At 37.2% G+C, this 516,642-nt stretch overlaps 4 protein-coding genes, 2 long non-coding RNA genes and 1 other non-coding gene across 9 annotated transcripts; 2 read left to right on the forward strand and 5 right to left on the reverse strand.

Moving 5' to 3' along the window:
• Nucleotides 1-17,195: 17,195 nt before the first annotated feature.
• LOC134159446 (uncharacterized) lies at nucleotides 17,196-51,434 on the reverse strand. Its single transcript, XR_009963156.1, has 2 exons — nucleotides 50,688-51,434; nucleotides 17,196-18,577 (listed from the first exon to the last, which is right to left on the reverse strand). It is a non-coding gene; the product is annotated as an uncharacterized LOC134159446 (long non-coding RNA).
• On the forward strand, nucleotides 38,400-40,564 carry LOC134159430 (uncharacterized). Its single transcript, XR_009963149.1, has 2 exons — nucleotides 38,400-38,889; nucleotides 40,104-40,564. It is a non-coding gene; the product is annotated as an uncharacterized LOC134159430 (long non-coding RNA).
• Nucleotides 51,435-55,195: 3,761 nt separating the features above from the next.
• Nucleotides 55,196-57,177, reverse strand: LOC134159431 (homeobox protein vent1-like). Its single transcript, XM_062610345.1, has 3 exons — nucleotides 56,620-57,177; nucleotides 56,204-56,442; nucleotides 55,196-55,718 (listed from the first exon to the last, which is right to left on the reverse strand). Exons 1-3 carry the CDS (start codon nucleotides 56,855-56,857, stop codon nucleotides 55,365-55,367), a joined length of 831 nt encoding a protein of 276 aa, XP_062466329.1. The 5' UTR covers nucleotides 56,858-57,177; the 3' UTR covers nucleotides 55,196-55,364.
• Nucleotides 57,178-65,458: 8,281 nt separating this feature from the next.
• Nucleotides 65,459-67,008, reverse strand: LOC134159432 (homeobox protein VENTX-like). The gene is made up of 3 exons (XM_062610346.1): nucleotides 66,463-67,008; nucleotides 66,045-66,259; nucleotides 65,459-65,934 (listed from the first exon to the last, which is right to left on the reverse strand). The coding sequence occupies exons 1-3, from the start codon at nucleotides 66,680-66,682 to the stop codon at nucleotides 65,629-65,631; spliced, it is 741 nt and encodes a 246-aa protein (XP_062466330.1). The 5' UTR covers nucleotides 66,683-67,008; the 3' UTR covers nucleotides 65,459-65,628.
• Nucleotides 67,009-77,882: 10,874 nt separating this feature from the next.
• KNDC1 (kinase non-catalytic C-lobe domain containing 1) lies at nucleotides 77,883-147,580 on the reverse strand. Of its 2 annotated transcripts, XM_062610364.1 has the most exons (30): nucleotides 147,381-147,580; nucleotides 141,779-141,977; nucleotides 138,549-138,607; nucleotides 121,113-121,259; nucleotides 119,126-119,243; nucleotides 117,756-118,771; nucleotides 109,911-110,025; nucleotides 105,987-106,058; nucleotides 105,827-105,888; nucleotides 102,537-102,695; nucleotides 102,100-102,177; nucleotides 101,401-101,494; nucleotides 101,062-101,224; nucleotides 100,129-100,967; nucleotides 99,898-100,042; nucleotides 98,186-98,277; nucleotides 95,781-96,184; nucleotides 88,616-88,709; nucleotides 88,394-88,491; nucleotides 87,899-88,110; nucleotides 86,481-86,594; nucleotides 85,866-86,013; nucleotides 85,433-85,612; nucleotides 84,113-84,328; nucleotides 83,717-83,799; nucleotides 82,302-82,452; nucleotides 81,760-81,882; nucleotides 81,598-81,657; nucleotides 80,822-80,979; nucleotides 77,883-80,568 (listed from the first exon to the last, which is right to left on the reverse strand). In XM_062610364.1, exons 1-30 carry the CDS (start codon nucleotides 147,474-147,476, stop codon nucleotides 80,337-80,339), a joined length of 5,727 nt encoding a protein of 1,908 aa, XP_062466348.1. In that variant the 5' UTR covers nucleotides 147,477-147,580; the 3' UTR covers nucleotides 77,883-80,336. The 2 variants fall into 2 exon arrangements, with proteins under 2 accessions (XP_062466348.1, XP_062466347.1); XM_062610363.1 differs by lacking the exons at nucleotides 138,549-138,607; nucleotides 141,779-141,977; nucleotides 147,381-147,580 and having other exon boundaries at nucleotides 81,760-81,876; nucleotides 121,113-122,165.
• A 53,242-nt stretch (nucleotides 147,581-200,822) lies between these two features.
• Nucleotides 200,823-487,135, reverse strand: ADGRA1 (adhesion G protein-coupled receptor A1). Of its 2 annotated transcripts, XM_062610365.1 has the most exons (19): nucleotides 486,817-487,135; nucleotides 442,306-442,377; nucleotides 387,102-387,173; nucleotides 383,203-383,274; nucleotides 375,023-375,094; nucleotides 374,051-374,214; nucleotides 358,430-358,643; nucleotides 345,963-346,127; nucleotides 340,938-341,136; nucleotides 339,521-339,670; nucleotides 336,034-336,195; nucleotides 327,265-327,480; nucleotides 253,752-253,959; nucleotides 252,612-252,820; nucleotides 244,091-244,218; nucleotides 243,044-243,167; nucleotides 236,418-236,563; nucleotides 208,504-208,599; nucleotides 200,823-205,426 (listed from the first exon to the last, which is right to left on the reverse strand). In XM_062610365.1, the coding sequence occupies exons 1-19, from the start codon at nucleotides 487,038-487,040 to the stop codon at nucleotides 204,205-204,207; spliced, it is 3,915 nt and encodes a 1,304-aa protein (XP_062466349.1). In that variant the 5' UTR covers nucleotides 487,041-487,135; the 3' UTR covers nucleotides 200,823-204,204. The 2 variants fall into 2 exon arrangements, with proteins under 2 accessions (XP_062466349.1, XP_062466350.1); XM_062610366.1 differs by lacking the exons at nucleotides 252,612-252,820; nucleotides 253,752-253,959; nucleotides 327,265-327,480; ... (9 more) ...; nucleotides 442,306-442,377; nucleotides 486,817-487,135 and adding an exon at nucleotides 245,538-245,804.
• LOC134159494 (U6 spliceosomal RNA) lies at nucleotides 441,211-441,316 on the forward strand. Its single transcript, XR_009963161.1, has one exon. It is a non-coding gene; the product is annotated as a U6 spliceosomal RNA (small nuclear RNA).
• Nucleotides 487,136-516,642: the final 29,507 nt, after the last annotated feature.

The raw sequence follows: 516,642 nt of genomic DNA on the forward strand, positions 1-516,642 counted from the left end.
GTTTTTCCAATTCTTAGGCCAGGTGGAAATGAGTGATTAGGTGCTACTAGATACAATGAGCCAGAAAATACAGGAGCTTGTTATCTTGTTAGGGTCCTTTGTCCATGAATCCTCTTTATCAAATAAATGTCGGGTACAGTTATATAAGATTGTATGAGTCCCTATCCTGATCATCTGTATATCATTATCAAAGGGAACAGGATTATGTTGCCTCACTTTAACACTAAAGCCCAGGATGTTTATTTCACATAAATGTACCTTCACTGCCAGACACTTTCTATCTTTGGGGGTTTATTTTTTCTCTATCTATAAATTCTTGTCTGTGGTTTGGTTTTTTTTTTTTCATTTACTGTTGAATTCTGGCTTTTCTCTATCATAGAATAAATAGTTTTGCTCTTAAATTGAGCTTTCCAAAAAAAAAAAGGAAAAAAAACACGAAAACCAAACAAAGAAACAAAGCCCAAAACTATGGCTTTCAAAAATAAATCTTGTCTCTGTGCTGTTAGTATGTCAGTGAATCAGATTAAAAATTGCAAGCAATTAAGAAAAAATAGTTAATCCTAACACACATAGCAAGCATAATGATTGTGGATGGTTTTGGGGGGAATAAGAAAAAAAAAAAATCACTTCCCATTAAAAATAAAAAGCGTTTGGATTCATGTGCTCCAAAAATGTTGCTCTGACTTCAGTCAGTTACAATGACTGCAGTAAAACTAATTTATAGCTAGCAAATGCTACTTTAGTTTTAGATGGCTGACAAGCCAAATGAAATAACTGCACTTTCTGAAACATAAGTACTCTTATCAATACACAAATTAAACATGTGATAGTAATGCTAATATAGAAGCTATTTCTGTCTTAATTTGATTTTTCCTGCAGAAATTCTAGTCAGAGAGTTAGTCAATGACAAGCAATAAACTGCAAGGAGAGGGGCGGAGGGGAAATTCCTTTATATGCATCATTGGCCTCATTCTGTCAACATATCACCCAGATAGCTGGATACACACAGAGATGCATTCTGGCAATGCTAGGAAGGGACTTGCATTTCCTGCTGTCTGTTTCAACTTATTAGTAATAGGATGACGCTTCTGGCACATCTAAAATAAATTAATATTCTATTAATTCAGAAAGGGGTCAGGAAGATACACTGCAGATTCCTTCAGTGCAAATTTGAGACCAATATGTTTTAAAAAGAGTACCAAAGTACTCCAATGTGTAATTGCCTAAAGCTGAACCAAATGACAGAATATATTCCAACACTTTCCAACATGCCTTCAGTGCAGATTAAGCCACCAGTTCAAAGAATAAATATAAATATAGTATTTTCAATACTAACAGTAACACAAAGTAATTATTCTAAATAGTTTTGGTTTCCTTTAGAAAGAATTTTATCTGAACTGACAAAAGATTTTTTTTATTATTGCTGATTTGAAGTTGTGTTCACTGATGAACACTGAGGTCTTTTTGAATATCAAAGAATGACAGTGCAGCAGTATTTTTTTTAAGTGGTAATAGGCTTGGCAAGAACAATTGACAAACTTTACATAATTGACTTAAGTGTAGTACTGACTGAAAGCATTTGCAAGACTATATCTAAGTAACTTATACATAGTATAAGACAATGCCAAAAATAAGAGTAACAGAAAAGTCTGAATAAACATTTTAGCATTTACAGTACCTTATTGATAAATAAGATAAAGGAAGATAAAAATGAACAAATAGGAGACTAAATCTTTGACCAGAAAAAAAACCCTTTGACCAGAAACACACCCCTACTTGTAAGACATAACATTTGAGCTAAGGCTGTGGATCCGGACCATTGATTTGATTGTGCTCTATTATGATATTTTGTTCACAATACCTGTGTCTTCAGTAGGACCCAGATACAGTTATATCCTACTCAAGATGAGAAAACCTGTCAGGATTTCACTGGTTATGAGGATGAATTTGGATCATCTTGTAGTCATGACAGGCAGATGAAATATAAGTAGACTAATAAAGATACCTTTAGCAAAAAAAGTCTGAGCACATTTAGTAGCTTGCCCTTTGTGCATTTCACAAGTGAAAAACATAAAGATTTTATTTGAAGTGTTTAATATCTTACGATTTAAAATAAACAAGCATAATAGCTTCTCAAAGATTCCCCAAAACACTGGGCAGTAAGCTGAAAACCTGTAATAATTTTTCATCAGCAATATTCAAGGCAAATAGTGTTTACTGTTTAATAAGGTTAGAAAATTTCCAGTCTTTCTTCCTTAGTCTGCTACTTTAATTCATAACTACTAACAGTGAAGTAATTACAACTAAAAGTATTGTTGCACAAAGCTTTCCAGTCATAGTTGGAAAGCACATTTTTAAATACACTATAAATTTGTGACACGTTTTAGCTCTGGAGGAAAAGTACTCCAGAGGAAAAGACTGTACACATTCAGCTCATTCCATTTCGGAAAGCCCTCAGGCCCAAAATCTCTCTCTCCTAACTGTCAAAATTGAAGTGGAGTACAGGGCATCAGAAGCTCAAAAATGCACTTGGGATGCAATCCTCTTGGGACTTTAAATATTAACATGAAAAATCTTAAACCTTGGGCTACCAGGCAGCTGATACAGATAGCAAAACATTGTGAAGAGTCACGCTCCTTTCTGCTAATCTCTCCTTGCAACAAGAACACACAACTACTTAGTGAATCAGCTGCAGGCAAGAGATCATTTATGCAAGTTGCCCAATATACAGCATGTCTTTCTTTAATCTGTCTGCCATTTCACAAAGATACGCATCATGATTATCATCAGGGAATTCAAACAAAGCTCGATCTCATTTTCATTGCAATAAAGTTAACAGTCCCTTCAGGTCCTTGAATTACAGCCTCTGGTCAATAACAGCTTGTAGACTGTGCAACCTGCTGCCCTGCGGGAATGGTACCTCATCACAATTCAAAAGGCCTAGGGAAATAACACTTTCTTCAGACCTCCTGCCTGAACCAATCATGATAAGTTAAATCTGCAGGGAATCTGTCTTGGCTAATCTCACCTATATCACATAATTCAGTCATATAAATGGAAAACGGTTGCATGTCTTCCTTGTTTGTAACTGGATATAGATCATGCTAATGATAACTCTGGCCATCTTGCCCTCAAAATCCTCATAAGATAGATTGTCCTTTACGCATAAGGATAGGAACCAAAACAGACCCTTGTAAGATACAATGCTAGGCAAAAACATGCAAAAACTTAACTAGGTTCAAAAGTATGCTGGCACCATCTGCTATCCCAGGTGGCTTAGAAAAATAAGCCAGCCCCAAAGAAATGCAAGAATGAAAAGAAAAATAACCAATTTCTTTATAGTCTTCAGTTTGATTTTACTTCCATATTTAAGCCTTCAGGGTGTTCTAGTTTCATATATCCACACTTTTCTTTCTCTACAACCAGAAAACAGGGGCATTTCTTTAATAGAAAAAAAAAAAAAACAAACCCCAAAACCCCACCAAGATACTTACACTAATATATTTAATATATTCACAAATTTCCAATAGTTGAAACTTTTGGGAAAAAAAAAAAACACCTGGAATTGCCTTGCCGCTTGAACTTCAAATGTGGGAGCTGGTGAAGTTGAAGAGAGATTCTTCACGCACTTCCTATCTAGATGATTATCTGGAGAACTATCCTGGATCTGCAGTATCAGAGAGGAGATGATGCAAAAAGGTGGTAAGGTAAACTGTTATGAATCATAGGGGCCAACCTCTGCTCATCAGATCCTCATTTAATTTTACGCTAAATGGCATGATTCAAAGCCAGATTCTTCTGCTAATTTAATCTGAATTTGGCTCATGGTAAGAACTTGTAACATTTAGATCAAACTCTATGAGCACCTATTTTTTTAATCTAGGGCATTTATTTTTTTGTTGGTAATAATCAGTCATATATGTTCTTAATGAAACATGCTGGGTTTGAAAAAGATTTGTGCAACATGCTTTAAACAGAAACTCCAAATTTGCAATCTCTGCCCTATAGTGTTCTTTAGATTACTTGGATTATCCACATTTCATGTGGATTTTGCTATTAGTCATATGTTGACACAAGAAGTAAATTAAATCAGATTAGAGCTTTATTCATGGTCCAATACTCTCAGGCATTCTGCCTATGAGAATGAAGTATAAATTACATAATTTAATAAATGTCTGATTTGAGAGCCAGCACAGTTTTCTTGATGAATGATGCCTAGAAGTTATCAAGTCTGTTATGGATGGGAATAGCACTGAGTTTGCATTTATAAACACATTCACAAAAGAAAGATCAATTTTTTTAAGGTGCTGGGAAACATTTTCCTGATAATCTTTCTGTTTATCCTCAACCAAATACCTGTGCTCTGGTACTTTGTAAAAAACAATTACAGTGTGAAATTTTCTTCCAGTCTTTGGAAGCCAGCAGTGTGTAGTGGTAGATCCTAATCTCTCCTTCATCCAATTAACGTCTATTTTGGTTTATCCATACTTAAATCACTGTGACCAAATAATTGAAGAGAAACTGATGTGTTTCAAAGGTTTTTGTAAAGAAGAAGGAGCAGTTTCCTCTTTAAAGCTCCAGGCTTACCAGCCAGCTGTTAATTTACTATGACTTCCTTCAGTAGTAGTTAAATTGATTCATGTTTAACCAAGGAAAATATTGTAAAAAGGAAAGGCAAGTGCTGTTGGGACAATGTCTTTACATAGAATTTTCAATAAAAATAAAAAAGCCACACTCCTTTGTAGACAATGCCTCTATTGATGTGAATCACTGTTATCATCCTTTACACATGGAATTCTGCACCAATCAATACATAGTCACAAACACTGTAAGCAGCACCCTGAACTGTGCAGGCAGAGCACAGCCGTACTGTTCCTGCACCTCTGCTGTGAGTAAAACATCCGTGGGGACAGGTGCCCTGTTCTCTGGAATGGTGTATCTGTGTTTGTTTATCAGTCTGGTCTACTGATAAACCTTGACAAAGAAAACTGGAACAGAAAATAAATTCTCTTCCAAATTTCTTAAAATCAATAGTTCCATATCTTTCAATAAATGGGAGAGAATGGGAGAATTCAAACTACTGGAAATATCTGAGAAGGGAGAGAGAAAAAGACATGCATTTATTTACTCCAAAAGCAGACATTCAACAACAGCTGTACTGAGAGAAATTTCAAACTCCGCAGTAGAAGTCAACATTAAAAGCATTGCAGTAATACGAGGCACAAAACAGTGCCCATATTTCATGTGGAAAAACTTAGAATTTATTGTTTTAAGATGCAGATTCACTTAGATGCTGGGAAGGGATCAACAAATGCTAAATAGACCTTTAAAAGAGAAAAGAAAAAAAAAGACCAGTAAAAAAAAAAAAAAAAGGAAAACATTAGATAGATAAAATTAAGTAGGATACATTTCTCATGTATTTTATGTAAATTTATTATTTCAGTGTATTGATTCTCATCCATTACCTTGTTATTTTTAGATATATCAGATTATTTTTCCCTTTAAGATGAATCTGTGTTGTTTGAATATTCACTGTAATGTAAATAGAATACTGGTAGGTTTAGAAATTCTGTACTATAAGAATTATCTCTCAAACTTATATAATATGCTTCTAATGCTAAAAAATTACAACGTGAACATTAACAATCAGGTATGTTGAATCAGATGCTGAGCCAATAAGAACATTTTTCAGACAAACTAAAGCCATGTTGGCTGTCCTTGGATCATCATGCATCTTAGCTGTATAAATTTCACCTAGTTAATTAGAATGACCACCATTCTGAGATGACAGCTACAATTGCTTTTTTTTCCTGCCACAGCAATAGTTTCTGGTTTTTCCTACAGGTAGTTGCTTGTGTGTCTAGTGGGAAAGCAAACCAGAAAAATACAGCACTTCAGAATTAGCTTTCCTTGAAGAAGTCCTACCTGTTTCCTTTTGACTGAAACTAAGTTTTAAGCACAAATATCTGATTTGTTCAAGTATTTTTGTGTCTGTCTGCATATTTACTCCTCAGCATCAAGCAGGCATGCAGGATTTTCTGGGTGTCTGAAAAGCACCTGGCTCTAAATACAGGTGGGTTTTTTTGTTTGGTTTCTTGGTAGGCTGGGGGGGGGGGGGGTGGTGTGTTTGTTGGTTTGTTGGGGGGGGGTGTGTTTGTTTTGTTTTGTGCATACAGGAGTGCAGTGCATACTTCTAAATAAGTATTTTTAAATTTGTTATTTCTATGCGAGCATAAGGAGAACTGGTACTGAATGTAGGTTTAGTAGATTTTTCAGATGTATCTATTTAAAATGCAAATGTGTCTATATGTGAATATCAGGGTCTATGCCTGTAAAAAGCCTCTTTAAATGTTCAAACTCATAATTATTTTTTTCAAAGGATTCCTGGGGATTCTTTGACTCAGATCACCTTTCAATTTTTAATTTACTTTATTAAAATCTCAATAAATCATCATATTGCCAACTTTTCTATCTGGAATTCATTAACATATCAGAAGATAATTTATCAGTCTCATCTCAGATATTGCTTCTCATACATCAATTTGTCATTTCTCTGCTTTCATTCTGCTTTATATGAACTAAGAAAATCTTGTTTCAAATTTCTATTAATCCAGGATATCTAAAAGCTTAAATTAGCTAAATTTACATATGCCAGATTTTTTAAATTTTTTTGCTTGATAGGTGAAAAATATTCCAAACTACTGAATTACGGAAAATATTAGGTTTAAGATTCATCAGTGCTGACAAAATCTTGCAATAATAGCTAAGAACCATTTAGCTCTAACAGTATTAACAATTTTGATATAGCAAGACTTGTGTTTTCTGCGCAATCTTAGACAAGTCATTTAAGCCTTCCTGAATCCCAGAGCTTTTCTGTAGGACATTAGTCAGAAGAATGCAATAGTTCGCTAAGTAAACACTCTCCTTGCAACGTACTTAAGGAACTGTAGAACTGCAGGTTGCCCACACTTAGAAAATGCAGTGTTCCTATTTCATGGAAGTGTAGTGAAGGTGAATCATTCAAGACTATAAGGCACTTGGGCACACAACCTAAAGTAGACAGATAAGTGACCATGCATGTGTGAACCAATATGATCAAAGTGATACTAAAAATGCTTTTGGTAGCTGGCCATCTGCCTCCATTAGAAGCCAGGTTCTCATCTGCACTTACATTCAGACAAAATACATATTATCAAATTGCATCTACACCTTTACCTAGTTGCCACTGGTGGCTACACTGACAGAAAACTACTGCATAAATGAGATCAATCTTAGGATATTGGATACCATCTGCAGGAACAGAGGTATATTTTACACAATTCAGTTACTGTATGCAGACTGTCATTAGGTAGTTAAGAACTCCAAGTGGATTAACAGCAACTGGAAAGTCACTAGGACTTTGTCAGTTAAACGTATTATTGTATGAATTCTGAAAAACACAAAAAAGACAGCTCTTGCGTACACTGGTTTTGGCAGATCCAAAGTAGTCCCATTTTAAAACTTTGTAATATAAACAGAGGACTGCTTCCATCAATATCTGATGAAACCCATCATCAAGGATAATGGGTTATCAAGGATAATCATAATCTATATGATTTTGTGATACCACTTTTTCAGGAGTGAATGTAGAAGCAGCAATGTAATGGAGGCACAAAGTGGAAGCAGAAGAGGCTGTAGATAATCTTTCTTGACATTCTGCAAGACTGCATCTATAAATGACAGTTGTGAACAAGTGTGAGCAATGAACAATAGGAGATTCATCTTACCTGACTGTAGATGTTTACATTGCAGCTACCTGCATATAACTTCATTGTCTAGATTGGTTCAGTAAGAAGTAATATGCAGGAGGTGAAGAAATACTCACTTCTGGAACATGGTTCATCTAGCCTGTTTTGGACATCTATGCAAGATAATACAAATTATGCCCTAAATGTACCCATTTCCATCCTCTGAAATCTGAAAAAAAAAATAACATTTGCAGGTATTTACACTAGCAGTGTTCAAGTAAGATGAATGTTACCCAAATTGCTGTCAATGAGAAGAGCAAATGAAAAGTGTTTATCTTTAAACCTGGAAGAAAACAGCCACATTCATTCCCACCCTGGCAACCAAAAAAGCTGTCGAGGGCATAAATATTTGCGGGAGTTCAAGTAGAGGTATTCTCTATAATTCATATACCTACAATTTTTTTTTATGCACCATTGTGCTCTAGTCCTTGTTTTTTAACATATATCTGCTTTATTCAGTAGTGTTCTGGAAACTCAAAGGAAAAATTTTTTGCTAATTGCTATTAACAAACCCTTAAAAGGCAGCTAAGATTAGCCTGAAACAGCAAATGCCAATGGATGATTATACGGGGGGGGGGGGGGGGGGGGGAAGAAAAAAATTCCCTTTGTCCTTTAATTTTACTTTATCTCCTTACTTCATACTTTGAGATAGAGCTAAAAAGCAGACAGTAGTCATTTCTTACTAATCTTCTCACCTCAATCAAATCCCTATTATTCACCTTATTCAAAATGAATTATCGTGGTTCTTTTGACTCCCTTTGTTCCTATAGAAGTACTACTATACCTTTAATCACTTTCTTAACACCTATCTGAACTCTTTCAGTTTTAGCTCTTTCTTAGGCAGCTGTCAAAGAAGGCACTGGGATCATAAATATGTACAGAAATATAAATTGCAAGTTTCTTACATACAGTTTGCCAGATTACCAGTGAGCCTGTGTACTTGCTTGCTCACTCCTTGAACTTAAAAAACATGTTCTTGTATCAGTTTTTAGACTGTGAGTGATCGAAATTACACAATAATGAGGTAGAATTTGTGAAAGTTTCAAATGACAACATAAACTTGGAATCTCTCATTAATATAATGTAGTCAGGAAAAAGTGGCAGTCTGCCAAAGCAAATTTTACAACTCCAGGGGAGTACTGTGGGAATATATTGCAAATTCTATGATAGAAAATACAGGCCTAAGAGTCACAAAACTGAGAAGATGTATAAAGAGCAGAATGAGTTAAGAGAAAGAACAAGTAATAGAAAATCTAAAAAAAAGTTAATTAATTGATCTAGGGACTCTGCCTAGATGGAAGGAGGAAGAGTGGTAGGGGAAAGATACTTTAAGAGATCAGGCATATTTTATTCTGATGAAAGTGTGAAGGTGTCAGAGAACATTAACTGTCACAAAGACCATAAAAATATTTGTTCTGGATCCTAGAGGCAGACATCCTTTCCACCCTCATGCCTCCCTTCCAAAGAAACACACAATGATTAAATGAGACCTTTTACTACTTTTTATCAGGTTAGGTGCCACAGAGAAAACATTAAAGAACAACTTTTCCTGGACAAAAATGTAACTGTCTGTTTTATTCTTGGTCAGAGAAAAAAGACAGAGGTGGCTTAACACAGCTGAACGATCTTGGAAGCAAAACCATCGCTCAGACTCTTGAAATGTTTCCTATGCATCTTTCATATAGCATTGTTAGAGTGTTTGGGACAAAAAAGCAACTGTTGATATGAACCAATCACATGAGGGATAAGTGAGAGTCACATTTTCTTGAAAAAATTGCAACTATTTCAAGTCAGATTAAAAAGAAGAGACTAAGAATTCTTTCAGAAAGATTCTTAAGCAGATGCTGCATGACTGCAGGGGGCAAGGCAGGGAAGCAAAGGCTTGCAGGGAAGTGCAAAAAACTTTAGGAATATAGATGGGCCAAGTTCACTGAAACAGTAATACTCTCTGAATCAAGGAGTTTTAAATGTTTTTTAGACAAATTTTGTAGCACCAGGATGACATCAAGTGGCTACTCAAGCCAATTACTCCACACTTGTTGGAAACAGCCATTATGACATCTCCCTAATAAGCTATTCCTACTGTGTAAACATAATTGTGTTAACAACGACTGCCTCTATTTTAAATTCAATTTTTGCATGTCTTGATTTCAAGTCCTCTGTGTTTTCCTTAAGCTTCCGTTCATAAATAATAAACTTAGAAACCTTCTAACTCAAGATATAAATCTCTCTCTAATACCTTTCAATTCAGGAAATAAGAAATATAGATTTCTTTGGATTTAGCAGGTTTGTTAGACTTCGCAATAATTGGAATAGCTAGGCTTAGCTAGTCAGACTTTAACTAAAGGGAAAGAAATTAATTTAATACCTTGAAGTATCGATGTGTAAGGCAGATTATTAATAGTTGAAAGAAATTTTGCAGCTTAACAGTGAAAACAATCACTGGAACAACACCCACAGGGACATGGTAGAGTCCCCGTTGCTGGAGGTTTTCATGATGGGGTTTGACAGAGTGATAAATAATCCCATCCAGGCTCCCTTTGCCACGAAAGGCTGGGCCAGATGATCTTTCAAGGTGCCTCCCAACCCAGGCTGTCCTATGGCTCTGTATTCTAAACAAACAAGAACTCTAGCTTCTGACAAGCTTGTATTAAGACTATAAAAATATTATAAGCCATTTAGAACTAGTTAATGGATAAACATTTCAAGCACCTTTTTACTTTATTAACGGTACAATTCACTACAGTTTGCATTTCTCAAAATCTTATTCCAATAAATGTCCATCCTCAGACATGGATTACAGTCCAAAACTGAGTTTGCAGACAACCAAGTATCTAAGAGTATTTATAGACAATCTCTTTCCAACATGAAGAATGTGATCTTAAAAGTTTCCACATTTCCTTCCTCGGTGTTGCACAGAATTTGAGTCCTCACAAAGAAAAAAAAAAGTCACAAATAGCAGAAGTAACGGAACCTTTCTATGAATTTGTATCCATTGATCCCACTATCAAGCTTTACACACCACAAGAACCTCACCCTTTTCCCAAAGACCCAGCTGTATTTTGCCCGCTTTTCCTTTAGTGGGACATTATTTTTAATGCCGGTTTCCACGGACTTTATAGGAACTTAAGTACATTTCAAATTTGCTTGAAAGTAGCTATCATTGCAAATGTTATTATGGGTACAATGACTAGATGAAGACAGACAGACAGCATTGCCAAGTAAGCCTTGTTTCCTCAAGGAGTTAGTTAATTAAAAAAAAAAAAAAAAGAGCCACACAAAACTGCCACAAACCACCAAACAAAAAACCCCACCAAATTCCAACCCCCCCCACTATTGCACTGAACAACTATCAATTTTCAAGACATCTGTTTTCATTCTTTCTCTTGCTTTCCCAGCTTCCTCTATGAACTTAATGAAGGCTAAAAGTCTTCTATATTCTTTTTGTTCTTTCCTTTTTCCCCAGTCTTAATGCACTTCACTTCAAAAGATTACCCACTCTAAAGATGCCTTACAAAATATACCTACAGGAGTTTTGTCTAAACCTAGTCTTGCCAGCAGTTTCTAGTCTGCTTGCATGTCAACTAATATTTTCATTCAAGTACTCAAATGACACCAAGCTGTCGAGTTCTGCCAAGAGTTCCTCTATGTTATGTAGTCATGTTTTTTATTAAAACACTCTGACTCTCAGATGTGTTTATCTGCTATGAAGCCCACAGTAAGCAAATCTGTGCTAATTCCTGGAAAAGTAGGCCTTAAGGAAGCTACACATCTAGAAGAACTAGGCTGCCCTTCAGAGTCTGATAATGACCCGGATGCCCTCAGGGGCTTTTCTAACAAGACAATCACCTTGTCTTGTCTAAGCTTTGGGGTTTCAGAGCTGAACTTGATAAGGAATGACAGCTCTTAGTCATGGCAGACTCTAGAAAACTTCTTTAGATGACAGACAGAAAACTGGCTGCATTTAATCTGATTTTATGGTACTTGGTATAACACACATTTTTAAAAGTATTTGTCCTCTAATTACACTTTTTTTTTTTTCTCTCCAATCATTTATTCATATTGAAAGTAGTTTGGGAACAATATAAACAAGAATGTCCATTACTTCATTGCTTTTATCTTGGCCTTTCACTTTTAGGACAAATGAGAGCGTTAACTGTTGCTTTGAAAGTATATTTGATTGTCATGATGCACAGATACGAACCATGACTCTATTTCAGTCACAGACTGAAAAGAATACAGAACAGAATCTAGAACACTGACAGAGAACAGAAACATGAGGCACTCATCTAAAGCACTTTAGTCAGATTACTTCATTAGTATTTGATAAATAGCTATAAACATTAGTCACACCACAAAACCTAAAAAATAAACAGGACATCTTAAGAAAGGATAGATATAATCAGTCAGAAAACCTGTTCTTACTGCTGTCAGGTGCATGTTCCATAATTAATTTTTCAAAGTTTTCGGGGTTTCTTTCTCTAAATTAAGGCTAATAGTGTGTGAGTGTCAGAGTGAGAGAACATGAACAAGGGTAAAAAGAGAGCAAGCGCATTCATGCACCAAATTATGAAAAATAATTTCCCACAGGCTTGAGCTATGATGATATCTCAACAAACAAACTCATAACAAAAAACTGTGGCTACTTAAGAATCTCTGTTGGGGTTCCTTTTTAACAAGAATTCAGCATGTTTGCCAATACTGAAATCATTGGGAAATTCAAACTTTTCCATGTACAGGAGCAAAGGAACAAAGGAATTGTAATGCAGCATTCAGCATAAAGATAGAGACAGATGCCTTCTTTCCAAATTCCAAGAGAATTTGCTATGTCATTTTCTGTTGTAAAGAAAACACTGAGAACAGAATGTGGTTCGAGTACAAATCTGTTTGAAAACGTTTCTATTTAAGGATGGGGATCTTTACTGGCAGACAAAAGGAAGAAATGACAAGTTGCGATAATCATATGGAATGCTAAGTACTTTGGAAAAACCAGAATTACTTTGTTTTGATTTAATTAATTTAATGAAAAAAAAAAAAAAAAGCCTATAAAAAAACAAACAAAAAAAAACAAAAAAAAAAAAAAAAAAAAAACAAAAAAAAACCCACAACACCCATACAAAAAAAAAAAAAGGAAGAAAAAAAACCCCAAACAGCAAACACCCAACCTGTTAATGCATTATCACCTAGCAACTTGAGGCTCGTTTTATGTTATTTTTTGGAGAATCAGGTCCTTACCTGAAATTCACATAGTTCCACTAACTTATATTTAACTAGCTGAAGTTTCATGAACTATAGCCTAGTATCAACAGGAAACATACAACTTTTAAAACTACAGTTTTAAAGCTTGCCACTGTGATAACATGACTTTCCTCTCTGATGTAGAGCGCTACTATAACTTGAGGTATTATTAGTTACAAAGGAGAAATAGGGAAACAGGGAAACTTCTAAAATCCACTTCTGTTCCTACTGATTTACACAGAACCTGACATTACAAACTGAAAGCAAATTGTAAAAATAGATAGGATAATGTAGTTTTATTTGATTCATTAATGCAATGCTGCATTGTGAATCTAGCCATCAAGAATGCTTCTGCTGTTGCTTAGTTAACAAATGAAAAGCTTCAGAAATAGCATAATACAGGATTAGGCTCATCAACAGACCTACATTTTCCTTTTGTTACTGGCATACCAGTAGTATCACTTATGGCTACTCATTACTTAGGCCTTACTTAGTTTTAGCTTCAGCTAGGCTCGGCCTTAGAGATCTCATCCTTAAGATATTCTTTTACAGCATCTTCCTACGGCAACTGTTCTTGCTTCCTTTTCCTATATGCCTTCTTTTTGTATTAAGAAGCCATAGCTGACTATCCAGTGTCGGCAGTAGTGTGGTTTTGAGCAGGAGGTTGGACTAGATGACCTTCAAAGGTCTCTTCCAACCAATATTTCTATGATTCTGTAAATACTTATTTTCAGTAAGTACTAATTTCTAAACTGATGCTGAATTTTACATTAAAAACAGTACATATAAAAATTGTTATTAAGTGTACTCATCAGAATACAGCTACAGGACACCACTCCCACTTAGTAATTAATGGTCATTAGTTCAGAAAAAAAGCTACTTTGACAAAAATTTTGGTGCTTACACTGAGCTGTCATTATTTAAATAAAAAAAAAATCTTTGAAGAACTGCTACTGTGCTGGTTGTTAATGTCTGAAGATGTGAGTATCAGGCCCTAAATGCTTATTATTGGCTGGTGGTGTGATGATACACATAGGCGTTTAAAGAATTATAAAGACAGACAAAAGGATGCTTTATATTTTCCACATTATGGGAAAGCTGTCAGACAAAGATCACTTCATATGGTTCAATTCCCTACTCCTTTACATTTCATCACAATAATTTACACCTATTCAAAGGGTATGCAGTTTGTTACCAAACTGGACTGGTTTCAGTTAACACCTAATTTCACTCTGCATATGTGCAAATTAATTCATGAGGTGCAAAACAGTGGAGAATTAGGATTCAAGGCAAAAAAAATGTCTGGTGATTAAAAATTCGTAATACATTTATAGAATGAAAGTTCACCTGAGGCAACTCCTAAGAGTACAACTAAGTACACATGAAGATATCTGAATCTCTTAGTTCTGTCACCTGGCAAGAGAACATAGGTTTGGGTTAGCCCAAGGGTATAAACTAGATAGGCATTATTCCCAGATGGGTTTCCAGAAATAGTTGTTCCCAGCTGTCCCCAACCCTGTACCACTGGGATGTCCAAAGTAAACTAGGCAGCAAAACCAAAGTATAGCAGAATTTACAAGCTGAAGTTTCCTTGCAGATGTTGTCTCCAGATCTGAAGAAATGAAATTGCAGGCAAAGCAGTCTTAAAACTTGGGGAATTTACTTTTACTTAATGTAATCTGTTGCAAATTAACACAAACTTCTAATCAGTGATTCGGGGGGGGGGGGGGGGGGTGTACAACCCTCTCCCACTTGCAAGTCTCAGCTTCCTTTATTTACACCACAGTTTATGTTCTGTCCATCCCAATTCCTTCAGGGAGGTGTTAGGCAGTGCAGGAGGTTATCATCAAGTGTGTACTGGTTTCTTTCTGCAGCTTTTTTCTTGGGCTAGGAAAATGAGGTACACAATGAATGAAGATAGCAAGAAGAAATTTGTGTTATAGGACCATCCAAGTCACGAGTATTTGTAGGGAATAAGGAAGCTTTCTCCTGAGAAGACTACATTGGCACAAGGCTTCTGGTTTTTGTCCTCTTTATAGTAACAAAAGAAAAGGTAAAGTTCTTAGAAAAAATTGTCATGTAAACTCATTATAAGCAATATATGAGCCAGAGCAGGCAGATTCCAAGGTAATGGGGTGATAAAGGACTTGACTTCAAACTTAAAAGCTATAGGAAGAGGCTGTAGGATACTGAACTTGAGCTAAAAGGCTACCCTTTAGCTAGACTGATTTAAATAAATTTCAACCTCAGAAAAAAATTAAGGTCATTAAGAACATTTTACATGATCTAGAAGACAGTGTAAAGAAACAGCATAGATAACAAATAGCTGGTTGTGTGATCATCAAGCCTAGAAAAAGCTAAACATAAAATTAATTTGCAGTTTCCATACTAACAGAAGTTACTATATGATCTAATATGAAACACCTAATTTGGGTGCCTAAGCTAAGAAACCAAGTTTCTGTGCAGTAACAGAACCTTCCTGGACTATAACACCAAAGCACTAATTTTCCTTCATGCTCCCCTGCAAAGGAAACATAAAGGTGTGGTTTTGAGCTGGCCTATAGTTCAAAAGGCATGTACCCCTAACATAATGAAACTGGCATCTAGTGGTAACACCCAGGTGGCAACAACCTCCACAAATTTTTCTACTGGTTTCTTTGTTACCAGTATTTCACTTACTCATGGCAAAATAACTCAGAAAATTTCAGGAGTTGTTTCTACATCAGGAGGATCAGCCTACATGGCAGAATGCAAGATTCATGCTAACTCAGGTTCCAAATGCAATAAGGATAAATTACTACATTGTTCTGCCCTGGGCACCTTACTCTGCTTAATCAGCAAAGCAACTAGCCTAAGAAAACGTTGATCTTCTAAAGCTATAGTGCTTTTGAGATCTAAGCAAGTACATAGTACTGCATTGTGCCACATCAACACTTGCCGACAGCTGAATTTATGTGAAAATGTGGAGGTCAGTCTTCTAGGCTGACTTCTCTGATTTGGACTAAAATTAAGTGGGAATTGATTGGTTGAACACATACCAGAAATGACTAAGGAGAAAAAGGAAATGAAATGGGAAGATTATGACAACTAATATCTCAGTTATATGTATATGTATGTCTATGAATAGTTACAGCTGAGTGGCAGTGGATGGGGAGATTTTAGTCTCTCTGCTACTTCCCCATCATTTATCATAAATTGCAGGCTGTACAGGATTGAGCTAGGAAAAAGATTATACAGCCTAATTTTACTGGAAATGAAACTTACATTTTGAATGGCCATTTTTGCTTATTTGTATTTTCAGTTTGCCTTTGATACGACTGTAAAAGATGTGACTGTATCCAGAAAACTCCTCTGAAGGAAGGGGTGAGTTTTCTACTCTAAAATTCACCAAGCTGCCAATCTTAAATAGCCCATGTATTTTGAACAGTGAAAGTCATTGTTTCAGGGGTTTGGGTCTTTGAGCAATGCAAAAAAACCTGTAATCAATGGATCTAAAAAGTCACAACATTTAAATTTTCTTCTGACTACATGCTAGATATTGGTTTTATCTATAACTTTAAGTATACAAGCGTCAGTGCTTATAGTAAATATATGCCATTTCCACATACAAGGTAATGCATACTGACTTAATTTTACTAATTGCAGTTTGCAGTATTGGACTGATGTCAATAGAGAATTCAACAGTTGAATAAGCAGTGCAAAACTCTTCATAACTCTGTCATGGGAAAGAAAAAGATAGTGCGACATATAAATGTAATTAGAGAGACATAAAACAGTTTAAGTATGAACTTTAAAACTGAAGAGGCTAAGGTGACAAATGCATAGCAAAATTATAATATTTAAACCTAGAATCAGTTAATAATATAGAAGCAAAATTACCTCCTCTTCAAAGTAAATTGACGTGTCAATGCAAATCAGAATTACAGTACAGGTCCTGCAGCTAGGATATCCATCTTCTTGTGCAAGAGAGTTTCGTTTATATATGTTAAATATCAAAAGCGAATGAACTTCTCTCTCTAGCATGTTTGCATTTTTTCTCACTAATCTCTTGCTGTTCTAATTTGTATGGACCTCAAAGTATCCCAGATTTGTTAATTTCAAATCTTGTCATTGTTCTAAGTAAGTTCACCTTAATGATAGCAAAAGTAATAGCAAAACCCTTTTTTAAGCAAACCAACTCAGGAATCTGCTGGGCTGGCAGATATTCATGAGCTCTTACAGCTTTAATTTTAACATTGAAAAGCTAATCAAGTTACATTTTAAAACTGAAACCTTACTTCCTGCTGCTAGATTTTGTGCTGGTAATTATAAACTGGTTTTTTATAGGGGGAGCAGCAGAATAACTTCTTAGAGCCTTCTTACCTAAACTTGGCAGAATGCCTTTCTGCTATTAAAAGTCCACTCAAAGGCTTGACTTTGCAACACTATTGTTTCTGTCAGGGTCATTATGCTCATATGAAAGCAGATTTATTGCATGAGTTCAGCCCTTCAAGAAGTTCAGTTTGGGTCTGGGAATGTGCATAAAGCAGACATCTAACAATACAAATATTTAAAAAAAAAACAACAAACCAACTTTAATTGGCTGAAGACCCTCCAGTCCTACAGTAAACAGAAGAACTTTGCACACTATAACATTAATGTAAAGCATGTTTAAGGAGCAAAATCCAATTAAACTGTGCTTTAAGTCACAAATATTGCAATATCTGAGTGTGTCAGGTAGTCAAAATAAATCGATTCCTCTATATGCCAGAAAGCATGTGTTCTTTGACTTTCATCCATAATGATCTTTAAATATGAACATAAAATACAAAAGACCTATTTGGTTTGCTTACAAATTCTTAGAATGATAAATGAAATTCTAAACAGTATTTGCAACCTCCCACTAAATTTAGTCAAGCAAAGAACAACAGTAGAACAATCCGAAGTTTAGTTTCATGTGAGTAGGACATTTTCCAGCAGAACTAGTTAGTGTGCATGACTCCTTTTAAGAAGGGGGAAAAAAAGCAGGGGGGGAGGAGGGAATAAATCAGTAGATCTGTCAGGTATCTGTATGTTGTTAATAGACATTATAATCATTCCATATTCATAGAGGTGCGGCTGGCTTTTTAGTATCTGATTATAGGGCAATTTAGATTGAAAACCTTCTCAGAAGGTCTGCAGATCAACCTCTGATTCAGAGCATGGTCAGCTTTGAACAGCGGAGGCTGTCAGGCCAGGTTACTGAGGGCTTTTTCCAGTTAAGCTGTTAAAACCTACAAGGATAACGCTGCACAATCTCACACTACAATCCTCATGGTCAAAAGTCTTTCCTTACGTGAAGTCGGGATCTTTATTCTTTCAGCTCATACCCATTGTCTCTCATCCATCTACCATGGATCACTGTGCCTGAGTCCAGTTTGATAACCCTGTATTGAAAAGCTTTTGTTAGGTCCCCAGTACACCTGCTCTTCTCCAAAGTGAAGAAGCCAAGTTCCCTCAGCCTGTCCTCATAGGGAATGAGCTCCAACCCATTTCTGAGCATCTCAGTGGCCACTGGGCACCTAACCTCCTGGCTGTTTACTTAAAAAAATAAATAAAAAAAATAAATAAACACACGCACCACAAACCAGATAGAAATGAACAATTGGAAGACTCTAATAGGACCCTCAAGCCCTATACAGCATTGCAAATGACCTTTTTGTAGTGTGTCAAAACCTGACCACGGACCTATGTATGATCATAATTTACATGACTTGGGTTCAGACAGCAGAATCTCATGCCTAACATTTATGTCTAGATCTGATATTACAAGATTAAATTATGAATAAAACCCTGAGATGCTTTAGATGGTTATTGCATTTCACTTGGCTATTACTGCCATCTAGTGATATAATTTACAATCTTCAAAACTTTTCATTTAGAAATTATATTGCATCAGATGTGTTTAGAAAGGTTCAGGACATATTCTGAAATCAATACTTCTATGCTTCATTTACTTGCTAATGAAATTCCCCATGCTGGTACGCAATTATGTATATACACAGTTTTGGAAGCTGATATTTTTTTCTGTCTTCCCTATAAGCATGCATGTGAAGATCCAGATATTTGCGTAAGAAGAAAACTGTTCAGAACCATAGCAGTAGTTTGGAATGTATTCAGCTTCTTCTATTCTGGCAATTTTCCCTTTAACAGTCCACATTATTTATGACTACACTGGTTGTTAGTAAATGATTCATAATTATTTATATAAATCTAAATTATAAATATACGTTATGAAACTGTTTATGGTCAAGGGAACTAATCTCTTTCTCTTTTCAGTGAACAGAAAGTGTCTCATCTTGGTTTAAAAACTAATCACTTCCCAGATCTCCTACCTACCTAACATGAGATGATGAAGTGAGGAAACAATAGTGAAAATTGACTCCTAGGATATTACTGAAGGTTGAAGTTCAAACAAGAATAAGGTACATGATCCAAATGAGAATAAGGTACATAATCTTTATAATAAAGGACAATTGCCTCTTAGAAACATTTATTATTTGTCTGTGATTTGATGTCTTTACATCAAGATTAATCTTTCTAAAGAATTCACTAGAGCTCAAATTTACAATTTAATTCATACAAAAATACAGGGGTTTATAATCATCTGGTTTTGCTTCCTAGCTAGCTAACTACTTAGCAATTTTCTGCAGTTATGTGCATTTAATGATTTTTTTAGTCAGATTATCTTACTTCCCTGCATGGTCATCCAGTTTATAGTGCTCCTGTACTTAATTTATGTATTGAACAAACCCCAAAGCAAAACCAATATCTAAGAATCTTAGGCTTGACATTATCACATCAACTATAATCAAATTTGGTTTCAATTCTCAATTGAACTGCACATGAAAAGCCTTTCCACACAGTTCTACCATGAGAGAGGTCAGACTTTCACCATAATTTACCACGGATGCCTGGATCACAGACCAAGCACTGAGGGTTCAGTCACAGTGAGCTCTATTAACTTTTTCTTCACAGGTGAATCTTTCTCCAAGTACTGCTACAGGCTTCTAGGGCACGTTTTTATGTTTTATATTATTTGGATGCCACTCCTTGATATCTCCCCTAGCTGCCACAGAAAAGCCGGTCTACAAGTCTTTCTCTAGCTGAGCTGAACAAACTTCTTCAAAATCTGTGATATGGGGAGCTGTATAATAAGGTCACAGAATAGATTATATATGCACTTTCTTGAAGGACCCATTCTCATCAGCATCATTTTAGCAGAGTATTTAGCCTACATATGTTAAGAGCACAGTCTGTGGAATGTTTACATTCTTTAAATTAAGTAATACTTGGGTCCTTTATTCTAGCAAGAACTTGTATAATAAGCACTTCTACTATTATTATCGTGAGCTGATCAATATTTTGTTTGTATATATCCAGATTCCAAATGCCTTCCTTATTTTCCAGTTCTGAATGTTAAAACAAACATATACATTCTGAGTTTGGACTACAAAATAAAACCTAATAATTTAACACAAAGGTAATCCTACTGTCACATGTAGAAGCAACTTCAGTTCTAGCTCACTTGATTCTAATCAACTCCAAAATCCCAGACAACTTCATTCTTAGATTTCGGCTTTTTGGTGCTAGGTAAGTCTTACTGTAACAATACAATCAGGCAAATGAACCTCTGATAATATTAACTATGCAAATAGGAAAAAAGAAAATGCAAGTCAGACATCATATTCTGCACAGTGGATTTTCATTCTTCCTGTAATCTCTTCAGATTTAGATACTATTAATAAGTGTACATTCTACCATATTACAGTAAGACATTCAAAATACATACTTCAACCACTAGAGTAAACTGGAAGAAAATGCTGCTTCTGAAACCAGAGGGGCTTGAACATTCTTAATTAAACACGTTGATTATACCGTTGAGCACAGCTGTGATTTCTTGCATTCACTGCCTCATTGTTAAAGTAACTAAACTGATCGACCACTAGCAGTTCTAAGTTACTCTACTTTGTGAGCCATAACATTAAACATATCTAAAGCAAGAGATGACTTCAAGTGGTAGAAAAATGTGCATTTTGAATTATCTCTTTAAAAAGCTATCTGCTATTGTCAGAAATAAAAGAAAGGATAGGAAGCAGAAATCATGCTCATACAGAGAATTTTCATTGTCAAATGTAACTTGCTAGAGCTAGCAAAAGAGATCAGACAGATGCTGCCAAATCTGTGTGTTAACCGGAACCGGTCCAGGAAAAGATAGCCAGGCATGGGTTAAAGTTAGACATTAGGTCTTGAATAAATCTACTAGCTCATTACTACCAAAAGGGGGGGATCTTGTTCCTCCTGTTTCTGGCTATATCCACTGTCCCCCTTCTTTCATGTTATGCACCATACCCTGCATTGAGTCAATTCAACTTGTTGAACCAGAAGAAAACTAACCTAAGACAAGAGAGTGAATAATTTGTGTGATTTGAAGACTGTGATTTGAAGACTGGAATCAATTTATCTCACAAGTCTATTAAGTACTAAAGCTGGTGTGAGGGAAGAGGTGGGATCATGCAACTAGGAACACCTGAGGAGTTAGAATTTACCTATTCTCACAAGAGCAAGCTGTTATATTACATCAGTCATAAAACGTAACTTTGTCCTCAAACTGTGCCTCCAAATCCTGCTTGTTTATGAGATTTAGCTGTACTTAAAAGCTATCTATAGAGTCTTGATCTCCTTTATGCCTCAGTTGCCCAGGCTAGCCCAGAAAGCATGCTGGCTTAGTTTGCTACCAAATTGCAGTGTCCCTCAAACTTAGAAAATGCTCCCCCTAACACCTGCCCCCCCACCCCCCCAAAAAAAAAGGTAACAAAAAATATTTCCATAGAGTATTCTCACTTTTCATTCCATTTCCCTTTTATCAATGTTTTGAACTACATCAATCTTCCTTGAATTAAGGGCATGTCAATTAGAACAGGGCCACTAGAAGATAGAACTGTGGCATCGTAGGTTAAGCGAGGAGTATTAGGCCAGTATGTAGCCCATCCTTCTCCTAATATTTACCACAACTGGAAAATTGTCTGAGGCTTACAGTTTGAATTTCTCAATAGCAGATTTCAGCAGCATGTAAAATTATTTCATGCTAATGATAATTGAAGAAACTTAACTGAAAAAGACTACCATATTGTGATTAATTGAAAAAATAAGACTGCAATAAATGTCAAGTTTCAAAATAGTATAATCTTATTAAACTGATTCATTATTTGCTGTAATAAAGGCAAATCTATTATAACTAAGCTTCTATAAAGACTATGCTCAAAATAATTCAATAACCACCTATAAGATTATAGAATTTAGCAGTAATGCACCCACTATAATCTCAGTTTTTATAACCCCTGATAAAAATGAACTGGAAACACAATCACAATAACAATTTTACCTTATCATAGCTGCCTATTTATCTTTGTATACTTTAACAGTAATAACACAAGGTAAATGTATATATTTTTTATAAACCTGATGCATTTTTTTTAAGCAAACATGTACATAACAATTGCAAAAAGAAAAAGGATTAAGTGCTGTGACTTCTGTTCCAGTTTGGGAGTAATGTGCTCAAAAATAAACAGCAGGGCAAGTCACATTTGTGGTTTTGGGTTGTTTTTTTTTTTTCATTTTGATAAATGTAATACTTGGAGGAAAGTTTTGAGCTGACAACATTTGCAGTTTGACTGTTCAGCTACAAAGTTCAGGACATGCAGCAATCAGCTGTTGAACTAGCCCATCAAAAACATCAGCTCTGCAGTGACCATCTCTAGGTCAATTCACAATCTGCTCTCCTTCAAACCCTTACAAGTTCTCACTGGTGTGTTGGAAATGGTTAGGCTAACTCAGGTGTGATCACTGCGGTTGAATAACCTCAAGATACACTCCTTTTCTCTTACAGATAGATCTCAGTGTTACAGCTCTATCATATAAAATTAATCAACAGACATCACTTACACAAAGATCAGCTTTCAGGGGGAACAGATGTAAGGAGCTCTCTACAGATGCAGCTTCCTGCTGAAAGCAGGGTCAACTTTGAGATCAGATGAAATTCCTTGGGCCTTTATCCATTTAGGTGCTAAAGTTCTCTCTGTGCAGCCTGTTCCAAGGTTAATGCATATTTGTCCTGAGAAAGGGTGACTAAAATATATCCTTTGTACGGTCAGCCACTGTTTGGGCAGTAGCGACATTGAAGGACTATGCTGAATTTTGGTGTAGAAAAGATCCTAAAGTTTGACTCCTGGCAAAAGCAAAACCAAAACGTATTGAACAGTTGATATACATTCAGCAGAGCAGCCTCTTCCTCTCTTACAGTAGCTATAAGAGATACAAGAAAAGAAAACACTCCCTGGTAAATACTCCATGAAATACTGATCCCTTCTCTACCTTTATTCCTCAGAACCAGATTATCCAAAAAGCTTGTGGTTTGAATTTGTTTGAGGTTTTTTCTGCTTACTTTTTTTTTTTTTTTTTTCTGACCTATTCCTTCTTGATGAGAGGTGAAGTGGGAAATTCTGGACAGCTGCTAGTTCAGGTAACATCCATAAGGCAATTTTCCCTTAAAATTCAAATAGCTGTGCTCTGAATAAAACAAGGCTGGAAACAGACGGTCTTAATTATTTCATTCAGCAATGTCATCTGGCAGACTACATCTGAAACAAAAAAACAAGAAAAAAATGACCTGGTAGGATCAAAATTGGTTTGATTTTAGAACACTAACCTGAATGTTTTGTCTTTAACTACACACAAACACTCCTCAGTACTGGAAACCAGGTTAAGGTAAGGCCCAAATGAAAATCAAAACCAAGGCACTCAGAGAATACTCAGTCTGTATTTAAATTGTTTTCCACCTAAATAGTCTTTGAAAAAGAGCAAATCATGACTACATATTATCACCTTCCATAACCGTCCATTTCATTCTCTTGGGCAGTAGTTAAAAGAAACAGATATTCAGAATTAGTTCCTTAATATTTTCTGAACTCAAATTTTCATTCTTATTAGAAAATACATTACACAAGATAATTGCCAGAAACAGACAGTGGGACTTTTAATCATTTGAACAGGATTAGATACCAAAATCCTTGTATTTTCAATGAAAAGCAATATTCTGTGAAAAGAACATTTTATACTGAGAAGTTTGGAACTAAATATTGATAGTGGTTTGCATTTCTAATTTTGCAGCTATCTGTGATCGACTGGAATGCATGTGTTTTTTTCCTCTGAATCAGGTACAGAGGAGCTGTTTGGGTTTCAGCTGAAGAGCAAAACAAAGTATCTTCATGGGAAGAAAATACTAGATAATAGAGATTTATCCAATTCCTAAGGAATAGCTTAACAAGAACCAATAATAAGAAGCTGAAAAGAGAAATGTAAATCAAAACCTTCAACAAGGTGATTAATTGAAGCGGGGTGAGGGGATTACTAAGAAAAATAAGGGTCCCGTCTTTTGATATTTCAGTGAAAACTAGGTAATCTTTTGAAAGACAAACTACGGTAAAATAAAATTACTAGACTCAACAGCAGAGGTGACTGGGTAAAACTTAATGGCCTGTTAAGTGATCATCTCATATTAAACCTTCTAAGGCTTCTTGTCACCTTCAATTCCATGAATTCCAGATCATTTGAAATGTTTTTGCAGCAAAACATAATCATGCTTTATATTTCAGAGCACCTTCTAGTGTAATTATAACAGGGGAGAGGAACTGAAACAGAATTAACCTAGATCATAATGCAAAGAGAAAAGCAGAATAATCCCAAGAGGTTTTTCTTTTCTAAGGCTAAACATGGTCAGAGAGAGTTTATTCTAGCAAGAAGATACAGATCTTTTCACTATGTTGTCTGATAAGAGGCATTTTCTGGCTATAAATTGGAAAATGAACGTGTTGATATTCCCATTCAAAAGAGTGATTTTTTAGACACTGATTCTGGTCATTTTTGTGTAGTCCTGTGTATTTCTGAGTCTGATTTGAGAAGTGTTTTGCAACAGTTTGGGAGCAAGGGCATAACAAAAATGGGGTTTGATATTATTGATTCCTTATAGAATGTTTCCATCTAAAAAGTCCTTTCTGCAAAAAAGAACTTTTTACAAAAAAAAAAAAAAGTCAGTGTTATCAAAGCTCTGGTACATTTTGACAAACTTCAATTCTTTATTTTGCTTAAGTATTTTTAAAGATATGTATATACTGAAAAGGGAATTTCATTTTCTGTGAATGAATCTTTTCAAAATAAATTCAGTGAAAACTATTTAAAAAAAAAAGGAAGCTATAAAATATTGAAAGGTCTTTAACCCTGCACAGTGAAGCTGACTGAAAAAAAAACCAAACAATCTTCTATTCAGGAAGACAGTTTTAGTCGTTACTTTGCCTTAATTTTTTAGTCAAAACAGTGTTAGATATTTTTGTGATGTGTTTGCGACACACACAGATCGCCAAACATGCTTCAGAACTTGGCGCAAAGAATAAAGATGTGAAACAACTTTCAAAGTGAATGTTTACTGCACAGAAAGAAAATATTTTTCTCTTTGCTGTTTATCAGCCTTTCTCAAAAAAAAACCATCTTTTCACAGGTGGTACAGAGGCTGCTTAGAGATATTCTCAGACACAGATACTGCCAGACGTGAATTACATTTCTTCACAAAAATAATTTGCTTGTTTTCTTTCTTTGTTTTGAGAGCACAGAACTCTGCTGTGAAGGAAAAGTCCGTCACAATTCAACTAATAATAGAAGAATAAACCGTTGTGCAATCCTGCACTGAATGAACCTTTTGGGACAGATGAGCCGTTATCCAGTACTACTTATGGGAATCCCTCAAAGCAAAAGAAAAAATTGTCTGTCTGTATAACTATAGAAGTGTAAGGAGACCCTTAGGTTCAGGAGCATGAAAGACAGTAAAAACAGATCTGAACAAATCCATGTGGACATCTGTAGCAAAATATTGGCCTAATTACATCTATCAAAAAAATATATTTTTATTTCAATAAAGCCATAACTTTTTCCTGATGCCCATACATTTCCATCTGTCCTTATTGTAAAACAACTTTCTTTCACACACCCTGCATAAAGTGATCAAATCTACACATGTACAAAGCCAGCTTTCAGTCTTGTCAAAAGGGCAAATCATTACTCTCTAAATGTTAAATTGAGGAAACCATTTGAAACAGAATATCATTTTCCCTAGTTCTTCAGTAAGCCAAGAGTAGATTTTGAAAACCTAACTAAATTTTGGCCCTAATGCCACTGCAGTTGTCATGCTGAAACAAAGGGACAGAATATATTTTTAAAAGCTCCAGGAAAGTTAAAATCTTTCCAGAATATATTTAATCTCATACAGTTATTCATGATAATTCTCCTTCTTTAACTTCATATCTCAGTTCCCTTCATGGCAATATAAAGTAACTTCTAGCTAATCTAATATTCTCCTGGCTAAATATAAGATCAAGTCATTTTCACTTGTTTTTTATGTTGTCCTTTTCTCTCTTTCTATTTGAACACTCTTCACTATGATGTTGTTGTTTCATTAAAGAACTGTAATGTACCAGGAGAAATTCATTTTTCATCAGAATGACAAAACTGCCCACTGTCATCTGACTACCAGACAGTTTTCAGGCTTTAAGCTTCAAAGCAGGTTCCATCTCCCATGCAGCAGAGACAAATATCATGCTGTGATTCATAAAATATTATTTTCTTTAAAGGCTCCCCAGAGAAAAGTAACTATGAAAAACTAGTCAAATCACAGATCTACAGAAAGAACCTGTTTGTAGTGCAATACAATACAGGAGTTTCTCTGTGTGGCCTCTGCAAACCTATAAAAAACATTTTAATAACTTTAAACCAAAATGGTGACTTTTAAGAACAGTATTATTCCAGAATGGAATAAAATATATTGAAACTTTTTCTACACATAATATACACTAGTAAGCTGAATACAGTGTTTAAATGGACACAGTGTTGAAATAGTCACAGGCTGTTAAGATTCTCAGAAGTTATTAGGAACATAACTAAGTACTTCATTTACATGTGCCAAATTCCATGCTCCTAAAGATCAGAAAGAAAATTCTACATTAAGGCTGTTTCAAAAAAGGGGACCTTTTAGGGGCAGAGGAGACATTTGTAATCACTAGCAACTTCTTAGTAACTTGGCCTTGGGTGCTTATTAAAAGGTTTGTTGTAGGTCCGAAAACTGTTTCTCTCTAATTAGGTTACAGATTGCAATCTTGTAGGATCCTGCTGCCAGCTACATTTATGCGATTGATTAATAACATGCTGAAAGATCCCAAATTCAGTCTAAACATATTCAATTTGTAATGGAAGAACTCTGTTGTGAAAAGGGATGAAAATCTAATTATATTTTGCTTTAACTTTTTAAAGAAGTGTGCATTTCACTTGTTATTGAATTTATGTTTTTTCTGAAGATGTTAGCTAGAATTTTGTGTTCTACAAAAAAATTGGGGGGGGGGGTGGTGAGGAAAGGAGGTACCCCAAAAATAAACTGAAATACAAAATAAAGCAAGATAGCAGCTATATTTCTAAATATAGAGGACCAGACTTCACCTTTCAAAGCAAAGAACTGGTAAGTTGGTTTAGCATTTTCAAAGAACCACACCTAAAGGATGCTGTTCCACAAGTTTGAAATGCTCTAAATTGTCAGTCCAAAATAGGTTGTCTTGCTCAGGAGATTAAACTGGCCAAACCAAATACCTGTAATTGAAAGGTTCTTTGCTGTTGAATAATTTTTCTTTTTTCAAGAGAAAAAAAAAAGCTGTTGTTAAGGTGGGCAAGCACTCCATTTCTTCTGCTGATATAGAAAGTAACTTCCAAAGTAAGTGCTTTCAAAGCATTTATTCCCTCTAGAGACAGAAAGCTTGGGGGGAAAATAATTTTTTTTTTCACTGCCCAAAATATTCTGTGTTACCTTGTCTCCAGTTACATTTGTGTGTGTATACTTACCATAAAGGTGGAAACTCCTGAACTTTTGTCATAAACTGGCTGACACATTAATGTCTAACAGAGACTTATTTCCATTCTTCACATAAATTAGCAGATTGATTTCACCCTAATACTTACCTCAATAATTTACCTCAAGTGACTAAATTTTAGGGAAGCTACAGATAACCAGACAATCTATTTGCGAATATGACGCATTAGTTACTGTGAGATTACCAACATACGATAAGAATATTTTTTCCTAGTAAAAGCTATTTAAATGGTCAAGTTTGATTCATATTTGGCTAGTATATGGTTAAAATTCTCTATTTGAAAGCAGGAATGCAGTGCTTCTTTTAGTTTTCACTTCAGTATAATAATTATCCCATAATACCTTATATCATTTATCCCATTACCACATTTAACCTATATCTGAAAATATATAATGAACGCACCAAAATTATACCCTAGGACACACTATTTCTGAAGGAACAGAAACTAACAAAAATAAAAATATTCTTAAAAAAGAAAGGGAAAAAAAGGAAAAAAAAAAACCTAGGAAGGAAAAGAAAACAAACACCTAGGAAATTGTTTATCTACCACCACCAAATATTAGCAAGGATTCTACAGTAAACATGTTCAGGTTGGTATACCCTACTGACCTAAACAATAAATTAACAAAATCTCATGTCCTCATATATTGTTCTAATAGCATGTGGGATGTGTGGTTGACAGTTTTTCAGCAGGTTGCTACATGTAGAAAAAAGATCCACACATTTATCAAATAAGTCTGAATTTTATTCTCATTCCACTTATTTAATCTTGTGGACTATTTGAAACTGAGCCTGAGGCTGATTAAGATCGGGGCACTGTATTTTTCGTATGTTCAAATTAGATAACTGAATGAAACTTTGCTTTTAAGGGGTAAAAGTAATTGAACAAATCCCTCAATTGGGCTAAAGAAAATTAAAAAGATACTGTATTTACACTCAGAAATATTAGCACAAATATGTCTGCTGTAATGTTGCTTTAAAAACACAGTAAATAAAATGTAACTGCCCATAATCAGTTAAGAATTGTTGACCTCTTTATATCCGTAGCTTTAATATTGTGTCACACTGTTTTCACAAGAATGTTCTCCAAACAGTTTTCAAGGTTAATTTTGCTGTGACTCCCTCTGGTAGGAAAAGAAGATAATTCTGTCTCCTCACTAATTTCTTTCCCAGCTTGATATCAGTAGCTTGTACCAATGCTAAATGAAGTTTTCATTTTTCTGTCAAGGCCACTGTTTGAATTTGGCTGTCTGTTGTATTTCTAAAGGTAACATTTATACTTCAAAGGATGTAGAAAAAACATAGGATGCTTCTTGTGAGATTGCTGAGAATGTTGTATACCTAAACTGTAGTGCAAGATGCTGTATTTTTCTGTTTCTGTTTCCAAGTAATTGAAATTGAAGGGGATTTGCTTGAACCTGATCAAAAGTATTTGCCCCTGTGGCTATAGTACAGATGAGGGGGGTGGGGGAGGGAATCTGTTAGCCACAGTGTCAAACATTAATATAAATAAACTGTATAAACCTTAAAAGTTTTACTTTTCAGATCATAGTCACAAAAAAAAAAAGTGTTCCATTCCTCATATTACTCGTATTGGTAATTCTATTGAAATAAGGCTATTCTAAGTATGTAACATGTATTTTTTTTTTTAATTTGGGGTGATGCAGTTAACCTAGGGACACAGGCAGCTTAGTTGTTGACAAAATTATTAGATTCAGACTTAAACTAAGGACTAGATGCTATAACAGTACTATGTTCAGACATATCTTTTATTAATGCACATCTTTCAAGTTTGAACAAGCTCCTAAATAATAAAGTATGAACTTTTGTTCAATGCACATCACAAAAGCTTTAGGGCCTGCTGCTGTGAATCAACATGATTTCAGCCCAAAAATCTTTATTCATTTACAACAGCTGAGGATCTGATCTACAGGAGGTGCATTACTTGGCATTTGAGACAAAGACTGTTCAGATACACTACCACCCTTTCCTACTCACTCAGGAAGATGCTTGAAGTACTCAAAATCTTGTGAGCCATTACCCATTTATACAGGTGAATGAGATCCTTACATTTTATTAACACTTAGGTATTTTTCCACATGCATCTGAAATACATTCTTTAAAAATAAAAAATATCCAATTAAAATAATAATGTGTAATCTATAAGTAACTATTTCATTACCTCTAATAAGAGCTGAGGCAAACAACAAAGCTGATCCACACTGCTAATGTTTTATATTAACAAAAGGCCTTTGGCTGATAGACTGACATGGTGCTACAACGATAGAGAAATGAAATAATAACAAAGCTTTTGATTTCACTACACTGTTTTGCACACATTACTTACTCCATTTCCAATTGGAATAGAGACAAAACCCAGTGTTTGGGGATTGCACACATTTACCAGATACACCATCCTGGGACACAGCACATTAAAATTACTGTTATTCTGGGTATCTATAATTTGAAGCTGTGGTTCTGCAGTCAGGCCAGCTGCTCTCGCTTTTATTAAAAAGGGGAGTCCTTATTTCCACGTCTTTTTCCCTACACCTTGCTAGTATGGCTGAAAGCTACTTTTTGTTGAATTAATCTTTCACTGAAAACTAGCTAGTGAGTTAAGCTGGGTTATGGAAATGTATAGCAAAAGCCAGACCCAGCACAGTACAAGCAGCAGGAACATATGTCAGAGATTCAGATAGAAAGCAGAGAGTTAGCAATGACCTGATAAAATTGTCTCAGCTGATGTCAAGAAACTGAATCTTCAGAAAGATTTATAACTGACCAGTTAAAGATTTCCTTCACCCAGGATCTTCCTCTAGATTTTCACAAACGTGAATACTGAGGTTTAACTCTGAATATGCTAGATTGCTGAGTACTATGCTGAATCTATTTGTACTTCGATTGGTGTACTAATGAAGCACAGTGAATGAAGGCAGCAAAGTCACCTGCAAAGAGAAACTGAGAAGAGTTTTAAAAACTGCACATACATGCTCCTCTCTAGTGAAATACAAGCTACCAATGTTTCAAACACTTTTATCAATTATCAGCTTTAAATATGATTTTTTTTTTCCTTGAAGTCAATAAGTCTGCAGGGACTTAAAATGAAAATTATGTGAAGCTAGTAATGCAAAGCCATTTTGTAGAGCACTCATTCCACTGTACATATTTGGTAGAGATAGGGAGGCTTGAGGAAGCTTATCACCCCAGTCATAATATTACAATAGGCTCAACAATCTTTTCCAGGGAACTGTGGAACAAGTTGTTTATCCGACTAGGAACACAAGGGAATCGTCAGCTACTGAGCTGTTTAGCCTATTTCAGTATCAGTGTTTCCTCACTGATACTCTGGGGAAAATACTTGCATGCAAAAGCATCTTGCAAACTTTATATGTTTGAAAGGGATCACTTAACACATGAATAATGGAGCACCACATTTTAGTTCAGAGATACCATTTGCAAGGCAGAGAGTGGCCAGCATCAGCACTTCAATAAGAGTTCAAATTTATTCTGCCCAAATGTGCAAAATCAAAACCAATTATTTTTATTTTCCCTTTAAGAAAGCTGGACTTGTTGCCCCAGTATGCCAGAGCAACCTGCAGTTTAAGATAGCTTTGCACCATATAAGTGAAAAGTACAACTGTGTGTGTTCAAGTTCTGCCAATAAATCACCCACACAAACACACAGGTAAGCATGCTTTCAAAGAAGGGGGAAATTGAGGGGTAGAAAAACTTCTCTTTGGGTAGTTTAAAAGAAAAAAGCTTGTATTGGTTAATATGTCAAAAGGAACTTGAAAATAATCAGAGAAGGCTGCATGGAAACCTCAGAGCAGCCTCCCAGTACCTGAAGGGGGCCTACAAGGATGCTGAAGAGGGACTCTTTGTCAGGAACTGTAGTGATAGGACAAGGGGTAATGGATTCAAACTTAAACAGGGGAAGTTTAGTTTAGGTATAAGGAGGAAGTTCTTTACTGTGAGGGTGGTGAGGCACTGGAATGGGTTGCCCAAGGAACCTGTGAATGCTCCATCCCTGGCAGAGTCTTGGGCGACATACTTTAAGGAGAGGTGTTCCTGCCCATGGCAGGGGTTGGAACTGGATGATTCCAGCCCTAACTGTTCTAGGATTCTAGATGGAAACCTTAGTTTAAGAACAACCCATTTAAGAACAAATCCATTAGCTGTGCTGAATTTCTAAGACCTCTGTATGGTCAAGATGGGTTTCAGCTTTAATTTGTAAAATACTGGCACTTCATATATTATTCAGATAAACAGGGAAAAAAATAATGAAGATTTTGTGTCTTCACTGGGAATCTTTCACCAACTTCAGTGAACGCTGAATCAGATCTGAATATGAGCTGATTCCAGTTTAATTTGAAAGCTTTTTCCTGCAGTTTGCATACAACTAACTTTATTCAACGTACTTGGCCCCAAATACCAGTTTTGAAGGCCAAATACTGTATCTTGCATTCTTTTACTAGTTAAGATACTTGCCAGATTCATTCTTTCAGACACAAAATATGCAAGCTGTCTTTCAACATCTTTGACCATTACCGTTCATGTCACTAACATATTTTTAATATTTATACTTCAACTATCTGTGCACAGTTCAGGATTCTTCATTTTAAGGCAATTTAATTTAGAAGAACCCAGAATAATAGAATGTTACACAATCAAGACTTGGCATTTGTAAGCAATGAAAGCTTATTCTCTTTTGCTTATATAAGAGGATTTTATGCAATTATTTTTTTTTTTTTTTTTGAAGGATCACTCACCACCTGCTTTTAATGCACTCAGTGTATTTTCCTGAAATGAACTGGCACAGGTCCTGCTTTTATCAAAACACTAATACTTTAGGTACTGAAGAGTGAAATAATTTACATTCATTAAAAAATTGAACCTAGGTATAATGTTACTATATGACACTTTCAAAAAAGCCTAACATTACATATAAATATTATGTTTTCCGTTACAAGGTTTACCTCAAATACTACAAATAATAGCAATTTAATTACATGTTTGTCCAAGTAAGTATGTTCTGTTACAGAATACAAAGTTAAAAACTTATAACCTGACTGGGTCATAATTTAAATTCAGGACTTTTGTCTGTAAAGCTTTGGCACCTCCCGTGACCACCTGTTAAGAGATTGTGTGTTGATTTTTGTTTGGTGAATCACACAGGGCAATGTAAGGTTGTAGTTTTATTGAAAGGAGTTCATCATTAGAAAGACCCTGCTGGATTCTACTAAGCACATTACTAAATGAAAAAATGAAATTCTTACTGCACACAGCTAAGTACAAAACAGAAGACACGAAGTAGGTGAAAACAATGAGACAATTAGTCTTAAAAATTAGTGCTGACAAATTAGTCAATATGATGAGCAGTATGATCAACCTACAGCAACCTAGCTATTAAGATAGTTCTTGAAGATACCATAGCAAAAGGTGAATTTTAACCACAGATTTCTAGAAAGCTAGTTAAAAAAACTTTGTAATGTATAAGCAAAACCATGTCATACAGTAGAAAGCCAAAGATTCTAGTTTGGAAACATAATAATAAATACTGTCATTCTTGGTCAGTCAGAGGCACGAAATCAACTTCTCAGTAGTAAATGACAGTTATACAAATACTGACTGTGTACAAAGGCCTTGAAAGCAAAAAAAAAAGCAGCTCCTGTTTTATGCGATAGAAAAGAGAAAGGCAAAAAAGACTCAGCCTGCTTCTAAATAACGTTGCTGTACCTGATACCAGGTATTTTACTTTCGACAGGGCAACATATTAAGAAATATTAAAGCTATATCTGACATTTAAAAAGGAATGTGTCTCTCAGGCACCCACAGAAAAAAGTGACAATAGAAATCAAAATATTTCTTAGAACAAGAAAAGTCATCACATGCCAACATTACAAAGTGCTTATAATTAGTCCTAACCCCTCTCGAACTTAGGCCACTGTAACCCAAAGCACTTTCAGCATATAGCAACAACAATTCTTCATAATGTTTTTAAAGCTGTCTTCAGAATGTGTATATTAATTATATTACTTCATAGCTGCTTAGCATAGTAAAAAGACAGAAAATAACTGAAATGACACATATATACCTATATAAACATACATGCACTAATCATATGTTTATCAAGAATGCCAGATTCATTATGGATACTGAACACCCCTGCATGTCAACTGTTTGAAAGTGTACCTATGATCATCATGTTGCTAATCAGAAAAGGCACACTGGCTCAGGAGAATATTTTTTTTTTTTTTTAAAGTATGGAACTTACAATAAAGGAAAGGAGAAATTATATATGTAAGTGTCTGTGCTCAACTGTGAAAGTCACCACCATGGGCTGACAGATCCCATTTTGTATTTAGAACAGAAAGGGTAAATCACATTAAAAAAAAACAACAAACCTTCATTTCTGATCTTCCTCCTTTTGGACATTATACAAAATGTGCAACTATGAAGAATGAATATTCCAGTTTTAATTCAGATGTTATGGTAGGTCTAACAAATACCATTTCTACATTTAAAACATATAAGAACTTCATTAGAAAGGGCCCAGTCCTGTCACATCCAGAGTTTTTTTGAGGAATACTGTTCTAAAAATTTGTGCTTAATTTGATTATTAACAGTAGTTTGAGAGAAACACCTGAACTGCTACTACATCTTCAACTACTGAAAACTATGCCTCCAGCCTAATCATACTTTTCCAAGCTGCCATACAGGTCCAATAAATTGCATTCCAACCTATTTTGTTTCAAAGCCACAATTCAAGCATTATAAATCATGTGGCTGATGGAAGATAAATCTAGGGCTTTCTCTCATGTCTGTGTGTTACAGCCCATTTAGCTTTCCCTTCTGCCTGCATCTACCCTGTAACAATCATTCATGGAAGGACAGGTTACAAGTGTTTGTTTTAGATGAGAAATCCAGAATAGCTTTCACATGAGAAAGGGGCTGTTCAAACAGCACTTAAAGAGTGGCAGCTACATGCAATTAAGAATGTTCTTTACTTAGGCGATTAGGCTTTAAGTCCCAGTTTAAAAATGCTGAACTTTCCCTCTTCCCCAAGGTAATGATCAATAAATTAATAACACCAAGAACACTGGGATGGCTTTTTTTTTTTTTCTAGATTTATTAGCCTTGACAAATACATATATATATTTATATTCCATAACCACAAGAACACCAAGCATTCTTTTAAAACATCACTTCCAGTAACTAAAACTAATTGTTAGCTCCACTTAAACAATAGTGTACGATACACCACATAGAATTTTACTGAGGTTTGAATGGAAAAAGTGCATAGTTTTATCCAGGCTGTTGTTCAGACAGTGTAAGAATCTGCATGTTTGCCCAAATGCATGCTGAAGCTAAAGGGAGGTTGACCACTGACTTTAACGAGAGCACTCTCAATCCTACCATCGCCCACCTTTGGAGTTGTGTAAGAATACACAAAGGAGTCTGCCAAACATTTGCAGTAACCAGCATTGTCCCACATGCAATGTCATCCAGGTTCATTGCAAAATATAACCAAAAAAAAAAAAAACAACTCAATAAACAAAGAAGGTTCACATACAAACCAAAGGATCACTGCTTTTCCACCTCTGCAACTATTTACAGCATTAGACTATTCAAAAGATATTATCATGATCCTGTCTCTTTGAGGGCAGTAAGCGAGTGAACCATCTCTTGATAATAGGCAGATGACTTTTTTCTTCCTGTGTGGGATTCAGAGAGGGCTTGAGAGGGAAGCTGGTGTGGGTTTTCTGGGTTTATTAGTTTGGGTTTCTCTTTGGAGTTTTGGGGGGGGCTGTCTTGGTTTTTTGTTGTTGTTGTTGGCTGGTGGAGTTGTTTTGTTGTTTGTTGGTTTTTTTTGTTGGTGGGGTTGTTTTGTTTTGTTCTCTTAACAAATAACTTAGAACCTTATTTATTCTTAGGGGAAGCATGTGTGGTGTTTTAAGTGAGGCTTTTTCCAATACACTTGAGCCTCTCTCACAAGTTAAATGCATTAACTTGGTCAGCCCTAATCTGGCAGTTGGACTAGATGACTGCTGTAGGTGCCTTCCAACTAAAATTTCTCACATAGACAGAAACATTGAAAAATGAAAAATCTATACAAAGCTGTATGCGTCATAGTAAAAAAAAAGAAAATAAAAATAGTGTGAGGTGTCCCTGCTTTTAGTGTGAGGTGTCCCTGCTCATGGCAGGGGTGTTGGAACTAGATGATCTTAAGGTCCTTTTGAATCCTAACTCTTCTATGATTCTATGATAAAATCCCAAAGCAGAAAATCAACTTGAGACCCATAAATAAATCCTTGCAAAAACACACATAAACACACAGCTGCCCAAAAATGAAATAAGAAGTCCCTTTCACACTGCTTATGGCACCACCTAAGAGAGCTGTGTGTAAACTGATGAAAAATGTACTCCAGAGCTTCACATACACTTTAATCTGCTCTTTTGAAAATGCATTACAAGATACTCAGGATTTTTAGTCCCACTAATTCTAACTGCTGAGGAAGGGTTGAAACAAAAAAATATCCTGTAAGATACATCAGTGCTACACAATTCATCTGACCATTTCTTTTTTTTTTCCCCTTCTCTCTCTCAAAAAGGAAAGAAAAAAACCACAAACAAAAAAAAAACAACACATACACAGGGCAAAAATCCAACACCACCACACAAAACCCAGCAGCTAACAGCCGTGATCCACAAGTTTACACATATGTATGAAGTGAGGTTCACACTGATCTTTTTACAGGAGAAGGTTGTTAAATATAAACATTTATGACACCAAATTACACCCGCATAAAACTCTGGAGACATCAATCTTTGTTATGCATTAAAATTTCAGGCTATTCATTTTACACTAGCTACCAACTTTATGTGGTTTTCAGAAGAATGCATGAATGGAGGACATTTCAGAAATTGTGCCCTGAGGTTAAAAGTGATCAGATCACCTCTTTGTATTGAACACCAAAAGCAAAAGTTTGACTACTGGTTTTATTTTTTTTTTTTCTTAAAATTTCAAAGTTGCCTGCTTTATTTATCTTTCTGAATAAAAAACAATTTAATAAAAGTTTAATTCTGCAATCTAAATAAAAAACAGCTTTGCCTGTATTCTTAAGAGAGACTGATAAATTACAAATCAGCTGTACTAAGTATTTTCCCAATTCACAAATATGTGATGCCAATTATAAACCACAAAAATCAAGAGGCTGTTCCTTCACACACAAGCAAGCAATCTTGTTCCTCTCAGTGAGAACACTCATATGAACAGCCACTCGTGTTCATAAAGATGGAAGCCTTACAAATGACTTCACATGTCATTAAGGTCTTCTGTGGATATAGCCCTTAGCCATAGCTTTACACATCATCTAATGTCAAAACATACCGTTCCCAGGTTTTGTGGTGGTTTCACCCTGCATTAGATGACCTATCCAGGACTCAAGACTAAAGCATAAACACTGCCTATATTCCAGCTGCTAATCCAGTAGTTTAATGCTCAATCCCCTTGGGAAAAAACAAACAAACAAACAAACACCACCACACTTCCCCCCCCCATCTATTTGTCAAAAGAACACATACCAAAACCAAACCTGACAATTCCTTTAGCATGTATGTTATGTGAAGAGCTGTTCAGTACTGCTCTGAACAGTCTTTGGTTTTGTGCAGCATAGGTTTTCTCTTTCCAGGTGACATAACTGTCTGATTGAAGGCAAAAAGCCCAGCACAGTTGAAGTAAGCATCACATATTATAAATCACAAAACATACAACACTTGCTTCAGGACACAACTAGGATGGCTTCAGGCCAAAAGCACAGAAGCTCTCTGATGAAAAACTGGAAGAATGAATTGTATCTTTTGTAAAAATCTAAGGAAAGATTCATCCTAAACTAAAATCAGAAACCTTTTTATTTCAAGTCACTGACCTGATCAGAATGCAGTGACTGACAGGAAGGAACAAACTGAACCTGAGGTTACAAAATGAAAATTAGGAAATTAAGGAAACTTTGACAAATCTTGACAGTGAAAAAGTGCACTTACTGAATTTCAGGAGTGCCCAAACTTATGAATAAACAACATCACATAACAATTAGTACTGTGACTATTTGTGACACGGTAGTTGTCTGAATTAATTTGAACTAATTCCAAACACTTTTGGCTGATCACTCCAGACTTCTAATACATTAAATAGATACTCTTTACACAGGAGATCAAGAGTTTTATAGCAAAATAAAGGTCCTAAAAGAAAGACAGCAACTTGAAAGCAAATGGTTAAAGAATTTGTTAGCAAATAAGATTAAATATGGTGAAACATGTCTCCCAGCCTTGGCATCCAGGAGGGAGCCTCACTAGTGCCTGGATAAGCAAAGGAAAGCCTTGTACACAGACCTTGATATCTCCCCAGTAAAGTCATAATTGCAGTGAAGGACATGATAGAGATTCTCAAAAACAGAGTGCTGGGGAAGACAGGGGGGTAGACAGAAAACAGCACAGGGTCTGAGAACAAGAAGTCCCAGATTTACATTTTCCAAACGCCATTGACGTATGTGAAAGAAAACACAGATGATAAATTCTCATTCTCAGGGCCCATTTCAAGACATAACTTCATTAGTCCTATCAGGCCTGTCGTCCATTGTGCTCCCATTTCTACCTCCCCCAACAGATGAATGATACTTTTCACATTTTCAGCAGTTTTACAAAGCAGCGCTTTTTGTGCACCCAATCTGCAGGTGCAGCAAAGACCTTGGCAAGGGGCAAACTGATTATCACTTATGAAAACAGTTACACTGTATTGTTCATACTACTTCAAGGTCTTGAGCAAAGCATAAATTCTCAAGAAAACGAAGTTATTGCAGTTCAAGAATCAGACAGCTAACCAGGTAAGTCCTTTTATTTGTAGAAATTATTTTACAGCATTTTGTAATTCTTTTTTCTCTCTGTTTCTCTCTCTCATGCACTTGCTCAGTAATTCAAATAGGTATTTTCATAGCTCTTAAGTAAAAAAGCCTCGAATACTGTGCAATCCTCTGAAAACAGGATTTCAATACTGACTGCAATTTATCTTCCGGTCAGTTCTACAGAGCTGACTCTTCATTTTTCCTAAGAACTCTACATTTTCTTTAATGTATTTAAAAAAATTAGATTGCAATGATGAATTTTTTACATATTAAATACTATTAAGTCTCTACTGAATCCTAGTCATTAACGTTGGTATTCTTATACTTTAATCTCTGTTCTAATCTGCACTAGTTTTTAACAGCCTTACAGTTCAAAAGAAAAAAGCACTGTATAAAGAATATAATATATTTTTATTCTCCTTAATCTATACATTTATATTCCAGGTTTATTCTTGCCACAAGTGGAGATGATCAAATCTGGCTCGTTGTTCCTTTTTCCTATGCATATACTTCTTTGAGAATTTGATCTAAAGAGGTATAGGGCATGGGAAAATGGGGCGACTGAGGTCCTTCACCATCCATTTGAAATGGCATTGCTACAGCAACTATAGAAATGTATAGAGAACACAGATTTATAAAGAAATGAAAGGTTAATTTATGAAAATCTCAACTGTTAAAAACTGTAAAAAGAGATACTGGTGTTATTTACCCTGATATAATGGTTGAATGTTGGTTTCATTCTAAAAATCCGGTAAGATTAATAATATTTTAAGCATTTATCCAACTACAGTATTTAATACATCGCTTGGTTTAATGTTCCATCTAAAATATAAGCACTGCTAAGAAGCTACTTCTGTGTATTCCTTATTCCCATAACCCTCTAATTTAAAATAATGGGAATGTAGTCACGCAAACTGAAAAAATGCAACTCTTTGGACTTATCTCAGTTACTGTGAGTAAATCTTTTCTGAATTTAGTATGACTCAGGTGTGTAAATGTTCTGAATGCAAATGTTCTGAAGTGAGCTGACTGCAATGTATAATTTATTTTTAGGACTTGATCCTTTAAGATCCCAAGTAACTTTTATGTGATGCCTGCACTTATGGAATTACAAATTCCTCTCTTGTAAAAATCAGACAGTTAACAGTAAATCAAATAATAAACATGCTATTTTTTTTTTCTTCTTTCACCCACAGGTATCTTGGCAGTGGAAGTGTAGACGCTGTCTTGGCTTTTTATTTGTTCAGAAAAAAAAAAAGCAGTCATTAAACACACAATGTTTCCGTCAGAATACTTTTATTTTCTCTAAACAGCAATATATCACATCAATGATGGGGAAAAATATTACTACTATGAAACAATGTACATACTGCAAACCAAATAAGAAACTAATGTTTTAGTCACAAAGTTTGCATTGCCCTGCATTACAAATTCTAACAAGTCATGCAAAGCTATGTGCTTAGAAAAAGCAAAACTCTGTGCATTACAAGTCATTTTACTCAATGGCTATTTTTATGTTATACTATTCAAGCCTATATGAATATTTTAGAAGTTACAGTTTTATTTGTAACGTAATAGTGTCAGAAAACTGTTCTATTTGCATGTCACTTTTTTTCTTATATTAAAAGGCAATAAAAAAATTGCATCCACAACTGTATCTTTATTCACTGATTTCATATCAAAGCTATGGTAAAAGGGATGGAAGTACAGAAACACTGCATTACTTAATTCACTTGTGAAAGAAGGGAAAGATTTTGGGGTATATAAAAAAAAAAGAAACAAAAAAAAAAACCCAAACACCACATGAAATCTCATAAGTGTCATTAAATTTAAGAGAAACCTCTAGAATTATTGCACATAAAAGTGGAAAAAACATATAAAAAAAAAAAAGACAACTCCCATATAACTTACAGTTTCTCAAGTTCCAGTTTTCACACAAACATACATAAAAAAATAAATAATTATTTTACCTTTAATACATCTCTTGTATAACTTAGCCCATAACAATTCCCAGAGCCCTATGAATCAAACCTACAAATGATGTTTTTTGGTGGTGGTGGTGGGTTTGAGGATTTTTTTAAAGACACAAAGTATACAGTGTAAATTAAAAGCTAACAAGAAAAATAATGTCATCTCAGCTATAACCAAAAAAGAGAAGAAAACAAAGTGTTTGAGTTTGGAGTGAAATCAATAAAAATATCAGGCTGAAGATCAACCATATCAAATGCGGTAATAGGAAGGCAACCAGCAAGACTGAACTGAAAGAGTACAACATGAATGTCAACAAGAGAATTTTAACATTTGGTATCTTTTTTACTGTTAACTTAAAATTTAGTGGCTTTTATAAAAATAAATTTAGAACGAGCAAGCGGCTGCATGATTCTGAGTTACCGGCTGGGCTTAAACCACAACAGGTACCTAAAATCAAACATGAAATACAGCATTACATCCATTCACTATGTTATGGGGATCATTTCACTTTATTTACAAAAACTTGGGGTACCAGGTGTATATGAACTAATAAACAAGCACCTCATTGACTTAGGTTTTTTATGTTTTGGGGTTTGGGAGTTTTTTCTGATTTTAAAATCCACTGAAAAGAGCAAATCTACTTCTCACTTACTGATTACTGATTTCAGCTTTCATGTCTGAGGTCAAAACTTTGCAAACTTTTACATACCTCTAAGTATTCGCAAACTCAACATTTTTTTTTATTAACTCCAGCACACCAGTCTTCATAAGCATAGTGATGTGTATACATATATATATACATATATATATATGAATAACATGACACACAAATGATAAAACTCGGGACAGAAATTGGGAGCAGAGCTAGTAAATCTGGAGAAAGGATAGGATCATGAAGCGCAGATTATCTGCAGGCTTTTCCACCTCTGTCTAGTTTGTGCTTAATTTCTCAAACACAGACCACACCCCTATGCTTAAACACCTTCCTGAACAAGACTGAAGGGAGAATAAAAGACACGGTGCAGGCGGAGACCTTTCCCCTTTTTATTTTGGTGGCACAGAGTAAGATCCAAACTAATTATCACCCAAGAAAAATTATTTTAAGTGTGAGCTGTAAACCCAGGAAGCAAGGACAGAAGTATTCCACTCTGTATGTTCTAAATAGAAAGGCAGAACCCTAGCTATAAACATCTTTTTCACCTCCTGAAAACATTGGGTTAACATGAACAACAAAACAGTATGATGAAAATAACATACAAAGGTACATGCAACATTACTGAATAGTAAATAGTGGAGTAAAATGAAGGGCTGGAAAAATGCAAAGAACATTACAATACAAAGAAAATCAGTATTAAGGATTTTACTGTTCAACAACTGTATTGCGATTCATATCACTGCCTGAGTTAAATGGGCAGTGAAAGCTTTAACAAAATTCCTTTGCACAAATATACTCTTATGGTTCATTCTGTTTGACATTTCTCATTTGTTAAGAAATGGGGAAAAAAATGGGATAGGGATAAGTATGAACTTACCTCTATCTGCAGATAAAAAAGAAAAAAATGTCCATTAAAATATAATAAAATAAATCTTGTCAGGTATGAAGCAAGACAGTGATGAACACTGACAGTACACCAGTTGCACAAAGAGAGAAGCACCAAGCTGGAAAAGACTGGCAATTACTGTTCTAAAGCACTGCAAATCTACCTCTAATATAAGGAGAAATCTATCAAAATTCACTAGCTTAGGGTTTTAAAGTAATTTCATGACCAATTTCTCTCCTCAGAGATAGGGTCTTTTCCTTTCTATAAGCAGAAACATGAGTAGAACATTATAATTCTGTAAGAAAATAATTTAAAAAAAGAAAAAAAAAAAGAAAGAAAAAAGGTTTGGTTTCAATAGAACAAACACCAGCATTTTGAATTACAATGACTGGAGTGTAATCATGTCACACTCCACATGCTGGAAAATTGCTCCTCTGTATTCCAGTAAGGGAAGCAGATTTTTCCTTTTTGGATTTTTTTTGCCCCTGTACCTCATCTGAACCAAGATATGTTTCAAGATTCTATATTGTACTGATTTTGAACTAGATAATTGGTATATATTTTATGCACAAATTGATAACATCAGCTTGTATTTATATGTGATACTCAAGGTAATTTAAAACACTGAGAGGTCTCAGTCATGCAGGTAGATGTACAAGCAAATGGCACCTGGGAACAGTTTAAAATTGAAAACTATTTATAAATAGGAATAAAAATACAATTAATCTAAGTTACAATGCCTATACTTTAAAAAAATTCTGGCCAACTAAAACTTCCTATTTGCTATGGTGTTTTGCTCTGTATGCCCTTACAGCTTAAAAGCAGTGAAAAGGATAGAAGGGGTGATACCTCAATTCCCTTTTACCTGCCTTGGTAATCTCTTCCTGGATTTGCACTGCCTATGACAGTTTTCAAACTCTTAGATACGTGACTAACTTTGTAGTGCAAAGGTTAAAAAAAAAACAAAAAACAAAAAACAAAAACCCAAGAACAAAGCACCATAGAAAACCACAAGCACACAAACCCCAAAACCAGATCCACAGTTTTCTGTTATAATAGTGGGTTATGCATGAATAAGACCCCCTCTAATACAGGAACCTAAAACGTGTCAGTCCTAGCAAGAGTTAAGGAGCAGGAGTGTGCAACCAGAATCTCAAAAGGTAAGTGCAACAGCATTGTAAGCTATTATGTAAGGTCACTTTGAGTTGTGGAACAGTTCTCTAGGGAGCACAAATAGGTCAGACAAATCAAATTGAAGCAGAAACTAGATTTTCTGAAGAACTGCTGCAAGAGAAATTCAATGGTGCCGATAACACCACTTCAAAACAAGTCTCTGGGGCCTGACAGAACTCTCAAGTAATCCTGTCAAGTTTTGGGCTGGTAGAGAAAGCTAGCCTGCAGCTGTTTAGTATATTTTGCTACTTCAATATAATTTTTTTCTTAATCATTTCTTCTTTAGTTTACACTTTGGGAGATACTGATCAACATAAGCATTTTAAAATATAAAACCCAAACCAACAAAAGCCCTCTCAGAAGTCAGGCTACATCAATTTCACTGCAGTTTTTCATTATCACTGCAAGCAATAGACTTACAAGACAAAAGGAACAAGGTTGGAAGGGGTTTTTCCCCTCCATATTTGGTAACGATGTTGTTGTGACCAGCATTATGCAATTCCCATGACTCCGTATTCCTACTTCTGCCTCACTGTATCTGAGCTTTAAACAGATCACACAACCAACCTGCCTAAGGAAGAAAAAAGGCAGACATAAAATTCTGCTTCCCCCTTCCCAGTGGAACTAGTTCTCTGATCTGATTCATTTTGCACCTGCAAAACCAGCTGCATCAGCATAATGAAGGAAGAGAAACAGAAGTTGCTTAAACTGGAAGGACACTTACAACCATCTTTGGAATCACAGTTTGAGGAAAGAGTGTTTATATTTTCTCTGTACTTACTTTCTCCAAAACACAAACAGCCGTGACAGATTTACCCTAGAGAGAAGAGCCAAGACTAAGCTAGTGGGAAATACGTTCATGTCCCCCTTTTTCAAAGACTCACTGACACATGTAAATCTAACTAGGCTGTAACACTACCTGTCAGCACTGTCATAACTGACAGTGGGAAAGCAATAAGCAGTCATGGTCTGTACATCCAAACAAAAAAAAAAACTCCTAACACAGCAGCAACATACTATACCACAAACTTTTATATTCATTTTTAATTGAAACTAAAGCCAAGTCTTAAAATTCATGTTCCAGCATCTACACAAAGCTTTTTTTCTTTTTTGCAGATACCAAGAGGTCAGTTTTATTACTAAACATGAAAAAAAAGCTCCAGTTTTATATGAAGATTCGAGCACATGAAACACCTCATGAATGCTGAAAAAGAACAGTCCCACATACCTTCCACCAAAGACATCCAAAAAAGAGGAAAATTGTAGGTCTCAGGGCTAAAAAAAGAAACACACCCCCCCCCAAAAAAAAAAAACAAACAACACATACACACAAAAATACCACAAACACACAAAACCACCAACACAAAAAACTATAATCTCCAGGTATTTTTCTGTTAACTTTGGGGTGTGGGTTTTTTTCCCACTGAAGAATGGCAGTTTAATAACTTACACACCACACATGTATGCGTGGGGGGGAGAGGGGGCCGGAGAACAGGGGAGCCTGACTCGATACCTGCCCTAAAAGAGCTCAGTTTGTGATTAATCTGGAGGAGGTTTTGGTTAATTAGTTGGGCTTTTACTATATGAAACAAATGCTACAGCAATTTAATTAGTGAGTTCTAATTCTTCCAATTTTTAACACACAGCATAAAAGTATTGGTTGCGTAGCTGCTCTTTTTTCTCGTGAAAATTGTTCCAATTTTTAACAAGTCCTAGGTGTACACCCCGCGAAAATGCCAACCCAAACAGACTTCACAGGCACTCCAGAGGGGACTTGTTGAATTTCAGCGTTCTCCAAAACCTTTCCTTTCGCTGTAAGCACGCTTCTGCTCGGGCCAGCGAAGAGCGGAAAGGCTGGGGGGAATCCCCCCACGGTTACCATGGCTGCGCTCTAGGCAGCACTAGGCTCTCCCGCAGTCTCAGCGCTCCGCCTGCTGACACTTCCCTGTTAACACGGGAGAAGGAAGCTGCTGAATGGGAGGTGGAGAGGATAGCAGAAACGGTGTGTCAAACCGGAGACCGGGTTTACAAAAGCACGGATGAAGGGAAGAAAGGTCTGGATATTTATGAAACATATGAGAAGACAAGAGCCATTGCTGTGAGGAAAGAATTTGGGGCCTTTAGTGTTTTTCCTGTCCTCTTCTGTTTCTGCAAACCACCTGTTTCTATAATACAACACCCTTCAGAATTTGGGTTTACACTTCTTATTACTGTCAGGAAAATTTATTTTTTACTACTCATGATAGTGAGCTTTGACACAAGTCAACATTGTAGGGGTTTTGTTTTGTTTAAGGAAAAATATTTATAAATATTAAGCAATCACTAGGAGCTGAGAAGTTAAAACATACTGGGATTATTCATACAATTTTAATTCTACTTCATAAAACACATGTTACAATGCAGTCTGAATTCAATGTTTTCAGTCTCATAAATTATTACTTTTTTTTTTCACCATAGGAGTCCTCCTTCATTCTTCAGGACCAAAGCCTTCTCAGTTGTAAATATGGGAAACTACAAATTAAGTGAAGAAAGGAAAGCAGAAAGTGAAAAGAAATATCTTAAAATGAAGAAAAATTGTTCGATATATCATCAACCTATTTCTTCCATTTGGGACAGTTTTCCTATAAGATGGGTCAAAGCTTTTTAAACAAATATCCTTCCCCCCCCCCTTATTTTTCGTGTTTTACAGTGTGTCAAGGGGATTAAATTAAAATTAAGTACTATTTGAATTTTAAATACAAATATTGTTTTCCATTAAAGATATTTTTTTCCATTACCATACGATATGCTTCACTGTCAGAAGGAACCTGAGCAGTAACAGAATACTCCCTTACTGGAGCACAATGCGCTATTAAAATTAAACTGTCAGCCCGCCGTTGCTGAATGAAACGTGGAAGGAAGCCCAAGAGTTCAGCCTGTTAGACATTCTGTTTCGGGTACTGCAAAGTGCCACTAGGTGGCGTAATCCAGCACCACCATATGAGGCCTTGCACCCGTACAAGCCAGCAACATTCTATTCAGTAATAGAGCAAGGAGCAGAGGGCATACTACAGTCAAACTGACATAATCAAAACATCTAGAAAGGCTGGCAAAGAGGATGCCACGAGAATAAAGTTATACTCTAAAATCATTTATTTATGAGTGAATTTATGCAACTATTTATGTGTGCCTCCACATTGCTCCAGTTCTTGCTTTAGTGTATTTGGAAAATGTGAGTAATTATACAGACCCACTGACTGTAAAGTCATTGGCATTTATTTATATAAAGCAACAAAACTATTCATTATGAAAAGGAATCCTCCTGCTTCTTTTCCCTTCCATGCTTCACGCATTCTTCTGTGCAAGTTATGAGCTTATCCAGCTCTTCAGTAAGTGGGTTTAATGCTTCTAGCTGCTAAAAGCCATGTGCTTTTCTTTTTTTTTTTCTGTTGGCTTAGAAACCTAAAATGGACTCCCTGATAGATCAGAGGGCTAGCTAAAGTCAGTTCATGTGTGGAAAAGCATGCCCAAAAAAAGGGAGGAGCAGTGGAACAACTCCATTCAACAACAGAGAGCTGTTATTTCTAGTCAACCCATTTTGTTTAATTAGGTGTGTCCTTTGTATGAGGTGGAAATTAACATGACATATAATACATGATGAATGTCCTTAATCAAATGATTGAATTAATCTGTCTCCAGTGTTTTTCATTGCTAGCAAACTGACAAATCCTGGTACAGCTTCTATGCGTTAATATTTTCCATAATTGCCTGCAAAGCAATAATTAGTTTCATGGTGTTGATTTGACTATCTTCACAACTGATGCAATGACTAAAAACATATAAATTATTAAGAGACACTCCATAAAATTATTTCAACAAGAGACTTGGACAAAATAAAACATAGCTGTCTGTGATATCAAGCATGTTCACTGAGATCTCAGTCAAGAAATGTTATCATTAAATGACAGCAGTAAAATGCGAGTCATGTACACGTCCACTATATTTCTCTAGCTTACTATTTACATTCAAAATTTTGGTCTTTTTTTTTTTTTTTTGGATTCCGTGTGCTCATAGAAAGTGCTAATAATCAGTGGAAGATGGGAGATGGGATGTTTCATCACAGGACCTGCAGATTGTTAGTTGCTAACTAGAAACACTCGACAATTACCCTTTAAATTGCAATTGCTCTCATGTGATGGTCGGTTATGGCATTACAATCACTCCATCAAAGCCTTTTGAATGGGGCTTTGCCTCAAGCCATGTTCTCTATCTTAGGCAAATCATCATAATAACACTCTGTGCATGAACATTAACATTTAAAAATATAATTCACTTTAAGCATATGTTTTCTTGTGTTTAGCACCTTCATACCCATTGACACTCCCTCTTTAGTTTTGAGTTCCTCTCTTTAATTTTGTTCTAACATTACAGGGTCGAGATGCCTGTCTGGCAAAAATAAAGTTTGTTGTTGTGAATTAGGACAACCCACTCCCACAAAGAAAAAAAGAAAAAAACAAAAACCAACCCACAACCCCAAGCAAACACACACAAAATACCCAAACCACAAAAATTTAAATATCAACTGAAGTAAACAGAAGGATCTTGCAGAAAAAGCAGTGACAAATAGTATTAAAAGCCTTTAAAAACAAAACGCATATTGCGTTTCTAATATAGGAGAACACTACACACCTTTTATAGTGCAGTCACACACCAGCACAAGAAAGTTTAGTCATTATGTCATCTACTTCTTACAATAAATGGACCAGTACTTAAAACATGGGCAGCCACGAGAGCTACTTTAATTTTCTGTCTGCACATGGTTTTCTGCTAACAGTTGCACCAACACAAAAATGTTGTTGTCAATACATTTTATTTTACCCAAGAAGCAGCAAAAGCCCTTAATGGTATGTCTGTGTTGTTTGTAATTATAGATCAAAACTACTAGCACTGGTTTTAAAGTATTGTGTTAATGCAAAAATATCCTCAACAGAAAAAATTCTCAGAGTAATTCTGACTCAGATCTATGCAAGTTTTTATCACCAGCAGATACAGCAAAGGAGATTCCCACCAGCACCACCTTTTAAAAAGAAACTTGATTTTCAAAAAGAGCTGAGTAATGTGCAAATTCCTACTCCTAGGCTCCAAGGTACAATTTCAAAGGCAAACTATTTCAGAGGATGTAAAGAGAAATTCTAGAAGAATTTCTCAGGTGATTCAGTTCCACAAAAAGAAAAAAAAAAAAAAAGGAGAAGGAGAAGGAAGTCTCACCAGGCTAACCATAGCATAAGCCTGAAAGACTACTCTCTTGCAAACATTTTATATTAGCTTCCTGTGTCTTTTGAAATTAAGGCTTTTCTCCTAAAAGTTATAAAATGGATTATTGCAATCTAGTTGGATAATAGCATGATAAATAACTGAAGGATTTAAAGCCAAACACACAAACCCACAAGCTGCATTATCACCAAACTAGAAATTTAAAAACTGACAACTGCAAATCCTTTTGTTGCTTAAAAATACGGTGCTCATTTTAATAGATGAACAAATAACAAATGAAAATCTAGAAACAGTAACATAACAAAGGAAAGATGTCTTGCTCATCCTTCTGATTAGATGTTACTTGTAACACTGAATCTATTTCAACAATTCACATCAGAAATTGTCTATAACTTTATCATTTACCCAGAACAAACTTTGTTCTTTCTGGAACTAATTTTCTGGTATACAGGACCAGAAACCAAGCTAACTAAAAAATATATGTAATGGTCCATTTCAGACGAATTGTCCTGAATACTGAATTATTTCCCAGTAATTGTTCCCAAATGTTACAGGACAGGGTTCAAGACCTTTAAAATCGATTTCATCTGATAAACGCAGGAAAAAATCCTTGCAGGTTTCTCTATGGGGTTTGGTTTGGGATTTTTTGGGGGTAGGGGTCCTTGTGGGTTTATTTCCATTAAAAAAAAAAAAAAAAAAGCGAAAAAAAGAAGCTGTAACTTCTAACTTGCATCTTAATTGTTTGTAAAAGCTGTAGATTGATGATCGTGGAATTAGAAGCACCTAAAGACAATGCCACTGTTAACCCTTTTAGTCTATTCACATAAGATTTTCAATAGACATGTATCATTGTATTTATAGGAGAAAATAATTTTCCTGCCTGAGAAAACGTAGAAAACCCTACAAGAAAAAGAGCTAGAAGGGTAGCGTTATCTGACTTTTGCCATCTCTCGACAAATACATCACCGTTCATAAAAGGTGACTTGAAGTTCTTTGAAGTCTAAGAATTAACATGTTGTCACAAACACGTTCAGCTCTGCATGAAATCTAGTTCATTATCTGCGACTGTATAAACTCAGGCAGTAGTGACTGTTTACCGAAACAACCTGTAAATGTGTTAGCCTGTGTTTGCGAAGGATAAGGACTGTGCCATCCCAGGCCCACTTCAGGCCGTAAAAGTGGGTCTTTTCTCGCCCTTATCTGAATCATCCTTGAACAGACTGCCTCTGAACAGAGTTTACACTCCTTTTCTTTGATCTACTTTATAAGAACATCAGAACTGTTTACTTTGAAATGCACACATTTCTTTATTGGGGTGTAGAGAAAGGAGATAGTGTTTTAAGACTTGAACAGTTATTTTCTCAGTGTTTCTGATTCTGATCAATAGCCTGAAATATAAGTCCATATTACTTAATCTCATTCTTAAATAAATTAATAAGAATTAACTTATTCTACTACCTTTTAGATAAGTCAAAACTTTGCACCCTACTTTCTACGAATGATCTAACAAATTGCAGATTAACACTACTGTGATCTGGTTTCAAACCTTCTCTCCTGAAGTACTTCGTTAAGTTTCTGATACTGCATAACCTGTATTCAACAGCGGTAGCTCCTGCTTCGAAAGAAGATAAAGAGTCCTAATTGCAGCACTCTGCCTCATGGACAGCAGTGAAAAAATATTTAACTTTGCATTTCCAAGTAATTACTAAATCAAACAACATCTACACACCTTGACTTTGTAAAGAGTGGTCTGTTACACATAGGCGTATTGGGAAGATACTACAATCAATGTTTTTTCCACAATTTTACCTGTTTACAAGCTCGAGAACTACCTGTTCTTACCTTAAGTCACTCCTTTGCCGGTAGAAAGGCAACAGGATTATTCCAAACTTTGCATCAAACAAGCAAAAGGGGCTCCAGCTTTGGGTTTAAATCTCATAAAAAGGGCCTCCCTCTATCCTTTGTTACCAGTACCGTCCCAATCCTTGTCCTTCATACCGGGAGATAAATATAGAAAATCACGGAGTGATTCGAGAGTCGAGGCCAGCTTGGGCAGCATAAAAAGCACTGGCCATGATGCAATTACCAGCAGCTACGTGGTCAAGAGACTACTCAGCTGAATTTGGCGCCAGGTCAGGTAGCCTTGAGTTCTGCTAACTGCTGCGTTCAGAGATTAGGCGGATGCAACAATCACCTGAAAGGGGAGATTAAAGCACCTCTCAATGAAGTCCTTTGTCCTCTGTCTCATTTGATGCTTTGCGGCCTTTTCAAAAAACACGTCGCGGAAGGTGCTTTAAATGTTTGTCCCTAGAGCCGGGGCAGCCTCAGTGAGCTGGGACCGGCAGCAGCGGGGGAGATGGAGAAGGGGCCTTTCTCGGTGGAGTGGCTGGCCCAGAGCAGCCGCGGCGGAGCCCGGCCCACAGTCGCCGGTCCCTGCTCCCCGACAGGGGACATCGGCGGCCGAGAGAACTCGGCCAACCGCGGTGAGTCGCGCTGCGGGACGGTTGGTGGCGGCTGTTGGGCTAACTAACGGTGGCGGCTCGTGATGCCGTCGGAGGACAGCAGCCGCACGTGCGGCAGCTGCCTACGTCATCCCCTCCCCACTAGCCCCGTCGCCCTGACGCCCGATAGTGTCCCCGCAGCCGCGAGCCGGGACCGCAGCAGCCCCGGGCGCGAAGGGGAGGCCGGCTCAGGGACCGGGCGGCCCCGCACCAAGTTCTCGGCAGCGCAGGTGCAGGAGCTGGAGCGGAGCTTCCGCGAGCAGCGCTACATCGGAGCCAGCGAGAAGAGGCGGCTGGCCGCCGTGCTGAACCTCTCCCAGAGCCAGGTGAGCTCCCCTCTGCCTCCGCCCCAGAGCACACGGGCCCAGAACCCCTTCTGAAAGCTGCGGGAGAGGAAAGGCGCCTCGGCCCTTGCTTGCCTTGGCGGGCACCTCATTAACCTCGGGGGGGACGGAGACAGTGACGGCTCCCGCAGGTGCGGGAGGCCAGGCCGCTGGCCAGCTCTACCCCTCTGGCAGAGAACCAGCTCGATCGAGCTTACACCCCTGCTTGAGCTCTGTGTCCACTGTGTGCACGTTTTGTGTTAAGCCCGAGACAATACACAAATGAACAGTGAATACTTAAAGTATAATTTTAAGTAAAAACTTAAAAAAAAAAAAAATAAAACCTCATCAGCGGCAAAAAACCCACTGTGCCAGCCTTGAGTTACAGTCCTGATCCAACTGAGTAATTGGCTTGCCATGTGTCACCAAATTTGTCACAGCTTGATTCCTCCTTATGCCGAGACAATTGCGCTACTGAATATAGATCAATGTTATTAGCCCTGACTCTTATAACTGTTAATATATTCTGTCACTCTGATAGTCTGATTTCAGGATGTATTACTACATGGAAAAGGAACAAATGGCTTGTTTTGCAATTTTAACTTTTTTTTCCCCTCAGATCAAAACCTGGTTCCAGAATCGTCGTATGAAGTTTAAACGTCAGACTCAAGATGCCAGAGTGGAAGCTCTTTTCTCAGGCTTGTTTTTGCCATATCATTGTTACCCAGATCTTGCTACATTCAACTGTTCTCATGGGACGGATGTCAACATCTCTTCTACCTCTCCAGTTTCCCTTCACCCAGCTATGCCAAGCCCTGCCTTGCTACCTTCTGTTGCAGCTCAGTCTCTTCATCCGGTTTTGCCAAGTCTGGCTTTACTATTGCCTTCCAGTCCAGGATTATCTTGTTACTCCTCTGCAATTCCAGCCATGACTCTAACTGATGACCATAAAAGACTGAGGTTCCAGCCATAACTTCCTTCCTGTTAAAAATGCCAAAGATTACCTGTAGTCTAAATCAGAACTACCAAATATCTCTAAGAATAATCATTTAACTTATTTTGTTATATTAAATAGCTTGTTGATTCAATTAAATGTTTTAATCAAATGTTGGGGTTTATGTTAAAGGAGAAAGCATTTGTACTAGAGAAGTGGAGGACTTGAAACTTTGTTGTATTCTTACAGGCTCCACTATGCTGCATTGAAACTTCTATGTAAATTTTCCTATCCAAAAGGAATTCTATATAAATATTCTATATAATATCCTATATTATATATATTATATTCTGTATAATAAATTCTATATAAATATTCCTATCCTATAATCATGTGGGGAGCTCCACAGAAAAAATGGTGTACTGTTTACTCTTCAGTTTACATACTGACCGTGTAATAGGAAAGTGTTAAAAACCTTGGCCATTCAACTTGTGTGCTGTCTTAGAGAACAATTTGTAAACTACAGCAAATAAATTGAAATTAAAATGCTACCAAAGGTGGCATCCCTAAGAACAAAACTGAACAAGTTTTATTCCAGAGTTCTCTTTTATCTGTATATTCTCAAAACTATAGTTGTCTCCCATATTTGTCCATTTATGCATTTAAAGAGAAGTGAGGTTAAGGAATTAATTGGCAAGAATGTATTTTGATGCCAATGTCAACCATATGTATAATTTAATCTGCAGATGAAAACACTGGAGTTGTTCACGATTTCAGGTCTTGAAACATTCAAAATGAGATTGTTTTGATTTTACTTCTAAAGCTTCAGCTGTAGCTTGACAGCCTCACTAGTTTTAAACTGCAACATTCCATTAGGACTGTTCCTAAAATTCCCAAAGCAAGTTTTATGAAAAATAGCGAAGTTAAGCCTTCAGGGAATAATGAGAAACAAGAGATCTTTCATCAATATAAAACAACTGCAGCAGGTGTGATTACATCTTCCCTGCACCACACCATCGTAATCTGTTTATCAGGTGATGGTTAGACTACTTTGCAATTGTCAGAAAAAAAGAAGACAACTCACACAGTACAACAAAAAAAGTTGATAAGCAGGGCCTACAACAGCCTTGTGCCTTTCCATTAACTGTTATGGAGCTAAAGAGGACAAAGCTGAAATAGTAGACATCAGGGATATTGAGATGCACAAGGGGACATGAACAAGTTTCATCCAAATTTCTGCCTCCTGTGTCTCATCTCCTGTCTGGTTATAACCTCTGATGAAAAGCAAATCCCTGAACATGCCACGGCAAGGTTTTCTCTGAACCCACTCTCAAGCACTCCAACCTTTCCTATCCAGGGGGAGGGTAAGAGACACCTGAAGGGATTTTCCACACCACAGCCCCTCAGTGCCACACTAAGACAGCACCACTCCAAGATGCAGCTGGGCTGCTGAAGGGACATGTTCTTTTCTCAGCCCTCTGAACAGACTGTAAGATGTAGGAAAGAGGCACCTCATTTCCCCCAGCGACCAGCAAGTTTTCTTCCAACATGTCAGCTTGGATCCTCTTGGTGTTAAGACTGTACCTGGTTTGCAACAGCAGCAGCAGAGAAAATTCTCCTTACCACTTTCAAGCTGTCCTTTCACAAGTGAGAAGCCCATAGGCTGTTAAATCAAAACTCTTAATGGCTCCCTGGTTTGGAGAGTGAAGAAGTGAAGAAGGAAAGTTTAGACTACAATGCAGCAATCAATCAACTTAGTTTCTAATGCATTTAAGGAGACCTGAGGTGAAATAAAGAAACTTTATTAATGTGTAATAGATTAAAAGAAATAAGTGCTAAGCAAGCTCTTTCAAGAGAGGAGTGAAAACAGATCCCAAGAAGAACAAAAATCTAACAGATTTCAGGATTCTCAAAACACAAATTTGAACAAGTCACTTTAAATGTTTTTTCCAAAGGGTTCAATTTACTTAAAATGAAATAATTTTTAAAAATGCAGTTATCAGCAGTTATCATGGGCAGTGGTGAAAAATCCCATTAAACAATACGGCTATGAACCAATACAATTGAGCTTTAATACAAAGTGATGCATTGATTAATATCCAGAAAAGAAACTCACCAGCAGTTTATCCTTCCTTCTTGAGGATGCACTCAGCCAAAAGCACAGTGTGATGCAACTATTAAGTTCCAGATTCCCAAACACACCCAACAGACAGACTACACCTCAGTGTCCTGGGTTCAGCTGTGGTCTTAAACCGCAACACTCAGCATGAGCATAGGAAAGTCAGGCAAGATGTATTAAAACATATAAATCCTTCTCCGTTACTCAAACTGAAGTTCAGGTGACCATGGTCATTTACACTGTAGGAGTGCAGCCTATATAAAGTTGACACATATAACTGTTCAGATTTTATTTATATGCAATGAAAACCGTTCTTTTAACATATCCATCCAGACTAAACTTAATAACTTTGCCCTTCACCATGGGAAATTTTGCAAAAGCACTTTCTGCTATTGCTTTTCACCATCCAGTTCCCTGGACTACCAGTACTTAAAATATTAGTACCCTGTCAAATAAAAAAAAAATGAGTGACATCACATCCGATAGATTTTAATATCATTTAGTACAAATATAAAATTATTTATTTTCACATTTAACTTAAAATAATAAACGTATTCTTCCAAATCAGACATGAGGTTCCGAGCACACTATACATCACAGCATACAACACTTTTCTCCTTTGCCTGCCCCTTTTCATTTTCACTATAATGCATATACAGGGTGACACTGTTCGTCCATTTTGTTCTGAATAACTGGATGGAAGGAAGGATGAGGAAGAAAGTGTCGATGGTAGTAGGGCAGCTCATTTCCCATGTAGGTACTTTGCGATGCATTATATCTGGGAAAGGAGAAGCCGAACTGCACAGCAGGCACAGGGGCAAAAGGCAAGAGTCTCTGGTGCTGAGCAGCAAAGGGGTAGAGGAACCCATCCTGGAACAGAGCCGGGGAGGTGCCCGGGGGAAAGCTGTAGAGTGGAGCAGGAGCCACGAGGCTGTGCTGCTTGTCCTGTATCTGCCTCTTCAGCTTCATCCTCCTGTTCTGAAACCAGGTCTTGATCTGAGCAACGATAAGAGCAGGGCGGGGGGTGAAGGAGACAAATCAGGGACTTTGCTTAAAAACAACATGCACACTATGAACGATTGTAGCTCAGCTGCTTCTGCCATTTTTTTTTTTTTTCTACTTTAGCTGACAAAGGTGGACTTTCGCCCTAGTTGAAAGAGGGCAGAGGATCTGGGGGCTGTAGAAAGGAAGAGTGACTGTGTTCAGCAAGTTTAGATTAATCACACTCTGAGTCTTTAAGACCATATACAAGGTTGCACAGACAGCTGCACATAGAGGACAAGCAGTTTATCTTACTAAGAAAGGAACCCCGATGCCTTCCCTTTAGAAAGTGTCCCCAAAGTCCAGACTGTTAACTCGTTAATACCCGGCCCACAGGCCCTGATAAATCCAGCTGAAGACAGCTACGTCTGTTCAGCGCAAGGAAGGCTGAAGCAAGACTGACGAGCCCGAAATAGGAACCCGCTTCCCCTGGAACCCACCTGTATCTCCGAGAGTTGCAAGGCAGCCGCTAGCTTCCTCCGCTCCGAGGCCCCCAGGTACTTCTGGCGCTGGAAGGTCTTCTCCAACCGGCAGACCTGGTCTGAGGTGAAGGCGGTCCGCACCCGCCGCTGCCGCCCGCGGCTCTCCCCCTCAGCCGCCGCAGCGGCACGCTCCCCTCCCGCGCTCTCGCTCTCGTAGCCCGAGGACTCGTCGGCGCTCAGCCAGCCGCTGTAGGGAGCTGCAAACGAGGAAGAAAGGGGCAGCGGTGAGGCCTTTACCCCGGCTGGGGACAGTGCCTCCGCCTCCCTTCGTCTGACAAGCCGTTGCACCGACGGGAGCCAGGGTCCCGTGTGCCGTCCTCTCCACCCCACCCCCGCCACACCCCGCTTCTTCCTCCCTGTCCGTTCTCACCCACCTGGCTCCAACGGGCACGCGTCGGTAGGCTCCCGGGGACTGTCTCGGCCGGGCTCGGCTGCGCAGGGCTTGCTGTCCTCCGGATGGCTCGGCTGCGGTCCACCCCGTCGGGGCTCGGCTCTGACCACGAGTGGGGTACTGCCGAGGGAAGTGGGAGGACGTGGAGGAGGTGCGCAGCAGATGTGAGGTCTGACCCCTTGGGGTTTGGTCCCAGCAGAAGGGAGTTGGGCCTGACTCATGGTGAGAGGCGCTAGGGGACCTGCGAGCTCGGCGCGCTCATATATGTGCGCTCCTGTCCCGGGCGGGCTCGTTTGCAAGTGTGAACGCACATCAAAGTGGGAATCGAGCAGAGATAACAGCTGCCAGCATGGAGGAAAGTTCACACGTCTGGCAAAAGGCTACAGCCCCTGGCTCCAGCGTGTCTGCGGGGCCGGGGAGACCCCCTTGAAGTGCAAACCTGCCCCTCTCCCCCGGAGGGCTCGGCACGGGCAAGCCCAGCACCGCAAACGACGTTTAAAGATGCCGACGGTGCCTGTAACAGCTCCGTTTTGCCCACTTCCTTTTCAACCATGGGATCCCGTATTACGCAGGTACCTAAAGCCAGGCCCGAGACGGGGAGGACTAGCCCGTTCCGTCAGAGACGGGGCGAGGCCAGGGCAGTGGTAAAGGAGAGGGGTAAGGTAGCTCCGCCAGGGCCTGCCAGACCCGGGCATTGCACCTCGGGGGAGCTGCGTTCCTGGGAAAAGCGGTGGGGGGCCGCTATCAGAAAGTCCCTATCCCCCAGGCTGAGGCCTCACTCCCGGGGACCGCGGCCGGGTTAGGAGGGTTGGTAGAGCTGCGGGACCTCTCAGCTTGAACTTGGCGCCGTCTGTCTAGCCAGAAAACGCAAGCGATCTCCCGAAGAGCTCAGCGATCAAAGTCTGTGTGAGCACCGAAGCTCACACTTCATCAGCTTCAAACTATCCAAACCCACACGTCGCTTCCCGAGAAGGATGGTGTTCTGGTAATGCAGGGAGGACACCAGGACACACCCTCCCTCACCCCACCCGCCCCCCGCAAAGCCGGGGGAATGTCGGGGGAAGGCCTGATGGGGAAAGGGGCATCCCGGCCTCTCAGCTTGTCGCCGAGCCCTTCTTGTGTCCGACTTCTACCCGGCTTTTAGCCACCCCATAGAAAAAGTCCGCATAGACCACAACCCCTCTGGCAGCAGCGATACTGTGATAACACACTCTTCCTAAAGATCAGGGGAAGTGACTGCCATTGCTGTAACTGAGTAAAAGCACAGGCAGGATCTCAATTTCCACCAAACTCTTAAGGGTTCCCGCTGAGATGCACAACTAAAAGGAGTGGGCGTCATTCAGCTGGGCCTAACAGGGCAGGAGCTTGTTTCTTTCTAAGAGCACAGCAATAACCTAGATTCTCAAAGTAGATGCGAGTTTTATTTTTGTAATAAACAAAGTCAACCACGTTAACCAATCCAACTCCCCCCAGAACTGCTCGGATCTTCAATAGATCAGGGGAGAAAATTGTATTCGTGGTATCCATTTTCATTGTTTCAAGTGTTCCCGTAAATCCAGGGCTGCGGGAATGGACAGTGCGTTATTGACAACCCTCCCGCCCTCGAAGACCCTACTGTTTATCCCAGCTCTGGTCCCAGGGAGCGATAAAGCCCAGGTACTAAGAGCAATGCAAATGCCTTACCAAGCCCACCGAGCCGAGGAGCTGGGTTCTTCCTGGAGCTTTGCTTGTGATAACAGCCCCTAAGGGCAGGGATGCATCAGGCTGCGCTTGCCCCTGTACTGCTCTTTGGGGTGCTGGGCACAGCCACTAAAGGAGCTTCACTTGGTGCTAGCACAAGCCTGTAATTTTGTCTGATAGGCACAAGTCAGTGCAAATTCCCAAGCAGATGAACACTGAGCTGGACACCAGACTCCCTCCCTGGCTTGAAACACATACCTGTGAGTGGCACTTACCCAGGCAAAACCGCCATAATGGGAACATTTCCTAGATGCAGTTCAGTCAATAAGGGATAGGTCACATGCTACTCCCCAAAAGAGCTGAGGGCTTGCATATTCATTTTAATAGCTTCTGGATGTAGTAACTATTCCTAAACTGTTCCACCTGTGCATGGTACCTTTTGTTCTGGAACAAATGCACCACTGTACTCACTGTCTCCATCTTATTTCAGAACAGTAATTTCTTGAATAACTCCATGTGAGGACAAATCGAAGCAGAGAAACTAAGACTCCACCATATATGAACTTATGCACAGTGAGCTGTCCCTTGCAGTGCATCATATACTGTCTGCAGATCCTAGTTCCCTTCTAAAACTAAATTTGGAGGTAGTACCTGACCACCACCATGATTCAGAAACTCTTAAACTGAGCGCATGTGTATCTAGCAAGCAGGATGCCCCTCCATCAGTACTCCAGCAGATGAAATCTATGCCAAGCCAGGCAGTCCTGAGTCCCCTGTGCCCTACAGTCCCCCAACCCAGACACACAGTGATGCCAAGGAACCATCTAGGGAGAGACACTTAAACCCTACTGCCAAAATTAAACCAGGCTTGAGATGACCATTCAGTGCTGTGCCCGAAGAGACCAGTATGCACATTAACATTTATACATTATGTGTCTGAGAGAAGGAAACTGTCAGTACACCTGAAAAGCTGCATAGCAGCTAACATTTCCCTTAGACTAAGGATGCAGGGAAGCAGCTGACCTGTCCCACTGTCTTTTTTAAGTAGAATCCAACATTAACTGCTTTTTGAATAAGATGTTTATACCCAACCCTCAGAATACCCCTCATCCCCAGATGAAATCTGTGGGTGTGCATCTGTGGACCACAAAACCCTGGAACAGATGGGGAAGGGATGGGAGGTGTTATGTGTCTGTTGTAGCTCCCAGCAGAAAGAAGTGTCAGCTTGAGAAACTTGAAAACTTTGATGACCCTGGGTAGACAAAGGCTCTGCAACTGAGTTAAAACCTCACAGAAATATAGTGCTTATAGGAGACAAAATTTACTTCCATTCAATCATTTTGTATTACTTGAAGCTTTTGTAACATTCGATTGATTTTTTTTTTTTTTTTTTTTTATCATGGGTGTGCAAGTTTTTAGGGAAGGATGTAGAATTGTGTGTATCCAGAACGTGGGGATTCTGTATTGTCTCAGAATGTACATTTTCTTACACAATTTGCATTAGGAACATAGTAGCCCTGTTTCTCCAAATCATAGATCAAAATACTTACTGTTCTGCATTTGCATATAGGCCTTACAACCAGAAGAAATATGCTTGCTTCAAGAAATTTACTAATAACTTATGTGCGTTTGTAACTCAGTAACCCTGAAAGTTTGTAACTTGTAACCCTGAAATTTAGTTGCAGTGATTAATGCTAGGATGTGAGAATTACACCTAAGACCATTAGAACAAAGTGCTCTTTCTATGTGAACTCTACAAGACCTCTAGGGGCAAATGATAGATTTATCTCCCTGGTGCACCACTGGAATATTTCTTTGGGGGCTTTGTGCACACACACAAAATATAAGCCCATAAGAGCAGCCAGGACTGTAGCAGTTCTACGTGCATGGGTTTGTTGCTGGGGAGAAGGCTCACCCTGCTATCTAGGCTGCAGTGTTTCCTACACCAGTTATTAGAAGCTCACCATTTATTAGCAGCTTAAGTGCTTGTACTCGCCAAGAACTCTGTTGGTGTGCCAAGTCTTTCAACATACCACCACACCTAGTTGTGACAGGATAAGTAAAAATAGCCACAAACAGGAAAACGTAAGAGTTATCCTTCTCAAAAAAAAAGTTATTTCAGGCATAATCGGGCAAATCTTCACATTCCAACTTTCCTTCTAGGAGCCATGTCTGAAAATAGTCCATAAAAAAAAAATAAATATATATATATATATATGTACTGAGCAAACTATCATAGCATTTATCATAGATGAAGAGCTGATGTACCAAATCACCATCAACAGACCAGGGACCTGTTGGGCTACCAAGGTTTTTGGCTCAGCATAGGCAGACCTCATTTCTTTTTTTCTGAAAAAAAGCCCAACCCACCTAACAACAACAAACCCCAGTTATACCAGAGTCTACTTGACAAAACTGGAGATGAGCATGCAGTAAGCACAAATGCATTGCCACCCCACCCCTCCGGAGGGAAACCCAACAAGCCCCCTGTTTAGCTGCACAAATAGGCAGGAGGAGAGAATCTGGGGCAGCGCAGCAGCCCTTTGGAGGTAAGTAAGCTGATTTACTAAAAGGGAGGAGGTTAACACAGGTAAAACATTGTGCCCTGCTCCTGCCGAGGCCTTAGGAAACCCCAGGCCACAGGCAGTGGCATGGCCTGAGCTGGCCCCCGGAGCCGCCGGCCGCGGCCTGTGGGACAATCGGTGACTTGTTTGTACCCTCCGCTGCTACCCTTTGGAAATGCTAACTAGGTTATTCAGCGCCTCTTTAGATGTCCTGATAGGTGCTATTAGATAGTCAATTAGGCATCAACGAGATCGATTGTTTCGGAATAGCCTCTGCTCTGTTTGAAGTACCGGTGAGCACTAACAGTGTCATCACCCAGGCGCTCCTTGGCCCGCGGGAACAACGCGGGCTGACACCCCATAAATAACAAATGCCACTGACTCACCCAGCAGTGCTACACCCTCTTCCCTCCCGGCTCACACGCGGCAAGCCCAGCTATTCCCATTCAGCAGCTGTGGGACCGAACAGGCGCTTTGCATTAAAAAGTTTATCAGGGAAATCTCATTCAGTTCTTTGCGCAACTAATGGAAAAAGCGTTCCGATAAATTAAATACAAATTAGCTCGAAACAAAATAGCACTTGAATTCCCACGCACGCCAAATTGTCCGAGGACTTGTGAGACCTCCACAGTTCTTCAGAATTGCCCAGGCCGAATAACTAAGCACTAAAATAAGAATTAAAGCACTTAACCTGTCTCAATACCAAAAGAGGTGCCGGGATTAGCTCCCTACTACATACTACTAGGAGTTATCACTAAAGCGAGGCCTAGGAGTTTAGGAGACAACTATAAAGGAAAATAAAAGTCTACACAAGGAGCATGTCGAGACCAAGAGATGTCTCCTTTTTTGATTCCTCTCCCTCTCTTCCCTTCTTCCCCCCCCCTTCCTTGGGGTTTATCAAGTTAATTGTCATGTAATTGCGTATCAAAGAAAGAGATAATGGGCAGCAATTAGATGTAATGGCCTGCCAGTGCAAGATCTCTCCCGATTAGCACACAACGCTGAATAACTTCACCTGGTTTGTAAAGAGGTCCTCGGAGTGGCTCCAGCGAGTCTGGAAGCTGCAGGGGAGGACACCCCGACACCTTTCTCCATCCCCCGTCGGTTGCTTTCGATAGGCGCGGGCCGGGCCGGCTCCCCGTGGTTACCGTGACGCTAAGGCAGCCGCTCTATTTCCCCCTCGTGCACGCACTGCGGGGTGCAAGGCTTTGAAGTTAATGCTCCGACAATTTTGCCTTCCCACCCCTTTTCCTCCCTGGGGGGCCCAGCTTCCAGGTTATACAGCCCCTTCCTCGAGAGCCGCCAGGCCGGGAGCTCCTGTAGTTTCAACGCACAAGCATTATGCTGCTCCTCCCCAGCTAATGGACTCGGCTTTGCCCTCCTCCCCCCATTTGTAGCTGACTTGCAGATACCGCTTTGTCTTGTCGGAGAGTATTCCGGTACTGGTGATTATTCTGCGGTTATTTAATAACTGGTGGTTATTTAATTGTGGTTGTTACACCCGAAGTTAAAGGGGGGCTGCTAGAAAGAAGAGGGCTCTCGACCACGCTGATGGAGCAGCCCAGGAGCTACCTGCAGGAGCGAGCAGCGAGTGCGGTGCCCCAGCGGAGTCTCTTGGCTTCTCGGAGAGGGACTGCGAGTGTGCAGGGGTCCTACGTTGCCACCGTTGCTCCTTTATTGCTGCCGGCATTAAAACACAGTGGGTGAGAAATTCAAACAAGCGGGAATACTACTTGAAGGGATTTCTGATGGTGTTTTTTCTTTTTCCTCCAATCTCAAAAAGAAAACTTGAAGCCGCTTTTGAGTAACATAGCTGGACCGCTTTAGCAAAAATGAAATTATTTCATAGACAGTTTTCTAGACCTCTGGAATGTAGCAGTTACATTCTAGAGAAAGCCAACTTTTGCACGAAGAAGAGGGATTAGCACGTAGGTATTCAGAGGAAGCTGTTACCTTTAGGGACTCAGCCAAGTGAAAAATCACCTCCCTCATTCATTTGAGCAATTGTCGGGAAACTCAACAATATTTTCAGGCTAGCGCTGCTAAAACACTGACGAGATGTTTCGTGTGCTTGTTGAGCATACAAGTTGCCAAGGAATCATTATGTTAAGTGATCATTAGCACCTTTACAAACAGAAGCCGGCTTCTTCCTTGCCGGCCGTTCTGCAGCTCATACGCCCGGAGACAAGTCACCCGTCAGCCCGCGCGCCCAGCAAGGCTGAGGGGAGCCGCGTACCAGCACCCTGCCAGCAAAGATCGCCCAGTAGCTGGTGTCACTCGGCCCCGCAGCCCTGCTTGTCCTGGCGTGGTTCCCACAGTCCAGCGGGCCTAAATCATGGCAAAGACTGCATGTAGGACATACTGTCCTAGCAGGCCTAGTCGCCTCTTGCTTGCTGTAAACCTTTGCACGGAGGAGGAGCAGTTTCCTCCACCCCTCCGACCACAGCTGGGGTTCAATGGAGCAGCACTCAGATGCTGGCAGACAGGAGCTAGGCCGGCTCTGCGGTGCCCACCCGCTGGGTTAAGCTTGGCCCGGCCCAGCAGCCGCAGAGAGCCGAATGATGCTGCAGCAGAGCCGGCTAGGGGTTAGCAGCCCCGGGAGGGTATACCCGGCAGAGATCGGGTCGGACACCTCAGGAGGTGTCATAACCACCGATAAGGTGTGCGTCTGCCTCTCCCTTAGTATCATCTGCCTCTCACAAACCTTGCCCTACGGAAGCAGCTTCCCTCCGCGGCTGGGGACCACTTTGTTCCCCTTCTCTCCTCCCGAGCCCTTTCATCTCTCTCTCACTTCCCTCGGGCCCAGCTGCGATGGAGACCGTATCTCCCCCCACACCTTTCACCCGAACCCATTTGGGCTGGGAAGCTCCCGCAGTGCTGCGGGCATCCCCGGGCCCGACCAGTCGCCCCGGAGGCTGATGTTCACACCCCACCCCCAGCTCCCGAATCCGGAGGCTCTGACTTCTAACAGTAAGAAGGGCCATTGCTATTCCTTTTGTAAGGGGTGACGAAAACAGTTGGAGGGTGGGGTTCTTCTCTGTGGCAATACAAGATGATGAGGGGATCATCTCAACCACTATTCCCTTGAACCTGTATTCATTTAAGGGAATCTGTATTCATCCATTCTGTAATGGCCAAATTGAGTCTTGACTCACTCCCTTTCCCCCCTCCCCCTTCAGTTTAATAATTGGATGCTTACGAACAGAAAGTATTTACCATTGGGAAGCTTTGTGGAAACATTCCAGTTCCCTAATGACGTTTGAAAGAGTCAGAGAGAATTGTATTTTTTTTTTTTTTTGTAATCAATATAGCCGTTTAACAATACCTGACTTTAAGAAATAAATCCCCACTAAAAGGGAATTTTATCTAGTGTCAACAAATTTCCTTAATCCCAAACTGCATCATTTTCCTGAAGAGGTTTCACCAAGATTGATAGCACCTGAGCCCTTATTAGTTTTCTGAAACTCTTGCATTAGAGCTACATTAATTGTGCAAGCGCGAGTAAATGCTAACATCTCAAATGGCTAGAAAAATAACACCATGGATTACAAAATAATTAGGGAGACTTCCAAATGTGACAGCTTCTCAGAAAATCAAAGGCCACAGCTTTCAGCGTCATATAATGTTGCTTTTCATCAGGCAAGTGTACTCAAAGTAGCAGATTGGCCCCTGCATACAAAAGAAAATAGGGGTGGTCAAGGATGACAGAGAACCTTCAGACCATTCATTACAGGAACCCAGATTACAAGTGTGCCGGAAATACTCTAATAACCCCCAAGATCAACTCTAAAGTGATGGAAATTTTTATTGCACTTTTCATGTTAGTTGACAGTTGACTTTGAAAGATTTATGGCAACTTACATCAGTCAAGGAACCTTTCTCAGAGCTCTTTCTCTAGCCTGAAATCAGGCTGTTTTGTTCTCAAGTTTTCTAGAGCTTTGTTCAAATTTTAAAAGTGCATAGCACAACGGTAACATCTTTACTGCTACCTGGTGAAAACCAGCTTTGGAATGTTACATTTCTTTTGATCATCACTCTCATACCCTATTAGGTGCATTAGGTGACATACTGGGATACTATTTTGTTGATAAGAAATTTCAAGGATAGGTCCTTTCCAAGCCCTGTTTAGGCAAGAGGCCACTGCTAATCTACTGAGTCTGCACATGAAAGCGTGAAGATATATTTACATATTTATTTAGTAGGTAACATTTTACATCTTAAAATCACATTCTATGTTATTTAAAGGGTTTCATCTGGACTATAACAAGTCCAGTATTAAGTATTAGTAACAGGTGTATCCAAATATTTGGTCAAAAGCACATCCATCATAGAAAATACAATCTAAGGATTAGCTGAAGGGCTTTACCTGTTTTAGAGGACAGTGGGAAATTCACGCTTTTTAGCACTTACCCTCAGTAAATTGCAGGGGGGCAGAAAAGATCTCAATAATAAGGAATCTGTGCTTCCTTTAACAGAGTTATCTTTTAGGGTAGGATAAATAGCTCTATAATCACATCAAACCTGGAAAAAGTTTAAGTTTATTAAAAGATTTATATTAGTGTTTGTCCCACTTTTTTTTCCATTTTACACAGTTGCCTATAAATGCTGGGGCCTGAAGTCCACGATTCAGATTGTCCAGTATGCCTCTGTAAAATATCTTGCACATCGTTGCATCATAACTCCACCAGGCAGTTACAGATAGGTATCCGTAGTGCAAATCCTCCTTAGTCATCGTCCGTATCAAAGGGTCAGACACCCAGCAAGAAAGCTGTGGGGTCCCCGTACCCAACAAAGCAGGGTGCCGCCCAAAAGCCCACAGGCTGTGCTCTGCAGGCACTGCTGAGTTCCGGGCTGGGTGCCGGGAGCGCCGCCAAGGTGAAGCCTCCGGAGGCAGCCCCTTGCCGGAACAGAGGAAGTGGCTGGGCCATGTACGTGAGAGGCAAGGGTACGATGCTGCTCTGAGGTCCATAAGGGGGGCTGCAGAAAGACTCCGTCCTCAGCTCCTGCAACTGCCGCTTGAGTTTCATCCGGCGGTTCTGAAACCAGGTCTTGATCTAGGGGAAAGGGGAGGCAAGGAGAAGAGCTGAGGTTACAGCGGCGCCCAGCTCACCGGCCAACGCCCAAGCAACGGCAACTCGCGCTGCTGCCCGAGGCCGCCGCTCACCTGCACCTCCGAGAGCCGCATCCTGCGGGCCAGCTTGCGGCGCTCGGCCGCCCCCAGGTACTGCTGCCTCTGGAAGGAGCTCTCCAGGGTGCTGACCTGCTCGGCGCTGAAGGCAGTGCGCAGCCGCCGGCCGACCTTGCCACCGCCCTCCTCGGAGCCCGAGCGCTCTGGACTTCCCTCCGGCGGAGACTGCTCTGCTCCACACGGCCGCTCGCCTGCTCCTGGGGACAGGCGAAAGGGAGAGAAAAGGGTCAGCCAGGCCTGGGAACCTCTCGGGTGCCACCCGCCCCCTTCGCTTCAGGGCAACAGCTGCACAGTCGTGCCTCATCGGGAGACCCGGAGTGTGGAGGGTACCAGGCCCGTCCGTCCTTCTCCTCCCATTGCAAGAGCACCAGGATATCGCCGAGGCCGCGGTTACCTGCGGCAAAGGGCGTAGCCAAACGCTCCCGGCTACTGCCGCCTCTCCCGTGCCGCGGCCCGGCGGGCTGCTCCTTGCTCCCGTCACTCAAGCCGGGGCTGGACGCGGAAGCGGGCCGGTGGCCGGCGGAGGATGGTCGGTGAGGGGAGCCCGCGGTGGTGCTCTTGGGCGCCTGGCTGCTCTGGGACAACCACTCCACAGAGAAAGGGGCCTTGGTCATCCTGCCTTGTTTCGGAGATGTAGGAGGGTGTCAAGAAGCACAGCTCCTCTTTTATACCGCAAGTCGCGGAGGAAAACGTTGTTTGTGTAAAAACACATCAAAGGGCAAGATAAGTATCACCTAATTGCTATCAGTTCTCCCCCCCCCAACAAAAGATGCCTTTCACACATTGCCATAGCTCGCGGAGGCCCGGCTCCGCCGTGTCTGCTTCTGGAGTTGAGTTGTTCCTCCGCCGTTAGTGATTTACAGCTCTTGTTACATCCTGTCCAGATGCAAATGGCATTTATGGAGCTGAGCAGCCTCAAACGGCGCTGGGGAATGCACCCCCGGGGGAGCACACAGCGAGCTGAACCCAGGACAGACCAGCATCTCCGGATGCTGCTGCTCCCTTCCTCTAGAAGCTGGCTTTTTTATTCCTTTTAAAGCAGAAGATCCACTGTGTAAACGGATCTTCTCAAGCGTGCTCCTGTCTGGGCTGAGCATTGTGTTCCTCACTCATTTCGTTCTCTGGGGTATCAGGTCGTAAGCACCAGGCAGAGGCCAAGGGATTTGGAGGAGAAGGCTGTGAAACAGAAAAAAGTAAAGGTCAAGGCTATTGAGTTGTACAAATCGACTGGCTTCTGGCTGCTTAAATAAAGTATGTTCTCTGGACTAACGTATCAGGGAAAAAAAAAAAAAAAAGACAACTTTCTGCCTTAGAATTAACATTCTACTGACATTACCGAATTCACATCATATCTTCCTTCCCCGATCTCTTTCAGCTGTGCAGGTCACACAGGTTTCTCCGCTATTTCACTCTCCCCGTCTTTCCTCTCATTGCCTTATGTATGTCTTTAGTGTTCCCATTCTTCTTTGGGTTTTGTGTGCACCAGGAACACTTGGCTGCTGCAGTAATGTCAAAATGACAAAAGGTTCCTGGTGCTTTATGGACAGTTTTTCACTGCAGAATAACCATGAATTCCCTCCCCTTTCCATCCTCCCATTCTGTGCAAGATCAGAGTGGAGCCACTGCACCATTCATAACTCCTATCACACCCCTGCTTGGTATCAGTCTGCCCCCAGAAATCACGACTGCATGTTTGATTTGTCTGTCCTTGTTCCTGCCTTCTGCTTTACAACTGACCTCTACCACCTGCAAAGTGCTCTACTGTCCCTTTACCCTGTGACTTGCTTGGTTATTCTGCCATTCATGCTGGATTTCTCAGTATTTGCTTTCTCTGCATTGTCAATTATTATGACCATGCTTCTATCTATTTCTTAGACTGTCAGCAAGGTAGAGGCTTGAAGACTGAAGCCCTTCTACTTGTTTTCTATCTAAATCTTTCAATGTATTTCTATCTAAATCTTTCAATATATTTTTTTCATTATATTAACCCAGTAAAAAGGTTTTATTAAAACCCTCTTCTATCTTTTCCTAAAACCAACAGTTCAACTTACTGTCTGCTCAAAGTATGATATCCATACACCCATCCATGAATCCATTCACTACATTTAAGAGTGCGATACCTAATTTCTTGAAACCTCATCCACTTATCCTTCTCAAGCATTTTCAGATTAGCAATGGGAAGTTTGGAAAGTTTATTTAATCAAACTGTATAAGATTGTTTTTAAATTTTCTCTATTTTATAAATACCCCCAATATACCAAGCAGAGGTTCTTAACTATTCTTTTCATTAGGTAAACGTAAAGACTACCCCCATCAAAAACCTGAGGAAATACTTTAAAATACCAGAAGTTCTGAGCGTTAGCCAGTTCTGGTGGCACCATATTTCACAGAGCAGACCAAGCAGGCAGGAGACAGATGAAGACATAAAGGAATCTGCTCTGTTAACTGAATTGCTAAATGATAAGTCCCCGGAGTCTCCTGCATTTAACATGTGGCCTAACAGCAGCCTCGCTAGTCAGAAGTGGGAATACCAGTGCTGTTGCCTGCCTGCAGAATCCTGCAGTCAGGCAAAATGCCATTCTTAAGGACTAAATGTCATGAACATCAGAAAAAGGAAGTGTAACATTCCTGCAAACTTCTTTCACAATTTATATACTCTGATTACTTTAACAGCATTCTGCATCACAGATGGGGTAAGATCCCAAGGATATAAATACAACACCTGTACCCAGAATTATTTTCATTTTTAGTCCATACATATATATATATCTAAACAATATATGATACTTACATACTTACATATAACATATATTCATATATATCTATATGCAATTTTTTAAAAAAGATATAAAAGTCTATCTAATGATATCCAGCTTTATGTCAACAAATAAAAAGCACTTGACAAGCTGTTGGATAGGACAAAAAGAATATATGACGTTTGATGGTGCTTTAAAAAATAGAAAATCTTGGGTTTTAGCATCCACTGATACATCTGCCACATGGTTTCTTTACAGATTATAAGACATTTTGCCATCTGAACTGCAAATTACATCTTTATCCACTGCTGGTTTATTAATTGCATTGCATCAAGGCAAATGTCACAGCTGAAAGATGGTGTCAAGTGTTGAGCTCTCAGAGATGCAAATTGATCATATTGTGACAAGGTTAACCCAAATCTCATTTCCATTATATATAAAATGTGTAAGTATCCTGGAAGGTGGCAGATGACTTCTGCATGTAATGACTGCTATGATATTTAACAGCTGTTCCTTTAATTTTATCAACAATTCTTAAGCTGCCTCCTTTCTATCTATTATTCACTGTTTGTTTGAAAATTTCCTGCTAAACTATGATTCATAAATACCATGTTAAAAATCAAGTGATATTGTCAATGGGATGAAAACCTGCTCATGCTAAAGTCCTCAGGAGTCTGTCAGATAGGACCTGTCATTCTGCTGCTACAAGGAGGAGGAAACAAAAGAGCTCAGGCATATCACCATGACTGCCACTGGCAGAAGTCTGAAGATCCATTTTCTGAAGAAAATGACAATACTTTATGCAGATGTTTGTACAATACACAGTTGCCCTCTCTGGGGAGTCAGCACCTTCCCTGTGAAAATAAGGACCATCAGCTTCCTGAAGACCAAAGGAGACAGGGGATCATAATGCCAAATGCCAGGCCAGGCCATTCTGCGGGAGATGGTATAGAAGGGAACATTTTAGCATTCAGGAGAATTAAAATGAGTTGAGATTTGTCACTTGACAAATCTTGTGAGCAGCAGCTGCATTCAAAGAGGCCAAGAAGTGGCTTTACAGATGTTTGGCTGGGACAGGTAGGGTGGGATCAAGATAAGGGTGCTTATATGCAAAAGACGTCAGCAGAAATGCACCCAACAGTGGTCTCAGGCTGAGGAGGTTCTGCAGAACTAGCTAGTCCTGTTTGGATGTCCTCTAGGCAGTAGAAATTTTGGGATAACAGTCCAGCCTTTGAGAATTAATTGCTGCTCCACATCTTCCAGCCCAAAGGCCAGCTCTACCCTGGTAAGCCAGTACACAGCCCTAGAGAGGGGCAGGATTGTGCTCTGAAATATCCCCTTTCTGTTGAAGTTTTGAAGGAACTGAAGAGAAAGTAGCAGAGGGCTGCCAAGTACCTTGTGTTCCCCACAGGTACTGGAGAAAAATGCCACCACTTGGCCTTGCTGCAGTGGGTGTCTACAAGACCAAAGGAGGGGACCATCATTTGTCACAGCAAGTGACCCTTTCTTGCAAAAGTTGAGGGCGCTGGGAGACTAGAGTGAATGTATGGTCCTTGGGAACACATAGGTTCTGATACAATCCAAAGAGTGAAAAAGGCAGTTTATGACACGCAAGAGGATGCACATTTATCTGTGGACATGTAGATTTCCTGTGAAGGTCTGCCCAGAGAAACAAAGGCTGCTACACAGTTCTATGGTCTTTGCCCTAGTATGTTTATCCAACCATTGTAATTGGTGAGAAATCACTCTTTAAGACTTAAAAGCATTAGAAATGGCCTCTAACCAATCTCTTTATTATCAATTATTATAATCTTTCCTCTTTGACAGAATAAGAACTACTTTTCCACAAGGAATGAAAAGACCATATGTGCAGAAATACCAGGAGGGCCTGGAATAAACAGAATTACAATGCACAGACAAAAATTAAATGTCTCATCATGCTTGGAATTGATCTAAATCAACAGAGCTCCCATGGCTTTTCACTATAAGGCTGTTACCAGCAACTAGGCAGAATAGGTGAAATGTTTTTAAAAGATACATGTTCTGCAGAGATACGGTGTAAATATTAAGAAAGAAAATGTGTCATGTTTTTAACAGTTCTTTACCCAAATTTAAGCTTATTTAAAAAAAAAACCAAAACAATATGAATCAGGATCACATTTAAAACATGTGCCACTATTAGTTGAATGGAAGCAGCATGAAAAGGGGCTTAAGAAATTATTTTATTTTCTGAAGATAGGGATTAATTGTTAGGTGCTCAAATATGCTTTAGGATCTTGGTTGGGTTAGATATATGAATTATCTAAGGATATGAGATGTACCTATAGAGAATAATAGGCATATGGAAATTCCCATAAATGCCACTAGTTTTACTAATTTTTGAGATCACTTGGACTAACAGTCTAATGGATACTCCAAAATGTCACACTTTCATGCCCTGAAATCCTTTCAAAACCTACTCCACATTTTAGATCAATGCTTTTTTCTTTGTCAGTCTTTGCTGAAGGGTAAATATTTCATGATGGTTACTTTGAAAGTTACATTTGACAACCTAGTAAATATAAAACCAAGAATGCATTAAATCACAAATGTTCCATTATTTTTACTTTTTGTTTCCCACAAACATATTCTAAAGAAATTTATCTATGACTGAAGCATTTATAATTCTTGAAAGTAACTTTTCACTTTCAACTATCATAGAATGAATTCCCCCCCCCCCCCTTCCCCCGCTTGTAGAGTTAGAATTTGAGCATGATGAGCCAGGAAGAGAATGAGCTATCACAGCTGGCAGCCCTGGCTCATCTATCACCCTCAGTGCCCATCCTAGCCTATGCTTTGAAATGCATCAGTCCCAGCAGTGAAAATATTTTACAGAATCTTCCTTCCCTTGACTTATTCCTAATATAAATCACATCTTTGTACTGCTCCAAACCCAGTCTGTTTAAATGAAATTGAAATAAATTTTACTTTTTTTTTTTGTTTTTCAGTTCAAGGCTCTTCTCCATTTCATGTTTCTAGTCATTCCTTTCTGTCTTCTGTATTCCTCACTATACAGAGTTTCTTCCTATTTCCTTTATTCCAGTCACTTCTACTAAGTATCCTGCAAATGTTACTTTGACAGAATGCAGAACTGTAGCAGCAGACCGCAGATGACACTGCCCATCTACCTTCATTGCATCCCAAAACAGGGAGCACAGACATGTCGCAGCGTTCCATCTCAGTATACTGATAAAGGAAAAGCTGGGCTATCGTAGGTGAGGACAGGAATGTAGTTACGTAAGATGCTTGACACTGCCCCTGTAATGTGTAATCCAATGTCTGTGTTTCCTCCCCAAGTAATGCAGCATACTCCTTTTGACAGGTTTTACACAAACAAATGCATTACACATCAACAGAAGGTACTTAAGATTTAAAAATATAAAGTTGTGTGTGCACGCACTTCTCTAAAATAGTAAAGGAAGCAGCTGAATGTAAGCACATGTTGGCTTTAAAAATCGGAATAATAAAAAAAACCCCTGCTATTTCATGTTAGCCTGTTTCTAACAGGCAAATTTTAGGCAGACATCTGGAAGGCAGATCGTTTTTCCGCGGTACCTTTGCTCACAGGGAGGCATGTACATCTAAAAGTCTTCAAGGGTTTCTTGTGCCATCTTCTGGTTATATGAAGACTTCACACCCAATAAACTGCTAGGCAAAGGAAGGGAAAAAGTCGCAGACGTTTAGCTGAGGCAATGATTGAATCATTTAGTTCGGAAAAACCCTTTAGAACATCGAGTCCAACCGTTAACCTAGCATTGCCAAGTCCGCCACTAAACCATGCCCCTAAATGCCACATCTACACGTCTTTTAACTACCTCCAGGGATGGTGAAGTCAGTTCTTAGCAGCTAAAAGAACTGGTAAACATTGCTTTCCACCTTCTCCCAACAGATAGATGTGCATGGAGAGCTTTTACCCCTCTGCACATTTTAGAACCAAGTAACTTTCTCACTGCATTAGCATATGTATATCATGGAAATTCAGTATCCCTCTGTAACCTTTCTTAACGTAAGTTCTAGTAATGGACACCCTGGCAACACCTATGTTTGCTGTCTCGGTGCAAAACTGTAAATTAAACCCTTGAAAATTAAATTTAAACCTTCATCATGATTATTGTGAGTTCTAGTCCTGTGTGTTGTGTAAGTGTGCTCTCCATCCTACCCAATACTGCATTAGTAAAATCACAGACACAACTGGATCCAGGCCCCGCCTGTCATAATACAGTGTAGGGCATGAGAAGACCTTATTAAAGGTAAGCCAGGATAGTCTGCCTCCCTCATCAGAGCATGTTGAGTTCCAAACACATCTTATGTTCTTGTTCTGGTAAGACAAGATAGGTCACTCACCCCTACCCCCACCATCTGCATTGCCAAGGTGAAAGCTGGCTGTGGATCTCAGAATTTAGACAACAGCACCTGTATTACATCAGTTCACCAACAAGCAAAACAGGACATTGCATATGTATGGTATGTTAATCAGCACAGGTTTTATTACTCACCTTTGTGGTGCTTTCCCTTGAGCTTCACTTCTGAGCAGCGCTCCACTGCATTCAGTCCCATTTGATTAGTACTGGTGTCCCAGGAATCCCACCATGGTAATGCCATGCTTCTGGTTAAAGCCAAGGCTCTCGCCAAGTGTTGTGCCTCATCCCTGAGGGATCCACACCTGCTTTTTGCTTGTAATATACGGATAGTCCTACCCCTCTGTCCTGGGTTCAGCAGTAACAGTCATTTTTCTCCTTGGTAGCTGGTGCAGTGCAGTGTTTTGATTTTCGGCCTGGGAACAGAGCTGATAACACGGATATTTTGGTTTGGCCAAGGACTTTGTGAGCCTCATGCTCTGCCAGGGAGGAGGGGAAGCTGGGAGGAAGCAGAGACAGGACACCTGACCCAAGCTAGCCAAAGAGGTATTCCATACCACAGCACGTCATGGCCAGGAGGTAACTGGGAGTTACCCAGAAGGGCTGAACTGTGGGGCTGGAGGAGGTATCAGTCAGAGCTTGGTCGGGCTGAGGGGGGCAAGTTATCAGTCGGCTGGTGGTGAGACGTTGTATTCTCTTCCCTTGTTATTTCCTTTATCATTATTATCATTGGTGGTAGCAGTAGTGATCTGTGTTATACCTTAGTTACTAAACTGTTGTTATCTCAACCTGTTGGAGTTGCATTCTTTTCGATTCTCCTCTCTGTCCCTCCGGGAGTAGCGGGAGGGCAAGAAGGGGGGGAAGTGAGTGAACAAGCTGTCTGACTGGGTTTAAACCACGACACCCTCCTATCTCCCACTCAATTTATCTTCACAATTTAATGGACACTGGTAATTACCCTTTGAAATGAGATACTAACAAGTTGTGTATCCACCTTACAGTACCATCATCTGGATCCTAGCAACTTAATAAATAATCAGGTCAGGTGGATCTGTTGTCAGTGGGTTTATTGACTTTAACACATAACATACTGTATTGTTTTTATAGATTGGAAGAGTTACTCTGACAAAGGAGACCATTGTGCTACTTAGAAATTATAGAGAAATGCATGTTGGCCTTGAAATTAGTCTCTATGCTTGAAGATTTTTAGACTTTTTTTTCAGTAACTCTTCTGGTATCAAAGTTCATCTGGCTGATTCACCAAGTCATTCTTTTACCTTGCCTTTCCACTCATTCCTGTGCTCCTGCACACTTTTAATAAGAAATATTATTTTCTGGTTCTCTGGGAACTCACTCATTCTTAATCAAAAATACAATCATTCCAAGATTGAGTTTTGCGCCATATTATTATAGAATAGATTTAATCAGAATTTAATGTTCTAATACATCTAATTAGCTTGATAGTTCCCTTTCTGACCTGTATTCCTGTTTCCTGGTTAACTTTGATTGTGACACACATTGCTTAGAGAATAGGCAGTGAAATACAAAGCACTTTAGGCTTTTGCACCATCTGACATTTATTCACCTATCCTAATAAGCAGAGAACTTTTATTGTATAATAGAAAATTATTTAAGAATCCATTTTTATTGTTTTGCTTTTCCCTTGCTGTACAGTTTTGTTCCTAACCTGCTGTGCTGTTCTTTAATATTTATTCTTGCCAATGCAGCCTTATTGCTCCTACTTATTTTCAGTATTCTTTTTTGGTATTTTTCAGGTCAGTGATGGGCCCCTAATGCAGCCAACACTGCTGCCAGGCTTTTTTCCCATTTGCTTTAGAATAGACTGTTGTTATACTTAAAATATGCCTGTTTTAGAAGCCTCTTTTAGAAACCCTCAGCTCTCTTGAATTTCTTTTTGCCTTAGAATTCATCCCCCAGGACCTCATGTACCAATTTCTTGATTTTACTGATGTTTGGTTTTTTGAAGCCCGCTGTTGTTCATCTGCTTCTTTTGTCCCTTTCTCTCCTTTGTATCATGAACTCTGTTGTCTCATGGTAATGCTCATCTTTATTGATTTTCAACTTTCCATTATTAGATTTTCAACTAGTTTCTCTATTAATCCCAGTACAACTGAAGTCTCCACACTCTTTTTGGTCAATGATTAGTTATAGACTACATATTATGGCACCTCCCCCTCTTAATTTAAACACAAAAAAACCTATGTAGGCCTGCCCTTTGATTCTTAACTATATACATTTTTGACTTACATTTTAGTACTAATTCCCCTTGACATTCCTTCTTTCCATGTTTGTTCCCTCCAATTCCTTGCAACATTTTGTGTACTACAGGTCTAGCTTTTTCCCATTATTATTTTTCAAAACCTCCTCCACTAGTTTGTTTGCAGAAAAAGTATTAAGTATCTGTTTCTTAAGTGAATAATTTACTACTGTTACTGTTTATGAGCTTTATGAGATATGATCACAAATAAGCATCTACTTGCAGAGGTTTTAATTCCAAGTCTGATGCTCAGGCTCACCACCAATGCCCAGTTAAGCTTTCCAAATTATGTCTCTCAGATAATGGCAACTCTAATTCTCTAGCCTTCTGAGCTCTAAATTTCATGATGAAAATTGAGTTCTACCAGTTTTAAACACAGTATTTATTTTAGTGTCTAAACTGAGTATTCAATCTATGTAATACCAACATGCAAATGAGATCAACTTTAGTATTACAGTGAAGAACTAAATAACCTTACAGCTAAGACTCAGCACGCATTTACAAGATAGTAATTAAACTGTTTCGTCTTAGGCAAGTTACAAAAGCATCAGTTACGTTAGACCAAAAATGAATAAACAGAATGATGCAAAGACCAGATCCTAGACTAGATTACTGCAGTGGCCTGATATAACATGGCAACTGCAAATTCTACTTACACGCGAGACACTGAAATATCACTGAACAGGTAGCACACTAAAATAATGCCAGGCTAAGGCTGTCCTGCCATACTTCCAGGTTGTTCCCAGACAACCTTCACATAATAGCTAAAAGTCGTCTTCAAACATTGCAACAGAAGAAACTAAAGAGCTCCTCTCCACAAAGGGAGAGAAGATAATTTTGAAAGTCAAAGTTTCTAGCTTATAGGGGTTATTGTTACTCATTGATAAGATTAAAACCAGCCACATAAAGAGGTCTTTCAAACATTTTGCTGCAGGATTTTTTAAATAGAGACTGGTAAGTGGAATTGCTCATTCTCACAAGTATTTTAGAGAATTATACACAAATCACATAAAAAACCCAAATGGAATATTCCACTGCAAATAAGTAATTTATTGGTACTTAAATAATTACAGGATCTCCTGAAAAAAAACACCTTATATAATGCAAATTGTAATAGGGGCAGTTAAAAGGACTACATGAAAATGTCTTACATTTATGATAACTAGATGATGACAAAAAATATTTACAGGTAAATAATACCTGTTAGTCAGGCAAATCCCAAAGATGACCATTCAATTAAACTTGATTTATGGGGCTTGAGTTTTCAAATACTGCTCAAAACTGCATTTCAAATGCTTTGATACCCCTTGTAAAGCTCAAAATGCATTTTAAAAGATTCATAAAACATGTTTTGAGAAAGAGTTTCTGGAAGAAAAAAAAAAAAAGAAAAACTCTAACCAGAATAGCATGTGTATTCTAAATAAGGATATGCTTTGGATTGTATTTAAGCAAGAATAAGGAGAAAAATAATTTGTCTGCACTCTTTCCCTCATTGCAGTATCAAGGATTGAAACAATCAACCATATGTTTAACACTGAAAAATTGTTAGCTTCCCTTCTTTCAAACTGTAGTTTTGTTATGTAGAAACAGATTTCCTAAAATTTTAATCCTTTGCAAATCACATACAGTACTCATGGGAATCTCAGAAATCCAATGCATAAAGGAAAAATGTAGAAAACCATGAAAATAAAGTTTAGAAGTGGTTGAAAAACTTCCAAGGAAAAAAATTTTTCAGACTCATGAATCAGTGTTGGTTTATGAAATATTTTTCCGGTTTCTTGTTTTGGGTTTCTATGGGATAGTTCATAGGATCCAATTGAATTCACCCTTGTTTCCTGACAGGCTTCAGGAGGAGGTGTTGGAAATGGAAACCTGCTTTCAGATGCAGATAGTATAACTAGGACACAGTTCCCAGGTGTCTAGCAGGAGGCCTCAAAACCTCAGGGATCCTGGGGACAGACACCTGCAAAGGGACACAGAAAGAGCACCAATGCACGGAGCGCCTGGAAAGGCTCCCAAGGAGCAGATGTCATTTCAGAAACTCCATGGGTCACTGTTGGAAAAATAAACAACATAAAAACAAAATGAGGGAACTGTGGAAAAAATGAACTGGGACAGCTGGTGGCAATTCTGACTGAAAGAACAAACTCATTTTTCCCCTCTCAAACATTCTAATTTGGTATTGGAATGGAAACATAAGGCCAGACTGTGAAGTCCATCATTTATACAATACAACTACTGATGCCAATAATGTTTTGCCAAGATATTACTGAACGTGTTTCTTTGAAATATTTTGTCCTGTGTTTCCTTTTAAGAAGACATTCCCCACAAAGAAAACTTTAGCCCAACCCTTCCTTCTTCTTAGCAATAAATAAGCAGTACATTTATATGCTAGATGTAACTAGTTTATTCTGAAATCTGCATCGTATAAGATGTGCATATATCAGTGTTCACAGAAAAAAGCAAACCAGTTTCCTTGTATAAAAGTGATTTTGATTTTTTTTTCAATAGCTATTTTACATTTTCTTTTATTGTTGATGTTGTGGTGTCTAAATGCCAAATCTTAAATATCTAATTGATGAAAATACCCCAAAGTAGTACTGTAACTCACTACTATGCATTTAGAGAAAAATAAGGTGATACACTGAAGCATTATACAGAAGATATGAGATGATTTTTAAGTTCTTGTATAGCACCAGTTATTGTTATAGAATAAACATAATATTGTCTAGGTGTAGTAGTTGCTTACAATCCTGAGAAAAACTGTAAGAAATACATGAGACAGCTATTATGCATGCAAAATATAAATGCTGAGTAAATCCATAAAAGCAATTTCAACAGTTTGACTGGCAACAGTGTAAAATTAATTTATTAAAATAATATGATTGGCAAGTTTTGTGGAGTTCTTTACATTAGTAAAGCTTATGCTACTTAAGATTTTACTATCTTTCAAAGGCAAGGCGTGGCTTCAATTGAATGGTAGTTTTTAATGGAGAAAACCCCAATAAATACTAATAAAAACAGTTCTTTAAAAATAAATGCATATAGATCAAATACGTGAAATGTATGTCTGAAGGTAAGGTTATCATTAACATTCTCAAATCACTGTATTGCATAAAGACAGAAGGCCAAGATTAAATGTTTTTACATTTGGCAATATTTAAAGAAATAGCAACACATTTTGCTTCCTTAAGGGTAAGTCAGAATACTACAATTAACGACATGCTAAACCTACACATGGCAAATAATAAAATAAATCATCCTAAGGGTAGAACACATGCAAGAAAACATGGTTGAGGACTGAGTTCTCTAGTGTTTAAACCAAGAAGAACACAAACGTTAGTATTACTATATTAGTATGAAAAAGTAACTGAATATTTACGGAAAATATGGACATACCTTATTTTTACTGAGAAATATGAGGAGTGGCCTGTGATGTATATATTGCTGTTACTGACAAGAGAAAAGGAGAGGCTTTCCTCTTAAGCACTGAAGAAGCTACAATTTACATGTGCACATGCATTTCTGTCAAATAGAGTAATACAACTTGTAATATACTAGGTCTGTGCACATTCTCATTGCTTACATCATTATCCTTCTCCATCACCAAAATGTGTCAAGACAGTTCACATCTGCTCTTCACATATTTCAAAACATTTTCTTACTTTTTTTTTTTTTTTTTAAGACTAGTTTAGCAAATAGCTGTGAGGAGAGAGCTTCTTTTAGCTGCTCTTGCCCTTCCCCACTTCTTGTCCAATATTATCATTGTGTCTCTGGTAGATATACTTGCATTTGTAACTAATTTGTAGCCTTAATAATTTGGCTTTGCATAAACCTGGGTAGCTCAACAAACTTCCTGCAACAGCATCACAATTCATTGCCATTTAGAAGGTCTTGTAAGTATAAGCTCTACAAACAGGTTATCACTGAAGTTTTACAAGTTGCATATCCAAATTTCACACAGTTATCTTCTACTTAATGCTGTTGGAGCACTGCAGTCTACAAAAGAAACCTCAGGAGCAAAAGCCATAATCAAATCTGCACACATACATACATACACAAATTGATTCTTGTGCCCAATACAGGAAAAAAAAAAAAGCAATTTCACACTTACTGTTTTGACAAGGCCATGAGCAAAGCAATAAATTCATAATATTTAGATTCAGACCTTATTTTCACTTGGAAAAAGGTTAGTTTGATGACATTAAAAACCAAACCAAAATAAATAAAAAAAAAGTTGCAGCATGGCATTCCTCTCCTTCCTCAGTATGCTTGAAGAAAAAGATGGCAAATTCTTTAACTGAATTACAGTTTTCAAAATACACAACATAAAAGCAAGACACACCAACAGTGAAAGGATCGCAGATGATCTGTGTCCCTGAATTATATGACCACTGTGACAGGATACAAGTGTACTATGTTTATATAAAAATATACTCAACATTTAATGAACTATACTCTGAACTCTCCTAAGCCAACTTTGCAACAGAAGCTATAATTTTAATGTATATCAACAGTATTGTTTAGATATTTGTTTTGGGGTTAATTATTTTTTTAATGCTAAACAACAGTGAGAATTAGTCATCCTTTTCTTCTACACTCTTTGTACTTTTATCTTTACTTCTATTCTTTTGATCTTTCATCCAGTTGCTAGGGATTCAAATCTCATTAGTCAGCATTTTATAATTCCATGTTAAAAATATAATTATGTCAACTTGAGATAGTATTTTAAGTCACTTCCCTTAAGTATCTGCTTAGGAATTGGTCCAGAAGATGAAGTCAACTGAATCTAGTCTTACAATCCACACTTTGAATACAACAGATGAAATGTAAATAATTACTGAAATGTTGCCTTCATTCTGCGCAGTGTGTCCTGAATTTTTCGAGAATGTTTTTCTGCTGGTATCTGATGGAAGTTGGCACAGTTGTCAGCTGCCAAGGCAGAAACATCTGCGTCTTTAAAGCGAGTTATTCTTTGTCTGAGGTAAGATTGCAGCTTGAAATCTGGTGTATATGTGTAAGGATTCTCTTGAAATGCATGAACTTGGCTCACAACTTTTGCAATGTTTCTTGAAAGAGAATATAGTAAAAAAAAAATAATTAGTTTCTTATGCTGACAATAAAACCAAAACCAAACTCCCCAAAACCAAACTTTGAAAGAAATTCAAAGGCATCGAGCATTCTCTTCTACAGTGTATATCCCTTTGACTGAAACCATTTAAACTGCTAACTGTGAAATGTTGCATTAGCTTTCATTATCCCTTTAGACAACAGTCTATTTTAAAAAGTCAGGTGACATACACATATAATTAAAATTATTACTTAAGTTTAGTCCACTTGTGAGCTCCATTTGTCATTGTGAATCCCCCAGTTTCAAGTTGTTGGACATGCATAGCCAAAACATGGGCTGATGGAATTGTTGGAAGTGTTTTGAATCTTTCTCCTTCCATCAAGCACAAGCTGTCACTTTTTAAAAACACCTAGTTTAAAAACACACACAGATCAATCTCACATTAAGTATTGGGGCAGGTTTTAACAGAAGTTCATCATTTCATGTGTTTAGCGCTACAGATTTGTTTGTCATGAATATTAACTTCTGGCATTGAAGACTACACTATGAATTAACCTGGTGGCAAACATTTTAAAGCACAGAAAGTAAGTAATCAAAAGATACTTCATACATAATTATAATTGTTCTAAATCATAACCAAAATAATATTTTAGAACTTCACTCTATGATTCAAAATTGCACAGATCAGTGAGAAAATGCCTCTGATAAAACAAACATTTAAGATTTTTCAAAACAGATTACAGCCACAAAATTTCTGCAGACATTGTCAGAAAAAGCGTATTTAATGATCTAGCTTGCTTTGAAATGCCTTTATTTTTAGTCACACAGGATATGTTCTTGAGAAATACTGAGAGGAAAATTCATGTAAACCTCTTGGATTAAGAGTCAGAAGTCTTAAATTAAAATCTCCTTTATAATACAAAATAATAATTATGGCTTTCATGCTGCAGATGCACCCACTTAAGCAGAATTTGCATCTTCTGCAACCCCAAAGAAGTGTTTTTATATTAAAGACATCATACTATACCTCAACAGCCTTGAGTTCCTCCATTATTTCAGCTACTTTTGCAGGTAAAATTTTCCAGGCCTTACAAGAAAACAAAATACATTTTTGTTTTTCACATTAACATCTATATTGGAAAAAGATTATGTTAAGCAGAATAGTTGCAGAACAGAGCCCCAAACTTACTGGTAACTGTCGCACAATAAGATTTTCCAAGCCTGCTAGGATTTGCATCGCAGTAGCAAAATTTCTTTGTTCATAGCAGTGTTTTGCTATAAGAAGAAATTTTGATAACAAGCTCACCTGCAGCTGAAAAAAAAAGTAAGATATACTCTCTCTCTATAAAATATATACTAAATATATATAGTAAATCTACATAAATCTACATAATAAAATTAAATGAGAAGGAAAAAAAAGGAGATGCATTTTCTGTTTGAATTTGTTACCAAAATTGTTGATTGTGATAACATTTCCCTCCAACACACAAATTCCCATTTTCTGTCACCAAGTTGTCCTTGTCTGACATCTATTCTCCTCAGGCAACCCATTTCTTAAATTTTAATAAGTTTTGAGATCTACTACAAAACATCCAAGACCCTCCTTGCAAACTGGATTTTTAACTGCCCCCTTACAGGTGCACTTCAGAATATTTATGGCAGCTTTGCTATATAGCAACTCCTATACAATAACTATTTCATAATTAATAATACAATAAAACAATGACAAACCTTAGATGTGTGACATGTTACAATTTCAGCAGCAACCCAGGTGCTGACACTGTCTGCATTTCTTAATAATTGTAGAAGGTACTGGTCTTGTATGCACTTTGACAGAAACAGATTACAGACCTTAAAAGAAACTGTCTCAGCAGAAACAGCTCTATGGAGAAAATGGGGAAAAAAAGGCAAAAATAATTGATGCTGACTTTGGATTTTCAAAGAAAATCTTGATTGTGAAGATGCCAGCTTCTAACCATTTAAAATGATTTTGCAGTGTTTGCAGTCTTGAGTTTATGATCTTTTACAAAGTACATAGTGAATTATGTCACTTTTTTCTCTATAATTAGAAGATAATTATATGTAATTTCAAGATAAGGATGTAGTATACATTTCTATACATAAAGACACTTTCACCACTTGTTACTAAATAAACCAAACCATCTAATCTGGTGCAAAATAACAGCCAGAAATCCAAACTCATTAAAAACTGCAGTCACGTAAAAAATTGAGCCTGATACCTAGTGGCACCATACAGTTTGTTTCCCGTGCTTGAATGACCGAATCAGTAAATTTAGCCTCTGTCATCTGACAATCTGTAAAAGATGAGCTGCTTTAGATATTCATTCCCTGCTCTTAAAAAAAAAGTCTACTACAGATGATAGTGCAATTAACAAGTATTAATTAAAAGTTAGCTGAATCCACTGAATATATAAGAAGCAGACCATAATCAAATATAATTAGGTCCATGTAGCTGGATGAAAACAACAATTACCATTGAGCAAGTAATTTAAATAGGTTGATAACCACTTTAATAACTAGAGGAAAATTCTTATCTATCTGTGAATACTTGATACTTCATCTACCTAACAGTACAAAATGAACATTGCACAGAGAGGCTCTGATGTTTCCATCCACATTCAGAACCCAACTGCACAAAGTCTGAACAACCTGCTCTCACTGAACTTGCTTAAGGCAGGGAATGTTGTACTACATGACCTTGAGAGGTCTCTTCCAACCTCATCTATTCTGTGACACTACAATGGTCACTGAGATTTTATATACATACAAACATGCATGATCACAAAGCCTGTCACAGAAACTATTCTTCTTTTTTTTTTTTTCTGCCAAAAATGGAACCTTTGAAGCAACCCCCCAGGACAAGTCTTCAGAAATATTTTGGCCTGACCCACTTTTAAAAGAAATCACCTTTCAAATGTGACCTGCCACATACATGCACAGGTACATGCACATACAAATGTATAAAATCTCCTGAAAGTAAAATATTTATATAAACAGACTATCTAGTCTGTTGAAAAGATATTAAGTATTTCAAATGTTTCCCTCTTCCTGAACATATTAAAGGTATAACACAGTAAGTTATTGTGCATCAACAGAATAGAGGGCAGTTAAAATAAGTAACTTACTTTTGGACAGAAACACATTTGTCTTTAACACCAAGTGCTCTTGAATTTAGAAAGTGTACTGGATGACATTTATGAAATACTTCCTAAACAAAAAGAGCAAGATATAGCTGTTGTTAAGATAAAGCAGTTCTTTTAAAATATTCAGGGATAAAAACAACAGACAGTTCTTCTCCTCCTGCCTCCCCTTCCCGTCTCTTCAGCAAATTTATCAGAGGGATCACAGCCTAAATTTTACCGTAGAAAGTTCAGAGAAAAATAGATCGTCTTAATTCAAAGTCTTATGAAGTAATACAAAATAGCTTGAAAGAGGGTTGGGAAATGCTAAGGAAAGAAGGCTGAGTAAAATTAAGAAGATAGACATTATTTGTACTTCCAAGTAAACCTAGACCTCTGTACCTGTTGCAGTAATGTCAGCTGACAACAAAGCTGTTGCACACTGTATTCTATTAAGAGATATGGTCCTACTTCATCTGCTTTAGTGAAGGAGACTGGGAATTCTTCTGTTAAAGTGTTATAGCATGGCTTTGGCAAAACTGATGAACCAGTGTACAGTCGCTCTCTCTGATATTGTGCAATTGGTCCCACACCTTTCAAAAGTTTCCAGTTAAAGTTCTGTAGGGAAGAAAAAAAACAAACTACAACTTCTTTAAAGCAAACATTGTCTCTACTTGATGTAACTTCCTGGAAGGTTCTGTTAGAGGAACACGCTTGTGGATGCAAAACTTTTCAGTTCATCTTCAAGGTTAGCCCAGACACTGATTGGTTTATTCAACACTGCTATTTTAAACTAATACTCACAGTCGATGAGTCTGTACAGTAGGTTGCCAGATCAGTATTTAAAACAACCTTCTGTGTATTCAGGCTTGCTGCTATAATATGGTTCATACTCTTAAGTTCTACATTTTATATTCTACGTCTTACTATTTCTTGTACTGTTTTTGCTTAGCATCAAACATCCTTTCAAAAAAAATATTTGGTTTTCCATTCTTTTCCCTTTTTCTATCTTCCAGTATCATTAAAATACAGTGAGAATAAAACAAGTCCATGTTTCTCTATTCTGCTTGCCCTTTAATGGTTGAATCCCCAGCATACTCCATGGAATTCTGCACCTTTTTCAGAAGGCTGATTCTAAATTCAACTTACACATTACAGGTACATTTGACTTCCACATGTCATTTTGGTCACTCTGTAGAGAAAGGTCTTTTTTTCAGGAAAAGTATTATACAGCATATTCCGGCTTCTGGGGTTATTTTTCACTAGCACACTATATAAATCAGTAAAGGTGGACAAAAGTTTAGACAAGTTTTTGCTACAACGCTTTGAAGTTTCAGCAGAAACCCTCTCACCTCCTGCTGTTGTAAGACTATAGTCTTACAAAGATACATGCCCAATAAGAAGTATTTATCTTTGACAAGGAGGAAAAAGTTTCCTAGGTAAGTCACATGGTAGAATCAAGGATGAAGAGTTCAAGTTCTCTCAAAATTATTATGTGTTCTACATTACTGAAACAGCTGACAGGGCACAATTAAGGCTTAAGATTATTTCTGCAGTTATAGAACAGTTTAGGCCTTAAATACTTCCAACAGAAAATTTAAAATGCAGGTAGATAATTTTTGCTAAATCAGGATCTTGACCATGAGCTGGATCTCTAGTTTTTGTCAGAAAACAATCGATGGAAATGTGTTCCATATACTGCAGTCTGGTGAAAAGACATACCTTTCGGGAAGCGTCTTCTGAGAGTTTTTTACATATGGAATGTAATGTTTTTCTGTCCTTCTCACCTTCCTCTTCACATTTGTCCAGGCTGGAGCTCTGATAAGCACTGCTACTTCTCCTGGCAGAAGCATCCTCAAGCAATGACAACAAGCGCTCACCATAGCCATTTAATGGAGCAACCTGTAAATGCAAAACAGGTTAACAGAATATTGAACTAAATTTCCCATAAAATATAAGCAAGACAATACAGTTGAAAAATTCATGTCTGTCCAAAACCAGACATATTCAACATAGCTGTCAAAGACAGCAGTATATTTCTTTTAATTGTAATTAGGACAGTTTTTTGCAATAAGAATCTTACATATACCCTAACTGACTTAAATTGGTTGTATATTTTCCCCCCCTTTAAGCCTCTACTGAAATTCTGACTTACCTTGGAAGAAATAAATTCTTTTAAGGTGCATAAAAGATCAGTATTTGTTGCAAAGTCTACACTGTAGCAGTCTTCAATCCAAGCCTGCAGGATGTAGAAACTGCGGTTACATATTTTGGTAAGTGAGGTGGAAGGACCCAGGCTTGCACTGGTGAGAAGAAAAAGGAACTGTTTTAACCAAAACTGATATCCAATCCAAATTTAAAAATAATTTTTCAATAAACCACAAGTTTATTTTCAAAGTGTTAAGGCATTATGTGTTCAAAAAAATCAGAAGTATTATTTGGTAATGACTGCACTATCTACTCTTGAGCTTCATGTCTCTAGAATCCATGGCTCTATGGAAACAAAGCAGTAGTTGTACTTAACCCACCACCGAACAACTATTAAAAGTAAGAATTCAGAACTAAAAAAAAAAAAAAAAAGTAAGCACACTGTCATACATAGCACTTGCTCTAGGGTCAATATCACTTTTCAAGAGAGTCTTATAAAAAAAACCATCAAAATTCAATTTAATTAGGTAGAGCTGTTCAGAAACAGCTATTTGCCATTGGGAGGGGACACAACTGAGGACAACTGTACTTTAATACAATTTTTCACAGGAAATTACTGTACCTGGACAAAGTGCTGCTGATTCTATCAAGAAGAAACTGCAAAAATTCTTCTTGTGTGCAGAAATAGCGAAATGTGTAGAGAAACTGCTGTACATAGCCTTCTAAAAATGCATTTCTGTGAAGAACAAGAAAAACTTCAGACAAGTAAAACCACATTTCCTTCTTGCATCAGACTACAGCAGTAGAAAAAAATTCCTCAAAATATCATGAATTAACAGGGATTTTAAATTCTGAAGCTGTACATAAAAACCCGATTCCTTTTTATTTTGTTTTTACACACCAAATATTGTGATTGCCAACACTGAAAGCATAATTTGTTTAAAAAAAAGTTTCTCTATTTGCAATTTTGTGAATAACCACATCTCCATTATGATAAAAAATTACATTTTAAGTAGTATGGAAGAACAAGTTTAAATTTTTTCCCCATCATCTCACTTTAAAAGATTTTTATTATAATAACAGCATAAAAAGTAGATATTTTAAGCAAGAAAATATTTCCTGTAGCTCTAATTAGAGTAGGGGTTGTTTTAACAACAGAATATACTCATTACACACATTTAAAATGTGCAATTTTTTTTTTATATACACACATACTCTCAAGGTCTGAACACAGATTAATTGTCCTGTCTCCCTGACAGTTTACGGCTAACCATAAAAATTTGGGTTTGATACATGTGGGAGCTCTGATTAAAACAATTTCTTCACTTTGTGCATAACATTAACTCTCAGGAACAGCAACACTCAGGATAAGTAACTGATTTTGAAAAGTCAGGATGACCTGGAAGAAGCAGCTGGGAATAAGTTGCTCCCTCTATAGTGGCACAAGTCTGATGAAGCCTCTCAGGCAGTTTCCATCCTTCATACCGTTGTGTCTCAGGCACCCTAAAACAACACTGCCCTCACCCTAGTTAAAGATTAAAGGACATCTTTGTCCCCATTGAAGCCCTGAAAGAAGCCTGCATCTTGATCAGTCCCAAGGACTGGGGCAATACTCTGTAAAACATTTTCATATCCAGACCCTATTAATAAGAATTATCAATTTTTATGTTTTGAAGAATTGTTATCCTGCTGGCAGTAACATAAAGCCTTGATTCCATGGCAACCATAAGAGCAAAACCTTAAATAAGTACAGGATTAAAAAGTTATAAGTTACTAGTTTTTGATTTATTATCAAATGCTTCAAGTTTTAATTGAATCCAAACTTAACAGTTTGGCCTATTTCTTATCAGGTTGTCTTTTGCCATTTCCATGCCCATTTCTGTAAATAACTGTTCACAGAAATGACATTAAACTCGATTCAAGAGAGGGGAATTTATGCAATGTTGAGGAACTAGGATTTATCACAGAGACTATTTTTTCCTGAATTAGCAACTATGCCTCAACCCACTCCAAATTAAGGACATGCAAAAGATACTATACCTAGAATATAAATAAGCCATTAAACCAAGGGGTGTACCAGCCTGCAGAACTCCTGTTCCATTTTGTTTATTACACTGATGTTTCTCTGTGTTATAGTAAAGAAGCACTGATGACTCATCTGTAGGTGTCACATCCACCATGTCAGTTCTCCCGTTGTGAATGACTGTAGGCAGCACACAGGATTCCACACCCCACTGCTCTGCGTACATGATCTGCTCAAAGATGCAAAGCCATGAAAACATGAACCGTAGGAAACTAAAGAGGAAAATCCACACAAAATGCAGTCAAAGCCTAATCACATTTCATTATGCAACTGCTTTATTTATATTTTAACTTCTAAGCAATACTAATAGCAGTTACTTTTTCTTTTGCTAATTTAGATCCTACTTAACTTGGCACTTTGACACCAAACATTTTGCATTTCATATACTGACTTGAGCAGCCAACTACACTGATGCAGTGATGAAATGACAAACATAATAAAGTCTGACTTGCCTGCACATATTTCTTCACCAGTTCAAGAAACTGTACTTTTGATTTAATCTCCTGTAGCTGTTCTCTCAGTTTGGGCAACATAGATTTAGTTTCAGGACCTTTAAATTTAAAATGCACAGTGTAAGAACATCACTGATTCTGATTTACAGGGAAAAATAAGAAAATAAAATCCTTAAAATACTACGCATCCATTTCATTACTGGCAAGTTGCCGTAATCTTACCTTTCCTGCTTCTTTCTTTCTGTAACAGTTTCTGGTAAAACTTTATGGTCTTTCTGTAATTTTTTGTCTCCATCATTAGCAACTGTTCTAGTTCCTATTCAAAGAGAAAAAAGATTCTGATTAGAATGGTAAAAGCAAGGTTCTAGTGGGAAACAGAAATTTAAGAAGAAAATTATTTTGCATGAAAAAGAGAACATCCAAACAGACAATAACATATTAACCAGGAGTAACTATCTTTCACACCTCTGCTTACAGGCAAGCTACAACAGGCATCACCTGTCCCCATGAAAGCATTCGTTATGGTACGGTGCTACAACTTCAGAACTAGAACTAGTTTGTGTTTGATGAGACTGCACTGAAGTTTGCCTGAATCCATTTTTATAAATACACCTTGTTATAATTGCACTTATCTCGTTGTTTTCCGAAGCAGTTAAAAAAGTTATACCCAGAAGTCATTCAGAATTAAAAGTGATGGGTTCTGAAATCAGTGCAGACCCCAGAAAATCTCTGTTAAGTAGCTGACCTATATTTGCAGTAAGAACAGAATGTCTGATGAAAGTGATGCTTTCATTCAAACATTTAGAATTACATTATATTACAGAACCAGGTTAGACAGCAGACAGGAGAGCTGCTCTATAAAGGACATACCAAGTTTGAAGTTTGGATTACATATTTTATCTTTATGCATTTTACATAATTGAAAAAATGAACTAAATTTCTTATAGCAGGCTGCTCACATTAATATAAAATTTCATGTAAACATTTATAATTGTTTGCATATCAAAGATTTCATTACTTTACCAACCAATGAAAATGGGCCATCTGCTTTGGGTTCAGCTTCTTATTTATTATGAAACACCAAACATGATGTGTGTTGTATTTTATAGAAGTGGTGGCTTTTGCACTTGGGTCCTAAGCTAACTACCAGTGACCTAGTTACATGAAACAGCATTTTAAATGGAGTAAGTTCACTGAATACAGCAGACAGAACTCCCACAAGCATAGCAATCAGAAAACACATAGCTCAGAGCCAACATATCAAACAACAGATTGGTAAATAGGTTAGCTTTAATGGGAAGGGCTTACTAGAAATTAATTTAAGTTTGAGAAAAACCTGTCACTGTTTTTCAGAAAAGCTCAAAAGGTTTAACAACATAGTTCATTAGCAGGAAGAGTCACAAAAGCCCTGTGGATTTTTAAAACACTGCTACATAGGCATCACGTAGAGAATAATGAAAGCACAAGAAAAGCTATTACCTGATTCTGAATTGGAAATTGCTTGCTTTTACTTAAAGACTTGGTTTTGTTTCATCAATTAAATTGAAACCAAGTTGATTAAGACACTATGAAAACAGAGAGGGAATCAGAAAGAGTGACCACTTCCTGATACTTGGAATCTGACAGGCAGAAGTGGTTTGTTCCATAAATAAACTCGGGTGAGTAGAGATAAAGTCAGTAGCAAATTCCCAGTCTATTCCCCAACATCTTCCAGTTTAGGTAGGTCTAGGATATAAACATTTTTGATGAAGCTACACATTCAGTGGTTCTGCTCCCTCTGAAATACATTTATTTGTCAGGACGTATTTCTGCAAAACATCCCTTAGTCTAGGGCACAAAGTAATGACAGAGTGACTTTGCTTACTTGGGAAAATTACAAATTCCAATCTGTCCTTGAAGCATAAATTTTATGGGTGACTCCACCAAAAGATGCAGAATATTGGCAGAAGAGAAAGGAAAAGAGAAAAGGAATGGGAAAGGGAAAACTGCATCCAGAACATGCAAAACCTTTGCTAGCAACAATCTAGTCACAGCTTGGGTGCACTAAAGTTTAGTGGAGACTCTTACAAGTAGCTTATGAGATCTAGGGGATAGCTGAAACCCAGTGTGTGCAAAGAAGAAAAGAGCAAAGGCTAAGGGTGAAGGCTTGGGGCTGCAAAAAAACCTGAAGCCAGCTTATCAGACTACAGAAAAAACCCCTCGTGTTATGAGGGCAGACTTGGACATCCCCCTGGAGAAACTGCAGCTCTAGTACCTACCTTCCCTTCAAGGACTTGGTTTGCTTTGCCTGTATTGAACTCTATACGAGAGTGCAAAATCAGCAGCTCCTGGACTAGAGATGATGTGATGCAGGGAACATACACTTGTTTGCCTTGTAAGGACTAACTTTTCTAAATGCCTATTAACCTTTGCTGACCTTAAGAACCACAAAGAACTATCTGATAAGCACCTGAACTGCAGTGAACTGATAAGCACTTACACAGTAAAGCATTGATTATCTTTATGACCCTCGAAAGTGTCACCCTGATCCATAAATATTTTATTTTTATGCTATTTCACATTCTTTCCAAACATAAAAGTGCATATTACCTTTTTTGAATCATAACTTGATTAATACTACTGTCAATATTGCTCATCATACAACAAATGTTTTACTTTTTGCATCTTATTAAGTCACAACCTAAGGTGCAAACAATATCTAACAGTTCCCAGTAGAAAAATAGAAAAGTTCATTATTTTAATGGCAGAATACTTAATTCTGTCATAAATGTATGTTCTGGCACTCAGAGTTTCTCAGAACTTTTGTGTTCTCAAACCTACTTACAGGTATACAAAATTAAAGAACAAAATAAATTTAATTGCATTTCATTTTAGAATGTGAATAAATATATATTTGAATTATATTAATATTTTCATTGGAGAGATTAATGTATTAGTGAGATGTACATGTCTCCAAAACTGTAATTTGTTGTGTGGTTAGACTCTCATTCAGTACTCAGTTCCAGCTGCAGACTAGACTTGCGTTGATCGAGCAGAGTTATTCCTATGAAAGAGAAGTGCCACTAAGCTGGGACAAATGTAGTGAAACTCAAATGTGTAACTACCTTTAAACATTCACTCTTTGAAACAGCAACTCTTAAACATTGCTTTAGTTTTACTGCAAAGCTGTAGAATCAGGTCAACTTTATCGCTAACTTTTCATAAATCTGTCAAAGACCTGGGGCAAGAAGTAGGTTAATATAGTCCTTGTTAGACAATGAAAATCAGACTACAATTAATCACAGTATCACAGTATCACAGTATTCTAGAGATTGGAAGGGACCTCGAAAGATCATCTAGTCCAATCCCCCTGCCGGAGCAGGAACACCTAGATAATGTTACACAGGAATGTGTCCAGGCGGGTTTTGAATGTCTCCAGGGAAGGAGACTCCACAACCTCCCTGGGCAGCCTGTTCCAGTGTTCCATCACCCTCACTGAGAAGAAGTTTCTTCTCAAGTTTAAGTGGAACCTCTTGTGTTCCAGTTCGTACCCATTACCCCTTGTCAATCAAGGAACTGGTTTCTGAAATAAAACTGATTTGATGAATCAGGCAGCAAAGACACAGGAGAAAGAAGCTGGGCAGAGCTGCTTAGCTACATGTTGATAATGGATTGTCTTAAGAGCTTAGAATCATCATCTCGTGACTGTTGCAATATCAGAAAAATAAATTTCAGTTTAATATTTTTTCTCTGTCTTTCTCATATATATTGACCACTTAAAACTTGTCACAGTTCATCTTGTTTCAGCAATACTGCTAATAGTTTATTTCAGAAATTGTCATGATTGATGGAGTTTGGAAAAACAGGAGGATTTTAGAAAGGTTTTCTTTGCTCAGGTTAAATGTTCAAGATTGCTGCAATTAGAGGAATATGATCCTGTCAGTTTTTATTTTAAACACATTTGGAAGAAGCTGGATTTCACAGAAAGTCAGTGGAGCAATGCCAGCAGAAAGTTTAAAGCTGTTGATTTTATGGTAGTGAAAGAAATAAAAATAGTCAGGAGACCAAAAAGTAACTGGTATTTTAAAGTATCCTCTGCTGAATTTGTAGCAACAAGACACCTAAAACACATTTTTAATAAAAATTATGAAATAATATTTAAAAATATTATGGGTTTAAGATGATATACCTGAATATTCTAGTATGCCAAGACTTTTTATATAAATAGTACAAGAGAGAATGTAAGTATCTGCACATACATGCTTTTTCTGAAATTAACTCTTCTTTTGCAATGTATTCAAAACATTTCTACACCATACAAGTGTATTTAATCTTCCATTAATAATCTTCTCTGAATATAAAGTGAAATATAAACTGAATTTGACTTAATAAAAAAAAGTGACAACTTATAATTTTAGGCTGAGAATGCTGGGGCTGTTCAGCCTGGAGAAGAGAAGGCTGCACTGAGACCTCATAGCAGCCTTCCAGTATCTGAAAGGGGCCTATAGGGATGCTGGGGAAGGACTCTTCATTAGGGACTGTAGTGACAGGACAAGGGGTAATGGGTTCAAACTTAAACAGGGGAAGTTTAGATTGGATATAAGGAGGAAATTCTTTCCTGTTAGGGTGGTGAGGCACTGGAATGGGTTGCCCAGGGAGGCTGTGAATGCTCCATTCCTGGCAGTGTTCAAGACCAGGTTGGACAAAGCCTTGGGTGAGATGGTTTATTGTGAGGTGTTCCTGCCCATGACAGGGGGGTTGGAACTAGATGTTCTTAAGGTCTTTTCCAACCCTATCTATTCTATGATTCTATGATTCTAATTGTATCGCTTGTAACTTAGATACAAAGCGATGTCACAAATTAGGAATACTATTTATGTAAGATACCAAGCTTCTATTGTCTCCAAATAATTATTTTATTCTTGTTTGTCCACCTGGCTTCATATGCAGTCCAGATCACATACATTATTTCTGCACTACTGAGAGAGAATAAGATCAGAGTCTAATTTTTGTCTGGCTATTAAGATTTCAGATTTTAGATACCATTAAGAAGATTAGTTCATTTATCCTCAGAGTAGCGTGTATCTTTTTCAGCTATCAGAATGTACATTCTTTTACTCTCTAAAAGAATTATTTACTAATTGCTAAACTGAGCTTTGTATCAACAGTAATTGTCCTCCAGTTCTGGGAATGAACACAATATAATTTTCTACAGAGATACCTCATGATTATCTCCCCCCCTACCCCCCCCCCCCAGCCTCCTGCAATGTTGTTGGGTTATCCAAGCTCTTACATATTAATGCATATAGAATGTATAATAGTACGCATTAATTTCATAAGCAAATTCCAAAGCAGACTGTAAACACCATAAAGTTACTAGTTACTGGTCTGGAGACCAGCAGTAACTAGTGGCGTCCCTCAGGGATCGGTGTTGGAACTGATCTTGTTTAACATCTTTGTTGCTAACATGGACAGTGGGATTGAGTGCGCCCCCAGCAAGTTTGCCAATGACACCAAGCTGTGTGGTTCGGTTGATACCCTGGAGGGAAGGAATGCCATCCAGAGGGACCTTGACATGCTTGTGAGGTGGGCTGATGCCAACCTCATGAAGTTTAACCATGACAAGTGCAAGGTCCTACACCTGGGTCTGAGCAATCCCAGGCACAGCTGCAGGTTGGGCAAAGAAGAGATTCAGAGCAGCCCTGTGGAGAAGGACTTGGGGGTGTTGGTTGATGAGAAAATGAACATGAGCCGGCTTCAGTGTGCGCTTGCAGCCCAGAAAGCCAACCGTATCCTGGGCTGCATCAAAAGGAGCGTGACCAGCAGGTTGAAGGAGGTGATCCTGCCCCTCTACTCTGCTATCGTGAGATCTCACCTGGAGTGTTGTGTGCAGTTCTGGTGTCCTCAATATAAAAAGGACATGGAACTGTTGGAACAAGTCCAGAGGAGGGCCACGAGGATGATCAGGGGACTGGAGCACCTCCCGTATGAAGACAGGCTGAGAAAGTTGGGGCTGTTCAGCCTGGAGAAGAGAAGGCTGCACTGAGACCTCATAGCAGCCTTCCAGTATGTGAAGGGGGGCCTGTAGGGATGCTGGGGAGGGACTCTTCATTAGAGACTGTAGTGACAGGACAAGGGGTAACGGGTTAAAACTTAAACGGGGGAAGTTTAGATTGGATATAAGAAGGAAATTCTTTCCTGTTAGGGTGGTGAGGCACTGGAATGGGTTGCCCAGGGAGGTTGTGAATGCTCCATCCCTGGCTGTGTTCAAGACCAGGTTGGACGAGGCCTTGCGTGATATGATTTAGCATAAGGTGTTCCTGCCCACGGCAGGGGGGTTGGAACTAGATGATCTTAAGGTCCTTTCCAACCCTAACCAGTCCTGTTCTGTTCTGTTCTATTCTATTCTATTCTATTCTATTCTATTCTATTCTATTCTATTCTAAATCATGCTTCGGTTTTGTTGTATATCTCTTAAATAGGGAAAACAACTGCCAAGAACTCAGAAGATAACTTTTGAATCAAACTAAGTTAACAAGTAGCCTGTAAAATCTCAAAAGTACTGCCTGTTGAAACAGAAAAATCTTTGTCAGATGCTTATGAAAAATCCTTTACTTGCAAAAAATCTGTTTTTCCATCAAAACTATCCTTCAAGTAAGGGAGATTATACAAACCCATTTTTCTCTAGTTGGCATGCTTACACAGGATTAAACAGCTTTCTAGGATTAAAAATAGGACTTCTTCAGTATATGGAAATTTGAGAGTGACAGATATGAATACTCTTTTAAAAAAACATTTATTTTTACACAAAGCAATAGCTTCTCATGCTAATTTCTCCTATAGACTTACACTTGAACATTAAGGAGCTTTAACTTGCTGAAAAAGACCAGTGCATATCCTCCTTCATCTTTATTAAGCATGTATCTGGCAGAAACAATAATAATACCTAAACTATTCGCAGGGACACAAAAAGATTTCAGATGTCCCTATACTAACAGGTTTTCCAGTAACACTGACTCATATACTTAAATATTCCCATTTCCTTCCCATGATCCAGCTCAACCTATATGAATTTTTACATTTTTATATATTATCCTTACTCTGTAGCTTTGGACCTGCAATATTACGAAAATATGTACAAAGTGAAGCTCATTATACATAGATGCACAAATGTGAAATGGAAGTAAATGTGATCGATATAATCTTTTAGGTAATGGAAGACTTTATTTTGGAATACTACCCTGGTTTATTGGTCACACATCACAAATCTTGAGGATTTTAAACCACTTAGGAGTCAGTATTTATCAGAAGAAAGAGAGTTTCAACTCACTAAAACAAAACAATTGTTACAGTTCTTTTAACTGGCAAATAAAGAGGTATCTTAATGATTTTAAATCAATGTACTCACCACTTTTTTAGCATCTATATTTTGTGACTCACTTGATTTCTGCTTTCCAAGGTTTTTCATGTAATTTTGAACTTCTGAATCAAAACATTCAGCTCCATAAAATGCACTGCTCCAACCAGGACTACAGCTGTGAAAGTCAGGTATGTTGGGAGACGCAAGGTAGCTGTTTCCAGCCATCTTTATCATGGTCTTTTCCTCGGGCTCTATATTGTCTTCTGCAAAGCCTGGACCAATACGACTGTCATTGCCTTGTAAACATTGTTGCTCTTTCTCTAAGGGGACAGCATTTTGCAGCCTCAATTCTTTTTTGATATTATCCAAAGGTGACTCATCAAATTCCATTTCACTTAATGATGTATTTATCATAGGCTCAGCCTTGACATCAAAGGCTGCTTCCCCTTCTCCTAAAGAGGGTGTATGGGGGGAAAGAAATAAGAGTCATATGCTGTAATGCATGGTTTGCTGAACTTAAACACTATACATACAAAACACAGTTATGAGACTACCTATGTGCTCTAACAGTGATGTTAGATGCTTATTTTGGCTCTGTGGTTTTGTACAGTGATATAGGTTGAAGACATTTCAGAACTATTAAGCAACAATTAAACAATACAATTATGAAAATATCACAATATTTTCTGTGCATATGGAACAAGCATTTAAAAACAAGCTAAGTACAGAAGCTTTAAAACAAAAGTATGTCAGACCTGTGCAAACACTAGTAAAAAGCATAGCTCTTGAGTTTTTTTCCATCCATAAGTCTTGAAGTTTTTATTCCATACATAGAAGGCAAGAATATTTTATATAGCCAAAGGGGATGTAGATGTTAAACTTTCTACTCCTACAGGACTCACTCCCTTGAGCTATGATGGGACTTTACAGTTCTGACCACTATTACCAACCTTAAGGGACAGAAGAGACAGTCACAGGTTGGTATGATGACAGGAGCTTTTACACCTGCCAGTAGTCTCCTTTTTTTCAAGTGAAAAGCCTCCCTTTTCACTTGAGCAACCCTTTAGGGCTTAGATATGCCACCTTGGAGTCAGATGGACCTAAACTACTGGTGCAAAGAAACCACATATCCCACGGGAGAGTCTGGCTCTACATTTGCAATCATTCTGAGCCAAAATAGAAGACTGTAACACAGAATGACAGCAGCCAAGTGCAAACTTAACTTTTATGGCAAAACACGAATTTGTAAAACTTAGGGATATAATCCATTCTGTAAAGAACACACAGTTTAATCAAAACAGAGAAGTCACGAAGTTTAAATGCTGACACTTGGCTGAACTATCCTGGGGAAAAAAAAAAAACAAACCCCCCAAAAAAACCCAAACCCCACAACCCACCAAAACAACCAGGAAATATTGGTACAACAGCAACCAAATACAAGCTGTTCATGAATATATCAAGCCCAGAAAGGGTAATGGCTTTGTTATAATAATGAGATTTACCAGTCCCAGCTCAGTTTCTACTTCAGTTACCAAAAACTCAAAATGTGAAGTACAAATAAACAATCCACTAATATAATAACCTCAATGAGTGCCCTGAAATGGTGTCCTCTAACCAAGATTGTGACTAAAAGACAAAACTCTCTTCATTATCCTTTGTCCCACTGTCATTTTGCTATCTATCTTTAAAAGGCACTTCAGTGGACAGAATAGGGAAGTGGAACAATTCCTAGGAGAGACGTAAATACTATTATTTTTTACCTGTTTATGAAAACCCTTTTGATGAAGTTAGAAACACCCATTTAAATCTAAAAGCTATGAAATTTCTAGACTTCAGTACAACTTCATTCCCCAGAATTTGTAAATAATTTTGACAATTTTTTTATTTTAATGCATGTTATTTACTTTATTGCCTAGTTTTGTTTTAATTCTGATAAGTGAACAAAGAAGGACCAGATCTGTTGCACAGCTATCCTTCAGTCAATCAATCCTCAACTTCTTCAGTAACACCTAAGGACTAATAGGCATCTTTTAAAGCTTTCCTCTCTGCCCAGCTAAGCTTGCTATGCTGTCTTGAGCTGATGCAGTATGGCTGTCCCCCTTTCCCCTCCCTCCTTTAAAGCATGCCACTGGAACATCAAGTGGATGAACACAAGAAAATCACATGTAGCAGTTAGGATTTTGGGAGTTTTGTAACAGACACACCTGTGTAAATACGAGTAAGTAAAAGTAAATGAAATGGGGATCCCACTCAATGACATTTGTTCACATGTAAGCTTCACATAAAAGACAACAGGTCCCCAAGGCCAATGTTCAGATTCACTAATAATGCTTGTAAGTGGTAAGGTGGGTATTTTCCTGAAGACACACTTAAAGTGCTTATCTCTCAAAACTTGTGTCATTGATAGATTCCTAGCACACACATAGATCTAGAAACATGAAGTCCTTTCTCACCCTCTGTCTGATCACCGCTTGCCAACAAGCTATCAAAATTCTTTAGATCTTGGAATACATTGCCACACTCTGAATCATCTGCCTCAGTTATGCTGAAAATATAAGAAAATCAGGGGAAATTAATGTTTCATATACCTCTATATTTACATCAGTAAAATAAGATCTTACAAATGGCTCTATGTATGTAAAGGGCTTCATAGAATATATCTACCTCCTGAAGTTTGCATGCTCAACTTCAGTTATTTTACAAGAAGAAAATGTTCAAATGGATATTAAACACACTGAGCAAGATGTGGAAATTTTACCTTACAGCATTTGGTAAAATTCCAACAGAAGTATCAGAACACATACAAACAGAAGGCATAAATCCATGCATAACTCAGACTGCAAATTACAGTAATGGGTTTTTCACTCAGGATTCAGCCTCTGGTTAACAACAGTCTGACTCCAAGTCACCCCTAATAATAATAATTAGTTATATAACATAACTTATTCAAAGAAGGTTAACAATTAAAACCTGCCATATTCTTTGTCTAAAATAAATATCAAATAAAGAATATAGCAGTGTCTCAGAATATTCTTTGTCTAAAGAAGTAAGTAGTGTCTCAGAGATATTCTCAGGCAGTTCTTGCTTGTGATCTAAAAACTAGATGTGTATTTTTTACTGGTTAAATGATGATTTCTTTTCCACTTCCATTTTCAAAAACTTTGTAACAAAATTTCATACAGAGGTTTATCATCTTAATATATGCCAGTAATTCAGCTGCAACAGCTAGTTCCTCCTACCATCACATTCAATTTGAGGGAATTAAGAAGCTAAGCTCCAACCAAGTTTCAATGGCTCCTTAAAAAAGCCAACCCAAATAGGAAATAAACCAGCATATCAGGGTCTGATATCTGGAGGTTGTTCTCTATTCTTTCTGAATATACATTTAGACATATTATACATATTTTATACACTGAAGTGTTTATAGATCACATCTACCAAGTCAAAATTTCCAATTTGTAATTCTAGACCATGACTGACAAAAAACCCCATACAAAACTTCCACATATAAATTTATTACTGCTTACAATAACCTTCAGGAAAAAGCTTTTATAAGTATGCTACATTTAGAGGCTGCAATAAAACAAGAATGCTTTTTATCATTTTCAGGTAGATATGTCATTGAAAATGAAACAGTAAAATGAGAAATTAATTATGCTGGTGTTTTCTCACTTAATAGGCCAATTACAAAGACTGCCAGGAGGAACACTGAATCAAACTAAACCAGTTAAGAAAAGCATTTCTAGCAAAGCTAACTTAATTTCCTTCTTCTTAGGTGTGAATAAAACAAAAGAATGTATTAAGAACGAAACTCAAACAAAACAAGCAAACTGAACAGTAAGAAAAATATATTTCACTTCCAATTAAACAGCCTCTTTCTAACAAGACCATGAAGCCAATGGTTGAAAACAATATTGACTGGAATCAGGTTTCCATTATTCAGCTATCCTAAAATGGGAGTTACAGACAAGCTTAGTGCTTAGCCATTAAGTACTGTCTGCTATGGGGAAAGCCATAATGTATCTAATAGACTGTGAAATTAGCAGTTTGCAGGAAACAAGTAAGGATACCTGAAGAGAAGCAGCATATCCCTTCCTGCTTCTAGAAAGTAGGGAGAAAAGCACTAAATTGAACTGCAGGAAGGAAAAAGTTTAAAAACACCTACCATAAATGTGAAGGTCTTTCTCCATTTACTACCTGATAGAGATTCTCCAGTAATTTTTCATCCCAGTAGAGGTCACAAAACTTTTCACAAATTCTACTGGAGAATATGCCAAATCTAATTTCCTTTAAGTTTAAAATGAAGTTACCTTATTAAAAAGAAAAAAGAAATAAACATTAACGACAATATTCTTGCACATCAGTGATGATAACCTACAGAAGAAAAGCTACATACCCATATCAAAAACTTCAACTCCATTCTCTAGATAGCCATCAAACGCAAACTCCTCTTGTATAAGATGAACCACTTCCTGTAGTAAAGTGTCACTTGTTCTGTTCTGCGGGGACAGGGCTTCAGCGTCAAAGAGATAAGAATTTTCTTGATTCACTGAGGTACATGGTGTGTATCCTTGTTCAGTGAAAATACTGTCTACAATGGCAGCACACTCAATTTCTTGGCAGGTGGTGTGAATAACTGGGTTACTTTTATCAAACTTGTTCTGTGTATTAGCAGCTTCACAGTTTTGCACTTCGTAAGGGGAAGCATCATTTTCTGTCTGCATGCTTATCTTATAACTTGCAATAGTACTTGAAAGTAGCCCTGGCAAACTATGATAGCAATCATAAGCAATTCTTGAACGAAGAGGTTTATTTGGTATTTGCTCTGATACAGCTAAATGTACTGGTACAAATGTTGTAACTCTTTTCTCTGAGTCCTGTTTGAGAATGATGTTACTTATATGAAGAAAATTAGAAGAAGTAGGACAAGCTGAGGAGTTTGAAGCAACTTCAGGTAATATGCTCTTTTCCTCTAGAATATGTGAGGAATCAGACGGTGTTGGTAAAGTAACTGTAGAAGTAAATGCGCTGATTGGCTTTTGCTCTTCTGAAGATATTTGGGATGAGTGGCCTGGAACTTGTAAATCACACTCATGTATTTCAGGTTCAGCAACACTTGTGTCCTCAGTAGCACAGCTTTTAGAGTCTTCTGTAAATCCTGATTTGTTGTTGTCCATGTGTTTTTCTTTTCTTGTCTCTTTCTTGAATTGCTCAGAAACTGGTGTGTGAATCTCTCTGGAAAGGAAAAAGAATTATTTTTGCTGACAATTCCAGTAGACTTAACAATTAACTGTCAAGTTTAACTCATTCTGCTTTAAGATATACTAACCTTGTTATATTTTCATTTTGTTGCAGAATAATAGGCTTGAAGTGAGTTGCAGGTGAGGTGAATGCAACAGGTAATGTAGCTTTCTTGCAATTTAGAGAAATCTGGCATGGTACTGGTCCTTTAACTGCTACGAGTTTACTTTCACTGGTAATAGGCACAAATCCTAAAATCAAAAACACAGAAAGATTAACAATATGTATAATATAAATGTAAGGTAAATAACAATGAATTTAGAAAAAAAAACCCACCAACAAAACCCCAAACCATGCACCTAAGACAATATTACATAGAGAACTGATCTAGAGAACATTAAAAGTGAACATGTCAGTTTATGCTTACCTACACTTGACTCTGAAGGGTCCATTTCATGTCTTTCATTTTTAAATGCAAAAGCAACATGATCTTGAGACGAGATTATGTCTTCCTCAACAGCCTAACAAAATTGAAGTCCAAACTGAATTTATTAGCTGCTTTTTTTTTTTTTTAATTTTGTTCCAGTTTAAATTACTTCCAAAAAAACCCCAAACCAACCCAACACCCATATATATCTAGAATGTTGCAAAGCAACAATCTAGTCATGCTAAGGTGGAGAATTAAATGGCATACAAAACTCTAAGGACTGTTAGAACCATTTGGAAAACTCTGTTTCAAATCAGAACTTTTAGGTAACCAAAGATTTGAACAAAGTTAGTTCCATGGATTGACTGAACGCTCCATGCATTATATACACATAAACAAACAGAACAACAGTTACATATTGATATCTTCTATTCTGATAAGAGGAGTAAATGAAAGATTATAAAATTAAGTCACTAGCTCTTCACCTATACAGAGTGTAGAGTCAGGGCAGCAAAATCTGGGGAGTGACCACTCCAATAGCAAGAATTAGAAAAAAATCACTACTTAAAGGCTATTTGAAGATAAATCAAAACGAGAACAAATGTAACTATACTTGCAGGGGGCAAAAGTCTTACTGGAATACAATTTACAGAATTAATTTAAAAAAAGTAGAGAAGTAAAAAACGGTAGTGCTCTTACCTTAAAGACAGATTTATTCAGCAATGCCAAAATGTTTTTGCTGTTTACACCTTGTTCAAATAAATAACGACTGCATGTCTTATGAAAAAAAAAAAGTCAAAAAGTCATAATTTCCAGGCAGTAAAAAGTTTTCAGTCAAGTGGGATATTATTGGAGAAGGGCAAAGTCAAGCTAAGTAGTCAACTGGAAATAATCTAAGTTTAGGATGTCTTATGAACCTATTCCAAGTACCTTAGTGACAATTTCAATATAAATTAAAACCACACCCCTCTGCTGTCCATAGAGAGTTAACTTATAAAACAACCCCCACAGTGTCAGATTATGATTTAATTAGATATCAGTTTATTAGCAAAATAAATTAGTATTTTGATATTTAAATTACTAAAATAATTCTTTAGACAACTATATTACACATAAAACTGCTTAAATGTACTAACCTTAATTGCATCAGCTAGAGAAGGTCTTTCTTCAGGGTTTTTTCTTGCCATACCCAGAAGAAGTTTTTTAAATTTTCTTGGCAACACTAGTTTGTGACTTGGTGGAACACTGGATTTTGCAGCCATCCACAGAACTGCAGCAATACCATAAATGCAGACCTGGTATAAAGTAAGAGACAGGAAAGATGTAAACAGACAGAAAAAAAAGCTTCCGCTTCAAAACCAATTCCAGCAAATTATCCAGAAATTTCCCTCTTTCCTCACAAAAATAATGATGTCTAGAGCTTCCAAAGTACAGATTACATTTGGCTTTTGAAGATGCTTATGAAAATCCCTGCCCATTAAAAAAAAATAGCTAGTATGCATGCAGGACAAATAATAGTAGCTAATTTTCTACTGTTAGAGCAAAAGACATAATTTGTCTTACCCTTTCTCTAGGAAAATTATTCAGGAAAAAAGTGGTTTTAGAATAATTTTGAAGAATTCCTTTCTCATGTAAAAAGTTAAGATTGCTGCAAGCCTTAGAGTTCTACCATAAAACCTGACCAGCCGTAATTTATTTAAAAAGGTCATGATACTTCAGTAAGTAAATGGCACACAGTAATTATGAGCTAGCCAATACAAGTCATATTTTACAGAGAAGATTAGATGTATCAGAAAAATGAAGTACTGTATATCCATTTCAGCAATTACTGTGCTATCTGCAGACAGACCAACTGAAGTTGTCATGATGAAGGGCCTCTAAAAGTACTTGATTGTCACAATCTTTCCTGTTTTATTTGAAGAATAAAAGAGTTTGAAGAACACAAAAGAGTTGTGGTCAATGGCTCAGTGTCCAGCTGGAGACCACTAATGAGTGGTGTCCCTCAGGGATCAGTGTTGGGACTGGTCTTGTTCAACATCTTTGTCGCTGACATGGACAGTGGGATTGAGTGTGCCCCCAGCAAGTTTGCCGATGACACCAAGCTGTGTGGTTCGGTTGATACCCTGGAGGGAAGGAATGCCATCCAGAGGGACCTTGACACGCTTGTGAGGTGGGCTGATGCCAACCTCATGAAGTTTAACCATGCCAAGTGCAAGGTCCTACACCTGGGTTGGAGCAATCCCAGGCACAGCTGCAGGTTGGGCAGAGAAGAGATTCAGAGCAGCCCTGTGGAGAAGGACTTGGGGGTGTTGGTTGATGAGAAAATGAACATGAGCCGGCTTCAGTGTGCGCTCGCAGCCCAGAAAGCCAACCGTATCCTGGGCTGCATCAAAAGGAGCGTGACCATCAGGTCGAAGGAGGTGATCCTGCCCCTCTACTCTGCTCTCGTGAGACCTCACCTGGAGTGTTGTGGGCAGTTCTGGTGTCCTCAACATAAAAAGAACATGGAACTGTTGGAACAAGTCCAGAGGAGAGCCGCGAGGATGATCAGGGGACTGGAGCACCTCCTGTATGAAGACAGGCTGAGGAAGTTGGGGCTGTTCAGCCTGGAGAAGAGAAGGCTGCATGGAGACCTCATAGCAGCCTTCCAGTATCTGAAGGGGATCTATAGGGATGCTGGGGAGGGACTCTTCATTAGGGACTGTAGTGACAGGACAAGGGGTAACGGGTTCAAACTTAAACAGGGCAAGTTTAGATTGGATATAAGGAGGAAGTTCTTTACTGTAAGGGTGGTGAGGCACTGGAATGGGTTGTCCAAGGAATCTGTGAATGCTCCATCCCTGGTGGTGCTCAAGGCCAGTTTGGATAAAGCCTTGGGTGACACCGTTTAGTGTGAGGCATCCCTCCTTGTGGCAGGGGTTTGGAACTAGATGATCTTCTATGGTATTCTATGATTCTATAAGAATTAGAATTTTCAGACAGAGCCAGATTTAGCCTCCTTAATCCTTAGTTTACATATATTAGCATGTACTACAAATGCAATTTTGACAAAGTTAAAGCACCATGCTTCTTCACATTGCCTCTGAAAGATTAAAAATGACAGAAACCTAAGCACAGTACTGAATAATGTGGTCCCATAGAACAATATTTTCTAGCACTTTTTTGACCAAAGTGAACAGCGGTGAACACAATATAAGAAAGAAGTTCACTATAGTGAAAATAACCTGTGAACCAGTTGAACTGTTGAACAAAAGCTACTAGTAGATACAAAACCACCTGAGGTAGGAGAAAGTAGCTCCACCAAACAAACAAAAAAAAATAATTCTTCCCCTTCAGCTCAGAATTCCAAGAGATCAATGGAATCACAATGCTAACCTATATTTATTTATTTAGGAAAAAACAGGTCAGCTTATTCTATATATAATGTTGCAGATAAACAAGTCAAGAAATTGCTTTTCTAAAGAAAAAGAATAAAGCATAAAGCCTTCAGAGTTATAAATTCTTACTGTGTGGTAAAACTGCTGTATTAGAGTTCAGCTAAGCTTTTTTAAGCTTCTGAAGCCTTTGAAAAACCTGCATGTTGGATCACAGCCGTTTAAGAAGAAAAAGCAATTTTAAATAAGATATATAAACATTTTCTAGCTACAGATAATTTTACAGAAAGTCAATTGTTGTCTTTAGTAGATTTTTTTATAAGTTTTTTTTTCTAATTCATGACTACAGTGTCTAATTCTAAAGAACTCATGGACACAAGGTACTTATTAGGTAATATTTTTTCTTGTTACATTATAGAAAGGTACCATGAATTATTTTTTCCTAACTGCTAAGATCACTGTAGTACAGCTTGCTATTCAGACGCAGTTGCAGTGGAAACACATACTGACCTGCTATTTATTAGCATATTTATCATCCCTGCTCCAAGAGCTCCTTATGGATTATATCTATAGCAAAAAGCTCTAGGAAAATAGTATTGGCAAAAGACTATAATTCATAGTGTTCCCATAGTAAAAATATGCTGATAGTAATATTTTACCCAGTCTTCCAAATAAGCTAAATGCTTGGGCTTTAGCCTAGACAGTGTAAAATGCTAATCTTAGCATGACCTCCAGAGGGTGAAAACATGACTTCAAAATCTGTCTTATTGCTAACAAACTAAAAATTATTAAGTCTTATGGAAAACTATGGATTAACATATTATTGGCAGTTACTCCAACAGCTTTGGAATGCATAATTATTTTTCAGAAGCAACTAATTTTATGGCAGATCAATATACAAAACCCCACAGATAACTGAGAAATATAGGGGGAAATGAGAAATATTATCAGAATCGTAGAAGAGGTTAGCTTTCTTCCTCAAGCACCAGAAGGATGCAACTGTCCTTTGATAAAATGCAATGCATAGCAACCTACATAACCTACCACATTACCTTCTCAGTATCTGCATACTCTTCTTCAATTTCAGGAGCTAAGTAAAATATATCACATGATTCTAAATGAGAAAAGAAACAACAAAAAGTAAGATGTTTGCTTTCTTCTCCACTCAGCCCCAAAAGTAATAAAAGCAGAGCACACAATGTATTAGTTTACCATTAGCTTTTGGAGCAGCAAAGAGGATACTTCCATGGCAGTCAATAAGCACGGAGTCCAAACATAGCACCACTGCAAAACAAGGGCAAGGCATAATAAATGTCTGTCTTGTAACTATTTGACAATAATACAAATAAATAATTTAAAAAATAATTTGTAGTGTCAGCAATCACCCTATGATAAATGATGCTTTAAATAACACTAATGCTAGAACAGACACCACCCGATAAAGAAACAATAGATGTGTTATCACCCAAAGCAATTCCTGCAGAACAGAAAAGAAAGTAAAAATGGGATCACAAGGAACAAAACAGAAAAAGGAATACAACAGCTACATGTATGCTAGTTTTCTCACAAGGCACCAATAAAGACAGTCCATTTATCTTATGCTTTTAATCTCTCCTTTCTTCCATTCCCCAACCCCAGCAAATGCAGGGTCATTATCTGGAAGCAGTTGTGACATATGTGAGCAGATGCAGAACACCTCAAGGTGGAATAGGATAGGGAGTCCATCTTTGCACAAATAGTTATAATTGCACATACTGAAGAAGCGTTACATAGACTGCTATTTGCAAGGCCCTGAAATTTTCCACAGTTAGGAAAGAAATAACTGACTTCTAAAACTATTTTAAATTATCTGAAGATAATTTAAGAACTTAACATTAAGGTCATGAAATTGTGTTATATAATTTCAGTGACGAAAAACTTGTACAACTACATTTACTTGTTTTATGTCTTCAAAGCACACTGTAATTTAACATGTTTCAACATAATAAGCTGACTGGCTAGCAATGTAGTCCTGCCTTTGTAGACTACCATCTAATACATTGTTTTCATATAAATGTAGTAGAATAGATTCTTTCATTAACTTAGGTTAACCATTAAAATTATTAACTATTAAATAATATATTGATGAAGCTTAAGAGTAAAATACATTTTTATTAAATAATAAATTGAAGACACCTAAGAAAATTAAAATAACAAAGAAAGGAAATAATTCTTTTGCTTTTGTAGTTATCTGTATACAATACATCTAAAGCCACTAAATTGCTCACAATGCTTAATGTAAATACAGGCTTGCCTACTACCTTCAATAATATTTAAGCCGGACCTGAAGTATGTGTTTTGAAAAGCAAAGCTTCTCCAAACAGAAACCTTTACAAGTTATTTGGGAAAATGGATGACCCGAGGAATTACAGACCAGTCAGTCTCACTTCTGTGCCTGGCAAAATCTTGAAGCAGATTCTCCTGGAAGGCATGCTGAGGCACATGAAAATCAACAAGGTGCTTGGTCACAGCCAGCATGGCTTCACTAAGGGCAAATCCTGCCTGACCAATTTGGCAGCCTTCTATGTTGGGGCGACAGAACTGATGGACAGAGGTAGAGCAGTTGATGTCATCTACCTGGACTTGTGTAAACCATTCAACATTGCCCCACACAACATCCTGGTCTCTAAATTGGAGACACATGAATTTGATGGATGGACCACTCGGTGGATAAAGAACTGGCTGGATGGCCACACACAAAGAGTTGTGGTCAATGGCTCAATGTCCAGGTGGAGACCAGCAGTGAGTAGGGTCCCTCAGGGATCAGTGTTGGGACCGGTCTTGTTTAACATCTTTGTTGCTGACATGGACAGTGGGATTGAGTGTGCCCTCAGCAAGTTTGAAGGCTGCGTGGAGACCTCATAGCAGCCCTCCAGTATCTGAAGGGAGGCTATAAGATGCTGGGGAGGGACTCTTCTTCATTAGGGACTGTAGTGATAGGACAAGGGGTAATGGGTTATAACTTAAACAGGGGAAGTTTAGATTGGACATAAGAAGGAAATTCTTTCCTGTTAGGGTGGTGAGGCACTGGAATAGGTTGCCCAGGGAGGTTGTGAATGCTCCATTCCTGGCAGTGTTCAAGACCAGGTTGGACAAGGCCTTGGGTGATATGGTTTAGTGTGAGGTATCCCTGCCCATGGCAGGGGGGTTGGAACTTGATGATCTTAAGGTCCTTTCCAACCCTAACTATTCTATGATTCTATAATTGTATTTTTGCAGAGGCAGCTCCTCTGAGAGCCTTCTGTCTTTGTTTCTCAAGAGTTATGCCTTTGGCCCTGAATCTGCAGCAGTTCATTCTTACCAAGTCTAAATTACAGTGCAACATGAGAATTCTCATCTAGGTTCATTAAAGTGCCTATGAGCAACATGTAGGCTACATCTTCTGTGAAGAGGAAAGGAAATACATTAAGTCTCAGTAGAGGGTATAAATCCTCCTGCAACTTTTGTAGCAGGACTGAATTAAAAAAATACATGGAGAAGGGTATATTTTCTTACCCAGCTCGTTCCTGCTTAGGATAATGAAAAAAGTGCAATCAAGGAAGGATTTGTAGGAAAAGGCTGTTTATGTGAACAAATCATAAATAATCCAGCTTGTACCACATTTCATATATTTAACTATGACTCATCAGCTACCAATCTTACTCTACCAGTGTTAAAGCAAAAGACATTTTAACAAATATCCTTTTATATGATATCAGCTTCACCTTTAATTAGTTAATATTATTCAAAAGGAATGGTGAAAACACTTTATGGGTGTATGTGGGGCACAGAAGTAGTGACAGCACTGTAAGTCATTCCACAATGCACAATTACTCTCAAAACAGGCAGAGAATCCCCTAGCACAAATGCTCTAAATCTGAAAACAATATTCAGATTTGAGGTAGTTTTATTTGTCAAATGTGGAATTTATGTAAGGTGCCTTCCATTTAGTGGTTTGTATCATTATGTTCACTTTTATAGACCAGATAAGGTGCAGATCACAACTCAGTCTTGCATTTTGAAGACTTGCATATTCTGGGCACATGTAAGTATGGTAACAGAGGCTGGCTAGGCATATTAAATTAGAATCTGAGTCATTATGTGCAATTATTTGAAACCTTCACAAACACTAGCATCATGCTATAAAGCTGAAATAATCCTTCTGTTGCAAGGTATATAAATGCTTAATTTTAAGGCTAACATTGTGTAAAGTGCTCAGAAATCTCCATTTATGGCCAATTTCCTTTTTAACAGTTTTATATCACACAAAATAAAACAGCTGAAGCTGAAAACCAAAGGGATGCAGTAAGTTTTCTGTGCCTCACTATCCAATTGCTTATATTCAGTCATAGACTTCAAGCTCATCCTTGCCCAAACCATCAATAGTAGGCTTTTTAAATCAAGAAAAAGAAAAGGCAGGAGGTGGCAGTGAGAACCTCTGGTCTGTTTATCAGAACAGCTACAGACTGATTATTAGCACAAGCTAAACCAACATTCAGAATGCCTGTAGAAATTTAGGATGATCTTCTCACAAGTTACAAACAACACACTCCAATTCTCCCAAAGGACAGTTCCCCATTGCTCTCTCTGAAGTTGACTTCTGATAATTCTCCTACATACTGAAGCATAGGGAATGTCGAAGGAGTAATGTCATGTCAAGACCCTGGGTGCGTTAAACTAATGAAGCCCTGTATTATCAAAAATAAATCAGGAAGCATTTGTCACAAAGGAATCCAGGCAAGAGAGGAAGTTTTACATTTACATATACAGCACTAATTTCTTCCTGCTTTCAACTTACGAGTCCCAAGTGCTTAGCAGTCACAGTACAGTTTCTCCATCCCTGAAATGCCTGAACACAAAATCTATTTCACAGCTTGAAGTCATAATGATTTGTTTCCCCATCAAAAGAATAAAGAGAAGACATTCCTCTATATAAGGAAGAAAACTCCAAATTGAGTAAAAACTCTAACCCACAATTTAAGAGAATGACATTAGAAACATTGCTTATTAATTTTTCTGTACACAAAAATCAAAGTTGAGATATTAACAACTAAGACAATAAACAATACACTAAACATGAAAAACTAAGCAAACATTTTAACATAATTAAGACTATACCTGGATAATCTCCACAAGTCTGCAGAGTACATAAACACTCATGACATAATGCCCAGAGTTCATAGTCTTTCAGGGGTTTACCATACCAGGACAACAGGATTTTTAGAGAGATGCACTGAAATAAAAGGAGTGAGGATGCAGCAAGTTATTAAAAATTATCACAAATAAAGTTTACCGATCCAATGAAAAAGCAAATCTTAATATACAACACACTCACCTAAAAAGCATTGAGGTATTTATTGCACTTACCAGTAATGATCTAATAATACTTCTAATAATACTTCTTATTTAAAGTATTATATATATTAGTATTGTATGTTACTGGAAGTATTATATATATAATACTTCTTATTGAAAAAGCATTGCACAGTTACCTAGCTGTAGGGATGAACCAGTAGTTCCTTAAACATGTAACAAAAGTGGAATCCAAATGAAATTTCAGACAGAATAAGTCTTTCAGGAAAAATTAGCTGTTTGTAAGCTCTTTCTTGTCATACTAAGGAAAGACCCTCAGGATGTTAAAGATGACAATTAATTAGAGATGACACCTAGACTTAAAAACATAAAAATCCAAGTGATCACCACCAACAAAAAAATTCCACATTCGAACCCTGATCTACCCTGACAGTTTCATTACAGGTCTTACCTTAAAGATTTCATCAACATTTGTTGCTCTTCTGTGAAAGATGTTAACTATGTTGAAAGAATTAATGACTGGTTTATTTGAAGTCCAAGCATGTTGTTCTGCTTTTAATCACTGGCTGCTCATTTTGTAGCAACAGAATTTGTTTTTCTGGCTACCAATTTAGCTTTTCATACCTGGCATAATATATTCATGTAACAAATCCTGCTCCAGGGAAACTCACTGCTCTTCAGAGAATCAATTTTTCAATTTCTTTTTTGGGAACGTGAATATAAGAATTTGAACTTGATAGTATGGTACAGACACCTTCCCAATCAAGCTGTGTTAATGAAGAGCTTATTGGTATTAGGGGCTCTTGGCCTCAGTTGGACCTTACGATCTCCACCAACCAAAGGAACAGTAAAAGATCCACAGCAGGCAGAAACATCTGGGTTAGAACCAACACATCCAACTATTTTTTAAAACAGCACCACACATTTTGTGTTGCGTATGCAGCCCAAAGATTGTAAACTATCTGTAAATGTCAACTTTTGGCCACAATGGGGAAAAAACCTACTAGAAGCGACTCGGAATTAACTCTAGGAAAAAAAAAAACCACAAAACCAACAAAACCAACAAAACAAAAATGGAGCACAGGAGACAAACAAAGATTAAAACCTCTGGACTGTTCTGTAGCTTTTACAGACACCTTTATATTCCAATCAATCTTGGCAAAATCTAAGCAGACTAAGGGACTCTCTCACACACAATCGTAGTTCATCATTACATTTGGCACATCAGTCTCTTCACTGCCATTTAATGCAGTCAATTTTCCATTATCCTGGCTATGAAACACCCATCAGGGAAGCACTATTTGGATTTTATTGTAAAATACATAATGAACAGACTACTGCATTAACTTTCAAGATTGACAAACAGAAATAGCTTCTTTGTGATCTGTGGGGAGGAGAAAAAGAACCACATTTCTGCAGCTGAAACTTTTCTGGTACTTCTTACCAGAAGACCTTTTCAAGGAACGTAATACTCCAGGCTCATACTGTTTAAATATCCCTTGAGGGTGATCCAGATAAACTATAATTTTTAACAAGATGTGCAAAACACACCTTTTGATTTACTTGAAATGTTTTAGATTCTGCCTACCTCCAACTTACATAAAAATTAGTTTGGTGTTTTTATTCTCCTACTCTCCATTGTGGCACATCACAAAAATTAGTAACTTCAGCATAGACAGATTGGAAGTCAAGTAATATGGTTAAGCTTCATTCTCAAATTTTCCTATCACCAGCATCCTGGCATGCAAAATTCTTTCATCAATGTGCTCCTTCATTATATCTAGACAGGTAAGCTCTTGAACTGTCTGATAAAAAGACACCAATCCCACAGCAGGAAGGAAAAGGACAGATAGTCAGAAGAATTAGTCTAGAGAATAATCAAGATAAAGCTTATACTTGATTGATTACTATCCCTGACCAGTGCTGCATTCCCCGCTCCACAGCACCCTAGTTCTCATGTGCAAATGTCTGCTCACAGACACTCTACAATGAAAGAAACAGAAAAATTTTCAAATTCACGCTGCACAGCTGACATGAGAGAAATCAAAACCAGAAATTCTACAGGCTGACTTGAACATTACAAAGGTTTTGGGATTCGGGAATGTTTTTGTAATAAGTACACACCACTGCCACATATGTTCTTGAAAGAGAATACCACCTCTTGAAGTTTATGTTCCTAGAGGCTCTAAAAGCTGCAGCAGAGAAAGATGGACTTCCTCTATTCCATATACAAATCACCTCTCACTTCAGGACAAGGTGATGAATGGCTAGCTAGGGGGAAGAACCACCTCTCATTAAACTGGAGACTGAAGTTAGTTGTATGGCAGAAAGCTGAAAGGCATTTCCCATCACTTCTGGGATGATACCCAAGCTCTCTAGAGGAAGAAAGAAATGATAGAAAGAAATTTAAGCACAGCAGAAAAGTGGGAACAAGCCCTAGGAGGAGCAGCAAAAGTTTATGATAAGAAAAAAGGAAGTGTCAATGACAGATAATAAAATAGAAGATGAAAAAGCACCAGAAAAAGTCTGTTTCAGAAGAAAAAAATGATGCAGGAAAAGCAAATCTTTGCAGAAGTGAGAATCAATGGCCAAATTAACCTGATGGCCAAATTAACCTGAGTCAGGAAAAAAAAAGAATGTAGTTACAGGTTGGTGAACTTTATTTAAATGTATACCCTCATTGTTTCCCTCTGGCAAGCATCCTAAAGAAGAATGAGCTTCAAATATTAATATTGCTAGCTAGCTGTTTCTCCTGTGATACTAATAGTTAACTGCATTGGCATTAACTCTTATTATAATTCAAGTCTCTTCCAACCTTGACCATACCAAAAGATTATATTCATTCTTGAAAATGAAACAAAATGCAAAACCAACCAAAAACCCCAAACTAAAAAAATCCACAGTCCCCTCCCCAAAACCAGCCAAACAAAAAACAAAAAAAACAACAAACCAAACCCAAAACCCACACATAAAAATCTGAACCAAAAAACAACACAAGAAGGTAATTCTAGTGTTCTAATTATTGAAACTGCTCACCTTCCTACATCAGAAAGAGAATTCTGAAAGACTTCATCTGAAGACTGAGGGTTCAGACCTGCTGGGGATTTGTCCTAACACTTCATAAAAGTTAGAGGTGCGTGATAAGACACGTTTCATCATACATTTACAGCTGTGATGAAAAATGTGTGCAGTCTGGTTAAAATAGTTTCCACAGGAAAAAACGATACACTCTTCAACTTCAGGTTATGAGGCAGCTTTTATTTAAGCCTCAAACCTCAGAAGTATTTAACGCAGTGCACATTCAAATCCTGCTGAACTTCTTTATGTTCTGGTAAACACTTAAGTGTAAAATGTTCTTATTTAGGCATGCCTGATGTTTGGTTACGTTTGGGTTTTTTCTACATGCAGTTCTCTGATGCACAGCTATTACTATTCCCTACAACTTCAAAAAAAACCTCACTCAACCACCAAGAAAAAAAAAACACCCCAACAAACTGAAACACTGGAAAACATATGATTAAATTTTTTCAGTCAAACACATGTAGCATGCATTACTCATTAACCATCTGTTCAGACATTTTAGCAAAGCAAGCTCAAGACAATTGTTCAGCATCCATAATGCCTCAAATCCACTTCATTTAAAGCATTAAAGTTGTTTTAATACTGACATTCAAACATTTATTAATATATTAGAACCAGTGGAATTGCAAAATAATAATAATAATAATATAATCCAGTGCCTCTTCCTGATTTTTTTTTCTGTGTACTTAAACTGACCTTTACATAACAGAAATTTTATAACCCAGTTTTAAGTAAGAAAGTTTTTTTACAGCAGTTTTGACAATAAATTATGAAAAAGCCAAATGACTGATTATTGCCTATAGCTACAAACTGGTGATATTTTATTTTATGCCCAAAAGACCACTTTTTAAGCCTCACTTATTTTGTTTGGGTTTTTTTTTGGTGGTGTTTTGTTGTTTTTTTTTTTTTCTCCAACAAAAGTGGTGTTTAGTTCTTCAGATCATTTAACAATCTTTTATTTCATTGTGGGTACCGGAATTGTAAAATCAAAGTTTTTTAACAAAAGTTTTATATATTCAGACTATGACAATGTACTATATTCTATGAAAATAATGCTGGCATGCTTTAAATAGCCAAAGCAAGCAAGATTTATCATTTTTCTTTTTTTAATAAATACTGTTCTGGGAATTGAAATCTTCTTTCTTTCAAGTGTTATTTCCCCAGTGTTCAAGTGTCATTCTCTAGCTGCATGGCTTTTCACTTCTCTCATGCTTGATTGGATATGAATAACCAACAGAAAATAAATGTGTATATGCCAGGTTCCCATTAACCCTTCTCATGTAAAGGCCATAGCATTTGAATTACAGATAAACATTTAAAAGCATTAGAGATGAGACACACCTAATTGGAATGAAATTGGTTAGAGAAATAAAAGATCCCCACTCAAACTTGAAGTGAAAAATATTTATTTATGCATGCAAAACTATAAAAATTACTAGGAAAACCCTCACAAGATACATTGCAGTAGCCAGACAAGCAAGCAAGTACTTTTAGTAATGCTTACTAGCAGTAAAGCACACAACATTAAGAAGCAGTATTGGAGTATTAGAAAAATACTATCCACTGGAGAAGTATTGACAGGCAAGAAAAACTGTCTGTTCACCAGAGCAGACAAGGTTGATCTTCAACCGGATGGGACTGGTATTGCATTTCTCTAAAGAACAAGAAATATTTAAAGAGATGCTAGTGGTACTATTTCAAGAGCTCTATTTGCTGCAATCATGCTTATCTGTTATAGAAAAGGAGTGAAAGAGCAGCACTGTAAATCTGAAGGGTTTTTTATTTAGCCCAGAAGATAAAAATCACATTAGCTGGGGCTTCACACTTTTTGTGCCTTTGCAGTAAATGAAAAAAACTCTCAGACTGAAGTTATACCCTCTTAAAAAACAAAACAAAACAAACAACCAAAAAACTCCCATATATTTTTAGGCATTTGGTAAAATTCTGGCACAGAGAAATGAAATGAAAGGTAACTTGAAAGAGACATTAGTTACATAAGGGATAGCACAGTATGGCTTTATTTTTGTAATTATCAGAAGGTAAGACAGAGGCAGAAACTGCTGTTTCAGAAGCCTGAGGAATTCATTTTCCAAAAGAAGAAAAAGAAGCTGAAAACATTAACACCCCTCCCCTTTCCTGTAAGACAACTTATAATCGTCTGCCATACCTCACTTCTACCAAGAAGCCTACTTACTTAGACTGAAATTCTGTTCAATCTGAAAAAAAACACTTTATTTAAATTGATGACGCAGCAGTTGATGGGAATTTCAGAAGGATGGCAGAATAACCTGAAAACACATTCTTGTTTACTTTTCCATGTGCCAGTCTCTAGTGTGGCTGCAGGAAAAGGAAATGGGACATTTTTTACATCTTTTAAATCATGCAAGAATTTTAGAAAACTTTAATTCTGAGCAAGGTTATTTTCTCAAAAGTATCTTCATGTACCCAGACTTAAAATTGTTGTCCTGGTAATCCAGGAAGGACAGAGTACAGGTCTTATTTCAACAGATTTTTTCCTACCTAAAGTAGGACCCCTATCACTACACTCAATTTATGTTCCTAAGTGATGACAGTTTATACACCACACCTCTCTAGTTCACACAGAAGCTTAAGTAAGCCCACTTCCACCTCAAGGTGAGTGACTTAAGTATGGTACCTTTATTTCCTGGAATTAAAACCCCCCAAAACAACCAAACCAAACCACAACCACAAAACAAAACAAAAATCCAAACCAGCTGCAGTAGGGTTTTATAGTGGTCTGATAGCCTTATCCTAGCCATCTTCTCCATGACAAATGAACATGCAAGATAACTCCTAGGTTTATAGAGTTTAGCATTAAAACATAAAAACTCAATTCAGAGAAAAGACTTGTACTTCAGTTGACAGTTTTTTCTGTTGCTTGAATACTAAGACATATCTACATTTCTGTTTACTAATAAACTTTCTCACAAGATGTCAGTGATTGAAATTACTATGGTCCTTGTTAGAAACACAAGTACATCTACTAAATGAAGAGGCTCACGTAAACCCAGGGTAGCAAGTGACATAGGAAAAGCAGAAGACTTGGGACTCTTCTGAATATGTTAGGCTGCATAGTGCAGAGCAGGAAGAGGGGAAAAAAAGAAAATGTGTCTACAGTACATGGATCTTTTCCCAGAGTCTGAAGAATGCACCTGCAGGATTTAAGAATTAAATAAAGGATTCAATATGCATATAGTGAGTAGCTCCCTCAGAGAGCAAAACCATGTCATGTGGTACTTATCCATATTTACTATCCTTCTGGACTGTGAGTTCAGTAAGTGTACATGCTGTTGAGAGGAGAAGAGACAGGAAAGGGATAAAAAAATAATTTAAAACAGTATCTTCAATGTTGAACTGATTTTTTTTTTTTTTTTTTAGCTATGATGAACACACCTGATAGTCCTAGGTTACTACTCCAGTGGATGTGTTCAGGCAAGGTGAAAAGAGGTATGGATGCAGACTGAAAATAACCTTAGGTGCCACTGCATGGGAGGGCTGGAAGACTGGCTTTTAGGCAAGGAGAACAAGGATGAGTTGACAGTAAACAAATAAGGAAAAAAACCCCGGTATCTTCATAATTTTTGTAAATGAAATATTTGAAGTTTGTGCTGCTCATTTTTATCAAGTCACAGCAAGGCTGGACTGTCATCAAGGCTGGCATCAACCACATGCATTTTTAGCCAGCAGCTTTCCTATTACATGGCTTGTTTACATCTCTTTGAGTGTGGCACAAGAGAAAACCATCTAGTCAGAGACCAAACTTGTCCACCCTGAGAATATGTAACTTGAGCAGAGACCACACTACAACTACCTATCAACAAATTCTAGTAGACTAATTATCAGCTCTCCTTCTTTGTATTTGACTATTTATAAAGGTGAAAGGCTTGAGACAACATATCCATCATATTGTGCACATATTTGAATTCTATCATGAAATATACATAACAAACACAGAAGTGGTAATTTAAGAACACAGAACAGATATAGCATATGTACAGTTTTCAAAAAACTTAAATGTACACATCGATTAAAAAGAAAAAAAAAAAAGCGGAGTCTTTCCACCTCCTGAAGCAGATGGGATATTGCCATTGATTTCAATGAGGTCATGTTTACAGTCAGGAACTCTGCAATTTTTATAAGCACCTGGGATGCCCACTGCAAGGCAGTGGGCTTTATGCACTGACAGTAACAAAGAGTTAAAAACCTACATAAGCTTTGGTAATGTTCTCTTACAAATGTAACCGACTTTTATGCTCCTCTAACACACTAGCAAGTATGCTCCATTTGTAAGAAAAAAAATTAAGATGAAAGTTGATTTTGCACAGCATAGTTTTCTCTGCAGCACTTTACTTTTAAAGAGGGAAAAAAGGATCACCATGTTTCCAATATTAACTCTAAAAGTGTGCAGACTAGCAAAATTCAATTTTCCAGGATGCTAAAGGGGATGAGGGGGAAAAAAAATTAAATAAAATCACACAGTATTTAAGTCATTTCATCTCCACATAAGTGACTACAGCAACTATATAATGAAGACTTTATTTTTACTACCTGCTCATTATTTTTGATTTCTGACCCTCTGCCTCCACAAAGATTATCTTCATTATTGTTTGCACTCATCGCACCGTTGCTTAATTCTGGAGACCTAATTAGGTTTGATCCATATCTGTTCCCACTGGGTTTTGTTGTTAACACTGACGCCATTTTGCTAAAATGTGGTAAAGAATTTTCATTTGACCCTTGAAAAGTTTCAGAATAGTCTTCCAATGCCATGTAATTGTCTAGCATTTTTGCTCCAGCAAGTGATTGATTTGGACCTTTCAGCATACTAGCTGTATTTGGCAGTTCAGAGGTAGCATCAGAACAGTCATCTTTGTGATCAGATGAAGCAAACCCCATCTTTTTACCATTAATAAGCAACTTATGTTCTTCTAGATTCATGCCAGACACCTGTGTGCATACACATGGAGCTTCTAAATGAAGATCATTAACCTGGTGATTCGTTGGTTCTATTTTTGGTGGACTACTTATAGCAAACGAATTCAGATTTCCCTTTGCAAAAGCAACCTCATTATTATTGTCTAGAGGTAGTGACTCTTGTGTTAGCAAGTGATTTTTCCTAGCTAGCGGTCCTCTGTTGGTTACAGAAGTAAAAAAGTTATTCGTATTTGCAGGTTCCATTGGTAGCTTTGGAAAGGTTTTAATTTTTCTCAAAGAGCCTTTCTTAAAAATGCCATCTCTCTCCAGGTCAGTAACACCAGATTTTATATCCAATGCAACACTAGCAAAACTGTCAGTATACACTGCATGTTTGTCCTCTTCTTTGCTCTTTTTAGTTGCAAGTTGAGAATGTTGAGTTTTCTCGTTATCCAGATCAATTTGCATTTCCTTTAAACCTCTTTCTCTGCCAGTCACCATAGTAACTATAGAAGAATCCTTATGACAGGTAGCTGTCACATCTTCTACTGCAGACAAATCACCTGCTATGTTGTTTTTCTCATTTGAATGCAATTTAGATCCCAAACTTCTCTGACACATTCTTCCCTTCCACATGTTATCACAGATATCTAGATGCAAAAACAGATGCTTGTATTAAATGCATATTTAAACCTTCTAATCTTTCCTAAAAAATATTTATATTGCTTTTCTGCTACTACTGTTACATATCTTTAGTATGTTACACAAATTATTTATTTCTGGACAAGTCACTTTTAATCATAAAAGGACACAAAATATATTAATTATGTTCATTAAGAATTGTACTTTTGCTGCTCCCCACCCCCAATCCACAAATAATTAATAATGACTTTTTGATATTTAGAAAGGAACCTATAAGAGAAAGTACACAAACACAGTATTTTAAAAATCATTACATATGTCAGGCAATCTAAAGTTCTACACTAAATATATTTTAAGGTTACCTTGGGAAGCACCAAATGATTCAATTGAAAGAACTCTTCTTCCAACAGCAGACAGGCTTCGACAAATATTACTTGATGAAGCAACCTTCAGTTTTTCTTCACATAATGACAAAATGCTCTAGAGAAAATTAGTGTTAAATACTTAATTATTAATAATTTGTGAGTTTTGACTAAAGTCAATCATGTTAACTCACACAGTACATCTGAATTTATATGATGTTATATTGGAGGTTTTTTGTGCGCTGTTCATTATACTGTGTTTCTATTATGTCATTGAATTAATTTCTCATTTTTACCACAGGCTATCATGAAATTATTTAATACATTTCAAGTTCTAGCCTACAGTCAGAACACTAAGAACAACTGATAAAATTAATATATATGAATAGCATCATGAAACCACAGAAATCTAGAGTGTGGATTATTTTTTACACAGCCAGTGATTCATTTTAAGTGATATATGCAGGATAATAACTGGTTTTATTACCAAAATTACATTATAAGTATATCCTGAATCTTTTAAGAACTTCAAAATACAAATATCTGGAATACACTGTTACCAATTAGAGAAAGCAATCATTATCAAAGCCCAAAAAGAAACATTATTTCATAGCTCTAAAATGTAGCCTGAGTATCATTCAATGGCATTAGCACTGGTCTCACACACAATTACCTACAGGCATTCACACATTTGAAAACCTGTCACTTAGGGAAGGAAGTGAAAGAGAGCTGCATCCCACTGTTTCCTCAGTAACTGTTCCTAAATAAACACTGATGGGACCTCATACAGCTCTGATGAGCTGCTCTTACTTCCCCATTAGCCCGCTTAACTGCTCTTCTACAGTTGTGAGCGGAAGGAAGATACCGGCTCCGTTGTTCACATACCAGATTGAGGAAGGGCAGGAAAAACTTGAGACATTTTTTCTGGGGTGGGAGGGGCAGTGCTGTGTTGTTTATTTGTTTTGGGGTTTTTTCCTTTTTTTTTTTTGGTTTGTTTTGTTGTTGTTGTGGTTCTTTTTGGTGGGGTGGTTTGTTTTTTTTTTTTTGGTCGTGTCCCCCCCCCCCCCCCCAAGAATGAAAATAATCTTTCCATATGGTCACAAAGCAACCTTCGTATATTACCCTAGACCATCCTTGACCCACTCTATTCTTGGGCTGATGTGAGTAGTCAGCAATAGCTTTCTCTGACTACAGACCAAATGGAGATGGATACAGAGTACTGTACAATTCCTTTCCCGATTATGCTTGAAGGTGAACAAAAAGAAATACAGGAGAGCTGATCAAGAAGGCTCTGTGCCAGGAAAAGTTTCCTGCCTGGGTAGTCCCCAGCCAGGGAGCCAATATTTGCTTTATAAAAATGAATCTATTAATTCCTCTTCTGCAGCACCCTTTACGTGAAGGATTGATTATAGGTGCTACAGCATTTAAAATACGCACAATCAGCTCAGAAGGGGAAAAAAAAAAGTACACAGCACTACACAGAAGTAGATGAACTGAATTCATGTAAAGCTGTATTTGAACAACTGTTACTCTCTGGCTACAGTCTGAAAGTCTGCAAAACAACAGATTAAAGCTAAATTTTCACACATTAATACCAAATAACATGTTATCTTGAAAAATTCTTTATATCTTCAAATTCTTTATGAAAACTAAAGGTATTTCACAGCATAATTCCTGTGATATCTATTACTTCTAATGGCTTTCACTCTCTAAACTAAACATTAAATGGGAAGAAACAGTTAATAAGAAAATTTAGAACCACAAGTGTATTCGCCCAATGTTCTTCCAAAAGTCGCATCACTGTAGAATATCTACATCTGTTCTTCAGGTTGCCACTCCCTTAGAGTAGGAAGAAACAATTTCTTTTGAGTCTGGGAAAACTTCAGCTTTCTGATAAAATTTGAGTATATTAAAGACCATCTGTTTATTAATGAGCACACATACAGAAATCTTATTTTGAACAGGAAATTATGTAAAGCTGTTTTACCTCAATATCTGGCCTATTTTCAGGATTCTCTTCTTGCATTTGTTCCAGTAGAGTATGTAGATCCTGTCCAAATTCTGATTCTGTCTCAGGTTCTAATGTATATTCTATCACTGCTTTCATCGTTGTACCCAAAGAATAGATGTGCGCCTGTATGAAGTTTACAAAAAGGCATTAAATATGTTACCAATTATTTCTCATGCCAAAAAAGCTCTGAGAGCACAAGGAATACAGCTTACATTGCTTTCATTTTTAATTTACAAGGTAACAGTTTACTGGAAAGGTGTTCTAATTTAAACAGGAGGGACAAAACAGGCTTCAGTCCTGGCTTGGGTGATATGCATTTTCCAAACAAAAAGAAAGAAGTCTGTCATGCCCAGCTAGAATACATTTTATTCTTCACCAATATCAAGTATTACAATTGTTCATTTATTACAGTAAAATATAAAATTTGTCCCCCTGTGCATGCAAGCAGAGTTAGAAGCATGCTGGGAGATGAAAGTGGCATTCCTCTTAGCAGGTAAAAAACAAATTAGTTTGCCAAAAAACTATATATAGCAGTATTTTTTAAGTGCTATCTAGCAAAAAGGCGGCAAGCAAAATCAATATAGCATAGTATCACTTGTCTTTGAGGATACTTATGAAATAATTGTAAAGAAATACTCCATATTTGCAACCTCTGCTTCTCTTACAGCCTACAGGCTTGTGATGAGCTCCAATAAAAACAGAAGTGAGCCAACAGCTTTCTTAAATCTAGTGCTTATGCATTAGATTTGCCATACAACACAGCTACCTCCTAATTTTAGAAACATGGTGCTTCTTAAAAAAAAAACCAATCAAACAAAACCCCCAAAAATATTTTCAGTTCTGCTTTAGTAGTAATGGAATTTGTCCATGATGGCCTATATTTTATTTTCATATTCTACTTCGAGTACACAATTCAGTAAAATTTATAACCAGGATTATAACTGCAAGTTTGTGTAAACACTTCAATGGTGATGTAGTACAGCCAGGAATTCAAGTGTACTGAAAACTGCCCTCTCAGGTTTACCAAAACATACTAGATTTTTATGTGACATATGGTGGTACTATTTTTCACCCTAGAAAGAAAACTAACTTTAAGGTCAAAAGTAACTTCTTCCCTAGACCCCCCTGTTCCCCACTCCAATTTTCTCATTATGGTGTATTATTGTCTCTAAATTGTATGAAGGGGAGGTGACTTGTTCCACAGGCATGCATACATGTTTACTTTCTAGTGAGGCAGGGCACCTCCATGAAGGGGAGTGCAACACTACTGCGTAAGGAAGCGCTGTGTGTGTAGGCAGGCAGCTTGGACAGTTTCACTTCTCCCCCTTCCTCCATGTCCCCACAAACCAAGAAAGCATAAACTGGTGCTGACTACTGGATATAAAGCCTTGATTTGATCTTGGGACACACCAAGATCAGGACAAAGGTCAGAAAAACAAACCATGTCATAGGATATAAAAGAAAAAGATCCATTTATTCCTTTTTTTTTTTTTTTTGCAAAGCAGTACTTCAGTTTTGAGTCCTTCACTATCATACAGCTTCACCGTCATGCAGAAGAGACAACTGAAGACTTTTGTTTTAATCTTGAGAGTCTCAAAGAAACTCAGGCACGAATTGTTGTGATTTTTATTTTAATTTAGCATAAGAGCAAATGTTGCTCATCTGTTCCAAGAGTAAGGGCTACTTTTCCTCCCTCCTCCCCACCCAATACATTAAGCTATAACCCATTTAATGGCAGTAGCCCTACTGAACTACACTATTGACAGACTGCCATGATTATGGTTTGGTGAGGGTTGTTTTTTTTTTTTGTCAAAATAAACCCTTCTATATTGGCAAAAAGGATACAAAACTATGAAGCCTGAGCAAAACTCACTAACAAGGTGGTAGGAAGACAGTTATTTCTTCATATTTCCTGAAGTTACCACTCCTTCACCCATACTTATTCTGTCTCCAGAAAATGAACTCCATCTTGGACTAAGGGAAGTACAACTTCTAATGAATGCGTAGAGAATGACGGTCCTGCAGTCTGCACAAATTAACTCACTATAAGCCTAACTAGGTATAAATTAATACCTTTCTAAGCCTGCCCAAGACTGAAGGCCTGGGAAAAAACAAGAAAAAAAACCATAGTCTAGATTTATACTTCAGTATATTTCAATCTGGGCAAGAAATTTAACCAAAATTCCTCTCCTAACACCCAGGAATTTATGAAGACAGTTTTAAGGGTTTTTATTTCTACAGGCTGTTTCATAAGCTTTTGAACAGTGAAGAGGAAGAGTAGAGTGTAGAACTTATTCCTCTACTTTAATATTAAATACTGTGAGCATAGTGAGCTATGTCATTTTGCATTTCTCAATGGACATCATAAAAGAAAACTGAATATAAAGAACAAGACAGAAAGGAAGTCGAACTCTTAAAAATGTAATACAGCCTATTTAAAGAACTTTTTATATAAAAGTAATATTCTACTGTGGTAGTTTCATGTACTCAATATTATTGAGTTTTTCCATGTATTTTATATGAGCTGTAACAAGTGACACCAGTTCTGTTGCACAAAATGATTATTAAAGAAATTAATCACTCACTTAAGCATAAGGAAAAAATCATAATGTACAGGTTATGGACATAAGCTATGCAGACGAAGCAATGTCAGAATACGAGACGAAAATAATGTAATGTACTGTGGGGGCAACCTTTGAATTCAGGAGGTACTTCTGAACAGAATAACCAATGTCAGCCTCCCTGTGCTGATTCTAACACCAGGAATGGGTAGAATTGTGTTCTTCAGAAAATTTGTTTTCAGACTGTAACATCGACTATATAACTGACTCCAAGATTCATTGATGATACCTTAAATATATTGCTTATGTGCTTTTACATCATGTGGCAAAAGCAAGCAACACATTACACTGGTATGCCATCAGCAAATCTTGCATTTGTATTTATTTAGCATGGTGTTCTATTTATAGAAATGCCAAGGTTAATGAAGGTAGCAGCAGCAAAAAACAACTTTAATCTTATTAATTCTTAGGGAAAAAAAAAAAGAAATTAAAGGGAGGGGGAGAAAAGAGAAAAAGCAACCAAGACTCAGCCTACAGAAACATAAGGTTGTAACACTTGGCATGTCCCTAACAACCCACATCAAAAGACAGGATGTAGCCATGAAGTAAGAATTAAAAACAATTTACTTCAAATTGTCAGCTTAACTTCACACATTTCTTTTTCCCTGTTTGGAATTTAGCAAACAAGCAGTAACTTCAGGGAAACTCTGAACTAGAATATGGCTGCAAAAGATTCTTGTTTCTGTCTCCTCTTTTTATGATGTTCAAAAGTAGTATTTTACACATGTCTACAGGCATTGCTTTTATTTTATCATTTGGACATTAGCTGTATGCTTAAGCCTCTCCAAAAGATGTGTGATTTCTCAGCATTTGATTTAATTTATAGAATGTAGTGTCTACTCCAGACAAACTCTTGTTTATTCTTATGCACTGTGTATCCAGTCCTCTTTCAGTAATAAATTTATAAGAAATCACAGATAAATTCTTATAATACAGAAGAAATAGAATTCATTACATACAACTCAAACACCAACTCCAAAAGCAGGACAGAAAGATGAGAAATTTAACTTTGAGGGAACAAAAAATTTGCCTTTGACAATTTTTTTTTACCCACAGGAGGATGTATATGGACATTATAAGACACAGGAACAGGAAGGGCAAAGCAACATATTACCTCATCCCACTCTTCCCAATTAATAATTTCTGTGCACAGTGGGGTATAACTTGTATCCCCTAGTCTGCCTTCAAAAGCACAAGGGTCTCAGATACAAGCAGATAGGCTTCCACTCCCTCCATTTTGCTGTCCTGTTTTAAAGCTCACTGCATCTGTTCTTGTACAAGAGGAAGGTGAGACTCATATTAAAGAAAGGTGTTTTTCTTCACCCAGACAGAAAATTGTTCTGTTGAGATACTTCCCTTCCTCTGCCACCACCACCTTCGCAAGAAAAGGGCAAAAGAAAATCCAGCTTTTTATTCAATTTCCTGAGCTGACAGTAAACATGGTTAGTATGTAATCAAAAATAACCTTAAGTCTCCTGTCTGAACTGGAGCAATGAGAAAATGAGTTAGTGATCATCCACTAGGTGGGGCATTCCCCAAGTTTATGGATCAAATCTGATTCTGCTTACCAGACTGTTTAGTTTTAGGAAGAAAATTTCACTGTCTGGGAAAGCAAGATGGTAAATGCAATAAATAAATAAATTAATAAGTACAAAATACCTAATGCTCATTATAAGGGACTACTCTCAATGAAAATAAACTCACAATTAGTCTAAGGTTTTTTTAGTATGCTATAAGGAGAGTTAGAAACTAATAGGAAAGAGCAGCAAACAACTTTACTTCTCCCAGAAGTCAAGCAAAAACTGGTACTGCACTGGTAGTTAGGAACTTTCTTAAGCAGTTAAGAGGGTTTTGTTTTTCTCCTTAGTTTATGAAAAAAAACCAAACCAAACCAAACCAAAAAGCCCCCAAAACCCCCAACCCACCAAAAACCCCACCTATTTTAAATCTAGCTAAGAATAGTTTTTGAATTACAGGAACTTTTGCACAACAGGATAACAACATTAATAGCTCGTAAACAGCATGCATTTCAAGAAAGATTCAAAGGAATTAAAAATTAAACCAAAACGTCTTCACAATTACACCCAACTTGTAGCTGTGCCTGGGATTGCTCTGACGCAGGTGTAGGACCTTGCACTTCACTTTGCTGAACTTCATGAGGTTTGTGTTGGCCCACCTCTCAAGAATGTCAAGGTCCCTTTGAATGCATCCCTTCCCTCCAGCATGTTGACTGTACCACATAGCTGAGTGTCATCAGCACTTGCTGGAAGCACTCACCAAGGGAGAGGACAGCTTCTATCATCGTGTTAAAATTCTATGTTATAAGTGATCTATACTTAAGGCCTCTGTCAGTTTCAATCAAAAGTTAGCTGCCTTGCTGCATGCCAATTTATGACCATTTAAATCAGAGAACAGTAATGATCCACTCTAGTTTTAAAATCTGCAAAGCAAAAGATCAAGAGAGGAAGTAAAAGCTCCAAGCCTACACGCAGAGTGTGACAGAGGCTCCGTTGTATTACTGCCTGGCAGGGCTAATGAAGTAGTCTTCAATAGGAACTCATACTTGCAGAAAAAAAGCTGACAAAAGAGCTTTTGAGTAGTGACTGCATAAGCATTTAGCATATTGCAATTATGAATAATGACCATTTACATTTTGTATTGTGATTTCACTAAGTTCAGAAATGTAGGTCTTCAACTGAACTGAATAAGACACACTGTAATAGAATTACTACTTCCTGTAAAACATTTTTGACTAAATGACAAGCTACAGAAATAGTCTAAGACAGTTCTTGGTTTTGACATTCATATCTGACCCTTATTTTACTTTGCAATTTTTTCTTTTATTTATTGAGATGCTTCCACCCTTTCACAATTCAAAGCATTTAAAGGTTCCTTTAATGAAGGCTTCAGTGTTGTTAAAAAATTCAAAGTTTTATAAAGAAATTCAAGGTAATGCTTGAGAAAATTACTACTGGGAGAAAACATTTCATATTTATCTAATCTTTTTTCAATGTATTCTAAATTGCACTATTTTTATGCAAAAGAAAGTCAGACAGTAAAATTCTTCTGCAACAAAATGAAAGGGAAATAGGGCTATTTTAAATACTTCTTTACAAAGAGACTAAATGCTTTTCTGCATAACTGTAATTACTGAAAGGTGCTGTATGAAACATTAGCTTTTTATTCATTTGGCACTTTGGATGTGTAGATAATTAGTTTGCAGAATGTGCTAAAAGTGCTAAACCACTATTCACAAAACATATACTGTAGCTTGAATTGGTAGCAAATGCTGGAAAAACAACATTTTCAACCAAAGCTCTATTTGCAGTTTGTCCCTTCTAACTACAGTTGCTACTTAGCTTTGAATTCTTTTTTCCCTGAAAGACTGTCATAGTCCTTCTAAAATGGGCATAAAAATTCAGCCACATGTCAGATTTTCTCAAATAACGTGTTCCAAGCTGAAGTCTGCAGGCATTTCAACTCTTAAATTGCCTTTTAATTTATCTAACAACTAAATGAAACATTTTACTATGTTCTTAGGCAAACATCAGGTAACCAGTTTACACCACAAAACACAAGCAAGGCTTCATGGATACAACCTAAAAAGCAATGCTTTTTAGGAGAAAAAGGAGAAGTAAACCAAGCAAAATACAAATGCACTTGGAAAGAGTATGCATCAGATATACTATGACTCAAATGTTGTCTAGTACCTACATTTTATTTTGGTTTCTTGTGACTTCTATTTATAACATTCAGTTTGAACTGGCAAACTCTACACATCACTCTAATCTCTGTTTTATAGTTGCAGGCTTTTTCTCTATAATGGTCCATGACAACTGTTTTTTCTCCATGAATTTGTCTAAGCTTTATCCACAAACATCTTTTTTGCATATGTGCTTTGCTGCAAGAATTTCCACAGCTTACTGAATAACAAAGAAGCATTCCCTCTTGTTTTGAGTTTGTTCAATGAGTTTTGAACCTGTGTTCAACTCATTGCTGCCACCTACTTCTTCATATACCAGGGCTGGCAAATACTCACTCTATGGCTGCAGCCATGGCATACTTCACAGATTTCTAGCAGAGCTTCTCCCTCAGGGCATTCTTTTCCAGGCTAAAGACTATTACTATAAATAATTGCTTCTTTTATGAATTCTGTTTCACCATCTGGTCCTGGAAATTCATTTTACTGCTAATTTGTCAACTTGGTCACTAGTCTATTGGACATTCTTATTTGAGATTTTTTTATTGGATACTCTGAGGTTTTTTTTTTATAACTCCCCATAAAGAAGAAAGGGGAGTCAGAAAATACAAAAACTTTTCAACTGTACCTCAAGAAGCTGTTACTCGTTGTAGTGAAGACTACAATACATCTTAAGCCACTGTCAGCCACCTTTGTAAACATTCATGTCACTTTAAGAAGTCACTTGAAGATGAACGTACACAGAAATTTGACCAAATTTAAAACATGCCATGTGCATGAAATTACTCATGCGTTGTCAGGTTGAGGACACAAATTAAGAACAGGTTTCTTAGATTTCCATCCCATTTTTAAGGCTCCCTTAATCACAAAAATCATCATCCCAACACAGATGGGTACACCAATTACTCCTCTCTTGCAGGACTGTAGAAGTATGGCAGGTAAGGAAGAACACTGCAGTAAAACTGCTGGGAGACCTCAGAGGTTAGATAGCAAAAGTTACACACACTTATCTTTAAAGCTTCTTAAACAATACTATTTTTTTAGAACTGCCTTTGAAACAGAGTTTTATGTATCATAACTCTCCTTAAGGTTTATCAGCCATTTACCTCCTTACTTTTAAGTTATACGCCATAGGTAATTCACTTATCACTTAATTATACTAACAAAATTTATCCCCTATAGGCATAGAAACAAGGAAGCCTGGGAAACTGTTCTATGCATTCTGAGCAGACTAGCTGTCTTCTTTCAACTGTTTAAGCTTTTTTTCATTATATGGCAAATGTGATGTCATACAAGTTCATTAACTTATAGTTACTGAAGTTGTTTGTTTAAAAAAGTATATTAATGTTATCTTTAATGTAAGAGAATGTGCCTACTGGTAAAGTCTCTTATTCTGAGCCAGGCAATGCATTTGCACAATTCTGCACTGGGGGATGCTTAACTCCACATTTTGGAGCTAAAAAACTGAAGTGCAGCATTTCCAGTTAAGAACGCTATGGGACAATTTACTCAAATAGCATCCCAGTTCCTTTACCATGGCATGGATCAATAACATCAGAAATCTGACAGGTAAAAATATTTGTTGTTGTGAAGTAACCATTTCACTTTTCTTTGAAGTAGATTTTTTTTGTTTATATATTTTTTTCTTACAAGGAACATACACAAGAATCACTGATGAACAGCAAATGTAAAAAGCTGGCCAAACACTTCTGAACTGACCCAACTGCCTAATATCTTAAAGACCACATTCAAAACATGAATTTTCACACAACAGCTGTAGGTGACTGAAATAGCAAATGAGTAGGTAGCTCTCACTGCATGCATAAGGAATGCAAACAGTGGAGGACAATCAGGAATGATTTGTGGTTTGCTTGTTGCTATTTTGGTGGTAGTGGCGGTGCTTTTGGGGCTGGTTTGGGTTTGGGTTTTTTTGTTGTTTTTGTTTGATTGTTTCACTGGGGAATGATTTCTGCAGAAGTAAACCTTGCTTCTTCTCTACTCAGGCACAGAACTCACATGACAGGGCTTGAAGCGTACAGCCCATAATCAAGTAATATTTTACAAGGAAAGAGTAACATAGATACTTCATTCATGCACTTATTGAAAACCTAATTAAATCAACATTCCTGAGTAAAAAGGCCACCTCTGTTGCCATTAAAATTTGAGAGACAGGAAAGGAGGTTTGCATGGGTTTGAGTGTTGGGTTTTATGTTTTTTTTTATTTTTTTATTTTTTTTACTTTAACTTGGTAAAAGGGCTTGAAAGTTCAAGAATCCTGGAATATGTATATACTAACAGGTTTACACAAAAATGTCTCCAATAGTCGCTTAAGAAAGCCTAAGTCACTTGCAATGCTTTTCCCAGGAGACAAGATCCTTAGTTTCAAAAGTGTACTCTCAGCTGTTCTGTGAAGCTTTTTTGAAATGCTGTAACTAAGGAGAATGATGTGTGAGTGACAACCATTTTATTACAATCCTGAAAAATTTTATCTAGAGATTAGGAAGTTGCCTATTCTGACGACTACTTCTAAATCAATCAGTTCCCGAACCTTTCAAAAGAAGGAGATATTCATGAATGTTCTCATACACCGGTGAAAAGCAAACTGTAAATGCAGTTCATGCAAATGCTAAAAATGAATTGTTTGTCATTGTGCAAGGGAGTATAAAGCCTCCAGATCCAGTCTAGCAATGACCATGGATCTTTCAGTGAACTGAATATCCATGTGAAACAGACATAAAATTAATCAAATCTTCTGAGACAAAGTAATGACAAGGAATAATTTTGCTGGAGGTCTTCATGTCACTTTTAAGGTTCAGGCTTTCAAAAGCATTTCTAACATTTCAAAAGCATTTTCTAACATTTCAAAAGCATTTTCTAACATTCTAAGGAGTAAATGATGTAAAAAAGTGGAGAGTGGATAGGAAATTAAGTTCCGCCAGTAAGACCAGTATGATAATGGCTCCACATAAAAAAAAGTTTGAATGGGCAGCACCAGAAACTGACAGGTAATTCTACCAAGACTAAGGAAGACAACTTCATCTGTGGCTGAGAAAGTATCAGTACTAATCAGAAGACTTTATGTGGAAGAAGCTGAAGATAAACAATTGATCCAAAACTTTTCTTTGTCTTTAATACTATAAGAAGCCTACAGTTTTATGACACTGCACAAGTGTAACAGGAGAAAACAATCTGTCCCCTTTTCCATAGATTTTTGCTTATGATAGAAACTACCTGCAAATTTATCCAACACAGATCTTCAGGCTTCTAAAAGAGTAAATTTCAACTACTACAGGAACCAACTGTTTTAAGACAGAATATAAAAGTCCTCTTTTTACTACCAATCTTTCCCTTACAACCCCAAAATCCTCCAATAAGCTTATCTGAAAAATGCTTTTCTACATCAGTGAATAATCCTCCTCAATCTTAAATAAATTATCTTAGCTTTAATAGTGCCTTCTTAAGGGAACCTTATTGCTGAGTAAGGAAGAAACCTAGAATTCCATGTATTTTCATTGAGCAGGTAACCTGTTCAGTCATTTCTCTCCTGAGGACATTTTTCCACCAAAGAGACAGACTATTCCTGATAAAAATATAAATCAGTCTGTGAAAAACTGTTTCACATTTAGAGGCAAAGCTATAAAAATACCAGCAATACGCTCATAAAGCCTAATAGAAAAGACCAGTATGATAACTTGCAAACCCAACTCCAAAACTAAGCAACAAGCTGTAGGTTTTTGAGGTAATCAAGTTAGAAACTTTAAGATATTCTATACATAAAAAACAGGATGCTGTGGGGAGGAAAAAAAAAGGGGGGGATATTCTTCCTTTGGTTATCTCTTTGTGGAAAAGTACTAAAGGATGATATTCGCCCGGTACTAAATCCCTGAATGGAGTCTCAGTTGGGCTGATGCTGTAATCCTTGTGCTCTTGCTTTTACATTTCCTCTTCTATAGCACAGCAGAGGTACAGGTAACTAAATAGAAGTAATCTATTTTTATCACTGAAGGAAAAGACAGCTTTAAAAAACACTCAGAAGAAAGAACGGTTTAGACTACAGGAGGAGATAAGTTACCAGTTGCTGATGACAAGCCTTGCTGCTGTTAGACTGAATTTGTCTCAAGAGGAGGCTTCATGAAACGAAGGGAAACAGAACTCAGGAAAAAAGGCACTAAGTGTTTCAAAAGACTTATTCCCCCATCAGATAAACACAAACCCAAAAACCCCTCTAGGAGAACATGCAAAAAGTTTTCTTTTTTCCTCCTGCACTTAAAGCTAAAGACAGAATAGAACAGCAGAATAGTCACAGCATTCAAAAGGTACTGCTTTAAAAGACCAGAGAAATGGCAAAGGCAAGACTTTCTTTATACCTTCTGATGTTTTGATCTGGGAGAAAGATGAAGGCTTTCATATTTAGAGAAGGACCAACAGCTGAGACCTGAGCACTAGCTCAGTAACGATCAGCTATTGATTGCAGCACCAAACTGTCAGCCGTTTTCTTCAATAGGACCAACATATATGTATGGTCTGAACCTTCCTTTCTTTATCTATTCCCTAAACTAGAACAGTAGTTTCCATTTGGCACTTCAATTTATGCATTCATATGTATATAAAATATTTGTATGTATACGGTATATCTCAATCCAACTGCCTTGTCACATTTCATAGGAATAAGCTGTAAGAATCTTAGCTACTTAGTTTAAAAAAACAAACCCACAAAAAACCCCAACAACAAACGAACAACAAAAAAAACACAAAACCCAGTAATATATTTTAGTTTGTCTCTATTAGCACTAGTTATGCAACTTTTGCATATTTTCAAGGTTGTTGAGATATTTGGACTTATTTTTTTTATATAAATCAACTATAACCCACTGAGAACTGCAAGTCAACAGCTATCACATTCTTGGAAAAGAGACAAGTAGCGTTCAGCCTTTTCTGGTTCCGATTCTTTCCCAGGTCAGCATACCCCACTCCAGCTGTGATAGCAAAAAGAGTAAGTTCTAGATGAGAAAATAGAGGCTTGTGACACTCACTTTCCTCCCATTTTCTCTCCTGTATTTTCCCCTTCTCTTTGAGGTAGTATTCAGCTCTGTATTACTTTCCAATTCTTTTATTTCTGAAAGGTTTTAATCCTGCTGCATACAGAGGTTTCTGAACTACTGCATTTTATCACCTCTATATAATGGAGGAAGTCATTAAGCAGAAGCATTATCCAGTCTGCTTTAGATATTAGGGAAAAAAAAAAAGGGCACACTGAAAATTCATTGATTTCTGTTACAAAGGTTCACTAGAACAAGCAAAGTTGAACAGCCACATTATTAAAAGATTATAAATGCAAGCTCACACATTGCAGACATCGGTCCTTCATCTCACTGAAAGCTCATATCTTAGAAATGTGGGGCTCTACATAAATTGAACCTCTGTGTCACACTCAATGGCAGTTTTGTGATGCAGACAAACAGCTATTTGAAACTAGTGAGACAGCCAGTGTTTCTAACCTGAGGCAAACTTGTATTGTAGTGACAGAAACAAGGCTACTAATGAACTCACCAATATTTAACTATTCCTGTTGGGCCTCCAATCGGTCAAATTTCACAAGTCTATCACTGTATTTCCGAGGGCAAGAAAATGAAATAGGAACCATTTTCATTAGGAAAGTGGCTAAAGCTCTTCCTATTTAGAGGAGAGAACCGGGACTCAGCTTATACTGAAGATGAATTGTTTGACAAGCACAGTACATAGTCAAGCAGGCAAAATTTAAAAGCAGCCTCAAATCTGTATTTTTTGCAACTCAGTTTCTTGATGTCTTTCCAGAACAGAAAAATTCACATTCTATACTGCTCTCTATAGTAGCATATGGGTAAAACATTACAAAACGAGAGACTAGTCTTCATATTTGAGATGTTTCTAACTGAATTCTAGCTCAAGATTCTAGGAGAGCAAAAAAGTGGTCAGTACTTGCTATAGCAAATAGACACTTTCCAGCTTAGAGAAGCAGAAAGTGAGATCTTTGCATCAATGCAGGCAAGTGACAGCATCAGCCATCAGAAGACTTTAAGACTTTTACTGAACACAGCCACATCGCATACCTGTGTTTGCATTAGGAATAAAAGTGAAAATAAGTGTGCTGTATGGAAATTCAGCTTTTCTTTGGAGTTACAGTATGGATCATAACTCTAAAGTTTGTTTCCTATTTTCCTCTCTCTTTGCAGCAGCCAGTCCTCAACAGTGCAGTTACCAGAGCACAATGGTAATAGAAATCTGCACAGAGATAGCAAAGTTAGAGAAAAAAATGAATATAGATACATAGGAGATTCTCTATTTTAGCTCAGTGCTGTCCTAGAAACCACCAGTACCTGCTTGGCTGCCTTTTCTTCCCTTGCACTGCGACCATGCTTTACACCAGGAAGAGGAAGACGTCATAGAACAGCAAGCCAAACGCAGCACTGTACTAGCTACTTGGAAAAAAATAACTACCTCAGCCAAAACCAGGACACCTATTAAATGCTTTTCCAACCACTTAGCAACACAGTCCTTTCAAGGACTCTTGAGACATTCAGAAACAGCAATCCTTCCTCCAACCCTACAGGCTAGCAGCTCTAAAGAAGTCACCAGTTGGAAAGCACAGTCACACTTAGAATCATAGAACAGTTAGGGTTGGAAAGGACCTGAAGATTATCTAGTTCCAACCCCCCCTGCCCATCAGGGACACCTCACACTAAACCATATCACCCAAGGCCTCATCCAACCTGGTCTTGAACACTGCCAGGAATGGAGCATTCACAACCTCCCTGGGCAACCTATTCCAGTGCCTCACCACCCTAACAGGAAAAAATTTCTTCCTTATATCCAATCTAAACTTCCCCTGTTTAAGTTTTAACCCATTACCCCTTGTCCTGTCACTACAGTCTCTAATGAAGAGTCCCTCCCCAGCATCCCTATAGGCCCCCTTCAGATACTGGAAGGCTGCTATGAGTTCTCCACGCAGCCTTCTCTTCTCCAGGCTGAACAGCCCCAACTTTCTCAGCCTGTCTTCATACGGGAGGTGCTCCAGGCCCCTGATCATCCTCGTGGCCCTTCTCTGGACTTGTTCCAACAGTTCCATGTCCTTTTTATGTTGAGGACGCCAGAACTGCACACAGTACTCCAGGTGAGGTCTCATGAGAGCAGAGTACAGGGGCAGGATCGCCTCCTTCGACCTGCTGGTCATGCTCCTTTTGATGCAGCCCAGGATACGGTTGGCTTTCTGGGCTGCGAGCACACACTGCCAGCTCATGTTCATTTTCTCATCAACCAACACCCCCAAGTCCTTCTCTGCAGAGCTGCTCTGAATCTCTTCTTTGCCCAATCTGCAGCTGTGCCTGGGATTGCTCTGACCCAGGTGTAGGACCTTGTACTTGGCATGGTTAAACTTCATAAGGTTGGCATCAGCCCACCTCACAAGTGTGTCAAGGTCCCTCTGGATGGCATTCCTTCCCTCCAGGGTACCAACCAAACCACACAGCTTGGTGTCATCAGCAAACTTGCTGAGGGCGCACTCAATCCCACTGTCCATGTCAGCGACAAAGATGTTTAACAAGATCAGTCCCAACACCGATCCCTGAGGCACACCACTCATTACTGGTTTCCAGCTGGACATTGAGCCATTAACCACAACTCTTTGTGTGCGGCCATCCAGCCAGTTCTTTATCCACCAAGCGGTCTATCTATCAAATTGATGTCTCTCTAATTTAGAGACAAGGATGTTGTGTGGGACAGTGTGGAACGCTTTACACAAGTCCAGGTAGATGACATCAACTTCACTGTTGGCACAAAAAGCCGCTTTCACAGCTACTTCCTTCTTAATATCTTTCTCTCTACAAAGTTTGTTCTACGCCCGACACTGAAGCTGACAACTCCCTGAAGGGCTTTTACCTTCCTACTTCTCAACAGTAACTGAAGTTAGTGCTATTATTCCCACTTTACAAATGGAGAGCAGGTCAGAAAACAAGTCACAAGTCTAAAGCAAACCACATGAAATCAATTACTTTTCAGTCCTGCCCATTGTCATTTGGATGAAGCTTTAGATCTCTTGCTATTTGAAATTCCAACTAAAAACTGAAATTTATAATAGTGTTGTTTCAGACACCAGGACAGTAATGCATTTCAATTTGTTTCCCTATCTATTACCATTGTATGCTTGTGAGTGTCAGCTAAGTTTAGTAACTAATTAGACTGGAGTCACTATTCCATTAGAAGTCTGGATCAGTAATTCACCAAGCAGGAAACAAAACATCTCTTGTTGAAGTAAGTGTAGCTTTATTTGCGGATTTTTTAATTATTTTTTTTCTTTTAGAGTTTGAAGAGGAAGAAGTCATCCAGTAGCTATACAAACCTCACTGAGAGCTTCCATTTTAGAAACAACAAAGTAAGTCACACTCAAATCAACTGAAACCTCTGGCTGACATAAGTATTTTAAATCAGCTGAGCTTTGACACTGGGGCAATAGTCTGTCAAAGATCTTCCTGAACATAATTAGCTGTTCCATAGCTTTTTTTTATTTTATTTTGAAATGGAACAGTTTCAATACAAACACTGCTTTTCACTGGTCTCAACAAAGCAGCTAAACAGCTGCAAAAACACTCCTTCAACAAAGAACAACTGAGTAAGGTAATTGCCAAGGAAGAAGCAAGCAGTAACAGAAAAGATTTGATGCCGCTGTAAAAAGGGCAGCTTATTGATACAGTATAGAGAATCTTATAATACCAAGAAAGCACAAGGGCCCAGGGTTTCCTCAGATAGATACATATAAACTAGTGCTATTCTGCTATTGCAGAAGATGTTACAACTAGGGGCGAGGGATAGACAAAAGTATCAATACCTTTGAAAAAGAGAAGTTTTGCTACCAAGAAGGAAACAGCTACCTTGGAAAGATTACAGTATTATAAAACCGTTGTAAGAAGTACATAAGGATTAACCCACTGTGGGTGTTAGAAACTGTGAAGCAAAAGCAAAATGAGGTCAGTGTGGAATCCCTGGCAGAATTTGATCTGGTACCAAAGTACTTCAGTACTTTTTGAATTTTAAAATCAACTAAAATCTACAGGCAGTAAGAGGTACAGCTTTGAAATTTCCACAAATACTCAGAATCTCACAACTGTCTAACAAAACGCACACAAATCCCAGAAGAAAGTAATACACCTCTGCCTCAACAAAGGGGAAAGCCCTAGATTCTCAGTCTTGTGCACTGCCCTAGGATGGTCAATGAGAAACAGCTGAAGCAACAGAACACTGTTGTAGCACTGCTCTCCCTGCTTTGCAAGGCTCCTCAACTTGCCAGATAATGAAATTGGAGCAACGGACAGAAATCAGTGTACCTGGCCCTTAGCCTGCTTCGTAACAGACAAGACAGAGCATGTCATGACAGAGCACATACACAAGTGTGTACCTTCATGTATCTTCATCAACCTTTGCAAAAAAAGTTCAAGTCAATGTTTAGACTCACTCTTGACTCAAACACCTTTCGCTGACCATATAATTGTTTATGCTGTGCTGGTATTGGGTTTCACTGGGATTTAACAGGTTTGTACGTACTGCTGAAAGAGAAGACTTCAATAATAAACCTGTACACAGATGAGTTTTACCCAAGAGGGATACAACAACCTTGTACATCAGAGAGAACTAAAATTTCAGGTAACTTAGCATTCCCACAGTCTTCCCAAACTTTCATTTCACCTTGTTCCATCCCCTTCGTCTTCTAACCTCTTTCAGTGAATCTATTTTCTACCTGCATAAGAGTTCAGCAACTACTAGAGGAGGAAGACAGGGTTGGGAGGAAAAGCGATTTTGCCAGAGGAGTAAATAATTTCACAAGTCTTGTAGATGTATGTGTCAGAATCTTTGAGGCTTGTTAAAGGGCAAGGGATGGAGAACACATTTATGTAAAATCTTACACATTTATGTAAAAAAGTTGTATGTCCAGTTTCAGACATACAACATAAAGAAAACAAAAATAGTCACTTTTGGGTTACTTTGGGATTTACTTTCCTAACCAAACCTGAATACAAAAACTACTGCAGTTGCCCAGTTCAACTGCAAAACTGGTCACCTCCTAACCACCCCTCACCCACATTGGCTCCCTGTCCCCAAAGACCACCAAAAAAACCCAGCCTGGGTGTGGGGCAAGAGTGAGCACAGAAATCACTAGAGTTCTGTTGGCCTATCTACATTAATAAAGCATAGCAGGATGGAGAAATGTTGCATCTATAACCTTCAAACACTGTACTACTTCCTACTCTGTAATACTACCCTTCCTGCTTTAGCATTCTCTTCTTAGTTGTAGTACTACATACTTCCAAGGTTCACTTATCCTTCCCTCCTCCCCCACCAATGAAACAGAGAACAATAAACATGACTATGAAGGCTATAACTACAAAAAGTAAAAGGTATTTGTGTTGAACTAAAAAGAAACAGAATCTTTTTTTATACCTTGAATTGAACAAGCTTGAATTATCTAAGCATACATGTCAGAAAAAAAACTGTATAAAAAAAAGGACATTAAGCAAGCAAGCACTCCTTCAGCATGCAATGAGATGGTTGACTTGGGAGGCTAATGAATTAGTATAAACAATTTGATCTAATTTAATTTAACAATGTAGAGCATTTGTGCATTGTAAAGCAACAGATAGTAATTTGTTTCTTCATTAAATCAAAGATAAAATTGCTGATTACCCTTCCATGAATTATTTTATTGAAGAGGATGGCAAACAAATTTTATATTTAGTCATAAAAGTTCATGGCTAGTCTCCAAACAACCAAATGTAACCAGTGAGGGATACCAGTGAACATAGTAGGGGCCAGCTGTGGTTTAGGACAACACATTATTCAGCCAAAACAGATTCTCACATCCTAACAGTTAGTGAACATGTGTTTATACAGAACATTAATACAGCTTTTTACATTTACTTTTTATTTCCACAAAGCGTATCTAAACATCACAATTTACTATTTGCAGTCTTTAAATGTGTTAACATTATACATTTGGAATGCTGAGCATTTGGTACTGAAATGATTAAACCCCCCTCTATTTTACAGATAAATTTTTGAACTTGCCTCAAAAGTGTTACCCGTGATATCAAATTCTGGTGGAACAAAGGCACCCTCTGGATCATCTTTGAAAGCAAAAGGAAACATGTCATATTAGAAATTAATAGTCTCATTTGTTTAAAAAATAAGCAAATTTGATGATATAAATTTAATTATATTCTCAGATCTGACACAAAAGAAACTATGCGTATAGCAGTATTTTGCTTCACTCACCTGATATACAAATAAGTTATTATCCATGATTCTAGTACTGTAAGTAAAACAAAGTGCTGTTTTCAAACTTCCTGTAACAAAATACCATATTTTTCCTACTAAGAAACAAAACACCCCAAAAGAAATACATTTACCACACCTAACCACTTCTTGCCTTCAGACATTAATGTTTAGACCAAGTTATCACCTAAGCTAGTGCAGCTCAGCTGTGGTTTGCAGGCTTTATTTGATTAATGGGACATTTCCATTCACTGTTTTCCACTGCAGACTTAGGTGATAAGGGTTCAAGCACAAAACCAACCTGAACAGCTAACTGCCTCTTCATCTACCAACTAGTTTAGAACCTTGACCCTTCTGCTTAGTTTGTTTTAATTATGATAAAGAGTTGAGGAAACATATTCCCCACTTGTGTGCTGTTAGCAGGGAACTGAGCTACTGCAGTAACTACTCCTGAATAAAGAGGTAGAAGAAAGAAAGGAACACCTTAAGAGAGATCAATGTTGCTGTAGCATCTAACCAGGCACATATTATCACACTGCACTGAAGTCACATGACCCCACTAAACGACATCAGGGGATTAAAAAACAAAGTGCCAGACTAAACTCCTACTTTTCACTTACATATTCTGCTCACCTAGTCTACCCTTCTGTGAAGCCAGTGGATGATTGAGATAACTTACAAGCAAAGACTGCAAGTTTCTCTTCTCAAAAGGGAAGGAAAAAAAAAAGGTATGCTCACAGGTGTAGTATACTCATCACTGCTTTAGGTCCAATAAAACTTTTGTGACTGTATTTTAGAAGTGAAATGCAAAGCTCTTTTACTGTGAGGATACTAAACTCACTTGGTTTTTTTTTTTTTTTTACATATTCATACATTGCAGCTACCTGGCATGGCTGACTATCCATGTGCCACTGATTTAGTTTCTTACTATGCTCCTGAATCTACTTTCTCACTGAAAAAGAAAGCATCCCTTATTTTTTTTCTGATATTTGGGGAGGCAGAAGAGTAAGAGAACTAATGGACAGAAGATGTTTTGTCCTCTCTTCTCCTCTCCAGACTATTGCTCCTTCTTTTCATCTCCCCACTACCTTTTCCCTTTCTTTCCACAGAATACTTTAAAGATTGTACAAGCATATAGTTTTTTGTCACTAGTAAAGCTTGCTGTATTCTTTTAATATCATGTTTACAATGGAATTTTTTCTGATCTGAAGAGACAGGATATCAGAGCCCTTGGCAGAACATCCCATTGAATGTTTGTCACTGTAGCACCACAGAACCTGCAGGAAGCAGAACTTGCTGCTAAAGAGAGGTGACAGGCTGTTCATTTTCTCTCACTGGCAAGCAAATCCAGAGGTTATAATTTTCTTCAAGAAGAATAAATCCATAGATAACTATAGGAAAGCAAAAAGGACAAACTCCCCAAGTACCTATCTAGCAAACTTTATTTTAACCAAATAGGAATAAGATTTGCGGGGAAGAGTCAAAGACAGTGGACCATGAACATGGGAAACAGAATATACACATAACTTCTTGCAGTCCTAGGGAAAACACAACTTTCTTTAAAGAGAACTAATGAAAATTCCCTCCCTCAGAAACGAGCATGACTTCAGGGAACCAAATCTTTGTCCATTTGCTTTGCACAGGAATTTGTTATCCCACATTTTAAGCACTTGAATACAGCAAATACAAGGATCAACTGTTTGCCAGCTATTCAATTAGAAGAAGAAATTGATTTTTCTCTTTCCTAGTAGCAATTTTTCATCCACCAGATTTATTCTCTTCACTAAGTCTTTCACATACCCTTATGAATACAAATCTGTTTTTAACTTTTTTAACTTCAAGTTATGACAAGCTCATGAAAATAAAGGAAACTGATACCACATTACCCTATTAACATGGAACTAAAAGTTGACTCACATATTTGGGAAATTTAAGCACAAAACAAATACAACAACAATTATAAAGATATATTTTCATCTTTATTAATTATATTTTTTGATGTTACATGCTTATTTAATATACTATCTTTAATTCTAAAGAAGGCAGCAAATATTCATTTGTTGCAAAGTTAGTTTACCCCATTTTATCTAACTACTGTCATGTAGATTTCCACTGAAAGAATAAACACTTATTCTGACATAGATTTAAAACTAAATTAGGTTAAAGAAAACATAACCTGAGCAGTGTGTATACAGACCAGAACAGCTCTTCTAGTTACAACCTGACAAAATTTTAACAAGGACTACAGAGCAAGAGCTAGGGTTTCTTGTTTTGTTTTGTAATATTCCTAACAAGCTCAAGACCCATCATTTTGAGATGGGTCATGTGAAAAGGGAACAGTGACAATGACATGCTTTTATGCCTGTCCTGAAATCAGAAGTCATATTTTAAGTTAAGCATCCCCCCATTCATCTACTACAATATCTGTAGATTTCATATGCTACTACATACTGGGTTTTAGCATATTAAAATTCATTTCTCAGTCAGTCATCATACTTGCTGATTCTAAAAACCATGACTTAAAATAAATCCAAAAAATCCTTATTCAAGAGAGCTTTTCCTTTCTAACAGTGATTATGCACCAGAATTGCCCCATTCTCTATGGCCACAATCATCAAGATACACTGAACGTCAGATTTCTCTAGAAATAGCACATATCTGTGAAATGAGAAGAAATGGAAGAGCCCAAGAATGTGCTTTACACAGGTAAAGACTTGTGCACACAGATACACAAATACATACTCTACAGTGTTTAAAATGGATATAAATCACATTCTTCTGGATAAGTCTTAAAATCACTAGAATGAATCTTCTAAGAAAACCCATAAAAGCCTTTGATCACCAATCACAAAACTGAGCATGCAGTTTCATATGGACCTATACTCACCCATTCCTAAACAAGTTTTTGTTTTCTCTTTATTTTAACTACAAGTCTTAAGAATAGAATATAATGCTTTCCTACAGTCTCTCACTATGAGTTTCCACAGTTCAAAAACAAATGGCCTGGAAACACAAATACTTACCACTGAGCTGTTCCATGAAGCATACATTGCCATTGGTGTTAAAAGCCAAAGTATCAGGAGTGATGCACAGTGTCTGGAAGATTGCAGAATGGGCAATACTCTTCAGAGAATGGCAACACTCCAGGCAAATTGCCCAGATATCTTGCTCAGTAAGACAGCTATCCCGCAGCGACAAAATATCAGCAAGGGACACATTCTCCTGCCAAGATATGAATTAATAAATTACCCTGGATTTCATGACACTACTTTGTGTATCATAGATTACATTTGACACAATTGGCTCAGAGTAATCTTTCCAGCAAGTTCTCAAACTTTCTAGGACTAACACCCCAAGGAACACCAAGTGCATGACTTTGCTCTTAACACAAAGAGTCTCTCATGAAGCAGTTAGCCTGAACAAAGGTATTGTAATATGTTAACATCCTTAAAATAAAAAAAAAAAGACATTATGGGAGCTATGCGAGTTACACAAACACTGCATCAAAGTTAGGGAGGTAAAAGCAGAGAGACTAAGTTAAAACATTTTGTTTAACCCATGTCTCCCTAAAGTTCTCCCAGGAGTGTTCGGATAAACTCTTTAAAAATTCTCTTCACTGCAGTTTTCCCTACCATCTGTGATCTCGGAAGGAGTACCCTCTAAATTAGCCTGCCTTAAGAATGATGCTGTTGTGAAGTTTAGTTGCATAGACTATTTAATAAACACTCAAAAGCCAAGCAAGTCATAGGAAAAGTGTTCTTACACTTTGACTGAAAACCAAACACTTTGGTTGTTCTAGGCCTCCCCATTATACCCAGAGCTCTCAGTGATCAAAATAGCTCTTGGACTTCATTTCTAAGTTACTATCCTAAATTATAAGCCAACTTTCTTTGACCCCACTATCAGAATAAGGCTGTGAAGAGTCCATTTTCAAAAAAAAAAAAAAAGTCGCTGCAATGTGGCTTTCCTAGGCAAGATATTCAGAAATAATGCATAGCTCAAAGCAGCAAGCCTTTTTATGTACAGTTTTTAGAATACAAAACTAATACATTACCCATAGCTACAGAGTAAAGCTTTTATGAACATAAAGGAATGACAAAAATCATATGAACAAAACATCAATCCCACCTGTAAGGAGAAATACACTAACAAAAATGGAAGTGTCTACAGAAGTTACTTTACATCAAACCATACCACTATGAATTACACATAATATTGTCTCACTTACATGAAGTAATTAAGAATAAAATATGTTTCTGAATTATATTAATTATACCTTGAATTGAAGATGCAGCTCTATATTACTTGAAGTATGAGACAGCAAAACAGATTGTGAGGTATCTTAAGAGTTCAGAAAACCATGGTGGCTTAAACTTTTAATTCCTTGGAAAATAAGAGTTTAAATTTTCTTTTCATACCTCAGTCCTGGTGAGCATAAATGATATTTGGATTACCATTTACAGGAAGGTTAACAGTTCGTTAACATGTTTTTTGTTGAGAGAATCAAGTATTGCACTTATAATAGCCTTCAAACACAAAACCATTTCTAGTTCAAAAATTTATTTTGCTTTTTAGTCTGAAGCAGAATGCTTAATAAATGAGGGAAAAAAAAAAATCCCAAACAAACAAAAACCAGCCAAACAAAAACACAAAGAACCCCCCCCCCCCCCCAAAACCCAACCTAAAACAAAGAAAAAAATCCAGGTGGGAAATAAAGCACACTTACTATTGACTGGGAAACTTAACTTCTACTATCAATATTCTCATTTTCATCAGCCTAGAGATGGATTGATTTACTAATGGCAGTATTACTACAGTGCTTTCTAGCATTCATCACAAACCCTGGGCTCATTGAGTTTAGTCCTACATAATAATGAACAGCAAAAGCTCTTACAGTTCAGGTACACAAGACAAAAGATCTCATTTTCTTTGTGCTGTGCCTAGCACCATATGCATAATGCTGCCATCATGTTTTAAGGGTGGATGAGGAGGTTTTGCATATCTTTATGGTGAACTTCTTCCAAGCATGAAGGGCAGCACAGTGATTCCTGTATCTGAAAACATTAACATATGAAAAGGAGCTGGACCACAAGCCATTAGATTTTGAAGCTGACCAAACTGATAGGTAGGATGAGGATAGGCTTGGAAAGGAAACAACAAAATGCTAATTCTATGGCAAGAAAAAGTTTAAAAAAGAAAAAAGAAATAGAAATTCTATGATCAAAGCAATGAACCTGTAATTATTTTTATTTTAAACTCTCATAAAATCAGCCTTTAAGACAGCCTCAATATCAAATTCCAGTCACAATAAGGACTTGATAGAATTTACGACAAGCTTTGAGGCTGAGCTCTACAAGCAGGTATTAATCATTAGTAGTAATATCTATAGCATAAACCTACAAAAACATCTCTGTCTTGTGGTTATTTGGGGGGTAAAAAAAGATAATAATGAACTCATGTCAGATAAACTTATCTTCCTTCCAGGTGATGGGACAGTTAGGCAATACATAAAAAAAAAACAAACAGAACAAAAAAAAACCCAACCTCACAAAAAAGGAAAAAGGAAGGGGAAAAAAAATTAAAAAAAAAAAAAAAAAGAAAGAAAGGCCTATGAATGAATGTTCAGTAGTTTCAATCAGCAATAAATGGCTAGGTGAAGATCAAAAAACCGAAGCAAAACACCACTACCACAACCATAATGCAAGCCTTCCTCTTTTCAGTGCTCCAGGATGTGAAGGAATTTCTTCACAGAAATCATGTATTTCTCCAAAGATTACGCTATCTTGACCTAAGTTACTAAAACTGCTGTTGCCGCAAAGCAAGGCCTTTGTAGAGAATGAAGCATTGAAAACAGAGAGACATGCAGTGGACTAGTTTGCATCCCCAAAGCCATACAGAAACAAAGTTTTCACTGTAGTCTGCATCCCCAAAGCCAAAACAGAAACAAAGTTTTCACTGTAGGGAAAGGAAAAAAAAAAAAAGAAAAAGTCCTTTTAAGACTACAACACAGAAGGTTCTGGCAAACTGAAGCTTCTGGAGAGGCATGACATCTATACTTGGACAGCTGAAAGTTGGTCCACTTGAATCACAGGAAAACGCAAGTGTGTTATGTAACAGAGATGCTGATGCCTTTTCCCTCATCTCAGTAAGATAAACTTGTAAACGCAATTACTGTTTAATAACTACAAAAAGTGAACAGGTCAGACAATCATGCTTTAATTATTCACTTTAGCTCTCATTTTATTCTTATATTTTCTTCAGAAAATCTAAAACAGTGCACTAGCATATAATTAGGCAGAGGAAGAGAGAGCAGGAAGAGAAAACAAATTAATTTGCCACAGGTAACTTCTCAAAAAACCTTAAAATTAAAGATTAAGGAGTGTGAGACAAAGAAAGTCCTAGAAAAGAAAGGCATCTGAAACAGACCCACATCCTTTGCATTTCCTACTCTTCAGCTCAGGCAGCTTCTTGCTTCACATGTTGGCTTTTGTAAACCACATACATTACACACCAACCTCATTCCTTATACAGGTCCAGTGATGAAAATCACAGGCTCCACTAAATGACTAAGCATTCACAGTTTTCTGGCACCTAAGCCTTTTTGCCAATTCACACAAACTTGAAAACAATCTGTTCCAAAAATAATGAAAAATGTGTCAACCAAATGTTAACCACTCATTAAATTCCTCACATTTTAAGAAAAAACACTGGGTTGCCTGGGTAAGCCCACTGAATACGCCTCAAAGCAGCCCTTTTAACTTCTCTAGCTGCCAGGTGACAGGTCATGCTCATTCTCTCAACAAGAATATGGAAAATATTAATATATCTGGAATCACAGAATCGTAGAATAGTTAGGGTTGGAAAGGACCTGAAGATCATCCAGTTCCAACTCCCCTGCTGTGGGCAGGGACACCTTACGCTAAATCATATCACCCAAGGCCTCGTCCAACCTGGTCTTGAACACTGCCAGGAATGGAGCATTCACAACCTCCCTGGGCAACCTATTCCAGTGCCTCACCACCCTAACAGGAAAGAATTTCCTTCTTATGTCCAATCTAAACTTCCCCTGTTTAACTTTGAACCCGTTACCCCTTGTCCTATCACTGCAATCTCTAATGAAGAGTCCCTCTCCAGCATCCCTATAGGCCCCCTTCAGATACTGGAAGGCTGCTAGGAGGTCTCCATGGAGCCTTCTCTTCTCCAGGCTGAACAGCCCCAACTTCCTCAGCCTGTCTTCATATGGGAGGTGCTCCAGTCCCCTGATCATCCTCGTGGCCCTCCTCTGGACTTGTTCCAACAGTTCCATGTCCTTTTTATGTTGAGGACACCAGAACTGCACACAACACTCCAGGTGAGGTCTCACAAGAGCAGAGTCGAGGGGCCGGATCACCTCCTTCGACCTGCTGGTCATGCTCCTTTTGATGCAGCCCAGGATACGGTTGGCTTTCTGGGCTGCAAGCACACACTGCCGGCTCATGTTCATTTTCTCATCAACCAACACCCCCAAGTCCTTCTCCTCAGGGCTGCTCTGAATCTCTTCTCTGCCCAACCTGCAGCTGTGCCTGGGATTGCTCCGACCCAGGTGCAGAACCTTGCACTTGGCATGGTTAAACTTCATGAGGTTGGCATCAGCCCACCTCACAACTAAATAGAAAGGACTGTTGAGAATCCATAATCAAAGTATATATTTAGCAGGTGAGAAAAACGGGCTTAGGCCTTCCTCATGCACAAGAGTTGACCTTCTTCTTGCACCCTGAAGAAACACTGTAAGAGACTTTTAATTTTAAAACTCACTTTTAAGTCCTGATTGAGTTTGGGTTCTTGACACAGCAAATAAGAAAGTCTGCAAGATCTAATTTGGGGAACAAATGGCTCATATATGGTTTACCAAATTTCCACTTAAAAAAACCAAACCAACCAACCAACTTAAAACCAACAAAACATTCTGCCCAAACATTCAGTGGGGGGGGCTAAGGAACACACTTCATGTGGAAAGATACAAAGATGAGCAAGAGCAACAAAAACGAAGTGCAAAACCACGCACAAAACCAGATAAATCTGAGGGCAGAACTGGGTTTAGCTACAGGTTATTTCAGGTTATGTGGCATAGCAACTGAACAAACAGCAACAGGGTAGGAGGAGATGAGTGTACAAAAATCTGGTTTGTAGCTACAGGAAACACTTTCGTTTGTAATAAGAAATTTCCCAGTATCAGGTGTGACAAGGTCATTCACTCCCCGACCACAGCATTAACCCACGGCTGCCATGGGAGTTACAAGACACCCTGCACTCGAAGACCATGACTTTGCCGTTGTGTGGAGAGGGTGCACAGGGACGCACTACGCCCAACTTGGTCGGCAGAATCGCCAGGCAGGAGCACGGGAGGAAAACACCGTGAACCCCAAGAGGGCAGTTTTGCTGCCGTGGCCTGGCCGCTCCTGGCGGGCCGGGTGACCCCCAAACTCCGGCCGGCGCCGGCGCTCGCGCAGCTGACCCCACGGCACAGGCAAGAGGACCGAGGCAGCAGCGGTAGTAGTGGGGTGCCGGCTACCCCTGAGGCCCCCTCATCACAGGTGAGTGCAAGGGCGGCGGCGGCGGCTCCGTCCCTGCACCTGCCTCACTCACCTCATCCTCCAGCAGCGTCGGTAGAGGCTCGAAGTCATAGCAGTTCACCTCCTCCTCCTCATAAAACACGTCCTCTGCGGCGCCAACAGCCTCCATTCTGCCCGGGAGGGAGCAGGGGCTTCACCTACGCAGCCTCTCTACACGCCCGGACCACGGCCCTCGGCCCCCGCCGCGGCTCATGCCCACACCCGCCTGCGGGCTGCCCCGGAGGCGACCCCCACGGCGTCGGGCCCGCGCGCCCGCCCTGCTTTAACCCCTTCCCCTCCCGCCGGGCGCCGGGCACGGGGAGGCCCTTGCCTCTCCCAGCGGCCACCGTCGCCCGCTCAAGCCGTCGGCTGGGGCAGCGCTGCCATGGCAACGCGGCCCGCCACCGCCTCGCCCTCCCGGCGCGGCCTCACTGCGGCGGCGCCCGCCCTCCTGTGACGGTGCCCGCCCCAAGAGTCACAGGGCGCGAACCCCGACGTGTGCCCCGAGCCCCTTCCTCCCCGCTGACGGGTGAGCTCCCGGCACGAAGGCGGTGCCGTGGCGCTGGGCCCTGAGGGGCAGCCCGCCGCAGTGCCAGCTGCGGCCGCCGGGCGCCGCGGGAGCCGGCTGAGCTGCTCCCTTCGGGAGAGCGGTGGCGGTGGGAGGGAGGGATAGCAGTCTAGTGTCCGTCGAGAGGCCGGGGAGGCGGCGTGACCTGGTGACAGGGGTGCTGTCTGTCCGTATGGCCGGGGAGCTGCTCCCACCAGCGAGTTTTCCTCCCGTGGGGTTACCTGCCTGCCCGTCTGCCTCGGCCTCGTTTTGTCGTCCCGGCTCTCCAAAACGCTGGATTTACTGCATATACCAGAGTTTACAATTAGGCAGGTGACCAAATGTCTGTGGCTTGATCATGGCCATAACTCCTGAGGCAGGTCAAACGGTGACAAGCACGAAAACAGCCTGGAAATACCGATTTTCATTTTTTCCTAGCCCTTCTTTGCTATACACAGTGCTTGAGGTGCTTAAAACAACTTTATTAAGGCTCCTTTTGAAACGAAGGCTCAAGATCAAGGATTCCTTCAGAAATACCGCCTGTGTAGGCACATGTTTTTAAGAAAGCCCCACTGGAAACTGCAAATTGTGTTGTGTAAACAGGTCGAAGCCATTCCCCTTTCTGCCTGGGAAAGGGAATTGGCTTGGTGGAGAAGTAACTGCACTACTCACTGCATGAACCCCTGAGCAAGTGTCCCCTGATTGAATTTAAAGCCTGCGTGCAGGCACATGGAAATCTTACATCTCCATTGTAACCGGAGTGGCAGATGGAGAGAATAAACTGCTTTCCCCTGTAATTAAATTTCACAACTACAGGTAGCTGGAAAATAATAGTGCCATTTTCATTATCCTGCTTTCCTGTATGCCTATAATTCTGTGTCAAAATGGAGTATGTTAATGAATTAATATGTACACAGTGCATCAAGCAAAAGCAAGGGTTTTATATTTTTTGTATGTAGTACGCTTTGGAAAAGATTAATTAGCTATTAAAATATACATTAACAAACACTGTGAAGAAAAGAAAGATTAACTGCCTCATAGAAGTAATCTTGCAGCAGTCGTAAGATTTCTCCTAATTAAACGTTAATTGGATAAATTTTGCAGTTACACCATGCTACTGAGAAAACACCTAAACCCAGGCAGATTGGAATCTTTCACGTATATGCTGTCTTTTTACTAACATTTTTGAACTAACCTGTGGTGAACAAAATGTATATATATTTAAAATGATATCTCACGCATTTAAATGTGGACAAATGTTAAAACATGAGAACAGTGAGTGCCTGATCCTTCTGAAAATAAAGCCCAACATGAGACTAAGAACAGTATTATTATAAAATGTTTCTTAAAATGTATTTCACCAGCATATTTAGCAAAATGTTGTCCTCAGACAGTACAATGTACCCAAGAAGAATCTTGAATTCTGGACTCATGCAGGCTGGACTTACAACTGCATTGTAAAGAAAAATAAAAGAGAAAAATTTCTTTAATGCGTAAATTGGGTCTGAAAATCTGTGCTCCTCCATAAATAGATCTTAGAAAAGTACTCCATTGCAATTACTGCTTGAGCATTCACAAACATTTCTGAAAAATTATAGTTTAAGTCAAATCTCTGGATGCTGCATGGAAATTCACATGCTAGTTTTGAAAGGATCGAGATTTTTTTGTTGAATAAGAGAAATTTCCTTGGTAAAAGGAATTAGTAATTGAGTGATGAGGCATTTCCTTGTAAGATTCCTTATTGGGACCTTGAATCTAGGCTTGGGTAGATTTTGTCAGAGTAAGTGTATCCAAGTGATTCGAGGTGCTTGAGACCTGTCTCCTGCTTGTTCTGGTTAATTTACTTGCTCTGCTGAAGAACTATTTATATCAAATGGAATATGTACAAAGTGGAAAACAAAATGACATAAATACAGGATTTCTCTGTAAATGAAAACCTGTAGCAGACTTAGCCTTATCACAAGTGCCCTGATAGGCAGAAAAGCCACTGGAACTGATACGGTCTGATAGATCCAGAATGATTGCTATATTAAGCCTATGCTCTCATCAGTAATTCTGTTGTTTTGCTTTCCATATTGGTCTCACAGTTGAGGCAACTGTCAGAAAAGGCATTTTAACTTGCTTGATACATTCATGTAGTGATTCTCAGAGTAGAGTATTCATTCTGATTAACATTTGCAATTAATCATCGCCCATGGGAGTAGCTGGAGGACACGCAACACTACACAGTTCAACATTAGAAAAACCCCACATGCAGATGAAGCTGTCAGTTTGTCTGCAGGCATATTTTCTGTTCTTTATTTTCCACAATATTGCTTAAGAAACGTAAAGTTCTTAAAATGTCTTTATCTATCTAGTATTGGTAGGCATTTTTTGAAAGATGTTTTGATGGATATGTGAGTGCCTGTGGAATTTATTTTCTGAGTCTGAGGTTGGCTCAACATGCAAGTGAATACCGTATTAAAACCAGAAATACATAGAACAGCAATCACATTTTTAAAGGTGAGTGTTCTCAAAAGGCAGAAATAAAAATATTATTTTGCACTACTAATATTCTATAGCCTGAAAAGAAATAACAAATGTTGTCATAGATTAAAGAGATACGCTGTAACTAAAATTGCTTTGGTAAAGGATATTTGAAACAGGTTTCACTATGGAGGTACTGGAGAGAGGTTTCATTTGCCTGTGATCAGATTTTAGAATTGTAGAATCATAGAATAGTTAGGGTTGGAAAGTACCTAAAGATCATCTAGTTCCAACCCCTCTGCCATGGGCAGGGACATCTTACACTAAACCATGTCACCCAAGGCTCTGCCCATATGTCCAATCTAAACTTCCCCTGTTTAAGTTATAACCCATTACCCATTGTCCTATCACTGCAGTCCCTAATGAAGAGTCCCTCCCCAGCATCCCTATAGGCCCCCCTTCAGATACTGGAAGGCTGCTATGAGGTCTCCACGCAGCCTTCTCTTCTCCAGGCTGAACAGCCCCAACTTTCTCAGCCTATCGTCATATGGGAGGTGCTCCAGTCCCCTGATCATCCTCGTGGGCCTCCTCGTGTTGTTCCTCCATGGAACAACAGTTCCATGTCCTTTTTATGTTGAGGACACCAGAACTGCACACAACACTCCAGGTGAGGTCTCACAAGAGCAGAGTAGAGGGGCAGGATCACCTCCTTCGACCTGCTGGTCACACTCCTGTGATGCAGCCCAGGATACGGTTGGCTTTCTGGGCTGCAAGCGCACACTGCCGGCTCATGTTCATTTTCTCATCAATCAGCACCCCCAAGTCCTTCTCCTCAGGGCTGCTCTGAATCTCTTCTCTGCCCAACCTGTAGCTGTGCCTGGGATTGCTCCGACCCAGGTGTAGGACCTTGCACTTGTCATGGTTAAACTCCATGAGGTTGGCATCAGCCCACCTCAGAAGTGTGTCAAGGTCCTTCTGGATGCCATTCCTTCCCTCCAGGGTATCAGCCGAACCACACAGCTTGGTGTCATCGGCAAACTTGCTGAGGGCGCACTCAATCCCACTGTCCGTCACCGACAAAGATGTTAAACAAGACCGGTCCCGACACCAATCCCTGAGGGACACCACTCGTTACTGGTCTCCAGCTTGCCACTGAGCCATTGACCACAACTCTTGTGTGTTGCCATCCAGCCAGTTCTTTATCCACCGAGTGGTCCATCCATCAGATTGATGTCTCTCTAATTTAGAGACAAGGATGTTGTGCGGGACAGTGTCGAACGCTTTACACACGTCCAGGTAGATGACATCAACTGCTCTTCCCCTGTCAATCAGTTCCGTAGCCCTGTCATAGAAGGCCACCAAATTGGTCAGGCAGGGTTTGCCCTTAGTGAAGCCATTCTGGCTGTCACCAAGCACCTTGTTGTTTTTCATGTGCCTTAGCATGCCTTCCGGGAGAATCTGCTTCAAGATTTTACCAGGCACAGAGGTGAGACTGACTGGTCTGTAGTTCCCTGGGTCATCCATTTTCCCTTTCTTGAGAATGGGGGTTATATCACCCTTTTTCCAGTTGTCAGGAACTTCACCTGACTGCTATGAGTTTGATTATGAACTGAGATCTCTTCAGCAACAATAACACCAGGAATCACAATTATTAGGGATTTTGATTTCTTAAGTGTAGATTAGAGCTGAAGAACTACTGAGCAAAGGTGAACTTGAGGCATAGTGTAGATATTATACATGAGAAACGTCTTGACCAAAAAGTCATTGAATCAACACAGAGTTTGGTGTATGATCACAAGCAAGGCAGAGGGACTGGATCTAATACATCTGATTTCAGTCTTCTCATAGTTACAGCACGCTTCCCTTAAGCTCTCTCTAATTTTTGGCAAATGCAATAGAGCTAGGGCAGTTTGTAATTTCTGCATAAGCAGCGCTTGCAGCAAAGTATCTGACTTGATTTCTGTCTCTGTCAGAAGCTGATAGCAGACTTCCAGAGAAGAGTTTAGGAACAAGGTAGTTATGTACTATGTGCTTCCAGTACAGTCTCACAACCTCCAAAGAGTCACAGTTCAGATATTCCCTAAGGCAGTGGTAGTGTCTCCTGGTTTAAGAGACACTGGAATATTTTTCTTTAATGAATTTGTTCATTCACTTTTTGAGTCTGAATAGTTTTACTGTCCACCATATCCTACTGCAGAATTCCTCAGCTGACCCACATATTGCATAAAGTAAATTCTTTGTTTCATTTGAGGCCTCCAGTTTCTTGTATTTAAAAAAGGGGTGGATAGATTCCCTGTTTATCATCTTTCTATCAGTTGTGATGCTATAGAATTGTCATATCTCCCATAGTTTTGTCTTTTCAGGTTGAAAGGTCCTGGTCTAGTTACACATCTGCAGAATAGAAATTACTTCGATCATGCTTTATTGCTTCACAGCACTGATTGTGCAATCACGTAATAAAAAATTGTGAAAAAGGAGGTTGGAAAGAGAGGGGGAAGGAAGGGAGGAAGGAAGGATGGGAGGAGGGGAGGAATAATCTAAATACAAGCTGCAAGAGAAAGGAAATTGTATAGGATACAACTGTTACGCCACTTTGTGCCACTGGAGATGTCTTTCATGTTCTTTTGTAGTTTTTTCCTTTTCATTATAGTGCTTTGGTTATTCTTTTTAATATATTATATAATTATAATTGACTGTTAAATTTTTGGAGTACCAGCCTTGAAGATGAAAGGTACATATTTGTTACTCTATAATTAGATTGTACATTCTCCTTTCAGGAGTTTTTGTTTAATGGTAGTTTGCCTGAAGGTTCTCATTTTAATTTAGTTTATGTGAAACTGAGGGAACTGAAGGATTACAGTATAAAGAGTTGGGTTTTGTGTGTGTATGACATATCCTTTTCAGTTGTTTGGTTTTTGTTAATCAGAGATCACTTTACTGCCATGGACTTTTATACTTTCACAGTCTATGAAAATACTGTTCTTCCTTTAGCAGGTATTTATATTTCAAGGTAGAGAAAAGCCTTCTGCCAGTTGCCAACTGCTGCTGCCTTTGTGGCATTATAATAAAAAGCAAATTATGTGTTGCTGCTATTGAAAAACCTGAAAGAATTAAAAGGTAAAGATACTGCAATTTTTTAACCAGCCCCATTGCTCCTACAAATCGTATATGAGCATAAATCTGCTTGCCTAAAGTGGCAGATTAGTATGTATTCCAAGTACTTTAGAATCTTACAAAGGCAATATGGATGTGTTAGATTTGCATTTCTGAAGAGGACTAGCAAATCATACGCATAGACTGCTCACTTTGTAGGTATTCTCTTTCCATGGGGTTGAATGGTAGGGATGTAAACTTAAGAATCATCAAGTACAATCTTCAGTCATTATAGGCACCTGTCACATCATTCTTTTCATAGAAATATCAGACTCCACCTGTTCCTACATTTTAGGCTTCTTCTGATTTCCAGCCTCTACTTACTCACTTTAGCCCCAACATTGTCTTTTATCTTTTAATCTCAGTTCCTATTTCTTTACAGATTACCATATTATGCTTACATCTGTTCTGTTGCTTTTGACTTTGTCTTTTCCAAACTGCACATTTTCTTAAACCTGTGTTCTAGTCATGATTGCTTTTCTATGACAACTGCACTTCTGTTCTCTTTGTAATACTGCTAAACCTTAATTTCATAATTTCCTTATGTGCTTGGGAAATTGATCTTTTCAATAGATCCTGTCTACCTCCTCGGTGCATTTCTTTATGGAGATTTTTGCTTTTTCTCATCTTCATAATCTTCTCACATGTCCACTGTCTAAACACTTCGATTTGATTGCATCTTCTTTGAATAGTAGTTTCATTTGTTGTCACGTGAAAGATTATCAATGCATTCTTTGTTTTTCTCCTCACAACATCTCTCAAACAGCTAATACATCTGAATAATCATCTGAACTGCAGCTGCATCTCCAGTTCCTGTATTCTTTCTACATGATCTCTACTGTGTGGCACTCCAGGCATAGATAGCTCGCATCAGGAGCTACTTTAGGGTAATGTGCTTTGCATTGAGGCATCTCCACTTTCTTTGTCATTCTTTAAGTATCCTATGGTGGTCAGTTGAACATGACCTTCAAGTACCAGCTGAAATGCAGGGAAAGACAGCAGAAGTAAAGATATAATTTGTCCCCAGTTGAAGTCAATAGCAAAACTGTTACGGCATAATTTCCTTTGAAGAGAACTCATTGAGATGCAAGATCAAAGACCAGAATTATTTTTATAAAAATCAGAAATTTACCTAGTAATGATTCAATATGTAACCACATGTCTTTCTTTTCACCACTGGAAAATTAGAGTACAGAAGATAAAACCCCAAATCAATCCAGTGCTAAGTCCGGTGTGTGGGAATTTCTGAGTCACTGTCTCATTAATTCATTTAGATTATTAGGTTTTTCATAGGCAGTATCTATCAAAAAATAAATGTGTGGGTATTCACACATACATATATACAGAGGTCGATAGTGGGATTCTTTCTGTTGTTACCATTTGGGAGTGTTACATGATTTCCTTTATCTTAGTGTCTAATACATCCCAGGTATTCTCACAACAGGCTAGTTTTGCAAGGTGGTGACTGCTTTGCTTGTTTCACACAGTAAAGTGAGGCAACATGAAAATAAATAACTTCCAACATTACTCGGGAGGCTCATATCAACTGGAAATTTAAGCTGTAAACCTGGAGAGCCAAATTTACAGTGTAATTGCTAAGCGTCCTGCAATTGTTTCTGAAGTGCTTTAGTTTTGACATTATAACATTGTCTTCATAACACAATATTGTCTTTATAGTACCTATTGGTCCCCTTGCTCTTTTAATTCATTTTAGTGGTTATCATTTGAAACACTAGAAAGTTGTGCAGAAGATAATTTTAAAAGATAATGTGCATAGTAAAGTCTAATATGATGCGTATGCCAATTTTGCACTGGAAAAGAAGCTTTAGGTAGTACTAGCCATCCTTCAAAGAAACACCTCATGAGAATTAACTAAATCTTAAAATCATATTAAAAAAACATAAAAATTAACTATGTGCAGGCAGAATTCTAAGCCTGAGATTGCCTGTATTTCTGATATTTGGCTATTTCCTCAAGCTTTCCTCTACAGAGATTTATGAAATCATTGAGCTGTTCATAATGGAAAGGAAAACACTAACAAGATAAAGTAATCTCCCATCTATGGGGCAATGAATCAAACTGCATTGTTTAAATCCTACTTGAAGTTAATGAATCAGCATGAAAAGTCATAGAATCATAGAATAGTTAGGGTTGGAAAGGACCTTAAGATCATCTAGTTCCAACCCCCCCTGCCATGGGCAGGGACACCTCGCACTAAACCATGTCACTTAAGGCTTCGTCTAACCTGGTCTTGAACACTGCCAGGGGTGGAGCATTCACAACCTCTCTTGGCAACCTATTCCAGGGCCTCACCACCCTAACAGGAAAGAATTTCCTCCTTATATCCAATCTAAACTTCCCCTGTTTAAGTTTTAGTCCTTCCTGAAGACCTAATGTCTCCAAAATATCACCTTCTCCCAAACACCTGATACAAAATTCACTAGTGTCTTTGCTGTTCTAATCCTTTCCTCACATTCATGACCATGGTTACCCTGGGAATCTTTCTCAATAAAACATAAGGACAAACTAGAACGTAGATGACTTTATCTACTAGTAACAGAGATAATATGCAATATTTACAATTTAAATTTTTTTATTTATTGTGACTCTTTTTCTCCAGTGAGGATTTAGCTACTGTGTTTCATGCTTGGGTCACTGCGGTTCTTTCTTCCTGACATTGAATTGCTGTTCTCCATATTTCTTACAGGCCTTCCAAAATAACAACACTGTGTATCCAGCAACCTGTTCTCCATTCTTACCCTAGGAAAACAACTGCTCTCCATGGAAGCCCAAGGGCTGCAGTATTCCGCTGTGAAGCTCTTAGGAGCTGAGATCAGACTGTTCTTGGCAGAGGGCCCTATGTTATGTTACTTTGTGCCAGAGCTGATTAGAATGAGTCTGATCACAATCAATTTCAGATCACAATGCTGAACTCAATCTTTCTGCCAAGCCCTTGAATCAGTAACAAAGGTAGTTAAAAGAACTTTCAAAAGTACAGATCATCCAATAAAATCACTTGACCTGACAAGAGGTGAAGAGAAGGTTTTTACATACAAACTGAGGCAAATCTCACACAGGGTATCAGAAACTGTTTGGTGAAAAACACAGCAGGAGCCATACCGAAGCTACTAAAAATGCAGATTTAATTTCCAAAACAGTTCCATAGAGATTTTTATTTTTCACATGGTAGTCACAAGCATAGGAAAAAAGGGCACAGTTTGACCTCTGCTATGATGGTTTTAAAATGCTGTGAATAGGTTGCACTCCTGGCAGATGGAAATAGCTGTCTTCTATGCAGGTAGGCTTTGGGTTTTGAACCCTGGTGCCCCACACAGATGAGTGCCCTTTTGCATTCTGAAAAAAAAATCCCAACACTTCTATTTCCAGTCACCCTAAATTAAGACTCTTTTCTAACTTCTCAATTCAGCTCCTGCAATGAAAAATCAATTATTTGCACTAATTGAGTCTCAATTTTGTAATTGCTGCCTAGATAATTTCCTGATGGATGCATTAGTAGTCCTTATGTATTGTGCCACTGGGGACTTCTTTATACTGGGAAATGCTCCTCTGAGGAGAAGCAGTCAATACCCAGAATCTAGCCATAAAATACAACCAGAAAATAGTTTTCTGTACAAGACTGAATCTTGTACATTGCACATGCAGATTGGCAGGAGGAGAGAAACTCTTACCAAAAGAGTTCCTCTTACCAAGAGGGCTCATCAGGAAAGGGAGAAAATAGCTTCTCAGCCTTCACATGGTACAGGGCCTGAAGAATTGAGCTGCAGTGTGGTTTACAGGACTGTAGATTTTTAGACTTCCCTGTCTTTTTTAGAACTAATTCAGGGGCAGAGGTGACTGATTTGCAAAGACTGCTAGAGATATGATCATTAGTTGTATGTTAGTGGAGCTCAAAATAGTGTTTAATGAGCCAGGAGGAAAGATAAATCGCTGAGTTCAGCTCAAAGTCTATAGTAGCTACAGCGAGTATGGGTTTGAATCATTGTCATTAATTAGGCATTGTCAATTACCTCTTGGATGAAACCAAAGCCATCTTGGGCATTATAAAATACATGAACTACAGTATATGTGACCAGAATTTGAGAATCCAAATTAATCAACTGGGTAAAACTCTCTTCCAAACTCTTAGAACTATTGATTCATCTATAAGATGTTATTAAATTTTCATTCTTAGTAAAGATAATTGATTTATATTAAGGAAAAAAAGGAAAGATTGCTGGTAGCAAGTGGTTAAGTACATGAATATCCCAGAAAGAAACTCTCATAGCACACAGGGAGAAGCAGAGAGTACAAGGTGGTGCCAATGCCTCCATCCACTATGTAGGATTCTGTTGATTCCATGAAAGTTTTGGTCTCTACATAGGTGTCTCCATGAGCACCACTTTCAGGCAAAAAAGAGTCTGCTACTTGTATATCAGAAATGATACATCGCTATTTTAATCTGCATCACAAGGATAGGTAAATTATTTCAATTCAGCTTTTTGAAATAAACCACTATTATTTGTAGGAGCATAGCCAGGAAAAGTCGTAGAATGGTTTGGGCTGGAAGGAACCAAAAAGTACCTGCACGCAAGCTTCCCTAGTAAGACTTCCCTAATCCTGGCCATTCCTTACTATTTCATGGAATAAGGGGGAAATTCTTCCTATCATGTCTTTTCTCTGAATACCCACATAAAGCCTCTTCTGCTTGGGACCTAAAAATACAAGACTAGATTCACCTACATATTCAATGTAACCACCTCTGGTTTTCCTAATGTACCTGATGCCTTCTGGGTTCCCCAGACATAAGTAGTTGTCAGGGTGGCACAGGATCAGTGGAATGTCTACCTGGGCCTAAGAAGAGGACTTGGCCTCCAGGAATGTCCTCCTGAAGCCAGAACGTCTTTGGGACTGCTCTGACCAGTGTGAAGCCAAACTACTGGACATTTTGTTTGGTATGAAGGAGAGCCTTTAGGTACTACAGAACCAACACAGGAATATCAAGTGTTCATATGGCTTATTCTGTCCTAGGCTTGGGGCAGAACAAAGTAAAGCCTAGCAGCAGTCTGCTGTGCCAGTTCCCCTCAGCCATGCCAGGCATACCTCAGCTGCAGCCAACAACCTGGCACTGAGCCTCAATTAATCAGGAGAGGTTATATAATGTGCACAGAATTTCAGCCAGAAAAATTCAAACGTATCTGCACACAAAACCCTCATTGTCCAGTCCAGTCACTCCTGTTACGCACCAGCTGCTTCTGTGAACAATTTTTCAGCTTATCCTAAAACAGTATCTGTCCTTGATCATGTAATCAGTATTTAAAGCTGTGACTGTGATGATATTGATCCCACTTGTGCCTCCAGCATGTGTTTCAATGAAAAATCCAGCACAGAGGGAAAGTGCAGAACACTTTCTCATCATTCGCAAGAAGAAAAAGATGCATTTTTCTCCCTCCTAATTTTATGGTTTGTTGTATAATATCAATAATCTTTATTGCTTTCATATACTTGCAATAACTGGCTTTTGAGATCAATGAAAATCTGAACTTCACCTTGGCTATTAATCATTCTCAGTAGCCATTTATTGCTTCATATATTACAAATAACAGAAGTTATTCCTCAAACCTACCAGATCGCTGAAGACTGCAAATTTGAAACCTGAGAGACAGGTTCACTGATGGCAATCTCTGTGTTGTCTTTTATAACAGTAAGTAATAACAACAGCACTGTGCCTTCAACCTGCAAATTTCAAAACCCACTCTACAATGCATTTAGGAAAATGGACCTTGCTTCTCTATTTGAAGGAGGGAAGAAGGTGAGGATATAGGTAAGAAATATCTGTGAAGATCCCTCACATTCTTTTTGTCATTATCTGAGAAAGCAATATTTGTAACCTGACAGAATGTTAATACCTGCCCTTGGTGCCATCCTGCTAGCAAAGCTTGTTGGAAGTCAACCTTCTGGCTGCAGGTGGGGAACAGGCATTGATGGCCCTGGGAGAGAGACTGTATTGCTATTCTTGGCCAACATCAGCAAAACTGGTGTGAAACAACATGTTCATTCAACAAACCTGCTCCGCATGTTTCCTAATATGACCAGTCTTCAGACCCTTTCTTTTCTCCCTGCCTTCTCTCTGCCTCGGGCCTAATCATATGTTTTGGGTAGTCATAAAATAAAAACGGGGAATGGGATTTAAGGAGAGAAATCCCATTATAAGTTTGGGTTAGGAAAGCATGTTCAAACCCTGAGAGTAATAGTGTGCATCCTTCACAAAGAATGAATTATCATGAACTTGAACACAGTGTGCTATTCTCTTGTGTTAGAGGCTTCAGCTTTGAGTTATATCTGCCTCTTAGATGCCTCTGCCTTAATAATCCATCGTACTATATTCCAATAAAAATACAGAGCCTATTTTTCAGTTGAGTGGAATTCCGTATTTGTTTACTCAGGTGATGACATTGGTATAATTATTTTTGCCTGCACATGGGATTTACAAAATGTGGTAAGAAACTATTATGACTAGTGGTTGTAACCACTTTGAATGCAAGCGGTCAGTTGCACAGGAGCAGCCAGGGTGCTCTCAAGACATGGCACAAACCAACTTACTGTTGCCATAGGAAGACGATGAGGCTGTGTGAGGTCAAGCTGTGCCTATAAGGAAAGATTTGTTTTTTACAATGGGGGAGGTAAAACAATGGAACAGGTTGCCTGGGGAGGTGGTAGATGCCCCATTCCTGGAAACACTGAAGGCCAGATTGGGTGGTGCTCTGAGCAACCTGGTCTCGCTGAAGATCCCCCTGCTTATTGTAGGGGAGTTGGACTAGATGGCCTTTAAAGGTCTCTTCCAACCCAAAGCATTCTATGATTCTATGAATCCTGTCTATCTGGGATCAGATGTTATTGGGAGCTCAGAGAAAGAACCCCAGACATCTTTTAAATACAAGTTACATTACGTGAGGGTAGGAGCAGATGGTCAGGAGGTCAGAATGAGAGGTCCACCAGCAATACTGGCTGTAAGTAGATAGTGGAGTGTGTACAATAGTGTCAGTTTGACAGTGCTGCAAATATATACCTCCTTATCCTACAGATTTGCAGCCAGATAATATGAAAATGCGATGTTCTCTCACCTACTTTTCTGCAAGATTTAGAAAGCCAAAGTGAAACTGGACTGGGATATCACACATTTTTTGTTTGGGCCTCAGCCAATGTGAAGAAATAGAGGGGAAAAGCAACTTTGGGGGGTGTGAGAGCATTTTAATAACAGGCTCAGTGACTGGCTGGTTTGAGGTTTTTTGTTTGTTTTGTGTTTTTTTTTAATCAACTGGACAGAATTCACTTTCTTCTCCCAAGTGCAGTCTAGGTACTCTACTCTCCAGTGTTACACTATCTTTAACCTTGCCTCATGGTTTAAAAACTCTTTGCCCAGATTAGCCACCTCAATTCCCACAGTTTATTTTAATATTTTCTACAATTTAATAATGACGTATCCTGCTGAGTCTATTTCTGCATGTAAAATGAGTCTATAGTATTAATGATGGCAATTTTGTGTTATTGCAGCTCACGGTTGCAGCAGGCACTGTGTGAAATGAACAGCTGAAAAAGAGTATGCAGAAAAACTTTCCTGGTTTTCAACAAAACCTTTGTCATGTTGCATTTCCATTAAGCTTACATAAGACATGGTGCCACCCTGCAAAGTACCTGTGTCTTAACAGTGCTTGCTTATTCCGTGGATTACTTCCCTTTGAATATTAGGAACTATATTTCAATAATGGAAGTAGAGATGATTTGCTTTTTAGTTTCTCTAGCTCGACAGAAGAAAATCAGAAGGGGGAGAATTGGTTCCTGTTCCTTATGCATCACTGGCTGAATTGTTTCCACATTTCAAGTTTAATCTAAATTACACTTGTGTAACTCCAGAATATGACAGAAGAGGTGCAGCACTGGAACAGAGAGAGGTCTTATAACTTGCTCTTGGAAGTTTCAAAAAGTATTACCGACATCTTCCCCCATCCTCCCTTGCTTTCCTACCCGACTTTTTGCGAAGACATTTGTTAGGGGTGGCTGAGGTGGTTGTTCATGCAGCTCAGCTGGGTTTTGCCAGCCCTCTTCAGAACTGGGTGAAGAGCAGATCCTCCATATATCCAGTGAATGCATATTAATCTTAATCAAATAATATTTTACCTCTAGCTGTCCAAGGAGGAACATAAGGTCTTTTGCCTAAATATAAAAATTGCCATGCTGTGTCAAACTAGAGATCTGGTTAGTTCACTTAGTTACCCTGTCTTTGCTACTGGGCAATATCATATGCTTAAATAAGACTATTAGAACACTGCATGTACAGAATGATCCTTCTTCACTTTTAGAAATCAGCATTTTACTGTGATTACAGAAAGACCCTTGTTAACTAGTGAACAGAACACAGGAGTCTGGAAAGATCAGTTCTCTAAATGATTCTTTCTTTGAATTGCTTTGTGCCCTCAGGCAATTCACAAAGGTTGTGACTCATTTACTAAGTCAGTATGAAAATATTCACCAGGCTTTGCAAGTTTGTAGGGACTGGATGCCCTTATAAAGCCGTGTGTCACTGCAGCATAGCTTGTCATACAATAGCCATAAAATCTGCTGCTGCCGATAAGGGAAAAACATGCCATGAAAAGTGGTTTAGAGATGCTCTGACATCTTGAAAACCAAATAGACAAATGAGGTTGTTAATTTATGATCCAGGAAAATTTGTACAGAGTAGAAATGGTGAACTTAGAATTATGGTGTTGTAGTAACATAACTTTTTCTTGTTTATATTTTTCTAAAAATAACAAAAGAGCTAATGAGCAGAGAACAACAGTGTAAGTTGCAGAGAACAATGGCATAAGCACCTTTCAAACAAATGCTCAACAAAAATGAGCACTAATGATCTAGCAGCCTTGAAACAGAGACAAAGAAACTAGTTTTGTATTGACTTGAAACACAAAGACTTGTTATGTCCAAAATTCTCTACAGCATCTAAGGGGAGTATGCTGTAAATTCTTTGTTGCAAAAATGGTAAGACTGATGAGTTTTTCTTTATTTGCAAATTGGTTTCAGAAACCTCTGAGGTATTCCACAGTTAATGTTTTGGAGACATTATTTATCATATTTCTGTTTTGAAGACGTTATTCTGAATCCATCACTATGCCCTCTTGTTTCATTTCCAGACATATTTGTATATCAGTTTTACATAATTACCTCAGTGGCCAATTTTCAATATATAGAAAACAGAAATATAACTCGACAGAAAAAATCTATACCTCATGTTATGTCTCTTAATTTCTATTTGTTCTTCTATCTAATAGAAAAGTAAAAAGAAAAATTGACATGGTTTGTTAGTTAAAGAAAACTAATCTACTCAGTGAATTGTATATATAAATGGAAAAATATGTATGAGTTTCCTTGCTATATTCCAACAAATTGCATATTATCCATCAATAGTATTATCCAGTCATGTAGGATATTAAATAATAGGTTGGCTGCTTTCCATGAATTTCATCAAATATTTCTTTCATACTTAGAAAAGCCTTACAACTTCAGTGAGAAAAAGGTCAATCGGAAAAGCCCAACCATATTCTTCACTAAGTCAGATAGAACAGAGATTTTAGATGTCTGACATAAAGGAGTTCTGTCTTGCTTCATTTGATAGGCTGTCCTCTTCTGTATTGGCTGCTACTTTATGTGGTGATAAATTTTCCCCTAAAAACCTCCAAGCATCTTCCAGATTATGAAAAAAATGTATTTTTTTATTTACAAAACTATAATTTTTCTACTGACAAATTCTCACAAAACCCTTAGTACATGTGTTGACTAGTATGTAGTATTTTTCTTCTGTTCTTTAGAGTGTCACAAAGCTTATATCCACTGCATTCAGTTTGCTCAGAAAATGTAAGAATAAACAGTAAAAAATTCTTTTTTAAAAGGTTCCTCTTTGACATCACCTTCCATAAAAAAGTATCTGCAGGTGCTTTTTGTGAAACGTTGCTTGATCAGCAGCAAGGTAATTGCTTCCTGTAAGTCTGAATGTTACTATAAGGCAATATTCTCAGCAGATGGCCTTGCCTGTGCAGAAAAGCTGACCAGAACAGTTCTCTTTCAAAACATGTTTTCCTAAAAAAGCTGTTTTCCAAAGTAATAGTTTGCTTTTTGAGTGGAGGAATGTGTCAGAGGGAACGCATTCCACTCAATTTTGTTGCACCAAAATGTCTGCAGAGAACTGGAAATGGAATTCGCTCTTTGCCTCAGTCTTTTAAGAGCAGCATGAAAGCTATTAAATAACATGATTGTGATCACAAGCATTTGTGGCATGTGATCTGCCTCCATCCACAGTAAATCACTGAGTCATCATATTGCATATGCATGATATATACTTCTCAGAATAATCTTTCTCAGATCAATGGACTCATATGGCTTCTGTTATCTATTGGGCACTAGGGAGTTCCATCTACAAATCCATTCCTCTAAGTATAGTTTAACTATAATTTGCTTTATGCAAGGGAAGTAGTAACAGGCAAGTTAAAGAGAAGGATACTCCATTCTTACAGTTGTCAAGGGGTCCAGACCATTAGTAACCAAACTCAGAGAATAAGTTTTGTCATACCAACCTAATTTCTTAATTGGACTCTAGAAGCCTGAAATTAAAAAACAGTATGGCAGAAGAATGTTTTAACGTAACATCAGCATATCTGGAGAAAATCTGGAAGGATATAACAAGAAGGAAAAATATTATAACTGCATAACCTCAGAGTGGCTGTTAACTGATTCATGCCAACATCAGTACTAATAGTGTACTATCAATACTGTTGTTTAAAAAGCACCCTCTACCCCAGATGAATTTCCAAAATTTACTTCATTGACTCAAACCTGTCTTCCAAATCTGTGAATTTACCCAGAGTAGGAATAGACCTAGACATAGTGGAGAGTGTTTGACAGAAAGGACACTTTTCTAAGTTATGATTACGCTAACAACTATCCCTCTTTGTTCCATTTTGTGGAAAGGGATTAAGAATGCCTACTTGTCATTCTTTAGTACTCTGAGAGGTATGAAAGCTAAATAAATACTACATTTCATTTTGAATAACGTTCAGAAAGTAACTCTTGTTTTATTGTGCATTGCTAAACTGTCATGTGACTATTCATCCACATGGGTCTGTGTATCTGGGAAGGAAACTGGACATTGTGGGACAGGAGAAATGCCCTTTGGTTATGTCACGAAGTGATGTGTTATATATTGCATTTCTCCCTACCATGACCAGTGACCAACAGTATTGAAACATTGCCTTTATTAACATCAAACTAAGTTAATTGCAGTGGGTCCTATCTTCAGCTGTCATGGGTTGTAAACCATGCTGTGGTCAGCGAAATTATGTTGAGTTATTCATCAGAAAATCAGGGCTACCAGCTGCATTAGATACCCAGTGGTTTCCTTGAAGTCAGAGTTGAGTTTCTTGATACTGTTCAGATGTTTTGAAGAGTGAAATTAATACAGCAGTGTTTCTATCAAAGAACAGTGTATGCTGTATGTTAACTATCTCCTTTGTCTTTACGGAGCATTACATAACCAGTAACTGTTACAAACTTCCATGATATACCAAGCTGCCTCTCAAGTCACAAGGTTGGGTCAACGTTTTTACTTCTTAAGATAAATTATATTCCCAGTCATATGTAAAATGTTACCTTTAGATCAGGTCTTGCTGTTATTGAGAACATCACAAGTGGGGAATTGCAGGACAATAGAGCAGAATTTGCAAGAAAAATTTTTACAATAAATCCCTTTCAAAAAATAACATTTCTGTCCTGATGAAGTAGAAATTCTGGGTAGCACCCAGCAACCAAACCCGAGCAGAAAAACTGCAGCTTAGTATCTTTACAGAAAGGGAAGGAGCTTTTCAACTGCAACACGCCTTCCTCCGAGCATGACCTATTGCAAATGCATTATCTCGATTCATGCAGTAGAGGACACTATTTTACACATCATCACCTCCTGCCCAACGTTGTGTAGTAGCAGCCCCCGCTGTCACCAAGCCCTGTCATCCAAATGCAAAAGAAGGGTTGCATTAAGTTGTGTATGAAGTGCCATGCATCCCAAGGATGAAATATTATCGACATTATTATTATCGACATTATTATTATTATTAAATATAATAATACCATCACAATAATTATAATAAAAGGTTTGAATAGAATTTGTGGGTTAAAGGTGTGTGAGTCTGTTGCTTGACCTGAGTTTTGTTGTGCATGAGCACCCTAAATTTCCTGCCCTGCTAGCATTTATCTGCACAACACAGCTGAAACCAGGGATAACAAACAAACTGCCACTCAATCCTCATGAAATCCTAAATTCAGCCATCTGTACATCTGAACCCAGAATGCACGGCTGTATTCTGATTTTCCTAGAACTTAATCTGATGATTCTGAGTACAAGCAAGACATAGATGCATGAAAATCTAGGGGAAAAATGCATTTATAAAGGTTGCTAAATTATTTATGTCATGCTAGTTGTTTCAATGCTTAACTTAGCACATCTACAGAACTATTTAATTAAGTTTCCTTTGAAAGATCCCAACTATTAGCATGTTATAACAGGACTGGGAAATGTAACTATATTCTCAGTTGAGGCTTTAATATAAATATGTAATATTGACCTGCCTGCCTCCAAGTAAAACATTGAGGAATAAATTTATAATTGTATTTACAAAAAAAAAAAAAATCATTAGCATAAAAGTTCTGAAGAAATAGAAATTAAGATTTTTTTTTAAGAATTTTTCATCATGACCCACTTTTGAACCAGTGTAGCTATCATATAGATTTGATTAGGAAACATCAATCACAATATACCTTTGGTGCTGTTTATTAAGAACAGTCAGAATCACATTTTCTGGAACAATAATGTAATTAAATGACACAAGGCAAAATTTGGGATTCTCCCTTCCGAGATGCTTTCTGGCAGCACCAAGGGTTCTCTGTTCTCAGTGTAAAGTCATACTATATGAACATTTTCTACTTTGTCTTGGACTCTTACATGTTCTTTCTTTGCTTCTCTCTCTGTTTATCTGTGCCCATTCACAAAGCCCTGGCTCAAACAAAGCAGTAGGCAAACCTCATGTTCACAGGCAAAACTTGCCATGATATACCATGGTATTACTTATACTGCTTTATGTAAAAACCGCAAGCAGGTGTCCAGAATCTGTTGTGCAAGGAACAGTACACATGCATTGGGAAAAAATGATGTCTAGTTGCATAAACTTCAGTCAGGTTACATCAGCATTAAATTACTTCCCAATCTCATTAACACTTTCTATTAAATTCAAATTAGATTTGCAAATAAAACTTGCTAGATATTTTTGCTTTAGTATTGCAATGGTAAATTGGTGCTGTGGGTATAAATTTTAAAGAGAAGAAGGGGGTCTCTTAGAATTTTAGGATGATACAGGTTGGAAGTGACTTCACAACCTGCTGCTCAAATTAGAGTCAGCACTGAATTCAGACCAAGTTTCCCAGAGCTTCATCCAGTGGCGTCTTGAAGTCTTCCAAGGATGGAGATTCCACAGGCTCCCTCAACCTTGGTCCAATGATTAATTATCCTCATTGAGAACATTTTTACATAATATCTATTCAGAAGCTCCCATTTCAATTTAGAGCCGTTGCCTCTCATTTTTTCCTGTAAAGATCCTGTCTCTGTCTTGGCAAATTCCTGATAGGTCCTGGAAGGCTACTGGATTTTCTTTTGCTATGCCTTCCTTTCTCTGTTCTGCAGTCTAAACAAGCCCACTTCTCATACAATATGCTCCGGCTGCCTGGCTATTGTGCCGGTGGCCCTCCACTGGCCCAGCTCTTCATTTAATTCTGTCTGAGTAACGTGGATGTAAAGTCCTGCAAGGGAGGCAGATTTATCTGCACCTATTCTAAAAGAGAATGTGACATGCTTTTATCACTGTGTTACAATTAATTGCAAAATTTAAATATATATTTCACATCACTGCCATCAGCCGGAACCTCATAAGCAAGCAACAATCAATCTCTAGGCAGAAATAAAGAGACAGTAGCTTCACCTTATGAAATCCTTGTGGCTCTGAGTTGGTCAGCACTTACCTAAGGCTTTGTTCAGCATGACAACAAACTGTCTTCATTGCATAAACAACTGGGCTGCCTTGGAGAAATCTTTACTACTCACAGTAAATATCACAATCTTCCCAGTTTATCCTATGAAGCTAAAGGAAGAGGCTTTTCCATCCTGAAAGCTGAAAAAAAACCCCAACCCCAACCAGAAAAGAAGAAAGTCCAGGAGTTTGCAAAGAACAGAATGATTCCATTGGAATATATCCCTTATCATCCTTGACCTTGACTTAAGCCAATTTATATTATGAATGCCGCAGTTGTCTATGTTTATATGACTACCCAATTGCTGGGAATAAAAAGACATAAATAACCTATTCATAAACACTCACCAAATTATAAATACATCTATTGGTAATAAACATTTAAATGGACAGGGTTATACATGCTGTCCCCAGCTCAGTTCTATAAAAATTTAGAGAATAAATTTGATTTGTCCATTTCTAATCTGATAGAGAATGTGTATGTCACACATGTAGTTATTTCAGTTCTTGGGGATGGTTCCAGTGAGATAATCACTTGGGGAAGGTGTGATTTACCAGAAGCTTGTTTCTTCATTAGTTCAAAGGTCTATTAGCAAATACATGGAAAAATTGCAGCTTTTGGGGCATAATCCTTCTAATTTCAGAGGGACAATAAAGCAGATAACTATAAAGTGCTGTAATTCCAGGCACACAGTGCCTTGAAGACATGAAGTATTCCCTTTCTAGGTACCATTAGAAGAATTACAGTCATAAAATGGCTGTAATTTAGACTCTGATCCATCAGATCCACCTTTTTTCATCGGTAAGAATTCCACTTAATAAATAGAACTCACAATTTCTTTAAAGGAAGACCTTGCTAAGATCTGAAAGTCAGGGTTTCACAGGTTCTACTATGGTTAGGACATGTCAGAGAGGAGTTATACAGTGTGTCTGAGACATTAATTACATCTCTGTAAGCCAGAAATGGGATACAAGTTTCCAGAGGTGCGAGCGGGATGTGGGAGGAACACTCACTAACGGTCCTGTGTGAAAAATCTAAAGTGGTCTTTCAGAGGGAGGGGGGAAAGTAGATAAAAAAACCCACTTCCCATGAAGAACAATCCCATGGAAATAATTTACTCTGTTCTTCAAGAAACGCACAGAAGTTTCAGGTAGCATTTCTTGAGTTACTAGAATTCTGGAAAGTTTCTTGTTCCTGAAGGGCTTATGCCTCACAGAAATAGGGAAGATTGCCTTGCTGCTTTTACAGAAGGCATAGCTGTGTGTTTCACAGTGAGAGAAGTATCTTTCCTTTTGTCTTGCAATGCATCAGGCGTACCCCAGGCATGTAACAAATAATAAATAAAATAACAGCATAAGTGTGACTGGGATTAGAATACTATTACCGTACTCTGGAGTCTCTGTAATGCTTTTTCATCTCACTCTTGGCAGCCCGTGTGCCAGTTCACATCATAGTCTGAGAAAGATCTGTATCAGCTACACATGAGAACAAGAAGCCCAGGATATATTTTTTATTAACTTGCTCTCTGCATGGGGATATCTCAACAAGGTCCTTGAATATAGCTGATGAGTACTGGCCAGTACAGAAAGAGAGTGCAATTTTAAACACTTCTTTCCAATGAATTCTTACCCTGTCTCCTGAAAAAAAAAGTCTGATGTCAAGGCAAAATACATATCCTTGAGTTTATCCTGCCCTTTTTCTGCTCTAATTCTTTGCTTGATTATGGTTATATTGCATATGTTAGAAAAGTCTGGGGAGGTCTGTCTCTAATAACAATTAGCTAGGTTGCAGCAATTTGGTACATACAGGAACATGATTTAAACTGTATAATAAATCCTGGAACTCACCCTGGCATGGAACCAATGGAGTTAAAACACAGCCCCAAGCACTGTGATTGCTCCACCTTTATATTTTATCTGACAGTTCTCTTTCTCTCCATGGATTGTCATGTAGCCCTTTTGCTCTGTCTGTTCACATTACACACTAGCTCCTCTAGTGTCTCTTTCAATATTTTCCACGCAAATGCATTCCCTATAATATGTTAAAATTTGTGCACAGAATACTTCCTCAGACTTACTGTTGCTTTGGCACACTTACCTTTATGCATAAATAATTAATAATAATACAGATTAATAAATGCCTGGCCAAAATATCAGGAGCATACACAAAAGTTAATTTTCATAACATATGTCTCAATAGACTGCCAGGATAAAATTTTCCTTGTGGAGGATGTCCAAGTTCTTCCATAGCTTCACTAGTTTCAGTGTTTGTATCCGCAAGTAGAAGAACTTCCAGTAGCATAAACTGATGGTGACAAAGGCTTTGATAAGGAAATCAATTCAGATTTGTGAGAAAAGACCATATCTGGAGGCAAAAAAAAAACATTACTGCATATGGCCCTTAGTACTACAGATTATATTACTACATTAATAAGAATTTGGTGGATACTTTAGTTTCAAGAGAGAATTGTCAGGTAACATTTGATATGAGGACGCTCAAGTTTTGCAACTGAGAAGCTAACATCTCCTTGAATAACTCCTTAGTGTTCCTCTTCTTTCACCAGATGTCTTTGAATATGATTTGAGCTGACACCCACAGTTGTGTGTCTGAATAGCTCTATTCAGTGCTAGGTTACAGTTTACACATCAACTTCCCAGACCTAAAAATCGTGAAACAATTATGTTTGTCAGCCCATCCTGAGTTTTTACTTTATGAAATTTATTGAAAAAGAAACATTGAGCACTTGATTTCCCTCTTTCAGATCTCTTTTAAATGTTACAGAAAATCTTACTGAATAATATAAATTCCCTCAAATTATTTATAACTCTCCATATCAGTAATAACTTATACACCAGAAAAGTCTACTTTAAGAACTCTAAGTTAAAGCACAAATAAGTTATCTCTTGTTAATATAGTGTTAGCCTCTTTGATTTTAAAATGTATAAATCCAATGAAATGAAAACACATATAAAAGGAATTATATGATCTATATACTTTCCACAGAAAATTTAAACATTTAAAATGTATGAATTCTGAAAGGAACAGCTTTGAGTTATTGACTGAAAAAGCAGATGGTGCAAGGATACATTAGTGTCACAGAGGATTACTGTCATCATTAGGAGCAGAGATGGCATCTCAGTGATGCACTGGGCTTTTTTCATTGCTTTCTGGGTGGTTCAAGTCATAAAACATAACCCCCCCTATTTCTTACTGAAGTTGTATGTTGAAGAAAGCAATGTATCTCTTATTTACTCTTTGCATATAGATTGCTTCTCTAAGGGGAAAATTCAGCTTGAAGCTGATAAGTCATTGAAGTCTCACCTAAAATCTTAAAATAGAGTGCAAGTATGACTTAAATTATATATGAACTTTGAGTTAGCCTTTGCAGAAAGATAAACTCAGTTTCTTTAACCCTTGTGCATTAGATTTGACCCATTTTTAAATATAAGGAGGATGAAGGTTTGGCATATTGAAGACACCTACTTGCCTTCTTCAACTTACACTTTTTCCAGAGGCCCAAATCTTTCTATCACACAGCCGTGTGAAACATAGTTGTAAAAATAATTCCTGAGTTTTCTGTTAACAATATTAACTGAATCCTACCATAACATAACATGGAAGTATATGCCAGCCCCAGAGTGCCTTCTGTAAGGGTCACAGTGCTTTGCCCCATGCTCTGCCGTGCAGGGCAGAGGGGTTTCTCAACCCAAAGAGCAGCAGCCAAGATGAGGAAGAGTGGCAGCCACTTTCTCACCCACCCAGCCAAGATTTTTACTAGAAAAACAAACTAGGAAAAACCATGCACGAACCAATAAAAGAGATCCTATTAATCACAGAAATGGATTTCATAAAAATGAAATTCTTTTTATTAAGCACAGTATTCTCAGTTCCATTTAGAACAGTCTTAGGACAAGACATATTCGTAGAGAGACTGCAGGAATATTAAATACTTTTTCTGTCTTCATTCTGAGGTCACCCTTGCCTCTTATATCATTACCCATTTTCTCAAACACACAGGAATGGAAAAGCCTGTTTGGGCCTCAGTGTGTGACTGTGACAGACCCAGGAAGTGTTCCCATTCCAGTATGACAGGTTAATGTCCATTAATTTTCACCTACTTTAAAAGAGACTCCTCTGTACAAAGTTCAACATTCAAAGTCTGGGTAAGCATTCCCCAGAGTCCTCTGTTCAGCCAGACATTGAATGCGTGCTTGTCTGCATGGCACCTCACGGAGAACAGCTGTATGTCAGCAGGAAGAAGCAGCTAGATGACCTCACAAGTCTTCCACTGGTCTAACTGCTGCTTCTTGATCCAGGTTAAAATAATTTATACTAAACTGCCATCTGAGGCTGGGCCTTGATCCAGGCATTCACACCAGTCCACAGAATCCTTTTGCTAAAGAAGATGCCGAGAGTGCAGCCTTCAGTGTAGAGAAATAAATTTCACATGCCTTTCAGAAGGGAAGGCAGCTTTAAAACATGCCTGTGGCAGCAGAACTGCCTTTGGAACTGGGTTGCGTCTACTCCAGAAACCCCCTAACTAGGCCTCAGAGAGACAAAAAGCGTAGGTATTGCTTAGACATAAAGAGGGGAGATGTTGGAGATTGTCCAGTCATGCTTTGCCTTGCACCATTTACCTTCCAGTGTTAATTAGGAGCTATTCATGGAGGAACTTCCACAAGACCAACAATCGCTTGTTCCTGTATATCTGCCATACCTGTCTTTTATATCACAACTATGGAAAGATACAAGAGCATTAGGGAACTTTTATTTGGGACACTATAAAAAAAAAAGCAACAGCAAAGCCCAAGCAAAAAATTCTTTAGCTCCAGAAATGTTTTAATCTATAATTAAAAGAAAATGAAAGAAAAATCAGCAGGATTTTTAATGATGTCCAGACTTGAGCAAAATTAGTGAGAAACTATAAACTGAAATTAGCTACCAGAGAGATCTCATTTGGTTCAAAATGGTCAGTGGCTTCATTAACTTTGGCAAAAATACTGAATAACTGGGGAAATTTACAGGCTTCAAACATGCTGTTGTTTATGTAATACTATGTGTCATGGTTTAAACCCTAGCCAGACAGCTTGTTCACTCACTCCCAGTGAGTGGTGCCAGGCTGAGAGCAATTGAGCCCCCCCCGGGGCTGTCCCCTTCCCCACTCCCGGAGGAACAGGGAGGAGGATCGAAAGAGTGCAACTCCTACGGGCTGAGACAAGAACAGTCCAGCAACCAATGTACAACACAAATCACCACCGCTACCACCAACGACAACAATGATAAGGGAAAATAACAAGGGAAGAGAATACAATACCACCGGCCAAGAAACGAGTCCCACCCGGAAGCCCATGTCCTTCCGGGTAACTCCCAGTTACCCCCCACCCCGGCCATGACGTGCTGTGGTATGGAATACCTCTTTGGCTAGACTGGGTCAGGCGCCCCATCTCTGCTTCTTCACGGCTTCCCCTCCGCCCTGGCAGAGCATGAGCCTCACAAAGTCCTTGGTCAGGGTAAACATCACTTAGCAACAACTGAAAACATCGGTATCACCAGCACTGTTCCCAGGCTGGAAGTCAAAACACAGCACTGCACCAGCTACCACGAAGGAGAAACATGACTGCTACTGCTGAACCCAGGACACTATGCCTTTACAAGAAGATGGTAGAGAGGATTTATCGGCTTGCCTTTAAAGGTTTAAGCTGATAAGGTAGAAAAAAAATATCAAATGAGAAAACATTCCTATAATAACTTAACTAGTGAGTGCAAGATGATTCGGACCTGATGAAATGTGTCCATGTGACAATACCGGACTATAGCAATGGATATGCATAAGAGCATTACAGGCTGCCACACTGAGTGCCTATGGATACTCTTCTCACTATTGTTCTAATGAGCAGAATCCCCTTTGAAGCTGCAAACATGCACGCTTCAGCAGTGCATGTCAACTAGCAGCCCTAGTTAAACTTGCAGTCTGTGAACAGAGGCTGAAAAAGAGCATCTTATTTATTTATTTAATACTGAAATGAGTGGAGACAAAAAGCAAATATTAGGTAATTTAAACTGTTATGACTGTGAATTTCTGGTAAAATGAGGAAGAGGTATGGCCATGTCTTTTGAACAGACAATTCTCAGAGTATCTGGTAAGCAGGCACAAACCCTGGGTAGGTACTGCATGCTTGGAGGTTAGAATCATAGAATAACAGAATAGTTAGGGTTGGAAAGGACCTTTAGATCAGCTAGGTTCAACCCCCCTGCCGTGGGCAGGGACACCTCACACTAAACCATATCACCCAAGGCTTCATCCAACCTGGTCTTGAACACTGCCAGGGATGGAGCATTCACAACCTCCCTGGGCAACCTATTCCAGTGCCTCACCACCCTAACAGGAAAGAATTTCTTCCTTATATCCAATCTAAACTTCCCCTGTTTAAGTTTTAACCCATTACCCCTTGTCCTGTCACTACAGCCCCTAATGAAGAGTCCCTCCCCAGCATCCCTATAGGCCCCCTTCAGATACTGGAAGGCTGCTATGAGGACTCCATGCAGCCTTCTCTTCTCCAGGCTGAACAGCCTCAACTTTCTCAGCCTGTCTTCATACGGGAGCTGCTCCAGTCCCCTGATCATCCTCATGGCCCTTCTCTGGACTTGTTCCAACAGTTCCATGTCCTTTTTATATTGAGGACACCAGAACTGCACACAATACTCCAGGTGAGGTCTCACGAGAGCAGAGTAGAGGGCAGGATCACCTCCTTCGACCTGATGGTCACACTCCTGTGATGCAGCCCAGGATACGGTTGGCTTTCTGGGCTGCGAGCGCACACTGAAGCCGGCTCATGTTCATTTTCTCATCAATCAGCACCCCCAAGTCCTTCTCCGCAGGGCTGCTCTGAATCTCTTCTCTGCCCAACCTGTAGCTGTGCCTGGGATTGCTCTGACCCAGGTGTAGGACCTTGCACTTGGCATGGTTAAACTTCATGAGGTTGGCATCAGCCCACCTCACAAGCGTGTCAAGGTCCCTCTGGATGGCATTCCTTCCCTCCAGCGTATCAACTGAGCCACACAGCTTGGTGTCATCGGCAAACTTGCTGAGGGCGCACTCAATCCCACTGTCCATGTCAGCAACAAAGATGTTAAACAAGACTGGTCCCGACACCAATCCCTGAGGGATGCCACTCATTACTGGTGTCCAGCCGGACATCAAGCCATTGACCACAACTCTTTGTGTGCGGCCATCCAGCCAGTTCTTTATCCACCGAGTGGTCCAACCATCAAATTGATGTCGCTCCAATTCAGAGACAAGGATGTTGTGTGGGACAGTGTCGAACGCTTTACACACGTCCGGGTAGATGACATCAACTGCTCTACCCCTGTCCCTCAGTTCTGTAGCCCCGTCATAGAAGGCCACCAAATTGGTCAGGCAGGATTTGCCCTTAGTGAAGCCATGCTGGCTGTCACCAAGCACCTTGTTGATTTTCATGTGCCTTAGCATGCCTTCCAGGAGAATCTGCTCCAAGGTTTTGCCAGGCACAGAGGTGAGACTGCCTGGTCTGTAATTCCCTGGGTCATCCATTTTCCCCTTCTTGAAAATGGGGGTTATATTTCCCTTTTTCCAGTTGTCAGGAACTTCACCTGACTGCCATGAGTTTTCAAATATGATGGACAGTGGCTTAGCAACTTCATTTGCCAGCTCCTTCAGGACCCACGGATGGATTTCATCAGGACCCATGGACTTGTGCAAGTTCAGATTTTTAAGATGGTCTCGAACCAGATCCTCTCCTACGGTGGGCCCAAGGTCTTCATTCTCACAGTCCCTGCGTCCGCCTTCCAAGACTTGGGTGGTTTGGTCAGAGCCTTTGTCAGTGAAGACCAAGGCAATGAAGTCATACCGAACCTCAGCCTTCTCCAAATCCTGCATAGGTAGCTCTCCCGAGAGCTTCCTGAGGGGGCCTATGTTGTCCCTTGTCTGTTTTTTATTTGCTATGTACTTGTAGAATCCCTTCCTGTTATCCTTAAATCCCTAGCCAAGTTTAATTCTAACTGGGCCTTAGCTTTCCTAACCTGGTCCCTAGCTTCCTGGACAACATCCCTGTACTCTTCCCAGGCCACCTGTCCTTGCTTCCACTTATTAGAAGCCTCTTTTTTCATTTGAATTTTCCTCAGGAGCTCCTTATCCATCCAAGGAGGTCTCCTGGCCCTCCTGCTGCACTTCTGTCTAGTTGGGGTGCAACACTCCTGAGCTTGTAGGAGGTAATCCTTGAATATCCATCAAGAGTCTTGGGCCCCCCTGCCCTCTAGGGCTGTATCCCATGGAACCTTCCTAAGCAGGTTCCTGAAGAGGCCAAAGTCTGCTCTTTTGAAGTCCAGGGCAGTGAGCTTGCTGCACGCTCTTCTCACTGTCCTGAGGATCTCAAATTCAAGCATCTCATGATCGCTGCATCCAAGGCTGCCCTGGAGAGTCACACTTCCAACGAGCCCTTCCCTGTTGGTGAGCACGAGGTCAAGCATGGCACCTCTCCTTGTCGGCTCCTCTATTACTTGCAGAAGGAAGTTGTCTTGTACACAATCGAGGAACCTCCTGGATTGCTTGTGCCGGGCGGTACCATCCTTCCAACAGATGTCAGGGTGGTTGAAGTCACCCATGAGAACAAGGGCCTGCGAGCGTGAGGCTTTTCCTATCTGTCTATGGAGTGCTTCATCCGCAGGTTCTCCTTGATCAGGCGGTCTGTAACAGATCCCCACAGTAATGTCTCCCATAGCTACATTCCCTTTAACCCCGACCCACAAACTCTCTGTTAACTGCTCACCTGTCCCCAGACAGTTCCATACTCTCCAGCCTATCCCTAACATAAAGGGCAAATCCCCCTCCCCGCCTGCCAGGCCTGTCTTTTCTAAAGAGCCTGTAACCTTCCATTCCAACACTCCAGTCATAGGAGCCATCCCACCATGTTTCTGTGATGCCTATTATATCATACTCCTGTAGATGTGCACACATCTCTAATTCCTCTTGTTTGTTCTCCATGCTACAGGCATTTGTGTAGAGGCATCTGAGCCAAGCTCCAGCTGAAGCCGGCTCATTGGTTGGAGCGGCTGGGATATCTCCACATTGCTCCGGGCGTTTATTATAGGTTCTGGCAGCTGACTGGGTGTGTTGGGATGGAATGATGCCCCCCTCCCCCAACACAATGAGGTTAAACTCATGAGGTTAACACATGAGGGTAAACTCATCTCACCTACTTTCACCCTCTGGAAGTCATAAACCACTTGCTAAGTTGTCTTTATAATCAGTGGAGAGAACAAGGCTCTCAGAGAAGATGACTAGTCCAGCCAACCTCAGGAAGAGATGAATTTTTCATTTAAAGTGCTCATCTTTTGCTTGTAAGGTCAGCTGTTGTCCCTCTGTATGTGATAAGCTTGATTTAGATACCTAATATTTAAATAGCAATAAATAGCAGAGAATAGTCCTTTAAATGTTCCAACTGCTTAATAAAATACAGGCTCTTTCTCTTCTAAAAGCCAAGTTTGTCAGTGAAAGTACGTGCTACATTTTTCAGTTAATGGTGAAATAAAGGTCAACATTGCACACTGCCTGTCCCTTGTGAGCTGCAGCTTAAACACAAGAGGATGTTGAAATCCAAATTGTTGGTAAATGGTGGCATACCAGCTCCTCCTGTTTTGGTCCTGAAGGTAAGGCCGTGTCATGAGGAAGTCCCATCTTGTATAATAAACCCCCAAACATTACATCTAATATTTACAAATATAATGTCTCGGGTTTGTTGTGGTGGGTTTTGATTTTTTATCTTTATTTTTCCTAGTGACAACTTAGACAGGTGGAAACAGGCTGGTTACTTGAGCAGAAATTAAATGAAACACAGTGAGAAGTGGCAGGTTCCCTCTTCTGTATGGGTTAATGAGACCTGGTAGGACAGCAAGAAGGTGCTTTCAACTGCTCTGATTAGCTTGACCTAAAAGCCACTTCATGATTCACACATACCAAATGCAATTTAAAATGATCAAATTGACGATCAAACACAGACTAGTTAACAACAGAGATTATTAAATACCATCTTCAGGGAATTTTCTGCTCCTTCCAACCCCATGCCGGGTTTTATTGAATATAATGTCCTAGGCTGTGAACAGCTCCCCAGAAGTCTTGTATATTTTAACACTCAGGATGCTTTTTCACCACTCTTTCATGTGCCATCTTTAAATACACTGAATATAAATTCATAAATACACTGAATACGAATTCAGGATGACCATGTCTCATCCCTTCTTATCACTCCTTTGTGACCTCCAAGGAAGTAGTCTCTCTGAGGGTTCCCTGTGCTTAGCTTGCTGGTGAAATCTGTCTGGGAAGGAGCTTGCTGAAACACCTCACTGCATGGATACCCTGCTGGATCTCTGCTTTGGTGAAGCTGTCCTAGAAACCTGCTGGGAATTCTCTTGTTATAGTTGAGCACTCTCCACACTTTTTCCCCTAGATTTTTCTCCTATTCCGAGCTATTTTTGTTGGTGGTGCTACTTCATTAGTTACGGGGAACTACTGGCATTTTAATCAGGAGCATCTCATTCTAATCTACCTGCTGGTGAAAAGAGAAAAAAGGTCATATTTGATCCGTCCTTCTAGCAAGGCAGAATTCTTCCTGTTGAATACTACAGAGCCAGAGGGGTAAAACTCTTCAGATGATTAGAGGGAAGATTTGAAACTCAATTCTATAAAAAGTAGTTTGAAATGAAACCTAAACTGCAGGTTCTGCTATAATGAGAGCAACAGATTGCACAAATGAGAGAAAGAAGTGAGACATATACGTAATGTAAATCAGCACATTAAGTAATCTTTGTACTCGTGAAGGACTCCCTTTATATGTGTTAGAAACATATTTGGACAAGGGATATCAAACAAGCATGAGTCAGTTCCTCTTTTTCTTTTTTTTTTTTCCCGTTAGTACATAGCCTGAAGTCTTTTATAAGCCAGAAAAAATACATTTCCTTAATGTGGTCATTGTCCTATAGCAAATTAGTAGAGATCATCAAATCTTTCATACTACTGAAGGCCATTTCCAATCTATCTCATTAGCACAATGTTCAATCCAGTTAAAGCTGTGTCAAACTAAAGTGAGCAACTAATGGACTGAAACACTGCATTTTTTTTTTTATATAACATTCCTGAACTCAAAAATATAGTATTTCTGATACAAGATCAAATGAAAGATTGTAGCATTTTCTTGAGAAGAACTTTAAAAAGAGATTATAATGTATCCATGCTTGATTTCTTCTGAGAGAAAAAATACTATAAAGGGATTATATTGACAAGATATAACAAAGACCAAGTTAAATCCCAGGTTATAACTTGGAAAAAATTACTAGCATTTTTTTGTGTGTCTGAATATCATAAAAGTAGTGATAAAAGGGATAACCCCACCAAGTACCATCCAGGTCATATTTGAAAGAGAAAACAAGAACAAACAGCCTGTAATCTATGTAGATTCTAAAACAATACAGGCTTTGGCACATGTTTCTATTTGCCAAGCTTACCAGTATATGACTGATGGTGAGATTTGTATATACTGATTTGTAAGATTCACTTGTGTAAGGAACGTTTTATACTTGCGTGTGCATCTCTCATGTACTTGCATATACATATCTCATATTTCAGTCTGGACATAATCCCAACAGTGCTTTTCTGAACCTTTTGGCTAGGAGTATCTTTATTGGTATCACAAATGAGCGATCAGAGTTCTGCAGGCGTCCCAGGACATGTTTAGCACACACGTACACGCTCAGTTACAGGCAGACATTAGGTTGCTCTGCAAAGCCAGTGGGAGGCAAATGAAATCTCTCTAGACAAGCCGTCAGTTTGCTTTGCCTGAGGTAATAGACTGTGCAATTCCCGCTGTGGACATATGCAGAATGGACATATGCATGACCATGTAATTTCTCATTTCAGAACTGTTGCTTAACTTAAATAGCTTTCAAAAGAGGTGGAGGAAGAGGAGGCAGGGGAGAAGGCAAGAGGGAATCCTGTGCTGCTGTTCTTAAAATTATCTTGAAATTTGGCTGAAACTGACCCTATAAATACACGTTAATTAATGAATAGAGGTGCCATGTGGTTTTCGATCCAGTAACAACAGCAATATGAGAGAGATATGAACTACAGTACAGCCCTGGTGCCAGATGCTAAGCAACTGCAAAAGAGAACCACAATAATGATGGCAGAACACTAGGAAATACCAAAGAACTTAGCAAAATAAATTTCCTTAGCTTATGCAAAAGTAAATTGAATGTTTGATTTTTAATATGTTTACCTCTTAAAAGGGGAACTCCTGCTCACCAAGAACAGTCTTAGTAGGAATCAGAAATGCACACTGTAAATGAAAAATTCACATTTTAAGGAAAGTACATGTTTAATGTTAACTACTGAAACAAGTAATGATGAAAAGTTGGTTTCTGGAGGATATCCTTTATCAGTGGGCTCTGAGCTATTGGTCAGTGTGAGTGTCACTTCTGGTCTCTAAACTCCATGAAAATATAAGTGTATAAGTGCCTAGTCTCAGGAATGGATAATTTAGCAATACCAACATTTCAGTCTTTGCTAAGAACGGCCAGAGTTTCAAAGTGCCACAAAAAGCAAGGAGGAGAAATGGCTATGCTCTCTGTTTGGCAAATGTGTGCAGATAAATTTGCCTTAATTTATAGTAATGCTTTCTCTGTTTTCTCAAAACCATGTGGAGATTATAACTCATGTGTAAGACAAGTTTCACTTCATTTTGTCCATAAAATATAATTGGAGCTTCACATAATAAAAGGGAGCTATAGAGCTGAATTTTCAGAGGCATTTGACACAATGTTTCTTATCAGAATTGTTTTCAATGTACAACTATAAGCTTTATATATAGCCATGATATGTCAAATTTGGGGCCCTCCTAAGTTCTGCGACTTAATTATCCATTAACTTAGTGCATGAGAACATTCATGTTCCCAGAAGCTGATTTTATTGTCACAGCTTTCAACCCACAGCTTTAAGAAAATATTTTTGTCCTTGAAAAACCTACAGTGCAAATTTGCTTCTCTATATAAGGTGTTTTTTTCCCCACTCAATTATAACAACAGAAATGGAATGTTTTCCAGATTTCATTTAGCCACAGCATTTGTTGGAAAAAATGTCTATCTTGTTAAAAAACTTATACTGTGAAAAGGAATTCTGTGAAAAAAATAATCCTGTGAAAAAAAATAATCCTGTGAGAAGCAATAGTTATAATGGCAATGTTGGTAGCTCTTTTTTTGCTGGGGTTGGGGATGGTTATGTTTTGTTTTATTTTGAAGGATAAATACCTTCTCTTTGTATTGAATAATGACTAGCCTTGTTCAGATTATATTGCTTGACATTTCAGGAGGAATGGCTTACAGTGCAGAGGCATTAAAGTTATGATCATCACAAGCTTTTATTTTGGTGAAATAAACACATTTCTCTGTTCTTCCTCTCGCCTGCCAGCTCTGACAACGATAGGCATGCTGACAACTGTCAGGACTATTAATGTGTGTTGGGAAAAGAACAAGTGAAATGATATAGCAAAGAGCTCTTTCTTATGGCTGGGAAATTTCTTAAACCAGCAACAAAATGCAGTAGGTGAGAACCCCAGTTTTCACAGTTACAGTAATTCTATTATTCAAATCAAATTTGTGCAGTTTGCCTTTATGCTGGCATCTGTTGAGATTAAGTGTAAAAAAGCCACCCAAATCTGATAGCATTTAGGAATGAGATTTTCCCTGTGTACAACAGAGTTTCCTGCAGTGCAGTAAAGCTCATGAAATTGAGTAACTTTTGGAATGACCCAACCTCCTTGTTTCTACACTTGTCCCTGTCAGCAAACTGAAAAGCCAGTGTGCTGGAATCTCTTGTTCAGATTTTGTGCTTCCTTTGTATTGGCATCAGTGTGACCTTTCAGTATCTCACAACAGACCAAATGGCCTTTAGTGGACTAATATTCCAAAATCTGCAGGTTTAACTATGCCTATACGCTACTGAGCGGCTACATTACTCTTTATACAGACAAGAAAAAGGGAAAAACTGCATCCATTTTTAAAAAGGGTAGGAAGGAGGACCCTGGGGAAATACTGACCTGTCAGCCTCATCCTCTGTGCCTGGATCAGGGGAACCCCAAGTATCAATAGAGGCTGGGGGATGAAGGGATTGAGAGCATCTCTGCTGAGAAGGACTTGGAGGTACTGGTGGATGAAAAGCTGGACATGAGTCAACAGTGTGTGCTCACAGTCCAGATAACTATATCTTAGATAAAAGGAATAAATCTTTTACAGTGAGGGTGGTGAAACACTGGAACTGGTTGCCTGGAGAGGTGGTAGATGCCCTATCCCTGGAAACATTGAAGGTAAGTTGAAATGGGCTCTGAGCAACCTGGCCTAGCTGAAGATCCCCCTGCTTACTGCAGGGTCCCTTCCAACACAAACCATTCTGTGATTCTAAGAGGTCCAGTTTTGCCCTTGTTTAGTTTTACAACATTGTTCTCTTTAATATTAACCACTTCTCCCCCTCACTGTGTTGCCAGGAAAAAAAAAAATCAAAGCAAAAATTATATTTCCGTGCCTGTGAGACAGCACAGTTGACAAGATACTGTGTTGGTGACAGACTGAAGAAATCTCGTCTGGGTAATGCAAGGCACAAAACAAGGCAATATTCACTCTACACCATCATGGAAGAGACACATATGATATTTTTCCATGCTCTGCTCATCACACTGCTTACCTTAGTGCTTTGTTCTTTATAGCAGTTACTACCAGTGTCAGGAAATTCTGACCTCTGGCATATAACAGGACCATGGGCTTTTGTAATCCTGGAACAGGTGAGGTATCTGAGGGAAGAAAATAAAGGTCAATTGTCTCTTTATATCATTCCTGTAAACCACAGCATTAGTCTAGGTAGTTTAAACCAACTGTACAGAGAGATTCTGCCAGAACTGCTTCTGCAGTTCTGAACTCGGCTCCAGGAGACAAATACAAACAAATCTGCATGTCAGGGGCAGCACGCAAAAAAGGATCTCATACTAGGAGCCTATTAAACTAGACATAAAATCAGAAAGAAAAGAGAATGGGAAAGACAGAAAGAGAAAAAGAAGTTCCACCCATTATTGTGTAACTCTTTGTAAGTAACTTCACGTTTGCATTAGCAAAATAACAATTGAGCTCATCATTACTAACACTCACGTATTTTCCTCTCCCCTGTAGTTTCCATGAAACAGATGCATGTGCATGTTAAGTTGTATTTTATGATTCATCTGGGGCAATTTAGCTCAGACACATCTTCTTTGCTACAAAACCAGCCTGGATTAATCTTTTTTTTTTTTTTTTTCAAATAAATTCTTAATGAATGACAGAGTAAGGGCTTAAGTTACCAGAGTTGTAGAATTATTTCTTCCACTGCATGACAAGCCAAAGCAATGAATAGCTAGGTTCCATACGCTACCAGAGTACAACCTTAAGGTCACATGTTCTGACTCCACTTAATGCATTAACAGAAAACAGTCCCACAGTATGGAGGAAATTATGGTCAGCTGTGGGATGGCAGTTTTAATTGGCAGTTTGCAGATGGCTCTTGATGGGTTACAGCTTCTTTCTAGCCACCAACTCACAAACTAATTTTTGAAGCCTTCCCAATATTTCACTTCTGTAAGGTGATGCTGAAAGAGCCCAGACATCTGGAGCTGATGTGTTTTGCCCTGAGTTTCAACAGTAAGGTGATGGCTAGAATAAAAGTACTGAGGAGCTTCTGGGGTGATGTGCCACAGCATGTTGCGAGGTTATCAGTCCTGATCCCCACACAAGGAACACCTGGCACTAGTAATGTGAGAATGTTTCTAGTAAAGACAGAGTGAATTAGGTTGCCTTATGTAACAAAGAACTTACGTTTAGATAAAGCACAGTCAGCTGAGTGCTGGTAAAAACCTGGCTGGTTATTCTGTTACATATTGTTTTTCCCATCTCCAGCATTAGCTTGAGAGTCTTGAATAGCAGAGATATTCCACTCCATTACATTATACATCTGCAACATAAAAGGCTCTGCAAGCAGGTCTTCAACAGACATTAATGTTTACTGTGATTTAAAAAAGGCAATAGGTTTCTAGACCTTGTCATATGCTATAGTGGAAGGTATTTTTTTGTATGGTACAAAGTCCCAGGATGCTTCATGCAACTTCAAGGCTCTTGCACTTGATGTCTGAGATACTGTGCATATACTGATATACTTGATCATCTCATTTCTGGCTTTTTTTGCAGATTGCCAGATAATTGTGGAATACTACCTCAGATTTCATGAAAAATACTGACTTCTGCTTCTAGGGGCAATGCTACCTTTAGTAACACTAACAAAGTAAGCAATTCAGAGATGTCCACTTGAACCTGCAGATAGAAGCACTAAACCCAGCAAGAGACACATCTGTTCATCTCCCATTTATTGAACTTCAAAGGAAAATACCGGCAATTAAGTAGTATCTTTCTTTTACAGTTATTTCCTCAGAAACATTAGATAAGTGTATCCATTTTAACTCCCTTTAATTATATGACTATAAGAGTATGCATCTAAAAAATGCTTTTTTTGCTCTGAATAGCATATTGTATCTCCATAGTAACGTATAAATAAAAGACCACTTAATTTAGGAAATTCTATTTTTAGTAAAATTATTATTTGTCATTTTCCATTTTTCTTCTAAATGCATTAAAAAATATATTAAATTTTTTTTTTGCCAAGATTTAGTTATTGTAAGAGCACATGTTGTGGTACAATCCAAATTACTGACAAGGTATATAAGATCAGGGAATAATGAAATAGAACCATCTCACACCCAAATTGGAAATCACTCTTTACTGTGAAGTATGCAAAATCTCAGGATAAAATACCTGTTGTTACTCAGTGCCATAAGTCAAAATCCCCTCATCTCTCCTGGATGCCAGGGCCACCTAAGTAACCATCTCAATTATCAAATAGTGGTTTTACATTTTTGCTGTGTTCTTTGCTTTTGTCTTGGCATGTCTGAGAAATTAAATCTTCCCATGATTAAGGAACTTTTATCCTTTACTTGTAATAGCATAGGTCTAATTGCTTTTATGCCAATGTTATCATTTATGCTTCAGTAAGTCTTTCCTTTCCCTTGTGTTACTACCCCCTCCAGCCTTGATTTATTTTCTCTAAACAAGCCAAGATCATTTTTTGTCAAACTTTACCTTTGAATGTTGTTACATATTGTCCATCTGTACCCTTCAGCTCAAACAATAAAACAGCTCTACCATCAAACTGGGTCTGTTTTGGGTTTTAAATGCAGGTAACCAGAGCTGTTTATTGTGTTGCAGGTAAATTTTAAGCGCTGCCTGATTTATTATTTTTTTTTTTTTAGCTTGCCTGATATGTCTGAGCACAGTTTTACTTTTCCTCTTCCTTATTACATTAGTGACTCACAGAAATCCTCTGACTGACTGGTTTTCAAATGTTTAACCCTAAATGCATACCTGTTGTTTTCCCTCCTAAATGCATGGCTCTGTTATACCTCCTTTGTTCAGTGAAAAAAATTTTTACTTAGCATGGGTAGATATTCCTACATTCTGCCATTATTAATAATATTTGTTCTAAAGCCTGTTTCTGGAAGGTCAAAATCTCCCATAAAGGCAGTAAATCTTCCCTAATGCTAATATTTCTCTTTCTAATAACATCATGGAGATCTTTATCCAGCACAAATTAAACTCTAGGGGGCTAAAGCAGACATCCAACATTATCCAAACATTTTATGATCCTTCCTTATATTGTTTTTTTACTCAGACTTAGGCATTTTATCATGTTATCTCCCCTCTTTTTTGGCTTAGCACGTTAAGAATATATAATAATCTTCCACTACCCTGCCTTTTATTTCTGTTTTGCCCAAACGTGTACTCTTCCTATTTATGTTGTACCCTAATATTATTATTCTAGCTCAGCTAGGTTACCCTAATTATATCTGGCTTGACACCTTGCACCGTAATTCAGTTTCCTCTCTTTTGTTGTTCAGATGATTTTAATTCCTATACTGACATTTCTATTGCATCTCGGTAGTCCTATATGATTTCATAGCTAGATTAGGGATATTTCATTCATGGCATTGCTCACCTGATTCACCAACTGCTGTCACCAGCTTTTTCTCCTTCAAATTCCCCAAATGTCTCTTTCCTTGCAGCATCTTCACTGACCTGTGCCACTGCCTGTGGCATACTGAGCAACAGTATGCGGTGGGTGGAGTTAAACAGACTAGAGAGCAAATATCCAGTCCCTTCCCATAGGAGAGGTTTGCAGGTGTGAAAGGACCTGAAGAGGAGAAGAAGAAAATATACTGAAATTTCAAGTTGGTCATTTTGAAAGGGGTTCACTTGCTTATGAGATAACTCATGTGAGGAGGGAGCTGGTGGCCGCCTCCTCTTACCTCCAGGTAATTCACATGATGAGGGTTTCCATGGTCTGGAATTGGTCTCTCTGGAATACATCCCCTGCTGTATAGGAGCTGTGTTTTTAGGATGATACAGGTTTGACAGAGCATTGCCTTTGATGTTAGGAAGAACAGACTCAAGTATTTCCCAAAATACTCTTAATACAATGATCAAATATTGATCGGTTAATAGAGGCATCTCTGGGAATACCAGGTTTTCAGAAATGAAACTGATGCCCATAAGCTGCATAATTTCATCGTAATGTGCTATCTTAAATTGTTGTCCATAGGGAAAATCTTGCACTGGCAGGAAAGTCGCAAAATGTGCAACAGCTTTACCCCTACATAGCACCCATATTTCTACATTTGAAGATGTGAGAAAGTTGTTATATTACTTACAGATGTTCCATCATCTATAGTTTTTGTTCGTTATTCTGTAGAACTCTGTGGCAGAAGTACCTTGAAATTCAAATGAAGAAATAAATTCTAAAAAAATCCAAAGATCTGACATTGAAGTAGAATCTAAGGTTTTGGAGAAGAGGGATTTCTTAAAGGACTCGCATCTCAGGCAGAAAAAAAAGAACTACAGAGTCAGATGAAGGCAAACAGAGAAGTCACAGCTGACAGTAAAGATAAAAATGGTAGGATTTATCCTTTGTGCAAACAGTCAAGCAAGAAACATTGTTTTGGTAGGAAATGAATGGGACAAATCTGACCTTCGTTATTCCAGCTCCTCTGAGCTATTAAATAGGGCAAGTAGTGAAATAAGGATTAAAGCTATTTTTGCTACCACTGGAGCAGCAAAAAATGGTCTTAGTGGGGATTGAGACCAAGCCATAGGACTCTGTTAATTAAAATAGCCACTATTAAGATATTTACTGTCCCTAATAATCAGAGCTATGCAATTTGTACTACTGAGTAAACAAACTATGCTTTAGAAGTTCCCAATTGGCTATTACAGTCTAGTCTATCAGCTGTCATTTAGTTACAAAACCAATTTTCCATGTAGTTTATTTGCATAAACAACATCCTTTCAAAGAGCTTCATGGAGAAAGAAATCACATTAAACTAAATTAAAATTAGGTTAAAGTAATGTTAATAATCTGACAAGCTCCCCAAAGCCAAACTAGTCAAAATTTTTTTAAAATTCCATGCTGAGTTTTTTTGATGTGTTCACCTCTCTAGGCAGACTTATGCTGTATTAAAAGAATGATCATTACTGCTTCTTGAATCCTGTTAATTATGCATGCGTGTGCAGGGTTATTTGTAATTGGTCCCTCTCCAGATATTCTCTCATCTCTCTCTGTTTTCATGAAAACTTAAAAGCTATCAGTGCCAACGATCATTTACTCATTAATCCTCTCTTTCTCTACATATTTTAGGTGCCCTATACTGATGTGTTCTAGATTGGACAGATATTATCACATTGATTTTCTTTGAGTGGACAAGTTGGATCTGCCAACATTGTGTTATTGGGCCACCAACTTTTAACATATTAAAGTCGTAGACAAGGTGCGATGAATTTTTAGTTTTAAGTACAGAACACTTTCCATAACTTACATATACAGCTGAATATATTAAATCTACCCAGATGAAGAATTTCAGGACTTTTCATAGCGTAAGAAGCCAGTGGGAGTTATATCGCAATACAGGTCTTTGATGAGTAAATACGATGGTTAGATTTGCTCTTTACAGTCTATTGTAACAGTTATAGTCTTCCCCTATCTTCATTAACCCTGCCTGTGTACCTTCATATCTTGTAACATGTACCATAGCTATCTTCTCAAGGCAGGAGCAATACTTCAGTCTTCTACTCATAAAAATTTATTTTAATTTTAAAAAATACAAGGTTATTCTCAATGTATTATCCCAGTATCTTGCATTTCACCCTTGTAATTGAAACATTATTGTTTTCACTGAAGAAAATTCTGCCCCTGAGATATTAATCTGGCCAAAGATTTTAGGTTAGGCAGCACTGCAGGGAATCCCATTACAGCTGAAGCCACTAAAACATTGTTTTCCACTGAAAAATACTGAAGGGGTTGTAAAGTCTGCAGATTTCTTTGGAAACCTCTTTTAAAGTGCACCTAACCACCCTGCAGGACCGGGCAGAATTGTTACAAGCAAATTCTAGGTAATATTGGATCTCTTCTAGAAAATTTTCAAGCCACACTGAGCTTTTAGCTTTTACATTTGTCAGATGAGGTTTACTGAAAAAGGAAAATGTTGAAGCTGCTGACTAAATAAATATAGGTAGATGCCCACGCACCTTTCTCCTGATGACACTGGTGCAATGGAAATTTGTCAGCGATGGCGGTGTTTGCAGGTATAGCAAAGAACAAGAAATGTTTTAAACTGCCATGAATGGCTTTACCTTTGGGGAAAGAGAGACTTCTGGGGTTTTTAGGATATCATTTTTTCACATGTTGTTCAGCATATGCTTATGCAACCCAAACCGGTCTTGTTATTTATATTTCACAGCGTTTCAGGCCAGCATTTTCTTTTCTTCCCCAGAGCTTTAGCTGAGCTGCTCTTGCTCGACTGCCTCTGAGCCGGCGTCTGATTCCCGAGTGAATGTGCTTTCACACTGCTCAGATAAAGGGCTTTCACTGCAGTCGTGACTTGCATGGGGTTGGATATTATACCTTTCTTACGTCTAGACCTACAGAGGTGACGACATGCTGATTCATCTATGAATAATCAAAGCGAACTCTCAGTCTCAAAAATAGACTTTGCTCAGCTCTATTAACCCCAAGATGCCTGAACAATACTGAGATGTGAAAAAACCAAAAAGTGTCATAGTATGTGCTGTGTATGGGTGTACCTCTTGTCTTGCAAATATGATGAGACATAAAAATAGGGAGTGGAATAAGTTTTAAGTAAAGACTGCACTCAAAACCTGGAGCTTATGAGTCTTTTTCTTAAGGACACAGCCAGTCCTGGCTCAGCTTCCAGCCTACAATTCTCAGTGCTGCTATTTTGACCAAAATATATTCATTTAATTTTTTAGCATTAATTTCTCATTTAGACTACTTCACATGCATGAAAAACTTAAGAATTTTTTCTTCAATAATTTTTTTCTTTAATAAAGTCTACCCTTTTCCTTGAATAAATCTTCTTTACCGAAACCAGATGCTTGAGCACTGGCCAGTGAGGAGAGAGGGATACTGGGCACTTGCTCACTCTTATAGGGTAGTAGCTTATGGAAGGACACAGTATTTGGGCAACTTGGAGACAGCTACAGATCTACTTTTTCCCCATCAGGCTACTGTCCCAAGAGAATGAAGAGAGCTTGAATCAAAAGACATTTGTTTCTGTAATGTTTTCTTTCAGCATCAACAACAGGGGATAAACTTTCACAATTTATCTGGAAGACTGATTTGTGCCTTTTGGCCAAAAAACTGCCTGAAGACATTTTTCCTCCTGTAACTCCCAAACAATGTGTCTACGGATTGATGTGTATCCTTAGTTTCATGGAAAAAAAGTAGTATCAGGCAGCATCTGGAATTTACTGTTTATGAATTGGAAGATTTGATCAGTATTTGAGACAAAAAAAGTTAGATATTTGGGGTGTCTCATTAATTGTGTTATTAATTCTCAGATGATTTATCTCAAATTCCTCTAATAGTCAGCCAAAATGATTGTTGTGTTTTTATTTACTGATGGCTACATTTAGTTTTAGAGTTGAGAAAACCATCATATATTGTACTCTAATATAAAACTGAAAATTAGAGTGAATGTATTCTAAAGAACATTGACATGAAGAACTGGCCTCTATTTTAAATACATGTTTCTATAATAAATACATGTTTTTTTTTACAGGCCTTTTACACTGCTGATATTTTTGTTTGTTTTACAGTTCACAGACAGTGAAGTAAGGTGACCTTCCATCAGATAGAGTGCAAGGAATCTTAGGGGTGGCCTTGGGCACTGGTATCAGCTGCACCTCAGTTTGGTAATCTTATTGTCTCTCTCGAAATTAGGTCATCTGAGAGCAAAGTCGTAGTTCTTGCTTATGGGGATATTATGTACCATATATTTCTACACACACAGATTTAAATGGAACTGTTCATGTTTGAAGAATAGACTCAGATTAACAGAAATCATTTTTTTTTACTAATGCCAGGAAAGTGCGTTGTTACTTTTGATGAAATAATATAGTATCTGGCTTATGCTGAGATTCCATGCAGTGCCTGTGTACCCTCCTTGTAGACATGAGAAAAATACAAAATCATTTGCTGACCCTCAGCTTTGCAGTTAAGAGCCATGTGACATATTCCATGAAAACTGGCACGTATGAAAGATCGCATTATTATATACAGCTGTTAAAGACCTAGAAAGTGAACAATGTGCTACTGACATATAAATAATACCTTCTGTGCACAGTTAAACATTGGTGGTTTTTTTTTGCCAGATTTTAAGCTCTTTTGAGGCCAACTGGAACAGCTGAAATAGAACATTAAAAAAATGTTTTGATGCTGGGGCACAGATGGCAGTAGCCCAATGTGTCAAAATAAATGTTTCATTTTTGGTCTAATGTGGGAAAAATAGACCTTCTCAATTACTGCAATAATCACAGGTGCAATAAATGCACTCTGTAGCTAAGAAGAGCTATTTCAGAGGGCATTCAGAGAAATTTCATGTAGCCTGCTTCCAATAGCCTGAAAAGGTAAATTACCTTAGGCCAATCACTTTCTGCTTTTGAAAGGGCTCTAACAGCCGCAATCAAGCCTGAAGCTTTAATCCTTTATTTGGCACCTGAATTTCACAAACACAGGATGTCTCTCAGAAGAAGCAAGTTTGAGAAGGCGCTGTAGACAACAGATCTGTTAACTTTAAGTCAATGACACGTGTGTTTAGGAAATTCAGAATGGCTCCGACAGACTTCAGCACTTAAATGTTTGTCCAGATTATTGTAGAAAATTTTGGTGACAAGCATAACAAACGGAAGAGTCAGTCAAATGCAGGCAAATTGTTTTCATTGTGAACATCTGCTCAGACCTTACATGTCACTGGCATTGAAGGGCCACAACAAGCCGGGGGCAGGAGCCTGGAAACAACCATTAATGAGTCTCTTGACTGTTGCATTTGTAACTGAGAGAACAGCATCTACATGTGGAAAGGGGGCAGTCCACCAAGGCCTGCGTCACCCCACTGAAATGATCAGTGCTCTGAGGAGAGACTTCAAAAAACCAACAGATAACACAGTGTGGGAGAAGATACTGGCTAGTTAGGAGACAGCATTTAAAATGGTTTCAGCTGCCAATACTCAGCACTGCTTGGTTACAACCACAAAGGGTTTTGTCTGTAAGATGGAGGAAAGCGACAAAGAGTGAATGATAATCTTTATGCTACAGCACAATGGCAAAACGAGTCATGTTCTCTTACCCAATATTTTACTTCCCATGTGAAAATTGAATCTGCTCCAGCTAGTGCAGTGGTAGTTCTCCCAGCCTGCATGGACAGTGAGAGGTGTTGGAGGGAGGAATGTAAAGCAAAGCAGACTTAAAACTCAGATCTGGAAGGCACCTCTCATTTTCCTGAGACTGTGACTTTCCAGGCAGCTGTACAGCTTGCCTTTGCCTTTGTACAGGTTTGATTCTGGCTTTGTGTTTTGTCATCTGCAGTAAGATTGCTGTGTTTCTGTTGAAGAGGCTGGATTGTTTTTTTTCTCTGGGCGCTGCAGATCAGAAGGCAATCTATAGTTTTTGGCTATAAGTGACCTCCAAGGATTGAAGAGCCTGAAAAAGCCTGTGAATACTATTGCAGTATTCATTGTCTTAATCTAAACAACCTAATTAATTTCATGCCTCTTTTTAATCTGCTTAAAATGTTCCAGGTACCTCAAAACATTACTTTTCTGGGGAAAAAATAAAATAATAATTAAAACAAAAGGACCGAGCCCACTTATTTTTTAAATAACACTAGGATGAGGTGCTCAGTGTGGATTTCATATGGGTGACCCAAGAGAGAGGAGTAAGAAGGGGAGATATGGTGCGCACAAGAGGTAAATAGCAACATCATGAATCTATAGTCTGAATTTTAGGCTTTTAAAAGGTTTTTCATGAGCATAAACCCAGGATGACAACCAAAACTCTGAACCACAAAGATGTTTCAAGGAGAGAAACAGATGTATGGGAACATCTGTGAAGTTGACTTCCTACATTCAACAGGCCAGCATGAGAACCGACCAAAAGCAGGAAGAGTCCCTTATGTCTGTGCAAAAGAGATTCTCCAGAGAGGCCACAAACGTCAAAGTGCTTCAACTTCAGATTGTTGTGATGGTTGGCATGCAGCTGCAGCCACAGAATCAATTCTGCCTATGTCTACAGTTTGCTTTAATTCCACATGGATAAATTAGGGCCAGCAAGAAATGAAGCAGCAATGACTGGTAGATGACCCAGATAAACTAGGCCAACAAGATTTCTAGAGAGATGTTAGAGCCATAAAATTTGCTAGAGGCATAGAGAACTTGTGCAGCAAATTAATTGTCAGTATCCTTTAAGTTATTATAGACAATTCTAAAGTAAAGGTTGAGCAATACAACCTCTCTTATGTATGAGAAACACAACATTCACTCACTCAAGAAAATTACAGCACTTATTCTGAGTACAGAATTCAATTTCCAAGGATTAATAAGTAAACACCTTAATTAATGTATGAGTTTAAAGTAATTTAAATAAGTCCTTTAAGATATTTAACATCTTTTTCAGTCTTTTATTTGTCCTGAATGATCTTCAGAATAATAATTATGCAAGCATTTCATATTTGCAATCTTCTACACCAGCCACAGTCAAAAGAGTGGTTATAATTAAATTAAATTATTAATGATTTCTGACTCTAATTCTTACAACTAGATAGACTGCAGTCTGACTCATTTAACTCTTAACTGGGGAAATGCATAAATATCTTATGATTTAGGGGGGAATTTCTCTTTGTAAACTGAATAACTCCTATAATTTGAATTTGAACCATGTGGCTTCAATCCTCTAGAAATACCACGGAGTAGTATTTTTTGCTTATAGATCAATTTCTATGGAAGAGAATTTTGTTAAAAGGAATTTAAAGTAGTTAATGCATATCAGGAACATATAAAAGATCTAATTTTGTCCAGCCTGTGCAAAATTGTGTTAAAAATATCACTATTAGTAATCTCATGCTTCTTTCAGACTAATTTTACAAGTGGTAACTTCCTGTACATCTGGGCAGATACTTACAATGCAAGTGAAAGAATAATTCTGGCCACTGGAAAAGCTTCTGATGTTTTAAATGATTCATCCCTTTTGTAAACAGTTGGGATACCTGTAACACTCAGAAAATCATAGGCTCCATTTAAAACTGGTAGGAAATACTTTAAACACCAGTAATACTTTAGGTTAGAAGACATATTTTGAAAAAAGGGGCTGCTTGCTCAGAAGACAGGAAGGCAGTAACAAGCACTAAGATGCTATTTCTCTAATATTCTCCACAGTTCATTTATATCTGTGGGCAAGTGTGTATATATACATATATATATACATACATACAAATAATATACATCTGTACATGCATACATGTATATATTTTAGAGTCCTAAGTGCTAGTGAAAGAAAAAAAACCCTCTCTGCTTAGAACAGTCTTTTCAGGTTAGCTTCATCCTCTGGCGAGTGACAACAGTGAGGCTCTTTCCAGAAAGGGCTCATGTCAGGAAGAGACCATCTGGACACTGTCTGAGCCACACAGAGCAAAGTGTGAGAGGGAGAATAAAAAGCAAGAAATAGCAGGAAACTTCTTGGGCAACACGGAGGTGGAAAATGAAGAAGTGCCATACAAGAGAAATGAGAAGTGATACTTCCTGGTAGATTTGCACAAGAGTGGTGCTTTTGGGGAATGTCAGCAGAGGATGTTCTCAGATTGGCTGTGGTGTTTGTGTTTCAGTATTCATAAACAATCAGTTACTGGCAAATAAAATAATTACTGTGAGAAAGAGCAGAAACCATTCCAGTCACTTTGCCCGGGGTCTACAGTCAGAACAACCGTTCCCATATGTGGATGTTTCACAACAAATAATATAGAAAACCAAGCAGAAGCATTTTCAGAAAGGAAGAATAAATAGGAGGACACTGTGGATGCCTGGCACTGAAGTTACACAATGTGGCTGAGAAAGGACATGAATGACCCTATCATAGGACCTAGCAGACTGCAGCAAGTGGGAAAAATAGAGAGGATGGGGGGACTGCAGCTTAATTACCTCCCTGGATAAATCCACATGTAGGAAGAGAGATAAAAAGACAGCAAAGAGCATTTCAGATTACAGCCATGATACTACCTTGTCAGCACAAGACCTGGTGCTGTCACGTAATCTGAGGTCAGGATTGAACCTGTGCTGCCTTTCCAGAAGGAAATGAAAAAGTGAGTGTAATTACAGCAATGTGACCATTCAGTGCACAAACCAATGTCAGATAATGAAAAATAGGAGGATATGAGAAGAACTATTGTGTATGAGGCTGGAAAGAGAGAAAAAAAGAAATCTCCCAACACAACCCACAGTTTCAGCCTGTTCATCACAGTTTGAGGTGCACAGATGTGCACAGGTACAAATGCTGTTTCTATGCAAAAACAGTGGATATCAGGGCCATCTGCACCTAGAAAATGCCAGTTTCAGTGCAGTACATCAGGATCCTAACACATAGTTGCTTTACCTTTGTGCCCAACAGACTACAGGCTCAATCATTTTACATCTAGATCAAGTAAACATACTTGATGGAAGATGAAGCTTTGGACCTAGAAGCTGGAATAAGGTTTTGGGAAGCTTTCAAGATCCTTAATGGTTAGAGAGTTTATCTCCTGGATTTTGGTGACACTATTGCTGGAAATGTGAAATCTTGAATTATTTTACCAATTTTACTGGAAAGACAGGAAAATAGAGAATTATAAACAATGTATTCTAGTATAGGCAACACCCTGAGAAGTTTGCAAGGAAGGGATTCAATTAGAAATATCAAATTCTTAGGACAGCTCAAAGTTTGACAATTAGGTGCTAGAGAGGAAATAAGGCAGAATTTGATTTAATGGGGACCGTTACAGGACATACTGATAACATGGAGTTAAGCAAGCACAATTGTGTTTTTAGTCAGAGGTTAAGGGAATTTTTAATTTAAAGCAGTAACTAAGAACTTCATTATGTTGCAGAATATTAAGATTTGCCATTCAAATATGCAGTTTACAAAGAACCTGGGATCATGAAGGTTAAAATGGCACTTAAAAGGAACAGTGCCACAAAGGCTGAAGTCAAGGGTGTTGGAGTCCAACACAATTTCCTAGGTTTTCCATAGGCGGGTTGAGACGTTGTCCTTTCTATTCTGCCTCACCTCTACAACGCCTATCTGAAAGGAGGGTTTTCCCGAGTCTAAATCTACTGAACATCAAATATATTGTAAACTGCCTGGAAAATTTTACCCTGTAGTTCTTTTAGCAACAAAGTCAAAAATCTGTGCTTGTAGGGAAATATATTCCTGAAAGATGTGCTCTGTTGAGTTAAAAATTTCAATTTACTGTATCACTAAGGAATTGGTATGAAGTTAATTACTTTTGCAGATTAAAGGGCAAGTCCTACTTCCAGCTCCTAATTGCTGGATCTCTTCATACCTTTGCTGCTAGATTAAAGAATGTATGTATGGTAGTTTCTACCCATACAGGTATGTGTGGACAGTGATCAAATCACTTAATTTTTTTCCCTTCTCTTTCTCCACAACCTGAACACATTCCCTGCCTTTAGCTTGTAATGTTTTCAACTTGTCTGCAAGGCTACTGTCCCAGTATTATCCAATGTTTTGGCACTCTCTCCAAATGAGCACCATGGCAGGACCAGGCTCACCTGTGCAGTCCAGCTCAATACACTCCTTTGTACTGACATACACGGCTTGTGGTCACTCTTGTGCTTGCACCATTTCAACAGGCACTTCGGTTCCTTTGATTATCCATTGCAACACCCTCCTCCCCATTATGCACCATTTCTCCTTCATTTCCACCCACTTTTCCTCCATGTGACCCCATGCTATGACAAAAAAGCTCCATTTAATGTGGTTTGCAGCTTGTCAGTTTTCAGATTAGGTTCTAAACTGAATGCTGTGCCTTTTCTGTTCATTGTGCATTCAACCTAGGACATGTGGAAACCAATGGAAAGGTTCCTGTCTGTAATTTCAACCCTACAGCTTATTGCTCTAAAGTGAAAAAAGTTTGACTAAAGACTGTATAAATTAAACACTCCCTTGCATGGTTACACAAGGAAGGAAAGCTGTGCTGAGCTGCTGAAAATGTCTCTTTGTCAGTCTCTTTCATCCTTTCACTGATTTAGATTCAAACCTCCTTATTTCCTATATAAGATATTTTATTCTTACTTTATCTAAGTAAAAGGAATTCTGCTAAAGATTTTTCATCCTACAGCTCCAGGGCCTTTGAAATCATATCCTGTATGTTTTGTCTCTATCAGCAGTTTCCCCCGCATCAATCTACAATGAACTACATAAGCCACTTATACCAGAGACTCTTCAAGTCATACTGAATTTGATTGGCATATTCTGATCTCCCTGGTTTTGTTAAGCAAGTTGAACCTTAATAACACACTGAGAAGATGAATAGGCTAATGAAGCAGATTGCATGATCTGCAATCGTTCCCTTACAGGTAAAGTTCTGAATCACTGAGAGTAAGAGGATTTTTTATTTTTCTCCTCCATTTTCCATGGTTCCTTTTCACTCTTGGTGCAGGCTCTGCTGTGCAGCTGCCTGGCTCTGCGTTAGCTACATACTGAAGAACATCTTAGTGTAGTGCTGATGATGAGCTTTTTGTGTAATTAAAAAAAAGTAACTTTCCTTCTTTTCACTTCAGTATCATCAAAACCATTTTAAGCGCATACCCACACTAAATGGATCCTTAGTCTAAACCAGTCCACCAGAGTAACAAAGGATGCAGAAAGTATTTCCGCAGTACAACTGTGTACAGCCTATTTTTACCCAGGGGAAACGCATTGTGGGTGGAGTGTAGTTACTTTCAATGTACTATAGCCCTTGACTCTATGTCACGTTGCTTGCGCTGTGCTGTCAAGTGGAATACAATGTAGTTATAATGCCAGAATGAAGGCTTCTGTACTAACTCAGGATGGTCAGGGGTTTGTTTTGTTTTTTGCAGCACTTAAACTATTCCCCTTACTAACCCACAACAGATAAGCTAGTCATTTAACTCTCTCCTCCCTGCTTTTTTTCTCATATATGAGCACAGTGAAATTTTCAATAGGTTTTACACAGGAGAGAGGAACCAGCCATGTATACTGATGTCTATTCTCATACCATCTTGTCAGGGGAACTAGGGATTTCCAGCTTCTCGGTTGGGCAATGGGCCCAGGGGCTAAACCTCATATTTTCATTGAAATGCTCTCCTGGTATGTAAGGTTAACCAGCTGTAGGCTTAAGGAGGCTGTTGTGCAGTGCCAGAGATTAAAGTACATCTATCCCTCATCAGCGAAAGCTGGAACACCCTGTGGTTTGGAGGGATGCCTTTTTCAGCCACCCCAGGTATCTTCCCCAGAGGAAGCTTTCCAGAATAGGCTCCATTGCAGGGAAGATGGGATTTGCAGGCAGCCTCTATGTCAACATGAATTATCATAGTTAAGGGACAGGCTTTCTACAGACTGCAATACAGCTGCACAGAGCCAAGGCAGGGACTTACGGCCTCAGCCTGCTCCTTCTCCTAATGCTCCTATGTCCTCGTAGTGATGACAACACTTGGAACAATTATACAACTACTTAAATACTTTGGAAAACAATCCCAAATAAAGGGAAGCTCAAAGGAAAGTCTTTCAAGCCACATCTTCCTTTGTGGCACTCAGCACAGGAAAGGCTAGAAAAGCAGAGTCTGTGTTACTTAGAAGGCTGCAACCTCAAAATTCCTCTGAGGCGGCTTTCTTTAAAAAGTTCCAGAAACAACATGGAAAAAAGATGGAAAAGAAAGCTTACAGAGACATGGTTGGCTTAACTCTAGATGTATGCAAACCCACACATTTAAAGAACACTAAATGTGCATCAAAGCAAAGCTGTTAGAAAGCAGTACACACTCCTGAAATAGTTAAAAACAACATCAAAAGACAGACCAGAGCTGTGAATGGAAGTTCCAAAGGGAACCTTAATTCTAACAGTTCCTCAATTTGGTGTGTTTGACTTTGCGCTTCGCTAGTAGTGTTTGAAATCAGTTGTCTTTTTTGTGATAATTCCCAGATTTTGAAAGAGAACATTAAAAATACAGAAATTCTATTATGTGGCACATGAAATATCTGGTTAATCAACAGCTTTGAGCATCTGTGATTCATTGCACAGATTTCTGATGCTTATGTTAATGGAATAGCTGACACCACTAATACACTGTTTTTTTATGAGGACCAACATTATAAGCAAATAGCCATTTTGCTAGTAGGCTTTCAGATACTTACTGCAGAAGAATCATAAAGCTTGGCTTACGTACCCAACCTGGAAATACCCATGGGCATCGTTTCACCCTACTCCCCTGTTAACAATTTGGTCCCAGTTTCTTCCCAAGCCTCCAAGTTCCTCTATTCAATTTTGTGGTTCTACTTCCCCTCCCAGCTTCAAATCAGCCCCTGAGCCAGCTTGCTACAGTTCCCTACTCATACTGGCCTATCTCCTTTTGGTCAGCTGGCTCCATCTAACTCAATCCACTGCTAGAAACTGTCTCCTATTTTTGGTTTCTTGTAGCCCAGCACTTGTTCTTCCTCCATTCTATCATGGTGCCTACGAGGGGGAAACAAGCTGAAGAGTTCAGCAGAGAAAATGAGAATCAAACATCCCTGCTTTGCATCTTAATCCTGAGAGCAGCTGAAGTAAATCATTTATAGGGCAGGTCCTTTAAAGCCCCAGTAGATTGCAGGAGGGATCAGTGAGTGTATCCCCGGCCAAGACAAGGTATATCTTGACTGACAAGCTCTAAGAAGAAGGGAGATTTTTTTCACAGTAGTATATTGGGATATTTTTAGTGGCTAAAATTGCCAACTCTTCTGAACTGCTTACTTTCTAGAAAGACCAAAAATTGCCCTTATCCCTTCCTATAATAGCCATACTTCCCAAATTTTCAAATAACAGGCCTTGAAGACAGAACTATTAGAAAAAAAAAAAATCATTGCAAGGTGTTATTGTGGACAAACGTATTTTCCTCAAGCCTCTTTGCTGAAAACATTGCAGCCATTTTGGCTAAACTCTTTAAAATCACATATCTGAGGGCAGTAACTGCTGAGGGCATAAATCAAACCGAATAGTTAACTTTCAGCTATGTTCTAATTAGTAGCGAACAAGGTCTTACAATGGAAAGAATCAGGGAATAAATGACTGTAACTGCTGTAGCTCAATAACAAATGGGCTAACAAAAGAAAGCACTGTGAGAAGAATATTAAGAATACGTTTTATTGCTTTCTCTTCTCCCAGAATTTCCTCCCAGCCCCCAAATAAGCTCCTTCTGCTGCCTTTCTCAGGTGTTACTGAGCACCTAGGAGACAAATAAAGGAATGAATGAAAACACTGACCACGCTGGTCAATCTCAGTCAACAGTGCACTTGTGGGTTAGGGGGAGCAGCTGAAGCAGAGTGACAGGCTGATGTGAACAGTGAGTCATTTTGTTGTTCAGACTGCAAGACACAACAGAATTCAAACAGATCAAAATGTAAAGGGACAGTAGTACCTCCGGAGTATACAGACACCATGTTTACATCATCTCCCCTACTTCTCAGGCATGGCCAGCTGCATAACCTTAAGGCAGGATATTTGTGGTCCTTAAGGCAGGATATTTGTAGTTTACCTGCTCTAGCTCTTGCAAATCAAATTCCAACCCTCCTTGCAGAGAAGTGAGCCCTATAATACTGTCCTGATTTACTGATGCTTCCTTGTTTGGCTTCTGAAAAACAGGTAATAGACTGGTAGGATAAGGGAATAGGGATTCACTTGCACCTTTACAGATGTTGTAACAGGGAATAACAAGTCTATGGTTTAAGTAGTTGAGACAATTTGTAGAATAATTCTTCTCCTTAGCAATTTAATTGCCAGTTAGAAAATGGTCAGCTGGGCACAGAAAATCAAACTGAAAGCTCCCTTCTCTGTAGAGGTAGGTGAAAGCTGCCCAGAGCACCAAGTTACTACTGAAATTGCTTGACTGAAGTCAGCCAGCCAGCCTTTAAACCAAGCTGATGGATCTGGATTGATGCAGCTGCCTCCTACAGCTTCTTTCTTAACTGGAGGATCCTGATACAGGAACCTGAATTTGTGTTCTGGTAAGGAAGCTGCTGCTAATGTCTCCATCAGCCTGACATTTACAAATCATAGGCAACCAAAATTTGGTGAGAGTACAGGTAGTCTCCTTTATAGAGAACCATACCTACCTGAGGAAGTTATCCTGCTTAAAACCACTTCCATTAGGTTTATCTGCCTTCAGCCATTAGCACTGGAGTGGAGGCTACCCAGCTGCCTGTGTTTGTCAAAGGTGGCCCTGACTTTGCTTTAAACACAGACTTTGCTTTTGGTTTAGAGCCACAGTGAAGGCTCCCCTGGTGGGTTAACATCTGGATATTCTGCCCACAGCGTAGCTGGCAGGCAGCTGTGTGGTGAAGGAGAACATGTGTTTATGACAGCGGCTGCTCAGCCATATTAGTGCAGACACAACCAACAGACTGCTTGGGGACAACACATACATGATCAGCCATAATGTGCAAAACCATGTGTTTTATTTTCACACCAAAACTCCTTATATGAGGCTGAGTAGGAATTCTTCTTGTAAACAGTCTATGTGACTTAATACGGGGTCGCCTACTTGATCTGAAATTCTGTCATGAAAACTGGAATTTCTATATGCAGAGAAGAACCGTACAGCATCAGAACATATTTTTATCCTGGTAGTATTGTAATAACAACCATTTGGATTCCTGTTGATTGCATCATTCTCCAAAAATTATCTTGGATGAAATTTCTCTTGCTTAATCTCAGACAAAAAATTAGCGGTAAAAATATGTTCATTTTTATGTCATCAGTGAATCACCAAAACCAATGCTGACTTTAAAATATGTTACACATGTAAGTCCATGAGGAGTTTACTAGGAGAATATATTTCTTATACTCTGGTTATTTCACTGACTTATTTTTATAGTAAAGAAAATCAGGTAAAGTAGTAATGGTTCACTGGCTATAACTGACCAAACCCCCACAATAAAACAAAGCCAGACTCCCAAAGCATTGAAATAATCTCATTTATCTTAAAGGGGAAAAAAAAAAGTCAAAAGCACAAAACGCATTTTGGTCAAATTTGATGTTACAAAACATTTTTATATTTATTTAATATCATGTTCTTCTACTCTGTAGTTATACTGTATATTTTCTGAAAAAATAATATGCAAACAGATTATTGCATAACACATCGCTTCCAAATTAACCCAGAATTATTCACTAAATAATTTTTAACACAATAAGAAAAGTGTTTTAATATTTTATGTTTAAATTCCAGAGAGTTTTATCACATAAGATATTCTGTGGAAAGCAGCACCTATTTACTTCTTTGTAAGCCATTATGAAGATGAACCTGCCCTCTCCGACTGTTATTTAGTGATTAAAACACAAGCTGAATAAAGAAGCTCACCAAGTGGGTTCTTGCAGAGGGAGTATTTCACTTGGCTGTGTGTGTGGAATATTTTGCATAATGGTCTGCAGAACTCCTAGGTTTTTGCTATTACAGAATATATGTACACATAGTGCTGAGACACAGAGAAGTGGTAATTCACATTATGTCTATGCTTGTTTAGGGCTCACTGTCTATGTGGAATGAGTGAAAGTAGTAGTAAAAGAGAACAATTATTAAACAGAAAATATTTCATTATGCAAACAAAGAAAAAAGACTGCATTTTAGTTTAGAGACAGTTCAAGCATATACAGCATATACATAATAAAGCTCAGGCGTTTCTTTTTTTATTGTATTTTGTATTAGCTAAAGAAGCAGTCATGAAACTCTTGTATATTGGCTCAAAACTTGACAACCACCTAGTGCATTCTTCTTGCTCACCTTTTAAAAATACACAATCTGAGATGGATACATTGCACTGCTGGAGTTTACAATATATATTTCAAATTTACAAAAATACAGAAAAACAAGATTTCTTGCACTCAGATACTGAGCATTAACCCTTTGAGTACTAATTCCCACCTGCAACACTGCAGAACACATTCATCTGACTTACATGTTTTTATAACATTCTAACAATTATAATTGTCATCTTTATGTACACTATTAGGAAATGAATTCCTACATATATATATTAAAAAAAAAGTACAGTCTAATAAACTGCTAATAACAGAAATAGTGGGCTGAAATATGGGATGATTTCTGCAACATATACACAGAGAATCGCTGACTGATGATCTCTCAAGGGAATTTTCTATTTCCTCTCTGCAGCAATGGAGCAATTACATAAGCCCGTGTAAAGACCTGACAGCAAACTTTCTCATGTGGCCTTACAGAATTGTGCTTTTTCTCTTATTTATGGGCGCACTGCTCACTTCCCACTGTAGACATTTTTCTCTTATCTCTATGTTCCTATTCAGTCTCTGCAATCCATTATTATTATGCACCCTTCCTACTTGAAAAAAGCAGTCTTATATACAGATAATTATAATGCAGTTCTGTACTGTGAGTTGATGCTTTGTGTCCAGATGTTCATGGAAACATGAAAAAATTTCTTGCCAAGAGCCTTCTTAATCTATTAACAATGGCACTGACCCTGGAGTGCCCTACAATTCAGCAGAAATCATGAACATAAAGAACTTCTCTGAAGGTCAAATTTGCATTAAAAGATGAAGACAATCTGAAATTTGCTAGGGGAGGAAATGGGTTTTCAGAAAGCAAGTGGTGAAATTAATAGATGGACTCTAAGAAGGTGTGTTTTGGTGAAATGACTGAACTTTCTCTTTCCTGGCAATTCTGGACTACATTGATCATGTAACTAAATAGACAGTATCATATATACAGTGTCTCTGGATGAGAATAAGCTACTTGTAAGAAAATAACTGTAGTCCTCAAAGAGTTAATGATAAAACTGCTCTACCTTAACAGATGTGGAAAGGTTATTGTGAAACAGCTTACAGATTTGTTCAAAAGGCATACTTTACAAAGAAAGAAGTGTAAAACTTGTTGAGACAATTGCTATTACACCGCACAGTGTCACATACAATGAGTAGTGCATGCTCTGTAAAGACATTAGAGTGGACCCTTATCAAAGCTATCATATAACCTTATACAAAGGATTGTGCCACTTAAAACTAGTGCAGAGTGATTTTTTTTCTTCTGTAGATTTATAATGCTCTAGATTAATATCAATAGGGTTTTTCACAGCCTTGTACAACACTTTTTTTTTTGTTCTTTTTTTTTTTAACACATGTAACACTAGAAAACAGCAAATGGTATATCCTGACATACGTCATGCAAAATACAACCAATACAGCACCATAGATGTAACAGATATTACCTAGCACTTCTCTCCCACAAGAAAAAGGACAGAACAGAGACTGTACATTACACGACTTTACAGGCCATATGCTACAGAAGATCTTTAGAGGCAGTATCACTTTTGTAGATCTAAAAAGCTGTAATTTTATAAAATCCTGTTTATCATTTCCACCATAGTCACTTCTGATTAAAATCCATGGCACAGTAATAATATTTTGCTACAAAAATAAATAAGTAAAAGTTTAGGATGCTGATATGTTTATAAAAAGTGCCTTAAATTACTACAGAAGTGAAAACAATGAATGTAAAGGATGGATCTGTAAAAAAAAATTTTGTTCTGTGTAACAAAAGGATATTGCCTCTCATATTCAGTTGTCTAGATTTCATTTTCTAATTATCTTTCACAATGGTTTTACAACTTTTAAAAATATCATCACTTCAAAGCTGTCACTATCTCTCTCAGACTCTTACAAAGAAAATGGAAATAAAGATGGAAAAGCTGTACAATTCATTGGTGAGCTACACAAATATGTCATAGTTTGGAATAATAATAATGATGGTTTAGGGGGAAAAACACATTATGATGGCCCATGAACTACACAGTAGTTTCATTTTTCCAGGGGCCAGTTTTGATATTTCCTGTACTATCTGAGCTATATATCATGGCTTCATGCACATTTCCCTTGAGAATTCCATTGTGATTCGTCGTATTAAATGGCAGTGACTGTGTCCGTGGGTGCATTTCAAAATGAGCTGGATGGTGCACAGTGTCACTTTCTGGCATTTTAGCACAACTATATATTACAGTACTTGCATCGCTACTTTCTGGCTGGTTGACAGTAGGGTACGGATCACTTTTTGAGCAGCAGGCCCGTCTGTGACCTGACTGGCTATCATGCGTACTGTGGGGACTGTCTGTATGTGAGCTGTGGATGCTGCCATCAATACTTGAAGGAATGTGATAGGCGTATTCTCTTTCACCTGCAGACCTATGCCGACTGAAATAACGTGGCTTAGTTCTGCTTTTCAGACATCTATGAATGTGCATATTGGGTCTGAAGCTTCCCTCGTTGTGGACATGAATGTGAGCTTCGTCATCAAGTAGCTGATCACAGTGCATTTTTGCACAACATGGTGTCACAGGCGAAAGGCAGTTAACATGATTTTGAACTGCTTGTAGGTTAGTAAGTTTGCAGTGGCTAGGTGCTGGATGATTAAATACACCTGATTTGTTGGGACATGGTGATTCCTGAAGACAAGGTGCATGAACTTGAGTGTCACCATTGACATTAACCTTTGGGCGCACATTAACCTGGACAGAGTAGGTGTTTCTTCTAGATGGGCAACAGGACCACCAGCAATGCCACACATCATCTCGTTTTGCACAGTGATGGATCAGGATGAAAAGCCCCAAGGTCACACAGAAGGCTCCGTAAAGACAGCTAAATATCATATCCAAGAAATGACCTTGAGATACTGCAAGTGCTCCAAAGGTCCAAGTGGCAGTAAAGAGGAACAAAGTGAACGCTGCGGCTCGAAGCTGAGCCTTAAATGAATGCTCATTTTCCAATAAGGAAGAAGAAATCATGGAGCAAGTTGACTGGGGAATGGAAACAGAGTCTGTAATATGACCATGGCCCACCTCAGTACTTGGCATTCTCTGAGGATCTTCTGTCTTTTCCCTTAACTCATACTTGCGTTCAGGATGGCGCTTCAGTTGCACGTACGTGCAGAGAAAGTAAACACAGGTGACTAGCACAATGAATGCTACTGGCCCGTAAAAAGCACCGAGACTAGGCTCCCATGCCATCCAGCAACTGGAAACAACAAAAAAGGAGAGTCAAGAACAAGTTATAGCCCACATGAGATGTGATGGACTGATGTGAAATTGTGCTAACTTACATGATCTAACAGTGTCTTAGAAGTTTGTATATGTTCACTGTGCAGACAGCAAATGTGTCTTTAATATCAATTAAGCTGAGGCATCATTTCATATTTTTTAATAGAATAAAATGTCTAGTATAATTTACGGGATATTAAAGGCAAAAATTTCCCAGAAATGTAGGTCAGTTCAGAATCTAGAATTGCAGTGAAGTGTAAGACCATTTATGTCAACCTTTTTTTCTACTATTAAAAATGCCAGTGCTAATACTTTGATTAAAAAGCAAATGAAGCATAGTTCATACAATCTGTATGAGCGATAGAAATGTACAGATTTCAGTGGTTTGTATCAACAAACATGGATAGAAACTCTTAAGCCTGTTCTTACAGGATTTTCTTGTTGCCAAAGTAGAGAACAGTCTGAGTAATAAGAGAGACTGAAAAAATGCTTCCAGTCACTGCTTTCTGCAGTGAGTGGACCCAAAAGATATATGCCATTTCTGAATTCTGCACTGTTTCTGAAATTCCTGAGAGTTAATTCACATCAATTTGAATGTCTACAGAAAAATTATGGAAACTGATGGTCTCCTTGGGATATATTGGTAGCATAGTATTATTGTAGCATGGATCATTATTTGCTAGGCTTTAAATAATATAACAACTGTTTTAGACCAGCTTAAAGTAGTTTACAGGCCACTATGAGCTGAATAAGCCTCAGTCAGCTGCATAATTTAGTAGCAGACTAACAGGACTGTCCTGAAGATGAATGATCTAATCAAATAAACATGGGAGAAGAAAACACTTCTGGCTAATGGAATCCCAGATGGAAACTTGGAGAACTTGGGTCAAGGGGAGAAGGAATATTTGCCTTGTTTTTACTCTTCTCTATGATCTGCTTTTAGCCACGGCTGCAGACAGGGAACTGAGCTGGCAGTGTAATAAGCTAGTACAGCTGTTATGAGGTTCTTATACTCTAAATATTGCAGGGATTTCTGGAAAGAGGAATTAGTTATTTATCTGTCAGACTAGGACAAGAAGTAATAGGCTTAAACTGCAGCAAGAAAGATTTAAATCAGATTTTTCAAATAATTCCCTAGCTGTTAGGACAATTAGGGTAATAAGCTCTTGGAATAAAGTTTGGTCTATCCATTATCAGAGCATTTAAAGCACTGTCAGGAATGGTTTGAATATAGCTAATTTCCCACTGGGTCATGAAGTCAGACCAGGTGAATTGTCATGATCCATTCTATTACAAAGTGACACTGTGACACCTCATACTCATTTAGGCATGTGCAATTTGTTACGGTCCATCCAATACAGTGAGGAACCTTCTGATATCACATTGTCAAGCCAGGAATCATCTACAATTTACTATAAAAAAGGCAGAATGAATTTTTCTCCCAGGCTGAGAACATCTCAGCTAAACAGAGGCATTCCCACTGGGTATTTATCACAAGCAACTGCAGAATTACTGCTTTAAATTGTTAAAATCTGAACCTTAAACAAAAACATATACATATTTATTAATCAGACACACTCCAAGGAGTATGTATTTTGCTGTCAGACATGCACATGAAAAGATTCTCTGAAAGATATTTTGAAAAAGTAGGTAAGTTACCACCTATATTTAACTGGATAAGCAAAGAGCATAAAGTTACATGAATACTCAAAGTACAATTGAATAATGCATATTTGATGGGAAGTGGAGAATGGAATGCTCCCCAGTGGAATAGTCTCTTGGGATGCTCTTATTTCAAGTGGAATCTCACTGTGGATAACTTAAAAATCAGTTCCATAAAAAAAGTTAAAGTTTGTGCATCTATATTTACTGTACTGATACTATTAAAAATGAATAAGGTGTATAACTCACTATGCTGTTGTTATATTAGAAGCTGTCTTTTTACTCAGTCTTATAACCATCCCTCACCTCTGCCTTGTTTTCTGTACAGACTGTGGTACACGGTATTGATTTGCTATGATTAACATGATTAAAGAAATATAACCTCTGTAACTGTGCCAAAATGAAAAATGTCTCATTTATGAACATAAATAATTGAGTCTTTTAATATACTGTTGATTATAAGTGATTGTCTAATTGGATAAGTTTGAATAAATTGAGCTGGGCCTTAGGCAGAGCAGTTAGCCATGGTATGTACTGATTTATTATTGGAATTTAAATTTCAATTACCTTTACAGAACCAAATGCTCACTTACAAAGCATTCTCTTTTGTTTCCACTTTCCTTACCCAGAGAATAACTAGTTTCAAATGTATTACAATAGATGTTCAAAGCAGTACTAAGAGTGATATGCTTCAGAATAGGAGTGCTGGCAGAGTACTTTACGCAGAATGTATTTAACTTTGCAGTCTGATATACTTTCTGCTATGCTTCTATGGAAAGACTTACTGCACTTTATCGGTATCTCATGTTTCATGCCAAGAATTAATAACAGTGTGATGCCTGGACAATCTGTAGAGGTATACTGAGTACTAACACACTAGTACAGCACAGGATTGCAAGACATGCTGACTGGAAGATTTCCAGATGGTGAAAATGCAAAATAATTTTTTTTTAAGGAAGGGAAGGGGATAGAGGAGGTGGGGAAGGGATTTTTACTTTTCCTTTTTTTCATATAATTATTTATAAATTACTTAAAGTCACCTGAAGGTTATCAATTCAAGGTAGATAATTCAAAGTATATAATTAATTAGTAGCTGCATTAAGTATGATATCCATTAGATATTTTTAATATCCTTTCACTTGTTCAGATGTAAATGAAGAGAAATTCTGTAAATGAAAAGTGATTCCGTTGAAAGTAGTGGAGTCAAATTGGTAGAGGTGAAGCAGCAAACCCCAGATTAAGACATTGCTCTTTCATAGCTATTATTTAGTGAAATTTCATAACAAATGTCATCCCAAATGGCATGTCTGTACCCTTCATAAAGTTACATTTGTCAGCATAGGAAAAGACAACATTTTCCTTAAAAGCTTTATGATGATAGCTTATACTTACTATGGTGCATTGCCTTCAATCCCATAATTATTGATATTGGTTGCTGCTGTAATCCCACATATAATAAAAGGAACTCCACCACTGATCAGGTAAAATCTGTTGAGAGATAATAACTGATATTTTAATTTGCCTGACCTTTAGTCAAATAATGCTTGTAAAATAATGGTACCTTCTTGAAGTATTTTGTGTATACAATATTGCTCAAACATTAAACATGTCCCTAAAATCAGAAAAGCAAAGAATGAAGTATTGTCATGATAAACACTGTGCTTTATGAAGCAAACAGCAGAAAGCTTAATATTTAATATTTATATGGACCTGCCATTACAATCTCTTAAGTCTTTAGTAAATGTTGTTACGATTGCAGCCATATGAAGAACAAAAACTTGTCTAATGAAAGAACCTACATCCCAAATAAAGTTCCTCCACTCATCTAGATATTTATATTTAATAGGTATTAAATACGTAAGCATTATAAATTAAAAATATTCAGACAAAGCAGATGCATTCACTTTAACCTAAAAATATTCCCAGGGAAATTCAGTGAAATCACAGAAACATTTTCCTAAGTCCTGGATATCAAAAGAAAGTTCAGTTAGGCAAAGGGAAAAGGGATAGACCACTTGGCAAAATGCGGTGGGTTTTTTTTCTGCTCAAAGGATCAGTCTGGAGAAATCAGGAGGATTAAATATTCCTTTGCATATACCATGCTTTTCTTCACTCATTCAGTATCCAGTCTTGCAAATGCATTAAAATCTGAGGGCCTCTAAGACTTCAGCAAGGTCACACAAATATTCAGTAAGAGTGTTACCCCAAGTGTTAATCTTTCTGTAAAAACTTGTATTCTAAGACTGAAAGTGCATCGTTTCACACCCCTTTAACCGATTAAATGCCAATAAACTATTTGAAAGCAGCAGTCATTTCAATGTATGACCATTAAACTATATTCAAGTCTCAGGGGATGTCTCACTGAAGCTGGCATCCTGCATAACTAGGTCCAAATTCAGCAAAGTAAACCATCACCACATTTTCTATTTACATAAGCAAACCACAGAATTATGCATGGAGCACAGCACTTCCACTGCTTCACTCTCTGAGGTGGAGAGCACTGGCCCTGGTGCATGTGAGGCTACAGCTGGAGTGAATGCTGCTCAGTGACAAAAGGGAAGATGTTCCACCACACCTGGAAACTCAGCTGGTTCTGTGAACATCCTAACTAATTTCCTGTTTTGACCAATGCTCTTCTGTCAGTAGACAAAATTAGTTTCTTTCCAAGCCACACCCCTGGTGTGGAAAATGGTATGCAGCGATACTTCTCAATCACTGCTATTATGTTGTCCATCAGGACTAAGAGGAACCTGATAATGTGTGGGGGGCATTCTGACCAGAATCTGGCAACTGGTTTTCTATAATGTGTTATAAACATTGTGAAATTTCACAGTCATTGCAAGGCAGGATTTTTACGGAAACAGAGTAAGATTAAATAAATCAGCATTTAAATCAAACCCAGATTTAGTGTTAGAATTTCTTAACCTCATTTCCCCACCTCCTCCTGGAGCAGAATTAGAGGCCAGGCCTCAGAAAATTTCACGTCAACATTTATAGTCAATCTTTGTCCTAATGGTCTAAGCTGCAACAGAGAAGAGAAAATCACCCTTCATATTCATCAAAAAGCCCTTCCAATTTTATAACTTCAAAGTCATTAGGTATATTTTTTTTTTCTTCAAACTTGGCTTATTCTGTAGAGCTAAACATATTCCAGTGAACAAGCTGACTCCTTACAAAATCTGCTCATTCACTGCAGTTTAATGATTGTACATATCTTTTGACTCAAACATGTTGAATAAGCTAGCTTAATAACTTATTATTATTTTTAACAAAGACATGTTCAGTGACATTTTTGAAATTCAGGAAATTACTAGGGTAAGCAATGAGGCATAAGAAAGTTAATCCCAATTTATCTAAGAGATAGTAAGGAGCAGAAAAATAGGAATACAGAAGCAAGCATAGGAAACTGCGCTTCAAAATCATCTGAAGTAGTTACATAGAATTTACCTACAATGCAACCTATAATTTCATTTTTTGCAGTGCTGCCACTTTTTACAGATTCAATACATGTATTTAAATCACATCCTTATCTAAAGCCTCAGACAAGCCAGTATTTGGGTGATAGATAATCTACTTCACATCTCACACTTTCAGAAGTCTGAAAATAGTTCAGCAGGCTGTAGTGTTCAGCAGAACAGTACAACAGTGGCATCAGATGTTCTGGAAGCACTTAGCTACCCAGTGCTTCAGTAATGTGGCAAAATCACCCAAATTCCTGTCCTGTCTCATAGCCAAGAGAAAGAAATACATTCTAGAAATTACATATGGTGAAGTCAATGGTTTCAGCATACCTGAGGTGCATTGTACTTATATCCAGCACAGCACAATACCTGCTCTGTCTCAGCAAGAGAGGAATGGGATTAAAACAGAACAAACAGAAAATATAATCAAAGAAATGGAAGTTAAATTGTAAGAGCAGGAGTGCCTGCTCTTGCCAATTTGTCTGAGCTCATAGATACCTTCAACAGTATATAAAAAGAAAAAACTACCAACAGTGGAATGTCACCAAAGAGAAGAAACATTGTTCAAGAAGATCCATATACATGTTAGTTGTGAAGCAGAAAATTTTAAATTAAGAAATCTAGACCAGTCTTTCCAAACATTAGCTTCTATGCAATTGTTAGTTTTTATCAATTTCTCCTTTTTCACCCAGATGAGATGTTTATGACAAATAATTTTGAAGAAATAGCTGGAGCAGAATTGATAAGGCATAAACAAGAAGTGAAGAAAATGCAAATAAATAGTTATGCTTCAAACTTCTACAAAACCTTTTAACTAAGAGAATCAAAGTGCTTTATAACAATTAATTTAGCCTCACAGCCCCCTGTATGGTTGATAAACATTATTATCCCTGCTATACAGATGAGAAAACAAGCAGGGAGAAATTAAGTGTTCAAGGTCATGCAGAAAATCTGTTTCGGAACAAAACTTAATTCCTATGTTTAATTACAATGCATTTCTCTCATACTGTAAATGAAGGGACTGGACAAATTACGGCATCCAGGAGTTCATCTCCAAGCCCAAGAAACATGACTGCATCTCTGTGAGTTCAAGCAGGGGTAAGAAGAATATGATATTATCTGAAGGATCCCCTCATAAGGGTGGTTTCCCCCCAGTATTCACTAATCCTTTCCAATCACTGTCTGTTACTCCCTATAAAGCCTGACTTGCGGAGTAGGAGCCTGTGGGCACTATTCTCTGTGCAGCTCTAATACTAGCATTCACTGGTACTTCATATATTACTGCCTAAGCAAGTACACAGAGCAGATTTTCCAGACCTTTCATTGTCTTTCAGCCATACAAAAGCAAAAGAAAGGGGCAATGCTCTTATCCAGTAATGCTCATTCACAGAACAATACAATAAACCAATACTGGAAGGATGAACCTTGTACACTGAGCAAGTTCATGTTTTTCAACCATCTCCTCTCTCTTCCTCCCCCCCCCCCCCATATTATTTTGAAAATAATGATCAAACTTTTCCCTACACTGTTTGCCTAACTTACTACTTCCTCTCATAACCATCTTTTGATTTGAAAGCTTTAAAGGTCTATATCCTTTCATTAAGTAACCAGCTCTTGTCATCTAATAACCTTTTCTACTTCTGAATTAATTTTCCTACTTTTCTCATTAAGCCAGTGTGCTTACTCCTCTTCACAAAAGAACACGAAGTAACCCAGGATCCAGAGCCAGTTTCATCTGCTTGTGTTACTCTTCTACCATTCAAGAACACCAACAGTGATACTCAGACTACCAGTAATCAAACAGTAAGAAGAAGCCTGCTCTGACAGACATGAATGTTATACTGGAGCCAGCTAACACAGAAGGCTTGGCTGTACTCAAGATAGCCGTGCAAGCATATCTTTAAAAACTGAGAAACCACAGGAAGATTTTTTTGTTTTCAGCTGAAATTTGATCTTGACAAGCAGTTAATCTATATAAGGTTCTAAAACTGTTTTAAAGGAAAACTGTGAATTATCTGTGGGATGATTTGGAGCTTTGAAATGATTGCCAAGCTGTTGATTCAATAGCCCTTGGGAAGTTTTTAAAATTTGCACATTGTTGTTGCTGGCCACCCAGGGATGCCCCGATGATTACTAGCAGGCTTTCACATCAGCATATATTTATTTACTGAAGCTCATTCTATCCCATCTCAACTAATATTGTTATCTAAGCTAATTAGATTAAAGCTAGCCTGGTAGGCCTGAGCATGCTGCACTTGCACCTTAGCTGCAGGGCAGACAAAACCTACAGCCTGAAAACCAGGCTATGAAGATACGCTCAAATGATGCTCGGTAATTTGTGGGGGGAGGAAGGAATCATACTCACTGAACATTAGAGAGAACTCCTAAGGTCCTGCTGCAGTTGCTTCAGTCTAGTAAGCACAGGAGTTTTTACTACATGCACTGACATAAACACAAAAAACCCCAACAGAGCAGCAGACACAGCTTGAGGTGATGTCCCTCTCTTGACACCACGGCTTACTGTTTTCCAGCTTCCTTTCCGCAAGAACTCTTGTAAGGCAAACTCTACCACAAAATACTAGGAGCTATATAGCCAACCTGATAGAAACAGGATAATGTCAGCAAGAATGACTGCAATAGCCTGCAGGCAGCATCCATTCTGCTAACTTAACATGCAGTATATTCTTCCAAGTTAATTTCCATAAATATTACTCAGTAAGCCAGCAAGTAAAAGGAGAGTTCTATCCAGTGATGAATTTCTTGCGTGAGTGTCTGGCTATTCTCTAGCACAAAATTGTTTCCAGATTAAGAACCTTGACTTGAATGAATTCTTCAGAAAAGGACCAGACCTTGGCTTTGTGGGTGTAATGCAAGACTGATTTTAAGATTTTTCTACAGGGGTTGGCAGAATGGCAATGTATCAGGAAGTGACTTAATAGCTTCAAATAGTCAACTGCAGACATTACTTGATTAAAATGTATGTATATTTAAAAGCATTCCTCTCTGCATGCACAAGTCTGGAAAGGTACATGTTAGATATCTAAAGATACCACTGAAACATTAATTTATTTCCTTTTCCTCAGTACAAAAAAAGATTCACTTATTTAGCTCTACATACTGTTAGGGCACCATTCATATAGGAGGAGATATCAATCTATTAGTAGCTTGCAAAATAAAAGTGAAAATTAAGGAGGAGTCACAGCAAGATGACTTTCCATTTATTTTTCCTTTAGCTGGGATTTGATTTTAGCATCTTCGTGAAAATAATCCATATAGAAAATAGTCATTAACTTCTGAGCTAACCAGATGCCACAGTTCAAGTACCTGGCAGGCAGGCAAATAAGTAGCTGCTCTACAGAAACCTGAATTTATGAGCCTGATTTTCAAATTATTCTTCCTGAATCTTTCATGCATCACATCATTTCATGGTCCTTCTTCCTGGGAATTTTGACAAAATAAAAAAAAGACTTTGCAGAAATGATAGTGTTTTTGAAAATATTCTTTTCATTTGAAAAAAAGAAAAAGTAATTTCAAATCCTATGCCCAGATCATCTTGACTTATGAACATATTTACAAATACCATGTTAATTTCTCTTCATGGCCTTGCTGAAGAGAAATAAGCATTTCTTAAGTGTTTATTCCCTGTTTGTAAAGTAGAATATAAACACAGAGAATACACCAAAAGGTGGGGAAGTAATCTACTAATAATGCTAAAGTAAACTTTAACATTGCAAGTCAAACTCTAATAGCAGAATTAAGAGTTGTGTGAAAACTATTTAGCACCTTTATGTGACAATATTGTTATTCTTTCTGTCTGTTCACAGTCCTTTTTTTTTTTGTTCTGTAAGACTTTTCATTCATTCAGCATGGAAGGAACACAGATCACTGGGCAGCTAGTTTCTAATTTATATATATATATATATTCCTTCTTTCTAGATCTTATTGCAAATTAAGAGCTTCAGAAATATTAATTAATTAATCATCATGATGTCCTTGTGAGAATAGGTATAATTTCCAAGTAGAAGCAGAGACTAAAACAGAGATGAATGACAAAAGCATTAAAGCCTCTGCAAATTTGTTTGCTCAGCTGAAGATGTCCAGGCCTCCATCTGACAAAACTGGACTCTAATTTTTTATTAAAATTGGCCATGAGATAGAAGTTCTAAATACTTTGCTGCATCTGCCTTTAAAGACTCATATGGGATCCTGGGCAGTAAAATGGAGTAATGTTATTGTCAGAAGATAGGAAACATCACCTATCAAATGGCCTCAAAACCACTTGCTTTTCTCATGCGAGCCCACTGCACTAGATATTCATAATAATCTTCTGTCTCTCTCAGGTGATCTCTCATGCACTGCCAACTAGAAGGTGTGAGAGTTTAGGCTCTGCTAATGGATGAAACCAAGAGGATGTGCTGAAGCTATTTCTATTCAACTTATTTGGTTAACATCCTTCATGGCTAGTGTAGGCATTACATCTAATTTTGTATTTTGCAGGAATTTACAGGCTGGCAGTACAGTTGCAGTTTGTTTTTTTGTTTTACCATGACCCTGTAAGACAGTCTGAGCCAGCAAAGAGGACATGGAAAAACGGAATTCAAGAACTCAAAAAATATTTAGTAAACGTTCAGAAGAAAGAGAAGGGGTTTCATTTATATAGAGATAACTGTATTATCTCTTGGTGAGCTAGACCAACTGGAATAGCTATTGTATCTAAGGAGCAAGAAAGCAAGAGACACCTTGTCCTTTTTTTTTTTCTGTTTTCTTGGAGAATGTGTTGGGGGCCATTTGAAATCAGAGAAATATGATTCTTGCAGTACATTCCATGCTGCAGTTTAGCTCTATTGACTTCTAGTCTTGCTCAGACTTAACAAATAAATAACTTCCGTCATTCAGTCAGGTTAAGGAGGTAGTCATGCTGAATGTACTTCTGAAGGAAATAAGTAAAATATTAACCAGAATGTTGATGAAAGAGAAAATACATTTTTTTTATTTCTTAAATAGTCTATCTATATTTTTTAAAGTTTAAAACAAGCACGGAGCTCAGGGAGAGACGCTGTTTATGTTAATACTTGGAGAGAAATAGGAGGAGAAATAAAACTCATGCTTTGAAGATGTTCTATTTGCACAATCATTTTATCCCTTGGGAACACAACAGGCCCTTCAATTCTGTTTCCACACTTAATTTCTGGTAGTGAAATGGCTGAAACTCTTGTTCAGAGCAATTCATTGCTACTTCAATTTTTCCAGGCATTTGACTACTCTAGCATAGAGCTGTTAGCTAAAATTACTCTGCAGTTCCAGCCTACTGAATCAAACACAACTGCATCACCGAGCACTGCAGCACACCTTTAGAAAGCCAATTACCATCAGGACGTACTTTCAAAGGGGAGAAAAGAACCATTAACCTATCAACCCTCATCAAGACAAGCAACAGCCTATATATGACAATGCCATTTTATATAATATGAAAGTGAAATGAAAAGTAAGGCATGCAAAGATAGCGATAATAAGTGTTGTACCCTTATATTGTCACATATATAATACTCAATTCACATTATATTAATATCATTGTTTATGACTGTCAGTATCACCTTGAATTTTAAATAGAAAATATGGATTTCTTTGGTTTTACTTTATGTATTATTACATTAAGCCTGCCAAAGGAACCAAATGAAACGAGTAGCAGGAGGAGATTTATTTTAATTTGGATCAACTGTGAAAGTCACTGACAGAGGGGTCTGTCTGGTCTATGTTCTATGACTAAATTTTGAAACCCTGTTTTTGAAAAGGAGTTTATGGCAGTCCCTTACGGCAGTCATCAACACCAACTCCCTGAATCTCCCTGTGTTTCATGTATTGTTGAGTTTGACAATTACTTGCTTTGTGCAACATCTTTTTTTTTTCAAGAACTGCAGTAATTTATAACATTTGAAATGCACCAGTCAAGTTCTTGCTTTATAACATTTACATCACCTGAAAATACATTCTTTTCAGTTTTCAATTTTCAGAGGAGGAGAACCTTTGGAGAATTTACTCAGAAATTGTTTATTAACTACTTGGTATATTTTTGGATTAAAAATTAAATCTATTTGTAGTGTTAAAAGAGATATTCTAAGACTTTTTTATTATGAACTATATTGCCTTTAGAGCTGAATAATTTTGATTGCATGAGTTTCACAGGTAATACGTGAAACTGTCCATTTTCTAGAGAATAATACTCTTAGTTTCATTTTCTGATAACTTTCACCGTACATGCACAGAATGATTCAAAAGGTATTAGTGACCACGCAATTGATGTAATGAAGATAGGGACTTTACTTGTAGACCCAGGTGACTTATTCTTAGATTTGCTCAGCTGAGCATTCAAGACAGATGTGTGCAAAAAGACAATGAAAAGAGAATACAGGAACTCCTGGGAAATATATTGAGGAAGGACACATTAATTCTGTTCTAAATTAATGTACTCTTTTCCCTTTTCTCTTATATAAATCAATGATTGTATATGAAGGGCAAGATCTTTGTCCACAGTGCCAAAGGGAGCTGAAAATGTTTAGGAGAAAAATACAAGAAATACTTCAGAGATGTGAATTTCCACAAAAACTACACTGTTAATTAGCACAGTCTTACGCAAGCCTTGTACCTTTTGATGCAATATTAAGTCCCTGTTCCAGAGGGCAGGTGATAAAGAATCTCAGCTTTCTCTACTGAACTTTTATGTGGGCACAGAAACAATGGAAATTGATTTCCTACAGATGTTTTCTGATGATTGTCTTTGGTGCCTAAAAGGGTACAAGGTCCTCTAGAGATCTTTCCCCATCTGTCTATCACTTCAGCTTTCCCTTATGTTGAGATATTTATCTTTGTTATTCACCTGCCCATCTAGTCAAGTGAAAATTACAGGAGCTTAATGATCTCTATCAATCCCAGGTTGACTAGCGAAGTTATTAGACAAGGAAAGCCTCAATGACAGTCACACACCTAAATAAACTGTTTCTTTAAGGAGATCATAATGTAAATACGAATAAAATTCCATTTTTTCATTACAGATAATTGCAAGCAAAACGTGAAAGATTTTAGCTTTAATTGTTCAAAAACTAGCAGAGGAACTGGAATCTTAAATTCACTGTTTAAAAAAAATCCTGCTTTTTTTTTTATAATACTACCACAATTTTTACTTTAGTTTACTGATTACTGAATGATGAATGTTGGTGTTACTACTTGCAGAGAGAAAACAATAACAAGAAAGCATGGCTCCAACAAGTTAAAAAGCAATTTTGTCTCTCTGCTGGTCCTGAAACATTTTAAGCATCTTATAAAGTGAGTTTGATACAGGCCATTAGAATAATGTTTTTAGGAAATTTAACATTGCCCCATGAAATATGCCATTTCTGCCAAAAAACCCTGCCTTTCTTCAATGCAAATGAAAATTACAGCTTCAAACATAATTGTATATAAAACTGCTGAATGCATCAGCTGTTTTCTGACACATAACAGTGATTAGGTGGTCACTATTATACAGAGTACTCTCAAAAATGCTTAAAATTATACATGTTCTGGCCAATGTGTAATATACATATTTTTAATATTTAATGGATCAGTATTTAATATATTCACGTGTCCTTAATAAAGTGCTTTCTTATGAAGTGTACAGAACAATGGGAAATTTCATCTCTTTACCCAGGTTTTTTCAGCATATCTTATGCATGTTCTTAAATGATACCAAGCTGCCACACTCAAGACCTATTATACCCTGTGGATAGTTAATATATGGAGGTAGCTTTATTGGCTTTTAATTAGTAAAACTTCAAAGTATTAAAGCATTCTCACTGTTTCTGAGGATTTTACCAATAAGGTAATAAACACCTCATCTTCAAAATATTATTAAGGATTAATACATCCCCCCAAAATTAAACAGATTTAGTATTTCAGGCTTCTGCATCTCTGGTTTTACAATTATGTGCTAATCACAATTTACTTCTACCTTCCATCTGTTTAGGTAATTGAATTTAGTTTTTATATTTATATTTTATGTATTTTGTATTTTATTTATTTTTTATAGATCTAAAATCTAATCACACAGCTAGAGCAAGATGTATCCTCAGGCAAAGTGAGAGGACAAACAGTCTTGTTTAAGACATGAAGAAACCACACACTAAATAAAAATAATATCATTTTGATTATTAAATCTTCTTGGTCTATGAGAAGTATTCAGTCACAAACCCAGAGGGCCATTTAAAATCAAAAAGCAGTTATGTAGAAGATCCATGGAAACCACAAAACCCTTCTATTGACTCTTTCCAGCTACCAAGCTTTTGTCATCGACAAATCAAACCCACATTTTTAAAGAAAAGAGGAAACAGTTTCCTAAAGGAATTGTTTCTGATGTAAAAAGCATACAAGCAGGGTTTGATTTTCTCTACAGTCCGTATTCAGTGCACGGTAAAGGAAGGGACTCTGTGCTTTATTTTGGTTTCGATTTTTTTAATAGTTCCAGTATTTTTAAGGTTTGCCACAGGTCATGAATTAAGAAGGGGCATCCCTGAAAATTAAAAAAAAAAACCCAAACCCTCAAACATCACAGACATGTTTTTCATTCACAAAGGATACTGCTTTCAATTGTAAAATAAAACATAAGGAAACACTTTCAGGTGAAATCAGTGCAAGGCACAGATGGTAACATCCTAAGATACACCCTAAATGACTTGACATAATGATCCTGCAGGCACTACATTTTTGCTTTATTTCCCAAGACTGCATGACTTCAATTTTTCAATCTAAAAAAAAAAAAAAAAAAAAAGTATTACGTGTAAGATGTCCGCATAAGTTACATGTGGGGCTTTTCCTTTTTTTGCATTTCTGTCCTCATATTGTTTTCGTTCACAAACACTTGCTGAGAAAAAATACCTCTGGTCTTACAAGGAGCAGCTGAACAGAATAGAGTGCCTGACTCAGGAATTCCACTGCACAGAGTTACAGAAAATTTATGCACCAGAAATTTAAAACGTGAAGCTGCAAAATATAGCTCAGGTAAAACCCTCAAACTATTAAGATGAAACATGTCAAAATTTTTTCCAACCAGGTATTTTCCTGAATATCTATTACCTAATCACTTGTAAATATTGAGTTTGATTTCCTTTTCAGAATAAGAAGACGTATGAAAATGTTGTCATCTCCCATTAATAATAATACAATTTTACAGCTGGCCACATTTGGAACACGTATCTATAGCATACACAACCACTACTTACACCTCAATGGATTCATACAGAAAAAAACAGAAATACAAAACCTATTAATTTGATTAATTGTGAATAACTGCTTTCCTGGGTAATTTGATGGTATTCCAATGTTTTTTTTAAAGCACATTTTATTACTTCCTGTCATTTTTCACTTAGGAATCTTTAGTAATGACAGCTTCACTTTCATGTATTTCAGCACTGTAGTATATTCCTCAGTTTTGCTATTTTGAAAGAAAACTGCTTTTTTTTTTTTATATTTTTTTGTGGCTTAACTACTAGCTGGATCAAGTAATTTTAAACCCATGTAGCAATGTTCAATGTATTTGCATGTTTTTCTAGAACAGTAATTAACAGTCTAGGCTACAGCCCTTACATTTCATGTTTTTGGTCCATTCAAGATGAACGCTAAAAGGAAACAGAACTAGGATGGGAGGAAGAAATAAGATCCCTGGAGATTTTAAAAACTAGATGAGGGCCTGAGCTAACTTTTAAGTTGGATCTTTGAGTTGAGAGTTACACTAGATGACTTAGAGGTATTTCCTCCAAACTTACTATTTTTATGATTCTATGATTAACTTATTATTCACTGTTATCTTTTCAATCATAAGAGGGTCCATCCACACTAGCTGTCTATGAGAGAAGGGCTCTTTAAACCTACTGCTCTTCTAGTTTATAACACTCTGTAAATTGAAACATATGCACTACTCAGAGTAGACTTGATTCATAGGTAAGTGAGCATAGCTTGAAAATTCCTGTAGTTAGAAGAATATCTGTCTGCAGCCAGACTTCTGTAGAAGAGTACAGTGCATTATTAAAATGTAACTGAGCCAGGACATGATTGAGGTCAGAAAGACAACCACTTCTCATCACATCAACAATGCATACAGCTCTGAATGCAGGCAAGAACAGTTGCAACAGAAGAAAAAATTATGCTATGTATAAAATCTATTACTGTATCAGGTAAGTTGCACGTCCATCACTTACGCAAGCGACCCTACTGGCTTTGGTCAAGCTCCATGTGAGTGAGATGCAGACTTGAATGATTTTGTATTAAACAAGTGCATTTTTCTTTTGCAGAAATTAATCTGTCCTTTAAAGAATCTTAGTGAAATTTCATCCTTACAGCTTGCAAAAATGGAAAAGCTTACTTTTGGTTTCACAGAGAAAATCTTGTATTAGGATTTATGCAATGTTATCCACTTCTACAACCTCCGATTTATCAGATATCCAGGTAGCAAAGAACTTAAAATCTTGCTAAGTCTTACTAAATATAACAAGCAGCAGTGAAGCATGAAAACATGATGGAAGTAACTTTCCCTCTTGGTTTTAGACTTTTGGCTTCTTTCTGGAACACCTTCTCCTTCACTTTCAATTGGATGTAATGCAATATGCTAATCCGGAGCAGCAAAAAGCCTTCCCTCTTAATACTATACATAAAAGAATGATTATGGATTACTCTGCTATTAATTTATAGAAAAACTGTATTTAATTAATAACTTGACTCCATGGGGATTCAGATTTGTTGATAAAAATTCAGGTTGACATTTTTTCCTTAATTCACCCTATTGAAAAGTAAGAAACAAAGGTACAATTGCATGAGTCCATGAGTATCAATCTTGAATTTCAGTTTTAATACTGAGGTTTTTTGCTGTTGTCAGTTTTAGTCTAACTAAGTTGAGCTATGGAAAATATTATATATATGGTGATGGCATGAACATTTGCTTTTTCCTGTTGTTTAAAAACTGACATACACAGAAATCTATTTTTGGTGATCCCTATCCCAGACCTTAACCAGAAGCAAAAACAAAGCTCTTCCATCATATAAAGAAAGGTCAAAGAGCAGGTTTCTAAAAAATCACAGTGTTTCTTGGAGCACTCAGCCAGAAGTGATCATGAAACACTGAAAGAAAAGGACAAGCAGAGACAGAGTTATCTTTATAAATAATAATTGAAAAACATTAATTAAAAGATAGAAATTACATGCTATTTCCAGAATGTTACTGTGTTAGCAACGCAGAAAAATGAGATCTGAAAAGAAATGACTAGCAGTTATTGCCATCTTCACTAAACCGTAAGAACATCTCATGCTCAACTTTCCAGGTCAACAGGCTGCCTAGCTTTGCCTAGCTTTGCTATGATAATTGTTATCAGATTTGGCAATGCCACAACCACAGAAATTTTTGTCTCTAGTTGGAAAAAAACATCTTAAATGCATGAAGAGGGAATATAGCTAATTGTTTGCTTATTCAATGGAAGGCTAAGAGTCTGTATGAGTAGACAAGTTTAATGTCATTCTTGTATGAGAAAATAACAAGAATATGTTATGCCACATTAAATAATCCAAAATTTCTTCCATATGAATTATAATCAGCATAGGATAGCTATTCTGAAAACAACAGTGGTAGTAATTTGCCCATTATTCCTGTTCCTTATCTTTCTGATTCATGCAAATGAGTTTCACTGACAGGAATCCCAGGAATCCAATTCCAAAGTAGTATGCATAAATATTTCTTGGAAATGAACTCTACCTGTGTGTGTATTTTTGTTCTGGAGATGTCTGTAAACTCATCTAATATGAAGAAAAAGCAAGATCCTATGACTGACCACGCACGAGTCACATAGTTAGCAAATATCACAAATTCAGGGACCTTCTATAATCAACCTATAAAACTAATGACCACAAAAGTAAAAGACTAGCAGATAAACTAAGGCAATAAATATATCTGAAGAAATTATCTGATCAGAGAATTATAGGCATACATTTGTGGATAATGTTGTTGGTGAACTACCTATATCAACTGATGTAACTACTTCTAGTAAGCATAGCTACCAGTCAAAGCATATTGAACAGGGACTACTTCTTACATTTCATGCATTTTCCACAAAAATCGCATAGAAGATTTGAAGGAAAATATCTGAAATCTCCAATTTCTTGGCATTGCTTATAAATACTGAGAAGCAAACACAAATGATCTTCAGTAATCATAGTTTTCCTACCTCATAATCAATAGATAATAAGTAGGTACCTTTCATAATCAATAAATAAGTCAGGTATTTTGTGGGCTCAGGTTTTCTTTCACAGAAAACCCAAGCCAATGTTCACTTTCAGATATACTGTTAAAATCTTGAATTATTCCCTGAATACCAAGTGTGATCCAATAATAATGACATCACCTCGTTATCTGTGTACTAAATCTGTATAGGCACAAACTTTAATCTGAACATTCTACTTTCTAAGATTAAATATTAAATATTGAAATTATTTTAATCTGTGTCATTTAAAATCCAGGGAATTTACTGAATTTTATTTGTAAGTAGCAGTAAGCGATAATTTCCATCTATGAATAAAAATCTTCCTGTGATTAAATATGTGTAACTCCCAGTGATTCAGTGAAAACCCGTTGTCAGTGTGGATGTTCCAGAGCAGAAGCTGGCCTGATTTTTTTGTTATGTTTTATATAGTAACATGGTACCTGAATAAAAATACCTGGAGGATCAGCAGCCAGTTTCTACAAGACTCATAACATTTCCAAATACTGAAGGCATATTTGGAACACATTAGTTTCAAAGTGTCATCTGTCAGAATTTGCTTGCATAATGAAACACAAAAATTTTTGAAAGACCAACAAGGCTGTAGGAATTCAGCAGTAAATAAAGGTTTGAAAAATGAGAATACTGTTAAGAAAAATGCTTCTTTTAAGAATAACAGAATTGTAGGGTGGGAATGAACATCAAGAGGTCATCTGATCCATTCAAAGGTCTGAGGCAGGGTCACATTAAAAACCTATCATGACTGACTTGGCTTTGTCTAATGTGTGTTAACAAATTGCTTATGACAGTTTCCACAGCCTCCTTAGGTAACTCATTTTACTTGTCAGCTTGTCTCATAGTTTATAATCTTTTTCTAATATCAACCTATATACCCCTTACTGCAACCTAAATTTATTTATTGTCCTGTCATTGATAATTTCAGAGAATACTTTTACTAATACGTTTTTAAACCTCACATGAATGTTATTAACACTCCTAAGTAGCAGTTAGGGACCACAACTTTCAACTGATTTAATGTATTGCTTCTTTTTTCATGTTTACAACTACCATTGCAAATAAGGAGTTAAAACTTTTGTGTAAAAAGTTTAGGATAAGGGTTTCAAACAAAATCATATGAGTCGAGAAAGTCAAGCTCTAAACAGAATAGGAAATACCAGTATTTTTCTGATGGTACTGATGGTACTTTTTGCATTTCCCATCCTTTCAAATGTGGAACCTCTTAAACGAATGTGTCTCACCACCAGGGAGGTGATTTACTATCCCATTAAGAAGTATCAGGAATAAGGTTCAAACAGAAATCACAGAAGACAGATAAGAACTGTTAAAATACATAACAATTTTTTTTTTACCTAACTTAGAATAACAGAATAGTTAGGGTTGGAAAGGACCTTAAGAACATCTAGTTCCAACCCCCCTGTCATGGGCAGGAACACCTCACATTAAACCATGCCACCCAAGGCTTCGTCCAATCTGCTCTTGAACACTGCCAGGGATGGAGCATTCACAACTTCCTTGGGCAACCCATTCCAGTGCCTCACCACCCTCACAGGAAAGAATTTCCTCCATATATCCAATCTAAACTTAACCTGTTTAAGTTTTAACCCGTTACCCCTTGTTCTGTCACTACAGTCCCTAATGAAGAGTCCCTCCCCAGCATCCCTATAGGCCCCCTTCAGATACTGGAAGGCTGTTATGAGGTCTCCATGCAGCCTTCTCTTCTCCAGGCTGAACAGCCCCAACTCTCTCAGACTATCTTCATACAGGAGGTGCTCCAGTCCCCTGATCATCCTCATGGCCCTTCTCTGGTCTTGTTCCAACAGTTCCATGTCCTTTTTATGTTGAGAACACCAGAACTGCACACAATACTCCAGGTGAGGTCTCACAAGAGCAGAGTAGAGGGGCAGGATCACCTCCTTCGACCTGATGGTCACGCTCCTTTTGATGCAGCCCAGGATACAGTTGGCTTTCTGGGCTGCAAGCGCACACTGCCAGCTCATGTTCATTTTCTCATCGACCAACACCCTCAAGTCTTTCTCCTCAGGGCTGCTCTGAATCTCTTCTCTGCCCAACCTGTAGCTGTGCCTGGGATTGCTCTGACCCAGGTGTAGGGCTTTGCACTTGGCATGGTTAAACTTCATGAGGTTGGCATCAGCCCACCTCACAAACATGTCAAGGTCCCTCTGGATGGCATTCCTTCCCTCCAGCATATCAACCGAACCACACAGCTTGGTGTCATCGGCAAACTTGCTGAGGGCGCACTGAGTCCCACTGTCCATGTCAGCGACGAAGATGTTAAACAAGACCGGTCCCAACACTGATCCCTGAGGGACACCACTCGTTACTGGTCTCCAGCCGGACATTAAGCCATTGACCACAACTCCTTGTGTGCGGCCATCCAGCCAGTTCTTTATCCACCGAGTGGTCCATCCATCAAATTGATGTCTCTCCAATTTAGAGACAAGGATGTCATGTGGGACAGTGTTGAATGCTTTGCACAAGTCCAGGTAGATGACATCAACTGCTCTACCCCTGTCCATCAGTTCCGTAGCCCCGTCATAGAAGGCCAACAAATTGGTCAGGCAGGATTTCCCCTTAGTGAAGCCATGCTGGCTGTCACCAAGCACCTTGTTGTTTTTCATGTGCCTTAGCATGCCTTCCAGGAGAATCTGCTCCAAGATTTTGCCAGGCACAGAGGTGAGACTGCCTGGTCTGTAATTCCCTGGGTCATCCATTTTCCCCTTCTTGAAAATGGGGGTTATATTTCCTTTTTTCCAGTTGTCAGGAACTTCACCTGACTGACAAATATGATGGACAGTGGCTTAGCAACTTCATTCTCCAGCTCCTTCAGGACCCACGGATGATTTCACAACTTGAGTTTGCTTGTTTCTTGCCTTGCCACAGCCAGTGTTTTTTTCCTTTCCATTTCCTTTTATTAATATTATCACCATCTCAGATGTCCTCGTGACTTCTCCTGTCCTGTGTTAATTGTCTGACTGAGCTCTTTGAGACTTTCTACAGTTCTCCCAACACCTGTATGTAGGTCTGCACTTTGTTCCAAGACTCGTGGTTTGCTTAGTTTTCTTGGAAGATTCTTTGGATGCATTTTTTGTGTCATTTTGTCGCTGATTCTCTATTTTATTCTGAGACAAAATTCCATCTCCTGATGTACTCCTTGAACTCCTCTATTTCTCAATTTCTATGTTTCCATCATTCCACTGAGTTTCTCTCGTTTACAATGTATCCTGTTCTGCACCAGTAATTGTTCAACTGCCTCTGTAAAACAAAATACTCATAGAACTTCATAATGGTGCAAGACAAAGGCTGAAAAATCAAAAGATCAATAGTTAGGAAATTTAGAATGTAAATTCTGAATAACTCAGCTAAACTAGAATTGTATTTTTTTTGCATGGAAAAATATAAACCTTAACGTGTTCAGTAGAAACAGCAATGAAAAATATGTATGTATAAGACCTGTTCTACAGATAAGACTTGCCTTCCTTCTACGATCATCTATGAACTGTTGTAGGAACTCCACAGTAGGTAATTCTGAAGTAATCGATCCAGAAAATTTTACACTAAACCCAACAGTCGCTGGCTGGCTTTTAATCTAACATATGATAGCTCTATCTACTCTGGAAGTGATTCTTACACCTTATTCTTTACTAAGAATACTAAAATTCCAAAGCGGTGTCATCGGCACTTTTAATTTCCCAGCCGGCATTAACATAGCTTCTGTGATCCATTTTTCTGTTTACATAAAAAGAGTGATGCTAAACCCAGAGGACAAAACCCTGATCCAGTGCTGTATGAGATGCAGCTTTGAAAAATGTGCTGCCTTTCACTCTACAACTTGTGGACTCCTGAAGACTACTTCACTACTACAGTCTTATCAGTTGAAGGACATCTAAAACTGGTCCAAAGCCTGCTCAAACTTCTAAATTGGTCTATGCCATTTTGAAAATTGAATTAAAAATAGTCATACCCCAGGAGGATCTAACTTTAAACATTCTTACCTTAAAATTGTAAGTATGATTTTCTCTAATGCCTTCTCATTTGGAATTTTTAAGTATAACTATGTTGAAAAGAAAAGAATCATCCACATTTCCAGTAATGGACTTCAACAATTTAGAACGCACAAGGACAAGGAGATCAACAGAAGTATATGTGTGTTTTTCCATGGTTTCAACTCAAACCAAAGTGAATTAATCTAATGCAACTTTTCCTCCCAAAACTTTTAGGCCTTTCTTCCAAACAGGCATAAAATAGAGGTTATCAGATATATTTAGCAAGAAGTGTGCACAGAAGTTGGGTCTGAAGGTGAATTTACAACAGTTATATTTAAATATGCTTCAGCATATTCAATGTAATATCTGTATCTGTAGATTTCACCAGTCTTGTTTGTCCAAGGAATATATTTTTATTTTCTTTAATTTTTCCATTAATTATTAAAAAGAATATTCTGAAACGTTACAATCATGTATTTAAAGTTATCATTATGGAATAATTCTATAGTACACTAGTTGGTTGCCTGCATTACTCTAGTTTCTATGACGTAGTTTATCAGTCTGTACAACATCGTTCATGTCTCAAGTTTTCTTGCAACATTACCGTTTTCATCACAGTTAAACTATATGTATACGAACACCTGCTTATAAGAGAGATGTCCTGTAACAAGATTAAGATCCAGCTTTCTCACATGCCAGTTTTTGTAAAGAGAAAACTAGTATCTAATGTGACTCTGGCTTTATTTTAAAAAAACAAATGCTTCATTTTAAAATTTTCTTAATAATATTGAGTAATAAAATGAGTACAGTCACCCACGGATAGCCTTTTCTGTAACTGTGGTGAATATTACTTCATGCAGATGAGAATGTTTAGTTCTTTGCACGTACCATGGCAATAAACACATCTGAAATTACCTTACACATATCTCTTTACAGCTTTTTTTTTTGCATAAGATTTAATCTATATGACACCAAGGAATCATCTGAGAAAATATTTAGCTCTTTCAAATCTGATAAAGTTTTCTACAAAGCCCCTGCTTGAGTTTGAATATATTATCTTCAAGGATTTTAGAACGTGTAAAATTTCCAATCAACATTCTACATTTTGCCTGGAGCAGCATATCAAAGCATGGAGCATTTTATCAAACTCTACCCTCTAACTTATCCAATACAATTATGTACATGACTAGCTCAAATTCCAGAAAGTGTTGAGGCAAGGAATAGTGTAACAAGAATTCTGAATTTCCAGGAAATACCTAGATGGGAGTTCATGATAAAAGCATCTGAAAATTCAACCTAATATAGTTCTGCAGATCAGCATGTTGCAGTTACAGCCTTTCAAACTTGAAAATATCATAGCAATCATTATAAGACACCCTGAAGCTCATAACTTTGCAAGCTTGCAAATGCCATAACACACATAGTTAAAATTTATAAATCCCAAGACCATAATTCCCTCATTAAATGGCCAGGTGTAATTTTCTTTTCTGGCTATGTTTATCAATAGCTTTAGAACCACAGAGGTCTGAATACATGACTTGCCATGCTGTTTAATGGCTTATTTACAAGTAACAAGTTGACATATGTTTCTTCTGCAATAACTGTAAACCATTTCTTTTCATATATACTAAGTAGCTCAAGCACTGTTCTTTAAACAAAGAGGATAAAACTTCACCTTCTACTTGGACATCTCCTAAAGATTTGGTGTTACTGGATTTTTTCTCTGGAAAGTGTCAACATCACATGCATTTCACCTGTACCATAAAGTACGTAAAGTCATAAAGTCATAAAGTTATGGTGGTAACAACATCCTATTTCTAGTTTAGTTGTAAGATTCTCTTGAAATGAGATACAACCAAGGAAGAACCTCTGTTCCAAGCATCATTCACTTAAAGCATTTGATAGTGTATTCAGGTCAGATTTGAAGACTAATTTAGCCAATTATGACATGAAAACGAACTTTTAAAATTCTTCCAGTTTGAGTCTTGATTTACAAACCAGATGAAGTGAAACTAAAAGCAGGTGGGTCTGTTACCATTTTGATTTTAATAACACAGTAATTCAGTCACTCACCTTGAAGGTGGAGAGACAAAGTTCTAATCACTTCTGTTTATTCAGATTAGACAGGAAAATACCTCCCTACTATGACACCATACACAGGCAATCCAGTGCCAGCTGCAATGAATATTTACATGGCCTATGCAAAGTGCAACAGCTTTCCCAGGGTACCACTGACAGTATATTGCTACTGTGAATCTCCTTAGTATTTAATTTTTTTTTTATACTGAAAATGTTCTTGTGTGGAACAATTAATTGAAAGGTGATTTAAACATTTTCTTTGACCTAAGATAATTTTCCTCCATATGATGGAAATGCATTTAGTATCAGGCTGAAATTGAATAAGAATAAATTTATGAAAATGTTTCCCTTGTCACCATTTTATACCCTTTTCCACTGCAGATCTTTCAGTTACTTTGGTAGCTAGCTATAAAATGGCTTTGGCTATAATCCATGACTCCATTTGACCGTATATCAGCATTTTAAGAACGATCATATTAAGTAGCTTGTAATATCAGTATGTCCCTAAAGTATCAAACCAACTTCCAGGCGCCTTTAGGTTCTGCAATCCTTTTTATTCATGATGAATAGACTAAAACTGCCCGTTTTGTTTTTAAGCTTGTATTTTTTTGTCATCTCTATCTATTGCACCTCAGGTGGCAGAATCTTTCTGGTCATTCTGGCTAAGCACTACAGTTCTTTTGTTTGTTTGTTTGTTTCAGGGTTTGTTTTTTTTTTTGAGAACTTGCCTAATTTGGTGGGCTGATATGACACAGTACAGTCTGACTGATAAGATCCCTATTTCTGATGTACTGTTACATCACTAGTTGTGTTGTATCATCTTTGAACGTCAGAGTTATTAAAATTGGCTTCAGAATACAGCATTGTTCAAAATCTGAGCTCTATAATTAAACCAAACTAAAACTATGAAATGGCTTTTGTCCTTAGATTATTTTTATATCCAATATTATATTATACTAGTTTATGTTGAATGTAAGTCTTATTTTTGTGAATGAAACCAAAATGGGAGCTGGAAGGAAAATATGGCTTTCTCCTGTGTTCAATTTTTATCAAATGCAAAAATTTTAAAAAAGGTGTTTCAGCAATATGACATTTCTCTTTTCTGTGAAATATCACAAATATTGAAACAAGAAATATGGGAATAGAGATTTGCAGATAATAGGTATGAAAGCAGCTATTACACAATATGGGTTTTTTAGGAACCTATGGTATTGAGGCTTTAAGTGGCCTTGCTAATACATGAAGATTGAAAAAACTTCCATTTTTCAATAATGAATCAAACTAATTACAGCAAAATTTGAAAATTATCTAAAAATATACATAGGAAAAGACAATTTTCTAGACTTGATTTCCAATAACTAAAATAAGAAGTGTTGATAATAATTTCAGAGACACTAGTTAAAGTTCCTGATGACTGGCCCTGCCCATATAAAAATATTCTGTCCTCTAAGTGAAGGATGTAATCAAGTATTTAAATTAGAGCCAACTTCCTTGAGCATGACATAGCAGATTTTCAGTGAGACTGTTTACTTACTGTACCATGGTTCATGAAACTGGTGACTACCTTACTCACAAGGAGACATCACTTTCACTTGCTCCTCAATGATAGAATTGTCTTTTCTAATACTAAGGAGTGAACTACAGAGATCTCCTCAGGGCTTCCAAGAATTCTGCCCTGCGGCGTTTCCCGTTTATTTCAACATATTCAAATTATAGAGAGGTCTTAAGGAATAGGCAGGCAATCCCTTGGGATAATCAGATGTAAATTTAAACTTTATAGAGGTGGTTTGTTATGTTCACTGCAGGAAGGAAAAATGGGATTCCATGGATCAAGATTAGAGGAATTAATATTTCAGGGCATACCATAAAGAAGAAAACAATGGACTGTAACTGATGCCTTTCATCTGACCTCTTTTTCTCTCTCTCTCCCTCTCAATCACTGTTTGATACCAGAAGACATGAATTAATGAGAGCCAGTGCTAATGAAAAATGCACTAGAACTTAACTGCATTTCAGAGCTGCTGGTGTCAAGGGGACAAGTAATGTCTGTGTCTGTCAGAATGTAAATTAATTCACTTCATATGATTCACACTCAGGATCCAAAAAAGAACATGGCCAAGAAAATGACATGACATATTTGGCAAACTCGACATTTAATAGAGAATTTGTTATCATGGTCAAATTTTGATCCCATTACACTGCTGTTATGCTTCAATAAATTACAGCTAACTTCTTATAACTGATAGGGGAAATTTTCTAGATCCTGAGAGTAACAAAGAACATTTTCTGAAGGCCCTTTCAACCTCAGTAATATTAGAACCTATTAGTTCTTTTTATTTTAGAGTTTTTCTCTGATAAAGGACATAACCATTCTTTAAAAATCTAAATATAAGAAGCCTTTAGTCTTTATAACTGGAATGTTTTTACCTTCATATACCAGTTTTCAAGACCATGAATATTGTTGTATCAACAAAAATTCAAGAGATACCTGCTTTATTAGTAACTTCTTCAGTAAAAATTGCCACATCTCAATTTGTGATGGAAGTCACAACACTTCCAGCCAGGCTTTCTTGGGACCTGCAGTTAGGCAAATGCAGCAGTACATAGCAGTAGATCCATTTGTGCCCACAAGTTGGTTTCACGCTTGTCAGAATTCAGATCAAGCATCTAAATGTTCATGCTGAGACAAGCAGGGTTAGCACTGTGAGCAATGCACTAAGCAGATGCCATGACCCCTCTGGTATAATGAAAGTCTGTAAAATCTCCTCACTGCAAGGCAAGAGGGGCAAGAGGGTCATCATGGGATTGGTTGACACAACCTAAAGGAGAGGGTTTTCCTGATTTGCAAGTTTAGCATGGTTTCTCCTTTTTGCAGTGAAGGAATTTAACATAATTCAATGTCACAAAGATACTTAGCTACTGTTTAGCTGGATACTACTGATTAATGTTCAGGTAGCTGAGAGAAATAATGAGCCAAGGAATGACTGTGAAGATCTGCTGCCACATTCACAAACTGGGAGGATGCAACTAGAGCACTATAGCATCTTGTACATCCATGTGATCAGAGTGTAGGTTGTTATCGCTACATCACAAACACAGCCCACAAAGAAGACCCCTGTTGTTTCCATTCCAAGAATGATGATTTGGTACTCTGGAAATATATTGATGATGCTCAGAAACTTGCCCATATACAAGCTCACACAGAATAGCAGACACACCCACACATTGATTGCATGTACACATCCATTAGCAGGTATTACGGTTCAACTGAACCACTTTGGTTCTCACCTACTATTTCTAGGTCTGCTCTGTGTGCAAGCTGAAGGGCAGTTTCTATAAAATGAATAAGACAGTTCAAAATATATGAAATATGCAAACAGCTTTCTTATTCTAAAAATTATACTTCATTATTAAAATTATTCAATGTTGAAAACAATAAGAGAATGGAATTGAAACCAGCATAACTGACTGTAGGTGCTCAGAACGTGCTGCTAAAAACTGATTTAATTTGCTGGAGTTATGATCTTCCCAAAATTCTCAATGTTCATTTTTAATAGCCACAGTACTAAGCCTAGTACATTGAATACACAGGGAAGGACACACAATCCATTCCTAAACTGCTATGACAGCTAGATGTACAATTTTTCTAAGGCAATGCATGAGGTACTCTTTCTAGAAGCCCTACAACTTTATTAAGAACCTTTTTAAAAGCTCATCAAGATATATTAGATATATAAACAAGATGAAGTTCAGCAGACACAATGACATCATCTGTTATCCATTTTGCAGTTCATTCTGCAACCTTATTTATGCATATTGATGTTTCTTCATGACAGATATAGGATATTGGACTCTCTAATCTGAAGTCTGGCATATTAGTTACCTTGCAAGATGTTCATTGAATAAAAGAGGATGAAGGAAATTAGGAAACATATTTGTACCTAACCCTGAGATGCAAGGTACCTTAATTACCTTAACACTAATGTCTGGCCAAGCTTGTAGTTTATTTATTTTTTATTTTAAATGTTTATAGTACAATTGTGCTCAGTAACCTTATTAAAAATCACAGAAGTCTATTTTTTTTCTATCTTTCTGGAAAGAAATAATTTTAACTATCTTTCAGAAATATTTTCTGCTTGTTCTGTACTCCTTTCTAATCTCTATGTGCACAGGGCACAACATGAAAACTGCATGCATGTATCAGGTACAAAACTAATTCTACCTGTTCTTCAGCTTGGGCTGATAAGTTTTGTACATTGCAAGTAATAGTTGAATCTTGCATGCCCCTTTGTCCTGGCTGGCAGAATCTGACTTCAGATGAGTCAGAAGCCAAACTCTGCCAGGTTTAACAAATGTCCACAGAGGATGAACAGCTAAAATTCTTTATTTCTATTAAGAATACCAGAGAGTATATTTTACAGGAAGTAATTCCATTATCTGTTGAATTCAATGATGCATTAATTTGATCCACCTCATTAGCATCCAGGCACATCTAGTGAAAAATGTCAGAATTGTTATAATTGATTCCAGTTATCAAAGTGATAGGCCCTGAGAGCTTGAACTCTATAATTAACACAAAATACATATATCACGTATAATATAGATACTAAAATATATATTGTGTATCATCTATAACATATGTGATGTGTCATATGATTAAAAGAGGCAATATTCATATTAACATGAAGAACAAGTTTCAGTAAAATTACACTGCTTGATCACTATATCTAGAACAGAAAGAAATAAATATGCAAGTAGGCAGAGAAACTGAAGCAACTGTTAACAAGCAAAGGTCCTTTTCTACTAACAGGTAAGGTCTTCCTTAAGATTTTTTTTTTTATTTTTGCTGTTTTGACTACTTTTCAGAGTGGATCAAGGTCCATGAAAAAAATGTGATGAGAGAATTTTTATAATTTCATGGTAAACTCCATGTCATAGATTTGTGTATTGATTTTTGGCAGTAGTCCCCACTTACTGACTCACAAAAGATATCCTTATGTCTCATACAGCGAGTAAATATAGAAGGAATATAAAAACATTCATGCAAACTGGAAACCCAGTCTATCATATACATCCGTTACTGGAAAAGACCAAAGGAGAACAGCAAAGTGTACAGTTCTTGACAAATGCATTCACATATTTGTGTTCAACAAAACCTGAACACAAGTCAAGCTAGGTCTACGGACCTGAATTACTGACATAGCACCTCTTTTTAAAAGCATCTTGGAGATCATATGCAGAAATACGCTTTGTAGAACTGGTGGTCCTGACGTATTAAAAAGCTTAACTTAGCCTCCATTTGAACAAATTTAATATTGTTTAGCTGTCTACTGGTGTCAAATGAAGACAAAAATTAGTACTCCTTTACCCAAACCCAGACCTGGACAAACTGTGATGTTATCTCCTCTGAACCTGAGGCACAATATGTGTAAAGACTGGCATCAGCTTATACATGCTAGAACGCTAACTAAAACATTACTTATAAATGGCTACACTGAAATGTACACAATTTAAATGGATTTTCTGGAAATATTATGATGCAGAATAATTTCGATTTAAATTTCATTAAACCCAGGGAAATTAAAAGGCTCAGAAAAATTATCATTATCATTCTAAAAAGAACAATTACTAATTATGGGTTCATCATTTTCTTGCTTAAAGCAATTTTTAATTTTCCATAGACTACATCTGTTTTCTACATGAAATTAAATTGATCCTTATTACTTTGAATCTAGTACTAACCTTTATGAAATCATATTAGACATTTCAGTGCCTGTGTCTCTAGGATATATGGTGCCCTAAGTGAGAAAAATAACTTAGAATCATTTTACTTCGTTATTAAATGACTATACTCAAGTTCTCTTACAGCTAAAAGGACGTTTATAATTTCTATTACTAAACTTAAAATACCTACTGTTTATTTTTACTGGCTGAGGACCTCATCATGACTATTACAACAAAGATTCTAATTAATCGTTATTGTAACCTGATTGTCTATTGTTTTCCAAATCAAACAAGATTTGAATTTTAAGAGCATACACTCTACTGGGTACGTGTAAGATGTAATAATTTTCTACCTTAACAGCCATGCTGTAGCATTTGAAAACTGGTAATTCATTTTGCTATGAACTAGTAAACAAAACAGTGGAATTCTCATCTGTGGAGAATGGTACAGTAAATAGAGGATTAGCAAAGTTAGGAACTCTCAGTGAAAGCTACTGTTCAATATGGCTTTTCACTGTATAAATTCTATGATGTTTTTATCAATTTCATCTCTAAAAAGAAAATGTTATAAAAAGCAGAAAACTAATCAAGTTAATAAAAATTTCACTCAGCGGAATCAGACAGCAAAACACAATTCATCTTCCTACAGACTTTTAACACGTTGTGACAACTTTACACGATCTTCTGGAAATGATACTTAATAAACATTTTGTGTTCAAAATAAAATAAGCTAGGACTGTTTAAAAGAACATACTAAGCTGGATTTTTTACAGCAAAGGCGTAAAAATTAGAATTCGTATTTCCTGTCCTTCACTATAAAATTGAGGTCTTTAGTCTGAACAGACCATTCAGGTTTTTCCATGATCTATGGGAAAAAAGAGAGGCACCTCCATAAGACAATTCATCTTGTCCTCACACAAACATCTAAGACAGATGGGAGGAATTGTCCTCTGGAAGTTCCTCTCTGTCTCAGACTCCCTCCAAAGTCTATACAGGGCGACTATATAACTTTGGCTAATACCTAACTTTTTGATAGCTACATTCAAAAAGATGAATCAATCTTCTCATACCTTTGGTTAGAAATTCTAGTTTGTGGCAAGTTGGTTTTGTTTTTTTTTTGTTCTTTTTTTTTATGCAGACTGACTATTTTGGCTTCAAGTTTCAGCATCTCATAGGCATCTGGTTAAAATTCTTATTACATTAAACCTGCCGTGCTGTCAGAGACATGTTACTAGTCTGCTCTAAGTAGAAAGCTGACAGGGAGTCCAGACTTTCATTTGCTTCTCTAATAGCATTAAATCTCTGATGTGGAATGAGGGAGGCTGCTATCAGGTTATTAGGCTATCAATACAGGTGTGGGCAAGAGTTACACAAGAATAGATTAAGGCAAAGGGAGAATCCTTGTAGAGTAGTTTCTGATGATTAAATAATGCCTTAACGCAGAAGCAAGGGAGTATTTTTTCCTCCATAGGCAACCACAGAAACATCTGAATTGTTCCTGCTTAGATAAAGGTATATGAACCTGGCCAGTACCAGTTCTGCATATCCGCATCTCCTGACTAGAATTAACTATTAGCATACAACAAATATTCAGATTTGTAGATACACCTAAGTGACTCAAGTCCTTACGGATCCTATTTATAGTCTGAAAAAAAAGGAAAGAATACAGAAATGAAAGTGAAAGCTTAAAATTTATAAGTTTTAGGAATACATTTAAAAGAAAAGAAAAAGATAATATTCCATACCTGAGTAGCGGTTGCTTTGGATAAGAAGGCTGGTCACTGTTTTGGCATGGCTGAGGCTTTTTTGTGACTTGCTTATAAATATTCCTGGCAGTTACTCCAATCCATAGCATAGTAGAGAGTGTAGAATAATGTAGTACTATGCCAACCTAAAAGTAAGAGTAGACAGTTAAACAAGTTAGTAAATGAATCAGTAAAACAAAAATTTTTGAAGAATTATACATTCATTTTTAACTGAATTTGTAAATACATTAGTTTTTTCTTTCTGTCAGGTTATATCTAACTAGGAAAAACACTTTCAATAAGCAGATGGAAGTTGTTATTTAACCTGTCATTGATAATATTTCTGATACTAGATGGTATGTTATGAAAATAAGACTGTAAAGACATTTATTTTCTAAGAACCTGATTAATTACAATTTTTTACACCTCAATTTAAAGTGATGCAAAGCTTAGTTTGTGTGGTAAGCTTTGCTAGCTTATCATAACAATGCAATTTAAAACTCAATGAGAGGTCAGCATTTTTGCTTGCTATTTCCTTCATTTTTTAGGAATATCCTGCTGTATATCTCAGGTGTATATAGCCAAGCTTGACTTCTTGTAATGTGATCAGTGCTATTTGCCTAAAACCAGATTACTTTTGGACGTATTTTAAGGAATTATTAACGTGGCCATACAATTTTTAAACTTAAATGACAGACCTTGGCATCCTCCCTTAAAAGGAAATACAAACTCTCAATATTGTTATTATAATTTTGTTTCCAAGAAACCGATGTGTTTATCATTGAGTGTAAAATAAACACTTCTGAAATACTAACATCTTTGTTATATTAGTAATTGTTAGTCATTACTATGGAAACAGTAATTGGAATTTTAGCCAATCTTCAATGCCTTATTACTCCAGCTAAGTCTCCATCTGATTATGTAAAATGAGGTTACCTTTGAAGCAATAGCCTGACACTTTGCAGTGACAAGTAAAATACTGCTATAATTGAAAAGCACACAGATGTTTAAGGAACACAGAGAATTGCTGAATAAAGCTAACACAAATCTGTTATAATGATTTATTTGAACCAGTGTTCATTCTTGCTCAACTTAAAAGAATTGATGGGTAAAGAAAAAAAATCCATTGATTTTTTTTACATTTAGTAAAATAGCACAAAACTTGAAGACAGCAGCAAATATCATCACCAGAAAGCCCTTTGTAATTTTCTCTGGGACTTGTCTGACACATTAGACGAGGGAGTATAAAGCCTTCATAACTATTGTTGCTTGAGGTAACAGAAGCAGAAATAAGAGAATGAGACAACTTTGTACCATCAGCTGGCAGACGTTGCCAGTTCAGTGGCTAGTGCTGTCTGGACTTAGTTCATATGAAGCTTGAAGCATTTCTTTAGGGACACAGTGAATATGACTATGAACTGGAGGGGGGAGAGGGAGTGAAAGGAGCAAGGCAGAAGGGAGAAGAAGGGAACGAGAAAAGGGGAGAAAGGAAGGCAGGAAAATGAGAAAGAACTGGAAAAATTCTAGAGATTTGGTTAATAACTTCTTTCTCATTTCAGTATGACACTGCACTATATATTCTGTAATTATTCTATGCAAGTATGCCAGAGTCCATAAGAGTATGAACAGCAGGGATGAATTCCATGTGAGAAGGCACCTATATATGAAATTTGGACAACATATATGGCCATATGTAAAGAAATGATCAGCCACCTAAGTGAATGAGATTCCTAAAAATAATATGATAAAACAATTTTATTGAACTTTCAAGGAGGCAACGGAACTGAACTGAACCCATCACGGTATGCCACACCTTAGTCACATTACTTTTCTTCACAGTGTACTGTATTTCAGTAGCTCAATTCCTTCTGATATATAGTCAAATTGTACAAACACGGACAAGAGACAGAAATGTTATCATCTTCTGTACTAATTCTTTAATAATGCACCTCTTTATCTCTCTCGAAAAAGTATGCATTTACATTTCTTGCTTACAGGAAGAGGATATATCCTGATGATAGAGGACCTCCTCTTGACTGACAGACTTGAAGGACAATGGTGGCAATCTGGAGATACAATATATATGACACAACAAAAATGTGGAATTTGCAAGGGTGAGCTGAGCTGTTATATGAAATTCCACAGGAAAGGGTACCCCTTTCTTTGTCATTTTGTTTCTCATTTTCCATAACAAAATATGCTTTCTGGACTAGAACCTTTACTCTTATTCATCCACTAATAATAATGGGTGCCTCTTCCTTCCCCATATCTCTGCACTACTGTCAGTCATGCCACGGAGATGTATTTTCCTCATTGCTGGACTCAGGCTGTGGCTGCATGCTCTTTTGCCCCTTCAGTGAGACCAGCTCTTTCTAGCTCTCTTGAGCTAGGAAGACATCTGAGCTCTATGCTAGAGATACACGAGATACCAGCTCATGACATGGAAGGGGAAGACAAGGCTCAACAGAAAGGGGAACAGGACAAAGATAGTTTTGTTCAGAAAACTCACTTAATTCTGTTAGTAAATGTAAACCTTAGGTTTATGCACTAAAGGTTCAGGGTACAAATTTATCTGTGTATATGTTATTACTGGATTTGTAACTCTGTAAAGGCTATTTTCACTCTAAGTAGGAATTTTGCATTTCACATAAAATTGTGGGGGAAGAGTCAAGTTTCCCATTAAAAACAAAGGATTATGATTTAATATATTTAAGTGATGACCCTTTTTCATAAGAAGGTTTTCCACTGACAGGCAAAATGGTACAAATAAACTGTCAGGACATATGCATTGAAGACAGCATTGCACTTAAACCTGTTTAATAACTGCGGTTATATGGTAAAAGAATTTTGTTACCTTGGGCCAATTTTTTCCATGTCCTGTGTTCTTAGAACTCTTTGGGAAAAAGCACCAGCCTACTGAATAGAAGATTATGCTTTTGACAGTGAGAAGATGCTGTATGTGCTCTTTCAATAAATTTCAGTACCTTAGAGGTAACTTAAGTTCCACACCATGCAGTTACCATGGTAATGACCAGAACACACATTTATGCAAAGGATTTTAGCTCAGCTTTAACTTGCACAACATTTTCTTTGGTTTACTCTAGTTTTTAATTTTTTTTTTTCAATTATAATCATATTTCAGATAACATTGTCCTTCCTCAGCCAGTTCTGTTTGAAGGAGGATATGGATATTCACTGACATTCTGATTAAACTATTAATCCTGCACAGAAAGTGATTCTTTTCAGTGAGATGAAGGGATTCAGAAATTCCTTTGCAGTCTGTAACACCACTGGAGGTGAATATTTCATGATCTTAAAACATTTAGCCTTAGAAGAACCCCGTGCTTTCTTCACAGATAGAAAAATTGGAACTTGAGACCCACAAATCAGGTACCTGAGACCAGGAAGGACAATATTCAGCATGGGCATCTAACTCAGTAGCATGCAAAGTCTTTAGCTGTCATTGGCTGCTTCTAGTAAAGTTACCAGCAATCTGATGTCTTGCTTGCTTGTGCATACATCTAGCTCTGTTCCTGTCTTAGCAGAGATGAGCAATGCAGCTTTTAAATAGCATTCTTCACTTGAGACACCCTAACCTAACCCTAACCCTAACTGGCAAACTTAGCTTAATAACAGTATACCAATTTTACACCCATTTAAAAAAAAACAAACAACAAACATATTATCTCAAACAGAAAGAATTGCTCTTTTACTCCTCTTCCTATAATAACGCTACATATGCATATATATAGCATTGTATATACAATATATAGCATTACAGATATAGCATTTCTATATATTTTTCTATATATATTTCTATATTTCTATATGAGATGTGGCACATAGCTCTAGCACTTCCTTAGTGTAACAGGATTCACACCCAAACCTTGGACTTCCAGTGTTAGTATTCTAGCTTCTAGGCTGCTGGCTAGCATGGAATGGGCTTCACCTTTCTTTCTGAAGGCTTACTGCCCTACAGAAATGAATTCATAAGCAGCTTCACATATAACACTCATCAGGGAGAAGGAATATCTGAGCCTTGCCAAATTTTATATAGAAGCTTCTATTTGATAAATAATACAGGAGGTTCTTGGAGGTGTGATTGAAGTGATCATGCCACTGAGTGACTGGCCACTAGGATAAAAAATTATGATCATGACTCACTCCCTAGCTTTTGTGTCTCCTGAATCTTGTGCCCCTAAGCCAACCCAACATGTTGAACTGATGATTTCATTCCCTATCATCCATAGCCTCACAGCTATCATGCTCTCCTGGAAAGCAGGAGCCACGAGACTGAATTATTTCAGACTGAGGGTACAGAATCAATGCCCCCCATACATGCGGAATAATCCAGCTAAGCTGTGTCTCCTTCCATCTCATTCCCTACATGAAATGAATACGCCTCCTTCTGCTTTTTGAAGGAAAGTAAACTGAGACCCAACTTTGGGAGATGGCCGTGGCTGACTACATCATCCACTGGCTAGCTCAAGCACCTTTCTGGCTATTATACTGGCTCTGGTTAATTCCATTCTGCTGTTTGTAACATAGCCTTTGCCTTGTATGAAAGATTTTGTCATAAATTCGAGACTCTGGATTCTACAACAGCCAGCTTTCAGTGACACCAAGAATCAGATTCATGGGTAATCTAAACAGTCATTTTTACAGATGTAACCTCATTCACACAGAAAAACTGAAGAAGCAATCAACTTTTCCACAGCAGCATTCTAACATCAGTTTTCTTCATAAATCATAAAGTTGGCATGGCACATACACAAGTGAGGCTGTCTGTATGTTTAAACAGAACATCAGAAAACCACTAGTACGTCAACCTCTATACCTCCAAGCTTTGCCACCCTGATTATTAATTTACAAAGCAATACTCTCAGGATCATCCCAGGAGGAGACAGGTACTGGGACTCACAGAATTCTGAAAATCATTGTCATTAAGCAACAAAGGGTGTGTGGTGGGGTGCAGTGCGAGTGAGTATTTGTTTAGCCTCAGCTACCAGCCACAGGAGCCTTGTCTTAGATTGTCTGGACTGTTGCATCCATTAGCCCTACCTAATTACATCAGACAGTTTCTGCCAGGAAACAAAGGACTGTGTAAGTCTTGTGTGTCCTGTATCTTTTCTATATTTTAACTGCTGATATTATCTGTTGTTGTAGCACGGTGTCAGATAAATAAATAACTTCATGAAACTGATTAGAAGGCACATGTGAATGGATCCGTTCAGTTTAAGTGCACGTTTCTCAGCAGCTCAGTATCTAGCCCTATACCATAGCAAGAAACAGCTGTCACTGATACTGTATTTTATGAAGATACCCCTGTAATTTATGTATTACTCAGATTATTAATAAATCATTTATCTCAATTATTTCTTCATTATCGCTATTAATACTGCATTGTTACCACACAACCTATGAAGTAAATAACCAAACCATCACTGTAACAACAGATGGTCATTCATGATCATGTAATTACACGGCCATGGCTGCCCTACAAACTAATCTGCTACCTTCACTTGCAAACTGCAGGTAAAGACAACGGTAAGTGATATTTCAATTTGCTAGAACTCACAGATCAATTACGACACAATACACTAGATATAATGAGATACCTATCTCAGAATAACCTAGTAGACAACTGTGTCATTTAAAAGAATACCATGTAATATACATGGGTAGATTTTGCACATAGAATATTACAGGTCATTATAGATCTACACATGCTGTTTATTGATGGTCATGTACAAGTACACACAAAAGGCTTCCAAAGCATCCCACTGAAAATCAGAGAGAGAACTGTTACACTAGTTGGGCAAGTTTTGCAGTGACTCTGCTGATGGCTGGCAAATTTGGCTGTTTACACCCATTCAAGCCATTCAGAAGAGCCAGATTAGTGACAGGCAAAATATCTGGAGAATGCTGGCTTAATAAAGTACTTTACTACAGGTAAATACCAACAACATTCATGAGATCTGGAGCACTTCTACAAAATCTGAGAGGAAGAAATATTTAAGACAAACAAATTGTAACAAGCCCTCATAAGGCATTACAGAAGATGACTGAAATGACTCTCTTTACACACTGTACAGACTCAGCCTCTGTATTAAGAGCAGCTGAAGCCATGCCCTCTCTGCTCATCTCACAGTACTATGTCCAAAGAAAGGATGAAGCAAGAGATGTGAAATAGTCCAGTACAATGAGGGGTTCATACATCACAAGTGTCCTGGTCAGCTTTCCCTCGTTAGCTTGAGTTGCAATTAAAAGACATAATCGTACTATAAACATTCATTCCAAAGATCAGAAAGGACACAAATATTTGGGAATCACAGTTTCCAACTATTCTGTAGAAGAGAGAAATACAGTTTTCATGAATTTTTTAAAATAAGGAAAACTGAGCTGCAGAGAACTTAATGCATTGGTCAGCCTCTCACAGAAACTCAGGTGACAACCAAACACTGAACACTCCCAGTACTGGCATTTTAAAGACTTATATAAAATGATGACTTATTCTGAAAATCTTAAGATCCATATAAAAAGAAAGAAAACAATCAATATTATGTTAAAAGACACAGTTTCAGGTTTTCAGTCTATCAGAAAGAATTACTAAGGCAGATACTTACAGCTTGACATATAATTGGATATTTAATGCGATTAATTCCACCAGCAAAAACAGCAAATGTAAGAGCAGTATGGAAACAAAAGTTGAGAAGCATGTGCCATCCTTTTCTACTTATTCTGATTGTACTGTTGAGAAATCACATTTCAAAATTAAAACACAGCATATTTATTATGAAAATCGTGATTTTGAAAAAATGCTTAATACCATAGAATTAAGTTCTCTGATTCTTGAGTACCTACTTAGCAATTTACATATAGGGCAGAGTCTTATTTATATAGCATTGAAACAAATGTTAAAAAGGTAAAATCAATGGTGAAAACTGCAGAGTCTACTGGCAAGGGTTTACTGACAAAGCTTCCTCCATCAGATCAAGCATTTAGAGTAATAAAAGCAAAAGGCTTATTCCATAGCTTCAGATACGCAGAACTTTAACAAGATATCTCTAAAGAATTAAACAGAAGCTGAAGATCAGAAGTCATTGCATTAAGTTCACTTAATAGATATTTAGCAGCTTTTACAGTACAACACGTTCCTACTCTTTTAAATTGCTAACTGTCTTTAACAGAAGTATGTAGTTAAAATGGCGTTTATGTAAGTCTTTCATATAAAGGAAAACATAAGTTTTCTAAAGCCAAGAAGATTTAGAAAGTTTCTTTTATCCAATGACAGCTCCCAGTCATTCAATCATACTTGGTCTTAGAAGCCAACACTGCCAAGGTAGCTGACCAAAGTGCTGCTCAACTGGAATTTGCCAGAAAGCAATTTGATGATGCTTGTGGTTTTATATTGAATCATCAAGTTAGAAATCTTAGTAACAGTGTATAGAACATTTAGACATACATCTCAGGAAAGATATAGCTTAGGAACAGCTTCAGAAAGGTTGACATAACCTTTTTTTCTGATTTCTCTGGTGTAAACTGCATTGCTGATATTACTATCCAACAGTAATACAGATTTTAATTTACCTTTTCAGTGAGGGTTAGAAAAATCAAAGTAACTCACCATAATGTTAACCATTTAACACAAGTACTTAAAATTGAATTCTTACCTGTGATGGACAATGTAGGTGATAATGGAAGCAAACAGGCACAACAACATAACTGCAGTACATGCATATACCACAGGGTGCAGAAACTCCCCTGGGTACTGGGGGAAAGACAGCACTGTCTTAAAATCCTATTGAGAAAGCAAAATGATTTAACGTTATTGGGCATGTGTGAAACTCTGAGACTTTGTTTCAATATGCCCTGTCATTTCTAGCTGTTCCCTTTCAAGGGCAGAAAAATAAAATTATGATTTTTTTCTGTAGATGTAGTTCATGAATTTAAAATAAGATTAGACTGTTCTTTCATCATCTGCATACACTTCGCAAGACAGAAATTAACTGTTTTGTGCAAGCAGACACATCCTAATTAAAAAAAGGTCTGAAAAAATACATAGAATATTATATTTTCCAGGCATTACCCCTATCTGTTCCTTCTGATAACATGAACTTTACATGTGTATTTTGCTAAGATAGCAAGTGCAAAATATCAAATTATCATAAAGGTCTTTAAATGGCACATATACGGCTGCAGAAGAACCACCCAAAGACACAAAAGCCATGAGAATACACCCAAAATACTGACTGACTCGCTTCTCTATAAAAAATAATTCCCAGTCGATACATCTCCTCTGACCCAGTGACCTTCACACTTAGTTGCAAATTGTCTACTCCCTATATCAAATCAAAAGCAGCTTGACAGCTATATTAACAGCATAGTAAAGATCCATGCATTCCTTTTGGACCCATTAGTGCCTACTGACACAATTCTTCACAAAAACCATAAATAAAAACTGTTAGTATCATTGTAAAATTAACCACATCAAATTCCATTCTAAACTACTGGATCTCACAAGTAAGAAATAATAGGAGAGCTAAATCTGCAGGTGTGATGAATAGAAAGAAAGCAAAAGGAGCCCTTTACAGAAAAGACTGTGTTTTCAGACTATGTGAATTATACCAAGTATTACAGGTTCACTGTAATACATTAAGCCGCATCTGTTTGTGGCACTACATGTCTGCGAGCAAATACTATAAATTGGACGGATAAACTATCACTTGAGTGCACAGTTTCATCTACATGCCAGTTTCCATTCACAGTGGCAAAACTGAACACACATCCCAGCACAGAAAAAGCTTAAATCTGAAAAAGTACTGAATATGACAATCCAGCAAACTCTAACACTGAAAATGCTGGCATGTATTTGAAAGAAATTTTTCTTATTTGTCATTTTTAGGTTCTCCTGAAAGAAGATTCAAAACCCTATTTTACTGAGGTGAATTTTCACCTTTGAAGAATGGGTCTGTAATAATAATACATTTTTTAGTCAAGCTTGCATACAGAGAGCTGATTTCCAGCACTGTTATTTATGTATATGAACTTGTACAAGCAGCAAATGTTCATGAGTATATGCAATTATTAAGTCAGGGGGAAAGGTACTGTTCTGTTTACCTTCCAGAAGTGTCCTTACAAGTAACAGATGCCCTAGTAGTCATTATTTTTCTTCATACTAGCTTTACAGTTCCTAAGATTGATTGTACCAGTTTCTCCAGATGTATATTGTCAGTTCTAAAACAGAGCAGCTTATAACATACATAAAGATCATCAAAATGAACAAATAATGTAAGAACAAGATGGCAAATCTATGCCATCACATGCCATTTCTCTTCAAGTACTTCCTCAGCTTGTGTGTGTACCTCAGTTAATTCTGTCCAGACACCACCTGTCCCCACACAAGTCCTATTTAACCCTGACCAGCTGATCAAGACTCAAAGTCAGTGGCGCAGACACTCATCACAGAGGTACTCCTATGATGTCTCCTAGTATCTTTCACTACTCCTAATCCATAGCAGAATAGAAAAGACCTCTGTCCTTTTTTTTTTTTTTCTTCATCTTTCTAGTGTGCATGAATATACATTCAGGATATACTGAATTCACAAATTTCAAATAATTCTTTAAAAGACTACTGGCTCAGAACTGCAACTGAATCTTTACTCAAACACCTATTTTTTGACCATCTCTTTTATTTTTTTATTTGCAGCATCTTCCCATTAATTCTTTTACAGAGTGAATTTCTCAAGGAAGACTAGTACTTACCAGAAATGTTCAGTACAGTTTTGGGTCATATTACTAGAGTAGTAATGTAAATACTAGGCAAGTTAAATAGAAATACTCTGCTGAAAATGATAAAATATTTACTTCTAGCTGTTACTAATATAGTCATACTTTGGTATACCAATAGCATACTTTGCCATAATTTTACGTACACACCTGCTGTATTTCTGTGCATTAAAAAAATCTGTTACTAAAACTAATATAGTAGTAAGTGTAGTTATTTAGAGAAATAAATATCTTGGATATTTCTGGGGGAAAAAAAAATCAAAGCACCAAACAAACCTCTGAAAGGTTAACAAAGTTGTGAAAAAGAAAACACAGTGAAGCTACACATTTACAAAGCAACAAATGAAAACAATTTTACTTGAAGTAGCACAATTTGGTGTACTAAGGAGCTGGCTTTTAACAGTGTAATGCAAGGATCAACCCATCACTACATTTAAATATCAGAATACAGAATCAAAAGAAATACTGTATGTCCTATAGAAATATAGCCTGCAGAAGAATCAAGAATAATCAGCATTTTATAGGAATCAAGAACAATCAGCATTTTATAGCTAATTTAATTTAAAATAATCATTTTTTATTATTATCTCTTTTCTAATCTTGTTCAGTAAATAAGAGGTGAAATTTTTGAGTATAATACTGCATTACTGCCAATGTAGAATGTAGAATGTGCTTTTTCAGAGCTTCATATCTTGAAAATTTATTTCATTATAGATATATAATAAATACATTTTGGTTGCTTTTTGATGATAATGAAATGTTATTGATTTGCCAACCTCCCCTGAGTAATCCTCCGGGGAAGACAACATACCAAAAATCAAGTTATTTTTTTAAATGCTGTACACAAAGCAGTATAATTGTAATATCCAAGCACCACAGACACTTAGAGTGACAAGGGCATTTGAACAATCGGTTAGTATAACATTTAGGTTCCCATTTGTATTTAGATTTTAGATTACTAGTAGTTAAACAAACAAAAAACCCAAACCCTTATATAGTACATATAAGATGTTTAGGAGCACCAGAATATGAAAATTATCTGTAGAGCTGGGTCTCTATGGAGAGCCAGAAACACTACAACAGACATTGAGTGAAGCAGTTTATGTGCTGGGGAGAAGGACTGCTATTTGGTATGATCTCAACTGGCTGAAGAGGCTGGAGGAATGGGTTGACAGAAACCTCATGAAGGTCAATGAAGAGAGAAATAAAAAGTTACCTGTCTCTGGGACAGAGTAATTCCAACAGCAATACAGGCTAGGGGACAACTGACTGGACAAAAGCTTTGCAGAAAAGGATCAGAGGGTCCCAGTAAACAGCAAATTGAAAGCAAGGCAGTAGTGAGCCCTTGTGGCACATAAGGTGAACCATGTATAAGGCTGTATTAACAAGACTGCAGGCAGAAAGGCTGAAGGAAGTGATTATTTCTTCTGTTCACTGCTTGTGAGACCAGATCTTGACTAGTCTCCAGTCGGGGGGGCTCCAGTACAAGAAAGGCACTGATGAATTGGAAGGGGCCCTGTAGAAGTCACCAAGAAAGTAAGATGGCTCAAGACCTAGATTCTAGGTCTTTAACTTACATCTCCTATCTCCCAAGAACTAGCCCATTTTACTGAGCTCCTTTATAGTGTGGATCCCTTTACCCTCTGGTTGAAGCTGCACCACAAAGAATGCAAGATCCATTCAGAAAGAAAGAGCAAATAGAAATATGAAAAAGCAACCTGAGAAGCTGGAATCTTCTGGGAAGCTGGACTCACTACTATCTATATGGGGTAAGCATTCTCTGTTAGGTGAGCAGTACATGTCAGCTGAGGACTTAGATGAAGACTATGTGCCTCCTTGCAGGCCTCTAAGTGATAGCAGAGCTTAGAAATCTAGCTCTTCACACTGGGAAACATCTACGCATGCACATGCAGAGGAATCTAATTCCAGGGAATTTTGAAGTTCCCACTACACCACATGTCAACTTCCCAGATAGCAGGAAAACTTTCTGGACCTCTCTCATAGTCTTTGGTGCTTAAAATCTGCTAAGGTCTATTCTGTAGGTACAAAAATAGGTGTTTAAACAGAAAAAAATTGAAAAGTTCATTCTTAAACCTCTCTTGATAAGCAGTCTGATATTTCAGAGTACTGAACCATGCTTCCACAGCCTCTTACAAGCAAACTGTGTGTTCTCCACCGGGAAAACGTCAAATACTGTAATTATGTCAACCTTTTCAATGACATCTCTGTAATACTTCCTTGACTCATGAATTAACTCTTCAAAAGGCTTAGACAGGTATTTTAATTTGGAGAAGACCTGAAACATGGAAGTTTAGAAGATTGTTTTTCAAGAATTGAACTTCATGCATAAGCCTAAGAAATCCTGCAATTGTCTCCAGTCACACTGAAAGTATTGAAAATGTTCCTTTTGTGGCTGTCATGATCCCACCAATTTGGAAAGACTTAGAAGATTTAGTGAATGCTTGTAAAACAACAGGAGAAAAACCTTAGCATGATCTGTTCCTAGTATCTTGCCTCTCCTCAATTTCTCATTCACACAATTTTCCACAGATTGCTTCCAGAATAGTTTCTGGAAGGAATTTGCTCTGGTTTTGTCAGCTCAGTCTCCTCAGCCTAATTATCTCAAATAGCCATCGACTGAATGTATGCTTCTTTTGCAAATAACAACTGCATATACTCACAAAAAAAAAAAATTCCAACAAAGCCACCTATGTTGTTTGGAATAAGAAGATACATTGTGACAAAACATGAAAGGAGTTGTTTCTGATTTTATGTTAGTTTAAGTCTTCTTCAAGATTACAATAAAACATTCTAACAGTATTTATTAATCCGTTTTATGCTAATTGAGAATTAGCACAGTTAGATTTAAGAAATTTACTAGCGTTTGGCAGATTTAAGGAAATTGCTTTTGACAAAGCAGTCTGAGAGGGAAAAGGAAATGCTGTATACAATTACAGTAATATCTATGACTATTGAATTGCCATTCTGGTCTAAGAAACATTAAAGAAAGAACAAAGGACACTGTATGCCGAAACATATTTAGCAAATTTTGAAATTCAATGATGCTGTTAGATATTTTTGTTATCTCCTGAAGAGATTTTACTCAGATACACTATGGCCACGGGACACTAGATTGGTCATAACATACACAAATACTGACCTGAAAAATTAGAATACTGATAGACAGTTCAGTTCACAAAAGAGCACAAATACATAGTACTTACAGAGTAAATACTTAGATATACTGATCCTTCAGAATCTGTAAGTTCATAATTTTACTCTAAATCAGAAAATCATACTGCAGGCTTCATAGTTCAAGATCCTAGAGGGATCTCCAAAAGAAACTGAAGTGTGACTGTCTCTTCCTCCTACTGGTAATGGAAGACAAAACTGGGGACTGGTTCAAATACATAGCATATGAAGAGAAAGGCAGGCATACAGCCAGGGAATTTAGTTCACTGTATTTTCCTATTACCCCTAGGACATAACATTCAAAAGCTGATCAGAAATAAATAATACTCTCTTATGTCTGACATTACTATTTTATTTCTATCCACTGGCCCAACCCAGAGCACAGTGAAAGCGTGAAAGTGTGGTGAGGGAAGGAGATTGTACCTCCTTTCCAACTCAACCTCCAAACTGTACTCTCTCTCTCATTGACATCACTTAACGACTGTCACAGAAAGAAATCAAATGACTCTACATGAATCCTCTCACTTGAAGAATGCTCATGCTTATTAATTATCAATCATAGCTGATAAATCCTTGATTGCTGCCTTTCTAAAAAAGGACTGTATGAAACTAATTTTAACCCTTTAACAGTACACAGGTAGAAACAACTTCTATAAAAGCAGTTCAGGGAACTTTGTCATACTATTTAAAAAGATGACAGATCAGAATATGTGCTGTGCTAGCTACAAAAATGGTCATTTAGATTGACTGAGGCTTCTATTTAATCTTGTTCCAAAGCAGGATATTCATTATTCTGATGGTAATGTAAAGCTTTATTGCTGCTCTTTAGTTTACTGATGCTAGTTGAGTATTCTGCTGTTACTCCAGAACATAATAATCAATTATGAATTTTTATAGGTTAATAGATTAGAGAATTACAGATTAATAGCATGTATTACGATACTGTAGCTATTTTCATTTGCTACATACCATATGGTAGCTATTTTGAATTTCCTATCAGTTTGTTAGCATTTTAAAGTATGTAAGGCACCCAGGTGTCAATTAAGAAAACACACATAGGCACTTTATATTGTTCACATTATAAATTAATAGCTAAGTAGAACAATGAAATATTTTTCATTTCTGGTGTGAGAACTGAACTGCCCAGAAAAACACAGTCTCTATCAAATGAAACAATCCTTGACTTTATGCCACAAAACACTCATTAAGAAATAACACTTGAATGAAAATGGTCACACATAATGAAGCTACAAAAGTTTTCCAATAGCTGTTTAGAAAGCTGTTGTAAGACATATTTGCATGTGTGTGCATATATATATATATGTATAAAAATTACTTAGGGTCAGGCATCTATTTTCTTATAAGTGACTGCGAAACATGAGCTAAGGAACATATCCCATTGTTTGCTACCATATCAACTGCAAAGCAAGGGTGAGTCTAAGATTTTCTTGTCTTGCACAGATAAAAATGAAAGATGCACACAAGGAAAAAAAGCAAAGTTTAATTATTATAACAAAAACCTCCACAAAATCTCAACTAAAATTACATATCAGTCAGAAAAGGCACACTGACCTGCCTCAGTTGCCTTTACAGTTATAGAAAAATGGATCTGCTACATCTTATCAGAGAGAAACGTGCATTTGGCTTTACAAACCAAAAATTAATTGTAGGCCTTGTGTCAGTATACAGTATTTGCAACCAAAATAAAAGTAGCTGTTTGCAAACAATTAGTTAACATATACTAACTACTCAAAGTTTCAGAACAGGCTAAACCCAAGCAGTTGAAGGAGGAGGAAGACATTTTGGGTGTGGCACCTGCAAAGTCAACAGGTACTTTCTTTAATGAATTTAGAAAAACATTCTCAAAGCAAGATTATGTTTCACATTTGGGGAAACAAGTGGCTGGGGTAAAAAACGGAACTCATTGACGCTGTGGGAAATGAGGTGTATTTGATGTCTTTGAATCTTAGAAACAGCTCTTAAATTCTGACCAGTTCTGGAATGGGTGAAAAAAATGTTCCAGTAACTCTGAGGGAAACCAGTTCTTAGGAAGTGGACGATAATATCTGCATTTAACTCGTGGGTGCCACAGTCTTGTGCTATGATTGGCTGCCATCTGGGCTCCATCTGACAGCAGCAGATTGGTATTCTCTGCACACGTCCTTGCAATTCCTGTCTCCTATGTTTGCTGTCCCTTACACATACACACAATATATTATTTACCCAACTATAAACATTTGTGTAATGTACACAAGCAGCAGCTACAGTGCAATCATGCATCAGCATTCAGGATCAATCTGGTATTAACAGCACACATTTGGCTATTTTTTTTTACAACTGGTTTATAATAAATATTTTTAATGGTGCAAACATTTTCTCACTTATATTTTAGAAAGCTCTAATTTTTTGTTTGATTTCCTTTATTCCCTGAATAATTATAGGTTGTTATTGCACACATATTTTTGCTTTCTTGAAGGTAACTTTCTGTTAAGCAGGATAGTTAAATAACTGCAAAGGGAACTGTAAGTGTGACTGAGAACAGACCAAATCAGTCTGATGTGTTAGCACTGCACAGAAATATTTTTCTCCATGAACAGCAATTTGGTAAGAAGGCAATCAGCACTGGTATACAAACTAAAACTCCTACAGGATCAACAAGGACAGCACTGCCCTTACTTAAAAGAGCAGAAGATGTTATTTCTCTCCATTTATTAAATGATTCAACATTGCGGTATGCCTGCAACTAATTAGTATGATCAACACAGTGCAGGGCAGGAACAAAAGCAGACCAGCCTCTGAGATGTGCTGATGTAAAACCACACAGGAGTATGCATTTTTAAACCCTGTCCTATAATTTATAACCATTACGTACTAATCTTTCCTTGATGGAACTTTCAGTTGTAAGGCTGAATTTAACGTCATTTCTGATTAGGCATGTCTCTGGATATTAAAACTGACCAGCAGATTTATTAACTTACTAGCAGTTAAATAACTTACTTTCTTTGACTGTGTTATACTAAACATTATAGAAACCATAAGGTCAGTTACTGACAAGTAAGAATGAGAGATGCACATAAAAAGAACATATATGCATGGCAAGATTGAGAGAGAGAGGAGGAGGGAAAGAGAGAAGAAAGGAGGAAGGGAGGGAGGGGAAGGGAGGGAGAAGAGAGGTAGAGAAATACACTTATATTTGCTAAGTCATATACTTACCATTAGCACTGCAAAGTTACTGAAGTGCGTACTCTGAATGGTGGTAATATTGCCTGCGGAACTAATTATGTGGCACCCTTCTCCCCACCAGCCTCCATGTCCATCTAGAAGGTCAAAATCCCAGAAGGCTGCAATGGGGTCTATACCCAGTGCAAAGTGCCTCAACCCTATAGTAAGAGGGCTGGTGAGGTTTCCAAAACTGCACCCATCTGCAAAAGCAACAAACTGAATCAGAGAGATGGAGTGGCAAAACCTTTATTAATGAATGCTGTGTAAAGAGATCAGATACACTAAACTATAGGGAAAGAAAGCAATAGGCATACATGCTTAATGGTCAGAATCAAAGGCAGTGCTCACATTTGGAAAAGTTTGCAGTAGTATAAATAAATCTGAGCATTTCAATACCACATTGTGTCCAAATAATCTAATCATTCTTAACAAAGCAGATTTTTTCTGGTGTTGTTTCAGGTACTTCTGTTGTGACCAGTGTTATACTATTGCCCATGTAACTGCAGAAACAGCTCAGTTTCATGCTATGATTAACAGCTGAGACAGTTTTGCACTTTGAAAGTCACATTAAAACATTTTTTAAATGTTAATAGAAATGAAAGCACTATTCAGTATAAAATAAAATTAGTAAAATTGCCTGGGTGAATAATTAATAAACATAATGACTCACTAACACACAATATATCACATTTAGACAAAAGCTTTTAACAAAGCCTGTTTCACATCCATCGTATCAGAAAGTATTCTGGTGAGTATTAATACATGCAACAGGGCACTACACCCCCTCCAAAAGCCTCGTTTTTATCAGTGCCTAGGATGTTAACACTGTGATTTTCATTGTGAAGTGTAAAAAAGGTTCTTTCCTATAGCACCATGCTTTAAGAAACAACCTCTGTAACAACACGGTCAAGAAACAGTAGTCCAAAATTTGCATTCTAGTCATATTGCAAGTGCATTTCTTTATTTGCAGGATAGTCTTAATAAAATCATTCAGATTGAAAACATTTGTACTGAAGAAAGAGACTGTTTTCAGCCTCTCTGCACACTGTATACTCTGCTCCTCTATTCTCGACATAATCAAGTATACCGTAGCTTTTAGATTAAAGGAAATAATGCATAACAGGTCCTCACCTATTTTAGCAAAAACAGCTGGTGTGGCAACCGTCCTACGTTTCCCATCATCTGCAAGATTTGATGAGTTTCCTGTGCTAGGAAAGAGTTTTCCATTCCGAAAGACAATAAACTGTAGCTTGCAAGTGGAGTTATCAACAGATTGCCAGGCTGAAGACGGAGAGAAGACAGACTGTGGCAAATGAACTGAAGCTACTGCTACAGCATTCTGTACAATGAGAAAAAAAAAGAAACATTTAAAATGCAAATCACAACAGGGTTGCTTTCATGATGTTTTAAACTCCGGTACAAGAAATGTGTGCTGCCTTCCTTTTCCAACAGACTGGAAGCAACCAAAGAAGCACGAGCTGTAACCATGGGAATAGGATCGGTACAGTGCATATTAAAAGGGAAAACGTTTTGATTGAATGTGAGAGTCTATATGGTCAAGCTCCCTGCTGCAGAGGTGAGAATGGTTCTTACCATGCCTGCTAGAGGGTCCATCAACACTGCAGATCTGATTTAAAGAGACAACCTCTACCAGGTTTTCTCCTTCACTTAAAACAGAATCAGACAACTTACACTAGAACATTTCTCTGAAAGGGTACTTAAAGAGTATAAAAATAATTTTATTAATACAAAGAATTGCATCAGCTGAGAATTGCAAGTGCAGTAAACAACACATTTTATGAGTATGTTTTTCTTGCTTCATATAAGGAGAACCAGTTAACTGTGTTTCACTAGTGCAGGGTTAAAAAATATTACAGACACTAATGTACAAGAAGAAAACAAGACGGCACTGGGAGAAAATGAATGAAGACTGTCAGATCGCTGTAATGGCTTTGAGTTGTGAGTGTGTTATACACCCTTTTACAAGCAGATAATTCCCTTACAACAAAGCTATACAATACATCAAACATTATGTTCTCAGGACTTAACTCGTCAAACATTTTTTTCCTACCAAAGTAGCAAACTAATCATTAAAGACTGATATTTGCAAGAAAAAACAGAAGATGAGCAATGGGAAAATAAACAGGGAATCTGTCCTGAGCCTTGAAGTCAAAAGTCTATGTATTTAAAAACAAACAAACTACAAAATGCTCTAATTTGCATTTCCCCCAAGGGCAAAGTATAGCTTCTGTGCACAAAATTTACATAGATTATCACACAGTTTACTCTAAGCACATGTGCGCTACCTCTTTGAGAAGTAGAGCAATAATTTTCACAATGATGTAAACAAACATGACATTAATATATGTCCACATGCTGGGAGAAACATACATGTGAGAGAGAAAACAGATCAGCAAACTAAAAAGAATATGAGAAGCATCTACTGACCTCACAATAAATATGGGAGAAAAGCACGAGTAGTCTATGATGTCATTGGTAGGCTTAAATAAACAGATAAAGTCTTCTGTATAATTTTATCTTTATTGTCATGTATATTTTAGAAACGATTTGCGATTTTAACACTAAAAAGGGCAAAATATCCTTTTAAAACTAAGTATTCTATTTAGGTAATGCCACTTGCCAAAAATACTCAGCAAAACCAGAGCAAATAACAACAGGACATTTCTACACTAAATTTTAAAATTGTTATGAAGGTTTTAATGAGAACTGAGCTAAGCATCAAGCATTCATCCTTAGATTGTTTCCACTGCCTAATTCACTAAAGCTGTCATAATTGGCTTTATCTCATGCTTCTGAAAAAGACATATTTTACTCTATGATATCCCAAAGTATCTGTATATCCTGAACCTCTGATGATACCATTTTGGCCATAAATTTCTTATCAATAAGTACGTATAGGAATTTTTTGAAGTGTCATTTGTCAAACCTGAGATCACTGTTGAGGTCTTGCAGAAGTGTAAGACAAATTACAGTGTGCTTAACTGTATACTGAATTTTTATTATCATTCTATGCTGAAAAAAGCAACAACTATGACATTAAATTACATTAATTATTATACTCAAAAAGCATCTGAATTGGCTTATGATAATGAAACCAACAGCTAAAGGCACTGGGATAAGCAACAATGTCCTACAATGACAAAAGCCGTCCTACACAAGCCAGAGACAACAGGTTTATAGCACTTTTGCTAAGAGGGGAAATCGCCTAATTCATTGTGGTTCTCCAATTTCTTCTTCATTGGGACTTACTGATACCAACGGGATAAAGTAATAGTGTATACAGGGCTTAGCTATGAGACTGGGGAGGTACAGAGAAGAGGCTGCACACATCTGAAGCACAGATTGCTGGTGGGTCTGTTGACAGGTCGCACAGCTAGAGAAAGACCAAAGTGATGTCCATCCCCACCTCCTCACTATGGCCCTGTCTCTTCCCACACCCATCCACCCCAGACTCTTCACTAAGTTGCATAAAAGAAAGAAATCTGATCATGGCACCCCAAAATCTTACCCACAGACTACAGCTTTGCCTCAGAGACAAAGTCAAATGCAGTGATAAAAACCTGTACACAGCCTACAAATGATTTAGTGTGCACCGGTCACACTCCTCGGGCTGACTGAGCAAATCTCATATATGTAGCAACATCTAATTACTTACGTGACAAAAAGACACATTTACAGAAAATTATTTCCTTATTAGACTTCAGGAGAGTGTTTTTCCCTGTTCGCCTCCTCAAAATGTACCAAGAATGTGAATACCCATAACATTAACTATTTAATAATCTTTACTAAATAATGTCTACAGCCAGTTCCTGGGATACAATTTAATTGCGAATATTACCCTATGTAATAACCAGGAAGTCTGGTGGAGCAAACGGCAAAGGGACAGGGCTGTTCATTGAATGGACAAAAGTACATGTAAAGTCAAGCCACTCACTGCACATCAAATATTTACTATATGTAGAAATTCTTCAAAATTAAACATCAAATTCTGCTACAGCAACAACCCTGCAAACAAGCTCCAGTGCTAGGATACTAATGAGAAATGCACACATTGAGAATGCCCACACATTCACAATGCTGTTTAAAATATGAATAAATATTTGTGAACAATTTTACTTCTAAGACATGTGAGAATTTTTCCAATAGCATTACTCATTATTCACAGGAAAGGAATGATCTGAGCACTCAGCAATCCCACTTGAGTAGACAATGGAAGGAGCCTGACTTGAGGCTTAGTCTTGGATTTTGCTAAAATAAGACAGTGTGGTAATAAGTCAGTTCCACACTCTTTCCTTAGTTTCACTCTCACTTGGTGAAAAAAAACCATGGTATTTCTTTTGCTCTGCAAGGTGCTCCAGGGTCTAGAGATGAAACACGACATGGGAACAGATTACTAAACCCAATGACAGCAACATCAAATTTTGAGTGAATAACTGTGCTTCAGATGTTTCAAAATCCACAAGAATCATTTAATTTTAAAAAATTTTATTTGTACACCATATCACCACATCACATACGAAGTGACATTTCTGAGCACGCTAGGGGCAGCATCTCAGGAATCTGCTCCACCTCTAAGAGGGGAGAAAGAACACTAGAAATAGAACCACCATCAAGTATCCTGCATAGGAGCTGCAGCTTTGCAATGACACAGGTCAGCACCGGCATCTCATATTTTCCCAGGAAAAGCTTAAGAGTCTGTGTCAGCAATTTACTAGTCAAGATCTAAACATTCAGTGAGCATTTTCAAAACAGAGCATCAATAACTTCTTCATGACTCCATTTCACTTTTAGTCCTATTAACTGGATTGTACTGGCATTGATCAGAAAAACAAAATCCTGAACATACTGTAGATTTTTCTAAGGAATATTTTTCTGCTGGAAAATACCAGTTTTTAAAGTGCAAGCTATCCACAAACATCCACCCATTTGCACATAATTATGATAGAAATCATACGAATTTCAAAACCTGCCCATATATTCAAAAATCTGCTGTATGACCTGCAGCCAGGGAAAAAGGGCTTCTCAGCTCTAAACCAGATCTGAGGATTTTCTGGGAGGCCTCCTAGGACTTCTGGCTCCTAAGACTTCCTGGAACCTGGGAAACTTTCCAAAAAAACAAATGAAAGGTTGTTTTCAACACTGAATCATAATTTGGAAAGTGCAGTTTTGTAAGTACTTTTGAAGTTTCATTTCTTGTTTCCATTTCAGAGCTACTTTTTTGTGCATGTGGATTTTTTTCAACATATTTGAGGAACAGAAACAGCACAAGCAAATCCAAATGGATCCTAAAAGTTTAAAATTTGAATGGAAAATCTCATTTTAAGAGGACAAGGTCCTCAGGATACTGAGAGCTACTGATATTTTTGCAGTTCATGCATGTATGACATGGTAAAAATGTTATAAGGGAACAATGAAAGATTGAAAGCAAAGTTTTTCCCCAGGTAATTTTATTCTGGTCAGCATTCAATTTCTTGTAATCAGTGCTAGCACTTATAAGGAGTTTTTAAGTGTTTAGGGAAGACAGGCTCTTGCCTTAGGAGCCTTTGTGATATGTTGGCCCTTCTACTTTCCCGATTCTTTGAAGAAACCTGCTACCACTTTCAACATTGTTCCCCCATTATCTACTTGTCTAAAATTTAGCACAAGATTGAGAAACCATACCCATTATCAGATGATCAGTATCAAAAAAAAGATACTTGGTAACCACTGTGGAATGACATAAATTATTTTTCTTGTGTATGCTTTGATACTAGATTGATTTTGAGTTCAAGCACAGTATTTTGCTTTGAGATAAAATATTTTTCATAGGAAAGCAGCCAAATTTAAGTCCTCAATCATAAGGTATATTTTTCCCATCAGTAATTTCCTCAACTTAAAAACCAGGACCTTAACAAAAGGTTGGAAGAAAACTGGAAGAAAAAAAAAAAAGAAAAAAAAAAAGAGGAAATAAAATAATCTGAAAGCCTGGCAGAGAACTGGAAAGGCAACTCCACTGCTTCCAGATTGTAAAGAATCTGATGAGGTGTTTTACAGATTCAGATGCATATTATTATGATATGCATATTATATTATTAAAAATATAAGGGTGTTGCCGAAATAGGCACATGCTACATAAAGTTAAAGTATCAGTAAAAAAAAAAAATTGGAAACTAAACTGTATGGGTAATAACCTATGTTACTAAATACGTACTGAATGAGTTAACAGTGTGGTCACCATAATAAAAGTAAGCAAATAAATTATTTATGCATGTACAGAAGATTTTATTTAGTCATAGCATCTTCTTAGAAGCAACTGAAGATTTTAGTTTGGATTGCATGTTAAAAGTTTGGCAGTTAACATAAGAAAGAAAGTGCAAAATTGTTTTTTTCAGCTGTCTCTCCTGGTAGATACTTAAATAATACTCCTTTGGAATTACAGCAGTATATGATACATGAGATTAGGACAGACATGTGGCCCAGTGCTGTGAGGATTTAGGTAGACTGTACATGAGTACTAATCTGCTTTTTTGGTATGAAAAGTATCAACAAACACCCCCCAAAATTTAGACTATCTGGAAAAATGCCAAAGAAAGGTTCTGTAAAAAGAATGAAAACATTGCCAGTTTGAAGAAATATGGTTATACAAGACACATACTCAATAACAAACAATTTGACAGGTCCTAAAAGAGAGAGGATTAATTTAGATTTTTTTTTTCTTTTTATAATGGGGGGGGGGGCACCAAGAAAGCAAAGTAGGCCATCCCCAGCCATGTTAACTTATCTACACATACTTGCTCCTAATTTGTCAGTTTAGCTCTTTTTAGGCTGCTGTTTAAACACAAGTGTGGAAGGCTCAGGGATGACTAGCAAGTGAAAAGCAAAATTTACACAGATTCCCAGAGAAAAATGAAGAGGTACTTCCAAAAATGCAACATAAAATCAGCTAGCTGTTGAGATGAAATTGCAAAGTACATTAAGATTATGATGTGATAAAGTCATTATGTAGTAATGCTGCAGCCCACATCTATCTCAATATCTGTAAACCTAAGTATAGAGTGCAAGATATCTTTGTTCTAGCCAGGCATAAATGCTGGATTAATGCAAAGTGAAAGTGTGGCATCAACAAGAAAGGCAAATTTTACAAAAAGTTCTCACTAATTAATAAAGGTTTTCTAGAGCATTTTCTAGAATATTTCTATAGAAATGTTAGATTTAGCAAATAGCAAGGAAATTTTTGAAAATCTGGTAATATAAAATAATCTTGGAAAATCTGATCATCAGTAACCCTTTACTAATAAAATTTAAAAATAAAAGTAGTCTCCACATTAGGATTTTGCATTTCAAATTTGAAAACTTGGTAAACTCAGGAAATTCACTGAAAAAAAATACCAGGGCTTTACAAGACTGAGAATGGATAAGCAGATCAAAAAGGACAATGAGCATCATCAGGAAGCCTACGAAGAAGAAGAAACCTCACTGAGCAGTGAAACAAAACAGTATTAAGTTTCAAGAAATTGACAGCTATTATAATAACTACCAAAAAAATTTACGTACAGCAGTTAAGTCTCCAGATCTATATTAAAAATCAGGACAAAGAAAGTAGCAGAGCTGCCATATAGAAGGAAGCAGGTAATACATTTTTTTATGTAACCTCAATGAAAGCGCTGATATTTACATAGAGACAATGTTAGGATCAACAATGAGAAAAAAGAATATAAAAATTACCACAAATGTCAAAGCAAAATTCAATAAAAGCTGAATATTGTTATACAAATATTTTAAAGAACTGATACATGAAATTGGAGGACAACTGTAATATATCTTTTTTTTTTGGAATCTACCAAGTTGGTCAGAAAGCAACGATGACTGCTCTGTAAAATGATCTGCAGTTGCGGTGAATGAGTGAGCCAAGTTTGGCATGTCAATAATGATATAGACTTACGCACAAATTAACAAATTTAATGCACAGTTTAAGATCACTCACAGCTGCTGCTGCCGCCATATTGGTCTACTTCTGTGTCTAAAGACAGGCAGCTTTTAATGAGTTCAAAACCACTGACTGGTAAATTGCATGAAAACGTGGTTTCCTTAAGCACTTCTACGTGGACCACTATATCATTGTTTCTGGGTTCTAGTGTGATTCTCTGAAATTGCTTATTCATAAGTGCATAATCCCTCCAAACCATAGGTCAGTGTTTCAAACTTCATTATTAATGCATTCATGAATATATGGTCAGAAAATCTAATACCCTTTTTCTAAGAAAAGAAAAATGTGTGTAATTTTACAAGACACAACTGACCTGTTAATCTGATACCATGAAGGAAAAAGAGAAAGTGAAGGAAAAAAAAAAATAATTCAAAGATAACACAAAGGGAGAAAGGGAGGTTTGCTAAAGATAAATAATGCCAGCTCCAAATGATAGTACTACTTTTATAGACAAGGCAATACAATTCACCTAATTTCTTTGGCTCAATAGAATATAAGATGCTACACAGAAAACTGACAGCTGACTTGAGTCACTGAGAATAAGTAAGCAATAGTGTCAGGTGAATAAGGAACAAGCTAAACTTTATAATACAATTATTGACTTAGAAAGTAGAAAACGGGCTGGAGTGAATATACCCAAAGTTTCCATGAGAATCAGTTTAGAAACTTCCAATTTTATTTGATGACCTTGAAAAAATGTCATCTAAGACAATGTTCTAAATCATACGTTTTACAGATTTATGAAGAGAACTTCTATTATAAGCTAGTGAAATAGACCACTTTGGAAAGCCGCAGAGAAGGAAAAGGATCTGAAAGCACTGGTTGATCACAGGATGACTCAGAGCCGTTATAATTTAACAATAAAAAACCCCCAATGAATACAGTCCAGAACACAGCAGATGATGCATTTCCATGGAAATACTCTGATTTTAAAGGCCTAATCAGAAACACACTATGTAATTGTGATCAACTGGGCTCAGTATCAGTCCATAATGGAATGGGTATAGAGGATGGCTAATAGGATCACCATTAGAATGGATAACATGTTTCACAATCACAGAGTAAAAGAGTTTAGCTTTGTTAGCCTAGCAAAAGGAAAGAGGCTGTGCCTGTTGTCTTTAAAAATACCATAGGAATAGTATCTAGGGAGGAAGAAGAGTCATGTAAGCAAATAGTCAGCTTGAGAACAAGGACAAATAGAACATTGGTCATGAGAAAAAATGCAGACTTAAAAGTATGCACATTTCCTAGTCTTTATAGCAGGGAGGAAAGGATAGTTTTCAAAGATTATGGACACAACAAAAAAAAAAAACCCAAATCAACCTACTCACAGAGTCACAGAATGGTTTGGGTTAGAAAGGACCTTAGAGATCATCTAGCTGCAACCCCCCTGCCATGGGCAGGGACAGCTTCCACTAGATCAAGTTGCTCAAAGCCCCATCCAACCTGGCCTTTAACACTTCCAGGGATGGAGCAGCCACAACTTTATGTACTGGAAAGCTGCTTTGAAGTTTCCCTAGAGCTATCTCTTCTCCAGGCTGAACAACTCCAATGCTCTCAGCACATCCTCATAGGAGAGGTGCTCCAACCCTCTGATCATCTTCATTGCCCTCCTCATACTACTTAACTCCGATATGGTGGCAATTTCAAAGACAGCCTCTGAAGCAACTCAATTATCATCTGAAAAAGGCAATTCTGCAAAAGCCTCAGAACATCACTGCTCCAGTAGCTACAATGTAAGAACAAAGATTAAGAATCACATTTGTAAATGATTTACTGCTGATAATTTGTTAATACACTTTTTGTTTATTCCAAAATTCCACATCAGCAAACTAATTTTAAAATTTCCAATTTTTACACAAGTTTTCACCTATTATGATAATGTGTCTTTTGCCCAAATGTTGACAACAGAAGAAACACTGTAAAACAAAACAGAAATCAGTAAGGGGATAACATGATATCACTTGAATTTTATATGAGAAACACCATTTTGTTATAATGGTAGTTATTAGTTTTGATATTCAGTTTAGATTAAGTTTTTATTTTAAGGTTCTTTTCAGATATTTCAGACAGCACTACATGACTGCTTCAATTCAAGGTTCCTTATTGCAAGCCAAGCAGAACCCACAATAGACTTGTCATAATACAGAAAGTTAAGACAGAGAATGCATAAAATTATTCTTCCTGGGAACATAACAATTCTTAAGGGTGCCTTATGAGGTTTCAACTGGAACTTGGAGGTTTTTAGTTTTGGGGTTTTTTTTGGGTGGAGGGTTAGAGGGAAGATCCTTGAAGCCTTAAAGGATCAACATTCACACTAACTTTCTGCTGTTTTCCTCCAGACCTACAGAGACTCTCTGCAGTTTCATTTTTAAAAAGGATGGCTTCTGGCAGTGCACTCTACAGGAAGACTCACCCTATTAGCAGTTTGGTTCACTGAGCCCTTCAGGGATGCATTAGCTCCCAGAAATACTACATTTTCCTCTGAGCAACCTGGGATAAAGGAGTATTTTTCCTTTTTATTTAGAAGCTCAGTTCATCTTCAGGCATTAAATATGTGAGATCTGTCTGGAAAGATGATAAACATATTTGATTTTATTATTACAGTGATGAGACTGTGCTTTTAATTATTGTGGATGCACTCACAGAATGGGACAGGCATACGCTAAATTGTTAGAATTTTTAAATATAAAGTCACAATAAATAATCTCATGAGTTTTCTAGTGAAACATCAGCTATATAATTACAAAGCTATCGCCATGGATCTTAAAAAAGGGCATCATAATTATACAGAATACCTAACTAACCAAATACCTTTTACAGCTCATTGACCACTGAATTCAATTATACGTATCACCACTTTAGAAAGAGTCATTTGAATTCTAGCTTCACTATATTGGCATATATGAGTTTTTTTGCCACGACCACTTTTAATTTATTTTTTGAACTAGGCGAACTGTGTTAATGTAGCCCCCATAAAAGTCTTACTTTCTGCATGGTCCATAGCCTAGTAATTATCATATATAAGAAACTATTAGAATGGGAACAAAGAGAATTTCCCACTACTCAGACATAAAGTGTTAACAAAGATTTTTCTAAAGGTGAAGAAACACAATTTGATTTAAATGAGAAGAAATAGTAGGTGGCTTATACACGTAAAAGAAAACCACTCAGCAGTAAATAAAATTCACACACATTTTGATAGAGTGCAGTACATATTGTTACAGATTTTATGATTTTTCTGAAGTCTTAGATAACCTGTGTATATCCACTTTTGAATACAAGTACACAGTGATGCAGTAGGTAATATAGTAATTCAGAATGACTGAATATTGCAACTATTTAATCATCCTAGATGATACAATTTCTAATTTCACTGATATGGTATTCACATCTAGTTAAGCTAGATAAATATGAAAGTTCATTTAGCATTACATAAATGGGAACGTCATGAAAAAGTGCCATGCCTTTTGTGTCCTGGTTTCAGCTGGGATAGAGTTAATTTTATTTCCAATAGCTGGAAAGGGGCTGTGGTTTGGATTTAATATGAGAACAGAGCTGATAAGGCACCGATGTTTTAGTTGTTGCTAAGTAGCGCTTACCCTGAACAAGGACTTTTCAGTCTCTCATGCTCTGCCAGTAAGGAGTGGCACAAGAAGCTGTGAGGAAGCACAGCTAGGACAGCTGACCTGAACTAACCAAAGGGATATTCCATACCATACAATATCATGCTCAGTATAGAAAATGGGAGGAGTTGGCCAGGAGCCAGGGACAGGCTGGGCATCAGTAGGTGGGTGGTCAGCAGCTGTATGCGCATCACTTATTTTTCTTGGGTTTTATTATCCTCTCTCTTTTTTTAATCTCCTTTTTCATTATTATTGTTTATATTTTACTTTATTTCAATTATTAAACTGTTATTGTCTTAACCTATGGGTTTTGCCTTTTTCTGATTCTCCTTTCCACCCCACTGTGGAGATGGGGTGGGAGTGAGCAAGTGGCTGCATGGTACTCAGTTGCTGGCTGAGGTTAAACCAAAACAAAAAGATTAATGTCAAAATTTTTAACAAACAATTTTGATATAATTTTCCTGAGGGAAAGTAAGCTTCTACATTGCACATGATGTAGAGAAGTCCAAGTAGTAAGTATTTTTCTGGTGCTGCCTTTTCATAAGAATGACTGCAATGAAATACTGACATTGCTGCTGGATGACTACTGAAACATTGCCCCTGTCTGATAATGGAGGAAAGCTGAAACCGCTGAAAATAATTTTAGCGATTTGGGTCTTTCAGAAGTGAATTTAAAAGTTCCACACCATGAAACAACTCAATATTCTACAGATTTTGAATCATTTGGATATTATCATCAGGAATGATCCCTACTGCCTATAGCCATTAAACAATTCAGACCCAGCATTACTGTTGCAAGCCATAACTTGGGTAAGGCACACATATCTAGAAGCAGATACAAGATTGCTGCATTCCTTTGATTTGCTATATAGAGACATTTATGTATTTGAAAGAGAAAAGTGGAAAGATCACCTTTTCTTTAGCTCACATATGCACAGTCACACCTTCTTTCATTCTATTACAAGATACAACTTCATTCTCCTCACAATAGTCAAGAAAATATGCCTTCTCAAGAGGAGCAAATAAGATTTCTTCCCTCCTTCTGTTCCCAATTTGTCTTTCATTTTGAAAAACCAATATATTTTAGTCTCCCACTTGCCAAAACAATAATCTGCTTCCTAACTTCAGTCACTCAGTCTATTTATTAGCTTCTACTGTACAGTCAGAAAGCATGTGTCATATGAAGAAATGTAAAAAAAAAGTGAATATATTGAGTACAGTTACATTGGCAAGTGAGAGGTTCTGAGTTACAGAAGTGTCTTCACATTAGGATGAAAATACCCAAGGTCTCCAGACACTGGAGTTGTATGGTGGTAAAGTGGATGTATATCAATAATGGCAAGTGACATTTTAAGAGAATTTTTCTAATTGAGATGCTGAGTACAAACAAGATGGACACTCCACTACTGCTAGTGCCTGTAGTTGTTAGTAGCTGCTGCTCCCCAAAGCTCCCATTCAAAATCACATACCTGGCTTTGTAAGCCTCGCATTCATATTCAGGATTCTGATACACCCAGTGTGGACATAGGAGATAAGATATTGAGCTCAGTATGACAATGGAATGGTGAAGCCTGATTTTCTCCTTTAATGTTCAGTTCTGGATGAGTGTCATGCTTAACACCAAGTTAGAGCAAAACTAAACATAGATTTGGTACATGTTTGTGTGTAAAATAAGAGACTATAGATATTAAAAGGATTTATCCAAGGCTAATTTACCTAAGCTAATTACCAACACTAATGGGTTCAAATGAGTGCCACAGTAGTGATATGAGCCTTTGTTTCTGTCTTACTTTCTTGGCTATTGAACAGAAAAGGAATGGTGAAAAGGAGTACAACTGGAAATAAAGTTGTGACTTTGTTAAGAATAGCACCATTTTCCAAGTCATTCTATTTTTGGGTTATATATAGAAAACAGATATTGCCTGAGGAATAGTATTTTCACCCCCCCCCCCCTTTTTTTTTACCAATGTAATTTGTTTTCTTGCAAGTAATGTATTTGCAGATACGTTTTCTGCAACAATCTAAACTAGAATAATGAGGAAGCTTTGAAAATAAAACATTGTGGGTTGTGTACATAAGTCTACTGTGTATGAGAAAATCTGTTCTGTCAGTCCTTTGGTTCATCCAGAAAGCATTCAGAGCCAAACTGAACACTTTCACCTCCAACTGAATCACATGTACTCTTCATCATTCATTGTCCTCATTACAGATTACTTGTTTATCTGGACAGGTTCCTTAGCTCAGAATGCATCTATTCTAACAAGTGTTTAGGGACACTCTACCTTGATTCATTCAATTAAGTGTTTGGATTTTTTTTTTTTAAGGGATTTTTCACAGAGTTATGATAACATCAAAAATACTTTCTAGCATTATCCACAGTAAAATCCAGTAACAACCACAATGGAAGTGAGGTCTGAGTGAACGTTCCATCATACCATATCTAAACCAATCTAGTGATAACTTTTTACAGTCCTTTAAGTTAAAGAAGGTTGGAAGAAAACTCACTCTTATTTCCTGATGTTTCACAGATACCAAGAAATCACCTAGGCATGTGTGAAAATTTTTCTTTTTTACTACAAAAATAGTCAGTTGACATAGTCAGTGTTAGGCATTTCATTTCTAAAAGCTGACCAAATTAAAATCTAAAGCCTCTAGTCAAATCAAGTTTTGTAGCTTAGCGCTATGAAACAGTGACGATGTTCTCCTGAACAAGGTTTTAAAATACTAACATATATTATCAGCTCTTCTCATCAGTCATCACTACATGAAAACTCATAATTTATATTGGGTGAAGATGACTTCATATTTCTGGGCTGTATACACTGTACTGATATCATGCTAGAGAGCACCTTCAAGTAGAGATGCCAAAGGAGGTCACTTGAGACTTCTTACATGGTGCATGAACCCAACCGAGGTCTGGACTAACACCAGGAGGATCATCCCCTCATTCCCATTCAGTGACTGCTGAGAATGAAGAAACCTAATGTAATTGATTTCTAACACTAAAGATTTCTTTAAATACTTGAATAGGTGCTAACCTAGCTGAAGTTAGATGTGATGAAACTTGTATAGTAATAAATGAAGATTGAAAACTAAGAATTTACATTATTCTTCTCTCCCCATTTCTTAAGATTGAACAAAAGGGAATAACAATCTTAATTCTTCCAAATGCAAAGTTGCTTTCAGTTTGCAATGTACTACAGATGCGGATGGGAAAACATAGTCTTTTTGGTTTGCTCCTGGCTTTTGAATTAATAGAAGTGTTCAAGTATTAGTGCTGCAGGGCCTATATACTGAAAAAGCATCATCAACATGTTCATTAAAATAGCAGTCTATAAGCCATACAGTGTTCACTTTTAAAATATTGTAAAATGGTTATATAAGCAGCAAATTTGCAATTTAATCAGTGGAAAACGAATTGTTTTACATTATTATATATAAGCATTTGCAATGGTTTGAATATCTTTGGCCTCCTGCCCTTGCTCTACTGATTTTCTAATCTTTTTCAGTAAAGGTCAATTCTTCTGGCATCAGTATATTTTATGTGTTTACAAATTTCTACCAGATTTCTACCTTTATTTTAAAGGGCTTTATTTTAGCAGTCAGACACATCAACAGTGTGTATAATTCCGACTTTTTCAAGGCTTCGACTGCCAAGTTTGACTGATTTTTTTTTATTTTTTTTTTATGCTATCATTCTTGCTGAATCACTTCAAGTCTCCTATTAAACTGATACGCCTTTATTTTAGGCAGTAGCATAAAAAATTAATATCTTAACCATTTCACTACCTTTTTCTTCTGGACTCCCCAGTTTTACTTTCGTCATTAAACAGGATCAGACTATTTTGCTGAAGCCTGCACATTCATTTCTGGACTCTTACTACTGCTACTACTAGATGCCAATATGAGTACCTGCGCGTATGAATTAATTATTTAGGAGCAAGGATCTGTAAGAAATATGCTCAAGGAGGTAAAGGGAAAGAAAATCAATACAGAAAAATTTTGACTCATGCCAACTGAAGAACTAACATCATGTACAAAATTAATAACTAACATTATTAGCTGAAGACTGTATTTGAGAAAAACCCGCAGGGTCACAAATTGTCTATCTTGGCAATAAGAAAGACTTCTGAAATTTTATCATCAGGAATTCTGAGTTCTGGAAGATCTATATATCTACAATGATATGAAAACACGGCTGCCAAGGGCACAGACTCTGCTAGGAACTGTATACCTATTTTTCTCAGACTACTGTCTAACAGAAGGAAGAATTATTTTTGTACCCAGTATGAAAGCCTAGATAAAGAGAGAAAAGAGTAATTTAGCAAACTAATGAATAGGTTTTGATCCCACTTCCCCAACTACACCTAGACCTATTGTCTTTTACTTATTTCATACAGGACACATCCGTGAGAAGCAAAAGCCTTCTCTTGAAAACAGCGTTAAAAGTCTCAACTTTAACAAAATGAAAGAAGTTAACGTCCTATTTTCTTGGATACATAAACACAGAAATAAAAAAAATGATTGGCCACGTTTTGCTTTTCTGCTATTGTAAATTTTGATATTCCCACATTTCTTCATTGGATCTAAATTAAAAGCACGGTGACAAATACAATCATAAGAAAACCAAACTGTATTCACTAGTTATAAATATCTTACAGTTCATCTCTTAATTTTATCATTTTGTTGGGGCTCTCTGAGGGACACACAATACCCATAGTTTTGGTATCGTCTAGCTTTTTAGATTTCTCTTTAATGTCTCTTTTCAGAAGCAATAAGCCAAAAATAATGCAGTATGCATGTCTGAACAACAGCATTTTCTTGCTTTGTAACCTTGACAGGGAGAATGCAACATACTTGCACTTGCTAAGCCATGGACTATTCAGCATCATTGTGTTAGCTTTACTCACCAAGTGGAATTAAAAACTGCACTACAGTTACCATGACAACCAGCTGTCTCCCACATACAGCATCAGTTTGAATTTGTGCAGACCATTTCTAACAGTGATTTAAGTCAACAAATTCAGTACTACCCTGAGGTAAAAATATGGTTTAAGAACAAATAAATATTTTCAATTTCATAATATTACTTAGCCCAATCCATTAGTTCTGAGCATGGCTTGGGAGATCTTCAGAGCACTGCAGTGACTTAGAAATTAAAGGTGAATGGTAATCTTTGTTCAATATACAGATGGGGACCACTGAAATTCTTGACTCAATGAACATGTAAGAAGCAAATGAGAAGAGAAATTATTCATTCAATAGTTTGTGGAAAAAATGCATTAGAATATTTCTTTAATAATTTTCTAAAATTTACATTTGAATGATGCTGTTGATTACCTTGGATAGTATCTCTAACATCATCAGTTTATGCTCCCTATACAGACTCTTACTAGAAAATAAAGTGTAATTCATATTCATCCCAAAGTATCAGCCAGCAATTCTCAATTGGGAAAATAACCTGAAACTTAGAGTATAATTTCTGGGCCATGGAATTCTAAAATAAGTTCCTTTGTAGTAAATTTGCAGGATGGCATTTTTTTGTTTGATTGTTTGTGTTTGTTTTTTGTTTGTTTGTGTTTGGGTTGGTTTTTTTTTATTTTACTTGTTAATCTGAAACAGCTGAGCTATGAAGGAGAGAAGGAACAGGCGTATATCAAATTTAAATCACATTTAAACTGTCTGGTGAAACATCATACAATTGCATGTCTGGTCATCAGTATGAAGTAGCCACCTGGTAGTTTTCAGATCCTTTTGATCAACAAACATTCTTTCAGGAGAGAACAGTCGGTTTTGATTGGGGTTGTTTAGCCTGGAGAAAAGGAGGCTTAAGGGAGACCTCATAACTCTCTATGATTACCTGTAAAGAGGTGTAGGAAGGCGGGTGTTGGTCTCTTCTCCCAAGTAACAAGTGATAGGACAAGAGTAAACAGTCTCAAGTTTTGCCAGGGGAGGTTTAGACTGGATATTGCAAAAAAATTTCTGTATGGAATAGGTTGTCAAGCACTGGAACAGGCTGCTCAGGGAAGTGGTGGAGTCACCATCCTTTGAGGTAGTTAAAAGACATGTAGATGTGGCACTTGGGGACATGTTTCAATGGTGGACTTGGTAACGCTAGGTTAACAGTTGAACTTGATCTTTCAGGTCTTTTCCAAACTAAATGATTGCATGACTGTCATTGCCTAAATACATAATAGCAATGTGGTCAGGTCTGCTTGCAGAACGGGAGGATGTACTGTTATGAGGAGAGGGAAAACAAGAACCTCCAAAACAATGTAAAAAACCACATACTAATTGAGCATGTGAATACTGAGTGTGTGGAAAGAGGGGAAAAATGTTGAGAAAAAGATGGTTAAGTTATAAAAAAGTAATGTATGGTCAAACTAAATGTTATAAAGTAATAACACTATTACTTATGTAACAAACTATCAAAAAATCAAAACCAGAAAACCCACATAGAATCTATATTTATTAATTTTTTTTTTATTAAAAAAACTGCTAATGTTACATACTCAATTATGTACATATTAATGATACACTCAGTCATTTTTCTGGAAGCAAGTGCCACAGCTAGACATTACTGCAGATTTGCTATTTCGTATATGGTATGGAACTTACTGTATCACAGAACTTAAAAACACATCAGAAAAGCAAACAGGGCAAGTGTAATGCATTTAAAATTAAAACATTCAGAGGCTATAAAGAATCTGATGTTATTATATGTAGTTCAAATCTGAATCACATGTACTGAGAGTTACTGTATCCTGACACTGAGGAAAATACATAATAATAAAAAGTTTCAGCTTCAATATAATGCTTTCAGTTATAAATAACTTCATTTATGTAAGAATGCTGGTCAGAGAACAAAGACAGAAAAATATGTATAACCATAGAATCATATCTAAAAGATTGAGGAAGGAAGTAGCATAGAAATGCATGCAGCCCTGAATCACTGTGGACACATTTGTTATCATTTATTATTATTTGTTAACCATGCCAAATGCAAGGTCCTACACCTGGGTCAGAGCAATCCCAAGCACAGCAACAGGTTGGGTAGAGATTCACAGCAGCCCTGCAGGGAAGGACTTGGGGATAGATAACAGGAAGGGATTCTACAAGTACATAGCAAATAAAAAACAGACTAGGGAGAATGTAGGCCCCCTCAGGAAGCTCTCGGGAGAACTGGCTACACAGGATTTGGAGAACGCTGAGGTTCTGAATGACTTCTTTGCCTCGGTCTTCACTGGCAAAGGCTCTGACCAAACCACCCAAGTCTTGGAAGGCAGATACACGGACCGTGAGAATGAAGACCTTGCGCCCACTGTAGGAGAGGAACTGGTTCGAGACCATCTTAAAAATCTGAACATGCACAAGTCCATGGGTCCTGATGAAATCCATCCATGGGTCCTGAAGGAGCTGGAGAATGAAGTTGTGAAGCCACTGTATATATTTGAGAAATCACGGCAGTCAGGTGAAGTTCCCAACAACTGGAAAAAGGGAAATATAACCCCCATTTTCAAGAAGGGGAAAATGGATGACCCAGGGAATTACAGACCAGTCAGTCTCATCTCTGTGCCTGGCAAAATCTTGGAGCAGATTCTCCTGGAAGGCATGCTAAGGCACATGAAAGTCAACAAGGTGCTTGCTGACAGCCAGCATGGCTTCACTAAGGGCAAAACCTGCCTGACCAATTTGGTGGCCTTCTATGATGGGGCTGTGGAACTGATGGACAGGGGTAGAGCAGTTGATGTCATCTACCTGGACTTGTGTAAAGTGTTTGACACTGTCCCACACAACATCCTTGTCTCTGAATTGGAGAGACATCAATTTGATGGATGGACCGCTCGGTGAATAAAGAACTGGCTGGATGGCCGCACACACAGAGTTGTGGTCAATGGCTCAATATCCAGCTGGAGACCAGTAACAAGTGGTGTCCCTCAGGGATCAGTGTTGGGACCGGTCTTGTTCAACATCTTTGTCGCTGACATGGACAGTGGGATTGAGTGCGCCCTCAGCAAGTTTGCCAATGACACCAAGCTGTGTGGTTCAGTTGATATCCTGGAGGGAAGGAATGCCATCCAGAGGGACCTTGACACGCTTGTGAGGTGGGCTGATGCCAACCTCATGAAGTTTAACCATGACAAGTGCAAGGCCCTACACCTGGGTTGGATCAATCCCAGGCACAGCTACAGGTTGGGCAGAGAAGAGATTCAGAGCAGCCCTGTGGAGAAGGACTTGGGGTGCTGGTCGATGAGAAAATGAACATGAGCTGGTTTCAGTGTGCGCTCACAGCCCAGAAAGCCAACCATATCCTGGGCTGCACCAAAAGGAGCGTGACCAGCAGGTTGAAGGAGGTGATCCTGCCCCTCTACTCTGCTCTTGTGAGACCTCACCTGGAGTATTGTGTGCAGTTCTGGTGTCCTCAACATAAAAAGGACATGGAACTGTTGGAACAAGTCCAGAGGAGGGCCACGAGGATGATCAGGGGACTGGAGCACCTCCTGTATGAAGACAGGCTGAGAAAGTTGGGGCTGTTCAGCCTGGAGAAGAGAAGGCTGCATGGAGACCTCATAGCAGCCTTCCTGTATCTGAAGGGGGCTATAGGGATGCTGGGTTTGGACTCTTCATTAGGGACTGCAGTGATAGGACAAGGGGTAACGGGTTAAAACTTAAACAGGGGATGTTTAGATTGGATATAGGGAGGAAATTCTTTACTGTAAGGGTGGTGACACACTGGAAGGGGTTGTTCAAAGAAACCGAATGCTCCATCCCTGATGGTGTTCAAGGCCGGGTTGTATAAAGAGTTGGGTTACGTGGTTTATTGTGAGGTGTCCTTTTCCATGGCAGGGGGTTTGGAACTAGATGACCTTAAGGTCCATTCCAACCCTAACTATTCTATGATTCTGTGATTCTGATTCTATGATCAGTGACAGGCAATGTGAAATCAAGCACAAGCTGAATTCAAACCCTTCTTTAAGGTTACACTAAACTGAAATGACAGACACACTGTATGCAAGAAAGAAAAAGAAATGGATTTCTATACAGCACTTAGATCTTCATGAATGCTAGTGCATAATGTTTAAATGTTAAAACAGTAGGATTCAAGGCAGAAAAGCAAGAGAAAGCAAGAGAGCAATAAAATATAACTTGGGGCTCCAAATCCACAAACAAGAACAATTTTTTTTCCCCCAGAGAAAAGGCTGCACAGTCAAAGGTAAATGACAATGGGAAAACAAATGTGATTGTGACTGGAACTTAACAGATCTGTAACAATCCATTAGCTCCTAGACTGAGCTGCAGTGCAATATAATAAAATAAAATACAAAATTAAATCAAGATGACAATATAGGCAGATGTTAAACAGGGGAAGTTTAGATTGGATATAAGGAGGAAGTTCTTTACTGTAAGGGTGGTGAGGCACTGGAATGGGTTTCCCAGGGAAGTTGTGAATGCTCCATCCCTGGCAGTGCTCAAGGCTAGGCTGGATGAAGCCTTGGGTGATATGGTGCAGTGTGAGGTGTCCCTGCCCATGGCAGGGGGGTTGGAACTACATGATCTTAAGGTCCTTTCCAACCCTAACTATTCTATGATTCTATGATTCTATGTGAATCATTTTTCCCTGAAGCTGAGTCTATACCCTTGTGTCAAAGATAACCTTACTGGAGTTAAAGTAGCATTGCTAAAAATTAATGGATGTTTTCCTTTTACATTTCAAAAGATCACTAAAAGTGCCATAAAAAAAAAACCACCAAAACAACAAAAAAACACAACAAAACCCTATGATTGTTTGTTCTAAAGTAAGGGAAAAAGTCTTTCAGCAATTTAAAGAATATAAAAAACCCCCAAATGGTCTCACCACTGCATTCCTCTAAAATAGGACTCACCAAAAGTTTTTATAAGCTTGCTGGATCTATGCCTCTTGTGTACAGTAGACTTATGCATGTGTCTGTATTAACATTTTCATTTAGATTTACAACACTGGTCTCTTATTCAGATATTATTTTCATCCTATCATATGAATGCCAGTTTTCAGACAAATTTCCTGATAGTATTTCTATTGCCATACATTCACAAAGCACTCTCACAGTGCACAATTTGGATTCCATCTGAATGAAAGTCAGAAAATGTACTGATGAGCCACATGAGACCAGACTAGAGCTAATCTGGAACATCCCGAAACACACGTAGTATTGATATTGTAGACTTACTGTTTATGCCTCGTAACAGGCAACCTCACCTGTTGTCTCATTCAAGGACAATGAACTGAGCTGCATTTGAAGTACTTTTCCAAATCAAAGGGAGTCAACAAACCTAAACTGAGATGGAAAGCTTCATGTCTAGACATTAATCTCTACCTGTAAATCTCCTAAAATAGATCTCAATTAGGCAATTAAAATCTACTGAAAAAGGCAGTAGGAGAAAGAAGTGGGGAGAAACAGAAAATGAACAACATGTGGCTCTCCAAATGGTATAAGGGCAGCTGATCTTATCTGCCTATGAGGATTTTTTTTTATTAGAATAATGGCAGTCTGTCACAAAATCTTGTACCTTACATATTCAGGTGATTAATACAATATTAGCTTGTTTAAGAAAACTGCCTTACCAAACTCTTTTTCATGCTGTCATCAAATTCAGCCCACTTTCATGGGGCTCTGAAGTTAATGAATGAGCTGTTGTCATGGTTTAAACCCAGTCAGGCAACTCGTTCACTTCACTCCCCCCCTTCTTTCCCCCCCCTACTCCCGAAGGGACAGAGAGGAGAATCGAAAAGAATGCAACTCCCACGGGTTGAGATAAGAACAGTTTAGTAACTAAGGTATAACACAAATCACTACTGCTACCACCAATGATAATAATGATAAAGGAAATAACAAGGGAAGAGAATACAACACCTCAGCACCAGCTGACCGATAACTTGCTCCCCTCAGCCCGACCAAGCACCGACTGATACCTCCTCCAACCCTGCAGTCCCCCAGCCCTTCCGGCTAACTCCCAGTTACATCCTGGGCATGACGTGCTGTGGTATGGAATACCTCTTTGGTCAGTTTGGGTCAGGTGTCCTGTCTCTGCTTCCTCCCGGCTTCCCCTCCTCCCTGGCAGAGCATGAGGCTCACAAAGTCCTTGGCCAAACCAAAACATCCGTGTTATCAGCTCTGTTACCAGGCCGAAAGTCAAAACACTGCACTGCACCAGCTACCAAGAAGGAGAAACATGACTGCTACTGCTGAACCCAGGATAGCTGTAAGTGCTACATTTAGCTTTAGATAGAATAGGGGAATGAAAGTCAAGCTTGCCACTCTCCAGAAGTAATATCATGTTCTGGCTTTAAGATACACGCAGGATAGCATGTGAAAAGGACAGGATAAAAGCTTGAATAAAGTGCAAAAAGTAGCTTCACTTTGTTACCCCTGATTCAGATCGGCAAAAATCAATTAAAAAAGCCTCCCCTTTCTCCTGAATGCTAGTTTAGTAAAAAGGAAATAATGTTAATTAATTTGAATACTAGGGAGAAGAAAGATAATGCTTGAATTGCCAGCAGTTTTTCACCTAGTAGGAGAGTTCTAAATTTGTTTATGAGGCTCAAACACACTCCAGCAACCCTTGCTAACTGAAAAGGTGGAGAGACTTGTAATGACCTGAGAGTTTATCCTCAGTCTATTCCCACTACTAGTGTTATCACCAAGCAGAGAATTGAATAACCTCTTTTACCTAGAAGCTGGCATTTCCTCTCTGAATATGAATATTCAAATAAAAACATATTGCTAATTTCATTGTTGATTAACTGCTGAAAGTAGACAGTACACCTCTCTTAGTCCTTAAAAACACTAATGTTTTAAAGTACACATTTGTATGGTCACATTTTAATCCTGAAATAAGGGAAGGACAATAATCTAAAATGCAAAGTCTGAAAGAAGTTGTGGTGTCTGGCTACTTAGTGGATTGAATCAATGAACTGAGCAAACCAAAAATGTTTATTTTATTCTGACCAGTTAACCTCTTTTCAGGAATAAGTAAAGTAATTGATACACTTTCAATTGGCACTTCCACTCATAGAGTGAAAATGAGATTTTCTGTTACAGAAATAATAAAATGGAATATTTGCAAGACTTTAACTCACTGGAGCAATTAAGCCAATTAAAACTTTATATTTTAGACAGGTAAGCACATAATGCACTGAGAGTTCCTGAGAGAAGTCCATAACTACCTAAGATGGAGAGAAGTGTGGGGTTGGGTTTGGTTTGGTTTGGTTTGGTTTGGTTTGGTTTGGTTTGGTTTGTTGGGCTTTTTTTTTTCTACTACTTCTGCTTCTATATCATTTTGGGGGGGAGGGGGGGGGCTTGTATACCCTTTTTTCATTCATGACTTTAAGAAGAGATATAAGAATCTGTCCCCTTTTCAAAAGCTCAATCAGTCTTTACAACCTAATACTATACACAGTGCTCTTCAGCTACTTAACACACTTACTGGTGGTAACTACTTATTGATGGTTGACCTTTACTTTTTTATGAAAGAAGAGGAGAAAGTCTCAAGCCAGTGAAAACATTTTATAAAATCTATGGTCTGATTAGCCAATGGGCAAGATCCACCACTGTGCTTCTGCAATGACCCTTTGCACATCAAACATCTACCAGGCAACAAACGTATTCTAAACTTTTAAGACTGTAACATGGTGTTCCAGCCTACACAATTTACAAATCAGTGTGCTTTTCATTAATGTAATAACTATATCATTCTGAGCTATTTATTTATTGAAAAATATTCATCTTTTCATATTCTTAAGTATATATATTAATAATATGATTATGTTTCTATTCAGATTGATTTCCATAATCAGGCAAAATTTATTGTACAGGCAAAATTTATACTAATAATTCCATGCTGCTTATTAAAATAATTCTGATAGCTGCAATAAACTTTAGGCTTTATTTTCAGACAGTATTGTCCCTTGGAAACAATTTAATGAATAAAACAATTGGTTATGAATCTGAGAGCATCATTTAACAATTGACTTCTTCACATGAGGTTTAAAAAAAAATGCTACATGGAAAGCCCTACTTTCTCTCTTTAAAATGCATATAGGGAAAAATTTGTATAAAATAGAATATTAAGTATAAAATTGAAAGTTAACCAATGAAACCCAAGAGAAAAGCCAGTTTTAAAATTGTAAAATCGTTTCTTAGTATAGCTGAAAAAAGTAGTTTTTCATACACTCAGAAAAAGCAAAAGAGAAATATCTTGTATAGACAAGGCATGTGCAATATACATTCTGCAGTAACTTGATACCCTGCTGGAAATGTATCATCAGATTTAGTTAATAATATAGTTGGATTTGCACCAAGCAAAAGCTTCAACTAGATGTAGCTCTGACAGAGTCTGATTCACAAAAAAATTCAATTTTGCAGTTTGTGTGTAGCATACATCCGTTCTGTAGGGTATGAAGGGAAGTTTGTAGTTTCACAGGATGAACATTCATTATCACTTGCCTGTATATACTTTGTGGAAATAAAATCATGTGTGCAAGTTAATATCTGCCATTGTTTTAAGGAAAGAGAAAGCATGCACCGTTCATTCAGGAAATACTGATAAATGGCACCTATATAATATAAACAGTTCAAGAAAGAATGCAGCAGATTATCATACACCCAAATCTACACTGCTATGCTAATTTACAGCAGTTAAGGATTTGCTGCAGTCTCTTTTCTGCTTCTCAGTAAACATATAAGAGAAAAATTATTACATTATTTCAAATCCAGACTCTGTATTTTCAATTGGTGTAATTTTCAGCAACAGGTACAATCATCCTAAAAATTGAGGGGTCTTTCCTGCTTAATCTATCAGCAATATTCACTGGTATTGAAAGAGGCAGAAGCACCGAGTGCAGGCCAAAGTTTCTGTAAAATAGAATAATTTATTGTTGATAATCAAATTTCTTTACTTTGGTAAAACAGTGATGGCTACATGGATGATGACTGGCTAGAGAACAGGTTTATTATATATGTTTCAATCCAGAGGAATCTCCAGAGTGCATCCTTTTTCTCACATGGTAAATGACCAACTGATTTTTTCCTCTCTATTCAGCAGTAAATAACCTCACAGACACTGCAAGGTAAGGCAGACATTCAGAAAGTCACGGTTTTGTGTAGATGTTTGTGTTTACCTCATAGTAACCAGGTGTCAGAGTTGAAACAAGAGTGCAGGCTTCCTCTCAGTACTGCAATGGGTACAAAATGTCTCTGATAAATAAACTTCCCTTTGTTTTTCCACATCTAAAAATGTTGCCATTTTCCTGTAGATACCTTCTACCGCATTTGATATACACATGGGCTCTGCTAGCCTCTACATTGTCATTGTATCAAGTCACTGCAGATCACATCAACATATGTCTAGTATTAAAGAGGTTCAGCCCCTTTTACAAGCTCCTAATCCCCCTGATTCTTTATATCTGACAAGTTAAACAACTGAAATGCATTAAAAACAACCAAAAACAAACACCACACACTCTGAATTCAAGTTCAAAGTTCAAAAGCATAATTTTAAAGTCCTTTCTTAAAATCTATGATCTGGACGAGAAACTATACCATTTACTAGCTCTTTAAAAATGGACCACTTAAAAGAAAAAACTGTTCCCATTGTCTCAAACTATTCTGATTTTCTGAAAACATAGAATCATAGAATGGTTTGGTTTGGAAGGGACCTTAAAGATCACCTAGTTGCAACCCCCCTTCCATGGGCAGGGATACCTACCACTAGACCTGACTGCTCAAAGACTCAATCAAAGGATGAGTATTGTCATAGCAATTCAAAATATTGAAGCTCAAAATTATGCATTAGATTTCAGAGCTCTGTAAGAGAATTTAATGTGTTGCATGGAGGATTATATGACAAGTGATAAAAGACAGGGATCATCTCTGTGGAAACACTATGGTCTACTTCATCTGTAATGTATAGCTCAGAAATCCACTGTGTAAATGTTACAAGGCAGTCCAGTAATACAGTAATTTGAAACTAGTGCCTACATAACCAAAATGGAACTATAAGATGGTTCACACAAACCGCCTGGGAGATTTTACTAGCCATAACCACCATGGAGGTGATTAAATCTTTAATTGTTCTTTGGCCCTATAGTGCGTAAAATTCCTGAAGTTCCTTTCACTGTTGAAAGAATTAGAAGTAAACTGCCATAGCATAATTTTTGACAGATGACTTAATTTGCACATTTACTATACACTTAGATACTGACTAGCTAATTTCAGCTTTAAATTATGAGTACTTGAAATGAAATTCCCCTAAAAAAAAAAAAAGAACCAAAAAAACAATCCACCAAAACTATGCTAAAATGTCTGTTTTAATCAACAGCTTGACTCTTAATCAAGTTTATTCAGGATGTAATTTCTTAGTTTGGTGCCAAAGCATTATTTCTGATTTTTTGTTTTCATCAGCCAGATACAATACAGGAAAAGACACAGCAAACTGGCTTCTGCTTCTTGTGCATCAAAAGACTCGTACAGTTGTGCCCAATCAGTTGAAACTACAAAAAACCCATTTAAGACAGCAGCATCAGCACTGGCTTAATCTGTGCTGTTAAAAAAAAAATAGGTTTTATTTAAATATACAAAATCATACTTTGAAGTACTTCACAACTGGTAATGGCTTAGTGCAGCAAAAATTTTAATCCTTGGTACAGATTCAAAGTGCTGTTCAAGAACACATTAACTAGTCCTTATTTCTTTAAGGAATATCTAAAGGAATATCTGAAGATTAGGATGAGTTAAAACAACAGAACTGGAAAAAGAACACCCAGAAGATAGAAGCCTGTCCTGGGGTCAGCAGTAGCAGTCATTTTTCTCCTTAGTAGCTGGTGCAGTGCTGTGGTTTGACTTTCAGCCTAGGAACAGCGCTGATAACACCGATGTTTTTAGTTGCTGCTCAGTAATGTTTACTCTGACCAAGGACCTTCTGAGTCTCATGCTCTGTCAGGGAGGAGGGGAAGCCGGGAGGAAGCAGAGACAGGACACCTGACCCAAACTAACCAAAGAGGTATTCCATACCACAGCGTGTCATGCCCACCATATTAACTGGGGGCCGTTACCCGGAAGGGCTAGATCACTGCTCGGTTGGGCTGGATATTGGTCGGTGGGTGGTGAGTGGTTATATTCTCTTCCCTTGTTATTTCTATTATTATTATTATTATTATTATTATTATTATTATTATTATTGGTGGTAGCAGTAGTGGTTTGTGTTATATCTTAGTTACTGGACTGCTCTTACCTCAACTCATGGGAGTTACATTCTTTTGATTCTCCTCCCCATCCCTCCGGGAGCAGGGGGGAAAAGGGGGGGGGGGAGGGAGTGAGGTAACGGTTGTGTGGTGTCTGAGTTACCAACTGGGCTTAAAGCACGACAAAGCCAATATTAGGCAAAGTTCACAGAGGACAATGAGAGCTAGGAATAGACAAAATAAATTCAGTTACATTCTTCTGCTGAATTAGTTTTGGTCTTGTCCTCCGTATCTCTTCCATCTGTCTGCTGCACACACTGATAGATTCTATAACTGATAAACTGCATACTGTTTTTTAGCTGCCAGTAAAGATGGTGATTACAGTGTGCACTATTATCTTAAATCTCAAATCCAAGATTTAGCATGACTAACTTTTCCTTTAAACGTTAACTTCATTATTATCCTTTTTTTAAACTACAGCAAGCATTTGTACAGGTCTGCAGCTTAGGGATACTGCTATTCTAGTATATAGAACATTACAACTATTTTTCTTTCTTGTATTTGTGTGCTGCATTTAAGGTCTAACTGATTTATGTGGTAGATTTTACTAAAAGAAGAATAGAAGAAGGAAACCTGACTAGATTGAAGTGCACATGAATTTCACTTTGACTTCAGTGAGACTAATATTTCTCAAGGTTCAAGAATACCATTGCATAGTTATCTTTCTTCTAACTGGGTTCAAAATCAGATATTTTGTGTTTCAAACTGCAGTTATCAGTGAGAAACATGTCTTTATTGTGTCTAATGACAATTTGGTATGAAGCTATTGGGAAATCATTCCTTTGTATGTAAAATAAAAATATTTTTCTGAAGATGTCTGAATGCTTCTATGTTATTGAGGGACTGATAAAGGGTAAACTTGAACTAAATCCATCTCAACACTGTTTCAATCTCTTATGCTACTTATTACTGACTACATATAAAAAATTACATAGAATCATAGAATCAACTAGGTTGGAAAAGACCTTTAAGATCATCAAGTCCAACCACTACCCCAGGACTACCAAGACCACCACTAAACCGTATCACTGAGAGCCTCATCTACACGGTTTTTGAACACTTCCAGGGATTCCACCACTTGCCTGGGCAGCTTGTTCCAATACCTGATCACCCTCTCTGTGAAAATTTTTTTTCTAATATTCAATCTAAAACTCCCCTGGAGCAGCTTGAGATTGTTGCACCTCTTGTCCTATGACTTGTTACTTGGGAGAAGAGACCAACCCCCACCTAACTACAACCTCCTTTCAGGTAGTTGTAGACAGCAATAAGGTCCCCCCTGAGGCTTCTCCAGACTGAACAACCCCAGTTCCCTCAGCCATTCCTCATAAGACGTATTTTCCAGAACCTTCACCATATTTCTTGCCCTTTTCTGGACCTGCTCCAGTACCTCAACGTCTTTCTTGTAGCGAGGGGCCAGAACTGAACACAGGATTCAAGATGCAGTCTCACCAGTGCCGAGTACAGGGGGATGAGCACTGCCTGGGCCCTGCTGGCCACACCATTACTGATATAGGTCAGGATGCCACTGGCCTTCCTGGCTGCCTGGGCACAAGCTGGCTCACATTCAGCAGCCATCAATCAGCACACCCTGGCCCTTTTCCACCAAGCAGCTTTCCAGCCACTCTTCCCCAAGCATGTAGAGTTGCATGGGGTTGTTGTGGTCCAAATGCAGGACCTGGCACTTTGCCTTGTTGAACCTCATACCATTGGCTACAGCCCATCAATCCACCCTGTCCAGATCCCTCTGCAGAGCCTTCCTATCTTCAGCTGATCAACACTCAGCAAATTTACTGAGGATGCCCTCACCCAGATCATGAATGAAGATATTAAACAACACAGGCCCTAACACTGAGCCCTGAGGGACACTGTTAGTGACAAATGCCAACTAGATGTGATGCCATTTACCACCACTCTTTGGGCTAGGCCATCCAGCCAGTTTCCTACTCAGTGAAGAATTCAACATCCGGGCCACGAGCAGCCAATTTCTCCAAGAGAACTCTGTGGGAGAGAGTGTCAAATGCTTAAGTCCGAATAGACAATGTCTACAACCTTTCCCTCATCAGCCAGGTGGGTCACCTTATTGTAGGAAATCAGGTTGGTCAAGCAGGACCTGCCCTCATGAACCCATGTTGACTGGGTCTGATCCCACTGTTTTCCCACACATGATTTGTGATCTCACTTAGGATCAACTGCTTCATGACCTCCACTGAGGTCAGGCTGACAGACTGGTAGCTCCCAGGGTCTTTCTTTCTGCCTCTTTTGTAAAGAGCATCACATTTGGTTCAGGACCCCAAGTAGTGCCCTCAGACCTTCTGCCAGTCATGAACAACGACAATGGTAACATCAGAAACACAGCATTAATTAATTCCTGGCTCCGTGACTGGTGTCAGCACCAGAATTTTGTTGTGTTTTATAGTTTGTATGTATATTATCTATTTGAACTAGCCCTTACATGTGTAATTGGTCTATGCACACTTAGTCATTTTCATAATTAAAGTACTCCTCAACTGTCTAAGAGGTAACAGTTATAGCATCTACATCTAATTTTAGTTAGGCAGGGTTCTAAACAGTCTGCTATGTGCTTGACCAGTTATCCTCTGCCTATACCCAGCTTAAGATAAGAATCTGATTTCTGGTTGAAGCTCTATACCATATGGTAAAAAATCAGAGAAAACTGAGAGAACAATAAGGACAATCAGAATCCAGTTTTTAAACTTGGTGCTGTCAGCATGATACTACATAACTGGTGAGCATTAAAACACCTGGAACAAATAGGAGATGAGATACAGAGTAGTTTCTAATAATGTCAAGCAGACCCGTGAACATAGAGCATTTAAAAAGAGCCAGAATATGCTTTATGTAGTCTTCCTTATTATGAGTTCAGGAAGCATCAAGTGTAATATTCCCTCATAGAACTCCAAACATTACCATATTCTGTGTTTAAGTATAAATAGCAGTAGTAAAGAAATCTGAGGATAGAAAAGTCAGTTGTGCAAAATGGAGCTGCATGCCAGAGAATTACTATCATACAGGGAAGAAAAACATAATTCATGGTACTGACAATGCCTCAGTCAATCAATATATGAGACAAACAAGACAATTACAAGTAGCTGGTGTACAATGTGAGTAAACCAGCTCAAAGCTATCTGTCCATCACGTTGTAAGCAAAAGCCTTAATAAACAGAATCATAGAATCATAGAATAGTTAGGGTTGGAAAAAGACCTTAAGATCATCAAGTTCCAACCCCCCTGCCATAGCCAGGGACACTTCACACTAAACCGTGTCACCCAAGGCTTCATCCAACCTGGTCTTGCACTGCCAGGGGTGGAGCATTCACAACCTCCCTGGGCAACCCATTCCAGTGCCTCACCACCCTAACAGGAAAGAATTTCCTCCCTATATCCAATCTAAACTTCCCCTGTTTAAGTTTGAACCCATTACCCCTTGTCCTGTCACTGCAGTCCCTAATGAAGAGTCCAAACCCAGCATCCCTATAGCCTCCCTTCAGATACTGGAAGGCTGCTATGAGGTGTCCATGCAGCCTCCTCTTCTCCAGGCTGAACAGCCCCAACTCTCTCTACCTATCTTCATACAGGAGGTGCTCCAGTCCCCTGATCATCCTTGTGGCCCTCCTCTGGACTTGTTCCAACAGTTACATGTCCTTTTCATGTTGAGGACACCAGAACTGCACACAATACTCCAGGTGAGGTCTCACAAGAGCAGAGTAGAGGGGCAGGATCACCTCCTTCGACCTGCTGGTCACACTCCTTTTGATGCAGCCCAGGATACGGTTGGCTTTCTGGGCTGCAAGCGCACACTGAAGCCGGCTCATGTTCATTTTCTCATCAACCAGCACCCCAAGTCCTTCTCCGCAGGGCTGCTCTGAATCTCTTCTCTGCCCAACCTGTAGCTGTGCCTGGGATTGCTCTGACCCAGGAGTCATTAGTCTCCTAATGGGTTGCAAGTTGTGCAACCTGACTGTAGCTATTTTTCATCTGCTATTTGAACCATTACAATATTAAAAATAGAGATATTTGGTTTACTACCCCAAGTAGTGCCCTCAGCCCTTCTGCCAGTCATGAACAATGATATTTATTATCTTTATAATAGAAAGGTCTAGAGCAGAAGTAATAATACTAATAAATACAAATACACAGTAAAAGGAAAGTAAGCTTTACTTTTTCTTTCTTTTTTTTTTTTTCCCCTTCTGTATTTATGGATGAGAAGTATTGGTTTTTGTTTAGTCAAAGCATTACTTTGTGGGGCATGATGGCAAGTAACAGCTTTTATGATTGGGATGGCATGTCATGAGACATACAAAAAAGCCCAAACGCCTTAAGAACAGGGCTACAACTGAAGAAAAGAAAAATGCTACCAAGAATAAAATATAAATCAATCATATAACCACCATGTTATGAAGAGCCGATACAAAGGATAAAGGAAAGACATAGCGGGTGCATGGTAGATATGTGGTTTTCTTTAGATATATTCCAGACTTGAACAATGCTTTGAATTGATTAAAAGAGTTTTAACTCAGAACTGCAAACTAACTTAGACTTACATATGATACAGTTTTGGGCAATACATGATCTGCATGAAAGAAACTACCTCAGTTTAACTGATTGTAACACACTTTTAGCAATGAAGTGAAATCCAGTAACCCACTGAAACTCAGTCAAAGGTGAAAAGGCGTAGCTACAAGTACAGATATATGAATAGAGGAATTCCTTCCTGTTTCACAAAATAACAAACCAGTTTTTGCAAGTGAATCCTCAAGACCGGAGGACAACAGCACACTCTGGGTTCATGCCAAGTCAGATATTCTGAAAGCTCATGTGCTTCATAGAAAAGAATATGGTTTTGCCAATGTGTTTTATATCATGCTGAATTTTTGCATGCTTAGATTGGTGCATGTAATTACTCCCACAGAAGCAATAAAAATATATAGTAATTAAGCTTATTAGAAGTAGCTATAGGCATATACTACAGATAACATCACAATTGCAGAATTACTCGCTTTAGAAATGACAGGTGAAATGAAGTGATTTGCTCATCCAGCAATGTTGAAATTTGTCTTTTAACAAGGGGAAAGTCAAAGAGCAGGTTTCCATTTCAAGTTCTGAATTCTGCTATACTGTCTTCACAAGTGGGAAATAAAGTTTTACTTGCTGGATATTTTGGCATTTCAACAATTCTTTCAATTCTGTGTCACGAGCCTCGGTTTTTTCCTTCCTTAAGAATCACCAAAGCTAAAGTGGCCTAAGCAGATGCAGGTATGATTAGTATTAAGTTCACAAAGATTCAGGATATGGTAAAGAAAAAGCATTGATGAAATTGTCACTCATATGAGAACAAAAGTATAGTTCAAATGTGGAGCCACTAAAGATGATATATTTGTGAAAACCCAGAAATCCAGCCTACGTATAAATCTTTATAGCAGAGTGGTTTTGGTCCTACTCCTTACTTATAGTGCTCTTACTGAGTAGTTGTTAAAGAAACACATGAAGCACTTCATGATGAAATCTCCCAAACAGTTTTGAAAGCACAGAGGGAGAAAACAGAAGCCAAACTTCAGAATTTACATCATCATATTACTGTACTCAACACTCTCATGGCTACAAGGGAGCAAAGTGTCCAACTGGGGGAAGGAAATTGGAGAAAAAAGGATTAATCTAGCAACACTTTAGAAAAAAAAAACACTTCTATTGCTCCAAAGTAGAACTTGCTAGCATGAAATTAGAATGCTGGCAAAATACATTGAATTCATGTACAAGACTAAGATGACTGTGGTTAATTAGAAAAGCCCCATCTTCTGTACATATATAATGACAATTAACTACATGCATTTGCTTCCAAAGACATGACATATAGATCTTTTTTGGGAACTAGTAGCATATGTATTTTATTATAGAAGGAGAGTTCATGCATTTGATTTCCAGAAGACTTTAATGCAATTTAAGACCCATTTACAAGATGGGCATACAAAATCTGGGTAAGTGTAAATAAATCTGACTTCAAGATGCCAGATCTACATTGTCATACAAAAGCAGTCATGAGGCTTCACAGTTTGTCTACACCATTTACTCACTAGAGCAGTTTTGGGTCAAGCATTATAGAGAGATCCAGCCAAGCTCTTGGGTACTTGGCTAGGCAACGTGCCTACCTGCCTCATCATTTTCCATCTGTCTTTTTTGCTGACATTAGGAGAAAGATGGCACAGACAGCGATTCTGGTGTTGGCAGTCAGAGTAGACATAGCTAGAAAAACATTGCTTTTACAAAACACAGGCTGAGGAAATCTGCACTTTTAATAAGAGAAATCTGTTGATCCTTCAAGCAGAAGTATCCCTCAAATATGTTGTCTTGAATATCAAGAAACAAGGCTTAGGAAAAAAAAACCTATAAAAATCCCAAAGATCATGGAAAGCCTCAAGGTCTGAGCAGTATTTAGACTGAGCAGGATGTACATATGTATGAATGTGCAGAGAAAATTCTCAAGTGAGTGTAAAATAATAATGAATAATAATAATAATAGCATTCTGCTGAGTGAGGCATATATTCTTTCAATTCACACTTCTTTTCACTGCAGAGAATTTGCAACTTGCTGTCTCATATTTAAGTAAAGTAATGCAAAGTAATTCACACCACTATATCTTGCTGTCTTAAGATAACCACTGGAAGCAGTATTTATGCAAAGTAAAAAGAAATAAATCTGCCAATTTTAGCCCAGGACTCAATTTAATGCAGTTCTTATACTCTGGGACCAAGCATAGTACAAATATAGACAGAAAACATTTCCTCACCTAACAAAAAAAAAAAAAAAAGGCAAAAAGGAATGCAAAATTTCTACTACAGAACTTTTACATGCCTAATATAATAAAGTCTTGCACTTGTGAGAGAGCATAAGTGTATGTCATTATTTGAATTACTCTAATTCTTAAAGATAAGGAAGGAAAATCATATTGTATAGTTTGAAGTTATTTACATAGTTTTACAAAGTTTTGCACGATTGGCCACATGACCTTGCAAATTGCATCATACAAATATTTAACTGTCATGAACCTGTGGATTCGTCCAGCTTCTCAATGAATTAATGTTCAATCAAACACAAAAGGAACTGAACATTGTAGTAAACTTCAGCGCAGCAAAAATCTGTTGTTAATAAAAGAACACTTTCCATTCTTATAGCACATTCTTTTCAAACATTTGAAAGTGCTTCATTAACATTTTACATACTCATACAAGGTAGTAATTATGCCTTAATTGATCAGATTGTAGAACTGAGTCTCAAAGAATTAAGATGATTTAAGCATCATCATGAAGAAAGTGGTGTCGAGGCAAAAATACAACCCAGCCCACCTGTGTGCTAGTCTGAAGCCTTACCTGAAAGACCATATTTGTATCTATCTTGTGCCTTGTATTAAACTAAGTAGTTGGGGTACTAAAGACTATCTAGCTACAAAGTTCTCTATAGCTACCATTAATGCTACTTTACTATTGCTCCTCATCTTTTCCATACTCATCTTCGTGGCCTTTTGCTGACTCAGTATGTCTATGTTCTTCTTGTACTTGAGAACCCAGATCTGGACACAGCACTCCAGCTGTGGTCTTGTTATGATGCAGACCATATCTAGCTGGGGCATTCATGATCTCTCATACAGTCTAATCTTCCTAATCCCTCCAGTGCTGAGCACACTAAACATAGTTTTACAAGCCTCCTCAGGGAGATGGCTGACTACACAACGGAAAATTTAAGAGGCAAATACAACTAATGCTACAAAAAAAGTGCTAGCAATGAAGCACTAAATTTCATACTGTTTTCAAAGAAAAACACTGAAATGGCCCTGAAGGCTGATCCTACTTGAAAAACTATAGACAAAACAGTAAACTGCTACCCCTTTGGTTAAGTTGCCATAGTAGAATCAGGTTTTCATGATATTTCTGTCACTGATCTTTTAAATGATGAATGGAGATGAAAGACCATCTTCAGCCACCATACTCTTCAAGCTTGGAGTGAATTTGCAGTAACACTCAAATATATATTCAGATGTGGAAACAGATGATTATGAATATACTTTGTACATGTTTTCACACAGCTGCAGAAGTTTGAAAATATTTCCCCTCATATTTCTTTGCTGTTCATCAATGTCTACCCACCGTTCAGTGCTTTTTAAGTTTTGCTTAAACAAGAGTATTAAAATGTTATGAAATAACAGTTGTATAATTAAAAAAAAAAAAATAAATGCAGTGGAAAGAAACATCAAATTTTTTATATGTATATTTTGAATATACATATATTGGGTCAATTCTGACATGCTTTTTCATAATTGACTGTATCATACAACATTTTTTCCCAAAAGGCTTTAAATAATAATAATAAAATATACCTGAGACAATAGTCTGGAAGGCTAGGTTTTGATTGAAAAAAATATACCTTTGAATATAGAAATAACTATGAACAGTCCAACGGAATTCAGAGTGGGCAGTATGGGTTTGTAATGAAAATTCAGGAAGGCCTCTAATGCAAAGGAAACAAAATTCCCCAGGATTGGGAAAAAACTTTTAATAAAACCCTGCAGATAAACCAAGGAAGTGCAGAATGGTAGCGGTAAGGATACTCAAGTCCCCTATAAAATCCAAGTGTGTGTTTCATATTTACTATCCAAAAACAAGAACAGAAAGCCAAAAATCTAGATGGCTTCTCATCTGATGTGATGCATTACTTATTTGTTTTGTGATGCAGCATATATGTTATTCTTGAATAATCTGATTTGTGTAGTGAGATTTTTCACAGGCTGAGTAACAATATGAAGTAGTAAACACATTATTATGTAACAAATCCCCAAACCCTTATTCTTAAAAAGACCTGTAATTCTTCGGAAGCACTTCTGAAAAAGGTAATGAAAGCAATAAAACCTCAGTCTCCCCACCAGAGTAAAAACACTCATACAGGTTTCAGAGAGAATAAATAAAACCACATATAATGTATGAGAGAGTCCCTTTATGATCTTATAAAACAGATGTTTACACTTCAAAGAATATTTGTGGAAAGAAACAACCACTGATATAACCAAATAAGTAATTTTGGATTGTTACAATGAATGTATATATGTAGATGACCATGTACATATTTTGAGCTAATTTTCTGTTCATAAGAAACATTTCATTTTCAAATAAATATTTAGAAGCAAACTCTAGATAGCCCTGCAATCCACATAAATTAACTCTACATACTGCAGAGTAAAAGAAGAGAGTAAATTCTCCCCCTAGGGTTCCTAGCCCTAAAGCAGCTAATCTGCAGTTGTTACTGCAGCCCATAGGCAGCAGCAGCCACAGATATTAACCATTACCCTAAAGAGGCATCTTGGACAATTGATTCATGTAATCACAGACTTAATAGTCATCTTCCCTTCCCTTTAACTCATTAACTCCTCCTAACTATTACAGAATGGGGGGAAAAGCTTGGAGATTTTCTCAGTGTAAACAAGGAATGCAGAATTCCCAGTATGCTTTTGATGGTTTTCTCCTTAGTAAAAATATTCCATATGTACTGCCATGTGCACTGCACAAAATGGAAATTTGCTTTCTAAGCAGTATAGAACAAAGGGTTTATATCATGTTTATTTTCCCTTTATTTTTCCATAAAAGTTAACTTGATTTTTGAAGCGTATATGCTTTTTTTTAATTATTATATTCTGGACATGTATTTGAAATGTGCCCTATAATCTGCTCAATAAATGGAATAATTATCCAATACTTAATTTTAATCTGCATATGCATTTCAGACCTAATCCTATTTAAAATTCTGTCAACAAAGCAATTCCCTTTGAAATTTCAATTCTATTTTTTAATTATTCATTATAATAGTCTACAATAATTTAATGCCCCATCTTGTTAGACCCTTTCTAGCTGATCTTACAATTTCTAAGCAGTATCTTGATACATTTCCAGTTTCCACCCTTTTGTCAGTATTGGACATGTCCTTAGAAGACTATCTTCTTGCTATTATCTTTCCTTATTCAGGCTTCTTTTTTCTATTCTTCCTCCAGTAACAATAGATTGTTCATGACATACTTCCCAATCATTTAACACAGATGACTAAGGTTACCAGATTTCAGTTTAGAGCTCAATTTTTAGTTCTTGTAAATAAAATGTAGTAGTATTCCACCAGTACATTACTGTGACACAGTGTCTCCTCAAGGTATAAATAAAACACTCCCTAAAAAAAGGCATACAAGATAAAAATGGAAGCAGACACGCGCCATATAGCTATAATGAATATATTTTCTCTGCTATTCAAGAACAGCTGAGCTTAAGACCTAATAGAGACCTTTGGATAAGGACAGAAGGGAAGGAAGACTAGACCAGTGTCCTGATAGGGATCAGTGATATATCAAAGCCAGTCAGAGGGCAAGTTTCTCCTTCCAGAGCAATTAACAGAAGTAATTAAGGAATAAGAAGTGGTGATTATGGCAAACCAACTCCCCTAACTTCTAGGTAAGTAGTACTGGAAGATATGAACTGTCCAACAGGTTCTTGGTATTTGCTGGAAACAGCCTCAGAGAAAAGAACAAGTAAGTAGGTACTGGTAAGGACTGCTTATTCCTGTTTATACAGAGAAGTTGTTCAAGAGTATAAGGGACAAGTCAGTTTGAGTTATCTAAACCAGGAAGATAAAAAGGAAGTACATGAAGAGACTTCAGAGTATAAATCAAGATATCTTGACAATTAAGAATAATAGTATCAGCAGTGTAAACAACATCACTTACAAAGGAATAGCACTGATTTCTCAGGGAGGGTGGTAGATTAAGATGCTAAGTAGCAACAAGTAAGGTGCATTAAGCCAATGAAGAAAATGTTATTAAAAATTACACGTAGAGGAAGCACAGAAGGGTAATTTTTTAACAGACAAAGGTCAAAACACTGATAACAGAGAAAGTCAAAACAGTTTGGGCATTTTTTTCTTCGTGTTTAGAAAGCAACTAATTGTGGCCAAGCACTTAACATGATTTTAATAAAAAGGACAGCACAGCATACAAGAAAAAGGGCAACGGGAAAGAGTAAAACATTATTTAGATTTCCAGTTCAGATGGACTTAGCAATTTAAGGGAGATGTCATCAACTGAAACAAACTTTAGCTGTCAGGCCTGACAACGTATGGAAGAGGGGGACGTATCTGAATTAAGGCAGGAAAACCAGTACTTACACATTCCTCTCTCCTTTTAATATTTATACTGATATTCACAGACAAGTTGATTAAATTGGGATATCTGAAAATTTACTAGAACAAATTATTAAAAAATCAATTTCCAAGAACTTGGGGATAATAAGATAATAAAGAGACAACACAGATTTGTCAAGAGCAAATAGTATTAGACCAACCTAATTTAATTTTTTTAAAGTAATTAGTCTAGTGGATAAGACAGAAGAAATTGGAAGAAATATTTGCAACTTATCTTAACCTAAGCGAATAAGGGAAATACAGTTTAGCTGAAAGTGCCGAAAGTTGAGCATACATGGGCTAGAAACAAGGAACGCAAAAAGCAGGTTTTGACATAGATTACAGCAGAGAACATTACTGATTGAATCCCAAGAGGCTTGTTTGGGTCAATCACCATTATATGTTGTCTCAAATTATTTAGATATTGCATAGACATTAACATTCTAAATTATTTAAGAAGAGATTATTCTAAGAATATATAAAATTATTTTGATAAATTATGGATGAACAAGTGAGAAATTTCATGAAAGCAAATGCAAACTATTATATTTTTTAAAAATATTCATAAACACAAAGGTGATAAAACTGGTTAATTCAGCAGAAGCAGAAAGTTATAATACATCTAACTTTGATGCTCAAAAATTGGATACAATATTCTGGAATAGGTTATATCAAGTAACTGAGAGTTCAGACAGTGGAGCATCCCACTTCCCAAAAGACAAATGGACAAATGACCAGACAACATGATGTATGATGTGATTCAATTTGTTAAATCTAAAAAAACCAACCCCAAAACCCCAAACACGCAGCTGAAAAGCAACATAATAATACAGTGTGTTTCATACTGCATGTTATCTATCATGAAGGGAAAGCTGGCTTACTTGCAACAAAGAAGATGTAGTTCTGCTATTGGGAAAACTTTTCCAACTATTAGAAAAAATAAGTTCATTACTGGTTGTGTGAGGCTGTGATCATCAATGGCTCTCATGAAAATAAATTTGTCAGGATAGTCTACATATACTTGAAGTTGCCAAAGAGAAGGAATTATATATAAACGATAGCTCTGTGGTCACTTGCTGCTTTCTTTTTCTTTCTTTGTAATTAAATGGTTTGATCTTAGTCAATTTTGTTTTTTTTTAAGATTCTGCTCCAGCAAAAAATGAAATAATTTTTCTAGGACAGCTGTGTAATTTCAAAGCCAAAAATGGTCAGGAGACAGGTCAGCAGGCCAGAAGGGAACTAATTAGTCAGCTTTTGGGAAGACAGGACCTTTTAAAAGAAGAATGCAGTACTGCTGACTTGAGAAAGACTCCCCAGTTAGGAGCCCCATACTCTCCTCTTGTTCTCTCCTGCCACAGCATCGAGAACTAACACACTGAGTCACTGAAGCTGAAACAAAGCCAAACTGCATGAGGAATCTGCTTATTCAACCTATGGAATTAAATTCACACTTAATTTTTTTCACACTGATGTTTAGAATCAAGCCTTTTAAGAGGCTGGTACAGTACAGAATATTTGGTCATACGACGTACCTTTTTAGTTTACAAGTAGATGAGATGCTGCAAAACCTTTACAAGTTCCAAATGCCCCAGCTCCCAGTTTGATGTCTGGAATTCTGTTGCAAAGGTACAATCTAATTCTGAGTACCTTATCATCTATCTATCAGTCAGCTCAGGCTATTACTTGCTCAACCAAAGTATGCTTAGATGATAGAACTAAAAAGACTGTTTTAAAAAGCTTACATTGTAGCAGAGTACGTATTCAAAGTACACATATTCATTAAAGAGAAACAAATGAAAAACAACAGGCACTTTTTTGATTCTGGGAGTGATTTTGCTAACACTATTTAAAGATAGAAATATGGAGATCAGAGTATTTATATTGACAAACTGTAGTGCATGAGAAAAAGATTCACAAAACAAACTTTCGACTTTAAAGCCCAAGATTTTGAATAAAGCATATATCTGGAATTTAAACAAATGGAGCTCCTTTTTTAGCTTTATAACATTATAATATTTGAAGGTCATCCTTTATGAGACTGAAGAGGGCATGTGTCAACCTGAAACACTAAAAAGCCTTTAACTGCATTCAGGCTCACTCAATAATCTGATGACTTCAAAGATCTCAGCATCTTCACCCAAAGAACTCAGATTTTCATTAAGTGTTTAATGTAATTTTCAAAAGTTAACCAAATGATAAAACGCAAAGAACACTTCAACTTTGAACACAGTCTTACCATTCTATACTTGGCCTTCTATTGCATGAATAAGAGTTATGCTATCATCACAAGCTCTTTGCCCTACAGTTCTTACGGTAAGACTATGTATATTCTGACCATAATGACTCCATCTTGTCCAAACATAAATTCAATTTATCCCAGCTGCAGTGTGGGCGTTTATGAATTTATGCCAGCTTCTGCACAGGTCTGCACTGGAATAGAACTACTAACACAATCAGAAGCAAAGATTATATATATTACAGATTTCTTTCCAGTATTTTAATATATCAGTTAGAGCTCATAAGAACATCTTAATGTTTTAAGAGTCATGTTCCATTTCTTCTTGTATTGCCTGCACAATGGAAAAGGGTTTATATTACTTAGTTACTTGTTTGCAAAAACTGGAGTGCTTTCAAATACAGACAATTCTAATGAAGACATTTTATACATACCAACTTTAAGTATTTCCTGTACATTTTATAATCTTACAGGTCCACCTTGCAAATGTTTACTTAACAAAAATTAGCTTAGGCCTCACTTTTTCAGTACATACTATTCAAAGAGGTAACAGGAAGAGAAACATATTACTACATGCTAAACTCACCCCATATCTGCATAGCAGCTAGTACATTTTAATTTAGAAGCTTTAGAATTCCTTTATTGCAACCATATATTTATAAAAAGCTAAAAACTAGCTTTTTAGAGGATAATTTTTTTTTTTTTTATAATTCAAGGAAGCAGTATTTTTCAGCATACTATGCTTCAAAAAAGGATCTTTGTCTATTATTGTAAATTCCTGAGCAGGATTAACAAAGCACTACCTTATACTTGCATTTTTAACCTGTAAAAACTGTTGCTCAGTTCTTTTGTTAGGAAAGTGGATTTGATTACATTTCAGAGAGTAGTCATCTTCTAAGCATTTTGAGTTGTCCCAGGGCATCTCCATGCCCTACTGGCTTGGGATTGTATAACAAAACATCTGTTAATTTATTTATTTTAATTGTTAAGTTCAGCTGAAAACACCCATATTTTTCCTCTGGGTCCTCGTGAGATGATAATTAGCTTTGGAGCTAATTTTATTCAATGCTTATTTACGGATTAAAATGCAAATTGAGTGTTTGTGTATACACACACATTTTAAACAATTTGTATGGAGAAGCATAAAATTCTTCTGAAGGTGACGTGTGAACAGTGCAGCTGAAGACCTATGTCCCTCTATGTCAGTTAACAAGCAAGTCAGTGTAATTAAGGAGAGAGTTCCACTGGAGAGGTTGCGATGCACATATTGCCAAAAAAGGCAATGGAATACCAAAATAAGTTACTTAACTTGAGATAACATGCAAGCAAATGATAATTGAGAAGACACTGCAATATCAACAGGATTTGGCAGTTAGGGTACATTTTCAAATCTTCAACTCAAACGATGTTCCCATCCTACCATATGGATCTCATAGCTGGAAATTCATCAGCAGTGCCAATAGATGTCAAAAAGCTTTCAAAGTAGCTACTTTAGAAAAGATTACATGTATTAACTTAAAACAATTTATAAACATGCCAAAATTTTTCAGAGTTCATCAACCTTTTCTCCTCCCTGTGCTTGCCCTGAAAAATATATTCATGAAAGACCATGAAAATATTCTGAGGCTCACATGAGGAATGAAGCCTGGGTATATTCCATTGCAGGGCAGCAAAGTCAAGATGAAATGGGCCAAATTTAACTCTCTCCAAATGAAAATTCTTGGAATATATATATAAAAAACTGGTTTTAGCAACATGCAAAAAATTCTCAGCAGGGCAGTGGTGGCACAACCTTATTATTGCTGTAAGCACTAACTGATTCTGTGGGAAAGACTGAATGGAACAAAAATGTCTCAGAAACAGCAATGTTATGCTCTGGGAATCTGAACTTTTCAATCTTTTCAACAAAACTTTCTGAAGAAGGTTGTATTCAGGCAGAGGAAATTAAAAAAAAAAAGAAAAGGGGATAATTTTTTTTTTTTTTTTGCTAATACCCAGAAATATCTCTATAAATCTTCCTTCTTTCCCACGCCATGCAGACAAAAATCTTTCTGACCAATTTAGGGGCCTCGGAAGAGAATGACTTGACACCAACTGAGAGAAGATAGAAACACTCCCCCTCCCCAGTCTGTTCATTGAAATGTGGCTCGTTGGCTCATGCTATGAGAAAGCATGTTTTCCTGAGATATTATTAAGGATTTCCAAAATACACTATTTCTATTTACTTCATAAAACTTTAAGGTAATAGCTGTATTTATTCTATGGCAATATTAAAAACTGGTTTGCATCTGTTCTGAAAAGAGGAAACTATGATTCTATGATTCTAATTCTTAATAAATTATGTGGAAGTAAAATATAACATTAAGATACAGTGAATAATCTGAAGACATTAATTATTTGGCATTTGTGTTTAGCATGAAATAGACAGAAATGAAAATTTACCTATTACATTTAAAGACAATAAAGGAAATGCTTGTCTGCACAGAAAATCAGCACAGATGTTATGGTAGTGCTTTCATTTTCCTGCTGGCAGCTAAAATGAGGTCTTAGTCTTGGATAATCTAACCATTAGATTTTTTTTTTCTGAAAAATTATCATGTTTTCTTCTCAAGCAAATGAGATAAACACCAATATTATCAGGAGACTTTTTTTTTTTTAACTAGTGGATGTCTTTTGTTAGCAGTCTTCTCTATATGGGACAGCTAAGGTTTAAGATATATCATTATTACTGAGTGGAAGACAACATTATGAATAATTACAGGCTTCCAACATAAAAAAAACATTTCACTCAAACAGCTGAAGTACTTATTCATTACACAGCGAATGATAAGGAGCTAAGCAATTGTGGATTTTTTTCTTTTAAATATAATTTAGAAGATTCAGAAAATGACAATCAGAAAAGTCTAAGGATCTACTGCTGCACAAAGCACAATTTCTATTAACAGTCTCTGGGATAGAGTTTTATATACGGTTTGCTGGGACGCTTATTCTTCCTGGATACAGAAGACCAGTGTCAAGGTCTTCTAACTCAATATATACAACTTATCTCCTACCAGAGCAAAATGCAGTATTTTGTAGTTGCTTGTAAAATGAATTTGTCAAAGGGTATAAAGAAGAGTTTAATACATTTTTATAGAAAAGCAATAGTGTTTTACTATGTGTTGAAACAACCATTTATTTGATACAAAACATGTCAGTTTTATAAAAGGCAAGCTAGAGACCTAAAAGCAATCCACCTAAAAGTATGGAAAACTTATAAAAGATGATGTGTTGAAAAAAAAATAAAAATATATATATGTATGTATGTACATATTGGACCTGCTAGTCCAACAGCAGTAAATATCAAGAGAGCTAATTTTGCCTTTCCCTCTCTGAGCCTTCCTCAAAGGCAAAAAGCCAATAACCTAAGTTTCACTGTCTGGCTAGCTGTTGAATGAACTCAATCCTATTTAGTCAACAAATTTCAACATGTGGATCACGGATCCCTGAGAATCTGTGGACTAATTCTGAGAGGTCTATGAAAAAGTACTAAGCAAAATAAATTCACAGATATCGTATACCAACCAGTGGAAAGAAAGTTTCTAAGTTGGTCTACACCACCAGGAAAACTAAATTGAAGTGCAGGAACCAGAACAAGTGAAAATCAGTGGTACTTGAATCTGAAGGATCACATCGGATTATATAGTATTAAAATGAATTCCTCAGAGTAACAGCAACATAAAATTGTTTGTCATTTTTTGTTTCCTGATCTACAGAAAGAGAACAATCTTAGTGTCTCTAAAATGCCATCCAGATAAAATCACATGGTTACATTATCCAAGACTAAGACATCATTTTAGCTGCCAACAAGTCATAATGAATCATCAGTGGAGTAAGTGACAACTTTCAGCTATTACAGACGATGACAGCAGTATTTCTTAAACTGTGGAGCTATGCAGGAGCACATTTGTGAACAGTCAAGATTAAGAATAAAGTTTTATAATTTTGCTGTTATACTTACACAGCTACAGGCTGGGCAAAGAAGAGATTCAGAGCAGCCCTGTGGAGAAGGACTTGGGGGTGTTGGTTGATGAGAAAATGAATATGAGCCGGCAGTGCACACGTGCAGCACAGAAAGCCAACCGTACCCTGGGCTGCATCAAAAGGAGCGTGACCAGCAGGTTGAAGGAGGTGATCCTGCCCCTCTACTCTGCTCTCATGAGACCTCACCTGGAGTATTGCGTGCAGTTCTGGTGTCCTCAACATGAAAAGGACATGGAACTGTTGGAACAAGTCCAGAGGAGGGCCACGAGGATGATCAGGAGACTGGAGCACCTCCTGTATGAAGATAGGCTGAGAAAGTTGGGGCTGTTCAGCCTGGAGAAGAGAAGGCTACGTGGAGACCTCATAGCAGCCTTCCAGTATCTGAAGGGGGCCTATAGGGATGCTGGGGAGGGACTCTTCATTAGGGACCCTAGTGACAGAACAAGGGGTAACGGGTTAAAACTTAAACAAGTTAAGTTTAGATTGGATATATGGAGGAAATTCTTTCCTGTTAGGGTGGTGAGGCACTGGAATGGGTTGCCCAAGGAAGTTGTGAATGCTCCATCCCTGGCAGTGTTCAAGAGCAGATTGGACGAAGCCTTGGGTGGCATGGTTTAATGTGAGGTGTTCCTGCCCATGACAGGGGGGTTGGAACTAGATGTTCTTAAGGTCTTTTCCAACCCTAACTATTCTATGATTCTATGATTCTATATAGATATTTAAGTGTGTGTGTATACATATTTTTTAGAAAGCCCCAAGTAAAAATTCTCAAGGAGAATTATACAAGTGCAGGATAATTTTCACAAAACTCAAGAAAAAATGTATCACTGAATCTTTACCACAGATTTTAATAGAGAGCAAGCTTAGTAATTTTAAAGCTAGTACAGCTATTTTGCAGCATTTGAAAAATTATTTTTAGCTACTCATGTTAAGTAGTCATTTCTAAGAGCCTACAAGAATTGCACAATTATTTCTTATTTAATAATAAATCAGTGAGATTAATTATTAAATTATCAACACAGGAACACTATAAACTTCCTTTAGGTCTTATAGTAAGAAAATTTAAGTACATATTAGAGGCACCTCATTTGACATAGCTCTGTCATGACCATTTACAGACAGGGTAGTTAGTGTATATCAGGCCGTTCAGTCAAGTGCATGAGATCACGCAAGATGCTGAATACCAGATCTTAAGTATACTACTTTGGCAGAATATGCAGTATGCAATACTGAAATGCTTTAATTTTCATTAGCAACAATAACACTTTCAGAAATCTAATTTTCTATTCAGGGAAAATTTCTGAGCTGTCATTTACAGAAGCACAAATATTATTACAGATTCAGCATCTGAGTTCCACTGAAGTCCACTGCTGAAGTCTGTTTTATCTGAGCTGCTATTAGTACAAAGATGTACAACATTATGCTGGAATGTCAGAGACCAAATCCATGCTTCTCTCGAGGTTTAAACCACTGTTTATTCTAAGTCACAATTCTGCCTTCTTTAAGAAGAAATCCCCTAATAATATTATTTCCAGTCATGGCTGCACAAGTCAAGGCTGCACAAGAAAATGCAGAGCAGCAAACTGGTGAAGGCTGGGAGACACTCTCTTTGGACTAGCTGACATCCTTCCCTCAGCACTTGCTTTAGCCACTGCCAAAGATTACATAACCACTTGATCAATCTAGTCTGTGCCATTTAGATGTTCTTAGTTCTCTACCTATGTATTCTAGCTTTAGCTAGCTAAGCCTGTTATTTATACAATCTAAACACTGTGTCTTTACAGTGGCCTTTGAAATTCACGCACTGTATCCTACATGATGAAATGAGCACAGGCCACTCAGAAGACCTACCTCCTCCCGTAGTATATGCATAGATTGTGACTTCTCATATATTCAGGGGAGCAGAAGGAGAATATGCTGTTCTGAAAGAGCCTGAAGTGAAAATGGCCTCGGGTGTTTTCACTGTCTGCACTGGCCAGTGCAGAAAACCATGCTCAGACCATGGCTGTGACTCTCTGGTGTGTTTGTAGTTGATAAGCATCATTACGCTGCTCTGGACTGTACTCAGGGAAGGATGTAAATGTAAACACTGTGTCAAGTCATTTATGAGGGAAATGTGGATATGAAAACCACATGCAAAAACCACAAAGGAACTAGTAGGTAAATTTTGTGAAGATAATGCTGGTATATTTAAGTTATGACATTAAACACAAAACTATCTTTTACATTTTTGCTTTTGTTTTCACTGACAACCTGTTACTGCTTTGATTAATGTTTCCTTCCATAGATATAGGGAGATGTGCTCCACTCTCTAGTATTTTTACATAGGCTTTTAAAATCCAGGAAGAAGTTCAAACTCTAGCTAGCTTTCAAGCGGGTATATGACTGCACTTGACTTCCTCAACGTTGACATCTGCAGCTCTTTGTTTTAGAGACTCGATCAGTTTGAACTTTCAGTAAGATGGTAAATATAGTATGCATTTAAGTTCTTAACCATTCACATAACTGACTGAAGGTCAAGCCTATCAGACTCACTTCAGCTCACATCAATTATCCTCACTACTGAAGGTGATGTAACTACAATTCCAGCTAATTGCATCTGTAATATTGAGATAGAGTGCTTAATAAGGCTCAACATGGGAGAATCAAATTAAGACTGTCAATCTTATTTGAAATAATGCATTTTGTTATATAAACAGTCCAACAGCCTAAGATTTGTAGATTCGCATTTGGGTGCCTTTTTCAGGCAAGCACATTCCTCTCATGGTAAAATATTCTTCAATGACATTGCACTAAATATATCCTAATATTGAAAAAGGTAAAGCTTATTTTACATTCTAGAAATTATTTATCACCTGTTAATGAGAAAACCAGAGAAATACCCTCCAAGCAGCATCTAGTTATAACTGTAAACAGAGAAGTATCTATCTATCCAGTCATTCCTTGCAACCAGCGTTAATTTTCACTCTTTGCACAGCTGTGAATTCACATTCTTGTTAATTTACAGCTATGTTCTAATTCTTCATTTAAAATCTACACAGATTTTGATTTTAGCACCTGAACAATCATCTGATAATGTGTGAAGTGATGGTAAAATACTAGTACACCTGAGATCTAGGTTTTGTTCAAGGAAAAGCATTCAAGGTAGAGAATCAAGGAAAATTCCTAGCTAAAGGGACACCCCAACAGTGACCCCATTTGAGCGTGGGTGGTTGCAACCTAACCCATGAACCTCCTTCATTTTCCTGGTCTCTGTTCACACCATCTGAAAAGCGTACGTAGATGGAAAAGCTGAGAATGCTTTTTCCTCCATTCTGGGGAGGATTGGGAAAATTCCTGCACTTTTTCTTTGTCTCAAAGCTTAGGAATCAGTGGAGCCAATTAACTGAGATAATTACAGGCAGACTCAGCTCTGCTTGAAATACATTTTACAGGTGAGCTGGACCACAATACTAATTTCTGACATATATGTCTGCCCAGAGTTAAAGGTGGACTATACTGCAGTATGAGTTTTGAAATTGAAATGGGAACAGTTTGAATTAGGAATCAAACCCAGAATAAACTGAAATTTAATATTCTGTGTAAATGTAGCAACCACAGTTTTAGTCTTTACATTTGGAACTTCCACTGGTATAAAGTGATTATTGACAATATATAGGACTTAAAGATGTGATTCTAAAACTCTACAATGAAATAAGACCTTACAGAGGAAATTCTGCATATTCTATTAATGTCTTTACATAAAAGGTTTTAACTTAAAAATCACAAAATCAAGAAACCTTATTTTTGTATATTTTCATATATTTTCATGATGTCTGCAAAACAGTTTTAATGTTAAATATTAGTAATTCAGTAATTTCTAATTGTTAAGGCAGGACTCCATGCTGTCTTGTTCATTTGGGATGTTATTTAGCTGATGCTTAACATGAAATAATAATTGTATTTTTCAAACATAAATGTTTGCTACAGCAGCACTCAAGTTAAAAGTATACGGAGTGCAAACCCCTTCTATCAAGCTTTCTATGAAAAATTAGAATTCAATCCTTGCCACTAAGAGAGTGCCATTAATTATGCTTAGACAGCACAACAAAGACAACAGGTGCTTGTAGGAAGGTCATACAAAAGGCTTCACATGGAACTAAGAAGTGATTGCTATGACAATTCAAAGTAATGCACAGTCTGAAGAATGTTTTTCTTGAAAATTGTTAATGGTTCTAAACAAGGAAAAATTAGCCAGTATCCCCAAGAATATCATAGGCTTTTAGATTAAATGTAGCAATAAGAAAAAAAAAAAGCAGAGATGTGCCAAGCTGATTCAGCTTGAGGAAATTAAAGATTTCATTAAAGATGTTTCAGCTTTGTCTTCTTTAACTGACTTTAACTATAATTTTATGTGTACGAGAAAGTCTACTGAGGATAAATAGCATCTTTTAAGACATATTCTTCCTAACTGAGCATGTTATTTACAAAAGTGATGAAAAGTATTTATTAGCAAGAAATAGGGAGGCCTACTTTGCTACTAAATTTGTTACTAAAGATGAAAAGACTAATTCATCTGTCCATGGGAGAAGAAAGCTAGCAAAGAGGCTTGATGAATATGACTGGTTTTGTACAGCTGGGGTAGACTCCTCATCAAAAAGCAGGAATATTAACATGGCTACAACTATTTTATACAGCTACAAGAATTTGGCAGTCCTTCCCATTTTCATCTGTTCCACTTTATGGGTTTCCTGTTCTACCACTCTCATGCCCACTGCAAACACTTCCCCAATTTATTTTTCCAAAAGATGTGGTACCAGATTTATTTATTTATTTTTTTCAGTAGTTATAGAATTTGACTGTGTTGAACATTCCTGGACACTTTGAGAGAAATCTGCAGAATAGAAGAGTTCTGGGCAGCAACAAAAAATGCAGCAACTATCTGCCCATCATACGAACACAGTATTTCAAATGGAAGCTCCTTCTTATGCTTGAGCTCCTCTCCTAACCTTTTTCGACTGTGACAACATGGCTTAAATGCCAGACTCATGTTTAAAGCACTTTGTGCTGTCTGTTGTACAGACAGTACAACAGCACGACAGCCATTCTGTTGTAAAACCAAAAGTTTACTTCTCTCTTGAATCTCATTAACAGCTATAAACAGGTCATGACTACCCTGATGATGCTCAGTGACAAAATCTATCTATATGATGGTATCTAGCAGTAGAGCATGATTTGGAACAACCAACTACACCTTTGTAATAATAAAAGCAGAGTAATACTTGGAATACTGAAGATGATGTGTTTTGTGGACTACTTTACAAGTCCTCTCTCTTTTTTAGCAAGAAGAAAAAGGAAAACATAATAGGCTAAAAATTTTTTGTGACCCACCCAAAAAACTATCCCTGTCACCATAAACACATTTCTACCGTGGGAACAAGCAGGCCAACTTTATCTTAAGCAAAAAATGAGTCTACTTTATTTCCTAAGCAGTGAGACTGGGCATATGATAGCACCAACTGGCATGTAATACGGGCTGCTAAAATCTTAACACTACCTCCACTTCTGATTAAAAACCCAAGCAGAACAAAACAGAGACTTAAAGCAAGTGCTGAATATTCCTTGAAACTCTCCTCTTTTATACACAGGTTAAAATATTTAAAATTGTGAGTCTGCTGCCCTCATCCATGCAAATCACTTCTAAATACTATTATATGAATCTATGATTCTAAAATCATTAATATTACAGTGTGAAATAAAGTGGAGCTGATATTTCACCAGATAACTCAAATATTAAAAATGAAATATACTTGCCCTAATTTAGGTGAGCTTCTGTTTTAACAAAATCATTGTATCTTTCTTCAAGATTCCTGGGACAAATGAGATGGGACAGCCATGTTAAGAAATGAACCATAAGTCTATATTGCGAAAAAGTGCAGAGCTTGTTACGAAGGATCCCTTAAGGCTTGGTAGACTCTTGTTCTCTTGGAATCTTGTTCATTCTGTGAATAAACATGTGATACAGGCCACAGCAATGTATTCTTGTATGTTAAAAGAAGAATGCAAGCAAACCACCACAGTTCCTTAGACATTCCTGATTTATATACCATACTACCTAAGCACTTGCTCTGGGCATTTAAAATAACCACAATAAAGTAATGATCAATACATATATTTTCATCTTTCATGTCTATAGCAGTATCAACCTTCTGGTTTTATGTAGTAATAATTATCCCCAAAGTATTATTTTTAGTGGACTATTAAGATGGTTTTTTTAAAATCAATAACGAGACTGACATATAATAAGTATCATAAAAGATCCATAAAAACATGCTTAAGATTTCAGTATTTTTCACTGGGATAATAAATGGCAACTAGTTCTCCCAGCAGAGCAAAAGATGTACAGGTCTAACCGAATGTATACGAAACATTTGATTTCTATACAAGAAAAGTTAACATCAAGAAACAAGATATACAAGAAAGATAACATCAGCATTTATAAATCAGTGTCTGTACACAGAAAAAAAGCAATGGTATTTTTAAGAACTACAGTGGATATATAAATGACTTTTCAGCTGATTATATTGTTGTTACATCTCTTGTTTTTCTAGGACCTTTGATCATTCTCATAATTCTTTCATATCTCTCAAGCAAGAATTAAAAAAAAAACCAGCCCAACATTGTCTCAGCCTTAGTACCAAAGACATAGCAAGGAAGGGAAGAATAATGGTCTCTCTACTTGAGTATCTCATTTGGTCTTGGCTGGAAAGCACTTGAACCCCTGAATACCTAAGCTGATCCTCTTGATATCAAACAAGATTCATCTCAATTGAAAAAAAACCCAAACAGAACCAAGGATAAATAATACTTATTAGCCTCCCTGAGGTATTTTGAGACTGGCTGGTTAACCCTTACATGTTAACATGATGTGTTAACAAGTAATGTCTACTACATGTTCACTATGTATAATCACCACCTACATTGGAAGAGGTTTGCCCACTGGCAAAATAGCATTATTTCTATTTTTAATGAAAGGTTAAATGAAAGCAAGAAAGTGCATAACAGCTATTTCATTTATGAGAATTTAAAATAACTCTGACAAATGTTTGGATTGCAACTCGGTGACTCTCCCCACTTACCTCATTTCATTTTAATCCACTTTAAAGCACATTCTACAAGAAAGGAAGCTCTTACTCCTGTGGGATATAAGAGTGAGAGCAAAATGGAGCAGATTCTGGAAACATTAAAATTAATGATGTCTGAGAAATCATTATGGTTATAAACCTTGAATATGACAGTTATAATTCAAGGCTCACAAAAACTGAGAAACAGTTAAATAAACTGAAGGACCAGATGGTCTCAGCCTTTGGGGAATTCACTACAGACAGATAAACTGGGAAACAGGAGTCAACAGTCAGAAACAAACGATATTCTGAAGTGTTTTGAAGGGTCTGATTTCTGACAAAAAAACTTAAGACGATAATTTTCCTAGAGATTTTTCCAAGAGATTTTTCAACACTTACATCTCAAAAAGTTCAGATTTGGTATCTGTATGCCCAAGTCAGATCCCTGAAATGAGTTATTTTCACAAGAACAAGCATCAAGACTTGCATTTGTTATAGGAGAAGGAACATTTCCTCTTTGGGTGGATTTGTAGCTAACTTGTTTAGTAAATAACTCAAAATGATTTAATATACTGCAATTAATTGAAGTTTAATAGCTACAGTGAAGGACAAGAAAAGGAATTACTTTTAAATACACCAAACTCTTTGGCCTTAACAGAATTAATACGTTGCCTTCCCTCTCCTATTTCCTTTCCAGCTGGATTAAAAAAAAAGATTTAAAGAAAAATAATGAAAAAGTGTCACATCTGCATGAAGGATTACTTACTTTGTGGTTGTGTTCTCACTATGGAAGACAGCTACCTAAATTCTTCAGGCTGTATAATGCCATGGAAATATAGGATTAAGGTAATAAACATCTAACTTCCTTGGTAAATATGACAGCTACCACTATCTTTTAGAAAAAAAAAAACAAAAACCAACAAAACCACAAAAGCCTTTTATTTTCAAAAGTAGCTGAAAATAATTTGAAATTATATTTTTTTTTAAGTTTGAAATAGTTATTCTGATAATGTGGCATTAATTTAAATTTTGTATGCCGTTGCTCTTGAAGCTTTAAAACAAATTATTTTGAGTCTAAAACTGCAAGTAAGAATGGGACTTTCAGCGTGTAAGTAGCTATTCTGGTGTATCCCTTCCTTAACAGGGGAGCAGAAATTAGGGAAAGAAACTTTTTTTTTTTTTCAGTATTTATTGCTAGAAATGTTATTATTCAGGAATTCTCACATTGATACTACCAGTCTGAATCTAGCTTTAACAGTAGTTGCCAAGCATCTTAATCACCTAGACTGTTCATGCGATAGTCGTCAACATGAAATTACTTACATGTTTTCTCACGTTTTTGTTTAATTCTTCTGTTCATTTGTCCACACAGAAATAAAATATAAACTAAACTTTGATGGTAACATAACTCTTAGTAATAGAAATCAACAAGCATATGAAAGCAAATACAGACTGAAACAAATTCTAATTCTCTAATCCTCATTATTCTGTCCCTACTGGTAAACAAAACAATCTGAGTATTAAGACTTCCACCACGCTTTGTGCCCTATAAAACTGTGGAAGAAAAGACAGCTAATATTTTAATTTGTTGTCAGATTCACTAGAAAGAGATTAGGATAATGAATTCTGATGATCTGTGATTATATTGTCCAGACTCCTCCTTTTATACGACCGCTGGATCTATTAGCTTCCAATAGGTCAACAAAGCAAGTTCTTTTCCATTACATGGAGTGGAGTTTTTTGTTTTTGAAAATGCCATCCAACATCTCAAAATCCACAAAATCTCACAAGCGAGGAAGATGACTTCTGGTTAGTGTAATACTGGGTAAGAAAGGGAGTTTGGGAGGAGGTTTACCAGTCCCTCCAAAATACTTCGAGTTAACAGCAAGAACGGACCAAGAAATGGACATGGAATAAGAAGTCACAGAATCACAGAATCAGCTAGGTCGGAAAAGACTTTTAAGATCATCAAGTCCAACCACCACTCCAGATTGCCATGACCATTACTATATCATATCACTGAGGGCCTCATCTACATGGTTTTTGAACACTTCCAGGGATGGTAATTCCACCACTTCCCTGTGCAACCTGTTCCAATACTTGATCACCATCTCTGTGAAAAAATTTTTCCTAATATCCAATCTAAATCTCCCCTGGTACAGGTTGAGGCTGTTACCTCTTGTCCTATCACTTGTTACTTGGGAGAACAGGCTGACCCCCACCTCACTACAACCACAGCCTTAGTCATCAGTACTGAAAGGGAATGGAACAGCACTAGTTGAGTGAGGTCACTTGGGTTTAGTATTGGCTCCACAGGATACAAAACAAGTTAAGATTTCATTTAAATCCCTGGAAGTGACTTTTCACCAAGAATCTCTCTCTCTCACACATACACACACACATATATGTATGTACATATATTCTATAACAAAATTCTAACTCAGTCTACAAATTAATTTTTTTTCATTGCATCCCCCTATCCCCCCCATTTAGTATGACTGTAGATAGACAAATTTGTTTCATGGAATTAATCTAAACATGTGGAAGAAAGGGCAGCAGTAGAATTTCCTGCTGTATGAGACTGCTAGCTGCTCATTATGTGAAAATACGCAGGACATACACTAATTTGTATAAAGTAAATACTTCACATCAGACCTATGCCAATAGTAAGAAATTATTTACATAAAACTTAAGATAAATTCTAATGCTTTTTTCTGTTAACAGACTTCCATTTTATTTGCATATCAATCATTTACCCTTTTCAATATTAAAACTTTTGATGCATCATTTATAGGCTAACTACTGTATGCACACTTGAATACTTTCGACTCCTATTTTCTCTTATCGCAGGCTAATTTTATGTAAGTAGTATTAAAATAGCTATCTGACATCATGCAAGCCTAAACCATATATAAATATATATGACTTCACGGTAACAGGCCTGCTCATACCTGAGACCACCAATTCTTAATATATAAAAGAAGGTAGATAATTTTAGAAACAAAAGGCAGTGATAAATATCTCACTTCTCATAAAACAGCAGGTATATGTAAGCACAGATTTAGTTATCTGATAAATAAAGTTAGTAATATTGAGGCCTCAAAAGAGGTTATATTTTACTTTATAACATGATTTTGTCCATCCCTTGACTGGTACTAAATCTCTTCAATCTGATAAGGTCAGCAAAGAATGCATCAGCCATGCAAAGTGAACAATTATTTATTTCAGCTTCTCCATCCAAATTTGACCTAGTGAACATTTCAGAAAAAGAAGAAAAAGTCAAACCACTTCTAACAGGATTAATGACACAACAGACTTCTATTTTCTATAACTTACAGTGGTAGGAAAACCAGAAAACCCCAGCATAGAGTTATTGTTTGCTCTTCATGCTAACATCAGCAATGCAAACAAACCAAGAGCAGGCTGTAGTGGGCATACCTTCCTTTATCACAGTCCTTTCAAGAAAAGGATTTGTGGTTTATAATGTTCATAATATTAGCTATTTTCCCCACACACATTACCACACTACCAGTAATCAAGAAAATAAGAGGTTTAATATTTCTCTTTGGCTGACTTGCATGAATACCTAAAAATTGACAATTCTAGCTTGATGTGAACTAACCTTTGCCACAGAAAAGTGGAAAAATATGCAAGTGCTGACTAATACAACTTACCACAACTCTACTGAATCGCTACAAATAATCAAAGAACATCTAGAAGGAACAATAAACTACAAAATAACAAAAATAAAGTTATTCTATTGTTTAAATAGATGACTGAGGGAGATCTGACTGGCAGAATGACTGAACAGGTGTCTTTCAATATCTGTACAATATATCAATCCTTGTATTCTGTTGGCCAGTTCTTGTTAGCAACTCTGGAGAGCTTTTACAATTATTTTCTAGTAAACTATGCACAGTAAACACACAGTGAATGTGCATATTTTTATCCTGTTTCATTACAGTAACAAATAAATTTTGACTGATTCATATATTTAGGTCTGAAGCATACTGTTATTAGAAAACTCTGAAATATAATGAGTAAACTTTTATCCTGCTTCTCTTACGTCAGTGGTAGTAGTTACTGTAATTTAGGTATTTATAAAAGTTAGTGGAGTAGCTGCTGAGCTGTTTTAAAATGGTTTATATTGCAGATTTGTAAATAATACAAAAACCTTGATGAGTAAAAAGATTCTATAACAATTCAACAATAAAAAGAACTTTTGGCTCAATGTATACTATGTATCTTTTTTCCAACTATCTCAATGCAGTTGCTTTCTAATTATCTTTTTGGTTGTTATTGAGATGGTCCCCAAGGAGTCTCTGTAATGATCATTTATTGAATTTCTTTAATTTGAAGGAAAAGAATTAGTGCTTTCACAACGAAAAAATCAGTTACGAAAGCAAGCAGGTGAATACGAAAGACATGAATTGAAGTCTGCTTAGTTAATGTTGTAAGTAACATAGCTGTAAGATTTTGACAGTTTTTCCAAGTTTGCTGCAAAGATTTCAATGCAAGCTACAACACCTGTTTGAAAGTCTTATCTACACATTGTTATCTTGGTTTAACCATCAGAAAATCATGAAAATAAGAAAAAGAACAGAGCTTCCCTAAAAGGAAACTGAGGAAAGATGTAAAGAGTAAAATTTACTCTAATTTTCATTGAGCATTAGAATTTTGACCTCTGTCAAAATCCATGCTGCCTTTTTTCCCCAGGTATGGAAACTAAAGATGACAAAATAATGTTAATTATGTTTATTTTTTTACTTCTTTCCTTGCAGAAATATACTTTGGAAATGGCTCCTATGTCTCAAATTCTCCCAAATCATCTGGTAGTATTACTTTCTTTCCACTAAAATCCTTCCCATGAACTCCTGGTATGCTGTATTATTGGTATACAGCAACAACCTGAACTTCCCCTTTTTTTCTTTCTATTTACTAGACATGCCTGATTTCTCATAACACTGGGGCCACAGGTCATTCTTTATATAAAATTACCAGAGCAGTATCAGTAAGTTAAATTCTTAATTATTTTGCTAGGAGGAGATTGGAGCATGCTTCTCTCATGGACATCTTGCATCAGAATGACATCCTATTTCTCTGGAAATATTAAGAATCCTTGCTGTTCATTAGAAGCCAAATTTTAACCTGAAACTGTATTTTAAGAAACCTTGTTAAGCTATGCTTAATTTTTTGACAGAGCACTATCTGACAACTTAGAAAGGTAATAAAATCTTCCTCTTTTTTTTCATGATGATGTGTGCTACTTGTCAAAAAACTTAGGTTGCATCTCCATTACTCCAAGGTTACCATATATTTACCAGAGGTAAAAATGGACTCATCCTCTTGAAGCAAGAAGTTTCCCTTCTGTCCTCCAGGCAGGAGTGGTTTTAACTTTAGCATTGATCTGTTTTACAAGCACTTCACAAAACCTGTTAAAACTTACACCCTTATCTATTTTATATGCATTATCCAGTGCCTGTAGAATTTTAAAAGCATGCTTACACTGCCAAGTAGAATGCAAACAAAGATCTTACTGTGTTCAGGGGTAATTTGATTCTTCTCCTCAAAGTTACAGGTCATTTCTTGTAATACCTGACCTGAACACTTTCAACATTTTAATAACTTTCTTCACATTACACTGACCTTTGTCAATATCTTATACTGGCCTACCTGTGAAATGGAACTCGTAACAACATTTTGTCCCTAACTATGTGAAATAGGCTTTCAGTGCATTAAAAAAACCCAAACAAACCCACAGTATCAATGCTAATTATAATGATGGCTTCCCTAATTTCTGTTTTTTTAAAATTGAGATCAGATTCAGCAAACAGTGAGACATAGTCTGTCACCCGAGAACCTTTCTTGACTTCTTTGAAATCAATGTTGGAAGCATTTTGCCAATAAATATGTCCAAAAACTTATCTACAAATCTGTTTGTTACTAGTTTAACCAAGCAGGTGCATAAGCTGCCATTATTATTGCTGTGATAAATGAAATTTGGGATCTTTGTAAGAAACCTCATCTAAAGTGAAGGATGTAAGCATCACCATCAGTAGTCATAAAAGTTTAAAATTTTAGGTATATCTGGACAAAGATACACAGAAAGGCCATGTCAATCAGTTATCATCATCATATTATTATATATTACAGATATTATATATCTGAAAAACCCTATAACGTAGACATTTCAAGTACTTCTCCACCTAAGGGAGCCACAACAACATTCAACAGATGACATTCTGTCTTTATACAATAATAAACCACTAATTTCTTGAAAATTTATGCAATGCAAAAGTGGAAATGTATATCCAGCCCTCACCAGGACCATCTTTATCACGATGTTTTCTGCCTATGATAGAATTGCAGTCAACTTATCCACAATGCATAAGCAGAAGCATCATAAGCAGATGAAGGGGAAGATGTGCCTGACACCTTCTATTACCAAGAGAGAAAGGAAAAAATTCAAAACTAGCCTGAAAGAACTAAATATTAGTTTAAGTGATAAGCAGTGAATTAGTACATAATTGGAAGAAGCAAACTACCTGATTAGTTTCTAATGCATTGCTTTCCTCTAGAGAAAACCAAATCAATGGAAAAATAAATCTTAAAATAAAGAACACAACAGAGATCACAATAAAGGAAAAAAATGAAAATGTCATAGAAGAGATTGAAAAGGTAGTGAAAAAAATGGGTGAAAACAGATCTGATTATCTTAATTTGTAGTGATTATTCTAGATTTATTCAATCAATAAGCAAATTCCTCATGGCCAAGGCCGTAAAACGTCAGACTTAAGTTCTAAGGAATTCCAAGGCAAGGATAAAAAAACCTACAATTTTTTTTTTTTTTTTAAAGACTGATTCTTCAAAACATTTTATTTAAAAGAGAAAGAGGATGGCATTATGACTTGACATCAGAGCACACAGATTATGCAGAGCAGCTGGTCTTAAACTGTAACTCCACACAAGATTCTTCTCTTACTATGAATTTGTGTGAATCTAATCCTCTGGGAAGTCAATCAGGAAAGATGGCCTGCCCGTCCTATAGCAAAGATCAATGAAGCAGAATTTATTACTGTAATGCTTTTGTACTTGGCCATGGACTGGATAACAAGTACAGCTCTGATGGATTCACTTCTCTCTTTTCCTATTCTACAAGTCTCACAACCTGTAGGAATACAACAAATTCCAACAAGTTTGTCTGAATACAGTTAAATATAATGAACCTGAAAATGCAGACACTTTCAAACAGTATGAGATTTATGCCTCTTTACAAAACACAGCCACATAGCCAGGAAAGCTTTCTGTGATTAGGCAGGAAGGAGAAGGATTTATTCCAACAAATAACAGTCTACCTGAATCAGGTCTAAGTGTTTATCTTGCAGTTTCAGGGTTATAATGTGCTTGTTCTACAAAATAAGTACTTAGGAGCCAATACCATAGGAAATTATAAACAGATTTAAGATGACAAAAGCAGCTGGATATCTTGACATGCACTGTCAGCAGCTTTATAAAAATTTTATATACCTGAGCATCCTCAGTGATAAATTTTCCTTCATTCAGCTCTGTAGGCTCACGTGCTTGTTTTGCAGAGATAAAATTTGAGGAATGAATATATATTTTTATTAAATTTTATACTGTGCTCTGCCTGGGTTATCTGCACAACCCTATTATGTGACATAACTCCAATAAATTTATTCTTACTGCATTTTCATTTTGTTGCTGTTTTAATCATAAAAAGGGAATAATTTCTTCTATACTTTATTTTTTTTTATTTTAAATTTATTTTTGTTTAAGAGAAGGGCCTGTGAAATAATTGCTAAGAAAGCTACTATTATTTTACAGTATAAAACTGTTAAAGAGATTTCAAAGACACAAAAAGCACAACAACCTGAGCATGTTTTTAGACTCTGAAACCTTCCCAGCAATTTCTGAGTACTGTCTTTGGCAAATGTCCAGTTTAGATGTAACATAGTTTTTGGAGCTATAGCGATGCCATGTGATAAAAAAATTGTACAGCAGTTTTCAGTAGGCAGTTCCACAGTTAAAATGACCTACCTTATTTCTTATTGGGATAATGAGAGTTCAGTCAGTCCCCCAGCATGGCTTAACAGAAGAAAACACTCAACCAGAATGCAGTAACATAGTAAAATGGAGAAAGATGGAGAGGAAAAATATTTATGTTTTCAAGACTGATTAAGCAAACAAAGACGACATTGTTCTACATGGCAGAGTATTTTAGAATGAGTCTTTTACACTCCAGAGGAAAATTTCTGGAGAAATATGGAGTGTACATGTGTTGTGAAGGTATGCAAAGGGCAATCAAGAAAAGTTAGGACAAATTATTAGAAGCCTTAAAGTAAATGAATAATCTGCACTTAAACATTTCTGTTGACGCTTTCCTTCAAAACTAGGTGGCCTTAGTTCAATGTAGCTGAATTCATTTCCAAATTAATTCAATTCAGGTGAACTGAATTGTAATGACTTTGAATCCGACTGAGGATGCTCCGTAGGGTTTCATTTAAACACTTTCAAAATTCATTCAGATTGATTTTCCCCAGTGTCTGCATGTAGACAAATCCCTTAAACAGATTACAAAGGGAAATGAAGAAATAACACAGAGTGTGCCACTAGAAACTGTTATTTCTAAAATAATCTCTTCAGCAACTCAGAATTCATTAATTTTTTAACACATTTCTATCATAATTTCAATTTTGATGCATTATTTCAATATATAGATATTGAAACCTACAGAGGAGATAGACAGGCTTGTGTTCTCTCAAGCCCTTTCAGCTGTTCAGTAAAATGGGGTTGGTGCCATCATTTCTTCTTTGCAAATAAGCACAGTATGCTTTCATACCAGCACAAGAGAACATTAGCAAAGCTAATGACACAACATGAGAAAAAGGGGTTTAGTGCTAGAAAAGCTTTTCTACTCTTTTTTCTTCTTCACAGTTTTGTGAAGACATTACCATAGCTATATGTGGAATCTCTAGCCTGTTCTCTTCTTGAACTGATGATGTTTAATTTAGTGTCCTACAGTTGTGAACCTCACTCCAGTACTTGCTCACTGTGCTGAATAAACATTTCCTCCTTGACTCCTCAGGTTATATAACAACTTCACATGACACATCTGCATATTTTGCCTACAGAAGATATATTTCATTTTTTGATTTTCCTATCCATAGCTCAGTTGGCAGAAGATCTACTTCATTTTAAAGTAGCTTATTCTCAGAGCCTAATAATTATTAAAACTTTCCATTATTTGGACTGAAATATAATTTAAACTCAGACCTGGGCCTTTAGTATCTCATTGAACTATGCTGTTAGAACACTGGTCTCTAGCCAGTGCCTGGCTATGGACTGACTGACCTCATCTCAGACCTACCTCATGACTATGTACGTGTCTAGACTGTGTCTGACCCTGGTTTCCCCCACCAGACCTCATCCTGACCTGCAGGTTGCCCTGGGACCTGCCTCATCACCATGAACTTGCTTGTCTGGACTCTCTCTGAACCTGATGACAATCTCTGAGTCTGCTCTGCTTGCTTCTCAGGTACTGTTGTCTGATGAGAGCTGCATTGCTGGCCACCTGATCCTGGTCAGCCCCCAGCCCTTCAGACCTTCTGCTTCCTTATAGTGGTCTGTGTGCACAACAAAAAAAGGGGATAATTCAATGCCCAGCATACAAGGCAAGATTTCTGGGTGCTCTTACACCTCTCTTCTTTACCATTTCAGACATGCAGGTTTTCCATGCAGCAGCCCAGTCCCTGAAAGCATCCTTGTATGAATGTGGAACCTGGAGGAGACAAAGTCCCTCTGGGCTGAAGGGAGGTGACAAGAACAACCAGAAGACAACCTGTGTCTCAGGGCCTTCTGATCAAATGGCTCCAGTTTACACAGACTTCACCTCACTTGGGCCCTGGGCATAAGCAGTCCATGTTCAAGGCCTCCACTATCTCTGTCCCTGGCATGGCTGAGCACAGCTCCATCCATGATGTTGCTGGGCATGCATAACTTCATCCTATTATTGGAAAAGGAGGAACTGTTCTTTAGTAGGAGGGTAATGGGGCACTGGAACAAGTTGCCCAGAGTTGTGGCTGCCCCATCCCTGGAAGTGCCCCCCAGGATGGGGCTTTGAGCAACCTGGTCTAGTGGAAGATGTCCCTGCCCATGGCAGATGGGCTAGATCTAGATGGTTCTGGATCTGGCTGGATCTTTAAGGTTCCTTCCAACTCGAATTATTCTATGATTCTATGATAAGGCCAATCAATTTTACTACTGCATGACTTTCAAAAGTACTAGAAGATCAGCAAATACAGGGTAGCATATCAACTGTATATACATTCCTGAAAACAGAAGACATATTGGAAAGAACATAATCATCACCTTACTCTTCCTAGTAGTAACACTGTTTTAGAAGAAGTAGGATTGCCATGGCATTTCTACTACATAAGCAACTGGGACTAGCATAAGCCTGAACAAGTATATTACCACCTATCAAGAATGATAATCAGATAATCAGGCGAAGCAACTGGTTACAAGGTCATACTTAGTGTCTAAATACTTACTGAATTATCTTGCTTTCACTGATGACTTAAGTTTGCCATATATCAATGCATCTCTGAGCCTAATGCTAAGAGAAAAAGATAACCTTTTAGATTTTTAAAAATTAAGATAGTGCCCTAGTCACTTTACATTTGTGTCTTTTGTTTGCTTTTTTAAGCGATAATAAACTGGGTAGATATTTCCAGGAATACACAGATCATTAGCTAACATAAATTCCTTTTTCAGTGCAGTGAATCTATTGGGATTATAAAATGGCAAATCAGGCCTCAACAGTACAGCACCAGGTTTTCTAAATATTTATTGCAGATACTCAGCTATCAATAGATTCTAACATTCACTGCTAGTTTTCAATTACATCTAGAATGATGTTTCACTGTAATGAAACCCCCAAAACCAAAACACTGAGAACCACTGTAGCAAAAGGTACTCAGTGAGTCTGATCCTCTTTGAAAGTTCCTTCCTTAAAGAAACTCTAGCAATTGCACAGTGGAGGAAAACTGAAGTGCTGAAGCTTGAGTCTGCCAATTGATTTGATTTGTTATTTGACAGAGTTAAACTAAACTCTAAGGCTAAGACATACTTTATTTCAAATATACTACATACAATCTGACATACACTCCCGTTAGACATTTACTTACTACAGACTTTGCTTCAATCAGACATGAAATTTCTGAAAAGGAAGGATTAAAATATAGATGCCAAATCAGTCAAGTACACTGAAAGCCTACAGAGACTGAAAACCATTGTTCTGGTGAACAGGAGCTGTTAAAATAGCTTGGAATGCATATGTAATTCTATTTTATGTGGAAATTAAGAATGTACACATTTAAATTACAAGTACCACTTAAATGGCATATTTATGTTCTGTGGCATTTCTGTAGATGACTGCTGTCATCAGAAGTACAGAGGTAAAGGCTGAGGAACACAAAACAGCTGTAAATAACTTCAGTTCAATGAGTGATAATTATATGCAACTTTGATAGACTAGTAAGAGTTTAAAATTTTTTAGACACTTTATACAGTACTGATCAAAGTAAGCTTATGAAATAGAGGGCTTTCTGTAATGTCACAGAAATGTGATTTTAAGTGTCAAGTCCTAAGCTTACTTGTTTTGTTCTAGAGTAGCAACATATGCTGGTCAGTGAAGCATACACATCACAGCTGTTACATCTACTGTATGACCTGTACATATTGGATTAGCCATTGTGTTTTTCAGTTCTGGTTCATCAGACTTTTGGTCTGAGGGTCTTCAATCTAAATTTGGGAAATAATACAATTCAGTGTTATCTTGTCTATCATAATTCACAGCCTCCACTTGTTTTGATCTAAAACAACTGGTCAACATCCCTTCCCCCTTCCCCCCCCCCGCCTTTTAAACAGGAACACAGGATGTATGAAAAAATTCAGCAAAAGGATTAATGGCAGAAACCCTCGAGGACTGCAGTTCGATAGCATATGCTATTGTATTTGCAAGCACACAACCAGGATGCTAACAGATGTGGGCCTTTTAACAATCATCATCACCCCTGTTCCCAGTTTTTACATTTGTATTTACATTTCTACATATAGGAACAAATACAATTTATTGAATAAATAAAAACAAGCATGGTAATGGAAGACCTAATCCATTAAGATGTCTCAAAAGTTCAGATAATTTTTTTCTTAAAGGAACCAATTTCCTATATTGACAATATTCTGGATACCATCTGTTGAGGAAATACATAAGGCATACAAAGATGGATATCAAAGTGCTACTGGGATTCCTTTTTTCTATACATATTTGCTGCAAAGCACCTAGCCTATTAGACTCCTACTGGAGGGAGAAAACAAGGCTAAATTGAGCTTCAGACTGACCCTTCATGGCTCTGCTTATATCCACTTTTTCACTAACATTTGGAAGAACATTAGGTTCAAGTTTCTTACTGAAGCACTGAATCTTTCTAGCCATTGTAAGTATAATTGTAACTTCTGATTAGCATTTTTAAAGTATTTTTTAGTTACTCATTGATACCAATAGAAGAAAGCAGTACAAGGCCTGACTGAAGAGTCACTTAAAACCATTTGTTTTTCTCAAGTTCACTAAGGAAATCTATTTGTTGTATTTCATTATGAAGTTCTCTCAGAAATAAAGGAAAGCTGCATGAGAATTTTATTCCCTAAAAGAAATTTGTGAAGCAAGTTAACTTTAGAAGGACTGTCCATGAATAAAGTCAAACATTGAATATCATAGACCTAGTGAATTACATAGAACTGGGAAATTTTGAAGATGAAGCTTTTGTAACTCACACATGGGAAGTTACGCTATGATCACAACTGTATTTCTCAGGTCTGAATGCACAATGTTCAATAGCAGTTCAACTAATTTACAACCTTTCCTTGATATTTAACATATATTATGCAAACCATACATAAATCAATGCAGGAAGAGTTCCCAGCATGAGCATGAATCAGCGTATCAACAATCACTCAGTTAAAAAAAAAACAGTTTTCATTGAGATGGGCTCAAGAAATCTTACATGCATCTTTGAGATGCCCAATGGGACAGTAGTCATGCACTTCTACATTCTATTTTGAAAGTGTAACACATGATATTCAGTGTAAAATGGCAGACAAGAATGAAGAACAGTCTCTGACAACTCTTCTAATTACACAAGTACACAAGTCTTGTCATAAAGTTTTGTTTGTTTGGTTTAAAATAAACAAACCCAAAACAACAAACAACTCCCTTCCCTGATCACCAATTTTTCCCTCTTCCCACACCCTCTAACAATATACTTTTTAACAGAGGACAGAATGATCTCATGAGGACTGTAAACCCAACAAACTGATTCTACTACTTTCCCCTTCTTCCCACACTCATTTCTGCTTAGTGCTCCCTCTCTACCTTTTTTAGGAGACAACCCTAAGTTCAGAAAACAGATCAAACTCGGCTAGCTTATAGGCATCATATCAATATCACTTATCCATGTGCTCACTATTCCTTCCAGAATAACTTTCAATAACCACACTCACACAGATACCAGGACTTGCTTAAAGATTCCACGATAAAATTATATATATGCAGGTGCATGTGGCCTCATAGATGCACCCAAATTTACCACTCTTTTCATACATTAGAGAATACCAGAAATTTACCTTGACTTTTCCAATTAAAAAATACTCTCACATCATTATTTCATCTATGTATTTTTTGTGAATACACTATATTAAATCAACAACTACCACAAGAAAATTTTTTATTTTACAGTATTTTACATGGTTTTAGATTGATGAGTTAGATTATGCTAAGTACATATAGATTCACCATGACACAGAACATCTCCCAAGTTCTACAAAGTGGTAACAGTCAACAAAATAAGGAAATACTGAATACTTTAACCTAAAAAGGAAACTCGACAGATTTCGACTAGTGTCTACATTTTTTTGGAAGTAACAAAAAAATCAGGGTGAATTCCATCTCCCAGCTAAGCCTACTTAAACCACAGAAACAGCACTCACCCAATGAATTTCCTCATAAACAGGAAACAACAGGGCAATATTGGCAGTAATATTTTAACTCAAATTTCATGTCCTGTGTCATGGAGACAGTTCTGCAGCATCCTAGTCTTTTCATGAATCAACTCTTCATAAGTCACTTTGAAAAAGGTATTCTACATAATTACACTTCTAGGTCTACACTGTGCTTAAAATACAGCTCTAATATGCCCATTTCCTGGAGTGAAAACTTGCATTCCATTGCTGACTTCCAGTACATATTCAGTAATGATGATCTGGCTTTTTGAGATACTGTATGAGAGTCTCTCAAAAATTCCCACAACATAAAAATTATAGCGTCCTAACAACTACATAGAAAATCATGCAAACTAATTCTTCTACAGCCAGAAAACCAAAAACTACTCAAAAATACTTTTTTGATATGTGACCTTACATACTGCTGCGTTTTCTGTGGTCAGATAGCATCCTTAAGGGAAGCTCAAATCAACACTGTTAAGTTTCAGAAGGAAGAAGACTGTACCTTTCAGTGAGCACCTTTATGACATATGCAGGTTTTGAATGTTCCAGAACGAACCTACTCACCTCTGTGCCATTGGCCATTTCACCCTGATTAATATATACAGTTTGAGACTGTGAAGTCAGGAAACAATTAAGTTTCTAGGAGTAGAACCCACATTCAGAAAAAAAGTATCAGCCATATCACTTGCTAATTATCAAAGCAATCCATTTTAGTGAACTCTTTCTCATCACCAACCATCTGTGGTCCAACATAAGTAAATACCCGGAAACAAAGAAAAAAAAAAAAACCAAGAAAAACTTGTAAACACACTTCTACAGTTGCTAATATTAGAAATTGTAAATGCCTTCTGTAACGGCAAAACCAAGTAACGATAAATTAGCTAAACCACGATGTAGTGAAAATGGTTTGAGAAACAAAATGTCATTATTTATTGGATATTAATGTATGTTTTGTTAAACAACATCAATCTTTCTCAGTAAAAATAGACATCAGAAAGAATTCTGAAAATAGTAGTTGAAAATATTCAACTTACTTACAATTCTATAAAAAATGCAAAAAGTTGATTATTTGTATAGTAAGAAAATTCCTCAAATGTCACTGCAGAACTGGGAATTTCACTAGCACTCAGTATTCTACTTGTTCATTATTACCTTTGTACCATTAAGTTAACTTAAAATATGTTCTTACAACTATTGTACTGTGTTATTAACTGTTACCGAGTTGATGAGTTTTTGTTATGAGATTTATCTTAATTAGTATACAAACTATTATTTAACAGCAGAATGCGCACAGAGGAGTCTGATAGCTTATAACAAGGAAACTAATCTTACAAAGCCCTTAGGGAAATCCCAAAGATAAGTTTTCTGTAACAAAAGCAATGGTGCAGAAAATCAAAAGAAAACAGTCTTTTACTGAAACATTGTGGATGAGAGTGACAGCGTATCTCTCTGATACATACTGACAGCAGACATAAAATCAATATGATTCATACATATAGGAACAGGCGCTTACTTCACAATAAAGTAAATGTGAATTGAGATAACAGAATTTTATCTCAAATTTAAGTTGGTAGTTTTCATAGTGCTTTTGTCCTTTCATTTATTCTCTTCAAGCTATTCAGATTTCTTTTCACTTCTTCATACATACAAGTTAGACATCAAAATTACATAGCATTAAAGGAGAGCCAGTTAAATAACTTTAAGTTTTAAATATGTCTCTGAAACGTCAATACCGTAAACAATGAAATTTAGAAAACACTTCCAAGTGGCTAATATTCTCTGCAGAATAAGCTTATCTGCTAAAAGAGAAGTGGCAATGGGCATGATAAAAAAAAAAAGAAAGGAAATGAGCTTGTAATTACGCATTTTAAATTTTGTTCTAAGCATCTATGAAACAAAAAAGTGACACATTTTTCCTACATTCAAAAAAAGTAATGTACATTAATGTTTATATGTTAAAACACATGTTAAGCAAATATAAGAATTGTATAAATCCTTCTGCATACCTAACATAATTGACACTTATCCCACAAATATGAATAGTATTTTGGCACTGTTTAATTTTCTCAATATTGAGAAAGATCAGCAAGAGCAGGAAAGGCATCCACATTATAAAAGACCATGAAGCATGTGCAGAGAAAGAAGGTATATTTAACACAGAACACCAAACTACAAATGTTAAAAGTTGTCATAGGTGTAAATATATAAAGATACTGCGTGAGACGGAACAGTAGTAAGAAGTATAAATATACAAATGTGTGATTTGAGCTTTCCAGAAGAAGAAAGAGAGGGGTAGTTTGTCTTGTCTAACTTTGGTTTTGAAATGAAACCCATTTAATCAAGTGAACAGCAGACACCGGCTTTTTCATAGCTAGCACCCAGTCTACAATCTAAACACACCTGTGAGGAAATTAATGCCTGCACAGAAAATACTAGTTTATATATCACATTGCTGTAATTCAATATAAATGAAAATTCCTCTCAGATCTTTTCTTAGTACTAAATGCTTTTACTTAATTTAAATTTCATTGTAAAACAAGGACTCAGTGGTTGTAGAGATACCAACAGCTACTTGTCCACACCTCCTACCTGTCATGTCTAAGAATGAAGAACATAAAAAAAATATTTAAATGCAAAAAATATAATGAAAGTGATTATTCAGAATATTAAATAAACAGATATTATATGTCTGCATAGATTCTAAATCACAATAAAACCCACTATCAGGTAAAATTTAAAACTGTATTTTAAAGATCAAAATCATGTAGAATAAATATAAAGGGATGGACAGGTAAAAATATAATAAACTTTAAAATCCCTACATCACATAAGAAATCCCCTTGTGACAGTACCAACAACCTACCCACAGAGAAAGAAATGATGAGGAATGTGCTGTAGTACTCTCTAAGAAGCAATGTGTGCTGGGAAATTAGAGAAAACCATGATGGAAATGATGATGCCAACATAATTCATGCTATATTTACGATGCTTATAAACTTACTAGTTATTACACTAGAAATAAATAAATACAAAATTATAAAATACCAAATTACCCTGATGATATACTGTGGCATACTATAGTATAGCAGTATTTTGTTGGGTGTGTTTGCTGGTATTTTGATTATAGAGTGTATGTGGTTATGAAAAACTTCAATGTAAACCTTCTCAACAGAAGACTCAAAAACAATTGTGCAATTTTTTAACGTAGAAGAGAATGAAAGATCTGTGCTGGGGAACAGTTAGCCTAATAGACTGGACCAGAAAAAATAATAATAATAAAAAAAAAATGAATAGCCATGTCCTGTGCAAGTTTCAGGAAGTCTTTTTGTTTCTTATTACATTTTAACTAAGTTTACAAATTCTAAGCATTACTTTGAATTCTAAATTTCCTTAGCTGAACTTATTGCCTTGAAAAATTCTCTACATGCACCCTGAACTTGTAAAAATGCATCTTAAATGGGTAAGCAACTCAATGAAATCAGTAACAATAAGTACATGCTTAAACAAAAGTACTTTTCACAACCACGTTCACAGATGGTTAGAATACACATACCATTACAAGTTGCCAGTGCAAAAGAAAGGTCTCTGTTAATGAGAATCTATCATCTAAAGAGCTAGAAGAGAAGTTTTAAATGCTGTTGTTGCTTTTGTTTCACTGACAGAGGACAAAGTATTGCTCAAACCTTAGTCAAAACTAATTGGTTTTGCAGAAGTACTGTAAGAAATAATTTTTGGAACCCTACAGCTTGGTAACTGTACATCTTACACTCTGGCTTAAATTGTAATTATTATTTTTATAAGAATTAGCTTTTTCATTAATGAGAAAGTTAATTATTGCACACTCGACTAAGCAGCTTCCAAATGGATATAATTAATTATCTATAGAGGCCCTGAACATTTGACATAAAGTGGATTGTAGGAAGGGCACTTTCATTATGAGATCTATTTTCTGCAGCTTCAAACTTTCTCCTTCACAGTTCCTCTCTGGTTTTCTAATTCTGTGCTTTATCCTTCCCCAAATGCCTTGTCACTTGGTGGAAATCTCTGCATTAAATTAATTTCTGTACTCCTGTGAACTTTTATATATGGATTTACTCTTATTTATACATTATTTGTACGGTCTCACAGTCAAAATTTATTTTATGCAAGAAAAAACCCTTTTTTTACAAATGATTGTATATTTTCCAGTAAGTATCTGAGACAAGAATGTTTCTAAAATTGTATAATGTCTCAAAGTGGTACAAGCAAGTAATCATAAGTTTTTGCTAAAGCATTTTAGGATTTGTTTTTGTGGTTAGCATGTCTGTACCAACCACAGTACCAATTTAACTTGTAACATTTTATCATATGGGCATCACCTGTAATACAGCCTGACAAATGAGAGCATAGAGGAAATAAATACAATTGTAAAGATAAATGGAATACACGGAAAATATTAGGAGGAATTAAAATTTCAGAAGTCGGAGATTACACGTGAAAATATAGATGACTGAAATTTTGAAACTTATTTTGGCAATTCATTCCTGTGTCAGAAGAATAATTAAAGAGAGGAAAAACCTTTTTATTTGAAAAGAGTTTTCAATGAAGCTGAAACTGTAAATTATGTTAATAAAATGTCTACCTTAAAGGCCAAGCCTGAATACTGAATCTACAGTCCCTTACAAACTACACATTTGATTTTGATAGTTCATGAGGTTTAAAAATTCATTTTATGTTGAAGCAATTTTAGTGAGTCAGAGAAAGGGTTAACTGTATAACTGATTACCTTTGCGCACCTGAGATAGGTTACAGGATCAGGCTTAAACAGAGTGTAGGTTCAAAGTATGCTTCAGGTATGATATCAAAGGGGAACCAGACACTGGATTCATACTGAATGGTACTAAAATTTCGCATGCTATTCTCAGAGTGTGCAAGTTCAAACATTAGAGTAGCCTTGGTGTGTCATTATTGTGGTATCCTTAAGACCACAGCCAGGACAAGGGACAGAATCATGCCTTGGGAGCATTTCTATGCAGGATCTCAGTCTGGAGTACGGGGCAGGGAAGATGCCCTTAAGCCTAACTAAACAGAGACTGTATCAAAATACAAGCCACTACATGAAAACCTAGGAAAATATATCTAAGCCATTTTTTTTCACCCACTAGAGTCCAGTCAGGCAGCAAAAGCTCCATACTAACAGCAGAATCTAAACAGAATCTAAGAGAAATCATCTGGGTCTAAATCCAACCAGGAGAAACTTCTGATCTGCAATAATGATAAGTGATTCTTTTTGACTTTTCAGATTGATTACTGTCTACAGAGTCAGAATTAGATTTAAAGATAAAAAAATTGTGTATCAAACTTCCTCTGACTATATGAATAACTCTTGCTCAGATGCCATCCCCTCTAGTAGATGCATTGGGTCTTCATCTTTCTTTTTGCTTTAAGGTATTTGGAAATGCTGCAAGTTAGTCTATAAAAGGCCTACTATGTATTTGAACCATGAGTGGATTTAGGCATATTTTAAATAGTTATGTCCTGAACTTTTCTGAATGGTGGATCTCTTTCAGAGACTTTAAAATTATTTAATTTTCAACAGTTATTTTTAACTTCCTTTTTGTTTTACTAATTTATTATATTTTTAACATTTCTTCCCCTTTTGGGGGCTCTCTGTCCCACAATCCAGATCAGGTTAAATTGCGTACAGACAGCCACTGACTAAATTTGTATTGATTTACTACTAATGCCAGGAAATATGACTATGGATAAACTACAAAAGCTTGGTTGTATTACTAAGATAGTTTACAATCACCTATTTCAGTCTTCTCCCACCAAATGTCCACAAATTGTTTCATGAGTATTCACTTTTTAAATTTATAGTGCAATTGGTTAGCGACAGACAGATGGCAGAAACAATTGTTTATGCTTAGTGAGCGGATGATTTACAACATTATACATTTGAAGAGGGTTACAATATTTAGCACAAAAATACACAAATATTCTCTTTTGATGAGCTTTTTAAGGACAAAAATTCACATTTTTATTAGAAGTAAATTAAATTTGTAATTGGCATTTGTATTTACTGATTTTAATCAGATTTTTTTAATTATGATTACTCTTACGCTAAATTGAGGAAGATTCTAAGAATAATCTCAGCTTTTAAGATGAAGCTCTAGAGTCAGACATAATAACAAGCATTACTTTAAAATACAAGGACTAAAAATTGATAACTAAAACAAGCAACTCCCAACTCCATCGCAAATTCTTTATTTTCCTGACTTTGCATAGCACAGTCAGGTTTACTGTTTTCCCCCATTGAGCAAAATCAGAAATAATTTTGCTAGTGGCAGATGATAAATAATCCCATTTTCTGTTATCCATTACGATTCTATATACCATTCTATTAACAATGAATAAATGCAACTCACTTCAGAATGAATTCAAGGAGTGCTTAGCCTAAGTTTCATTAATTACACAACAATGAATGAAACATCTTGCTTTTTAGGACTAAATTCAAGGAATATATTTAGTCTGTTTATTCACAGGTGTCATTTAAAGCCTGAGTAGACCTTAGTGTTAAAACCTAAAGCCATGAAACTAACATTTAGCTGAATCTATGATCTTCTATATTGTGCTGTTATAATATTTACAAATTCATACACAGGTGGTAACTATTGATCCAGCTAATGAAGTCATTTCTGTCACAATATATACCACATGCTTCAAAATTGCTTTGCATGGTACTAAGTTTACTTTCTTTCTCCTAGATTCTTTCTTTGTGCAATCGGTAGAGTTTACCTTCTGTATGTTGTATAAAGTCAGCTAGGTTCAAAACACATTAGGAAAGATTTTGCTATGATCTTTGTATTGTGACTTTCTGCTAACATTTTAGAAAGGGACATCAAATAAGAAGAGGAACACGCTAGTGCTTGACCATCAAACTTTCAAGAGATTTATTTACTAGAAACGTTGGTACTCAGTTTCTGGAGTAATATCAAACATATTGGTAGAGATGATAAAGAAAAATTTCAAATGAATGTAATACCATGTATATTTCTATTGATAATGTTATTCCATACATTGCAGAGTGTTCCAGGGTTTCCTCCTGCTGAAATCTTGTATCTTTTAGATATCTGACATTTGGATTTCATCTTACGGATGTCAAACTCTTTTCAGAGACAACTTCCTCTTTTCTGTAGATAGACATATTAACAGGGTCCACAGAAGAAATTAACTCCATTGCAGGAAATAAATTTAACCTATTCTTTCCTTACTAAGATGACTTCCTTGTACCAGAAGATCCTGAGAACACAAAGTACTGTATCACTGACTGCACAGTCCATAAAGAAGATTAAAATGCACCAGAGAAAATAACTTCAATTAAACTACTTTCAAATTCAGTAAACAACTAATATTGTCCAGAAAAGTATCATTTTGTCATAGTAAGTATTCCAAGAAATAAGTCTATTAAAGTAAGATTCAGCTGAAGGATAATAAAAATTCAACTCTGCAGTACTTAAATTTAATAACATGCTCAGCCAAATGCAAAATTTCATTTCCTGCTAGTTCAAAATTTAATTGTTCCACTTCATTATTTGATAATAACAGTGCATTCTATTAAAAGGCTTATTTATTATTGCTTCTCTTCAGCTACTACTCAGAAACTCCAATGTAACATTCTTCCTCCATATAAAGTTCAGAAGTTAGAGAATGTAATATTATTTTGTGGAAGTACAGGTAATTGCAATGTCAAATCCCCTTAGAACACCTCACTAAAATATTTCCAAATTACTTTAAAGAGTATGCTTACACAAAGAAAAGTTTGCAGAATTGGACCCAGAGATAAAAAAAAATAGAAAAACCAAGACATTTACTCATTTCTATTTACATCCTGCATTCTTTCATTCCACCTGATTACGTTAATGGAATATCCATTAGCACAACAAAACATGATACACCCAATACACCAGTTTAAGGCGACTTGCATGTTGAGATTATTAATCAGTTTACAATGCTAATAACACATAAAATATATTTTTTTCCAAATCAAAATTCTGATGAAAACACACTGAAATAGCTAAGTTATATTCACAATTGTACTGACTTACCCTGGTAGAAGAATTCATCAGGGAACTATTCAAATTGCCAGTGTTGCACTTGAAATTCAAATGTTGATCAGGATGGTGATTTGCTTCCCAGCTTCCCAAATCACGCACTGCTGACTTGTTGGAATTTGCAGATATTTTCTGGAAGGCAGTGCAAGTCATTCCTGTGAAACTAGACGGCTTGATCATAAAGGCCTCCAGAGCAATATTAGAAGATACCTGTAAAAACATTGAGAAGCAGATATGCTGCTAACTCAAAAGCATAACTGCATTATTATACATGCACTAATTGTGCGTGCATGCATGCACTTCCATACATATGAGTAGGGTAAGAAAGAAAATGGAACTTATCTAAAAAAATGATCTAGAATTCTACAATGACATAGTGGGTTTGCTTGAATGTTGTTCAGGAACATATGTTTGTCAGTTATTATATGAGTTCTGCAAATGTGTCATTAGCTTCAATGGAATCAATCTTGATTTCAAGCAATACAGTTATGAAGTGAACTATCAGTTACAGGAATTATTTTAAAAATTAACAGGGATGTGCTTTGTACCCCAGAAATTAAACAGAAAGCCGCTTAGCTATTTGGTGGATGAACTGGGCTTTGTCATTGTTCAATCAGAATATTGAACATGACTACATGGTTCAGTACAAGAGCACAATATAGGTCTTTGGCCTACCCTTTAGTGAGGTGATGTGTCTAACTGGAGACTGTAGCGCAGTGCAGAGATATGTCTTTCTATCCTCAAACTAGTATATTAATTTCAGCACAGTCCTGTTATAATCAGGGTGACTAGCTTAGACTGGCACCACACTGACTGGACTATCGTTTCTGCTTCCAGGCATATATTGTTTAGTGACCTGTGAGTGTATGCATTTTGCAAGTTGATTGCAATGTACAGACAATGGAGTTAAGCCACAAACTAGCAGGTTTATCAGAGGTTTAAATGTACAAATGTGGTAGTTTAATATTATTGTAATTTGCTTCTGTTATCCAAGCTAGTAACAGAAGTACCTTAAATCCAGTTGGTAAAAACTGGTGTGAATCCTACAGAATTCGGAGCATGTGGCTGACAAGAAATGACTTCACTGAAGAAAATCACATTCATTCATGTTAACAAATTAATCTAAAGAAAATGTTTTGCGTAAAAAAAAGAAGGGCAGGATAGAGGGTAGCCTAACTGTATAGAGGTCGGGGGATGGAGGACAGCATTCCACCTGCGGGAGGTGTGAGCAGGTAGAAGATCTGCTTAGCCTGGTGGCAAGACTTAAGGAGGAGGTCGAGACGCTGAGGACCATCAGGGAGTGTGAAAGGGAGATCGACTGGTGGAGTAACTCCCTGGAGTGCCGGTCGGAACGGTTCCAGGGAGATACCCCCCAAAAGGGGAAGGACCCCCTGCCCTCTCAGGCAGAGGGGGATGGCCCGAGACAGCCCCTGCCCTGTAGCTGTAGCACAGAGGTAGGGGACCAAAAAGACGACGAGGGTTGGAAGCGAGTTCCGGTTCGACGTCGGGGGAAACCCTCCCCCCTTCCTGCCCTGCTTCCCCAGGTGTCCGTCCGTAATAGGTTCGAGGCCCTGGATCTTGAAGGAGAGGTAAGTGAGAATGTGGGGCAAGGCCAGCCCACAAGGCCACATAGGAAAAGGGGGTCGACTTTGCACCTCAGGACTGCCTCTGTTAAGAAAGAAAGAAGGGTCATTGTAGTAGGGGATTCCCTTCTGAGAGGAACAGAGGGCCCGATATGCAGAGTTGACCCTCATCATAGGGAAGTGTGTAGTCTGCCTGGAGCCCGGATCAGGGATATCACCAGGGCGCTCCCCAGCCTGGTGCACCCGACAGACTACTACCCGCTGCTGGTCTTCCAGACAGGTGGGGAGGAAGCTGCTTCCCGCAGTCTGAGGGGGATGAAGAAAGACTACAGGGCCTTGGGGAGGATGGTGAAAGAGTCTGGGGCTCAAGTGATCTTCTCCGCACTCCTTCCATCTTCCACTGATGATGTGGGAAGGATTGGGAAGATTCAGTTCATGAACAATTGGCTACGAGACTGGTGCTACAGGCAGGGCTTTGGATTCTTTGATAATGGCTGGTTTTATAGGGCACCAGTCTGGACAATGTCAAGTGAGAAAGGTTTGTCTCACAGAGGCAAAAGGATACTGGGGCACGAATTAGCAGGGCTCATTTGGAGAGCTTTAAACTAGATTCGAAGGGGGATGGGGTTGTTGCTGGGCTTGCCCCAGTGGGGCAGCGCTCCAGAATTGATGAAGACTGGGAGGCCTCCTATAATCCTAGGGTGAAATCGGTGTGCTCAGCTCGCTCCCTGAAATGTCTGTACACCAATGCGCGCAGCATGGGAAATAAACAGGAGGAGTTGGAAACCTGTGTTAAGTCAGGAGACTATGATCTGGTGGCAATTACAGAGACGTGGTGGGACAGCTCACATGACTGGAATATAGTCATGGAGGGCTATGTCCTTTTCAGGAAAGACAGGCCAGCCAGGAGGGGTGGTGGGGTTGCTCTTTATGTGCGGGACCAACTACAATGCACCGAGTTCTGTCTGGGGACAGATGATGAGCGAGTTGAGAGTCTGTGGGTGAGAATTAAGGGGCAGGCTGGCAGGGGGGATACTGTTGTGGGTGTCTGTTACAGACCCCCAGATCAGGGTGAGGAAGTTGACGAGGCCTTCTACAGGCAGCTGAGAGAGGCCTCACAGTCACAGGCCGTGGTCGTCATGGGGGATTTTAACTTCCCTGATGTTTGCTGGAAGCACCACTCGGCAACCCAGCCGCAGTCCAGGAGGTTCCTCCAGTGTGTGGATGATAACTTCCTCCTGCAAATGGTGGATGAGCCGACCAGGAGAGGAGCGCTGCTGGATCTCATCCTCACTAACAAGGAGGGTCTGGTTGAAGCAGTAAGGGTAGAGGGCTGCCTTGGTTGCAGCGACCACGAGATGGTGAAGTTCAGGATCTTGTGTGGTAGGACTAGTAGAATACCAAGTAGAATTGCAACCCTGGACTTTAGCAGGGCAAACTTTGGCCTTTTCAAGCAATTGCTAGGGGAAATCCCATGGGCAAGGCTGCTTGAAGGAAAAGGGGCCCAAGATAGTTGGTTGACATTCAAGGACTGCTTTTTCCGTGCTCAAGATCGGAGCATCCCGACACGTAGGAAGTCAAGGAAGAGGGCCAAGAGACCTGCATGGCTAAATAGGGAATTGCTGGGTATGCTCAAGTGGAAGAGGAGAGTTTACAGGTCATGGAAGGAGGGGCTGGCCACTTGGGAGGAATATAAGGCTGCTGCTAGGGGATGTAGGAAGGCAGCTAGGAGGACTAAGGCTCCCTTAGAATTAAACCTGGCAAGAAGGGTCAAGGACAGCAAAAAGAGCTTTTTCAAGTACATGGCAGACAAAAATAACACCAGAGGCAATGTAGGCCCACTGATGAACGGGATGGGTGCCCTGGTGACAGAAGATGCAGAGATGGCAGAGTTACTGAATGCCTTCTTTGTCTCTGTCTACTCTGCTGCAGGCAGTCCTGAAGAGCCCTATACCCCTGAGACCTTAGATGAAGTCAGGTCGACAGAGCGACTTGCCTTAGTCGATGAGGAATGGGTTAGAGATCAGTTGAGCAATCTGGACGTCCATAAATCCATGGGTCCAGATGGGATGCACCCGCGGGTGCTGAGGGAACTGGCGGAAGTCATTGCTAGACCACTCGCCATCATCTTTACCAAGTCCTGGGAAACGGGAGAGGTGCCTGAGGACTGGAGGAAGGCAAATGTCACTCCGGTCTTCAAAAAGGGCAAGAAGGAGGACCCGGGTAACTATAGACCGGTCAGCCTCACCTCCATCCCTGGGAAAGTGATGGAACACCTTGTCCTTGGTGCCATCTTAAAGCATATCAAGGATAAGAGGGTTATGAGGGGCAGTCAACATGGCTTCACCAGGGGGAAATCATGTTTGACCAATCTCTTAGCCTTTTATGAGGAAATAACACGGTGGATGGATGATGGCAGAGCGGTGGATGTGGTCTACCTTGACTTCAGCAAAGCCTTTGACACAGTCTCCCACAGCATCCTCACGGCTAAATTGAGGAAGTGTGGACTGGATGACCAGGTAGTGAGGTGGACTGCGAACTGGCTGAAGGAGAGAAGCCAGAGAGTTGTAGTCTATGGGGCGGAGTCTAGTTGGAGGCCTGTAACTAGTGGAGTGCCTCAAGGGTCAGTACTGGGACCGGTATTATTTAATATATTCATCAATGATTTAGATGAGGGAATTGAGTGTACTATCAGCAAGTTTGCTGATGACACTAAGCTGGGAGGAGTGGCTGACACGCCAGAAGGCTGTGCTGCCATTCAGCGAGACCTGGACAGGCTGGAGAGTTGGGCAGGGAATAACGGGATGAAATATAACAAGGGAAAGTGTAGAGTCCTGCATCTGGGCAGGAACAACCCCAGGTTCCAGTATAGGTTGGGGAACGACCTGCTAGAGAGCAGTGTAGGGGAGAGGGACCTGGGGGTCCTAGTGGACGACAGGATGACCATGAGCCAGCACTGTGCCCTTGCGGCTAAGAAGGCCAATGGCATCCTGGGATGTATTAGAAGGGCGGTGGTTAGTAGGTCGAGAGAGGTCCTCCTTCCCCTCTACTCTGCCCTGGTGAGACCCCATCTGGAATATTGTGTCCAGTTCTGGGCCCCTCAGTTCAAGAAGGACAGGGAGCTGCTGGAGAGAGTCCAGCGCAGGGCAACCAAGATGATTAAGGGAGTGGAGCATCTCCCTTATGAGGAAAGACTGAGGGAGCTGGGTCTTTATAGTTTAGAGAAGAGGAGACTGAGGGGTGACCTTATAAGTGTCTATAAATATATAAAGGGGGAGTGTCACGAGGATGGAGCCAGGCTCTACTCAGTGGCAAACAATGATAGGACAAGGGGTAATGGGTGCAAACTGGAACACAAGAGGTTCCACTTAAACTTGAGAAGGAACTTCTTCTCAGTGAGGGTGACGGAACACTGGAACAGGCTGCCCAGGGAGGTTGTGGAGTCTCCTTCCCTGGAGACATTCAAAGCCCGCCTGGACACATTCCTGTGTAACGTTATCTAGGTGTTCCTGCTCTGGCAGGGGGATTGGACTAGATGATCTTTTGAGGTCCCTTCCAATCTCCAGCATACTGTGATACTGTGATACTGTGAGAGGTCATGGTACCAGTACAAATTCAATTTAGCATGAAACACAGTGCATCACTTGCTGGTCCTATTTTGAACTTATGAAATGGTTTTCAAATGCATCTTATTCAGTCACTGATGATTCTGCATGTGTCTAAAATGAAACTACTGAAGCAATTTTATTTTTTGACAAAATTAGACAAAAATCCACAAGCTTTCAGTATATTCTTTATACTTTTCATATAAAAGTAATATACATACTACTTTTAAAGTAGAAGTAGCCTAAAGATTCTTTTTAGTTGTTTTTAAATTCATAAAACATTCCTTTTTAAGAGTAAATTTCTACCTCTTCTGTCATTGCCTGGAGGTGATTATTTTTTATACACTTGAATAAAAATGCCAAAGATCATTAAGAGTCAAATATTTTTTGTATTAAAAATGCAGTAGATCTTTATTGAAAAGTCCTAAAACCTGAAACTTGGTTTCTCTGTTGTAGATAGCCTCTCAAGGAGTTAAAAAATTTACTGCTTGCAGAATACTATTACCTGTATCACAGGAATCAAGCCACATTACTCAGTTAAAAGTCCTGTGTGGTTACAAGTTTTCTTTAACATAGGGAAAAGCCATTTGTGCATGGTTTCATGTTTCCTGCTATAGAATGGGTGTAATACTAGTTCCCTATTTCACATTTGTGAGGTGATGGTGAATAAGATGTTTACCACATAACGTTGTAATGAGGATTGAAGTGATTTCACAACCGTGAGCCTTATTTTTAAAATTCTAAATACTAAATTCTTCAAAGACTTGGGATTTTGCACTCCCAAAATTCCTGTAAAGGCCTGACAATGTTCAAGCACTGTGAACATGCAATTCTCAGCACATAGAAACAGATGGGTAAAATGCAAGGTAAACCAGTGCTCATTATGTAAGATTGTAAAATGAGCTACAAAATGGATACAGATGAACTTGGGGCAGAATTATCCATGGAAACAAGCCACAGTCAGGTACATGTTATGAAAAGCCACGAACTAATCTTGTCTCTAAGCAGTACAGATACAGAAAATGATAATTTGGTTTCCATTTCCTAAACCTCAGTCAAAGGCATCACTCGGCAGGAAGGCCAATGGGGATTGTTACCTGGGCAAGCTCAGAGTAGTGACGAAGAATGTGAGCGCAAACAAAAAACTATGTTTCAATTAGCCTAAAATATTCTGACATTAAAATTGGCGGAAGAATGAAATAAAAACTCTTCAGGGGTGGATTTTAAAACTATTGCATATGGCTGAGCCAGAACCACTGAGATAACTTTTATCATCAGCAGGAAGTTTTCCTTTTCAAACTGCACATCTGACATGTATACATAGAAATTAAATAAAAAAAAGTGAAGAAGCACTGCAGAACAATACTGAAGCGAGATTAATCTGAGGGTGCTGAGACACACAGATCCACCCTGGGAGTTCTCAGGTGCCCAGGGCATCCTTGGCCTCTCTGGCTGAACCCAGAGCCTCTGAGGGGACTCCCATCCCCTTCCCTCTGGCACAATGTCAAGCTGAGGCTCCTCCAAGGCCTCACCTGAACCCCATGGTGACTCCTGGCCACCAGCCCTGGTGCCCCAGGCTCACCACTGACCCCTCGCCATGGTCTAGCCTGGCAACCACCTGCTGGTGGCTGCCCCCAGCCTGCCCCTGTGGGACAGACCCTGGCTGGGGAGACCCAGCCCTGCAGCATCCTGATAAGAACCTTGTGCCTGCATGCTTTCTCTAAGATTTTAAATTCCATATGGCAGAATAACATCTTCTTTGCTGTACTGTAATATGATTATTAAACCTTAAATATATCATATGATATATAAAAATATATGAAATTATCTAGTATTTGAAAGTTGCTACTGGCTGCTCTTCCTGCAGTCTGTTTTGTATGCCATTTGAAAGCAAAGGAGACTTTAGAAGATCTAAACAAAGGTATCCATCCTGGTGTTTTTCTGACCTTGAAATCAGTCATGCAGCAACCTCATGGAATTAGAAGAACATTTTTGTCTTCCAAAACTGATGTAGGAGTAACAGTTATGGCTCCCAAGTAGCTTTTCGCTGTACAGGGAACAGTTGAACATGTTATACAACTGACACAGCTTACAGAGGCTCAGTTTTTTTCTGGAATTGTATTATAAGCTAGTGGCTACCCAAGCTTCAGGGATTTTATTTGTAGTTGTTTAAAATAAAGAAAGCAAATGCAGTTTCTGGGAGACACTTTGCTGGCTAGCATCCCAAAGGAACAGAAGTGTTTGGTACTGCATGAGATGACACCAGAAAAACTCCACAGCTTTGTTTATTTACAAATTGCAGTCAACAGTAAACTAATTCTCCTACAGACAACTATAAGAAGCAAAAAGATAAAGCATGGCAAAAAGGTTAGTGACACAGATCCACATTTGAGTACACAGAATTACTGTTTACATTAATGTCAACAGCTTCCTGAAGCAGTGACAAGAAGAAAAAAAAGACCTTTGGCACTCAAGATTAAAAGGAATCACAGAATCTAGAAGAAACTGAAGTACAAAGCAACAGAGCCTTCCTGGCTGTCACACTGCAAAATGTTTCTATAAGGCACATTATTGTGTATTTTTATCAATTTGATTGTTTTATGCAAATGGCAATTAAATAAAAACACTTCCTTTAGAAAACAGCCCAATATATTTCTGTTTTAGGTTGAAAGACTGCTTTTCAAACAATGTACAGTGAAGGAATTAAGGCCATTATGCTCATTAGTGTATTCATGTAAATGCAGTGGACAATTGAGAAAATATGAAAGAGCTATTTAAAAGCAAGCAAGCAAGGAAATCAATCCAAGGAGGGATAAGGCTTTAACGGATTTACCTAAAATTATAAAAGTATGAGTTTCAAGCTTCTAATTTAGATGCATTTCTGCTACTGAAATATTGAAACTGGCAAAAAGACAGTTTCTAAATGTCCAAATGACAACAACTGAGTATCTAAGTGACAAATTCATGTAGGTGGAGGACAAGGAATAAAACCAATAATTTCATACTGCTACAGTTTACTTCTAAAAAAACTAAAACTGACTACGAATTAGTAATCCTTATGACAAGATATATCTTTGGTGATAGTTTTCTAAACTCTTTAAAAAAGTATGGCTTAGAATCCTGTCTGAAAAGTATATTAAAAATCTTAAAGCAATAAGGGAGTATGTTGTCTTTTCTCTTATTAAAATTTCACTCAGTCAACTTGTACCTTTCAAAATAAACCCATATACTACAGTGGCAAGGCCAACAGAAACTGTGTGAATAGTAAGAACACTAGAAAGATAGTGTTGTGAACAGTCCTTTGTAAGAATCACTGCAATAAATCAAAGTCACTTTTTAACACCATCAATGATACTCAAAAAATACTTCAGTCTTCCAAATAGAATCCAGAAGAAGAAAACAAATAATCACAGAGTACAAGTATATTTATATAAATTGGCTATGTTGTGCATCTGGCTTACACAATCTCCCTTCTCACTTGTCTATAGATTAGTTGGCTGTAAAAACTATAAAGAAAAATGACATTTTAAAAACAAATTCTGTCAAAAAAAAAACTTTGTAATTTTTTTAAATACCTTTGATATAACTTGAGTATTGCTGGTCAGCATTTGGCTTGCAATGTGCTCCACACATCGTACAATCCTGGTGCAGGCTTTGTCTTCTTTTTGAGCCATCCACAACACATGGTCATCGACCAACATTATATTGCTGGCAATTTCAATAAGAGCATCCCCAATCTGGAAGAGAAAATAAAACAAACCCCCCAAAATGGTATTGACTGGAAAACTCACAAGTAGGAAAAGAGTACAAGTGAAAGAAGGTACCTCATTTTGTTTGGTAACCTTCATTCAAAGACAGTTTCGATTCTATTAAGAAAATTAAATTATTTGAAAAATAAAGAAAAGGGCAACTGCCTTTAAGGAAAGCTTTTTTTCTTCACAATTCTAAAGCTTATCTTCTAGATACACCACAAAAACTGAGTCTCTCTTTGGGTAATAAATGCAATCCCAGAATTATCACACTCTTTCTTAAACTAATTAAAATTGACTATGCCTTTCTAAAGAGCTACTTAGTGTTTAATCAAAGGACCTTGGGGAGGAGAGGGAGTGGGACAGGAGGGGAAGAAAAATAAAAATAAAGCAGGAAAATATATTTGACAAATATTTTTTCCTACAGACATAATGGGGTAAATTTGAGATGTAACTCAGGTGCCGATACAAACCTGCATCACCTCATTGTCTATACAGAAAGTGCAGGCTTATAACTTTGGATGTTTTGATTCATTCTTGTGGACAATACAAAGTGATTGATAAATCTTTTTTGCCAAATGATATCTGAAGGGGGCCTACAAGGATGCTGGACAGAGTACTCTTCATCAGGGACTGCAGTGAAAGGACAAGGAGTAATAGGTTTAAACTTCAACTGCCAAAGTTCAGGTTAGATATAAGGAAGAAGACCTTTACTGTGAGGGTGGTGAGGCATTGGAGCAGGTTGCCCAAAGAAGTGCTAAATGCTCCAATAATGGCAGTGTTCAAGGCCAGGTTTGACAGAGCCTTGGGTGACATGGTCTATGGTGAGGCATCCCTGCCCCTGGCAGGGGAGTTGGAACTAGATAATCTTAAGGTTCTTTCCAACCCAAACCATTCTATGATATTTTGCAGATTTTGGTAAGTATGACTATGTGCTTCAAATTTTTATTAGTATATTGTGTTTAGAAAGCGCAAACATCACTGTGAATATTTTCCTGAGATTATTTCACATAGAAATAAAAATATTTATTTTTTGAATTCTAAAACTTCATTTGAGTGAGATTTCACAATTAACATGACCATATTACCATTATTTTTGAAGGCAAAGACATGAGATAGATAAGCAAGGTCATCACAAGTAAACCTTAATAAAAAGGTATAAAGAAGTGAAAAAAGTGACTGAGAGAAATATAGCTAAAGAAAAGTTAAAGAGGCTAAATGTCAAACTAATAGAAACAGAAAAATAAGGCAAATACAAAGACAATTCAGTAGGAAGGAAAACAGAATATTCAGCAATGGTGAAAATGGGTTAAGAAATGCCTGAGATTATGAAGTTGGATCAGTGTTTTCAATAAAAAATACACAAATTTCACATTTGCAAGGGACACAGAAATAATGAGACTGTATGTGAAACTTTATGTGACTTCCTCAAATATTTAATCTATTTTTGAGAACATAATTACTAGATAATTCTAGATGGCTATTGACAATGTGACAGAGTTATTGATGCAATGAATAATAATAAAACACATTAACAGACTAGAGTGATTTATGAGAAACAAAGCATACATCAATGAGCTAGGCAGTAACTTATTGAGGCAGAACAGTCTATAAATATACAAAAGGAGAGAAATCAGAAAAGGATGTAATTTATATTACAATTAAATGCATTAATGAAGAGTAAATGCATGGCATTAAAAAATACAAAAATTTGGGCTAATGCATGTACATATTCCTGGCAAAAAAGTTATAGTACATTGCAAATATGTCCCTGGTACTGCGGTTGAAGCTCTCTTTTTTAAGAGGTGAACCACCAGATGGGACAAAGTAACTATAACTTGTAAGAAAAGAATAATTCTGTGCTGACTGAGAGAGGCATTACCCAGAGAGGATGTACAGAAACTGTACTAGTTTGGCTAAAATTATTTTAAAATTTGCTAAATCACAGAAAACCTCTGTGTATGTATTTTGATGAATAATTGTTTTATATAATTGTAGCTTCAGCTGCTAGTCAATTGCAAACTGACACACCTTTGTTCATATGCTGCCTTGTATCATATAAAGTTCAGTCTTATTTATAATTACATGAGTGCAGCCTCATGTGTGAAAGACACTTTAACTTCACTTTTTTTTGTACCTTATGAGTGAGAGTTAAGAAATGGGTATTAGTAAAGAGCTCAATGAATAAGCAACATACTTTGTGAACTTGAAACAGAGGAAAAGTGTAAAATTCAAAACAGAAGAAAGAAACGGAGACAAATTGGAAGAACTGTTTTAAATTATGAAAACAATATGGGATTATGAAGTAAGAGATGTAGAGATAAGCAGTGGAAATAGAGATGTTTCGATACCAAAATCCAGAAACTCAAACCTATTTAAAAGGAAGAAATCAATTAAAAGATTAGGGATGGTGCTCAGTTTTAATGGATAATGCATCAGCTGCTAGAAAAATAAAGAGGCTTTATGGTAAACCCAAATGTTTCTTTTGGATGGTAATTTTTTTTTTTGTTAGCAAGCACCACGATCTTATCAGAGTTTTGAGCCGGAATACAGTTGTAGCTTTGAAACATGATTCTTCAAGAGCACTTGATAATACACTTTAGGTCTTCTGAAATTGAAGTTGGAGGCTTTCTCAAATTGGCACTAAAATGTTAACTGTTACAATCCCCAGAGCCAATTTTAACTACAGCTATCATGTATACAAAAATTAGGGGTTATGAAATCTTCATGCAAGCAGTTACTGTGAAAATTAACAGTAAATGCTATGATGATCAGTGCTGTTTTCTATGAAACCCAATTTTTCCCACAGGGTTTGCATAACTCTGATTAGACTTCCCTGTAAAAATGTCATACGTTACACCAAAAGTTTCTGTAGCAATTTGCACTTAAAGATACATCATCTTCTCTTCATGTGAAGTGATAAATGCTTTTAGAACTCTGAAAATCTCCTGATGAAATGGAAAAAACAAAAGAAGCACATATAACTCCCATGGCCAGATGGAGAGTCATCTTAAGTTAATTCTAAAATGTGAGACATGGTAGAAATTAAAATGAAAAATAATATTAAAGAAATGGCTTACTGAAAACCAATTTTTATCCCTAAGCAACAACACCTTTGTCAAGCAGATGAGATGGCTTAGTTGTCCTTTTTTGGCATAAAGGAACATATCATAGTATATGCAGAATATCTGCCATCAGAATATTAGCAATCAATTTCAGATTTGTGTGCCTGGATACATTAAAAACGGGGCCATATGTGAAGGCTTCACTTCTAAGTGATACTTTTTTTTTCAACATAGAGAAGGTATCTTACATCTTCAACTTCATCCACGAAGACAATTAACTTTTCCACTATATAAGCCAAATATATTACATCCATTTTATCCGCAAAGTGGGAAGCACCTCTTGTGTAGGCTGTCAGCTGGCGGGAAAATTCAACCACGGTTGTTAAATTGATGTGCATCTGAAAATACATCAGAATTGTTAGATGTTATAAATCACATCTCTTTGTTCTTTTAAAAACTGGAAATCACATCCATTTGTATAATGTTTGCTATAATTTCACATGGATTTATATGCATCATTAGGACTATAGACATAAATTTCAGGGGCATATGAATCGATCTTCAGCATTAGGCCTTAGATTTCATTGCTGTTATCTAAAGATCACAAGACAGACCAACAAATCCTGAAGATTTTTGTCTACTTTTTCCAGACTGTAACTAACTCGCCTCATAAAACATTACCCTAAGCTACTATCCTCGACTTGCCCACATCTTTAGATCATCGTTACAACATCAGTGGGGCCTCATATATACAGTGATGCATAGTGGGAGAACAAGGGACAATGGTAGTCAGTTGAAAGGAGAAGTGCAGACTGGTTATGAAGAAAATGTTTTCTGCCATGAGGATAGTCAAGCATTTGAACAGGTTACCCCAAAAAGTTGTGAAGCCTCCATACTCACAGCTTTTAAAGACCTGGGTGGTTAAAGCCCTGAGAAACCTGGCCTAACCTCATTACAGTAGAATTGACAGAATTTGAGAGGCCTTCCTAATTATTTTATCTTGCAACTGCTCTCTCTTAATGTAGCAATTATTTTAGTTAAGTATGAACACATCTGAAAACAAACTTCCTGTGGTGTTATCTTGCACTACTGATTGGGAAGAAATTATCAAGGAAACTGAAAGCTGTAAAAGTTTTTATGTCAGTTACAGGTTTGTGCCATCCTCCAGGCTGTCCCCTATTATGCTTTTCTTTCTCATTCATTTCTATCTGTTTAATTTTTTATCTCATTCTCTCTCATTTATCTACAAGAAACCATTTAGGTACTATTTTTTTGGGAAAGACATCAAAAAGGCATTTAGGAGTAGGCTTCATATCTGCAGCTTTTTAAAATGCATTGTGGACAATGGCAATGAGGAAAGGCACTTCAGCTGACAAAAGTCTGATACAGGACTTCAAGAGAAATTAACATATTTCTGGTAAAAACACATTAGGGGAAGTCAAAGAAAGAACTAAAGTAAAGCACTGATGACACTGCCAACACTACTAATGGTCAGGTAGAGTCCACCACTCAGACAAAAAAAAATAATTAAAAACAAAAAACTTCAAGTAAAACATTCTCTAAAAAGTCCATCCATCCCAAATTTGTGGCTGAACAGACATTTCTTACAAGCTATTCAGTAATATCAGTACTAGAGAAGGGAAGCCTTGGAATTCATAACATTACCTGACTAAAAGCATGAAGAACCTGAGTTACTTCTTGCGAATAAGGACATTCAGAATAGTTTTCTTCATCCCAACGTCCAGTTCGATTACATTTACGCCATGCCTTAGCCTCTTCTGCACCGTTGTGAAAGGCAATGGACTTAAATGAATACTGGAGACAGGGATGGTAAGCAGTTATCCCAGCCAAAGTTTTGGGCCATCTATGAACAACATAAAAATTAAAAATTACAACAGGAAATTTCTTCTTTAAAGGCAACTTACAATGTAGCAACAATATACGGAATGCATGAGGAAAAAAGCTATTTTAAATTTTACCTCATTATATTCTGTAATTACTTTGTTTCCTTGGAAAATGTCAAAATCATACAGGTTCATGTCTGACTGGTCATACATTACTTCTGCATTAATTCCAGGAAGGCTTTTGGTGATAAGGAAAAAATATGGATGGCATTTTCCCTAAAAATATGGATGGCATTTTCCCTACATTCATCTTTGAAGACTGCACAAAGCAGAGAGGCAAGTCCATGAAAAAAAAAAACACAAACCCTGCCCCGCACCAAAAAAAAACCTACCAAAAAAACCACCCATAAAACCCCAAACAACAAAACCCTATTACTAAATGCTGCAAAAGATAAATGCTCAAAATATTCCTGACAATCTTCGCTTTGTATTTTGACCAAACTCGACAAAGCCCTCTGTGCCACAGAGACCCAAAAAGAAAAAATGACTGAATGTATCAGAAACCAATAAACAAGAGTTCACTACAGACTGTGTCTCATGGAAGAGAAAGGAGCTAGCCCTCAGTCGTTAAACTATTTAGGTATACATGACTTCTGTAGCATGATTTCAAAACAGTCTTTGAAAACAAACTATAAATCAACATTAGCCAGAATTATTCTATTTAGCTCATGGAATCATAAAATGGTTTTGTGTAGAAGAAACCTCAAAGATCATCTAGTTCCAACCCCCTGTCATGGGCAGGGACTGCTTCCAGTAGAGCAGGTTGCTCAAAACCCTGTCTAACCTGGCCTTCAACACTTCCACGGATGAGGCATCCACAGATTCTCTGGGCAACCTGTTCCACTGTCTCACCTTCTTCATAGTAAGGATTACTTCCTCAGATCTAATCTGAATCTGCCCTCTGTCAGTTTAAAGCCATGACCCCTTGTCCTGTATCACTACATGCCCTTGTAAAAACTCCATCTTCAGCTTTCTTGTAGGCCCCCTTTAGGTTAGCAGCCTGGAAGGCTGCTATAAAGTCTCCTCAGAGCCTTCTCTTCTCCAGGCTGAACAGCCACAGCTCTCTCACCCTGTCTTCACAGGAGAGGTGCTCCAACCCTCTGATCATTCTCGTGGCCCTCCTCTGGACTTGCTCCAACAGCTCCATGTCCCTCTTATGTTGGGGGCCCCAGAGCTGAACACAGTACTCCACATGGAGTCTCATGAGAGCCAAGCAGAGGGGGAGAATCACCTCTCTCGACCTGCTGGTCACACTTGTTTTGATGAAGCCCATGATACAGTTGACTTGGCTGCAAGCACGCACTGTCAGGTCACGTTGGGCTTCTCATCAATCAACACCCCCAAGTCTTTCTTCTACAGCCTGCTCTCAATCCATTCTCTGGCCAGCCTGCATTTTTGCCTGGGATTACCCCAGCCCATGTGGAGCACCTTGCACTTGGCCTTGTTCACCTTCATGAGGTTCACATAAGCCCACCTCTCAAGCCTGTCAACATCCCTCTGAATGACAACCCTTCCCTCCAGTGTATTGACCAAACCACATGGGTTGGTCCTACTGGCAAACATGCACTCAATTCCACTGTCTATGTCACTGACAAAGATGTTAAAGTGCTTGCCCCAATACTGGCCCCAGAGGAATGTCACTCTTCACTGAGACTTCACTTGGATATTGAGCCATTGAGCACAGCTCTCTGTGGGCTACCATCTAGCCTATTATTTATCCATATCTCCCCAGTCTAGAAGCAAGGATGTCATACCCGACAGTGTTAGATGCCTTGCACAAGGTCAGGTAGGTGACATCAGTCACTCCTCCCTTATCCACAAATGCTATACCCTTTCATAGAATGCCACCAAACTTCTCAGGCATGATTTGCCTTTAGTGAAACCACATCAGCTGTCACCAACCACCACTATATTTTCCATATGTCTTAGCACAGCTTCCAGAAGGATCTGTTTCATGATCTTGCCAGGCACCAAGGTGAGACTGACTGGCAATAATTATATTAATTATTATATTATATATGCTATATATAATATAGTATATTAAGCATTATTATACAATACTATTTTTCTCTATATCCACTGCATTCTCTGGAATGACATAAGTCGGATCTATTTCTTTTGCTACAAAATCCATTGTCATTTTCTAGTATGGACAAAGCAGGACCAATTGGGAGAAATCAGAAAAAACAGAAGTGTATCATCAGCCACTCAGCATGTCTGGAAAGGATATAGTTCTTTAATTGCACTGATGTAATGACTGAACCCAGTCAATCATAGAAACATTTTTCCTGACAGTGAAGCCTCACCTAGCCATTTAACCTTTGCTGAAACATATGTATTATCCCTTCTAAGTTACAAAATGTAGGTGCATTTGGATATTGTTACACAATATGCTGACAGGTTTGGGGCTATGTAAGTTTTCCTTATTTCAAAACAAGAAAAGGTAAGAAGAAAAATATTTTCATATCTTTTAGCTAACTATCACTGGAAAAATTAATGTTGTGATACAAAAACAATTGATGCAAAATGAACTGTGAAATGTGCTTCAGAACAAAACCAAATATGTACAGGGGTATATTCTCCTTTCATGTCTGAGCTAAAATATTACTTATAGTAAAACATTTGCATTAATGCAATTGGGCCATACTGAGTAGCAACTTACCTCTAAAGTAAATCTAAAGAGATAACTCTGAAACTAGTGTTAGTATAGGTAGCAGAATCTGGCCTTCACAAATAGGAATGTTAGAACATAACAACAATTACTATTTGCATTTCAGAATGATCTTACAGAGAGCTGGAAAACAAAAACTGAACAAACTGTCCATTAGAGAAAAAATCTTCTAGTATGTATGGCAAATTCATTCTGACTCACAGTGTCTAATTTTTACTGCAGTTGTGCAATTATAAATACCACCTAGGCTGGTCAGCTGAAATAAATGACACTTCCTTTTTTTACCCAATAAAAGAACTGCCCTTTCTAGCTTTGCTTTTGTGGTTCAGCTCTTTCTACTTACATACTTGCTATGTTACCAAAAGTTCAAATACCTTTGTGAGAAAAACTACTGATGTGCTAGCTGCACCTCTCAGGACAAACTTTCAGAACAATTTCAAGTTCTAACGCTCTTGGAGCCTGACAAATTCACTATAATTTTAAACCCATTCCCTCAAATGCCCAAAGAACCTATGGACTCAGCATCCTTTTGATATAAATTTTAAAAATAAATTTGTATTGATTTCTAGAAATATAGTCAATAGGGAGAGAAATGTCCATTCCTGTTCTTTTGATTTATATAAAATGACAAAAATGCCCCGGTGTTAGTTTCTGTGGTCTGTAGAATTTATATGTATTTATTTATGAAGAAAAGGATGTCATGGCAAGAAAATAAACTTCATAAAGTTGTTATCTAAAAGATTCAATATGTGTTACCTGATAGGAAGTATACATATTTTAAAAGATCTTATTAAAATACGTTTAAGCACGTCTACTATGAGAAAACACAATGGCAGCTTTTCTCATGACAGAAAAAAAATAATAAATCTATATCTGAGATTGTCAAAGATCTCTAATGGACTTAATTCATATGTGTATTAAATAGATTTATAAATATATGGTCAGCAAATGGAACTACTGCCTAACACATAATAAATATCTTTATAGTTAAGAGAAAACAAGTTATGTGAGTCAATTTCTCTAACTTCTAATTTATTCTTTTTTTATTCAAACACAAGAAATAATAGTGAAAGGCCTTTGAAAAAGTTTTAAAAATGAAGATAGGCTTTCAGGTCAGAAGTAGATGCAGAAAGTTCTGGTATTGAAGAGAAGCTTCCTCTCTCATCTGCTTTTCCTTTCATTAACTATTCAAGCTGAATTTTTAACACAGTTCACTTGGTTACAAATTACTTTCTTGATTTCTCAATGGGAATGTCATCATACATCAGTCTTATTGTCAAGCAGGTAATTATATTTTGTTTAAGAGCTTTATGCATAATGTTTAAGTATATTACAGCTAACTGAAAATAATACCAAATTCCACAGAAACCTTAACTTTTCCTTCAGTTTATGAAAAATTAAAAAAACCTCCAAACAACAAATAAAACCCAAAGAAAAAAAAACCACCAGCATATGTAGATAACAATAAAGATGACACAATAATTACGTTTAGTCAAGAAAACTGTACAGATTCTAAGATTCTGATAGTAGGACAAATTTGTTTTCTAATTTTATGATACATTGCGGGAACTCTGCGTCCTTAAGCTCACCTCTAATAGTCCATTTGCTTTACTAGGTAGTTTTATTTGCTATTTTGAGTCTCTTCAGTGAAATATTTTACTAACAGTTTTATGTTATTTGTTACTTCTAATCTCAGCTGAACAAAACCAACAGAACTGGAACAGACTGGAAGAGACCTGAAGATTTAATCTGCTAATGCTTTAATACAGTGTCATCATGTTCTGCCATTCTGAAAAATAACCAAGAACAATTTTGAACCCTGTCTCATTTAGCTGTAAAGAGTCTACATCTTTTGAGTTTTTATATAACCTCACTGAGGAATTAGAAAGATTCTCTGACTTTCACAAACCACCGCTCTTCTTGAAGCACTAAGTGCCATTTCCCATAAAAAATCACTGTGTGCTCCTCCTTCCCACTATGTTATATAAAATGACAAACAAATGAGCAGCAAGTGACATCTTCATATCTGACACTGAAGTATCATGTCTATAAGCATGAATATTGTTTGTAGTGATATTAATATATGAAAGACACTCCAAAACCAGCAAATCATACCTGAAATCTCCTTTGTTATTAATGATTCTTTCTGCAGGGCAGTAGGGTGCAGCCGTTTCAAGTACCACAATTTCTACATGTTTAGCGCTATTTCCATATGAATTGTTTACTAGACACTCCCAATCTCCAGATGCATCAATGTCAATGCTGGACAGGATAAGTTCACTATAAAAGAAGATTAATTATTCTATATAAATTATAAAGAGATTGAACCATTGGTTTTCTGACATTAACTTCAGGGATTTTCTATGAAAATATCAAAACGGGTTTTCTTCTATGTTATTATAGGAACAGACAGTATGTGAGAGATTGGTATTAAGATTTTAGCAGCAATTTTAGGTCAGTTTGGATTGTCCACTCAGATTGTAACAGGCAATAACACAGATTACAAATCATCACAAAAGAATATCAGTTATGTATCAATGCCCATTCTCATTTCCCTGAATAGAAAAATGATGGTTTTGTGGCCAAGCACTTCAAAGTCTAAAATGCATTTCAAATTGGCAATGCAACCAATCTGCACAGAATGCATCCCTTTAGCTGCAATTGCAGCTCCTGTTGCATTTCAACAGCAGAACCTGCTCCTTCTGTGGTGGCATTGGAAAAGTAGCTACTGACTAGAAGCCATTAACATTAGAAGGGATAATTTTCCTGATGAATGCAAATATTTCTTTCAGTACTTGACTACTCACAAACTTCTTTCACACTGTACCCCACCAAATATGAAATGTAAGGGTGCATTAATTCTATAATGAGTGGTAGAGAAGTTAAATATAGGGACTTTTTATGGCTTCTCTTACAATACAAACATCGTGCATGACTGCCCTACACCAGTATTTAGCTGCCTAAGTTAAATAGCCTATATATAATTAGAGAAGGAAGAATTTCAGAAACATTTACCGTTCTCTAGAACTGCTCTAGTTAATATTTTCTATATAGTTTAAATCCAACAAGAAGCTTTCATTCATCTAATGAATGCAACCCTGGCTCTAATGAGGTCAATAAAGTTTAGTTTTTCAACTGGCTTTATCAGGGATTAAATTTTATCCGATTACTGCAACTCCACAGATCTCACAGAAAAAAAAAAAAAAGCTAACTAACTAACTACTACATTTTAAAAAGGTAATGCATCAGATCTAAAGTGTGCCATTGGGCTAGAAATTAATTTTATAACAGTTTTAAAGAAAGTACAGCTTTTAAAAAAATAGGAAGAGGAAAAAAGGTAGCAATGATCTGAAATATTTACACAAATGGCTCAACTTTGAATCTGCCTTCTGCTTTAGACAATTAGAAATTATGCAGGAAGAAATGGAGTATGTCAGTAAAAGCGAGAAGGTACATTACATGAACAGAAGCACAGAACTTAAAAGTTATTAAGTCGATTTCAAAACTATATTTAAAACAAAATCTTTAAAAATTCTACTTGCAGCCTTTGGCATTTTTATGAAGATCCTTACATTTGAAAGATCCATACAGAATAATTAAAAAAAAAAAATTAAAAATTTTTGCTCTTTTAAACTTCTTAAAATATGTCATCCTTTTTCAGTTTAAAACTTTGCATATTACACATGCACTTGTATTAACTTCTCTACAAGAAACGATTGAATCAGATCTCCCAGTATAAAGTCTATTTCTGATACATATGAAAGTAGACCACAATCAAGGTAGGAACTAATTAGACAGCTGCGTATGTAATTTTCCCTTTGAAACATAAACATAATGAAGGATGATTTTTCATGTGCTTACTACAGGACTGTTATCTTGGTTCCCAGAAAACAAACAAACCATGGTAAATAGCCTTAATTTGCTTCCAAATTTTTGTTGAATTTATCATTAAACAGTAACTTTTAAAATCTCACAATTTATCTATTTATCGTGGTTTTAAACTCCAAGTACCTTGTAAACTCCTTGTTTCATTTTCGCAATTAATTCTAACTTGGTTTACTGCAGAATATACAGAAAATGCACTACTAGCCATTTGCATACAGAGTAGCTGAGTATTTTCATGTCAAAAGAAGCTATTGTTCTCTTAAGAAGTCTTAGATGGGAAAGCCCCGTAACAGCAGCCCCTCAGCTAACTCAATATACCTTTTTACATTCAGGTTGAAATACTTATGTAAAATTACCCAGCTGATAACAACTTTTTAATTAAATCTTCTATTTCATATGTCACAACAATCTCACATCATCTTTACAGACAACTGAGAAAGAATATATTCCTAGAGCTTATAAAAATAATTATCCATAAAAGCTCTTTTCACAATAGTTAGCATAAATATTCACCTATGGCATGAAGACCCAGAGAGTTCCCAAATGAACAGAGTGCATGATTGATGAGCTGATCTTTGAAATACTTCCTATAAAATATCTATAATTATTGTTAATGATACAAATTTGATAAAATTTGGAACCATGGTGATTTTAGGTAAAAAAACACCCTTGAGCATATATCAGTTTTACAGTTAAGCAATGTGAAAATACATAAATATGAAGAAAAAGGGTACATTTTGCATTTATTTAAATTGCTGAAGTGTGTTCCAATGTGATTTTATCTGCTGCTAAACACATCTCCTGTCATTAGATGAAATTTCAAAGACAGACAAATACTGACTGATCAGTGTTGCTTCTGGTAGAAACACAGTACCTGAACACTAGTTCCAAGTTCTCTAAAATATTAAGTAAATCCTCACATTCATACTTTTAATTTTCTATGGCCCTTTCTGCAGATGGTGAACCAAATAAGCCAGAATAGGTTTATGCAATATAGTAGAAGCTGTACAATGACTAGAACATGGAACTGTCTTCTGTATTGCCATCTGGCCACTGTAAATGATGCATTCATTTATATTCCTCTAGGAATATTTTGGATAGCAAGCCCAATGGTGAAACTGTTCATTTACCTACCATCTGGATATGAAAAATGATAAATTGATCTTATACCCCTGGAGGATTTGGGGAATTGGATTTCCAAAAAAAAAAAAAGGTCTTCATTCTCAGAGCAGTCAACTTGATTCTTTAAATTTCTCCACTTATAATCCTTCACAACGCCACAGTCCTTGCAGACCAAATGGAAAGGGTAGGCCTGTATACAATTTTGAACCTCTTCACAAAGTTTTGCAGTAGGGCAGTTATATATTTTAAGACTTGCACTGTTACATGAGTAACAGTGAGTTACTGTTCTGGAAGTTCCGTTTTATTTTCTTACTCTTAATAGAAAGGCATTCTCCATCTATCTTGGCCATGGCAAGAAGTCTTGATAAAAGGCAAGAGCTATCCTATGACCTGAAAAAGTGGCAGGACTCCCTGGTTTAGAAGCTTGACAAGAGCACAACAGAATTAAGACAGGACAGCACCTTTGGCTGTGTATTTTTCTTAATTATCCTCATTGAAGCTAATAAACATCAGGCCACAAATGAAAACATCTTCTCTGTACTATGCAGTTTTCCTAAGGATGGAGTATTAATCAGAAAGAGGTTCTACTCCCTCTGCATTAGTAATCACATCCTGCTCTTCAGAAGTGTGATAGTTGCAACTTTTATGGAAATTTTTGGCCTACCAAAACATAAAGCAAAGTCATACATTTATGTTACCAAGGCAAACTGAATATGAAGGTTGCTGCTTGATGAGAACAAAAGGATGACTAGCATGCTTTTATCAATTATTATTTTTTTTTAAATTACAGAGGCCTTCTCAGTAAAAACATTGAAAGGAAGCAAGAAAATATACATGTTTCTTTTTTATACTGGTAAATATAATGCATAGTAAGATTCCTTTCTCAAATGTGATGAATGACATTGAAAAATTAATCAAAATGTATAGCTGATACAATTGCATGAAAAATTTCTTATAATATTCAATAGAAGCCTGTGGCATTTGTCATTACAAAAAGAAGAACCATAATACAGGTGGAAGCCATACTCATGTAATCAAGTAACCTATGACAATAGATTTCTATTTGAGGCATGTTTTGCATTGCTATAGCCATGCATAACTAATTAGACAATCAGAAGTAGGTCTCATTATGCAAAGTTACTCAACCACATCCTAAAGTAATACCTTAGCGACATTTACTGTATGCCCCAGCAGTCATTTGCATGCCAAAAAAACAGTAATGAATAAAGAGGAGACTTTGACACCATATTTTGATTTGCTTTCCACAAGAAATGTTTTAAAAGACTGACTGGAACTTCTGTAAGATGGAAACAACCAACTGCTCTTCTGGAGACAAAAACTAATTACTCAAACACAGATTACACTTAGTTTTCCTCATATTCTTTTACCAACAGATAAAATAGTGAATGCTCTCCTACAGTTTGGTCAGAAGGCCTGCATAACCTGCATCCAACCCATACCACCATAAATTATTAATACTAACATAAAATCTAAAAAATGAGTGTGGGTCTCCAGAGTACACTGCTGCTTGGAATACAGACTTTCACAGGGGATATAAGGTTAAAACATGGAAAATGAAGACAGAATGTGTAAATCTAGGCACTTTAACTGGACTTAAATTGCTAGTCTGATCTCTCTGACAACATTACTTATTTATCCATGAAAGAAACAGCTTTAGAAGGTTGATGGCATTTAAAGAAAGTTTGTGGCCAGGCAACTGTAAGAGAAAACTAAGATTAAAGTCAGTACTCATTTTATGCTAGATGTCTGGCAAATATTTTCAGATTTATCATACACTTGGGAAATTCAATGCACATGATTTTCTGTTTCTTCTGATTGAATATAAAAGCAAAGCATAATTTACCATTTAACGCCATCTGTAGCTACCCAAGAAACATAATTTGCTGCTTCTACTATAATTTACCTACGTTGTTCACATCAGTATCCAACAACCACAACAATAGTTGGACTTCAGAGATGGCAATGGAAAGGACCTAATTTTAATGACAATTTATTGACAGAGAAAAAAACACAAAAAACCCAACCTACTTCCAAAATTGGAGAAAAGACCCTTATGTCAATTAGTAAACCTCCTCGTGTTATTTCCTTTGTATGGCTCAAGTTACTTCAACTGCAATGCAGATGTTCAAAAATATTGTCTAATATTACCAATTTGTTATGTAAACATTTGCCCAATAGCTAGATACATTTTCTGTAGGTGGATGTGAAAGAACCTGTGACCTACATCTTTATGCCATCTATTTGTTAAAATTGAAAAAACAAGTACTAATCTAAGAGTGACTCTACCAAATGATCTTCAGAAATGGAGTCAGAAATCTAAATAACTCTACAACATGCCACAACATGTCTGGCTTGTATGATCCTTTTCTTTCTCATTGAGCTTGTCAGGTAGAGACAGACTACCAGCTACTGTGCTGCAATGAAGGGTGTGCATAAAGATGCTTGCATTTATCTTCATACTCCCACAGTCCTAGAGTCAACACATGCTAGTCTAGCTAGCCAAGAATGTAAAGTGGGGAGGGAAAGAAAAGGTATTAACAGCTCGAGAGCACTCAAAGCTTTCTCTTGCTGTCTTCAGACAGCTGGCAGGTCTGTGATGGCACAGTTCTCTAAAGCTGTGAGGAGAGTAAATTTGGGCCAGAGCTTATTCACAGAGCTTATTCAAAGTACTTTATGAACCTTTTGTCTATCACTGAGCTGCATTGTCAGTGGTGAAAAGTTTAGGGATGCTCAAATATGTTTACTGTTATTAATCTCGTTATACCAGCAAACAGCTTGACTGCAGGATGAATACAGCTGCAGTCTTCTGGGGAAATAGTGCTACACTGCTGTATGCCTTTCATCTGCCCTTAAGTAGTCTGTATGCTGCAAAGTTATATCCAGAGGAAGCTTTATTTCATTAGCATAACTCTTGTGATCTGTACACTATCAGAGGTTCTTAGACAAAAATAACATTATGACAATCAGTCCAATAGCCAAAATTACATAAAAAGCTTTTAAAGTAAAATATTTCCAAGGTGATTCAGAAGTGCTAACCTACTTAAGACAATTCTTGATTATTTGATTAGGTGCCACTTGGACCAGCAAAAAGAAAAGGAAAAAAAGGAAACAAACAAACAAACAAAACCACAACCTGCCCCCCCCCCGCAATAAACCCAAACCGCATAAACCCCACCAAACTACATAAAGCCCAAAACAAAACTACTACATTAATTTTACAATTTCAAATTATTTGTCAGATTCAGAATACTTTGACAGAATTTCCCACTCTCTCTATTCAGAATCTAAATGCAGAAATTAATTATTTAATGTATGCTTTATGGGATAAAGTAATTGTGTATTAGGTCGAATACAGACCTGTTTTATTTGCTGACCTGTAAGAAATTTGGGAAGATCTAAAAAGTAGGTAAGATATAGCAGATTCCTACATAAGAACTCCAGGAACAATCTTTATTTCTCTAGTATATAGTGTATTTCTAACAGTGTAAACTTTTTTTTTGTGATGGCCAGGGGTTATCCAATCAAAATATCATAAACAGTTAAAAAGAGGGCTCTTGCATCCTGTAGGGAGAAAGAAGGGAAGGGGCTTGGACCTTTTTCATTGAGTTCCAGACTGCTAATGGAGCAGCTTTTTGTTAGATTATAAGGAATATGCCCTGCAATATGTTCTCTATGTTGACTAGATTGAAATACACGAAAAGTAAAAATTAATTCAGCTATTCGTTTTAATATTTCTAACATGTTTTGCTTTAAAGAAATGGGTTGCTTCACCAGTATCTAGGGTGAGTGACCTGGTACCAGTACTTCAGAGTCATAATTGCTCTGATAATCACAGTTGATGCACAGGATTACAAACTACTGCCAGGACTGACTGAAATGTAAAACTGTACCTCACATTCATGTTGACAGGAAAGGTAATTAAAAAAAAGCCAGGCCTGAGATGTTCATTCCAAACTGCTGCTGCAGTGCAGCATTTCCTCAGCTGCATAGCTGCAGCGGTTTGAAGAGCCACGATAAAATCATTCTGGCCCTAGAAAGTCAAGGCAAAACCTCACAGCAGGGGGGAAAGTAGAATTTTTTGTTGTTAATACTGAACTTAACATTTTATTTCAGTGGTGTGCCTGGATGGACCCATACATAGCTGCAGGAAATAAACAGAGGTGGAAGTGAGAGGTCAAAGTTTAGTGCAATGCATCTTCATAATCTGTTCTCAACATCAAAATAATGATAATGTTCTTCAAGAGGGATTCCGTAATTTTCTTCATACCATTCTGACTTACTATTTCTCTATGGCTTTTTTCATTCTATCAGCCAAAACCACTTGCATATATTTGTCTGTGAAAATACCTATTTCCCAAACACGTTTCAATAAACAGTTACTCAAGCCTGCAGTTTATATGGCAAAGCACAATTCTTACATAGTGGCCTACTCCTTTAATGATAGATGGTATCATGGTTGCTGCTTTTGTTTTTCATTGTACTAGTACATATTGTTACAACTGTATTTTGAATTATTCCCCAAACCAACTAATAATAAAGCTGTCATTGAGTTTTATTCAGATAATTGAAAGATTTTTAGAGAAAAGGCCTAAATTTAATTAATCTTCCAGATTAATTCACAGGAACATTCTCTTAATTTCAAATAATTAAACCCTTCGCCTGTTTATTTCATAATATTCTGAAAGAATTTGAAATATTAACTTCCTGTCTGATATATGAGAAGGTTGCTGGTAAAGGTGCATCTGTCACTATTCTTCGATGCCTCCAGAGCCTGAAGTAAACTGTATACCATTGACTACAGGGTTTAAAGTAATCTTGAAACATTGATTTACAATTTAAATGGTTATTTTGCTTCATTTCTTTCCTGACTGCTTGACAACTAAGGGTCAGAGTCAATTAGGTGAACCAACAAAATATCAGCACTAAACAATTTCTGCTGATTTCCCTGGGCTTTTCAGCATGACTCTCAGCTGCTCATCTTCAAATGCACATGACAGCAGAACACAAAATGATTATAAAATATCTGCATTTCTGAATCAGTTTCTAACATTTATTTTTGTTAACCTTGTGCAGAATGAACATCCAATATTTTGCATGATTTGGCATATATATGAATCTCCAATTTTTTATCTAACTAGAAACACATTCTTCAGTGCTATACCATTTTCGGACTGTTCTGAAGCTAGTATCAGCCCAAACCACTACTGCTTGCTTCATATCTTTTCCAGATGTATTCTTGCCACAAACTGTTAGGGAAGTTCAGAGGTCATTTGGATCCTTTCCACAAAAAACAGGCATAGAGTTTCTGTCTTTCTCACAGAAATTCCGTAAGTGTTTTGTTCTTTCTCATAATGAATGCTTGCCTGGACCTCAAATTTGTCATGACACTACCTGTCTACTCCTGGAATCGATTTTCTTTCTATAATCATAGAAACAATACTTATTCTTTTAGTGAAACTGTCTCAGCCAGATTCCAAACTCTTAACTAATAGCTACTGTGATCATTTCAAACACTTAAAAATTACTAAGTGGACTCAAAACCCCCTTTAGATTACAAAAATGATGACCAAAATTTTTTAATCCATAACACATTTTAATTCCTTTTTTTTCCTCATTTTTTCTCTATTACAGTACAAGTAGATCATTATTTGAAACTCTTCCTTGCTGTCAGACATTTCTTTTGCAGACAGAAAGTTTGGACATTTTCAAATAATCATATACCTCTAAATGCATCTGTCAGAAATCAATAAACACATTTTATGTATAAATGTTAAAATCAGTTTTCTTACTATTTCCCCTATCCTTGCTACACCTAATGGATCAGCTGTAGTTTCATTTTCTGTTACCTCAAATGCTACTATTTCCTTCATTATTTACTTATGACCATCTCATATTGGTACTGACAGCTGTCAAAATGTAAAGCCCTAGATGCTTTTAAAACCTCAAGCTTTTTAAGCTGCTTTTTTTTCAATTTAAATTTATTTAAGAGAAAAACACTGGGGGGGATCCCAGTTGAGACCTAATAGTTTGCCTTTCCAGACTATCTATACAACAAGTATTACATCTGAAAAACACTTCTGATACTAGAACCTGCTATCCTAGGTTTAGTTGGGAGCATGTTAGTTTCTCCAGTTGTAGCACTCCTTTTTATGGTTTCTTAACTTTATGCACTGTTTAATGTTTTCAGGAGTACTTCTGAACTGTAATGGTCCCAGAGCAGCCATTACAGCTGTCAGAAGCGTAAGCACTGTTGAACACTCTACAAAAGTATTCACAGAATAGAACTAAAAAGACTAAAACTGTGATTTTAGTATATACAGTAAATAAGAAAATTCCTCAAAATTAAAGCCTCTCTACTACCGTGAAGTTGTTTGGTTTATAAAACTACAATATTTTTCCTTTTTAAATTTAATATTATAATATGATTCTATAATTCTATAACTGCCCTGCTAGCCTCTCACTCCAAACACTGAAAGGGAACAGTGGGGAAGTTGGGAAAGACGCTGGGCCGCAGAGAAACATACATAATCCGCCTTCTAGGTGGTTTCAGGGATATGGACTGTTTCATTGACACTTACAGTGATAATCTAATATTCCACGCTTAAAAAATTAGGCTGTCTTCATGGAAACACAAGTAACAATTTAGCTAGATCCATTCACAGATGATAGGAAATTGCTTCCACATCACACATTTTCATGTATGACTATGACATTTATACACAGGCATAATGACAGAAAATTCAACATGAGTAAAATAAAATATTATTATCATTGGCAAGAAATGGTAAATGTGAGCTAGCAGCAGAATTGAAAACACCTTCTCAAGCTTTCCTATAAGGGAATACTCTTTGCCAAGAAAAATGTCACAGGCCGGAATTCAGTTCAAAACTTTAGTTTAATTATTGTAACAAAAACATTTATTTTAGCTTCTTCTGCTTTATCATAAGAGACAAAAAAATACACATTTGGATATTTTATCCTTTTACTGTGCCAGTTAATAAAACAGAAGGGTTTAGTATGATGTTTGCGTTGTAAATCCATGTCCAGAAATATCTGGAACTACCCAATAAAATAACCATCTAAAAATGTTTGAATAAGCAGCTTTTGGAACAGGACTACACCTCTTTGTTCAAAACTAGCTTCAGCAATCTTTAAATTGCTAAGCAGGACAAGCCAAACCTTATCCTTTAGGGCAATCACAGAAAAACACAGACGGTGGACATCTGCTGTAAAGAGTAGGCAAAATATGACACTGTAAGTGAATTACCTTTATTTTTACTCCAAATCCCACCCTTAACACATGATAACCTCAGGAAGACACTTTCAAGGGGTCTTATACAACTGTGATTTAGCCTTAAGAGCTATCACAAGCTAGTGTGTTATAGTATGTAACAAGCATATTATTACATACTACTGTAACACGTAATAAGTATGCTATTGGGTATTATTTTAACATGTAATAATGATGCAAACTGAGTTCCAGTATATATTGTTATAATGATGGGATTAAAATTAAGAAATGCTGAAGAAAGTTTTTACAATCATAACTTGCCCAATATTTTCTCATTTGCAACATGAAGATACAATAATCTCCATAATTTACATTAAAAAAAAATCACTGACTTCAAAACAGTATTGTTTTTAAAAGCTAGTTTCAAAAGTATATATGCCTCATGCCTTTAGTAAGTTAATTTTGATCAGCCCCTTGATCAAAGCAGAGACATGACTGCCTGAATATTTTTGACTGGATAAGGACTATGCTGTATGTTCTAAGGCAGTATCGATGCACTACTTAAGAATAAAGTAAAACACAGCTCAAATTAATGAGCAATTAAAATGTCATACACTTTTAAATCAGTGTCTATGAAGATTTTAATTAAAAATATTTTGTCTCATTTTGACAGTCTGTATCATGTAACTTGGAAAAGTCAAAGTATTTTTCCAGTCTATAACTGCAAATATGATGATGTATTTAGAGAACATTCTTTCTGAATACCTAGTCCCACTGCATGCTGCAACATAAGCATCAAGGTTACCTATCAAATGGCACAGAAAACAAGGTAAGTAGCAGATCAACCACCCTTATTAAATATATTGCTATGGTAGACAATGATTCTTATTTAACAGTATGGCAAAATATAAGCAATATAAGGTAAAATTCAGTCTAACTACTTCTAAACCTGCTTTTTTAAAAGAATAATTATTTTGAAAATCTTTACATTTTTCGACAATTTCAGTTAATTACTCTACAAATTGCTTATGTAGTGCAAAATTAATTCAGCTGAAACATATAAGGTGATTAACAGCATGTCTTTTAATTTTGATGTCATGGAAATAAGAAGAACATTTAATTTAAGTGACTTGGCAGTTATATAATAGCTCATGCACTTGGCATTACCATACTAATTGGCCTAACAGTCTTCTTCATTATTCGCTATAGCCATACACATTGGTATTAGAAGAAAGCCAGTACCTGTGAGAATAGGTCAGGTCTACGCCTCTAGATCTGCAGGACTTCAAAAAGGGTCCAATAATCAGAGAGTACACAAAATTAATAAAGCAAAATGACCTCAGTGGAGAGGAATTACTTTGACTCCCTTCATAACTTTCATTTGATAGTTCAAGAAGCATTTTAGGTCAATTATATTAATAGAAACTGGTTGAGTGAAAAGATGATAATGATGATCCAGAGCTAATTAGCATAGCTATTTTCACTCTATCTTCCACAAAGAGAAAGGCAGAACACAGACGGATAATCAGACTTTTTTTTTTTGATCAATCATCAATTTTTTAGATGGAAATTGGCAGAGGACAAAAGGACATATGCATCGGCTTAGTAGCATTTAGTGACATGCCAATAATCTATGATGAAAACCAAAAGTAAACACAGAAATTTATAATAATTTATTAAGATTTAAAAGGGGAAACTGAATTAAAAGTGGAATGATATATTCACTGCCAAATATTAGTTGTTCCTTTTTTACAGAAGCCTATTCTACTTCATTCTTACATTTTTCATATCAGGAAAGGTTTCTATAGATCTCTGTATCAAACACACAGAGACACAGATGCTAAAAGTCACAGAAAGGTGAGAAATATTTTAGTAGGAAACAAATTTGGGATGACATAACTAAAGAAGACAGGTTGCAGTATATTGGAACCTGAAAAAAATAATCTAAGCCTTTTAAAATGATAGTTCTTCACAGGAAGATCAAATTCAAACATTTAGGTGGTGTCATGAAAAAGTAGTTTTCCTGTAAGTCACTCTCATGTTACTGAAGTTATTCTAAATTCAGTTTAATCTCATGGTTTACTGTGTAAGAAACTGGTTTGATCTGTTTCCAACTCATGGTTGATCAAATATCGATACCTAGACACATGCTATACGATTTCGTAGCTATGAAAAATCTCTACCTCTGTGCGTTCAGACTGAAGCATGCAACTGAATTGCTCCAAAAAACAATTCCCGATGCATGTTTTAATAAGGCTTATTGTAAGTGCTGAATCTGTTCAGCTCGCCTGTAAGTCTGACTATTACAAGGGGTATACATTACCGTGTAATTAAGCAGCAGTCATGAATGATGCTGTCCTCCACATATATGCCTCTCTCTTCATGTGTTTCAATCAGTTGACCAGCATGGTACCAATGTACTTGGGTGGTATTGTCGACATATGTTGCAGTGCACTGAAATGGCAAGCGGTCTCCATGAAAAACCACTTGTCTTTGTGATGGGATCAGCTCAAAGAGAGGAAGTTCTAGAGGCCCAGCTATAGGGGAAAAAGAAAATAAAATTAAAAACTGGAAAAACATCACAATGAATTCCTCTCTTACAAATATTGTAAAGTGAACTAATTGTATACAATTCCAGTTTCCTAGATCTTCACATTAAAGCACTAATATAAAAGATATGCCCACAAACTACCCATTTAAACCTGATCATGTTGCAAGTTCTAAGGATCACATTTCTTTCATTGGTGTGAGCTAAGACAAGAGAAGATTGCTGGAATATCTACAGAAAGTGGTAGAGGTCAGAAGGGATCTTTTGAGATGCTCCAGCCCAGTCTCCTAATCAATACAGTATGCATGTACAGAGGTAGAGTACATTTTACGATCTTTTTTAATTAAATTCCTGTCTTTCTGCAATAATGAGAATATTGCATATACTAAGAAAAATATTATAAAAAAAAAGACTCTATAATCACATACCCAAACACCTAAAGACAATTAAAAAATAAATGGCATTGTAAACTTAGAAGGCATATGCACTTTTTGCCCTCTTAAAAGTCTGCTCGTTTCATAGATTTGACAGTGATTGAAGGCTATGTCCTTCAATCCTACAGTTTCTGTAGAGACTAAATCTCTAGACAGTACTTGTTTTCTTTCAGTTTTATATCTAGATTTCAAAACTACCTTAACACATATTCTGTAAAAAATATTCTATACATTATGAGATTGATGCTATTTCTTTTAAGCCAGTAGGAGAACATTGAAAAGGAGCATTTTAGGAAAAGAAATTTAAATAGAGGCTCTGAATCTAAAGAAAGATCATCTTCTATGGGATAATAATGGAACAAAGGAAAATCTTATTTTCTTTTTCTGATATAGTTTTCTTAGGCAGGAAAAGAAAATCAATGTCTCTGATGCTTTGTTATCATTACACAAAATTCTAATGGTAATGAAACTACTAAAGATTTACATATCTGATTTATGAACATGCTACCATGAACATCCTGCAGAACAGTTCCTAAAATACAACATTTCACCTCATCCTGCAATGCCAAAACAATTGCCTGAGCCTGAATCACTTCAGAATTTCACTACTGCAATCTCATCTTAGACAAAACGCCTAAGGTCTTGCACTTTGGAAATCATTCTACCTACATGAGGATAGACAATTTAAGCTAGATCTTCTCTCTTATTTTTCTTCTGTTTACATTTAAAGGTCTCTCATCATTGATATCTATCCAGCTTACAGGGTTGTCAGTTGAAAGGTCACCCTTCTACATTAGCACCACTAGTAACTATCTCAAACATCTATTTTTCTGACAAGTACTTCAACATTTTATTTTTTTTTCCATTTCACTGCTCACCATCTTTTCTTCTTTAAACTTTCTCCTCAGAATCCTCCATTGCCTGTATTAAATACAGATGAACTTAACCATGCCTAGCCAGACTGCAACCCATAATCACTGGCTCTACAACAGATAACCAATAGTGTCTGTTCCTCTCCTTACTCAGCATCCCACCCTAACACACTTCTGTCTTGCAGATACTATCTTTGGAACACTTTAATTGTGAGAAGCTGCATTTATAAACCTAACTTTGGGCCCAAAGGGGAATTTAAATATTTAATGTTGCATCCATCACCTGCTTTGAATAAACAGTGAGAGAAGGACCACTTCTGCCTTTTAAAAGAGTAAGAATGCTGGCCAGCATAATACACAGGATTTATGCAGGAGTGAATGTGTGATACTTCTGTCCCGGAGAATCACATGAAGGATTAAGGGGCTAGCTACTATCTACTGAAATGTAATCTGCTGTGACTATAACAAACAGGCTTCAGAAACCCGTCCTTACTTGTTTATCCAACCTATACTTACCTTCTGATTGCACCTATTATTTTTGAACACTAAACATTCCTTGAAACATACCTAGTATTTTTATATGATCCTTGGCTTCTAACTAGAATAAGAGAAAGTAAACCAGATTAATAACTCATTCATAATAGCCACAGGCTTGGTCTCAGTCATTTACATCAAAAGCTTTTACTGGAAGATGGAGAGAACCTCTCCCTCTAAAAGGATGAAACCTTTGTGCTGCATTTCAAAGTCAATTAAGGAATATAAATAAAAGCTATGGTGTGGAAGTTAACTACACATTAATGGAATGATTACAAATATGGAGTCCAGAAAAATTCAATATAGCATCACAACAGCAATATATACTACTCAGAGAAATAAAACATTTCGCATGAATACATTAATTTTAACTGAGGTTATTGTACACTGTCAAATGTTTTTGCTCATGCAGTGAGTGACACGTGTCATGAGGCTATGAAGTAGCTAGAGCATAGCATCAATATTTCTTAAGTCAAGCTAAATAACTTGCCTGGCATATGGATGTAGTCTAATATTATCACTTTGAATTTATCTCTGCCTTTATAGGTATCTCTAAGGTTCTCCTGTTATCACTTCTCTTGCTCAGCCTTGGGAATCACCAAACTCAGAAATGGAGTGGGAATGAAGTGTCCTGTACAGATTTTGGCAATTAATGATCAGAAGTAAATGAAACCCCTTTTTATTGCAGCATATCAAAAAAGAGAAAATGATCCCTTGATTGACACCAGTCCTATCGACAATCTCATCTTCTTTTTATTTGCAACAAAGATGCAAAGGGAATGAAACATACCTTTGGTATCCTTTGGCTAGGATATCCTTCTAACCAGATGAACTCTTTGAGAATGTACTGATAAGGGCTGGCAAAGTGACAAATAACGTTGCAAACTCATTTTCAAAGTGAAATTAGTAAAATTTCTATAGATTATGACATTTGCAAACCATGGAAGGTATACTCCAGTAGTTCTGCAAAACAGTTGCTTTTAATCTCTGTGATGTCTACAAAAAAATGATTACCAGAGCTAATCTTTTGTTGTTTTCCAGGGATAATCATGATTTAAATGACTGACGTTCTGTAACTATTACTTACACAAAAGTTCCAGTTCACTTCCTTGACACAGCTCACAGATATAAGGATTAATTGCATCAATGAGTTTCCAGATTAGGTCCAATACACTTTATCCTGAACGGTTATAAAATGGTCGTAGAGTTCCATCAGCATCAGCTGGAAATACTTATTTTAAATCCATAATTCAACAAGCCTTCAGGTTCAGAAAAAAAAATGAATTTACTAATGCCGTACACTTTGAGAATAAAGAAGTAAGAAATTCTGAAAGTATGATTTTGGCATTGATTTGACAGCACTGGAAATATAACAGCTCTGGCAAGCATATCCCACTACACAATCGAAATTTTCTCTTTGATTATGTGATTACTGAAGACTAAACAGTGATTACTAAACTGTGATTAATAACTGTATGCCATCTGTAATGCTCGTGTGTTTGTATGTATATGGTAGATACAACAGCCTTATATGATTAAAAATAATTTGCAGCTTACTACTAAGTCCCAGGAGAGAAGGGTCTAATTTAGGGGGATTTTATTCATTTAATTTATACACACATGAAAAATATTCCAAGATTCTCCTTCCAAGACAATCCACTCTGCTGCCCTTAAATTTGCAGCCAGCCTCACCATCTCCAAATGAGAGGTATGACTCTCCTGTAAGCGTTTAGATCAAGGGCTGATGGAGTGTTTCACAGTCTTTACCTGTCTTGTCTCTCTAGTCAGCACTAAACCATGATTGCGGCAGAGCACCACAGGAACCACTGATTGCAGCACAAATCTAAAGGTCTAACCCGTCATTATAGTAATTACATCTGTTTCTTTATTTTTCCCTTTGCAGAAAAGGGTTTGGTTGACGGAAAGCCAGATTCTTTCTGCAATCCAGTCTTGTATTTCAGATTAGCTCTAGACTAGAATACTGAGAACATATGGAGGAGGAATCAGGTTACAGAAATACCACTGAATTAGAATATCACTTAAGAGTCCTTCTCACTCTTCCCTGTACATTTTTACACATGCAGTACCCCCAAGATGTATATAAATTTGAAAAAGAAAATAGAAATGATTTTCATCACCATTAGCTAAAAGAGAAGAACAGCAAGGTTCACTGAAGCTCTAAAGAAATGTTCCAATGAGTATGTCCTTAATATCTATAAACCTATTTATCTCACACATATAGACAAATTAATAATTTGTCTTTTCCTTACAATTCAGTTCTTGAGACTTTAAAAATAGTTCAATTTTCCACCTAATTTTGGCCTTCCTTCTTTTTTTACTGTTTTACAAGATGAAAAGGAGAAGAATATGAAGGAAATACTGCTGTCACTGCACATATATAGCATATAAATGATTGTAAAAGACACCACATAAAATGCATTTCTACTTGTATTCCAGTTGCATTTTAAATACAGCATTATCATGTTTAGAATGCATGCACTTCCAATGAATGGATAGTACTGTTTTTTGGGTGAATGATCAAAAGCAAATTGGTAAGCACAAAAGCTGGCCAATGCAACTGATTTGTCTAAACACCACAGAAAGTCATCTAGTCACTGGCCAACACAAGGCAGCACAAGGTACTGGAGGCATGATCAGAGAAAAACAAAACTATGTCCAACTACCAGCCACGTTTGTTGCATTTTCTGTGGCTTAATTTATAACGTGGGCAGCACAATTCTCTACAGTTAAATGGCTACTTAGTGCACAACCCAGGGCACTATGTTAGAGCATTCTGCTGTTCAGTTCACAACAAACACAATTTTCTGCTGTACATGTTCTGGCCCTCATTGACTGGCTTTGTCTGATATTGGCAGCTTTTAGAGTCAGAAATAAAAAAATTCACAGCTTTCTCCAGGTTCCCCACATATCAGTCCAATATTACAGTACTCAGTGCAGTATTACAGTGCTCGTGTCTCAGGATACACATTGACTGCTCCCTTTTGATAGAAAATTCAGTTTGCTACAGTGCACTACAAGGTTTTGGGACAGAAAAAAGCCAGAGGTTGGCATTTTGCTTCTTGTTAATCACTTGATTTATTGTAATGCCAAGGGGCTTTTCATTTAAACGGAGTGTGCCTACAGAGGCGGCACATCCTGCTGACAAAAGTGTGAGTTAGAGCTCTAATATTTGTATACAATCTCAGTGGGAAAGAAATGTGCATGGAAAGCACAGTGGGGGAAACTTGGAAGTGAGGACAAAGTAAAGGAACTGGTCCAATAAAAAGGACAGATGATAACGAGGAAAAACAAATTGAAAAACATTAGTTAAAAATTTGAATTGCTGACAGAGCAAATTATGTTTGTTGATATTTACTGAATGCAACTTAAGAGAGTGATATGAATTGCCAGTTCTGCCAAGAAAGGGAGGCACAAGAACACCAACGCCAATTTCTGTGTTGTAAAATGTGCTGACAATAACGAAAGGATTGGTGTAGAAAGTTGCAGACACTGCCATATGCCAAGGAAATCAAGAATGACTACAGAACTGGAGCCAAGCTTTAGTTTTAATAAAATCTTTGCCTGGCTCCAATTTTAACGTAATATCAAGAAAATACAGATGCCAACATACATTAAATACATCTAAATGAGACAAGTCTGTTGGATTTGAGACAAGAAAGCTTTGTATCATATTCATTTACCGTTTGCTGCAGAAAAAGTGGAGCTTCCGTTTGTGTAACAGCATCCTACTTCCACCAACTTCATAATACTGGCAGGACAAGGCATATTCCACATCATTTTATCATTTCCTTTCACCCTTGTACATTCTTTTTAGACAGAAACAAAAAGTAGATGCTGCTTTTTTTTTGTTTTTTGCAGGTTTATGCTTATTTTGTAACTCTAAGTGCTACACTAAAATGGCAACTAATTACCAAAGAGCAAGTCACTTTAGCAAATCCAAGTCACACAGGTACCAACCAGAACTCAGAAAGTGAATCACAAGTCCAGCCACGACAAAGTCATTTAACTGTTTTTCTCTACTGGAGTTCCACCATATTTATAAGCCCCTATGAAAATAAATTATCATTTTTGCACTGGGTCTAGGTACTGATGCTTCTGGTGCCCATTACAAACACTTCAAGTAAGGCAACAGCAGAAAAACATTTTCTTAACTACTAATGACAGCAGTGATTTACTTAGTAGAAAAGCAGAGGTAGAGAAATACAGGGGTAGCAGGTTTCACTTAATAGCATTTAATATAACCCCAAATATCATAACATTACTTTGTAAAATGGTAACAGCTACTTGAAAAAAATCTGCAATAGAAAATTCAAGGTTTCAGTCCAGTTAATCAATTAATCAAAAACATTACTTGTGTGCAAGCAAAATAGAGCCCAAATCTCGCACTGGAATATCTAGTAGAATTTAAAAGAATGGGCAAAGAGTTTTTTCATCACTGATTTCTGTCTTATCAAATAAAACTGCTGCCACTTTCAATTTCTGATTTTCAAATTGTCCCAGATGTCTACTTTAGAATCTAGGGAGCATTAGATTATTTGCCATATCCTGAAACTTGAAGACCATGACATATTGGCAGCTATGGTATTGGAAGGCTCATCAACACAAATTCCTTCACTGGCAAGACTTGGAAGCTGTTGCTAGAAAGCTAATTTTGATTACTCAAATTATCCTTATGGCAAGCAAGCTGGCAGGCTCATGGCTATGCACATTCATTACAGCTTGCAGTTAATAGAAGTGGCTGAGCAGTTGCAAGGTAAGTAACATAGCTCTACAAAATATATTGACTTACTTTCTCTAACTGGGAAGTGCAGTGGTAGCACTCATTTTCCAAACCTTAGGAACAACTAGCCACCTTCTTGTTATTTTCAGCTCATTCTTACACCTTTAGACCCTGGAAACATGGCAGCAGAAGGTTCCAAGAGTGGCAGTGACTGCCCCTAATTGCCCAGATAGAGTCCAGCAGGCTGCATGAGGACCCACCTATTTTGCAAGAATGCCAAACAAAAAAGAAACATAAAAGGCATAAAAGATCCTGACCAAGCAACAGTTCTGCTGAAGTAAGAACTTACTCCACTCATTGTATGGTATTTTTCCATTCCAAAGTTCTCTCAGCCCAGCTAACATTGTCAGAAACTACAAGCAATTTTTACACATATTTAAAGAAAGTGCTGCACGATGAGACATGCTATAAAAATGTGAAATATCACTATAGTATACTACACTTAATTAAAACAGAGAATGTTGGGATGGAGGTTCCATAGGGAATTTTCCCATGAGAACAATAAAGATTAATTACAACAAACTGTAGTTAAGTGCTGTTAAGTGGACTATATTGACATAGGCTTGGTAAAGAAGCTTATATAATTTTATCTAGAAATTGACAGCATAAAATTAACCATAGCCTTTAATGTACATGTTACCACATGTACCTTCTGGGATACTACACTGGCCTTAGTCACAGCTGGCTGTCTTACCATTGCTTTGCTCATGAGCTTTTGGAGACAGCCAATCAAGTCTCCCAAGGGCAGAAGTTTTGAAGATCAAAGAGGCTTCATTTCACTGATATTCTCCTCACTACATCTCAGGTAAATTTTCTTTTACTTATTTTACACACTTTTTGGAACAAGTGGGCAAAGACAATGTAGAAAATAGGACACAGCTGTACATTAAAAACTTCTGATGTAGTTTAAGACTAAGCTATGGTCACAAAAACAAATGTGGTACAGCTCCAGCATCTAAATCAGTGAGATTTCAAGGATGAAAAGTTCTGTTGAACAATATTTTCATGTGCGAGCAGAGCTAGAATAAAATACATAGTAGTAAAACTTCATCATGTACATTTCTTGAACGACCATTTTAATACTTATTTCACATTTATAAGTTTCAAATGTTATTAACTTTGTCCCAAAAACTTGCAGCAGTCTTCTAAATTACAACTAAAGAAATTAGACCAATGTTTAATGTTAAATAGGGGGCAACATATTCCTTTCTTTCCCCCAGTTTGAGAACAATCATATTAGAATAAGAAATCTAGAATTCAGAGCCAAAATGTTAAAGCATTGGTGGTTTGGCCACTTAGCTCTGACAAAAAATGAATCTACTACCTCTGTCTCTGGAGGATCAAAAATGTGCAGTTATATTATTTATCTACAGACCTTCTGTTATTATGAATATTTTCTTATTTAAAAAAAAAATCCTGAATTGCTAACACTGCGAAAATAACAAATAATTGCAAGAAGATTTAACTATAAATAACTGTATCACTATCCATATCTTGCAAAACCTAATCCAGTGAAAGGTTACTAATGTGAATATTCCTATTTCAATATAATTAAACTTATATGATTAGGCACTACCTGCAGAATTGCAGCTGAAGTCTTGATCCTGAATATTCCTGAAGACAGTGATGCTCCGCATGAATGCAGCAGGCTATCTGTAGGCTGCCAAGAAACTGCAGGACTGGAATCTAAATCTGGATATTTAATCCATCATTCTTTTTTACTGAGATTTTAAGTTTAGTCAGTTACTGCATACTGAAAAACCCTTAAAGTTCAATATTTATAGTGTGTTAATGTACTAAGAATGACTTGTAAATGAAGAAAAAAATGGTTGAAACAATAATCTCAAAACCACCCCTAAACTTAAGGAAATAACAGATGAGACCTTTTGTGCCCACTGAGAGAAAAAAATGAAGAAAAAATGTTCCTTGTTAACTTTGAGTGAATATTTGTTACTGCAACATATGTCATGTAGGAAACTTTTAAGAACAATCTATGTGTACATACATACAGTTGTTTTAAGACTCAAAGGGCAATGTAGATAATTAATTTTTGTCACTGTATGAAAAAAGCAACTTCAAATCTTATTTCTCACTCAATATCCCTAGCATAAAATATTTGACAGCATTCTTAAAAGTTGATGCAGAATGAGGCTGAATGCATTCAGCTGATTTCAGGCTCAAATTTAAATACTGAAAAACACTTCTTTCAAAGATAAAATTACCCAATATCAATCTATTTTTTTCTACATTTACCATTTTAAAAGTACATATCTCTTTCAAAGTTCTTAATATTGGACAGGGGAAACAGACTTTGCTAGGGATGAAGGGAAAACAATATACAAACACATCAGGTAAAATTATAAGGCCATATCAACATATAAAGCATCTGAAAGATCACTATTCCACTATTTCTGAGAAAGCATTCAAAGCTACACTATGTTTTAACTGTCAATGTCAAGAACAAAAAAAAATGCTTAAAAAAATGAATGCATAAAACAGGAAGTATGGAAAAGAAAATGGCCTCATTTTTCCCAATAGCATTACTCTAAGTGATTTAAAATGTCTTGAATGTTCTGAATTTTTGTGGTATTTTAGTCAAGATTGCAAAAAATAGTTACCTACAAAAATAGACTAGGGAGATGCATGTGGCCTGACAAAATATACCTCAGTGCTACTCTCCTCTCGTGAGATTTCACTTGGAGTATTGTGTGCAGTTCTGGTGTCCTCAACATAAATAGGACATGGAACTGTTGGAACAAGTCCAGAGGAGGGCCACAAGGATGATCAGGGGACTGGAGCACCTCCCGTATGAAGATAGGCTGAGAAAGTTGGGGCTGTTCAGCCTGGAGAAGAGAAGGCTGCGTGGAGACCTCATAGCAGCCTTCCAGTACTTGAAGGGGGGCTATAGGGATGCTGGGGAGGGACTCTTCATTGGGGACTGCAGTGATAGGACAAGGGGTAACGGGTTAAAACTTAAACAGGGGAAGTTGAGATTGGATATAAGGAGGAAGTTCTTTACTGTAAGTGTGGTGAGGCACTGGAATGGGTTGCCCAGGGAAGTTGTGAATGCTCCATCCCTGGCGGTGCTCAAGACCAGGTTGGACAGAGCCTTGGGTGACATGGTTTAGTGGGAGGTGTCCATAGGAGAGCCACAAGGATGATCAGGGAGCTGAAGCACCTCCCATATGAAGACAGGCTGAGAAAGCTGGGGCTCTTCAGCCTGGAGAAGAGAAGGCTGCATGGAGACCTCATTGCAGCCTTCCAAAATCTGAATGGGGCCTACAAGGATGCTGGAGAGGGACTCTTCATCAGAGACTGCAGCAATAGAAACCTTAACCCTAACCCTAACCCTAAACTTAAACAGGTTAAGTTCAGGTTAGATATAAGGACGAAGTTCTTTATTGTGAGGGTGGTGAGGTACTGAGCAGGCTGCCCAAAGAAGTGGTAAATGCTCCATCCCTGGCAGTGTTCATGGTTAAGTATAACTATATCCCTTCCATCCCAACCTATTATTTACATTTTCTATGAAGTGTTTAAATAATGGTATTGCATAAAACAGAAGCCAGGAAAGCATCTATCCCTTTGATTTGTGGTACCACTGCTAAATAGGAAGTCTATTATAAAAAAAAAAACAAACGGCATTTCCATAATCTTTTATGAGTAACAAGTTGTTAATTTCACTCATGAGCTAACACTTTAAACTAAGGTAGTTTACAGAATTCAGAGACTGAGTAATAATTCAAACTGTTGGACACAACTTGTAGCTGATATCTTCCACTCTTTCTCACCCCTATTTTCAGTAGGATGGATTTTTATTCTTCTTTAGTCTTAAGACTTTTCTCAGTAGGCAGCCCCCTAATGCATGCTAGAAACCTATTAATACACATCTTATACCAATAAAACTCCAGTTCTTTATTTTGAATATTCATTTTCAGTCGTGCACAGTGAAAGTCCTAATTGGCTAGTAAAGCTATGAGAAAATTATGAACCAACCCAAATAATTTCTCACTATAAGCTTGATGTAAACAGTTAAAATTCTATTCATCACAACTAACAAGCACACTACCATGAATAGAATACACATTTTGTCATAATACATACTTTCAAAATAACATACTAAAACAACCACTCTAAGTCAGATGATGCACATTACAATTCATTTTCATGAACATGGAGCACCCAGAGCAACAAAAGAATTCAAAACCAGCTTCTGGATACTCAGAGTGCGTGCAAAACAGGCTCCTAAGCCTAGGAAGGCCACCCTCCCCTATTAAGGTAGATGAAAATACAGTACATGAAAATAGATGCTATCTCAGTCATGTTAATACAAGAAAGGAAAACGACTCAGCTGGGATATTTGCTTTGCAATTTGCTACTACTCTGTGCTTTGCAAATTCTGTTTCCATCATATTTTCCCCTGAGACTGCATCTTAAAATGAATGTAACTAACATTTGAGCTTGTATCTATTTCCTTACACTGGAAGTTTCTTGACTGAGGATTGCATGCAAAGAACATGCAATAATGGTAGTTTTGAGCTTTGCCAATTGTTTCCATTTGCCCTTGCTAGTTGTTGCAACAACATGGGCTTTTTAGAGATGAGCAAATAGTAATAGTAGTAGTAGTAATAACAATCATGATAATTCTGTATCCTAGAACTTCTTTTAACTCTTGTCCTACAGTCCTATGTTGAAGCAGTTCAACATGCAAGGAGATTTTCTCACATGCAGTACAATACAGGAAATAAGAAAGTGGGAACCAGAAAAATTTGGTGCAGAAGCATAATAAAGACACAAGCAAATGGTTCATGTCTTCAAAGAAAGAGACTTGTGCATAGCTTTCCATCAATACAGATAGAGAAAGAGGGTAAGCATATTTTTAGATTACATTTAGCCAATTCCTCATGAAAGGGTCAGATGCAAAGGGCTCAATAAGCTCTGCTAACATGGCTTGGCCATTCCAGACTGCTAAAACCACTTTATGAGGCTTACTGCCAAACTGCCTTAGAGCAGGCTGCTAGGAAAGGCAAGAACAACAGGAACAGGAAGGATGACATGTGACGAAACTAGCTTGCCTGAAAGTGCTGTGATGAGGTGGTGCAGATGTGTATGTAGCAAACTATCTGATCGAGTAGAGCAAAGTGACTTGAAAAAAATGTAGGTGCCTCTCCACATTCAGACTTCCTTAGAGTTGACAAGATACTACATATAGTTAGTTCTTTTAACCTGTCTGCTTTATAGGCCCATGCAACAATACGATGACCAAGATTAGGACAGTAGACTACATAAGCCTGAAAAGCTACTGACACCAAGAAAAAACCTAAACCTGTCCACGGTCTGCACAATGATAAAATGCATAATGAGAAGGAATAGAAATGTAATTTATTATGTATGAAAGCATTAAACTAAGAAAAAATACTTCATAGCCTTTTATATTTTCTTACTTTTGAAGTGATTTATTTTTTAATTTAAAAAAATTGACAGCATGGACCCAATTGCTCATCTATAAACATCTGTAGAGAAAACATATGCAAAAAAGCAATACTTAGATTTGTAGTAGATCTGCATGAGAAACAGTATTCCGTCGCAGGAGAATGAGATAATTTTCTTTGTGGTGGAAATAAAGAAATAAAAATATCCTAAAGCACTGTAAGACTATTTTTATACTTTGACTTTTACAATATTTTTGTATACTTAGTAAATATTTACAACATTTCTAGCAAAATTATTTATACAAAGATTATTGAGATAATGTCAGCTACTTTCTAAGCTTTAAATACAATCTAATTGGGGGATACAAAATAGTCAGCATTTTTCCAAAAAATCTGTTTGATGAGTCAACATTTTCTAACAGAAAAATTCTTCATCAGAATTGTATGATGTCAACTGTAATTTGCAAAACAACTGAACTTTTACTACTTAGTACTATTAGTTCAATAGCATCAATATAACATTGAAACTAAGAAACAAAATTCTAATACCTCATTCATCAGCGCAAAGAATCAAATCCCCACTTCTGTAATCCCCTTAAGACAAAAATTCATACAGGTTTTTCCTGAGTGAAGAATCTGGCCTATAGAATTCATTTCTGCTGATGATGTGCGCAAGGGAAAAAACATAAGACTCCTATCAGACCTCAGCTGGAATTTATTGCACCGGTGTTCAGGAAAATTATATTTCCTCTTGTAAATTGAGTAAGTTATACTTGAAGTCATGGAGAAGAAGTAACAAGGCACTGCATGAAGCCAATTTCACAATCGTTTTTCAGAAAGATACTCTGTCTATACCATTATGAATTCATTGCAGTCCTTTGTAATTAAGGCAGAAGACAAAGGGAAAACTTAACTTTTCAGGCTTATTTCCAACATTGTTAAAAACTGTTTTATAGCTGAACATTTCTGAGAGTTGGAGATTTTTGTTAAGGAAGATTTAAGTAGCTCTTATAAGCTGTTAATGAAATATGCAAGCAGAACCCTGTGAATTCCAAAACAGTGCAGTCACTTAAATTAACTTGTATTAAAATCCTCAAAGCGAGTGCTTAGCTGCTTTCAGTGGGTGACTACTTTGGCTGTTGTGAGTTATCAGACCCATGAGAAAGATTTGCCACAAAGAAATTAGAAAGATGATTTCTTCTCCCATCAAAACATAAATCTAAAAAGCACACGGCAAACTGCTCCCTGTAGCTACTCAGATTTTTTTTACTGTCTCCACATACTTTGACTTTTTGACTAATTCCCTCATTCATCTGAGATCTTTGCCATTTCCTTTCTATTTTTTTTTTCCATTGAATTCTTCTTTTCTATGCTAACCTTGTGACTGTGATACCTCATGACATCTCTCCAGTATGTAGAAATGGATAGTAACTATAAATACCTATGTTTGATAGAATGGAAGATGTTCGTATGCAGGAGTTTTTAATTTTTAAATTACTTAATATTTTCATTAAGATATGCTTGATTAGATTAGCTCTACGCATATTTTAACACATTTTCAAAACATTCTCAATAGCTGTTATTATTTTGGTAGCAAACAGATTTCTATCATGTCTAAATTCAGATTAAGTTACTGAAAATGAAATTGTCAAATTTTGTGGGCACTGTGAGCTGCCCAACAGATATTATAAGCACTGTGAAGTACCTGGCAGACATTACAGAGCTGGTGGATGGCTCAGCAAATATAACCACTGTGAAGCTCTCTACAGATACTAAAAGCAGTGTCAAGCTATTGGCAGTCCTTACAAACCTTGTCAAGTGTTCTGTGGACATTATAAATATCAGCTGAGAACTTGATGGGAATTATAAATGCTGTAGCAGAGGTGGCAAAGAGTCCTGTTAGGAATTAAGGTATGAAAATCTGAGAAATTGCTTTCATTTACTCTGTAAATTTCACAGGCACACATTCATTGGCAACCTGGGAATACCAATTAATAGTCCTTAATCAATTCTTCTGATCATTCCAGAATTTTCAAAAGGACTTTTCCTGCTGGGAAATGGATCTCTATGAAGATGCCCCTGCTGGGCCTTGATAAATAGACAGCTTGGTATTTGAGAAGTACTGCAGATTTTCAAATGTTCTGTAATATAGGCTACTGGAAACTTCTCTGTCTTTTTCTTACAAGCACCCATCCCTTATTTGCCTCCAGGCAGGTATCTGTGTTTCCTTAACAATTCAGCTGATAGACCTTCTGTAACTGATATCCACATCCTTTCACATCTCTCCCAACTTGTAAACATCTGCATTAGCTGTTAAAACCATTTCTTTTGTTATTACTCCCATCAGCTGTAATGTCCCTTCTGCTACAAACGTGTTAGCAACAGCATCATTCCTCTTGTGGTTATTAGGATAAGAGCATTTTCTTTCCTTTTGTTTCCATGAGGCATTAGCAAAATCACCATCCCAGCAATTTCCCACCATTCAAGAAAGTCAAAGGTTCAAAAATTTTGTGATAATCAAGTACGTGTGAAATTATACTTCTGATTACAGAACCTACCAGCATCATCTTAGACAACGTTTTTTTCTCTGCAGTATGTGCTCCTTTCAAAATCTCTGGTTTATTCTGCTCTTTGCTAGACAGTGCTCAGCGTGAGATAAGGTTTTTTACTCATTTATACTTTTTTTGTTTCCTTCCTCACACCATATCCATCATGTTCCAACCCTAACCATTCTATGATTCTGTAATTCCTGTGGTGGAAAATCTTTTCCAAAAAATCAATTTACTTACAGGTCTTCAAATACAAAATTGACCTAACTGAAGCTCACCGTAGGAATTCTGTTCAACCCCAAGACACAGTGCTATAATGTGTAGTTACAGGTTTATAAAATTGAAAAATACAAGAATGAAATCTGACATTTATGCCATGCTGTCAGAGGTGTAACTTGAAAGGAACATTCTATAAATTGCTGTAGGAATCCTAAGTTCATGCTATATACAATGTAGAGCTATCATCATGGTTAAAAACATAATTACATGTTACCTAATATATACACAGGAAAGTGTTGTTTTTGCAATATATATATAATTTTATATGAAATAAGAAACTTGTATTTTTTTCCATTCTCTTTCAGCCTCAGTTGTATCTTCTGTGCCATATAACTGCATTTCTTGTGCCTAAAAGCAATTCACATTTATTACTCTTTTTGGCTGTTTGTCTTTGGTGTGGGTTTTGGTGTGGGCTTTTTTTTTTGCCTAATTTCTGTTTTTTAATATTTTCTCTGGATTCTACTACAGTTTGTAATGTTAAATGAGAGTACAGCTCACCACATATCAGCTGGTTTTCCTTCAGGTTATGAAATGACAGTCCTTGTAAAGCACTGGGGTATGCACAAACTGTTTCCTCTGCTATTCGAACTGAAGCATTTCTGGCCCATTGCAGGACCCATTTTAGATTACAGTCACAAATGAGTGAATCAGTGTTAAAGTGTCTAGAAAGGCAAAGAAAGATCACAATTAGTACACATTGGCAGTTTCTATAAACATATTTTCTTCTGTTAGATTTCAATTATTTCACTCCAAAGAGAACTAATTCTAGGTAGATACATAACTGTGGATCTACAATTACAGATGTATAATTGTAAAGACATCCCAAGACAACTAATTCACATTCTCCCACTGTTAATGACTTCCAAGACATTACGTCAAAATTCTGGTTTTGATTACAGAACAGAATGACTGACTACTGAATTAAATTTGAGTATGTGCTACTGTAGAAAGTCATACTGTAACTCACTTCCACTTAAACATTTAAGCACTGGATCTACCTAAGTAAGAAGTCCCTTAAGTTTGTAAGATCTACCTTGAGATCTCAGAAAGGTACATTTATTATAAATAACTGGAAATTGTTATTATAATTACAGGAAAAATATTTAATGTGAGTGTTTTAGTGTATTTATATATTATATGTTGCATGTATATTTTATATGATCTAATGCATGAAAACATGGAGAGATGTAAGATAACGGACAAAAAAAACATGGATACTAGTCAGGATGGCTAGCCTGGGCTAGTCATGAATGGGGTCAAGTTCTCAGCGGTATCCATTCCACCAGGACAGATAGAAGATGGCAACTCATCAACAGAGAGCCAGACACTGGTAACAGATCACTGCATATTTTACATTTAGAATGCATTTCTAGAAACTACCCTGTTTGAACTCATATTCAACTCTGCTGTGTTTATTATCATGTCTTTCTTGAATATTACAGATTTCTGAACATAATGAATGATACTTACAGTGCTTTCAGAGCTAACAGCTCAGAAAAAAGTCCATTCATGAGACTTGAAAAAATATTACCTGACAAGTTCCTAGAAAAAACACAATTTAGAGTCAGTTATAACACATACAAGAAAACAAAGTTGTTAGAGTAGAATTTTCCCAGTGCTAACTAAGAAACTGTTTTCTTGACAACAGCAAAAACATATTTAAATTTGTACATTGCTTTTTCATAAATGACAGCAATATTCAAATCACATAACACACTTTTACTTTGTATTCATATCAGGTAAACTTTCACTTGGTCTAATAAACAGGAATATTTCTACATATTTAATAGAATACAATTCTGGAAGAAAATATTCTAGAATTTAAGTGACAATATTCATTAAATTAATAGTCAGTGATACCTGTGTTGTATTTTTATAGTAGATGTAGAACGTCACTTCAAGGAAAAGGACTAAACCCAGTGTCTTTAGTAATTATCAGAAGAATTCAAGCAATTCCTTAAAACAGTAATGAGTTATCAAAGTAACTACACAAATAGTTTCATTATGAAGGACTTTAAACAAACTGAATTTTCCTATCCTTAAATTAAAGACATTTCCATTTTAACTACTGTTCACTATGTTTTGTCTTGATGGCTGAAAGGATTAGGCTGAATGCTTGAAAACAGACGCAATTCAAATTTGCCTAGTTTAACTACATTGCTCTGCCAGTGCCTTAATAGTATAAAAGGTAAATGCTTAATATCAAGTAATACCATCTTTTTCTACACCAGTAAACTGAAAAATTAGTGCAGTATCCAAGATTCATATTTCACAGCATATGAATTACCTTCTTCTGAAATACATATATATGCTGCTTTCTATGCAGTGCCTGAAGCCTACATGTCTGAATTCAAGGATGGCTACAAAATTTCAGCTATCAGTGAAACTGCAGATCTCTTCACTGGAGATTTATTGTTACATACAAAAAAAATCACAGACTGGCAAAGAAAATGGTTTTGTTACTTTTTCATTTAAAATGATGTTTTTATAATTATTGATTTTACTTCTCTTATGTCTACAAAGTAAATGATGTATACTAAACTGAAGACCAGGAGCAGTGCTCCACAAGTGAGAAATCTGCAAAAATATGAACCAGCTCCATAAAGTAAGGAAGAACAAAAAGCTCAAGAATCATTCTTTCTACAGAAACCTGTACAGAAACATATCCATTAATGAATTCGAAAAAGAAGAGAAAATATGGCTAATTTATAAATTAAGAAAGTTATGAAGCATTCTTGAAACAATAACTAATCTCCTTTTTGCACACAATCAATTTCTCACCACTGAACTAATAATACAAAAAAAAAAGAAATCGAACTTCGAACACTTCAAATTTGCATAGTAATTTAAAGAAAAATTCTACTAATACAGAAAATAAACTGGTTCAGCAACATTAAGTGAAATTGTTTCTCATTATATTCAGTGACAATGAGATGTGTGGATATAATGGAACTCATTGTTAAGATTTTGTTTAGCAGTGCACCTTTAATACAATTGCAATGCAAAGCTCCTGGAAATGGAAGCACTTTTGAGTATCTATCTCTTCAAATGTGGGTATATCTAAAGGTGGAAATGAATGTTTGCTTGTAGCTGCCTATACCTTTAATATTTTGTATTTATCAACAGGAACTAAAAATACTGAGCATTTCATAAAGACTCAGCTCCTTCCTTAAAATTAAATGGATCTACTCATGTGCTTATTGGACATAAGCCCTGATGAGGCATATCCTGAAGCAGCTCAGTGAACTGGGACATTAAATGGACTAAATCAGAAACTGATAACCCTGATATTTACACTGAAGGAAATCAGAAGCGGTTCCACTAATATGTAAGAAGTCACAGTAGTATAAACTTACCGACAGAGGACAGTCATGCTGAACTGAGGGATGGGGAAAGCAATCTGTCTAGCCTTGCATGAATGGCACCCAGAAGTCAGAAATACAGGGGGTTTCTTTTCTCTGCCTTACCCCACTGCAGCATGACAACATTTCTAATCAGATACAAATCCCAGCTTTTCCCTTAAATAGCTAGCCAGGCTTCATACAACAAAAACAGAGCACCAAGCCTGAATTCTGGTAATTCCATATGGACCAAAGGAATGCTTTACACCTGGTCAATATTTTAAGACACAGGGAAGAATGGTAAGTCGTTTCCATGGCTAATATGGCAGGGTCACAGCAGGTGTATGGGAGCTATGCACCTGAGCCAGTGTTCATTCTGTCTACTGAACCAATGCACTTCCCATAGGTCCTGCCAAATCCACCAAGGTATTTAGTGAGAACTCACCTACACTGTGCTAACCTAAAAATTCCTAACTCATATTCCATTTACAGACTTTTGGTTTCTTTTCATTGGGACCATGAAGTACAGAACCATTTTCTTCAGTGGTTTTGCCAAGTGCTGTAGTAATTGAGTTACTGACAGTTAAAAACAAAAGCCAGCAAGATGATTTTCCATATTGTTTCATATTCTTCTAGAAGTGACCTGGTTTGAAGTTTCCATATTACTAGTAATAATTAGCAAACTAAGATCATGTTCATAGGGCTGTGCAAGTCATAAAGCAATACATCTCTATGCCCAAGAAACACATAATTACAATATCTAATCTCAAAAAAAAAACAACTCCTTGTTTTTTAACAAAAGTTTCAGAAATCTTTACAGATCATCCCAATAACACAGGCATTTCTGCGCTAGATATCTGCAATACCCTGCAAATGCCTGGATCTGTCAGTTCGGAAAACTTATGTTATATATTAAAATACAGAATAATAGAATAGTTAGGGTTGGAAAAGACCTTAAGATCATCTAGTTCCAAGTCCCCTGCCATGGGCAGGGACACCTCACACTAAACCAAGTCACCCAAGGCCTCGTCCAACCTGGTCTTGAACACTGCCAGGGATGGAGCATTCACAAATTCCTTAGGCAACCCATTCAGTGCCTCACCACCCTTACAGTAAAGAGCTTCCTCCTTATATCCAATCTAAACTTCCCCTGTTTAAGTTTTAACCCGGTACCCCTTGTCCTATCACTACAGTCCCTAATGAAGAGTCCCTCTCCAGCATCCCTATAGGCCCCCTTCAGATACTGGAAGGCTGCTATGAGGTCTCCACGCAGCCTTCTCTTCTCCAGGCTGAACAGCCCCAACTTTCTCAGCCTGTCTTCATACGGGAGGTGCTCCAGTCCCCTGATCATCCTCGTGGCCCTCCTCTGGACTTGTTCCAACAGTTCCATGTCCTTTTTATGTTGAGGACACCAGAACTGCACACAACACTCCAGGTGAGGTCTCACGAGAGCAGAGTAGAGGGGCAAGATCACCTCCTTTGACCTGCTGGTCACGCTCCTTTTGATGCAACCCAGGATACAGTTGGCTTTCTGGGCTGCAAGCGCACACTGCCAGCCCATGTTCATTTTCTCATCAACCAACACCCCCAAGTCCTTCTCCACAGGGCAGCTCTGAATCTCTTCTCTGCCCAACCTGTAGCTGTGCCTGGGATTGCTCCAGTCCAAATGCATGACATTGTGAAATTCCACTGATTCACGTATCCTAAAAGCCCACACTACCTTGGTTTTAAGAGGACATTTGTTCTAAAAACATCTGTATCACGTAGTTTGCAAACATTTCAAACATATATTAATGCACTCCAAAGCTGATAGCACTTACAACACCATTACCTTAGTCCATTAGCAGAAACAGAGGCTTTCTGTTTTATCAGAGGTAAAATGGTTTAGTCTTACATACAAGGTCCTACACTTTTTCTCATATACCAAATACTCTTGTGCTTTTACAGAAATTAATAAAATAGTTTTGCCAAAAACTTTAATATAAATGACAAACGCTGTAAAACAAAGGGAGTTATGCATCTCAAAGGGCCATTCTGAGGCAAAATACAGGTAGGAGCTGGAGTATATGAATATGAAAAATGCTTCACTCTTACAAGCAGTATTAAAAATCAAAACCTGAATGCAAGGGTGATTGATCTGTGCAAAAAGACTGGGATAGGAAGCATAAAAAATGACAACAGAAATACAGAGAGGGCAGGTTAGGGTGCATTTTTTTTTTATATTGCTGAAATGGAATCTGATTCACTATGTCACTGGTTTTGTGCTTTATTTGTGGCACCATACAAAGTGATTAGCTGCTTCAGCGGCAGCAAGAAAGTCACACAAGAATTTATGGTATAGTATTATCATAAAGGTAACGGCTGCTGCTGATTCAGAGAAGGAATGAAGAATAAATCAGATATACTTTAATCAAACAATTGGAAATAAGAAAGAAGTTCTGTTTCAAACTTCCAGAAGGGAGATCCAGCAGTAGCTACTTGTTGAAACAGATTTAAGGGTGCAACATTTCAGAACCTGAAGAACTAACTTATGCTCCATCCCTGGCTGTGTTCAGAGGATAGAGCCTTGGGTGACATGGTCTAGTGTGTGGTGTCCCTGCCCATGGCAGGGGGGTTGGAATCAGATGACCTTAAGGTCCTTTCCAACCCTAACTATTCTATGATTTCATGAGTCGATGGGGGACTAAAGAAATGAAATCTGATATATCAGTACAGTGGCATCATCCCAGTATTTCACAGCTCTTGATACTTCAATCAAATATAAACAGAATTAATGTGGATGGCAGCTCCATTACCTAGCAAAAATATGTTTGCATACATAATTCTAGAACAAACCACTGAAACATGGCCACTGAGGGGCCAAAGGAGATTTGGAAGATTTGTTGCATTTAATTATGTCACTCCTAGTTAGAATACATGCACCTCATCACAGCATAAACACAGCCAAAGGGTAATATATAAGCCAAAAAAGTTAAGCTAATATCTTAGAAGACAAAATAAATCTTCTCTTGTACTGTCTGAGGCACTGCCAGCTGCATCTGTCATGGTGTGAATGCATTTTGGAGTAATTTTCCAGAGTACAATTCATCAAATCCAAGAAGGTGCAAAAATTAGATCAGTCTCAAGGAACATAATCACAACTTACTGGCTGCAGTAATTTCAGGAGCTGTGTGAAATTTTAGATTTCATTAGTAACTGGAAATTCAATTCCTATTCACTGAAATACCCACCCTGACTTCAATCAGAGTAAAAGTCTTCTTTACTACATTAGCAGGAAGCTTACAATTTTTATGGTTTCTGTATGTGTACATGCTTTCAAAACAATACTAGATGATACTACTAATTAATCTCAAGAATTTCTAAAATAGAATGAACAAACCCAGCAAGCCCTCTGAAGAGTGTTTGTATTACCCCTGAAAGCTCAGGCTATTCTCATCCTTCATTTTAGCAATGTATAAAGTATTGAAACATACCTTTACCATAGTTTAGATAATATGCATTACATCATTTGGTTAAATATCCTATTTTGGTTTGGGCCTAGAGCTGATTTTTCAGCCCTATTTTTTTTTTTTTTTAAACTGAATTAGATTTACAGGATTGAGTGAAATACACTGTGTTATTTTCACCTGGTATTCGTGCTTGTAAACAGCATAAGAAAATCTCATCTCTGTACTTCACAGAAGGTGCATGTGAAGATTTATGTCCTTTGGTCCTTTCAGTGGACTCACGGCTCTCCCTACTGGTTTTTGGTAACAGCCTGCAAAGATCCTTCTGTAATTCACCTCTGCTAACATAATACAGGAGAGCTCTAATTATCACAATCAACAGCTGCATGAATCAACGTATATGCATATATCTTTATATTGCTCCTTCAGTAACCTAAAGCACATTTGATGGCTCTGAAACCAGTTCCATGTTTAAGAACTTGTCATCTTTTCCCTAGTACAATTGCATACACTGATGTTACACTAAGTAAATACTTCTCCATAACCTTTTCAGAGAACAGCTTTCTCATAGGCCTGAAAAGACAAGTAAACACAATTCAGAGCCATCAGTAGCAACAGAAAAATGTCTTACTGCATTTTAAACACATCTAAAAAGTCTGATTCTGGGAACTCTGCATGAACTTCCAAGGAGAATAAAAGCCACGAAGTGCTAGAAAAGTACCAGGTGGCATTAGCTTGCAGTCAATGAACAATCACCAGTTTTTACACCAGAGGCAAATCAAAATCCCAGCTCACATAATTACTATCAGCGTTATGTTATTATATGAGATTTCTGAGATTGAGGAACAAATGACATTATGAACAGTAGGAAACTGTTTCTCTTGATTGAGATTGTAGTTTTATTTCTTCACAAAATATTCACTGACCAACAGTAATGGTACTCTTGACTTTGGTTTGGCAAGGAGGACAGTCCTTACAAAAGAGAAAGTCATAACTTTTGACATAGCAGTCATGAACTGATTTACTTTGGATAAAAGGGGAATTTAAACTTATCTGTTACTGTGCCTCTGATTTCCAAAGGTCAGGCTTTTGGAGGGGAAAAAAAAAAAAGTAACTAGTGAAGAACTACAAAAGTGCATGAACTGGAATGCAGAACAGCCCCATTTGTTCAGTCAGTGGTAGAAAGGCAATTTAAAACCCATACAGGAAAAATGTGAGATAGACTAAATGGATCAATAACCAAATCTTGTAGCTTGAAAAATTAATTCAAGATTTAAAAAGATCAAAGGAATACAGAGACTATAATGAACAGGAAAAGGTTAGCAAAAAGACAATGCATGGAGGGAAGATAAGAAATGTCAAAATTTAAGTTGGAAAATACACTAAAACTTGGTGCAAAAGATATTTTAATAATATTACTGTATTACAAGTGAGAAATTGTTGTGTTTCCTTACCATCACAAGACTGAAATTCTGTATTTAACTGCTAACTAGCCTTTATGCCGGAGTCTGGAAGATTTACAAATGCAGTTTTTAGACATATATTCCTGAGCATCTAGAAGTGCCTTCCACTAAATGAGGTGACTTCTCTATTTTGAATTAAACATACCCCTATAGTAATCTAGCTATATAGTCACAGCCATGTTCACTGTGCACAACAAAAGGAGACCCAGCAATTCTCAATAGGTAACTTGGGCTTGCCCAAATTTGCCAAGTATCTGAGATGAGTAAAAAGGGGGGCAGTATGCAGCTGTTCAGCAACATGCTATCAAAGCTCCTCCCATCATCTGTTCTCACTTGGTTTCATCAGAGAAGATCTGGCATAGTTACTCTCATTAACGTGATCAGTAAGCATACCAGATTTCAGCCTTTTACCTGGTGTCATCTTGACCTCATGGCAGATCTTTCTAGAAAGATTTCCCTGTTTTTCCAAGGAAATGCCAGAACTGGCTAGAGAAGAAGAAAATAAAGTGCGAGACTTGTAACACACTATGATGAAGTATAGGAATTTACTTCCCATTCAGGAAAAAAGACAATTATGAAAGAATTTAGGGAGTCCTCCTGGGTTTGGCCAAATGTCCATTTAAACCAGGCTCCTTCCTATGAATTGTCCCTTTCCCAACCAGGAAAGTCACAGCCAACTAACTCCTAATACTTGCCTATGCTGTACCACACCTTTGGCTGCTCCTTGTCCTTCTCTGAACCTTTTCTGGTTTTGGTCATCTTTTTGGTCAAGAATGCATGTTGTTTGCTTTTTTCCCCATAGTACAATGGATGTTCTCCAATCTGTTCTCTCTTCTGCTAATAATAACCCCGAATTATTTTCTTAAGTGATACTGAGCAGATGTTTTTATGGCATTACCTACTACCATCTCAAAACATCTTTACTGCCTTTTAATGGCTAGCTCAGAACAGATTTGCTGGTTTTCCCCCTTGCATCATTTAATATTTATCTACATTAAATTTCATATCCCATTTTACTGCCTAGTCTTGGAGTCCTGAACGTTACTTCTGTCCTCCTTCAAAATCAACCGCTCCTTCTATTTCTCTGGTTAACCTAGTATCTACTAGAAAACTCTTGTCATCACACATTTCATCTCTTCTTCCAGGTTATCTGATTCTCCCTATCTACTATCATAATCTCATATTTTCTGAGCGCTTTTTCTAGAATAGCCTGATAATCTATTTTGCCATTTAAAATATCAAGTCATCACAATCAAAGGCTCAGGAGATGGTTGGTTTGTTTTTTTTTGTACAAATCCTGTAATTTTCTTAGAATGAGTGTTTATTTCCAGCTGTACTCAGGTAAGCAATATGATAGTCTGGATTCCTCTTGTTTAAAACAAAAGTGGTATTATACTCACAGTTTGTGAAGACTGTTAAGACCAACAAACATTTCTGGTGTTAGGCAACCAATTCTGTTATTTGAAAGATCCCTGGAAAAAAAAAAAACAAAACCCATTAAACATTAGAGCTTATTTATATACACATCTATGTAATCACATAGAGCCTCTTTATTTTTAACAGTTTAGGAGTTAGAGACAAATGAGAAATAAATGTAACTGAATTAAATAGACTTAGCAACTTTCATATTAACATTATTAACCAATATTTCACAATTAAACTTATCATACTGCAACTTATACTAATTGCATTAAAATGTGATTTTTACATAAGTAGCAAATAAAAAGCAGAAAATATTTGCAAGATAAAGAATTTCCTTTCTCAAAGTTATTAGCACCTGTTTACTTATGAAAAATACTATGCATTTTGTGGCATGCAATATTCAGCCAAAATTGACCTATTTTTACTGTGTACTAATATCTCATCTCATTGATAGCATCTGTTCTTGTTGAAGAGATCATGGAAACCAGAGGGCAAATATTTTTTGAGCTAGTAAGGTCAGTCTTGATAAGCATTTGGCAAGCTCTTTTAAGAGCAATATAGTGGCTGTGTCAGAACAGAAACAGTACTAGGCATTATGATCCATAACTCTTGTCTGCAGAAAGGTGAATGAATGTTTTCTGAACAAGTCATACATACAACATAATGTACAGGATACTTACAGGAAGGAGACAAAAATATGTATGAACAATTATGTTGTGATAACAACATGAATACTGCCTCTTGGTGCATTCTGAACTAGTGTCTAATTTTTACATATCTAGTTTTCAACCCTGACTCAAATTTTCCTTCTTACCAAGTACAGGTTTTTATAAATAACTGCAGTAATGTAAGAATCTTAAGTGATTATACATCCATTAAAATGTTAAAATTGATCTGAATATATTTTCCTTCTATAGTGAATGGTAGTCTTCCAATTCCTTTGTTACATTGTGCATATTCCCTATTTTCTATTGTTACAGGAGAGCACTAAAGTAATCAAACAGGACAATAAAGGTTGTAGTTTGACAAATCCAGTTATTGCTTTCATGGAGATATATCCAATAAGATAAAATGTGAAGGCAACTTCTTTAGAATTCACTACAAAGTCTTCTTCTATCAGGCAAAGAATACATTAGAATGAAAATGTTTCTTAAATGTTTATCAGGGATATTAAGTGAGAAACTAATGTAGGTAACAACACAGCGCAATAATTACATATTAAGCATTACTCTTTAAGTTCTCCTAACGAAAGCTACATTTAAAAAATCTAACAATACAATTTTAAGACAAACAAACATAGATGCATATACCTATATGTACATCTATATATCTTTCTATTAGAAGAGGTAAACAGTAAGCAAGAACCTACTCAAAATTCTTGGTTGGGTAATGCTTTACTTCTGCCTAAGCAAAGTCTGAGCACATATGAAAGAAATGTGTCAGTATGCCAGACGTAACTTGGGTAGCAAAAGTAAATTTAATCTGAACTAATCAAAACAGGTGCATATTTCCATAAGAGCAGCACACAGAAAAAAATTGTATTTTCATCAAAGTGAAAGGCTAAATACCCATTTCTCAAAGTTTATTTCAATGAGTGTTATTTTCACAATTATATATATGGCAGCAGCTGAAATCTCTGCATTGTAAAATATGTTTTCTAAACAAACATTAGTAAAAAGAAAAGACAAGTTTGCTGCACATTCCTCCAGACTAATACATGTTCTATAAGACGTAATTCAATTCATAATGTACAAAGCTGGTGTTCCTGTTCAGGAGTAAGACATTTAACTTACTAATGCTGACTTGCAAAATTGATTTTAAGAGAAAACAAACCTCATCTCTGTTGAATAGCCATGTGCCATAATTTTATTGCTTCATAATTTTCAATTTTCATCAATTCTGTATGTACCTCGTTGAGTAAACCCTTGAAATGATTCGGCTTGTCATTCAAACCCAAATTATAACTGTTCCCCAAATCATTCACAGAAAACATTTTGATGCTGACAGCCTGCAGTTTGTCTGTCTGACTTGCCATACCCATATCTCTTGCCATTGCCCATAATAAATCAGCTTCTGCTTTTCACAGCATCATTTATATTTTAGATGTGAAATAAATTGTGAACGTAAAGCACAGTGTTAAAATAATTGCTGTATTCAGCATTCAACAGGAGTTTACACTACTTACTCCTTTTGTTCAACTGCCTCTCCCCTACAGTTGCAGTAATGAAGTGCAGAGATGTTCTTGTTCACCATGTTTACACCGATTTGTATCTTTTAGGTGGCAGGACAGCAATTAGTTGATTCCTTGTCTCTAGATTGCTCCCAGTGTTATTTGTTCATATCACCAACAGAGCTGGGTTTTTTAAGATCTAGCATGATAAATCTCAACATTGCCATTCCTAGTTTGCTGAAGTCTTTTCTTCTCACTTTTCCCAGTGCCTAATGACTTCCCCTTCCTTGACTCGTCTCCCCTGACTGACCTAAGGCTCCACTTGTGCAGTCTTCAGATGTGCAGACCATGACTTGCCCAGGTTTCCTGGTTTTCCCACAAGAGGTCAGGGTTGTGTTATTAGAATATGCAGCCAAAGCAACAATTACAGCTCAGTTTGATCATTTCATTGTATTGTTATCCCTGTATACAGAGTAAGCAAGAAAGTTTCACCTAATGTTTTTCTTTGTATTAGAAATATATACACTACTCTGGCTTCATCATTGCCATGTCATTTGTTTTCTAACACACTTAAAACTTACTGGTTGGTGTTAGAAAATACTGCTACCCACACAATCACGAATGGAAATCTTTTACTTAGGTTGTGCAGTGTTCCCTGCATGTAGCAGTTAGGGGAATCCAGCCTCAGAAGAAAAAAGCAGAAGAATTTGTAAATTTCCTTTTCTTTTTCTGTGGATTTGCATTCTTTCTCATCTAAATATTCCCATTCCACAAAAATAATCAGTGTTTTCTCATGTGTTTTCTCATCACACATAAGACAGCATACACGATGTCTAGGCAGATTTTTTGAACGTGCTGATGTCCTGGTTAGTCAGGACATGGACATTTGGATGCCATCACTCAGAAAATTATAAATTAAAAGAGTTCATCTCACTTTTCATTTAGGCTAGGTAGAAATAAGGAGGGTCTGTAGTCCTTGTTAATTAAAAGCAAAAAGGCCCTCTTATAGGATCTTAGTAACTTCTACATATGTAGTTTAAAACCAGTGCTTTCAAAAGTACTAAAAGGACATTTTCAAAGAGAGGAATGAAAGAATGATGAACAGGAAATACATTACATAAGCCTTGTTTCCACTGAAAACTATGTTAAAAATAAAAAATATCAAGCAGAGTCAATGTGAGAGGCGTGAAAATGGTAGACAAATTCTAAAGCATGGCCGTTTCCTTTCTAAGAGTTCATTTTACAGACCTGGTCTGTGGTAAAAGTAAAGTAGAACTTACATAATGAAAAAACACAGCATAGCACAAAACATAGCTTACACATACTTAAACCACTCAGTTTTATTTGTGATTAATGTCTCCAGTAAAATGCTGTCTCTTAAGTAATTGATTAGGCATGTTTTTTAACTTTGTAGATGTACTTGTTAGGATATTTATTGGAGAGCAAATAGATAATTTTAAATGGGAAAGGGTAAAAAAGGGGGGGAATTTAAAAAAAAAAACACAACAAAACCAAACAAGCAAAGAAAAAAATAAAAAAGCAAAACAAAAAGCCATAGTAAATTTCAAAAAGCATAGTGCGTGATTTCCATTTTACAGCCAGTGCCCTTATGTGATTATTGCTTGGTGGCCTATTTGAGTTGCCCAAGGATAGAAATGTCGATACAAACACAATTTTCAGAATAATTCAGATGGAATTAATACTCACAGGCGTTTCAGTTCTGAAAGTCCATAGAAGGCCCCTGGCTCAATTGTGCTGATCAAATTATTCTTCAGATCTCTAGAGAGACATAATAGGAGGAGCAATTAATTATCACTTTACCTACCCTTATATACAAGGTGTGTGAAATGCAATGCAATTCTTAACCTTTGTCATAGGTAAAACCAGGAATGAATTTCTTTTAAATCATAACATAAAAAACATTGCAGCATTTGCAGCTTATAAAAATATACTTTCCCAAGTAAGATGGTTAAGATTAGACATTAAAAAAAAAAAAAACAAAAAAAAACAAACCAAAAGAACTGCTTGCTTTAATTCTTCTCCTATTTATACTTCTCAAAACAAGCTTACCAGCTGTTTTGCCCTAGGAAAGATATTTTAATCAATGAGTGAATAAAATAGTCAGCAGAGCAAGAGCTTTTTAGTTGGCTTATTCATTGTGCTGTGCACTTTACACTTGATAAATTTCTCATTTCCACCTAATACAGGCAAAGCAGGTGGCACGTGAGACATGAACAGACAGGTCTGGTTTCTGTCCTGAAACACAAGTGATTTCTCATATTTGGCAGATAGGTGCTTCATTTTGCACTTGCTGACAATTCAGAAGATCAGTTCTTGCACGGATAAAGAATATTTCACTGGCATTAGTAATCTCATCTGTTCCTGGCACAGTGCTTGGGGACATGACATTGCTTTCAGCTGAGTCCCCACAGAGATTTAGTGCTGAATTGTCTCAAGACTCTAGTGATGTGAGCCCTGAGGAAATGCCTTCAGTGAAATTAGATAAGCAGGCCTAGGAGATAAATGCTGTAAATTCTTCTAGAGTCAGTGTTCATCTTCTGACAATTTGCAATTCATAGGCAATGACTGGTGCATGGTAGTATCAGTGTTTCTCAGACTGGCCACTTCCAGGATATTACAGCACATGCACTGCTTGACTCTGCCAAAGTATGGATGTATCAAGAGTCATGAGTCATCTTATTTATGACTTTTTATTTTATTGCAAATAAAATGCACAGTAGGTGAAATCTTTGTTCCACAAGCTGTGATTGCCCTCAATAGCGCAAAACTTCATCCCAAATGGTCAGTTCATATTTTAATTTCAAAATCAAAATCATTAACAAATAATTCTGTATTTTGTAGTAGTTTTTTCCAGATTTTCTAAACAGAATTACAAAAAGTTGTGCATCATACCCATTTCATTTTAGTGAGGATGCTGATGAGTGCTACGTTCCTAACAAAGATAGGGGCTCTTAATGGTCAAGTTCAGCTTTCAGCTTGGACCATGCAACACTGAGTCATTAAGAAGGTGACAAGACATTCTGATATATGCACAAGATGCTTTGTCTTACATATAAGAAATGCAGAGCTACCAAAGGCACAGCAGACCAAGACTGTAATTTTGATGGGGAAAAAACCCACAACCCACCAACAAACTGGAATATCGGTTTAATTTAGAAAATATAGATATTCAGTTGCTTCAGATGTAAAATCCTAACTGTAAACAAGAATCAAGATAATCACTTAGATTTTGTTAAAGTTTACTCAGCTCAAAGTTTATGCTGCATAAATCACTGAGGCATGATACAAAGGAATGACAGATGGCAATGTCACCTGTTCAGTAAATTTAGATTACCATTTCTTCTTTGTTCCAGCTTGGCCTACATAAATACTTTACAATGACTATGTGTTTTACTTGATCTTGTGATGTTATTGTAAAAAAGCAAAGGACCAGAAGAAAGATAGGAAAACTGAAATCAAACAATAGTCTATGTTTTGAGTCTTGAAAATGTAAGTAGTGAAAGCATATAGGTTTACTTATTAAGAATGCCTGTGATTAAGTGGTTAACTGAAGTTACAAGCATTTATAAAGCTATGAAATACATCGGAGCTTATAGCCATGTCTGAACTCGGAGTTCTAGTTTCTTCCTGTTTTCATCTTAGCTTGTTTTAGATCATAGAATCATAGAATAGTTAGGGTTGAAAAGGACCTTAAGATCATCTAGTTCCAAGCCCCCTGCCATGGGCAGGAACACCTTACACTAAACCATCTCACCCAAGGCCTCGTCCAACCTGGCCTTGAACACTGCCAGGGATGGAGCATTCACAACCTCCCTGGGCAACCCATTCCAGTGCCTCACCACCCTAACAGGAAAGAATTTCCTCCTTACATCCAATCTAAACCTCCCCTGTTTAAGTTTTAACCCGGTACCCCTTGTCCTATCACTACAGTCCCTAACGAAGAGTCCCTCTCCAGCATCCCTATAGGCCCCCTTCAGATACTGGAAGGCTGCTATGAGGTCTCCACGCAGCCTTCTCTTCTCCAGGCTGAACAGCCCCAACTTTCTCAGCCTGTCTTCATACGGGAGGTGCTCCAGTCCCCTGATCATCCTCGTGGCCCTTCTCTGGACTTGTTCCAACAGCTCCATGTCCTTTTTATGTTGAGGACACCAGAACTGCACACAACACTCCAGGTGAGGTCTCACGAGAGCAGAGTAGAGGGGCAGGATCACCTCCTTCGACCTGCTGGTCACACTCCTTTTGATGCAGCCCAGGATACGGTTGGCTTTCTGGGCTGCAAGCGCACACTGCCAGCTCATGTTCATTTTCTCATCAGTCAGCACCCCCAAGTCCTTCTTCGCAGGGCTGCTCTGAATCTCTTCTCTGCCCAACCTGCAGCTGTGCCTGGGATTGCTCCGACCCAGGTGTAGGACCTTGCACTTGGCATGGTTAAATTTCATAAGGTTGGCATCAGCCCACCTCACAACATGTCAAGGTCCCTCTGGATGGCATTCCTTCCCTCCAGCGTATCAACTGAACCACACAGCTTGGTTTCATCAGCAAACTTGCTGAGGGCGCACTCAATCCCACTGTCCATGTCGGCGACAAAGATTTTAAACAAGACCAGTGCCAACACCGATCCCTGAGGGACGCCACTCATTAATGGTCTCCAGCTGGACACTGAGCCATTGACCACAACTCTTTGTGTGCAGCTATCAAGCCAGTTCTTTATCCACCGAGTGGTCCATCTATCAAATTGATGTATTTCAAAGTTCCTTTTTTTCCAGTTGCTTTTTTCACTAACAAACTGTTAACACTAACACTAACAAACCATTTCACTAACAAACCATTAACATTATGCAAAGAATGGGCTCATCTCAGCCCAACACAAATAGAATGCATATTACAAGAACATACTATACATACTACAAGAACATAAAGATGCACCAACTAGTCCAGCTGTCCATTATCAATGCAACTTTTAAACAGTGATGTAAGAATATATCCATATATAAATACTTTAAGCATGCACATTACATGTCATAGGTCATTTGTATTTGCTGGAGCCACAACAGCAGTCTCTCACTCATTGCTAAGCTAGTAATAAGCATAGAACCCAGAAGTACTTCCTTCTGTACTGCTCCGGTGCAGTACAAAGATAAGTATGTCTGTACTGCCTGGGAAAGGGAGTGATTCAGAGCCCATGAATTTCCCCATAGTCTGAAGAAACCAGCAATATGAGTCAGAGGCAAGGGTAGAAAAGGTGGCACAGGGGCAAGGGGGGCAGGCAGAAGGGAGAGTGTCAAAGTGTCCACTCAGGAGACAGGTGAAGACAGCAAAAGGGGCAGAGCTTGGTCGAGGACCTTGATGGTGATTTGGGCATTCATAAGAAAGCTGCACAGTCTGTGACTAATTTCAGGCACAGAAAGCTCTTTCCTTTCTCCTGGAAATCACAAATAATGGCAGAAATACAACATCAAGGTTGGTGCTTGCACTGATTCTTATCTGTCAAAGCATAGAAGAACCCCACAGACAACAGAGAGGAATCAGTGGCTACAGCCATCCTCCTGTGGCTATTCTGCCCTTCTCCCTATTCTCTAATCCAGGCAAAGCAGTTTTCTTCCTTAATTTGTCCTCTTCCCTTCTACTGTATGTGGATAAAAGGGACAGTAGCTGATTTAATCACAAAGGAAATAAGGGATCTTATGAAAACACTCTCTAAGAATTGGAAGAAGCTTTGGGGCTTGGTCGTTTGGGGTTTTTCTCTTGGTTTTGTTTTCCAAATTTTGTGATCAAAAATTTTCGTCTTAGTTCCCTGATACCAGCAGCAGCTACCAGATTCATCTTTCTTCTGCCTTTCTCTGCTCAAGAAGTTACGACATTGCTTTAACTCCAAATTTGCCACACCTTCTCAGACACAAAACTTTCATACAAAACTTTTGCAGTCTTCTCTGAAGTCCCATCAATTTGCAAAGACATGTCAATATAATTGTAAAAGCTAATCTACTTGAGTGTGTTTCCTGTTGATGATTTAGGATTTTTGCTGTGTGGGTGAGCAAAGCCTCATTTTTATTAATCTTCAAGTATTCCATACTCCGGTTCAGTTCACACCAAACATTAGGGCTTAGCTTTCTCTAGGCAGCACTACTGCTTGTATAATATGTTAAATATGTGACTACTAAGGCTGAAGAAAGTTCTTTAACTTGCAGAAATGAGTCTGCATGGAAAAGTCTGAAAGGATGCTGTTCTTATGTGAACTCTGTATACTAAAAACTTAAAAGACGAACAAACATACCAAAACCCAAATCCAATACTATAAATCCTTTGGATCTATGCTGATTTACACTGTGACACATTTGAAAACCACTTAAGAAGCATAGTTTGGAGCAAATATCCACATTTTAGGCAGAGGAAACTGACAGGTTTAATTATCAATCTTTGTACCAATTACGAACATTCTGTTAACTCACAACTCATCTAAATGCTCTACAAGTTCTAAGTAAGAGAAGTGATCATCTCTTATAGCAAACAGCAAACAAATATAAAAGAGTCAGTATGAGTAGTGAACTGTAAGCAAGTTTTAATGCCAGTCAAAATAACCAAGTAGACAAAAGGTCTCCCATTTACTGCGATCCTCTATGTTCTAGTTTATGGAAACTCTGCACCGTTTCCCCGTAACTTGTAACCACATAGGAAAAAACAGTATAATCCTAAACTATCATCTACAGGAAGAAAAAAAGCCAGTTTAATGTTAGTAGAAGGCAGACCATTTCAAGGAAAAGTGTCCATCACTTGCACTGTCCCAAACAAGACATCTGGTCTCCTTATTTTGGAAATTACACTTAAATTAGGTAGGTCATTTTAGTAAGGATATTCTCAGAAAATTGTAGATGATTATACTACCCACAGCCCTGGCACTTTCTTAGCAATTAGTATTATTCCATAATGTTCCCATATACTTCTGGCTTAACAAAATAGATGTTTTCTTTCTAGTTCTCCTTGATAACTAAAATGTGATTAAAATAAAATTATCACAACTGTTAATTGCTTCTAATTCTTACTTCCACATTAGGAAAATCTATTAGCTTGCCTCTCACTTGTATTTTTTACAAAAGTACTTTCATTAAAATACTAAATTAGGTTCTCCCATTTCCTAATTTTAGCAGAGACTTTGTTATAGTGAAGCCTTATGGCAATGAGTATCAACTTTCACTGAGCTAAATAAAGAAACCAGAGTAAATTTGGTTGTATGTTTACATTTTTTCCCCAAGAGCTACTGCTGAGGTTTGGCAAAAGGTCATGATCCAAGGCATGCCAAACAGCAGCCCAGCCTGGGCCACACACATACACATATGAATACATAGCATGCAAGTGATTTTAACACCAGCCAAAAGCAAGAGAAAAGGGAAAGAACCCCAGTATCATAATACTAAATGACCACAGCATGACCCAATTAACGTCCAAAATGAAAGCATTTTCTAACTAACAGTTATGGTTTTGCATCATTTCTGATGTAGCATTCTAACTTTAAAGTATCCATTCTGAATCTGAATGACGTGTCATTAGTGGTGTGGGTGTATATATCTAGTGGCGTGACCTGAAAATAAATTAAAACCAAGTGCCTTGTAACAAGTACGGATAGATGGAAGCTGTATGAAGTTAGCTGTAGTCGTAACAACTGCAGCACTTATATCAAGGCTGCACAGCTGCATCAAAATAAAATGCTACAGCATTGATTGAAATGTTTCTCCTAATTTTATTAGGGTTGCTAGATATACTTGCAGCATGGTATTCCAATCTTAACAAGACCTGAATAAATAAACCAACAATGTAGGATGAACCATGTTATCATTAAAAACCAATCTCAGATGGTTTCAGTAACTTAACAGAATGGAGCTTCCTTTTCAAATACAAGTCTGAACTTACATAAATTAAATATGATAAGCATTAACCACTGCCTTCCTACATGCATGTAGATAATTTGTATGTATATGCAAATTAAAGTCCCACAGGTAAATACATGAGGTTTCTTATTACTAAGTATCACAAGCTGCTGGGAGTTTATCATCTTAGACATTAATCTTTGAACTGACTTTTACTTACTAAAGACATTTAAGAGGAGTTACCCCAACAAAAGCAGCCGACTTTAGTAGGGGAAATCTGTGTTTGAAATACTCACTTCCTGATGGCTTAGCTGAGAGGTAAATGAAACAAGAGGCTACTAATGGGACTTCACAAGAACATTTAATAGCTACTCCAGGCCTCTCAGCTATTAGGCCTCTTCCATGGCCAAATCCCTGATTATCTAAATGTGTTCTTGAGATGCTTGATGCTTCAAGTTCACAGTATGCACTTACGCAGTACATAGTGGGAAAAATTGCTAAAACATAGACAGTCCATTAACAAAACAATTAATCTTAAACTACGTTCTGACACTTTGGGTATTTTATACCAATGTCTGTGGCTTCAGACACTGTAGATTCTTCCCCCAGCTTACAATATACGTACTGTAGATATTTTGAATACATATTCATAACAAGAATGTTCAACTAATTCCAGTACTTCATTCAAATTCCTGACATCGATACATCTTTCATAAAAAATTATAGGTTGTACCAAGAGGACATCTGTGTTTAGAAAGCTGTCATTATGGTGCTGCAAACTTTCCAAAAAAGCCCTGAGAAGAGCAATCAGTTGTTGGGCAGATGCCAAATGCCAGTGAAATATGACTGACTTTCCACATTTTGCATATTACTATGAAACAACAACAGAAGAAAAAAAAAAAAAGAAAAGGGTTACATCTACCACTTTTCTTTCTCATGCAAAATATTCCAGCTAAACTAATTGACACCTTTGACCAAGAAATGAATGCAGACCTGGAACCCTTGAAGAGGATTCACTCCTAAAACATTATTATTATGATATAGAGGTAGGAAAGAGGCATGAGAGGCATTATGAAAGCCAACATTTAGCACCTGTCCTGCAGTCACAAGGGAAACTGTCAGGGTCAGCAGTCCTGGAGACAGAAATAAAGAATTAAGATGGCATTGGTAAAATATGTTTGAAGACATTTCAGATGCACTCATCTGTACAGTACCTATCAGGACCCAGTGACTCATTATTATATTTTGGTGTCCTGGATATTATTAAAAATTATTTTCATCACCATTGTTGGAGAATGCATTGTTGGTCACACACTGTAGACAGAGAAACAGGCAGGTTAAGCGATATCCATTATCTGGTATCATAATCAGTAAATGACGCACTCCCATGAAACTCCAGAGGTCTTGTTTGGTTTTGGTTTTTATGACGAAAGTGAATATTTTATCCACTTTCCGGAATCAGACAACTTATGGATGCACTGATGTCAAGTTTCAAGACATAAGGCTAAACTTTTTTTTTTTATATATATAATTATTCCCACAAGATAACAAACATGCACATAAACATAAAAAATAATTGTCCATTAATTACCTGCCTTTGCAGACACAGAGGCTACAGGTCTTTTTTTTGTTTAGCATGTTGGAGCATGTTGATTATGCATTTTTCCTTTAATTTGCTTTTTTAATCCAAGCCATTGCTAGATGGACTACCTAAAATAATAGACCGTAAGGACTAGACAAAATAATAACTGTTGCCCATTCAAGGCACTAATGAATGATGGGAAGTTTTAAACCAGTCCCTTGACGGCAATGATGACATATAAAACGACAGAAAGGTCATCACATTTTTGTTTTTTTTTTTAATTTAAGGACAATAACTCATTCCCATCAAACATGCTGTGGTAATTTGGCAGTTGTTCATTATTTAAAAAAATGCCTAAAAATGCTAAACAAAGTGCCAATAATGGCAGCTGAACCAAAAGAGATACAGGCTTTAGAGCAGTTTGCTTGCTCGCAGTATCCCACAGAATGTTACAACACATTACACTTTAATGGTAATAATCACAGATGAATAACATAAGGCTTCAAGTATTTTAATTGAAGGATCAGTAAATCAAGTTAGAAAAAGTGAGTAAAGAGCTTGGTAAAGCATGACAAACTTAAGTCGCAAATTTTTTGTTGATACATTTTTCTACATGTATATATATGAAAATAGCATTTAAAAATATTAATTTATCCAGTAGAAACGCTAGTTGGATTCTAAATACAGCATCAACAAATCAAAATGTGGGATAAAGATGCAAACACTTTTAGTAACTACCTTTAGTTTAGCATTTTGTTACTGATAGCTCAATATAAAACGCATTTTCAAATAAAGAAAAATCTTCTATGCTTTCCAGATTCTTTTTCCTTGGCCTGTTTTCACGAAAAGACTTCAGCAAAACATTCAAATTCCAAATACATACAACTCTTCCTATATATGTTTTCTTTTCCTGGAAAATGCCACAAAACCAAAGATATATGGTAGGGTTACGTCAGGTCTGAAAGTTATTGGCTGTGTATGTGCAAGTCAAGATGGAGTGGTTATGCTGCCCAGCAGAAGGAGTCATGTGGATTGGTTCCATGGGGCTAAAACAAGACTGAGGGGCCAGAAGCAATAAAGGCCGAGAGAAGCACATAAAGTGGATTTCAAGTCTCCTCAGCTTTGCAGGCAGCTCTGTAGAGCCAGCAGAAAATATCCATGAGTGCCGGCAATCATGTCCTGGTGTACGACAGCTTTGGCATAACGCTGATAACGATAGCAGAGCTTGTGTCTACCCACAACTATGTAGCAACGTGACAAGCACAGAGACTGTTGGTGGCTGAAAAGAGCCAGAGGCTTCCTCAGTTTCTACACCCACTGGGACTTCTCTGTGTGTTCATGCCTAGAAGGCAGTTCAGCATGGGTTAGGTTTCTTGACACATGCTCTACTCCTTTTGAAAAAGGCTAACCACTGGGGGAATAAGGGAGCAGAGCAGAGTTCTGAGCAGAATTCCAACCCATGAAAAAACTGCAAAGTGAAAAAAGCATGGGAAAAAAGTGTTCTGAACAGACAAAACAAAATTAAAAATGGACACCTTTATAGTGAATAAAAACCCCTTCTGGTGAGAAGGGTTTAAAATCCAGTGTAGGAATCGCTATTCCATGTCCTAAGACTGCACTTATCTGCTTGTTCAAATTTCCAGAAATGTGTATTTAATATTCTCAGATCACATTTCAAACGCTGGAGTCACACTTTACCAGCATAATTACAATTATGAAAATTAAATACTGGAAATTTATCCAGTATTTTTAGAAATTCATCTGAATTCATTTTCTCCAGTAAAGGGGGGTGATTTGAAATTTACACTAAATTATCAGAGGTATCAAGGTAATGAAAACATGTTTTATTACCTACGAGAACCATAAAATATATAAACCATTGCATCATGGAGCTTTGGATGTTTGGGGTTTTGTTTTTTTTTCTTTAAAGCAAATGTTTGATTCTTTTTCTGTTACTAAACCAATACTGAATTGGAAGAACACAAGCAATTCTTTATTGAAAAACAATTTGAACTTCAGAGAAATATTTTCTTCCATGGCTTAAAACATTCAAAGAAAAGAAGAAAGGATTCCACCCTGAGCTGTAAAGGAAAGATAAGTACCTGCAGATGGCCCAGGATTAGTTTAGAGTAGCTTTAAGCCAAAAATAAGATATTTTACTACTCAGTGTAAAATATGAATCAATATCAAATTCAATAAAATATGAATCATCTTTCCTATGTTTATTTAATTGTAGTGTTTTCATAAGACAGCAGTACAACACTTCTAAAAATAAGGTGGTTCAATTATAAAATGTCAAGTAGGGGCTCCACCTTCTGCCTTCCTATTTCCATGCAACCTCATTTTAAAAAGTAAGAATCTTAATTACCGATATAACACAGAATATAGCCACTGATTATATATTAAATCCTGAGGGACCTGCAGTTGTTACTTACCTCCTAATGGGAAATGGACAGGACAGCACTGCAATAACCTCCACCCACCTCCAAAAATGAGTATACTCAAAGCTTTTCTTCCTATTTACCTGGGAATATGGCAATACCTAGATACATTCCAGCAACACCTAGAGCAGGAAGTGTTTTTCAGAAAAGGAGGGGGAAAAATTAAAAACATAGACCATATGAATGTTTAATTCAGATGGTGTTAGAGGGAAGGTTAATTACATAGAAATCCTGTCAATCTAAATTGCCAATTACTAGACTGGTTTGGAATCATTCCTCAGAAACCTCTTTTATATAAACTTGGGCTTTGCTAATAACTTAGACAAATCTAAATAATTTCAAAAACACCCATGTGTGCCAATAACAAGGCATGCATAATCGTCTTACCCTGCAGAAATCAGGGGTAACGAGTGTCCTCTTCAACAGCTCTCAAGAATTTCCTTGAGTATTTTCACTGCACAGTTTTTACATTTGCACTTTCTTGCAGGTACTCGCCAGCACTTTAAAAATACTTTTTGCTAAAATTTCATATGAAATACAGGTGAATGGTAGAACAAACCAGAAGGCTGAAAGTAAGAAGACTACAGAATTTCTATGAATATACAATTTATAAGCATTCATTATGGTCACTGCCATACACTTTATATGCTATACAATGCATATGTTGTGAGATTTTCAAGTAAAAATTTAAACAAACTAGGAAGTTATAGTTGTTCTACCTCAGAAGTGCCAGCCTGATATTAATTTCAAGTCAAAGCCTCTCCTGTTTCAAATAATGAGAAGCTGGTGCATACTTTACAACTTGCCCCTGTTGCTCCCACTTGAAATGTTATTTTTCAATTATTTCCATGCTTTGTTGTTTTTCTCCTAGTGTTTCAGACAAAAGTACAGGTTTTTCAAATAAAATTTCTTTTGTTTATATATATGTCTTGGTTATTCAGCTCTAGAATATGCAAAGATCATTAAAAAAACCCCAACAAACCCATAACCCCAAAAATAAAACGAAATCAATAAAAATTGACAGAGCGTAATAATAGTAGCTGGGGCCACAGGAGCACCCACAGGTCTTCAAGCCCTGAAGGTATACCAAAAAAAAGAGGAAACAGGAAAAGAAGCATGAAAAAAAAGGATGCAGGTAAAGAAGGAGTATGTTATTGTTGGAGACAGTCATTGCTGAATGCTGATAGTATGTTTTGTTCAGTTAGATATCACTTCCTTTTCTATCCTTCTCACCCAATAGAGTAATAAGAACTTCTTTTCCCACCTTGTTTTTTCACATTCCTTCCTGGCCTCTTACATCTACCTTCTACACACTGCTTCTCCCTCAGCCCCTCAGAAATGGTGCTTTGTTTCAACAGTCTTCCTACATAAGGCCAGGGACACAGCTATTCTTTCCAACAACTAATTCAGTTTACCTGTCAGAACATCATTCAGGCATGAAGGGGATAGAAAACTCCGCAGGTACTTTGGGAAGCCTTTGCTTCCAAAGTTTGCATTTGGGAACAAAGAAACTCTTAAGCGTGCCATGCTGGTTTCCTAATGGGTTATTTCATTTTCAGTTAGTTGTGGAAGTGAATTAAGAACTGTATTTCTCAGTGAAGTGCATGTGCTACATCGAAAATAAACACATACAGACAGGTGATTAATCAGCAATGGGTATTTCATTTAAAAGCTCATAATCATGACGATACATGACAAATCCTAATACAACTATTTCCCTACTAAAAAACCATTAATACCTTCCAGTGCTGCTAGGGCTACAAGCATTAAGGAAGAAACTTTGGTGGTAGCTTTACGGTGGCTATTTTAACACACGTTTGTAACTCTGTACTTGATACATCTTCTGAAAGGATGACAGCATTTGACATAAATCATGTGTTATCTTACTGACATCACTATACAAAACATCAGATAAGTATATCATCACAGTTTGTTGACCTTGGCTAGCTGCACATCAGACTAACTGCACTGTTTGTGGTCCTAATGGGAAACGGGAGCATGGATGCTCATAAATTCAATTAAGTGACTTCCTGAAATACATCTAAACTTCATCCTTCATAAATTTAAAAAATGAAAAAATATTTTCAATTATTTAAACAGGTCTATTAAATAACTTTACAAGTTAGTTTATTTTACATTCCTGTAATTTATGACTAATATCGACGTTTTATATTGAACACCTTGTATAGGTTTTCTAATGTGCAACACTCTGATATATCTATTCATGACTGTGCTATAGCAAAAATAATCTTAGTGTCTAATCAACCAGCCTGTTCAACTATACAAGTAACTATATTGCAAGAAAATGCTGACTTAACAACAAGCATTCAGGCAAAACTCCTAAGAAATGCTGCTATGTGTTTTTACACACCTGCATTTTAAGAGGTCTATAAAAACAATTTGTTATAATAACAACTCTTACATCTAAAAATGTTTCTGAATTAGTAGACTGTAAGACTTTGAGAAACTGGTATTGTAATTAGTTGTACAGGTGCTTTGCAAAGACTGACAACACAGAAAAAATGCTTTCATTCTAACCTGACAGCAAAAGGGATCTGTGAATTACAACCCTTCATTCTTGCCGTTTTCTAATACAAATTTCTTTCATTCTGTTTCTAAACAATTCACTCACTTTTAACCACTAGTGGTTTTCTTTCCCTTTGCTTACATTGCTATCCAGTGAATTTCAAACAGAAACTCCTGGCTTTTGTCATGCTCTGCACATTCTGTATTCATGCAGGAACAACTGTAATCATTTTGAAGATGTTCTTTCATTAAAATGTTTCCCTGGTATTACATTTAATAAAAAAGTATGCCTTATATTCATTCCTCTCACTTCAAAACATTTTTATCTTTTACACCCGAAAAGCAACATACAGTACGTTTTACCCCTTTAAAAAGTGTGAATCCAGCACCTACTCATAAAACACAGCACATCACTAGACTGTGGCCTAACTGCTTTTTATACAAAAATAAAAATAGATTCTTAATATTTTCATTCATTAAAACGAATTACTGTGTTGCAGATTATGATCATCCCTTGGAAACTTAATTCTTACTAAACAAATGCAATAATCTTAATATTTTCTATAGTCCTGTTACAAATTGTTTAGATGCTGGGATAATTACTGAAATATGAAAGACTATATGAAGGCAAAAGTGTCTTGATGATATGAGAGACATAAGGAGCACAAAGATAATGATCACTGCACCAGTAAAATAAGATGTCATGCAGAACTCTTCCAAGTATTTCAGTTATATACTAGATCCAATTTTAATAATTGTTTAAGCACTGATCAAGTCAAATTGGACCTTGTATTCCAAATGCCTCCTGCACTACTTCATGAAGGAAACTTCCACAGATGAGGATTTAACAGTCCTTCATAAACTAAGCTTTACACTACTGTACATCAATAGGAGTACACTTTTCTTATTCTTTCAAAGTCTCAAATAATATGACCAACAAGACAACATCCATCTTTGGAAAATTTAGAATGCACTGTAAAATTTATTATCTTAAGCTGATTTAATTGCAAAATCATATTCTTTTATTTGAAAGTATTTACCATTTTCTGTGAAGTTTGCACTGCAGTACATAAACCTGTCAACTGGTCTTCTGCAAGAGCACCTCTCTTAATGGCTACTTCACTTGACAAGAAAAAGAAACCTGACTCTGGCCACTGCTGTCTCTCCCTCTTATTCAAAACCCAAAAAATAATTCTTCCTTCACGAGAGATTTATTACTGGGGAAGCAATGCTATTTCAAACTAACATTTCCTAGCTAAGCTGACATTTTTTTCAAGTGATCTCAAACCTTCTCAGCTGCAACCCAAATAACAACTCTGTGCTTCATGCCAACTTCTAGTTAATTGTGAATTAAAGTTCACTATTAGTGAACTAGCAGAATTTGACCTTTTTATTAAAAGATGACTGTGAATCTCCATAACAGATGGACCTTATGTGAAACTGGTTTATCAGAGAGCAGGTCACTCTTTGACTTTTCTAAGTCAATAGCTAATTTTGAATTCATACTTTCCATGAGAACTCTGAAAATAACTCAGCTCAACAGATCAGCAACAGTTGCCACAATGCTCAATAACGCATATGCTGTTCTTTGGAGATTCTTCCTTTTGTACATTATTTTTTCATGACCAGCAGGTCAAAGGAGGTGATCCTGCCCCTCTACTCTGCTCTCGTGAGACCTCAATTGGAGTATTGTGTGCAGTTCTGGTGTCCTCAACATAAAAAGGACATGGAGCTGTTGGAACAAGTCCAGAGAAGGGCCACGAGGATGATCAGGGGACTGGAGCACCTCCTGTGTGAAGGCAGGCTAAGGAAGTTGGGGCTGTTCAGCCTGGAGAAGAAAAGGCTGTGTGGAGACCTCATAGCAGCCTTCCAGTATCTGAAGGGGGCCTATAGGGATGCTGGGGAGGGATTCTTCATTGGGGACTGTAGTGATAGGATAAGGGGTACCAGGTTAAAACTTAAACAGGGGAAGTTTAGATTGGATATAGGGAGGAAATTCTTTACTGTAAGGGTGGTGAGGCACTGGAATGGGTTGCCCAGGGAGGTTGTGAATGCTCCATCCCTGGCAGTGTTCAAGGCCAGGTTGGACAGAGCCTTGGGTGAGATGGTTTAGTGTAAGGTGTTCCTGCCCATGGCAGGGGGCTTGGAACTAGATGATCTTAAGATCCTTTCCAACCCTAACTATTCTATGATTCTATGATTCTATTTCCATTTAGCCAATAGCAAGACATATAAAATCTGCTACATTTATACAAGCACTAATAGTAAAGAATGCTGAGACACAGTCAAATCACATAAAGTATTAACAAACAGGAATATAAACATTTCTGAAATAAAAAGCAGGACTGAATAATATCTTCTTCAAATCAACTGACATGAACAGCAGAAATGATTTTCAACACTTTCAAATACTCAAAGCATATCAAACTCAGAAATGACTTAATGCCTAGCAGAACCACACTAACATATACTTGGCCACCTGAAGTATGATGGGGAAAGTGTTGGCCCATATCCAAAAAAGCACTTTAGCTGATTAAAGTGAAACTTAAGTGGAACATAGGTACTAAGTCCCAGAGTGCAATCACAGCCCCCTCTTCACCTACTACATGTCCAAATGGCTTCAGGTACTTTAGTCTTCACTTTTCAAGTTCCCGAAGCACAGAAATGGTGTAGGGCATGTCAAACACCTTGGAGCTGGTCTCATACAAAAGCTCTTTTGGATTTGCAGACAAGATCTACCCACAAGGTGGCTCTCTGCAGGGCCAAGCAGGCTAAAGGGCTGGACTCAGTAAAGCCACAAAAGCGAATCACAGCCCAACATCCCAGAAAACAGCAAAGGGGTGAAGAAGTGTTGCCATCCATCTTTTCTATGACAACCTAGCTATTAGAGCTGGATAAATAAAAGACACTGTTTCAGTACCATCCTCATACTGAAGGGATGCATACCTAAGTTTAAAACACACAGAAGCTGAAGAAACAGACAGGAGTCTGTTTCCTAAAGCAGTATTTCTGTATTTTATCAAATGACTGTTTATAGGAAACCCCATTTTCTCCTTGGTGATGAAATACCCTTGGCACTTGACCACTTCTCTTTTTTTTCTCTCTGGCCATATAAATCTTAAACACTTGACTGTGTTTTGGCACAGCTCCACTTCAGCAAGACCTACATCCCAGTTAAGGCTTTTCCCACAGAGGTAGCAAATGCATGATGTGCTCAGGCTGGACAAGACGAACCTGAGTCTTTCTCTTCCCAAGCAGATACTCCAGCCAGCAGACTAGTACAGAAATAACAAAAACACTATTACTTTCTTTTGCAACAGGTTTCAAAAGAAAATATGGAGTCATTTATGCCTATAAAGAGGAATGGCTTCAGAAGAAGTATTAGGTTGCAAATCCCAGTCCCACAATGGCTTCTAATTTAGGGCTGCACAGGAAAAAATCGTATCAGGCTTCAGTATTTCCGTAAGCCACTCAGTGCCTGTTCAGTCCCTCAGCATGATGGCTGGTTTGGATCCTCTTCTTACATACCTAATTCTCCACATTCACTGTATAACAAGCTTAGGCCTCCAAAGAACAGATGAGAAATATCTGTGCTACTCATGGCAAGTAGCACAACCAGCAAGTCTACTATATCTTGTTGCTGTTGGGAGCCTTAGTGAACTCCTCTGCTAGCAAGCTGCTAAATTTTCTGTTTAACGGCTGCATTTATTATTTACTACCCATTTGGCTGAGGTTTAGTTTGTTTTAGCTGTTTTCAGATGGCTTTGAAAGAGGCCAAGACTAGAATCAAAGTTCTCTTCAATCCCCAAACAAGACAGTAGTAGCAAACCACAGCAGAAAGCATAATTAATGTGACATGTGCTTCCTTCCACTACAGAGACCTAAGGTGTGTGCTTGGGATTGCAACTCAGATATCTTAAGGAGTAATGACAAAGTGCAATACCCTAACAGTGAAAACACTGGAGGCAATACTTTGAAAAGCAACCATTCTTTTTAGTTTTAAAAAGACCTGGAGCATACAGCTAAATATGACTTTGCATTTCCTTTCCCATATAGATCACTCTAAAAAGAGTTAATTCTGGAGAACCATGTTTTCCTGTGGAACAATATATACTATGAACATATTCCAATCTTTTCCCTTCCCCTCTGCTGATAAGTGGTGGGAAAGGGCAACTCAGAAAATATGCCATCCTGAATCTGTCTCCCACTCAGCACACACTAACCCAGTTCTCCAAGATCTCATCATCACAGTGTTCAGCTCATTGAATTCAGCTGAAGGATGAGAACTGCACTGCAATGCTAAATGTGCACAGTTTGTGTTTACCAGAAAGAACACTGTATGTAGTGTTGCTTACAACATACCCCATAATACGGAAGCTTTCTTGTTGGCTGCTTTGACAATTTATCTATTCATATCAAAGTGAAACAGAGCTGCTTTAAAACTGTTGCTCCTTGACCTAATGGGAAAAGAAGAATATTAAAAACTATCACAGTGAAATCTCTGTTGCCATCAAAAGGTCATTGATTCAACAGACAAACAACCTAGTGTTAATGATTTAACAAAACATTTTTCACACAGATTATATGCTCATCCATCAATGTATTTTTCACATCAAGAAAATAAAGATAATTTTTTAAATGCCAATTACAAAGAATCATGTGCAAACAAATACAATGCCTAAGAAATTATGCTTCTGCCTAAAAAAAAAAAAAACAAACAAAAAAGCCCCCCCCACAGGAAAAAACAACAAACAAACAAAATGTAATTAAAAACACAATTAAATAAGGAAAAAATGTTGCCATTGTTTGGAATTAGACTCAACAGAAGAGCTGTCCTAAAAAGAGAACAATGTTGTTGTAGAATTTGTTCAGTAGCCTCTTGATTAGACTAGGGCAATATGCAGGCAATCATATGGGCTTTTATTTCTTCATTTCTTTGTCTCTTTTTCAGCACATACATGCATAAGGGAGAGAAGCTAAAAGGCTGATCTTGACTTCATGTGATCACCACATTCCTGCCAAGTAGCATATGAAATAAAATAAACATTACACGTTATTTCAGCCATTCTAAATTTTAGAAAAACGAAACTCAAACAATAACCAAAGTAGAAAGCAGTTATGACTGTTTAACTTTGAAAAGCACATAGAGTTGACTAGTGAAAATGATAAAAGTTTTTTATGCAGGCTTCAACAATATCAAGTTAATATGAAAAATGTTCAAGTTAAAACTTTGTCATAAGACAAATTTAGCAGTTTTAGTGACAAACATATATGGGTATCTCCATAACTGATGATGATGACCCACTTATTATGTATGAAATATAAGATTTATATATATAAGATTTATAATATAAGATTTACAGTGTATTTAACTATTTATTGCTTTTAAGTACTGGTTGGTGACTGCTGCTGTTAGAAAATTGTGAGTGTTGAAGATGTTGATAGGTGGGCTTCTTCCTTATTTTTTTGGTTTAAATTAAGGCTCCTCTCATTTAAGATAGAGCTAAATATAGACAGTCATTCTAACTGAATCTATGTAAGACATGGGTGACTGATTCAAAATATTATATAGATGGCACAAATTTAAAGTCACTACATACTAACTACAAGTGCAGAGAGCAACAGAATTAGGTAATTGAAAAAAGGATTTCCTTACAACTGGAGATTTTGAGAGATTATGAACTGAACTGTGCATGTATGTCAGCAGCAGATTTAAATCATCTAGTGGCAAGATATTAGAACTAACACATATCTATCTGTGATTTATTTACCAGTTTTGTAACTTGCCTGTATCTTCAAAGTGGGAGTTTTTCAGGAGGCATAATACTGCAATTCATGTAGAAATTTCTGACAACATTTGGAGTAAGTTGTTGCTCTTGATTTACTAACTGGTTGGGGTAGTACTAATCTTGTACAAGTTGACCATTTAAAATCACAGGGCTAGACATGACTAAGCACTGCTACTTTCTACTAAGCTGATAAATCTGGCCATCTATGTATTAAATAAAATGCACAGGCTGATACCCAGAATACTTCCAGCAGTTGCATCAATAAGATTTGAACTATAAGTATTGTACTTTTGTCTATTTTTGGCTCAATTACTTGTTTCCAGGAGCAACAAAAACAACAACAAAGAAAATATTTCATATTTATTTTACAAAAGCCTCTTTTGTGCTGTGCAAACACATTTTTTCCCATTCTTTCTGGATATATAGAGAATGATTGGAAGCAAACTCGTCCATGTACAATCATTTGCAGGATCAGCCACAGATGTTATGTTCCCTGCCCTAAAGAGATAAAATCCACAGGAGTTTTGTCACTGACCTCTGAGAGACAAGAATGAAGTCAAAGAAATTCTTGTCCTACAACTATTTCAAATGCAATAGAAACAAAGTAGCAACAAAGTAGCAGTTGAAACAAAACTTAGATCATTATTTACACAAACTAAAATGGCCCAGATTGCTCTGATGTTGGGGGAGTGTTCATTTAAAGCTAATTCTATAAACTTTGACCCTGGGCACAGACTCTGTGATACTGATTCTACTAAAAGGCTACTTCCCAAACAATCTGTTCATTCTGAGTTTGGTAATGTATTTATGACACCAGTATTTAAGGATCTGCACGAGATTTATAGGCTACCACAGCGCGAACTCTTCCCAGTAAAGTCTTAATTACTTTCAGAAAAATGGGGAATGTGATGACCATGTTTATTGTTACAACCTTTATTTCTTTTGAACTAATCAAATATGGCTTAAATGATTCACTGGGAAGACAAAATATTCATAAAATCTCTAGAAGACAGTAATTATTGATGGAAGTATCAGAAATGTGCAGCTTTCCCAGCAGCAGAAAAAGCCTGGCCCATTTCTGCAAAACAAAAAAAAAAACCACCACCACCCAAAACTGGCATTGAACATTTCTGTCATTTATAAATGTCCACAGTATCACCCAGAGAACAGATAACTACTGTATAGTGTATTAAGATCCTTAGACCAGCTGGCTCATTTTTTCTCTAAGCTTTAAAAAACATTTCCAAAAATACAAAGCATTTTTAATGGATTTCAATGGTCTCTTTCTTCTTTTACATAAAAATCACTCAGAAGAAGGATGTTTTCTTAAAAAAAATATGCTATCCAGGTCCACCCTCCCAGGCATGTCCCTTGGAGCCGTTCCCAAACCATCCCCAAAGCACTATCGTTTCAGCAACTGGAATGACAACTTCTTTTAATTGTTTGAGATCCTGCAGGCTTCTATCTGAGAACAAAGCATGCACATAAAGCACATTCTATGGCCATGATTCAAGTTCTTTTGAAAATAAATGATATATTGAAACAATGCTATGTTATATAAAGCAGCCTATCTGACACTGGAGTAGCATTACACCAAAGTGTAGCCAAGTTCATTTCCCACCCCTGCAATTGGACATACTAGAAGCGCAATAAAACTTACATAAAGCAACTTTTTCATTGTGTGGAACCTAAAGCATTTGGTTGAAATTTGAAGAGACTTTATCATGAAGAAGAAAAGATAAAGTCTGTTTAGCAACAGGCAAATAAAATAATTAATCCAAAACAAAAGTCTATTTGATGATTGGTAGTAATACATTTTATGACGACAAGAACAAGAGAGTATCTAATGAAGCTCAAAAGCAATATATTTAAAGATAACAGAAGGAAGTACTCTAACACAATGTGTAATTAACCTGCGGTCTCATTACTAAAACGTATCACTAAGGTCAACAGCTTAGTAGGATTCACTAAAAGAATTAGAAATTATACGCCTAATGAGGACCTTCATATGCACATCAGACAGGATTTCTGAGAACCCATTTCTTTCATGGATTGCTTATTCTTTAATTGCTGTTTCTGAAGATTTTATAATCTTATACATCTGAGCTGAAATCCGGACTCAACGATGTGTAGAGCCACTAACTTTAGTGGGGTAGGCTGCTTATCTCTGGCAAGGGCAAAAATATTAGAGAAATTGCACAAACACTCTGATTTACAGCATGACGATTTAAATTCTTCTAATCAAACCGGTAAAAGCCATAACGTAAATGCTTTCAGAGAACTTTAAAATTGCTTAACTAAATGTAACTTTGTTAGTAAATTAGAAAATCAAGCTAAACAAATTTAAACAATCTCTAAATGATTGTGCATTTATAAAGACACAGAATTTCTTCCACATAGCCCTTAAACAACAGTACACCTCTTCCCTCATTTATCCCTTCTTAGTTCTTATATTTATCAATCTATCAATTTACAGGCCAAATGGCTCAGCTATAATGTAAACTTGGTGACAATTGATTTTGTAATTTAAAGCAAAGGTTTGGGCTGTTCTTTTTTCATTTTTTCTCAGAGTTGGCAAGCATTTCCTAGGCAGTATAGAAAACTTCACATTTATGAAATTAAGCCTTGGGCTTTCAGAAGACTTTACGAAAGGTTATGTTTGTAATCTTCAGTGTTTATTTTACTATGAAACCAACACATTCAGCAATAAGTCAGATTTATTGTGAAAATAAACACATTAGGACCTTATAAATAGCTGTTAGAAAAGTTCCGTATGGTCTGCCAAAAGCCCCGAATGATTGGTTCATGAACTTTTCCTCTGTATGCTCTAATGCCTTGAAAAAATTGTTTATTTTTGACTGGTTATGAATAGATGAGGATTATATTTCATCTATAGTCTCCATTAAAGTATCAGAATTTAGAAAACTTCCAAACTTTTAAGAAACTCACATAAAAAAAATAAACTGTTGACAGCAGATATACATAATGGAATAGCACAGTGGAGTGTTATTTTAAAGCTGCCTTTACATGAGTTTCTCAATTTACCTGATTATACCCCCTAAAAAGAAAGAACTAAATTGCTGCTTAACGACACTGGAAGACTTCAGTGTTTATCTAAATGCCTATAGCAATTGATGCAGCATAAGTTAATGCAAATAACTGTTTCTGCTTCACCAAGGAGGATCTTGTATTGTCTTATACCTGCAGCGGATAAGCTTTTACAAACTTAGGAGTCTTTTGGTGAGAGGTTGGACACATATCAAGCTGCACATGATCCCTGAATCCTTTGGTATGGAATGCCCTTACAAATTTGCTCCCTGGGAATGACAATGCTGTCCCCAGTATCAAGGAGTCAGCTCTGATTTCCAAATCACTTCCAGCAGATGGTCTGCACACACAGACCTAGATGCTAACTCCTAAAACCGGGATGGAGAGCTGTTCCTCTAAAATGTAGCCATCTTTCTACAACTCTGCAGAATGACCAAAGTTATCATCCTCAAACTTTAAAAGAGTATCTTTAAAATTATATTCCACAGTTTCTGTGAGTATGAAACCAGCTGTCACAATTTAAATAAAAAACATACCTGGGTGGACACCGTATTAGGGAAAGGTTTCTCAGTAGTGCTAACACAGAAATAACAGGGAGGGCCAGAAAACATCTTTATTTTATGAAAACTAGAGGCTTGGTTCTATTTTCTCATTCAACACTAGAAAAAGAAAAAAGGTTCTCAGTGTTTCTCAAGGAAACACGAGAGATAGAGAATAACTGAGAGCCCAGCAGGAAGCACAAGCCTTGTGACAGGGAAAAGCCACTGTTGCCCAGTGTGGAGCAAATATTCAAATCCAGCACTTCCCTGATCCCAGCAAATACCTTGTCAGCTTTAATTCTCAAATCTGATCCTTTTTAAAATGAATAAAATAAATGCTATTTGCATCAGACTGGTTCAACAGAAAACACTGCCAAGTCACTTACCTTAGGTTCAGCAGTGATCCCATGTAAATCCAGCCACCCCTCCCACTGAAAATGTCACCGATGCATGTATACAAAAAATTTCAGTTTTGAATTACAGAAAGTAGCCCTGCCCCAGTTTTGAAAACAGATGCAGGACTCTAATGTCACCTGATATCCATCAGAAATTAAAGGACATTCCAACTATGAGAAAACCCATGCAGCAGAATTCCTCTTAGGTGAGCAGAATTACCCCCTCCTAAGTAAAAGGTTCTTCTTTTTTTTTTTGTTTGGTTACTTTTACATGCTACAGCAGATGTAGCACATTTTGTATTAGTTTCTGCTTGAATGAATAATGGAGACATGAGCACTTGTATAAACAAGGAAAGGTATTTAATGAACATATTGTACATACTAAAGAGGCTGCTTTCTGCTGGAAGAGTGTAGAATGCATTCTTCCAAGTGCATGAAAATCCCATATTAATGATGCATGAGTTTTCTGTGAACTGGGCCAGGCATAAACTGTCAACTGCATTTAAAACACTGAATCAAACCTGCTAAATGTTCATTTCAACATTTAAAAATATATATATATCTTCCTCCCCCTGAAAACATAAGATATCTAAAATGATAGTATTATTTTTACATCATTTTTCATTAGAGATCATTAGTTTGTATTTCTATTTTTAAAATTCAAGCCTGCTTGTCCCAGATGAATGCGCTCCTCTAGAACTGCAATTTGCTTCATTGTGCTTTCATTCATTTTCATTCTCTTCATGAGCAACAGTGACATTTGAAAAACCAAAAGAAGAGGATAGAGTAGTTGGAACCTCATATTTACAGTGTATTTATAGCATCTGGCCCGTTGAACACAGTTTTCTGAAAGATATTATTAGATATGTCAGTGAGTGTTCTGGTGCTTTTTCAGGACTATCTATGGGTTCAATCTACGAAGGCAAGCGCTGAGGCTTTCAATACCTGACTGCAGTCAGAGCCATGAATGAAGCACTTTGGCTTTCTATGCAATAGGAGCACAAAACCTACCAGACAGGACAAGACTAAAAGTCCATCTAGCCAAGATTCCTGTACACAACTGTGGCAAGCAGTGGAAACTCATAATAAATGCTTATCAGGAACATTGATACCTCCCTCATGTACTCTCCGAGCTTTGCACTGGATACACCACATGTATTTCATCATCATTTACTCATTTAGAGGAAACAGCACATGCTGATATAGGGATTATACAGACAGCATGCTGACATGATAGAACAGAGCTGGCTGATGCAATGGGAGGTTGCTATGACTTTTCCCATGGTTACGTGGAGGTCAGAAGTACGGCAGCAAGCACAGTAAGAGTTACTCTGTCCCACTAAAATGGTTGCATTTCAGAACCCTCATATGCATGAAGCTGTGCAAAGAACTTCTCCAGCTCTTGAGCACTGGGTTCATTGACAAAAGGGAGGCTGTACCAGTTTTGAAAAAGGCATTTTTTTGCAACCTACTGGCATGGGATACTAAAAACAGTGACATAAATTTTGGCTTAGTACTTTGAGACCAGCAAGTTAAGTAACAGGTGTTGTGTTGACAGATATCTGGGTGACAATGACTTCTGGATTTTAATCATAGTGATTAAAAGGTGAGGAAATACTAGAATTCACAGCTGGCATTCCCAAACTGTGCAAGATCCTTCCAAAGTGCTCCCACAGTGTGAAAATACTTTGGCTAATCAGAAATCGAACCACTCATTCTCATGAAAACTTTCCTCCACACAGGACTGCAGGGAAGGTACTTGCCCCATTCGTGGCCTTTAATGCACACCTTTTCTCAGAGGAAGGGTGGTGACAGTGATTCTCTCTCCCTTCCAGTTTAGCAAACCCACACGTATTTCCAATAGGTAAAATCTCAACTGTCATCAACCTTCCACATATGCTCGTAAAGCAGGTACGTGGTATCATTCTTATGGACTTTCTCTACCTCTGACATTGAAGTTTTCTACTCCAGGATTAAACAACTCTTCATAAAATTAATGAATAAATTAGTCACAACTATATTGGTGATGAATTCAACAGCATTTCCTGGCTTGCACACAACCACAAACTGAAGTCTTAAGGTTGTATCTTCTGTCATGGAAAAGAATACTTCTAAAACCAGAAGGAAAAAAAAAAAGTATGTGGCAAGTACATTTACCTCATGGCAGATTCTCTACCAACTGGCTGAACAGCTCCACATTTCATAAGTCTTCAAAAGAAGATGTTACAGAATTTATAATTTGTACACTTTTTTTATCATCTGCCAAGCTCTCACTGTAGACAATTGAAACTTCAATATTAAACCTAGCTCTAATCTGCTGGTTAATCAAAACATTTATGAAAAAGTCAAGCAAAAAGTTGCTAGATATCCCAAAACAATATGCATATCAAGATGAGAAAGCACCATCAAAAATGCAGATACCGAAAGCTGTTCTTGAATTTAAATATAACTATAAAAATGGAAAATAAATAAAAATTGTTTAGACTTCTAAATACTTTCTTAAGATGAGAAACTATTGACCAGCTACTTGACCAAACAGTTCAGAAAGGTGGTATTTGCCTTACCCATCAGTTAAGACACTACTGAAAACTTACCTGTTCAAGCAAATTCCACAAAATCAAAAAACTCATGTATCTCACTTCTGACAGACAGACAAGTTGGTAGGATAGAAAAGTCTTTGAATTAATACCTTGGTTTTGATGTTTGCATGTAACAAACTTGATTTGGGAAAACTTATGCTTACCTAATACAACACATGATGAAGAAAACAGGGTAACCAGGATCCCAGTACTGCAACACTCTCATCATGATTTCTTATGCACAGCGCTTTTCTGTTTCTTTGTAACCCCACTGCTCATTATTTTTGTGCAGACACATGTACATCTATTTTAAAATCTATAAAGTATTTTCACAGCAACCATGTAACAGTTATTACTCTGACCTAGAAACAGAAGCAAATAGGTTCATCACAGTAAATTATTTTTATTTAATACAGATGTTTTATTGGACGGAGTAAGCTTCAGTGCCTCAGTCACGCAGCAGCAATGTGTAGGGAACAAATTGCTAGAGGCCAACTAATTAAACAGTTATGAAGGGACAACATGACCTTTTATTTTCCAAGTAATTATTTTTTAAAAGAATGAATAATAATCTAATTATATACAAATATATAGAAAATATGATAAATTATGCGTACTTTGCTGTGACAGACAAGCAGCAGAAGTGCTTTTAATTTTACATTGCTGTCTTTCATAGCCAATTATGGGCTCTCAGCTGAGAGTGAGAGACCATCATCATTAATTGAATCCAATTTCACATTGATAAAATTGATCCTATTAAAATAAACCTACTGGCACAACAAGCAACTTTCATTGTTCCTTTCCAGTCAGCCATGAGGGAACTGGGAAGGAGGCTCAGTCTACTTCTACTTCAATCAATAAGGTCTTTAAATGGCATTCACCATGTTCTGCACTGACACTGCCCTCTGAAGAACCATTCTGCAGTTTTATTCAACCAGAGAGCAAAAGGAAGCCAGTAACTTTTTTTCACCAGACAGAGCTGTTTGCCTTTTCTATGCACCATCTACTTAGATCTCACCAACATGAGCCCTGACCAGATATAAGTAAAATAGTTTATATGCCTCAAAGTTTTACATGAACAGTGGAAGTAGTAGACGTGTTCTGGTCAAACATACCAGTAATGTCAAAACAGACTTTAAACTTCAGCTAGTTAGGAGACACTAAAGGTTAAATATTGATTGACAAGAAACTATTAAATGGAAATGTTTTCACTGGCATCATCTCATCTCTATGAGCTCAGCAATCTTCAGTCATGCGCTTATAAACAGTAATTCTACTGTGTCTGAAACCCTAGCAAGCTGCAGATATGGACCGTATCAGCATAGGAAAGTAGTTTACTCAGCTGCTCCCTTTAGTGGCTCTGCCTAGGGAAGTGCAATTTAAGGCTTGGACTTCTTTTCTAGAATTTTTACATGTTAAAACAGTACATCTGAGTGCAGTACGCCCCTTTCAAGAACTAGCTGCCTAAAACAAAAGTCTATGCTATCAAATGAAAGAACAGTTTTATATATGCACAGCATCTCAATTTTACTTAATTTAAAAGAACCAACCAGGTTAGTCTACAATGTAAAACTTAAAATCTACATATCAAGTTTGACATACATCTATTGAGTAGTTATTGGGTGTTTTCACAGTAAAACTACTAAAAAGTACCAAAAGTATTCAAAACATTGTGGTTCCAGGCATTTTTGAAGGCTTACATAAAAGAGAGGGTTACACCCTGCAGACCTCTGAAATTTTTACAGATGTTCTTACTTCTTTCTATTTAATCAGGCCATGCCTATTACTTACCAGAAAAGATAATTTGAAAGAAAGTATTTTCATGCCTTAATCACATTATCTGAATTCCAAATAAATTGCTACCTTTAGGCACTACTTTTAGTCACAGGCAACAGAGCTGCTTGGCTTTTCTTTCTTTAACATTATCCAATCACATATCATAAAATATTGATTTATGAATAAAATTAATAGATCATAAATAAAATACAATGCATTGATGTGAAAAAATATAAATACACTTAAATCAGTACAAAGTTAAATACAAAACTTTTAAAAAGCAATAAAAAGTGGACATTTGGTACATCTAATGTAATGTCTACTGTTGTCACAGGTATTGTGACACAGCTGTATCACCCTATTCACAGATATTTACAAACATTACTGTTATTTTCTAACTCCATGGTCTTTCTCTGCTTTTATGTAGAGTTAAGAATCTTCTATATTAAGTGTACATTTTAATAGTGGAATGATTTTTATACGCGATTTTTTCATTAAAAACTATCATTTTAGACAGCAGAAAGATAGTATTTCTTTCGCCCTCTGAACAATGACATTGTGCACAGAGTTAACTTACATGCTCAGGATTCTACTATAACTATTAATCAAAATAAAACACTGGAAAAGGTTTCTCCTTTTCCTTTTTCTCCTTTCTGTTGTGGCCGAACATGACTTAGACAAAGCCAAGACATCTGTGGCATTCGGTGCAGGAAGCAACACTGCCCCTCATCTTGACCTTTTTTCTCTCTGCTATATTTTCAGAAGGAACAAATTACAACTAAAATTAATTTTTTTAGTTTAGAAAAAACAAAGGCAAATTTTAAACCATAAGTCTAAAACGTGTGGTGTGGATGAAAATCTGTGGTAGTGGCAAAACTAATATTTAGTCAAGTTTTCAAAAAGGACCGAATGCAAAGCATGTTACATAAACTGTTGCAGTGTGTACCTCTGAAAACCAGAGTGCTGAAGGTTATTAAAAACCAAGATGCAGAAAACATAACAGTCATCTCACATGGAAGGCTGCATATAGAGGTACTAGCAGCTGCCATTCAGTTTGCCTGAAAATATGCAGGCACAAAATCATTATGAAAAATGAAAGGAGTTAAATCCAGATTTCAAAAAGAGGAAGGGGGTGGAAGTGAAGGAAGAGGTTTCTAGGTAGAAGACTGTTTAAGAGGAGATGGCAAATAAGCATTAGCCAGGTAGTAACAGGTTGCAAACTGTGCATGTGTTACATCAGTGAGATGCAAAAAGCCTGAACCATGGTTAGAAGATTAAAATTCAATAGCCTGAAATACTCTACATTGCCATGCAGCATAATGAATTTACATCTGTCACTAACAGGAAATGGAATACAAAGTTGACATAAAGTGTCAAAGGTCAGGAAACACAAATCAGTCCAATAGCGCTTTTGCCATATTTTCCATATTACATACTATCAAGAATAATTTCCCACACAGTTTTTCGTTTTTACTTTAACATTCCATGCACACACAATTTCCTACCCCGAAAGCTAAAATTTTGCTTGTCACAATGGAAAACCTGTCATCTACGCCACCTCAATAAGCTTAATGTTAGTGAATGGCAAAAAAACTAAATGTTTCAAACTCTTTGAACTATTGTAAATAGAGCATAGCTCCAGAACAAATTTATAACTTTGATTTAGATTCAGTGTAGCTGCCCTCAATTCACATATACATGAGGTGCCTTGCCACACCAAGTACCATATTTAAGGCTTGTTTCTACAGAATTTATTTCTCACTGAGTACTCAGGGAATACAAATGGTTATTGAAAATTTCATAAAGGTAATAGAGGAAAACAGAAGGCAATGAACAAACACATCAATTATTCTAGCTTTTCAGGAAAAAAAATACAGAGCCATGCAACATGATTATAGTAGTCCCATAAATCAACACACTGACTGAATTTTGCATATTTGGGAAAAAAAAAAAGCCACTAAATCACTTCTTACATTTTCTATATCAACATTGATTTAACTTGTAAAAGCAATAATGTCCATAAAACTAACCACTTCATTGTCTTCCTCTACCGTATCTTTAGAGTATCAAAAGATTAATTCTACATAAATATAATTACTTTTATTTTTTTAAAGCAATCTTGTTAACTAGTATCAAGAGCATGTTCCAACACAAGCTTTTTAAGGGAGTAGTTAACAATGCATCTCCACTGTTTTACCACTCTGTGTATGCACACCACAGAGAAAACTGCCCACAACCCTGCACCTTAACTAGTAACCTACTTGCTTTCCTCCTATTTGCATTAACTGAGAAAGAAAACATAGTTAAACCATCATGAGTATTCAAGACTATGATCTTGCATAAATCAGCTGAAATACTTACTTAAAGAAATGTAGGAAACTCCTGTATTTTTAAACTTACAGTATTAAATTGTGTGGCAACCTACTGACAGTAAAACCTGAAAAATCGTATACAAATTTTTGGAAAACACCAGAAATTCTATTCCATATGAACAAAAGAGATGAATGAAAAAGAGAGGCAAAATGTGAAATATTTTAAAAATGGAAGCTTGGTTGCACTAGATGTCCTGAGCAAATATTTATTAGAATTGAAAGACTCACTATCAAGCAACATCATCTCTAAGAAAAGGTGAGTTTGAATAGGTTGCTACATCTCATCCTTTTCCTGTAAATATCCATCTGACTACCACGGATCATCAAATTCAGTACAGTCTCTAATCCAGGGCAAAGGGGACTGCAGAGTTGACGTGAGAGGAAAGTTTGGTTAGTAAGTGAGATAATGTACATTTAATATAGAGAAATCCAATTCCATCAAGTTAGAAGTGTTGCTGCTCAGATGTCTTTTCAATGTCTTTCCCTGGCTTTCAAACTGGCTTTCAAAAAGACAGAGAAGCCTACATGCAGTACTGTACTCATCCCTATGTGTATTTGCTTTGTTGTCACTCATGTAAAAATTTATCTCTGAATCACACTTCTGAGTGATTCCAGGTCCAGCAGTGATCCCACACACATTCTGAGCTCCAGCTTTGTGCCACATGAAACTGTGATGCTGCTTCTGAACTCACAGCTGTCAAAGCCGTATAGCTAAATACATAAACTCTCTGCTCTGCTCAAACTAATACATATTACAGAAAGAATTCTGCAACTCAGATTATCTACTCATGGAAAAACAAAAGCTGTCCATACTTACAGGGAAGAGCATTTTCAGGGATCGGCAAAATACAGGAGTCCCAAGGAAGGTAAAAAGCTTAGTTAACAAAAGTCTCACCAAAAAAAAAAAAATAATGGAAAGACTAAAATAGAGAAACAACTATTTTCTCATTTACTTAAACATTCGGAGTATTCATCTAAGTAGTACTTTCAGAAAATCCAGAAAGCAGAATATATCTTTTATGTTAAAAGCAACACTTTCCATTATACATAAGACCCCAGTCCAGTGAACAGGGTGATTGCTACAGTTGTGCCATTTCAATATAGTAGTGGGGAACTTAAAGCAATAATTAGGGCCTTTTTTTAACATGTAGGCTTGTGAAAACCACTAGTCATTTTCCCTAAAATGACATTTTTTTCTTAGAGACAGGTTTCTCAAAGGAGGAAAGCACATCACATAGAAAAGGAGATATTCCTTTAAGGAATAGAAGGTGGGGAGTATCCCTTCCCCAGTAGGAAGGTAACGTGACAGATTTCATAAATTCAATCAGTTTTCCCATATAAAATCCTATTAACGATATATTAACTTATATAACCAAGGCTGTCTCAATAAACTTTCCAATTATATATTAGACATGTTCTTTGAGATTGACATCATTAATACCAATGAAAATTAATGGGAATTCCATGATGCTCTTTAGCGCATCAACAGAAGACATTCCCCAAGGGAGTTATTGAGGAATACCTACATTTAGCAGTAAAAGAAAATGGTTAGAAAAAAGCTAGCACTTCTGCAGTCTTTATTAGTACTAGAAGTTCATTTTTCTTTAAAGATCTGGCAGAAGAAAGGCAAAGGATATTTTTTTATTTGATAACACGGCAACTATAAATATGATTTGGAATATATGATTCTAGGAAAGTTGGCTAAAACCAAACTGCAATCAGCAAAAGAGAAGATGATAGAGAGTGCTTCAGTGAACAATGCTTTCCTGTGGTGTGAATATGGCTGGAGTTGAAGAATCTTTCAGCAACTTTAAAACTGAATCTGCATTACATTCATCACCCTGTTAACAACTATAGGGGAACAGGCACACATTTGTTCACATTTGAGGTTCTTCCTAGAGACTTTTTCCTTCTTTCTCTTTCTTTCCTAATTTAGGAAAGATTCTGTTCTCCATAACTTCCAAATTAAATTTGACCAGTAAAACACAGAATACGGGGCAAAAGATCCTGCCCTGAAAAATATATCCAAAGTGGTAATTTCAACAATATGTAAAGTAATACCAGCAGTTTTCCCCATTTTCCAACTGCAAAATGTTCACTATTTGTGATCAGTTGGCTCTACCCTGGGACTTTGGTAAGAGGGTGAGGGTGTTGAAGGGTTCGAGAGGGTGGCTGGGAGCACAAAGAAAGTACTCATTTTTCTGTGCCGTGTGTTCCCATGTGCTTCCCCAACTACATTCTTTTATGAGACTGTATATATAGCTAAGACTAATTTAAAATTCCTCACTTAGCCAATGCATTCTTGCCCAAGTGGTACACAGCTGCTTCAGTCATTCAGAATATTTTGCAGGAGGCTGAATTTTCTTACAAGTGGACATCTTCCCTGATGTCTGCTATAAATTAGCCTGAGTGCAAATAAAGGGAGTTTTATTGCATTATGTTTGGTGAGCTTTCTTGTGAGAAAATGCTCAAGAAAAAAAAAAACAACGAAAATCATCTCAACAGTTACACCATTTTGAGTGTACGTACTTCTGGGAATTGTATTTGCAACCTTAGTAATGAACAGCAGTCTTTGTCAGTGAAAATCTCACTTCTACTGGGGAAACCAGGGAAGGGAAAATGGTAGGTGGGTGTATTTTATCTATAAAACCAAAGTCTCCTAGGTATCCACAGACACTGTTATACAACATTAACACATTGCATTATATATATTACATTATATAGTATTTACATAATGCATTCTATTACTAGTATTATGTGTAGTACTGTAATATATGTGTAACTGAAAGCTGTAGCCACGTGTTCTTAGTGTTCATATAATCAGAATGTATGTAATAAGCTTTAAAAAATATATTTGGTTGCAGTGTTTTGAACAGTTAAACAGCTGCTCGAATAGGAAAACATGTAACTTCCTGCTATAGTGGTGCATTTTAATTAAACAAATTCCTGATTTTATTTCCTTGAATTCAGAGCACCACAAATACACTTATAAAAAAAAAATAAAAATCCACAGCTAATTAGTTTTAAGATAGGGTCTTATTTTAAATTTCCACCTTATCAAACTGCACTGCAATATGAGCATATACACAGATGAGAAACACTTCAGGTCAGTTAACCGTCCAAATACCTTTTTGCAAAGACAACAGAAGTACTCAGTATCACCAATTAATACCAACGTAGCTCTGCAGCTTATAACAAAAACCCACCAGATTTAAAGCCACCACTGAGCTGAAAATATTTAGAACTAAAACTGTAGCATGCAATAGGGAAGGATTTCACAAGCTTTCTATCAGCTGCAGACAGCTCGTATATTAAACATTTGATGATGTGAGAAAAACAGAACACATTGTCTGTGCAAAAACCTTCTGTATAGCATAGCAACAAAAATAAAGATTTCATTGAAAAACCCTCAAACCTGTAAGAGAAGCTACTTTTATTACTTCTACAGTATCAGCTTTATCTTCTGGGTGGCCAAGTATGCACTAGGCAAAAGAAAATGAAGTTATGCAAAAAAAGAAACTTTTTCATTCCGTTGTGTTGGACTACATGGAATACTAAGTCTTCCCTGAAAATCTGGGTTATATTTCAGTATCTAGTAAAACACTGTATACAGCCTGGCACAACACACACCCAAGAGGGTTTGTCACACACCAAACTCTTTGGCATTTCAAAACATTTAAAAGACAACCTACTGACATATGACAAATTTCCACAGACAGCAGCAGCTGCATGGCCTAGTGCTGTTGCCACTATTAACCTCAGTTGCAATTTGATGGCTGAATTAAGTTGTCTGCCAGCAGTTCCAGCTGGCATAATACATTACTGCGTGGTGTCATGCTGTTTATCTATGGTCAGTGTTGTGACGTGCTGAGCTCCATGTGTTTATCCTCTTTTTACAGATAAAGCATAAATCCTGCAAAGTACTGATTTCTTTAAGTCATAGCCATTCCAGGTCTCATCAGCTCCAGTGTTATATGAATTTCATCAAAATAAACTTATAAACAAACTAAATTCTCTCATCTCTGCACACCATGGTACCATGCATAACAAGACTTGGGAAAAGGATGGTGCAAAGATACAGCTAAATGGCACCTTGGGGGCAAATAAAGTTTCATGTATTCATATTTCCCGGCTTTCGGGTTACTCAAAGACCTGAAATAGTCCCTGAAAGATCAGCACAAACTCAGGGTAACCTCCTGCAAGCTAATTTTGGATGGCACCTAATACTGACTGTACAAAGATGCACAAGGATGCACAATCGCATTCCACCTTCAGCCTCCATGTGTCCTGGATTCTCGGTGTTATTCAAAGACACAAATTGCCCGTTACCAAACAGAACACAGTTTGCTTAGAGACAAGCATATATGTAAAGCAACAAAGTTTGTTACTTTGCTAATGCCCACCCTTTTAAAGAAAAGGTTCCCATCTTAGTGTCTACAGGCACAAGTAATCCCCAGCTGATGTCCTGTTTTCTGAGGTGGGTACCTACAGAGGGATCAGGCTGCAGACTCCCTACTCCCATAGTCACACTAAACAAAAAAGAAAAGCAACCTTGTTTCCACTCTCTTATCATTTAATAGATATCTCCTGTACCAGAAATGGGAGAACTGTAAGCCACAGTGTATTCATAAGTTGTATTGCTCAAAATATTATATCTATTTCTAACACACTAAGCTTGAAACTGTATACATCTGACTTCAAACAGATTTCAGAATCTGATTTTAAGAGTAGTGATAGAGGAGCTGAGAATATACACAGTGGTATTTTTGCAAACAACTTGTTACTTGAGAAAAGGAAACAGTTTCTTGTCCTCTTCAGAGGTAAAAATAGGGTTTACTGGTTTGTTTTTTTTTACATTTCATTGTCTGATAGATCCATCTTGACAAATGTTATTATGTTTATTACTGTGAAACCTTATCTAAGAAAAATAAAACCAAACCACCACAAACTAAAATGTTTCTTGTTACACTTCAAAATGTATTAATTTCTCTGTTCAGTTTCCTTTCCTTAAAAATAGAAACCTATTTTAAGGTATCTTTTCAAAACGTAGACAACAAAGCAAGGACAACCTTCCTATGCAAAGCAAATTGATAAAAAGTATGGGACTTTATACAGTCCTATGGCTGTTCATGGCATTCACCATAAAGATCTGGAAACAAGAAAGAGAACCTTTTCATCAGTTTTACACTAAACTCATAGTTAAGACACATTGAACAGGTTTGGAGAATTTCCTGCAAGATTAGCCTTTTACGTGTACACTATTTTTAATGGCAGTGACCTTTATTATTTCCAATAGTGAATCAAAACAAGGAGGTTGTTACCCACAGTCCCATGTGGAGGCAACATGAAGCATCCTCACCTCTGCCATTTCTCTGACCTCTCAGGATGTGACAAGACTCGCTGCTTTTGCAGCTCTGAAGCTGGCCTCTCCTTAATTACAGCAGCAACTATAACAAAACTTTGTAACATTACTAACTAGCTCCACCACAACACAGGGCTTGGTCACTTCTAAAAGGTCTCCCTCTTTGCAGTTACAGTAATTCTCTTCAAGCTGTTCCTCAACTTGTACCAAAAGCGCAGAGAATAATCAAGAAACAAACTCTTTACATGCTTTTCTGAGATCAAAATGGGTTTTAAATGGAGTTTTGGTTTTGTCATGTGAGGGTTTTTGGGGAAGAAGGGGGTGATGTCTTTCAATTAACGTGACTGAGAGCTGGTCCAGAGCAAGCAAAATGTGTAAGGAATGCAGAACGGAGCCCTTGAGGTATTTGGGGGATGGTGAAGGAAACAAAATTAAAAGTAACTGAGGTGCCTCTGTTAAAACCATTGACTTTGCACACACATGAACATTACCTTATTAAAGATTCATAAGGGCTGTATAGTTTTAATGCACATATGGCCAGTGTTACAGTTCAATAGCCAGAACTCTTAAAAAGAAATAAAAAAAGAGAGAAGACACTTCACTCTTTTAACTGGCTTCTATCTAGCCTCCTTTTTAAACACCAAAGCACAGTTGCAGCAAAAGCCTGCCATTCTAACAAAGGTCTGAACAGATGAAAAACAAATCAGTATTTCTGTTGCAATTAATATTCAAAACTGCTGCCCATTTCCCACTTCTGAATTTCTGCATTTTCTTGCCCCAGCAAAAGATGAAACCATGCCCCTTAGTCACAAACCTTTTCTGCAACCACAAAGCTGTCAGTGAGCAGCACCCTGAATGGCTCCTTAGCTGCAAAGGATAGTAAGACAAGAAGAGGAGAAAAAGGATAAGGGAAGGGAAAGAGCCCTCCCTATATTAAGTTGAAAATTGGAGCACAGAAAGCTCAGCACTGGATTTCTGTAGGTCAGCCTAAGATAATTACAACTTCAGTAGGATCTACCCGCTGTTTAAGGGTGCATGGATTTTTTCTTCATTATAATTTTTTGTGGTGCAGGTTATACTGCACTTCTACTACAGTCTGTTGTGCTTCAAAGGTGGAGACATCTCTTTAAGAGCAGACATAATGGAGATGTGTCTCACAAGCAGGGTGATGCTGATGTCTCCTGTCCTGTTTATTTTCACTGGGAAGGTGAAAAGCTTTCTGCTGCTCTTTTCCTTGTCATTTTCTTCTGTGGTCCAAATGACCCATTTGACTTTACAGGGTTTTCTTTAGCTTTCTCTTTGCCAAAAATCTATCTGGTAAAAAGCAATGACTTCAGACAAAAGACAGACAGGCATAACCAAGCCCTCAGCAAACTACCCAAGCTTGTAGTGGGGTCTGAGGGAGGACGGAGTTACATGTCATTAGACCTCTGGCATAGTTGTGCAAAAGAAGTTTTGCAAGAAAGCCAGTAACTGTAAGAATTGCCCTGCAGAGGGGTTACAATTGTCAACTTGATTTTTTGTTTCCCAAGACACTCCTAAATATTTTTTTCCAATGCAACACAGACCATCGCCCATTGGCCAGACCCTCCCTTCAGTGCCCTGCAATGCAGTCTGAAGCATATTATTTTTAATCAATGTGAATTACTTCCTCCTCTGCTGTGTGGAGCGTGTGGCTCCCTCTGCACTATTCACCACTCATTCTAGGGATCAGGAACCCAAAACAAACATCTAAACACAGGTTTCCAGCACTGTCCTAGGCTAGGCCTAGTCAGCCCGCTCAGGTACTCCCACACGCCTTTGGTTTAATCAAATTTAGAGCAACGATTTTTTTTTCCTTTTTTTCAGCAGCTCCTTGGTACCCTCCCTTTCATTGTGTTGCTGTCAGCATCCCATCACTCATTCACAGGTGTCCTGTACCTACATCTTTCCAAGCTCTCTCGACTGTGGTACCAAACTAAATTTTCCAATCCTGCTCTTTCCATCTTGATTTTTATTTAATCTCACACTCCATTTCTCTTGCTGCTATTTTTACCTTCTTTTACCCTTTCCACTAATCTTTTTAAAAGCAGAGGCCATAGTCAGAGTGCTTTAAGTCTTAATAACAATATTACCATCTACGAAGATCACCTTCATCTCCAGTTCAGTTGAGCATGCATGGTTCCCTGATACTGGTTAATGTGCTATTTGGCTTACTGCTGTGACTCTTCAGTGCAGATAAGAAGCTTTAAAAGTATTGCCCCGCACTCATCCAGGACACGTAAACCCCTGATAAAACAGGCAGCCTTCCCATACATTAATTTCCTATTCTGTCCAGTTTCTTGTAATAATAAATCCAATGCTAGTGTCCCTATATTATTAAAATATTTGGTGTTCTCTGTTTGACTTTCATTCCCTAAAATTATTTGGCATTAGAATTCTCTATACCCCAAGATAATTATCTCACTATTTTCCTCAGGAAGACAGAGTATTTTTGTAGTGAATGACTACATCTCTACCATGTCAGGCTTAGTTAGAGATTAATAACGGGTAATACTATTCTTCCTGCAAATTTTTATTTTCACAATATGCTACAGCTATGTTAGGAGAAACAGATTAGACCACATACTTACAATAAGTGTCAGACACAAAAGCATGCAACTTAGATGGTAGCAGCAACAAACTTTTAGGAAGACAGGCAAAATGCAAATTTATCAATGTAAGTTTGTTCAATAATATTCCTTAAACTTTGACTCAATAAAAGCTTACTTTGTTATATATTCTTGTCATTATAGCATGCTTGTTATTAAGTACTCCACAGCATTATACAAAATTTCTTCATATGCTTATGCCCACATGTAACATGGGCAGACACAAGTTGACAACTAATTGTTGTCAAGGATATTGTAAACAGTAAGAGCGATTCCCATTACGACACCTGAATTTCTGAGAAAAATTCAAGAGGATAGCTGATACTTCTTGTTATCAGGTATTTGATAAATCACCATGAGGAAAATTCCCATGTTCTTTATGATATCATTCCATAGCCCACAGCCACAGTAGCCATTAAAACATTATTATTTAAAAATCTTTAACAAGTAAAATCAACATGAAAAGGCAGATAAATCTATAGTCCTATTGTCAATTTTATCATTTTATGCTTAGCATTTCTTATTCTGCTAAAATTATCGAATCTGACTTGCTTGTAGCAAAATAAATATTTTAGCAATTAATGCCCATATTGCTAAGCATTATTGTATTGCTAAGCATTAGCAATACAATAGGTCATTCAGAACTCTGAAATTGAAGTTTTTATCTTACCACAAGACCAAACTCTGACATACAGCAATCTTTTACCTTCCTTTTATTACGGGTTTTTATTTTTTTCCTCATTTTTTTTAACTTTTAAAAAACACTTTGCTTCTGCCTGACTGGTTAGGTTCAAAGGTTTACTGCTTTTGGAAAACTTACTAAGTTACAATGTGGTACTAGTTTTTTGGGTGATTTTTTTTCATATGAGAGCTTTTTTAATGAAATGTTTTCTATTGAGTTCATTGTCAGCTTTTATTTATTTATTTATAGGCATATTAAACCAGCGGTATTGTAATTCCATCATCATGTACAACGACTTGGTAATCAGAATTCTCATACTTCAGTTCCCAGTTGATAAAGGTCCAATTTTTCTATCAACGCATTTCATCCATACACGCTACTGTTAATTACAGTCCAGAGCCCCGTACGTATCTCTGAACTGCTTTCTCTTATTTTCTTTATGCACCCAAATCCAGCAAGTAACTTCTAGAATGACTTTTACTGGAGATTTTCCACAATGTTTAGATAAGATACGCACACACATACAATGTACCAAGTGTATGTTGTTAGATCATTGATTTCAGTATTTAATATAAAACTTCGCACAAATGTAACGTATACTGTTTAAAAGCTTGCATCTCAGCCAAATGAAACCAGGCCATTACTGAACTGTGCAAGTTCACATCTGAAACATAGGGACAAATCCTGAATATATCAAATCTGAACATAACAGTGTTGAGGGAAGAGAGGGGAGTGGATAAAAAAAGAAAAAAAAAAGAAAAAAAAACCAAACAATTTTGCATAATTTCTTTAAATCTTGTCCAAAACACTTTCCATTTGTCCTCAGAAAGAACCCAGCTGTTTTTTAATGAACGTCTGTAAGAAGTTAACCCCTGGCTTAACCTAAAATGAACCAAACAACAACCAAAAGATCTGATTAAATTATTCGCACTAGAGATTAAAAATATAGAATTAGAACAAATCTATACTAAGCTTTTTGAAGAGACTTTCGTATAGCTAAAGAGAAAAGCGGTCTCAAAGTTTTAACCTTTGAAATGTTTCACTGTTGAAGCAAGTCCACATTTGGGAAGATTTTAAAAGGAAAGTTTTGAGCAAATAACCTATGTAATGTTACATTTGCCTGAAGGATGGCAACACTACTTTTAATGACAGCATTTATTCCATTCTAGAAAAATATGATATCCAATTCCATTATACAATAAACAGTTTAAAAACAGTGCATAAAACATATTTTAAAGGAGTTTCATGGTGCAGTAAATTAGATGTTTTTTCTTGAATAAGGAATTTATGAGCTGTATTAATCATGCATTGACCAAGCAAATCCAGACTGGATTTATCATATAAAAAACCCCAAAGCAATCCAAAAGTATGGGAGAGCTGTAGAAACTGGATTGTTGAGCATTATTCTTGGCAAAAATCATGCAGATCAAATGATTCCTGATACACTTGTTGCTGAAGAAAATTGTGTTATATTAACACTAAACTGACCCCCAGCATCACTTCAGAGAGAGGTTTGTTTGAGTTAAGATAAATGATACTTTTTTGGCTCTGCTAATAGCAAATCACTTTTGTGATGACAAACACTGATTATCTTTTAAAAATATCTTCTGATAAAGGTTACCTGCCAATAATAGATAAAAGAACCTAGAAACAGGAAGCATAAATACTCAAAAGGTGGTGTATGTATGTATGTATGCATAGAGATACTTTCCTTACCCAACCTGTAGCCTTCCTCTGCAACGTATGGTAAATTCTAACCATTTCCATTGTCTCTGTCTCTGAGAAAGGAGCAGGAGGGAGCAAAGAGGGGCCAGAGGATAGCAACCTGCAGCAGAGCCTCATTTTGTGTTTCTGTCAGCCCCTTCTTGCATTATTCCCTTGAGTCTTTTCTCTGACATCATCAGGAATGAAGCAAATAAGAAGCAAAACAGCCACCTTCAATTCAATTCTGTAAAGTCCGGTAGGATAAAACTAAATGAGCACATATAATAGTAATTAATGCTTAGAAATCCCTTCTTTTGAGCAATAGAATAAAATGAAATAAACACATGTTTAGGAAAATACAAGTGAACAAGCCAGAAAACAAGACTTACACATTCCAAAATTTAACACAGAAATGCACAGAATAGCTGACATGCAAAAGGAGAAATGGAAATAAAGAACAAAAAAAATTGCTTTGACTTTTAGCATTCCAGGATGTAGATGGCTTGCTGGGTAATTGGCTGATTGATTGTTCTGCTAACTTTCTGGGTGAGTGGTTGAGCAGGCTCGCTGCCCTCCTTCAGGCTCATTGCTGGCAAATTGGCACTGATATACATACGTGCACATGCACTCTCTTTTATAATTTCATTGAATCCATCCTCATTTTGTCTCACATAGGAGCTTGAAACTTCAATGGGAAATAAAAGGTAATTGTATTTAGAGTAAATATTGCCAAACTGGCAGTACTGTTCTCATCTTTCAATTTATACTTAGTCAACCTGAATTTATGCAACCACCTGATGTAAACAGTTTACTCGTGTAGATCTGCTTCACAAATTCATGATGGTTTTGCTATTCTTAATGTCAGAACATTGACTTAGAAGCCAGAGGTAATACTACCAAAATAATACTGCACATAAAAGGATTGTTCTCAAAGTCGAGATCGATACAAGTCACCCAGATCTACTACTATCACAATATTGAAACAAGAGAAGTACCATTTCTAGTTTTAGTTCAGCCTGTGGATTGACGTAGGAAAGTCAGCAGCAGCTGCTATCACAAGTTACTCTTTTTATATTAGTCTATTATGAAAGTTTGAAAATAAAATCTATAAGCCAGTATAAAAGGTTCTTTCTGCCATTCTACAAGACTGATAATGCCTTGTGTGATCCTGTCTGCTTTTTGTTGGCTCACCACATTAGGGTTTGTTTTTCATATACCATCTTTTAAATGTTGTTGAACTACACAATGACTTAAACGGGTCATCAGAAAAGCTCTGGTTTCAGAAAATGCTCATGTCATTAACGTCTGACTGTGGATCACAAAGAAGTGTGTATGCTGTTTGCCCTTCCCAGCTGTAAGTTTTGTATAAACCCAATAATGAAAACAGGATTCATGTCTGCTTTCAAACGTGACTAACTTACCAGGAAAACTGGTACAGTCTCCTCTTACAGTAAGACAGAATCTTACTACATGAGTAGGTAGGTATAAAAAACAAGGGAGCAGCTGTGCAATAACATAGTCAATAGGGAAAAATAAGTCAAATGTCTTGTTTAGTCTGAAGAAAAGGCATTTAATTTGATTTACACAAACAAACTACAAACATCACAGACCACTACTGATACACATGAATGCAAGGAAAATGGTAAAGAAGGCTTGTAACAGAAGGTCTGTATTTTACCCTCTATCTCTGTGCAGGTGACAGTTTGAATAAAAATAATCATTAAAAAAGAAAAAAAAATCAATTTACTGAATTCTCAGTTCTAGAGGAGGCAAAAAGAAAAGAACCTCCCCCACACACCCAATAATAAAATTAGGAAGAAAAAGAATCATTTCAATTTCATCATCAGGAAGCTTTAAAGTTTCACTGAGTTTGTCTAAGTGACAATTTCGTCTGTACTGCCCTGTCACACAAGACGGAGAAAGCAGATTTATACAAGCTTCCTAAGTCCTAAAGTCCCAGTGAATTTCCCAAGGATATTTACTGCATGTAGATGCTCCAGAGGGGTCTTTTTTGTATTCAGCTGTGTAAGAGTTTTACAACATCAACATCACTTCTGAATGTTAAACTATGCTGAAACTGTATTTGTCTGAGTATTCAATAAACGGGATTCAAATCCATTTTTAGAGTACACTGTCACTGCATACAAAATAAATCTTTGCAGATAAAAATCTTACTTCTAAATACATTTCAGGCTTTATGCCCACAAATACTTTTATAAAGGATATATACATTTCATAGTTATTGTCATGATATCATTAAGAGATTATCATATTTTTGGTTTGCTTAGACTAGGAAAGTGAGTATTACACCACTGTTTATAAATGCTGAACCCTACAAAGAGAAAAGGGTTAGTTTAAGTTAAAGGACAACAGTACTATAAGATCATATGGATAAAAATAGGCTATGAGTACATTTAGATCCCAATTAGAAAAAATAGAATTAAAAAAAAAAAGTTAAGCTATTAAAGAAACAGTGATTTGAAGCAGCCTCCAAATTGTTTGTTTAAAATGCAGTTTGAAACTGTCACAGAAGGGGTTTATGCCTGGACAAGGTTTACTACAGTTAGAAACTGCAGTATATGACATGAATTTTTGTATATTCACAGCTAAGCCCTCTCTGGGCATCTGCAAGAACCAGCAATATTTTTTTTTATTTCTCGCTTGATGGTGAACACAGTTTTGAGAGCTGCCCCTTTTCACTGAAAAAGGCAAAGAGCAAGAGAGTTGGATAGTTTACACTGGCAACCTGAACTGGCCTGGTACCAAAAACTTTTCAGGTGTTCGGTGCTGCTATCCCTTGCTGGCTTACTCGTGGTCAAAGAAACTGTCACATTTGGACTGATAGGGATTTATTGGTTACAGTGGCAGAGACATGTAAAAGGAAAATGTTTATAAAACCCACTGTGACAAATTGCAACTTCTTCTCTTCTGACACATTATAATTTTTAGGGACATTATTTTGAACTGAAGGTTCAGTGTTCGTAATAGAGTGCTGGAAAGCAATTAATGGAGTGGCTAGCTTATGGTGTACATGATGAGAGGGAGAGTTGAACAAATTTTCTTTTTATCCCTGGAAATTCAGCCTGCCTGCAACCCATTCTGGTCTTACATTCCTAAATATTTTTGTAAGTTCACATAACTGTACAGTAGGAAAGCTTAATGCAGTACTCAAACTTCACTCAAATGGGAGAATTGTCCCTTGTGAGGCACTTGCACTTCTCAGAAATACCTAAAAGCAATTAATTGTACAAAGGGGAAAAAAGCTATCAAATTCTCAACTTAGCTGCTGACACGGTACAGAAAACACTGTTTTGTTCTGAACACAATGTACTTTAAACTCCCATTTCTGCTGAAAAGCATGTCTTTAAGGTCTTTAAAAAAGTATTAACTTACTTTGCATTAAGAAACAAATGTGAATATTGAACATTAAAAAAACCCAGAAAGAACACTTGGTGAAAATAACAAATGCACTATGTGTCTGGGGAACGCATATTAGCTGTAAGGTTCTCTCATTAGCCATTAATTATAGCAACATAGCAAATTTGTTACAGTCACAGTTGAGAGGGTATGGCTTTTAATAAATTTGGGGTATTCACGTACCTGCAACTAAAGTACTTTTTCCTGATTTAGCATCTTTCATATTTCTTCATAGGCAAAAATTTATTGATTTTAAGAGATTCAAGATGTCCCTCTGGCAGTTTTCTGGGTTATAAAGGCATGATAAAAACATTTTTTTTATTCTTCAGCAAGTTTCTTACGTTATGCTAACTCAAGTGGCTTCTTTAACTTAAAATGCTCATTTCTACAAGATAAAGTTCACTATCATTCAACAGATCAATTTTTGTTTTATTCTTTCAAGTTCACACGCATATAAAAATAACTATTTTTATTCCAGCGCAAAGTTTCTCCCTGTACTCCCCCAGCAGTACACTTTCTAAAGTAGAGCACAGAGGAATTTTGTAATTCTTTTTTTTTTCCACAGAATATGTGCATAGTTCAGACTACACAAACATCCTCTATAGCTCCCCCAGTCACTTTCCATTTCAAGAACGAGGCAATTTGTGTTAACACAAGACAGCTTATCATGTGCTAAGTCTGCATGCAATTTTCTCGTGAGAACAACCATTTTGTACCTACTTGACACATACAGCACTACACTACACCCAACTAATCAATTCTGTCTATATTAAGAAGTGGGGAGAAAAACTGCCCGCAGCTGTTATACTACATCAGCTTTCCTAACTACTTCAGACAACTCATTTTGGGGATTTTTCTTTAAACTAAACTGGCATAAAACATAGCCCTTCTTTCTGTTTCTTTTTTTTTTTTTGCATCCTCAGAGATTATTGACAAAATGCAAGCGTCAGAGAACAAGCTATGCTTTCTGCAGGCATCCTCAGAATTTGGGAGGGCAACAAGCTCCCAGGGTCATTGGGTATCCTTGGAGGATTTATGTACTAGCATAATATGAATGAGCAATGACATGTTTTCACCAGAGACCTCACGGGCTAGTCTATGAACAAGAATTTTTGGAAGAGAATAGCTTACATAGAATCATAGAACAGTTAGGATTGGAAAGGACCAGGACCTTAAGATCATCTAGTGTAAGCATGCAAATGAGAAAAGTCTCTGAACTGATATCAAGTCAAAGATAGAGACACAAAAAAAAAAACCCAACCAACCAGGTATCACTAGGGTCCAGTAAGCTCTCTGGGAGGGAAGGATGGAGTTGGGAGCTTTTTTCCTGATACTGACTTTCACCCAACAACACCATGATGTTGAAATGTTTCTATTCAGAACTTGATGTGTCTCACATTTCATGTACATATACTACCAGAGAAGGCAACAGACAGTAAACATGCTAAAGACCACACTGCATATGAACACAAGACATACTATAATATTTTCTAGTTTGAAACATTCAATCAATAGCCCACAGCTGAGGGATCAGAACCAAAAAATACTGAAGACAGGGACTCTGTTATCAATTCACCTCCCAGCTCACTTTGCAAGATTAGCCATTATTGATCAATTAACACTAATTTTTATCAGCTTGGCTTCCCAGCATGCTGTTCTGTGACTTTATCAAACAGCTGTTAAACCACATTTCTATTTTTCCTGCTTCTCCAATCAGTCTGCCATTTCTTTACAGAAAAGATATGCAGCTTGCATCAGTCCTACATGGTGTAAATCAGCTTTACCATTTCAAAAAGATATGTGAACACAAAAACTTGAAATTAAATACTGACATCTATGACAAAGATGTTCCTGAAACTGCTGTGTCCCCACGCAACATTTATTTCGCCATGCTAGCATTTCCATCATTAATCTGTTTTTTCAGAGAAAAAAAATGCTATACTCAAAAGTACAGCAATGCAACTTGGCAAGTCACTGGAGTCTTAAATATTGGTACTACACCACATACATACCAGCAGCTGGCAACTTCATGCCCAAGCTGAAACCATATTTTCACGCCAGAACTGAAGGAATGTAATCCCAGCAGCACATTCAGAATGGCATAAACACCCGTCACGCCAATGAGCATCGCCTGCGAGGGAATGCAGGTCTGGCAAGTCTTATCTCTCATTATGAAGCATAGAATTAAAGGAAAGACACATGGCCTGGTAGCCCATGTTGTTTCTATCAGAGGGAAAAAAATACCACAAGAACCAGAGAAATGAATGTGGCAGTTTAGGAGACAAACAAAAGACAAGCTTTAAGGTAGAAAGAAGAGATGGGAAAGAAACTTGATTCCAAACCCTTGCACTGAAACTATGCAACTGATTTTAATTAACACATTTTTCAGAGTTAATTGCTGCTGTTTATAAACAGCGCTGTAATATCCAAAAAGAAACATCCTCTCTTATTATAATTACTGCTGTTTTGGCATGGTTTTTGGGGTTGCTTTTGGGGTTTTTTTGTGCACATTATGGCGTAACAGCTCAACAGAAGTAAACATAAAGGGTATTTTCCTGCTGTCTCATCTTCTAACATATAAAGTATATGATGTCTAATAGCCAGCATTGTGATTTTGTACTGGTTAATAACAAATTACTAGAGGAAAAAATACATTATCTGTCAGACTACATTACAAATGCTTTGAAAGTTACTGCATGCTTGCAAGACTTACAGTGCATGTGCCTATTCAAAAGAAGGTAATGTAATTTTCCTTTTAATTTTTATCTCCTTTGACAGTCATACTAACAGGAGTTTTATAATTCCTGATATAATGCCAAATCTATCTTTGCTACTGTACACTAGGACATAATAGGTTCTGGAGTTTGGAGAATTTGGGAGGGTTTTGTTCGGGTTTAGATTGGGTGGGGGGAGTGGCATCAAAAAAATTCACATTCCACTTACTTAATGAGAAATGTTGTTAGTCATATGATGTAATCTACAGATACATGGAGGACACCAGAATTAAAATGGAAAGCTAATTTTTCATCGCTTGCCCTGTATGACTTGTGACATTGATCCTGCCTCTGCTTCTCTTTCCATGGCTTCTCAAAATTTCTATGCAGCAATGCAGATTAGGTATCTTCCTACTGTGCATTAAAATACTGCCGGTAGCCAAATGATAGCTACTTTGAACCGCATTTCACCTTGCACTCCTTTACATCTACATGAGGACCAAAGCGGTTTTTCAAAGTCCAGTTTTCTGTTTCATGTTTTCAAAGGATCCTTCACGTCTGCTGTTGCCTCTTACTGCTTATGTAACCAGGCAGGTATTTTCATCAAGCTACAGTAATCAAGGCATCCATGGATCTCTCTCATTTTATACTTAGAACACTGAACCCAGAAAATACACATGCGCATATTGGTTGTGATGACAGTATTAGGAGAAGGGAAATATCAATTCTGCAGACTCTAATTCCTAGTGCTGGGTCAGGATTTGGTTCACTACATTCACTCTTCCTTGGCATATTTCTAATACAGCATTGCTCACAGAAGAAAAAAAAACCAAAAACATTCAATAGGACAGCTACAGCAGACTTATAGCCATTAAAAAAGAAAATTTATGGCAAAATTCAAGAGAGTTCCTGATTTTCAATCACTTGTCTCAAATAAATCCTCCTCATTCCAAAGATTTTCTTCTTTCAAAAGATTCTTTTGTTTAACCTCAATATGTATTCTGTTACTTGACTGTCACACATTTGCTACAGCATGCATATAATTCCCCATTTACACAAACACATTTTTAAATAAGAAGGATTAATTCCTTTAAGTAAAAGACATACTAGCTAAAAAGTACTCTTAGTTGGATGCCAACTTCCAGGATCAAATAATGACAAAAGAAATCTGTCAATAAATAAATACTGTCAAGCCGTAAAGCTGTACAACTTCAACAGTTAGTTGGAAATTACCCACTATTGAAAAAGACAATTTTAGCTAAGTAAGGTGATAGGGGCAACTTTTCATTACAACATTACATCTTATTTGCAATAAATAAATAAATAAATAAATCTGTGTAGTTGCATTGTTTACAAAATAACTTAAATGTTCTAAATGTTAATGAGAAATCCATAATGGGTGCTAAAAAAATCTTCAAAGTGAGGAACTGAAGCTATTCTGGTGCTAGAAGGATTGTTTTTGTATCTCCTTTCAGTCTGATACCAGATTTACACTCATCTAGCTCACCAATCCACGCCATTGAAACTGCAAGGTATTAAAATGGGTTTATAGAAATTGGATTTTGTGAAACTAAATGGATATTATGGAAAAAAAACGAAACACTTTTTTATGACATGCATTTAATTAATTAGCAATAATTCATTTAAATGTTATAAGCATCAGAGGGATGCAAAATCCCTGAGCATCCAGGCTGTTATCACCACAAAGGAAGACTGACCATGGTGGATGCAGAAAGAGCCCCAGGATAGGTAGGAAATCTGGTCCTAACCCAGGGATATGGTATAAACCCAGACAAAAATGTCTTTCAGTACTGACCATGGCATTCATGGTCAACAAAAAAAATATGGGATGGCTAAGCATTTGTATGTATTAAACTCTGAAAAACAGTTTACCAGTTTAACACTAATTTTTGTGGCAGAAATTGGTTCTGTTCATGCTCCAGGACAAGCTTCAAAAAACATTCATTTCACAAACAGTTATTCTAATTTTAGCTAAAAAGTAATTATTATATGGGTAAATATTTTCTTCCCTCTTTCTGATCTGTATGCTACCTGACATATATTCCTAGTTTCCCCCCCCCTCCTGTATTTGTAAAGCTTTATTTCCTGAGCAGCTTTAACTCTTCAAAATTGTTATTTGCAGTAGATATATCTCTGGAAGAACACGGACCTTAACTTCATGGTAATTCATGAATTTTCAGAGCTTTCCTTTTCGAATTCAATATTTATAATTGCCTTAGTACAAATATATTGCAGCCAAGCATACTTAACATTGACCAAAACCCTGCGAGCTACATTAGCTGCATCTAGAAGTGGCAAAGAGAACTATCCGGCTTCATGCTAACACCAACATCATTGTAATTAGAAGGACAATCTCTTAATCTGGCACTGAAACCAAAAGGGTAACTCAAAGTTCAAGAAGCATCAAGAGGAATATGAATTTTCAGTCTAGTTTAGAGTATGCGCACAAAGTAAATTGTTGCTCCAGGAGAAAAATCATTTTCCATAACTATTCCCATCCATCCTCACCTACTGCGATATTCTCAATAGTAATGAAGCATAACAAGATTTTTGTAAAAGATTTCAATGTAACAAGAAATCTTACAGGAAAAGTTGCTTACATCTCCCCAGGACTCCTGGACACATTACTAGACAAGTTAAAAAACTGGTTGGAGCATTTGTATCTTTTTTCATTGAGAACATTTGCAGTGCATTTCAACAAAGAACTCGTTTGACATCATTATCAACTAGGTCTAGGGAATTTACTAAATCCATGTGGGATTTTGAATACAAGAAAAAATGTCAGGAAAACTTCAGATACTTGAAAGGAGCTTGCACTAATTTTTCTTTCTGTTTATTGTTTCCAAACTAGATAAAACCAAACAGTTTCAATCATGCTGTAATTACTCACACACCAAACAGCTCTAAGAAATAAGTTTTAAAATTGACTTTTCCCTGAGTAACACCACAGATTTTCACTAAACACGGAATTTGAAATGAATTAACACGGTCATTGAGGTCTCCAAGACCAACCTATTTTTTGTTAATGTACGATGTTAGGGGCACACTCCTTAGTTGCAAACTGTACAACTGGATCCTGTCATTCTGAAATATTCTTAGTTTATAATAACTAGATTTTTTTTATTTTTACAACAATCTAAAAAAAGGGTCCATAATTCTAAATTTAATTTGTGATGTTTCTAACTTTAAAGATAGCATACATACATGTTGAAAGTAAAATTGTTTAACAACTCCCTGAAGCATATTTGCAATCCTTCACAGTGCCTAGGAAGAACATCTCTGTTTCTTCATGTGTGTGCAGGCACATTTCAAAAATACAGGCAGGAAAAGAAACTAAGTGACCGGCAATTTAGAGAATGTAAATTGCATGTTTAAAGAAACACACCAGTATATCAGAATGTAAACCCTTTATATTTTCCCCTTTCATCACTTGAGTTTTGCTAAAGAACATCTAAATACCATATTTTTATACCAGCTGTTTAACATGTTTTTTCTATGGCCTAATTCGTTGTGGTTGTCTTTCCAGCCCTTTCATTCCCTCAAGTTAATGTGTTATTACTTCAATTGCACAGCACAATATATAGTTGCAGAATGTCATACTGAAACCTACTGAAAGTATCTTTTATGCAATCTTATCTAATAATAACTGAGGACAACATGTGACTGCATGGCGCTGCCACACAGTTGGGAACTTTACAATACAGCAACATTTAATAAAAGTACACGCAATTTAAGGTAATTAAGTAAGAATAATTTATACAGCTAAAAAAAAAAATTAAAAATACATTCCACGCTAAATTCTTACAAACACTGCAGTATTATTTTCCTTTATCTAGAAACATGTCTAGGAATACTGCAAATAGAAACATGTCTAGGAATACTGTGAAAACATAACAGCAATTTTCTGTAGAACAGTCACTGTCAAATTATTAGTCTCTTGCATGCTTTCCTTCTGGGTCAACTGTTAAAAATATGTGTAATCTTGCTTAATGCCCTTCCATCCTGATTTCCCAAGGAAACACTGCTTATGCAGTCACGGTCTGTTTGTGTATGTTTATTTTTATTTGCTGTTACCCTTCCAGTAGCTTCTGAATTCATTTAAAAGTTTCAGCCACAGGGACAGCAGTCTCAAAAGTAATTATGCTCCTATAATCTTAATGAAAAAGTATATTTGGTTGTGAGAGAAACAGAAATGTCATGTACCCACTTCAGAAAATTCCAAGTAAATTATCAACTTCATTAAGAACAAGGAAGACAACAGTGAAGAAGCCGAAACAGGTTGCCTCCAGCTAGAGACAACATAGAGAGTTAGTGCAGGACAGGGGTTATTGTTGCATCATAAGCAACTGTGATGGAACAGTTGCTGTAGAAGGTAAGAAAACTAGTAGTGTGGATAATAGCTCAGACACATACTGATTTTGCCAGCTGACATCAGGATGAGATTCATTTCCTAGAATAGATCTTACGCTCAGATCTAGCACAGCTGACGTACCTGGCCGAAAAACATCAGTCTTTGACCCCAGAAGCGTCATGTCGACCATGGCTGACCAAACATTCTCAAGCATAAAAAGATTTGTCACAACTGTTAGCAATGATACTACTTTGCTGCACACTATCCAGAGACTGCAATGTCTTTGAAAATGGGTCCAGACCATATACTGCCATGGTAAGTTATCTTCTGGTAATTTAGTTATCAATCAGCACTAGCCTATGATTCCTTGGGTAATAGCAATGGCTAGCCCCACTGCCCATAAGTTAAAAACAAACAAATAAATAATAATTTAAAAAAGTAAACTAAGTCACAGATTTTCTATTTAATGTACTGTTCCAATTTATGGGAAAACTATACTATCAAATTATATACAGTCAATTTTAGAGTTGTTCAGATCCTCCAAACTTTTTTAATTAAATGTGAGCTTTTGGATTGCAGAGAGTTAGTTGAAAGGACTACCTCACTATTTCACCACTTTGAAACCCCACTTTGCCTTCCTTTTATGGTACCCAGAGCATATGAAAAGCTTATTTAAATGTCTACAGTAACTGATGCTGTCTTGCTCAGGTCAATACACCTCCCAGTAAGACAGGACAGCGACTACAAACAGGAAAAACAGTGGAACTGAAACCACTGCAAGCTGCGAAGTCTTTACCAGAAGCTGCAGATCCAAACTGAACTCTCAGCCTCCTGAATGTGGAGCCATCTCCACACAGTGTACCTCAGAAGGTGCTCACTGTAATCTAGAATTTATAGTCTGTAGACCTTTTCTGGTGAACTGCCACACACCTCTTCATATTTTAGCCAACAGTTTCCCTACCACACTTGCTTCGAAAAAGTTTATTTTCTTACCTACATTTTTGTTTTATTCCAAATCAAGTTCTATATAACCAAGCACCACACAAAACCTAAGTTTAGAGAATATTTTATTCTTGCAAATTACACTGCCTTCTTAATGCCTCTTGTTAGTACTATAAAGTAAGCCCGGTGGCACAAAGATGCACTATGATCCAGATGCTGTAACACATTTGTGACTCAGTCTTTCCAAAACAGAAAAAGGCAACAATTCCTAGTTTCAGAAAACTCAAAGTAGGGAGCAAGAGATTTCCATCTCTATAGAACACTCATGAGGTAATGTTCACACACATACAAAATAAAGAAAAAGCACCTTTTGCGAGGCAGTGTTTTCCAAAGCACTTTTACAAACTGCCTAGTAAAACCACTAAAATTTCATAAATGTATTTATTTTGATCACTATTATTTATATAGGTTTTATGACAGAATTATATGTTTCATTATTAATACAGTATTAGCAAATATAGGATTGTCTGTCTATTACTAAAAGGGAAATAATTGTATCCCCAGATATCTTTTTTCCTGGCTGGCTGGTTGTACCAAAAAAAAATTAGTATCATATTTCCTTTTATAGCAGTAACAGAATTTAAGGCAATCTGAAAGAGAAACCTTGCAAAACTTACACTATGGCTGAAAAAAAAAAAGTAATTTTCTGAGAATTCTGCAGAAATAAAGACAAATCAGGTCCAACTACATTTTGAAAAAAAGATGCATTTTATATATATACTATATATATTGCACTATATTATATATATAATATATATAATGCACTATATTATACATTATATGATAAAAGGGTTCTACTGTAGTCTTTGTTTTAGAGAAATCGATTCTGTCTTACTCTTAAAATGGACAGTTACGATGCAAACAACTTGTATCTCTCAGTTTGCTTGATTAAATTTGCATAAAATGAGGAGTCCTTGTTAGAAGCAACTCCTTGGTGAGGTCTCTTGCTCGTGTAACATGCTGTTGAGAAATCACCAGAACCTGGGAGGATTCACACATCTGTAATCTAATTCCTGTTGTGACATGCATTGAAAAACAATGTAAGGAGGAAGGTGGCACTAGCATATTGGAGTATGGCTTCAAACTGTTCCTTGCTCAAAAAAAACTTTTGAGCATTCCAAGAGAGTAAAGTGACAGAATTTACAAGTCACTTCAGTTCCACCTGAAATTTTTTTTCTCCTCTGAAATTTTCAAGCCTGACAATGACTGATTTCACTTTCCATGTAAGCTAACGCTCTTCTGGCTCACGAACTCATGGTAACTGCAAAAGAATCACAGACACACATGATTCTTGCCTCTATGGCATACACATTACTAATTTTTCATTCTCAATGGGACCACAAGGAGTGCAAAGCCAAATTAAATGAGTAATCCTGCATGCTAAGCACCTGATGTTGTAAACTTATTGTTATCTTAATGGAAGCTGCATTCTCCTGCTACTGTACTTCATAGGATTCTCTACACTTCCTTTCAGAAAAGAAACAAAAGTTCTTATTGGTAAATTTTGGTGCTCCATGATGATGAGGCAAAGCTAGGGAAACCTTTGTCCAAGGGTTAAGTGCACTCATCCATATGTAGTTCATTCACACTCACCTCCTGGTAGACTATTCCAGCTGTTGTAAACCCCCACAACTGAAACTCAGACTTCACATATATTGAAAATAAGCGTATGGGACCAGACAACAAGAAACAGAGCATCTGAATCTGATGAGATTGTCACTGCCTGAATTCTAGTCTTTGCTTCAAGGACCACTTACAGATTTTGTATTAGTGCCATGGCCAAACAGCATTACATACAGAACAGATTATATTCACTCATTTTATCTGTAATGTTGTGAAAATTCAAAACAATAAAATTAAGAAGGTTTAGATGGTGATGATACCTCAGGCTACACCCATGAGGCATTTTTTTGTTTTCTCACTCTTCTCAATACTGTTTGCCATGTCTTTTCAGTTGAAGATTAACTAGATAACTAGAAGTTCTTAAAGTATGCACTCATTCCCCAGTGTAAATTAAATCTTAAAAAAAGAAAACCCAGAGGAAATGTTTCCCTCTGTTTCTAAACACTGATGATTTACATGCAGTACATCAGAATTTAATGTACTAATTTCCCTTCTTGTAATAAATTTGTAATCCTATCTCCTATGCTAAATTGCTTTCTCTAAAATATTTGTAAACTTTTTTATAAACCTCATATCATTATTATACCCAAGATTAAACCAGTTAGTAAATAATACACAACTATTCTTCATTCCATACTTTGTATCACTGCCAATATTATCTAAATGCAGAGAAAATGTAGGATTCCTTTTCATAACTGTTCAGAGTTAGCTTTATCCTAACCCTTCCAGGTGCTTAAGAGATTGTTCCAGACCTTGAAATACATTGTTTGTTTTTAAATTGCATTTATATTATTCAAATATCTCAGTGTCCTGGGTTCAGCAGTAGCAGTCAATTTCCCCTTCTCCAGCAAGTGATCCCAGCTGCTTGGCTTCTGTTTCTCAAGGCCCAGGATAGTGTTCCGGGCAGTGGCATGGGGCACAGCGTATGTTTCCAGCCAGTATCTCTTTCTCAGTTGGGGTATAGCTAGCCTCAGATCCTTTGTATCCCTGACTCCAAAAGCCGAGGGGTCGACCTCGAGTCTCCCCTGGAGCTTTCTGCCAGAGGCTCCAGGTACGACCATTCTCCCCAGCTGCAGTGTACAGTACATTTTTTACATCTGGCCTGGTCCGGACAGGTCCAAGGGCTACTGCGTGAACTATCTCGCATTTAATTTGCTCACACACTGTATTCGCCACCCGGTCCACCATCTGATCAGGAGTCATTATCCACCCCTTATTCCATACCATACACATCATGCAACTGAATGTTGAGTAAATGGGCTGCACTAATTACACAAAGAACTCAAATAGGAAATCTCAGTCATCCAGGCATTCTAGAAGTCATCATGGACTGGCCAGAGGGCAAAGATTTCGGAATGTCACCAGAGGAGGAGGTGATGCGTGCTTGGTTTGGCAGCACATACACTAAAATTGGAATGATACAGAGAAGATTAGCATGGCCCCTGCACAAGGATGACAGCAAATTCCTGAAGCGTTCCATACATTGACTGCGACTGATGAACCCAGGACACTCAGTATCATATACTTACCCACTTTATTACACAATCATAAACAGAATGCGTATCTCACAAATAGTAAAATATTAGCTAAAGTTGATTTTAATATGCAATTTTTTACAAATGGTAATATTCATTCAATGTAGAATACATTCATGCATTCATATATATTCATACCTTCATGAATGTAGCAACTTCTTTACAACAACAGCTCTACATATTGAAGGCATTATCACAAAGCAACATAAACATAATTTAGCTTAAACTGCAGGAGATATTGTAAGATATGAATGATATAATTGCTCATTTTAGATGCACTGGCAAAATAAGTTTTATATGAATATAAAAAACAGCCTTTTAGACTTGCTCACAATTATTCTCAAATAAGTGACCTATATATGCAGACCCCAGTGTTACTGCAGTATAGCTGATACTGCCTATTTACTCTATTGAAGTTTCCAAATATTTCTTCCTCTAATGCATTAGCTGCTCCTGGACTCCTCTTCCCCACTTCAAATATTGGCCATGGAGCTTTAGCAATGTCATTGTCTGCTACAGTGATAAATGCTGTTCAATTTCTCTAGAATATAATTAAAATATAGAATAGAATTAAAATCAGAATAGTATTAAAATGGAAGTATTGGAAACCAATGAGTTAAATAACCTAAACTACATGTCAGGTATATTAGTGTTACCATTACATATACCAGTCTTCACCGTGATAGTGTACACAGTGTAGTACAAGTCTTTGACTGGATGTTTATTTTAGTTCCAAATTGATGGCAGTGCTTTCCTGTATTTTCCACATCCATCGCCTTTCACTCATTTTTATGCTGTTTCTTAACTTGATGACTGCCCAGAAACTCTACTATGCAATACAGTTCAGAACATCTCAACTTCATTATCTGATGTTTGGGTTTATATTTTAAATACACAGACTTTTTAATTGAAGGTGGAACGAGGCTGATCAGTTACTCACAGTCTCTCCAGGGATCTTAGTCCAAAGAAAGAGCCATTCTTCAACCATAAGATCTTGTTGTTACTCAGAATCCTACAAGAAGTCAGGAAAGAATCTGGTTAACAGAACATGACAATCCCACTGGTTAAAAACATATAATTATAGAAATTGCTCCTCTGTAAATCACTCATCACCAAATTCTCTGCTTCATTTGCATTTTCCCATCATCACAGTAAATAAAGATTACAATTTAATCTCAGTATATAGTTTCTTCTTTAGTAAATAAAAGCACGCTCAAGAATTATGTCAACAAATGAATTTTGGCTTCAACTTAAAAATTGTAATACCAATAAATGCCCACACTTCACTAGCAGATTCTAAATTACCACAGGTCAAGGTACTTGTTAGGCTTCCCAGTCAGCGAAAATGCTGATAAAGCAAAGGGCATGTTAAAAATTGTTCCAGTAGATTAGAGGACAATACAGTCACTTTACAGTGGCTGCTATAGTAGGGACGTATAGAAGAATGATGACTGACAGATACAAAGCATTCAACTTTCTACAGTGGAGACAAACAAAAACCCCACCCCTTTAACCCCAAAACAGACTAGTCCAATAACGTTTTCCTGTTGCAACCTCTGCGGAGTAGAAATTCAGTCATAAAGCCATGCCTGGCCTATCAATGACCACCTCCAAGTACACATGCAAACTGGTCCTGCACGCAAGCTATTGAAAAAGTTGACTATTCTTCCTCTTCATGCTAAACTACTGTGGATGTCACAAGCGGGTCTCTCTGGTTTACTGATTTTTCAACAGTGTACTTTCCCAGCTATTTCAGAGGCATTAGAATATGAACATGCACTCATTCTGAGGATGCTACAACTTAAAAACCTTCCAATATACAAAAGAAATGCAACTTGTCTTACAAGCTCAAGAAATTGTTTTTTTTAAACAGATCTAATGATTATGCAATGCACAGAAGAAATATTTGCCTCTGTAAAAAAGTCTTATTCCAACTCCTTGAGAAATGAGTCTTTTAAAGTAACATTTACAACAGATTATATTTCTTTAGTTCACAAAAATTCCACTTCAAAATAAGAAATGTAACTTGCAATAAAGATAGAAATAAAACACTTTTCAAAAGTAGTTTTATGCCTTCTTTGTGAATCAAATTTTTACTTTTGTAAAGTTTTACAACAGTCTGTTACATGAGACTATTTTAACTTGTCTTCCTCTTCACATTTCCCATTGTGTATGAACAGTAAGTGCTTTGCCCCAGCATACGTCTAATACGTAAAATCTCAAGCTTAGGTGCAAAAGACAACACATAACACAGACACATAATGAAACAGAAAATTACTAATGCAAGAAAATTAAAAAAACTCTAATGCTATTATAAGATTTGGAGATTTTTTCAAGTTGTTGCTAAAATTGATCAATAAACATGTAAATATTTTGAAGGCATTTGTTGGCCCACTGTCAGAGAACTGAGCAGCTCAGATCTGTATTACACTATATTGTCACTGAATAGACTTGTGCAGCAACATCACTTCTCACCCAGAACCAGTCAGTATAACCTGCAAGTGGCAACTTGAGATCAATCATGGTCAATACACCCAAGCATCTGAAAGCACATGGAAGCCTATGTTTATGACAAAAATTATATATATATATAAAATATATATTGGATCATTGGATATTTAATATACATATTATATATGCACCGACATTCATACAGCTATTGCCATCAACTAAGAAACTCCATTTCTCACAAGATCTTCCTTCAAATTCTCAGTCTAAAAAACCTGTGTATGACATTAAATATTTCTCTACCAACTCTTCACTAACATTTTAGCAACACATTTAATCAGTGACCTGACGAAAGACCGCAAAATGTTTGAATTTGCCTCATCAGATTTTCTGAACCTATAAGGGGCTCAGCTGGTGACTAAACTAGAAATCTTTTTAAAGTTCTGAATATCTAAACTAGGAAATGTAGATGTTTGAAGTGTTCTATTATTTTATTCTGTTCTTTTACTGACCTTCTGAGACTGCACAGAACTTGTGTCAAGAAAAAATGAAGTCCCAAAATCAAAATTGGCTGGGCTTGGAAAGACTAACATCATAAATTCCATTTCATGTTGGGTCATTTGGTTACATGCTGTGTTACAGAAAGACCAGCTTTGAGGTCCATTACAATGACATTAGATATAAGTTATATTTGGACTGTTCTGCATAGCCTGATTTGTAAAGATACATGTACTTCAGAACTCTCATCTGGCTTAGATACAAGTAGTTTTGTTTTTGAAAAATTTTCACAGTGCCAATTTGTTTTTCCAGTCTTTTATTTATTCTGCCCAGAAACAGAAGGCAGCCTGAACTTTCCTGGCAACCCCAGGAAAACGCATCACAACTCAGCAGCACATGGTCTCCCACTCTCTGCCTCTGGGTCTCCTTCTGTATGGTACTGAGCATGTAGACAGAAACCATTATCATTAACCCACATAAAACAAACTCTTAGAAACTAAAGATAACTATCTAACTAGTAATAAATCACAAGACTGAGTCGAACATTTAGTTCATAAATGGAACACAGTAAATCCAGCTCATGCTCTGCAATACAACTGTCTCATTTAGTCACTTGCTTTTACTTTTCTGAAAGATAAACCGAGTCTTGCAAAACATTACACCACAATTAAAAATTAAGAAAAAAACAAAGCTAAAACTAAAATAAAATAAAATATAAATCATAGAACTTAAGTTTTTAGATTTAAGTTTCTAAATGAAACCTTTCAAATCTTTACACCAGACTTTCACAGTGACTTTCACACAGAGATCAGGTTTCAAAAATTTAGTTTCCTTCAGGGCCTTCTCTACAGTGCCAACTAAAATTCAGGTTTTATAAACAAAGAAATATGGGTATTATTGTTAAAATACGATTCTTTGTCTGTTCAGAATCAGAGCTTTAGAGAATCCTAGCATTCCAGTAAGGTCCATGGGGAAAAAAAGTTCTCCAAGAATTACTACAAGTTATCTACATTTCATTCAGTTGGCTGGTATACTACATGAGAAGAATCCACCTGCTTTTAATTAGCTTTAGTGATGTCCAAGAACTTGCAATGGACTGTTATCAAAAAAGGACTTGGTTTGCACTTTAGAATATTTTTGCATTGTATTCTGTGAATACAATGAACAACTCCACTGGCAAACTTAAATCACGCTATTTTTCATACAGTAATGAATCATTTGTTAAACTTTTGATGCGACTCATAACATTCTTCCCTTCTAAGGACATTTGCTGCTGGAATGAGGCTAGAAAGGAGGAAGGTTTTAGTTACAACGTTCAATACACTAACTCAGAAATGAGACTTAACTATAGATGATGACAAATCTTTTCAAGTAATCAATGCCTGGTCAAACTGTGGCTCTTACTCTTGATGCTGAAATTACACAGAGTGATTTTGTGTACTACTTCTTCAGAAAAGAAACAGAATGGACATGAAATGTATGAAGTATGGCTGAAATAGGTCTCTCTTTCCCCTTGAATACAGCCACCTGCCTCTAGGCAGAGGTATATAATTGGAGATCTGCAGAAATTTTGCAGGAAAACAGAGACATGATACACATCCCTTTCTTGTACTTATAGAAGGAAAGTTTTTGTGTATCAATACATGGGAAAATGTTCTATTATTTAATTTTGGATAGCTTATAATTATAATTTTAGATGTATCAGAAACTGAGTCACTTATTTTAATAAAAATTAAATACAGTTTGGAGTTTTAAAACAGATCCCCACTGTCCACCCACTATGACTAAGTATTTCTCAGATTTTATTTATTCATAGCATTTTCACTTGTCCTTTTTTTTCCTGATGTGCCAGTGAAACACAGCAATAAATATTGCTACACCTCACAAATAGGCAGCTGGTTTGAATAATTGTCAGATTCTAGCCATGTGATAAGAATTTCACATTTTCAATATTTTATTCCCAAGAGAGAAATATTAAGGAAATGAGCACACTTTATAAACAAAATCCACTTAAAATATTTACTTTTCTTTAAAAGAAAAACAAAACTAAAAAGAAAAAAAAAATCCTGGAGAAACCTTCTGAGAAGGCACTTATTTTAAAGTTCAGATTGCAAAATGTCTTTGCACAACATACGATAACCATAGGTAACAGGAAGTTTAAACGGTGGTACTTTCAGCCCTGGCCCTTACAGGATAAATCTAACTAAAACAGCGCTGGGGAGCACCATTAACACCACCAACCAGCCCCACTGTTGATCAGACACATTATGAACTTCACTGACCTTTTAAAATCTTACATCTCTGCTGCTCCTCTCCAAAAACGCTTTCAGGGAGGACATTCAGCAGACACTAACTCTACACCCAGTTTGTCCTTTCTCAGGCCTGTGAAGCTGTCCAGCACTATTCCCAAGGGCTCTGAAGGAATATCCTTCACACACTCTCTCTTGACCTAGAGTGATACCCAAAAGCTCATAACCCATACATGTAGTTTCACAATGCAAATGTACTTCTCTGGTGGGCTGCAACACAAGCTGCATGCTGTTTCCTTCATCCTGCACTGGACACAAACCAACCAACCCCACATGTACACAAGAACCAAAATCATACCAAGGAGCATACTAACAACTAAAAACTGATAAGCATAGATGGTCAATGAGCCGTTGCTTCCAGTCTCTCCTGGACCTCCTTCTTTAGCAATATAGGTAGACTTAAAAGGATGAATTGTTCTAATGGGCTACAAGCCATCACTGGTTTTATTTCTGGTTTAATTCAAATGGAAGAAATAGTAACAAATCACAGTTTGCTTAAACCGATGCTATTATTTTTGGGTTTTCTGAAACCACTAAAATGCAAAAAGACACTGTAATCCTGTGCGTGCAACAAAGTCTCATTTAAGTATAAAACATGCCCAGTTTAACAGAATCTACTGTAGTATTAAAAAAGTATCAAATAAAAAGCTCTCAATTATAATGCAAACTTCAAATTGCTACAACACCTCAAGCAGAGAAAAAGAACCTCTTACCATACTTTTGAAGTCAATGGATTTGGATTCAGTTGACATTACTGTGGAAACTAAATCCACAGCTGAGGCTTCTTCAGTGAGATGGTTCCACATCCCACCCAACAAAACCTAAAGACTATGAGCTCACACAGCAGTGCATCCACAGAGAAAACACATCTCAGATAACCAAATCCAAGAAAGACAATAGATGAAGACTGTTATTCCCAAATGTATAGTGAACACAGAAGGAAGTGTGACCCAATACTGTAAATATGTATTTCCTCTGATAATATTCACAGGAGAAAAACAAAAACTGCAAGAGGAAAAACAAACAAACAAACAAAAAAAAACCCAAACAACCAAAAACCCCAAAACAAACCAAAACCAAGCAACCAACCAAAAAGATAAATTAAAAAAAATCAAGAAAAAAAAAAAAAAAACAAATACCCAAACTTCATAGGCGATGATACAGATAAGATGAAGAATCAACATCTAGAAAATTGGTCCTTCCCTTTCTGTAAGGCCTGCTCACTGAGACCAGCTTAAGTACACTTAAATACCACAGGAGACACGTACTAGAAGACCAACCATACCTGCCCTGCTGCACTCTGTAATTCCTCTTAATTCCTATTTGTTCTTCCACTTCTCAAGTGAAAATGTGTGTTAGATGGATACCTAAGAAAATTTGACAAAAGCTAGAAAAGTCAGTTTATTAAGACTGTATATCTGAGACCTGTATGTTGGGGTTGTGTTAAGAAATCGTGTTTCAAGTTCTGCAGTTTCTCTTTCATACTGATTTCAGTTCAAGCAGAGGGGGTTATCTTTTATTTCAAAATAAAAATTTAAGTACTAATAGTAGCTTACCATTTTGGATGGAAGCCTGATAACATTTGATATGTTGCAGTTTAATCTGTTTGCTGTCTCTACACCTGGCATGTGGTTAGATACAAAAGGAGTGCGAGCAGATGTCCTATGAAATACTTAGACACGGTAGGGAAAAACCTATTTTATTTCTTTATGGTATCAGAATAAGACTAGGACCATTTATATTGGAATGCTACAGTGTAAAATGAAAAACTGTTTTTAAGGTTTTAAAATCCTTCTCAGTAAACCAGAATATTGTTTATTCCCACAACATCCATAATTCATTGAGAGCTGCACCATATAAACAAATTATAAAGGAGCTTGCAGCAGAAAAAAAAAATGGTAAGAATAGAAAGGAAAAAAATATGCCTGATTTTTGTGCCATGTACGTAGCGACATATGGAGCTGCCACAGAATAGGTCGTAATTCCACTTTCCCCCCCAGCAAACTGAAGAGCACAGCTGAGTTACTACCTAATGCTTCAACAAATAACATCTGAACTATAAAGATAAACTGGAAGGAAAGTTAGAGAACAATAATGAAACTCACTGAACAAGTGAAAAGAGAAAAATGACTGAAACAGCATTGACAGATCACTAGATCAATGGGGTGTGGCAGACACCCACACAGTTCAATAACCGAACAGAAAGGACGAAAAGCTAGTAAAATATGAGAAGTATTCATCAATTCCTTATATATCAGTATTTGTGTATCGTAAAGTCATAGTGCCTACTACTCTGCCCAACTTTGAGAACATAAAAACTTAAAAAAACATGAAGTTAGCAGAATACTAAAGATTCATATAACGGCCTCAAGTGACACCTCTCTTCCCAAAGGGGAGTGTGGCCCATTGCATTCTTTTCAAATGAAACAGAGCATGCTGCCAACATTATTAAAAGCAATCATAAAAATCCTGTAGAAAGTAGTAAAACCTAGTCACTTCACACCTCTAATTCCACCTGGTTTTATCATTACCTTCGGTATATACTAGCTTTTGTTAAACCCACTCACTTCCAGCATAACCAATCCCAAGCATTAGTGGAAACAGAAACTCCAAAATTACCTTGATGGTAGACAGTGTGTTACATGTGACAAACTCACCCAAAAAACTATTGCTTCTTATAGCCAAAGAAGCAATAACAGTGTACTAATTATCACAGAACCATAGAATGGTTAGGGTTGGAAAAGACCTTAAGATAGAGTTTCAACCCTCCTGCTATGGGCAGGGACACCTCACACCAGGCCATGTCTCCCAAGGCCCTGTCCAATCTCCTTCTCATTAGAACAGTACCAGGAGAAGAGATACTTCCAGACCTTGACACTAGTTCATGATAGCAAAAGAAGGACTGAAACTGTAAGCACTGAGAAATTTCCTGGTAGGCAATGATTTATTTAAATGAAAGTCCTGCCAGAAGTGCAAAGAAATGCTAATGGCCTGTCATAAACTTAATTGAATTTAGAAGAAATTGTAGTTGACCACTCATGTTATGGAAACACAATACTGGGGTTTTTTTGGAAAACCACTGTTCAATAACCTCACTTCCATTTAATCAAAATGTAAGGCAAAACCCTTGATTTTGTTGCTAGGGGGTTAATATTGGTGGCATCAACAGTCCTCTTGGGTGATATAAGAGACTGCTAGATCATATTCAAAATACCAGTGCCAGAGAGTTCTTGCATAAAGCCACACGACAACTGATTTGCTTAAGTGAAATCATATTCAAGAGAACTTTTGTGTAAGCAACATTACAATTCAACAGTTAAATGTTACAATTTAAACAAAATATTACCATCACTAGGAGGACACACAATTCATTCTCTCCCTAATACTGGTTCGGTTGTATGAATGCATTAACAGAAGGAAGCAGCAAGGTCACTCACAAGTAGAAATCTTAATATGATATCTTAACAGTGGGGGAGTTAAAGAGTTCCCAGTTTTTGAAACAAGCCCCCTCCACTGCAGGGTGATATTCATTAACTAAACAGGACAAGAAGCAGCAAGAATCAAAGCATTACTAATAAGACTGTAAGTATTTCAGAAAAGAAATGTGGTTGTTTTATGACAGCAAATTTCTGAACTAGATGATCCTCTTAAGTAAAACACTTTTTTTCCACAAGAACTTTAAGATACAAAAAGATTATATCTATAGAACAGTGAAGACCCAAATTTCATATAGGATTCTATGCTCAAACTTCAATCAATTGTATTCAACAAAGTCTACACCTGGAAGACACATTAATAATTGTAGAAAAAGTTTGACAATGTAAACAGTACATAGAATAAAATTATGCAGTGCTATTTCCAGAAATCATAGAATACTGGACTGCTCATATAAAAATGTGCTGAATCATTACTATTTTACTACATGTACATGCATTTATAACATCATTAAACTGTCCAGATAAATGTTGTTTTTTAAAGTTTTGAACTTGAGTGCAGATAACGTTTTTAAATGTAATCTAAAAAAACACATACATGATCTTTGATAAGACAACATTTTAATTACATATTTTGAAAAAGACATAATTTTATCTAAGTGAACTTTTGGACTATGCCTCTATACCTACCATGTGCGTGATCTTTAGTCGAGAGATAGCTATGTGTGTTTAACTTTCTGTGATGGGTCCTACTGAGCCTAGAAGAATTATTTATGTGAATTAAATTTATCATGTGCATTAGTTTTTGAAGATCAAAGGTTCTATTGTCAACATTTTTTTTGGAGAAAGGGAGGAATCGTTCAAAAATCTCTTTACAATGAGAAGGAAACCCTTACGTCTGAACTTTCAACAAAACACCATTTCTAAAAGCATATGTAGGCAGTGGGTGACAGCATGGGTCTGCATGCCTTATTCCTTGTCTTGCCTTTGACTCACTGCGCAGCCTTCATTCAAAGAATATATATTTTTAAATGCATTTTTAGTGGGGAAAATGAGACCGATGCAGAATACAAAAAAAAACAGCAAGTTCTTCACTGAGTAAACAGGTGTAACATAAATGGATTTAATGAAGTGATTGTTTCTAGGAGAATTAGCTTTTGATTTGCTTGTCATTCAACTCAGTTGACTTATGGGGAAATGACATTCTTATATTTGTTTCTCATTCAAATTTTTATAAAATTAATCAATAGCTACAGTGCAAACACTATGAGGAGCAGAGCAGCTGAGTGAACAGTGCACAAGAACAATGTGCAGATTTGAGCATTTCAGTATGTTCAGCACCAATTATACAGGCAAGCTGAGAAGCATCTTTATCCTGTAGGACAGGAATTTTTATACTTATTTCATTGGACTAAGGAGTTCATTTAGGTTCTCCATTTCAAAAAAGCTACTGCAAGTAATTTGCCACAGTAATTCATGGCAAGGTTAACAAAGGAGCATGCCCTTCCTTTCTCCTGGACTTACTCTACTACTACCCAACCAAATAATCATCAGTATCCCAATTTACCTTGCTTCTATCACAGGTGGGCCAAACCTGTTGTTTATGTTACCTATGATATGTCAGGTAGCTTTGTTCTACAACTAAATTCTAAATCATTGTTTAAGTTTGAGATATTTAATAAGATTAATTTAATTTTAATCATTGATTTGGTCAAAATTTTTAAAAAAATATTTCACCTTTCCTACTTTGGATTTTACTACACCTTTCTTTCTTCAAAGTCTGGAAAAGGATTAATAATTCCTGAGCTGCCATTCTTTGTTTTTTTCATTTCCTTTCCTGAGATCTTTTCAGCATTATTCTTACTCAGCCCACTGCTCTTTTTTTAAACCCTGAAACATCTGTTCTGCTTTTCCCATTTTTGTTATTCTATGTATGTCTGGAACAGCACTGTTAAGTTTCGACGTTTCTGAAAAAACAGTCTCAGAATTGTCTTCAAAAAATGTTCATGTATCTCAATCGCTACAACAGATAAGCAGTAAGAACTGATGAATATAAACCCAGAAAAACAGTGAAAATTTATCACTCTGGTAATTTATTTTGATTTCCCTCCAAATTGCTTTGTTTTTATAAGAGTTATATGTTAACTCATAGGTTCTTCTGGGACAGCAATTGTGCTTTGCAAAAGAGATATCTTCAGTATTATTTTTTTTATGACAATCTGTATTATCTGATAATTCAATACAATACAAAATTCGTGCTGGATCCTTTGAGCAACACATCTGAAAACCTGAAAAAAAACCTGGTCTGACAACATAAAATAATTCCTAGCTGAGTGTGAAGACAAATTCTTTTCTCATAAGGAGGTATTTTTAAGAGCTAAGTTATTAAATCTAACTTATTTGCTCTATTTTGCCTCAACCACTAGGACTGCATGTCAGAACACTTAAGTCCTCATTTAGCTTCAAAGACTTGAGAGTAACAGAGAATTAATTCTTATAGGAAGAGACAAGTTCTTCTACAGAACTTCTGACAACTACTGATATATGCTCTGGCAGAATGAGACCCTGAAATTTGAAACAGTTGGTGATTATTCATATTTCATTCAAAAAGTATAATGCACACAAGCCACCATCATATCAGTTTACAGTTCTTCTGGTGTTTTTGCAAGGCTTGAAAATGGTTTTAAAAGCTGAGATTCAGAAAGTGTCCAGTTTAGGTAGAAAATGCAGGACCACAGCTAATTTAAGATCTCTGAATCACCTACATTGGAAGGGACCTCCAGAAATCGTCCAGTCCCGCTTCCTGCCCAAAGCAGATCCAGTTCAATTAGAGCACTGCTTAGAGTGGTGAATTGGTGACACCTTTCTGCAATTGAGACATTAGCTGAGGTGGATTATTTTGGCTTTAAACTCTTGTTCTGAAATACAAGAAATTAAACAATCTCTGAAAAACTCAAATTCAGAAGTTAAATCCAGATAGCACAGAGGTACTTCGCACTACAGCTACTGCAGAGACTAGACATTTACAGCAAAAAAACAGGATTGTCACATGTATCAAACTGAGGAACCCTAAACATGAGGATGCAGACTTTAAGATTTACCTGAATCTCCTACTTTACCCAACATGGGTCCCTAACTTGACCAAGAATATTTGTAATACAGATTACACAGCAAAATTGTCAATGTGTAGTCTACAGGTTGGATGTGGTTTATTTCTGTGACAGTGTCTTCCTTTTAAATATTTTTTCAGGATCCATATGCCACAAGTGAGACCAAGACAGACAGCAACCTCTGTCATATCAAATCCCAGTTCTATATTTCCCAGCCAAGTCGAACTGGAAAACTATTAAAACATAATAATATTTCTAGAATTTCCATTGTTCCCAGTACTAGCTAATATTACTAAAGGGTTTACCTCAAAAATTCCCTATCTTATTATTACTGAATATATATAAAGAAAGGTAGAAACCAGCTTTTTATTTCCAGTTTGAGAATATATTAAGATGTGCCAAATCAATACACAGAATTAATCATTAATTATTACAGGTAAAAAGCCAGAGCAATCATCTCCAAGCGTATCCACCTCGCAGCTTTCAACTAAAGTGGTCAACTACAATCTCACTTGTGATTTGCCTTTTTGATCTTAGTCTCAAATGCTATCTATCAGCTCAGGTACTTAAAATTATCTTCCCACGGCTATGTTGATCAATATTTGATGTTCTTTCCATTTTAGTTATATGCATACACTTTGAAATAATGCTTTCAGCACAACTGTTCAAAATACTGTTATAAATAATACAAACAAAGGAACCAAACATTTGATCCAACTTCCATCACACAGCTAATTTCCTCCTCCCTTGCTGTGTCTTTCTTTTACATTAGTCTATGTTCAGATCATTCAACCATCTTTTGTTTGATACTTGACTGTAAATATTCAGCTTCACCTCGCAGTGCGCATTTCTGCCAAATTTAGCTCTACTAACTAGTTGTCTGCATTGCTTTTACAGTAATAAACTCTGACAGCAATATCCACGAGGAATTGCAAAGCCTTTGTAGGGAATCATGTCCTGGAGCTATCACAGCTATGTTAAATGAAGCTCAGTTATTCCTAATGGTTTCCCAATTCATTTCTTTTAGTGGTTTTTAAAGTTTTCCTAAAATAATGATGACAATAATTTATTCATTTTTTGGAACTCTTCAGATCCTTGAATAAATAATGAGAGTGACAGCACCTTTCAGGGATGCCTGAAATGACACGAAATGAGCTTGCTTAAGTGAGACCAGTTGCACTTATTTATTTTTTAAAAACAGAGACTGTCTACAGGAAGAACAGAAGAAATACAAGGCACAAAAGAAAAAAAGCAGGGACAGGGAAGAGAGTACAGCTCTCAGTACTAATGAAGAAAAACAACCAAAGGGAAGTAAAATAAAGATTATCACTTCTGGTACACATACAACTAATTAGCTATTTATTAAAGTGGTCCACAAGTGTTACACTACTGTTCTTTATGAAAGCAGCATGACCTGTTTGAATGTAAGTAAAATGACAAAAAAAAGAGCAGGTCCTTAAACAATTCCTAAAATAAATCGTTTGGACATTCATTCTTTAGTCAAGCTAGTGTTAAGAGTGACAGGCAGTTTGGTGTAACAATATGGAAGATGCATCATCCAACAAAGACAAGTAGATACAAGAAAGTACAGAGCATAATAGTTCTAGTTAACAGCCAAAATCTGCATGGGTACCCATCAGTTTTTTTTCCATTAAAATACCTTTTCTCGTTTATAACTACTGCATGCAACACACATTCTGGTTATTTCCTTACTGATCACCCACACTAGTGACGCTTACCAGATTATCATTTTGTGTTTACTGTGTAAGAGATGGCTACCATACATCATTAAAGCAGCAATTTGCCAGTACAGATACTTTGTCTCATTACTGGATACAGACTGAAACAATGTCATATTTCTTAAAGGCTACCAAGGGCTGTCCAGACCAAATACAAGCAAAAAAAAAAAATCTGTATTAGAATGAAAAGCCTGGCAACTTTCTCAGGATTATCAAGTAACATTTGTAACATTAAACCTGAATATTTCAATGTTGTCTCAGTTTTCCCTTCACACTATGGTATTAAAGTAAGAGTAAATAGCATAATTTTCCTTAAAACTTCATTTAAATATCCATTTATGCTGTGTTTCCTGTATTGAATTCATCTAACTCTGGTATTCCTTGCTAGTTGGGTCCCTTTCTCTAAAACTTGTTTACTTACTTTCCATTAAACTCCAAGGTCTTATAGAATATTAGAAAAGTATATAGAGATTGAGAGATTTGATGTCAAAAGTTAGCTTCTGTATGTACCACAGAATAATTGAAAGATATCAGAAGTCCTCCTCTGCAAAGCTTTCTTAACAATGTGTATTAAAGATTAGGTAAAAGCAGGAGTTTTCAAAAATTAACTCTTAAAATTGTAACACAAACACCAACATATACTTCAAAAATGGACACACATTCTAATCTTTGTATCAGGCATTTTTTTTAACTAAGTGAAAATATCCCGAAGAAGTGGTAAATGCTCCATCTCTGGCAGTGTTCAAGGCCAAGCTGGACAGAACCTTGGGCAATATGATCTAGGGTGAGGTGCTCCTGCCCATGGCAGGAGGGTTGGAACTAGATGATCTTAAGCTCCTTTCCAGCCGTAACTATTCTATGATTCTATGATTCTATGTCCAAGTCCTTCACGGAAGTCAATTTATCAGGAACTAATTGCTCCTGAGCAAAAACCAGTTATATTCAGTATAGACTAGAGAAAAAATTAGTAAGAACAGCTCAATGTCTTAATTATGTATGATTCTGATCTAATCCACTTGAATATTTATGTATAATACTAGATTACTTAAAAGTATTTCATGGCAAAATAATCATCCACTCCCATAATAACAATAATACCTGAAATCAAGCTTAACACATCCGTATCAGCAGTCTACCTCCAGCAGTATTACTTACTGTGTCATACTCTAATTTTCCATCCATTTTCAGAAAAGCTTCTATACATACAAAATAAATCTTATTTCAAGATAACATCTCTGCAAAGGAACTGTTTTTTAAGGAATTTGGCACTTTTTAAAATGTCCGTCTGGTTGCCAACTTTCTTCAAAATTAGAAGTTTCCAGGTATCGTGGATACCAAACTTGCTGACTCAAGTGTACCACTCAGGTACACTACCCTAGAAAAAAAGGTCTTTTTCCCCCCACAAACCTGACTCATGACTTCTAAGCACATGAATTTAACAGTAATCCTTCCTTGCCCCTGCCTTTCCAAACTCTAACACTACAAGCATTTGCTGTAACAAAACCTGGAACCCTGGAACATTAATTTCCTTGCAATAGCAGAGAGCTGTGTACTTCCCTGCTACAGGAGGGCACAGGCAGTTACCTCTGCAGTATACTCCGTTTCCTCTGGAGCCCACAGCAAACCTTTGGGACTGCCAACCCTTTTGTGAGGGGAAGAAAGTCAGAGCTTGCAGAGCAGGCAAGCAGTGGTGACAGGACTTGGCACAGCCACCATGAGTATAGGATTGGGAAAGGGTCGGGAGCTGCTGATGACTGAGCCCACACCAACGGGACATCCACAGTCACCCAGAGCTTTCTGCAGGTAGCAAAAGTCAGGAGAGTAGGAATTTGGGAATCTCATCAAGCAGCTTCAGTTTGAGTGCCTGTGACTCCCTGAGGGCTCTTCTCACAGTGAAATACTCAGATTGCTAGCTCTGAAGCACTTCTTCGCTAAAACCCATACAACTGCTGCTGAATAATCTGACACTCGATACAGGCATGACTTTAAATTCCTATACTAAATAAGTTGAAAAGAGGTTTCCTAGATGCTATTTTTACAGTTCTATCTACAACGACTCTATTTGTAAATTTACTTCATTTCGAAGTCATATGTGCTTGAGATGTACAGCTCAGATATGTTCGTTTATCAGACTCATCACCCCTACAGAGGGGATGTTTTACCTTTCAGACATTATTGTGTAGTTATTCAGACATTATCTGGGGATTCAGCGGAGCCAAGATAACTGGAATTTTAAATTGCTTTTGACATTTCTTACATCTACAGTAATGAATGACATATCAGCTACCTATTGTGATACATGTGCACATGAACACCATTATCACACTGTGGGCACTGAAAATTTTTTTTATAAGTTAAAGTGCTATACTAAACTGGCTTCATACAGCAGGATCAAAAGGGAGCTGTAGAAAAGCAAAAGGCAGTATCTTCTAGTATCCTTTTTTATGATTCCAATATGCATAATAGAGGATATATAAAACATCATTCCTTACTCTGAAAGGTATTTTCCTTGGCCAACAGAATTTTCTTAAACTCCTTTAAGGGAACAGATTTTCAGATATTTAAAATGGCAAACTGTCTTATAACTGAGGCTGTATGTCAAAGGTTATTTTTTCATTGCAAAGCCTTCTCTCACTGGTTTTAGCCAAATGGAACTAAGACTATTTTTATTTTGCAATAATCTATCTGGATAAGAACACAGGACATGAATAAACAGAGGATTTCAAGCTCCCTCCACTTCCAGTGCAAAATAACATAGGTATCCAGAACAGTTAGAATACAAGCAAAGAAATAATGGGAACAAAAGTATTTAAACTTTCACACAGGCTTTACAATCAAAGACAAAATCAAGAGTGGTGCAGTAGAAGCAAAAAGTGAGATGATCTTCATCAGGACCCTACCACTGGAAGCTGTATAATGCTCTGTTCTCTAAATCACATCTGAATATTCTTTACCCTTAAAATTACACCAATTTCTCTAAGCATTATTTCAGAGACAGTGAATCAAAGTACCAGGAAGAGAATTATTCGTGTGGTTTTGGACTTCTGGCTATGTTGGCAAAAAAATCAAATTTCCGGTATTTCAGGCTACAACTCTGAGCAAGCAACTCTCCTTCCCACTTCACTGATTTTTAACCTGAGCATTAGGTTGAATGAGAATTATATAGCTGAGATTTACCACGAAAGCAAAAACTGTGAGGAAGAATTAGCTAAGATGCATGAGTCAACTTGGGAAAGCTTAAGGCAACACCAGCTGCGCTTGCTCAGGCAAAGCTAATTTCACCCCTAAGACTGAGCTTCTCACTAAATCACAACGCACAAAAACTGACACACATACATATATACATTTTACAGATTCCATTAAACCTGTTACGTTTCAGTAAAGCACTACCTCATCTCTTTGGGAAAGCTTCCTTGGTGCTTTTCCTGTTAAGCATGAAACAGCTGCAATCTGAAACTCAGCTATAAAACTTTACTAAGCCGAAGGGCAGTGGAAGAAGTGGTTCCTGCTGGGGCACCCACTGACCCAGTGATGAACAGGAAGGGGTTCTTCTGAACAGAGAGACAGAAAACCTCAAAGGAAAGACCAAGTTGATATGATCTGACATAAAAATTAGCTACCTACCTTTGTAAGAGATATGCTTAAGGGTTTGCTCAGATGATTGCTCAGAGAATAATATGCCACAGTAAAAACTGGCATTAAAACATTATTTCAGCATGCATCTGCAATCCTAGAGGGGGTAATGGTCACTGCCAGTCTCGTCAACATTAAGCTACACACAGACTGTTTCAGTGACCTTAAAAACTGTTATACACAAGGTATCATGCCAGAACATACCTCTTAATGCCAGAGAACAAGTGTTTTGCGAGCCTCTTTGGAAAACCAGTATCTTCTTTGTGTTGCCAAACCCCAAGGAATATTCAACTGAGCTTTAAAGGGACATTTGTAACCGGTACAATTCGACAGAAATTCAGGGATAGCTTGACATGACTTGAGCAGGCAAGATTAAAAAGATGCAAATACACCACACAGAGTATTGACTTTGCAAAGTCAAGCTGTAAAGCCTGAAATCACTTCCACTTAGCAGATGCCGTGCACCGGAAGACCTAAAATCCAGTACAAGAAAATCTGACTGCTGATCCACACAGTTCATCATAAAGGCAGCAGCGTATAAATCCTCCCTGAGAATGCATCTATAGAACCCCATCAAGGTGTCAGATCCCTGCTGTATTTTCAGCTCCCTCTTCAGTGTAAGGGATAAATAAAAAAGATTGCAGACTCAATGGCATCTTTACAGAGTGCTTTAAGTACTTGGGTTTGAAAGGAATATTCTGACTGTCAGAATTTTTTTACATACAATCTCAACACATCTTGAAGGGCACAAGGCCAGAAAATTTATGGCCATTCATGTAGATTAAGATGACAACTGAACCCAGCTAATGATGACTACTTTCATTTAATGGGTGCCACAGCTCATGAGAGTGGCTGCATTTGGAATTGGTGCAGGAATGGTTAAATCAGTTGTCACCTGGTGAAATTCTGACATTGACTTTAATGTAGATATTTGGCTACCAAAAACAATGAAAAACTGCTGACATTCATTGACCTTTCATCCACACCTAATACAATCTGACAGAAAGACTGTTAACTCAGTCTGTCAATTACAAATTGCCACTCTGCCCTCACTCTGATCAACTAAATCATCTGTGATGTTAAAAACAAAAACTCCTTCTATACCTACCTTGGCAGTAAGTCTTATGAAAACATTCACTGTTGGATAAAATTTTGAGCTTGCATCACTCTTTTACAGCTGTGATAAATCACTGTTACCATGGTTTGTGTGACCACAGATTTATATTAAATGTGGATAAAACTGCATTTGCAGTTGTGGCTTGCACTGCAGAATAGGATAGTTACTCCTGTAAACCTTTAAAATACTGTTTCTAAAGCTGATTTCAGAACTTTGAGACCTACTAGCACTGAAGCCTGAAATCAAATACCTTCACACCTATAGCACGTGTTCGAGTTCAACTACCAAGAAAGAGGGAAGTAGTAATAAAAAAAAAATAGCAAAATTAATGCATAAGAACTTCCTGAGATATCTTAGAGTTGATCTGAATAAAAGAGTCAAATACAGGTATCATTTGGAGAATGTCAACAAAATATAAAAACCATTCTGAATGCAGTTAACATTACCTCACTGGGCAATTCAAGTGTCTTCAAGATTTTAGAGGTTTCACCACAAACACTGATTCTACCTGTAGCAGATCAGTGCTTTTCAAAACGCCAAACTTGGAAAGAGTTATTTTTCTTTCAATTTATCTCTATATTACATATTTAGAAGGCCAGTGACTTAAATAGCAAGCAATACAAATTATAACATTTTCTTGTATGTCACTACAAAGCAACAATGATAGGGCTGTTCTGTACATTGTACTTTGACATTTTGTTTAAGACATCTCTTTAATCTTAGGTATTATTTCTGCTTTGTACCTTTACAGATTGAAAAGAATAATTTTGAAAAACATTTTAAAAAATACAAGAATAACTTCATACCTGAGCCCGCCATTTTCAATAATGTTAAATGATACCGATTTAGCATATGAATGTGCCACTCATACTGAATGATATATATGAATACATTATGAATATCATCAACTAGCTAAGTAAGCCACAATGAAATCTAGAAGGTCCGTTTTTAAATCTCTTCCTCACATTTCTAGGCAATCGCTCAGCAAAATAATATCTGTGCGCAGCACTAGAATATTCTCAGAGTACCCATTTTACCAGGGCAGAGTAACAAGGCATGTGCTTTAGAAAACATTAAGAACAAGATCTTGCCTCTCTGAGCTCAACATCTGAGGAAATCGCTCACCACTTAAGAGTAAAATGTGGAAGAGAGGTCCTGGTCTACAGACAGCAGCCAGAAAAGGCCAAGAGGAGAAGACCCTGGACAGTGGCAACTGAGACAAATAGTTAACTGGATCAGATTGAAATTATAAAAGTGAATTCACTTTTTATCACTTTCTCACACTTTTTAGAATTCAGTATACTCTTCAGAAATGCCCAAGAGACAGATGTTTCAATTAATGTCTCAGACAGTTTCACCATATTGACCATACTCAAATGAAGAACACATTTAGTAACCCAATGAGAGGTACACCACTTTAACTATTTAATCACCCTTCTTCTAAAGCATCCATGGCTGTAATTTTATCCAAATGATATACCAGAACTATAAAAAGGTACTTGACCTACAATCTGGACCATCTCACTCCCATCTGTAAATCATCAACCAACCACTGACTAGTCAGCAGCTACACATTTTAGGTAGCATTTATTACATAATTTTTTAAAAATATATACAAAATTATTGTGGGATTTAAGAGGCATGCATGAAAAAGATTAACAGATTTCTAATTTAGTTTGAATATAACTTAAATAAAATTGTATCAACAATCTTCTACAATATCTGTGATATATTTAATTAATATTTCTTTAAGCTTGCAATAAGATTTTCTAATCTGTATTAGCCCGAGTCACGCAACATTCATAAGACAAGTAGCTGCATAGTTTATATTACAAAATTTTGTAGCTGTGTAGTTTCAGAAAGAATGAGCAGCAAAAATCAGCTACAAACCACTGCTAGCCTCATTCATTCCCAAATGAATTATCACTTTAAGAAGTGAAAATTCCAGTATCTTACATGCAGCATAACTTAAAAAAAAACCAAACATACACTAAGTTTGCTTTCCAACAGGACTTGGTATTTTACAACATTCACTCTGCTCCTCAGAGAAGGCTACTGAGCTCCTAATAGTTCCGTAAGCTCAAAATAAAAGTGGAGCTCTTGGCCATACTGCTTTGGAATGTTAAGTCTGTAAACTAGGCAAAGTATTTATATGCTTAGGGGTGGTTTTGATTCAATAATAAAAGGAATTTAAATTCCTAAGTCCTATGGTGTTATTATGAACCTTCAAGACAGTTTTCTAAACTTCAATGTGCCTTTATCTTTAAATTACTTTGGCTTTCCTACTATGTTTAAAAAGAAAGAGCTTTCATAAGGTTGATTAAAATTTTCCTAAGCTATATAGTTTCATAAATATGTTTTCATGAAGAAAGAAGAGCTCTTGAACTTGAGATGGGCAGCTTTTGAATCTAGAAATTCAATTTCCTTAGAGAGTATCTGAAAGCCACATTACAGGAAGCTATGGTTCCTGACTTAAGGGAAGTGGAGGGAAGGATAAGTAAATAACAAAATGTGCAGCTGACCTGAACCTGCCAAAAAATCAAAATAAATATTACTCTGCATATATTGTCCTGAGAACATGTTACATTAAAACAGCAGCTGACATGCACCAATAAATAAAAAAGGTAGGAACTCAATGTTTGATATGTCAACACTTAGCAAATTATCAAAACAAAAACAGCAGTGCAAACTAACTACTTTCACCAGCATTCATGATCGTTTTCTTCCATTTTCCTTACATTTAAAATACATTCCTAAATGCTTTTGGTAGTAAACAACACACAAATAAAGGAATTATCTTGCTGATTGATTATATTTTACTGCACGCTGCTAACCCTATTTCTCACCGTGTGAAGTATTGCACACTTCAAAGGAATGACAAAACCTCACATTGTTTAAAGTCTGTGTTCAGTAATCTTATTACCCAATAACATCAATTAATGTATGCCTGCAGCCTTATTAATCTACTCCAGTGTAAACAGATTTTCTCATTGTATGTTTTCTTTTCCAAATTTCCTTCTAAAGCATTATATTACCTGCTTTGACAGTTTCACTCCCTGCATTTAGACATAGTTTAAATAAGTATTATTTGATTTTACCATTTCTGTCTTTCATAGTAACTAAATTTACTACTTCATAATCAAAGGACTTTATCTCACAGTATTTAACTTGAGTTTATATTTTATACTGCAGTGGTAAACTTTTGGAAAATATAACTGTTTTTATTAGTAATATTTGTTCCATATCTAAATTTTACTCAATTCACCTCCTCTCCAATGTCACTAAAAGCTCTCTCTTAAGTTTAGTGCTCATTATATCCTGACAGTGTATTTCTCTGCTCCTAATTCTGATGCATCCATATTATTCACTCTTCACTTACTGGGAATTATGTCTCCGATCACGCTCTGAAGTTCAGAGTATTGAGTTTTTCCAGTTCCATTTCTGTCAAAAAGAGGTACGAAGGGCCAAGTGTAAAAATTTATCAGATGATTTATGTTGCTACAACTCAAAAATACTATTGCAGCACAGGAAAAAAAAAAAAAAATGGAAGCTTTGTCTTTTCTAGTTAACTGATTTAGTAAAATTATTCAATTGGAGACCTGTGATTGTTTTTAAAAACAGAAAGATTGCTATATTCCAAAAACTGAATATAAAAAAAAAAAAATCCAAGTTTGCCTAACAGGCAAATAGTGATTTGTCATTAGCACTCAGTATATACAAGTGCTAAACGTGAACAGTTTAAAAATACCAAGCGCGACCAAATCCTGCCAATCCTTCTGCCTGCCAAGGATAACATTTGGCCATACTTTTTCTCCCCTGAGACATCAAAAAAACTTTTACTTTTTCAGGGTTCAATGCATAAGCGTCTAATAAAGGTATCAAAAATAATATATGGTGTATGATAATGAATCATATGTTAAGAAACACCCCTGCCACTAAACTATTTAAAATACAACCTTCATTTAATTGTCTTCTCTCCTAACATAGGGAGTCCTAACCCATGTTCTTACAACTGTATCATAATAAAATTCAAGATAATTTTGATATATCAGCATCCAAGAGGTTTTCTATTTCTTTATACTTTAAGTTTTTCTTTGAAGGTTAATTCACTGGAACTGTTGGCTTCCTTCCGGGAATATTTTTTTCTGGTCTCCAGACTTTCAAAATATTGTTACTGTAATTAACATGTATTTGAAGACTTGATATTCCTTCACTGCCTTCAAAGTCTACTGAATACCTTGTACCAATCAACTTATTCATGGGATAAAATGAATAAGGCAATCTCTGAACTGTGTTGATCCAATACTGCAATCCACCAGCTATCATATAGAAACACACCTAAAAAAGGTACAATTTTGTTTTTTCTTAAGAACTGCTAAACTGAACAAGTACTTAAAAATCCTTGATAACCTCAGCAATTTGCCTCCCCTGTTACTTCAGAGATTAATTATGAAATCCAGCACATCTTCACAGTACTTTATAAATAAACAATAATAATGACTTTTCATGCAGAAACAATTGAATCACCATAGCATATTTGTTCACATCCTTCACATTCTTGTCATTTTAATACATAACTGACCATCTGAAAACATTACTGTAATTCCCCTTTTGCTTATTTTCTCTTCAGAACCTCTGTGTCCAGATCAACACTTCAGAGAGTAGCCACAAAGAAGGAAGATACTTTTTCCAATTTGGATTCACACAGTCAGGAGTGGGCATCAAAGCTTATCAAGGAGGACACAAAAACCTTACTGAAATGGGATGTGATCCCAGCTTCTTCAGAAGACGGGAACGACTGGCCAGCAAATATGTGTATTGGATAAGAACTTCCCAAAAGGCAGAACAGTGCACAAGTACTTTTCTTAAGTGTGTTACACATATTCTAACGTACAATTCCTAAGTAGTCCTGTGACTGGCAGGTTTCCTTCTAGACATACTTCACTGTAAGTAGTAGGCCAGCTTTATACTGGTTGGTACCAGCTTCTATATGGTATACCACATAGAAGTGTTAGGTAAGTTTCAACTGAATCTACTCCAGCAGGAAAGGAGAATAGGGGAAAAAAATAATATTTTTTTTAAAAGTACTTTCCTACCAGCTCTATGAAACACAATTCCATTATAAACAGAGAAATCCATCAGCTCTCCTCCCCAGCTAATGAAACTTCACAAGAAAAGCAGCTTGTAACAACTTGAAAATGCATGTATTTATTTAAAGATTATCCATTTAGAATGTGAAGCCTGAAGGTAAAGGGCCTACTTCAAAGGTGCCCTACAGGGTTGGTTGGTAGGTAACAGTGACTTTCAAAACTCAAGTCTGAGACCCCATCCATGGCTTAAACAAACTAGGACAAACCTTATCCCCTGAATTCAGACTTGGAGCAGTGCAAGACTTCAATTCTCTGATGACGTAATGCTGGTTACTATAATTTCAGGTTTTTTCAACAGGACTTTTAATGTGTCAGTTCAAACACTTCATGTATCTTGTACTGGATATAACATGATGCTTAAATTAAAATCCACTGTAGTAAATCAAACTAATATGAGTGAATCTTTCCTAAGAATCTATCAAGTGTCAAAGTTAGAAAGGTTGTCAACTGTCCTAAGTCATAGCTGGTTTTTAACCAGTTTTCTGTTTTGCTGTTCCAGACTTTGTCCCTTTTTTCCCCACCAGCTTTTTAATTTCTGTCCTGGGCAGCAGCTGAAGTAATAGGAAATCATAATATTGCAAGACTGAAAGCATTTTGAAAGTAGAACGAGTTCTTTCCCTTTTCAAATACTTCAATAATTTCAAAATGCACTGATCCCACTTGTGCAGTTCTGGTGTCCTCAACATAAGGAGGACATAGAGCTGTCGGAGCAAGTCCAGAGGAGGGTCATGAGGATGATCAGGGGCTGGAGCACCTCCTGCATGAAGACAGGCTGAGAAAGTTGGGGCTGTTCAGCCTGGAGAAGAGAAGGCTGCGTGGAAACCTCATAGCAGCCTTCCAGTATCTGAAGGGGGCCTACAAGGATGCTGGAGAGGGACTCTTCATCAGGGATTGTAGCAATAGGACAAGGGGTAATGGGTTCAAACTAAAACAGGGGAAGGTCAGGTTAGATATAAGGAAGAAATTCTTTACTGTGAGAGTGATGAGGCACTGGAACAGGTTCCCCAAAGAAATGATAAATGCTCCATCCCTGGCAGTGCTCAAGGTTGGATGAAGCCTTGGGCTATATGGTCTATGGCGAGGTGTCCCTGTCCATGGCAGGGGAGGTGGAACTAGATGACCTTAAGGTCCTTTCAAACCCAAAGCATTATATGATTCTATGATTATTTTTAAGACTTCTGAATGCCTCTCAGTGCCGCTATCTCGTATTACAGTCAATAAAACTTTTAGTGAACATTTCAGAACTGATTCTAGTAAATATCCAAAATAATTTAATCCCAGGCACCTGGCAAGGTGTATATGATTAGTTCACTTTTATAAGCCCAGCCATGTCATAGCGTAAGCCAGAGATGCATGAAAATACTACACAGACTGTCAACAACACTGATGAAATCTGTGTACAGAAATAATGCAGAACCCCTCTAAATTTCTGAACTAATATAAAACGATGTCAAGTAATTCTCAAGTATGTGTAATAAGGCTGTGAGCTGGCAGATCTTTGAAGATCTGCCTAGTCCATTTGCTCCCCAACGAGAACTCAAAGGTTCTCCTACCATGGAAGACAGGATAGAAATAAGCAGAGGTTGAATCCAGACCACCCCCCCCGCCCTTGGTTACTTCTTCCATGCAGTTAGATGGGGAATTTGGTGGTTTGTTTGGGGTTTTGGGGGGTTGGGTTGGTTTTGGTTGGTTGGTTGGGGTTTTTTCTCCTGCTTGCTTGAGAATTAGTTTTCGGAAATTAATTTTCTTTGTCTTGCATCAAAATCTGAACTACCCTTTCTGGTCTTTCAGCAACTGCCACAGTGTCCCCATTCTGGTATCCGAGTTCAGGACACAAGCACGCTTTGAAAGAAATCCTGTTTACCCGCACTTTTGTGCTTTGGCTTGCTGCACAAAGCAGCCTGCAAGTACACTGATGGGATTTCTTGCAGGCGAAATCAAGTTCAAGCCCTGCTCCAGGAATGCATCTAACACCTTTCAGAAGGCAAAAAGCAGTCAGCCTGTGAGACCAGATTAGAGCTAGACTGAAATTAAATACAGACACTCCTCTTCATCCCCAAAGCATGAAGTTCTACAGCAGCGTTTCATACTCCAAATTTAACTGAAACCTGTCCAGGATGGACATCCAGTCCTCAGCATCAGCTCTTGCACCCCATGGATCCATGGCGCTGTGTGCATTGAAGCCCTGCGCAAATGTCCCGGACTGGCAAGTGTCTGTTCACCAGCACCCCACCCACTCAGCTGCCAGGTACCTGGAAATCCCAAGCTAACAGCTAGTTTTATCTCAGGCAAAATTTCCAGGCAGATTAAGGCACTGTACTTTCTTGCCCTCAAGCGTCATCACAACAGCTTTCATATTTTACATGGAAATGAGGGAAAAGAAATACTTCCTAGAAGGCCAAGAATAAGCTCCATCCTCTACTGGATACTAGGGGAAACCTAGTAACTGAGGGTGAGGAAAAGGCTGAGGTACTTAATGATGCCTTTGCCTCAGTCTTTTAACAGTCATACCAGCCATCCTCATGGTACTTAGTTCCCTGAGTTGGATAGCGGAGATGGGGAGCTGACTGAAGTCCCCATAATTCAGGAAGAAATGGTTAGTGGCCTACTACTCCACTTAGATGTATACAAGTCTATGGAGCTGGATGGGTTATACACAGGAGTGCTGAAGGAGCTGGCGGAGGAACTTGCTAAGCCACTCTCCATCCATCAGCAGTCCTGGTCTAGTGGGCAGTCCCAGAGGACTGAAGGTTGGCCAACATGATGCTTCTCTACAAAACGTGCAGGAAGGATGACCCAGAAACTACAGGCCTGTCAGCCTGAGCTCAGTGCTGGGGAAGGTCATGGAGCAGATGATCCTAAGGGAGATCATAAAGCATGTGCAGGAGAATGGAGGGCTCAGGCCCAGTCAGCATGGGTTCATGAAGAGCACCCCATCCCAAGGGATGGCAGATGAAAGTACAAGCTAAAAAACAGCAGATGCTCAATTAATTTACTTATACACTACTGAGCTTCTGTGCTTGGCAGGTATTTCTTGGAAATACTGAAAACCCATGGCAATCGACCTCTCTCAAACCCCTCCCTCTCACACCTCTGCCATGAGCTCTACAGACTATTCATTTGGTCAGGGCTGGGAAAACAATGCAAATGCTTTTATTTATCATCTGGAGCTACTGCCATTTTATCATGTTACCCATGACTTTTTATGCATAAAAATAATAAATTAGCCATTTCCCTTACAACATGTGCAAGAAGTCCAGCATAATCATTCATGTTTGTATTACCATAAAGTAAGAAAATGGTAATAACATGGTAGGTAGACATTAAAATGCAACAGGATTGAAAGGAAGTGCAGATGAATCATTAAGCCTTTCCTCTGCAACTGAAGACATATTCATTATTTACTTGAAGAATGGTATTTCACTACATTGTCAATATTCATTTGAATCTGTGTGATATTTAAGAGTTAAGTGCTTTCCTACAAGCTATGCATCACCACGCCTCCCTCTCCCCCCCCACCCCTATCATCTCAAAAATAATAATCCTGCAACCTAAAGTCATACATTTCAAATGACAGAATTTAGAGACACAGTATTTGCCTACAGGACCACCAGTCTCACTCAGTAACATGCTTTGTTTTGTGTGGGTTTTTTACTGTTTTTACATATTGAATGTCTTTTATGAACAACTGCTACATGTATCTTACCAGAACAAAAATGATAAGAGTACACTACCAAAATACAACATGAACTTGGATTCCACAAATCATTTGTATCATAAATACGACAATTTTCACTTGTTTTCAACTATAAACTCAGAACAACAAATATTACAGATAAACCTGCATAAATTCAGCTTTAGACCAAACTACAGATTGTGGTAAATAGTAAAATTAAGTCAACATGTGGATCGTCTAGGCAAGTCAAATCAGAAGAACAAACCCTGTAATACTGCATTTTGTCACAGACTACACGAAACATTTCTTATTCTTACTATATTCAAAAATAGTTGAGCAATGAACATTATTTTTAAAAAGTGGATCTTGATTTTTAATGATTTCTCCCTATAAAAAATGGGAATTCATCTCTCACACATTATTAAAATGAATCAAGTACCACGGTATCATCTTGCACTAAAGGACCTATTGATGTATTTCTGTCAGACTGGTATGAGTAAGTTTCCCCTTTCTATATTCATTAAAGTAAAATAAGATTTTATTCACCTTGAAAGAACACAGAACATGTTCTGCACTCTCTGTTCTTGACAGGAGTCCCAAAGCCTGCAGTTATCACTCTCACCAGGCCCGTGATTTAAATGCCTAAATAAAATACTGTACAATTGATGTGTTCTAGGAAGAATTAAATTCAGAAAAAGCTTGGTTTAAGTCACTCAATATATTTTTATTTTATTAGAAATCCCCAGAGTATAAATCTTGCTGCTCACGTGCCAGCTCCTATTGTCAGTTTGTATTTTCTCAGCTTGGCTGTTGTCAAGATTTATTTATTGACAATAACATTTGGATATACAGTCCATCGAAATGGTGCATAAATACATATTGTATTAAATAAGATTAACCATCTTTGATCATACATGCTGTGCCATAAAACTGTCACATGCAGACCTCATTAACTGTGCCATTAAACTGATGTGACTTAGAAAGGCTTTTCCTGTGAAAACGGTACCTTTTTGAAAAAACAGGCAGCAAACATTTTTACCAACACCTGAGTAATCAGGATAGCAGCTGGGGACACTACAGATGAAGCAGAGAACTCTGAACAGAGCAAGGGAACAGCAGCTTCCTTTAATGCTTGAGGCATGGATGCCATAAAAACATTTCAAGATCTTGCTACTGAATTCTGGCAAAGGACTTTGCTCTTGAATACTTTTATAATAGTTTGCACATTGTCTAGGAAAGCCAGTCATGCAGTTTTAAGTTACCAAGGAGAAAAGATCTTGCTGGTTATAAGTGTTCTAGTTTTGTTGGTTTTTTTTTTAATTTTTAAATAAAAATTATTTATAATTTTTTTAATTTATAAATTATAAATTTTGTAACAACCCTTCCCCCAGCAGCTATGCATCAGATTCTGATTTTATTCCAAATGGTTAGCAGAGATGTTCTACACAGCAGAAAGCTGAAAACCAGCTGCATTTTGAACCTCCCTCCAAATACCTTTACTTTACAAACTGAAGCAACAGTAATTTAACTGTCTAGAAAGTGTTCATGATTAAAGAATTGTCAGTATGAAGTTTTGTCCTTTGCCCCAGTACCTTCGATTACTCCTTTGAGTTTAGAATTTTGCTATAATATAATGTATACGTTATACCTGCTACACAAGAAATTATCCATCAATAATACAAAAATAATCCTAGATTACATAAGAACGTAACAGTGAATCCTCAGAGTGATTAACATGTTCTTTCAAAGCTGTCATTTCAGTAAGTAAAACATACTAATTTCACACACACAAGCTGTAGTTGTAGGTTCTTCAGCTAGTTGTTAACTTGATTGAAAGTGACATGAAAAGAGCAGACATCTAACTTGCTTAGCCTGTCTTTATGAATTATAACATACTACTTTCATTGATGCATAAATTATAAAATAAATACCAAGTAAGACCAAGAGGAAATATTTTTAATATGGCTAAAAGTTTGCACTTCCTTGTACAGGAAAGAAACAGTGCCAAATTACAGAAATCAGTTTTAAAGAAAAATTTCAAATAGAGGGTACAGGGTAAGACTTTAAAAACAGTAGCTACTGAAACATTAAACTTAATGAGCAACTTAAAGATCAAAGGATGGTAACATTCAAATCACAAAGCTCTTCACGACTTTCATCTCTGCAATAAAGCTGCTAAACACTGACTTAAAGCTACACTGGGTTTTAGTAACATCCCTTTTACCAACACCCACCACTCAATAAAAATCCTACTGGCAGCAACAGACAGGGAAAACAGAAATACAGTTGATTAGAGTAGCATGTAGACACAGTCTGATTATTTTTAAACTGCAGCTTCTTATGTTAATAACTTTTTTGTTGTCAGAATTTTGTAGGTAAATTAGTGAGGATTAAATTTGAAGGAGAAATCAAAGTTGGTTAACATCAAATAATAAACACCATTAAAATCACTGGGTTCAGCACCTCAATAGCTAAATTAGAGTCAGAGTATTTGGCAGAATTCAAAGCAGAACTATTCACAGATGAAGTACACCTGGTGAACACGTTTGCCAGTGTCAAGCCAAGAGACACTTGGAAACTATTCAGCATTAAGTATTTCCAAATACATAGTGTACTACTGTACAGTCAACAAATTTATTTTGATACTACCATGATTCTACTTCTGTATTTAAAAAAATAATAGTCACATTTTTACAAGTATTATACTAGACTCACATATAGAAAGAAACATTGCATAGATCTTCTTGCTATTTCTATGTCCATATCCAAAAGCACTTAAATTATGGTTTTGGTAGTATGTTAGAATACATATTAGCACAAGATTTTCACTAGTTTATTTATTTTAATGCCCAGAAGAGACCAAGATGACCACGTTATGTATTGCAAAGAACCTCTCCCAGTAAAAGCCATGTCAAGCCACTAACTTCTTGTTGAGCTTTTACAATACTCAGTCTTAATTTAAGAAGGAATGAAGTACACATTACAGTTCCTATGTCTTCCAAAGGTTAATTACTCTCACTTAGATTTCCACTGGCATTCTTATTCTGAATGCATTTGGTTTGAGCTCTCAATGACTGTATCTCATTATTTTCCAAATTAAATTATCTTTGATATCAGACATCTCTCTTCTGTGTACACACATATGGGATATCATCAAATAACCTCTTAACCTCAAACAAGTAAAAGAGATTTATGAGAACACATTTCAGAATACAGCACGTATTTTCTAGTTATTAAATCGTCCTTGAAATTTTAAACTATACTTAGAACATCTTTTAATAGTAATGTTTTTCTCAGTAGCAGCAAACAAAGTAATATTTAGTCCTTAATTCTGCTTTGTATTCCCTGTTTTTGGATCCAAGTCAGTATTATCAGCGCACTTTTAGTACTATCACACCAGGAACAGATGTTTAACCGATTATGCACCATTATAATTAACTGGTTTTCAGTGACACAATTTTGGAACTGTTTTCTGGAACGTGCAAGTGCAAACTACTTTCTTTGTCCTGGATATAAGACAACATTCTTGGCCATGTTAAAATGAACATTGATCTATTGAGTCCAGCTCGCCAAGTGATCCCAGTTACCCTAAAGAGCTGTTCCAGGCTGTAATCATTCCTCCCAACTCTGCCTTTTGAGAACTTTATATTTTCCATCTGGATCATGAATAAATATAGTGAACAGCAAGAAGTTATCAGAAGCAGGTCAGACAGCAGTCTATAGCTCACTGTCCTGTCTTTGACCATGGTCAAGAACAGATACATGCATATAAAAATCACAGCAAGATTAGTAGCTGCTAGGCTACTTTTTCTTTCTTATGAAACTCCAATAAAATAATTTGCTGCAGATGCACCACTGTGGGTTTACACAGTGGGAACAGGATGCTGTGTTCTGTTACCCATGTTGACTGCAGCTGAGGTGTCATTTTCACAGGCTGCATCACCTCCAGAGTACCACTCCTGCAGGTAGTAAGTCAAACTGGTTCAAAGTCAACCAATGCATAAGTAAAGTCAAAATTCCCTTTTCACTTAATATTCATCAGTATTGAATTTTATCTTTATTTCATAGAAATCTTCTTCATAATCACAATAAAGGAGAGGGAGAAAAGACTAGGACAGCTAATGGAGTACTCATGTGCCTAAGACAACAACTCATACTCTCACCCCCACTCCACATTCATTATTTTTTTTAAGCACTAACAAACTAACCTTATTGAAACATTTTCTGCAGTGATCAATGTCTTTTTTCTGCAGTATAACTTCTACTACAATACAGTGCAAAACCAGACCAAAAATACTACTTGAGGCTAATACTTGCGAGCGTGAAGTGAGCAGCCATTTCCCTACAACCACATCCTGATTCTGGGCTGGAGTACCTATCAGCATCCCACCACATCCTCTGCACCTGCAAGACAGCCTTCGACTCTGCCTCGCTGTCAGCAATGGACACATTTCTCCAGACACGTAGAAAGCGCTTGGCAGAGCAGATCTGTCTCATATAATGGGACAGGATCTCCTCTGCAACTATAAATCTTCAAACCATGCACACAGATTGATAATGGAAAGAACTTCAAGCATTTTGCCCTACTGTAAGAAGTACCAATGCAGTGTAGGTATCTTATAATTCTAACCATCTCCTCTTTCAGGAATGATCTGGCAGACATTAGGCAGCCTGAATGGTCGACAGTGGCAAAGGCTTTCCTACTAAAGGTTCAAGGAGAGGACTTTTCTGCTGGTCAGTTCCTGGAAAGTGGCTCCCATAATTAAAAGTTTAAAGGAAAAAAAAAAAACAAAAACCAAAAAAAAACCAGAAAGACAACACCCCCCCCCCAAAAAAAAAAAAATACTGAAACAGTCAACAGTATCAACAGTATGGCACAAAATCAGGAGAATGGCGCAGAACAAAGTAACAAATAAAAGGAGAAAGCACAGCAGCCCACCCTAAACCCAGACAGTAATGAAACACAGGTTTTGTGGCCAGCCTGCAATAGATATTCAGAGAGGATCAGCCTCATGCATGTCCCAGTGTTTTACAGAGATAATGTGGAGAGACTGTCTTGAGGGGGAGCATTAAAAAGAGTACTCCAGTTTAAAATAGCATTGTCAATATTTTCACCTTCCCCTCCTCATCAAAAAATTCAAGCTAAAAATGTGAATTTTTCCACTTTTAATTTCTTTTATCCATTTTCTTCCAGTCTCGGATGAATACACTAATGACCCATACTCAGTAAGTACCAAAATCTACTAAACTACTATTAGCATGTTACAAGGCTTAGAGTTGTCAACTAAAGAATACACAGAAAGACAAAACTGAAGCTTATCTCAGGCAAAGTGGCTATCAATCAGCAGAGCCATATTGCAGTTTTTCTGAACAAATACGCTGCCAGCATCAATACTGACCAAAATTATTTTTGACAAGATAAAAACCAAAAATAAAAAGGACCAACTGACAAGCAGCCTATACCTTTTAAAGCCATTTACCTCCTCCAAAACCTCTTTTCACTGGCATGCTGTTATTGCAATTTAACAATTTGGGGTTTTTTTCTCTCAATGAGACCATCTCCCTCTCTCCTCCTTTCCACAGTGCCAGCTACTAAATGAAGCACAAATTGAAGGAGGAAAATTGAAGATGTACTTATGGTTCAGGAATACAGAGGAAAGCAGGAAAATCAATTAATCTGCTATGAGAAAACTAGGCCAACCAATGAGAAAGCTGACTTCAAGCTTTTGCTTTTCATCAAACCAAAATATTAAAGCAGAAGTAGAGGTTATTTAAAGAAGTTTTATCATTGCTCTCTTTTCATTAAGTTAAACACAATGTTGATTACATACAAGAAAGCATACCGTTAGTAGTATATATTAATCTTACAACTTGAAATTGCATCACCTCCTTGTCTTTCAGCTTACTGACAGTGATTAATGATAGATATAACAAGAAAAAACTACAGACAGGTTTTCCCCCATTGATGACAGAACCTGGTCCATTTTCATGTCTTTGATGACCACGTCAGCTCTGGCTGAAACAAACTATAAGGCGTTTTGAACTCTTGAAACTCAGAAATAATCAAAAGGAGGGAGCCCCTTGCCAGCATGTAGTTGAGCTGTGGTACATGTTGCCACAGGATGCTCCCAGTGCATGGAGCTGGCACAGGTTCCGGAGGAGGCTGTGGAAAAACAATCCATTTTGGTAAATTAAATACACAAGAACTGCAGCTCTGAGTTGGGATGGAGACCAGGAGATCCTTGTGGGAAATATCACACTGCCGCTCTATCCTAGGGACCTGCTTTTAAACACCTTTAAACCGGAGACACAGTACTGAGCTGCATCATGGGTATTTGCTCTGGTCCAGGGCAGCCACTCATATTTCTGTTGATGGCCCAGATGGCAGGAAATGAAAAGCTGTGTAACCATCAAGATTTTTAAAGTCCATGTATTATATTTTTACTTATTCCAAAACAATTCTAGTAACTGAAAATTCATATGAAACAGCAAAGCAACAAGTAAAAATAGGAAAACCAGCTGTCCAAGTTCTTCCAATGCTTTATTAGCTATTCCAATTTCAAAAAGGAAACAACAGTCAACCAAAAAGTCTTATAGACTAACTAATCCTACGGAACCACTGACTCAACATATAATTTAATACCACCATTTTGACAGCTACTTTCAGAGGAAAAAAAAAAAAAAAGCCCCAACTTGACTTCAGTGCTATTGAATAAATAACTACTTGAGGGATTTTGTTTAAAACAATCACTCTGCCTCAGCTAAAGCAGTACTCTGGAAAGCTAACATTAAAAAATTATTTGTTCTAATCTATTCCAAACTGGGGCATGGCATCTAATCCTTCTTCATTACCAAATAGATTGGTAACCAAGTATTCCATTTGTAAAGTATCCATAACAACACCACATAGTTGACCTGAGTTCTTCAAAGATACCTACAGAAAATAAAAACTTAAACAGCATTTAATTACAGGGAGATACAAGCAATCAACTCCATGAAAAATACATGAAAAATACATGAAAACATAATCAAGGATGTTTTTATTTAAAGTAATTTTGTCCAATTAGTGATGCTGCTGTATTTTTTATTCAAATAAAGAGGCCATTTTAGCCAGCAATTTACTGTTTAAATATGTAAAATTGTTATGAAGACCATTCTATGGACCAACTCGTTAATGGACTAGTCATTAAATACAGGCACAAAATAACTGAGAATTGTTTCAGAAAGAATAACTTTTTAGAAACAGGTTTATAATGATAATCAATAAGCATGAAGAACTTTAAAGCAGTAAGTTCATTTGCTCTAAATGCAGAAGATTAGAATTTACTGCATTTATTTAGCTCTTACAGTTATTTTTTGCTTCATCAGTCTATACTGTTGACTCTTAAAACTGTTATTTATAACATGTAATTGTGTAGAAAGTGTAAAGAATTATGAATAATACAACAATAAATGACCATTAATGTGGGAGCCTTTTCAAATTTTAAGTGTTAGGAATTTTGTTATTTATCATTTTATTATAGAAGGGGAAAGACAAAGAAAACTGTTAAAAAATTACTTTCCTTTTTTCTACAAATCCCCTTGTTTCTTTTTCTGTTTAAACTAAAGACATTAGTACTAGCATATTTGGAATAGATCCAAGAGGGCTAATGAGTACATAAATATGCCAGGTAAGTTTTTATTTAACATGAAGAGCAGTTAGCATTCACTGAATACATATATTAAGTCATACAACATTTATGATTGACATCATGTCATTTTCTGATGCTCATATCTCAAAGGTTGTCATTGTTTGTTCTTCCTCCGGTATACTTTGGGTCCACAAAAACCAGGTCCTCAAATGCTAAGAACTTAATGCAACTCTATCAATCAGCATGGTTGCTGAGGAAAGGAAGGGAAGGGAAGGGAAGGGAAGGGAAGGGAAGGGAAGGGAAGGGAAGGGAAGGGAAGGGAAGGGAAGGGAAGGGAAGGGAAGGGAAGGGAAGGGAAGGGAAGGGAAGGGAAGGGAAGGGAAGGGAAGGGAAGGGAAGGGAAGGGAAGGGAAGGGAAGGGAAGGGAAGGGAAGGGAAGGGAAGGGAAGGGAAGGGAAGGGAAGGGAAGGGAAGGGAAGGGAAGGGAAGGAAAGGAAAGGAAAGGAAAGGAAAGGAAAGGAAAGGAAAGGAAAGGAAAGGAAAGGAAAGGAAAGGAAAGGAAAGGAAAGGAAAGGAAAGGAAAGGAAAGGAAAGGAAAGGAAAGGAAAGGAAAGGAAAGGAAAGGAAAGGAAAGGAAAGGAAAGGAAAGGAAAGGAAAGGAAAGGAAAGGAAAGGAAAGGAAAGGAAAGGAAAGGAAAGGAAAGGAAAGGAAAGGAGAACATGACCATCAGGAAAAAAAAAAAACAAACAACAAACCCAAAAAAAGACATTCAAAAACAAAACAAAACAAAACAAAAAACATAACCAATCAAAGAGCCTTATAGACGGCTTCCTGCTCACACTGAATGGACTTACGTACTTACCCAAAGTCTCCTAACATTAAAAGAAAAAAGTATGGAATTTCCCTCCCCAAGACTCCTATCTGATATAGACAAGAGAAAGAGCAGATTAATTTTCTGAGCGCATACTGCTACCAAACATGGAGGAAAAACTCCTCATAAAGAAACTGCAGATATTATTCTTACATGCACCAGCAGTTTAACAGCTACCTGAAAATCTATTGTTGTAACTCCCACAGCTTGACTCTGTTTTCTAAACACCATGTAATCCAAATTCCTTTAAACAATCATGATATCTTACTTTGAAAAGTTACCTGAAGCATAATATAACAAAACTTTACCATTCTCCCACTACAGATGATTACCTTGCTATAAATGAGATGATGTATGACTCCATCAGGGACTCTGAACAAGTCTAATCACAAAATACATGCCCAAAACAAAAGCCTTATAATGACATTCATTACCAAGGGAGTAACGTATTGTTTTCTTCCAATAGAGAGAATGCTTTGTTTTGTGCATTTTGACTGTGTTTCCTTTCCTGCATCCCATATGTATCATGGATGGAAAACTGTGGCTTTTGCAAAGTTAAAATGGATTTGTCAACTTCTACGGCCATAACTGAGAACAGTTCATTAACTTTATCTAATTTAAGATACAGGTATATGATAAACTCAAAATGTGAATACTAGCTATATCACAGGAGAAAGGAATGCAGTCCCTTAAGCTTAGACTTGCCTACATACTGAAGAGTTTAGTTTTCCAGCCCAAGAACTGCAATGAGAATAACAGCACACATTAAGATTTCATCTTTATAATTATTTGCATTATACACATTAAACAGTTTAGGAAGGACTGTTGCAATATTGCTTGAAAGTTGTCACATAGGTATAGAGAAAACTGGCAATTAAACTTTTCCTCTTCCCGTCTGAATAATACACAATGCTGGGGATGGAAAACAAATCTGATTCATGTGACTGTTCCCTCTGATTATCAGCAACATGTTTGCTGGGTCAATGTAAAATTACTGCTTGACATAACCACATTCAGAGTTCTCTACTCCACTGGCTGCAGTTTAAATGATAAACTCTGTAAGGAAGCACAGCTTCCTACTGCAGAAAAAAAGGTTTTCTTGTTTGTAAGTTGTGCAACAGAATCAGCTCCATCTGCCTGGCCCCAATTCCAGGCACCAGTGAACTCCAGGACTTAATTCAAATCTCTCTGAGGACCCATATCCTCACTCATTTCAGTTCCACTCAGTAAGTTCAGAAGAGACGGATAAAATGAGTCAAGGATCAAAGGTGATGAGGGAAGATGTAATGGAGGGTTTTAGAAAAGGAAAAGAACTTTAAAGTCATGTAACACTAAAAAAGTAGTGGAGACCATGAGCTGAAAGCAGAAGCTGCAGCATACAGCAGTGATAGTGCAGAGGCTGGCAAGCAAAGTGGAGCATGCCAAGGGCCAAGAGCAGAGAGATACGTTTTCTCCTTTTTTAGAAATGCATTTACAGTAAATTGTGCAATACATGCAAACAGCGAACAAAAATAAGATGCAGATGAGAAGAAAAAGGGGGGAATAACAACAACAACAATAATAATCATAGAATCATCGAATAGTCAGGGTTGGCAAGGACCTCAAGATCATCCAACCCCCCTGCCATGGGAAGGGGTATCTCACACTAAACCATGTCACCCAAGGCTCTGTCCAACCTGGCCTTGAACACCGCCAGGGATGGAGCATTCACAATGTCCCTGGGCAGCCCATTCCAGTGCCTCACCACCCCTACAGTAATGAAGAAAGTGCAGAATGAAAAGGTTCCAGAAATAATAGCAGATGGGTCCAAGCACAGAGGATGACCTATGAAAGGATGTAAGAAAATTCAGCATTTTTTTTTAGCATGCAAAGCTCCCCTGATAAGACACATGTTAAAGTATAATAATTCCGTTACTTAGGAGTGCTGGTAAATTAGATTCATCAAAATTGGTAACACCTTTTTGGTTTTTATCTCCCTCTCTCTTAAACGCTGGTAGGTTTGCTGCTGCATCAGGTTATTAGCTCATTACAGTAAACGAACATTTCCTCACCATTCAGCATACTTCTGAAATTTCTGTAAAACCTACTGTATTAATAAAGTTGCCCACAGACCAGTTATGCTCTTCTTCCACCTCTCTGATCTCAAAGAAATCAATACCATGCACATTAATTTTTAATGCACCTATCAAAAAAATTGTTGCCAAGGAACTACTGATATATAGTAATTTTAAGTGTACAATTCTTTCATTAAACCTACGCTTTTCTTCATGTTTTCCAGGCCTGATTTTGTTACTACTAGTTTTAACTTTATTTTCCATTGTATGGTGTAGTTTGTTCTTTTCTCAAGTTACAGTAGACATAAAACCTTCACTTTCCCAATTTCTACTTTTGTCTATAAAACATGCACTCTCTGGGACAGACAATTCCATAACACAAGGAGAATGATTTTATGGAGAGACATCCTTTTGATTGACATTAGAAGGAAGAAATCATAGTAATTCTTCAATAAACAAGGAGAAACATAAATGTACATAACTTGGAATTTGGAGGCCTTGACTTCTCATGTTACACAAAAACCATAATGATACTTTAATAACATAGAAAATCCATTAAACTTCATTTTGTGTTATACAAAGCCTACAGTATATATGCTGAAAATGCATGCCAGTGCCTTTATACCTCCAAGAGTTTTGATAAATAGCCATTTCAGAAGAAAGCCACTCACCAAAGGAAAGCTTAAAACATAAGTTTAAAAGAATTTGCTTACTTACACATAGCTATCAGCAAGCCTAAATTCTATATGATCTAGGAATAAAACTCAGGTTTTCTCAAAGATTTATAGGTCTATGAGCATAATACCCAGAAACCACTGTATGCTTATTTTATTGACACGACAGTTTATACATTTGACATACTGCTGTTCAGATAAGATTATATTCAACTAAGTACAGAAAAGAAACTGCCAACAAGTCTGTAAGACTATGATAGAAATTGCAAAAGCACAGTTTTCATATGACTAACCATACCTTCAGAGTACTCCCAAATCAGTCCCAGGCATGAAAACACAGTTGGAACTCATTTTAAGGGAAGTGTGAAGAATAGCATGTTGCCACAAAAATAGTAACCAAGCCTGAACTGTGTGTTCCCTGTACTACATAATTCCCAAAGAAGATGAAAGAAAAGTTAATATTATAAATAATACAGAGTTTTTAGCAAATTGTATTTCGGAAGTCTAGAACTAGAGAGCAAACTTGTAATTGATTGAAGTTAATCATAGTTGATTAGAGATGCACGTACCCAACCTTTCCACGTTTTGTACACTTTTACTGCTGTGAAGGTTTTGTTATTCTATCAAGAAGATGGAAAGAGAGGAAGCCTAGAAATCAATACACAATTTTTCCACAAAAATCTAAATCAAATTGTATGAACAGTGATTCTTGAAAACATGAACAAGTATTAGGAGTAAAAACCAAGTTGGTACAAAGCTCTGGCCCTCAGATATGTACAAAGGAAGTATGTAAGCTTCATATATGTGAATGTACATTTCCTCCTGGCTGTTAGAGCAGAACCTTTGCCTCAGTAAAGATACTCCACCCTCTAACTTTCAGATTTATGCCAGCTCTGTATTATAAAAACAAGACAACAGTCAGCAGTGAGGAAAGTAGGGATGGATTATCAGGAACATGACTGCATCCAACAGCTGCAAAATTTGTGATGACAGAGGGTCCAAAATAAGGAGAAACTCTGCACAAGAAAGCAGTGTTACTCCACCTATTTCTGACCAGAAAGTTTTGGGGTCTATGTCAATGGCAAAAGAATAAATGGGCTTCCAGAGTCACAGGGGTTCATAAAACCCTGTTCTTGTACAACATCAAAAAAATAAATAAGATCTGTGACTTTAAACCTCTGAAGATGGAGAAAAGGGAGAATGTATGTAACATTAAACCTTTAGAGCTTCATTTTAATAACATTCTTCAGACCCTTTACTCCTCACTATTCAGACGTGTTTTAAGAGTCCTTTTCCCTCCTTCACCTCTCTCCCAACCACTCCATCATTCCCCCTCTTCACCTCACATCTTATAATGCTAACAGGATACTTAGAAAGGGACAAGGAAAGAAAAATGTATTTTGAGAAAATGTTTCAGTGTGCCTTCTGGGAAAGAAAAAAAAAAAAACAAAACAAAAAAAAAACGTATTAAGAGCTCCATTTTCAAATCTTTAAGGAACAGTCCATTCTAAGAGCTGACAGTACTTTGGTCCTGAGGGGCAGCAACTCATGCAATGTCCTACAAAAGCAAATCCCGCATACATAAAACACCTTCTCCCTGGCCCCTACTGCAACAGATGAAAATACCTACATTTCAGAACCAAATTTCTGTTCCAAATATCTTCTGATAAGGAATTAGATAGGTTTTATGAATATTAGACCAACCTACAAAGAAAAAAAAGAGCCAGTGGCATATACTAAATCTCTTCCTGCTTAAGGCAAACAAGGACAATAGCTAACCAGCTGACAAATTATATTATAAAACCCCAACTTCATTTAGAACTTCTTAATAGATATCAGATATACACTTAGATGACAACACTCACTTCCCACACGTATTACTATCCTCCTGTCTACCCTAACCAGTTTATTTTTACCTCTAGGATGAAATCAAGTATAAGATCACAACATTGCAAATTTCCTGATTTGCAGCAAAAAAAAAAAAGGACTTGTTTTCTACATAAAATTAGTAAATTAATTAACAGTTCAATACTGTAAAATCATTTTAGCTGTTTCTAAAATTATCATCTCATTGTCACGCACAAACTACCTGCCTCAAAGAAAGTTACACTGAGGACTTAAAAGCAGCAGAGGGATATATGGCACTGTTTTAACTTATGACATTTCCAGCTTAATAATACTAGTAAAGACAGAAACTTCAGCGTGATTCATATAACTTAAAAAATTAATCTGGTAACTACTAAAGCAGCCTTTATTGTATTTTGGGCATTACTTGCAAAGACAGTTTTATTTTCCTTAACAGAAATCTTTTACCCTCCTCTCCTGTTAAAATCCCAGCAAATGCATTAGTTTCAGTCATGCCTTGGAAGTGGTCATCATACTTGCTGTTACTGACAAGCAGACAAGGGCCTTCCATGTTTTATGTGTATTTTGTGTCAGTTTGCTTTGGTTAGGAGTTCCTTTCACAATAACTGGCATTTCAAAAAAAAAAGAAAAGTAAGCATGTATAAATATGTATACGCACATAAATAATGGAGCAGGAAACCTGGTTTTATTCTTTTTTTCTGCCACTTTGAGTGAAAACAGGAAGCTAACCAAGGTGAAAACGTCTGTGCAAACCATTATAATGAGAATTAATCTTTAATAGCATTGCTAATTTCTAAATAAAAGCGTTATGTGAGATCTCTCATCAATAAAGAAAAAGATGTGAGTTTTAAGATGCGGAAATAAAACCACTGAATAATACTTTTTGATCATCCTTTCCTCAATTCTTCCTTTGTTTGCTTTGGCTAGCTTAACCTCTAAGTTCTCTGGGACACAAAGAACATTTTTTTGTGATCTATTTTTACAGCAAATGCTTATATTAAATAAACCATATCGATATATCCTAAACTGAATATAGGAGTGTAAAAGACAAGACTGGACATGAAAATAATACAGTAATATAATAACTTTGAATAAGTTCCAGTAGACATGACATAAATGAATGTGACATAAAAGTAAGTTTAGGACAGAGAAAAGCAGGGCAATGCTGCTTTCAGAAGACTACTTACTGTTTGTAAAGTGCTTTGAAGATGAAAACCCCTATGTAAGTATTATGGCTACAGATTACCACTGGAGTCATGTAGCCTCACTCAGAAACCAAGTATCTGACGACTTTGAGACCTCTGATTCAAAGTCAGAAGAAATGCATAAATGAAGGGTCCTGTATGACATGGAATTGTTACTACACTACCTTAAATCTTCATTTCTATCATGAGCTGCAACATCAGATTTCTATAGGTGTGTCTATGGGTAAAATTCTAAATAATAACAACCTTCAGTCTGAATGCTGGACTTTCTTACGAACTGAGGGAGGAAAAAAAATATAAAAGTGATACTATCAGAAACTGATGGCATTTGTGGTTGAAAATATATTCTGCCCAGTGATATCAAGACATGCATTGAACTACAACTTCTTTAACCCCACTTGACAGAAAAAGAAGTACAGAAATAAATTGTCCAGTTTACTCCAAATAATTTGATTCTCAGAAGAACATCCAATCTGCTAATTTATGAAACTTGAAATTGCAGGACCTCCACATTCAAAAAAGCAACAACACAATTTTTACTATCATATTCCATATAGCCCAAACATTAACAAGTGAAGCAGAAGTTTAACAACTAAAATTTCTGCTAGCATAAAGGAGAAAGAAAATTGCAAATAATCTTTTTCCCTAGAGTTACACTTTAACAACCCAAATGATTGGTAACAAAAAAAGAACAATAAACAAAACAAAGTTAAATACTGATTCAATATAAGAATTCCCAAGTATTCAGCCATAAGTTCTAAACTTAGAAAACTGTATTATCCTGAAGGGATATGTCTCCTCCTTGTTGGGTCTACATTTCCATGCCTACTGAGAGTGATGTGGGGAGAGCAGATCTCATACATTAGTGATTCAATAGCTGTACTCTTCATGGGGAAAAAAAGAATAGAGAGCATTACTCCACCCCTGCCCCAATATCCAATACACAAGGCACAGAAATGCATGTTGCAAATCAATAAGGTCTAGGAATCCTTTTACAGGATACATGCAAATACTATGTGAAGTGACAGCTAAGCTTTATATTTTGGTCTACATCAAGCATTTGAATCCAATTCCCAAAGCAGTAAAATACTAAATAAAGGCAGTGAAACAAGAGTCCAGAAAAAGGGATTTTGTGGGTTTTGGTATTTTAATATAAAGAGGAGGGGATAACTGCTTTATTAGCTTATATTTTGATTTTATTTTTAGTATGTTTATTTATTATTGGGAGTATTTATATTGTATGTTATTGGGAGGCAGTACTGAAAAGCTCCAGTGTTCATACGATTCCAAAGAAAACTTCTCCATGTCATAAACTGGAAATAATTGGTCCAAACTTGTCAAGAATGAGCATTTCTTCAGTGACTTCACACTAGTTTGCAGTCACTGTGTGTGACTGTGTCAGAAGTATTTTCAGTAGCAATTCTTTCACTACAGATACTCCACAAAAGAGCTGAAATTGGCAAACTCAGCCAAGGTCCATGGTCACTCAGGTGAAAAAAGAAACCAAAACATTAAACAAATCATAACTTCTTAAATTTGCTGATAAGCAACATCATTACCCAGCATGCAAATGAAATGTTACACATCCACAGCTTCATATCTTAATAACTTAAGAGACACAGCACAGGCAACTCCTCTATCGTTTCTGCAGAACAGTTATTAGAATTTGGCTTCAATCTTCCTTTCTAAAAGAAAAAAGCACTAAGCAAGCAGCATCCCTATATATTAAGTGTATATATAAAAAGATTACTTAATCTGTCCAAAACCTCCCAAACTGTTTGTTACGTTGTTTCATTACAGTGTTACTGCATCTGAATTCCTTTATTCACCTTGTTAAATCAATCCAAAAGATTATGTTCCATATGTTAAAGCTCTCTTTCTCTCTATGGGCCAATAAAACTGAATGGAAGCAGGCAGTGACTACTAGAATGTTCTCTTTTGCCCAAGTCTTCCATGCAACTACAAAAACAAATGTAAGAGTACTAGTGTTTGAACTTTTTATCATTATTTCCTGCAGCTGGCCAAATCTCACAACTGTTATTTAATTCAGAAACAGTTTCTCCTGGACAATCTCTGACACATTCAATCAAATTGTCATCTGTATGTTCCAGCTACTGAAAATCATTATGTCTCTAACACAGATTTTAAACTTTTTTTTCCTTTTTATCTTCAAGATTTAGCTTTATATTTACTTACTGAGAAGGAAAAAAAAACTGAAAAAACAGACTGTAAGAGGGAAGGCATAAACTGAGGAGATACATGGTACTGTACTCATCCATGTGAAATTCAACAACAAGCAATGATTCGTGATGTTTTATATCAACTAAGGACAGCTAATCAGCTCTCAGATCAATGGCTGTTTATAATTAAAGTTTAAAAAAAACAAACAACCACAGTATCTTTCTAATGAGTATGAGCAAACGTTACCTGAAATGAAGACATTTAGAGGGATACTATCAAGTTTACTACTGATGCCTTAAATCATATGTATAAGTGAGCAAATCCTCCCACCTACTACTTCAAACGCAGCACCTCCCCCGTTCATCTTTTCTCACTTCTGTTTCCAATTCAATTTCTTTTCATTACATTGAATACATACTTCTGTTGATCTTATGCTCAGCTGGATTCATCTACTGGTGCTTTGCTCGTTAAAAGTTTCTTAAGAAAAAAAAAGTCTAAGTAAGACTCTGTAAATCAATGCTTAAGATGAAAAACCTTTGCAGACATGCTGAGTGTCAGTTTCTACAGCTCCTTAAGCAATGGGAAAAAAACAGTTTCTGCCTGCCCAAGATGTTGACATTTTTTATTTCTGGTGGAGTACAAACCCTAAGTACACAGCCAGTTATATAAACTACAGAAGTAGCAGTGAACTTAGCACCTAAGTCAAAAGTTACGCTGATGTAATAATTTTATTCTAAACCAGCCTATTAAAATTTGGCAGGAAGTGTAGCTTTTCTATCTTGTGTACTAACAAGCAAAAGTTCCCCAGATGAATAACTGGCATACAGCTAACCAGCATCAGGTCACTCAATAGTTATAGCTAAAAATGAACCGAAGCCTACACAGCACATCTGCACATTTACAAGCACAAGCTCCCCAGATGTTATAAATTACTATATTTACCACTTGTCTCCCAAAAGTGTTGACTTAAAGAAAATGCAGTGAACAGTGGAGATGTTCACCGCAGGAATTGTCAACAGAACTAAATTCAACAGTAAAAGATCTGTTGATGTGTGCATGATGTAAAGGGTAAATGTCACAGAGCTATTACTGCTTGGGTCCATTACAGGGCCATTACTTTCACCTATACTTGATGATGCAGTTGGAAAAAGTTCTACTACTTTACTTACAATGCACACCATTTATTCAAGTTTAGCCATAACCTATTTCCAAGTCTCCTGGGGAGATTAAAAAAAAAAAAAAAAAAAACAAAAAAGGCAAAACACTAAACTGAGTCATTTTCAATTACCAGACAACTCAACAATATTGGCGATTCAGTCATTTTAAGTGTTTGTACACAAACTTGCTCAAAAAGAAATACCAAAAGAAGATATCAAATTCCAAACGTTATTTAGGAGAGACTCAGACAGCACACCAGAAGGCATTGTGCCATTATCGATACCATAATACATTTATTGCCCGGATAGTTTGACCCCATCCCGTCGCCGGCAGAAAGGTGCACCAGCGAGCTCCATCAGTTCTGCTAGCACTGACATTCAAACCACGACACACAGCAGCATGCAATTGACATCGGGGTAAGCCCAGCTTCCCCTGCTCGACCAAAACGCCGGCAAGTTTCCAAACTGTGCAGAAGAAAATAAATAAATAAATAAATGAAACATCCCACCCAACTCTCACTTTTTTAAAAGCCGGGCCAGGGTTAGAACCTGCCCGGAGTGATTCTGCCTGCTCCTGCTGCCGCTCAGTGGGGTCCCCGTCCCTCCCCGCACTCCTCTCCCCTGGGCGCCCCACACCGTCCCCTCCCGCGGGAACGTCCCAGGGCCAGGTGCGCACTGCCCCGCGGGCCGTACTCACAGGGACACGGTGCGGTTGGGCAGCACGGCGGGCTGCAAAGTTTCCACCAAGTCCCCGCCGCTGCAGACCACTTTGATGCGGAGGGCCGGGCGGCCGGGCCCCTTGGCGCGCTCGGCGGCGCAGAGGCAGCGGTCCACGATGAGGTCGGGGCAGTTCCTGCTGGCCCCGCACAGCCCCATGACGGCGGCCACCAGGCAGAAGAGGCGGCGGCACAGCCCGCGCATGCTGAGCCAGCCAGCGACCCGCCAGCTGCCGCCACCACCGCTCCGCGCCGCGCATGGCACGCGCCGAGCAGCTCCGCTCCCCTCCGCGGGCGCCGCGCTCCCCTCCACGCCTCCTGCGCCCACCCCAACCCCGCCCCGCCTCTCGCTGCGGCCGGCTCCGCTCCGAGGGACCCCCCCTCCTTCCTCCTCCTTCTCCTCGGAGGAGCCGCCGCTCCTTTCCTGCCGCAGCCCGTGCAGCCGCGGCGCTGGGCGGACCCCGATGCGCGCCCCGGCCCCCTTCAGTCAGCCGCTCACCGGGAGCGTGTCCCCCCCCCAGGACCCGGGGCTGCCCCTGCGCCCCACCGGCAGCCCCGGGGTGTTCCCTGTGCGGGTGCTACCTGGCTGAACCGCGGTGCTTTGAGCCCGCGTTGGTTGTCCAGTAACTGGGGGGAAAACAGACCGGTGCGGCAGGGACGAGCTGCAGCGGGAGCCACCAGCCTGAGCACAGGCTGGAAAATCGGAGCTGGAAAAAATATGTGGGAATCTAGTTTTGGAAATAGCTATCTTTCCTAGCGCTCTCGAGAAATGTGTGTGCTTAGTACTGTTCACACCTATGGTGGTGGGAAAGGGGTTTCAGGCTATGGGCAAAGGTCCGTGTTGACCAAGAGATGGGACTGTCCTGCCAGCTCCACACGACGCAGCCACTGGTGCCCGGGAGGGCCCGTGCAATTAGCTAGCTGCCTTCAGACACATCAGATAGTGCTGTGGGCATGACCTAAATCAAAGGTTTGATCAGGAGTCGAAGGCTGTTTTATCATCCAGGACAACAAGCAGATTTCTTTCTTTTCTGCATGTTCACTACGCCACTCAGGCTTTGGAACCTTCTCAGTAGTATTTTATGCTTAGTAACTCTTATGGTAGGTTTTCAGTATCAACTGCAAGCTACCCTGTGGGGTTTTTTTTCTGAAAGTGAACAAAAATCCAGTTTGTAACAGGGACTTCCATTTTTAATGGACTTTTGCAGAGAAAGCATGTTCTTTGCCTTCTCTTACTCAGTGGAGACTCACACCACGCATTTTCATTGCAGGATCTAGGCCAAAAATTACTAATAGTCTGCCATGGCTGTAAAGCTATTTTAAGAAATTACTAGGGTTTTTTAAACAATATTGCATTATAGTCCCTTAAGGAAGATTTGTCTTGCACATTTACGATGTCTGTTATCACTGTATTCTAACATTGAATTGGAGCCTTTAAGCACTATGTTTGTTAATAAGCAATAGAAGTGTTAGTGCCCTTGTGAGATTCCAGGCTAATAGGAACTTTCTCAGGAACAATATTTTTCTGAACAGTTGTTGATGTGATGAATTATAAATATTACAACCTCTGTTCTTTTATTTTTAAAGGCAAAGCTGTGTAAGTCTTACTGGCAAAGAGCAAAATGGACTGTGTTATAGGAGACCATTCAACACTGTAATGGCTGCATGCTGGACTTTATCATAAAGAAACCCAGTGCAAATGTTTATTTAGCTTTGAAAAATTCTATCTCAACCATACCACTTTTTAAAGCAGAAGTAGAGAATACATTATTGGGGCATAGTATAGATTTCATTGTGTTAACCTTGCTGAGAAGGAATGGAATTTTTCAGTCAAACTCAGGCCTAAACACAGAATTTTAGCATTTTTTCTAACTCGCTGATCCTGAAAGTTTTTTAAGAATATTGTTTTATTAAGGAACAAGAAGATTTACAATCACATCAAAGCCATCTATCAAACCCTACACTAAAGATAGAAAACATTAAATGTGAAATATAAGGAGAGTTTTCTCTCCGCTTCCTGGTGTATCTGATTTTTTTTTTACCTTGCTTTTATACAACAGATTTTGATCATCTTCCCTCTCTCACTTTCAACTTCAAATATGAAGTAAAATTCATACAATGAATGAAAAGCACAGATGGCGGCTCCAACCCTGAGATCTCACAGCCTAAACCGATCTGATTGAAAGAAGAACCCAAGTACCTTACAGAGCTCAAAGTATTGTTTCAGTTGTCAACAGCCAGCAGTTTAAGCACTAGGTAACAATTTTCCCAGACTTCAGAAGATGCAGCTTCAACCCCGCTCATGATATACAAACAGCTGATTTTCCCATGTCTTGGGAAGGTGCTATAATCCCACATTCCTTTGTGAAATGGGAACCTGCAAACTGAAAAGCAGCCAACATTGCACTATGCTTGGGTTCCAGGACTGCCCGTCTTAGCCAAACTGTGTGCCTACAGCTTGGGTGCCTTTGGACACCTACATAGCAGATAGCATATGATAGGGCATGTGCTCTTTAGTTGGGTTCTAGTGTATGCAAAAAGAGAATGATGAGTTTACAGTGTATATTGAAGTCAAAGATACTTGGAGAATTTAAGTGCTAAATAGAACTGGGCTGTTACATAGAACTGCATGAGGATTTTTTAAATTTATAGTTGACCTTGGACCCTTCAATTTCTCTTAAATCTTTCTAACTCTAGCCCAAGGCTACTGCAGATACACTTTGGGATATCTTTCCTTACAGTTTTCTCTCTTGGTTTGGTCAGCAACCAGATTGTCATGTCTGCTGATCTTTTCCATGCAGGGCCAGGTAGGAGCACTTAAGAAGCACTTAAGGAGTCCTAGAATGCCAAGTCCTGCTCGGATGAACTTCCTGGCAGACAGAAGCAAGACCAGAAATTGACTTGAATCATGAAATATTTTCTAATTTTAATAATTTATTTACAGTTAAAATCTTGCTTTGGTTATTTGATTAAATCATAGAAATGAAGGTTAAATTTTTGTAGATCGGAGAAGTAGGAAAATGACTGTATGTGACTATTTTCTTTGTACTATTATTTCTATAAAAAATGTTAAGGATTTTTAGTAGGTCTATGTATGCATATACCATGATGTTACAGCATTACTTCAGAGGGAAATTTTATCCTGTGGCTGAGTAAGTACTAAAAAGGAATGTAAATAAATTTAGGGAGATAACTCTAAAGTGGTATTACCCTGAATGAATATGAACAATGTTAAAAGGAATCAGAGGTTAGACATACAGGTAATGCATTAACATGACACTACATACATTATATTTAGACCATGCTCCCAAGCACAAAACAGCAACAGCGCCTACTTAGCATCACAGGACATTATACAGCAATTAAGTAACAAGAATGTGTTATACAATAATAGGAAATATGGGGGGGGCAGAATGTAAATAAGCCAATTTGAATTTTGTCAGGATTTCAAAATTGTATGTTAGTATTGGAACAGAGCCATGGAAACTTTAATAACCACAGACAGGTTTTGGTCAGGCTTTTGTTTCATTTCTTATCCAGAAGTTGGCACTCTATCAGCACTCCACCAATTCCTTAAACGTTGACCCTTTATTGACAGTAGTGAAACAATGAATCATTCACCCCATTTCCTCCAGCACCTTGGTATCCCAGCTCTGTTATCTCATCATAACTATATCTCATGCAACTTGCACATTATCATAACACCATGTTATAGGTCTATAAGCCTTTGCAATGAAATTATTAAAAAACAAGCCCAGAAGAATTTTGGCCTAGAAAAAGGGTAGGTAAAGTAACTGGGAAAAAAACAATCCAGAGCAGGTATCCACCGAGACTCTTGGAATTCTGTGAAAAGACATTGTTTGAAAGGTGATAGAGGGGAAAAACCAGAATAGATAAAAATACACAGTACAGCATTTATGTAGAAAGGACCCAATGAGTTTTAGCTTCACACACAATGAATTAATGTCACCATTAGATGTGGTATACTCCTGGTCCATGAAGAGCTTATATATGGCACTGACAATATCAAAACAAACATAATGAAACAATAAAAGCGAAGTTGTTGCCAATCACTAGAATTAATTGGATAAAACTGCGGAAACAGGCTCTCAGCAAAATGATCCTGAACCTATTTAACAGACTAAGTAATGTTTTAAGGAAATGCGGAAACTGAGTCATTCAGAACTGGAGTAATCAGAGCAGGGAATCACGTACCAGGGGGAACAATGCCATGTTACAAAGAACTGACAAAACAGGATTTCCATTTCTGCTGTTCTGCATCAGCACAATCACAAACACCTCTGGTTTTATGTTAAGAAATGGTTACGTAAGAAACCCTCAAATATCATTGCATTGTTTTCTTTCCACTGTCATTTTGCATCATAGTCATAGTTAAAACTATAGTATTGTATCTGGAATCAAAATGGCTTTGAACACTTCTGTCCTTTAGAAACCTGCAGACAGGTTTGTCAAAAGTTGCATTAAATTTTCATTGACATAAATAAGGAGGCTCTTGAAATTAGAGACTTCTTACAAAAAAACCTGTGGCTTTATTTATTTTGTAGCAGAGCAGAAGCCAATGCAAAATTCTGTTAGAAACCAAGAATGTAGCTCTGAAGTGATGCATAAATATTAAGCAGCTATCAGCGGGAAGTGGGATAATTATCACAAAACCATCAACAGTGAAATAAATAATATTTGAGGAAAAACCTACAGTATTAGCTTTTTGTCAATGCTGAGCCAAGTTGTTTTGGTTTGGGTTTTTTAATGAATACTTCAAAGTTATTGCCAAATAATATAAACTCCTCTCCCCCCCCCAAAAAAAAATCATACCTACATGGGAGTGTGTCAGTGTAAATTTCTGATGACCACCAAATGCCACTCCAACTGTTACCAGGTCCCTCAGCTGCCTCAGAGAACAGACTGAAATTGTTCAGAAATGCTATTAATGGCATATACTTTTTAATGTTGTAGCCTTTGTCCCTTCATGCTGTTTTATTTACTTGCATAGTAGCAGAAGGATAGCACTTTTACATGGTCAGCCAAAGGAGAAGCAGCTTTTTATAGCTTTGTACCTTCTGAGGTCTCGCACGGGGCAGGGTTCATACTGCAAAACTGCACTGAAAACTGAAACGCTGTCCTACAGAAAGCAGAACAGAAAGTACAGAGAGGACAGCAGCTGCCTCCTGTCCCACAGACCTGAGTAACTATTCCTGCAGGAATGCGGAGCTTCCATGAGAGCCACCCTCTTTCTCTCACACGTGGTTTTGAGATGCACTGGGAGAATATATTTTTGGATGTTGATGTACAGATGCCAGTGCTTCTCAGTATTGTTCATTCCTGACACATGAAAACTCTCACTGGCTTACCAGCCTACCTTGTATCAGAGAAAAGGGGGAGAAAGCCAAAGAACAAACCTAGCACCCTGAAAACTGAATATTCTTTGGGCAGAGAGCTATTCCAATTTTTTTTTCTGTCATGCAAAAATGCTTTTTCTCCATGTCACCTCCCTGCATAAAGAAGGTCAAATGAGCCTTTTCCACATCTTTCTGGATTGTGAAGACCTCTGAATACCCTCCTTTGTACTTCTAGAGCTGGCAGGTTAGATACTCATTTCATCTCAGAAGAGATATAAAATGGTAAGTGGGTGGATATTCTAAGGTCAGGAAGATGACAAGGGTCATAGACATAAATAGCAAAAGCAACATCTATTTGTGCAACTTCATTAATGGACTTTAAATACACTTTTATAGTAGTTGTTAGTGGAGTTTGGGTTTGAAGCATTGTCAGAGAATGCCAAAATGGAGCTCCGGATATCACCTGATCTAAGCTCCCAGATAAAATAGTGCCAGCTTCAAAATTACATTTGGTTGCTTAGTGCTTGACCAGTGACATTTTGAGCCACTACATAGATGAGGATTTCACAGTCTCTGGGCCCTGCTCCAGTGTTTGGTTATCCTTGCTATGAAGAATTTTCTTTCCTTAGCTCTTAAAATGAGTACCCTTGCTGCAAGTTGAATCTATTCCCTCTTTTTCTTTTGCTGTCTACCTCTGGAAAAAAAGTCTAGCTACCATGTAGTCTTCAACTACCCATTAGATAATTGAAGACAGCATGAAGATCTTCCTTTTGCCCCCTCTTCTCCAGGCAGAACAAACTTCTGCTCTCTCCTTTGCATTTCAGGTGCTCTGGCCCCACAGCAATCTCGCTGACATTCCAATGAATTAGAGCCAGCTTATATATGGGTTTTTTTGTATGACTGTAACATCTTGTGAAAATACATGAATGGTTAAAAAAAAAGTGGTTATTACTCCATTATTTTCCTTCTTAACTTAATGGCAAGGATATTCAACAAATTTCTGGGTTACTTGCTATCATGCATCCAGTGAATTAAAATAACATATTAATCTAATCCATATTTCACTGCTTGCTGTTCTATTCAGTTGTAGCAGAAAAACTAAAATAATGATTTATAATCTGAAAGACAAGGATTAAAGTAAGAATCTCATTATACAGAGATGCTTAAGATGGACGAATGTTGCATTGCCTGTTAATTTTGTCCTTGTCACTCAGTTACGTGGACTTCTATCTGAATGCCAACAGTAGTATAATAGAGAAGATTTCATGCATAGCTAGTGGTTCTAATAACTTACTCATTTTTAAATGACCAATTGAAAACATAGGGAAAATAAATTACAAAGACTAAATGAGAACTTGTATTTATACTTGAACAGAGATTTTTAAAAATAAACTATACCGTGGCTTGAACTAATTTTGTGGGTTTTAAGTAGATTTGTATTTTATGGCCAAATCAGAATGTCCATTGACAGAAGTACTAACACATAAAGCCAACAAATCCAATTACCACTAACAGCTGTGCAACAGTTCTGCTAATATCAGTAATAGCTCACTCTAAATTCTAATACGCTTACATCTTTCTTGAAATTCCTTCTGTCAAAACAAATTTCTGTCCCTGTTGCCTTACAAGCAGAAAACTCATCTATTATATTCTGTCTGCATATTTCAATTTTCATTTCCTACTTCACACCACTTGGAATTGTGTCAGTCACAATTACATATTAGTTCTTCTAAATTCCTTTGGAGAGTTCAAGTCTTCCTCAACTAAAGATGGTTTATACACTGACCTCCTCTATCAGGTAGATGCCTTCTTCCCTCTATTTCCAATGTCTTTCAGATTTGTCAGTAATTCTTGAGTTTGTTTTATACTTTCTATGCAGTCTTGGAGAACTGAAGTGTTGCCTTGGTCTCCTCATGCGAAAACATCAAGAATAATTCATCCCTTATATAATGTTTTAGTCTCCATCCTGCTTTTTAAGAAGTGTTATGGCATTTTATATCGCTTGCCTTGGCACTTTTAGAAAGGAAAGCCTTTTTTGTTAGAAGAAATCAAAGTACTATATAATTACAGTACTAGATAAAGCAATGGCAGCAAAGGTCAACAAAAAAAAAAAACCCAAACAAAAAACAAAACCCAAACATTTAAAAATAGTGGTATTATAGGCATGGAAAATAAAAAGCATATGTATTTGCAAATCTTAATTGCTGTTAAGCATAGCACAGATGATTCATGAAAACATTATCGTTTTTAAAGGGTCCCACCTACATCTGAACCCTATAGTATTGAGACTAGATGCTGAGAATGTAGCTGTTGCCTTAAAACTCAGAAATGCTAATATCCAAAAAGCCTACTGTAAAAACAATTTCATAAAAAAATACTCCTAAAACTCTCTAAAAGGGTGTGATAAAGAACATTAGAAGCAGTTTAAAACATCTGTGATTAAAAATCCATAAATATACTATACTAATATTCAGGAAAATAAAATAACTGGCAAAGATCACTGAAATTATTTGTTTCTGATTCGTAAAGCTGTGTGTCATGCAGGTATTAACTAGTATCAGACACTAAACTTACCACAAAACAAGCTGGCAAGGCCTGCTTTTTAAATGAAGACTTCCAGCTCCTGAGAATTACTAAAAAGCTACTGTCCTTTTCTTGTAAAATGTACCATTTTCCCCACTGTTTCCTAACCTCCTCTCTTAATATGCAAGCACATTTGGAATACTGAATCACACTCCAGAATGGCAGCAATTGGTATGCATACAGTGTTAATTGAGTCAGGAAACATTCCTTACCAAATGGATATGGATTTTTGTGAACACATAATAGCCCTTTAAGAAGCTTAATAGAAAAGTATGAAACTTTTTACAAACAGCATTCCAAAGCAAGATTGCCAAAAGCAAGTGCACATAAATAGCTCAGATAATTGGAGACGTATTCCTGCACCCATCCCCAGTGACAGAGTGGGACTGCAGACCATGCACCGTGGTTTGTATCAGCTTCCTAGTCTGGGTTGATCCTTAGGTTGCCCACGTCTTCTTTCAAACACTAGAAATTTCGGTTTTGTCCTCTTTGCCAGAGCTTTGGCATTTGTGAGTCACTGAACATAGCTTCCCACTTTCCACATATGAGTAGATTTTTAAATCCTGCACTTGTTACAGAAGCAGCTACAGGCTGGTACAAAGATCTGGGCTCACCATGCTGTACACACGCCTTCCACTGGCACAACAAATCCTGTCCCCACACCAATAAAAAGGGGAAGAGGAGATGAAATCCAGCAGGATAGTGGTAATGCAAGGAACAGAACACAGGCACCTCAACTTTACGTTCCTCGCTGGGCCAAGGGGCACAGCTGCTTTCTGATACTATTGAACATTGTAATGGTAGTTTTGATGAGTCTCCTGTAAAGAGAGACATACATAATAGTATTCATTATCTGTTTTCTTTATCTACATTTCCAAAACCATGTGTATGGCATATGTTTCTCATCGTTGACTATGACCTTTGTTTATTTATAGTTTTAAGATCTCTGACTACTGCCAGACACTATTAAAAATAAACATTTTTAATTGTTTTCATGTTTTATCCTCCCCTCCCCTTTCCACCCAAGTCTGACAGGATGAAACATTGTTTTTTCTTGGGATACAGCTACTTCTGCTGCAAGAAGGAAGAGGACTAGAAGGAAGTTGTATACATATTATCAGAATAGTTTTATATTCAACAGTCTGGAAACAAAGCAAACTACCATCTCCCAGCCCCTCTTTAATATAGGTCTCACCATTCCCAGGCTCTATCTTCAGCTGAGGGGGCAGAAATGACTACTGAATTGCTCTGCTGCCTTTAGCCCAGCCAAACCTAGCTCAAACCCCATCAAACTCTCAACACAAGCCATTTTCATTTCCCATATAAACAAATAGCCAATCTGTTCAGTGCAAGGTGAGTTTTTGTTTCCTCAGGCAAAGAAAAAGCCTTCTGCATCCAAAATGAGTTGCTTTAACAACTAGAATAAATGATGAGAATGTCACAGCTGTGCTAAACCACTTTACATTAGCTGTGCTATACCACCTTCTATTTGTAATTTGTGGGTTTGTCTTTGGAAACAGGCACTGTTTGGGGGTTTATTGGTTAGTTGTGGGGTTTTTTTAGGAATCTGATTCCAGATCTAGGCAAAATAGGTACAAAATACTAGGGAAAAGTTAATACACAGCTTTTTTTCAGTCTTTTTGATCAGCTGGCTTTTGTGGTACATCACTCAGATTAGACTTTTCCATAAACCTGATTTCAGGCGAAAAAGCCATGTTCAGGGAACTGGAATGCCTCCTTGGCACCAGAGATTTTACTATATGAAGTTTGCCACTCTAATAGCATTGCAGAGCCTAAACATCTTAGTGTACTGTTGAAGAGAATAGAAATACATTAATTAAAGGTGCTCCTAAATCTCCTGCAATATTATCTACAATTCCTGGTGTACCTACCAGAAGCAGTAAGTACCAGATCATTTTTGATATCTGATGTAGCTCCTTTTCTGAATCAAGCTTCTAATTTATTTCTCATTCAATAGTAATGACTGTGTTTTAGAGAAGCCACTAGGCTGAATCAGTTTCCCAGTGTGAACAGGGGCAGATCATACTGTGTGTCTGTTTTCTTTTTTCCATTATTCTTCCATTTGACTTTTTTAAACTAAATATCCTTAGGCAAAGCCATTCCTTAATAGGTCTTTATACACTGCCTGGCACAGGGGCCCCCCAAACAGAGTCAGTGCCCTTCAGCAGGTTCAGTTTTTGCAAAGCAGTGTAGGATCAGTATCACATAACATGCTCTGAAGCCAAAAACAAAGGACCCCAAAGAACTCCCTCATCTTTTGGGAGAGTGGGGAGGGAGAAAGAAGAAAAGGAAAAGGAAAAAAAAGGGGAACCAAGGTTCTAGGTGACCTTCATCCTCCATCCCTGTGAGGGGTTCCCAGCTCTTCCTTCTTCTGCCTTGCAACAGCATGGTGAGGTAAAATATCCCTGATGAAAATACCAAGTGAAGAAAAAACAGACATCTGACTGGGATATTGAGGCAGATTGTGAAGCAGTACAGTCCTGATGGAAAGACACTGCTAACATGCATCTTTGGAAAGAATACTGCCTTTCTTCCCAGACAAAGAAGGGGTAAAAATATTCCTAGCCCTTGGCAAAAATTCAGAGTGTATGTGCCTTGCTGGGGCAGTAGGTGTGTCCAAAGAAGGGGTGAGTGGAAGTTTTACACTCCTCCTGACATGTCTGGGGAGCAGGCAGAAAACAGGGTGGGGACAGTTACAGGAAGAGAGATTACATGTTGTTTCTTTGCATGGTTTTGTTTGTTTAGATGATTACTGATCTGTGTGTGAACAAATTCCTTCTGAATATATTAATTTATTTTGTTTCTTCTTTTATGCCCTCTCTGTTAGATCCCTTTGTACAAGAGGCTTCAAGAGGAATTTCTGACCTCTTCTAATTGTCTTTAGCTCAATCTTCACAACAGAAGCAAGTGAAATCCACCTTTCCTGTAGGTAGGAAAGTCAAAGTCCATGGCCTAAATTAGTGATCCATGATTCAGAGATTTGTTCCTCCATCTTATCTCTGCAGGTGGCCATACAGCACGCGGTCTAACACCAGAGTACCAGCGTGAGCCTGTTCCCTCCAGGGACAGCAGTTATGCAGTGCTGATGGACCCAGCCTAGATATGATAACTGGAAAGGTACAGTCACTCCTCAACAGGAAGAGTGATGGAAAATTTGACTGCAGAAATTTCCAGCCTATGGTATCCTCAGTACCATTGTGCTTGGAAACTGCTGCTATGTTGAGGTTGCAAACAAGCCTTGAATTTCCAGAGAAACTGTAAAATCAGACATCTTCATCTGCTGATGCTGCCGTCCACACTTCCTGTCTCAAATACACTGAATGGATGTTCTGGATCACATACAGCTCGTGAACCATGGCCAGCAGCATGGCTGAATGCAACCTCCTGCTCCTCTGTTTGCAGAGGAAGCTTTCATCTCCTGACTATACCATCATTTAAAACTAATAATTCATAATCCCAAATCATAATCCAGAATTACTACTGGATATTTAGATCCCCCGAGCAAATAAAGTATTTCAAAGTTATGGTATACTTGAAATTAGTGACAGCATTTCCACTGAAGTCACATAGCCAGGCTTTCACACACTAAGTCTTGCCAAAGTAGCAGAACACTTATCAGTAATGAGGGATTCCACTGATGCTCCAACAGCCTGATATCCTGCATAAGAGAAACTCTTTAAAAAAAAAAATAAATCGGGAATTTCCTGAATTGTGTCTTTAATAGAAACAAAATATAAATAATTCAGAAAAAAATATATCCAACTTTGACTTATGGATTTCTGGTATACAAGGTCATTACTAAAATAGGCATAAAAGTCAATTACTGCCATTTCTACACAATCTGTACCTTGTTTCTAGGAGAATTTGCTTAGCTTCTAACTGGAGAGAAGAAGCTTTGTTCTACTACTAATTAGTCAACAGGAGAGTTACCTGATTTCAGGACTCTACTTGTTATAGGTTGGGAAAAATTACCTTTAGCCTACAGATTATAAAATAAGTGAATTGAACTTTCTGAGTTTCATTATGAAGTTTCACATCTTCTTCTCCTTCTTGTGATCCCTGTCAGACCATTCCAACTTTTTCTTGTCAGAACCAGAAACCTGATATTCAGGCAGCTACACACAAGCTGATAGCGCTCCTCCTTGAAAATACACATTTCCACTAACTTTGGCGAAGGCTTGTAGCAAACTGGCTTGAGTGATTAAGCAGATGTCCTAGATATAAATTTCTCACAAAACCCTTGAAATCATAAACCAAAATTAGGCTATTGTAAAGGCACTTCACTGCACTTTACTGAACAACGTATGCAATTTCAGCTCATTCTATCAATATGAACATGGGGTTAGACTGAGATATGATGTTTTGCAAAAAAATTATGAAGTGGAAGAGAAAAGAAAGAGGCCCAAAAATTGTTCAACTATAAAATAAGTTTTGCCTTTTAACCAAAATCTGATCTTCCTGTGATACTTTCCTGCAGGTAGAATTATATAACTTAAGTAAATAATTAGATCCCAAACTTTGTGTGTGTGTATGTGCGTGTCTCTGGTTGGTGATGGATCTAATTGTCAAAAACATCATATAGTAACAGTGGGTGCATAATTCCTGAATTATCATTAGCTGCAAACAAATCAAATAGCACTGACTCTCTTCTTGTAAACAATCTAGAAGTTACACACACTGATTTTTAGAGGCAGGGTAAAAGTTCTCCTACTTTATTTATAGAGGTGGAGAGAGACAAGGATATCCTTTGGACTACTGCAGCTCAAAACTCGGAAAGAGTTTCCTGCTTCCAACTGTGTTACTAGGAAACAGGAAAAGCAAAAAAGAATATTTACCAAAAAAAAATATTCCTCTAGTTTGTATATGTTGTATCAAACTGCTGTTACTACTGGCCATGAGAAAAAAAGCTTAACATCTAGTCTTTCTGGACTTTAGGCTATTTATTATAGTATATTTACACTTCTGAAATCATAGTTAGCAGAAGAGTTCCTCTATGCTCAGAGCATATTTCTAGTCTAGGAATAGTTACTGCCAGAGGAAATAAGCAAGAGGGTCAGGGGACAAGCAAATTAAAAACAAACCCAAAATAACCCAAGGATGTACTGCTTTGATAAATATAAGCTTGTTTTAAATGCTTTTCTTATAAAGAGGATGTCTATATTTGATCGATAATAGTACACATATTGAAACATACAGGAATCCATGAGTTATTTATTTCCACATAAAACACAGCTCTGAAATCTGTGAAGGTGACAAGGAGACTTAATAATGCATTCCCCACCCCCCAATGGGTGTTAATCCCGATTAATCCAAATTTTAATGATACTTTACAGCCTGAATTTTTTATGTTGTTACCACAACACACAGAAAATCCTTATCCTGGCTGCCAAATTGATCTAATCCTTTACTCCACTTTAAGTAAAACAAAACAGTAGTAGCATTCAATGTGTTTTCTTCCACTACAGGAAAGTAACCTCCTAGCTATTTTTTGCTGAAGATGCGCGGCTATATTAAGGCTCATTAGAAGGATCACCCACTTGCTTGTTTTTCAGCATAGGTCATGCACATGGTAACAGATGGTTTTCAGAAAACATTTCATTATGTCATAAACCCCATCCCTTGAAAAAAAAAAAACAACCCAAAAGTAACACAAAGGAAAAAAAAACAACAAAAACTGCTAACCAGCAGCAAACCACAAACACCCTCTCCCTCCAAACCAGAACACAGACAACATAAACAAAAAACCCACCTCACTCACACAAAACAATATCAGAATTATCATGTATAGGAAGTCAGGTGCTAGCAAAAACTATTCTTTGCTAAATTGAGGCCTAATCTGGAAGCTGCAGAGAAAGTTTGAAAGCATCATTATACAGTAACATGACAATCAGATGACAGCTTTCTTGTATTTTCAGTTTTAGAGACCTCTGTGAAAGTGTAACCTTTCATATTTCAAACAGTTATTTGAAGACACGTTACTGACATCAATACTTAGACATAAATTCATCTAAAGGGTTGATCATCCTGGCCAGGCTTTCTGTATTGTGCAGTGAAGTATGTTCTGTAAAAAGCCAAGTGATCCAACCGTCTTTGAATGGAGTCAGTAAACAATATTTTCTTATCATGCATACTAGATAAAGAACAAATTTGTTGACATTTTAAATTATTCAATACTTAAGTAAACTAACGGTTGGCTGTGAATACTCATTCATGTGATCATGAATAAGTTCAAATATTGTCATAGATGATAAAAGTTTTAGAGGGTTGTACAGTTAATCTGTGTTACAGTCGACCTTAAGAAAATAGTACTTTTTAAAATAATCTCTTCATCTACTCTCCATTTCTCCCCCTTGGTCTGAATACTTGTATATTCCAGAGAATGGCTTAGGCTTTAGGAATGTGTTTAAAAGCCAATTTTCTTGACTTTATTTTTATACTGAAAAAAAAGTCTACCACTTTTAAAGGGCACAGCTTCAATGTATTTTTTCTCCTCTTGCACAACGGGCATTCTTACTAAAGAACTAGAAATCTTATCAAAGCACTGTCCCCCAAAGTAAAACTGGAACTAACAGTTTCAGTCACGCCACCATCCTTACTGCCAAACATATCAATATTTCATGGTAAAGCAGCACATTAATTGAACGAATTTTTTTCGGCGGGGGGGGTGGGGGAGAGGAGGTGAGTATGTGTGAAAAAGTCTACACATCCTCCTACAGGACATTAGAGTCCCCTGGACATTACTAAAATTGGAAGAAATCGTGTCCTCTTTGTTTCTTTCCTTCCCTGCAACCACTTTTCTTTTTCCTCTGAATGATCAAGACAAGGGCGATTTTGCTTATACACTATTAGCCTGACATGGGATAAATTCCAGAGCAGGGAAATGTCTTCAAGGAGCATAACATTGAAAGGCAGGATCTGTGCTGGCAAAGGCAGCACAGCCCCAGTGTCATACCCAGTGCTTCAGCACAGAAATGCACACCGTGCAGCAGCACCAGGTCATTTCCTCTTTTTTTCTGCCTGTTTCCCAGCATGAACCAAAATTTCTAGCATATCTAAGAATTTTCTTTAACTCCACCAAGGGATGTTCAGAATTCATAGTACCCTTCTACAGAAGGTCACAGGTGTATTTCCACATACCACTTAGGAATGGATTAAAAAGTAAGAGTTTAAAAATCCATCACTCAGTTTAGAAGTGAATGAAATAAAATAGGAGGTATGCATTTTAAAACTATCTCCAGAATATTCCTGAAATAGTTACAGTAGCAGGAATAAAACCATCAAGAGTGGTGATTAAGCATTATGTCTCCTTTTTATATTTTCTGTGATAATATGGAGAAAGGGGTCCATAGAAAAAAACAAAGGCTTTTCCCTTTTAGCCTGCACAACATGAAAAATCAACTTTTACCTTATCTCATAGAATTATAGAATAGTTAGGGTTGGAAAAGACCTTAAGATCATCCAGTTCCAATTCCCCTGCCATGGGCAGGGACACCTCACACTAAACCATCTCACCCGAGGCTCTGTCCAGCCTGGACCTGAACACTGCCAGGGATGAAGCATTCACAACTTCCCTGGGCAACCCATTCAGTGCCTCACCACCCTAACAGTAAAGAACTTCCTCCTTATATCCAATCTAAACTACCCCTGTATTAGTTCTAACCCATTACCCCTTGTCCTATCACTACAGTCCCTAATGAAGAGTCCCTCCCCAGCAACCTTATGGGTCCCCTTCAGATACTGGAAGGCTGCTATGAGGTCTCCATGCAGCCTTCTCTTCTCCAGGCTGAACAGCCCCAACTTTCTCAGCCTGTCTTCATACGGTAGGTGCTCCAGTCCCCTGATCAGCCTCATGGCCCTCCTCTGGACTTGTTCCAACAGTTCCATGTCCTTTTTATGTTGAGGACACCAGAACTGCACACAACACTCCAAGTGAGGTCTCACGAGAGTAGAGTAGAGGGGAGGATCACCTCCTTCGACCTGCTGGTCATGCTCCTTTTGATGCAGCCCAGGATACAGTTGGCTTTCTGGGCTGCGAGCACACACTGCCGGCTCATGCTCATTTTCTCATAGACCAACACGCCCAAGTCCTTCTCCGAAGGGCAAATCTCACATGATTTCAATAAAATCTAGTTTTATGTTATTTAAAAAGAATGGCCTTTCAAGCAGCAGATGTATATCAACCAACCACTCACAATACTTATCGGTATAGCACAGGCTTTGCTGTCGGGTCTCAAAATTCTGCAGGCTGGTTATAGAAGTTGGAGACATCTGATTCTCCTGCTTGTAAGAATTTATTCACAGAATTACCCAGCAACTTCTTTAGAGAAGCCCAGACAGCCCTAGCACATTTATGATTCAGTCATCAACTTTGTTAAATTCCTGTCTGTCTAATGTCCCAAGGCAGCCTGGTGTTCTGCTGGTTTGCAGAAATTTCTTTCAGAGAACAGAGAAAAAATCTACACCATGAAAGATAGAGAAGCAAATGGAACTGAGTGTTTGCAGGGCCCTCAATGGGAATTAAAATATATGCTCCATGTCACTCCACTTACAACAAGGAGTAAGAGTCTGGAGGTAAATCAGCAAGAAAAGCTTGTCCTTTGCCTATGTTTTTACTTATTTGCTCCTTCTCACCAAAATGAATGGTTTCTGAGAATCTAAATTGGTCTGAAAAAGAAAAGAGGATGATATTTATAATGCATGGGGTGTTTATAATAAAACAGGATTATCGAATAGTTAAACATAAACCATAAATGTGCTGTGGCTGTGAAACACGCGGTGTCCCATAACATTCAGAGACTTCATCAGTACTGTGCCAGGTCACATAAAGCAAAGTCCTGTTGTCCCCATCCACTTCATTTGCTAGTACAAACAGTATTAGACAACTTACCTTCCTTTTACTCTACTGATAAGCAACTTCAGAAGTCCACTAGTCACACACAGATCATCATCTTAAAAACAGATTATTCTAAATAAAAAGTAATTTTAGAGGATTTTTTTAAAAGAAAAATAGCCTTTTAAAGAAAATCAAATCAAGATTCTTCCAAAACAGCAGCAAGATCAAAATCTAGTCATTGTAATGTCAACTCACATTACCCTTCTCTATTATATCTACTAGCATTAGGCTTCCTTGAATTTGTGCATTTTATTTAAAAAGGAAAGCTTTGTAGCATCACCTGAAAGCAGTTACCTCTTAGTGCAAGAAAATAAATTTTCTTCCAAAAAAATTAGGTCTGCTGATCAGCTGGAGTGTGTGAAATTGCAGAGTAATTAGGAAATCCAAAATAGTCAGACTAAGCTATCTTCTCTAACTTGTTTCATACTTTCCATGCCACCCATAGGATGTATATGTAATTGTATCAGACCACCCATAAGATATATATGTAATTGTATCAGACCACTGACTATTTTCCAATCTGGACTATTAACACTAACACAAAATACCATAAACCCAGGAAATTTAATACTCTGCTACCTTAAGTAGGTGATATTCTGCTCTAGGAAATTATTATGAAAATACTTCACTAAGTAATAATTGGCCAATTTAGATGTGTGAACTTCCACACTAAGCCCTATAATGTAGGATGAAGGGTAGACTTGTTTTGCAGAAATTACTTTGAGGGACACATTCAGATGTTTTATAGTTGAACGAATTGATGTACCACAGCAGGACTTGAAAGAGCTGCAATCTACCCCTGGTTTACTAGGAAATCTCACCACATAGACATCCATATCTATGATTCAGATCCCCTGCAGATCATTGTTTTTATTAAGTGCTTTGCAATTTACTAGCAAAAAGATATGAAAATTATTATTTCTCTTACATCCTTCGTAATTTTAATGTTAATCCTTCTTCCGGTTTGCATGTCAAAGTTCTCATAGATGTCAGCAGAAGCAAGATCGAGACTTCTGGCAACAATTTTGAGAAACTTGAGATTTTTCTGATACCAAGCTAAACGCTTCCAGCAGAGTTGAAGTAGGCCAGATTGATATTTGTCATGGGTCTTTCTACACAAGTTAGATGATTGAAGCTAGTGTATGTTTATTTTACCTCCACCTTCTCAGCCTTTATTCTATCATTGAGTAATTGGTTGTAGGGCTGTTGTAAAACTACAACTTGTCTGATACTACAAAAATGACATTACATTACTTAATCCAGTGTTTGCATTAAATACTGATGGAAATCCTAGCTCATTTAGAAAGGATGGCCGCCTGGAGCTTTCCTGTGGTATAGTACAATTGGTCCATTTTAATCCTCAGTGACAAAAACTGCAACTTTCCAAGACATAAAGCCTACCTATAAATTAGTTCAATTTGCATTAGCGAGGCAGTGGAAGGATAAAACTTAAAGGTTCAGGTTTAAAATATCTGAAAAATTAGTGTAGGCTAACATTAAGCAACAGGTTATTGGAGCTGTGTATCTCCTAGAATATGCATGTATCTTCTGGCATCCATTGGTAACACCACAGATAAGCTGAAGCTGTTAAAGCACTTTGAAATGTCAACAACAGTCAGTTTCATAACTAAGACATAGGTAGGAAATGTGGAAGAGGGAGGAGAAATCATTCAAATATTCAAGCTACTGTCTGCTCAGTCCAGCAGTTCTCCCTGCTCATGACCCATAGAATTTTAAAAGGCCTTGTTTAAATATCCTAAAATCTATTAAAAAAAAAAAAAATTGTCAGCTGGCCACAGACCACACATTCCAGAACTGAAGTAGAAAGGAATGTGAACGGGTGGGTGGGGGAGAGGAAGGAAATCAGATTTAGTATTGAAAACAAGACTAAACTGAGAAGCAGCTGATGTGCAGTCAAGTAGTTGTAGTGCCTATTTTTGTTCATAGTACCTCATGTTCAGAAAAATAAGTGTTGAATAGCCATTTACTCTTTTACTTTGAAGGTTTTATTTTAACTTCATCCATATAACATCATTTATGATATATCAAGGACAAGACGTAAATTCAGATAAGCTGTAGGCCATCTACAGGTCAAAAAGATGGTTAATATTTCTTTATTCAGTATGAAGCAATAGCTCAGGAGTTTCTGATAGATGAATTCATTTAACTGAAGGCTAAGCAAGTATAGACTCCCAAAGGCAATGAGAACATAAAAGATTATGAAATAAACCAGTCAGTTTGAAGATGGAGACCAAAGGTTTGTGCTACTGCCAATGTAAAACTATTCCAGGAATTTTTGCAGTTGCTGTTAGATTAAGAGTAGGTGTGTCAGAAAAGTGATGGTGCCTAATTGAGCTACATTTAATATTACCTACATTTACCTTGTGAGAGAGAAGAAAGTAGTCAGCAATATAAGAGGGATATTAGCTTTTTAGTCTGATTAGTATTTCATCTAGAAAGTTATTCTCTAGAAATTCTGCAAATGACACAAAAGTACTTCTCACTTTCTACTACTGCCTCTCAGAGGCTAAGTCAGGTTTTCTCTATTCCTGAAAGGATCGCAGTGGTAAGACCCCAATTGGTCTGTAGCGGAGAGAAAGGATCTAGAAAGGTCTGGAAGAAACAGCATAGGCAAAGAACAGGAGCAAGGAAATAGATAAATTAGAAGCATGTATTGCTACCATTACTGTCAGGGTATTTACTTGGATAGCAAAAGAAGGAATTGGGGTGATCAGAAGAAAGTGCCAAAAACCTTATCACGTTTGAAAAGATTTTATGCTTGTCTTTTTCTTTTAAAGACATCAGAGACTAAATTGCTACTGTTTGTCCAATATCTGTGTTGGTTCAGCTGGTTCTGGGCCCTCATGCTGCAGTAAAACGCATCACTCTACTGAGAGTTACTGCGCACTTCAGTGTGGGACAGACCTCCCGTGATGGGAAGATCTGGGATTTGGTAAATTATTTTTAAGGAGAAAAAGGCAGAAGTATCTGTAGTAAGGTGACGTGGCAAGACAGCCCCCTGCCCCAAGGGAGGGAAGCTCTGGTTGACTTGGTTAATGCTGATGCTGATCACAGAGTCAGCTGTGGACATGAACATATTTCTCACTGCTATTCAACTGGCCAAGAAGTTCTTCCAAGAAGACAGCCCTTTGATCTGGTCAAGGACCGACCATCAATCACAACAGCACTAGTTGTTTGAACTGGAATCTTATCTTAGTAACAGGGTAAATAATATAAGCCTCCTTCACTGGCTAAATAACAGGTCCCTGGAGGCAAGACAGTCACACCAATTTGCCCCTGAAATGGTAGTTCTGAGGAAAGACTGGTCCTAAATAATTACTCTGCATCTGAGCTTTCTGTATCACTGTTCCTCATCATTGTTTGTCGACCCCTTTATAATAGCGACAGCATTATATTAGTACTCTTGATTGCTTCAGAAATTCCACAGTTAATGGAACAGGGAATTCTTGTTTGTTTTTTGCTGGCCCTGTTCCCTTTCGAGGAACAAAAGCCATCATCAACAAGGTTTGAATTTGGAGCAGGTTTACATGAGCATCACCACATTCATCTTTTCAAATTCCAAAATACGGCTTTTGCATCTCCATTCACTCAAATCTCTAACACAAATATTTCTGAAAAAAAGTTTCTAGAGGAGCAAAAATTTCCCTAATTTTGGAAAAAGTAAATTAAAAAAAAAATTTAAAAAAATCAAACAAACCAAAAAACCACTAACCTCCAAAACCAAAAATAAATTGTCTTAATTATCTCTTCATGGAATGTTATAACACATTTCACACAGATTTTTTTACCCCCACCTGGAATTTCTGTTAAATTTGCTCCCATAAGCAAAGAAACAAACACAGCATTTAATTGACCATTATGATATTAAAACCTTCATGTAACTTACATCTTGTGGGAAAAAATTAAAAGGGGTAAATCAAACATCAGAAACACACATCTCGGAGCTTATACTCTCAGATTGTAAATGCACTTTTCTAGTTCTATATATTTCATTATTATCAACTTTAGAATAGAGATGTTAATGTAAGTGTCATGGACAATAGATAATAGGAAGTTAGCAACATCAAGGTAAAACAAGAGGGAGTAAAATGACACTGAGGGAGCAGAGGAAATGTTTTACTCGAGAAAGTATTTTTGTTTTTTGTTACTTCCTGTATGTTCAACTGATTCTACTGTTCCCTTACAAAAGTTGGGGGGGGGGGGGGGGCGCTAGTCATTCATTTTCTCCTACTAATGAAATTAACATAAAGATCATCAGAACAGATAAAACAAGCTGAAATGGAGAAAATAGGAAATAAACTCACAGTTTGAGTTGTATAAACCCTCTGTCACCAGTACACAGGACACCATCAATAACACAGAAAGCTACCTTCAGCCTGGCTCTTTCCTAATAAACGCTCACTTCCCTGCCCCAAAATTAAACTTCTGCCTAATGCACTGGAGATTAATTTTCTAAAATAAGGAATAACTTACAGTTCTTCTCTATGGCACACAGCTGCTGCAGGTTCATGCAATAATGAAGTAGGAATCAAGTTAAATAAAGATGTCATTGTTAACAGCAGAGAAGCATTAGGCTTTGCAGAGCATAGGGAAATAATAGTTTAAAACCTTATTTTTACTGCAATGGTGCAGTGCTACAATTATGTGCTAACTTACCATGATGTGTGTTGTTTTGTACTTTATAGCAGGGGCTTTATGCACTTACACTCCTTATTCACCTGCAGACTATGTCTATTCTTTTTGCAAGTATTCTTGGTCTTTGTTTAAAAAACATTAAAATGCTTCTGCTTTCTATCACAGCTATAACATGTTTAATTTTAAAATTATACAGTCTAAAACTACATCTTACTCTTTGTAAAACCAGATTTTATTTAGTTTAAGAGAAAAAAAAAAGTAAAAGAATCTACTTAGACCTCCTAGGTTTTGATGATGAAATGTTTCTAATTGGATCAATAAATCCAGGAAAGAAACTATCATAAACACATTCTATGTAATATATTGTAAGAGCTAGTAAGACAAAAAAGACACAGCAAAATAGTAGATATTATGCTGAAGTACATAAAACTTTGAATTCCTAAATGTTCCCTATGCAAAAGCCTTAGCCTTACAGAGGCAACACAATACAACTAAGAAATTGAAAGGAGGATGAAACATCAGATATGTGTTCACTTTCTAAGTGTCCAGTTTCATCATATTATCAAAGGGTCCAGTAGCTCTTAACTCATTAGTACCCTTAATGATTATTTGGTGTCTGCAGTCTTCCTTTCACCTGCATCACATTGTGCATGAGCCCTCTTGTAATTGAAACCAGTCAGCCTCCCATGTGGGCTGAAGGAATTCAAGGCTGAGAGTTTTCAAGGTATTCTAAGGGATTTAATTTCAATAATCAATATCCCTGGGAGTGCTTTGAATAGTCTTAGCGCAAAATCCAAGCATACTGAACCTCAGGTGAATCTATTAATTACACTGGTCTGTTTGTTTAAGAAAAGGAGTATTTGGTTTATTACAAATAAATACCTTCTCAAGCTTTTTCTCCTGGGATTCTTTTTAATTTTGAATTTGGATGTTTGTGTGAATCAGATACTGAAATGTTTCTAGAACATTAAACCTGAAATAAGTTTAGATAGCAACTGTGATTCCCTGCAATGGTTACTAAAGGTGTGTGGAATTACTTTTAGTTTTATTATCATCCATTTCATTTAGTTCTCTACAATTCAAGCTAAAGACAAGGTTAAAAGACAACATTGTAGGTTCAGCTGTTATTTTAGCTGTGATCATTTCTTCTGCTCAAGAAATGTAAGCAAATGTCACTGTTTTCTTTCCAAAGTGAATGTAACTGCCATGGAGATTACTGTTCAGTACACTCTATATCTCTTCTGTAATCTGTACATTAAAGCAAAATCTAGAAAGCATTACATAAAAATTTTCCAGTAGCAACTGAATGCATATTAGATGCTGTTAAATGTCAGTTGGCAATATAATGTGTGTCCTACTGCATGAGCGATCACCGGAGGCAATGCCTTTCGCCATCAATCTAAAAATGGTTATGGTGATAAGATAAAGCTAATACTCACATGTGTAGGTCTGGAGACAGAGCTCCCTTTTATTTACATGGGGAAACAAATGATCTCAGAGCACGTGTATATTTCAGAAAAACAAAGAGAGGAATCTTTTCCAGTCCTTGCAATGAGACTGGGTTAGTTCACATTAAGAAATGACCCTACGACACATACCATTGAAAGCATGTTGATTTTTAATCCAGTAGAGAAGGAGGTACTTGTCGGAATGCAGATACTTTTTGCAGTATGTTCCGAATACAAGCAGAGACTGGAATGGATTAGTTATCTAGGGACTATGGAAAATGAAATGTCCTTTAGAGTGTGAGTTAAGTACCACAGAGGTTAGAAGAGCATGTAATTGTAATGACTCACAGCTATTGCTTGTGATAACTCCACAGTGCCATTAGATGAAGAGGAAAAAAAGTTGACACTGTTAGGGCTTATCTTGAGAGCATGAAAATGCATATGTTCAGATTGCTGTTATTATTACCATAACTATCACCATAAGGATGAGTAGGCATAACCATTTTGTGCTAATCACTGTACAAAACACACACAAAATAACAAAACCAGGACAGTCTTAAGTAGAAGAGACAAGCAAAAAATTTAAAGGCAGCAAAGCAAAAGACATAAAGTACAAGGATGACAATGCAGCACTATAAGGTGGTTGTTTCAGGACACCAACAGTATAATTATTTTCAAGTACCTTTTTTAAGACAAGCAGCAAATGACTTGTCACCTGCAGTACTTTATGGTAGAAGCAGGGATACGTAAGCCTCTTGTGAGACCTCCTATGGAACTTTTGAAAGTTTCTTGTCACTGGTGTTTAATATTAACCTGAGGATAATCAAGGGAAAAATATCCCATTTCATGAGAACAGGTTAAAAGATTTAGATCTTTGTTTTGCCTAATAAAATGTGGGGGATAGTATTGCTGCCTATAAATATATCTGTAAGAGAGAGGGGAAAGCTTTAATGGTTTAGACACTGTTAGCATAGGAATAAAGAGCTGCACTGTTGGTGGGCAGTCTCTAGCCATGACTGAAGAAAAGTTCTGGAATAGCTTCCCAAAATAAGGTTAGTTGGAGCCTGAACTAATTAGTTTTAAGATTGTATTCAATATATTTTATGTAGCATGACGTCTATAGCAGTTTGGTTGTCTATATTTAATAACTCCAGAAAAAGTGCCTTCTTTTTGTGGTTTGATTATTGACCGGAATTTTAGTTGGCTGGAATTGGGTGAAATGAATTCCCTACTCCCTTCTGCAGACACAATTTTATCATCGTATCAACAGTAGGAGCACTATACTGTAGTACATGAGCAGGCATCAGCCACTAAAATCAGTGGGGATCCGTGGGATGTAAATATCTGCTTACATGGATTAAAGTGTCATGCAGGATTACAGACTACAGCCTTTGACATGTTTTAAGGGGAAAAAAAAAAAGCTTAAAATATATCCTGCACTTCCACAGAATTAGTGAGGTTAATGTTAGGCTTCCACAGCCAGTAATTCATCATTTTTCCTCGTGAATGAATGGGTTGTATATGATTAATGAAGCTTACAGATGACCTGCAATGCATGTTGCATAACACAAGGCCTGGTACGTTCCCAGTGATTGGAAAATCAATCATTTTACTTATTCTTCATTACTGCTAATAGTTTTATAGCCACCTTGAAAAAATTGGGAAGTAGTAAGGGATAGCTTTTTTGGCTTGATAAGTAGCTTAATAATCTAAGAATAAATATTTAGCCATGCCCTCCAAACTGTAATGTTTGTCCTTTAGTCCATTCATTTGTGTGTTTTCTCTGACATATAATTTTTATACCCCAGGTTCTACACTTTCTCTGAACTTCCTAGGAATAAAACCATAAACCATGAATAAGAATTCCATTTCAGGAACCACACTGCATAACTTTACCATGAAAAACTTTATTTAAAAAAAAAAAAAAAAGAGCAGTTACCTAAATTGAATTTTTAGCTTTTTGTTGTGCCTACCTAGTATGTTACTTTCTGAGTATGTGAATAACATAAGACATCTAATATACAAGCAGGAGTGTAACAATGTAGTAGATATTTCTTCACAAGTTTCCAGCAGTATAGAAGTAATTTTGCACCTTCTGATCACTTGAAATATGGTTTTCACTAAAATCCATGATTATTCCATAAAAATATTTATGACTGAAATGAAAAAAAAAGTCATAATTTATTAGATATGATTGTTCAGATCAAAAAAAATTCTTTGCATTCAGGAGGTTGTTGTATTTTGTTCTCGTTTGTTTTAAGTCTGTATTCTATTCATGCCCAGATAGAGATAGTAACTTTCTGGTTTAGATGCTTCACATACTGAGAACCCTTGCTCATTTATAATGAGGAAATAGAAGTCCTTCTTATGAATGTAAAAAAAAGAGAAAATGGCTACAGGGGAGAAAAAAAAAAAAAAAAGGGAAGAAAAAAATATTGAATGGCAGGGGATATTTTGAAGAAAACATCAGGTGATTCATTGGTGATGTTCACTGGTTAGTGTTCATTTCTGCAATGAAGGATTGCTTTCTACATCACTCACTGACTTAAAAGGTTTCATTAGTTTGACATTTATGACACTGCAGCATTCAAAAGATGTGTTTTGATGCTGAACTCTCAACTCCACATAATCAGGATGACCCAAATGCCATCAGAGTTGACAGCTTATCCCCCTCATCTCCTGTGTTACAAGGCCTCTGTAAGTGGATTTTCGAGTTGATAAACTTAGCTGTCTTTTATGATTACTGATTTAGCCTTATTTATTGTTGATTCATGTCTGAAATATCTCCATGTGTTTCTCTACTGGCCTGATTCAAATAAATAAAAAGTAGTTTAGGTATCTGGGATCTGCAGAAAAAAGCATTCTAAGTAAGTTTTTGCTTATTGTTGTTTTGCCCTCCCTAATCTCAGTTTATTAGATGTTTTCAAGATGTTTAGGTCAATTCTGTTGCAGATTATGACTGAGAACATTTATTAAGTCCAGAAGATGACCTTTAAATTAAACATTGAATAATGTGTCTTTGGGAACCCTCTCTGCAGGTTTCCTCTGTTGACAGAAGTAGTTTATTTTACGTATTTTTTAATCACTTTTTTATTTGGATGTATACTTTTCAGACTGAAACTCAGGAGAGGTTTGAGAGAGGGTATGGTTCAGCCTGAGTAATAAACTGAACATAAAATGGATGTTTTCACCATCTAAATTTTGGATTCAAAAGGTACAGCATATGATTGATGGAATTATTGAGTAAGTGCAGTAAGACACAAAGAATGGCTGATAAAAAATACCACAAAAAACTTGGCTTCTGAGTTTACGTTACCTGTTTTTTTTAGAGGATGCCAGCTTTTCTTCTATACTTTTCCTATGTATCTCATTTTCCAAACCCTATTACCTGATTCATGTGTCTTTAACATCTGGTGTAATGCTATATCAGGCAGAGAGAGCATTTCTACACCAATTTTCCAGCTGAATGTAATGCAGTTGAACATAGCTGAAAGTAATGGAGAGAAACAAAAAGAAAAAATTGTAAGAGTTAAATAATATGTGAAGAACCACTCCTTGGAAGATTTCTGAAATTATATTACAGCAATATTGTCAAGGAATTTGTGCCATAACAGGTAGGTGATGGTTTCTCACCCCTCTCTGACCTATACAGTTTATCAGTTTAATGTGTGCTTTGCTGGCATTTTTTTTTTTTTTAATTCAGTGAAAAACTCCCATGAAAATTCTCTTCACTAGCAAGTGAGAGGTTGGAGGGCTGGTGACAGCAAACAGGCTTCCAGAGGCCACTTGTGTCTCCTGATCTCTGATAAACAGCCTGCAACCAGCTCCTGGACCCATTTCCAACGGTGTTTGCAGTAATGTCTATGTGACACATGTAACGACAGACATAATGAATTTTGAGCACTAACACCAGTCTGCTGAGCAAAAATTTGGGTTCTCAAGACAGAAACAGCTGAAACACTTGACAGAGTAAAGAATTTACCAATTAGTCTTACAATATATCCACAATCCTTTTCATGTTGCCTTGGAAATGGCAGCTGGAAAATGAACTTAGGTGTGACTTGCTGTCAGGAAGCCAGAGGACAACACAGCACATGAAAGAAATGCTTTCCTTGAACACAGCACAGCTTTGGTACCTGAAGGATCCTATTAGATACAGCCAAGTTTTCCCTATGTACACAGATGTTGGATACCCAGTTTTTGAAAGAAAAGTGAATCCCCATAAATCAAAAATACAATTAAATACAGCAACATGTAGAATTCATTATAAATCAATGGCAGCTGAGTGATCACTGATTTGCAAACTATCAGGGCTCTTGCAGTCTCACGTAAAGTGCTGTTATACAAGGCTATGTGTCACAAAGGGCAAAATGGCCATTTTGCATTTACTGAGGAAACTGGCTTCCAAGTGGCAGAGGATTTGGATGTCCTTCTGCACATGAAAATAAATTTAAAGAGCAGATCTCATATAGGAGAAAGCTGAGATAGTCATTCAGCAAAGAATTTTATTGCATCAGTTGCAAGTTGTGGTTTAACTGTGGTGTAATTGTGTGTAATTTTGTCTGAGAGCTTGGTCTCTAGTCTCCTGTGAATACATGAGAGTCTCAATTCTCATATTAACAGTAGTGCCTTGTCCAGATCTGAACAGAGTGATGTTTGAAATTATGGACTCTGAAAGTGCTGAGAAAAGACTGAGTTAGGCACCAAGATCATAAGAAAAAATGGTGAAACATGTTAAAGTATCATAAACCTTGACTACTTTCATTATTTTTTGCATTGACTCATAATCATAGAATCATAGAATTTTCTGGGTTGGAAGACACCTTCAAAGTCTATCTAGTCCAAAGCCCCCTACAATGACCAGGGACACCTTCAATTAGATCAGGTTGATTGTGAGCTTCCTTAGTTATGGTCACACAAGGTTTCAATAGATGGAGTGAATCAGACATAAGAGCTGATACTGACCTGTAAGAAATTGTCTTCTACCTATTATAATCTGCAAGACTGTTTAAAAAATGAACAAAATATATAGTTTTTACCATTAATCAATACAGATTAGATTCCTTTTCCTGAGACGAAATGTAATACATCTCAGAGGATACCTGCTCTGCTTGTTCTGGAGGGCTTGCATGGTAATATAAGAAACTTGCTTTTATTTTTAAACATCCCCCTTTATATTTTAATGGGAACTGCAACACAGCTATGGTAATGCAGAAATGCAATTTCCTCAGAGATAGGAAGAACTGAGAAAAATTAAATTGTTAGGTAAGATGCTGTCTCTAGCGCTTATCCCTCACTGGGGAAATGAGCAGCTCCTTTTTTCACCTAACAACGGTACAAGGCTAATCTGGTTGTTGGGACAGAAATGTAGCTTTCTTCCTGCATATCCAAGATGCCACCATTTCCCTAATGACACTTAAATTGATGCCTCCTTTTCTCAATTTTTTTTTCTGAAATCAGCATCTTAGCAGCAAAAGGTAGCATAATGCACTCATACGAAATTACAGTATTTTGTGAATCATTAAATGAGAATGGCAGAGATGATTGAGGCTTATTAACTGAGACAGCAAATGCCTTTGACAGTAAATATTTATGACTAATCTGATTTGCAACAAGCTGAAGGAAGAAGGGTTCAAATAACCTCCTGTCCATTTCTTCTAAACAGAGAAACCAGTCTAGCCTTAGTCTATGTGTCCTTCCCAAACACTAGACAATGTCAAAGTCATGGCGTTGTTTCACATCTGCATTGATTTGCACAGTCAGAGCAGAGCTAAGGAGAATTGCTTTCACCCTCCTAGAGCTTTCTCTGGGCACTCTTGAAGGCATTGTTAAGGTTTACTGCATGAACATCTGATTTCTAAATGCTCATTTGACTGTTCGCTGTAAATTAAGACCACAGAACCCCTTTCAAAGAGTACTATATCTGAGTTTTTGTGAACACATTTTAATTATCCTTTTGGAAATAATATTTATGATTTGGGTTATCCATTCTTGCTCAGGAGAAAAACCTTCACTGTGGATGCAATGTAAATACAGTCAAACTGAATTTTTTGGTCAGACCTGTTTAAAAACACATGTTATTATATCATGATGCAAATAGAGACTTTCAAAAGGCAAAACACTGCCAAAAATTTCTATAGAATTTATAAATCTGTGTAACAAGACAATTTTTAATAATTGGAAATTTTATATTATTTTTGCACCCTCATCCATGTACTAAAACCAAACCAAAAAAGGCTGAAAGTTATGTGAATGGTTTCCCATAGGGGGTTTGCTGCACTTTCTATTTGGTTTTAGTTATTTTGAAGTCAGAAGAGATTAATTATTTTCTTAGGTGAAAACCCCTTTAGTGGCCATGTCTGTGATAGAGATAGATGTGTAATTTGAATCACAGCAATGACAGAGGATGAATTATGAAATTGGTACAGATGCAAAGAAATGTAGGATTTTGCCTGCAAAGTGGTAATAAAGGAGATGCTGTAGCAGATCAAATGCCTATTAAAAAAGGCCACAAAAAAAAAGGAATCATGTTAACATCTTTTTTGAGTGTTAAAAATAGGCTACATATAAGTCATTGTGTATGGAATCTTGTAACCAGATGTCAGATTTGATGAGATGACAAAAGATGAGGTTTAATCTCCTTTAGCTTTGCTCTATGTGGGATCCAACAATAAAGACAGATCTTTCTAAAACACCTGCAAAGGCTAAACATTCTGCCTTCATATCTGAAACTGCCAAATAGCTCCTTAAACAATATTTTTCTCTATTGCCTTTTAAAGTTGATTGATGAAATATGAGTCTGAACTCACCTTCTGATTAAACATGAGAACAGATGATACACCAGGTAAT

The sequence above is a fragment of the Pezoporus occidentalis genome, unplaced genomic scaffold (genome assembly GCF_034315485.1).
Source record: "Pezoporus occidentalis ecotype Australia unplaced genomic scaffold, CSIRO_AGI_Poc_V1 ctg147, whole genome shotgun sequence".
Classification (NCBI taxonomy): domain Eukaryota; kingdom Metazoa; phylum Chordata; class Aves; order Psittaciformes; family Psittacidae; genus Pezoporus; species Pezoporus occidentalis.

Coding starts and splice junctions, on each gene's coding strand:
- LOC134159431 (XM_062610345.1), bottom strand. CDS start 56,857: ATGAGTCAGGCCCAACTCCCTTCTGCTGGGACCAAACCCCAAGGGGTC. Junction 56,443..56,619: donor CGCGTGCCCGTTGGAGCCAG/GTGGGTGAGAAC, acceptor CCTCGTTTGCAG/CTCCCTACAGCGGCTGGCTG. Junction 55,719..56,203: donor TGCAACTCTCGGAGATACAG/GTGGGTTCCAGG, acceptor ATCGTTGCTCAG/ATCAAGACCTGGTTTCAGAA.
- KNDC1 (XM_062610364.1), bottom strand. CDS start 147,476: ATGGAGGCTGTTGGCGCCGCAGAGGACGTGTTTTATGAGGAGGAGGAG. Junction 121,260..138,548: donor TCACGGGTAACACTTTTGAG/GCAAGTTCAAAA, acceptor AACTTCATACAG/GCGCACATCTATTCTTTGGG. Junction 101,495..102,099: donor TGAATAAATCTGTCTTTAAG/GTAAGAGCACTA, acceptor CAATTTTGTTAG/GCTGTTGAGGAAGACATAAT.
- ADGRA1 (XM_062610365.1), bottom strand. CDS start 487,040: ATGCGCGGGCTGTGCCGCCGCCTCTTCTGCCTGGTGGCCGCCGTCATG. Junction 358,644..374,050: donor GGAAAACCAGCTGATATGTG/GTGAGCTGTACT, acceptor TTTCCCCTATAG/CTGGGCCTCTAGAACTTCCT. Junction 341,137..345,962: donor AATAACAAAGGAGATTTCAG/GTATGATTTGCT, acceptor TGTTGTTCATAG/ATGGCCCAAAACTTTGGCTG.
- LOC134159432 (XM_062610346.1), bottom strand. CDS start 66,682: ATGACCAAGGCCCCTTTCTCTGTGGAGTGGTTGTCCCAGAGCAGCCAG. Junction 66,260..66,462: donor GGCTACGCCCTTTGCCGCAG/GTAACCGCGGCC, acceptor CCCCAGGAGCAG/GCGAGCGGCCGTGTGGAGCA. Junction 65,935..66,044: donor TGCGGCTCTCGGAGGTGCAG/GTGAGCGGCGGC, acceptor CCTTTCCCCTAG/ATCAAGACCTGGTTTCAGAA.